The sequence below is a fragment of the Callithrix jacchus genome, chromosome 5, assembly GCF_049354715.1.
Source record: "Callithrix jacchus isolate 240 chromosome 5, calJac240_pri, whole genome shotgun sequence".
NCBI classification, from domain to species: Eukaryota; Metazoa; Chordata; class Mammalia; order Primates; family Cebidae; genus Callithrix; species Callithrix jacchus.
The window spans coordinates 56,110,822-56,687,537 of NC_133506.1; the positions used below are offsets into that span (position 1 = coordinate 56,110,822).

The window sequence follows — 576,716 nt, forward strand, 5'->3', positions numbered from 1 at the left end:
ACTAAGATTGGTGAGGACATTTTGGAGGCAATTATAACTAATGAACACATTAACTTCAAGAAGGAGGATGGTTTCAGTGGCTTTCTGGTCTCTCCAAATAGAATTAGGGTAGGTGGGAACAAAGCTGAAATAATTTTGTGAAAAGGACAGATTTATTGATCTACACAGAGCTGTTAGAAGGGGAAATGGTTTCTTAGGAGAGAGACTTGGGCATATTAGATTTCAGAATAATCATTAAAAAGAATAAAAGACATTTTCCCTTTTTACCACATTTACAACCAGTCTAACTTAGACCAAAAGAGCTCACACTTTGTTCCCAATTTAGGGATTTTGGGGTGGAAATTTTTCACTTTCTCTTAAGATATATTATTTATTGTGTTTTAAAAGTGAAATTAATACAAACTAATTGCGGGCAGTATAGAAAACACAAAAAATGCAAATATAAAAATAATCTACAAGAACAGAAAATGAAATACCGCATATTCTCACTCATAGGTGGGTGATGAAAAATGAGAACACATGTACACAGGGAGTGGAGTACTAAACACTGGGGTCTATTGGGGGGAAAAGGGGAGGGCCAGGGGGAGGGGGAGCTGGGGAGGGATAGCCTGGGGAGAAATGCCAAATGTGGGTGAAGGGGAGAAAGGAAGCAAAACACACTGCCATGTGTGTACCCATGCAACTGTCTTGCATGTTCTGCACATGTACCCCAAAACCTAAAATGAAATAAAAAATAAAAAAAAAATAATAATAATCTATAGTCTTATCACACAGAGATGACCATTATTAACATTTTGGGGTAACCAGTCTCCTTTTTTTCTATACTTGTATATGTTTGGGAGTAGTTCTAGATGATTCTCTATACTTAAGAATAATGGTTTTAAATCTTTTGTAAAAGTGATAACTCTTATCCTATAAAATTCAAGTCATACAGAAAAATTCAAAGGAAGATATTAAAAATCATCACCACAGTAGTTAATCATGCCCACTTCCAGCATCTCTCTCTAGCATATGTGCAGATAAAGGAGAAATAGATCAATTACCTTCTACAGAAAAACAATGAATCTGTCCATGCTATTTTTTTTTTTTTTTGAAACAGATCCTACTGTTGCCAAGGCTGGAGTGCAGTGGTGCAATCTTGGTCCACTGCAACTTCTGCCTCCCGGGTTCAAACGATTCTCCTGCCTCAGCCTCCCAAGTAGCTGGGATTATAGGAATGCACCACCACTCCTGGCTAATTTCGTATTTTTATCGGAGAAGGAATTTCACCATGTTGGTCAGGTTGGTCTTGAACTCCTGACTTCAGGTGATCCACCTGTCTCGGCCTTTCAAAATGCTCGGATTACAGGTGTAAGCCACTGCACCCGGCCATGCTATTTTAACATAAGAAATATTTTGCTGTTTAATTCAAAACAGGGAAATCAGCAAAAATAAAATGGTAGGGGCTGCTGTATTACCTGAAACTGTCTCCAGAGGCCATGGTAGTCTTGGAGGTCTTGGCTATTCTTACACTTTGTTTTCACCTCTTTGCCCTGAGATATCCTTGATTTTTTGTCATTCAAGACCGCAATGCACCTCTTAGGAAGGCTCTCAAGTCACAGCTGGCTGCTCTCATAGCACTGACTTCCTTTTCCACATTAGAAGCTGATTTCTTTAGCCTGGAGGCTCAAGTTCAGCACCACAGAGGACAACAGGGGAGCCTCGGTCATTCTCTAGGGGCACTAAGTTGCTAAAGGGGCATTCTTAGCTTCCTGCTACTGACTCACACCTGCAGATCCAAAGGAGAGATGTCCAAACACAAACACACCGAACAAACAACACTTCCAAGAGCTAAGTAGTAATGCAAATGAATTAAATGGGGCATGTGTACTAAAAGCAAACAAGCAAATAAACTTGAGCATGAAGATTACATTCAAAACGATGGTCAAAACTCCCCAGCCTGCTCACGTCATGCGGAAGCTGCAATCCACTGTGGGCATAGCCTCAAATTTTTCAAAGGGAACCAGAGATCTAAAGTTATTTATTTATTTACTTGTTTGTTTGTTCGAAGTGGAATCTTGCTCTGTCACCCAGGCTAGAGGGAAGTCATGCAATCTAGGCTCACTGCAACCTCCGTCTCCTTGATTCAAGTGATTCAGTGATCTCCTGCCTCAGCCTTCTAAGTAGCTGGGATTAGAGATGCATGCCACCATGCTCAGATAATTTTAGTATTTTTAGTAGAGGTGGGTTTTCACTATGTTGGCCAGGCTGGTTTCAAATTCTTGACCTCAGGTGACGGCCCATCTCAGACTCTCAAAGTTCTGGGATTACAGGCAAGAGCCATTGCACCCAGCCTAAATTTTTAAGTGAAATGTCCTTATTTATGTAGGTTGGCAGTCAACTAAACAACTAAAAACACTATAAAACAGAGCCCATTTTTAATTAGTTCAATTTCCTCCTTTGCTATAAACACAATTTAATGAAGTTCAGGGACCAGTTGAATCTAAATATGAAATGATCAGTGAATACTTTTTGTATAAGTGTATCGTATGCAATAGTTGGTACATCCTAATACAAAACAAACAAACAAACAAACAAACAAACAAACAAAAAACGTACTGTTTATCTGGAATTTAAATGTTGTCAGGCATCTTGAATCTTTTCTGGCCAGCCTAGGTGAGGAGGCCTTCCAGTTTGAACTCACTGCTCTCAGGAGATCTAGGGGCTTGGAGGAGGCATGTTACCATCCACTGCCCTCCTGTTCCCATCCAGATTTCAAAGTATTCAGCAGGTGTCATATTTGTGTTTTGTACATTTCCTTTTCCATTGATGATGTAGATTCCCCCCCCCACCCCTTGCTATTGTTTCTTGTTTTATCTTTGTTCTCTGTAGTTTTCGAGAAAATAGTGGGATAAAAACGCATTTTTTTAAACCGTCTTTAAGGGACAGTCTCTATAACCTGCTTTTTTTATTTAACTTTATATCATATAATTATTTCACCCTTAAATATTTTTAGAACACATTTTTCTTGGCTGCCATAGGTCCTTTTATGAATTTACCAACATTATCTTAGCTGAAACTAATTATAGTCCATGCTCAGAAATCCTGTGTACAACTACTTGAGCTAGAAAGAGAATTTAATTTAAGTAATAACTCACTCTTCTCTTTGGTCAGTGGCTGGGCCAAGAGAAAAGAGAAAGAACCATCCACAGAAAGGTTATCTCTGACTATTCTTAGGAGTAGAGAGACATGAAAGAATTTCCCAGGGCTTTGAGGCAGCTAACCCCAAAACCCTGGCCCTTGACTTTGGGGCAGCTCACCCCAAAACCCTGGTCCTTGGCTTTTCAGGATGTCAATGAGCTCCATTATGTTTACCTTATACATATTGGTGACAGATTTGTCTTTCTCTTCCACATCATCTGGGAATCCCTTCCTATTAGCTGTTTCTCTGTTGGCTTCTAATGAGCTTTGTAATTATTCATTTTATCTCAAGGCAAACACTATTAACCAGGTTCGGTGTGATTAAGAAAGTGCTTCTTCAAGCTATTATTTTTTCTGGTAGGGATGACTCTCAGGTAATTAAACCACATTGTGAAGAAGAAACTTGATACATTGGTTTATTTTGGTTTTGACAACATGATTAAAAGTACTAGGCTTTCCATCACAATTTGCTGCAAAGAGTGTTGATGTTCCATCTGATACCCTTTAGAATCTGATACCCTTTTAAAGTTATGTAGACAGACAAAAGCAACTTTATGACAAGTGAAGGCAGGTACTCCCGCATCTTGTCTGAATAATCCATTTAGGGAGTAGCTTGCAGTGACCTTGGCTTGTTCAGATTACAAGGTCACCATTGAAACCACATCCCACTTCCCAAGATAACCAAGTTTCATAAGGAAGCCAAGTAACAGTGGTGCATTTTAATGGGATAAAACACTGTAGTGGCTTCATTCCATGTTCTGTGTCATGTAACACAGATTTAGTAAAACAAGTGTAGCATACTTTGTCACATTTGTTTGCATTTGTATTGCTGTTCTTTTAAATTTTGTGGGTGGCTTCAGTTGCCATTTTTCTGAATATATGAATCCAGTTATGTAGGAAACATGAGGCAATTTGTGCAGCATTTTTGGCATACTTAAGCCAGCTTTTGTCTTCTTCAGAGAGGGTCAAATTGGCCTTTTAGCTTTTATCTAGCATGAGAGGCATCCACTGGGCAGACCTCTTGCCCCTGGCCACTCAGGGATTGCTGACCAGATTATAGGGATGATCTTTGTTTCAGCATTCAATCACTGTCCAGTGTGTCCTGGCTAGGATATTTTAAAAGAAACAGAGGGAAAGAAAGGAGGGGAAAGGAAAGGAGAGGGGAGGAGAGGGGAGGGGAGAGGAGGGGTGGGGAGGAGGAAGGAAGGAAGGAAGGAGAGAGGGAGGGAGGAAAGAAGGAAGAGAAGGAAGAAAGGAGAGAGAAAAGGAGGGAGGGAGGGAGAGAATAGGAAAACTCACTGTTTTATGACATTTCCCATGCATAGAGGGTGACGGAGAGTTATTCAGGAGGTGGTTAAGGGTGTGGCAGATACTCAGAACATCATTTAAACTTTAAAGTTTCATTCCCAAGAGAAATTAAATATGTAGTAGTTCTAAAACGCTAATCTATCCAATTATGATTTGTACCTAAGATACCTCTCAGTATCTGAAGACATCAAGACAAAAAGACAGCTACATTTCTAGTGTCTCGTGGGGAAAAATTCAAGATAAAGAAGAAGAAAAAAGTAAAGCAGGCGTAGTATCTTCTCTCCTGTGCATTACAAGCCCATATGCCAAAAAGAATGTGACCCCAGAGTCTTTCTTGCTCGCTGGAGCACAGCTTGATTTTCAGAGATGATTGAGTTGGCATGGTTGTTGCCAAAAGCTTGTTTTGACTTGTAAACCGTATAAGTTTGAGATAAAGCTAAGTGATAGAAGAGAAAAAGAGAACGCTAAGTTATCATTTTTACAATTGCATTTTAGAACCTGTAGCTGTGATTGGTGGTGATGCTTTTTTTTTTCCTCTTAGTTTTTTTTTTCGCCAAGTATGTTTTCTATTATTTATTTATTTATTTATTGCCAACCTCTTGTTTCCAAACCACTTGCCCCATATGCTGTCTCTGTTCAAGTATTGCAGGATTCACTGTTGGAAAATGGAAGATTGTTTCGGCCCCCACAGGTATGTATCTCATGAGATTTAAGATTGTCTTTCCTTTGCTTATTCTTTCCTTTCTTGAGTCAAATGATGCAACATTCTCAGCAACAGCAGACAATGGTGCAAAATAGGAAAAATATATATGAAATATGTTTGTTTTAAATAAATTAATATTTATCTCATTCCACTTACAAAATAACTTTCTTTAGTCTCAGTGTTTTCTCTCTTTAGTCAAAGTCCTTCTACTTCAGCTACGAAGTCATTTAGGTCTACATCGGCACAGATTACACCTGCTTGAAATGTCTGGTGGGGCTAAAATTGCCAGATACTTAGAAGACCAGACTAGGACCCGAATGCAACCTGATAAACTTGGGAGAAATGTACCAAGTCTTTATTAAGTTGAGAAGGGGAAACGGAGCCATTTGTTTTTCTGGATGACATCACTTTTTATTACCAATAATATGTTACTTGAATTTTTTTCTACAAGTGTTACCATTGAACACTTTGCAGTGCCACTGATGCTGGCAACTCTCAAATTTTTCTCTAGCGTTTCTGAGATTGATTCCCCCATCTTCTATTAAAACCAAACATCTATTGAAAAATGTCCTATAGAAAGAAGGAAATTGATTCCAGCTCTTGAATCTGGCTGACTGTACTTCGATCTGTATGATAGGAATGCTCCAGGGACATTTATGAACTGTTGAATTTCACACACAGTTGCATACAGCATGTCCTTCCTAGTTGTAGCAGTAATGGCCTTCCGAGTACCCCATTCTGTATCTCTTTTCTTGACCCATCCTTGTTTTATCTCCCTGCCTCCTGTATCAAATTACCCTGGAGCCTCTGCAGTTGTCGAAAATCAAAAGTTAGGAAGGGATGCATACACACCTTAGAATATTGCTCAGTGACTTAGACATAAGCTCCCTAATGCCCATTTTATGAGTGGCTTAAACCACATTCAAATATAGGTCAGAAAATTATTGAGGCTTTATTTACTCTCTCTCTCTTTTCAGGGCTGCTGGATGACATCCACCCCCCTTCTGCTGAAAGGTGATAAAGAAATATGCTCAGACCGTAGCAGGCCCTCAATGCATCCTTGTTGACTTGATGTCAGAGAAAAAAATTCGCACTTTCAAAATTTGCTGTTGAAAATTTGAGACGTAAAAATGCATATATAGATAGAGTTGTTTGACAGAGCAGCATCAAACCACACGAGATCAATCCATCAATAATGATGGGCAACAATTTTATGGGCTTCCTCCTGCCTCTACATGCATTGTTTCATGTGATATGTACAAAATTGTGAGTTGTTCACTTTCCCTTTGTTCATTCCTCCATCCACAAATATTTACTGAGCATCTGCTACGTGCCCACGCATGGGAATATCACATTGATAGAGACTAATCGACCCATGGCCACGAGGAGAAGTATCTTCGCTCAGAGGGCTGCAAGCTGTGACCTAAGCCTGCTTCAGCTCCCTGTTGGTTTTTCTATGATCTGCAAGCTAGGAAATAGTTTTCACATTTTTTGATGGTTCAAGAAAGATCAAAGAAAAATCCTATTTGGTGATATGTGAAAAATATATGAAATGCATGTCAGTGTCCGTAAGTATTTATTGGTGTCCTAGCCCCATCCATTTGATGACATTATGGCTGTTTTGTGATACAATGACAGTCTAAGTGTGTGACAGAGACTCCATGGCCCCAACTCTACACAGGAAAATAAGTTCCCGACACCAGTCTCAGTGGATGAATAAACCAAGGTGAACTTGTTTTCCTTAGATGCTCTCTGAGTCCAAAACCATTGTCTATAAAACACACAACACCATTATCATTTCTGTCACTGTGAAACCTGAGTGTTCACAGGGCTTTTTACTTACCCAGCTTAAACAGAAAATCCAACTGGTTCATATGGATGTTGCCAGTCTACATGGGGAAGTGCTTTTTGGATTACATGGCCCTTTGACATGAAAACTATGGTAATTCTGTGAATATTTCCAATGGGCGGTGGCATAGAATGGATGGTAATGCACTGAGGTTATGGGAATGGGGATGGGGATGAGATGGGGTTATGGGAATTACAATGTGCTGAGGTTATAGGAATGGGGATGGGATGAGTTATGAGGATGAGTATGTGTTGACGTTATGGGGTTAGAGATGTACTGTGGTTATAGGGATGGGAATGGGATGAGGTTATGGGGATGGGGATGATATGAAGTTATGGGGATGTGTTAAAGTTATGGAGCTGTGGGAGTGCTGAGGTTATGGGGATAGGGATGGGATGAGGTTATGGGGATGGGGTGGGGATGGGGTGAGATTATAGAGATGTGGGTGGGGATGGGATGAGGCTATGGGGATGCTGATGGAGCCCAACCTCTCAGGTGTGTCACAGCCACAGGAGATGGGTCCTCAGAAACTGAATTGCCCTGCAATACATGCCACCATTCCTAATTATTTTCATCTAAGCAATATATTTTACTTTATAATAAAGATTATCATGATTGTCATATTTCATTTTTTCTATTCACTTTCTGGCTGTTTCCTTAGATTTCAAACAAATGACATTTTGTTCTTAAGTTGTTAAAATACAGAATTGTTTAAATCTCCAAATCCCAATATTCCAACTGTTTATTGTTAACTATCATTGAGCAATTTCTGATAATGTTTTCACTGGTATAAAGTAACGTTTTGGCAACTCACATCCTAAAGTTTCTTAATGGATATTTCATCCTTGGACAAACACTGCGATATTGTTCTCAGGATAAACTCAGTGTTCACATTCCTTTTCCCATCCTTGCTACCACTGAGCTGATCTAGGAGACTTGGTTGAGCATGATGAGGATGTCAGCTCCTCCTTGGATAATGCTGAATAACCACCACTGACAGAGACTTCACCTAAAATGTGGAAATTATTTCTTATTTTGTTTTTCCTTACAAAACCCCCTTTTACTTAGGCTCAAGTTAAGTTTTGTCTTGCCAAGACCTAATACAATCCCATTAGTGTCTTTTCTAATTATTTTCTGTTTATCAGAATTACTGAATCATGACATTGAGTCTTCATCGTTTTGATTTCTGCAGATGAATCCCAACTCAAACTCATCTGTATGTCCTCATATTTGTCTGCATCTCGGTCTGGGGAGTTGTGTGCTTGTCATTAACTCCAGTTAGAGTGGAGAATCCATGGCCACGTGAGCCCAGGACTGCAGGCCATGGAAGCATCTTTACAAGCTGTTGATTTCCTTTCCCAGGGGAACTGCACCAGGAGGGAACTATTCTCGATGTCAGATCTTGATTGTTACCCTGAGGTCCTGACACCAGATGGCCTGAGTTCAAATCCTGGCCCTCCCTTCGACTCTTTTGGTAACTGGGAGCAAGTGCTTCACCTTTTTAAAGCTTCAGTTGCCTCATCTGTTAATCAAGATGACCACAGTCCCCACCTCCTAGGGTAGTCCTACCCTTAAACACACCTGAACATAAGGGAAGCCCTTGGATGTTGCTATGGTGGTCAGTATTATTTTGATTGTCATTCTCATGAATGTAAAGTGACAAGCTCATTCTCATATTCCATGTCTCTAAGTTTTGTCATGCCTCCACCTTAGCCCTGTCTTTCAATTTCCTTACCCAATTATGTTTCACTCTGGGAACCCTCTGGAGGCTGTTCTTTATTCTTAGGCTGCTCTTCTCTGTCCTCTCTGCCTTAATAACTCTCTCTGTTCCCAAACCATGTGGGATGCAGGAACTCATCACAACTTCCCAGGGAGGCTTTTCTTTCTTTCCCTTTACATCCAGGCAGAGGCAGACAACTAAGGGTATCTATCACCTCACAACACTCAGGCTTCGGCAGCTGCTGCTGAGAATCCCGTTGCCAGTCTAACGGTCCTGCCTTCATAGGAAAATGTCTTTTCTTAGGTCATTTTTAACATGTTTAGGTCTGACTTTCTTTTTTAAATGTATCCTGTTTGATGGCCCTGTGTGTTAATTATGACCTCCCACCCTTTATCTCTGGTCCACCTTTCTGGAATTCCTATTAAAGATATGTTGGGCCTATTCTATTTTTCATGGCATTTTAATCTTAACCCATTTTTCCATTGCCCTTTTTCTCCAAGCTTCTTTCAGCATGATTTCTGTATTATTAATTCTCCTTTAAGCAATTTACCTGCTATTTCATCCTTTCATTGACTGAGTCCTTAATTTCTGTGACTGCAGTTTTATTCTGTACATTTTTTTTGGTCCCCTTTTAAAACTGCCCTTGGGACTGTCATCACACTGAATTCTTTTCTTGTGCTTCTTCTTTTATGTTCTAGATCATTTTAGTCATTTAGATTCATTTTTAATGTGCTGAATTTATGATAGAGCTTTCCTATTGTCTGTGTTGCTTGGGTTCTCATCCTGCTATTTGTCTGGCCTGTGGACACCCACTTATGGTGGAGAATTCCTTACGCATTTTACAATTTGAACTGTGAATCTATGCTCAGCAGGCTCTCGTGTACCTGGATTTAGGTGTGTTCCCCATGGGAGTTTTGTGCTTGTCTCTGTCAGATGTCCTAGGGTTGTGGCCAGTTTTAGGCCAATTTTATGTTAAATCTTTGACTTGAAAGCTTGGAGATCACATAAAAATTGAGTTTTGAACTCCAAATCCATTGAGATTCAGGTCCCGATGATGAATTCCCAGGAGAGATCTTCTATTTTTTCTTTGCCAAGTGAGGCCAGGCAGCAACAAATAAGAGGCTGTGATGTTGCAGGCTGATGTGCTTTTCTGTGTTAGTCTGAACTAAGGGCGTGGCTTTGGAGGCTGCTAGTTTTATGAGGGTGTCAGTCCCACCTGCTCTCCTTGCTCTGCTTGTAGGGGTATGAAAATGTCTTAAGTCAGTGTTTTTAAACGCTGCTCTTATCTCCAAATCAGCTACATGGGCATCACTTGTAAGTTGTTAGAAACGCAAAATCTCACACCCAAACCAAGACCGAATGAATCAGAAACTGGGAAGGTGGACTGGGTCTAGAAAAACAGGTTGTGTGTGTGCAGAGATGAACAAGTCTGTGTACACGCACCTGTTCTCCCCAGGGCAGCTACAGCTCACCTGGTTAGCTCCCTGGGGTTTTAAGCTTTTTCTCATTTTCTGCATGTGGGAATGTTTCATTCTTTTCAGCTTGCTTGGTCATGCCTATAAAATAATGTGTATTATGCTTTATCATCTTTTAAAATAAAATAACATGCACACTGGCTAAGAACCAGATGAAGAATGTTTTAAAAGACGATGATAAAATAATAATAGCAGGAGTAATTTCTGTTATATTCTCTGTCCTCTTGCTAGAATCAGAGGTCAGCAATTATATAATTTTTATTGTAAGTTCACTGTCATTCCTAACCCACAGACTGTCAGCTCTGTGCAGGTAGACATTAAGCCCTGTTTCTGCTCTTGACTAAATATTCAGTGCCTACTCAGTGAGAGAAATACAGCAGCTACTCAACAAATATTTATTTGTAAGATGAGTACGTAAATGAAAAAGGAAGATGTTAAATTATTTCTGTAAGAACATTCTATTTCAGTAAGATTGTTCAAAATCATAAAACTGCCTATATTCATGCTTTTAGGGGATACCCCCTCCCCAGTGTGGAAATTTTGCTGTGTTCTGTCTGCTCCTTCATGAAACTTAAAAGCCGTGAAGCTTCGTAAGCTACTCCCACCAGAGTTGTCTCTTCTTTCTGAGTCTACCCACACTGCCTCGAGGAATCCCTTCTGCGTTCGTACAGTGCTGTGTTTTATTTATCATTTCTGTAGCCTGGCGGTAAATAGTCTGTAAGTCAAAGTGCCTGGTTTTATTTCTTAGCTGCACCTCTTGACTGCGCACATGACCTTAGCCTTTCTTCCTCCATTTCCTCATCTGCACAGCAGGAATAATCATAGTCCCACCTCATGGCATAGCAGGAGGATTCAGCAGATGCTGTGAAGCTCTTGGCATAGTACATGGCCCCTGACGAGCACTCAGAAGGGCCAGCTATTATTTTTATTTCCTATGTGTTTCTTTTCTCTCCAAGCAGCCTAGAAATTTGGTGTTTCCCAGGCACATATCATATTGCCTGGCACAAAAAATATATTGTAGAATGAATAAGTGAATGAGCATCATTTGAGACAATCATAGATTGTAGTAGATGCTGTGTACATAGATCTATACAGAGCTGTGGGTCCAGCTCTGGACCCACTATGTTCCTGAGCACGATGCCCAATCTGCGCACTTAATACCATTGTATTTGAATACTGCTGTGTAATTTTCAAATTGGCCTCACATCCATTATTTCACCAAACTGAAACAAAATTCAGGATTACCTGAGTATGTAGATCTGTGTTAAAAAATCACATATCACAACCAAGAATAAAGCTCCTCTGGACTACCAAAACCAGACCTGGTTCTCCTTCCATCCTCATTAGTGATTGATTGACAGTGTCCTTCCAGACCTTTCTCTGTGTGTTCATAAAACACACACAAAACCGTAGAACCATAGAGTCCTGGGCCTGCATGTGGAGCACAGAAGTGGTCATGCCATAGAACCAGAGCTGCAATTCAGTGATGACGTCTTGGAAACCTCCCTATGTCCGTGCACAGAACTGGCTTATTCCTGGCAACAGCTTCGCATTTTGTAGTGTGGAAATCCAATTGCAAGCACAGTTGTTTCCTTGTTCAACCCTTTGTCAGGTTATTGCAATATATCTTTATTACAAACAATGCTGCAAAGAATATCCTTAAAATGAAGAAGAGAAATTTCTCTGATTATATATATATATAATTATAGACATACAAATATATATATATAACATTATAAACTATCCATTACATGATGTATATACTAATTTGTACAATACATTATGCAAATTATATATACACATATAAATGATACACTATAAAGAAATCATACACATAGATATACACTTTTCTGTATCTGTGACTACCATGAATACATCTCATTTTTAACCCTTTCATAAATGCATCTGATTTTTGAAGTAGCCCCTAAAGGGGTTAGCGTCGTTTCCTGGGAGTCTCACAGATTCTGATGAAGAAGCTTTGCTAAGGACTTACTGCACACGGTGTTACATGCTGATGGCTTTCGCATCTGCCACTCTGTTTAAAATACATCTCAGAATGCACCAGCTCCTGGACTTTGATACCCACCTACCCTGGGGTGCTGACAGCATGTTCATTTCCATCTGGTGAAACCTGGGCTCTCTCATTCAGGCACACACTGTTCCTGTCTCACTCATTGACTCTCTTTCAAGGCATGCACTGAGACCCTTGTTCTCAGTTCACATTATTCTTCCATTGATTCCCCATTTACTCCCTGCTTAATTTCATTTTGAGAACATGTATTAAAAACATCATAATCCACATACCTATTGTGTTTGCTTCAAGTTTTTTGACCTAATTTCCAAACTGGCTTAAAGCAAACTTCCTCCTTGCCGAGACCCCTCCTCACTCAAGGAATTGAATTCATTTCCTACCACACTGAAGGGTGTGGGATCTGTTGAAAAGGACTTCCAATATTGAACACACACACACACACAGGCACGCACACCCCTTCCCCTGTGAATACAATAACATGAGCGAGGCCGTATTGATCCCTACAGTGCTTTAAAGAACTGCCTGGATAGCTAATCTATAAGTGACTAGTTACTTCTTCTCACTGTTCACTGCAGCCTTGTAGCCTTGTCTCCCAGCCCGCTCCTCCCCATGAAGTGGGTGGGGGCTGATTCTTCTGTCATCCTCTCCTGCTCCATGCTGACTCTTGGTGCTATGTAACGGCCTCTGTAGCTATGCAATTGCTCTGAGTAAATAACAGAACCTCACCCACGTTTAATGCTCATGGATTAATTAGAAACGCCTTGGATTAATCAGTGCAAAAGGAAAAGAAAAGAATGATTTAGTCACAAATTACTAATAATCACTTTTGCTGCTACCATGCTTTCTTTGCATTAGATCATCTTTTTTTTAATGTGGGGTGGGATGAGGCTGAAAAACAATGTATGGCCATGATTTTGATTTTGTTTTTTTAATCAAAGAGAGAACAATGGATATAAAGATGTACATCTCGCTCTCAGCTCAGATCTAAATACTTTGCCTCTCAATCTGGAATCAACCATTATTACCAGCTTAGTGTAATTCTTCAGATATATGTAGATTTCTCTCTCTGCTGTATTTAGCAATAATGGGAGAATACAATGCTTACTGTTCGGCAATTTGCTTTTTGCAGTCAATCCATATTCGGATATTATTTTTCACTGGCTCACATAGACCTACCTCATTTTTTTTTCACAGCTGCATAATACTGCCTGGTATATGTACAGAGTCACATTAAGTTGTTTCAAATGTTGGTAAAAATAAACAATGCTGTAAAACAAAGCAAAACAAAAATCCCACCTTCTACATGTATCATTATTTCATGTGAGCATAGTGGTAGAGTAAGTTCTAAAAGAAGAAATTCTGGGACATGGGAAATGGGCATTTTTAAAGTAAGATTTTTACTGAAGTATAACAATCATAGAGAAAATGCATAAATCATAAATATGCAGATCAATGAGTTTTTACAGACAGCACACACAGGTAACTACCGCCCAGATCCAAAAACAAAGACAGCTAAAACTCCAAAAGGCCGGTGGTACCCCACTGAGGCACCATCCTGTCTTCTGTCACCATAGCTGAGCTTTCCTCATTTGTGGATTTCATATGAGGGAAGTGTGAAGCATATATGCTTTGTAACACTCACCCATGGTAGTGTGTGTGTACTGCAAGTGTGTACCTTCTCATGATTGCATAAGACTCCCTTACATCAACAGTATCCCTTTATTCATTCTAGTTTTTTTTTTTTTTTTTTTTGGATGGAGTTTCACTGTTGTTACCCAGACTGAAGTGCAATGGCATGATTTCGGCTCACCACAAACTCCGCCTTCTGGGTTTAAGCAATTCTCCTGCCTCAGCCACCCGAGTAGCTGGGACTACAGGCATGCACCACCACGCCCAGCTAATTTTTGTATTTTTAGTAGAGACGGGGTTTCACCATGTTGACCAGGATGGTCTCGATCTCTTGATATCGTCATCCACCCGCCTCAGCCTCCCAAAGTGCTGGGATTATAGGCATGAGCTACCGCGCCCGGCCGATTCCTTCTATTTTTGATATACATTTGGGCTATGTCCATATTTTGTCAATTGCTAATAAGACTGCTACAAACATTTATTTTAAATATATATTTTATTGCGTTTTAGGTTTTGGGGTACATGTGAAGAACATGCAAGATTGTTGCATAGGTACGTACATGGCAATATGGTTTGCTGCCTTCCTCCCCATCACCTATATCTGGCATTTCTCCCCATGTTATCCCTTCCCAACTCCCCACCCCCACTGTCCCTCCCCTAGTCCTCCCCCACAGACCCCAGTGTGTGATGCTCCCCTCTCTTGTGTCCACGTGTTCTCATTGTTCAACACCCGCCTATGAGCGCAAACATGTGGTGTTTGATAGTGCACAGAAGTTTGCATTTCTGTCGAGTATATCCCGGAAAGTTGAATTGTTTGGTCATAGATATCCGAGTGTTCTGCTTTGAAATCTCCAAAGAGATTTTCAAAGCATTGTAACATCTCTTCGTCCACCAGCAGCCCATGACAGCTCAAGTTGCGCCACATCCTCACCAATATCTGGTATTTTCTGTCTTTTGATCTTCAGCCATTTTGGTGAGTCTGCAGTGGCATCACATTTTGGATTGAATTTGTATTTCTATGACCATGAATGCTAGCAATTACCTTTCCGCAGCTGCAATGGCCATTTGTCCTCCTCCTTGGTGAAGTGACTGTTCAGGTCTTCTGTTTCTTTCTGAGACATCTGTTGTTTTTCTAATCAATCGTAGGCATTCTCTATTACAAACTACATCAAAGGCTTTTGTGGGATACAGGTATTCAAATGACTTCTCCGACCTTCTGGCTTCCCTTTGCACATGTGTAAGATGTCTCGTCAATTTTAAGGTTAACTAATTATTCGCTTTTTCCTTTGTACTCAGTGCCACTTGTCTCCTGTTTAAGAATATTTGCCGGCCGGGCACCAGTGGCTCACACCTGCAATCTCAGCACTTTGAGAGACCGAGGCGGGTGAATCATGAGGTCAGAAGTTCAAGGTCAGCATGGTCAAGATAGTGAAACCCAGTCTCTACTAAAAATACAAAAATTAGCCAGGTGCGATGGCAGGCGCCTGTGATCCCAGCTTCATGGGAGGCTGAGGCAGGAGAATCTCTTGAACTCAGGGGTGCAGGTTGTTGTGAGCTGCGACTCCAGCTTGGGTGACAGAGACTCTGTCTCAAAAAAAAAAAAAATTTGCCTTCCCCAAGGTAATGAAGATATTCTCTGCTTTCTTCTGAAAGGTTTGCTATTTGACATTTCGCATTCAGGCCTACAATCCATGTGGTCTTGTTTTGTGTATGGCATCTGTTAGGAGTCAAGAGCCCTTGCTCTTCCCCTGTGGATACTTAAATGACCCTAGGCTGTTTGCCCACAGCAGCATCACCTGTTGTCATACTCCTGTGATAGTGTCTGTGCAGGTAGCTTCTTCCTCATTGGTCAGTTTGTTCACCTCTGCTTTAGGGCACACCTGCCTCTGAGGAATAGCCTCCAGTGGTCCTGACTGACAGCCTGTTGCGCTTACTGTATCTCTCCCTCCTTGGCAGAATCACCTGGATGCAGTTATTGTCTTTTAGCTCTAAACAGTGCTAAAAACCCTGTTTTACTTTATCTGTCCTCCTTGTGGCTTCTCAGCTCATTGACCTGCATAGTTCAAGGGCAAAACTACAAGGATTTGTGTTCACCTCTTAATCTCCCCCTTTTCGAAAGGTTCTTGGCACCTCATTTCCCGGGACTCCCCATGTTTCAATTTTTGTCTCCCCAGTTCAAGGAGACGGTATTTTCCTTTGTGACAGACCACGCTCCCCAGACTCTGCCCACCTGTCACTCCCTACCCTGGACCAAGAGCCTGTGTTTCTGCTGGAAAACTTGGAAGCCTGTAGTCACAGAAGGCTGGACTTACTCAGGGGATTCTGGGGATCCTGGCCTCCCTGGATTCACTGGCCAGTCGATGCTTTGACACATCTGCCTGCTGGATTGTTTCTTCCATTTTTCTTTCTTGTTCTCAGTGGTAGTATTGTCTGCAACCAGTTACACCGTTGTAACCCAGATCAGAGACCTAGATGTGGTCATTTTGAATTTTGACGAGTGCAATAATATTGTTCAATAACCTTCAAAGAGGTAACCCAGTTTGTACAATATATGCACCTTAACTACAGTTGTAAGAATCTGATATTTAACTGGAAATACAGTTGATCCCAATATGAGGAATTTGTGCTCTTCCAGCTATGTCTGTTGGGTCCATTTATAACATTTAATCTACCTTCGTTCATAGGCAATATACTTTCAGGCCACATCAAAAGAACACAAATAAGCCTTTGATGGTTTAATAGCAGCTGGCAGTATAAAGACAGGTGGCCTGACCATCTTCATGATTTCAAACTCTGCTAATGACATTTGTCTCCTGGCTTCCTTTGAAGCATGATTCCTGGCCTTAGCCGGGAAATATGGCCTAAAGGCTTATGCACAGGGCAGCTTGGCAAGCCTGGCTTCAGAGGGAAGCTGCTGCTGCTTGAGCAACGTTAGATCAAGCAAGAAAGCTCCGTTTGATTCTTTCTTTGGGGGGAGGGTTGGGGAGTGAGGTGGTGGGAGAGGGCTAATCAGTAGAAATTAAAAGAATCTGTTAATGCGTAAATAAGCAACCTGCCTGTGGAATTCGGTAAGTGGAAATAATCTTGTTTTAGAGGCAGATGCTTGACTGGGGCATGGTCCCTAACCCATCTGCTCCACATGAAATGGAAGATAAATATGCCCACTGTCAGCTTCTCCTGGTGGCTCTGTGCTACAAACCAGGGCAGCCTACTTGTGTCTGTATTGGCTCTTAGCACAGAAGTTTACAAAGAATGAATAAAGCTAGAAAGAATCCTCTGGAGTTGGTGAAAGATTATCTATGATGAAACAGAAATGAGAAATTCTCCCAGGCACCCCATTTTAATTCAGCTGGATCCCTCCCTCCTACCCCTTCTAAAAGGATATATTCTCTTGGCTTCCATTTCTGCACCAGTATTCCTCCCAACCTTTGGGGAATTGTTTGGGCTTGACACATAGCAACACTTAGAAGTACATTTCAGAACCCTTATTTAGTTTTGTGTGGGAAGAATTTGACTCAAGGGATAAACTGGCTCAGGTGTGTCCGTCTGCATAGAAACCTCCGCTAGACTGTAAGCCTCTTACCAGATTTAGAAAGGCTGGAAGCAAAGAAGTTTTAGACAGTGCAAACTTTTAAGAGATTAATTTTAAAATTTATTTTTCCTCCACCTTGTTTGGATAAGACTCTCCTTTTTTAAAGATTTTTAAAACAAAGGTGCTTCACGTGTGTGAATGTGACACATTGTTTCCTCTTTCTTCAAGAATGAATTTTGGACTCTTACCGCACTAGAGGTAGAGAAGGCTTTGGGGAAGTGTTGAAAATCAGGGTCCATTTATAAACTGATGCCCTGGGGACATCACATCTTGCTTTCGACCAACATACCAAGTGCTCAAACCCAACGGAAACTATAGATTCACCCCCCTCTCTGCCAAAAAAAAAAAAAAAAAAAAAGGAAGAAATAAATTGGTGCCTTTTGTCCTTTGTTTTCTAGGACATGTCAGAAAGCAGGATACCCAGTCTTTGAAAAGGACTGGAAAGTCATCTTTGCTGTGCTTGATACTTTGATCTTCTCACTGTGCCCTGATACCCAATTTACTACAACCTTCTGGCCACACTTAGCTCCACTCCATTTAATCCATCCTTACCTTTCACACCATACCACCATTTTTGACCTAGATTATTAAGGACTGCTTAACAGACCTCTCCAAATGCGAACGGTCCCACCCCCATTCTGGAACCGGAGTAATTTTCTTTAAACATTTTTACTTTGCATTCTCACTGTGATGTCTTCCCTTTGGTTTCTTATTACCTCTAAGAGACACACAATCCTTGAACCAGTCTATATGGTTCTGTTTGACCTGGGTTTTTGCCTGTCTTTTCATCCCAAGGGTCTCAATCATCATTGCTAATTAGGAGCAACTAGAGAGCTTTTACCCCCAAGAAGGAGCTTTTGATTTAGCTAACTGGAATAGGACCTGGACATAGATAATTTTTTCAAAGAGACACATGGGATTTTCACATGCAAAGTGGAGAGCTATAGATGTGTCCTGGTTTCCTCATTTCTCACCATCTTTTCCATTGCTTTCCCTGCTCCAGGCATTCCAGCCTTTAAGATTTTCAAGTATGGGGGTGTGTGTGTGTGTGTGTGTGTGTGTGTGTGTGTGTATGTCTGTATGTGTGTATATGTGTGTATATGTGTGTATATGTGTATATGTGTGTATGTGTGTGTATTGTGTGTGTATGTGTGTATGTGAATATATGTGTATGTATGTGTATGTGTGTATGTGAATATATGTGTATGTATGTGTATGTGTGTATGTGAATATATGTGTGTATTTGTGTGTATGTGTATGTGTGTATATGTGTGTATGTGTGTATATGTATGTGTGTATGTGTGTGTATGTGTATGTGTGTGTGTGCATGTGTATGTGTGTATATGTGTGTATATTATGTGTGTGTATATGTGTGTGTATATATATGTGTGTATGTGTGTGTGTGTGTATTTTATCTCAGGGTCTTTGTGCATGCCGTTCTTTCAGCTTAGGATAATTTTCTTTCCTGTTTTCACCTGAGCAATTTCCAATGACTCTTTAAGTCTCATTTTAAGTGACTCATATTCCTGGAAACTTTCACAATGTTGCTCACTTTTTCATGGCAGTTAGCATAATTGGAATTCTAAGAATTTAGAAGATTATCTGTGAATAGTTGATTCCCTGCATGAGTCATCTTCATGAGTCTGTGTCTGTTGTTTTCTGCCATATCCTCAATGCCTGGCCCAGTGGCCAGCCCACAGCAGACCCTGACCACCATGGAGTGTGTAACAATGCCCTCTTCTGTTCCCTCTCTCCTGCAGTCCTTCCATCATTCAGTATTTATGGAGCAGGCGGAGGGCTGTTGGACACGGCTGCTTCTGTCTCCCAGGATCATTAAGGCCGTGTCTAGCTCTTCTTCTGCTCACTGAGAGCATGGATTAATGGGCTGACATTGCTCAAGTGCTTGAAAGACAATGAAGCTTCCAGGCTCCTAATCACAGTTTGCCTCTGTTAAAACTGAGACAATCAGGATTTTAGTTTCTTCTTGCCATTATCCTCACATTATGACTGGTTTCTTCCCCTCAGCATTATTTTGTGTTTTTTAGGTTTATAGAATTATCATTTACATGGAATAGGGCCTGGACATAGATATTGTTTTCAAAGAGACCCATGGGATTTTCACGTGCAATCAAAGTGGAGAACTGCAGATGTGTCCTGGTTTCCTCATTTCTCACCATCTTTTCCATAGCTTTCCTGCTCCAGGCATGCTGGCTTTTAAGAATTTCAAGTATGTGTGTGTGTGTGTGTGTGTGTGTGCGCGTGTGCACACATGTGCGTTTTTAATCTACAATTTGTTGAGTTCTGACCAATGAATGCAGCCCGGACACCATCACCAAGCTCACAATAGGAACACGCTATCACCTCAACACATCCCCTGTTCCCTTTGCAGTTGACTTCCTGCCCTCGGCAAGGATCTGCTTTCATCACTATAATTTTGCTTGTTCCTAGAATTCCATAGAAATAAAATCAAGCAGCATGTAGTTCTTTTTTTGTGGGGAGGGGACCTGGCTTCTTTCACTTAATATGTTTTTACAGATGGATCCAGGATGTATCAGTAGTTCAGTTTATTTTGGTTGCTAAGATATATCCCATTGTATGACTACATGACAGTTTCTTGATTCACCTGCTGGTTGATGGGCATTTATGCTATTTTTAATTTGGGGCTACTATAAATTTTTACAAAGATTTGCATACAGTGCTTTGTGTACATATATGTTAACATTTTCCTTAAATAAATAATTAAGGGTAGAATTGCTGAGTCTTATGGTAGGTGATAGTTTATAAGAAACAGTCAAAACATTTTCCAAAGTAGTTAGCTCTAACATTTTCACCAGCAATGTATGAATATTCTAGTTTTTCTATATGCTTGCCAACACTTTTTATTTTGGCCATTTTAGTGGGTGTGTAGTGATATGTAACTGTGATTTTAATTTGCATTTCCCTAATGACTAACGATGTTGCATTTTTCCATATGCATATTAGCCATCCATATATTTTCTTTGGTGAACCATATGGTCAACTCTTGGCTCATTTTAAAAAAATGTGTTATCTAATTAATGGATGTTAAGAATTCTTTAAACATTCTGGACATACATCTTTTATTAGATATATATCATTTTTTTCTAGTTTCTGAGTTGCCTTTGGATTTTCATTATGATGGTTTTACAGAATAGAATTTTTAAATTTTGTTTAGGTTTAAATTATCAATGTCTCTATTATAATTTGTAATTTTTAGAGTCCAATTGAAAAAAACCTTTGCAAAAGCCAGGGTAAGTATAATTTTTTTCCATGCTTTTATCTAAAATATTATAGTTTTAGCTTATTTTGATCTGTAATATATGTTAATTTTTGTATTTAGAGGGAGGTCAAGGTTGAGGTTCAGTTTCACCCTTATGAATTTCCAATTGTTCCAGGACTATTTGTGGAAAAGATTGAATTGATTTTACTTTTCATTTTTCCTCCTTTTCCTTCTTTTGTATCAATTAATTCTTATTTTTGTGATTCAATTTTATTGACTATCTTGTGTACTAAACCTTCTTTTTTAGAATTTTCTCCAGGGTTTATAGTACATATTTATTTACATATATACTATAATATAGTACATATTTACTGTATATACTATACTATATGTACTTTGTATTATATGTACAATAATATCGTATATATTTAGCATATATACCATAATTATACATATATTACATACATAATATATATGTACATAGTAATATGTATGTGCATATATACATATGTACATATGTTTATACCATAACATAGTACATGTTAATATAGTACATATTTACCATAGTCCGTGTTCAAATATTATTTTATATCTATGATAATGATATTACAGTTATATACCTCCAGATCTACCCTCTGAGCCTTTGTGTGTTCTTGTCACATTATTCTTACAAATGTTATAAATCCTAGATTACATTGATATTATTTTTGTGTTAAATACTTACCTTTAAAAGAGATTAATTGACATGAAAGAAATTTATTGAATTTATTCATACATCCACCAAGAAATGCTTTTCATTTCTTTGTGTAGATTGAAATTTCCATCTAGTAGCACTTACTTCTGTCTGAGGATTTTTCTTAACATTTCTTATAATGCTTGCATTTTTGCATTGCATTTTTCTAGATTTTAATGGAAAAAGTCTGTTTTTTCTTCATTTTTAATAATACTTTTTTTTTTTTTTTTTTTTTTTGAGACGGAGTTTCGCTCTTGCTACCCAGGCTGGAGTGCAATGGCGTGATCTTGGCTCACCACAACCTCCGCCTCCAGGGTTCAGGCAATTCTCCTGCCTCAGCCTCCCGAGTAGCTGGGACTACAGGGATGCACCACCATGCCCAGCCAATCTTTTGTACTCCTAGTAGAGACAGGGTTTCACCATGTTGACCAGGATAGTCTCGATCTCCTGACCTCATGATCCACCCACCTCGGCCTCCCAAAGTGCTGGGATTACAGGCTTGAGCCACCGCACCCAGCCTTAATAATACTTTTGATGGACTAGAATTCAGTGATGAAAGTGTTCTGATCCCCTTTAAAGTTTTAACAATGATCCTCATCTGTCCACTGGATGAAATAGTTTCCAACGAGTGGTCTGCTGTCATTCTTATTTCTGATCTTCTGAACATGTGCTTTCTTCCCTTTGTCTCCAGTTTACTATATACATCTCGGTATTCCTTTCTTTCAGTTCCTTCTGCTGAGGGTTTGTTTAGCTCCTGAGATCTCTGACTTTACTGGGATTATTTATTAATCAAATTTGGCAATATTTTACCCACTAGTTCTTCAAATATATATATATATATTATAACATGTATATATATTATTATATAATATATATACACAACATATATTATTATATACAATATATTACATAGAACATATATATTATATATGTTATGTAATGTATCTGTTACATATATTTTATATATGTTATGTAATATATATGTTACATATGTTTTATATATAATGTTTTTCATCCCTGCTTTTCTAGAATTCAGTTATACATATTAGACTGCTATATACTTCCCACACTCTCTAGTGCTTTGTTCATTGTTTCTTGCTTTGCATTTAATTCTGGATAATATCTGTAGCTATGACTTCCAGTGCATTCATCTTTTCTACTGCACTCTATGTGGTGGAAACACAAAGAATTTCTGGCTACGAATGAATGAGCCCCAAGGATTGTTCCACCTATTGCTTTCTGGGGGCTCTTTCCTGGCCTTAGATGTTTCCTCATATGTATGCACAGATTGGGTTGCAGGAACAGTCTTGGGGAGACCCCTTTGAAAAAGTTCAGAGTGTTCTCTCATTTTCTCTATTTTTCTCCCTCTCCAGTGCTCAATTTCCTCACTTACCAGAATTCTTCCCCACAAATTATAGTCCCTTGGGCACCCACAAACTCTTTGCCCTGGACTGGAAAGTCTTGCCAGCAGTGGCATTCCATATTTATAGGAATGGCCTTGTTTGCTTCCTTTTTCTGGACCACCTCGTATACAATGTCTCATAAATACTGTTTCATATATTCTTGCTTGTTTCCTAGTTGTTTGAGATGCAAAGTTAAATCTAGTTCCCTATTATTCTGTCATGACCATAGTAGGAAGTATTTCTTCTCTTTTTAGTTGTCAACATTAGGAAACATTTTCTTGTGCCTCCTTCATTACCATATATTCTGTGTTAACTTTTCAGAAATGCAGTGTTCTGTTTTGCCTGTTTGCAAAGGATGATAATGTCCACATGAAAACTATGATTGTCAAATTAGTGAATCAGGTTCTAGTTAGAACTTTTGGATTCAATAGTCTTTTTCTTTTTATTTGTCCTTTTTAAAAAACTTAAAATACAGGGGGGGTTTTCAAGATGGTGCAGTAAGAACAACTCGGGATCGCAGCTCTCAGTGAATGCTCAGAGGGTGAGTCAAAGCCACATTTCCAGACGGATCTTTGTTGCCCACAGAATGGGGAAAGTCCCAGGTATAGGAAAGACACAGGATGCAAGTACAACCGGTTCAGCTGTTGCGGCCGCTTCGGCCGGCACCGCGGCACAGGCACTCCCCAACAATCCGCACAAAACACAAGGGCCCAGGTGCCCTGCTAAACTGGCAATCTGAGATTTGGGAGGGCAGATTAGCATATCCATCTGATTAAATGGGACTTGGACGGTGAGCTGGACCAGGAGATTCCTGGGAAGTGGCGTTTGAGCCAGCACAGTGGCTAGCTGCATGGGAAATTACACAGATCCCAGTGCTCTAACAGTGGGCAACTGAAACACCTAGGAGAGAGCCATCCGTTCAACTTAAAAAAAAGGAAAGGCACTCTGAGGCAGGGAGCCAGGTGAGTGGGCTCGGCGGTTTTCACCCCCATAGGGACAAACAAAACGGCAACTCGAAATGCTCCGGGTGGAGAGTTTCACTGCGAGCACAACTGAACCCAGGACGGTGCAGCTTGGGGGGGGAGGGGCGTTCACCATTACCGAGGATATCTGCCCCTACAGAGGTACACTCCCATTGCTGATGCAGCCTGCCGTTGCCGAAGCAACCCGCCATAACAGAGAGACTCCATTGCAGGGCGGAGCTGGTGACAGCAGGGCAGAGCCTGCCGTGGAGCCCGCGGCTGCAGGGCAGAGCCCGCAGCAACAGGGCCCACACCACATCAGCAGGGCGGAGCCTCAGCAGGCAAATAGTGACTAGACTGCCTCCTAGATGGGCAGGATAGTGCCACAGACACTCATAAAGAAAGCCCCAACCCCCCTGAGACAGAGCATCTGAGGAAAAAAAGGGGTACTAAGAATTGTGCTGCAGCAGAATTAAACGCACCTGTCTAACAGCCCTGAATGAACAACTGAGCTCACAGCTCAGCACTTGAGCTCCTATAAAGTACAGACCATCTCCTCAAGCAGCTCGCTGACCCCTGTATATCCAGAGTCACCTCAAAAAGGACTGATCAGACTGACATTAGGTGGGCACCATTCTGGGACAAAGATAGCAGAAGAAAAATGGGTAGCATCCCTCACTGATCTGCAGCTGCTACAGGTGTACCCCAGACAAGCAGGGCCTGGAGTGGACCTCAGCAGTCATACAGCAGAGGGGCTAGACTGGTAGAAGGAAAACCAAGTAACAGAAATTCCTCATCATCAACAATCTGGGCATCCAGTCAGAGACCCAATCGAAAAGTCAGCAACTACTCAGACGACAGGTGGATAAATCCACAAAGATGGGAAGAAACCATTGCAAAAAGGAGGAAAACACCTGAAACCAGAACACCTCGCCTCCTACAAAAGACCAAAACTCCTCACCAGCAAGGGAGCAAAGCTGGATGGAGAATGACTGTGACGAAATGACAGAATTAGACTTCAGAAGGTGGGTAATGAGAAACTTCTGTGAGCTAAGAGAACATGTTCTAAATCAATGCAAAGAAACTAAGAACCTTGAAAAAAATTTGAAAATACATTCAAGGAAAATGATAACAAGAATGGATAACTTAGAAAGGAATATGAATGAATTGAAAGAGCTGAAACACACAATACGAGAACTTCGCGAAGCATGCACAAGCTTCAACAGCTGAACTGACCAAGCAGAAGAAAGAATATCAGAAGTCGAAAATCAACTCAATGAAATAAAACAAGAAACCAAGATTAGAGAAAAAAAGTGCAAAAAGGAATGAACAAAGTCTCCAAGAAATGTGGGACTATGTGAAGAGACCTAACCTACGTTTGATAGGTGTACCAGAAGGGGACGAAGAGATTGAATCCAAGCTGGAAAATACTCTTCAGGATATTATCCAGGAAAATTTCCCCCACCTAGCAAGGCAGGCCAACTCTCAAATTCAGAAAATACAGAGAACACCACAAAGATATTCCACAAGAAGAGCAACCCCAAGGCACATAATTGTCAGATTCAACAGGGTTAAAATAAAGGAGAAAATATTAAGGGCAGCCAGAGAAAAAGGTCGGGTCACCCACAAAAAAAAAAGGCCATCAGACTCACAGCAGATCTCTCGGCAGAAACTCTACAAGCCAGAAGAGAGTGGGGGCCAATATTCAACATCCTTAAAGAAAAGAACTTTCAACCCAGAATTTCATATCCAGCCAAACTGAGCTTCAGAAGTGAAGGAAAAATAAAATCCTTTGCGAACAAGCAAGTACTCAGAGATTTTGTCACCACCAGGCCTGCTTTACAAGAGCTCCTGAAAGAGGCACTACACATAGAAAGAAACAACCACTACCAGCCATTCCAAAATCACACTAAATGCTAAAGAGCATCAACATGATGAAGAATCTACAACAACTAATGGGCAAAACAGCCACTTAGCATCAAAATGGCAGTATCAAATTCACACATAACAATATTAACCCTAAATGTAAATGGACTAAATGCACCAATCAAAAGACACAGACTGGCAAATTGGATAAAAATCCAAAACCCATCAGTGTGCTGCATCCAGGAAACCCATCTCACATGCAAGGATACACAAAGGCTCAAAATAAAGGGATGGAGGAAGATTTACCAAGCAAATGGAGAGCAAAAAAAAAGCAGGAGTTGCAATTCTCATCTCTGATAAAATAGACTTTAAAGCAACAAAGATCAAAAGAGACAAAGAAGGCCATTACATAATGGTAAAAGGATCGATAAAACAAGAAGATCGAATGATCCTGAACATATATGGACCCAATGCAGGAGCACCCAGATACATAAGGCAAGTTCTTAATGACTTACAAAGAGACTTAGACTCCCACACAATAATAGTGGGAGACTTTAACACTCCACTGTCAATATTAGACAGATCAACCAGATAGAAAATCACAAGGATATACAGGGCTTGAACTCAGACCTGGAACAAGCAAACCTGATAGACATTTACAGAACTCTCCACCCCAAATCCACAGAATATACATTCTTCTCAGCACCACATCACACCTACTCGAAAATTGACCACATAATTGGAAGTAAAGCACTCCTCAGCAAATGCAAAACAACGGAACTCATAACAAACAGTCTCTCAGACCATAGTGAAATCAAGTTAGAACTCAGAATTCAGAAACTAACCCAGAAATGCACAGCTTCATGGAAACTGAACTACTGGCTCTTGAATGTTGACTGGATAAACAATGATATGAAGACAGAAATAAAGAAGTTCTTTGAAACCAATGAGAATGAAGACACAACATGCCAGAATCTCTGGGACACATTTAAAGCAGTCTCTAGAGGAAAATATATAGCAATAAGTGCCCATATGAGGAGAATGGAGAGATCCAAAATTGACACCCTATCATCAAAATTGAAAGAGCTAGAGGAACAAGATCAAAAAACTCAAAACCTAGCAGAAGGCAAGAAATAACTAAGATCAGAGCAGAACTGAAAGAGATAGAGACATGAAAAACCCTTCAAAAAATTAATAAATCCAAGAGATGGTTTTTTGAAAAGATCAACAAAATAGACAAACAACTAGCCATATTGATAAAAAATAAAAGAGAGAACAACCAAATAGATGCAATAAAAAATGATAAAGGGAAAATCACCACAGATTCCACAGAAATTCAAACTGTCATCAGAGAATATTACAAACAACTCTATGCACATAAACTGGTAAACCTGGAAGAAATTGATAAATTCCTGGACTCCTGTGTCCTCCCAAGCCTAAACCAGGAGGAAGCTGAAACTATGAATAGACCAATAACAAGGTCTGAAGTCGAGGCAGCAATTAAGAGCCTACCACACAAAAAAAGCCCAGGTCCAGATGGATTCACAGCTGAATTCTACCAGACACACAAAGAGGAGCTGGTACCATTCCTTCTGAAACTATTCCAAATAATCCAAAAAGAGGGAATCCTTCCCAAATCATTTTGTGAGACCAACATCATCCTGATACCAAAACCCGGCAGAGACCCAACAAGAAAAGAAAACTTCAGGCCAATATCCATGATGAACATAGATGCAAAAATCTTTGATAAAATACTGGCAAGCCGATTGCAACAGCAAATCAAAAAACTTATCCATCATGATCAAGTAGGATTCATCCCGGGGATGCAAGGCTGGTTCAACATACGCAAGTCCATAAACGTAATTCACCACATAAACAGAACCAAAACCAAAACCACATGATTATCTCAATTGACGCAAGGAAGGCATTTGACAAAATTCAACAGCCTTTTATGCTAAAAACCCTCAATAAACTCGGTATTGATGGAACGTATCTCAAAGTAATAAAAGCTATTTACGACAACCCAACAGCCAATATCATACTGAATGGGCAAAAACTGGAAGCATTACCTTTGAAATCTGGCACTAGAAAAGGATGCCCTCTTTCACCACTCCTATTCAATATAGTACTGGAAGTTCTAGCCAGAGCAATCAGGCAAGAAAAAGAAATAAAGGGTATTCAAATAGGAAAGGTGGAAGCCAAATTGTCTCTATTTGAAGACGACATGATAGTATACCTATAAGACCCCATCGCCTCAGCCAAAAAACTCCTGAAACTGTTAAGCAACTTCAGCAAAGTCTCAGGATATAATATCAATGTACAAAAATCACAAGCATTCCTATACACCAATAACAGACTTAAAGAAAGCCAAATCAAGAACAAACTGCCATTCACAATTACTACAAAAAAAATAAAATACCTAGGAATGCAACTCACAAGGAACGTAAGTAATTTACAGAATCAACGCTATCCCCATCAAGCTACCATTGACTTTCTTCACAGAACTGGAAAAAACCACCATGAACTTCATATGGAACCAAAAGAGAGCCCGCATAGCCAAGTCAATTCTAAGCAAAAAGAACACAGCAGGGGGCATCACACTACTAGATTTCAAACTATACTACAAGGCTACAGTAATCAAAACAGCATGGTACTGGTACCAAAACAGAGATATAGACCAATGGAACAGAACAGAGGCATTGGAGGCAACACAACATATCTACAACCATACAATCTTTGATAAACCTGACAAAAACACGTAATGGGGAAAGGATTCCCTGTTTAATAAATGATGTTGGGAAAACTGGCTAATCATGTGCAGAAAGCAGAAACTGGACCCCTTCCTGACACCTTACACTAAAATTAACTCCAGATGGATTAAAGACTTAAACATAAGACCTGGCACCATAAAAACCCTAGAAGAAAATCTAGGCAAAACCATCCAGGACATAGGAGTAGGCAAGGACTTCATGAACAAAACACCAAATGCATTGGCAACAAAAGCCAAAATAGACAAATGGGACCTCATCAAACTCCACAGCTTCTGCACAGCAAAAGAAACAGTCACTAGAGTGAATCGGCAACCAACAGAATGGGAAAAAATTTTTGCAGTTTACCCATCTGACAAAGGGCTGATATCCAGAATTTACAAATAACTCAAACAGATTTACAGGAAAAAAAAAAACAAGCCCATTCAAAAATGGGCAAAGGATATGAACAGACACTTTACAAAAGAAGACATATATGAGGCCAACACTCATATGAAAAAATGCTCATCATCACTGGTCATTAGAGAAATGCAAATCAAAACCACATGGAGATACCATCTCATGCCAGTTAGAATGGTGATCATTAAAAAATCTGGAGACAACAGATGCTGGAGAGGATGTGGAGAAAAAGGAACACTTTTACACTGTTGGTAGGAGTGTAAATTAGTTCAAGCATTGTGGAAGACAGTGTGGTGATTCCTCAAGGCCTTAGAAATAGAAATTCCATTTGACCCAGCAATCCCATTACTGGGTATATATCCAAAGGACTATAAATCATTCTACTATAAGGACACATGCACACGAATGTTCATTGCAGCACTGTTTACAATAGCAAAGACCTGGAACCAACCCAAATGCCCATCGATGATAGACTGGATTGGGAAAATGTGGCACATATACACCATGGAATATTATGCAGCAATCAGAAATGATGAGTTCGTGTCATTTGTAGGGACATGGATGAATCTGGAGAACATCACTCTCAGCAAACTGACACAAGAACAGAAAATGAAATACCGCATATTCTCACCCATAAGAGGGTGATGAAAAATGAGAACACATGGACACAGGGAGGGGAGTACTAAACACTGGTGTCTATTGGGGGGAAAAGGGGAGGGCCAGCGGGGGTGGAGCTGGGAAGGGATAGCCTGGGGAAAAATGCCAAATGTGGGTGAAGGGGAGAAAGGAAGCAAAGCACACTGCCATGTGTTTACCTACGCAAATGTCTTGCATGTTCTGCACATGTACCCCAAAACCTAAAATGCAATAAAAAATAAGAAAAACATAAAATACAAATAAAAATCCTATGTCTTTAAAAATCAGTTGTATTTCCATGAATGTTGACTGAACAAAAATCTGTGCATTAAAACTTCAGTTAGGTTGAATAAACAGATAGATGGGCAGATATAGATATGTACATACATTATGTGTATATACTCATGCATATATATATTTATATATGTATGTATGTATATTTATATACATAGAAACACAAGTATATTACTGATTTGCACTCTGGTTTACTAGGCATAACTTATAAAATAAATAATTAATATGTAGAATACATTGGTTATATACAGATGAAATTATTCCCAAAACACATAAAAATATATTTAAAACATTAAAATATTCTAAAAAGATACTTTTTAAAAATTGTACTTTGGGTTCTGGGGTACATGTGCACATCCTGCATCCTGCAGGATTGTTGCGTAGGTACATACCTACCATCGTGATTTGCTGTCTCCATCCCCACCCCCACTGTCATCTACATCAGGCAGGGATGTTATCCCTCCCCATTCCCTCCCGGTTGTCCCTCCCCTCCCTTCCACCCCTACACCTAGCCCAGTGACAGCTATTTTCTTCCCTGTGCCCAAGTGTTCTCATTGTTCATCACCTGCCTGTGAGTGAAAACATGCAGTGTTTGGTTTCCTGTTCTTGTGTCAGTTTGCTGAGAATGATGGTTTCTAGACTCATCCATGTCTCTACAAAGGACAAACTCATCGTTTTTTATGGCTTCATAGTATTCCATGGTGTATATGTGACACATTCTCTTTGTCCAGTCTATCATTGATGGGCATTTGGGTTGGTTCCAAGTCTTTGCTATTGTAAACAGTGCTGTGATAAACATGCGTGTGCATATGTCTTTATAACAGAATGATTTATAGGCCTGTATAATGGGATGGCTGGGTCAAATGGAATTTCTATTTCTAGATTCTTGAGGAATCACCACACTGTCTTCCATAATGGTTGAACTAATTTACACTCCCACCAACAGTGTGAAAGTGTTCCTTTTTCTCCACATCCTCTCCAGCATCTGTTGTCTTCAGATTTTTAATGATCACCATTCTAACTGGTGTGAGATGGTATCTCAGTGTGGTTTAGATTTGCATTTCTCTAATGACCAATAATGATGATAATTTTTTCATTTTTTTGGCTGCTTAGGTGTCTTTTTTGAAAAGTATCTGTTCATATCCTTTGCCCACTTTTGAATGGGTTTGTTTTTTTCTTGTAAATCCGCTTCAGTTCTTTGTTGATTCTGTGTATTAGCCCTTTGTCAGATGGGTAGATTGCAAAAATTTTTTTCCATTCTGTAACCCCCGTTTTCCTGGTACTCTAAAACACAGTTATTAATATCAACTATGTCAAGTATCTTTCACTTCAATATTTATTTATTTTTTTCTTTGACGAGATTTATGGAAATTGGCTGGGGATTTTTTTTAGCAAAGTTTTACAATTAACTCTGTCTTTCTTCACCTAAATAATACATCTGGCTTCCAGATTTCCAACGTTTTATTCCTAAAAATCACCTAGTCATTAACTGATCAATTAAATTGGTCAATGGTACCAAATAGATACAATATTATTTATTTTCATTAGACCTACAAAATGTTTAAAATGCTAACACAACGATAAAATAAATAAACTTGAATTTTGAGTATAAAACTAACAGAGCATGAAACACAGTATCTTTAATTTAGAAATATAATTCTCAGGGCAAAAGCAATTCTTCAGGATAGTGAGGAAAACATTGCTCAGAATCTGCCTTCTGTAAATAGTCCAGGTGGAGGAATGAGCCAGTTGTATTAAAGTTTCTCCATTCGAAGCAGGTAACCCTTATCAGGCATGTTAAATCCATAGAATAAATGGATTCGGGTCTGCCGCCAACTTATTTTCTGTCCTGGAAGCAGCTATCACATCCCAGTGGTCCCTGGTTCTGACTGGCAATGCATGTTAAATGTAGTGATTAGTTAACATTTTAAAATACATGTGTACTCGCACTTTCTTGGAAACTTTATCTAAAAAGCCTGAATTTGCACAGAGGAAAGCAAAAATCATCATTAAAATAACCAAGGTTGCTTCTAGACAGAAATGTTCTCTTCAGGTTAGAATAATGCCAGAAGCTTGTCCCTACCCAGATACACTGTAAGTCTGTGTGAATCGCCAACATTAGACATTTCTCCCCCAACCCTCAGACTCCCTTACCCACACTTCTGTTTTGGCAGGGCTGGAGGTGAATCTGATAATCTGAATGATTAATGGAGGCTCCAAGTTACCCTCATGAGTAGTTTGTAGTCAGTGTTTTAGGGACTTGCTCTTACATGTGCGGGAATCACATCAAGAATCCACTTGCATCCTGAAATGAACAAATGAGTAATCCCAAGAAAGAGTCTTTGCTACTCAGTCAGCAGTCAGTAAAACCTCAACTCTTGGGTTGAGGATTTTCTGGATTAGAAGGTATTTCTCACTGGACCAAAGGCTGCATTTATTGGGCAAAACAGTTTTTATTTTAGCTCTGGTCCTGGCTGAATGCACTGGTCTGAGTCATTCGACTTGGACGAATTTTGATTCCCTGAAAGTAGCTCATTCTCCCTGGTAAACCCAATGCTTGTGCAAGTTCACAGCTCCATAACGGTCAATCAGTTTATGTTATGGGATAAGCTAATCTGAAAACACAACAGTGGTTACTAAGGGCCTGCAAGAGTTCCCTAGGCATATGGTATCTGCTCATGGGAAATGTCCTCTTGAAAAGAGTAGGAAAGAGGTGAATGCTATCATGGTAATAATGCATTTTTTACCAAACCTTTTGCAGTAGTGGAATATTTTGACTGCTTTGGAGCTTAGCCACCTTCTTTAGAATTCACAGGGCAGAACAGATGATGAAACATTTTCATGCATTATAGGGGTTTCAAGAAATAGACTCAAAATTCAGTCTACATTCAGAAAAAAAAGAGTAAAAATTTTGCCAAGATTAATTGCTGGAGACAAGATACACTGTTAATAAAAGTGCTGTAAATGAAAATTATCAGAGTATCAATTTCCTACTCTGCTTTAGAACTCAGCCCAAGGACACAAGCAGACTCCTAAAAATGAGTTTTATTAACTTTTTTTTTTTTGCTTGTGCTAGTCTGTAGGCAAAATTTTGTAGTTTTAATAATAATCTCCGACAGTAATAAGTTTCTTTAGTGTTTATACCTTCCTAACAATACGTGGCTATAATTACTATAGCAGAGAATTTAATAAGTCTCAGAAAGTGGAATCAATATGACATTGTGTTTTCTGAAAAATATTAATCCCCCGATCTTTGTGTTTTTGTTATTTGAGATTTTTGATCAGGAATACTTTCTCCAGTACCCCTTTGCCTGCCGAGGAATGAGGTGTGTGGGCAGAGATATAGTCATACATCTTCACCACTGAAGACCTTTCCTTTCTACTTTATTTCTTCTTTTAATGAAGAATTGCTCACCATTCTCACACAATTCAGCAACCCCCCCACCCAGAGATCATCAGGCTAATTGTGAAATGCCTGACATATCTACATTGTGTTAAATAAAATGCATTATTCAGATTAATTTTGCTTGCTTCTTGGTCACTGATAAAAGTTGAAGCCTGGCAGGCATCATCGTCCCCTTCCCCTCCATGGAGTATCCCTTGTGTACCAATTCTCACACATGGCTTTCCCATCCTCCCCACCTCACTGGCATCTGTTCTCAAACCCTTTTCCTGACTTCTTCTCTATCCAACTTGTAAATCACTGTATCGGGGCAAAATTTCCCCCAGGAGACAGGCGGCAAGGTCTGGGATATTTTTATGTTTGCTTTTACATTTCAGGATGGGGTGAAGAGGCACTCCTGGCATCTAATCGTTGGAGGTCAGGGATGGTGTAGAGCACCTTGCAATGCACAGGACGGCCCTCATCATGAAGAAATATCCATCCAAGTATCAGTTGTGCCATGGCTGATAAATTATGCTATACATTTTGAACTCTCCCAGAGCTCTATTCCAAGTCTTTCCCTACCTATACATTTTTCTGCACTCATTCCAATCTCCTTCTTTACATATCACTCACATGTGGGTGACTTCCAAATATGTCTCCAGCCTTGGTTTCTCACAGATCACTGGATTCATATCTCCAACTCTATTTTTGTTATCTCCTTTTGTACATCCATTAGGTACTGCAAACTTACAGTGACCAAAATAGATTCTTTAACTTTGACCTCACTTTGTTCGTCATTTTCATAAATGGCACCAACATGTACTCAGTTGCTCAAGCCTAAGCTACCCAGTATGGCAGCCACCAGGTAGCTGGTCTGAATTGGAAGGTGCTGGAAATGTAAAATGACCACAGAATTTCAAAGACTTAGTATAAAAAAAGAATATAATATATCTCATCAATAATTTTTATATATCAATTGTGTATTGGGATGATAATTTTTGTATATGATAGATTAATAAAATATATTATTACAGAGTAGGAAGCACCAGGAATCTCCCCATCTAGACAATATTGTATTGTCAGAATCTATCTGGCATGACTATTTGGAGACTCTGGATTTTATTAAAGGATTGCAACTTCCAGGGGTGGCGTAGATGGGAAAGTGGAATTATTTTCAGTCAATTCGAGCTCTTAACACAGTACAGTATGAGGTACCTATTTCCCACTCTGAATTCCATGACAGGTAGTTAGATATCATAAAAGTATCTTCTCTGACCAAAGTGAAATAAAGTTATAAATCAATACAGAAGTAAAACTGGAAAATTTATAAATTTGTGTATTAAACACACAGATAACCAATAGATCAAAAAATAAATTATAAGGTTCACTTATAAAAATACTTATAGATGAATGAAAATAAAAATACAACATACTAAATTGTGGGATGCAGGGAAAGTGGTTCTTTGGGGGGAATTTATAGCTGTAAATGTTTACATTTAAAAAGCAAGATTTAAAATCCACACCCTAACTTTAAAATTTAAGGAAGTAGAAAAAAAAAGAACAAACTAAACCTGAAGCTAGCATAGGGAAGAAAATTATAAACACTAGAGCAGAGAGAAACAAAATAGAGCGTAGAAAAATAATAAAGAAATGAATAAAGTCAAAAGTTGGTTCTTTGAGAAGATCAATAAAATTAACAAACTTTTATCAAGTCAACTAAAAAAAAGAGATTAGACTCAAATTATTAAAATCAGAAATGAAAGTAAGGATATCACAACTAATTTTACAGAAATAAACAGGATTATAAGAAAGCACTTATATAGAAAATTGTGTGCCAATAAATTGGTAACATAGATGAAAGGGACAAATTCCTAGAAATGCAAAACTTGCCTAAAACTTGACTAAATTTTGAAGAAATAGAAAATCTGGATAGACCTATAAGTAGTAAAGAGATAGAATTAGTAATCCCAAATTTTCTGACAAATAAAAGCCATGGGTCTGATGGCTTCACTTCTAAATTCTATAAAACATTTAAAGAAGAACTAACATCAATATTTGTCAAATATTTCCAAAATATTGAAGAGGAGAAAACACTTCCTAACTTATTATATTAGGCTAGTATTACACTGATACTAAAGCCAGACAAAGAAACTACAAGAAACAACAACAACAGACAACTATAGACCTAATGTGTTGTGAACTTTGGTGCAAACATCCTTAACAAAGTACAGTCATGCACCACTAAATAATGAAGATACATGCTGAGAAGTGCGTCATTAGGTGATCTTGGCCATCGTGCAAACATCATAGAATATACTTAAACAGACCTAGATTGCATAGCCTGCTGCACACCTCTGCTGTGTGGTATTGCCTGATATTCCTGTGCTACAATCTTGTGAAGCATGTTACTGTACTGAATGCTGTAGGCAATTGCAACACCATGGTGTGTATGTAAATATTAAAAAGGTACAGTAAAAAATATTATAATCTTTTGGGCCACTGTAATTCATCATTGACTGAAATATTATAACACACATTACTGTACTAGAAAAGTGACTTCATCATCAAATAAATAGGCTTGTATATCATTACCAAACGGGATTTATTCCTGGAATATAAGGATGGTTCAATATATGAAAATCAATCAGTGTAGTAGTATACCACATTAACAGAATGAAGAGGAAAATACTCATAATCTTCTCAATTATGAAGGAAAAATATTTGACAAAATTCAACATACATTCATGACCAAAAAATGCTCAATAAACTAGGAATAGAGAAATCTACCTCAACATAATAAATCCAAATGTGAGAAACCGGCAGCAAATATCTTAGTTAATGGTAAAAGACTGAAAGCTTTTTCTATAAGACCTGAAACAAGGCAAGGATTCTCACCACTTCTATTCAACATAGTACTGAAATTTCTAGCCGGAACAAATTGGGCAAGAAAAAGAAATAAAAGGCATTCAAACTAGAAAGAAAGAAGTAAAATGATCACTGTTCACAGATGTATGATCTTATTCCACACAAAAAATGGTCAGAGCTAATAAATAAATTCAGCAAAATAGCAAGATACAAAGACCACACACAAAAATTATTTACATTTTTATACACTAACAACAAGCAATCTAAAATGGAAACTACAGAAACAATTCAATTTACATTTGTATCAGAAAGAATAAAATGCTTAGGAATAAACTGAGGAGATAAAAGACTTGTACAATAAAAACTACAAAACATTAAGAAATAAACTAAGGATAACATAAAGGGAAATGCAAGCTATTTTCATAAATTAGATCCTTACTCAGAGAGCCTTTAAGAAAGTGAACGAGATTCCATCTACCCCCAAGTGTTCTTCTTGGCTCTGCTATTTGTTTTTGACACCCAAGGTAGCAGCTTGCTGCAATAATTTGTGGTTTGGTGTGACCTGGCTTCCTTCTCCCACAGTTGGGCATTTGGTTCACGGCTCTCTATAGCTATCTGGTGCCAGTGTATGATATGGATGGACCCACTAAAGAAGGTAACTGATGTGACTTGGTATCGTTAAGATGGCAATGCTACCCAGAGCAAACTACAAATTCAATACAATCTCTATCAAAATTCCAATGTTTTTTTCGGAAATGGAAAAACACATCCTAACATGCATATAGAATTTCAAGAAACTCCAAATAGACAAAATGATCTTGACAAAGAAGAGCAAAGCTGGAGGACTCATTCTTCCTTATAAACTTACTATGGTAATCAAAACAGTTTGAGTGTAAATGAAATATTACCCAGCCCTAAAAAGGAAAGAAATCCTGCCAGGTGTTACAATATGGATGAAGCTTGAGGTCATTATGCTAAATGAAATAAGCCAGTCATAAAAAGACAAATACTGGATGATTTCAATTATATGAAATGCTTACAGTAGTTAAAATCATAGAGACAGGGCCGGGCGCTGTGGCTCAATCCTGTAATCCCAGCATTTTGGGAGGCCGAGGCGGGTGGATCACGAGGTCAGCAGATCGAGACCATCTTGGTCAACATGGTGAAACCCCGTCTCTACTAAAATTACAAAAAATTAGCTGGGCATGGTGGTGCGTGCCTGTAATCCCAGCTGCTCGGGAGGCTGAGGCAGGAGAATTGCCTGAACCCAGGAGGCGGAGATTGCGGTGAGCCGAGATCGCGCCATTGATTGCACTCCAGCCTGGGTAACAAGAGCGAAACTCCGTCTCAAAAAAAAAAAAAAAAAAAAAAAAAATCATAGAGACAGATATTATAATGATGGTTGATTGGGGCTAAGGGAAGGGAAAATAATAAGTTATTTTTTAATGGGCATAATGAAGAGTTATAAAGATGGTTGGTGGTCATGGCTGCACAACACTATAAATGTATTTAATAGCATTGAATTGTGCACTCAACAATGGCTAAGATGACAAATCGTATATGTATTTTAACACAGTTAAAAATGGGAAAAAATTAAATTCAAAGGCAATGTTATATATTTATTGTACTTTATTTCATCTGATTTGTTTTAATTTTCTTAATGTGGCTACTAGCAAACATAATTACATTATATTTCTGTTGAATAGCTCTATTCCAACCAATGGTCATACCATTTCATCAAGTCATCAACTTCATTTTGGCTTCACCCCTCAAACTCATTTTGAATGCCCCACTTCTGTACCTCACCACCTCCTCCAGGGCCCAGTCTACCAAAATCTGCTCAGCTATTGAAAGAGCCTTATAAACCTTCTCCTTGCTTTTCATTTGTCCATATGCCAGCCATAATCTTCTTTTAAAAGCTTATGTCAAGCAATGCTACTCTCATGCTTAAAGCCTTCCAACAGCCTCGCATAACAGAAATATCCAGTTACCTTGTCTGCCATCCAGAGTCCTACATAACCTGTTCTGCCTTCTCCCATCTCACTTCCCAGTTCTCTGTCTGATGCCCACGTTGTTCTACACACCTTGTCTTTTGCTTGCCTCCAGGACACACCAAAGAACATTTGCTCATTCGAGTCTTTGCATTAGCTGATCTCTCCTCCTAAAATGTTATTTTCCATGATCACTGAACACTGAATCCATTTTGTTTCCAAATACCAGGTTAAATGACATATTAAAACTTCACATTAAAGTCTAACTGGAACAGCTGGCAGAAAATCAGCGCTCAATCACTCAGGTGCTCTCTGTGACATCAAAGTGTTTTCTCAAGTGGTCATTGGCATCTGCCATCATGTTTTTCCTCCACAGAGGTCTGATGCCTTCTATGGGAATGAAAACGTCTTGTTTACCTCCATATCCCCAACATAAATTGGAACATAGTAGGTACTTAAAAAAATACTTTCTAAAGCCACTTCCTTGTTAAATTGTAGTCAAACCTGGGAAATTTAGTAAATCCAGGATTTCTTTAAAAGAAAATATGCCTTCAAATATTTCACACCCTTAATCTCTTTATAAACATGCTTCTGTCTTTTTTTCCTAATCCTCTTTCCCCTCCAGCTCCTGCTTGATCTCTCTCCCTCCCACTCAGGGATAGCCTTTTCAAAGGGTAGTCACTCTGCCTTCTCAACAGCTTCCATTTCCTTCCTAGTTTATTCCACTCTACTGTTTTTCTGTCCCCTAGGCTGAATCCCATAGGCATTTTGTTGAGTTTATTATTGCTCAATTCTTCTATACCACTTTGTGATCACTTCCTTTTTAAGCATTGTTACTGCATTTTCATTCTTCTCTACCTTTGTGCCTGAGATCCTCCATTTGCATCTTCTGATTTACTCTGTCCCTTTCTCCCCTTGCTTGGGCAGTGTCCCAGGTGCTGGCACTATGGATGGCATCTACTAGTCACCTTTGCCCTCTGGCCTACTGTTGGGTTTAAGCCATGGGAGTTGGGGGTACTAGTAGATGGGACAGTGGGAGGAGGGAGAAGCTGAGGTATTGATCCTTCTGGTTCTGTCCAGTGCAGTTCACAGCAGTGCCTGTTTTCCTTCATTAAAGACCAATACTCTTTTTGGGCTTGTCTCCCTGACATCTACATTTCTCTCTGGGTTCCAGGAGGTGCCCCCTTTGTTTGCCCTTCAGGACAACTTATGGGCATGCTTCCCTGCTGGTGCTCCCTGAGGCTTCCTCTTACCTGCTCACATACTTGCAGTCTCTTCATCAGCTCCATCTTGATGAACCATCCGTTTACTGTGGGTATCTTGGCTGATACAGTCTCCTCGGCATGTTACTCTTTCTTCAAGACCCTGAAAGCCTGTTTTTCTCCAATGTTTCATCTTCTCTCTTTCAAACTCCACAGGGGCTCAAGTATTGTTTGCGACTGTTTATCTCCTAAAGCTACAATGATCATGGATAAGCTGATGATTTTCATATTTTTATTCTTATTTCAAAACTCCCTCTTGTCATTCAGTCTTTCATATATAAAATTGCCAGTTAATTCCTTTAACATGTCTGAAAAGGAGGACATGATAGGAAAACAGGTATTTTTCCAAATTAAGGGCATAGTTCACTTTCACACTGCTATAAATAACTGCTGGAGTCTGGATAATTCCTAAAAAAGAGATATGTAATTGACTTACCATTCCACATGACTGGGGAGGCCTCAGGAAACTTACAATCATGGCAGAAGGCAAAGGAAAAGGAAGGCAGGTCTTACAGGGCAGCAGGAGGAGACAGCAGGTAAAGAGGGAAGTGCTATACTTTTAAACCATCAGATCTCTTGAGAACTCACTCACTATCATGAGAACAGCATGGGGGAACCACCCCCATAATCTAATCACCTCCCACCAAGTCCCTCCCTTGACATGTGGTGATTAAAATGCAAGATGGGATTTGGGTGGGGACACAGAGCCAAATGTGTCCTTTATGTCAGTAAGGGAGGAAATTCCAAGGGCCTGTCTCAGGAGACAATGGATTCTACACACAGAAATTATTCAGGACCAGATGTAAGTGTTGAGATGACCCTGAGGACTCCTTCCAGATCTTACCTTCAATAAGCTGGAAACATTGCACTGAGAACATCCCTGGTAGAACAGATGCCACTGCCAGAGGAGTTGGTTAGGATGGGAAAAAATATCTGTGTGTGTATATATGGGCACATTTGTGGGCATGTATTTATATGTATCTGGAAGTGTGCATATGTATAAATAGAAGGAGATATTAATATATACATATCTGACATCTTTTTAATGCCTGCAACCCAAATGAAAATAAGCTCTGTGAAGAATGAGTGGGCTGACAACACACTATACAATTCTGCATCTGGAGCATGCACAGGAATTTATTACAAGCAGCAGTCAGATTTTTTTTGGACATGTAATAATCTTTTATTCTGTTTTATGTGAAAGTTAAGAGCTAAAGAATGCCGTTTGCAGACCTTCAGCAACTTCCAGCTTGGCTTTCGAAATTCATTGCAGATGATGGAGAACTTTGATATAGGTCCAAGACAATGACATTCAGCACCCAGATCTTAATTTCTGAATTGATTCTCCAACTCAGCCCCTGTTCTGTTTGCAGAAATGACAGAAAAAACATCCTGGACTAGATATCAATGCACAGAAGCAGCTGAGAGAAGCCAGCAGTGAAAAAGAGTGAGTAAACCCCACACCCATGGCCGTCATTTATTATAAAGAACTGCCATCATTTTTATCATGAAACTACTCAGACAAAAGATTTAACATCAAAGAAGAGCATTGCTTAGGCTTCAATTTACTATGGCTGTTGAGAAATCCTGCAGTGGCATGAATCGACTCTGGCAAGGTAAGTTCATGGAGATCCAAGGGTATGCATCTAACATTTGTCCCACTTGTCAGAGGAGGTCAGGCAGGAATTGCCAAATGAGAGAAATTCTCCTAAATGAGGTCAACTGGTACGCCAATTAGTGTGAAGGCAAACAGTGATGATGCAGACGGGAAGGAGGGTGAGGAGAAAATGTTACCCTTGACTAGAGGGGAGATGAGGCCTTCTCTCCCAACCCTATTCAGTTGCTGACTTCATAGGACTGCCATAAGCTACGCTGAATGGAGAGATTAAAAGATGATGAAAATAGCAGGCTACACTCCCATCGGGCTTTGTGGCTGTGGGTTTCCAGAGTGAGCATCCCTGCAGGTGTGTCTAGCAAGGTGTGTCTTGCCCCAGAGCGAGCACCTTGTCAGCAGGTGTGTCTGACTGGCTATGGCTGTGGCTATGACAAGTCAAAGGGGCCAAAACGGCCCCGAAGGGGATTTGTAAATACTTAGGTCTAAAGAGAGAAAGAAGGGGATGGCAGTGTTGTATTGTGGGTCTTCCACACCGATCCGATAATTCCCATATTCAAGAGGGGTCCATTCCCTTCAGAACTGCTGCAAGGTGGTCTTTGGGCAGCTTAGCCTCCCGGGTTCTTCTATACAGCCAAACATGAAAACAGAAAGCTTTTCTTGTGTCTATTAAAAGAAAGTCTCCAGCCTAATGCACACTCCTTGGGCCTGAAGAGGTTCACATTCTTCCATCCACTTAGCAGCCATTTACTGTGCACTGAGTCAGTGCCGAGGGCCCCAGAGTGAAGGACGCACAGCTCCTGCCCTCAGAAGATCAGTTCCTGGTAGGTGAGGGGAAAAGAGCAGCAGGCAATGAAGATGCAACTTGGCCCATCTCCTTACTGTGGCAACACAGAGCCAAATATTGTGGATCCCGTTGAGGTCACTGAGCTTCTCCTCTGGATTCCCTCCTAATGGTCAGTCATATTCCATGGCTTCTTGCCTGCGGCCCTCTGCACCTGCCTTCCTTCTGCCACTAGCCTCCCCCATCTTGTTCCTGCATCCCTCATCCCTCACTGCACCTGGCTCTAATGACTTTTAGGTCTTGGTTTCCATGTCATCTCCTTAAGAAAACCTTCCCTGCCTCCCTGGTCAGGTGTCTGTTTTCTGGGTACCTTCGGAACCCTGGTTTTCCTTTCATCTAGCTGGCCATGTTATGTCTTCATTGCCTGCTGGTCTTTCCTGCTCCCCCACCGTGAACTGATATTCTGACGGCAGGAGCCATGCCTCTTTTCACATTACTCGGCACCGACCCAGTGCACAGTAAACGGCTGCTAAGTGGATGGAAGACTTGAGCCTCTTCAGGCCCAAGGATGTGCATTTGGCTGGGGGCTTTCCTTTGATAGACACAGGAAAAACTTCTATTTTCATATTTGGCTGTATAGAAGAACCCAGGAGGCTTAACTGCCCAAAGACAGTCTTGTAGCAGGAACTCCCTCTTTATTTTTTAGGATAATCTCCAGGCAGGGTGGGGATAGAAATGCACTCATGACTAGAAGCATTTTCAAGAGCATGGTCAAGAAATCATGATCAACCTCAGAAAATACTGAGGTCGTCCTGAATAGACTGTTGGTAGAAAAACTGATGTGAGGGTTGCTTCTTAGAACAAAGGCTCAGAATAAAGTTAGAAGCATGGCGTTGAGAAGTAGAAGTCGAGACCAGAAGGGGAGGTCAGAGAGACTTGAGGTCAAAAGGCTCTAGAATGCCCATACCAGCTTGAAGATGTGGAGCCAAGTGGAGAAGGCACTGATGCTGCCAGCAATCTGTTGGGGTGTGGGTGAGGTCATCTCCAGAGTGCCCAGGTGACAGCCCCGCCCAGCCATTACTTTGATTTTGATATTGTAAGAGCTGGAGCTGAGGATCCACAAAGCTGCTCTGTGCCTGGACTGCAGACTTGTGAAATGTTGAGATGATAAATGGGTTCCATTTTAAGCTGTTAATATTGTGATAATTTGTTATGGCAGTGACAGAAAACTCACACAGGTTTTCCTGAAGTGAAACAGGTGAGCCCTGGGGTCTCCCGGAGGGAGTTCAGTTCCTGGCTAAGCCTCCCATTACCTGCCGCCCACCTCCCAGGGCTTCGTTCCTCCTTTGTGAAGCATGACAGTGAGTGCAACACAGCACCATGAGGATGTAAGGTCATGTCACACGTAAAGCCCAGGAATAGTCCATTGCACAAACAAAACCCACAGTACATGTGCACTGTCATGCATTGCACAGAGCCCACAATACGTGTGCGCTGTCATGCGCTGCACAAAGCCCACAATACGTGTGCGCTGTCATGCGCTGCACAAAGCCCACAACTGTCATGTGCTGCACAAAGCCCACAATGCGTGTGCGCTGTCATGCGCTGCACAAAGCCCACAATATGTGTGCGCTGTCATGCGCTGCACAAAGCCCACAATACGTGTGCACTGTCATGCAACTAAGCTAATGCAAATCTTTGTTTTCCTTGTACCCTTGGAAGACAAACCAAAGAGTCTAACCAGGCTGCTGCTTAGATAAAATCACGTGGTCCTGAGCAAAAGCCACTTGCCCTGGAGAAGCCGATCGTGGCTCCTGTCTACCTTGTCCTCCAGCAGAAGCTGACTTAACTCAAGGTGGGCAGGTTGGCTTGGTCAAAGCTGGTTGAATTAGGGTGGGACACTTGACCCATGCAGAGCTTTCCAATTCTCTGTTCTGGGGACCCAGAGAGGGAATAGTGAGACCCTTCTTCCTTAGCTGTGGGCAGTGGAATAGTCACAATGGAGCATGGGGCCGGAGTCAAAGCCAAGGAGTGAACTGGTCAAAGGATGAACTTGCAGCACAGCAGAAATTAGAAGCTGAACAGAGGGCAAGGCTTGCTCTTTAGGGAAGACCATGCTAATGCTGACATGCCATGCCTACTATCATTAGAGCTAATGTATTGTGGGCTTCATCTGTGCAATGCACTATTCTGGAGCTTTGTGTGTGACATCTCTCTACATCCTCATAGCATCATGTGGTATTTTTTGTAGAGATGGGGTTTTGCCATGTTTCCCAGGCTAGTGATCACTATATTCTTCTGGTGTTTTCTTTGTGTCTGCCACCTAAGCACAGATGTGGGGTAAGATGTGATCCTCAGGTCTCCCTGATTCCCTCTTTCTTCTTGATGGTGAGAAACATTTGCTCTGTGCAGTCAGAATCCCTTTTCTCCATCTTTGATTACACACCCCTTCACCTACTCACCTTCTCATTTCACAAGAGAGAGAAGAAGTCCTGGGAGGTGGATGCCAGGTAATGGGTGGCAGTGGCAGGATCGGAACTCCCTCTGGGAGACCCCAGGGCTCACCTGCTTGACTTCCTGAAACCCAGGAGTGCAGAGAAACAGAGATCGGCCACCCAAGAACTATTCCCACAAGATCTGTTCCCATAGACCCTGAATATACTTCCCACACTGGTATTCCTGATGGGTCCCTGCATCTTTGAAAAGTTTCTTAAATATTATTAAATTCTTCTTCAAAAGTTATGAAAGCAACATGATTGTTGACAATATAGGTATATAAGGAAAACTTGAATAATGTCTCCAGCCCTGTATTGATCACTCCTGACCCTGGGAGCTTTGTTCACAGCCTGGGGCATTTCCTTCCACACATTCTTGTGCCCATGTGGGTTTTGTTCTTTGACTTATTTGTTTCTAAAAAATGTACTCCATTCACCTACAACTCATCTTATCCTTCACCTCCATTTTCCCACTTAATATTTCATGCATACCCTAAATCAACAGGTAAGAGATAGAGGCAGATAGAGCATGCTCTTTTGTAGTAAAAGGAAACCACAATTTTTCACTCCTAACTTCATAAAAGCAAAGCATTGAGTCAAGCATTTTTTTTGCCACCACAATAACCAAAAACAAGCAATGTATCCTTGTATATGTTGCCTGCGTGTTGAAGAGGCAGGATGGAGAATGGCCAAGTGGCTAAGAAGCCCAGGTGCTAGAGCCAGAACACGTAGGTTCAACTCCCTGCCCTGCTGTTTGCTAGATGTATAACCTTGGTGAAGTTGCTTAACCTCTGCAAGGCTCAAGTCTCTCATATGTGAAACACAGACAGTGCTCCAGACACTCCCTATAATTGCTGTGAGGAATTATGTTAATCATTTACAACCCTTAGAACAGCAGTTGGCATACAGTAAGCACTTTGACCAAGTTATCTTCATTATCAAATGATCATTGTCATTATTGTGGTGGCATAGAATCACTAGATGGATTCCCACATGAAAAATATTTTGTGTAAATTCACTTTCTTTCTCACTAGACCTAGTTTCATGACGTTTCTATAACTTTGTATCATCACACCCTAAGGCACTCCTGAAATATGGATAAATTCAAATATGAACTATAACTAGGTGTTATAAATCAGGTTGGCCCTAATGATCTTCTTTGCAATGTTGACTTTTCTGCAAATAATAAGTCTTAATGCATGTGCCAGCTCCGGGACCATCTTGGGAGGGAGAACTTTATAAGAAGCTCGTTATCTCTCTCTGGCACTTTCATTAAACAGGATCGTTTTTAAGTCACATCAATTTCCTACCTCCATGATCCAAGCTTTTGGCAAATTTGCATCATAATCATCTTCTTCATCCACCTGGCAGAGACTTAAAGCAAGCCATCCTGTCCACAGGAAAACACACATCGTGGGCATAAAATGCGTGTTCTCTATTTAATTTTTATGAGCACTTAGTGGGTAACCCTTTGTTTTGATTCTCTCCCTTGATGTCAAATTACTCCATATGTCTTTTCATAGTTTATCTAATCTACAATTGTATTTCTCATTATCATTTTGTGGGTTGTGGTGCTATTTCCTCCAGTTTCATTCTCTCTCTTTTATGTTTCTCTTGTACAAAATTAATTACATTGTACCTTCAAGCATAATTTTAACACTGTCTCCATTACACTGTGTCTGCTTTTAATTAATGCTCTTCTAATGTAGATTTTAAAGCCAATTGGTACAATATTGTGAGCATCAAAGAAACAAAGACTCTAACAAAACTAAGATGAGTGGGTAAGACAAAACAGCTGACAACGTATTCTTATTTGAAAATGTCACTTTCACGGTACATCAGAAAAATGGATTACTTGGAGCTTTCTCTTTTTTTTTTTTTTTTAAGACAAGAGATGTTAACTCTGGATTTCTGGTGCTGTTATTCTGAGTTTTACTTTAACCCACACTGAGCAAATATCTCAAAAGGAATTAACTGAACACAACATTCTCACAACTCAAGGAAAGGGGGAGTAAACCCACGAATGTATTTCTCAGAAGTTTTCTGTAGACAGGTATGGCAAACCACTCATCTTGGATGTCAGTCTGTGTTTTTCATGTCTCAAAGATGATGCTGGCTCTCTTTGCTGTCCCACACAACTCCACTCCAAAGGAGAAGAAATCTCTTTGGGTTTCTGTAAGTTTCACAGAAGAGAAAATCAAACACAGTAGAACTATATATATCATGGCTCTGTGAATCAGTGAAATGTCCAAATACAAAACATGGAATACAAACAAATGTCATCTTATTACTTTTTGGTTAATGAATCAGCTTGAACTTCTAGCTAACAAGCAGGACTGTTTTAGAAATGTGTGTATGTTACGAATTTCCAGTAAAATATGGATACATGCAACAATGTATATGCATTCTAAAAGACAATTTATATTGAGTGGATATGTTGCGGGCAGTTTTATTTGTAGCCTTCAGTTATTCAAGATATCTTTTCTTAAAGAAATTAGACTGAATGGGTAATAATTTTGAGGTGACAGAGACTGAGCTCCTAATCTCAGGGGATGGGAAGAAACTTGATTTGACTGACACACTGTGATATAAAATGAAGTCTATGGGTTTGTGTGTGAGAGTAGTCTCAGCTCTACTCCTGATTTCATCAATAACTTTCCGTGGGAGCATGAAGTGTGTAATTGACAACAGTTATTTTCATTGTGTAGCTCTCCCAAATTTCTGCAAATTGTTGTTGTCTTCTTCCTCCTGACCCTTCTGTACTACTAGAATTGTAGCATCCAAAGTTTGAAGGTTATTACTCTCCCATACCCAGATTTGTCATGGTAATGGGTCATGGCCTCCAAAAATATAGATTTCTATCTAATTTCTTGAACTTGTAATTATGACCTTATGTGGAGAGCATCTTTGCAGATGTGACTAGGGATTTTGAGATGAGATCATTCTGGATTATCTAGGTGGAACCTAAATCCAGTAAGTGTCCTTATAAAATAGAAACAGAAGGAGACTTCAGACAGGAAGACAAGAAGGCCACGTGAAGATGGAGGCAGAGACTGGGGTGCAGAGGACCCAGCCCAGAACTACTTGGAGTCCCTGCAAACTGCAAAAGTCAAAAAAATAGATTCGCCCTTAGAACCTCTGGTGGGAGCGTGGCCCTGCCCACACCTTGACTTCAGACTTCTGGCCTTGAGACCTGTGAACAAATGAATTCATGATTTCTTTCAGCCACCCAGCTTGTGGTGGTTTGTTATGGGAGCCCAGGGAGAAGAGCATGGTCACTGAATGCAACGCAGGACAATTTCCAGACTTTCAAAGTGGGTCTAAGAGTTTCCAGCCACAGTCCCACTGGACTATTGTTAATGACCATTTTGTGCCATGTGAAGTGAAAAATGGAAAAGTCTAATTGGTGAAAAGAGAAGAATGAAATGAATGTGCAAAGAAGGGGAGAGACAGAGATGAGAGAAACATTTTCACATGAGGTTTACAGCCTGTCAGGGAAACAGAAACTAGGGGTTTCAGAGATCATTGAACATAGCGAGTTTGTTAAAGGTGATGGAGGGTTGAGGAATTAGGAGGCAGGAAGTCACCCCAGAGACTGGCAGTGAGGGAGCCTCCCACCACTCAGGAGGGGGAGACAAGGAAGGAGGCAGTTGTACCCGGGGTGGGAGCCCTGGCAGAAGCTGGAAGCAGGGGTATCTGTCCAGCACGAGCTGAAGCCATGGGGGAGAAAGAGCTGCTGTGGATGATGCTCCACCACGTAGAGAGAGGAGAAGAAATAAACCAGATTCTTCTTCCTAGACCTTCTAGTCTCCTGTCTGTGCCTCACAGGGGCCACATGCAGCCAGGAGCCAGCTGAGAGGAAGGCTGGGAAGTACCTGAGGGAAGTGGCTCCCTCCACAGAATGGATCAGAGAAGGGCAAGGAGTTTCTATGAGAACAAATCACATCTTCTCGAAATCCACTTCCTGGACCATAAAACACACCTGGCAACTCTAAAACAATGAAAATCATGCAAAGTGTGTTCTCAGACCATAATAGAATTCAACTAGAAATCTACAATAGAAAGATAGCTAGAAAATACCAAGGTATTTGCAGATGAAACCACACACTTCTAAGTAACACATGGATCAAGGGAGAAGACTCCAGTGAAATTTAAAAATATTTAGAACTAAATGAAAATAAAAACCAAATTCATCAACTTTTGTGGGACACAGTGAATGCAGTGGTTACTGAGGTACTTCTAGCCTGAAACTCATAGATCATTAAAGAAGAAAGATCTGACATCGATAACCTATACTGCCACTCTAGGAAATGAAGGAAAAAGTACAACTTCAACCCAAAGCAAGCAGAAGAAGAAATGAAACCCTAAAAAGCAGGGCAAAATCAATGAAATTAAAAACAGAAAAACAATAGAAAAGTCAATGAAACTAAAAGATGGTTGTTCAAAAATATAAATGCTAGAGACTGAATGTTTGTGTCCCTCCCCATCCTAATCCCCCAGGTAATGGTACTGGGAGGTGAGGCCTTTTGGGGGTGATTGGGTCATGAGGACAGAGGTATCACAAATGCCCTTGTAAACGGGACTCCAGGGAATGCTTTCTCACCTTCTACCATGTGAGGACAGAGTGAGAAGTGCCACCTATGAAAAAGGCCCTCAGCAGATACCAAATCTGCTGTCACTTGGATCTGGGACTTCCTGCCTCCAGAACTGTGAGAAATTCCTGTTGTTTGTAAGCCGCCCAGCATCTGGTATTGAGTCATTGTGGCCACTGTTAGCAGTGGAAGCTATCTCTGCGGGTTTGCAGCAACCTCAGTTCTTGCCCTCTCAGAAGAAAGAATTTGACTGACAGTCATAAGGCAGAAGGATAGACAAGGTAAGTTTTAGAGCAGGAGTGAAAGTTTACTAAAAAGCGTAAGAACAGGAAGGAGAGGAAATAAAGTACACTTGTAAGAAGGCCAAGCTGGTGACTTAAAACACAAGTGCCTAGTTTGACCTTTTGTTTGGAGTTTTAGACACTGGCACACTCCTGGGGTCTTACCTCCTCCAGCCCCTGAGATCTTATCAGGAAGCTACTGATCATCAGTTTCAGGTGGTGTTTTTGTTTGTTTGTTTGTTTTTTCTTTTAATCAATTAGGAGACTAGCCAGGCATGGTGACTCATGCCTGTAATCCCAGCACTTTGGGCTGCCAAAGCAGGAAGATCATCTGAGGTCAGGAGTTCGAGACCAGCCTGGCCAACATGGCAAAACCCTGTATCTACAAAAAAATACAAAAATGAGCTGAGCATACATGAGCCTGTAATCCCAGCTACTCAGGGAGGCTGAGGCAGGAGAATACCTTGAACCTGGGATGTGGAGGCTGCAGTGAGCCGAGTCTGCACCACTGCACTCCAGCCTGGGTGACAGAGTGAGACTCCATCTAATAAATAAATAAATAAATAGACTGCCTTTCCCTGGCACCAACTGTGACCAATTATTATTTTAGAGAGATAATCAGCAACCAACTGACCATCACCTGATGGTCACCAGACTCCCCTGGTGTGTGTGTGTGTGGGAGCCCTCTCCTGCCCTGCTCATACCAGACTAGCTACCTGCTGTAACATGAACAGACTGAGACAATGAACAAAGTAGATAAACCTCTAAGAGAGAAAGATACATATTTGCTAGTATTAGAAATGGAAAAAAGGGGCCAGGTGCAGTGGCTCACACCTGTAATCCTCAAGAGTTCAAGACCAGCCTGGTCAACATGGTGAAACCCCATCTCTACTAAAAATACAAAAATTAGTATGGTGGCACAAACCTGTAATCCCAGCCACTTGGCAGGCTGAGGCAGGAGAATCGCTTGAACCAGGAGGCGGAGGTTGCAGTGAGCTGAGCTCAAGCCACTACACTCCAGCCTGGGTGACAGTCTGTCTCAAAAAAAAAAAAAAAAAAAAAGAAAAGAAAGAAAGAAATGAAGAAAAGGAACTGTTCTTACTAATCCCACGGACATTAAGATGATAATTTAAAAATATGATCATTCTATGCCTACAAATTTTATATCCTAGAAGAAATGGTCTAACTTGTTGAAAAACTGAGCAGTCAAAACTCACGCAGCGAGAAATAAATAATCTGAGTAGATTCCTATCTAGCAAAGAAATTGACTTTGTAATAACTAAGCTTCTAAAACAAGAAAGTACCAGGCCCAGGTGGATTCAATGGTGAATTTTACCTAATGTTTAAGGAAGAAATGATACTCATTTTCTACAATCTCTTTTAGGAAACATAAGTAGAGGGACTACTTTTTAAACTCATCCATATGCGACCATAATTACCCTATTACCAAAACCGGATAAAGACATTATAACAAAGAAAAACTACAAAACTAATATAGCTCATTAATATAGATGCAAAAATCTTCAACGAAGTATTAGCAAATCAAATCCAACAGTGTGATACAAATAATTATATACCACAATCAAGTGGGATTTACTCCAAGTATGCACAACCGATGGACTATAATTAACATTATGCACACATCAGCAGGCTAAGGAGGGAAAGCCAGATAATCGTATCAACAGATGTAGAAAAATCACTTGACAAATCCAACACCTATTTATGATTAAAAATTCCTAGCAAAATAGAAATTGAGGGGAACCTGCTCAACTTAATTTTTAAAAAACTGCATAAAAACCTACAGCTAGTGTTATACTTAATGGTGAGAAACTGCATGCTTTCCCCTAAAGTTCAGACAAAAATGAGAATGTTGCCTTTCACTACTTTTAATTTGAACTACATTAGAAGTCCTAGCTAGTGCAGTAAGATGAAGAAAGAAAAGAAATACACACTGATTGAGAAGGAAGGAAAAAGCTCTTCTTGTTTATATATGACATGATTTCCTATGGAGGAAATTTCAAAGAATTGACAAACCAACGAACTCATAGAACAAATGATTATATCAAAGTTGCAGGATATAAGGTTAGTGTATAAAATCTCATTGTTTTTCTGTGCGCTAGCAGTGAAGAATTAAGATTCTATGCCCTTTACGCTAGCCCCAAGAAATGGCATATTTAGTATAAATCTAAGAAAAAGATGTGGGATTTATATGCAGGTAACTCTTATGAAAGAGATCAAGGACCTAAATGCAGAAGGGGGTATTTTATGTTCATATATTGGAAGACTCAATATTAGTAGGATATTAATTCTTCTCAACTTGATCTGTAGCCTACCTAAAATCCCAATTGAAAGTCTAGCATGCCATTATGTGAATATCCACAAAGTTGAGTCTCCAATTTATCTAAATAGGTAAAAGGCCCAGAATAGCCAAGGTGATACTGAAGAAAAATAACTAAGTCGAAGGAATGACACTCTTCGACTTTAAGACTTGCTATAAAGCCACAGTAAAGTAGCATGTACAAAGTACGATCCCTGTACTTTTCACCCATTCTTAATTCTTCGGGAGAATGTGGACTGTGGATGCATTCAATCAAAAGTACAATCCCTGTGCTTTTTACATGGAAAAGTTGAGTCTCTCTGGGTCCCCAAATGCTGTACGTTATCCCTGAAACAGATTAATAGGAGTTGACAGAACAGATATAGTTTGGGGAAAACAAAATCTGTGGTCATATTTGCTTCTATCACTGGAAAATGAATAGATCCAGAGAAAGTCAAATAATAGAAATGTATATTTATGCTGTTCAGAGACACTCACATGAGAGATAAAATTAGGAGAAAAACAGGAATGATCAACATACAATTTAGGATAGCTACAATCTGAGGGTAGAAGACGAGGAAAGCAATGGGGAGTCATCTAGGATTTGAGCAGTGTTCCATTTCACTCCTGGGTGGTAAGTACTCAGGGGTCTGTTTTATTAATATTTTTAATCTGTTTTTAAACATTTTATGAACTGTCTTACAGTATTTTATAAACTTCACAGTTCATGTTCAAAAATATATATTTTTTCTCCTTCCTTGAGACTGCCACAATATATTACGTTAAAGTAAGTTCCCAAAAATGAGTTAGTTTTATATTGCAAAGAACACAGCAAAATTTCTACACGTTGGAAGTTCTTTTTGATTGCATGCTTTTCAGCCACACATTTTCGTCTTAATTCTTCAAGAGAATGTGGACTGTGGATGTGTTGCTTCTTTGTTTGGTCCGAGTCTTCAACTGTGTTTTGAAGCATGCATATAGCACAAACAGCATCACAAATACTCTGTAAGGAGACCCTGGGGGAGAACAGTGCACCCTATCCCCATTCTACTCTTTTTAAAGAAGGAAGATTGACTAACTTTTGAGCTTCCCATCCCTAGTGGAGGTTGAAGGAGTATCTGAGGACTTACACCTGTGCATTTTGTATGCTGCTGAAATGTCACAGGAGTTTTGTTTCAAAAGCTGAGGGCTCTATAAGCTAGGTCTTCTGAAGAACATAGCAAACTTTGATTCCAGCTAGAAATGAAATGGAATTGCCAACAATGAAATAGAAATAAAGGAATTAAAGGAAATAGAATATGAAATAAAGGAATTGCCAACTATCTTATTTTTCTTTCTGTATATTGCAATGAAAAGGGAACCTGTTTGCAGTATTTAACCTGGAGGAAATTGACATTTCCAAGTGTTATCCCAGCACAAGGGAATGGAGAAAGGTTCAGTCTGTCTCTGGAGCCCCCAAACACTGTAAGTTGCCCCTGAAACAGTCTAATAGGAGTCGACAGAACAGAAATAGTGTGGAAGAAACAAATCTGAAGTCACATATTTGCTTCTGTCACTTGAAAATGAATAGACCCAGAGAAAAATCACATTCCGCTCATATGCTTAGCACCTATCTCAGCTCTGCATTCAAATTGGGTTTTATTTTCTACCAATATTTGTTCTTTTGACGAGGAATATTTCCTTGCAATATTCAGTGTTACATCACTCAAAGTCCAGCATACGTTTTCCTTATTTTAATGTGTCCATAATGAACACATTCACATAAGTGAATTTCACGGGTGAATAGGTTTTCTTGTTTACAGAACAGCCGTTAATAGAGTCTGCAGTCCACAGGAATAGTGATGTTATTTGAATAATATTATATTCTGTGTACACACTGAGTTTGTTTCCAAATAGATCTCAGGTGGAATATTTTATGCTTTCTTCTCCTTCCTGAACCATAGGAATAGTATGCTGAATTAGTATGTTGATGTCATGAAAATACCTCTGTGTGTGTGTGTGTGTGTGTGTGCACGTTAATCTGGAAGAGTAAGGGAATAAACAAGCAAAAGCAAAAAAAGTGAGCACAACAGCAAAGTGTTAGTTATCTTAAATAATTTTCATTTTCTTTTATTTGTTAATATGTGCTTTGAAATTTCTATATTGAGAGCGTTGCTAACACTAGAAGCAGAGCATTATATAAAATGTTAAGATTATAAAAAGATAAAGTAGGAAGGAAGGAACACACATACACAAAATGTGGCATATCAGTGCTAATTAGATTTCATTTTTAAGAAGTATAGCAATTTCTCATTGATGGATGAGTTTGTTTGGTCCTTCTGACATTGGCTGTGAGGTTTTTAAAAAAAATAAGAGAAATCTAATGTTGAGTACACAAACATATTTTGCATAAAAGGTCAGATTTCTGAATTCTCATTAGAAATTTGTACTTTTGGCAAAATTGCATTTAAATTTTCATGAAGCATTAATTGACTAGAGGTGACTCACAGCTGTGCCTTCAGAAGCGCCTCACCACAGTTCCCACCATTCCCTGTTACTTACGAACATGCAGCCCTCATCTTAGTCTCCGTTTTTCATCTCTTTTGCATTTTTGCTGCCAAAAGCACAGGTATGGGCAATGGTCTGGCTAGCTGGCCCAAAGATAGGTTAAGAAGGGGGTCTGCAATCACGGAGGACTATGAAGAAGGAATAACCCTGGACAGAGGTTTGATGAGAACGAGTATTGGTAAACGTGGGCCTCTAATTTCTGCAGGGCACAGAGACATCAGCATTGGGCCTCTACTAGGAATGAGATTTGATTTTGGTGATGGGTGTGTGTGTGTGGGTGTGGGTGTATGTGTGTGTTCACATATATGCTTATGCATGTTATATACCAATTTCAAAAGTATTACATATTCATTTGAGAAAATTTGGACCAAAAAAATAACAAAAGTTACCCAAACTCCCCACCTAGAACTCAACCTGATTGATATATTGGTGGATTTCCTTCCTGTTTTAATTCTTTCTGTCTCTCTCAAAGCTAAAGTTAGTTTTTACCTGTTTTACTTGAAAATATATAATTTAACAGTTCTGTAACCTTAACTCTTCTGCCCACATTGTATGTGCTTTAGTTCCCTAGCTACTCCCAATCATTCTTTCTCCTTTTCCTCTATAAATCATGAAGCAATGGACATTTCTATGCATCAGCCCTGCCCTCGACAATGGGCTGAGAAGAGGACAGGCTCTCACTCTGCCTGTGTGTTAGCACTGGGAAGTTCCAAGTTTGGATGTCAGTTCTGACTTGCCTCAACTCTTCTAATTTTACATTCAACAGTTATTAGTTGGTAATTTTGAGTCCCTACTTCACAGGGTTTGAGGATTAAGTGAGACAATCCCAGTAAAGAATTGAGACTAGAGCAAATGCAATAAACATTCACCAAAACAAACCTGTGATTGATTGCTGCATCAAAAGATGGCAAGACTTTCGATAGCTCTATTGCCAAATTGTCTTCCAGGAACAACCTGCCAATCTAAACATTTACCAGTTATGCATCCAAGTACTCTCTTTCTTGTACATTCACCAACTCTTGAAAATACTTTTTAAGGTACATATTCAAATTGGCAGTTTAACATGTTTATTCAATGGCTGTTTCAACTTGCTATGTTTTGTCATTACTGACTTAAACATTGTTACATATTTTAGCATTTTGTGTTTCTCCTCTTGTCATTGCTTTTTCTTGTTCATCCTTATTATAATTTTTGTGTGGCTTAAACAATTAACTTTATATGTAATGGGGTTAACATAGTCTTTCTTGTAAGGCAATTATGTTGCTGAAAATGTGGTATACCTTTCCATTTTTACAGAATACTTTATATTAAAGTATTTTATCTTTAATATAATTAATATGAGGTTAATAACATATGTTTTTTTGCTTTTATACTTGGGAGAGAATTTCTTGAACTATGGAATATATGCACACATAATTCTTTTTGGTTTTATTTTTATTGTTAACTGCAATCAACTTATGTTTTCCTTTATCTTCTACTGGTTTTATTTTGCTTTGCTTTGTTTATGCAAACTGAGAGGTCAGAACATTTCTTAATATTTCAAATAGAAAACAATGGTCAGTTACAATGTATTGGATAAATCCCACTGTCCTCTCCAAATTAAGTCACCACCCTTCAGCAAAACTCAGTAACTAATGTAACACTTTACTTCTTTAGCATCTTTAATTTTATAATTTTAAAAACTGAATATTTGGCTCTAAATTCAAATTTTAAAATTTTTCTTAGCCATTTCCAACTATTTATCCTTCAACATTAGGTTTAAAACACTTTTATCTACTTGCAAAAAAACTCTATTTGCTTTCAAACAGTGGCTGAGTTGGTACCGAAGCTGCATGGCAGAGTCCCCTTTACCTTTTGCTCTCCTTTTCTCAGGCAGAAGCAGGCTCTCCTCACAGCCATCATATTATGGGATTGTGCTGGGTCACATTTAAACCAGTATGTCTCTGAGTCTTACCCAGGACCCACAGTGAGTACTACCTGGGTATCACTGCTGATTATTTGGGGCCTGAAGGTTTTCTTGTCAGCAAGTGATGAATCTTTCCAGAACTGGATCTTTTCCTTCAAGGGAGCAGGTTCCCTTCTGGCTCAGGGTGTATCTAGAAAACCTGTCATCCAGGAACTAGCGCTTGGGACAGATCAATCCAGGCCTAAAATTTGAAGTCAACTATGGCATCAACTGGCTGTGCATCAAGATTTAAGTATAGAGTATTATTTCCATTTTATGTGTAGTAACTAGAAATAGGGAGTAATCAATATCAAATAACAATGGTTTGATTAAATTGGGTGTAGCCATAAGATGAAATTTTTTGTGGTCACTATAAGTACTACTTTCAAAGAATTTGTCATGGCACAGGTAAAACTTCTATATTTGTAGGAAAAAATAAAATGTGAGCTATGACATAAGACCCTGAGTTCTAATCCTGTCCAGTCCTCAGCAGCAGTCCGCTTAACCCTCTGTGACCCAGTTTTCTCGTTTTTTAAGAGGTGATAATAGTGGTGTGCATCTTTTATAGTTCTCACTATAGAATAATGCATTGTGGGTATGCCTGCCACATAGTAGGTGTTCATTAAAACAACAGTTGATAGCTGTTCTTACTATCCTGTAATATGCTTCAGATCTGTGACAGAAAATGCAGTGACTTGGTAATGGAATTTTGTTTTTCTTATTGGTGGAATTTGAGGCAATTCCAAATATTCTTTTTACATATTCTTCAGTGTTTTCCACAATGTAGCCATATTTCAAAAAATATAATCCAAAAAATACATAAATAAAAGCAAAAGCAGATAGTTTTACTGAGTGAAGGCTGTATGTCAGGAGGGGTCATGGGAGAAGAAGGCAATGGTTTTGAGTCAGAGAAAGGGGCTGGGACAAAGGGCAGTGTGCAGAGTGAAGGGGCAGAGGAGATATACAGTGTGGATGTTGAGACTTTATCCATCAGATGGCCCGAAACTCAGGCTCCTGGCTTCAGGCACTCAACTCTGCATAGGTTGGGCATGTCCAGTGGTGGAGCTCCAGAAGCCAGTGGGACCTCAGGGCACAGGTGGAACTGAGCAGGAGTGTGATTAAAGCCCCAGCTCTGGATGCCATGCCCCAGGCGTAGCATGGAGAGTGTGGAGCTGTAGGGGCCCAACAGCCCGAAAACCAACAGATGGGTACTCTGGGTGATAATATTATCTGAATCTCTGTATTTATCCCATTGCTGATATTTTATCTGTGACAGAATGCTTTAGGTTCTTTTGAGATTTTTTTTGCATCCTTATTTGTCTTTTTCCTCTATTTTTTTCAATCGAGGATTTCATGAAGTTTTTCCTGTCTAAGAGTCATTCTGCTTTATTTTCATATTTCTAATAATTATTTATCAACTATATTATACTTTACATACAACCAGTTTCTTTATTTCTATTTGGATAGTCTTGTTTCTGTATAGCCTGTTTTTCAGTTTTGTAGAAAACTCCATACTAGAAGGATACACCAAGGCCGGGCGCGGTGGCTCAAGCCTGTAATCCCAGCACTTTGGGAGGCTGAGGTGGGTGGATCACGAGGTCAAGAAATCGAGACCATCCTGGTCAACGTGGTGAAACCCTGTCTCTACTAAAAATACAAAAATTAGCTGGGCCTGGCGGCGTGTGCCTGTAGTCCCAGCTACTCAGGAGGCTGAGGCAGGAGAATTGCCTGAACCCAGGAGGCAGAGGTTGTGGTGAGCCAAGATCGCGCCATTGCACTCCAGCCTGGGTAACAAGAGCGAAACTCCATCCCCCCCCACCGCAAAAAAAGGATATACCAAGTTAAGTTCACACATATCCAGTATTTACTCATGTTTCGTCAGATAGGGTTGCTTTGGAAACACACAGGAAGTGGCGTGGCAGATGTATCAGAAATCTGTTTGGCATCATTGCACTTAATGATTCAGATGTTGTGAGAAATGAGTTGCACTGACTACAAAACCCAATCAACATATACAATGTTGTTTTGACTGTATTTCTAAAATACTTAGTTATTTTTGTGGTAACAATAAACACTTTTGTTGAAAAAAAATTGTGGTGCAAAAAATAAATAGGAATAAGTCACTTATTATCTCGACATTCAAAGATAACCACTTTCATTATTTTATAAATTTACTTTTTCCCAGTCAAAAATACTTTATCTGTTTGTGTAAATATGTGTTTGCAATTTTTACATAATCAGAAACCATCCACAGTCTCAGAGATCTGTGTGCCAGATTGAATGGATGTTTCAGAATTGAAGTCACGGAGATTTTGCTAGATCTTACAATGGTGCAAAGAGAGCTCCCATCCTCTGCTCCTGAATAGCAGTTAGAGCAGTGCCTGGCTTGGGATTCAGGAAATGTTTGAAAGAAGAATGAATGAATGAACCATGAGACTTAAATTGGTAAAAGCAATGCATGCTAGATATGATCAATAATTTGTCAGTGCTGCCTTGTAAGAGAGGAAAACCCTTCAGAAAAGGCTGGGCTTTACCTTAGGCAAAAAACATTAAGCTTAGTGAATAATGCTTGGACTTCCATAAAAGACAAAGACAAAGGTTCTGGGGGTAACTGCTCCTGACTTTGTGTCAGAGATGCCTATGAGAACACAGAGAACAATGGTCTGGCTACCTTTTTGGTGTGAGGAGTCAGAAAATATGGAAAACAAAATACAAAGTCATATCTCAATAAATTATCATCTGGCCTCAGCAGTTCTCCAAGCCAATTTGGAATCTGTTTGAAGCTCTAGGGAAAATCACAGCCTCTGAACGTATGAAACAGTGCCGAGGTTTGGAAGCTGGGAAGTTTTCACAGGCATGGTCCCTGCCTTGCTGGGATTCCAAAGAAGAAGAATTGATGATGCTGACAACTCACTTGGCCATTTGCTGCTAGAAGCACTGGTCCTGCCATACAGAGAAAATGAGCAAAGTAGACTATATTTTCTCAGAAGGAGGCTGCTGTTTGAGGGCTTTGGGTCTAGACTGATCTGGGTCACATTCAGTTATGTGTGACTTTGGACACATCTCTTGACACAGTCATATCTCAGTATTCCCATCCATGGGATAAGCTGTGCCCTCACGGTTCAGGCAGGATTCACGGGTGGCGTATGGTTTGCAGGGCACATAGCAACCTTCTTAAAGACCAGTCCCTTCTTTCCCCAGAAACTCCTCTGTTTCACTTCATCGTGGTGGCCAGGGTTATAGAAAATTCCCCAAGAGCCTGTGCTTTGCAGTTTAAACTGTGAACTCTTGCACCCCTTCCGAATGGTTTCACTTTGCAGGTACAATGAGACAGATGTCATCTTGAGCATTATCTCAAATTAAGTTTAATTTTGTTTACAGCAAATGATGTGATGACTATTTTTTTTACAGTGGGATTCAGACCCACTTCCAACTGCCTACAAATTGTGGACCCCAATCAAAGAGTTAAGTGAAGTTTTCCTTATAAAATAAGACTCCCGACATACCCCTCACTCTGCGTGCAGATTAGGAGTCTTAGTGGAAACTGTGTATGGCATTCAGTAGACCACACTAGATTCAGAGATTCCAGAGCAGTTGAACTCTCTGCTCCTGATATCCATGCCTAAAAGCTATTCATAGCGGGCTAAAGGGCAGTGGGCATTGCTTCTTCCAGGAAAAAGCCAGCACCCCTCACTGTTGCACCCCCACTATTTTCAGTTCATCCTAATCAAACTAGGACAGTGACAGAGAATGCCAACTGTCCCGCCATCTTACTGGAAAACTGGTCTGCATGGAAGGAGACACATGATCTCCCCTCTTGTCAGAAGTGCTCATGATCTCCCTTCTTGTCAGATGGTCAAAGGTACTTGGAGCTTGGGAGGCTCCCATGATCCTATGTAAAGCAGAATGCTAATTCATTCCCAGTAAACCAAGCCTGAAGGCATTCTGTGCCCTGTGTCTCCCTAAGACAAGAGAGCTGAAGCTAGATGGTGGTATGGGTGGGCTGCTGGCCATGACTGGACTGTTTGTCATCAGTGCCGTTGTCTTCATCATTATCTCATTTTTGTCCTTGGATCTGCCATTTATGTAACCAATTCTCTATCAGATACTCTAGTGTTTTGCAAAATGCTTGGGCTCGAAAGTCCAACTCCTGGTTAGAGTCCTGGCTTTGTTACCTGCTGTCTGTGTAACCTCAGGCAAGCTGCTTACCCTCGCTGTGCAGCAATGCCCTCATCTGCAAAATGAACATAGTAATAGTAAGTACTTAATCGGGCTGCTATGATGAAATAAGTGATCCAAAGCCCACGAAACATTTAAAAAGGGCCAATACCCTAAACAGTGATGATTTCTATAATCTCATGCAATCTTATAACCGCCCCATGAGTTAAAGGCTATTTTTATTCCCATTTAAAAAGCACATGTTTAACACACTTGATTCTAGGGATTGGGGATCCACTTATGAGTCACACCAAGAGTCTTTGTCCTTGTGGAGTTTTCATTCTAATCCATGAGAACAATCACCAACAGGAAGGCAGATGAGTTCATGGCACAATTTCAGCTCTTAAGAGGTGCCAGGAAGGAAGGTAAGGCAGGTGGTCTCCTGGGGAGTAACAGAAAGGGTGACTCATCCAACAGTCCCATCGGAGGAGGAATCTGAGGACCACCAATGGGACTATCAGCAGCAAGTAAACTCCAGGTGACAGGAGTGATGCAGGAACCAGCACATCCTCTCTTCAGGTCAGGGGGCCCCTAGGGCTGACCCTGGGGACCCAGGGGAGAGTCTTGGAAAATAAATGGGGAGAAAGGCCAGGAGCAGATCAGAAGGTTCCCACCAGGCCAAGGTGTGCAGAGTTTATTCTACGAGTGATGGGAAGTCGCTGGAGGGTTTGAGTCATCGTCAGAGGTGTTAAAAAGGACTCCCTGTATTCTTGGGAATGGAGGACCTGAGTGATGCCTGCACCAGCAATGGTGGACCCTGGAGAGGGAGAAAAGACTCAGTACTGAGGACCCATTTTATCTGCAGAACTGAAAGGTCTTGGGCTTTATTGGATGCAGACAGGGAGGAAAGATGAAGCTTCCAGAGTCCTCCCAGCTTTTTACCTTCAGTAGGTGAAATACTTCTGGTCTCCCCGATGACCTTTGCTCTTGCTTGAGGTTTCAGCCACAATCCAGGATTGTGTGAAAGAGTTTATATATATGTAACAAAACATTTCGTAATGCCCCTTCTCTTTCCTGAGATGACATCTATAGGTAATGCACAATACCTATTACATGAAATTTCAAAAAAAGTTCATCTAAAGTTCTAACTGTGATGTAAGGAAAAAATGAAAGGAACATATGTTAATGAAATAATAGATATTCAATATTTAAATGCCTGGTATGAGGGCATGAGAATTCTAAAATTCCCCCTCCCTCCCAGATATCAAAATCACCTCCTGGGGACATAATGTCCCACTGGGAATGGTTGATGCCAACGAAGGATAAAAGAGCAAAGCAGGAAACACAGTGGGGTGAGCACTACCTCTAATCACATTCAAGGCAGTGAAAGCCATCACAGCAGCAGCTTCCAGGGCTCTAGGTCGCCCAGGCTGCCCTTCTCACTTGCTTTAGTGGAGGAATGGCTGCCTCTGACCAACTAGTGGGTTGAACGTGTTCTGTGCCCTCCCAGGATATGTGGATGGCAGGCATGCCATGGCTGAGAACCTTGGAGAGGTCTATTCACAGTGTTGCTCTCAACCTGCATCCTCTCCTCCACTGAATGTGGAGAGTTGGAGAGTTGACGATGGCTCTTCCCTCCACCCTGGAGCTTCCCTGTGTAACGAGGAGCTCCCACCCTTTTGAGATAGAAAGATACACCCATACTGGAGGCTAACCAGTGTTTGGTCAAATGGGTCACAGAGAGACTCAGTCGTCAATACTATCCAAAACATCCAGCAAAATCTCTGCACTCAGAACATTGTTCCTCTGATTTTCTCAGGCAACCTTAACTTTCTGCATCTCTTTTTCAGAACCTTGCACCAAACATCCCTCTTGTTCTCAGTTAATTCATACGTGTTTATTCTGGTTCCCATGTTGTCTTGTTGATTATGTTCTGCTTAGCAAATGTTTACTGAGTGCTTATTATGGAAGAATGAGGCAAGCACAGACCCAGGTGCAAAATAAGGAGATGTCTCTTCACTCAAGGGGGTTCACAATTCCAGGCAAATCCTGGCAGGAACAGCTGTGAGCTGAGTGCTGGCCAGGCTCTCCAGGTACCAGCTCCCAAACGGGACATGACTGTGCCTGTGAGCAGGTTTACCCCTTTCCCATCTGGACACAGGATGGCAAGTCTTTGGGGGCTGGGATCATGGAAGCAAGTTTTAAATGGAGTGGGCTTGCTCCTTCTTCTTCTCCCTCCTTCATCCTTTCTCCCTCCCTCCCTTCCTGTCTTCCTTCCCCCTTCCTTTATTTTTTTTTTCCTTAGAAGCAGAATTGAGTTTATCAGATTCTTCAGCTCATATCATCTTTATCAATTCATGAAAGTCTGTTTTTATTATAGTATCTCTATCATCTAAGAGCCCCACATCAGTCTCTTCGCCTTTCTGCATCCCCTCTAACGTGTTGTTCGCATGCTCATAAACTAGACATGCAGCCTTATCAAATACACGGGGTGATTGTGCTGGGGCATGGTGCTCTATATCTCATTTTGCTTCTGATATTTTTTAATCCACACAGCAGATTATAACAATATAACAGTGCTGCTGCATGCATATCTATTCTGCTGCTCCTAACTGCTGCATAGAATTCCCTGGTATGTATCCTCAACATTACATAACCCAAAAAATGATCTCTAGTTCACCATTAGTTCTCTAGTACCGCAAACAGTGTGGGCTGAATACCTTCAAACCTTCAAATGTGATTTCTTTCTTTCTTTTTTTTTTTTTTTTTTTTGAGACAGAGTCTTGCTTTGTTGCCAGGCTGGAGTGCAGTGGCACGATCTTGGCTCACTGCAGGTTCTGCCTCCTGGGTTCAAACGATTCTCCTGCTTCAGCCTCCTGAGCGGGCTAGGACTATAGCACACACCACCATGCCCAGCTTATTTTTGTATGTTTAGTAGAGATGGGGTCTCACCATCTTGGCCAGGATGGTCTTGATCTCTTGACTTCGTGATCTGCCCACCTCAGCTTCCCAGAGTACTGGGAATACAGGCGTAAGCCACCTCAACTGGCCGAATGTAACTTTTTAAGAACCTTTCTGTGAATGTATAGGAACAGCTAGTTACATGTTATCCCAGGACACGGTATGCGGGAGTAAATTCCATCTCACCGGGAGCATGGGGGCTCAGAGGGAGCAGGCATGGGTGTGGCTGCAGCCACCTTCCCCTCATGCTCATTCTATGCTGTGTCTGTTTGTGTGATCCCTGCCCTCTCAAGATGAGAATGCAAAATTCCATGAGAACGGTGATTTTGGTAGTTCACAGTGGATGAATAAAGAAATTTCAATGCGTCAGAAAGCAGGGATCCCTATAACAAGGCATTTTTAGGAGCTGAGCTCTAAATTTCATTTTGTTTCTTCAAAGAAATGCCCCAGCACAGTAACCCCTTATATTTGATGAGGCTGCATGGCTGGTTCATGGACATGCAAACAACACTTTCGAGGGGGTGCTGAGAGGAGAAGATGACAGAGGCCAGGCCTTGGATGATAGAGATAATAAAATAACATAAAAAAAGTCTTTCATGAATTGCTAATAATGATATCAGTGACAAATCTAATAAACTAATAGAGAATAAACATGAGAAGATCCCTGGGTGGTGCTCCAATTCCCAATGTCTATCTTTGAATAAATGAAGGAAGAAATGCATGAGGGATCCGGGGAACACTTGTGGAAGATGCCAGACCTCGAAGAAAGCCATCCTCACTCCTGCGTCCATCTCCTTGGAAAGCATTGGAGGAGCTGACCCCGCCCTCCTCCACCCACACCCACCTACCCTGCAGCACACAGCACAGAGAGCCCCGGGGGGCTGGACACGTGCAATCCTCTCTCCTTGGCGGGGAGGGGAGCCCCTGACCACCAGATCTTCTTCTGACGACTCCAGTATATATGCAGTTCCCGTAACCTCCAACCGGAAGTGTGGAGCCTTCGGGCCAATTAGTGCCTGCACTTTGGGATTTTTAAAAGAGCTGTTTGCACTGTTTTCCAAGTTGCCAGAGGCAAAGCTGCTGAGGCCTGAGTAGCTCATCAGGTGATGACAGCGCCTGCTGAGGTGTTGGGGGAAAGAGAGGAGCCAGGGCTCTGGGCGTCTCTGACAAACAGAAGGCCAAGCCTGCAACCTCAGTGGGGTTTGTGTCACTCTTCCTCAGCCCATGTGTGGCCCCCCCAGCCTGCTGCTGTCTTACCTTCTCCACGTGGTACATGTTGAGCACCTGTCTCTGTGGCTGGGATGCCAGGTGCCAGAAAAAACTCATCCATACCAGGACACTGGAAAATCACCACAGTGACGGGCCAATGCGGGTTCCCAGTGACCTTGGAAGTTGCTCCCGAATCGCCTTCCCCAAGGTGTACTTGGCTGAAGTCGATGTGCAGAAACTCATCCACAGAACTTCCAGAAAGGAGAAGGGAAAATGGGCCATCCCTGAAGGTGAGGCCTTGCAGCTGACCAAGCGGCTCCTAAAATGCCACTTATTGGAAGGATCCCTGCCTTCTAAAGAATTGAAATTTTTTATTTGCCTACAGTGAACAACCAAAGTCACCATTGTCATGGAATTTTACATTTTCAGGTGGGAAGAGCAGGGGTCACACAACTAAGCAGACACAGCACAAAATGAGCATGAGAGGAAAATGACTGCAGCAAAAGGCCAGGCAGGATCCGATGCTAGAGGGTGGCGGGGGGCCTCTGTCCCAGGGCATCTGGAAATGCTCCTCCAGAAGGGTGAGGCTGAAGCAGAGGCTGGGTGGTGAGAGAGTAAGCCACTAATCTAGGGCAAGACACCCCAGAAAGGAGAAGAGATGTTCAATGATTGGGACGTCAGGTACTGGAAGGAGGTGGGTGCCGCTGGGCAGGGCGAGGGAGAAGGGCCAGTAGGGCAGGGAGGGTCAGGAGCAGCTGAATTAATAGGAGTCTGTGGACCATGGCTGGAGCTTCACATAAGGTCTGATGAACAGCCTCACATAGGGTCTGATGAACAGCCTCACATAGGGTCTGATGAACAGCCTCACATAGGGTTTGATGAACAGCCTCACATAGGGTTTGATGAACAGCCCTTGGAGGGTCCCAAGAAGAGGAGATGCTGGCCTAGCTGCTGAGTGGTGGGGTGGCTGTCGTGGAATGAGAACATTTCAAGGGGCTGTGGAAGCACAGGGCACAGATGATGGGAGCTCAGACTAAGGCAGGGAGAGCAGTTGGATGGGGGTGACTTTTGAGGATAAATCTGACTTCAAGAGAGGAAGAAATACAAGGTTTTCATTTCTGCAGAATCTGAATTTAGAAACAGACAGCAAAACAAGCCCAGCTAGATGGTTCTGTAACTTGGAAGGTAAACCTCTGGATGTTGTGACTCATGGTCCAGATCCTCCCTCTGAGCTCCAAGCCCCTACTCTCCCTCTGCAGGGCTTGTGGTCACTGACAGCTCACAGCTGTCTTTCTCGAGGCATTGCATCTGCCCAAGGCAATGGCCTCCCCCTAACCTATATCCCTTCCCCGGGACAGCACAGGTTCAGTGGCTGGTCTATGCAGTGGTGAAAAGGCCCAGCCATGCTGCCTCAGTTTGAGTGAAAAGGAAGCTCCTTTCATCTCCAGGGTACCTTGGAGATCGTTGAGGCCTCCTGGGCAGCTGCACTGCACTGGAACTTCTACCTTTGCCCAGCCCCTGTCCTCCACTCTTGGGTGTTCCTGAGAACACCCCGTGAACCTGCTACAGGAAAATCTCCACCTCCCAGTCTGTTTCCTTGGAAGCTGACTTCAGATATAATCAACGTCTCAGCGGCTAGAATGCAGGAAAGGCATCTCATAGCTGTGAATGAATAAGAAGCACCCAAGATGAGTTTTCAAATGTGATTCAGTGGCAGAGAAGAACAAGCTATAGAACTTCCTAGCACATGGACAGCAGGGTAAAATAAGTAGGATGACTTGTACCAGAGCCAAACGCAGTTGGCCATCACGAAGCTCTTTGACATAGACCTGAAGTCCAGATATTTGGCACCCATTTCTGAGTCATGAAAATCCTAAATGTGGCTGAATGTGCCTGTCCTTTATCCTTGCTCCCAGGAGCATGTCTCTTGTTCCTTTTTGTAGTATTCTTCAGGGACAGACTCTCCACCCTCGAAAAAAGGTATGACCTATATCACCAAATCCTGTGGGCAGTGTGGCCTCATTGGGTCTGGGGGTCTTCGCTGTCCTGTAAGTGGGCTGGGGAGCCCTTGGGAGTCTGAACATGCCAAGGGAATGAGAGTCTCACTGATCACAGTGGCATGGACCTCCCCAAATACTTGCTGGAGATCAGGAAGAAGGGGTTGTTCAGAGACATGTTATTTTCAATAACAGAGAAGAGAGGGGGGCATGGGGACAGGTAAGAAGTGCCTGTCAGTGACAAGGGATGGGAGAGCATGGGGAGAACAGATATCAAGGAAAATCAAAGATCTGTAAGCAAAGCATTGATGCTGAGACCCAAGAACTCCTCCAGGTTGTGGCTCCCAGCAGACAGCAGGTCACTTTTACACCACCTTTCTTCTCTAAGCAGCAAAAGCACTGGTGCCAGAGCCCTTGATGATGGCTTGTCTGGGGGTGGCTCTGCTGAGGCCCTTAGGAGAGACCCCCCCACTGTGCTATTTGGAAAGCTGGGGATTTGGGTTTCATATCCAGGAGAAAGAACCATGTTCAATAGTCGTGGTTTGATTGATGCTGAGGGCTGTGGCGATGGAGGAGAGGAGCCAGCAGAGTGTCAGACAGAGCAAATCACCCACCTCGAGGGATTCTGAGGGAAGGACAGAGCTGTTAAAAAAAAGCACGGCCAGCAGCAGCCTGTGGTAGAGTCCCCTGGACCCCAGTCCAGGAAGACACGTTTTTAATAAGATCCCCAGATGATTTTGGGACACACCACATTTAAGAACTGCTAGATGAAGGGCTCTCTCTCATGTTGTAAGTCTTCACCTCTTCTCAGAAATAAAACAAGATGGTTTAGTTCTATCTCTGCTTTCCCTATTAGGATTACATTGAGCCACGGAGTTTTGCCATAATTCATATCCAAGGTACACAACCCCTTTGGGAATTTAACCAACTAACAAACCCCCCAAATTCCATTTCAAATCCTTTTGTTTATTTGCTTCAGGAAGGTAGATGTTAATTGGCCATTAAGAATGTGTGGTGTCATTTACTTTATGGGTCCCCCAGATTTATCTAGCTGGCTTTCCCATTAGATGGAACCAGAGGCTTTCATTCAATGTCACAGTACATTTAACTAACAGTTTCATTTCTTCCCATACCTAAAGGAACCAATGTATTTATTAAAGTATTTCAATCCTTTGGAGACAGATTAATAAGAAGTTTGTGTCAGTTTTGTAAGATAAAATGAGTCAATAAGCAGAAATGTGCATTGACATTATATATACTGAGACATGAGTGGTACAATGCATATTTGTGTTGTCACAGAGAAAAATTGTATAGGAAAAAAATTGCAGTATTACATTATCATTATTAAATGATTACTCTAAATCTCAGTTTTCAGGCTGTGTGGGTGAAGGTTGGGGTATGCTTGTTTGATGTACTTTTGGGGGGCAGATCTATTTTTAAAAACATAAAGAATAGTGAATGAATTCTAACATGAACTTTGGAACTAAAGGCTAATGCTGTAATAAGTTTCTCTTTAGCTTTGTGGCTTCATTGGCCAGAGTCTCAGTCACAGTGTCAAAGCAATCATAGACAACACCTAAACAAATAGGTGAGGCTGCTTTCCAATAAAACTTTATCATATTGAAAATAACAAGCAGTCAGCACGTTGTCTAGAGAAATGAAACCCAAAAACGCAAACACTTGTCTGTCTCTGGAGAAAGAATCTGGTTTTGGATCTCCCTATCATGGCACTGTTTATTCACTGGCAGTCTATTCCCACCTCGTATTTTAGCATTTTTTAGTATTTTTAGTATTTTACTATTTAGCATTCAGTATTAGTACACCTTTTAGGAACTGATTTGGGAAATAGGTTTTGTGTTTCACCCTTCTTGTGATTAGAGCCTCTTCAGGGCCGATGTTTCGTTCTAATTGAAATAAGAGTTCTTTAAACCTGTCCTTTTGGGAAATAATAGAGATTGTAGTTTATAGCCAACTCTCTCATAGAGAAGAGCAGTCATTTGTTTTAAAGTCGAGTCAGTCCCTGACATTTTTCTCACTTTTAAAAAAATTAAACTATTTGAGTAAAATTTAATTGTGTTAAAATGGAGATTAGCATGATCATTTAATCTAAGTAGGGAAAGGTCTTTCATTTTGACTGGGGAACTCTGAAATTCAATAAATGACAAAGTTAATTAGATAACAAGGGTGAGTGTCTGGTTTTTAAATCTGTAACTGAAATGAGACTTGATGGGAACACTGTCAAACTAGCATATTTGAACTACCAAAAAACACACTCCTCCTGCTCCAAACTTAAGGAGAAGCAAATTCAGACCGAGTGTTACTACAGAAAGCCAAATTTCTCTTTTATTGTGCTAATAATGAGTTATTGTGCATGCTCAAAGCCAAAATTATTAACCTCTTAAATTATATGCATAAAAAGGAGATGACTCTATCTGAAACCAGAAACAACATTAGATATGGGTGATAGTGTCTGTGGCTGTCTAATTACAACCCCTTCCCTCCCTAATTTAATTAGCCCACTCTCAGGAACCAAGAGTTGCCAAGCTGAAGAGCTGTGTATGGAGGCTTCGCGGTAAACGTGAGACAAATAAGGTGAACCGCAGAATGGTCATTGAGGTTTCTGCCACTGAAAGTAAAGGCAAGAACATCAATTACCTTTGCACCAACCTAATATGAGCCCACCACGGGTTTCCTCCGGGGGACATACAGCTGCTTAGCAGCCAAGTGTTTGCTTTTAGTTAGGAGCTCAGGGAAGAAGGCAGGAGAAGGCTGGAAAAACAGAGAAGGAGGGAGAGTCTCATCCATCTAGAATTCAGGCAGCCCCTTTCCTTTCTATGGATAAACCACATGCTACACACGGGTCCTCCTCTCCAGGTTGAGGTGGAATCTGTGCAACAACAAGTAATGACAACGACTATCTGGTTCACAAAACGCTTTCACAGATATTCCATTTAAGGGCCATGAACACTTAAATTATTGTGCCTGCGTTACAGAGGGAGAAGCAGAGGCTTACAGAGTTTGGGGAGTTTTTCGAGGACCATAAAGAAAATACCAGAAAATCGAAGGTGGCTGGGTGCGAAGACACTGGGTACATTTTGGTCACGCCTGGTTTTGGTCAAGGGCTCCCTGGGTTCTGGGGTGTGGATGACAGTGACTTAAATGAACAGGACCTGCCTGCCCATTTGCTTGTTTGTTTTCCAAGCAATCGCTTTCATGGGTCAGCGCTCTGGGTTTTTCTTTTTCCTCTTGGTTACAAGGATGGATGCATTACTGTCCTGGACTAAATTGGAGTTGCTTAGCAAACAGGTTTGGGGATTTGGGGGTGGTTCCTATCTAGCCAGTAGCTTTCAGTGCTCACCAGAGCACAACACCAGCCTTTTAACCTGGGATGGTGTCGTTGGTGGAAGCCTTGGACTGAAGCCATTTCCAACAGCATGCCATCTCCTGATCACAGGGAGCATCTGTGGGCTAAGGACTGATGCTTCTTTGGCACAAAAGTCGCAAAAATGCTCTCCAGTTATGGTGTACAAAATGTTCTATATTTTGTGCAATATAAAGCTACAGACATAGGAACAGGTTTACTGAGAAACAAGCTCTTGGAAGAACAAGTTCCTGAAAGAAAGCTGAAAGTTTGCCATCAAGCAAACCTGCAGACTTTGTATGTTTTTGTAGAAACTAAATGTCTGGTCAGAACCTGAGGAGCAGCAAGATCACTGTATCCACTGGCTCTTCCCAATGCGGTTGGTTGACAAATGAAAAACGAGATGAGGAAGGGTCGGGGCACCATGTTCTCCATCTGCTCCTCACAGCACAGGGCACGTATGACCTGGCTTTGGTGGGAATTCAGCCCAGGACACTGCCCCCTGTCATGTCCCTCTGTGGACAGAGGCCACCAAGGATCCAAACCTCTGGACTGGAAAAGGCAGATGTGGCAGAGGCAGAAAAGTCGTGACACCCTTGAGCGTTCTGTCCTGCAGAGCTGGCTGCCTGCTTCCCCTGTTCGGTTCCCGTGGATCAGACACAGGCCTTGTATTGACAATGCTGCGAGCATGTAGCCTTCTTCCTCATGTCCAGAGGTCGCTCTTCCCTCAGCTTTTCTTCCTTATTGGCTGTAAGAGCATAAATAAAACAATAATGCCTCCTGGATGTTTAATGATGTGGCACCGACACTCATGGTATACAATGCTATAGATGCTTATCAGTGACCACACACTTTACACCCATTTCTTCATGTCATTGGATACTTGCAAGGGCCCTCTGAGGAAGGTGGCACATTGGGATTATAGGACTGTGCACAGGGTTTCCATGTGTTGCCCTGACATAATGACACATTGCCCCTTTGTGCTCTTGAAAGCACCCAAGTTTGAAGAACGACATGCATGGTCACCCTATTGTGTCCACACTTTGTGTGCCGGGAAGCTGAAGGTCAAGGGGTTCCTTGCCCAGATTCACAGGGTAAGAAGGGCCAGGCTTGCAGTTTAGCTCAGGGGTTCCTGGTGTCACAGGCAAGACCCTGAGTCAAGCACGGTGCTCCCCTGCATGTCACATGACGGCGTGTGAAGCGGGGCGGCTTGCAGATAATTATAGATGTCCCAGAAAGGCCTGCCTGCAAATGGCAAAAGATAAGCCAGAGGGTCCTGAGAATCCACATTTTAACAGAAATGTGGATTTAAAAAGCACCTGACAGTTTTGAGAGACTGTGATAGTGTGCAAAACACCAGCAGCGCCCACCTGCATGGCCTTGTCCTTGGCGTCCCCCTATTTGGCTCTGAACCCAGGCTCCGGGCTGGATTCAGACATAGGGCAGCTACACCTGTTTGGGCTACCAGCCAGGTGGAGAAAGGGCGGGGGGAAGTGTTTTAAAGGGTGTTCCTCTTTCACAAAAGCATAAAGTCCTACGTACGAGAAAATCAGATTTTTGATGGACTTCCTTAGGTTTATTTTATGGTTTTGTCTTCTTTAATTTTGAACTATGTGTGGAGGAGTGAGGGGTCCCGTATTATTCCCCTACAATGCAGATTCTGTAGGTCTTCATGAAACCCAACCTGTATCTCAGTGAAGAGAGAAAATCCTGCCAAGAGGAATTTATGCTCCACAGAAGGTTGTGTCTGTGTTGGCTCAAGTCAATTGGAGAAGGCTCCTTAGCCCATCAACAGCACAGCAGCCATGGTGCCCCAGCTGCTCTGGCTCAGCTCGAGGACTAATGGTCCAGTGGCTGCACTCATCAGGACACTTAGCAGACCGAAGGGTGCAGAGGAGGCTCTTTCAGGGTAGGCCCCTGTGATAAGGGCTGTCCTTTAAGACAGAACACACAAAATAACAGGGCTATCAGTGGCAATGGGGCATCTTGCCTTGGAGTTAGTATGTTGGAGTCCATACTAGACTTTGAATAAGGTAGGGCCTCTTGTTTTTGATTGCACCTGCTTAATTCAAGACAAATCCTGCCGAGGTGTGTCAGGGCCTCCTGCTTCCCGGCTGAGGCAGTGACCACACAAACATAGGTTGCAATTTGCCAACTTGTGCAAAATTACACAACTTTCGACTACATTTTAACTAGGAGAAATTGCCAGCATTTTGAATTCTCTGCCTAAACCTAGAGTTGACTTATTGTTCCACTTGGCATTAATGCTGCATAATTCAAAGGCATGGGAACCCTTTCTTTGAGAGATGCTATGCATTTTTTAATGTGTTCCATCTGGAAATGTCAACACAGAGCTACATGGGTTTCCTCTAAGTAATTAATTTATTACCTTGACTATTGCTCAGGAAAAAGCAAACACTAGGAAACTAGCTCATTGGAAACACTTTCTTTTCAAGAAAATGTTGTGAAGCCAGAAAGAGAACCCTTGATGCATTATTGAGTCACTAAGAACGATCCATGTGACCTGGCAGACACTGCCAGGAGACCTCAAGTGTCTCCCAGGGAGGGTTTCTCTGGACAAGTCTGAACAGCCTCTGGGGTGTCTGCCATTGCTCTGGCTAACACGTGCATATGTTATTTCCTGCAGGATCCCCGACATGCTGCTCCTGTCTCAAGACCCCAGATGATAGACACGAATTCTTACGCTGCTGCTTTCAACTGAGCTCCAGATCCAAAAATCTAAGCGCATGTTAATCAGGAAACAGAATGTGTGAACGTTCATTTCTACAGGTCCACTCTGCTGGGCCACTGCACCCAGATATTTGGTCAAATATTATTCTGTATGTTTCATGAGGGTGTTCTGAGGAGGGATTAGCATTTAAATCACTGGAGTTGGAATAAAGCAGATATTACTCTCCATAATACGGGTGGGCCTCATCCAGTCAGTAGAGGCTTTCGCAGAACAAAGTTTGACATCTACCCTGAGCAAGGAGGAATTATGCCAGCACATGGCCTTTGGCTCCACCTGCAAGTCTTCCCTGAGCCTCAAGCCTGCTAGCCCGTTGCATCAGATTTTGGACTCTCTAAGCCTCCACAATTGAGACAATCCCTTAAAATAAACATTTCTGCATCTCTCCCTCTCTTTCTTTCAAGGTAGAGTTTGGCACAAAGGAAGGAGTGATCAACTTTACAGGAAAAAGGAAAGTCTCACGTGAGTGTAGAATGTGTTTATTAGACAGGGAGGAAGACATTGCAAGCCACAATACTGAGGCACGATTAGGAAGCTGTGAGACCTTTGGTAGTTGATATGTGGGGTGAAAATGGAAGTAATAGTAGAAGTTAAGGCATGAAAATTAGCTGAAGCAAGATCTTGGCGATCCTTAAATGTAGAAGACAGACCATCCTAATTTTCCTGGGGCTTTTCTGTGTTATTTAGCCCTGAAAATCCCATGTTTGAGAAGCCCTTGTGCCTGGAACTCTCTTGGGTTTAAAGCAGATTCCCACATCCCAGGCCCCCATCCTCAATTCCCAGGTCAGTTGGTCACCCTGTCTCCATCTAATGTATATTCAGTCAACAATCCTTATGACTTAGCTACTGTATACAAGAAACTACGGACATGGGCCCAATCCCCACTCTTTTGTTGCTGACATGTACGGACTTCTAATGTTATCTGTTTATGGGTGTATGAGAAGATGAAAGCAATCCTATGGGAAGGAGAGTAGTGTGAGGTGAGGCAAGAACAAATGCATTGCCTCAGAAGGCCGTGGCAAGGATTTGGGTGTTTCTTCCCAAGGAACTAGGAAGACAAGAAGGGTGTTAATCAGGGACATGACATAGATACTTCTCAGTGTTGTGGGTGGGAGTGCTGCCCAGTGCCCCTGTCCCAGTAAGCATGTGGGGAGAGGGCCCTTTGAGTGGCCTTGCATGGAGTGATGGGTGATGAGATCCACACTCACTTCCCCAGTGCAGGGAAGGCTGTGGGGAGGATGGAGAGGAGTGTCCTGACATGGATGTGTGTGTGTGACATGGATGCACCCAAACCTGGAGGTGATGAGGCCCCAGTCTTGGGCTCCCTGGACCAGGGCTCTGAGCCAGCCGACCTTCTCAAGACTTCAAATATTCAACATGAAGGACAAGGGGCAATGGAGCTCAGCAGGCCCAGGTCTAATGCTAGCCTGGCCACCTCTTGCCTGTGTTGGCATCACATTTCTGATTCTTGGCATCCTCCCTGCCTTACGACGGTGCTGGAAAGCCCAGAATCATGTGTGTGCAGGCCACCCGCACGGCAACCCTCCTTCTGCAATCCTTCAACACTCACAGTTTGATCATCAGTAACAAAATGGCCCCTACGTGGGTTCTTCCATGTCATTTCTGACATGAGGGCTCTAATACTTTGCTGAGTTTTAAATGGATGATTCTCCTCATTATGCAGGAGTAAAAACTGTGGTCCTTGGTAAGGAAGTATCTGTCTGGGACTTGGCAATAGCAAGATGGGAAGCCCCCAATTTAGCTCTAACGTCAAAGCCTGAGCACCTTTCCACGGACTAACTACGTCTCATGATAGAATTCGTGGAAATGATTTTCAGGGTCTCAGCCACACAGGAAAAGAATTCCACCTTCTAGCCACCATAAGCTTTCCCCTGTGTGTCTGGAAACTTCAAAGCCAACTGGAGCACACCAACCATGCTGTGCTGGGGCTGCAAGAGTTTTTCGTGACAATCTGTGGAATCAGGGTGGAGGACCCTGGACCCATATAGAGCATTCCTTCAGAAACAACCTCCCTCTGAGCATCTTTCTCAAGGGCAAAGGTTAGAAGGGCAAGAACCATGTACATCCCCTTTTTGCCTCTAAACATTCATGAGGACTTTTATTTAAAAGAATTTGGAATTGAATGCAGGTATTCAACCCAAAATGTATGCATGAATGCTCATAATAACACTATCTGCAAGAGCCAAAAGGTGGAAACCAAAGGGTTCATCAGCTGCTGAAGGGATCAATAGGGTTGTATATTGGTGGGATGGAATAATGGCCATGAACATGATTCATGTCCTGATACATGCTGCATCATGCGTAAGCCTCAGAAACACTATGCTGAGGGCAGGAAGCTAGAGGCAGTGAGCCACATAACACGTGATTTCATTGATAGCAAATGTCCGGAATAGACAAAGCTATAGAGGCAGAGGGTAGGTGAGTAGCTGCCAATGGCTTAGGTAGGAGGAGGATTAGGGAGTGACTGCTTAAGGGGTACAGAGTTTCCTTGGAGGGCGATGAGAGTGTTCCAGAATGGAATAGACATGACAGTTCTGCAACAGTGGAAATGTCCTAAATGTCACCAATGGACATTTTATAGTATACACATTTTACCACAACGAAAATAAAAGAGTATTGGCCCGAGGTCCAGGGTAACTGAATATCCAAGGCCATTTTTTTATGTCTCTCTAAACTGGGTTGATTGCATAATTTAATTTTTAATTTTTGTTTTTCTTTACATTAAAAACCCATCTGCGAACCTCAGGCTTGTTTTCCTTGGAAAATGACTAATTTCATATTTTGTACATGTACAATGAATGCTGATGAATCTTCATTTGTCACTAGGCGCCTGTGACTGTCACAATGTTCCCCCTAACATACCTTGCAAAAGAGCCAATGGGATCACTAAAAATGGTTGCACGCAAAGAAGGAGGCTCTTCTGCATGACGTGTCCATCTGGCTTAGCGACCCGCTTTGTGCTGCAGGTGTGCCAGTGTGATTAATGCTCACACTTCATGCAGTTCTTTGCCAATCTAATTGCCTGGTCATTAAAGAGGATGAGAAAATTATGTAGACATCCAGACACATCCATTTCAGGATATATGGCCGATCAGCTGCTGGTGGCTAAAATAATACAAATGCCTAATACCATTTTGAATATTAATATCCACCCGACTTTCACCAACATTATAATTTGGCAGTGCTCAGTGGCACTTCTGCCTTTCCAGCCAAATGACATTTGTCACACTCAAGTAGGAACAATTATTAATAATTTTCATTTCATTAGAGGCACTACAATAAAATGTCAACAGCCTTAAAAGTGCATCAGAAGTGTACAAATTAATTTTGATTTTCTGAAGTGTAATTACTTTTGTAAGTACTAGACTGTGTAATCACTTTGGGTGTTATTACTTGTGCAATCAATTATATTTAAATGCACTTATCTGTTTTCAAACATGATTTTCAGAGGTCACCTGTTGGGCTTTTTTTTGAGATTATAATAGGAAGAGGCTATCATTCATAGTGGACATGCTGTGACTAAAAGGTAGGTAATGCAGTGATGAGATAAATTTAAATATAATAGCGAACTTTGCTTAAGAAGAGACCACTTCCTTTTTCCTATGAATTTTGGGCTTCATTAGTTCTTGTGGGAGGGGCATTACACATAGTGACTAGAAAACATTTTCATAGGGGAAGAGTAAGGGAAGTAATTCATACCTACTTTAAACTGTGGGAGCTAAAAGCTTGGGTGTCTGTATCTGACTTTCTGTCTAGCTAGCCATGTACCATTGAGTACATTGCTCCACTCCCTTAAGCTGCAGTCTGTTTTATTCCCCAAGGAGGTGATACAGTACCCCCTTCCCAGATGTCATGGCCTTGTTTCCACCATTGCTTATTTCATCACTACAATTTCATTGTAAAGCATAGTGCAGAATAGATGCTTAATAAATATGTATTGAATGAGTAAATAAATAAGCATTGTCATAAACATTCAATGATAAAATGTAGAAGTACTCATTAACTGTTAGCAAGTATTGTTGTTAATCATCCTCCTCGATCTAGTATTAACAATAATCATTAAAAGCTTGGAAAAATCAATTGATTCTCTACATTTTGGCCAGGAAAAAGAGCAAACTCAATAAACCCATGGAAAGATTCTACCCATCACTAATCATTAAATACATGCAAAATGAAAAATGAAATGAATGCCTTTACTGCCTAAAGAGTAGCAAAAAAGAGGAATGACTAGCAAGATGGCTGAATAGGAACAGGTCCAATCTGCAGCAACCAGTGAGATCAACACAGAAGGTGGATGATTTCTGCATTTCCAACTGAGGCTCATCTCATGGGGACTAGTTAGACAGTAGGTGCAGCCCACGGAGGGTGAGTTGAAGCAGGATGGGGTGTTGCCTCACCCAGGAAGAGCAAGGGGTTGAGGAACTCCCTCCCCCAGCCAAGGGAAGCCCTGCGGTACTGTGCCATGAGGAACAGTGCACTCCAGCCCAGATGCTACTCTTTTCCCATGATCTTTGCAACCCACACACCAGGAGTTTCCCTCTGGTGCCTATGCCAACAGGACCCTGGGTTTCAAGCACAAAACGGGGCAGTTGTTTGGGCAGACACCAAACTAGATGTAGGAGTTTTTTTCATACACTAGTGGTGCCTGGAACATCAGTGAGACAGAACCATTCACTCTCCTGGAAAGCAGGCTGAAACCAAAGCCAGGGAGCCAAGTGGTCCAGCTCAGCAGATCCGACTCCCACAGAGCCCAGCAAGCTAAGATTCACTGGCTTGAAATTCTCGCTGCCAGCACAGCAGTCTGAAGTCGACCTGGATTGCTTGAGCTTGGTGGGGGGAGGCGTATCCACCATTACTGAGGCTTGAGTAGGTGGTTGTCCCCTCACAGTGTAAACAAAGCCCCCAGGAATTTTGGACTAGGTGGAGCCCACCACAGAACCACAAAGTCTCTGTAGCCAGATGGCCTCTCTAGATTCCTCCTTTCTGGGCAGGGTATCTCTGAAAGAAAGGCAGCAGCCCCAGTCAGGGGCTTATAGATAAAACTCCCATCTCCCTGGAACAGGGAACCTGGGGGAATGGTCAGCTGTGGGTGCAGCTTTAACAGACTTAAATGTTCCTGTTTGCTGGCTCTTAAGAGAGCAGTGGATCTCCCAGTGCAGTGCTTGAGCTCTGCTAAGGGGCAGACTGCCTCTTTAAGTAGGTCCCTGACTCCCATGCTTCCTGACTGGGAGACACCTCCCAGCACGGGTCAACAGGCACCTCATACAGGAGAGCTCCGGCTAGCATCTAACAGGTGCCCCTCTGGGACAAAGCTTCCAGAGGAAGGAACAGGCAGCAATTTTTGCTGTTCTGCAGCCTCTGCTAGTGATACCTAGGCAAACAGGGTCTGGAATGGACTTCCAGCAAATTCCAGCAGACTTGCAGCTGAGGGTCCTGACTGTTAGAAGGAAAAATAACGAACAGAAAGGAATAGCATCAACATCAACAAAAAGGCTGTCCACATAGAAACCCCATCCAAAGGTCACCAACATCAAAGACTAAAGGTAGATAAATCCATGAATATGAGGAAAAACCAGTGCAAAAAGGGTGAAAATTTCAAAAACCGGAATACCTCTTCTCCTGCAAAGTATCGCAACTGCTTGCCAGCAAGGGAACAAAACTGCACAGAGAATGAGTTTGACAAGTAAACAGAAGGCTTCAGAAGGTGGGCAATAACAAACTCCTCCAAGCTAAAGGAGCATGTTCTAACCCAATGCAAGGAAGCTGAGAACCTTGAAAAAAGGTTAGAGGAATTGCTAACTAGAATAACCAGTTTAGAGAATAACATAAATGACTGGATGGAGCTAAAAAACACAGCATGAGTGCTTCATGAAGCAGACACAAGTATCAATATCCGAATATATCAAGCAAAAGAAAGGATATTAGAGATTGAAGATCAACTTAATGAAATAGAGTTTGAAGACAAGATTAGAGAAAAAAGAATGAAAAGGAACTAAGAAATATGGGACTGTGTGAAAAGACCAAACCTATGTTTGATTGTTGTACCTGAAAGTGACAGGGATAATGGAACCAAGTTGGAAAACACTCTTCAGGATATTATCCAGGAGAACTTCTTCAACCTAGCAAGATAGGCCAACATTCAAATTCAGGAAATATAGAGAACACCACAAAGATACTCCTCGAGAAGAGCAACCCCAAGACACATAATCATCAGATTCATCAAGGTTGATATGAAGGAAAAAATGTTAAGGGCAGCCAGAGAGAAAGGTTGGGTTGCCCACAAAGTGAAGCTTATCAGACTAACAGTGGATCTCTGTGCAGAAACTCTACAAGCCAGAAAAAAGTGGGGGGCCAATATTCAACATTCTTAAGGAAAAGAATTTTCAACCCAGAACTTCATATCAAGCAAAATTAAGCTTCATAAGCAAAGGAGAAATAAAATCCTTTATAGACGAGCAAATGTGAGATTTCATCACCACCAGGCCTGCCTTACAAGAGCTCCCAAAGGAAGCATTAAATATGGAAAGGGAAATCTTGTACCAACCACTGCAAAAACATACCAAATTGTAAAGACCATCAACACTATTAAGAAACTCATCAACTAATGAAAAAATAATGAGCTAGCATCACAACAGGATCAAGGTCACATATAGCAATATTAACCTTAAATGTGATGGATGAAATTTCCCAATTAAAAGACACAGACTGGCAAACTGGATAAAGGGGAGGAATAGCATGGGGAGAAATGCCAGATATGGATGAAGGGGAGGAAGGCAGCAAATCACACTGCCCCGTGTGTACCTATGCAACTATCTTGCATGTTCTGCACATGTACCCCCAAACCTAAAATGCAATAAAAAAAGAGTCAAGATCAGTGTGCTGTATTCAGGAGACCCATCTCACGTGCAAAGACACACATAGGCTAGAAATAAAGGGACTCAGGAATATTCACTAAGCAAATGGAAGGCCAAAAAAGCAGGAGTTGCAGTTCTAGTTTCTGATAAAACAGACTTTAAACCAACAAAGATCAAAAAAGACGAAGGGCATTACATAATGGTAATGGGGATTGATGCAACAAGAAGAGCTAACTATCCTAAATATATATGCACCCAATACAGGACACAAAACACGTTCTTAGAGACTTACAGAGACTTAGACTCTCACACAATAATAGTGGGAGATTTTAACGTTCCACTGTCAATATCAGACAGATCAGGAAGACAGAAAATTAACAAGAATACTCAGGACTTGAACTTAGCTCTGGACCAAGCAGAACTAATAGACATCTATAGAGCTCTCCACCCCACATCCTCAGACTATACATTCTTCTCAGTACTGCATAGCTCTTATTCTATAACTGACCACATAATTGGGAGTAAAACACTCCTCAGCAAATGCAAAAGAATGGAAATCATAACAGTCTCTCAGACCACAGTACAATCAAATTGGAACTCAGGATTAAGAAACTCACTCAGAAACTCACAACTCCATTGAAACTGAACAACCTGGTCCTGAACGACTACTGTATAAATAATGAAATTAAGGGAGAAATAAGTTCTTTAAAACCAATGAGAACAAAGACACAAAGTACCAGAATCTCTGGAAAACAGCTAAAGGAGTGTTTAGAAGGGAATTTATAGCACTAAATGCCCAAAGGAGAAAGTGGTAAAGATCTAAAATTGACACCCTAATATCATAATTAAAAGAACTAGAGAAGCAAGAGCAAACAAATTCAAAAGCTAACCAAAGACAAGAAATAACTAACATCAGAGCAGAACTGAAGGAGATAGAGACACAAAATCCCTTCAAAAAAATCAATTAATCCAGGAGCTGGTTTTTTGAAAAGATTAACAAAATAGATAGACTGGTAGCCAGATTAATAAAGACAAAGAGAGAGAAGAATTAGACACAATAAAAAATGATAGAATGGAGATGTTGCTGATCCCACAAAAATACAAACTACCATCAGAGAATACCATAAACACCTCTACCCAAATAAACTAGAAAATCTAGAAGAAATGGATAAATTCCTGGACACATACACCCTCCCAAGACTAAACCAGGAAGAAGTCAAATCCCTGATTAGACAAATAACAAGTTCTAAAATTGAGGGAGTGATTAATAGCCTAACAATCAAAAAAAAAAAAAAAAAAGCCCAGGATCAGACAGATTCACAGCCAAATTCTACCAGAGGTACAAGGAGGAGCTGGTACCATTCCTTCTGAAACTAGTCCAAGCAATAGAAAAAGAGGGACTCTTCCCTAATTCATTTTATGAGGCCAGCAAGATCCAGATAGCAAAACTTGGCAGAGACACAACAAAAAAAGAAAATATCAGGCCGATATCGCTGATAAACCTCAACACAAAAATCCTAAATGAAAAACTGGCAAACAAAATCCCCAGAAGCACATCAAAAAAACTTAGCCACCATGATCAAGTCAGCTTTATTCCTGGGATGCAAGGCTGGTTCAACATACATAAATCAATAAACATACTTTATCACATAAATAAAATCAGTGATAAAACCACATGATAATCTCAATAAAGGCAGAAAAGGTCTTCAAAAAATCCGACACTCCTTCATGCAAGAAACTCTCAATAAACTAGGTACTGAAGGAATATATCTCAAAATAATAAGGGCTATTTTTGACAACCCCACAGCCAATATCATACTAAATGGGCAAAAGTTGGAAAGTAAAAACTGGTACCAACCACTGCATTCCCTTTGAAAACTGGCACGAGTCAAGGATAGCTTCTTTCACCACACTTATTCAACACAATATTGAAAGTTCTGGTCAGGGCAATCAGGCAAGAGAAAGAAATAAAGGGTGTTCAGATAGGAAAGGAGGAAGACAAATTGTCTCTGTTTGCAGGTGACATGATTGTACATTTAGAAACCTCATTGTTTCAGCCCAAAATCTTTGGCTGATGAGCAACTTCAGCAAAGTCTCAGGATACAAAATCAGTTTTCAAAAATCACAAGCATTCCTATACACCAATAACAGACAAACGGAGAGCCAAATCATGAGTGAACTCCCATTCACAATTGCTACAAGAAGAATAAAATACCTAGGAATACAACTTACAAGGGATTTGAAAGACCTCTTCAAAGAGAAGTACAAACCACTGCTCAAGTAAATAAGAGAGGACACAAATGGAAAAGCATTTTATGCTCATGGATAGAAAGAACCAATATTGTGAAAATGGCCATACTGTCCAAAGTAATTGATAGGTTCAATGCTATCTCCATCAAGTTATCATTCACTTATTCACAGAATTAGAAAGTACTACTTTAAATTTCATATGGAACCAAAAAAGAGCCTGTATAGCCAAGACAATCCTAAGCAAAAAGAACAAAGCTGGAGGCATCATGATACCTGACTTCAAACTATACTACAAGGTTACAGTAACCAAAATAGCATGGCACTAGTACCAAAACAGGTATCTAGATGAATGGAACAGAACAGAGGCTTCAGAAATAATGCCACACATCAACAACCATCTGCTCTTTGACAAACCTCACAAAAATAAGCAATGGGGAAAGGATTCCCTATTGAATAAATTGTGTTGGGAAAACTGTCTAGCCATATACAGATAACTGAAACTGGACCCCTTCCTTACACCTCATACAAAAATTTACTCACGATGGATTAAATACCTAAATGTAAGACCTAAAATCAGAAAAACCCTGGAAGAAAACCTAGGCAATACCATTCAGGACATAGGCATGGGCAAAATCTTCATGACTAAAACACCAAAAGTAATGGTGACAAATGTCAAAATTGACAAATGTGATCTAATTAAGCTAAAGAGCTTCTGCATAGCAAAAGAAACTATCATCAGAGTGAAAAGGCAACCTACAGAATGGGAGAAAAATTTTGCAATCTATCCATCTGACAAACGGCTAATACCCAGAATCTACGAAGAACTTAAATTAAAAAAAAAAAAAAAACATCAAAAAGTGGGTGAAGGATATGAACAGACACCATGGAGTACTATGCAGCCATCATAGAAAAGGATGAGTTCGCATCCTTTGCAGGGAAATGGATGAAACTGGAAATTGTTTTCAGCAAACTAACACAGGAACAGAAAACCAAACACCCCATGTTCTCACTAATAAGTGAGAGTTGAACAATGAGAACACATGGACACAGAGAGGGGAACGTCACACACTGGGGCCTGGCAGGGGGTTGGGGGCGAGGGGAGGGATAGCATTAGGGAAATATCTAATGCAGATGACAGGATGATGGATGTAGCAAACTACCATGGTACGTGTATACCTATGTAATCAATCAGCACATTCTGCACATGTATCCCAGAACTTAAAGTATAATAATAATAAAGAAATGAAAAAAAATCACTAACTTCCTGAGATGGCAAGGGGTGGGGACATGAGTACCTCTTTGCACAGCTGGCAGGAGTGTCAATCAACTCAATCCTTCTGAAGAGTGAGTCAAGCAAATATGTAAAAATTAAACATGTACCAACTCTGTGACCAAGGAATTCTACTTTTGGTGTCTAAGTTACAGAAATGACAACTAGGCAGACAAATATATATAAACAAAAGATTATTTTCATTATTGTTGGAGCTTATAAAAGGAAATCTCCATACATGTCTTCCAACAGGACACTACTAAATAAAGTTATGATACATTCATAGAACAGAATTCTGTGTATAAGTTATGATACAACCATAGAATAGAATTCTATGCAGCCATTAAGAAGAAGAATCGTTATGGATTGACATGTAAAATTTTCTAAGATATACTTTTAAATGATAGAAGAAAGTCACAATTCAACACATATAGCAGGTCTGTACAGCACTTTAAGCAAATAATAGACTCGATTGCATAAACCTAAGAAGAATTCTGAAAAGTAAATTATGGATCAAAAATAAAGAGTTATGAAAAAATATAAGTAATACATTTTGGTGGATGAGAATAAAAGGAAACTGTTGTTTTTTATTTCTTAACATATTTTAAGGCTGGGATTACATATGGTTTTGATTTTTTTTGTGTTCATAAGAAATTTAAAATAAATGCATCAAATTTATTTAAAAATAGTTTTGAATGTGTGAGAGCTCTCTTGGTAAGTAACCAATCAAGTCAATAAATGAAAAAGAGCCAAGTCCATCTGACTCAACCCCCTTGTTCATTTGGGCTGTATTCCCAGGCTTGCTACTTAATTGGCTACTGGCTGGAATTGATGAACAAATGTACCAGTATAAATGGAAGACTCAGGAAAAGGAATTGTTAAATTCATATAATTTATATGAAGTATCATTTTTTTAAACTTCAACATTTTCAGGACTTCCAGTAATATAATTCTAATAAGCAGGACTGATTGATTTTCCAAAAATATGGGCAAAGTCAACAAAATTGCGTCCTTTGCCTCAAAATGATTTCTGTAGCTGTTAGCTAAATGGCTGCCAAAAAGTTATTATAATAAAATGTTGAAGGCCTGCTTCCATGGAGATGAAAATAATGACTCTAGCTCTTTGGAACTAGAAATGGAAGTGGTGGTTTGTTTTACTTTTTAGGATCAATTCCATTTGATGTCCATGAATGAGGTGCCCATCTCACTTTTACTGTGTTGACTTTTAAGAATCTCATTTTAAAACATCATATTAGTAAGTAAAATTGTAATTATAAGAAAAATGATAAAATTAAAAAGTAAGCTCTATTTAAAAAAATTAATCTACTGCTTTAAGTAAAATAAAACCTTGCATTGACCTGAGAACTTGGTTAATGAGGCATTTGCCAAATTGTTTGGTTTTATGGCTTGCCAAGTGTGTAATTACTTTGCTTGGCACCTTTTAAAAATGTTATTATAAACTCTTCTTCCAAAGAAAATTATGCAACATAATTATTAACTCTAAAATTACACACACATTTATCTGCTAGTATTTGCTTTCATGCTTCAGCTGTCATTTAGACATCGGCTGCTTGAATCATGCACCTGTTCACAATGATGTTTTCAATGTGTTTCTACTAATTTCCCATTATATGGTAGAAAGCCAAACACTGGGAAAGATAAAGTAACAAAAACTGGGCTTTAATAGGAAATCACTTCTCACAAAATTGGAGACTGTGATCACATTCACATGGAAGGGGCCTGTTGGATCTGCATACATCTGGGTTGTGCTACTCATGGCCTGTACGGTGCATTTTCATTCATAGTGAATATTTCAACCAGAAACATACTTCAAACCTGGACACACAATAGCAAGCTGGCCTAAGTGGGGTAGATTTTGTTCTTGCTTTCTCTTGGATGTTGCCTTTGAAAAGAGCAAACAGAATACCTTTTGTTTAATAGAAGATGTCCAAAGGAAAAAGCTTCATGAAAATGAAAATCTTTATTTAAAGGTGGTCCTGACTCAGATTTCATGCTTTGATTTCCTTCCATCCGATGCATCTGCTGTCTGCTAACAAGGAAGCTTCTAGAGCTGGGTCTCATGACTGCCCGGCCTCCACCCCTACACAATACTCTGCTCTGAAGACTCCCATCAGCTATTCATAAGTGGGTTGAATTATTGTATTCTCTTTGCTTCAGCTCCTCCATGAATCAGAATGGAGGGACTCCCATGGGTTGAACTGTGTTGCTCGCAAATTCATATGTTGAAGTCCTAACCCCTAGTCCTTCAGAGTTGGTTGTATTTGCAGACAGGGCCTTGAAGCAGGTGATAAGGGTTAAATGAGGTCATTAGGGTATGCCCTATTCCAATATGACTGGTGTCCTTATGAGAAGAGCAGATTAGGACAGAAACACCTACAGAGAGAAAACCATGTGAAGACATAGGGAAGAGACCTCAGAGGAACCAGCCCTGGAGATACCTTGATCTCAGGTTTCAAGCTCCAGAATTATGAAAAAATAAATCTCTATTATTTAAGCCCCAGTCAATAGATCTTTGTTATGGTAGCCCTAGCAAATGAATACTTTGCTTCACCTTATAGAGAACCCTTTAGGAGAAGCTGTGGGATAAGTTGAACTAACTCCATCGACCCATCACTCAGAATTCCAAGACAGAAGAGAAATGGGTTGAATTGTGGCAGCATGGTGGAAATCATCCATAGAGTAGTGCCAGCTCCCCAAATCCTGGAGATTCTGGTTGCTTAGGTGACTCAAGGAAAATGGGAAATGCATAGCCCATGTATCAGAGTAATATGGTTTTGTTCTGTGTCCCCATCCAAACCTCATGTCAGATTGCAATTCCCAGTGTTGGGGAGGGACCTGGTGGGAGGTGATTGGGCCATAGGAGTGGATTTTCTCCTGCTGTTCTCATGATAGCGAGTGAGTTCTTGTGAGATCTAGTTGTTTAAAAGTGTGTAGCACTTTCTCCTCTTTGCTGTCTCTCTCCGGCTCTGCCATGTAAAGTTTGTGCCTGCTTCCCCTTTGCCTTCTGCCATGATTGTAAGTTTCTTGAGGCCTCCCAGCCATACTTGCTATACAGCCTGCAGAATTGTGAGTCAATTAAGCCTCTTTTATTTATAAACTACCCAGTCTCAGGTAGATTTTTATAGCAGTGTGAGAACTGACTGACACATGGGGCAATCACAGCTCTCTTTGTAAGAGAATGTGCTTACCTGGACAACTTAGATAGCTTTGTGGTCATATTTTGATCCCTCTCCATGGATCAAACCTCCCAAAATGTCAAATGTTCCAAAATGTCAGATTAAAGATCTGCTGAGACTTTCTGGAATTTCATAATTATTGTGCACAGAATTCTAAAAATGCACAAATCTATGCACATTGGGGTTGGCCTCCCAAGACTTGTGAAGCAACTATTATCTTCTTCTCCTAAAGTATCAAGCTCCAGATGTTGGATTAGTTGACCTCCTTTTACAGAAGTGTGATGGTGAGTCAACCTCCAGCCCCAGGAGTGTTCTTTGTCTACTGATCATCTGAGGCTGAACAGGAAAGTATTTGCACTGAAACAGGTTTTATTGAATCTTTAGATGTTGAACTTGGATGTATATCACTCAAACAAATAAAAAAAAGCAAACAGTATTAGAATTCTTGAGGCACAGTGCTGAGTTATTTTTACTTTTACTGAACCTACACTTCCTAAATTGATTGCTTCTGATTTAGCAGTAGAGATTCATATTTACTTCTCTGGGGGAAAAGGACACAAATAAAGAAGCTTTGAAAACATAACCTTTTCTTTCCTATGGCAAGTGTGAGTTTATCAATACAGACCCACTGTGACTAGGCTCTCTGGTGTTTTCTAAGATATTATGTTGCTTTTTTGTTGTATGCCTCCATAGATAATACAAGGGAAATCACATGTAAATCTGCATGGTGCATTCTTAGAAAACATTTTTAGGTCCCATTTGAAGAAAGAGAGCGACATATTTTCACTCTTACACCTTCTGTTCCCAAATGAAAACATTGACTTTTTAAAGCCAGGCTTACAAACAGCTTTCCACTTAAACAATAAAAATGCACAGAACTCCTTCCAGTGATACCAGAAGTTATGTATATCCACTATGTAATTCAGGTGTTTGTAACCATATAGGATATATGAAAATACATAAAATAAAATCAGAGAAGCATATTGCTTTTCATATTCAAACTGATATAGTAAAGGAAAATATCAAGATTTTCTATTAGAATGTTCCCTTAGCACTTACAGAAATACCAAATTAAGCAACGAAAAACATGATTCTGCTTATTTGCCATTAGGTAATGAAAGCAGATGGCTGCAAGAAAATCATATGATTCTCTATGTTTTATTCAGAAGGGAGACCTGCATTTTTTCCAGGGAAAAGTCACCATTTTAACTGTAGGCAAATGTTGACAGTGACAGTACTGTTCATAGGAATAGTGGAACATTCAAACAGCAAATCTTAGGGCCTCGTCACCAGATATCTGAGAGTGACTACGAACTATAAACCATGAATGTGCATTTCACTTTGCCAAATGTGTTATTTTTTTAGAGATTAACTGGAAAAAAAGATAAAGTCAGGCACATATTAATTTCGGAATTCAAATAAAGTGGTATACGCTGTACCTGACACAACCTCATTCTAATTTCCACTTGGTAAGACAACATGCTCTTAGACTTGCACCTCACAGTTCTCTTTTATTATGGCTCAAAGGCTCACGATGTACAGAGAGATCATGCAGCTCATCAGATAGAGCTGCTCTAATATAATCCCAGCTCTGGAGGTGTCTCGCATTAACACTTCACAAAACTCATCAGTTTCTGCTATGCAGTGTAACTCAGGAACAAAACTATGTACCATTTCTTTTAGTTTCTATTTAATACATCTACTTTAAAACTCACTAAGTCAAAACAATGCAGAAATTATATCGTGTGCTTATAATTCCTGGAAAACATTTTTTTTAATTAGCATCATATACTTCAAGTTGTAGATGGAGAATAAATTGAGTTTGGGTTGCAACAGGAACATTTACAACTACTTTTTCTCAAAAGCAACATTTTTTTGAAGTTTTTCTGATTTCCTAAATCCTGTTGCGATCACATGGTTTTCAAGTAAGACAAAAAATCTTCCTTTTAACTAATACTTTTCCTTTAGGAGAAGCAATTCTGGGGATGTGTTATCCTATTGTTGCCAGAAAGGGTCCCAACCCAGACCTCAAGAAAGGGTTCTTGGGTCTCACACAAGAAAGAATTCAAGGCAAATCCATACAGCCTTTTGAAAGCAAGTTTACTAAGAAAGTAAAAGAATAAGAGAATGGCTACTCCACAGACAAAGCAGCAGCATGGGCTGTTCATCTGCTTAATACTTATTAATTCTGGATTATATGCTAAACAAGGGGCAGATCACCCATGAGCTTTCTGGAAAGGGGTGGGCAATTCCTGAAACCTGAAGGTTCTTCCCCTTTCTGGACCATATAGGTTAACTTCCTGATACTGCCATGGCATTTGTAAACTGTCATGGTGCTGATGGGAGTGTCTTTTAGCAGCTAATACATGATAATTAGCATATACTGAACAGTGAGGATGACCACAGGTCACTTTCATTGCCATCTTGGTTTTGGAGGGTTTTGTCCGCCTTCTTTACTGAAATCTTTTATATCAGCAAGGTCTCTGAGACCTGTGTCATGTGCTGACCTCCTGTCTCATACTGCGACTTAGAAAGCCTAACCTCCTGGGAAAGCAGCCCAGTATGGCTCAGCCTTATTTTACCGAGCCCATATTTAAGGAGTCTCTTGTGTTCAAATGTCTCTCACACAATGAGAAACTGAAGTCTAATCATTACCACAGTGAATGTCCACGGTATCACAGAGAGTATGAGAATAAGAAGAATATCATCAAGATGGCACCTCAGTGCCTGGGATGGAGAGGAGTGCTTTAACCTATCAACAGAAAAAAACAAACTGAAATAATAAAAGAGATTTATTCTGAGCCAAATATGAGTGACCCAAGCCTGTGACACAGCCCCAGGAACCTTGTCTCAGGAGGTACTGAGAACATATGTTCAAGGCAGCTGGGTTACAACTTGATTTTATACATTTTAGAGGGACAGAAGTTACAGGAAGACATAAATAAACGCATGTAAATTGTACGGTTGCTCAGTTTGGAGAGGCAGAGCAACTGGAAGTGGAGGTGGGGCAGGGAACTTTCAGGTCCTAGGTGGATTCAAAGATTTTCTAATTGGCAATTGCTGCAAAGAGTTATTATCTAAAGACCTGGACTCGATTAAAAAAAATGTCTAGGTTAAGATAATGGGTTGTGGAGACCAAGGAGACTAAGACTTTTATTATGTAGATGAAGCCTCTGGGTAGCGGCTTCAGAGAGAATAGAGGGTCACTGTCTTTTATCAGAACTAAAAGGTGCCAAACTCTTAGTTAAATCTCTCCTGGTTCTGGAAAGACCTGGAAAGGGAAGAGGATTCTTTATAGAATGTAGATTTTCCCCAGAAGAGACAGCTTTGCAGGGCCATTTCAAAATATGTCTAGGAAATACATTTTGTGGTAAAATAATTTGATTTCTTTTAGGGCCTGCCATCTGTCATGAGATGCTAGGTTAGAGTCACGTTGGAATTTGATATTTTATTGCTACAAAGAATCCGTTTTGTCAGCCTTAAGATCTTTTTTCAGGTCGGTGTTGGTCAGTTGTGTCTGAATTCCAAAGAAAGGAGGGCGTAGTGAGGCGTGTCCAACCCACGCTTTCTATCATGGCCTGAACTCGTTTTCAGGTTTACTTTGGAATGTCCTTGGCCAAGAGTGGGGCCCATTCCTTTGGTCAGGAGGTCTAGAATTTTAGTTTGAGCTTACAAAGCCAAAGATAGGGAGAATGTATGCTGGAGGAGAGGGATGGCTGTGCAATGCCTTGAGGTCTGAAACAGACATCAGCAAGATCCTCTCTTTGGTGTCCCAGAGAAGAGTCTTGTAAACATCATTCCTTGTCACTGAACACACTGAGTTCAGGAAATGAACCCAGTGAGGAAATGTGGGGTAAGGAGCTGTGGAGCGAGGATATATGGAGGAAGCGGATCCCCACTGGATAGTACCTTTTGTCCATTTAGCACTTTGCTCCTCATCAGTCTCAAAACCACTTATTCAGCAAGGTCAACGATCCACTCAGCCTGAACCAGGGTGTGTGAAGGAGTGCAGGCTTTTGTATCTGTGTATGAATCATTTAAACTTGTTCACCCCCTGCTTAGCAGGAAATGGACTTTCCAATTAACATTCATTTTGCTCTCCCCAGTTAGCTAGCTGCCTTTGTGTCCCTCTTATGAGAACACTCAGTTTTCAGAGTTCAGAGCCTTCTACCTTTCTCTCCCCATGGTGGTGTCTGGGTGGACAGGAGCTCCTGGCAGTGGGGAGAGGACACTGCCAAGGGATGTGTGAATCCTGGGCCACCCCAGGGTCTTGGCTGCCTGAGGAAGTACTGTCTCTTGCACTTGGCCAGACCACTGTCCAGTCCCCACTCCTCTTTGACTGCTGACGCCACAGCCAAAGAACTCACGGCTGATTTTGCTCAGCTTCCTACAACCTAGCAGTCTTTCCCTTGGCCCACTTCATGGGCTTCTTTGGGTCTGGCTAGGATTCATGTCCACTCCCTGGCTGGGTGGCTAACCCCGCACCTGTCATAGCATCACTTCTGAATGGCTGCCACCTCCTGGGACTCATGGAGACCCCAAGGGGAACCCTGACACTCCCTCTACCTCACCTTGCCACTCAGATGATGTGATGTGGATGTGGCCACTTTTCCTGGGGCCAGGGACACCTGCAAAATGGTATTCTTACAGAATGCTAAGTGGGAATTACATTCCCTATACCAAGGCAAGCCTGATTTGATGGGAGAGATCATGGATTTAGATTGCTAATTGCCCATCTTGGAATCTGGCCACTTACAAATCTCTAAGAACTTGGCCTAATTATTTAAATGTGTAATTCCTCAGTTTCCTCACTTGTAAATTGAGATTCATGAAACTAGTAGCTTCTAACTGCTGGATTAGCACTCTTGCAGCACTTAGAATAGTGAATACCATGTTAAGCCTTAAAAAATTACTGGCTGTCATTATTAATAAAACCTTGAGTTTATCGTGGTAGACAAGGTACAGTGAGAAAGTAAATGTCTTGTTGCTGAGCCAATAAGATGCCAAAGATACTTCAAAGATGTGCCACTACTATGACTATTTGCTATGTGCCAGGTATGGTGAAAAGCAAATTATAATGCCTAGAAACAAATTATAAAACTTAGAAATTTAGACCGACTTACAGCTAGGGAAAAAGAAAATTAGAGAAATTGTGTCATCTGCCCTGAGTAGAAAAATTCATCTTAATTTTAATTTGTAGTTGGCTCAGTATCTTCAAATTAAGTTGTAGCTAACTTAATGGGCATGTATGTATTCACTTATTAAATACACACATCTTCAGAAATATGTACACACACATATTCAAACTGCATTCTGCATGTTATTCTGCACATACTGATGTGTACAATATAGGTGGAAGTTTTAAAAATAAACGTATTTCCAAAAGATTATAAGTACAATAGCGTGTGTACTAATTATCTCTTGCTGTGTAATAAATGATCCCCAGATGTCATAAATGATCCCTTCTAACCTTAGAATGCCAGAACAACATACGGATTCTGAAGCCCAGGAGTCTAGGAGCAGTTTAGTGAATTGGTTCTGGCTGAGGGTCTTCATTCAGTGGCTGCATTCCAGTTGTCAGCCAGGGCTGCTGTCATCTGAAGGTGTGACTGGGGATGGAGAAGCTGCTTGCATGAGTCTCAGTCACTTGTATATGGAATGGAGGCCTCAATTTCCCTGTATGAGCCTCTGCACAGGACTGCTGGAGGGGTCTCATGGAACAGCAGCTGGCTTCCCCTAGACGGTGATCTGAGAGGGACAGTGCATGCACGGAGCAGCAGTTTGTGATCTAGTCCTAGAAGTCCCCAATGACTTGTTCTGTTTCTTAGAAGTGAGTCTGTAAGTCCAGCTCACACTGAAGAGGAGAAGAGTAAGGCTCTGCTTCTTGAAGAGAGGATTTGGATGAATGTGTGGGTGTTTTAATATCACAGCACACTGCATCCACTTCCTACCCCTCTGCAGCAAAAGAGTGCTGCGGTTTGCAGAACTGCTTCCCTGGGATGTTTTGGGTGCATCTTCAGGCAGTGGGCACTTCCTATGCACATGACTGCCAGCAGCCATGACCACAGGAAGGGCACACACTTGGAGAGCTGCTGTGAAGGAAGCACCTCGCTTTCCGCCATCTATGCAATGCCCAAAGCGTTCATATTGTGAAATGACCTAAAGCATTCAGGGGAGTAATTTATCTGGAGGGAGTGTGCAATTAGAAAAGGCAAATGATCCTTTGGTAGGAGAAGGCTACTTCTTTGGTCTTCACCAGTCAGGTAGGCTTATGTTCATTCCCTATGAGTGCTTCTCTAAGAGCTTTTCCCTAAATAGGCAGCCTTTCTATGACTTTAGATCTCTTTCCATTATCAAAGTCTTCCTCTTTGCAATTACCTGCATCTGAGATACTGTTACTGTCTCTTCACGGAGATGACTCTTCATTTTCCAGTCTTGGTTTAAATGCTACCTCCCCAGAGTCCCCTTCACAGACCAGTCTACCCCAAAAGAATGTGTGTGTGTGTGTGTGTGTGTGTGTGTGTGTAGTCAGGCATTTCTACAGATTATAGATGAGAAACTGGGAAGTAGGGGAAAGTCTATGCAGACCTTGTCAACTCCAATTACATTTACCAGATCTCGTAGCTGAAAGATAATAAAATCCAGCATCTCTGTTAGCATTCAGAATTGTTAATTCACAGGCAAGCCATTTAGATGAATTTTAGATGAGAAATTGAATTTTCGGCAGCACAGCAGGAAAATCATCACTTACTATAGTTGAAAATAGTTATCAGTGATTAGTGTTCCTGTGTTTGATGTGGTAGCTCTTGTGCTGTATGTGGCATCGGGTGAAGTAGCCAGGTCTGTAGACAAGTCTTTTAATTAAGGAAACAAAGCCATTTGTAAAAGCCATGTCTACATGGAAAGGCATCAAGGGCAGATACAAGATGCTTTTTCAACTATGAAGAAGAGAAATGTGTTGCTGGCCAGGGCTGGGTAACAAGGTTAGAACCCTTCAATCAGGAAATTAAATGTTCATTGGAAGAAGACCATGAACAGAGCAATGTCTACACAGGCTTAGCTGAACATCTATGGACAGATGAATGTCCAGATCATTTTTCTATCCTTCTAATAGTTTCTGCATGAAGCCAAAATACTCAGTTGAAAAATGAGGATTTTAACCATCAACATGAAAATAAGCTTCTGTGTGTTGGAAATATGTGTAATTGGCATTTTGTTGAACTGTGGACTGACTGGCAGTCTGGAGTTTCCAGTGTGTATCATGAGCCTATAGCACACCTGCTGTGCGTGGCCCTAGAAATTTGACAAGTCAATCCTAATCTCTATAACTGTGGGTTTTTATCTTGAAACACACTGATTCATCAGTGTTTCTAGTCCATCTGCAAACTAAGTAATGAGTGTTGCTCTATACTCATGTGCACCCTCATTGATTCTGTAAAATATGTGTATGGATACGTGAATTATCATATAGAACCCAGACTTTCAGAGATTCTGTTAATCTCTGTAGGATTTAGGGATTTTGGACAAAACACTGAATTTTTGCTAGAGAATGTCTGTGCAAAACTCATTCCATAGAGAAGACACAATGGGATCCTTCTAAATGGGTGGGTTAAGGAGGAGCGTAGGCATCAATGACTCATTGACAGTTCGGTGCATAATTATGACTCAGGGTTGCCCCCTGCGTTTGCATCATCTATTAGAAAGTAAGCCCACATGGCTTCTTAAAGTGCTTAATCATCATCCATAAATGGCCACAAAATTTCTCAGCTTTATAAGCACAGTGAACTTAGTTACTTTTAAAAATACATATATCACAGAAACTTATTTGGGCAATTGACAATTTCTTCCAAGCATGTTCAATTCTAATATTTATTGCAGCATGTAACCCAGGTTATAAATAATTATATTTCCGATAAATTTATTTGCCTCAGGAAAATACAAAATTTAGTTTAAAATATCCCAAATCTGTTATTGCTTTTAGATTATAAATGTTCTCTGTGCTATGAAATAGGTATGAATCATCAAGTTCTAGTGAAAAATGTTACATAGTCATAATGCAGCCTCCAAAGGTGACTGATGACTGCTTATCATCATTGCTACTGAGAAGTATTTGGCATCAGATGATTCATCAGTCATATTCCAGAGTCTGTTTAACTAACAGTGGTAGAAGCATCTAAAATCTAGAGCAAAGGCTTTACAAGTATACCTCCCACATTTACCCTACCTTAAAAACGATTTAGAAACAGAGTGTGTTAGCACGCATCATTATCTGTGCCTGTTTTCACATTTACATAGCTTTCATAGAAAACACTCCTATCTCTTTTACATGCTCTTAATTAAGTCTGCCGTCTTGCTGGCCTGTAACGTTGGCATGCTCAACTGAAAGCAAATGATGAAAATGCTAAATGACATTTCCATTTTCTTATTTAAATGATTTATTATTCAACACTATCTGTGTGTGGCATTTCTTCACTTGCTTATAAATATTTTACAAATTTCAAGAGCTTCAAATTCAAAAGACTGATTAGCTACATTAACAACCCAAATAATTGAAGAACAGTATACTTACAGTTCTGGGCATTAAATTTTTATTTTTGATCGTCATTGGATTTTAATTTTCTAAAATTAAGGATTGTATGCAAATCTAGCTCTGCAGGGGATATTAGCCCCTTTGCTTTTTAAGAGTGGCCAAACTTGGTGGCCCTAAAAGTATCTTAAAAAAATTAATTACTGAGAAATCGCCACTCAATCTGAATAGTTAAAACGTTTTGGAAGCTGCCTTTCTCTTATCTTTTTTCTCCCTCCATTTCTAGGGTCACTGGCTATTCCCTCCTGCTGGGAACACTCCTCCCCCAAATAACCACATAACTCACTTCCAAGTCCTCTCCAAATATTTGCACAAATTTTCACCATCAGATGTGCCCTATGGAGACTGTGTTGTTTAAAATGGTAACCAGCCTCCTCTCTTAGTCTCTCCCCAGACCTCCTGATTTCTGTTGCCTTGCTATATGTTTTTTCTGGCTTTTATCGCTTTCTCACACATGATGTAAAGTGTTTCTCTTCAAGATATTATTATTTCTGGACTGTCTTCCCCTACAGGCAGCCACACTCCACAGGGGTATCTGTTTTGTTCTTCTCTCTACCCACAAACACTACATGGTGTTTGTCTCCAAATAGACGCTCAGTTAACACGAACAAACCAGGGGCGACCTTTGCCTTCATCCAAACACCTGGACAATCTATTGGTGTTTCTTTTTTTGGACTGTGGGGGTGTCTTACAAAGACTTTTTGATTGGGAACAAAAATTGGGAACTTGAACCTTTGGTTAGGAATGATTCCACACTTTTTGCCCCTCACAGGCACACAGCAGTCTCAAAGATGTTGCTGCTAACCCTTTCGTAAACAAATACCTACCCAAACACTGAAAGCTGTTTAGTTATGCTGAAACATTAGGTGTGAATCAAATCAATTTTTATATTTAAGGTTATGAAATGGAATTTGGGCACTACACTCAGACCTTTTACAAAAGGGAATATTTTTCCCCCTCTTGTTATTGCAGGCAGATCTGGAACTAGAACTAATCATTTTCAAATTGTTCTCACGGCACTGAAAATGCAATCCTCCTTCCCACGGCCGTTTGTCTTGTGAGTGTCCAGTGAAAAACATTGCCCCTCGATTCCTTTCTCCTTTCCACATTTTGATCCATAATCCAACCTCTTAAAATGTGTGAATTAACCTTAGGATATATGCTTAACATAATGTCAAGATAAATTCCGTATAAAATGGCTACCTTTAGAAGTATTTTAGGTATGCTATTATAGAATATTCCACTTTAAGGGATTTTTTTCATCTATAGATAAATGGGTCCATTTGAGGAAGCTGAAATTATGATTTTTGCCTTCCCACAAAACTTTTGTTAATCCTGTTTCTAGCCAGCTGACCTGTTAAGATAGTATCCTAAATCTACCTTAAACTCCTTCCATTTCTGTTTAATTCTGATTCCTTTTTCTGCAACCCAGCATTTGCAGTCTCTAGAGGGAAATAAAAGTCAATCAGGTTTAAAAGTGCTGAGGCAGCCTGGAGGTGACCTGTGTGGGCTTCCCCACGCAGCCCACTTTCTCAGAGCCTCCCCAGGGGTCCCTCGGGGCCTGGGCTGGTGGACTCTGCTGTCTGGTGTCAGCGGTGATGTGTAGCCGATCCACAGTGGACACACCTGACCCCCTTCACTGCCCCCTCCTTTTAGTTGCCTATGAGCAGCTTCTGGTCTTGTTGGCTTGATGCTGTGGCCATTTTTCCCCCCTGGTTATCTCTGACACATTGGTGGGCATTATTTAACAAGCATATGGTGCTAATTTTATGTCCAGCACAGCTCCAAGCACTTTACAAAGATGAACCCATTGAAGACCTCATGAAGCAGCCCTCTGAGGTTGGCACTGTGGGGATGCCCATTACACAAAGGAGGAAAGGAGGTGAGGCCTGGGTGAGGGATCTGGCCTCCCCCAGCTGATGACAGAGCCAGAATGGGAAGCCACAACAGATGTCCGTTGTTTTCCTGCCAGCAGCGGCCCCTCCTGATTCTGGAGGGGAGCAGGAAGGGCGCAATCACACTCTCGCTGATAGCTAAGATCACTCTGGGAATGCCATAGAAAGAGACCCTGGCATTCCTTCTCTGGACAGTTGCCCCAGACCAACTGTGCCCTAATAAGTGCCTGACTATAGCAGCTAACCTAGAGTCAAAGGGAGAGCCACTGGGAGAGGTTTGCAAAGGTGGCTGTTTAAATGGGGGAAGGCAGAAGGGAAGCAAGGCTAGCTGGCAATTCATGAACACTCCCATTTGTTATCTAATTCTGCCAGGCCTTTGGATAACGAAGTGGTACCATTGTTATTCCCTTTTATATACACAAAATCAGAAGCTCAAAGGAAGTTGAATGAATTGTGCTAGGTTTTATGGCTGACACAGGATTTCTCAGGCCTGGCATCATGGACATTTGAGGCAGATCATTCTTTGTGATGTGTGAGCATCACAGGGTGGATAGCAGAGACCCTGGCCTCTCCCCAGGTGACAGATGCCAGTAGTATCCCCTGGTTGCGACAACCAAGTCTCCAGACATTGACAAGTGTCCTCTGGGAGGCAGAATCTGGATACCCTATCCCAAAAGCTTGAACTCTTAGCCATGATGACTCCCAATGTAACCCTGAAGATGACCCCATGACTCTGGTTTTAGTGACAAAGGGTTGAACTAGGTATCTTTCAATCACCTAATGGCCTTCATTCAAGAAGCGTGAAACCTGGTAGAAGAGACAGGATGAGTACAACTTCAGTTACTAGCATCTTTTCCCCTGTTTTGATTCCTGTCCTCATCCACCCTGGTGGCCCCAGGAAACACTGAACTGAGAAAGCAGAAGGTATGGCTTCCACAGAACCTCTCTATTTTGGAGAAGCGAGCACACTTTTCTCCCTTTTTATTATTTATTTTATTATTATTTTTGGCACACAATATTTGCACATATTTATGGGATACAGAGTAATATTTTGAAATTGCACACAATGTATAATGTTTTAAGGGGTCAATTACCTCTGCCCGCTATGAATCCAGGCCATGAAAAGCCTGGCCAGCTCTAGGCCCACACCCCTTGGGGTAGCCTTTTCCCTTGCAGGGCCAAAAGGATTCCCTGGTTCTGAGTTGGTCTTGATGGCTTCATTAACAATGGTTTCCTGGCCAGGAAGCCCTCTACAAGCCACAGGCCTGTTCTGGAAGACACATTTCAGAGACACCCAGACGTTTTCAGTAAGGGAGCGCCTGCTGGTTCTGACTGATGAAAGGTATTCTGAAACCAACTACATATTCAAAACATGAAACTAAATACATGAGGATTAAGTACTTCAGTGAAACAGAAATTACAATTATAATATATTTTTTAACAGAAGTGAACAGGTGGTGTTTTAAATCTACCCAAGATTAACCCATATTCAACACTTTAAGCACCCAGCCTGCTGTAATAAACGTTGTCTAATTATGTATTCTTGGGAGTGCATTTTATGTTGGGTTTTCAAATTGGAATTTGGATCCCACTGAAGTTATCTACACAGTGCAGTTTTTCTGTATAACAAAGTGAGCATTCAAAATATTAAGTATTTTTTTTTTTTTGGTGACATCACTTTGAGGCCTCTGTAGCTGTTCTCCAGAAAGGAGTGTGGTCAAGAACAGTGAATTATAAGAGTTAGGGTTTTCCACCTTTTGAAGGGCTGATTGCATCCACATAAACTTTTGGTTGGTTCAGGATAGCAGTGGGGTTTGTAATCCTGGATTTTCCTGAAATTCAGCCCGTTCTCCGTGTTTGGTGACATTATTCAAGGTTTCACTCTCACATGGACAGCTTTTACTGGTTTCAATGTTAAACACACAGGTCATTTGCATCGCTAGAGTAAAGGTGTCCAGACCTTCCTCATTTTTGCCTTACAAAAGTGCAACGCAGTGGCACATGGACTCCCTCCCATCCAAATTATAACAGCAATGATACAACTTACATTTTGGTGGAGGTAATAGAATAATACAATGTCTTACTGGTTCCTACTCTCTTAAGAAATTTCACCAGCACTTTGGGAGGCTGAGGCGGGTGGATCATGAGGTCAAGAGATCGAGACCATCCTGGTCAACATGGTGAAACCCTGTCTCTACTAAAAATACAAAAAATTAGCTGGGCATGGTCATGCATGCCTGTAATCCCAGCTACTCAGGAGGCTGAGGCAGGAGAATTGCCTGAACCCAGGAGGCGGAGGTTGCAGTGAGCAAAGATCACACCATTGCACTCCAGCCTGGGTAACAAGAGTGAAAAACTATGTCTCAATAAAAAAAAGAAAGAAGAAGAAGAAGTTTCATTAGCTACAACTCAGGCTGGGCAATGCAACCATTTGAGCCCAGCTCATAAAAAGAATACTAGTATTTTTGAAGTTTTTCCATTACATTATTCTAATAATCACATCCCATTATCCCATCAATGCATTTCCTCTCATGAGCATCAGTCAGTAAAGGGAGCTTGTTGAGCTCAATTCCAAGGTCTGATTCAGTGTCCCCACTACCCTGCCCACCCCTGCTCTTAGAATCAAGATGCATGGACTGTTAGATTCCACTCTACTATGAAAGTTTACATCTTTCCTAGAAAGGGGACCTGGGGTCTTCCATTCCCATAGTCATATCTTTCACAGGACCATAATTTCCATGACACATGACCCTCTGACAGTTCTGCACATGGTGCTTCTCTGAACCACTACACTGATCCAGAAGCAAAAACCAGCCATTCCTGCCATCTCCCACCTTCTCCCCACCCAAAGGAGGCACTTTGTGTGTATGGTAGAGTTTTATTAGTATTTAGAGGGACTGAGAAATAAATCAAGTTGTAAGAATGCACACTCTGATTTTTTTATGCAGGGTAATCCAGCCTCTTCCCCCATATTTAGATCTAGGCTTTTTTGGGGGGGGGTACATCCAAGCCCATCAGAGAGCCCAGAGCTAAAAGGCAGTGCTCTATTTGAGAAGGGACACTACTTAGAAGACTGTGGAAGCAATCTTCCCCTTATTGAGCAGAAATGTTTTATTCTTTCTGTAAGTTTTTGGAATATGAGGCCTTACATGACTAGAAGAGCTATTTCTTTCTTTTTTTTTTTTTTTGTTGTTGACACAGCAGGGGGATGGAGACAGCAAACCACCATGGCATGTGTATACACATGTAACAATCTGCAAGATCTGCACATGTACCCCAGAACTTAAAGTAAAATTTTAAAAAATTTAAAAAATAATACTGCCTGACACCTAAAAAAAAAAAAAATAGAAGAGCTATTTCAAATATCACAGGAGCTGTTCAGAAAATGGCCTTGCCCGTCTCAGTACCAAGCACAGCTCTCAAACCCTTAGAATCAAGGACAGTGTTCAAGAGCTCCTCAGGTGTTCCACATCAGAAACAAAACACATTCCCGTATTACATACATTTTGCATATTAAAGAGAGACAGGGCAGAGGAAAATGCACTCTAAGGTCAAAGGCAATTCTGTTTCTTTCTAAGGAAATTCAGCGTACTAGCAAACTATATTTGCCTTTAACTTGATGAACAGAAAGAGAAATACCAGCCAGGTGAACTTTTAACTTTCACTGTTCTCCTTCAGCCAGTGGTCGAAATCTTTCCTTTCACTGTCAGGAACATCTTTGTGCTCCTGACCTCCAGGCCTGTGAATCTCCAATACCACTGACCCCACTCTAATGACAAAGTCTTTCTTCGGGTGGAAACCCTGAAACGATGTTTGTGGTTTACTTTAAAAGGTATGAACAAATGTCCTTGGTAAATTATATGTTACTTGAAGTTAAATTAATCTTCTTTTTACAATGGGATTGCCTAGGGTCTTTAGCATAACAATTGCATTTGGATTATTCAAGGGCAGGGGGATAGAAGATGTAGCATTTCTCAAAAGTTTTTAACAGAAAAGTTTTACAGGAGTGGGTGTACCAGTCAAGACTAGAGCTGTGAGGACACACTTGTGAAAATGCTTGATTTGGAAAGAACCTGCTCTTGGAGGTAAGACTCTGTCTCCTCCCCAAGGAAGAAGACTCTGCTCCTGTCGGTCTTGCTCCGATACAGACCAGCAGGTCATACCCACACACCTGGTATCTGTAATGGCCCCAGGATCTCTTTATGTGTCCCGTCTTCTCTTGTTTCTTCTCTATTCCAGGTTTTTACTCCAGCATCTCCAAGTCACCTGCTCTTGTCTCTCTGGGACAGCCTTATCATTCCTTCTCTTTGTCTGGGGCTTGGGGTAGAGAAGTCTCCAAGCAGAGGACAGAAGTTCCCAGCCAAAAGCAATTCAACATCCTTCTGGCTTCTCAGCAGTGGGAAAATGTCCTTTGGGTGGAAGAACTTCAGGCATTTTCTGGGACTCCTGGCTATCCATCTGCAATCCCCTTCCTAGTGTCATGAAGAGCAGAAGTTTCATGCCTGATGCATCTGTGTTCATTAAATTTCAGTCCTGCCTCTTAGTGTTTTTGGTGTGTTTGGGCAAGTCGCTTAACATCTCTGAGTCTCAACACCTCTTCTGGAAATTAGAGATGATAATAGTAATACTTCCAGGCTATATATTGATGTGAGTATTTCATGAACTAATGCATGTCATAGTCTTAATCTCAGTGTCTGGCACATAAAATGTGGGGAATACACATTCTGATATTATTATTTTTGTGAATGTTATTGTCGTTGTTGTTATAATTAGTATGCCCAATTGACTCCAGTGCATAATCCAGAGAATGAGATCCATCTAAATCCCTGGCAGCATCCACCCTCAGAACCTCTCCTCCCTGGGCTAGGCAGCAGAAGGAAGGTGCTTCTTCCCTTGAAATCAGAATCTGCTGTCTCCCCAGGAGGTGCTCGCGTGGAGCTCTGCCTCTTCAGATTAAACACTGCGATTGTCGTTGAAGCACACAGATTTATTTAGTCATTGTATTTGTTGGGTTGCTCTGCAGAAAAATGATGGCTCCTAATTAACATATCAACATGTGAATCATTTCTGGAGTTCTAGCCACACAAACTGCCCGGCTGCTGGTCATTTTTCCCAGAAGACAAGGGAAATATACCAAGCCATGGTTCTCCAGCTCGCCTCTGTCCTCCTCCCCCCAGGCGCACATCTCCCCTGCTGTTCCCATGAGCATGACAGTCTCCATGGGACAGGAGAGGTCCCAGCTGAGAGCAGGCTGGGGGCAGCAGGGAATGACTTGGTGTTTTCATGACAATTGTTCTCAAGCAGATTATAGGACTCTAACGGAAGCAGGGGTATGGTTTCAAGAGATCATTCTGTCCTGAGTACAGAATTGAGTCTTTTATTACTGAGGAACAGTTTCCAGGTATCTAAATCATAGAATTGGCTCAAAAGTCTCTCTCTGTATTCCCAAGCATGTGAACCAAGCCCCCATCTTGGCCTGTGAGTACTGTGTCCACAGGTATCAGTCACTAACCAGCATGAAGGACTTGACAAGACAGAAACAGCCATTTGGGGCTGAAATGGGTTCATGGTCGGGGATCTAACACGGAATAAGGTTGTGTTTCTACCTGCGTCTCAAATGTGCATTCCTACATGGGTGGCAATTAGAAAAGACAAATGTGTTTGAATTTCCATTCTTACATTTGAATTTCTGAAGTATTCTAGTACCCAGGAAAGACACAAGTCAAGCCCAGACTTTGATTTAGTGTCACCTCCAATCCAGGCAACACATACTGCTGTTTTGACCATCTCACAGTTAAATTTATGATGACAATCACAAGCCATGGGTACCATTGTTTTTTTCTGCTGAGGATTCCACCAGTGCCTGGGCACTTGCTAAGTTGTATACATACCTAATGTCCATCTCCAAATTCTACAATAGGTGTGTCTTATTTTAAGTCAGTACACTTAAGTTTTATTTTGTGGCACTCTGGTTTTCAGCACATTCAGTTCCAGTGCCATCAGAACCTTGAAGGACACAATCCTGAATGCCATCAACTCAAATGTTGACATCCTGAAAAATTTAATTCCCTAGACTCTAAAATCTCTAACATCTAAACCCTTCCAAATCACCAACCTGAAAGATTAAAGTCTCACATGGTAAAATTCTGAACGTTGAATAGTGCAGAAGGGATTGGTGCATTGGTTTGTATGCAGGATCACTGCATTGTGTTAGCTGCATCATGTTAGGTGAAACTACTGTTTTATTGTTGGTTTTTTTTTGTTTTGTTTTTTTTTTTTTATTTTGAGATGGAGTTTCGCTCATGTTACCCAGGCTGGAGTGCCATGGTGCGATCTTGGCTGACCGCAACCTCTACCTCCTGGGTTCAGGCAATCTCCAGCCTCAGCCTCCTGAGTAGCTGGGATTACAGGCGCACACCACCAAGCCCAGCTAATTCTTTGTACTTTTAGTAGAGATGAGGTTTCACCATGTTGACCAGGATGGTCTCGATCTCTTGACCTTGTGATTCACCTGCCTCGGCCTCCCAAAGTGCTGGGATTACAGGCTCGAGCCACTACGCCTGGCCTGTTTTATTGTTTTAAAGACAATTTGTTGTTGTCTTTATTTGACAATTGAGTATGGTTTAAGGAAGGTTATATGGGAGCCAGGTCGATAAGGGGTAGACTTGTAGGCTTTATTTCAGGGGTCAACTTGACTGAAATAAGGAATGCCTAGAACCCAGTAAAGCATTATTTGAGGTGTATCTCTGAGGGTGTTTCCAGAGGAGACTGGAGTATGAGTCTGAGTGATCTGACTGAGAAAAAGATCTGGCCTCATCATTGCTGGGCATTGTCCAATCTGCTGGAGACGTGGAGAGAACAAAGATGCAAGGCAAGAGAGCAGATCGGTCTCTCTGCCTGAGAGCTGGGACAGACTTTTCTTTCTCCTGCTGCCTTGGACATTGAAACTCCAGGATTACTGGCCTTTGGATTTGGGCCTTTGGATTATGGGATTTGTACCAGCATCCCCAGGTCCTGAGGCTTTCAGCCTTGGGCTAAGAGTCACACCATTGGCTTTACTGGTTATGAGGCCTTCAGGCCTCCAGCATTCCTGGTTATGAGGCCTGACTGAACCAGGGTCTCCATCTTGCAAACCAGTGTCTCAGAGTCTCCAACTTGCAAACAGCTTGTCATGGAATTTTTAAGCCATCATATGAGCCAATTCTCCTAGTAAATCTCCTTTCTATATCTATATCTATATACATATATTTTCAGTATCATCTCTCTGGGAACACTGGCTAATTTGGTGTTGGGGAAGTTGAATATCCTCCCTTCTTACTGTATCCCTCATAGCACATTGGAAGAAATCTGTGGAATTGTTCCCTCGAAAAAGGCTGTGATAAGTGTATGAGGCTACCTAAGGTGAAAGATAAAATATTAAAAGCTAATTATTATTGATGCTGCAAAAGCAGGAAGTCAGTCTTAATTGCAATGGCCATGCAATTATCAGACTTTCCAATGGACAGCATATCCTTATAAAATGTGTAGATCACAACCACTCTTCAAATACAAGTGAACCACGTGTTTGGAAGATCACAGAAGTGAAAATGCAGGTGAAAAATACAAGCAATATTTTCTGCCAAATTATTCAATTATGTCTGACTACTTCCCTTTCACACAGAGCACCAACCCAATATGCTCCACTATGCTCCGTATTTCATCTTTGCATCATTTCCAATACCGAAGGTATAAATTGTGTAAAGACTTTTAGAGCATTCTAATTCATATTTTGCATTTTTGCAAATTGACTCCATGAAGGTGCCTTATCACAAAGCTGACTTTGTACATAAGCTTGTCCATGTGGGTGGAATTAATTAATTTCAATTAATTAACAAAGAGATGTCTTTTTAAATAATAAGAGATGTCTTTTTGTACATTTACATTTGTGAAAGATAATATTTCTTGACAATTCTTTAACATTTCTTTGGCCATCTGCACGTGATGGTAACTCATCAGTTTTTTTTTTTTTTTTTTTGAGACGGAGTTTCGCTCTTGTTACCCAGGCTGGAGTGCAATGGCGCGATCTCGGCTCACCGCAACCTCTGCCTCCTGGGTTCAGGCAATTCTCCTGCCTCAGTCTCCTGAGTAGCTGGGATTACAGGCACACGCCACCGTGCCCAGCTAATTTTTTGTATTTTTAGTAGAGATTGGGTTTCACCATGTTGACCAGGATGGTCTCGATCTCTTGACCTTGTGATCCACCCGCCTCGGCCTCCCAAAGTGCTGGGATTACAGGCCTGAGCCACCGCGCCCCGCCCCTCATCACAGTTTTTGATCAATCTCCTCAAAAGACACAGGTTGTCTGTCATGGTATTTCAGATAACTACCGTCATGAACCTTGGTTTATGCAGTCACCAATCGTGTAATATACATTCATATATCTCACTTTTTTTTCTATTTCTTTATAAACAGAGCTTGCTTGCTCATAACTGTTATACCCATGTGAATGTCTTTAGTATACCTGAGTGTTTATGCTTGCAAAAATATGTGTTATTATTGCCTACTTTTTTGCGTAAAGTGGCCCATGAAGTATTCTGTCCTGTTTTTATGTTTTCCAAAAAATTCCCTTTTAAAAATGTAAATAAATGTTTTTTTAAAAGATTTAGTTTACTTTTCTTTTCAGAATTATATTTTGAAGATTTTGATCTTTCAGGAGTGTAATTTTCATGATGATAGACCTTAGTGGTTTTTGACTTTTCAGGATTTCAATACTCAAGATTATGATGTTCAGAATTGTGTCTTTTGGAATTATGGCCCAAACCTGTTAAACCCATACAGACTTTTCAATATATATGTTCAGTATGTATGCCATTGCTATGATGAGCAAAACATCTGATAAATGTGGGCAATATCTTTATCAACTGTAACCAAAAATATCAAACCTTCTATGGTAACTTTTAAGCTATACTTATGTGATCCTGTATACTCTGATTGTGTATATTGTGTTCTATGAGAAGATAAACGATATTGGGCTCACAGTTCCTATTATTGAAAACTCTAAGAGTTCCTAAACAAATTTAAAATAAATTTTTAATATACAATGATTTACATTTTTAAAAGAGGATTTGTTTTTGAAAAACGTATAAACAGTACAGAGCACTTCATAGGCCACTTTACACAACAAAATAGGCAATAATTCAGGACCTCTTGGAGTTTTCATGATTCCTGTTACTGAAAACCCCAATTGCTGCTCCTTAGTGAATTCCTGGGACTTATTGCAGGGTCAACAAATAATGAGTGACACATCCATACACACATACATACATACACATTATATATATATATTATGTATATATATATATATATATATACACACACACACATACACACATATACTACGTATATGCATAAGTTAGTAAAATATTATTGGAATAAATAAATGTACTAAGATCAGGACTTTGAGATAGATGTTTGAGTTTTATTAGTTTATGTGGAAACTTTTATTGGTCTTCTTCAATCACCAAGAGTTTCAGAACACAGGCATGTGGCATCTGTAGAGCTTGACTATTGTCTATCATCACAAATGCAATGTATGGTTAAAGCATAAAGAAATAACATTTTCACTGCAGGTCTCAACCCTGGCTACACACTGGGATCACCTAGGAAGCTTTTGGGAAGGATGAAAATGTAATCATGATGATGGTTGCACAATTCTATAGTAACTCTGCTAAAAACCATTGAATTGTATACTTAAAGCAGGTGAACTTTATGATATGTAAATTATAGCTCAGTAAAGCAGTTAAAAAATAGTGAAGCCCTCACCCAGAGATTCAAATTCAACTTGTCCTGAATGCGGCTAATAAAACCTCCCCAGGTGATTCTAATATGTAGCCAGGGTTGACAACCTCTAGTTTATAATCAGTTCAGAACTCCGTGGCCAATCAGTATCTGTAGACACCTGGAATCTGGACCCGCTACAGAGACAACTGATTATTCTATTTGTGTAGACCTGGCTACCTAGGAACCCACCTCAAATGCCACATATTATCAATAACATCTTAACTCTATTGTTTCCAAACCTAACCAAACAATAAACAAAACGGGGAGATTTTAAAGCAGACAATGTCTGTTTCGCCTGTCACCCTTCCTCATCACTGTTCCCTATGCTGGTGCCTGGACATCTAAATTTGCAAAGGTTCTGTAGCGTCTGAGTTCTCTGACCGATAGTCATGGGGCTACGCTAATGTGTTGTGTTAAAATCCAGTACCCAAGTCCTCAAGTAAACAGCAAATATTACCTGGAGGCTCATGTCCCAAAAAAGTTTTTGGGAACTATTTTCACTCAAAGTCATAAGACTGATAAATGACAATTAATGTAGCTATCTCATAAAGGAGAGTGACATTCTCATGAGAACAGCCAGAGAGTGAGGTTAGCCCCTGTTGCTTCTGGGCTGGCCGAGCATGGGTGATTCTTCTAACCCACTGGCACTCCCTTTCCTCCTCTTCTGCTGTGGGGAAGGGCTGACCCTTCTTAGTCTGAACTCAACTCTCCCATCATTGTTCTAGAGCCCATGCTTTCCCAGGAAACTAAGATCTCAATTACACTTCATTCCCATTGTTGAAAGTTGTTTTACATTTTTTTCTTACGTTGTTGAAAGTTGTTTTATATTTTATTTTCTAATTGCAGTAGTCTGTAACTGATTTCTTTACATCATTCCATACTATGGGAGAGGAAGCCTCTAAGTCAGTATTAATTAGCTGCCATGAATCTCTAGTAAAAGGACTCACTGAAGACTTAAGAATAAAATATTATCAGATGTATCAATATTAATAACTATAATCTTTCTCTAAAGGAATATAGAGCAGTTGGTATTTTGCAAAATATCTTCAAGCAAATGAGAGACTTCACCTGTTAGTCTTATGTTGAATTAAATGAGGTTGGTAGCAATTCTAAATACTGGTGCTGACATGAACATACAAATATATATTCTACATGTTCCTTCTATTGTAAGAATCAAAGACTTCACACAAAAGAAATGGGAAATAAAGAATATAGAAGACATGCAACTTCTATCTTACATAGTACTGGATATCAAATGAAAAGAGGCAGACACTGCTCTAAGTACATTACATGTATAAACACCTAAATTATCAATCCTCCCAACAATTCTGCATGACAGGTACTGTTTCCATCATCCCCACCTACAGGTGAAGAACCTGAAGCTGAGACAAGCTGGAGGATGTGCCAGTGGTCACCTGCAGGTAGAGGGCCAATAAGGGTGGAGGGAAAGGCCCTTTGACCCCAGGATCCATGCTCTTTCCTTTCCTCCCAGTACATTGTCTCACAAGTACCTATGAACTTGCAGGACTAGGAGGGTGGGATAAGAGAGGACACTTTATTCCCTTTTATAACCTCAACCTCTCAGTTGCCATTCTTTCTTTCAGCTCTTAAATATGCTTCCTTCTCATCTTAATAAAAAACAAGCAAAACCCCCAGGACTCCCTCCCCCCACTTTCCTCTCCCAGTCAGTTATGTCTTATCCATGTCTCCATTTGGATTCACCCTTGACTCCACTGCACCAGTTACCTCTATTTCTTGGTTAACATGCCTCTTCCTTCCTGGGCCATCAATGCCAACACAGCCCCAGCATGGACCATACCCTCAATCTGCCTTCCTCGTGCTTGTCTACCTGGCTTTCCAGTGTGGGCATTCTCAGGGTTCTGTTCTTACTCTCTGGTTCTTATTTGTCTTTCTCTTTGACTTTATTTGTATTTGCCCTATGGTTACTCCTTCTTTTCTAGAAGTTCTCAACTACTTTGATGCTTCCAATTGCTACATATAAACTGAAGGTTCCCAGAAGATTGCTCTCAACCAGATTGATTCAACGAAATATGCAACCACTCTAGCTTTCAAGTCTCTCTCAAATTTGATATACTCAAGCTGAAATCATGATCTCCCCTACAGGATCTCTGTCTGTGGTCTCCATGTGGGTGACTCATATCATGCCCCATCTGATGGGTTAGCTCAAACACTAGCCATCACCCTTGGTCAATTAATGTTATGATCCATTGTGGTCAATTAATGTTATTGCAAGCAGAAGCAGAATCTTAGAGGCTTTGTGGTTATGACCCCCATATTTGTATATTTCGGAGGAAGAAAAGCAGTCCATTTTGTTTGGGAAAAGAACATCTTCCTCCTCCTCAAGCACAGTTCCCCACATCTTAGAGGTTGTATTTCTCAAATCCCTCTGGTGCACTGCATCTCTGCCATCTCATATTTTTCCAAGTTGTCTATCTAAAGTGCACTTCTTGTCACTATCCTCTCTTAAACCTATACACGATTCTCCATGGATCAAAGCCCTGGATAATCTCACCCTCTCCATCTCCCCAGCAGTGGCCATGACCCACTCCCCTTTTTGTCTACTCTCCAGCCATGCTAGCCCCTGTCCTCCATGGGGGGAATTGAGTGTCACTATCTTTGGACCCTGTTCTCAAGGCTTAGCACAGTTGCTGCCATGTCACAGGCACTGGCAAAACACCTGTGGATCAAATGAATCTGAATTCCATAAGCCTCCATTTGCCCATTTATAAACTGGGGCTGATGATAGCAGCTAATATTTAGAATGACTTTATGAAGATGCTACATGATACCAATCTTGCTACATGGCAAGATACTCAGCAGAGTCTGCACATCACTGGGACACTGAACAAAGATGATTATTTAAATGATGATGATGATCCTGTGGTCCCAGCTCCTTGGGAGGCTGAGTCAGGAGGATTGTTTGAAACCAGAATTGAAAAGTACAGTGAGCTAGGATCACATCACCGCACTCCAGTCTGAGTGACAGCCTCAAAGAAAATGATGATACTGATTAAGAAAAAAGAAAAATGGATCAGGTGCACATATTCATAGGACAAAATCCAATTTATACTAGATGATCAATTAATGTTATTGCAAGCAGAAGCAGAATCTTACAGGGTTTGTGGATATGACCCCCATATTTGTATATTTGGGAGGAAAAAAAGCAATCCATTTGATATGGAAAAGAATAGATTTGGCACATAAGGAATACCCCAGCTCAGGTTCTAACTGTGTGAGCCCTGACAAGTTGCTAATCCTGTGTGGGCCTTCATTTCTTTGAACACTAAATGGGTATATTGGTGTAGAGAGGTATCTGAATTCTCCAAAGAATTCTTGGCCTGAAGCCTGAGCCCAGGCAGGGCTGGCCATGACTGGGGCTGCGGCAATCAGGGTCTCATCCCTGCTTCATTCAGAGCAGTGCCCATTTCATGTTTCTATATTAAATTCTGGAACAAAGGGTTCTGTGTCTAAAAACTCAATGGTGATACATAAACTGTGGGACAGAGGGGATGTCTGCTTCAGTCAGGATTGTTTTTTTTTTTGAGATGGAGTTTCACTCTTGTTACCCAGGCTGGAGTGCAATGGTGCGATCTCAGCTCACTGTAACCTCTTCATCCCAAGTTCAAGCAATTCTCCTGCCTCAGCTTCCCAAGTAGCTGGGATTACAGGCATGTGCCACCACGCCTAGCTAATTTTTTTTTGTATTTTTAGTAGAGATGGGGTTTCTCCATGTTGGTCAGGCTGATCTCAAACTCCCGACCTCAGGTGATCTGCCCACCTCTGCCTCCTAAAGTGCCTGGCCGGTCAGGATTATTTGTGCTGCAAGCCAAAGAAATCCCCACCCAAGTTGGCCTCAACAGGAAAGAAATTTCCACTCACAAGATGTCCCCAGGTTCGGGTGCATGTCTGCTGGGCTCCTGCGCCTGCCTCCTCCCCAGCCTGTCTCACCCCAGGTGCTGCTGAGGCACCCACTGACACGTTTCCCTCAATCCTCCTATCTCCAGGAGGCTGGCTGTCCGGTCAGGCAAAGTCTGTGGAGGAGCCAGTCCTGGCACCACGATCCCAGGTTGGCTCCAAGTCACGCGTCCACCCCGATCCAGTCACAGAGCCCTGGGGAGCACAAGGTTCTGCACATGTCAGTTTGGGGTTCTGCTCCCTACTTTAGGGCTAAGGATTGAGCCTAATGTGGGAAATGTGACCTGACGGTGTGAGAGAATGGGGCTCCTCAAAAGAAATTAGAAAATGATGACTAGACAGACAAAGAAATGCTGAGAGTAAAACCAAAGCTCAAACATTCTGAGGCTTGGAAGACTTTAAATCCTCAGAAGAATCTAAATTCCCTCAGGCAACTTCAGTGGAAATTGCTGCTTCAGCTCCAGCTACCAAATAAAACCTCCCCCTGACCCACAAGCACCTCTGGACTAACTCTTGGACTAAAAAATTTAAACTTAAATCTCCAGGCCCTCGGAAAAAGCCAACTGGCCTTCTCTTAACTCAAACGTCTCGAACAGAATAGTCAGGAAATGAACAAAGCCCTCCGGAGTGCTGGTGTCGGCAGAATTCTGACTGTCACTTCTCCTCTTCTCTGGGCTGTTTGCTCTGACTCTTATCCGCTCTATCTTGAAGAGCTTGACAAGTTCCTTACCCATTCAAGCAGCTCCCTCACCATTACATACTTGCTGACCTAGAATATTAGTCTTTTGTGTGCTACTATATCAAAAGCTTTGTTGAAGTCCGAGTAAATTATAGCCAGGCTTCCTCCTGTTGACTCAGTGCTGTTTCCTGGAAAAATTCTATCAGATCAGCCACGTTTGGTTTTTCTTTGGTGAGTCCATGCTGACTACCTGTAATTAAGTGAGCACGAGCACGGCCCCTGCCCATTGGGTGGAGTGTGTGTTCTGCTTTGGCTTCCTCTGAAGCCAAGATGAAGCCGAACAAGCTCCCGAGTAGTGTGGAGACCTCTGTGGCTCCTTCTCCAAGGATGAGTCGTTTTTATCATGTACATTTAAAGGATTGTCCTCAGAAATGGTAATTTCAGTTGAAGGGGCAGAAAGCACATGGAATGTGGAAGCTGAAGCCTTCAATCCAAATCCTTCCTCTGCCTTCTAGTAGCTGTGTGTGTTAGTCCATTTGCATGGCTGTAAAGGAATAGCTGAGGCTGCATAATTTATAAAGAAAAGAGGTTTATTTTGGTTCGTGGTTCTAAAGTCTGTTCAGGAAGTGTGGTTCTGGCATCCGCTTCTGGTGAGGGCCTCAGGAAGCTTTCAATTGCGGCAAAAGGTGAAGGGAGAAACAGGTATATCACCTGGCAAAAGAGGGAGCCAGAGAGGAGAGGGAGGTCCTAAGCTCTTTTAAACAATGAGCTCTCATGTGAACTCATCACCATGGGGAGGGCAGAAGCCATTCCTGAGGGATCCGCCCCCATGATCCAAACACCTCCCACCAGGCCCCGCCTCCAACACTGGGAATCACATTTCAACATGAGATGAGGAGGGGACATACATCCCAACCATGTCACTTCATCATTCTGGGCAAGTCCCCAAATATCTCTGAATCTCAGTTTTCTGCCTGTCAAGGGGCACTGGTCATGACACAGAATTGAATAAGTTAATGAAGTTATGCAAAGCGACTGATGGAGTCATTCAGTCAACAGTCTGCCACATTATAGAGGCTCAATCAATGGTGTCATTTACTTATTTCTGCAAGTCAGATACTTCCCCAGGACATTTCTAATCTTATTTCCCATTGCAATTTTTTCCACTGCCTATGACCTTAAATATCCCATCTCCTCCTCCATTTTGTGTCATGTTTAGTGGAAAGAGCATTTATTCCACAGTCTTTATATCTAGGAAAGAACTGCCCTAGACCCTTTGCTTCACTCTCCACCACTTATCCTCAGGGAGGAGCCAGGTTTTCTGACTAAAGGGTTTAGATCTTGGCCTGTTCAGTCAAGCCTTCTTTTTCTTTGTAATCTGCCTCCCTGCAGCAGCAGGAAGGTTTGGGTCTACTCTTGGTTTGCCCAGAGTGGTCTCTATTTTTTACCTTTTTCTGGAATAATTCCAACTAGAACCTTCTTTGGTCTCAGTGTGCCCCATTTTGTGTGGTAAACTCCAGTCACCCTGTATATTTGTCATGCATTAAAAGTGTCTTTGTCTCTGGCACAGGGACCAGCTATCCAGTTGTGTCTGTGACCAGGCAGGGAAGTCTGCTTAACTCAGGGGTGGGTAGTACTGTGCCCACTAGGATTCTGTAAAGACGGTAACTTAATTTTTTTATTTTAGTCTCTAGCTACCCAGCTCCTGGGTAGCTACTACCCTGTCTGGAATTCATGCCCCCCAATTCCTGTCTTATCCTACTCCTTAGTTAGACTAAATAAAACCCTACCCATGATGTGTTTTCTAAGCCCTGCCTCCATTCTCCATGAGCTTGGGGTGACACCTGCTTTCTCTTAACTCCTCTGCACCTCTAGGTGACATTTGTCCACTTATCCTGCACAGTTACACTCATTCATACATATACAGTTAAATTTGTTCACTTGCTCTTTCTGGCCAGTCCTGCCATGGTCCACTTGTATATCCTCTAGTCATCATGAGTATTTTGCTGATCGGATGCAGTGGAAAATAATTTTTTATATGAATGAATGAATGAATAAGTGAATAAATAAACTTGGTTTCTAGGAGTTGTGATTACAGCAGTACACATTACCACCACCTTTGACCTTGGGTAGCAGGCTGGTGCTTCATTCTAGTCCATCCAGGGAGCTTGTAATCTGCCTACCTACAGTTCCGCGATTTATAAAAATTAGACTTATGAATAACTACCATGGACAAGGACTAGCTGGGGAGGAAGTAAAAGGAGCTTGGGAAGGGTCTGGCAGCTCTGGTGGAGACCAAGCAGATAAGAGAGGGCTGGGTGTGGAAGAGCAGCTCTCAGAAAAAGAAGTGGTGGGGAAATGGAACAAGGAATACCAACAACAGATTCTTCAATAACAGCATTTACACCATTGTATCTTCAATGCTGTCCATTGGACATTTGCCCTGGAATGCTGGGGGTAAAGCAGGGGGGCAAGGAGGGCAAGAAGGAGACAGAAAAGTGCAAAGCTAAAGAGGTAAGAACCGATGCCCACTGAAGATGAATGGACCTGAGAGCAGTGGGTCTTGAGCAACAGGGTAAATCAGGACCCTTACTAGGGCATAACTAAGGCCACCTGAGGATGAATATGTCATCACCTTTATTAATTTGCATTACAGCCTCTCCATCAGCTGGTGTTGCAAGACATTAGGGCTGGAAGCCCAAAACTGCATCTCAGAGACACCACCTCATGTTATTCAAGCCCTCCAGTGTCCCTTTGCATAACTTGGTTGAATGCACCAAAAGCTGTCATTTGTATAGAGAGCACCATGCACTCCAGGCCAGGCCTTCCTGTATCAGTCCATTTGGGGTCCAGCTCTATGTAATAGGCAGGAAGAACAGGCATCATTAGCCCCATTTTACAGACAGGGAAACCAAAGCTGTGGAGGTGAATGACTTTCAGAGGGACAGAGAGCAGGAGAACCACGTGGTGTGGAAGAAAGAATCTAAATCCTTCCATTTGGATAGGTTGGATAATGCTAACTGAATGAATTAGCAAATAAGAAAAACATAGGCTTTGGAATCGCCTATTAGCTGGACAGCTTTGGACAGGCTACTTGGTTCTCCCTCCTTGGAGCCTCAGTTTCTCTAACACCAAATGATGGGGATGGCATCTAATTGGCAGGATGCTCGAGGAGGGGGAGGGGGGCATCAAGTGCCTAGATCACTCAGGCTCAGTGACTGCTGGCTTCAGGTTTCAGTGACGGAAACTGGATCAAACTCCAGGTCTTTCACCTAGTGGCCCTGTTGTTTCCACTTGCTCTTCCTCCTGCATTTTATCCTTCTCCTTGCGAGCAATGAGAGAGTGATTCTGTGCCGAGGCTTTAGATGAGAATAATCATGGTGTCTGATGCTGTGCACCTGAAAACATCTGACCCTCCTCTTTGCACCTTCCTTCTACCATCACCTGTTGAGGGAAAGTACACAGATCCCAAGACCATTTCTTTCCTGGCTAAAGACAAATTTCATAAGTTGTGTGCATGGTTTATCGTCAGGGGCTCTGGGCCAGAAACACCAGCTATGCAATTTTGAGCCCTGACAATGTGGCAACTCGATCCCAGGTAACACTTAATTTCATCCCGACAATGGTTTTTAAAAGAAGTTCCCATTTTTATCTTGATTTTTTTAGATTATACAACTAGTAATCAGCCAAGGTACAATGTGAACCCTGACATTAAATTCAACCAACTATGCCTTCACCAGTGTGCCATTCTGCCTCCAAGGACTCTGTGTCCTGGGACAATAGATATTTGGGTGCCAACCAGGGTGGACTCTACTCAAAAGGGAGTCATTCTACACTTTGGTGCTGGTGGGTAGGGGCAGTAGAGATCCTCCGAAATGACTGAGTTGAGTGTCCTACCTGCCAGGAGGGAGGGGGCTGGCTCAGAGCGTAGTTGAAATCGTAACTGAAATTGTAAAAGTGTGGCTGTTTCTCCATCTGTTTGTGTCCTCTCTTATTTCATTGAGCAGTGGTTTGTAGTTTTCCTTAAAGAGGTCCCTTACATTCCTTGTGAGTTGTATTCCTAGGTATTTTATTCTTTTTGTAGCAATTCGTTCTTGATTTTGCTCCCTTTCATTCTGTTATTGGTGTATAGGAATGCTTGTGATTTTTGCACATTGATTTTCTATCCTGAGACTTTGCTGAAGTTGCTTATCGGTTTCAGGAGTTGAGGGTTGAGGTGATGGGGTCTTCTAGGTATACTATCATGTCGTCTGCAAATAGTGACAATTTGGCTTCCACCTTTCCTATTTGAATACCCTTTATTTCTTTTTCTTGCCTAATTGCTCTGGCTAGAACTTCCAGTACTATATTGAATAGTAGTGGCAAAAGAGGGCATCCTTGTCTAGTGCCAGATTTCAAAGGGAATGCTTCCAGTTTTTGCCCATTCAGTATGATATTGGCTGTTGGTTTGTCATAAATAGCTTTTATTACTTTGAAATACATTCCACCGATACCGAGTTTATTGAGGGTTTTTAGCATAAAGGGCTGTTGTATTTTGTCAAATGCCTTCTCTGCATCAATTGAGATAATCATGTGGTTTTTGTTTTTGGTTCTGTTTATGTGGTGAATTATGTTTATAGACTTGCATATGTTAAACCAGCCTTGCATCCCCGGGATGAATCCTACTTGATCATGATGGATAAGTTTTTTGATGTGCTGTTGCAATCGGCTTGCCAGTATTTTATCAAAGATTTTTGCATCTATGTTCATCATGGATATTGGCCTGAAGTTTTCTTTTCTTGTTGGGTCTCTGCCGGGTTTTGGTATCAGAATGATGTTGATCTCATAAAATGATTTGGGAAGGATTCCCTCTTTTTGGATTATTTGGAATAGTTTCAGAAGGAATGGTACCAGCTCCTCTTTGTGTGTCTGGTAGAATTCGGCTGTGAACCCATCTAAACGTGGACTTTTTTTGTGTGGTAGGCTCTTAATTGCTGCCTCGACTTCAGACCTTGTTATTGGTCTATTCATAGTTTCTGCTTCCTCCTGGTTTAGGCTTGGGAGGACACAGGTGTCCAGGAATTTATCCATTTCTTCCAGGTTTACTAGTTTATGTGCATAGAGTTGTTTGTAATATTCTCTGATGAGGGTTTGAATTTCTGTGGAATCTGTGGTGATTTCCCTTTTATCGTTTTTTATTGCATCTATTTGGTTGTTCTCTCTTTTCTTTTTTGTCAGAACTTCATATGAAACCAAAAGAGAGCCCGCATAGCCAAGTCAATTCTAAGCAAAAAGAACACAGTAGGGGGCATCACGCTACCGGAGTTCAAACTATACTACAAGGCTACAGTAATCAAAACAGCATGGTACTGGTACCAAAACAGAGATATAGACCAATGGAACAGAACAGAGGCATCGGAGGCAACACAACATATCTACAACCATACAATCTTTGATAAACCTGACAAAAACAAGCAAGGGGGAAAGGATTCCCTGTTTAATAAATGGTGTTGGGAAAACTGGCTAGCCATGTGCAGAAAGCAGAAACTGGACCCCTTCCTGACACCTTACACTAAAATTAACTCCAGATGGATTAAAGACTTAAACATAAGACCTGGTACCATAAAAACCCTAGAAGAAAATCTAGGCAAAACCATTCAGGAGATAGGAGTAGGTAAGGACATCATGACCAAAACACAAAAAGCATTGGCAACAAAAGCCAAAATAGACAAATGGGACCTAATCAAACTCCACAGCTTCTGCACGGCGAAAGAAACAGTCACTAGAGTGAATCAGCAACCAACAGAATGGGAAAAAATTTTTGCAGTCTACCCAACTGACAAAGGGCTAATATCCAGAATTTACAAAAAATTCAAACAGATTTACAGGAAAAAAACAAACAAGCCCATTCAACAATGGGCAAAGGATATGAACGACACTTTACAAAAGAAGACATACATGAGGCCAACAAACATATGAAAAAATGCTCATCATCACTGGTCATCAGAGAGATGCAAATCAAAACCACATTGAGATACCATCTCACAACAGTTAGAATGGCAATCATTAAAAAATCTGGAGACAACAGATGCTGGAGAGGATGTGGAGAAATAGGAACACTGTTACACTGTTGGTGGGAGTGTAAACTAGTTCCAACATTGTGGAAGACAGTGTGGCAATTCCTCAAGGCCTTAGAAATAGAAATTCCAATTGACCCAGCAATCCCATTACTGGGTATATCCAAAGGACTATAAATCATTCTACTATAAGGACACATGCACACGAATGTTCATTGCAGCACTGTTTACATTAGCAAAGACCTGGAACCAACCCAAATGCCCATCGATGATAGACTGGATCAGGAAAATGCAGCATATATACAGCATGGAATATTATGCAGCAATAAAAAATGATGAGTTCCTGTCGTTTGTAGGGACATGGATGAATCTGGAGAACATCATTCTCAGCAAACTGACACAAGAACAGAAAATGAAATACCGCATATTCTCACTTATAGGTGGGTGATGAAAAATGAGAACACATGGACACAGGGAAGGGAGTACCAAACACTGGGGTCTATTGGGGGAAGAGGGGAGGGACAGTGGGGGGCGGGGAGCTGGGTAGGGATAGCCTGGGGAGAAATGCCAAATGTGGGTGAAGGGGAGAAAGGCAGCAAAACCCATTGCCATGTGTGTTCCTATGTAACTGTCTTGCATGTTCTGCACATGTACCCCAAAACCTAAAATTCAATAAAAAAAATTTTAGGGAAAAAAAAAGTGTGGCTGGTCTTTCTTGTATATGGGGAACATGGGTTTAAGTTTCTTTCTTGTCACATGCTGTCTAGTCATTCAAGCTCTGATGTTTGCATGCAGCTGGTCACACTCAACTTACCCTTGCTACACCTGAGTCAGTCATGAATGTTGATTTTAATCAATGACTATATCACTGAAACCTTGAAAATGTTTATAAATTTTGCCCATAGCTAAATGGCATTTAAAATGGGCAGTACTGTGGCAAGACATTATTTTTAAATAATCCCCATAGTGATAATTTTGGAAAGTGATAAATTCAGCTGTTATACAAATGCAAACCTTGTAATATATATATAATGCAGCCTCATAAACATGTATAAAAGTACTTAATACATATGTGTTGGAACAGCAAAAGAAAACATGGATGCTTTAAGTTTTCTTATTCAACTTGCTCACCCTGTTTTCCCACAGCTACCAAGACTTTAACACATACCATTTTTTCAAATCTAATGAAAGTTCTTATTTATGGTTTGAGTCACTGTGTCTTTGCAAAAGTGAGATCTGTTGGTATCTTAAAGAAACATAGATGCTTCTTGGAAACAAAACAAATCTCTTCATCTGAACATCAAGTGTTAATTCATTATAGCCTAGAACAAAAAAGAAAGAAAAGGAGAAGAAAAAAATCCACGTCGCTCTAAAATCAGTACTAAGGGTACTTCAGTGAAAGCAAATTCCACTGCATGTGACGTTCTTTTCTGTCTTATGAATGGCAGCCAGACCTTGAACATGGAGCAGAGGCACAGATGATTTGTAGATTGCTAGTATCGTTTATTGTTGTGTGAGTAATTCTCTCTGCATAGTTGGATTATTGCACTTCTTGTTGAATAAAGGTTCAAGACATCACTCAGAATCATAATGATATCAGTCAGGCTGAGCTGAATTCATACAGAAATTCAGTTACCATCAGATTTGCAATTGTAAATATTTTGAGAAAGAATTGGGTGAAATGAGTGGCACTGTTTTTCATTATCTGAGTGAACTAACATGGCCTGTGCTGCAGAACAAAGTCTGTGGTAAGAGGATTCCAAATGAAACCTGCGGTGAGTGTCTTTACCATTCTTCCAGAAGTGTCACATACAAGGTTTGCTAGCTTGGTGTCCAAAAGCCACCTAAGCTGACAGTGACAGGTTCTCTTAGCCTAGAACAGTTTTTCATCTGTGACATTGATGGCATTTGGGCTCAGATGACCTGTTTTGGGGGCTGTCCTGTGCACTATAGGATATGAAACTGCATGCCTGGCTTTCATTCGCCAGATGCTGGCAGCACCTGCCCTGCACTTGCTGCAACCAAAACTGTCTCCAGCCATTTCCAATAGCCCCCGGAGGCAGAATTGCCCAAGGTAAGAATCGCTGGTTGAGTCACATGTCCTTTCACCCTGTCCTGGCATTGCTAGACATTGGGCCTCAGCATCAGCTGTCCCAAAATAATGGCAGAGTATAAAAGCACCCTGAACCAATGAGTCTGCACTCAGCAAGCAGGGTTTTCCTGTTCCTATGCAGAGAAATGGGGACCATGGACATAACTCCAGATCACCCAGGAGCCCCTCTTCTTCCTCACTGCCTGCCTTTGAAACAAGGACACTCTCTGTGCCACACAAGTTGCCAAAGATCTCCTGTGACCTTGCACTTAGCACGTGTTGAAGCGATAAATGCTTCAACTCATACCATATGGGGTTGCTCACTGCGGTCTTCCAGCACCCAGCATAGACTTTGGCACTTATGGGTACTCTGCAAACCTCCTCTGAATGAATGAATGCAGTACCTATAAGCAGCCAGGGACCCTTTACAGTCCTCTTCCACCCCTTCATCACTTTACTGTGACAATTTTGTTAAGCCAGGATGGATAAAAAGTCCAGAAATTTTGCAAACTACTTTCCATTTGCTCCTTCCTTTAAGCTGGTGCTTCTCAATCTATCAATCTGTGGTGAGAAAGCTTTTTTCTTTTCTGTAACAATTTCCAATCCTTCATGGACCAGTACTTTTCAGAAATGCAATCAATCAATCAATTATTTTAAAATAGAATGATAAAATAAATCATAAAAACACAAGTCTGTTTTAAATATTAGTAGATTTAAAAGAAACAAAAAATCTCAGTCAATTCATTATAATGGTTCTTAAACTTCTACTCCCAATTTCTGTGCCTATCTCACTTGGATAGTAACAAATAGTTTGCAGATCACAGCAGGTCGGGGACCACACTTTGAGTAGGCTTGCCTTAACTGACTTTGCTAGTTTGGGATATCTAACTAGCCAGTGCCTCCATTCTTTTTGATTAATGGCCATGTATGGCCCCAATTAGGATCCAGATTTCTGTTTGGTGTGCAAAAGACTAGGATCCTTTCTTTTCTCTGTGATATTTGAAATTTTTCAACCATAGAAAAGTTTAAATAGTAGCAATAATAACAGTAAAATAAACATGCAGGCAGGCAGGCACCCTTCCTTCAGACTCAGCAATTGTTAATATCTTATCGCACCCTCCCCCTGCCAGGCCCCTGCATCCTAGGAAACTCCTCAGTCCCAGGCAAATTGTGACGGTTGATCACTCTCTCCATAGTTAATCTAGACTATTCCTTCCACCTCCTTTACCCACGTTCAGGATATCTCACCCTCTGGACCTACCTGACTGTGTCCTCAGCATTTGATTCAAGACAAATATTCCTGAAAAGAACACCACGGAGGGTAACCTGCCCACCCCTCACCACCCTGCCAGAGCACATCAGGACCTCCCACAACTGGTGAAGCTAAGCCTGATCACTTGGTTAAGGTGGTGTCCATTCCAAAGGCACATTTTCATTTGGTAATTAATATATAATAATGGATAACATGCATCTTCCTTTCCCATCAACCTATCCATCCTGTGGCTTTTTGGGTTCATTGGTAATCTCTGCCTGAATCAATGATTACAATTAGAGTTATAAACTGTTTTTTTGTTTGTTTTGGTGAAATCTTGCTCTGTTGCCCAGGCCAGACTGCAGTGGAGTGATCTCCATTCACTACAACCTCTGCCTCCCAGGTTCAAGCGATTCTCCTGCCTCAGCCTCCCAAGTAGCTGGGATTACAGGTGCTTGCCACTAAGCCCAGGGAATTTTTGAATATTTTTAGTAGAGATAAGATTTCTGTTGGCCAGGCTGGTCTCAAATTTCTGACCTCAGGTGATCCACTCACTTTGGCTTCCCAAAGTGCTGGGATTATAGGCATGAGCCACCATGCCCAGCTGAGTAAAATTTCTTATCTCAACTGTGGACATGTTTCAGTAGGCCTAGAATGGGGATTAAAAAAGGTATTTTTAAAAAATTAAAATCCTAGAAGCTTTCATGTTTCTGTCAGGGTCAGAATCACGGTTGTCTACAGCAGTGATTCTCAAACTTGACTGCACATTGGACTCAGTCAGCAAGTTATGAAAAGTGGCGAGGCCTGGATATCACCTTGAGAGATAAGGACATCATCAGCCACAGGGTCTCCTGTGCATCAGGGTTTTCACAGACTAAGAAGCAGTTCAGACGTGCAGTCCAATGAAAGAATCCCTGCTCTACACCAAAGCACCACACAGCGTGATTGCACAGGGGATTATCAGGTAGAGTTTGTTGCTTTGCTTTACTCTGCATCTCCTCTTCTGCCTGTCACGGGGACCTCGTGGGGTCTTGACTCTGTCTAAGGTTGCCTAGTGAGTTCGTTCTCAAGGTGAAGGTCATTCTTCCCGTGGTTGTGATTATCGGTTATGTAACCTTCACTAGGACGCCCTGAGGACCCCAAGACACACAGCTGGAGAACTCCTGCAGCTCCTCCACCCAAGACTCTCTCTTTGTGCTTAGCTTTATTTTCTCATTAAGGCCATCCCTAAATGGCCATCTTTTCTTGCCCTCTTTCTTCTCAAGATGTTTTATGCCTTGTTGTTTACAGTCCCTTAAATGCCTAGGGATGTCAGGCCCAGGGGAAGTAATAGGGCTTGGGACAAGGCAGCCTGAATGAAGGACAGATCCCCAGCCACCAGCAATTAATCTCTGCTACACACTGTCCTCACCAGGGAAATGGGGATGTGATGTTGCTTCGTAGGACTGCTTTAGGACTTGGAGGTAAAGCATAGTGCTTGGATGACAAATCATATTTATTGCTGTTGTTATGATCCCAATTTCTAGATGAATGTCCCATGAGACGCTCAATCCAGTGCCCCATGCTAGAAACAAGTCTGACCATATCAACTGTTCCAGGAAGATATTTCCCCAAATGTGATCCATGGAACATGTTAATGGCTGTTGCCTTCGGGCACTGGGAGAATTATACTTCCAACTTTCGCTTTTTAAAACATGTTTTACCCATATTTGTAAATGGACACCAAACATAGCTATTCCTATTGGTACCTGACAATCTATAGTAGAAAAATATTGAATGCTTTTATAAGGGTTACTATGTGCCAGGTACTCTTCTAATGCTTTATATATTTGATCTTTATTTAATCCTTCAGGACTACTGTTGTTCCCATCTTACAGATAAGATGGCTGGGATACAGAGATGTTCAAGCATTTGCCCTGGTACACAGCTACTATGTGACATAGCCAAGATTTGGATAGATTGGCTCATGGCCACCACGCTCCATCACACCCCAGTTGCCCAAGAGCAAACCTCATGGAGTCCAGAAGGCATTGACCAATGGCCCTTGAGTGGATGCTGCCTGCTGATTGACCACTGCTCTGCATTGTGTATTTTGTCTGAATATTTCAACGTATGTTTGTGGGATTATTCAACATTTATGGCGTCTTAAATATTTATACTGCACAAATTGGTTCCCCACAGACCTAAGGCTGGAGGGAGGCAGTTTTATCAAAACAACAGCAATTGCAAATGACAAAAATTCTTGAGATTTTCTGGAACTTCTACAGTGAAAACTTCTAAGTGAAAAGAATTATGTACAGTTTCATTTTCAAAACTATCAAGAGAAGTTCGATGAATAAGCAACATTCAAGGTAAAGGCTGTTTTGGAGGAGCTTAATTTTGCTCCTGAATATCGTGAAAGGTATAGTTTACATATTTTTGTCGTATTATTCATGGAGAGGCAGAATGTTTATAGTCTTCTCAAATTAAAACAAAATATAGAAATGGATTTATTTCCTCCTGTGCTGCATGTGAGAATGACATGCAGCAAGATCATTTCTATTTTAAGGAGCTCTGTGTGTTGGAAGAGACCCCCAAAAGCAATCTTAAATAAAACATTTTCTTGGAGCATGTCATCTTTTATAACAAAAATGCAAAACCTAAAATATTACTTTATGCTTATATATTTTATTCTCATTAACTTATGCACAAGTAGATTTCTCTAATTTGATTTTTTGTTCTATAATAAAGCCAAGTGCATATAAATCAAATTTTTACCATTTATTTAAGTAACTAACTCACCTTTGAGAACTTTTTTGGTACTGTCTACTTTAATCTAAGCCCCCATTTATATTTCATGAACTCCTCTTGGTGTTCCATCGATATATCATAATTTTAAAATGTTTCATGGTCAAGTAGGTTTAGAAAATGCTGATCTAGAACTATCTAAAAATGTTTTCTTGCCTTGTAAAAAGGAGGTAAAATTTTTGTTAGCTGAGAACAATTCCACCATCTGTTTTGATGATGTCCAGTTACCAATAAAATAGCCCATAGTTATAAAAATGATTAAGAAAACTCCTTCCAAAGAAAAGGATGCCCTTGGGTTTTGCCCTTGGGAAGATCAGAAGCCACTGGGAAGTCTGGGCAGGGAGACACTAGGACTGTCTTATGTTTTGAAGGAGAAACTCTGGCTGTGTTGGAAGGGCCTGTGGGAGGGCAAGTCCAACCATGAGGGAGGAGGCAACAACCAATGAGGCAGGAGATGATGGCAGCTCAGACCCGGGCAGGGGCCAGGGAAGTGGTGAGAAGCAGGTAGGTGATGGGGAATTGTAGGACTCGCTGCAGATTGAATGTGATATGTGAGAGGGAAAGGGGATTTGTGGGCACCTAGGATCTTTGGCTTAAGAACTTGGAAATATGGAATTTCCATTTGCTAAGACAAATAAGTCTATGGTTGAATTTTTAGTTTCAAAAGCTCAACTGGAAAATTTTAGGTTTGAGTTGTGTCTTAGCTACCTGATCGTAAGCACTGAGTGGGCATCTGGATTGAAAGGGAGAAGGGCTTGCCACAGCTATAAAATTGGGATAGTTAGTATGCAGATGATTTGTCAATAAACTGGATGAGACCCCTCAGGGAAATGGTTCGCCAACTTGACTGCATGTAACAATCACCTGGGAAGCTGTGAAAGCAGACTGAGGCCTCCATCCCACTTAGGAGACTCTGGCTGCATTGATCTGCTGCGCACTGAGAGTTTTCAAGGCTCCCCAAGTGGTTCTGTTGTGCAGCCAAAGTTGAGAATCACCACTTTTGGCTCGGTACTTGGAAGTTAGTATATCCTGATAGCTTTAAGTTGCATCGTTTTGATGACCTTGCGTCACCCTGGGTCCTGTTCTCCCTGGGGTCTTTTTTGACAATCTTGCTCAGGGGTATCAGAAAGCGGTCAGTATCTTAAGAGTGGGCTCTAATTCCCCATCTGCTCTTACTCAGGAAGCTGATGAAGGCTTCCAGCAAAATGGCAGCTGGAGAAGAGAAGAGAGAAATTTCTGAAAAAAAAAAATATGCATGTATATATACACACAAGCACATACATATATACATTTATATTCACATATGTATACATATGTATATGTTTCTTTATGCATGTATGGAGATACATATCTCCAATAAATGGTGTCTAACTTGTTAATGGTCAAAGCGTCCACCTAGCTTTTATAGGAACAAATGGATATTAAATTCTACCCCCAACATGCTGTCTCTAGTAAGTAGAGAGCTTTTGAGTAAGTTCATTTTGGAGTCTTAAGCTATCTCTTAGGGTAAATCCATTAATTATCAGATAGGATGGAGTGCCAGAGACATCACCTGACTCCTTAATGAGTTTCCCAGAAATCTGGGCTATTCAGTAGAGGTCAAATTGATAACCACTAAGAATGAATGTCAATGCCTTCTAGAGTTCTACATGGAATGTGGTTATAACTACCAAATGGCCTCTACCTTATCATACTTTCAGAAAAATTGGTACTTCAAATGCTCATAACAGCTAACTAGAAAATCAGGGATTATTATTATGGTTATTGTCAGTGAATCAAGACATAGAGTCCTCTGACAACATGGTTTATGTATAATTCTTACTTATTCATTCTAATTCTAATTATTTGTTCTCTTAAATTTACAGTTAAATTATTTTTCCTGAAGTCAGATTGTGGTGTTTTGTTCTGGATCTGGAATTTTCAGATTTACTTTTGGAACCCTTTCTTTTCCCTCAGCCTATTTCACCTTAAGATCTGAAGCACATTGTAGTTATATTTCTGTCCTTCCTGTAGATGAAGGTGCTGACTCACTGGGATACGGCCTAGAATTAAGATTTGAGAGGACTTGATGTTCTCTCTGGGCAAAAATTGATTGAGGATCCACAAGACTTCAGAACTATTCAGTTTGATGTGTCTTTAACTGGGCAAGACAAGACAGGCTCTCCTACCCTCAAACAATTGTTGAGTAAATATGCACACTGGGATCTATTCTAGCCCCTCCCCTTCTGAAACAAATGCCACCACGCCTCATCATGAAACTGTTGTATAATAATCTTTTCCAACATTTTGTCTCAGTGATGCCTGATTTTTTTTTAAATTTATTTTTATTTTTGAGATGGAATCTTACTCTGTCACCCAGGCTGGAGTGCAGTGGTGCAATCTCGGCTCATTGTAGCCTTGACCTCCTGGGTTCAAGTGATTCTCGTGCCTCAGCCTCCCAAGTAGCTGGGATTACAGGTGAGCGCCACCATGCCTGGCTAATTTTTGTATTTTTAGTAGAGATGGGGTTTCACCATGTTGGCTAGTCTGATCTCAAACTCCTGACCTCAGGTGATCCACCTACCTTCACCTCCCAAGGTGCTGGGATTACACTCATGAGCCATCATGCTCAGCCAATGCCTGTTGTTTTAAAAATCGGTTCTGAGAAGCAGTCTTATTCAAATGTTGTGTGCCTTCTTTAGCGATTGGATGGAAAAATCCATGCAGAAGACGAAAGCTGTTTTATGCAAATTGCAAGCCCTACTAATAGGACTTAAGGGAAGGGGAGGCCTTTTGTAAAAAATGAAAAGAAAAAAGTGAAAAAGAATTACCATATTCTTTTATTGCAAAGAACTGGCTTTGGGGATTTGCACTTATAAGTCTAATCATGATAATATTTAATCATTAGAGTTGTGGTCCATTGTTTTATTGCTCCCAATTATTTGCTGCCCTTCTTGTGGTCAGATTTCACTTTCCTGCCCTTCCTAACACCAAGTTTATCCGCTGGACTTGCTCTGCTTAATAAAATGTGAGTGGACGGGCGCAGTGGCTCACACCTGTAATCCCAGCACTTTGGGAGGCCAAGCGGGGTGGATCACGAGGTCAAGAGATTGAGATCATCTTGGTCAACGTGATGAAACCCCGTCTCTACTAAAAATACAAAAAATTAGCTGGGCATGGTGGTGCGTGCCTGTAATCCCAGCTACTCAGGAAGCTGAGGCAGGAGAATTGCCTGAACCCAGGAGGCAGAGGTTGCAGTGAGCCGAGATAGCGCCATTGCACTCCAGCCTGGGTAACAAGAGCGAAACTCCATTTCAAAAAACTAATAATAAAATAAAATAAATAAAATATGAGTGGAAGTGGTGAGCACCATCCTCCTAACCATGGTACAGACTCCACAAGGATGTCCCAATCCTATGGCAGGCCCCAGGTCTCACTGCACTTTTCTGCACACACCACTAGCCAAAGAAAGACCCAAGCACAGATGTTCCCCGCTGACGTGAGCAAGAGCTGAGCCTCATTACTAGTAGGCACGGATGCTGGAGGTGTTTGTCACCACAGCATAGCTGAAAGGAAACCAATAGAACAAAAACCTTCATTTGTATTGAACCAGATATTGCTTCACATGTGTTTCCTATATTAATTCACTTCATCCTCACAGCGGCTCAATTATTATTCATATTTTAGAGATGTGGAGGCCAGGGCACGGAGGGTGGCCAGTGGTAGAGCCGTGATCATTACACAGGCTGGAGGGTGTCACATCTACCATCTGAGCCACCAGCCTGTCCTTTGACGCAGGGCAGGACAACTGCTAGAACAAACAGCAACCTCTCCCTTGGACTCTTTCACATAGGATAGACGTTCTCCTGGAGGAATGAAGTCAGTGGCAAATCAGGAAAACCAGACATTGGAAATCCAGATACCCAGAGCCTGGCACTGAATTTGGGAAATGTTTTGTACTTTAAAACATGTTTGCCAGGATATATTAAAAAGGAAAAAATAAAAAATAAAAGATAGAAAACCCTGTGGGTCTCTTCTAGCTCCCAACATCCGTATATCAAGAATGTTGAAATTGAAAATAAAATCCCGTGGATGTAGGTGACAAAGAAGTGTATCAAATTATACCCAGATGTTTTATCTTTTGCTAATTGATGAGTGTGTCATAAAGGTTTTCTTCTCAATAAAAAGAGCTCTATATTTTAAAATAAACTTTTAATTTTAGAGTAATTTTAGATTTAAAGAAAAGTTGGAAAGACAGTATAAAGGGTTCCTGTTTACCTACACCCAGGATCCCACAACATTAGCACCTTACATGCCTATGGGATGCTGCTGAACTAGGAAATTGATATTGGAACCTGACCCAGGCTTTGGTCACATTTCACCAGTTTTTCCAGGAATGCCCTTTCCTGCTCCCAGAGGCATTCAGTGTCCCACTCTACTGGCAGTCCTCGTAGCTCCTTTATTTCTGGGTTCCAGGAGCCTTCCTACCAACTTTTACAGACATCGTTTGCCCCAGGTAAGCAAATGTTCATGTAAGTTTCTCCCTGAAGGCCCCTGTCTTTCCAAACTGCAGGTTGGTTACTTGCTTTGTTTGTTTGTCTTTGAGATAGAGTCTTGCTCTGTTGCCCAGGCTGGAGTGCAGGGTTGCGATCTTAGCTCTCTGCAACCTCCACCTCCCGGGTTCAAGCAATTCTCCTGCCTCAGCCTCCCAAGGAGCTGGAGCTACAGGCATGCACCACCATGCCCAGATAATTTTTGTATTTTTAGTAGAGACAGAGTTTCACCATATTGGCCAAGATGATCTCGAACTCCTGAGCTGAAGTAATCCACCAGCCTAGGCCTCCCAAGTGCTGGGATTACCGGTGTGAGCCACCACACTTGGCTGCTTGCTTTTTTTCTCATTATTTATTTATTTTACTTTAGGTGCATACTATATCTGGCATTTCACCCCATATTATCCCTCCCCACCCTCCCTTCTCTCCCCATCCCCCACTGTCTCTCTCTTACCCCCACCGACTGCCCCCAGTGTGTGATGCTCCCCGCCCTGAGTCCACATGTTCTCATTGTTCAACATCCACCTATAAGTGAGAACATGCAGTGTTGGGCTTTCTGTTCTTGTGTCAGTTTGCTGAGAATGATGGTTTCCAGATTCATCCAAGTCCCTTTTTGACCTCAGTTTTCTGATGGGTTCAATAAAAGGCATGTACTTGTAGTTTGTCCAGTTTTATCTCTTATGCAAATGGGAGGGATACTTATTCTAGGTCTCCACAACTTTAAACTGAAACCAGCAGCACTCTACAATTTTTTTAAAGCACATCTTTGGTCTAGAAATGTCAGCACTAGAGAACTTAACTGGACAAATGCTGAAGATACAGGTAGAAAGTTGATCATAAGACTCCTTGCAATAGTAAAGAACCAGAAACAACTGAAATGTTTATGAATGAGAGGCTATATTGATAAATTATGACAAAATTTTATATCTGAATGTTCTGTGTTGCCCACAGTAATGTGTAGCTCTGTAACTATCAACATGGACAAATACCTCTGACAGATTACCAGGTGCAAATTTAGACCCAAATTGCATGCCTGTCTCCCAAACCCAATTACATACACTTGAGCAGGTTCATGCGTGACCGTGTGCTCATGTTTGTGTGCAGTAGCTATCTGCAAAGGGTGAGAAATATAACAATCCACTTTACTGAAATGCTAAAAGCAATTGCCAGTTGCTGATAGGATTCTACAGAAAATTTCACTTCATGCTTTTCTTCATTGTTCAGATTTTTTAGAATGTGTATTTAGAAATGGGTGTGTGTTTAAAATGAGTGTCTACAGAAAAAAATCAATTTTCATTTTCAAAAAGAGGGGAAGAAAAAGGTTGTTACTGTGTCTATGTCAGGTGCAGCCTGCTCAGGAGTTGGGGCTCACATTTCAGAGAAGTGCAGATGAGCACATCCTAGTTGCAGTAAGAGTAGCAACAAGGAATTCAACAGCCTTTTGGCATAAAGTTTCCAAAGCCAAACTTATAGAAGGGGGTCAAGCAGAGTTGTGATTCTGAGTGCAGACTCCAGAGTTCACAAGGCCTTGGTTCAAAATATGGCTTTGCCAGTTATGAGCAATGGCTTTAGGTAAGTGTCTGGAAAAATTCAAATCATTTTTCTGTCCTCTCATTCAACACAACAGTCATCAACACAGAAGACTTATGCACCAAATGTGTGAGGGTTTCTCCTCACCACCAAGAAATCAATTGATTCTTCAGCAGAAACCAGGTGAGTGTTCTCCAATTCAATTATGACACCATCTACCCAGGGATAGCATCAGATCTCACAAGGTGAGGACTCAGTCCCTAAAACTTCTCTGACTCCTTCAGAACCAGTCGTAAATCCAGGTCTTTAGAACTTCTGACCCACTGGCCCCAAGTTGGGGTTTCTACAACCCTCTCTCTGTGTTAATTAATTTGCTATACTGAATCACAGAACTCAAAGAAACACTTACGTTTACTGTTTTATTGCTATTATAAAGGATATTGCAAAGGATACAGAGATGTGGAGGGAGAGGTATGTGGGAAGGGGCGCGGAGCTTTCATGCCCTCCCTGGGTGCCACCCTAGGGGATCCTCCATGTGTTCAGCTACCCAAAAGCTCTCCAAACCCAATCCACTTAGGATTTTACAAAGGCTTCATACATAGGCATTATTATTATTATTATCAATTAAACCACTGGTCATTGGTCATCAACCTAACCTCTATTCTCTCTCCATTCCCTAGAGGTTGGGGATGGGCTTAAACTCCCGACCCTTGAATCATGTCTTGGCCTTTGGCTCCCAGCTCTGCACTGAAGCTATTGTTATAAGTTTATGTACTTGTATCATTATATGTTACATATATATCATATATATCATTATATATATATATCATATATAATTATATGCTTACTATATCATATAGATATATAGCATACAATGCACCATATCATCATGTGCTATATATCATATAATAGAGATATATATATATCATAAAATCATATATATAGTTATGTGCTTATGGGCTTATATTATGATATGCTCTATGTATAGAACATGGAGCACATTTATTATATGCTTACTGTATATATAAAGCATATGATGATATATATGTGATATATATATATATAGTATACATTAGCATACAAAAGGATACACAGATACTCATACCAAAAGATTTGCATTAGCATACAAAAAGATAGTATGTTGAAGACGCCAAGGATTTTAGGAATTGCATGCCAGAAACCTAGGCATTCAACAAATATATATTTCACAATATCACAGTAAATTACTTAAGTTCTTGGAGCTTCCGTTTTGTCATCCTTAACTAGTGAGCATGAAGTTTTCCTCACAAGGTTACTATGCTCATGCAATGAAATAATATATGTTCAGCCCCTAGAACAGTACCTGGCACATAGTAAGTACTCAATAAATGTGTATTAGAGTTCCTATTAGCACTAGGTGGGTGAGGTCCACGTGTTGTCAATACGACTTGTGAGATGATGTTATGCTTTTCCTTAGAGGATGGATTTCCTGGCTGGATCTCTGGTTTGAATACCTGTGAAACTTCTAAAAACCCTCCACCAGGAGCACTGGCCTGTGCTCACCGAAAGTGGCTTTAACTCATTCACGCCTGTATGGCGGTGCTCCAGCTTCCCACTGCAGGCTGAAGGTGGGAAGCTGGAGGACAGCCTCTTTCATAGCATGCACAGCACGTCTGAGGAGTAAACACTCTGAATGTTCTCCCCTATAGAAAAGGAAGCCATAGCTACCATGGTCTCCCCACATAAGTGTATCCATTAAACCCCCAAAAATTTCTTCAGAGGCAAAGAGGTGGTAAACAGCATTCTGACTTGGACCCTTCGGAAAAAGCCACTGCTGACAGTTATGACAGTGACAACACAAATGTGGCTGAAAGGCACCCGCCGAGGAGGCTTGTGGAATTCTTCTCTAATGGACAGTAAGACACGCATCAGGCTGTATCATCACAGAAATTCAGAGCAAGGCCTTCCCTCATCCTTCATCTCATGCGAGTGAGAAGCCACATTCAAGAAAACAATTAGGTGAGTCAAGTCTGCAGAATCTTACCCGGACATGGTCACTTTATTCTTTCCCATTTGAAATCCATCTGGCTGGCGGAGACAGCAGTGTATGTGGTTGGCTAATTCCTACAGTCCTCATAAGTTAACTAATTATTTCCATGGCCATTAAGTCATTCTTTTCCATCTGCAAAGCCCTCATTAAGGCAAGTAGGGGATGGGGACATAGACCACCTTCTTTGCTTTGCAGATTTTCTAGCCCGAATGAGCAGATCAGACTGCTGCTGAGGTAGAGATCCAATGTGACAACTCTGCAGAGCATGAATGATATCAGCACGTGGGACACAGCCGGCAGGGATAGCACAGCATGGGGGAGTGTGCCCTCTTGGCCCAGGCACACTTGTACATTAGCCGCCTTCACCACTGGGTGGCTGCCTGACATTGGACGTGTTAACCTTTCTGGACTCAGTGTTCTCCTCTGAGAATAGTATGGAGCTCTTCACTCCTAGGGCCATAGCCTGCATTGGATGAATGAGCTCCATGAGGTTCAGTGCCCAACACGAGTAGGCTCGATGCCTGTGGTTGTTACTCCCTTTGCAGACACAAGCACAGGAGATCCGAGTGAGCCTTTGACAGTCTTGAAGAACATAGAGAGACATCATGTGGCAGTGGGATGGGAACACAAAGAGTCCAGAGTAAGGCTAGCAAGAGGAGGTATGCGGCCAGTCTCCCGAGAAGCCGGGCAGAAGTCCAGTGGAAGACGAGCAGAAGATGGCTGGATGGGCAGTATGAAGCAGGGTTACTAGTGAAGGAGGCCTTCAAAAACAAAGACTTTGGCATGGGAGCTGGGCAAAATGGGGTCCGCTTGTAGTCCCAGCCCTTTGAGAGGCTGAGGTGGGAAGATCACTTGAGGCCCAAGGACCTGAGACCAGTGAGGGCAAGGTAACGAAATCCCATCTCTACAAAAAATAAGAAAAAAGAATTAGCTTGGTGTGGTTTTGCACACCTGTAGTCTCAGCTACTCAGGAAGCTGAGGTGAGAGGAATGAGCCCAGAAGGTCAGGGCTGAATGATCCGTGATTGCATCATTGCATTCCAGCCTGGGATACCAAGAAAGACCCTGTCTCGATAAACTAATGGACAAATAAATAAATATTGCCATGGGGGCAGGCAAGAGAAACTAGGTAGGAGGCCATTAAGGTAAACCACAAACCAGGGGCGCAGGGCTGGTCCAGAAAAGCGAGACAGTGAGAGGAGGGGAAGGGCCAAGAGCTGAGGCAATGAGCACTAGAAGAAGGAACCACAACTGAAAACCTCTGTGAAGTACAGAACATCAATGAAAGAGCCTTCGCGTATTCGTTTTGTCCCCAAAGCAGATATGAACAAAAGCACTGTGACTGTCACCAAAAAGATCGTCAGTATAGAAAACGCATGTTGGCTGATGCAACTGATGGAGAAAACCTTGCAAGATCCTTATGAACGTTGCTCCAAATCTTACAACACAACAGAAGGGAACCACAATTCAGATGGAGTTACATGTGATTTAATTGTTCATTTATTCTTTAAATGCACTCCATCATAGAAGTCGGAAAAGCTCAAATATTTTAAAATGCTATGTAATTTTTTTTCTTCCATTTCACTTCATTAATCCCTTCCAAAAAGTCCAGTTTCAAAGGCTCAAAAAATTAGGACTCACTTTTAAGGAATGGAGAGAGGGCAGGATTGCCCTCAGAAGCCTCTGGCCCAACACCAATATTGTCAGATATGAAGACACTGATGAATAGAAGGCTGTTCCAAGCATCTGCCAATTCTGGTGTGAAGCCTTCTTTCTGTAACTGATGAGCCTGCTCGACTGACAATACAGCAACTTTTCTTTTCCTCAAGTGAACACCTTGCACTAGCATCCTAAAATCGTTAAAAGAAATGGGATGAAAATGTTCATTAAAGGCGAGAGAGAAATTTGGATGAGACCTAAAACAGCTCTGATAAGAAGGGAGCGAATCAAAGACATCAAAGGTAGGGCAGCGGCTTGCTGCAAGGTTGCAGCTGGAAAGAGCCTGTTCAGGTAAGAGCTTAATTAGGGCTGTCAGTCACACTAATTGCCTGTGGTTAAATGGTGTGAGTCAGCAGAGTCGGGCACTGGCCCAGTGATGGGCCTGCTTCATCGACTGTGAACCGGGGGACCGGGGAGTGCGAGGCTCACCAGTGATGGGCAGGTGACGCAGGGTGTCCACATCCAGATCCTTTCCATCGACACCTGCCTGAAGCACTTGCCTTCCCCACTCAGCAGCACTTTGCTATATCATCGCCAAATCATGTGCTGGGAGAAGCGTCCAAATAGCCCTTACTCGATGTCCATGTTTCTAAGGTGGGGCTCGGATGTCAATGATTAATAAGCAAACCCCTTGCAATCACTGATGAAGATGGGTAGCCTTCTAAGGGCAAAGGTCTTCTTGTTTCTTGAGTTTTTTTCCCACCCTGCCTCTTGATAGCCCAAGCCCACTCAGATTGCCTGGTTTGTGTTTGATAAAGAGTGCATCTGTCTGAGATCTCTTCCTGTATTTGTTTTCCCTTCCAAAACCAGTTCTACATTTTCCCAAGAAATCCCTTCACCACCATCACTTATCTCTATCAGGCTCCTTATTGCTAAATAGAGCCCACATTTGGTGGGGGTAGGGCCACTTCAAATCCTTTAGGGGGCTCCTTCCTCCCCCTCCCTCTCCCCATCCATCTTTCCTTAGCCTGTTCTCTGTTTATTTCACCTCCATCCAGCACTTAACACACCCTGCCTGGGGACCACTGGAATCCAACTGGATGACTTGCTCCTCGAAAGCTGAGTGTCTGTGCTTGGTTCTTATCTGTGGCCCCATGCTTTTTAAAAAGTATGCTACAGCATCACATACTGGAGGCAGTTGAGGGGGTAAGGGAGAGACAGCAGGGGGTGGGGAGGGAAGGGAGGGTGGGGAGGAATAACATGGGGGAGAAATGCCAGATACAGTGTGCACCAAAAGCAAAATAAATAATTTTTTTAAAAAATTTAATTCTTTCCAAATTGTTTATAGATTAAAAGAATTCCTCTTTATTTTTCCAAGTTAAAAAATAAAGTATGCTATGTTAAAAATATTTTTTAAATATCTAGAGTCAATGCTCAGAAAATGTTTATTGGGTGAACATGAGTACGTATGTTTTTCTGGACAGAACAGAAAGTCCTGGAGAGGGAAGCTGCAGAGGATCTAAAAATGTCTGTCTGTTTGCATCTGTGTGGCTTTGATAGGACACGAAGTGAAGCAATAAAAACATTAATCTTCTCAGTCCCGCCTCTGCCTCATGGAGCCTCTGAGGCTGTGATAGCAATAAGGTAGGTGGAGAAGTTAAAGAAAAAACATAAATTAGGTCATGAGAGGATAAAGAGACGGATTTTCAATAGGCTCCGACCTTCAGAGATGGGAGGGCCTAAATTAAATGGATCATACAAAATTCAATAAACAAGGATTGGAGATGGCAGATGAATTATCCCATTATAATTTGAATTAAGCTGGAGCATCAATAACACCCCTGACCTGAAGGTTATTAAGAGACAGCTAATAACAGGAACGGAACCAGCGCATGCTGTAGATGATTGCTCAGAATTTAGGGCTCGGGCATTTAGGGCTGGGGGATTGATTCCTTGAGAGATAAATTTCATCCTTGGTCCTGCAGAGCGGATCATCAGAGGCTGAGCAACTGGTGGTGTCCCAGAGCCACCAGTCCACAATGCTCACATGGGACCAAGACAGCCACATGTTCACCACAGCTTGGTGAAACTTTAGACAGGCTCCATCCTGACTTTCAGCCCCTCACCTCCCTTTTCATAGAGCATTTACTTTAGAAAACATGCAGTTATAAATCCTTTGAAGCTACAAATCTTCTCCCAGATTCCTGCCCATTTTACAACCCATCAAATGCCTTTCTCAAGGACCTGGGAACCATCTCTGTGAAATGTAAATGATGAAGGAGATGGCGCTCTGATCTCCCGATTTCTGAGAATAGGAGCCTCCTCTGATGGATGCACATTAGAAAACACAGGTGGCCTAATCAGAGAAGAATCAGGAATAACTCAGCGTGCTGGTCATATTCCATTGAGGAACCTCCCCTCTGCTGACATCCTCCCGTCCTTTCCACCAGCTTTGGAAAACCCTCCCACCTTTTGTATCATGGAAGTTGAGCTCGGGTTCTCTCCTCTATTGCAATAGTCTTTTTCTTTTTCTTTCTTCTGTTTGTTTTTTGAGGCAGAATTTAGCTCTTGTTGCCCAGGCTGGAGTGAAATGGCATGATCCTGGCTCACTGCAACCTCAGCCTCCCAGGTTCAACTGATTCTCCTGCCTCAGCCTCCCAAGTAGCTGGGATTACAGGCATGTGCCACCACGCCTGGCTAATTCTGTATTTTTAGTAGAGAAGGGGTTTCTCCATGTTGGCCAGGCTGGTCTTGAATTCCTGACCTCAGGTGATCCATCTGCCTCGGCCTCCCAAAGTGCTGGGATTACAGGCATGCGCCACCACACCCAGTTTAGTAGAGACAGGGTTTCTCCATGTTGATCAGGTTGGTCTGGAACTCCTGACCTCAGGTAATCTGCCTATTTCGGCTTCCCAAAGTGCTGGGATTACAGATGTGAGCCGCCATGCCCAGCTGCAAAAGTCTTTAGTGACGTCTTCCTGGCCTGTTTAACTTTGTCCTGTACAGTTTTTACTTTGACATGTGTCTAAAGCAATGAGTGGAACCATTTGCTCCAAGCCCAGATCACTGGATCTCAAGTCAGCCATCCTGTACATGTAGCAGGTGGGTGAGAACCAGTTAATCCAGTGTCAATGTTTCTGCTGGTATCAGATAACTCAGACTGTGTTCCACTGTGAAAAACAGACCAAATCAATCATGTAACTGAGTTTCACGAGTCTCAAAAGAACTGGTTTGATGGAAGTTCCGTCCCAAGGCCAATTTCTTCTTTACACAAGTCTAATTCTACCGTCCCTTACATCTGGTTTGAATTAGTCAACTGCTATTTGGCTTGATGGAATTTTTGCTTTTCAGCATCATTTAGGCAGTGGCAAATTGCATCATAATTGCATCAGCAGAGGCTAATTGCATCGTAGCAACAGGGAAACTTTGGAGCAACAACGTTCTGGGCTCCTTCATGCACTTGTTCCTTTATTCATATGGGAACTCCCTTCCTGCATGACTCTCTCCCCTCTCCAGGGAAAATACTCTGGGTGTCTTGCCCAAGGTCAGCTGCATGGAGGTGCCCTAGCTGGAATCGGAGTCCACACAGCCTGTATGACTTCACAATGGGATGCAACAAGGATTTTTTTTCTGTATTAGAAGTCCCAGGATGGACACAAACACAGAGAACATATCTAGAGAGCTGTCAGGACCCCTGGGGAAGAAACCTGAGGGGCCAAAGAGGACTTCTGATGGAGGGAGACCCATCCTGGTAGAAGAAACAGAGGAGAGGCACTATGTGTTTCCAGGGGCCAGCAGGGCATGGACAGGGGAGTCAGGAGGGGAGTGGCCATGTCAGGACCCATGAGCTCGGCCACCTCACTAAATTCTTCAAGGCTTTAGGACCCCTCTTCTGTGCAGCACATGGGACAGTGCCATCCCCCTTCTAACAACTTAGACATTTGAGGACATCACTGAACCTCGAATGCCAAGGGTTTCAGTGCTGTGGTGACTGGGTGAGAACCAGTGCACACAAACATGGTTGTGCACAGTGGAGGCACGCTGGAGGCAGCAGTGGTGCAGCCGCAGTGCCTGGAGGCCGGACCTCATCCATGAGCACCACGTGAACACCCACCCATCTCTGGATGTTCAGCTATCCTTGGAGAGGAACTTTCCAGGGAGCCAAGGGGAGTGTGCAAACCGCTGAAGATGGCTTTGTGGTGGAGTCTGTCTCTCCTCTGCATTCACCAGCCAGTGAGGGCTGGGGAATGCCTGGCCTTGCTTTACCAGCTCATTCACCATCCCAACCAGGAGCAGGAGCCATCCACGCGGGTTCCTGCCTGTGTTTCCTGTAGGTTCTATCAAAATCCCTGCTTCTCACGTGCTGCCTTTCCGCGCCTTGGATGGCATGAAATCTGTACATGCAAGTCTTAAAAACTGTCAGGAGAGTTGTGTGAGTCAGTGAAACTATTACCTGTGCATTTGACAGGAGAAAATTAAATTATTCAATTCTCAATAATACAAGCAACATTCCAGCCATAATAGTGGAGTAATTGTTTTACAATTAAGGCGTGCCCAGAATGTACATTACCAACTCATTTAATAACGTGCACATTGAGTTGCTTACTTTTTTTCCAAAGAGGCAATTCAAATAAGTAATTTAGTGGTAGAAATAAACTATGAATTTAATTTATATGTTCATTAATTGTACAATTAAACAGAATACTAATTGACTGTAGAATTATAGCTAAATGGGACACTGCACCAGGGTAATTAGTTCTCATTCTGTTTTTCATTGTGAACATAATTTTTGGTGGTCTCGCCCTACCCAATTAGGTTTTGTTTGGCTTTATTGGAGCATAAATCATTCTTCTAGCACAAGGATTTAATCCTCACAGTACAGCTGGTGAGCTATGCTTCTGTCCCAAAAGGTTATCTCTTTGCTTGAAGAGAAAGGACATCTGATTATAGTAGTCAGGAAAGGGAGGGTTTTATGCTCATCTGCAATTTTCAGTGTCTGCTCTGCAGAAGGAAGAAAGGAGGCAGACAGAGTAGATTAGCGTCAATAGCATCTGGACTCCCTGGAAGGTTCTGCCTGGAGCACAGGGGTCTGGACGATGGATTCACCCCCTCTACAGTTTTCACTCACTGAAATGTTCTATTTTATAATACCCAGAACTTTCACCTTCTAACAGGTGATCTCCACACAGGCAGCCAGCTCCAAGACCGAGGAAAACGGACATGCAGGGAGGGTGCCCATGCAGGGAACAAGGTGCCTTCCCATGGAAACCACGTGGCTCTGCACTTAATGTACCACTCCCATCCCTCCTGGGGGAGCATGCTCAGGTGCTCTCTCCTTGCTCTGATTCATTAGCCAGAGGGTCTGATGGCTAACAAGGAATTCCTGGTTCCATTCTCAGATACACACAGGCAGGTTTTGCTTTTCTCAGGTGCTCAGAAAGAAAAAGGTAAAAAGGGAAAATGTGGCTCCCTTATGACATATATGTCATACCAGGGCAGAGTGAACACTGGGGTCCCAGGACACACAACCACTCAGCCAAAGCAGCTGCAGAGCAGCAATCCCTATGCCTTCAATGCACTGGAATCTCCCAGGGGTGTGGAGAGCATGCAAAAATGCAGATTCCCAGGCAGAGGGGCTCCCCTGTATTGGAAACAGATGCTTGGTGCCACAAAGAAAAATTAGCACTGAGACAATGGATTTTTCAGCAACGCAGTTTTTGCTTCCTGGACTGCCATCTTGCCAGAGAGTCCAATGACCAAAGGAAAGCAGATCTATTTATACCTTAGGCATTTTGGGTTGTCCTTACTGCTGCATCTAATCCCTGTTGGCTGGAGCCAGAACTTCCAATCTAAATTAAAACCCGATTAGCTAACAACTTAAAACTTTTTTAAACAGGTAAAAGCAATGAAGAGCTGGGACATGCCTGTGAGCAGGTTTAGCACAGATAACTTGGCTAAAGTACAAGGACACAGAATGTACTATGTGCCTGTAAGCATGGCGTGTCCAACAGCTACATAGGATAGGGCTTAACAAAGAGTTATTAGCACACTTATAATTTATTCTTTAACAAGAAAGAAAACTTTAAAGAGGAACTTTTCAACTGCCTATACCTGTGATGCTAAAGAAGCTTAAACTTCAGGGCTTATCTTGAACATAGTTCTCTGGTAGGCAGTGTGGGAAATTCCAAAGCCGCCCTTTGAAAGGCCAAGCCTGGTATAAAGTCAGAGATAAAGACAGGCTCTTCCCCAGTGTCTTCTCTTAACATGGTGCTTCTGTCAAACCGCATTTATCTGAGTAAATCCACAAATATTGAGGTCTGCTCCAGACCGCAGACAGTAAGGCAGACTCAAATCCCAGCATGTGGGGTGCAGGACTTCAGCTGAGCCCAGGGACCATAGGAAATGTGGCTCAGTGCCCAGTGTGCATTTCCAAGGACCCTCCAATGAATCTCCCCTTCCTGACACAGCTGAGCTCCTAGTGCTCAGAAGTCTCCTGTGGCTTCTGCAACAAATTGCCACCCTCTTGGTTTAAAACAATTCAATCTCTTACAGTTCTGGGGGTTAGATATCTGGAGGTTTCAGGGGAAAATCTGTTTTCTTGCCTTTCCCAGCTTCTAGAGGCCACCTTCACACCTTGGCTAATGGCCCCTTCTTCCATCTTCAAAGGCAGCCATCGCTCCCACCTCTGCTTCCATTTTTACACGTCCTACTCTGACTCTCCCACCTCCCTATTCCCCCGATAAGGACTCCTATGATTACATGGAGCCCAGCCGGATATCCAAGAGTACCCCAAATCCTTAATTGTATCATATGTATAAAGGCCCTTTTGCCATGTAAGGTGACATTTCAAGTTCCCAGCATTAGGATGTAGACATTTGGGTGGAGGGATTATTATGCTGATATTCCCCAGGCAGAAAAACATGTGCAATATTGCACAAATAGCAGATACTAGGAAAAATACATGATCTTTATGGGATCCTTTAGCATTCTTGGTGTTCACTGCTTGTTGAACTCCCCAGTCCACTCTCAAGCAATGCAACATTGAGAAAGGGGAGCTTGGGAGCAGCTGGGACGCCCTACGCAGACATCCTTCTTGCTGCTAGTGGAAAGGATACAGGTGGAACAGAGATTTTTGCTTTGTTTGTTTGTTTCTTGCATTATTTAGATTGTGCTAAGGCATATTCCCATAAAAGCTCATTAATTCAGCAGTGGAAGTGGAAGGGAAGAGCTTCAAGGTGATTGCCTAATCCAGCGAAGGAGTGACTGCTCAGAACATCATTCACTTCACCACAAAGTCATTGATGTGACAAGGTCTCAAAGTAGAAAATTTCTGAAATGATAACTTTACATGAAAGACAAAGTTATGTGGGTGACATCATCAAACAGTCCATTGGTCTTGGTTCCTGAGTGTCGGTAACTAAACCTGAACCAAAAACACAGACGCACACCTCCTGAGTCTGCTGTTTGCACACACTGGCTGCCGCACCTCTCCCTGCCTGGCTCCTTGGATTCATTTTCTTTATTTTGTTCCTAAGTACTGAGAGCCTTTTTAACATCCCCTATAACTTATTTATTTTGTTTATCATCTGCCTTCTCCATGAGATCAGGGATTCTTTTCCTTTCTTCTCTATCCCAAGAACTAGGTATATGCCTGGTCTGTAGGTGACTGATAAATATTTATAGAATGAATGAGCAAGAAATGCCTTATGACTATTAGACTGTATTTACTCAGCATAAGGGAAATAATCTCCCTATTATAGTGTTAAAGCAGGGTTCTGATCACTCTCTCAAGTCCTGAGATCAAGCCAAGCAATGGAGGTTTCAGATACGATCTGGTCAGCATCCTGCCCTGAATCGGTCTCTCCCAAGTTTCCACTAAAATATTTATAGAGGCACAGAGAAAAATTGAAAATTTGAGAAATCCTCACACAGTACTGATGACAAAGTTAAAGATGTGATATTATAAACAGATAATTATAGATAAGAGAACCCTTGCTAAGAATTATAGATACTTTCTAAGGAAAATATCAGAGCTACCAAAATAGAATCAATCATCAATGACATAATTGCAGAAAAGTTGCTGGAACTGTGACAAAGATCTAAGAGCACAGGCAGCAAGCGTTCACTAAATTTCAAAGAAAACCAGTAAGAAATGGGCCAGATTTAGACACGTCTTGGAAAGGATTTAAAATAATAAAATAAAGATAAATGTAAGATACTAGATCATTTTTAGAAAGAGGAAGACATGGCTACATAAAAACAAGTACAAATTTGCGTGGCCCCAGCTTGCTTTTTTGTCACCCTCCTGCACAAGGAACTAACTAGAGCAGCAGCTGCAGAGGTTATGAAGAGGGAGCAATCCAAGGACCTCACTCCCACATGTGTGGGGGTGACACATGCTCATGAAATTTACCTCCCACATATGTTTTCTTGGTGTAGACTTCACTAATAAGACATGCACTTAGGAAATCAAGGTATTTGCCCAGCGCGGTGGCTCACACCTGTAACCCCAGCATGTTAGGAGGCCTAGGTGGATGGATTACCTGAGGTCAGGAGTCCGAGACCAGCCTGACCAACATGGTGAAACCCTGCTTCTACTAAAAATACAAAATTAACTGGGCATGGTGGTGCATGCCTGTAATCCCAGCTACTCAGGAGGAGGCTGAGGCAGGAGAGTTGCTTGAACATCAGAGTCTTTAAAAAAAACCCTATTAGATAGTCATTCCACATGCAGCTGCATTCTGAGTGTCCTGCACAGTGAATCTAGAGGGATGGTTCCCAGCACTGCATTCCTCCCAGGGGCTGGCCCACGCCCAGAGATTCTGACTCCATTCCACAGTCAGGACAGAGAGCACCTCTCACAGCTAATGAATAATTATCAAAATGAAACCTGATCACAAATTATCCCTCATCCATAAAGTGGGGAAAAGTCACAAAAACATGAGGTCCACTGCATCTGCCTCGCAGACACTGGGGGGAGTGTTCTCTCCTTTCTTTGTTCCCTTTTGCATTTTCCAGATTTTTTTAAAAAAGACATTCTTTTCAGTGAAAACAATAACAGCAAAAGATTTCTATAAAGAGATAAGTTTTATGGGTCACCGTGACCTGCTGCCAATTCGTTCTAACATTCAGTTCTAATTAGAACAGAAAGCCCTGTATTTTTATCTCACTGTTACACATCTTATCGAATATGAACTGCGAAATCTTTTCTGAAACTTTTCTCTTAGGTCCCACTTGGTCAAAATAAACCTTTAATAAAAAGACTGAATATTAGTTTGTAGCCAGGAGACCCCTGGAAGTTTGGAAGTTAATCTGTAGTTGAAAAAAACAAACAAACAAAAAGCTTTCACACTTGTTGAGCTCTGAGCTTTTCCAGCTCTGTACTTATTGATTCTTGAAATTCAAGGCAGGCTAATTTCTCCTAGCTTCAGTTTCCTGGCCTTTAAAATGGAATGGATAGGCTAGGCACAGTGACTCATGCTTGTAATCCCAGCACTTTAAGAAGCTGAGGCAGGTGGATTGCTTCAGTCCAGGAGTTCGAGACTGGCCCTGGACAACATAGTAAAACCCCATTTCAACAAAAAAATAAAATTTAAAAATTAACCCAGGCATGATGGTGCACAACTTTAGTCTCTGCTACTTGGGAGGCTGAGGTGAGAGGATCACCTAACACTGAGAGGCTAAGGTTGCACTGAGCCATGATCACGCCATTTCACTCCAGCGTCACCAAGAGACCTCAACAAGACCCTGTCTCAAAGAAAAAAAATAAAATGTCTACTTCAAAACAGCAAAGACAAAAATAAAATAATTTAAGGAAAAGAGAGAGACTCGCCTTCTCACGATATAGACCACAGAAGCAGGTGGCAGTAGGAGTCTATACTTGTATGACATGGAGTGGGCCTTCCGCTTAACACCCACAGTAGAGATGATTTTGGAACACTTCTGCCACTAAGCATGCCGATTCACGTCTGACCAACTTCAAATTTCAACGAAACAACAATCAAAACCACAACCTTTAGTGTATGCAGTGGTCTCAAGACCACGCTCAGGATGAGTAATTCACTAGACAAACTCATGGAATGTGTTCATGATGAAGGGACTCAGGTCAAAATCAGCCCAGAGAAGACAGGCATAGGGCAGGGTCCAGAGGATGCCAGGTGAAAGCTCCATTTGTCCCTCCTGGCGGAGTCACACAGACAGTGTTTACTCCTCTGGCGAGGAGGTTTGATAGTGCTTATTCAGTGTCACCAACCAGGGAAGCTCGCCTAAGCCTTGGGGCTCAGGTACTTACCTAGGTGGGTCACTTAGCCCTTGGTTTCCAGGCTCTATGGAGGGAAGGTGAGCTGTTACCATGTGGCTCAAGGTCTCCCGGTAAACAACAACACTCGTACCAAACAAGACCTGCCCAGGGCTCAGAGCTGGCCATCTAGAAACTGGGCAAGGGCCCATCTTTTCTCTGGGCAAAGTTAATCCTCTAGGCTCACCTCTCATTGAAGGTTCACTATTTGAAAAAATTAAGACATCCATCAAGAATAAAGACCAGGCTGGGTGTGGTTGCTCACACTTGTAATCCCAGCACTTTTGGAGGCTGAGGTGGGCAGATCATGAGGTCAAGAGATCGAGACCATCCAGGCCAACATAGTGAAACCCCATCTCTACTAAAATACAAAAATTGGCTGGGCATGGTGGCACATGCCTGTAGTCCCAGCTACTCGGGAGGCTGAGGCAGGAGAATTGTTAACATTTCTAAGAGGACCTTTTGTATCTTAAATTAGTCAGGAAACAGACTGTGATCAAATCCCCTAAGTGCAGAGAGGTGACAGATTAGATTTTCCAGAACTGATGGTCTAGACAAGGGTCAGGGAGTGTTTCCTGCAAAGCGCCAGATAGTCAGCAGTTTTGGCTTTTGCAGACCACATAGTCTCTGTTGCAACTACCCAAGTCTGCTATTGTAGAGTGGAAGTCGCTACTGACAATATGTTAACAGAGGTGCCAGGTTTTTCAATAAAACTACTTATGGGCACTGCAATGTAAATGTGATATAATTTTCACATGCCATGAAATATTAGGGGCCTTTTGGTTTATTGAACAAGTGAAATTCAGCAGGTTTGGGAGTGATGGAAGTTCTGTGCTCGATACTGAATGGCGGATACATGTCATTACACATTTGTCAAAACCCACAGACTGTATGTACAGTGCCAAGAGTGAACCCTAAAGTGTGGACTTGGCTCATAATAAAGTCTCCGTGCTGGGTTGTTAACTTTAGAAAATGTGCACTAGTGTGAGATGTAACAGGGAAAGGTGTATGCCAGGCCCCAGGGGTAGCAGGGAGAGATACGTGGAACTCTAGGTACTACCTGCCAAGTTATTCCATAAATCTAAAACTTTATTAAAAATGTAAAGTCTTGGCCAGGTGCAGTGGCTCACACCTGTAATCCCAGAACTTTGGAAAGCTGAGGCAGGAGGATCATGAGGTCAGGAGTTTGAGACCAGGCTGACCAACATGGTGAAACCCCGTCTCCACTAAAAATACAAAAATTAGCCAGCTGTAGTGGTGCACAACTGTAACCCCAGCTACTCAGGAGGCTGAGGCAGGAGAATTACTTGAACTCGGAAAGCAGAGGTTGCAGTGAGCCAAGATCACACAGCTGCACTCCAGCCTGGGTGACAGAACAAGACCCTGTCTCAAAAAAAAAAAAAAAAGTAAAGTCTTTAAAAAAGTATAAAAAGCATTCTTAGCTTGCAGGTAGTAAGAAATCAAGGGGTGGGCTGGCTTTGGCCCTTGTGCCCTCATTGCTCACGAACCCTTAGGCAAGCTGGGACAAAAGCTCACACATGTGTGAGGCCCTCATGTGGGGTAGAAACAATGCTATGGGTCAGTCCCATGGGCAGCAGCAACAAGTGAGCAGAGTCAACATGGGCCAGAGGAGGGTTCTGGATGGGAAACTCGGTGGGAGCCATAAGGAGCATGTGATTCCCACTTCTTCTTCATGCTGTTTGCTGGGGATCTAATTTAGAAACATGTGCAGGACCTAGAAGCAACCTGAGAATCCACAGGGCATGCAGGAATGATTTTGACTTTCCTGAGCTTGGAAAAGCCATTCTTCATACTTGCTGTTGGTTTAAATAGTTGTATTATTTGCAGCAGAAACTTTGAAAACCAGGCCTGGAAAGAAACAGGAATTTCTTCAGATATTGTGCTGCCCTTAATAAGCTGCTCACCCTCCCGGCTTCTTGAAGATGGAGTAATCAATAAGGCAACACTTAGAACAGTGTAATCAGCACAATTTATTTGGCAAACACATATGAGCACCCACTGTGTGCTCACGGCTCTCTCGGCTCTAAGAGCTGGTGGCAATTATGAGGTAATGTTGGAAACAGCTGGTCAAAATCTCCAAGTAAGAGAAGAAACAAATGGTGTCATATTGATTTCATGGAATAGATTTTAATGCAGCCCAGTGTGCTCCCTCCCTGTGTGGCGGCCTAGTGCCTGGTTAACAGTGGTCTGAGACTGTTTCGGCTGAGTCTCACTGTGCATCCAATTATGAGAACACATTAATCAGCCACTTGACAAGATATGTACTTATTGCTTATTTTCATTATGTTGGCCAAGGCTCAACCTAGTATCGTAGAGAAAAGCAATGAGCCGGTTGCCCACAGGTACGTTGAGAATGGAGACTCCTCCTGTTTCCCACCTAGAGACGGTCAGCATAAACCAAGGCAACGCCTGAAGGGTTGGTCTCTGCCTTCTCACTATTTTGTCTCCTTGGAATTCAGAAGGAGTCAAGACCTAATTACTATCTCTACTCCTGTGTGGGGTGTTGACTGTGATCGCCTGGTCAATAACTCATTGTGTATAGATTTCAGTACTTGGGGATTTTCCATTGCTCTCCATCTACAGCAGTGAGAACTCTGCTGGGTTCTACAAGACCACCCCCCGCCCCCCCGTCTACCTTGAAGCTTAAAAGAAGAACCGAGGCAGCCTCAGCAAATGGTTCAAGGTGTGGCAGTGTGAGTCAGACTTCAGGGATCCACAATGCCTCCCCAGCTCCGCGATCTTGGTTGTGAAGTTATCTAACTCCTCGCACCTTCTTTCAAGTCAGTCCACCTGCAACGTGGAACTCACATGCACACCTATTCGTAAAGTGCTTAGGATGATGCCTGGCTCAAAGTGTGCAATGAATGAATGACATCAGTAGAGACCAGAGCTGTGAAAACTAGTCATGTCCGGAGCGCTTTTGGGAAAGAAGAGAAAACATGAGGGGCGGCTGCTCTGGGGACTGAGTTGGGCATGGATCTCACAGCTGAAAATGCATACCTGGTTTCCAAACCACATTTTCTTTTTTTTTTTTTTTTTTTTTTAGGGTTGTTCTAAAATTTATTAGAGAAAACTTTGAGATAATGTAATGCCAAACCACATTTTCAATGGCTGCCTGTCCCAGAAATTGTGCTACCTTCTGCTAACGATCTTTGGGTTTCATGGTGACTTTCAATGGGGACATTTGTTGCCACCTGGCATGCTAAGAACATCCAGACAAAGGGCGCTGCATCTGCACCTTTATGCTCCAAGTCCACATGGCCATTAAGGACTGAACCAGGTGGATTGCCTGGGTAGGTGGGAGAGGGAGATTATGCCATGGGGATTGTTTCTCTGTGTGGATCTGTGGCCCCATTCCCACAGCCCCTTGCCCAGCCTGTTGGCTCCTTCATTCCAGCCATATAGCACAATGGTCCATGAATGCAGCAGTGACAGGGCTGGCAGCCTCTCTTGATCCAGAACACTTCACCAGCCTCCCACTGTAGCTGTTCTCATTCCCCATGGGACCGATGACTGACAGCTTCAAACTCAGCCTGTGGGACAGGCTGGGCAGATCTCACCTCCTGCCTGCTTCTTTCCCTGGCTAGTCTTCTCTGTCCCCTGCAGCACTTGGCTTCCCCACCATCCTTCTATGATACCAAACAGTTTACAGGCTGATGTCAAGGGCTCCTTATGGCACTCAGTGTGGCGGGCATGGGGTTCTTGCTGGGCATGGGGAGTAGGAGCTTGGCCAAGGCCACTGAGAGGACTAATAGAGTGTACTGCCAGAGCCCAGCATGCCCACCTTGAGCGTCAGTGTGAGTCCTTTCTATTTGACGATCAGAACCGTCTCCACCAACGTACTGTCACACAAGTGTGGGTCCTAAATGAGGATTGGCTCAGAGTTCCACGTCTGGGTTGCAGAGCATCTCATGTGGTCTCTGGGAAAGTACGAGAAGGTTGGACGCCCTCTCTTCCTCTCATCTTCACTCCCACCAGTGATCACAGCTTAACCTGCCACTGTGGCAGGTTAGAATTAACAAAGTATGGGGTTTGTTCCTACCTTTGAAAACATCACAGAGAGTCAAAGGGAATGTTTCCAGGCTGAACTAGACACTGCTGAGTAACACAAGCAATAGGAAAACACATCGAGACCATCAGCAACGGCGTTTGAAAAGCAAATTTGACCCAGGGTAGTGGAAGAGTGCCAGCAAGTACCCATCAGTGAAAGCAAGCTCTTCTTTTAACTAAAGGTCTAGTGAGGGTCAGGCATGGGGAGATCTTGGAGAAGGGACAGCTTCAGGAAAAAAGTAAGAAAGAGTAATGATTTGAATTCTGCCATTAAATTCCACACAGACAAGACTGGTTAGCAGCCAACAGGTAGCAATGGATGCGTCTTTCCCATTGATGGCTACCGGGCTTCCAGTTCAGGTGTCCACGCTGATCCTCAATGAGAGTTCAATGAGATGGCTAAGACAGGAAACCAAGAAAAGAAAGCAGAGATCGTTGACAGCCTGTGGAAGAGCATCATGGGATCCAGCCAATGCCCCTTTGTCCCACCCCATGGGTAACCACCATCTGCAGGCAGGAGGCCACAGAGCTGGCCAGATTCCATGCCACTCCCCAGCAATACTCAGCCAATCCTTGCTGTTGTTTCTTGCCACCAGTTGTAATGTGGGTTCATATCGCTAAGTCAGTCTCATGGGGAGAAGACAGAAGAAATGGGGCAAATCATCATCATCATCACAATGAAAGGGAGAGGCAAGAAGGAGCCCACTTCCATCCTTCCACTGCCAAGAGCCACTGTGCATGTGAACAGACAACTCGAATATGATCCCATTTTGTTAAAGCCCCAGAGAATTCAGTGTGGAACACACATTCCATAGTTTACCTTTGCCACCATGAGTAACCTGTCCAGAAGGTACATTTCTTGAGACACTGTCTATCAGTCTGCCTTCTTTTACAATCAAGAATCAAATGCAGGTGATGGGCATCATTTCCCTTTCAATTATATCTTTAAAAATGGCATTTTCAATCTCACTGCTTCATTAGTGGCCTTTCACTGCAGATCTCATGAAGCGTAGAGCAAACTCGCAGATAAAAACTTGTGCTCTGATGCCATGTTTTTCTATAGACTCTTAAACATTCCATACCATGGGGCTTCACTACCAAAACTGTGGCCCCAGGGCCAGTAGCATTCTCATGACAAGGGAGCTCCTTAGGAAGACAGAATCTTGGGCTCCATCCAGACCAGCTAAAGTCACCTACTCGTTTTTTTTTTTAGATCACTGGGTGATTTGTGTGCTCTTTAAAATCTGAAAAGCTCTGCTATAGTGTGGATTGATAGCAGCTGCGATGCACCACACGTGGCATCTGGTCCACACCACGTCACTCCCAATGGAGGAACACTTGCTGTGACTAGACACCTGGCTGATGCCCCTTGAGCCAATGAGTCAGAAGCCCACAGAGGCCAATGGTTTATCAGAGGCAAACACAGGCAAAGCATTGCCTCCAACTGGATATTTTGGAGATCACTTAGAATGTGTTAGCTTATATTATTCCACTCCAATCACTAAAATGCCTTACAAAGACCCCCTCTAAGAAAGTTTAACTTCAACAAGGACGATGTCAGGAAGCTCTGGGAGAACCTAGATTAGTTCAGCTTTGTTCTTCTGCTTCCTCTCCACACCTCCTTGCCTTTCCCTTACAATACGTAGTGTTTTATTTAACATTTTGTGATTGCAGAATGCATTTATGCTTTATTTATTGGATGTCTCTCTATACCTTCTGCCTGCTGAAAAAGGATGGAGATGATGCAATTGTGGGAGGTGGAGGAAATGAATTGTAGGTAATGTGTTTTTATTTGACATCTAATACATTGTTTTATTTTGCTATGAAGACATACACCTGGTTAGCCAGCCATTTAGAATGACTAGTAATTTCAATATTTTCTATTTGACATTTCAGAGCATGGAGCAACTCTGGGAGGGGGAACATTAGTACTTTTAAATCAAATGTGATACAGGAGTGCAGTTCGGCTATTTGCTTTGTGCTAGTGTTTACGCTGCCTATAGGCAGAAGAAAAAAGGAGGTCTTTTTGAAAAAGGAAAGCACACTTACATTCTTTATTGAAACATGTAATGGAGTTCTTTATATATCAGAGAAGCCTATTCATTTGTGTTGAATGGTCATTGAGATATTTTGTCTATTGAAAATTCACATAGCCTCTGTGCAAATGCAGAATGTACTCTTGTAATGCCTCCCACCGCCCAACCAAAAAAATAATGCTTTTTGGAACAACTGTTTTGATCAATTATTTTAGATGAAGATTTGAACAGTTCCAGTTCAGAAAAGATGATTGACACGAAGCCAAAAGGATTCTGGATACTTTGGATTGATGTGGGTATTTTAGGTTCATGGCTCTGATGGCAGTGAAGGGAGGTTCCAGCTCTGTCAATTATCTGTTAAAAATATCCACCTATGAATGCTTTGAAGTAGAAAAGTGTATTCAATGTAAATTAACTTTAACATTCAAAGATGATGGTTCATGATTTATTTTCAAAATAGTGTATCTGTGAAAAATTAAGAGCCACAAGGTTCCAATTATCTCAATGGCAGTCTAATTTATGTGGCGTGAAGTACTTTAAAAAAATCGGGAGGTATGTTTAGTAAGGCTAAATTGGTGTTGCCTTGCTGGGTCACAGCTTGAAGTCTATCTGAATGATGTAGATCTCATTAAACATCATCAACCTAAAACCGCTTAGGTGATAAGAAGGATGAAGATGTAGTTTGGGGCCCAATAGACGTTTTTCTTCTGTTCATAAAGGTATATCCTCTAGGAGCAGCACTGACTCCCTCAAGCAGACAGCACCTTGGAAGACAAGCTGTGAAGGCAGTGGGGTGAGCACTTCCCTCAGCCTAGACACCCGGGTCTCTGGCAACCTGACTGTTAAAAGGAGGTTCAGATCATCAACTCCCTCTTTCCCAGAGCCTCGAGTCCTGGCTGTGTGCAGGTATCGATTTTGGGAAGGAGCTCCGAAACTGATCAATATCTGCTGGCAGCTGAAATCTTCAGATATTTGTTAAAGAACCAGATAGTCATGTTTCTGTGGATAGAGAGGGTGGCTGGTGCTCAGGGTTACATGATTAAATAATGCCTCGTTTAGCTGTTGTTGATAAGTGATGGGTCAACGCAGGAGCGGGTGTTTACTGTGATTAATCTAAACAGGAGCAACCCGTAATGACCTGTTCCTTTGGCACCTGTGTTAAGTGAAGAAAATTTGTCATCTGCTAGTTTAGAAGCAGTTTCTCACCTCTAATGAGCTCTGCAGACAGCGGGGGCTTCAAACGGGCCTGCAACAACAACCAAAAATATCGAGCCACTGGAGGAGGTGGAAGACCCTCAGAACACTGTGAGCTTCCCAAGTGTTCTTCCCACACTCTGGAGGATCGCAGGAAGTGAAATTGTACCATTAGCAGGCAGCCACATGCTTCAGCAGTTCACAGCATCCTGGAGCTACACCAAGACCATTCTCTCCCATGGACGTAATGCCTGGGGGAACATATGACTTCACAAAAATTCATCTAACTAACTCCATCACCTAGAAGCACAAGGCACTCCAGATTCAGAGTGGGCACACAAATTTCTTTCACTAGGAAGAGAGAATTCCCAAACAAGTCCCCTTTTTACCATTTCATGTTTTTTAGAACATATTTTGGGAAGCACTGATAAAATAATCTGTAGTGGCCATACCCCAGCTCCTAGGATTGTTGACCCATTCTGGAGTGTCTTACAGACTGAGAGGAAGCTGCTGATTACATAATCATAGCTGCAAGGGAGGCAGGTAAGATAACCAGAAGACAGCCACGTGCAGTCAGATGATAGCCAAGTTAAGGTGATAAAGTTAAGATTCCAGTGAGTCAAATATACCTGCATATTTTAAACAGAGTTTTTTAAAAATGGTTTTTCTGTTAAGACTTCTGGATTTTCCAAAACACAGCCTAATGAAGTGAGAAGACACTCGTGTTTGAGTTTCTGCTGGTCTCCTTAGTAGGTGAGTACCAGTGTGCACCAAGTCTATTTACTTACCTGAGAAAGGGAAAATGATTATGCCTAGCTTACAGGACCCTTTGTGTAAAATAATGAAATACAAAATGTAGTATATGGTGGATGGCTTGTCAATAAATAGTATATGAAATGGCATATTCACTTGATGGGAATATGTTTACGACATGGCTATATTATATACAGACAATGGATACACACAAGGGTCTGCATAAATCTGTGTGTGTGTGTGTGTGTGTGTGTGTGTGTGTGTGTATCTGAGTATTCTCAGAACCTTGGCACTGAATGAGGCTTCCGTCAGACCCATGGAGAACTTACCTTTTTTTCTGATCTGAAATTGACTTCCTGCATGGCCTTCTAAAATTCTTGGGGCCCATTCATCTTGTGCCAACTGAATAAAACATACCAAGATAGCCCCTGATGAGATGGAGGGGTAGTTTTTATTCCTATAGTTTAGCAAATGCACCCAGCTCATTGATTTAAGCATAGCCTAACCTTTGAAGAATATGAGTTCTCCCTAGTGGTAGCATTCTCTAGCAAGCTCAGAGTAGGCAGCAAAACTAGAGCCTGACCATTTACAAAGGACTTTCATACATGTTACTCAGCTCAGTGGCTTTCTGCCTGGGGTTCAGTGATAAAGAACTGTGTCCGCTCATCATCATGATTAGTGCAAAGTCTTTTCTTTCATCTCTTCCAGGGATCAAAAGTCACATGGGTCAGATTTGAATTTCTCAGTGTCGAAGAATTAACCAGTACCCTCTTGTGGAGGGCAGGTAGAAGAAGACACTGTAAGGCAGAAGAGAAAAGCAAGATCTCAAGACATCAATAGAAAACAGGACCATGAGAATTTGCTCCATTTCCTGTGAGTCCCTTGGTGTTTGGAGCAGTACCTTCTGACATATTAAAGGACCTGTGACGTATTTTTTAATCAGGTAGAGAACAAGTCCATTATTATCTGGTGTCAGGATAAATGATAGGACTACCAGTCACCTGCAAAAAGAATTCCATTCACTGTGTACTATGTTTTTAGCCTTATAATTACCTTTGAAAACGTGCATTTAGTTGGGCTAAAGAATTCCATTTTCTGTGCAGAAGTGTCTCAGCGTCGCCACTCTTGACATTTGGTGGGTGAGGACCAGACCATCTCGGTTGTGAGGACTGGTCTGTGCATTACAGGACGGTCAGCAGCACCCCCTGCCCCAGTCACAGCCCGATATCTCTCTAGACATTGCCAAATGTGCCCTGCCAGATGCCATTGCTGAATCTCTCTCCAGACATTACCAAATGCCCCTCCTCTCCCCTTCCCTCCTTGTCTCCCCTGCGGGGTCAAACCACACCTGTTTGAGGAATGCTGTGTTAAGGTGTAAAACTCGAGCTCAGGTATACCTCACTGGGGAAGTCTATGGCGTGGACCCATTCCTTCCCAGGGACTAGGCTGCTGCATTCGCTTCCTGTGGCCGAAACAGCTGACCAGAGCCTCAGCAATTTAAACAGTACAATGTTATTACCTAGTAGTTTTAGAAGCCGCAGTCCAACATGGGTCTCACTGGGCTAAAATCAAGGGGACTTCCGGGTTGCTTTCTTCAGGAGGCTCCAGGGTGGAAGCCACTTCCTGCCTTTTCCAGCTTCTGGAAGCCTCCATGCTCCTGGGCTCCTGGCCACTTTCTTCATTTCCAAAGCCATCAGCAGTAAAGGGCCATGTCCTCTCATGCTGCATGACTTGGACTCCTTCTCCTGCCTCCCTCTTCCGCTCTCAAGGACCTGCGATGACATGGCCTGCCTGGGAAATCACGGCTGCCCACCTGGGAAGTCCACGATAATGTCCCTTTCTTAGGGCCAGCAGGCCAGCAACCTACATTCCATGTACAACCTACATTCCCCTTTGCTGTGGAAACTAATTCAGCCACGGGTTTTGGGACTGGATATGGATGGCCATGGCAGGAGGGGGACAGTGATGATTCTGACCACCACAGATGCTGAGAAGATTCCTGAAATAAAATCCAACTCCGTAACATGGTCCATGAGGAGCTTGATGAAAGCTGCTCACCTCAGGGTACTTTCTCACTCCCAAAGCACACGGCCTTTCTGGTCCTCAAATAGGCCCTTTTCCAAGGCCTTTTTCTTTGTTGCTTTGTTTTTGAAAACTTTAGGGAATAGAAAGGAGAGCTGGTACTACGCTAAGAAACGCATACCCACTGTCAACATTTCAGTGGTAGTTTTGGTTTCTTTATGTTTGATTAGGATTCCATAGGGTCCTGCCACTCGCTGGGCTCCTGGCACAACATGTGTGAGTGTGCAAGTATGCATGTGTATGTGTTCATGTGTGTGTGCATGTTCATGTGTCTGTGAGTACACGTGTGTGTATGAGTATGTGTACATGTGTGAGTGTATGAGTGTGTATCTGTGGTGTGAGTGTATGTGTGTGCCTGTGTGTCTATGTGTGAGTGCATGCCAGTGTGTGTACGAGTATATATGTGTGACTGAATGTGTGCAAATGTGTTTGTGTGTGCTTGTATGTGTATGTACAGTGTGTTTGTATATGAGTGTGTGAGAGTGTGTGTGTACAAGTGTGAGTGTGTATGTGTGTGAATGTGTGTATTGTGTTCATGAGTGTATCTGTATGAGTGTATGTGAGAGCATGTGTGCCTGTGTGTATGTATGAGTATGTGTATGAGTATATGTATATGTGTGTGCAAGTGCGTGTGTATGTGAGTGTGGTGTGTGTGTGAGTTTATGCAAGCGTGAGTTTGTGTGTGTGTGGATGTGTGCATGTGAGTGTGTGTGTGAGTTTGTGTTTCTCCCAGATCTGACTCCCTCGGAGCTGGCTGGCTGTCATCTAGCGAGTCTCAGCTTCAAGTCACCCCCTCGTGTGGTCTTTTCTGCACAGCATCCACAGACTAGCAACCCTGTGCCTCCTGCTACTGAGACAGAGTGAGATTCTCAGCATCTCATTTGCTTTCCTCAAGCACTTATCAGAATTTGCAATTTCTTTATTAGATTTTTCCCTGCCTCCCCCAAAGAGGTGCATCTCATCAAAGAAGGAATCACAGGAAGCTCGTCAATGAGCTCACCATCGGTCCCTGGCAGTGAGCAGTGAGCTGCGTGGCACCCCTGGCAGATGTGTGTTACTGAGCAAACCAGAGACTGAGAAGCAGAGGATGGGGAAAAGAGGCCATGTCTTTCTCATGGGTTCTGTGAGCAATCACAGGCTCGGCAGGTAGGGAAGTTAGAAAGGAAATAAAAATGAAGGCAAAATAAATGAAACTGTGTGAGCATCCGGCAGACTCCAGGCCTCACTTAGAAACACCATGGGTTGAAGGGCAGCCCTGATTATCTGCAATGCAGAGAGGAGAGGTCTCAGGCTCAAAGGCAGTAAGCAGTTCTGAGCTGCCTGGTCAGGATTCAACACAACACATTGTCAGTGAGGGTGGGCCTTGAGTTCAGCCAAGGGGTGAGGCTTAGGCTCTGGGGTGTGGGACTCCCTCTAAGGCAACCTCCGGCTCATCTTGCTTTCATCATCTCTGTGGTGCTTAGAGTGTTACCTGAACTTGCACACCTGGATGCCTTGTCCCTTGCAAACAAAAGAGACTGAGGGCAGGACCACGCTGGAGTGCCTTGACCCTTTCTCCAACCTAAGACACAGATCACCTTCCTAGGATGCCTGAGGGGGCTCCATGCTAAGAATTTGCTCTTCTGCACATGCCAACCACAAGCATGAAACATTATTTTTTAAGACCATTGTGAGCAACAACAAAAAATTAAAAAAAAAAAAAAAGAAAAAGGAAAAAAGAAGGGGGGCTTTGCCATCTTTGGAGGAGCATTTCTGCCTGTGATTCCTTAACAAAAATGACTTCAGTCTCTGCCCTTGCTCCTTTCTTGTTACTACAATTATAAATGCCTCTGCGGCTTTGGGGAGAGCTTTCTGGAAGCAAGGAGGCAGAAAATCTGTTTTCCTGAAAGCTTTTCTTTTTAAATTAGGCTGTTGTTTCTTGTGGCCCTAATGCCAACCTAATGACCTTTCCTGATGAGATGGCTGTGTCTGAACTGCTGCAGTTGCTTTGCAGAAGGTGCTTTCTCAGGCTGTCCTGAGTGGGTAGAGCAGGGGTCCTTTGTCTTGGCTAGAGCTCTGCTGTACCGTCACCAGTGTTGACTGAGCATGCTTGTCTCTGCCTCACCTCATGAAGGTCTCACAGTAAGTCCCTGTAAGATAGACACAAATGTTCTCTTAGTTATATAGTAATTAGTGTGGCTGGGCACGGTGGCCCACACCTGTAATCCCAGCACTTTGGGAGGCCGAGGTGAGTAGATCACGAGGTCAAGAGATCAAGACCATCCTGGTCAACATGGTGAAACCCCGTCTCTACTAAAAATACAAAAAATTAGCTGGGCATAGTGGTGCATGCCTGTAATCCCAGCTACTCGGGAGGCTGAGGCAGGAGAATTGCCTGAAACCAGGCAGCAGATGTTGCGGTGAGCCGTGATCATGCCATTTCACTCCAGCCTGGGTAACAAGAGTGAACTCTGTCTCAAAAAAAAAAAAAAAAAATCAGTGTAATGGAGAATGTTCTAAGAGTTTTACATACACTTTACCTCCTGCAGGTCTCATGGAAACCCTCCATGAAATAGATCTGTTTGTCCCCATTTTATAGATAAAGAAACAAAGGCACTGGGAGATTAAATAACAAATCCACAGGCAGACAACTCGTAGGTGGCTGGAATCAGATTTGAATCAGGTATATCCTGGTAAACCAACTCTCTGGGATTAAAAATATAAGAAGTGAAGGAATAGAATTTTTAGCACTTGCCAATTTCCATGGTGTAAATAGTCCCACCATAGCTGACTGAAAGCTACCAATGATTTAATAGCTGACTTGCTAAATTCCTGAATATTTAACAGCATGCGCTTGCCAACCAGAGGGAGTTGGCTCAGACTCTGACTGGATCTCAGACTCTTGGCTACTGAATTTCGTAAGTGCTTTAAAAAGGGCTTTATAATAGCAAACAAACATCATTCTTTTAATATTCCCCCATTCAAGATGTGGGGATAGGGAGACATACCTTTGGATGTTGCTGGAAATACTATGCATTTGGTGTAGTCTTCTGAAACTTATGAAAGAAAGCTAATTCTAATTTTAAATGTTTAGGGAGTGAGTGGGAAGAAGTTTCTAGAATTAGCCTATCATAAGAAAGTTCTGCAACTTTGCAAAGCTAGGAGATCTCTGGCTTAAATTATTTCCAGCTTAACAGATGTTCTTCTATTTTTTCTTCTCTTTTTATCATCTTTGATTGGGACCGTAGCTATACTCCAGCGGTCTGTCTTCTTGGCTCCATGAGGTCAGAGGAGCTCCCACTTTGGAGTAGCTGGCTTAGCAACAAGCCCCTTCTCTGAGAACTGGCCCAGGAACAGCCCTGCTCAAGGAGCAGCCACACTAACCACATCCGGCCCTGGACCAGCAGGGCACTAACCAGCACTGCCCACTTGTCTCCAGAATTGCAACCCAAAGATGAGGAGACAGCATTACAGGGTGGTGGGCAGCGGGTGTTCATTCACGTAACTTGAGATGTCATAGTCATGAGTGTTTTGTGTAAGCAGAGGAAGCCAGTGAAAACATGAAGCAGTCAGTGAATCCTAAAGATGTAGATATTCTGGCAATTAAGAAACAGAGACAAGGTTTTTGATTCCTGGTAGAAGTTCCACCTTCCCCCAACCCCACCATCCACTTGTTATCGAGGTTCCCCTTCCAAAGATCACACACTTAAAGACATTTGAAAGGGGCCACACAGCCTATGTGTCCTATGTGTATTTTCTTTTTCTTTTTAATTGCATTTTAGGTTTTGGGGTACATGTGAAGAACATGCAAGATTGTTGCATAGGTATGCACGTGGCAGTGTAACGTGCTGCCTTCCTCCCCATCACCTATATCTAGCATTTCTCCCCATGCTATCTCTCCCCAACTCCCCACCCCCCGCTGTCCCTCCCCTATTTCTCCCCTACAGACTCCAGTGTGTGATGTTCCCCTCCCTTTGTCCATGTGTTCCCATTGTTTAACACCCACCTGAGTGAGAACATGTGGTGTTTGGTTTTCTCTTCTTTTTTCCTTTTTTCTTTTTTTTTGAGACAGAGTCTTGCTCTGTTGCCAGGCACCAGGCTGGAGTGCAGTGGCACAATCTCAGCTCACTGCAACCTCTGCCTCCCGGGTTCAAGCAATTCTCCTGCCTCAGCCTCCTGAGTAGCTGGGACTTCAGGCACACACCACCACACCCAGCTAATTTATATATTTTTAATAGAGACAGGGTTTCACCATGTTGGCCAGGATGGTCTCGATCTCTTGACCTGGTGATCTGCCAACCTCGGCCTCCCAAAGTGCTGGGATTACAGGCTTGAGCCACCACACCTGGCCGATTTTCTGTTCTTGTGTCAGTTTGCTGAGAATGATGGTTTCCAGGTTCATCCATGTCCCTACAAAGGACACAAACTCATCTTTTTGATGGCTGCATAGTATTCCATGGTATATATGTGCCACATTTTCCCTGTCCAGTCTATCATTGATGGGCATTTGGATTGGTTCCAGGTCTTTGCTATTGTAAACAGTGCTGCAATGAACATTCATGTGCATGTGTATTTTCTAATTAAGGAGATGGACTCCAAAGCCATGCTGTATCTTAGTCCAAAAGTCTACTAAGAACTCAAAATATTTCAAATTAATGTTCAACCAGCTTCTCCAGCATGGCTTACTAGAAGTTATATAATAAACCCAAATAATGCAGTGAAGAATGGCTTCAGATTCAAATCACATATGACCAGATTCCCATGGAGAAATTTTAACCCAACAGAGAAGTTTCTTTTCCTTCTCAAGTAAGGATTCCAATGTTTAAATATCTGTTTTTTCTTTGCTGGTTTGACGTATAATAGGAATCATCAAGAGGGACAACATGAACTTCCAAGAAGAGGGAGCTCATTGGCACAATTAGTTACAGCCACAGCAGGTTGAGCCCAGGTCCAGAGTCTGTGGTGCAAGCAAAAGGGGGCCTTGCAAGGAGAGAGCCAGAGCTGGGAGTATAAAAAGTGACACGTGGGGCCAACTGTCCTCCCTGAAGCATGAGACAGGTAAATGGTGTGATACTAGAGCAGTCTCAGCTAAGATTATGGTGATGCTTGCTCAACTATATGAATTTACTCACCTAATTGTCCAGTGTAAATGGGGGAATTCTATAGGACATAAATTATGTCTCAATAAATATGTTTCCAAAAGATGCATTATTGGCCAGGTGCAGTGACTCATTCCTGTAACTTCAGGAATTTGGGGAGCCAAAGTGGAAGGATCATTTGAGACAAGGATATAGCCTGGATCACATAGTGAGACTCCATCTCTCCAAAAATAACACAAAAAATAGCCAGGCATACTGGTACATGTTTGTAATCTCAGAGGCTCAGGAGGCTGGGCAGAGGGACCAGGGATCAAGTGAGCCCAGGAGTTCAAAGCTGCACTGAGCTGTGATGGTGCCACTGTACTCTTGCCTGGGCCACACAGTGAGATCCCATCTCTAAAAATAAACAAACAAAAAGGTACATTGCTGAGGAGGCCACTTCCTGCTCCTTCTACCATGGCTGTGTTGGTTAATTTGGATTAAATGTACCAAATAAAGAAAAAAGTAGAACTTGTTCCTACAAGAAGCAATTATATTAGCTTAGAATTTGGAACATTGGGCCCAGGAACCTTTAGTCTAAAATAGATTCAGTAGCTCAGTGAGGTTATGCAGTAGCTAACTCTCTCCCCCTTGTTCACTTCATCCTGTCCTATTACAGTTAAATTCTTCACCAGGGCTAGGAAAGTGAACCACCATCTCAGACGTATGACTTCTATTGTGGCAGTTACCGGAGAGAGAGAGCCAGTGTTTTCATTCACTTTCCACAGAGGATATCTGTTTGCCTAGCCTCCTTAGTGTGCCCTTCTTGAGATATTGACAGTGGTCAGGGGAAAAGAGTCGTGCAATTGCTTGTGCTTGGTCAGAAAACCCGCCTCTGTGGCCAAGCAACAAGCAGCATCTGGGTTGACAAAGTCCACCAGACAATGTGGAGTGGGCAGGGGGCATTTCCCTAAACAAAACACAAGGTGCAGTTACCATTAAAAAAAAAAAAAAAAAAACACCAGCAGCAAAACAAACTGAATAGATAAAAAGCAGAGCTATCATGGGTCATCAAAACTAACCCTCCTTGTCCATATTGTCTGGTGGATCCCAAATCATGCATCAGATGTGCATCAGGAGTGGACTGAATGCATTAGACGTGGATACATGCATCAGACATGGACTGAACTCAGGACTCACAGCCTGGAGCTGAACCCAGTCTCCATCAGCCGAATTGCAATTGACCTGCAGACACATGAGTGAAAAAAAATAAAGGCTTTTTAGTTATAAAGTCATTTGTTACACAGCATCAGTGTGGCAATAGCCGACTGCTATACACCCTTTTTTGCAGAGCAAGGAGTTGGTATTTTCTCCCAATCAGAAACCTCTCCACAAAAACACAAAACCAAAAAAGTAACATGGAATTCTTCACAGAGTAAAGTACCTGACATAGCCATAAACTCTTAGTCCATTAATAAAACTATGTCTCAACTTTTAAAACCCAACCACACAGCTACGTAGCCAGATGCTTTGTCTTTAAGATCGCCTTTTATATCTGTACAACAGAATGCTGAGCTTACTTGGACACACTTCTTTTTTTTTTTTTTTTTTTGAGACGGAGTTTCGCTCTTGTTACCCAGGCTGGAGAGCAATGGCGCGATCTCGGCTCACCGCAACCTCCGCCTCCTGGGTTCAGGCAATTCTCCTGCCTCAGCCTCCTGAGTAGCTGGGACTACAGGCACGTGCCACCATGCCCAGCTAATTTTTTGTATCTTTAGTAGAGATGGGGTTTCACCATGTTGACCAGGATGGTCTCGATATCTTGACCTCGTGATCCACACACCTCGGCCTTCCAAAGTGCTGGGATTACAGGCGTGAGCCACTGCGCCCGGCCGACACACTTCTTTTCTTTGCAACTAGACCAGAACTGTCCTCCACAGACGGTGAATGTCCACCCCTTACATCCCTTTTGATGAACCATAGCAGTGACCTGCATGACCACTCAATCTCCAACAGCCATTCTGACCTCCACCTTCCCCAAGGACACCATACACCATTTACAGTGAATGAGATGCAGAGATCCCTTGAATCATGGGGAAATGAAACGGTCCTCTTAGAGTATATATTCGGTAATGTATTTCTGAGATCTCAGCTGTGCCCTGTGTCCTATGTCCTCGGGGAACACTGATAACTTCAACGTGCATGATTAAAATGCGAATAAGGAATCAAAGAGAAAGGTCAGGAGTCTTTGTGGATATAAGTTATTATACATTCTTGGATACCATGTAGGGAACACCTCTGAACAATGCTACTTTTTTTTCTAACAGTTAATTGTTTTTTTTTTTTAATTTTTTATTGCATTTTAGGTTTGGGGGTACATGTGCAGAACATGCAAGAGAGTTGCATAGGTACACACATGGCAGTGTGTTTTGCTTCCTTTCTCCCCTTCACCCACATTTGGCATTTCTCCCCAGGCTATCCCTCCCCACCTCCCCCTCCCACTGGCCCTCCCCATTTCCCCCCAATAGACCCCAGTGTTTAGTACTCTTCTCTCTGTGTCCATGCGTTCTCATTTTTCATCACCCACCTATGAGTGAGAATATGCGGTGTTTCATTTTCTGTTCTTGTGTCACTTTGCTGAGGATGATGTTCTCCAGATTCATCCATGTCCCTACAAATGACACAAACTCATCATTTCTGATTGCTGCATAATATTCCATGGTGTATATGTGCCACATTTTTCCAATCCAGTCTATCATCAATGGGCATTTGGGTTGATTCCAAGTCTTTGCTATTGTAAACAGTGCTGCAATGAACATTCGTGTACATGTGTCCTTATAGTAGAACGACTTATAGTCTTTTGGATATATACCCAGTAATGGGATTGCTGGGTCAAATGGAATTTCTATTTCTAAGGCCTTGAGGAATCGCCACACTGTCTTCCACAGTGGTTGAACTAATTTACACTCCCACCAACAGTGTAAAAGTGTTCCTTTTTCTCCACATCCTCTCCAGCATCTGTTGTCTCCAGATTTTTTAATGATCGCCATTCTAACTGGCGTGAGATGGTATCTCCATGTGGTTTTGATTTGCATCTCTCTGATGACCAGTGACGATGAGCATTTTCTCATATGATTGTTGGCCTCATATATGTCTTCTTTCGTAAAGTGTCTGTTCATATCCTTTGCCCACTTTTGAATGGGCTTCTTTGTTTTTCTCCTGTAAATCTGTTTGAGTTCTTTGTAAATTCTGGATATCAGCCCTTTGTCAGATGGGTAAACTGCAAAAATTTTTTCCCATTCTGTTGGTTGCCGATTCACTCTAGTGACTGTTTCTTTTGCCATGCAGAAGCTGTGGAGTTTCATTAGGTCCCATTTGTCTATTTTGGCTTTTGTTGCCAATGCTTTTGGTGTTTTGTTCATGAAGTGCTTGCCTACTCCTATGTCCTGGATAGTTTTGCCTAGATTTCCTTCTAGGGTTTTTATGGTGCCAGGTCTTATGTTTAAGTCTTTAATCCATCTGGAGTTAATTTTAGTGTAAGGTGTCAGGAAGGGGTCCAGTTTCTGCTTTCTGCACATGACTAGCCAGTTTTCCCAACACCATTTGTTGAACAGGGAATCCTTTCCCCAATGCTTGTTTTTGACAGGTTTATCAAAGATTGTGTGGATGTAGATATGTTGTGTTGCCTCTGTTGCCTCTGTTCTGTTCCATTGGTCTATATCTCTGTTTTGGTACCAGTACCATGCTGTTTTGATTACTGTAGCCTTGTAGTATAGTTTGAAATCCGGTAGTGTGATGCCCCCCCCCCCACTGTGTTCTTTTTGCTTAGAATTGACTTGGCTATGTGGGCTCTCTTTTGGTTCTATATGAAGTTCATGGTGGTTTTTTCTAGTTCTGTGAAGAAAGTCAATGGTAGCTTGATGGGTATAGCATTGATTCTGTAAATTACTTTGGGCAGTATAGCCATTTTTATGATATTAATTCTTCCTAACCATGAACATGAAATGTTTCTCCATCTGTTTGTGTCCTCTCTGATTTCATTGAGCAGTGGTTTGTAGTTCTCCTTGAAGAGGTCCCTTACGTTCCTTGTGAGTTGTATTCCAAGGTATTTTATTCTTTTTGTAGCAATTGTGAATGGCAGTTCGTTCTTGATTTGGCTTTCTTTAAGTCTGTTATTGGTGTAGAGGAAGGCTTGTGATTTTTGCACATTGATTTTATATCCTGAGACTTGGCTGAAGTTGCTTATCAGTTTCAGGAGTTTTTGGGCTGAGGCGATGGGGTCTTCTAGGTATACTATCATGTCGTCTGCAAATAGAGACAATTTGGCTTCCTCCTTTCCTATTTGAATACCCTTTATTTCTTTTTCTTGCCTGATTGCTATGGCTAGAACTTCCAGTACTATATTGAATAGGAGTGGTGAAAGAGGGCATCCTTGTCTAGTGCCGGATTTCAAAGGGAATGCTTCCAGTTTTTGCCCATTCAGTATGATATTGGCTGTTGGTTTGTCATAAATAGCTTTTATTACTTTGAGATACGTTCCATCGATACCGAGTTTATTGAGGGTTTTTAGCATAAAGGGCTGTTGAATTCTGTCAAATGCCTTCTCTGCATCAATTGAGATAATCATGTGGTTTTTGTTTTTGGTTCTGTTTATGTGGTGAATTACGTTTATAGACTTGCATATGTTGAACCAGCCTTGCATCCCCGGGATGAATCCTACTTGATCATGATGGATAAGTTTCTTGATTTGCTGTTGCAATCGGCTTGTCAATATTTTATTGAAGATTTTTGCATCTATGTTCATCATGGATATTGGCCTGAAGTTTTCTTTTCTTGTTGGGTCTCTGCCGGGTTTTGGTATCAGGATGATATTGGTCTCATAGAATGATTTGGGAAGGATTCCTTCTTTTTGGATTATTTGGAATAGTTTCAGAAGGAATGGTATCAGCTCCTCTTTGTGTGTCTGGTAGAATTCAGCTGTGAACCCATCTGGACCTGGGCTTTTTTTGTGTGGTAGGCTCTTAATTGCTGCTTTGACTTCTGCCCTTGTTATTGGTCTATTCATCGTTTCAGCTTCCTCCTGGTTTAGGCTTGGGAGGACACAGGAGTCCAGGAATTTATCCATTTCTTCCAGGTTTGGTAGCTTATGTGCGTAGAGTTGTTTGTAATATTCTCTTATGATGGTTTTAATTTCTTTGGAATCTGTGGTGATTTCCCCTTTATCATTTTTTATTGCATCTATTTGGTTGTTCTCTCTTTTCTTTTTAATCAATCTAGCTAGTAGTGGTCTGTCTATTTTGTTGATCTTTTCAAAAAACCAGCTCTTGGATTTATTGATTTTTTGGAGGGTTTTTCGTGTCTCAATCTCCTTCAGTTCAGCTCTGATCTTAGTTATTTCTTGTCTTCTGCTGGGTTTTGAGTTTTTTTGATCTTGCTCCTCTAGCTCTTTCAATTTTGATGATAGGGTGTCAATTTTGGATCTCTCCATTCTTTTCATATGGGCACTTATTGCTATACACTTTCCTCTAGAGACTGCTTTAATGTGTCCCAGAGATTCTGGCATGTTGTGTCTTCGTTCTCGTTGATTTTGAAGAACTTCTTTATTTCTGCCTTCATTTCGTTGTTTATCCAGTCAACATTCAAGAGCCAGTTGTTCAATTTCCATGAAGCTGTGTGGTTCTGGGTTGGTTTCTGAATTCTGAGTTCTAACTTGATTGCACTATGGTCTGAGAGGCTGTTTGTTATGATTTCAGTTGTTTTGCATTTGTTGAGCAGTGCTTTACTTCCAATTATGTGGTCAATTTTAGAGTAGGTGTAATGTGGTGCTGAGAAGAATGTATATTCTGTGGATTTGGGGTGGAGAGTTCTGTAGATGTCTATCAGGTTTGCTTGCTCCAGGTCTGAGTTCAAGTCCTGGATATCTTTGTTGATTTTCTGTCTGTTTGATCTGTCTAATATTGACAGTGGGGTGTTAAAGTCTCCCACTATAATTGTGTGGGAGTCTAAGTCTCTTTGTAAGTCTTTAAGGACTTTCCTTATGTATCTGGGTGCTCCTGTATTGGGTCCATATATATTTAGGATCGTTAGCTCTTCTTGTTGTATCGATCCTTTTACCATTATGTAATGGTCTTCTTTGTCTCTTTTGATCTTTGTTGCTTTAAAGTCTATTTTATCAGAGATGAGAATTGCAACTCCTGCTTTTTTTGCTCTCCATTTGCTTGGTAAATCTTCCTCCATCCCTTTATTTTGAGCCTTTTTGTATTCTTGCATGTGAGATGGGTTTCCTGGATACAGCACACTGATGGGTTTTGGATTTTTATCCAATTTGCCAGTCTGTGTCTTTTGATTGGTGCATTTAGTCCATTTACATTTAGGGTTAGTATTGTTATGTGTGAATTTGATACTGCCATTTTGATGTTAGCTGGCTGTTTTGCCCATTAGTTGTTGTAGATTCTTCATTCTGTTGATGCTCTTTAGCAATTAGTGTGATTTTGGAATGGCTGGTACTGGTTGTTCCTTTCTATGTGTAGTGCCTCTTTCAGGAGCTCTTGTAAAGCAGGCCTGGTGGTGACAAAATCTCTGAGTACTTGCTTGTTCACAAAGGATTTTATTTTTCCTTCACTTCTGAAGCTCAGTTTGGCTGGATATGAAATTCTGGGTTGAAAGTTCTTTTCTTTAAGGATGTTGAATATTGGCCCCCACTCTCTTCTGGCTTGCAGAGTTTCTGCCGAGAGATCTGCTGTGAGTCTGATGGGCTTCCCTTTGTGGGTGACCCGACCTTTCTCTCTGGCTGCTCTTAGTATTTTCTCCTTTATTTCAACCTTGTTGAAAATTCTAAACCTACCAAAAATTTGCAAAAATCATAGAGCATTCAACTACTCTTCACCCAGCTTCCTCTTATGTTACCATCTTAAAGAGACATCACACATTCGTCAAACTAAGAAGTTATTCTTGCCACAATACTGTTAAGTGGAATAGGGAACTTATTTGAATATCCCCAGTTTTCCTGTGAACGTTCTTTTTCTATTCCAGGGTCCATCCGGGGACCCCACAGTGTATTTGGTCATCTGAGTCCTTTTGGTGTCTTCCAATTTTGGGCAGTCTTCCTCAGTCTTCCCTTGTCTTTCGTGAGCTTGACACTTTGGAATACTATTAGTCAGTTATTTTGTAGAAAATATCAGAATTAGAGTTTGGTGTTTACTCGTGATTATATTAAATATACATATTGTTCAGAGGGATACCCCTGAAGTAATGTGCCTTCCCAGTGTACCCTAGAAGGAGCCCGTGATGTCTGTACGTATCCCTGTGATGTTAACCTTGAACTGAGGCTGGTGTAGTGCTTGCCAAGATTCTCCACTCTAAACTTACTACTTTTCCCTTTGTAATTATAAAATATTTGGAGGGCTATACTTAAGACTATGCAAGGACCGCATTTATGCTTAAAGGTTGAATGAAGCATGATAGATGAAAATAATAGCTCATTTGCTCTAATTCCTAACTGAAGTGATTACCTCTAAAGCCAAGGAAATCACAAGTCTATTCTACATCCTGCTCCAAGCCAATCCTTTCTTTCCATCTCTTGAAGGCATTTTTAGGCACCTACATGGCAGACAGCAATGGACCATGCTGTGAGCAGGCAGATGAGAGGCCTCCTCTAGCACAGATGCTAGAGTTCCATTGTGGGAAAGAGCCACAGCAGACAGGCAGTGACACCCAGGCACTTCCACCAGCCATCTCTTAGCCCCCTCATGGAGACACACTCTTTCCTACCGAGGGTCTCCCTGGGCCCCAGGCCCTTGACCTTGCCACTGTCCAGCTTATGGCATCCTTACGTTCCTCTTCAATTGCCCACGCTCATCTTGTCCCTGTGGGAAGGAGCATGTTTACAGATGGGGCCACTAGGAGGTAAAAAGAGCACAATTCTGGGTTCTTTCTAAAGAACCAGAGCAGAGTTTCGGGCCCCCTCTATTTCCTTATGAATGTACAAACCTGTGCCTCGGTTTCCAAGGCTAATCTGCCATGACAATTCCAGTCGGCTGGTTGGATTCTCTCTTTCCTTTTTTTTTTTCTTCTTTCCTCAACTGAACATAAGTTAAGGTCTCCAAACAGAGAAATTGATCCAAAATTTCATTTTCCTCCTCTGCTGTTTCAGCTTTATGAAGACCCAAGTGGTTACTGCAGAAACTTTTGACAGGCCCAGCAGTCTGGCAAATTAAATCTTCCAGCCTGAGCAAATCCTGACCTGGAATTTCCGCACAATCCCCCTGCCTGTTTCCTGGGTTTGTCTGTCTCTTCCTTGGTAGGGTATCGGTTTACCTCCCTGTGGGTGACGGTTAAATAATAAAAAGGCTGAAAACAAAACAAGCTTATCTTACAGGCAACCCACTGCTACTATTGCTTTTTCATTACAGAACAGAGAAATGGGACCACTAAGAAAAAATAAAAAAAAGAAGAAGAAGGTATTGTGGAAGAAAAAAAACCGCATACAAGGTGGAGAGCGAAACGGGAGTCTCTTGGTGGTGGATAGGCAGCTCTGAGCCGAGGCTGCAGAAAAGAACCTGCAGTTAGATTCCTTTCCGTTCTACAGGGGCAGAAAAAAATATTGTAAATGTTACATTATGAATGGGAGAACTGGCCTGGAAAAAATATGAATCTCCCATGACCTGCCCCAGCTTCACAGCTACCCAGGGCCTTGCACTTAGCTGAGCTGATTTCCCTCCAGTCCGCCGAGCACATTTCTTTTTCATTTCCATCTGCATTCTCAGTAGAGCCGAGAAGCAGAAGGCAACCTGAAAGCGGACTGCTGGCCCCGGCCTTGCGGTCAGAGTCCGAGTCAGAACCCTCCTTTCTTACAAGGCATTTCAGCCACCTCTGGCCTGGCTGGAGGAGACCCGGGGCCTCTTGTGGGTCTGATACAAGCCAGTGAGGGCAAGGGTCACCGATGGGCAGCCTGGGTCAGAGTGAGCCCCATCTGCCAGATCCAGACCTGTTCATAACTCACTGGCAACATTTTAAAAAGTAAGTATTTCACATAAAACTCAGTATGTCCAGGTTTTTGGGAGAATAATAAGATTTGGTATCAAGGGGCTCCCGTTCCCAGATGGAAGCACACAGGCAGGGCCGCCCTTCACATGGGGTTGCTTCGTCCAGACACTGCCTCCCTCGGAGCTCCTCAGTCATCATCCCTAGCTTCACTCAGGATCCTCCCATTCCCTTCGTTGGTGGCTGACAGCCTCCCGAGGTATTTGCCTGCTCTGGAGAGGGATGGGCTTGGCATGGAGGGAGAGGCAGAGATCAATCCATGGGGAAGAAGAGACCGTCTCTATCCTGGAATGTGGAGGCTACCCAGGCTCACCATTGCTTTGCTATGACAGTCAGAGTTTGATGAAGATTTACCAACAAAAGATAAATTAGAGCAGATCCCAGGTTCCATCTGCAGAAGTATCCCTCCAAAGCAGAAGGCAGTGTGATAGGATGCTGGTTCCCTCAGGTTTACAGCTGGATGGCTGCTGCTCCCTGAGATTGTGAAAGTTGCCCTTTGGAGCCTCAGTTTCTCCACCTGTAAAACAGAGACAAAACCTGCTTCAAAGTTCCTGCAAGGAGAGAGTGAGAAACTACAGCAGAGCGATACCTCAAGCAGAGGGTGCAGGCAGGAAGCACACGCTGCTGTCCTTTCATGACCTGTGCTTCTGAAATGCTTTTCTGAAGAAAGGGAGGAGAAAGAGATTGAATGGTGAGCTCAGGAAAGAGACGGGGCAGCCATCTTTCCTTCCTGAGTGTCTCAGAGGAAATGGGGCTGAAGAAAGGACTGCCATGCTCTGCTCCCTCAGCAGCTGCCAACAGGGGCAGTGGTGGTAGGGGTAGCAGTGGTGGGCAGCGGGGAGTTGCTAAAGTGCAAGGCTCAGGGCAGGGCCCATTTGTCTGGGTTTGAAGGCAGTGCCTGGTCTACGAATCCTATTCCTGTCAAAGATGCCGGCTGGACTTGCCCTGCAGACGTGCTTAGCTGCTGCTGGGCCTGCTCCTGGCCTCTGCATCACTTCCTAGACTGTTCACCAAGGCACGCAATGTTCATGGCTGTCATGTCTTGAAGGGTCTGCCTTCCCAGCTGGTCCGTTAGTCTCAAGAGGCCCAAGCAGCTTCTCTCTGTCCATCCCCCATCTCCAGAGTTGAGTCCTGTGTCCAATACATGTCGACCCCCCGATGACTGTTCCTTGAACGATCAAACTGGAGACCCTGCTGGACACAGACAGGTACCTTCTGCTGCCCACACCCCCCAGAGCATTTGAAGGGAAGACTTTATAAGAGCAAAGTCTCAGCACAAGCAGCATGTCCATGCGGACCCTCCTGCGCTGCCCAGTCTCTACCGTCAAGTCACAGCCCACATTGGGCAGTGTCCTGCCACGATCACAGACCCACCCCAGCCCAGTGAGGCTAACTACATGCCCTGTGTGAGCTGAGCCTGGAGCAGCAGATCGTTGTGGGCATGGTATACGCAGCTGCTTCTGTTGTCTCAAATTTCTTTTCTCTCTGACTGCAGGTACATCAGAGCCAAGCCAACATATTAGTGTTTCAGTCCCAAAAGTAAGAAAAGATATATCCAATTCCCTTTTTTCAAAATCAAGAGTAGGTCTAATTCAAGAAGTAGACCCCAATAATGGAAAAAAAATTATAATTAAAATAATCAACATATGGAGCAATTGTTAGAAAAAGGTTACAGTCTACTTTGTCCCACTTAAAAAGGTAAATGGGCAAACACCTTTTCTGAATAATAATTTGGGAGATAATCTGCTTAGTTTTACTTAAAAGCAGGAAGCAACACAACTTCAGAGTCCTTGGACCTTAGAGTGGGCCACAGATAGTTGGTAGAAAGCTAGAAATTTGTTTTAGAACAAAACAGAATGAACTTATGGATAAAGAGAGTGTTAGAAGTTGGATGATGCTTCAGACAGTCTCTTTATGTGTAAGAATGAAGCAGGAGGAATACCTCTTTCTTCCTCCAAAGGAGAGGAAGCAAGGATTTTTACCTCTGGGTTTACAGTAAATCACACCAGGGCCTGAATCCCACTCTGACTTCTGACCTCATCTTGCAGTCTATTCTCATAAAGAACTCCAGGTTGGGTGCAGTGGCTGATGCCTGTAATCCCAACACTTTGGGAGGCCAAGGTGGGTGAATTGCTCTAGTGCAGGAGTTTGATACCAGCTTGGGCAACATGGCAAAACCATGTCTGTACAAAAAAATATAAAAGCTAACTGGGCATGGTGGTGTGCACCTGTGGTCCCAGCTACTCTGGGGGTTGAAGTGGGAGGATCGCTTGAGCCCAGGAAGTTGAGGCTGCAGTGAGCCATGATCATGCTACTGTATTCCAGCCTGGATGATACAACAAGAGCCTGTCAAAAAAAAAAAAAAAAAAAAGAAGAGTTCCAGGATGGCAGTTTGGTCAGGCTGCAGGCCCTGGTTCTTAAATCAAACACTTACCTGGGTGTTGCTCTGAAAGTATTTTTCAGATATAATTAAACCCCTGATTTGTCTGCTTTATTAAGAGATTACCCTGTACATTGGGTGGGCCTGAGTGAATCAGTTGAAAGACCTTAAAGCCAAGCTAAAGTGTAGGCCTTGGCCTGTGCCCATGCGTTTCCACCCCCATGGTCTTCCCTTCTGGACTGGCTGCCTATGGTTTTAGAACTTGCTTGGTAAGCCCCTGCAATGGAATAAGCCCATTTCTTGTCATCAGTGCTGGTATAGATAGATGATTGATAGATAGATAGATAGATAGATAGATAGATAGATAGATAGATAGATGAGATGAGATGGATGAATAGATAAAAAGATAGATAGATACATAGATAGACAGGCAGATAGATAGGAAATAGATAGAGACATCGATAGATAGGTAGATAAATAGATGATAGCGATAAATATGGATCGATGATAGATATAGATGGATGGATAGACAGGCAGATAGATAATAAATAGATACATAACTAGATAGATACATAGATGGAGACATAGAGAAATAAGTAGAGGCTTAGATAGATGATAGATAGATAGATAGATAGATAGATAGATAGATAGATAGATAGACAGATAGATAGATGAGAGAGAGATGGAGATTACTCTTCTACTAACTCTGCTGGTTTTTGTTGAACCCTGACTCATACCAACTCCTAAATGGGTTTATTTACAAGGTGTTGATGGTCCTTCAGATGGTATTTTAACTTGGATTCGTTATATCCCAACCAACCAATGCTTTAACATTGCAAAGCAGAAGCGTCATCACATTTGACTACCTGACCCATCATCCCTCTCTGCCTCCTTCTCCTTCTTGGAAACTAAACCAACGTTATATATACCTTTTTATATTATGTATGTAAATATATATGTGTGTATGTATATATGTACATATTTCCTTATTTTCTCATAAAGAAGCTTTCATATAATAAAATAATAAGACCAGAGAAAATGTAGGCTGAATCTGAGATGTTGCTAGCAAATAAACATCATAGTTCTTATTTGAAGTATTCAATGAGTATCTGTGTTTAAGTGTGCAGCAATGTGACATGGGGCCACCTCTGAGGAACTTACCACTTTAGGCAGATAGTCTTATTTAGACTCCCAGTGCCATTTGTGAGATTAGAGTCTAGAAACCCCTGAAAATAAAAAGTCTTTGACTTAGGGGAGGTGGAGAAATGATCACAAACATGAAATTCAATACAGGGAATGAAGCAGAATTTGGCATCTATTTACTGGCTATTTTCTTTCAACCTTGACCAGTACCAGTGGCTGGGAGGGAAGGAGGAAGACGACGGGTTTCTTGGAGGGCGTGGTCTCCGCTTAACCACTGGACAAGGGAGCAAGTCCCTGCAGTGTGGCTTGAGGGGACATTTGGCTAACATAGCTGCTGGCTGGGTCTGCATTCTTACTGCTTCCTGTCCAGGCAACTCAGCGCTTGCTTTTTACCCACCAGGCTCCAGCCTCTTCATATTCGAGTCCACCTTAATTCATCATTTAACATAGGTCTCTGTGCTCTGCGGCCCCCAGATGTGGCATCTTAGTTGTCCAGTTTGAAATGTCTATATCATTTTGCCAACTCGCATGAGATATTTTGTGGAAAAAGGAGTTCTGAACTGAATACACCCATGGGAAGCCTGTATTCCTGGTTGAACCACCCCTCTCAGAGGTTCATGGTGAGAACGGCTTTATTAAAGTCCTGCAGGGGAGACACTTGCTTCGCTTTGTTCAACCCACTTTTCTTGGACTTTTTAGCCCAAAGAACCTCTCTGCAAAAGAACACTTGTAACATCCATGGAGCTATTGTACCGATGAGTATGGTTTGAGGAAGCCTCGTCTACAGAAGAGAGACACTCAATTGCATGCAGAAACTGTAAATGAAAATGTTAGAGCAAATGAAAACTTTGTTCCATTTTAAAACAATTGAAAAGTAAGAGGGTGCATTTGAGCTGAATTGATTGATATTGGCACCTCTCCATCCTTCCTTCCCTCCCCCACTCAGGAATGCAGGGTATGAAACAGTCCATCAGTCGTGAAGCCCTCTCTTCCCTTCAGACTCTCTCTTGCTTTGCAATGCTCACTGCTTTCTGTAATAAGTCCCTGAGTGTTAGATGGTGCTTCTTTAACTCTGCTTCTGCCAAATGGAGAGCCAACTCTAGCATGTCTGCACATCTCAAATGCAAACTGCCACCCTGTTTATTCTGAGAAGCTGTCAGAAGGACACTGCTTCTTGACCGTCTGGCATTTTAATAGGGGGCTTCTGCAAGCCAGTTTGCATATTGCAGGGGCTCTCTGCCCATCAGGAACTCACACCTTGGGTGCCAGGGAAAGAGATCTCTCCTTTCTGATTAAAATCTTTCCCTAAAGAATAATTATTTCCCAATTTGACGTATAAACAGCAGAACCACTTTGCATCTGCCAAAACTGCCCAGAGATGGTATTTCCTGATCTTGCTTCCCTTCTGTAGGATCTGCTCTTTGTTAAGCTCTGACCCTGGTGTCATTAGAAAGAAATACCTACCTCCCCCCAGGAACACAGGGAAACTTGCAAAGTCCCAGCTTGAGTGAAGGCAAGCAGGGACACTGTGCTGACTTACCTGAACGCTGTGCATCCCATGCCCCAGTGCCTGGCTCCTGACCCTCACTGACTTTCCCAAGTTTTCCTGTTGGTTTGAAAGAGTGGAATCTCCAGAGTCTATGAGGCAGGGGTGAGCTATTCCCACAACACCAACATAGAATCCAGCATTTTCCCCCATTAGGCACTTAGCTCTCCAAGCAGGAGCGCTGCAATGCACTTTCCAGAAAGTGATTCAGATTCTCTCAGCTCTGGAGGAGGTTGTGATTCTCCATATGCATATAACCCATAGAAAATAATCCCCTGAGAGACTCAGCGTTTTGGAATCCCCAAAATACCTCTCTCCACACTGTGTCATCTCTAACATGGATTAACATAACCAAATGGTACTTAGAAACCGCCAGGGTTTCCTATCAAGCCCTGTAAGAATCTTCATAATCAGCAACTCTAATGCAGATGTGCATTAATCTGCAGAGGTTTCCTGAGCACCTACCATGTATAAGACATTGTGCTCAGTGATGTGGGGACATCAAGCACTGTTCTCATCCTCATGGACTTCAGAATATGACTGAAGAGGCAAACCTAAGAAATGCACAACAGTATGAAGTTAGAAACAAACTGTCTAATTAGGGGCTCATTTGTTTGGGGGGAAATACAGAAGCCATTTGTTGCTTTTGTGTTTTGGGGTGCTGCTTCTACCCCATTCCATTTGAATCTCCAGGGAACCATGGATCAGATTGCCTCACTGTCCCAGGCCCCAGGGATGTAGGTGATTCAGCTTTGGTCAACTGAGTACTCCATCCCCAGCAACAGGTATCGGTTCAAAATGAGACCATGTGCCCAAGCAGGGCCAATCACTCATGGTTGCTGGAATTGATTTACAACCTATGGAAACTGTGAGATAGGAAAGCTCTTTCTGCTGGGATTGCTGAGCTGATGGTTCCTGGATCCTGTGCAGAGTGGGGTGTAGGGGAGGGACGCTGGGGCAAGGGTCACAAAACACAGGAGGTACTTCATCCTGCATAACCCTGAGAGCCAGAACGTCCTTGAATTTGGCCTGAGCTGACCCACCTTTCCCTGGTCCTGGCCCTGATCCTATTCCTCAAAATCATACTTCCCTGCCATATAGAGGAACTCTATTAGGTAAAGGAGAGAAGAAAGATAACATACTGAAGGCAAACAGGGTAAAGACACAGAGAGAAACAGAGCCCCAGTGACATCGTGAGAGCTCTTAGACCAGCCATGCCTGACGCATGTACCCCAGTCAGAGAGCTGACATGTTGAGTTGGCTGTGCGTCACCAAATGTGTCTTGGTTACAACAGAAATTGGTACCTTAATATAAAATAGACATTTGGCTGAAGTGACATGGCAAGGAGGGCCAGTGGTAACCCACAACCCATTCTGGGGAGGTGGCTGGCCGTGCCCTGCTGTCTTGAAGCAGCACATGGACAAGGACATTACAAACTCAGGGAGTCAGACCATGTGCCTCTCTACACGTGAGATCTAAGGACTCAGAGGAAAACAGACAGGCTGTTGGAGAGTTAATATTGACCTTGTGCAATGTCTAGTAACATCCTAGGACAAAGGACACTTAGCCTGCCCATCTTAAATCAGAACAGGAACAGAAAAAGCTTTTATTTATTGATTATTTATCAAGAAACAAAGCTCTGGATCCAACTACACCGGAAGGGAGCGCCTGCAGTGTTTCTAAGTCATGGAAAACAATCATGATTGCTAAGAAATTGCCCTTTTTCCTAAGTCAGGTCCAGATGAGTAATGTCCATTGAAACTAAAGGACTTCTGGTGAAGGTAGGATTGGAACACAGCCCCTCCCCAACCACAGTCGAAACTATAAGCTCCTTGGGGGCAGGTGCCTTGACCTGCCACTGTGTCCTCAGGGCCGATGCAGCCTGACACCTGGCAGTCCTGGTCCAACGTGAAAAGCGAGTGAGTGAATAAGCGTATAGTGGAGAGGCATCCAGGGTCCCTTCGGAGGAGGGAGGGGTCCCTCTGCTGGAGATACCTACTTGGTATGCGGCCCCTGTTACCTCAGAACGGCTAGACAGTAAAACAAGGTGGGAGCATTCTCAGAAGGACTATCTGGGGCCCTGGGCCCTGCTGCTGACGAGCCCCACCCTCAGCAAAAGGCAAACACCTCCACCTTGCTGGGCCTCCTTCAACCTCTCTGCCTTGTCCATGAAAGGATCTGAAGGTTGCGGCAGGGAGGATGTATTAGTCCATTCTTGTATTTCCATAAAGAAATTCCTCATGTTATCTTCTAAAATTTTTACAGCTTCAGGCCTTAGATTTAAGTCCTTGATCCATCTTGAGCTGATTTTTGTATGAGGTGAGAGATGAGGATCCAGTTTCATTCTTCTGCACATGGCTTGCCGAGGATCCCGCAGCACTTGGTGAATAGGGTGTCCTTTCCCACTTCGTGCTTTTGTTTCCTTCATTGAAGGTCGGCTGGATGTGAGGATTTGGATTGATTTCCGGGTTCTCTGTTATGTTCCACTGGTCTACGTGCCAGTTTTTATACCATTTGATCCAGCAATCCCACTACAGGGTATCCACCCAGAGGAAAAAGAGTCATGGTACGAAAAAGATACTTGCTCACACATGTTTATAGCAGCACAATTTGCAATGGCAAAAATGTGGAATCAGCCCAAATGCCCATCAGTCAAGGAGTAGATAAAGAAATTTATATATACCATATAAATATAAATAAATGAATATATATATATGTGGTAGAATACTATTCAGCCATAAAAATGAATTAATTAGTGAATTAAAGGAATGAATTAATATAATATATATATACACACACATACCTATATATATACATATATACTAATATATATATACCATATATAGAAGATATACATATATATGATATATATGATGGAATACTACTCAGTCATAAAAAGGAATGAATTAATGGCATTTCCAGCAACCTAGATGGGATTGGAGATTATTATTCTAAGTGAAGTAACTCAGTAATGGAAAACCAAACATCGCATGTTCTCACTCAAAAGTGGGAGTGGACATGGATGAATCTGGAGAACGTCATCCTCAGCAAACTGGCACAAGAACAGAAAATGAAACACCGCATATTCTCACTCATAGGTGGGTGATGAAAAATGAGAACACATGGACACAGAAAGGGGAGTACTAAACACTGGGGTCTATTGGGGGGAAAAGGGGAGGGCCAGTGGGAGGGGGAGGTGGGGAGGGATAGCCTGGGGAGAAATGCCAAATGTGGGTGAAGGGGAGAAGGAAAGAAAAGCACACTGCCATGTGTGTTCCTATGCAACTGTCTTGCATGCTCTGCTCATGTACCCCAAAACCTATAATCCAATAAAAAATTTAAAAAAAAAAAAGATCCATTAAAAAATAAAAAAAATTAAAAAAAAAGTGGGAGCCAAGCTATAAAGAGCAAAGGCATAATAATGACACAATGGACTTTGGGGATGCAGGGTGAAAGGGTCGAAAGGGGACGAGGGATAAAAGATGTCAAATTGCTCTCAGTGTACACTGCTTGGAAGGTGAGTGCACCAAAACCTCACAGACTTTCACTAAAGACTTTCCTCATGTAACCAAACACCATCTGTTCTCCAAAAACCTATGGACGAAAAAGAATTTTTTAAAAAAGAAAAAGCGATCTGAGCATGGTGGCTCACATCTGCAATCCCAGCACTTTGGGACCCCAAGGAGGGTGAATCACGTGACGTCAGGAGTTTGAGACCAGCCTGGCCAACATGATGAAGCCCTGTCACTACCAAAAATACAGAAATTAGCTGGGCCTGGTGGCAGGCGCGCTTGTAGTCTCAGCTAGTCAGGAAGCTGAGGCATGAGAATCGCTTGAACCTGGGAGGCAGAGATTGCAGTGAGCTGAGATGGCACCACTGCACTTCAGCCTGGGTGGTTTCAAAAGGAAGGAAGAAAGGAAGGAAGGAAGGAAGGGAGGAAGGGAGGGAGGGAGGGAGGGAGGGAGGGAAGGAAGGGGGCCAGGAAGGAAGGAAAGAAGGAAGGAAGCAAGGAAGGAAGTCAGGCCTGAGACTGGGTAGTTGATAAGGAACGGGGTTAAATTTGCTCAGAGTTCTGCAGGCTGTAGAGTAAGCACATTGCCAGCATCTGCTTGGCTTCTGGGGAGGCCTCGGGAAGCTACAGTCATGGCAGAAGGCAAGAGGGGACCCATGCATCACATGGAGAGAGTGGGGACAGGGGAGAGTGTGAGAGGGGAGGTGCTACAGCCTTTTACACAGTCAGATGTTGGAAAAACTCACTCACTATTGTGAAGATAGCACCAAGCCATGAGGGATCACCTGCATGAGCCAATCACCTCCACAAGGCCCTACCTCCAATGCAGGGGATTCCAATTCAACATGAGATTCAGAGGAGACAGCATCCCAACAATGCCAGAAGGTATACAGGACACACCCAAGGTGACTTTGAGTGAGTTACAACCCGGATATGACAAGGGCAGGGCTTTTACGGACACAGTTAAGGCCCCAGTTTAAGTAGTTGATGATTACCAAAAAGAGATTATCTTGGATGCGTCTGACCCAGTGCAGTGGTGGGGAGCCCTTTTAAAGAGGCCTCCATCCTTCTCTGATGTCAGAGATGCCAAGCAGAGACATATCCTCCTGTGGCCCTGAAGAAGGAAACAGTGGTGCTGTGAGCCGCCTGTGGAGAGGGCTGACTTGCAAGAGCTGCAGGCTTGGAGGAGAACTCCAGGCGCCACCTGAGAGGGCAGCCCAGGCAGCACCTTGACTGCAGCTTTGGGAGACCCTGAGCCCAGGGCACAGCAAGGCCCTGCCTGGACCCGAGAGGCACAGCAACTGTGGTAATAAATATATGTTCTCCTGAAGGGCTCTTTATGGGAATTTGTGAAGAAATGGATGCAGTGGAGCAGGGAGGGGAGAGGAACTGGTAGGTGAAGGGGATAATCCTTTGTGATCTAAAATGAAGAGTCTTTCACTGTGCAATTAAACAATGAAAAAGAGGCTTTGTTCTTTGCCTTTCCTTAATTTAAGTGTGGCAAATAATCTGCAAGTAGCCCCTGAACCTGTGCAGACAGTAGGATTGGGAGCACATCAGAGAATAAGCTTGCCCTGTTGTGGCCCCTCGAAGGAAAGCGGGCTGGGAAGGAGGAAGGTCTGTAATGCTGTCTACATGAGCTGATTTAATTTCTGTTCTGAATATCCATGAGCTCATTTACACATGTGCAGTCAGCCAGGTTGCTCTGACTCCAATTTATTAAACATTTCCGTTCCTGCCCTTTGTTCCCAAGATTTCCTCTTGCCTCTGTTTTCCCACTTAACTCTCCAGGAAACCTCAGCTTCACTATAACATAATGTCCTCAGCTATCTTAAGAACTGTGTCATTAAATAGCAGAGTGGATGAAACGTCCTAATTCCCTTACTCAATTATATTAAATTATACATTCCCACAAAAATCTCTCCCATCACTGCATTATTTAAGTAGAAAGAGCTAAATAAAGAAGACCTCTATTTTTCATTCCTAATTCTCAGATAATTCTAAATATACAGGCTTTTTTTAAAAAAAAAATCATGGATTAACTTTTATGGAGATGGTGGATTTCCTTTTTACAGAGACTTGATTTTGACTGAAGCCCTAAACTTGTAATAAAGATGATGCTGAATATATCACCCATTGTGTTCACAAGAAAACGTCACCTGGGCATTTCTATAGCAACGATCATTACAGAGCAATAGGCCAAGGCGGAACACACTGAACAACACAGTTTTTCTTTGTTTTTTTAATTGTTGTTGTTGTTGTTGTTGTTTTCTTGAACCCAGCTGTCTCATGTGATCCACGCAATGTTGCTTCTGTATCCAGGCAGTGCCCTTGGTGGAAAACGTGTTCGTTGTATTTTATGCAGGGATTTGCAAATGCTCACAAACTGAATTTTAGAAAGTTTAGTTCTAGTTTCCGCATTTACTTACATTTTGTTTTCCCAAATGGGTTTTCTGTGGGTTTTGAATGAATATTTGAAATTTCCTTGTTCTACTTCCTGTCCTTTAGAGTCTTCTAGCTAATTGTAATAAACCAACAGAGAGGAAAGCTAACTATGCAAAGGAACACATCAGTCAATGTCGACCTAAACCCAGACTCATTTACATAACGCAAGTTATCAGACCATATAATTTTTAATTTTGGGAAAATGTGGTACAGTATTTAAGAGCACGGACTCCAGAGACAAACGTCCAGGGTTTGAATCGTAACATTTTCATTTAGCAGCTCTGTGACCTGGAGCAAGTGACTTCACTCCTGTGTACCTCAGTTTTCTCATCCTCAAAGCAGAATATAATAGTGCCCAGTGCCCAGGGTTATTACTAGCGTTATATGAGTTAATGTATTTAAAGTACTTAGAATGGTGCTGAGCCCAGGATAAACATTGTATGTATTTGCTATTGTTATTATTGCTGCCATTATGTTATTTATTTATTTACCTATTTATTGAGATGGAGTTTCTCTCTTGTTGCCCGGGCTAGAGTGCAATGGTGCAATCTCAGCTCACTGCAACCTCTGCCTCTCAGGTTCAAGTGATTCTCCTGCCTCAGCCTCCCAAGTAGCTGGGATTACAGGCATGCGCCACCACACCCAGCTAATTTTTTTGTATTTTTAGTAGAGACAGGGTTTCTCCATGTTGGTCAGGCTGGTCTCGAACTCACGACCTCAGGTGATCTGCATGCCTCCGCCTCCTAAACTGCTGGGATTACAGGCATGAGCCACCGCACTTGACCTATGTTTATTTTTATAAGATAGATTTTGTTGAAATGGACACCACAAGTGATTTTCTGATTTTATTTATTCACTCCCTTCCTCATTTATTCACTCATGCCAGTAGCATTACTTCTACCTTCTCGGGATAGGGCTAGATGCTATTGTGTTAAGATGTAAATTTTCTGTAGCATTTTTCTCATAATGGAGAAGAGCTCAGGTTCCCCTGTCCAGGCTGAGCTGACTTACTCTTACCAACACTGAGTCTTTTCTAGTATGTTTCCTGCAAGTGAATACAGACCATAGTTGTTTGTCATGGGTTCTAGATGCATCTGCAGAGAAAATATCACACATACGAGATCAGTGGGAAAAAACAAGCCGGATACACCCTGTAGGCGTTCTGTGGAGCAGCTGACATTTTTCTTTTCACCCAGCTTTCTTGGTACTTCAGAATCTTTGCAAATCCTGGGTTTCGTACAATAGAAACATAGGAACAACAGATTCAGGATTTTATTATTCTCTTCTGCAACCTTATTTAAGAACATTCTGAGCATGCTAAGTTTTCAGTGGACAGTGTCTAGCACACGGAGGGAGTATCTGCATTTTCGTCTTGTAGATTGCGCTAAATCTATTTTATCGGGGCAGAGATGCAGGACTCAACGGCTGTGGTCATGCAGCTACCACAAGTGTATCCCCAAGAAAACATTAAAGCCGGAAAATGATGTAAGCAGCCTTCTATTCAGACAGCATCATTAGTTTCTATCACACTACACTGCCTTCAGCCAAACATTTCTTCTTCTTTTTACTTATTACAGCAATTCTTCCATTTGAGAAAATAAGATTATCTATGCTACGCCCAGTTGGTGAAGATAATCAAATTACATGGTTTTTTTCTTCTTCAAATTTAATCAGTGGCAACATCTGTCTCCCCAATATGAGACACGCTTGCTCAATGCTACCCTTTAAGCCAAGGTGTCCCCTCTAGTTCACCAAGGATCTGAGAACCCCGATTCATCACCCCATCCGCCCATCCAGACAGAATGCCCATAAGCGTCAGCGCAATCACATTCAGTGGACACGAGTGGAATGGCAAGACAGCAAAACTTTTAAAGAAATCATTTTTAAAGGCATTTGAATAACATCTTTCATTGGGATACAAAATTTTAATTAAAACAAAAACAAACATCTATCAAAGCCTTCAGACTTTACTCATTCTAAGTTTGTAGTCATTGATCCAGGGTAGCCTTTGTCCACTGGGGCACGTTTAGCCCCAGGGACACTTGATATTTGCAGACATTTTTGGTTGTCACAATGTGGGAGGGTGCCATGACATCGACTGGGTAGAGGGCAGGGACGGTGCTGGACCACTATGCCCAGGATGGCCCACAAGAAGGAAGTGCCTGCCCAAAATGTCAATAGTTCCAAGGCTGAGAAATCCTGTGATAAGGGTTGACGTATGGATACAGCAAGTTAAACAAGTTACTTTTTTTTTTTTTTTTTTTTTTTGAGACAGAGTCTTGCTCTGTTGCCCATGCTGGAGTGCAGTGGCATTCTGCTCACTGCAACCTCGGCCTCCCGGGTTCAAGCCACCTTCCTGGCTCAGCCTCCTGAGTAACTGGATTCAGGTGGCTGCTGCCCCGCTCAGCTAATTTTTGTATTTTTAGTAGAAACAGAGTTTCACCATGTTGGCCAGCCTGGTCTCAAACTTCTGATCTCAAGTGATCTGCCTGTCTCAGCCTCCCAAAGAGCTTGGATTATAGGCATGAGCCACCTCACCCAGGCTAACAAGCTATTTTTCTAAGACATTTAAAATAATAACTTGCTAAGCTAAGTCATACTGTAGATATACCTTCAAGATTATTTTTTTAATGCAGTGTCAAGCTGTAAGTCCTTGACTAAAATGATTAAGAATGCTTTTTAAGTCACAAAGCCACCCAAAAATGTCACTTTTTTCTGTTACAAATGTAACTACCATTGTTGTAAACATAAAAACATTTATTGAGCAGATATTCCTTTCTATCCAATGGGGACACCAGCCTCGTAGTAATGGTGGGAGTGAGAGAGCAAATGCATGAAGTGCTTGGTTGAGTAAAAGTTCAGGCTACTCGCAGTGCAGGCAGATGTGCATGGTCAGTTAAGGGCAGTTGGTATCAGCCACTGCTTCTGCAAAGCTGCTCACTTCTTGGCTTAGAAATGTGAATATGAGAGAGTTAAGGGACTCACTGAATCACCCAGCTAGTTAGCTAAAAAGCTGTAACTAGTCGGCACTTCTTACCCCCTTACATCCATTCTACAGAGAGAATTCTCCCTCAAATTAGCAGAATTAGCATGATTTCACCTTCACAGAGGCAGAGGCCACTTTGCCTAACCTCAGGTTTCTCACTCACCCAGCTGTAGGTTTGTGACTCAAGCTTTTCTGGGCCCCAGAACTTTGTTCCTTTTAAATAAATGAAATATTATAGTAAGAGATACATATTTCTTCCTCATTTCTTAGGGGGCCAGAAAGTTAAATCCCAAGAGAGTAGGAAGGTGGGGAGGCAGAAAGAGAAAAGGAATGCTTAGAGTTAGCAGTCTTAGAAGCACCCCCATTCTTTCAGGGGTCGGGGCTGGTGTCCCCCTTACAGAGAAGAAAGCTCGGGCACAGAGACATTAAGTGACTGATCAAGGCTTTCTAATTTTTTAGTGGAGAAACTGGGGTTTGTCCTAGACTGACAGTAGAGCCCAAAGCCTCAGCCGAGGGTCGGTGCTGCTTGGGAGCCAGTGCACCGGACTGAAAGTCCAACACCTCAGCACTCACTGGGCTGTGTGATGTTGGAAGAACCGTTTACATCTCCGAGCCAACATTTTCTCATCTGTAATTTGACAAGAGCGATAAGGTGAGGATTAAATCTGGCATTTGGAATATGGTGCTCAGGCCAGAGCCAAGCAGACAGTAAGTGCGCAGGGAAGGTGAAAAGGTGGCCGCCTGTCACCATGCCTCCTGGCCCAGGTGCTTAGTAAAGTCTGCCATACGGAGGCTCCACATGCAGAAGATGAAACGCCAGACCAGGATGCAATCCAACTGTGCATTGAAATAAGTAGAGCTTTACACAGTGGAGCCGCGAGGGCTATTTCGCCTTGAACTCCAGGTTAGCTAGAGCCATCAAGGACACCTGTTCCGTCCCGCTCCTCCCTCGGTGTTACCCCACTTCTGTGAGATTGTACAAACATGCCCCAAATTGCCTGCTTTAATGAATTTATGTAGCTTTCCCATGGATAGCATTAAACAACAGAGCCTCTATTTCACACTTGAAGTACAATTCTCAGCTTTTTAGCTCCACCACAGTTGTGAAAATTGGGGACGTGTTGTCTGACTGCCCATAGAAAGAGCCAGAACATATCTTCTCCACGCATGGTGAATTCCCATCTAATGTACAAGCAGGGTGACCAGCAGCAGCCTAATGTCTTTAATCATTCTAATTAACAATTTCTTTTAATCATTCTAATTAAAAAATTAGAGTTTTATCTAAATACACCAGGAAAAAAAACGCAGTGACAGATAGAGTAGGCAATTAACAATGTGAATTCTAGAAAGCTGATTGGAAAGCTTCGAGCTCTTCTATTATTTCTCCTTTCCTAAAATAGGCTCCAGCCATACTACAATACCCCAAAAAGAGAAGGAAAATCTCCAAGCAAAGGCCAAACTGCGTTGCCAGGTGCATTCCTTTCTCTTTGAGGATTCTTGTCAATTTTCCACTCTGGAATCTACGGCACTTCATTCCCACAATTAGACGACAACTGTTAGACTCAGTATCAAGATTTTGCCGACGATTTCACCCTGTCCCTCCAAAATAGGAGTTCCCCAAGAGAACACTTAGAATTAAGGCCAAACATGCATTCCACATCTTGATGGTTATGAACCCCCAAAATCTGAATCTCGGTTCATTTAGAAAGTTTACTTTGCCAAGTTTGAGAAGCGCACCTGTGACGGAGCCTCAGAAGGTCCTGCTGACGTGTGCCTGAGGTGGTCAGAGCACATTTTGGTTTGGCCTGGAAAGGGGAGGCAACTCAACGTGGCGAGGGGGCTTCCAGGGCGTAGGTGGATAAGAGACCAATGGTTGCATTCTTTTGAATTTCTGATGAGCCTCTCCAAGGGAGGCAATCAGATATGCATTTACGTCAGTAAGCAGAGGGGTGACTTTGACTAGGATGGGAGGCAGGCTGGCCCTAAGCAGTTCCCGCCTTGACTTTTCCGTTTAGCTTAGGGATTTGGGAGGCCCAAGGTATTTCCCTTTCACCAAGGAAGTGCCAAATCTCCGTCGACTCTGCCAGTGAGAGACAACCTCAGCACCACTGTCTACAGGCACCAAGCATGGCCTCAGCAGTGGGACTCAAGAGGCACTGCAGTCACAGCTGCAGAAAGAGACTCTGGAAGACTGCACCCACCTTCCAATCCCAAGTCTCTAGAATTCCGTTTTTCTCATCTAATTTTAGAAGGCATGTAGTGATTTTCTTTAAACTAGCAGGAGAAAATAAAGGAAACCGAGTATGGATTTATAGAAGTATGGATTTGTCAGGACTGGGAGACTAATGACCACAGACGTTGCTATGCCAGGAACACTTTCTGGTTGTGGATATCAGGAGGTTCTCAGCTTATGGGGGTCTGCAGTTTGGCTGAGACAGGACATTGAATTAAAAACACCGTGAGATGAAACAGGAGCTCCTTTTTAGCCTGGCACTGAGCAGCTCCCCCTCTAACCTCCCACAGCTCGATGGCTCCCTGACATCTCTTAGGAATATCTCTCTAGAAGCCAGAGGACATACAGGAGAATGGATAAGTGTATAGCTAAGGGGTCAGGCCACCTAGTTTTGACTCCTGACTTGAAGCCATTGACTTCACAAGTCTCTACCTGAATTCTTGGGTGAATGAAAGGAAGAGAAGAAGAACATCTCTGTGAGTTTAATCTGAACATGAGATGAGATAGTGTTTGCTGGGTACTTGGCACATGGTGAGCAACTGTCCATTTCAGCTTGCGTTATTATAAACAAAACCACCTTGAAATCTTTCTTTGTAAAAGCTATCTTTAAGAAAATAGGTCAGACGTGGTGGCTCATGCCTGTAATCTCAGCATTTTGGGAGGCCGAGGCCGGCAGATCACCTGAGTTCAGGAGTTCAAGAACAGCCTGACCAACATGGAGAAACCCCTCCTCTATTAAAAATACAAAATTAGCCGGATGTGTTGGTGCATGCCTGTAATCCCAGCTACTCAGGAGGCTGAGGCAGGAGAAGTGCTTGAACCAGGGAGGCAGAGGTTGTGGTGAGCTGATATCACAGCATTGCACTCCAGCCTGGGCAACAAGAGTGAAAATCAGAAAAAAAAAAAAAGGAGAGAAAGAAAGAAAGAGAGAGGGAGGGGAAAGAAGGAAGGAAGGAAGGAAGGAAGGAAGGAAGGAAGGAAGGAAGGAAGGAAGGAAGGAAGGAAGGAAGGAAGGAAGGAAGGAAAGAAGGAAGGAAGGAAATAGTCAAAAACTGAAACTACTGATAAAAATGAAGCAAAAGTGAAGTCGTCCAAAAATGAAATGTTTTTGGAAAATTTCAGAGTTTACAAATTCATGGTATAAGAAAACGAAGGGTTGCTGTATTATCATTCCTAAAAATTTAGTGGAAAGACATGTCAATAAATAAAAAGGCATTTAGAGCTAAAAAGCAATGCAGCACTTTATTTCTGTAATGATAACTGTTATTTGTATAAATTATTTGTGTCCCAGGGAAAAGGTCACCACGGGAATTGAAGTGTCGTGTCATAGTCAGACAGGCATGGGATCTGGCCTCATTAAAACCATTCACAATTGTGGAAGCTGGAGTAGGGCACTTATCCTGTGCAAGCCTTGGTTTCCTCATCTGTAAAATGAGGGTAATGCTATGCACTCTTCAGAGCCATTGCCGGAAATAGGTGAATGAATGACTCCAAAATGTCTCCCATATTTGCCTGTTCAACAAATGTCTCATTCCTTCCTTGCTAACAGGAAAAATGTCCCTTTACTGCTGAAGGGAGAGAGAGTAAAGGCAGAAGCACCAGATTAACTGGTGCTCCTAGCTTTCTGATTTACATTTCTAGATAAGGCTTTAAGGATGATTTTTTTTCTTAAAATGATAAGCATTCACTCTCATCATATTTGGTTATCTTTTGTCTGTTTTTACTTACTATCTAAAACATGAATTCTAGCTTTGCTCACCAAGAGGAAAGAATATGCTATTGTGGCTTTGGTAATAAAATAATAACTCCCTTCTTTACCTTTGATTTCTTGCACTGTGAGCTTTCCTTATTTTTACATGAATGATGGAACCATTCACGGAGTTTGATTACAGCAGTGGGCAGGTTGGTGAGCAATTCTTCTTTTCTCTGATTTCAATTGCTTTGAAGTAGCAATAGGTGAATTGAGGGGAAAGAATAAGAAAAAACAAATATGGGTAAATAAAGGTAGACTATAAGTGTCCAAGAGAGAATATGGGTTATTTGTATTGTGCCCTTTCATCTGAATACACTACAAGAAAAAAAAAGTTCTGCACTTAAAAAAATGGATTTGAAAGCTCAATACTTGTGGCTAAATAGAAAGTATGTGAAATATTATAAACTAAAAATAATGTCTTGAATGCGTATGCCATTTCCACGTGTACAGTGCTTTTATACGTGGCAGCTTATTTTTCTTCTAAATGGTTCTGTCTGTTCAGTGTCATTAACTCCCTTATAGACGACAATTCTGACACTTGGAGGTAAAATAGCTTCCTCCATAGCCAGGTGGCAGTGCTGGCTGGAACCTAGATGTTTTCGCCCCAACCCTATGTGTTCCCAAAGATCTACAGATGTGTGGACTATCATTCTCACTCTCCAGGATTTTAAGATGTGCCTTACGTCTGGTGCCCTGTCTTGGAGGAACACAGAAAAGGGAGAAGGCATGTTCCTCTGATCTGCTATTTCTTATTCCAGGGTTCCACAACCTTGACACAACTGATGGCTGGAAGATATTGTGCTGAATAATTATTTGCTGTGGGGAGCTGTTCTCTGCACTGTGGGATTTACAGCAACACCCAATAGATGCCATTAGCACCTTCACCCAGCTGCGATAACCAAAAATATCTCTAGACATCACCACATGTCCCATAGGTCACACAGCTGTCCTAGCTGACAACCATTGTCTTATCCTCTTCAAAATGCAACTTATAAACTTATGATTACACATTATCATTTTTTACTGCTGAATTGTTTTATATTTTCATAAAATATAGGGAACTTTCTTGCAATTTTATGCCACCTCTCCAAATTTCAAGGGAAAAGAGCACACAAAACTTTTGCAAACCCGGCTTACCAGGAGTAAATAACCATTATGCCATATGGGTTTATGTCTGGGCACAGAATTTCTACAAATATACTTCAGATTCAAATGTTCAAAAATGTCTGCCTAATGATATGTAGTTTCAGAGTAAACACTTCATTTTTCTTCTAAATGAGCATTCACTTTGCAGAAATGAAGAACTAATGTATTTTCTGCTGCCAGAAACAATCTCCATGGTATTCAGAGGCCTTTGTTGATTACTTTTTAGCTACATAATGTTTACATTAGTCAAACCAAAAATACCAAAATGATGGGTGTATGGATCATCTTGGATTTGCTTTCTCATCTGGCTTTCAAATCCAGTTTTGTGTGTAATCATAACATAAAAGGAGAGATAACTTGATAAAACGGAGAATTGATTGTAGGTAGCTTGTCTCAGTAATCCAATTCCTATGGAAAGGAGCAAAGAAATGCAAAAACTGGGGGAAACGGCAGCAGCGTTAAAAAGGAAAGTATCTCTTCACCACACAAAATGGAGGACTTTCTGCTGGGGGGTATGCATGGGAGGCCGCCTTCAAGGAAGACGTGGAGGGGCCAGATTGCAGCAGAGAAGTAGAGAAGGCTGCACCCGCCAAGGGGAATGGAAAGAAGAGACCCCATCTGTAAGACAGCAATCTGGGAGGGAGTTTCTGCAGGAGCCCTGGATAGTCCACTGGGCGGTCTAGAAGGTCTGTCCCCAAATGAAAAGGAGGGAAAAGCATGGCTGTCACTTGACTCTCAGTGGCAGCTCCGAAAGGCAGTGAAGCCTGCTCCCCGACCAGGAATGAAGACCTTCTAATCAGAAAACAAGAAAAGAAAACCTGCCCCTGATGGAACATCTTCAGGAAACACAGCAAAGTCCTTATATATCCAGAAGATTTTCCTGCTGGGCCTCTTCTCAGCCTCGTGGATCACTCTGGCAGGAGCTCAAGAGAGAGAATTCCAAAAAAAATCCAGGATGATACTAAAACCATGTGAAGAAATTCAGCTATCAATATTGTCTGGGGGGAAATATCCTAGCTCAAAAAAGAACACCTCTTACTTAATGATGTCTAAATTTAAAAAGTGACCCACGCCAGAGTTCTTGACATGGCTCTCTTAGCACCATTATGGAAATTGCTGTTCATGCAATGACTGATTGATTGATTGATCGATTTGCCTATCTGGAAAACCTAGAAAGTCAGCTGAAAACAGAAGAGAAGCAAGAAACAGCCCTAAGATGGGGTCATTTACAAACAACATTTGTAACACAATAGCCATTTAATGTCAATTGCATGACAGACACTGTGCTGAATATTTATCTCCTTTAATTAAATTCTACTTCCTGCTCGCTGTGTAAACTTGCACAATTTATTTAACCTCTCTGGGTGAGTACATCACTGATTCTTCGGCATTTGTTAAAACTCACTGCATGTCTTAGAATACACTGAGTTTTGTTTTGTGTATCATCCTGCTTGAAAAGCATATATCTGCTCCACCTGTTGTAACAGGTGTTACTTTTCTTTGTGCTGTAGATTTGTCCTTTTCTTTGTTTCTGTCAGTATTTGGTTTACTTACTATGAAGCAATGTGATTCGGTGAATACGAGTTCAGGAATTTTTATATTCATGGTGAACTATCTGCTTTCCCATGATGTAATAGACTCTTTATCCTGAATAATCCCTTGCCCCTGAAGCCCTTTGTGTGTGGTTCACGTGGCTACCTCAGTTTTCTTTTGCTTTGTATGTTATTACCCATCGTTTTAAATCCTTAAACTTTCCATCTTTTTTGACTGTATATTTTAGATTTCTTTCTTGTAAATAGCATATTATTGGATGTTTTGAATTCAAGCTGAAAATTTCTTACTTTTAACTGAACAATAAAATTTATTTTTGCTGATTATGATTTTTAAAATATTTGGATTTGTTTACACAATGTTAATGTCTTAATGATACTTCTCCTTCCTATGTCATAATAAATTGAGGAGTCTTTATTTCTTTTATCTTTTTCTGTTTTTTTTAACCCTTACATCAGATTTGGATGTTTTGACTTCTATTTCTATCCCTTTATTGGGAACTCTTAAAAATTTAATGTTAGGTATTTAACTTTCAAAGTCTAAGATTAATAAATATTTATATTCTTTTTTTGAAGAACATGTAGACTTTAGAGCTCTTTAACTCTGATCGTTCACTCTTAAATCTCCCATGCCCTTATTATGCAGTGTTTAGTTTCCACCTTCTTTGTAAGCCACCCACATTACACAGTTTCTCAGAACGCACCACAGGGATGTATAAAGATGAAAACTAAGAAGCAGAAATTATGAGACCAGGAAGGCAAAATGGGAAGTTTCAAAAACATATAATAAGATTTTAGGTATGACAATAAAGAGAATGAAGGAAAAGCAGCCATCAGAAAGATAACCTTCAGAAACTTCCAGAACTGAGAAACAAGAGTCTCTACATTTTGGAAGTGCAAGAAGTACTGCACAAAATAAATAACCTAATTCCCAATTAATCTTATGTGATGAAACAGTGGGATCCCAGAGATAACACGGAAATCTCAAAAGCAATCATAGGAAAAAGAGGTTATTTAAAAAAATAACTATTAATTGCCAGAGATTGTTTTTAATCAAGCACAAGAGAAGCTAGAAGAAGAGAGAATAAAAACTTCAGATTGCCAAACAATAAATATTTCTCAATACCCTCAATAAGGGTAAATAAAGAAACTTTCAGGTATAAAGAAACTAAGAGTTTTACATTTACAGATTATTGTCAAAAGAATGACTAAAATATTAGATTTTCCAGTATAGTCTGTGCATTACTATGATTACAAATTAAATCTGAAATCTTAATGGATTAAAAAAAACCCTCAAAGGTTTCTCTTTCTTGCCCTGATTGCACTGGCTAGGACAGAACCCACATGCTTGATTTTTCTGCTCACATAAAGTCCCACTGTAAGTTCAGCAACTCCCTCTTTCAATCCACAGAAAAGGAGCTCAAATGAGTGATTTCTAAATATAGACCCTAAAGAGCGTCATACTCATGCACAAGAACACTGTGTGCACACATCTTTATTGCTGCATTTCTAAATAATACCAACACAGAAAGCAACTTTTTAAAAGCCCATAAGTTAAGAAATGAATACCAGTTATGGCATGACAGGAAATGCCCAGTGCAGGAGTTGACATACTCCATCTGGTTTACAAAGTCTGAAATGTTCCCTGTCCACCTCTTTAGAGAAAGTTTGCCAACCCCTGCGAAAGAGCACAGGGTAACTTAGAAAGTGTATCCATGTAGATATACCTAAAATCACATAAAATTATAATTGGGTATAGAAGAAAATGCAAAATTCAAAAGGTTATGTACCATTTGAAACACTGCTTTTTTTTTTTCTTTTTAAGATGGAGTCTTGCTCTGTAGCCCAGGCTGGAGTGCAGTGGCACCATCTTGGCCTGCTGCAACCTCTGTCTCCTGGGCCCTGGTTCAAGCAATCCTCCGGCCTCAGCCTCCCGAGTAGCTGGGATTGCAGGCATGCACCACCATGCCCAGCTAATTTTTGTAGTTTTAGTAGAGATGGGTTTCACCATGTTGGCCAGGCTGGTCTTAAACTTCTGACCTCGTGATCTGCCCACCTCAGCCTCCCAAAGTGCTGGGATTACAGGTGTGAGCCACCACACCCAGCCGAGACAACTGCATTTTATTTAAATATGTAGCACACAAAATAATGACATGCATACATATACCTGTATATTACAAAAAGACAAATAATTTTAAAGAAGAAAGATCTATATTCACTTCAGAGCCCTGGTTACCTCCACAGAGGACAGGGAAAGGAAGGAGTAGGGGAGAGGTGGGAATGTCAGCAACATATTCATCAACACAATTGCCCTCCAAAGTCTAAGTGTTAAAATTTGTTAAAATTTGTTAAAATTCTGTGTTTTATTCATTTGAGGCACATCATAATTTAGATTTTTTCAAAACATTACAAAATACAACAACAACAACAACAAATTCCCTAATAGGAAAGCAGCCTGAGAATGTGAGCAGAGCTAAATGAATGCAGGAGGGAAGTGTGTCCTGATCAGGAATTAAACACACATTTATTTTTAAGTTGAATGTATGAATTTAAAAAAACACATTCACTTTGAATTTTACTATAAGTTCTGGAATACAGGTGCAGAACGTGAAGCTTTGTTACATAGGCATACATGTGCCATGTGGTATGCTGCACCTATCAACCCATCAGTGGGTTTGAAGTCCTGCATGCATTAGGCATTTGCCCTAATCCTCTCCCTCCCCTTTTCCCCCACTCCCCAACAGGCCCAGTGTGTTACGTTCCCCTCCCTGGGTCCATGTGTTCACATTGTTCAACTCTCACTTATGAGTGAGAACATGTGGTGTTTGGTTTTCTGTTCCTGTGATAGTTTACTGAGGATGATGGTTTCCAGCTTCATCTATATATTCATTTTTAAAGGAGCAACCTTTTCACACTTGAATGGCGTCTTAAGAGGGCACTTCTTCACGTCTACGATGTGGATCTATGACCCCTTCAGTGTCCCACGCATTCCATTGTGGACTGTGTTGTTTGTCTCCTTGTGTTCTCATTCCCCCACCACTGCTGCCACCACTCACAAGCCGGATGATAAGCCCTCTGCAGGCAGGATACATGTCTCTCTCCACCTTTGACTCCTTGAAACCTGTCACTGTACCTGGGACTAACTGGCTACTTATCATATCAGTGCTGGAATAAATGTATGACTCTGTGTTCTGTGTTACCCTTAAAATATTGATTTTTAAAATGTCAGCTGTACAGAAAAAAAAGTACTCTAACAGTCTGGTGCTTTCCATCCCAAAAGTTTAGAATTCTGGTGAACTCTCAAAGGAGACAGACATAAGTAGAAGAATAGAAATAAGATCTTCATTTCCCAATATGGGAGCACGTGTTAGGAGACATTTTAATGCCAAACAGGTCAATCAGATGTAATTGCCTCTGATAGATACTCTAGAAATCAGAGACATTCTTTACCTGGAGCTGAGTGCCACTCGAAAAATGACAGACTTTCACGCCTTTGAAAACATCAAGACAATCAAAGCATCGGCTGCAAACCTTATCCTTACAGTCCAACACCAGCCTACGAGTCAGGAATGAAGGCAGCAGCAACAGGAGAAAAACCACATTGCATATGTAAATCTAAGTCACAGAAAACACAAATCCCAGCGAGAACCTCAGTTAGGTGGTCCCCTAGTTGGACTCCAAGTGGTTCTGGCCAACACTGGATTTAACACAGCCGAATTCACAAGGAGGGTGGGTTTGCAGCAGAGGCTGCCATCTCTGTGGGCTTTGAGAGGCACCGAAGGAGGAGATCCCTCTCCCTCCCTGTGGTTCCACTAAAACACTCCCTTGGGTTGACTTTACATTTTACAAGTAAATGCAAATGATACCTGGGAGAGATAACACCTTTTTTTCAGATCAAACATTAACACTAAATTTGAATTAACTTTAGCAGTTGAGGAGCATTGAGACCCTTAGAAAATAATGCTCTGTCTCTGTTTAAAGCTGGTTCTTACTTCTAAGGACATGTTTTGGAAGCTGCACTTCCATTGATGAACACATGTGCCTTTCCTTCAAGACGAAGCAGTCAGAGTTAGTCTTAAGTTTGTCTTCTCCATTGTTGTTTGCCAAGAAAATGTGCTGCCTCCTTTCAGGAAACAATTTGTCAGTGCATTTTAAATTAAACTCTTATTTTGAGATAATTGTAGATTCACATACAGTTATAAGAAATAATACAAAGAGATCTGACATACTCTACCCAGTGTCCCCTAATGATAATATCTTGCACAACTATAGTACAAAATTACAATGAGGATACTGGCTTTAGTTCAGTCAAGACACAGAATGTTTTCATCAACACAAGAATCCTTTACACTGTCCTCTTACAGCTGCATCCACCTCCTCCCACAAGCCTCATCCCTGTGACCGCAAGTCTGTTCTCCATCTCCAAATGCTATCACTTTAAGAATGTTACATAAACGGAAATACAGTACACCATCTTTCAAGACTGTCTTTGTTCACACAACATAATTCCCTTGAGATTCCTTCTCAGTTCTTGTTTGCATCAATTGCTCGTTCCTTTTGATTGCTGAGTAATATTCCACAAGACGGATTGTACTGCAGTTTTTTTAAACTTTCATCCCCTAAAGGAGATTTAGGTGGTTTCCACATTTTAGCTATTACAAATAAAGCTGTTATAAACATTGATGCACAGGATTTTTATGTAAACCTGGGACTGATGCCCAAGAGTATAATTGATGTGTTGTATGGTAGTTGCATATTCACTTTTATAAGAAATTGCTGAATTACTTTTCAGCGTGGCTGTATCATGTTACATTTCCACACGTAGTATATAAGGGTGTCAATGTATTTTATGAAATAGGTAAAGCCTCATGCCCTTTAATAATTACCTTTAGGGAATCTATCCTCTGAGGATAGCTCAACACAGAAATATAGATAGATAGATAGATAGATAGATAGATAGATAGATAGATGATAGACAGATAGATAAATAGATATAGATATACACATATATACATGTTTTATATAGTCTATTTTTTGGCTTTAAGAACTAAAGGGTAAGCTAATGGCATTTTATATTTAAGCCCAGAAGAAAACCATGTTAAAGCTGTATTTATGGAAAAATATAATCAAGTGGAAAAGCACATTGGCCTACACTTCTCAGGCAACAATGCTTCTGATGCCCCCATTTGTTTTGAACATATGGTCATATCCTTCATACCACTGTACACACTTGCTCTCCAGGGAGAAAAATAAGTCTAGAATGTTGGGTGAGAGAACTTTCACCAGCAGAAGGTTAATTGGGTGGTGAGGAGCAGGAATCTGTTAGGGCCTGAACAGCTCCTTAGACTGCTAGACAGTGGTCAAGGGTCACCAAGAGGCTCCTGCACGTGCTGTCAGAAGAAGGTCAGAGGTCAGCGAGAGGCATAGGAGGTGACCACAGCGAGGGCAAAGTGGGTGTGGAGGAGCCTCCAATCCACTTCACAGCTGATGGGCGCCCCAGCCATAGTTGAGAATCAGCAACAATAAAAACAACAACAATCCCCCAATAGGAAAACAGCCTGAGACTGAACAGGGCTAAACAAATGCAGGAGGAAAGTGTGTCCTGACCACGAATCAAACACACATTCATTTTCAAGTCGTGTTTAAATTTTACTTTAAGTTCTGGGATACATGTGCTGAACATACAGGTTTGTTACATAGGTATACGTGTGCCATGGTGGTTTGCTCAAGGTTTTCTCATCGTGGTTCCTTAAGGCAAAACCCAAACCAAAACAAAACCTTTCCCAGAAATTATATTTTTCCAAGACTGTTTGAAATAATATCATTTAGATAGATAGATGTTTTCTTAAAGAGAAAACAGTAACCTATCTAGCCAGCATCAAGGGGAGAAGATCTTAATAACATCACCTATATCTTGAGGGTCTTTGGAGTTTGTTGCTGTTATGTTTTCAAGAAACCCAATATACGAAAGGATCAGAGCAAGTGAACACTGGGGTCTGGCATGATGTGTCTGGAGAACTGGCCTGCAGAAGTGTCAATCAAATTTTAACACAGAATTTAGTTCATTTTGAAAAGTTTACAAATATGAAGTGACTTCTAAATTAAATCTGTTAACCACAGAAAAGAAAAAGTGGCACTTTGGTTTAGTTTACTTTGGGGTGGTCTTATCAAATGCTGGACATGCTGGTGGTGGGAGAGACTGAGGTGTCTCCAGAGACCACTGGGTGTGCGATACCTGGAAACCTGTGGTCTTGTCACAGAGAAGGAAGGAGGCATGAGAGCAAATTAAACCCTTTGGAACTATTCCTGAAATTAGGAGACCCTCTTAAACTTAGTTAACATCTCCTTTCCAGGTGGAGAAGGAAAAGCTTCGAGGCCATATTTTGGAATTCACTGGACCTGGATTCAAATCCGGTTTCTGTTACAGACCATGTGGTCTTGGGAAGTCATGAGCAATTCTTTTTTTTTTTTTTTTTTTGAGATGGAATTTCATTCTCTTCACCCAAGCTGGAGTGCAATGGCATGATCTCGGCTCACTGGGTTCAAGTAATTCTCCTGCTTCAGCCTCCCAAGTAGCTAGGATTACAGGCATGCACCACCATGCTGGGCTAATTTTGTATTTTTAGTAGAAACAGGTTTCACCATGTTGGTCAGGCTGGTTTCCAATTCCTGACTTCAGGTGATCCACCTACCTCAGCCTGTCAAAGTGCTGGGATTATAGGTGTGAGCCACACACCTTTCATAAGCAATTATTGAGCAAGTCACTCCATCCTGTCCAGCCTCAAACCCTCCCCTGGGAAGGAGGACTCTCGTCTCCATTTGCAAGGCTGTGTGAGCATGACATAAAATTCCGAATGTGGATCATCAGCTGTGAGCCCACATGGGTGACACTGGCTGCTGCTGGATGGCTGGTGAGTTCTGAGGGGCTGTTTCCCTCTCACAGCTGCGCTTCGCCCCTTGTGGGTGAGTTCACGAGGATGCAGGATTCTTTGATGCATTCACTGATCCTCAAGTATTTGCTGACACAGGCACAGTTGTAGGCATTGTGGAGAGAGCAGGGAGTGTAAGGAAGCCCAGTTGGAGAGGGGGACACCCTCTGCTGGACAGAGAGATGGGAAATAATTTGTGATGCCCGCTAGGCAGGATGGACACCGGGAAGGAACATGAAGTGTTGCTCAGGGACAGAGAGCAAAGGTTGAGGGTGGAGAAGGAGACCCTTTGAAAAGGAGATATGTAAGCACAGCCCTGAAAACACAAGGTTACAAAGGAAAAGGGTAGACGACTATTACGGAATTGGCCAAACACACTTTTTTGTGTGTGTGTGTGATGGAGTTTCGCTCTTTCGCCCAAGCTGGAGTACAACGGCCCTATCTCAGCTCACTGCAGACTCTGCCTCCCTTGTTCAAGCGATTCTCCTGCCTCTGCCTCCCGAGCTGGGTTACAGGTGCCCACCACTATGCCCACCTAATTTTTGTATTTTTAGTAGAGACGGGGTTTCACCATGTTGGCCAAGCTGGTCTTGAACTCCTGACCTCATGATCCACCTGACTTGGCCTCCCAAAGTGCTGGGATTACAGGCATAAGCCACTCCAGCCAGCCAGCCAAACACACTTTTATCAATGCTTTCTGGTGTCAGCTTCTGTCTATTTCTGCTAATGAACTTTTAGCAGATCCAAAAGCTGGATCTTCTTGGCCTTGGGAATGCTCTGTGACTTTCTATTTGCTGTTGGGAGGCTTCAGCTGCCACTGCAGTGCACTGGGACTCGGCAGCCCTTGAACTTCTCCTTGCTTGGGGGCTGCCCTCCATGCCCCAACCGTCTCCACTCCCACGGCTCCCGCTGGTGCCCAGACCTCACTGTACTTGGTCATCTGTGCTTGTCCACCTGCCGATCTCCTCCAACTCGGGTCTGGACCTCTGGGGTGGGGACTTGATCTTACCCATCTTTTTTTTTCCTCTAGTGTCTGAGGTAGTGTTTATTTCACAGTAGATCCTTCCTCAGCACAAGTTAGGTGAGTCACTGAGGGAAAAAGAAGAAAAAACTAAGTAGGTTTGCTGTAAAAAAATTATTATTCTGACTAGTCCTTCTGCAATAACAGAGGGTTCTTTCCTAAGATCATTGATTTAGACAAGACAGAAACCCACCCAAATTAGTTCAAGAGAAAGGGGAGAAAGGTGGTCTCTAGGGGAGTGAGAATCATGCCCATCAGGTGCTGCCATCAGAAAGTCAGGGGTTTCCACCTGTCCCCTCCTTCCAGGCCCCAGCTCCCACCTCTTAGTCATGCCTCTCCTTCCCCTATCATTCCCAGCATGTGGGTACCATTGGCTTGTCCGGGCAGTGACTTGAGTTGTGATAAAGTTTTGTGACCATCTGGCCTCTTCAAGTCTCCTTGATCTCATGTTTCCGAGGTTCCATTCTGGAGACAGATCTCAATGGCTCAGGCTGGACTGGGGTCTGCCTCTGGGCCCAGCAGCTATAGGCCCAGGAGTGGACGTGTTCAGAGCACGGATCTGCCCCACAAGCTCCCTGTGAAGATTTCTCTGCCTGTTCTTCAGTCAGCCCCATGGTGCCTCCTGCAGAGCTGTGCCCACAGGGCCACTGAGGGTCTAAAGCCAAGTAGGGGCTCAATCACGACTTAGAAAATGTTGATCAGCTGCTGAAAGTGAGAGCAGGGCAATGGTTAGAATACCTTCTACACCCATGCATTTTTATGACAGATTTAAAATAAATGTACTTTTGTTTCCTTCCCAGGGGCCGATTTTGCATTCACCTGCCTCCATGCCAGCACGGTTCTCCTTTCCCTGCCGTAGTTTCACAAGGTAATTAACCCCAATCAGGTATCCGTACTTTTGAGTCAGAGGGCTAAAACACAATTATTTTCCAGAACATTCTAAGTGAAGAGCAGTGCTTGTGATTTCCATTCCCTGAGATGGACACATTGCCTTGAGTGTCCATTTTCTGAGCCTACGTTTCTTCTCTATACAATGGAGACAGTAATAATAACAATAGCAGGTGTCATCCTCATCATCTTAGCACACTCTATATGGCTGTTGTGAGAATTAAAGGAAATAATGTGTGCAAAGTAACCAAGGACCAGCACGGCACCTTAAAAAATATCCAGCCCTAAATGAATGGCTGCTACATCTTTTGCAAATGCCACCACCCCTGCCCTCCCACCACAAACACACTGTCATCATTGTCAGGAGCTTCACCATCAGCAGGAGACCAGTGCCTGCGTTACCCTCTCACTGCCCACACCCCCACCAGGTGCCTCCTACAGAGCAATCACTTGTCATTTTCCAGTGTGGACAAAAAGATTCAACAAGCTCTGTTTCTATTATTTGAGAGGCAATGTGAGAAAACGACAAGCAAAAAAAAAAAAAATCACTTGGAAAAAAGTTTGATTTATGCCTGCAGTCATACACAGTCAACTTTTAAACTACATTCATTACCTTGTGGAATCTGTTGTATTCCTCAGCACTTAAGACACAGTTCTGAACCCTGCAAAGGCTTCAGCTCACCTTGGAGATGAGATGTGAAGCACGATCAAGATGAAAGACAGTTTGCAAGAAGCGTGGACACAGAAATTGTTTGCAATTTAGCCATTCTTCATTTTGTGTGATTGGAAGTGCTAGCCCACTTACAAATGACAATCGAATAAAGAGTTTTAAACAAGCATTTTCTAGAATGTTGATTTACTGGAGAAGGAAAAAAATTGTTGTATCCTGCCAAATGATTGCAGCACCTATAAAACGGTAAGGTCATTTTTCTGCTGAAATGTCACAGTGAGATTTTTAAAATAGATTCTTGGTGCAGTTTTAATAATGTCGAGGTTAAAGATAAGGGGGAAAAGTATTTAACAACGAAAGTGAGGCAAAAATATTGCTGTTTAAAGTGGATTTTAGGAGTAGCCTTTTACTATGTCAGGGCAAAATATAACCTTGTATACTGCTAACATTTTTCTAATTGTTTTATTCATAGTTAATAACAATCAGCTCAACCACACTAGGCTGATGAACCTGCTTTGACCCTCATGCTGAATATCATAAAAGCAGTCTCTGGGGAGGTCTGGAGAAGGGAAAAGAAACAGGGAATGCAAGAAGCCCTGTGAGTTGCTCAAAATAAAAATCGAAGAGTTGGCTGGGTGCAGTGGCTCACCCCTGTAATCCTAGCACTTTGAGGGGCAGCGGCAGGCGGATCACCTGAGGTCAGGAGTTCAAGATCAGCCCAGCCAGCATGGCGAAACTCTGTCTCTATTAAAAATTAAAAAAAAAAAAATTAGTCTGGTGTGGTGGTGGGTACCTGCAGTCCCAGCTACTTGGGAGGTTGAGGCAGGAGAATTACTTGAAACCAGGAGGCAGAGGCTGCAGTGAACCAAGATTTCATAACTATGCTCCAGAAAAAAACAAAAAATCACTGTCTGTTCTGCAGTGGACCTTGTGGGGAATGTCCATCTAGCTCTCTTCTCTTGAGCTGCCCCACGTGACTCAAAGCTCCCAGCTGCCAGTGTTCTGTCATGTGACCGTTGCTGAAGCTCAGAGTGAGAAATATGAACCAAGCTGGGGCAGGTCCTTTGTCCCTAGAATGTGTGCTGAGGAAAGGAACCTGGGAGATGTGGGTTGAGGGTATTTTTGGCAGCATGTCCACTTGCTCCTCAAGGGGAGACTTGTGTTCTGTGTTCGTCTCAGTAACTGTAGTAAATTGCCTTTTTAAATCTAAAGTGAATGTATTAGTGAAGATGCTTTTTTCATAACAATCAATGGAGAGGTTATTTCTCCTACTTCGGATGTAAGGTAGGAAGCAGGCAGGGTGATTTGGGGGAACTCTGCACGCTCTGTAAATCTCTTCCTCTCTCTTTTATATTGCAAGAGTTTATCTGGATGCAGTCCGGAAGTTCAGCAGCAGCCGGCTATCGAGCTCGGGAGGCTGGAGAAACGCTTCTTCTTGACTTAGATCTCTCTTCCTGCCTTTCCTAGAAGTGCCCAGACATTTTCCCCCTTGGCCAGTTCTGAATCCACAAGCTACTTCTAGCTGCAAGGAAAACTGGGAAGGCCCTAACCCTATTTTACAGATGTTTTAAATTTAAATGTGGTAAATCTCTCAGTTGTTTCCATTGCGTCTTATACCTTTAAGTCTATTTCAAGACAGCAAGACATTTTTCTCTATACAGAATCATTAAATAGTCTCTTATAATCTATTCTCAGAGTTTTATTGTTTCACCTTTTGCATTGAAGTCTGTAGTCAACTTTGGATTTAGTTTTGCATATGAAGAAAAGCATATGGTGTGTATAATTTACTTTTGCATATGAAAGGAAAGCATACAATGGTGCATACTTCAAATAGGCAGGTAGATATATTAGCAACGTTTGCAGAATGTCCTATCACATTTCAGCTTTTGTACAGGGCACTTCTGTGACCCGTGTGTGAGGGCTCCTTCTGGGCTCCCTATTTTTATTTTTTTCAGGAACATTTTAAAATCCCTATTTAATTCCCCATGGTTTTTATTTTTAATATTGTGAATAATACGCAGGGCATTTTGCCTTGATGTTGCCTGTAATTGTTTTAAAACAATGTATGATATTTGCTTGGGGTTTCATCATTTAATAAACTTTCTTTTATTCTTAATTTGCGAGGAGGGTTTTAAAGTTATTATTATACGTATTTGAATGTTTAATTTGGTAACATAATTTCATGTATCTGTTTATATAACTACTCTTTATATTGTGCTGAATTACATTCCTAGATTTCTTAATATCAAAATAAGAAATAAGTGAAGAATGCCTGTCTTATGATTAAATTGTGTGTGTGTGTGTGTGTGTGTGTGTGTGAACATTCAGCTTGCTGATATTTAATTTAGGATTCTGTATCTGTGCTTAAAAGTGAGAGAGTGTATCTCTGGTCAATGCTATAAATAATTTCATGTTTTTCTTTCAATTATTTTTTTTTCTTCAGAAAGAGGGAGTTTTCTTCAAACTCCTGGCTTCAAGAGATCCTCCTGCCTCTGCCAAACTCTTTTGTGACATGAAGTTGATTTTTTTGGAGGGGGAAGTTATCTTATCTTGGAATATTCGTGTTTTTAAAACAGTTGTGGGGCCAGGCGTGGTGGCTTTTGCCTCCCAGCACTTTTGGGAGGCAAAGGTGGGCGGATCACTTGAGCTCAGGAGTTCGAGAACAGCCTGGCCAACAAGGTGAAACTTTGTCTCTAGTTAAAAATACAAAAATTAGCCTGGTGTAATGGCTGGCACCTGTAATCCCAGCTATTTGGAAGGCTAAAGCAGAAGGATCGCTTGAACTCAGGAGGCAGAGGCTGCAGTGAGCCGAGATCATGCCATTGCACTCTAGCCTCAGCAACCAGAGCAAAATGCCTTCTCAAAATAGGTAAATGAATAAATAAAACCAGTTCTGGTATTTAAGTAAGAATACAATGGGCCTTCCCTGGACTGACTTCTACTCTCAGTTTTGTTGCTGGTTTTACTCATCAGGCATGATTAGCACTGTTTCTCGTTGAGCTAAGATGAACCATTTAGGGTGGTGTCCACTGCACCCCCAATGCACAGGCTTCACTGGTAAGCAGAAACACGTCTGCCCCCATGCCAGTTCTGCTATAAATGTTCTTACATATTTTGGCAAATGTTCACCAAACACTAGGACTGACAGGCAGCTTAAAGGGGGGCAGCTGTCCTTCTTGAAGTTCAGGCTTAAATGCACACAGTCCAAGCCAAGCAGACAGTACATGTATTTCAGAATCAGAGCTTCAGGAAGGGTTTTCAAATACTGTACAATGGAAAAAAAATCACTCATGAAACGTATTAAAATATCCTTAGAAAGCACAGCTAAAATGTAGTCCAAAGATCCAAAAGAAAAGTTGGTCTCAGCAACTCTTGTCTCAACATTGGATAGCCTTGCAGAGATGATAAAACGTCTTAGTGATTTCTTAGCCTGGATCATATGGTAAAGGGAGGCTTATCATGGCAATATTTTGCAAATAGTGCATTAAGTTTATTTAAAGTGCAATTTTAGGATATACATAAGACACAATAATGTTAGTTATGCAGGAAGAAGCTCAGAATACTTTGAATAAAAGGTATGGCTCTAAAATACTAATTCCGATTTGTCTAATATAAATTAAAACGTGGTTCCAAGGATGATCCAAAGTGATTTGGAGTAGTTGGAAGAGATTCCAGCATTACTCATTTATATGTGCATTTTGCAGTATCTTTAAAAAGAAAACCTTATTCCATTTATTTATAATTACATCCTATGACTACAAGCCCATTGGGAAAGTGATCAAAGGAGAATTATAACATCTCTGGGAAAAGGTGAATCTCATTGAAATGTTAGATGTAGCATCTAACTATGCCAGCCTGTACTTTGGTATAATAAGGACGCCAGTCTTGACTTGGGCCCTATAGTTGGTTGAATCATGGCCCCAGAGAGATATTTCTACCTTATAACCTTTGGAACCTGTGAATTGTCCCTTATTTGGAAAAGGAGTCTTTGCAGATATAGCTAAGTTAAGGATCATGAAATGAGATTCCACTGGGTTATCTGAGTGGGCACTAAATCCAAGGACAAATGTCCTGATACTTATCAACCTGAAACAGAAGGATCAGAATCGAATTTAAAGCAAGTTTACTCCAGCACAAATTGGTTTAAGGCTGGCCCTCCCAGAAACACCAGCTCCAAAGGAATGGAGTCAGCCTGCCCAAGTAGGAAGTGAAGGTTTCACTTAGAGCAGCAGAGAGAGAGGAGTTTTTAGCAGGATAAAAACTCATTTATACAAGGTTGGTGCATAGTTACAGCAATTTGGTTGGTTATAGGCTGTGTTTCTTTTGGAAAAGTGTACATTTAACATTTCTTACAGAGGGTGTGATAGTCATGGCTGTTCTGTCATCTGGTTTAGGCAAAGCAGAACAGCTAAGGGAAGTTAATCTATAAAAGTGTCATTAATTTACAAGGCAGGAGGTCTCTGTCCATGACGTCATTTAATTCTCTCTTGCCATTGTCCAGAACAAGAAAAATAAGAAAGCGAGTGAACCTATAATCTGAGAACAGAACTTGTGTCCATATGTGACTTAGCTCACAATCACATCTCTGTCAAGGCTTAACGTGTTTCTGGGGATTCCAACAGCTTTTGAATTGTATTTATATTCACAGAAAAGACAAAAAGGGGAAGACACAGTCTCAGAGAAAGGAAAGAGAATAGAGTAATGCAGCAAAAAAGAAAAATGCAAAAAATGTTTGAAGCCACCAGAAGCTGAGAGTGGCAGGGAGGCATTCTCCCCTAATGCCTCCAGAGGAAGGACAGCCCTGTTGAGACCTTGATTTGGAACTTCTGCCTTCCAGAGAAGACATCCCTGTTCTTTGAAGGCACCGACTTTGCAGTGATTTGTCATGGCAGCCCCTGGAAGTGAACACGGGTCCCATCTTGAACCACATCACTTGGCCTCGTGGCAATGGCAAGCCAGGAAGAGCGGCCATGGCTCTGTCGACAGATCAAGATCAAAACCCAAACAAAACAACTACATCCCGAGATGCTGGGATGACTTGAACAAGGAGATTTATTGAGGGTGTGTAGAATCATAAGGCAAAGCGCAGGACGGGCAAACGTGGCAACCTGTGGAGAGTGACCTTGAAGCAAAGGTGATGCAAAACTTCTGAAAGCGGCTGCCACAGAGGCGTGGTGACACTGCAGGACTCTAACATGGGCATGGATTGATTCCAGAATTGGGACCACCTACAGGGCTCTGACCCCACAGGAGCACCCAGATGAGTCTGCGTGGCCCCACATTAGGGTGAATGCAGGGGAGATCTGGCAGAACACCCTCCAGGATGGAAAAATGATGTGAATCCTGCTCAAAGAAGGTGTGAGCAGAGCAGGAGAACTTCCTGCAGAGATCCAGGAGCTACAGGAGGTGTTCATCTTATCTGGGAGCTGCCAGAGGAGGTTCTGAATCTGGTGAAATGATGGTTTCAGGTCGACATCAGCCAGACCTGACCAAATGCTGGAACATCCTGAGGCCAGAGGCCTCTTCCCATTGTTGACACTTGAAAAGGGAGGAGAAAACTGTTTTTAGGGAGGCTCAAGGAGGAACCCAGAATCTGCAAATATTTTAGGAAAGATGGAGAAAAGTAAATTTCCATAATAAAGAAGAGGGAATGTGGGGGGGGAGATGAAGGGAAGTGGCCGGCTAGTTTGAACTCCTGTGGGTCTTTTGAGGGCAGAAGCTCCATTTCCTCACTTTTCTTCTCAAGAAACCCCTTGGAACACTGATGTAATATTTTCTGTAGCTATGGTTATCTTTTAAAAATGGCAGGAAGAACTGACATTGTTTTGCCCCAGGGACTAGGAATGTGCCAGGACTTGGGCCCATGGCTTCAGCTAGGAAATCTGTGTAGCTGACATGATTTAGGGAAGGATTTTTTTTACAGTTTAGACAAGTATTTCCCTTGTAACATTACTGATTCACTCATCAACATGTATTTAATAAATGCTTACTGTGCTAGACAATCCGATGGCAGACACAGACCTCCACCCACTCTGTACCAGGCAGCAGCCAAGCACCCTCTAGCCACCAACTCACTACCTACCCTTGGCCACCCTGTGACATAGGTTCCGATGTCCATTTTGCACATGAGACCACTGAAACAATGAGTAATATAATTAGAAATTATTTGAATTTATTTGCAATGACAAAATAATTTGAAATAGAATGAAATAAGAAAAGCTGAAATAATTTGCTCCAATTATGTGGTGGTTGTGGGGAGGGTGGGAAAAAAACTCAGGCAGCCTGGATCCAGCCAAGGGCTCCTCAACAAACTCCACACTCCTAGATGTATGATGATGGGCAAAAGGACACCAGCCCATTCTCGCGTCACAGGCAGCATGGTGGGAGAGAGTCTTTAATCAAATACTTAATCAAATCATGAATCAAATAATGCCAAGTAAATACACAATTACAATTGCAATTAGCCGTATAGAATTATCAACAAGGGGTTTGCTGTAGCAAAGGTCTGAAAAGCTTTCCCCTGGAAAGACATACTTAAGCTGATACCTAAATGATGTCATGAATTTGGTTAAGAAGGTGGGGAGACGCTTCAGGCCAAAGTGAGTCACAGGCACAGGTATGACTTTATGCCTTATACAAGGTCCAAGTATCTTCCAGCACCAGATGCAACTACCTTGTAGATCAGTGGTCTTAAGATGTGGTGCCTAGTTCAGGACTAGCAGCAACCCCCAGAAGCTTGTAGGAAACGGTAATTCGTGGGCTTCACCCCTTAGTTACTGAGTGGGGAAATTCTGGAGGGTGGGCCCAGAGCTGTTTTAAAATGCCCTCCAGTTGACCCTGAGCGCACTGAAGTTTGGGATCAGCTGCTGTGGAAGATACAGGGAGCACATACACAGACCCCTTCCTCCCCAGCAGATGTACCTGTTCCCCACGTGTGAGTGTTGGCCCCTGACAGCTCACAGCCACCAACTGCCCACTCATGAAGTCTGAGTCAGCACTACTGAGTCAGCCTCACAGGAATCTTTTGCTCCTGGATGCTTAGCTGTCTGTAGCCCCCACTGTCTCACCAGACCCCAATGACACATGACTCACATTATGCTTGCTCCCCTCCTCAAAGTGAGAATTGTGTTGCAGTTGTGTAATCACCCAGTGGGTTTTTCCTGCCCACTGCACAGACAAAACCGAATCACCAAGACCATGGCATTATAAGAAAGAGTGCAGCTGACAGAGATGAAGTTCTGACTCAAATCAATCTTTCAGAGGCTAGGGTTTCTCAAGGACAGTCTGGTGGGCAGGGGGCTAGGAAATGGGTGCTACTGATTGGTTGAGGATGCAATCAGTGGGATGTGGAAATAGGCCCTCCTGCTCTGAGTCTGTATCTGGGTGGGGCTGCAGGACTGGTTGAGTCACAGTTCTGGGTGGGGCCAACTGGTCATCAGAAATGCAAAAGCTGTAAAAGACATGTCAAAAGTCCAATCTTAGGTTCTAAAATAGTGATACCAATTATAGGAGTGATTGGGGGAGGTGCAAATCTTATGATCTGTGAAACAGTGGCTGGCAACTTTTTCACTATGCCTACATCTTAGCAGAATTTGAGCCCTTCTTATCCACCCAATCTGGTGGCCTTCCATGAGCTTTATAAAGGTGTTTTCATTTTGGGGAAAGACTATTATCAGTTAAATTATAAACTAAATTTCTCCCAAAGTTAGCTTGGTCCAAGCCCAGGAATGACCAAGGGTGGTTTGGAAGTTAAAGGCAAGCTGAGGGTTGATTAGATCAGATCTCTTTCACTGTCATAATTTTCTCACTGTTACATTTTTGCAAGGTAGTTTCAGTTGTGCCCCAGAACTGCCAGTGAGCCATATTCTAGTTTAAACATGTTTCCCGTTTCCCAGCCCCCTTTGGCCCCCTTATCTCTCCTCCTAAGGACCATTTCCCAATAAACCTCTTGAACAAGAATCCCCATCTCAGGCTCTGTTTCCGGGAAACCCTACCTGATGCATGTGCTGTCGTTCTGGAGGCCAGCAGATAGAGCTTGAAGCAAAACTGAGACAGAGATACTGAAGCATCTGTGAGGAGGGGGGTGCACTTCTCCCCTGCCCTCCTGCCTTTGCTTTATTCTATTCGTGCACCGTCAGGCTCATCCCTCTCAACAGAAAAAAATTGCCTGTGTTGGCCAAAACAGTCAAATTTTGTAAAATATTTGAAGAGAATTATTCTGAGCCAAATATGAGTGACCCTGGCCCATGACACAACTCTCAGGTTATCATGAGAGCATGTGTCCAAGGTGGTTGGGGTGCAGCTTGGTTTTATACGTTTTAGGGAGACATAAGACTTCAATAAAATACATTGGTTTGCTCCAGAAAGGTGGGATGACTTGAAGGAGGGGGTGGCTTCTAGCTTATAGGTAGATTTAAAATTTTCTGGTTGGCAGTTGGTTGAGTTTATCCAAAGACCTGGGATCAATAGAAAAGAATGTCTGGTTTGCAATGAGAGATGGTGGAGACCAAAGTTTTATCATGCAGATGAAGCCTCCAGGTTGCATGCTTCAGAGGGAATAGGTTATAAAATGTTTCTTATCAGACTTAAAGTCTGTGTTGATGCTCATGCCAGAGAGGTATCATGAGGCATGTCCCACCCCCACTTCCCACGGAGGCCTCAATCAGTCTTTCAGGTTAAACTTTGGAAGAGTCCTGGCTGAGGAAGAAGTCCATTCAGATGTCTGGGGGCCTTAGAATTTTATTTTCGGTTTACACCTGCTTGTTTACTAAAAACAAGGGGGTTACTGGTGTGACATCCTTCTATCTGCTTCTACTTTACAATAGTCCATCCCTGGACTTCCGTTTAGCTCTAAGCAAATACTCTCAGCTCTTCTCAGTCTTTTCCTCTGCCATGCTCCCGTCATGAGGCTCCTTCCATCACGAGTAGGATGTGCAGTGGTCTGTGACAGACTCAGAGCTTCCAGCTTCCTTTAAGACAGTCAGCCTCTGTGTGCAACCTGGTTGCAGTTCATGTCCTGCTTGAAGGCTCCCAGGACTCAGATGAGACCAAACAGATGCTTCTTCCTGGACATGGACTTCTGGGTCAAGGGATGCAGGACTGAGAACAAACACCAAGCCTGGCTCATCCCGACAGCTGTACTCTGACGCCTCTTCGGTGCCTCCTCATACTGAGTCCCACCGCTGCTCTGCTTCCTGCGCCTTCGCAGTCCCACTGCCGCTCCGCTTCTGTGCCTTCAGACACAGGTTTGGGATTTTTCGTTTATTTGTTTGTTTTGTTTTGCATTTCCTTCCATTTCTTCCATAAGTTCCACTTTGCTCAAGTAAATTTTCTAAAGGATACATGACCTTTATGAGAACAATTCATACCACAAATATTAGCATCTTAAGAAAATTAAGATCGATATTCCTGCAAAATCCGTTTTGGATCTGACAGTCTTCTTCTATTTTAAAGTTTAGCCATGAGAAACAAGTGGCCAATGAGATCACTTCTTTAGGACAAGAAAAAAGGAGGAAGAGGAGGTGCTTCAGTTCTTAACTGCCTAAGCAACCCCCAGCCCCATCCGGGAGATGACTACATCACTGGTCCCATGTTCAAGTGCAAGGGAGGCAGGGAGAGGTTTAGGGAGCATCATCTCTGTCACTCCTTTTAGTCTCAACCCCACAATGTATGGTCCAGTCTCCCCACTTGCCCTTCATTACCACTGACTCACTGATCACTCCTGGTGACTCCCTGGCAATTGGTTTTGCTTCCTGTAGGTGCCACTCGAAACCTGTTTTGTTTTGTATTGTTTTGTTTGAGATAGAGTCTCACTATGCCACCCAGGCTGGAGTGCAGTGGTGTGATTTCAGCTCACTGCAACCTCAGCCTCCCAGGTTCAAGTGATTCTCCTGCCTCAGTCTCCCAAGTAGCTGGAATTGCAGGTGTGTGCCATCACACCTTGCTAATTTTTGTATTTTTAGTAAAGTTGGAGTTTCACCATGTTGGACATACTGGTCTTGAACTCCTGACCTCAGGTCATCCACCCACCTCAGCCTCCCAAAGTGTTGGAATTATAGGTGTGAGCCAAAGCACCCAACCTGAAACTGTTCTCTTGACATCATTGAGAACCTCCCTGATCACTGCTCCCTCACTGAGGGTCTTCCCTCACTTTCTCATCTGCCTGCCCCTTCCCTGCAGTATTTGATGTTCCTCCATCCATTCCTCTGAAGAGCCCTCTATTCCCTTGAAATGTATAATAGTGTCCTGGTCTGACCTGGTATTCACCTCTTCCTATCTCCATATCCTATTTTACCTCTGATTCCTGACCCCTAAGTACAGTTCTTCAAATTTACAAACCAAGCTTTTCCCTTTCTCCTTAAAATTTTAGAAGCTATGACTAGTTTCATAACTTTAGTTGCCACCTCTCTGAAAGTAATTCCTCAATGGTAATACTTAATCCTGATACTGACTCAGAACTTCCTGCAGAAATGCAGGTCCATCTGGTTTCGAACAGATCCACCCGCAGATGTTCATGCCCAAGATAATTACACAACTGCCTTCCTATCTAGCAGCTGATGCATTCAGCGAGGTCCCTTTGGCCTTGGGTGCCACCGATGGTTACTTCTTTCCTAGGCTGCCCTAAATCTCACAACTATGCATGTCCGCGAGCAGCCTCTTTCCATTTCCAGAAGACTGCACTGATTAGGTTTCAGTGAATTTTGGCTGGATTATAAATAAATTCTCCTGCCTGGTTTTTCCTTCAGGATTTTTCATTTCCTTGCTGTTCCCTGTGGTGCTAGATTAATCTCCTTAAACTGCTGTCAAAGAAAAACTGCATGAGGTGGGATAAACAGGTAAGGAAGACTTTACTCAAGATTGGGGCAATAGAGGAGAGAGATTGAGCTCAACTCCACTGAAACAAATGGTGGGATAGTGTGTAAGAGCTGGAGTGAGGCGGTGGAGAGGGATGGGAAGACATCAGGAGTGAGGTTGGCCAATACAGTTAAGCCATCTGGATTTTCTGATTGGTGCTTATCAAACTAGCTCCCACTCTCCCACGGAGATGATTACATTTCAAAGGAATAGCTTCCAGCTCCTTGAGAAAGATATTCCTGAGTATAAAACTGGCAAGAATCTAGAAGATTTGTATCTCACATGGGCAGATAAATGATTTGCAATTTTAAATCTTTCTAAAGTTAATGCTCTAAGCAAAGGAAGGTCAGAAAGAAGTCTGGAGTCCAGTGACATGAGGGTTATGTTAGGTGCACGTGGTCACCAGCGTCAGTAGGGCTGACCTAGCCACTCAACTGCTGGTGTCCACGCAAAGGCCCCTCTGCCATCCCATGACCCTGCAGATTCCCTCAAGGGATGCCAGGCTACAGGACCTTGGCTCCATCCTTAACACTCGTCCATGGCCTCACTGTTTCTATTCCTGATACTCCCATAGAGTCTATCATAAATATTTCCATGCCCTTGTCTCCCTCATTCCCTGTAATTCCCTTCATCTATCACCAAACACTGAATTTTCAAACAACCTTCAAGGCCCAAATCAAACTTTCCACAAAATTTCCCCAAATGACACCTTTGGACCTACACCATGAAGTATTAGTTTTCCATTCTCCTTGTCTTCATGGCAAGACTAAATGAATGAATGAGTGAAGAACAAGTGAAAGAGTGAAATACATGACACTGAGAAGTCTTCCTCTCTGTGTTAGATTTGCCAATACCAGTTTTAGAATGTGGAATTTACATATACTTCAAAATATCAAAAGTGTGCCAGTTCAAGTAATGTTCTTCTGAAGCAAAATGTGTTGTCATCTAGCTCTTTCTTTAAAATGCTCAAGAACAATATCCACATGGCTACTATTTCAGAGTCTCTAGAAGCAAGTGGGAAAAGTACTATTTCTTGTTGTGTTTGGACAATTGCTTTTGCATATCAGAGGACTAGTCATTAACCAGCAGAATTTTCTGTGATACTTACATGTTTGCCTCTACAGTTAATTATCCCTTAATTCAGAATACACTTCAGTAAGTTTTTATAGCTTAGGAATATGTGCAAATGGAATATCTTTCACGAATAACATTACCTTATAGACAAAAGCACATCTACAACCACTTTTTCCAATATTCAGGTAGATTTTTATGGATAACAATAGAGGCTGATGGAAATACAAATTTCAAAATAGAAAAGTGTAACAACTATATTATTGACAGGAATGCATTGTAAGTGCATTCATTTTTGCATCTCTATTAGCAGAGAAGTTAGTGCCTGCTAACCCTGGCTTAATGGTGACGACGGTATTTGCTTCTTTCCCTGCCCTCTTCTATTCTAAGGTGAAGATGATTAATGGGTTGCCAAAGGAATCGTATAATAAGCTTTTCTGATCAGAGTATTCCTTGAGCTAACCATGTAACAGCTCACTGCTGCACAACTGAGGATATTGATGAATAGTTTTATGATTCATCTGGGCAGATCCATGAAGCCAATTAAGGTGGCATTCTTCATAAGGTGGCATTTCATCACAGTTGCCTTCGATCCTCTGTGGCTGGCTCATTGATTAGAGCTTGCCAAAGAAAGCAAGTGTAACAGTCTGGGATCCAAAATTGCTGACAGTCTTATCTAGACTTCAGCATGGGTGGTCTGACAACGTGCTTGTAATTTCTCTAGGCTGGCTTAATCATTCTACCCTTATATAAGGTTTAGTGACTTGACATAAAATGGAAGAAAATCCACAGTAACATTAGACAGAATCTGCAAGCTTTAGATTCTGATAGGGCATCTGGAGCTGCCTCCTCTTCCACCCTCCCTTTTTATTGAAGAATTTGATCATTGAATCTGGACATGCATCTATGCATCATTCGCTCAATTAGGAGGAGTCAGTTAAATTAAAAATTCAAGCTGAAAAATGAACATTAGTAGGTAATTTTGAATTTTCTAGCTTAAATACAATAGCATTCTATCTGGATACAATTTCATTGATGCAATATGCTATTAACAAGGGGAACAATTTGCAACTAGCAAGTGGTATGTGGATCCATGCACATGCGTAATTGGAAAATTAGGTGCAAAGAAAATATTTTTTCAAATGATGTATTTTTGCACAGTTGGCTCTCCTTTAACCTCATGCTGATGCATAATTAATAGAGAGATGTATTCACTTAACTACTGACTTCTAGAGACTGTCCACAGGCATCTATTCCATCTCAGAGACCCAATACAGTGTGACATCCAATGACGTTTTCTCCACTGGAATGCAGAGTAGTTTATGATGAGAAAGAAGCTTCTTGTTCAGGAATAACGTAGGAGGCAGGCAGTAGTTTCCTCTAGTGAGGGACATGGAACTTCCCTGGGATCCCTGCCATGTACTGGGATGGCACAAGAGAACCCTGGAGCTGGGAATCAGAGCTGGTATGCTTTTCAAAAAATAAGTGTTTCACTATATTTCAAGAGTTTTAAAATCACAGAAATAAATGTGAAGACATGTTATAGTCTGAATATACGTCCCCGCCAAATCAAATGTTGAATTTTAATCTCCAGTATTGGAGGTGGGGAGCCAGTAGCCTGGTGGGAGGTGATGGGATCCTGGGGGCAGGCTTCTCATGAATGGTTTTAGTACCATCCTCTGGGTGCTGTCCTTGCAATAGTGACTTCGCAGGAGGTCTGGTTGTTTGAAAATGTGTGGCAACTCCCACTACTCTCTTGTTCCTGCTTGACCATGTGACGTGCCTACTTCTACTTCACCTTCTGCCATGAGTAAAAGCTCCCTGAGGCCTCCCCAGAAGCTGAGGCATGGGTACCATGCTCGTACAGCCTGCAGAACCGTAAGCCAACTAAATCTCTTTTCTTTATAAATTGCCCAGCCTCAGGAATTTCCTTATAGTAATGCAAGAACAGCCTAATACAAATGGTACAGAGTCCCTGTATGTCCTACATCAGGACCCTCTTATTTTAACTGCTTTATTGAGATGTAATTCATAGCCCATAAAATTCACCTATATAGACCATACAATTCAATGGATTTGGGTGTATTTGAAGTTAAGCAACTATCATCCCAACTAATTTTGCAGCATTTTATTATCCTAAGAAGAAACTCAGCCCTAGTCATCCACTAATCAACACAAGTGTATCTTTGTAGATATGCCCATTCTAGTCATTTCGTATAAATGGACAGATATACAATGTGGTCCTTCAAGACTGGTTTCTTTCTTTTAACATAATATTTTCAAGGTTCAGACATGTGGGAGTTGGTATCAGAACTTCCTTCCTTTTTGTTGCCAAATTATAGTATGAAGATGCCACATTTTATTTAACTATTTATTGGTTGATGGACATTGTGTTGTTTCTAATTTTGGCTACTGTGGATATTACTGCCATGAAAGTCGGGTACGAGTTTTCATGTGGCCACGTGTTTTCACTTCTCTTGGTTATATACCTGGGAGTGGAATTGCCAGGTCTTATGGTAACTGCACGTTGAATTTTTTGAGCGGCTTTCAGGCTGTTTTATAAAGTGATGGCACAATTTTTCTTTCTTCCCAGTAACGTATGAGGGTTTCACTGTCTCTACATGTAAGTAACACTTGTCATTGTCTGTCTTTTTGATAATAGACATCACAGGAGTGTAAAGTGCTACTTCCTTCATAAAAGGAAGAAGTCCCCTTTTATTTCTAGCTTGCTGAACGTATTGGGTTTGTATTTCCCTGATGGCTAATGATTTTTAATATTTTTAATGTGTTTATTGGCCATTTTTAAAATTTTCTTTCAAGCAAGTCTATTCGTATTTTCTTGGTGCTGCCCTTTGAAGCATAAAAACCTTAATTTTCATAAAGTCAAATTGATCCTTTGTCACTTGTGCTTCTAGTATCTCATTTAAAGAAACTGACTAATTCAAGGTCATAATGAAATATGTCTATGCTTCCTTCTAAAAGTTTTATAGTCTTACTTCTTACAATTAGGTGTTTAATCCAGTGTGAATTAATTTTTGCACAGGTTAGAAGGAAGGGCTCTGATTTAAATCAGTTTTCCCAGCACCATTTGTTGAAAAGACCCACTATGTTTAATTGAGCTGCCTTGACACCCTGGTCAAACAGCAATGGACTATAAATATATGTGTTTCTTTCCATGCTTTCAGTTTTATCCCACTTGTCTATATGTCTGTACTAGTGACAATACCACACTGTCTTAATTACTAGCTTGGTAGGACATTTTAAAATCGAATAATATAATCTCTGCCAATTTGTTTTTATTTTTCCAGATTGCCTTAGTTAATTCTGGGCCTCTGAAATTTCCATGTGAACTTTGGAATCAGCTTGCCAACTTCTGAAAATAAGCCACCTGGGATTTGATGGGGATTACCTTGTATCTGTAAATTTGGATAGTACTGCAGTTTAAAAAATACTAGATCTTTTGATTTATGAACATAGGGTATTTTAAAATTTATTTAGGTTTTTTGAAATTTATTCAACAGTTTTTTGTTGTTTTCAGAGTACAGTTGCCCCTCAGTACCCAAAGGGGATTGGATCCAGGACCCACATGCAAAAACCAAAACCCACAGGCAAATGCATAATCAAGTCTCTGACACAAAATGGTTGGTAATTTTGCATAGAACCCCATGAACATCCTCTTGAATATTTTAAATCCACTCTAGATTACAGGTAACACCTAATACAGTGTAAATGGTATGTAAATAGTTACACTGCATCATTTGTTTAGCAAATTATGACAAGAAAAAAATGTCATGCAGGCTCAGTACAGATGCAGGCTCAGTACAGACGCAGGCTCAGTACAGACGCAGGCTCAGTACAGACGCAGGCTCAGTACAGATGCACCCATATTTTTAAAAAACATTTTTGATCCGGAGTTGGTTAAACCCATGGATGCAAAACCCACAAATACAAAGGGACAACTGTGTGAGTTTTGGATTTGTTTTGTTAAATTTATTCCTTAATGTCTTATTATTTTTGCTACTATCGTAAATTGTTTTCTTAAATTTTAAATTTAAATAATGCAGAGAAATATAATTAAGTCTCATATGTTTATCTTGGACTTTGGAACATGTTGAACTTATTAGTTTTAACAGTGTTCTAGTAGATTAATTACAATCTGCTGTATGAAAGATTAGATTATCTCCAGATAGTGATAGTTGTGCTTCTTTCTTTCCATTCTGGATTCTTTTTTATTTCATATATCATCCTATCTACACTTTCACTACGACTGCAATTGAATAAAAGGAATGAGAATGGACGGAATAAAAAGAATGGTAAGAATGGGAATCTGTGTTTGGTTCCTGATCTTAGGGAAGATTTTCATGTTTTCTCATTAAGTGTGAAGTTAACTGTGGTATGTTTCATAGGCGCCCTTTTTCCTGCTGAGGAAGCCCCTTCTATTTCTAGCTTGCTGAACGTTTTATCATGAAGGGGTGTTGTGCTTTGTCAGATTCTCTGTCTGTGTAAATTGGGATAATAATGAAGATTTCCACTTCTTGATTCTATTGATATGGTGTAACGGTGTTTGTTTTTGTTTTTGATTGGAACTCACTCTGTCACCCAGGCTAGAGTGCAGTGGCACCATCTCTGTCATTGCAACCTCTGCCTCCCTAGCTGGAGCAATCCTCCCACCTGAGCCTCCCAAGTAACTCCTATATTACATTATTGATTTTATTGTTCTAACTTTGACCATTAGGAGCTTTTTCTGCTGGCTCCTGAGTTCCTATGACATGCCACATCATTGTGTGAGTGTGTGTATTTGTGTTTGGTTAGCACTGTATCACTTACTGATACTAAATTGATGATCTAGAATAATCGTATCTTTTCTAACGCAATTCTATAATCAGTCATTTCTCCAAGAATGCCTACTTCCCTTCATTGATGAATACTGTTAGAAATCAAAATATTATCACTTAATATGCTGTTAATAATGAAGTATCAGTACTTCTAGGAAATCTCAGGTAACTGAGCAAGGAAACATGTGTATATACCAACCTATGTCTATACATATAACTATAAATATTTCTAGATCAATCTCTCCCTCTCTCTCAAGCTAAACATGAGTTCATGCAGAAATCTCTTATCCACTACCACATGGAATATTCTAGCCTCCTCTCATTGTTTATCTGTAAAGTCCCACACGAGGAGTAAGAAACCTGGCTTCAACCATCCACCAACCATTTGCTTAATTATTCATCTCTATTTACATATATAGCAGCATAGAATTGTTAAAACAGAATCCCATGGGAAACAACATTAACAACTAGACTATAACGCTTATGTGCAGATATTTTTTTCTTTTTTAGTTTTACATATTCCACTCATCTCCAAAGCTACACAGGTCAGCAACACTTTCCCCACTCCCGTCCATGGCATTAGGACATATATCAGCAATGCAATCAGATGTTTGTCACATTCTGCGTTCCATCTCAGTATTCCCCCAGACAATCTAAATGCTTTTTATTTATATTTGTATATATTAAGGTTCACTTTGTGCTAGAATGTTCTTTAGGTGTTGGGAAATAAATAATATCATATACACACTATTATAGTAGCATAGAGGATTGTTTCACCATCTTAAAGAGAAATCCCTGTATTTCACATAGTAAACATTCTCCTCCTTTCACCAAATGCCTCCAAGTCTGTTCTTTTTTTAACACCGTGTTGGCTAGTCTATGTTTTCTGGCTTTCCATATACATATTAGAGTCAAGTTATTTATAGTTAGAAAGTAGATCACAGAGATTTTCATTAGTAGTGCATTGAATTTATAGGTTAATTTGGAAAAAAACAAGACACTTTAACAATATTAAATCCTCCAGTTCATGACCATGTACTATATCTCTATTTATTTAGATGTTGTCTTATTTTTCTCTGTTTTTTAATTTTCAATTTCATTGATTTCTGCTCTTATTTTATTCATTACAATTTTTCCTCATGCTATAGGGATAAATTATACACCTTTTTTTGAATTCCTAAGGTGAAGTATTATATTGATTTAAATTTTTAATCTTTCTAATGCATTAATTTCATGCTATATATCTACAACCATCTGATCTTTGACAAACCTGACAAAAACAAGCAATGGGGAAAGGATTCCCTATTTAACAAATGGTGTTGGGAAAACTGGCTAGCCATATGTAGAAAGCTGAAACTGGACCCCTTCCTTACACCTTATGAAAAATTAACCCAAGATGGATTAAAGACTTAAACATAAGACCTAAAACCATAAAACCCCTAGAAGAAAACCTAGGCAAAACCATTCAGGACATAGGCATGGGCAAAGACTTCCTAACTAAAACATCAAAAGCAAAGGCAACAAAAGCCAAAACAGACAAATGGGATCTAATTAAACTAAAGAGCTTCTGCACAGCAAAATACATTATCATCAGGCAATCTATAGAATGAGAGAAATTTTTTGCAATCTATCCATCTGACAAAGAGCTAATATCCAGAATCTACAAAGAACATAAAAAATTTTACAAGAAAAAAATCAAACAACTCCATCAAAAAGTAGGTGAAGGATATAAACAGACACTTTTCAAGAAAAGACATTTATGAGGCCAAAAAACATGGGAAAAAAAGCTCATCATCATTGATCAGTAGAGAAATGCAAATCAAAACCACAGTGAGATACCATCTCACACCAGTTTAGAATGGCAATTATTAAAAAGTCAGGAAACAACAGATGCTAGAGAGGATGTGGAGAAATAGGAACGCTTAAATATTAATAGGAACACTGTGGGTGTGAGTGTAAAGTAGTCGTGGGATATTATACAGCCATAATAAAGGATGAGTTCATGTCCTTTGCAGGAACATGGATGAAGCTGGAAAACATCATTTTCAGCAAACTAACACAAGAACAGAAAACCAAACACCACATGTTCTCACTTATAAGTGGGAGTTGAACAGTGAGAACACAAACACATGGACACAGGGAGGGGAGCATCACACGCTGAGGCCTGTGAGGACGTGGGGATGTAGGGGAGGGATAGCATTAGGAGAAATACCCAATGTAGTTGATGGGTTGATAGGGGTGTCAAACCACCATGACACCTGTATACCTATGTGACAAACCTGCATGTTCTGCACATGTACCTCAGAAGTTAAAGAATAATAAAAAATAATAATTTGGATATTTATTTAGTTCAAATTGCTTTTTAAATATCTCTTGAGACTTTTACTTTGATCTATATGTTATTTAGAAATGTGCTATTTAATCTCCAAATAGCTGGAAATTTTCTAGTTATTTTTGCTATTATTTGGTTTCTGGTTTAGTTCCATTGGGATCTGAAATATATTTTTATGATTGTTAAAAATTTATTAAATGTAATAATTTATGACACAGAAAGTGATTTATTTTGGTGCATATTCCATATGAACTTCAGAAGAAAGCATATTCTGTTGTTGGATGGAGTGTTTTATAAATGTCAATTAAATCAAGTTGATTGATAGCACTGTTCAGATCAGCTACTGATTTTCTGCTTGCTAAATCTATCAATTACTGACAAGAGGCCTGTTGAAGTCTCCAATTATTATAGTGGATTTGTCTACTTGTCCTTGCAGTTCTATCAGTTTTTGCCTCATGTATTTGGATGCTCTCTTGTTAAGAATATGAAGTTAGACTGACTTTATTGTACTTTATTTAATTGCATTTTGTAGATACTGCATTTTTTACACAAATTGCAGTTTTGTGACAACCCTGCATTGAGCAACTAACTCTATCAGCACCATTTTTTTTCCAATAATGTGTGCTCATTTTGTGTCTCTGTGTCACATTTTGGTGATTCTCTCAATACTTTAAACTTCTAATCATTATTATACCTGTTATGGTGATCCGTGATCAGTGATCTTTGATGTTACTATTGTAATTATTTGAGGAACCAGCAACTGCACCCATATTGGACTGCAAACAATCAATAAACGTGTGTGTTCTGACTGATCCACTGACCAGCCATCCATTACCCCATCTCTCTCCCTCTCCTCAAGCCCCCTGTTCTCTGATTCACAACATTATTGAAATGAGGCCAATTAATAAACCTACAGTGACCTCTAGGTGTTCATGTGAAAAGAAAAGTCACACATCTTTCACTTGAGATTAAAAGGCTGACATGATGAAGCTTCGTGAGGAAGGCATGTGGAAAGCCAAGACAGGCCTCTTGTGCTAAACAATTAACCAAGTTGTGAGTGCCGAGAAAAGTCCTTGAAGGAATTTAAAAGTGCAGCTCCAGTAAATACACAAAAATAACAAAGCAAAACAGCCTCATTGCTGATGCGGGGAAAGCTTTAGTGGTCTGAACAGAAGATCAGACCTGCCACAACATTCCTGTAAGCCAAAGCTAATCCAGAGCAAGATTCTAATCATTTCCAATCCTACGAAGGCTAGGGTAGGTGAGGAAGCTTCAGGAGAAAAAGTCTGAAGCTTGTAGAAGTTGGTTCATGAGGTTTCCAAAAAGAAATAATCTCCATTGCATGAAAGTGCAAGGTGAAGTAGGAAATGCTGATGGAGAAGCTACAGCAAGTTATTCAGAAGATCCAGCTAAAATATTTCATGAAGGTGGCTACACTAAACAACAGGTTTTTAATGTAGATGCAACAGCCTTCGATTGAAAGAAGATGCTATTTTGGGCAGGCTAACTCTTGTTAGGGGCTCATGCAGCTGGTGACTTTAAGTTGAAACCAGTGCTGATTTATCATCTGAAACTCCTAGGGCTCTTAAAACCTATGCTAGATCTACTCTGCCTGTGCTCTAGAAATTAAACAGTAAAGCCTGAATGACAACACATCTGGTGCTGACTGTTGTAAGCCCATAGTTGAGATCTACTGCTCAGAAAAAGATTTCTTTTAAAATATTGCTTCTCATTGACCGTACACCTGGTCACCAAAGAGCTCTGATGGAGATGCACCAGGAGATTAACACTGTTCTCACGCTTGCCAATGCTACATTCATTCTGTAGCCCAAAGATCAAAGAGTAATTTCAACTTTCAAATTCTATCATTTAAGAATTATGTTATTGTCAGGCTATAGCTGCCCCAGACAGTGATTCCTCTGATGGATCTAGGCAAATTAAAACTTTCTGAAAAGGATTCATCATTCTAGATGTCTATAAAAACATTCGCGATGCATAGGAAGAGGCCAGAATATCAACACTAACAGGAAGTTGGAAGAGGTCGATTCCAATCTTCCTGGTTGACTTTGAGGCATTCAAGATTTCCGTGGAGAAAGTAGCTTCAGATATGGTAAAAACAGCAAGAGAACTAGAATTAGAAGTGGAGCCTGTAGATGTCATTGAATTGCTTCAATCTCATGATAAAACTTGAATGGATGAGAAGCTGATGCTTCTTATGAATTAGCAAATAAAGTGGTTTATTGAGGTGGAATCTACTCCTTGTGAAGATACCGTGTTGTTAAAATGACAACAAAGGGTTTAGAATATTATGTAAACTCAGTTGCTAAAGCAGCAGCAAGATTTAAGAGGACTGACCTCAGATTTGAAAGAAGTTCCACTGTGGGTAAAATGACATAAAATAGCATTGCATGCCACAGGCAAATCTTTTGTAAAAGGAGGAGTCAATCACTGCAGCAAGTTTCATTGTTGCCTTATTTTAAGAAATTGCAAAAGCCACCCCAGCCACCTTGAGCAGTCAGCAGCCATCAATACCGAGGCAAGATCCTCCCCCAGCAAATCAATTATGACTTACTGTAGGTTCAGATGGTTATTAGCACTTTTTAGCAATAAAGTATTCTTAATTAACCTATGTACATTCTCTTTTTAGACATAATGCTATTGCACACTTAAATAGCATTATACACATCAAGAAACAAAAACATTTGTATGATTCACTTTATTGTAAAGTTCATTTTGTGTGGTGGTCTAGAACAAAACCTCCAATATCTCCAAGATACGCAAGTACATACCTATGGTTGCTATTTTTTTCTTATAAAAAGGTCTCTTTATTATTATGTGAAACTTCTTTTCATCCTCAATAGATTTCCTTTCTCTGAACTCTGCTTGGTTTGAAATCACTATAGCTACCCCAAATAATTTTCATTAGTGTTAGTGTGAGGTATCTTTTTTGTTTCCATTCCTTTGTGTTGAATTTATCTGAGTGTTAATATTTAAAGTGGATTATTGTGGACAGCATGTAGTCAGGTTTTGTTTATTTATCTTTTCCACTCTAGTGGTCTTATTTTTTAATCCACTCAGCAACCTTTTTAACTAGTGTATTTAGACCATTCATGTTTACCGTGGTTATTGATAGGGCTGGACTAATGTCTACCATGTTTTCATGTGTTTTCTTTTTGTTGCAATTGTTGTTTCTTTACAATCATTCCACTTTTCTTTCTCAATTGAGAATTTCATATATATATATATTTTACTGTGCTTTAGATTCTGGACCTATCTTAGGATGTTAATGATACTTCTTTTTAATATGCTTAGTGTTTACTCTAGTTTACTATGTACATTTATTACTAATATAAGTCCACCTCCAAATAACACTATACCATTTTACACGTCCTATAGGTAACTTATAGCATTTCCCCTTTCTCTCTTGCATCCCGAAAGATGTTGCTCTTTTTTTATCTTCCCCACATTCTATATTCATTATCTGTTTGATCAATTGAGAATAGAAACATATACTGTTTTATTGTATTTTCATTAATTTTTCTCTGAAGCTCTTTCTGTATGTAGATATGAATTCTGGTCCTATAGCATTTGCATTTTTCTGAAGAGCTTACCTTACAATTTCAGGTAGGGAAACCTGCAGCCAATAAACTCCCTCAGTTTCTGTTTGTTAGAGAAAGTCCTTATTTTCACTTCACCTGGAAATAACAATTTTGCTGGCTATAGAATGCTAGGTGAGTAGGTTTCTTCTTTTCTATCAACATTTTAAATGTTTATCTCTGTATTTTATTCTGTGTGTGTATATATATATATATTTCGCATGATTTCTGATGTTAATCACATGGTAAATTATGTCCTTTTTTTTCAGGATTTGCTCCTCAGTGGGTAAAACAATCTTTTTTGTCTCTAGCTTCCATAGATTTTCTTTTCATTTTTTGTTTTCTGCAGTTTAAGTGTTATGCATAAGTACATATTTATTGATAACTAGCATTCGTGGTATTGTCTGAGCTTTCTAGATCCATGTTTGGTGTCTGTCATTAACTTTGAAAATTCCTTGGCAATTATTACTTCAAAATTTCTTCTGGTCTGTCCCTCTTTAATCTCCCTTTGATAATCCAAATATTCAAACTTTTCACCTTTTTAAATGTTCCTAGAGATTTTTGATGTCTCAATCCTGCTGTTGTTGTTGACGTTGTTTTCAACTTTTTCTCTTTATCTCAGTTTGGGAAGTTTCTATTGCTGTATTTTCAGACTCATCAACTCTTTCTTCCAGTCTCTCCTGTCTATGACAAACTCATCAAAGGACATGTTTTATTTATGTCATAGTAGTTTTTTTGAGTTCTATTATTTCGTTTTTGTTCTTTCCCAGAGTTTCCATCTCTGTTCCTACCTTACCCATCTGTTCTTGAATATTATGTACTTTTTAAATTAAAGCCTTTAACATGTCAATCATCATTGTTTTAAATTCCTGTCTGTTAATTCCAGTATCTGAATCAGGTTACTTGACTAAGGTTTTATCAGTGGTTTTGGGCACTCTGGTTTAGCTCTATCAACATTTCCTAAAGTGAAGCCAATGAAACGTTAGCCCTCTAAAGTGATTTTCCTAGAAAAAAAGAACTGTGCATATCCATTTATTAGATATACACTTATTAGTGATTTATATTAGATATGAGTACATTAACGATTTGTTGAATGTAGAACTAATTTAGAGGGCTTCAGTATAGAAACTTGTTCAAATTTGCCCAAGAAAGAGATCTCTAAACTTATTTGAGTTTAGAGACGTTTGTGGACACCTGCTAACATTCTCTGTGTCTTGTATTCCCTGAAATATGCTTTGGTAAACAATACCATAATTGAAATGTATTTCTTCACCATTCCTTTATTCTTTTCTAGATTTTGTTAGACTATACATTTTTTGTATATAACAGGTCCAAAAGTCTTTGATTTGCTATTTATGATGGTATTCACTATGAAACTGTCCCAGAAGTCTTGAATGTTCATTAAGCCTTTTATTTGTATATTTTTAGTTATGCAATTTTTAAAAGTTAGAAGACAAAATAAACATACAGAGTATCTTTACCTAATCAGCATCTATGAAAGCTCCAGTTCCTAAAGAAAGCAACTGTTTATCTTTTTTCATAAACCAAATGTTTTTAAGTGCCAAGATATGCCAAGTATAGTTCTGAGTGTTCTGCCTCAGCTGAGGAAAAAGAAAAGATTCTGCATGATGGGGTGTATAGTCTAAGTTATGTGACACTGTGTTCTTGTACCAGCCCTTTCCTAAGAGACACACAGATCACGGCCTGTACTGTTTTTCTATTTTTTAAGGCCTATGAATCATAATGAAGATGTGTCATGAGAAGGCCTGATGATTCTAATGTTTGCTTAGAACAAGTTGCATTTAAATCAGGGATATCCAAAGTATATGCCGTGAAGCACTACAGAGTGTTAATATGTGCGATGAAAAATATATTCCAAGATGAAATTAAATGCAGTACTTTGTGTGTCAGAAAATAAAACCTGTTTACTTAGTGAAGGCACCCTTAGCACCTTTAACATATGCTTAATGTTTTATGCCAGGTTAATCTCTCTGTGTATGAGGGGGTATCTAAAAGTCTCCCAAACTAGCTTTCCAGAGAATATCTCATAAATGTGATGGTTCACAAGTTATGTTTTGGGAAATACATTTCTATTCCCTGTGTACCTAAGGAATGACAATGTACCCAGATTAAGAAATCTGTAAGTGTGCCAATTTTATAAGCCCCCTTACTAAGGAAGGAAAAAATCTCAGGGGAAAATATACCAAAGTTATAATTCTGAATGATGTGAACTTTAAAGATGCTTTATATAGTCAAAAAAAGGAGAGAAAAAATCACATTCCAAACTGAAAACAAGCTGAAACTAATAGACCTATTTTAATATCAAAGTGGTAACGTAATAACACAGAAAAATTATTTCAAGTAATCTTTGGAAACAGCAACCTGACTTTAAATCCTTGGTGGTTCTATGCAAAGTAGGAAAAGAACTACAGAGAAATCTTGCAATTCACTCAGTGGTTTTATTGTTAGTAGTAATTTGGTATCATAATTTTGACATCATTTAATGTATCTTTTAGAATAAATGTTAATGTTATTAGTACCAACATATACAAATCTATACACACATAAAAGTGAAAAGGATAAGCAGATAAATCATGTCTTGATGAATTTGCCCAGGAAATAGTAATAAAACATAGGTATTTAAAGCACACACACACATGTAAACACACACAAGCACAGTCACACACACGCACATCCTAGTTCTACCTACTCAGAGGTTTTATAAGCAGGAATGCCTCAGAGGTGTAGTGTACAAGCTTAGCTCTTGGCTTCTAAGCAGCATTTCCTGTTAAAAGAATGGAGAGCTCAAAGACGTACAATGGTGTATCAAAAGTGAATCCACTGGATAAATGTGGAATAATTTAAGCATCAAAACAAAACAAAAAAATCCACAATGTGGATTTCTTTTTGGCAGTGTGTGTGTGTGTGTGTGTGTGTGTGTGATTTTTCATTTTATTTTTTTTGAGACAGGGTCTGGCTCTGTGGTCCAGGTTGGAGTGCAGTGACAAGATCACAGCTTAATGCAGCCTTGACCTCCCAGGCTCAAGCAATCCTCCTGTCCTGCCTTGGCCTCCTGAGTATCTGGGACCTCAGGGTGGGGGGTGGGGGGCAGGAGAGAGAGAGAGAGATTGTGTGTGTGTGTGTGTGTGTGTGTGTGTGTGTGTGTGTGTGTGTTCAAGTTTTTCTTTTGTAGAATTTGGTCTCACTGTGTTGCCCAGGCTGGTCTCAAACTCTCAAACTCCTGGCCTCAAGTGCTCCTGCCACCTCTGCCTTCCAAAGTGCTGCAATTACAGGTGTGAGACACTGTGCCCACCCAACAGTAGCTTTAATTTTAAATACATGAGCCAATAATAATATTAAAATACGAAACAAACCAGAGCAGACACAAAATGGGAAACAGAAAACAGAGAGTGTGGGAGAGGAGGAGACGCACTCATAGGTTACTCTTCGTAAGAGCCTCTGTAGGGCAGCTGCAGGGGTTGCAGGCAGCAGGTTGGGCCGCGCTTCAGCTCCCCCTGCCAGGCTCTGCCTCCCTCAGATTAGTGTTCTTTGGGGTGGCAGGAGCCCTGGGTGCAGCAGGATGGAAAGGCCCAGCCACTTGAATCCCACACAGGGCCGTTGGGCAGCTGCCCAGTTCTGAAGGCGACGCCTGCCCCAGAGTTTTCCTGCAGGTTGGCCTGGGGTTTCTCCACCTGCACCTCTCCCTCTGCCCAGTTCACTCCTTTCTTCACAGGTGAGCATCTCTAATAGACATTCTGCAGCCCAAATTCCGTCTTCACATTAGATGGGAAGGGGGGAATCCAAACTGTGACAAGGAGACAGAAAAAGAAAACTCATTTGTCATAATTGAAAATGACAATCAGGACCGCATTTTACTCTGAAAATCGGGAAAGAATTAAGCATTTACCCAGAACCAGTTTATCCTCAGTGTGAGAAAACATTGTAAATAGTCCATTTTCAAGGTGTGATAAATCTGAGCACTGGCAGTCAGCCTCCAAATGTAACAAACTGCACAGCTCATGCACCTAGAAGGTCACAATAAGCCAACAGAGTGTAGAGAGGGTCAGCCCATAAAAGGGAAAAACTTTCGTTATTGGGAAATCAAAACTTAAGCGGGGAAGGGGATGGGCTATAACGTTATAAGGGGGATAATGAAATTTAGGTGACACCTGGGAAGATTGTAGCCCCCTAGTACTTGACCAATGAGGAGCTGGGGTAGGTACTTGAGTGCCAGGAGGTAATTACCTGTTGTGAGGGCCCTGGATGTGCCTGCCTACCAGACAGCAGATCTTGAAGACCCCTATTAAAAGTCTCACTTTCGCTGTTCTTTGTATCTCTAAGTCCATTCTTTGGGTTTGGACACATGAGTGTGTTTCTCACATGAGTTAAGAAAAGCTGTTCATTACAGGAACATACCAAGTAATTAGTGGGGAAGGAGGGATACAATTAGAAAATCGCCTTTGCCCAAGCTCTAAAGAGATCATTGATCCTGACAGATTATTGGCGATGGCTAAAATTATTCAGAAGATTTTGGGGAAGGGACATAGTCTCTGAAAAACTATTATTTTAGAAAAACAAAACCAAACAACATGGCAGTAAGGGAGATGCAGTGGGAACTGCAGAAAAGAGGAGACGGATGGAGGCCCATCCCCACCAAAGCAGTGTGTAAATGTGTAAATGTTGACTGGCTGCTGGACAGTCAGCCAGCCTGGGACACTAATTTCCCCTTAAACTGTGGGAATAACAAGCCAGAGTTCAACATGGGGATGCAGAGTGATGGGTATCTTTTCCATCCCAATGGCCTGTGGCTGAGGAGTGAGCAGGGAGTAGAGGTTTGTGAATGCATATTTGCTGTTGTCTCTTGCCCCTGTGCCCACGTTTCTTCTTAGGATAAGGGGATCTCATGTCTCATTTGCTGAATCATTTACATCCCACTCATGATCCCTGAGTTTGAATGGAGGTAGCCACGGGACCAACCTCTAGAATTGTGTCATTGGCTACTGGCCCCTGGCCATTCAGACTCAGTGACTGGAGTCACTGGACAGGGTTACTCTAGTGACTGTCACACAACAGAGGGAGCCCTAGTGCATTTTCTGAAACCACTGGGAAAGAATTAGACTCTATAAAACAGTTAGCAAGTGAGTAGGTGGTTTCCCTGGAGCTGTATGCCCATCCACACCACAACAATGGCGGCTCTGCCTGAGAACGGAGCAAATGCAGATGCAACCAAAGGAAGAGAAGGAGAAAGTCAGCATCATCTGGGTCCCCAGATCCAACCATACCTGAAAGCAACCCCCAGAACTTTCCAGAAATAGAAGCCAGTAAGTTCCCAATTTGTCTAAAGCCAATTTGGATTGCATTTCTTTCCTTTGCAACTAATGAAGTGCTGAGTAAAATAGCTCTAATAGTCAAAAATGTGGGCAAATTTAGGTGTATATGTGTGGGAAACTTTTAAAATTTTTCATAGGAAAAAAGACATGCAAATTTTTATTTTTAAATTTTAATTATGAAACATTTCAAATAAGGATAAAAGTGCAGAAAAGAACAGATTATCCATGAACCCACCTCTGAACAGATATTAACATTTTGTCATATTTGCCTCTGAGTCTTTACTGAAGCATCTGCGTGGTTTGAAACACGAGGTGGGAAGAGCATAAAGTGTTCTATTCGTTCTGTCTCCCGAGTTCTCTCCCCTTAAAGGCTCCCAGGGTTTGTGGATTTCAGTGTATCTTTTCATAACTATTCAAGTACATCCACTGGCTATACATTTTACCACAAATTACAACATTTATATAATTAGGCTTATCCTTTGCATTTTCCAAATAATATACGTTGAAGATTGTTTCTTCATAGTACAAATAGAGCCGATGCATTGCTTTAGCAGTTGTGAGGCATTCCTAAGTCTAAGTCAAACATTTATTATAATTGAAATTTTGATAGATTTTACACAAGGTCAAACACAGAGGTTACACCAATTTATACTCCCACTGATTGATTTTCATAGATTGAAAATCTATGCCACAAAAGCTGGTCAAGTTCAATGATCCAGTGTTCCGATGTTGTTTAAAGTTGCAGATGCATTTCATGTTAAGCATCACTGCATCTATTTAAGGGCCACTTGTAGTTCATTGTATTTTGTGTCCATTTTTTTACTGGATGTATTTAAATTGAACACACATACACACACACACACACACACACACACATATCGGCCATTTGTGGTGCGAATAGTCAATGTATTTTCCAGTTTCTCATTGTCTTTTTACTTTTCATTATAATGATTTTTATCATATAGAATTTATTAAATTTTATTTCTATGTCACCAGACCTAATGTATTTTAGGGGTTTGTCTCATTTTTAGCAAAGTGTTGTGGGTTGACCTGCATCTTCCCCAAATTCATCTGTTGAAACTGTAACCCCCAATACCTCAGTATGTGACCGTTTTCAGAGACAGGACTTTTAACAAGGTAATTAAGTTAAACTGAGGTTATATCTGTGAACTTTGATCCAATATGACCTTCTGGATCAAAGTTCATATTTGATCCAATATGAACTTCTTCCAGTCAGAAGAAACTACAGACAGATACACACAAAGGGAAGACCATGTGAGGACACAGGGAGAAGAAGGGCCTCTGCCAGCTGTGGAGAGAGGCCATAAACAGCTCCTCCACTCATGGCCTCCCAAGAAATAAACCCTGCTGACATCTTGATCTTGAACTTCCAGCCTCCAGAGCTGTGAAAAATCAGTGCTGCTGGTTAAGCCTTTGTGTCTGCAGTACTTTGTCACTGCAGCCCAAGCCGACTGAGACAGCAGGATTTCTTACCATGAGATTTTTAACACGTGAGAAAAATCTCATTTTTAACGGTGAGATTTTTAAATGGGCATGAAATACAAATGAAAGAGTTCCATTATCCTCCAGGCAAGTAGGCTACTTTCTGTTAACATTTTTATGCATTTCTTATTTTTTGCATCTTCTTCAGTTGGTAAACTCCATTTCAGAGAGATGCCACCACTCCTAAAAGAAGGGCCAGGAGAGGAGATCCCAGCACCAGGTAATGACTGAGCCTCCCTCGTGCATCCTCCCTTATCTGTCTCGGCCACCACCACTATAGCAGGCATTGAACCCTGATAACAGGTATGGTAGCAACTACAATGAGACCTAGCTCTCCTCAACGAAAACAGTGGGCTGGAGGTGTGTTCACTCAGTTCAAACATGATGCAACATACCCAGTAATGACTATCTCTCAGACATGGCAAGAGAGCCCTTCCTCTATGTAGCAGCCTGTCTGCCCTGCCTAGGGAGCACTCTCACTAGCAGCCCTGGCCACAGGTGCTCCAACAGGTCTTCCTCAAGCACTGGCGAGCAGCAGATAATTCTTTTTTTTTTTTTTTTTTTTTTTTTTTTTTTTTTTTGAGATGGAGTTTTGCTCTTGTTACGCAGGCTGGACTGCAATGGCGTGATCTCGGCTCACTGCAACCTCCGCCTCTTGGGTTTAGGCAATTCTCCTGCCTCAGCCTCCTGAGTAGCTGGGATTACAGGCACGTGCCACCATGCCCAGATAATTTTTTTTGTATTTTTTGTAGAGACGGGGTTTCACCATGTTGACCAGGATGGTCTCGATCTCTTGACCTCGTGATCCACCCGCCTTGGCCTCCCAAAGTGCTGGGATTACAGGCGTGAGCCACCGCACCCAGCCACAGCAGAGAATTCTTACAGGCTAATATCTTATCTAGCAAGCTGTGCTTGCATCCCCAGGGAGAGATCAAGTTAGAAAAAACTCATCTCCTAGAGAATTGTGTTCACAGCTCTGGTTTGTGCAGAGCTGGTTTTGTTTTCTAATCAAGCTTCTGGGCTGAATATTTATTCACTTTCTCCTGCTTGTAAACTCATTGTGTAGCTTTTAAATGGGGGAAAATGTCCCGTTTCACTGTGAGTTGATACTGAAAATGTTTGATAAAAGAGCCAATTTGTCCTTTTCCCCATTGGATTTAGATTTGAGTTAACAAAAAGTCAAGACTGAAGTGGTTGGTCATACATCAAAGAGTTTAGATCTAATGGGCTTTTGAAGAGATAGTGTAAACATGTGGGAATAGTGTTCTAAGGCAGTAATGTTGCTTTAGAACACCATGAGGCTTTTATGACTATGAACAGTGTTTAAATTTTAAATGGCTTTAAAATAAGTTCTTTCAACTTCTCTCTTTCTTTCCTCTCACCACAATTAGACTCTAAGTACATCTCATCAGTCTTGTACCAAGCATAGGTATTGTGGTTAGCATGCAGCATTGCTGTGGGGGCGGAGGGGGGAAGAAGAGGCATCTGACTTTCCCTGCTATGCATTTATCATCACATGAACAGGGCTTTTCTGCATATATTGGTCACAAAATCCCTTAGCACTTTTCCAGGACTCCTCTCACAGCCTCAAATTGGTCAGTTCTGCGGACCGTGCTGGTGTTTCCGAATTCATCTTCAGCATGCCCTTCTGAGGTTCTATAGAACCAAAGATCAGGTAATTAAAACCCAGATTTTAGACTATTAACACGATAATAGACTGGTTCAACTGGATGTCCAGCATGTAACAGAGGGCCTGGTACCTAGGAAGCCGCAACAAATGTTTATTTAATGAATGGGTGATCTTTTTAAAAATTGTGGACTGAGTAAAGAAGACCAACCTTCAAAATAAGGACAGCTAGAAAAATCATGCAACATATCAAGAATGTTGCCATAGTGTGATAGAAAGCAGACATGATAGTGATGGATTACTGGGGTAAGAAGCCAGGAAGATGTCCTAACATGAAGGGGTGCTTCTCCTCTGTGGTCACTGATGTGAGCCAGAAGTAGCCGGGCCATTACAGACTGCAGCTCATCTTATAATGATCTCAATCATTGAAAAGAGATAAAGGTGAACCCAGATTGCTATACGGAAGATCAATAGCATCAACAGGTCCCCGAGTCATTTCTCAAACAATTTACAAGAATACAACATCTAGCATATTATATGCAATACCCGGGCACACGAGATGGAAAAATAACATATTTTAAAACTGGTAGGAAATAGATAACAGAGAAAAATTCAAAGGGAATCCAAAAACACAGAGTTATAGACCTAATAAAACCCCAACAGTTATTAACATTCATAGGCAAGCCATTGAAAATTTTTGCAAAGAACCCAGAAACTGTTAAAAAAAAGAAGCAGAACCAGTTGAAAATAATGAAATAGAAAAAAAATGAATGAACATTTAGAACTTTGGTAGATTTAACATAAATTGGATGCAGAAAGAATCAGCAAAATGGAAGACAGGTTAGATGTGAGTGTCAAGAGTAAATCACAGAGTAACATATTGCAGAAGGTACTGACTAGGGTACAGGAGACGTTGCAGATTGCAAAAGGACTGGCACATGTGTAGGTGGAATTCCAAAAGAGAGGAGAGAGAAAACGGAAAGAAGCAATATTATATTGGCAGATAACTTTTCAAAGTGAAAAGAAAGACAACAATGACAAATCTAAGGTTTATACACCCAAGCATAGTAAACATGTTAAAAAGCATATGCACTAAGGTATATTACAGTAAAACTTTTGGAACGGAAAGGTAAAGGGAATTTTAAATATTCTCGAAGACAGCCAGAGGAAAGGGGCCAGGTTCTTCTAGAAGAACAGCGGGAACTGAAATCAGCAACTCTCTTCTCAACAGAAGAAATACAAGCCCAAGGCAACCAGACCATGAAAAGTTCTCAAAGGGTTAAAAGAAAGTAACTGCCAAACTGGAATTCTGCCCAGCACGATAATAACTTTTAGTGATGGAGAGGAAATAAATACATTTTCAGACAAATATATGAGCAATTTTAGCATCACCAAGCCAGCACTAAAGGAAATACTGAAGTTGTTCATCAAGCAGAAGGAACCTGTCTCAGACAGGTCAGAGAAAGTAACAATGAACAAGGAAATGGCAGAGGTAAAGGCAAACGTAAATAATATGGGCTATATTTGCCGTAATAAAAATCCTTTAAAATAATATAGCTTAGATCAGGCCCGATGGCTCATGCCTGTAACCCCAGCACCTTGGGAAGCCGACGTGGATGGATCACCCGAAGTTAGGAGCTTGAGACCAGTCTGGCCAATATGGTGAAACCCCATCTCTACGAAAAATAAAAAAAAATTCACCAGGTGTGTGGTGGGCACCTGTAATCCCAGCTACTTGGGATCCTGAGGCAGGAGAATCATCTGGACCTGGGAAGCAGAGATTGCAGTGAGCTGAGATCTTGCCATTGCACTCCAGCCTTGGCAACAAGAGCGAAACTTCATCTCAATAAATAAATAAAATAATGTAGCTTACCCAAGGAGTTACTCCTAGTTCAATTTTGTGGCCTTTCATTCTACATATACATATTTTGGTCTCAGCTAAATTCTCAAGGGGACCCCTCTGCAGATTTCTGGACCTCTTCCATGTGTGGCTCCCTTCTCTCAAGTCCTCTGCCCCTCAATTTCAAGCCAATTACATTCCCACCTGCTCTGTCTCCTCAACTTAGCAAAATCATCAGGCTAGGTGTGAGTCACTCCTCCCTGTTTCACAGTCTGGAATTGCTTTTAGCAGAGAGCTTGGGCAATCTTAGGGCTCATCTTGTGAATACCTCTCCTTGTGGGGCCCATTTTTCTACCCGATTGTATAATATCCAGTTTTCTATCTATTAGTTCAGAAGTTATATTCACTTTCCTTCATTCACTTAAAATCTTCTAGGAATCACTAGTAAATGCCTCTCCTATGATTCATATATAAATCATCTATATTTTAAGCTTTAATGTAAAATGATGAACACTAATGAAACTTGTTAGACATCTAAAGGAGCAAAGTGGCCTGTAACTAGGAGAAAAGTCAGTCAATAGAAACAGACCCCAAAATGACAATGATGTTAAGATTTGCATGCAGGGAGGTTAATACAACTGTTACAAACGTGCTTCAGTTGCTCAAGGATGTAAGAAAAACGTAATGAGAAGAGAAGTGGTCAGTATGACCAAAAAGAAACTTCTGTAAGGACAGAAAAGTAGGTCACTGGTTGCAATCTAGAGTCTGGAACATGCCCACCTATGTGGACAGTTAAGGTGACATTACCAAGCTAAGTCTGTCCAATAAACAGTGAGTGGTGGATAAAGCGTATGTCCATGTGAGACACAAAGGAAGCATGATTTCTGTATTATACCATACTAAAAACCAGTCCGAGTGGATCACAGACCTAAATGTGAAAGGTAGAACCATGGAGATTCTCAAACATATACAGGAGAATATTTTCATTACCTCAGAAGTCAGGAATTCTTTTTCAAATCCCAGAATGTAAAAAGAAAACCCCACCAGTCATCAAGAAAAATATTTCTAAGTTTGATTATATTAAAATTAAGAATTTCATTCCCTTAAAAGACACACTTAAATAAGTGAAGCCCCTAGGTAGAAAAACATATTTCCTGTGCATTTCACCTATGAAGAGGTACTATTCCAGAAGGGGAGATGCATAAATACCTTTCAAATTTCATTATTGAATGAAAGAGATAACCTAGCTGAAAAGTAGGCAGAAGATCTGAATGGGCACCAAAAAAGTTGTCAAATGGCTAATAAATGTATGAAAATGTCTCAACCTTATTAGCAGTCAAAAAATGCAAAATGACACCAAAGTCAGATACCTCTTACACACCCCAGAAGGGCTAAAATTTAAAAGGCTAAAATAAAAAGGGACAGGTCAGGATATGGAAGAAGAGGAACTCACATACTATGGGTAAGAATATAAATTGAAACAAGCGCTTAGTTCTGTATTTGAGGCTACCCCAACATCCTGACTACTATTTTACTCTTCCTCAAATAGGCATCTTTTATACAAAAAATAAAAAGGAAGGGACTATAGCCATGTGCAACAGAGTGGATGAATGAATCTCAAATGAACATTTAGCCAAGGAAGCTAGATTCAAAAGGAATATGAACTATGCTACTCTTTTCATCTAGTATGCTTAAAACTAAACTGCAATATTACAGTAGTATGGTTGCATGATGAAACTTTAAAGAAAAGGAAGTAAGGGATTATCATAAAAGGTGGGATAGCAAATTACCCCTGAGCGTGGGGAGAAAGTGATTTGGTGGAGCAAGAGGGGACTTACGGGGTGTAGAAATAGCCGACGTCTTTATCTGGATAGTGATGTAATGGGGGCTCATTTTGTGACCAAACACTGAGATGTACATTTAAAATTTTCCTGAATGTGCCATATTCATAATAGCAAAAATGTTACACAAAGAAAAGAAAAAAAATCTATTCAGGAATTGAGTTAGATGTCCTTTCAGGCAAATAGCTCCCACAAGAAAAAGTCTTAGACAAGAAGATCAAGGAAAATGTGAAGTATGTATCACAAGATGCCAGAGCAGAGAATAAATATAGCAGGACAGTTCCCATTATGTTCCCAAAGCAAATTCAGGATGTAGAATATACTAAAATACGCTGATGCAGAATCTGATTCAAGCCCATTGTAGTGTGGGAGGAAAGGAAAGAAAAGGGGAAAAGGGAAAGGAAAAAGGAAAGAAATGTATTTCAATAAGAATGCATGTTCATTAGAAACTTTTTAAAAAGGAAATATAGTTTATCAAGAGAAAGAGATAACCACCTACAATGCCACCATTTTGAAATGATCACCTGACACTGTGGCATATGTTTTATATCTCTGCATCTACATATGGATATTTATCTAGCTATATCAACACAATGCGAGGCATATAGGAAGTATTCAATAAATGCTATTTTCCTTCGTACATACATCATAGGAAATTGCTTTTATTATTTTGTTTGAAACCTGTGATTTTGATCCAATGCTATAATATAAAGGAAGAACAAGTTTCTTTTTTTAATTCTAAAACTTTGACATTATGGAATTCAATAGCTGCTGGTTTTCCATGCAGTGCTGTTTTTGTGATGCATATAATTATTATCATCTAACATTTATTGAGCACCCACTGAGGAAAAGACATTGTACTAGATACAGTATAAACAATATTTAAAAGAAATAAGCAACTATAGCAACCTGCAGAAAAGAAACAATTGATTTTTAAAAAGTAATTTAACTTTTTTGGGGAAATATTTAATTACTTGTGGACATATTTGCATATTTTCTTTGTGACATGCTTATTTAAAAAGCAAGGTAAGATCTACTAAATTGTCATGGGCCAGAGGGAAAGTAAGAAATTCAGTTATTTATAGTTTAGGGGAAAATGCAAAAGTGCAAATGCCATTCTTTACTCTTTTTCTATCCATCTCTCCCTGGTTTATCCTCTCTAACTTTATGACAATAACAGTAGCCTTCATATTGCTGATTCTCACTTTAGATCTTAAGTAATAGCTGCCTCTTTAACTCCAAACACTTATTTCTAACTACCCACAACCACCTCTACCTGGTCCTCCCATGGGAAGCTCAAAAGCATCCTCAAAACCTAAACTCATCATCCCTCTGCAAAAGATACCCTGCTAATTTTCCAGGTGATAATGCAGCATCATCAATCTTCCCAGCTTAAGTCTTCAGATAAATCTTTGACATTTCACTCTTCCTCACCCACATCATATGAGTCAAAAAGCCTTGATTACGCCTCCTTAATCTTTCAATTACATTTCCCCCACCATCTCTTTACTCACTGAGTCAGCATCTTTCACCTTTGCCCTTGTAGGAGCCCTTAAAGATCTTATGCTCATCATCTATTAGTCTTTTCTATGCAACAGTCATAACATTCCTTTTAACACTGATCAAATCCTGTTATATCGAAGATGAAACACATTTATGATTCCCCAGTGAATGCAGGACGATGTCAAAATCCCTAAACAAAACAACCAAGCCTTCCCATTACATGACCCAATCCCAGCTAACAGCAACTCCTCTTAGGTTTGATGCAAATTTCGGTAACCAGAGCTTCTTATAATCCCTTTACACACCATTGGATTTCATGTCTCCATGTCTTTGTCTGAAATAGACTCTTTCTTTTTGTATCAGTTTTAGCAAACTTCTGTTTATCATCTAAGGCCAAACACAAAATTTATCCTTAGTTTTATTTTTCTTACCTACAAAATTAAACATACAGTTTTTCTGTTAGGGTCCTGAGCAGGACCTACTCTACCTAATCACCTTCATGTATGATTCACCTGACACAGTGCTCATTCATACTTCCAACGAGTGGGTGAATACTTAATAATTGTGTTTATGATACCAGTCACAATTCAGACACTGGGGATACCAGGCAAATAAGACAGGCTTCTGTTTGACCCCTTTGGATCTCCCTTCTCATGGTGGGAAGCAGCAGAACAGAAGTAAATAAGTAAACATGTTTATTTCAGAGAGTTAGTGTTACAAAGAAAATAAAACAGGGTCAGGGACAGAATATGATTAGGTGGGATCTACTTAAACAGCGTAGCCTGGAAAGTCATTTCTAATGAGATGAGATGATAACACATCTAAACTATGACAAGGAATGAGGCATGCAAGGGGCAATAAAGTTTGCTGCAGAAAAAGAGAACAGTAGTTGCAATAAGTTGAGCTCAGAACCTACTGATTGTGTGCACAGAAAAGAAGACAAATGTTCCAGGACTGTGGCCACCAAGGAGTCAATGCCATGAGGCAAGTCCAAGGCTGGATCGCAGGGATTTTCTTTTGGAACTCTTTTTTAAAAGTTTTAATGATTACCCTAAGTGTTACAATACACACCTTTAATTAATTATAGTCTACCTTCTAACAATATTGCAGTGTTTCACATGCTGTGTAAGAATCTTACAGCTGTGTAATTCCAATGTCTCATCTCCATCTTTTGTGCTAATATAAAATGTACTGTCATACATTTACTTTTACATAGTTATAAATCCGTATCGCACTGCTACTATTTTTTTTGATAATTACCTTTTAGAATGATTAAAACTAAGAAAAATATATTTTATAGTTACATTTGCTTTAACCATTTCTGGAGGTTTTCATTTCTTTCTGTAGATCTGTTTGTAAGTCATATTCCCTTTGTCTGAAGAACTTCCTGGCACACTAATCTTACTGCAAGATAGCTGATAATAAGTTCTCTAAGTTCTTTATTTGTTCGAAAAAGACTTCTCCCTCATTATTGAAAGCCATCTATACCAGGTATAGAATTCTGGGTTGACAATTTTCTTTTCAGCATTTTAAGAATTTTGCTCTATTTTCTTCTGACTTGCATAATTTCTGATGACAAGTCTTATGTATTATTTTTTCCCCCTGTATATCAGGTGTCAATTTTAATTTTTCTTTGGATTCCTTTGAGATTTTCTATTAATCTTTAGTTTTCAGCAGTTTGAGTATAATATGTGTATTTCTTTTTAAATATTTTTTTTTCCTCTTCAGATATTTGCCATACTAGGGATTATCTCAGTTTCTTGAGCCTGTAGTTTTATGTCTTTAATTATTTTTGAAAGGTTATCAGTCATTATTTCTTCAAGTGTATTTTGTGCCACATTCTCTATTTTCCTTCTGAAACTCAGTTTATGTCTCTGTGTGACAAAGATGTGATCTTTCCTCACATCTCTGGGGGGGTGCTGTCCTATTGGGTTTTTTTTTGAGACAGAGTTTCGCTCTTGTTACCCAGGCTGGAGCACAATGGCGCGATCTCGGCTCATCGCAACACCTGCTGCCTGGGTTCAGGCAATTCTCCTGCCTCAGCCTCCTGAGTAGCTGGGATTACAGGCATGCGCCACCATACCCAGATAATTTTTTGTATTTTTAGTAGAGACGGGATTTCACCATGTTGACCAGGATGGTCTCGATCTCTTGACCTCATGATCCACCCGCCTCGGCCTCCCAAAGGGCTGGGATTAAAGGCTTGAGCCACTGCACCCAGCCCTATCAGTTTTTATCTTCATGTTTCACTTTCAGCAGTTTCTATTGATCTATATCAAGATCACTGATTGTCTCTCTTCTTTTATGTGTTAAATCTATTGGTAAAGTTTACTCAAGGTATTTTTTATCTCTATTATCATGGTTTTTATTTCTAATCTCCCTACTGAAATCCACCATATGCTCCTCCTGCATGTTGCCTCCCTTTGACATATTAACATAGTTATGTTAATTTACATTTGAGTCATTCCTGAGCCTATTTCAGCCCAATGTTTTTTTTCTTGGTAGTGTCCTTTGTGTGTCTCATAACTTCTGTTTTGTGCTTGAATGCTGTTTACCTGCAAATGGCATGTGTAGAACAGTGGAGACTGCTGTAGGTGATATTTATGCCTGATGTGGGCATGCAACTTTTGATAGGCTGTTGGGGCTGGAGTTGAGCCTGTTTAGCCAGGAGTTGAGCTAAGTTTGGGTTTTGTTGCTACCATAGTTACTGGCTTTAAATAATTCTGGCATTATGAGATGCTTCAGGTGGGGGCTTGTTTACTGGAGGGCTTTTCTTAATGATACTACTACACCCTCAGCTTTAGAACTTCCCTTGATGTCTGCACAACTCCACAAAGAGTCTCCTCCATGTTCTTACCTCTCCCTGATGGTAGATTTCTATTGCTTTTTCTGGTGCTTGCTAGCCAGGGATGGGGGGCAGTTCTGCTGTCCTGGTTAATCCTTAGTCTCAGAAAATCTCAACATCCCTGGGTTTTGGGGTTGGGGCTTTCTCAGAGATCCTGCCCTTTTCTTACCACAAGAAGGCCTGTTGTGGTCTATGCCTAGGATGGATTCCTGCCACTTTCCAAAGTGTTAAAGGTTTCTTATTTTCTCTCCCTCCCAGCCACAATGAGTTTTCACCTGTATTCAAGGGTCTACAAGGTTTGCTACCCCTCCTCCAGCATCTTAAGATGTTTGTAAACAAGGAGGGTGGAGGGTTCGTGTAGGACATTGTACCACTCCATGGTGGCCATTCCACTTCTACAAGCCTGCACCCTAAAGGAGGCTTTCTCTAGCCTCTCACTCTCCATCTTTCTCCTGAGGTCCAGATGGAAGTCAATGGAAAGGAATCTACAAGTAAATGCATGTCCATTGTGTCCCTCTTCCACACTTAGATTTTAGCAATTTACACTCAGTTCTGCTCACCTGTTTGCATGACAGCCTCATCTTACTCTTGTGCTCTGCCACAGGTAAGCCAGTAATCATGTCTCCTCTCCCTTGGATTTGACTCTTCGTCCCTTATATTTCAGGCTACTTGATTGCCCTGCAATCTCAGTACTCTGATGGGTTAAAGTTATAACTTTGGAAATTGTTGGGCTTTTACTTCTTGGGAGATGCTTGTGAGCAACCTTCTCTTCAACTTTCTGCTGGAAGAGCTATATAGTCTATTAAGTCATGGCAAGAAGTGTGATTGGCACATGGTTAATGCTCAGGAAAAATGTATGAATTAAACTCATAATTCAGAAGTCTTCTGTTATTCCAAGTGTGGGTTATACTGATTCATGTAGTTTATTCTCCAAACCCAGCCAGAGGCATCCATTTAGAATACAAATATTTCAGAAGCTTCCATTGCTCTTAAAATAAAACATAAACCTCATTGCTTACTTACTGGGCCAAGATAAGTCTGAATCCCATTCCTTTTTCCTTTGTGCAATGAGTGGTAATGACTCTGATCTTATTTCTTAAATGAAACACATTTCCCATTTCATGCCTTTGAGTGTGCTGCTCCTTCTGTCCTGACGAATCCCAGCATCTCACATTTACAAGGCTAGTTTCCTCTCTTCTTATTTATTTATTTTGAGATGGAGACTCTGTCACCCAGGCTGGAGTGCCGTGGCACAGTCTCAGCTCACTGCAACCTCCACCTCCCAGGTTCAAGTGATTCTCTTGCTTCAGCGTCCCAAGTAGCATGAGCACCATGCTCGGCTAGTTTTTGTAGTTTTAGAAGAGATAGGGTTTCACTATGTTGGCCAGGCTGTAGTTTCCTCTCTTTTCTCCTCAGTGGCATTTCTGTGGTGAGGACTTCCTTGAATAGAACCTCCATGACCTAATACAGTACCTGAGATTTATATTCTTCTTCCTCAACACTGAACCAAGCTTGCATGTGTCTCCAGATCTTCAAATGCATGCTTTTGACTTTCCCCATTGTGAAATATGAGTTCCATAGAAGCATGAACTTAGTTTATTTCCATGCTGGGTCCCTGATACACAGCACTTCTCAGGGGCTCAGCATAACAAAAACAACTAGATCAGTAGAAATCTGCATTAGCTATTGTTAAACAAATATATTCCTTTTGCTGCTCATCCCAAGACACACTACATGGAATTGCTCAATTGAGAAGCAGCTCAACTGCAAGACTTGGCCTGCAATAAGGAATGTCTGGGGCTCCCACTTTAATAAATCCACACTTACATGTCTGTCCACAGTGGTTAAGCCTGCAGGGCTCATTTCCCCAGTTAGCAGTGACTCCGCCTCTAATTCTGCTTCAGTCTCTGCTGTGCCATAGTGGAGGCCAGCAAACTGCAAATGGCCAGAATAAATATTTTTGGCCTTGATTGTCATATGGCTACAGTGTCATAATTACTCATCTCTGTAATGTAGTACAAAAGGAACCACAGACCATATGCAAATGAATAAACATGGCTGTGTTTCAATAAAACTTTATTTACAGAAACAGACATTAATCCTCTTTGGCCTACAAGCTGTCATATGCAGATCCCTGGGTCGCTGACCAGTACTGGTCCCTGGCCTGTTGGGAGGTGTATGGCAGGCCAGTGAGCATTACTTCCTGAGCTTCGCCTCTTATCAATCTGCAGCAGCATTAGGTTCTCATAAGGGCATGAACCCTATTGTGAACTGCACATGCAAGGGATCTGGGTTGTGCGCTCCTTATGAGAGTCTAAGTAATGCCTGGTGATCTGAGGTGAAACAGTTTCATTCCAAAACCATCCTCCCCAACCCCGTCCATGGAAAAATTGTCTTCCATGAAACTGGTCCCTGGTGCCCAAAAGCTCGGGGACCACTGCTTTATAGGATCGCCACTTACCTCCTTAGGTGCTCTCTCCAAAGGCCTGCCTTTTTTTTTTTAATCCATTACATGGCTTCTATTTTAACTAAGACTGTTCCAAACATATTTGAAATTTTCTGAAAATGGGTTCAGTCTTGTTTGCATGACAAGTTATCAGATGAAAAAAAAACTTAATTTCATTATTTAAATACAGTTTACTGAGTGATTCCTACTTGCCAGGCATGGTGTGGTACAGTTCACATTCATCCTCTTACTTCACCTCCCAACACCACCAGACCCAGCCATGTGTGCACCACTAACTCTATCCGACAGCGAAAAAAAAAGTCTCAGAGTGTTCTTATGGTTAGTTACGGTGCTTAGAGAGAGTGGACCACGTGAGATCACAGTTGGTTCTTTACATTTACAAAATACTGGCTGGCACTGAGCTTGTTCCTCAACACATGCTGAAGGAATTTCCACTGAATCTAACTGAAGTGGACATTTATGCCTTGACATCAATGGTGCAGTTCTCTGTCATTCAGAACAGATGCGTCTCTGCAGCTGCCAACTCTGGAGCTGGTGCTTGTCCAATCTTCCTGTTCCATGAGACCCCAGAGAGAGTCTACTCATAGGATGAAAAAGCACTCTGTCTGGACCCTGGCCTGAGGAATGTCTATCCAAGGAGAGGCCCTTATTTTCATACAGAAGATAATTGTGTGGAGACATTGACTTAACCAACACGGGGATTGAGACAAACAGTTATTGAATCATCTGTTGATCCAGTTACAGTGGTAAATATGACGAGCCTGCATAGATAAGAGATTAGAAAATAGCTTTTCTTTTTCTCTAAAAGGAGTTGCACAGATTACTGTAAGAACTGTCATCTAATTTCTAAATTGTGTCATGGGGAAGAGTGCATGTCTGTTCCATGCAAATGCCAGGTTAAAGAGTGGCCAACAGGTAGAAGCTACCATAGGCACCATCATCATCCATCATCACTCATTTCAAGAGCTATTTGAGCATAGGTTGGGTGCATGATGAAGTTATGGTTGCCAATATTCAAGGAAATTCAAGATGAGCACCCACTGAGGACATTCTAGAGGGCATGCTAATGATGCATGCAGAGTGGATCTAAACTCCTCTGTGTTCTTTTCCTTATGCAAGGCCAAAATATTCTATTAGGACCATTACTTCAATTGCCTAGAAATATTTCTCATTAAAAAAATCACCTGTTGAACGAGGACAGCTGGAAGAAAGAGCCACTTGTCCAGTTAGCAGCAGCCCAGCCATGCCTCTCCCAGATCCTTTGACTCCCTGTAACCATCTTGGGAACTTTCATTTATGTCTATAACAGTGTTCCTCATTGCTTTCTACAAAGCAAAAAATGTCTTGAGAGATACCCGGTTCAAGACATCTTACCTGTACAAAGAATATCTTTGCTTTTCGAGGCTGCTGTAGCATTGTTCTGTCCCTGGCTGAATACGTTATGTTTGAAGACATTCAAGTTGTAAACACAGAGCCATCCATCCATCAGCTAGGCAGGGGCTTCAGTAATTAGCAGCAATCAAAATTGCTGTGTTTAGAGGCTGAAAGAAGATTTGGAGGAAAGATTCTCACTCTTGGTTAAATTTGCTGATCAAAATGTTGGATGGGGAAGAAATTTTAGTCTGGTCCTCTCATCCTGCAGGTGGAGAAACAGAGGCTGGATCAATGTAGGTGCCAAGACCAGAACTCATGGCTCTCTTTCCTTCTTCGGTACCAGCATCACTGCATTTATGTGGCACAGGAGAATACCGAAAAGTTGGAGGAGAGAACAGCTTCCTTTCAGTTCTTAAGTCCTGAGTTCTTAAGAAATCAGTTTCTGAGATATAGGCCTACTGGGGTTTTATTCCATTCTTCCAACCTTGCCAGTCTTCACAAACGTTTGTCCCACAACTGAAAGAACAGTAAAACCTTAACCTGCTTTTGGACTCTACTTGGACAGTTTGACACATTGCTGTACTGAATACAAAAGTGCTCAACAAGACAAGAGTGTATCCCTGGGAACCCTGGAAGCGATTCTTCCCTCTTGTAAATGAGATCCACTGGATTACAAACTTTTGGCTGGGTTGGAATTGCTCCCCAAACAGCTCCGAAGACATGCCTCTTTATCTTCCTGTCCTAAATTGGAAGCAGGATTTGAAAAGGCATATTAACTAAGAGAATAAAAACATTCTCAAACAGAATTGATTGGAGGGAGGAGTTCATACTAATTTTGAGGGCTTTGAAATATTCATCGCATGTGGTACTGTGTTGCTCTTGGGATTTCCTGAAACAGTTCTCATTTCAAACATTCTTACTACCCGTGCATGTAAACTCATATACACAAGAACATCTTTCTTCACGTTGACTTCTGGAATATAATCCCTGCTACTTTATGGATTTATTAAATCCAACTCCTCATCCTCAAGAAGCTTCCTATCTTGTTGAAGAGCTCTGCATGTGTGAAAAATAAGCCAAACAATTCGAGAGATATTTGTCTGCAGAGAAGGACTAAGGGCCATGTGAGTGAGAAGAACAGGAGAGGAATGGTGGGTAGAGTCCTAAGGTGCTTGTCCCTGTTGCAGGTTTTGCATTAGGAGCAAGAGTATGTGCCTTGTCTCATGAGACAGAGAATGTCCAGCTCAGCTTGGTGAAATGTGTTGAAGGCTAATGTGGCTTTGTCTGCCCATGCAACAGTGACGTGTAGATGAGCTTAGATTCTTTTCATTTCACTAGTATAATATTGGTATTTTGTATTCTTATGTTGTACTCAGCAACTGAGCAAGGTGGAGTTCATTCCAAACATTTCAGCTGAAAGATTATCTTGCTTCATAGAGGACCACAGCAAAATAAATCCTCAACTCCCGAGTCCTCCCAGTGGAAGTTTTGGTGCCTATGCTGGCGCCCACACTTGTGGTTGATGCATATGTGAATCCCTTTATCTGTTTTCATGGAGAGCTGTGTTTGTGCTTGCATGGCATGGTCTGAACTCTTCCATTGTAAAGACCATGCCATTTTATTCCTCTGCTTATGTATGTTGTTCAAATCCAGTTTTTCTTCTGTGGAATCTTCCTGCTCCCAGCTACACTATAATTTAGCTTCCTCTAAGTCATTTATTCTTGAGCTTCAGCTGTTTGTTTTCTGTGCCTGATGTTAGTCACTGAAATACACAAATTATGCTTAGAAGCCTAGACCTTCACAAAGCACTCAGACTCTTCCTCCATGCAGGTCAACACCACCACCAACAAAGAATAGCTCATGTTTCTTGAAGATCAGAGATTGCAACTTTTCCTATATGTTGAGAGTGATTTTATTCTCCATTGGTTAAAGAAGAAATTCTTCCCCATTGACATTCCTGGGGTATTCTATTTCAAACTCTTAGTACCTCAGAGAATACTCCATAGAACCACAGGTTCCAGGAGCACAAAAATAAGTCCTCAATAAAAATAATTGAGGGCTCCACACAGTGGGTCATGCCTGCAATCCCAGCATTTTGGGAGGCTGAGGTGGGAGGAATGCTTGAGTCCAGGAGTTTGAGACTAGCCTGGACAACATAGCAAGACCCTGTCTCTACAAAAACCACAAATCATTAGCTGGATGTGGTGGCATGCACCTGTTGTCACAGCTACTTGGCAAGCTGAGGCAGGAGGATTGCTTGAGTCTGGGAGGTCAAGACTGCAGTGAGCCAATATTAGGCCACTGCATTTCAGCATGGACCTCAAAATGAGACCCAGTCTCGCAATAATAATAATAATAGTAATAATTGTGGCTTCCATTTATCATATGGGGACCAGTCACTGCACTTAACATTATTCTTCTCTTATGATTTTCTGTCATCTGGATGTAATGAGTTTTATAATTATAGTCAGTCTTAAACTAGCAGAGTGACAAGGTGTAAGGTCAAATAATGTGTCTGGCTCTCTCTTTCTAAGAGACAGCTGGGATCAAAGCCCAGGATCATCTGACATAAATCCATTCCTTTACCACTGTATGAAATAGTGTCCCATAACCTTGCATGCTTCTCACTATATTCCTGGAAAGAGATGGTCCCATCCCTACTTAAGCAACTGCAATTCTGAGAAACTCGTAATCTCCTACAGCATCTGTTGCTCTGTGAGTGAAATTTTGATTGGACCCTTGGTTTCCCTTGAGGTATTAATAAATGTTCCCTAAAAAAAATCCATTATGGGTTCAAACATTACTGAAGAATACCAAATTTTAAAAAAGTTAAATGGGTGGCAGTTAATATGCAGAATCTACAAAGAACTAAAACAAATTTACAAGAACAAAACAACCCCATCAAAGAGTGGGTGAAGGATATGAACAGACACTTTTCAAAAGAAGACATTTATGCAGCCAACAAACATAAGAAAAAATGCTCATCATCACTGGTCATTAGAGAAATGCAAATCAAAACCATATTGAGATACCATCTCACACCAGTTAGAATGGTGATCATTAAAAAATCTGCAGACAACAGATGCTGGAGAGGATGTGGAGAAATAGGAACACTTTTACACTGCTAGTGGGAGTGTAAATTAGTTCAACCATTGTGGAAGACAGTGTGGCCATTCCTCAAGGAATGCCATTTGACCCAGCAATCCCATTTCTGGGTAAATACCCAAAGGATTATAAATTGTTATATTATAAAGACACATGCACATGTATGTTCATCATGGCACTGTTTACAATAGCAAAGATCTGGAATCAACCCAAATGCCCATCAAAGATTGACTGTATAAAAAAATGGCACATATACCCCACGGAATACTATGCAGCCATAAAAAGGGATGAGTTCATGTCCTTTGCAGGGACATGGATGAAGCTGCAAACCATCATTCTCAGCAAACTGACACAAGAACAGAAAACCGAACACTGCATGTTCTCACTCATAGGCAGGTGCTGAACAATGAGAACTTATGGGCACAGGGAGGGGAGAATCACACACTGGAGTGGGGGCTAGGGGAAGAATAGCAGGGGGTGAGGAGATTGGGGAAGGGTGACATTGGGAAAAATAGCTAATGTAGGTGATGGAGGGATGGAGGCAGTAAACCACCATGGCATGTGTATACCTATGTAACAATCCTCCAAGATCTGCACATGTACCCTAGAGCTTAAAGTATAATAAAAAATACTTTTTTTAATGCAAGCAAAAAAATAAAAAATAACCAAATACAAATTCTGGCATGAAAAGTATAATAACTGAAACAAAAAATTCTCTGGTAATATTCAACTAGTATTCAATAGTAAATTTGTGCTGGCAGAGGATAAACCAGTCAACTAGAAGGCAAATTGATAATATTTAAGCAATCCGATGTACATAGAGAAAAATAGACAAATGAATGGAGCCTCAGAGAATTATGGAATACCACTAAGCATACCAGTATATGCATAATGGGAATGCCAGAATGAGAAAAGGAAAAGGGACAGAACAAATTTTGAAGAATGAATAGCTGAAAGTTTGCCTAATTTGATAAGAAACATTAATCTGCACATCCAAGAAACTTGACAAAATCCAAGTAGTAGAAGCACAAAGTTGTCCATTCAAGCACATTATAGTCAATGATGAAAAGATAAAGAGGAAATATTGAAAACTCATCACACACAGGGTATACCTAATAAGCTTAACAGCTGACCTCTCATCAGAGACAATGGGAGTCAGAAAGTAGTGGGATGACCCTTATTATGGGACTAGATAGAAAGTAGTGTTATTCAAACTGCTGAAAGCAAAAAGCAAAATCAAAGAAAAGCCCAACCAAAAGTCTTATTTTGGCAAAACTACCTTTCAAAGAAAACAAAATAAAGTCTTCCCAGATAAATAAAAACAGAATGTGTTGCTATCAAATAAAAAGTTAAATGGATATCCTCACTCAGAGTTTCTCAGAGCCTTTGATATGTTAATGCAGGCTATGTGTCTGCAAGGTGACGGTGCATAACTCAGAATTTGACAAGCATGTTTCACTATTTGCTTGTTTGTTTGTGAAGCACCTGGTAGGACTAGAGTAGATTTCAGCACTTTGAGAGAGGAAAAGCGCAAGAACATGTAGTTGGATCTCATTATTCATGACTGTGATCATCTGTAAAGGTTCCAGGAACACCGAATTACTGAGTACTAAGCAATTGCTACTAGGGGATTATATGTGCTTAGAATATATTATGTGTGTGTGTGTGTGTGTGTGTGTGTGTGTGTGTGTGTGTGTACATGTACAAAATCATCTTAAATCCTAAAAAAATAACTAATTTTGGTAGATTCCATTTTCTTTATTTTATAAATGAGAATGTAGTTGGAAGTGTTAAGTTACTTGCCTGAGCTCATGCCACTGACAGGTGCCAGAGCTGGGACTGAAACCCACCTGGCCTGGAGCCAAAGCTTCTCATGTCATTCTACAAGGTCCCACGGGTCTCTGTCCTCTGGTTGTATCTGTGTGAGAGTCTCGTCTTGATCCTCCACAGCTGGGACCGTGCACCGTGGATGACTCAAAGTGCTCATCACTCTGCACAGGCTGGGAATGACTGCTGAACACTGGAAGTATGGACTTGGGGATGACAAATACATTTCAGCAACTTGGCAAACTCACAAATACAGAACCAGTAAATAACGAGGATGACTGTAAAATTTACTACCTCTTTTTTCAGGCCACTTTCTTGTTGGGCAAAACGTTCTCTGTTCACCTGTACTCACCTCCAATTTAATTTGTTCCAGTTAAAAGAAAAACAGTTTGAATGAAAGGGCTAGTATCATTTACTTTAGTGATAAATATTTTAGTTTGTTCTAAGAATTCCTAAAGTCACACTCATTTTTTTCACATGTATTTTTAAAAGTATGTAAAAAACCCATACACTTACGGAAAAAAATGTTAAAGAGCAATATCTTGTTAAAGCAGCAGTTATTTATTAAAGTTGTAGCTATTTAGTTTGGTGGAAATGAAACTTTATATACTCCAAAAATATTTGGGGGGAAATTGCTGAATGCTTTATCTGGCTGTGAAGTCCTTTAACTATTGACTATTGAAGTCCTTCAACTATGGACTATTGAAATACCTATTGATGTTTTGCCAGGAAGCCACTGGTTCACAGCCATAGGAGCAGGGAAAATTTGTCTGATCCTGCTGTGATCTCCTCTTGTCTTCTCTCATTGCCTTCCTCAATACTCACAGCAGGTAGAGCTACACACAATACCTGTTTCCAGGAAAGGCTGAAGAATGTTTAGGGAACAAAGGAGTGAAAGGAAGGTGACTTCATCTCCCGGGAAAGCAAGGCAGAAGGAAGTGATGCTGGAACCATCACTAAATATGTGTTTTCCTGGAACCTGAGTTCTGTTCCCTAGGACTGACCCTGGCCCAGGAAGGGAAGGAGATGAATTGTGCTTAGGGGCTGTAGAATTTTGGCTAGAGAGCTTTCTAACCACAAGACTCTAACACAAACTGAGAAGGAAGTGCTCTGTGGCCCTGGCTACCCAAAGTGTGGTCTGTGGACCAAAAGCATCAACATCGCCGACTGGATTGGGAGAATGCAAGGCCCCAGGCTCCACCCCTGCCGGCAGGGCCAGATCACAGGTTTTACCAAGGTCCCAGCAGGATTTCATGTGTGCAGTAAAGATTAGCAAGCATTATGCTGTGGTGGGTGATATGAGAACAAAGCTTTGTGTCCCTGCGAACAGTGTACTGAGGACTGGTGGTCACTGTGTGGCTTCTGTCACATCAATGCAGAAAGTCATTTGTTGTTAGCAAAAACTAGTATTCATTTTTCTAAGACGATATTACAAAAATGTATTAATGCTGCTGTTCCTTTATCCAAACACGTGCACATGTATAGGCCCACAGCACCCAGTCGCCTTCCCCTAGGTCTCCACTACCAGTAGCAGATGCCTGTGCATGTGAATTCACCTAATCCAGACTGCACAGTGGGAGCTTTGAAAATGCGCATGTCCAGGTCCTGCCCAGGAAGAGTGAAGTCAGAAGATCTGGGAATGAGGCTCAGGCACTGGTACATTTAAAAAAATTCCCCAGTCATTCTAAGAGTAGAGAATTGCTGGCCAAGATTGGGTTTCAGGAGAAAGTTAACTCAGGGGTATTTGAAAAGACGAGGCTGACTTCTCTACAACCTTCAGATAAACCAAGGTCACTTGTAATAGTACGGGTTTCATCAGAGTCCTGAGTAGGAATGTAGGAATGGCAATTGATAAACACACACATAGATACATATGGGTGTGCGTGTGTATGTCTCTGTGCACTTGTGTGCATGTGCATGTGTGTGTGTGCATGTGTGTGTGTGTGTAAAGCCTCCATCTCCATCCCAGGCCTAACCCCTTTTTAATTTTTGCTTCACTGTAAGGACACAGTGCAATTATATAACTTACCTGAGCTGGGCCACCTAAAAATTAATATGTTCATGATAGATTGACTGACTCCATTAAAGCATTTTTATAACTCTGTTATGCATACTTAATTTTAAAACACATGCATATTTAATTTTCTCTTCATAAGAATGTATTTATAAAAATAACAATAAGCAGCATCCTCAGAGGACAGAGAAAATAAGACAGATGGGACGAGAAACATCAGAACTGTCAATTGTAGAAAGGAATACCCTGATGTGTCTTTAGAACTGCTGATTGCTTGTTTGCTGGAATATGGATAAGACCCTATATTCTCTCCATGGCATTTATCAACACCCCAGACCCTGAGGTAACATTTCCATGATTAGGCCTTTGTCTAGCACACCACTAACAGTAAAATCTTGGGAAATACCGCTCGTGTCTAGGGTATGGAGTAACACTGGGTCCACTGTTGTCTGCAGGGTGTGGTTCCCACTCACCAGACTAGAGTGTGGAAGACAAATTACTTTGCTTTATTTTCTTTTAATCCAATCGACTTCCACACCGAACTACTGACGCATCAGGTAGATAGGAAAATCAGTCTGCACTGTCAGTGGGCTACGTTTCCCCTGAACTGGGACCAAGTTGTACAGACACTGGAGAGGTCACTGTCATTTTGGTCTACCCCATTTTGATTATCACTGAGCCATCTGTTCCCCTGGCTGTGTGAGTGTGTGATATCCGAAGGGTACTGGCTTTTCTAATCTGGGAGTGTAGCATAATACATCCCTGCAGAGCTGGGAGGGCCTAGCCTGGATCTCCCTGGCCGCTCTTGACAATTGCCCCTGTGTCATTATCCCACCTCTATGATAGGACCCAGGTGCCTCCCATGAACTACCTTCCTCCTGCCATCTCCCACATCTCAGCAAGCACTCTCCCTCTCTCCTTCTCTCTATCCACCTCCATCTTTCTCCCTACTTTCTTAGAAGTCACTCTCTAGGATTAAGCTTTTCATCTCCTAAAGGATACCTGGAAAACTCAGGCTTTCAGAAAAAGAAGATAAGGGCTTACCCTCAAACAGCTTCTGCATGTAACCCTGAGAAAACCCTCAGGCCACCTGAAAGGGTGGGGAAAACTGGGAGGGAAAAATAGAGTGTCTGTGGTGTAAATTAATGTCTCAGTGAGTGAATCAGCTACAAATTTAGAAAATATTAATATCTCCTAAGGCATTTGTCTCAGGGTTAGCTGGCACCAGGCACTCATGCAAATCGGAGGACTCGGAAACCAGATGCCTTTGGCCCTCCTAGCTCCTGTTCCTCCACTGCCACTGCACAACCCTGGGTGATGTGGCTTCCTTGGCCACTGTGTTATTTTTACCATGCTAACTGACTCACCAGAGGATAGAAATGGACAGAAAATGAGTCAGTGAAGGACAAAAACCAGTGTGTCTGAAGAACTATCCTTGCTATTCTTGGTAGACAGGAGAATCCAAATAGAAGCACAATTCCTGGGAGAAGCTAATCCAAAAACTTCATTAAAGAATGAATCACTGCATCCAGCCACAGGTGTGATGGGCCATCTAGACTATGGCTGACACCGTGCTGGGACAGACTTTGACTTATTCATGCTGTGCATGAACGTCACATGAATGTTGTATTTGGCACAGTTGTAAAATCCCAAAGAGAACTCTGAAACAAACGTTCTACAAAGTTAAGAATAATGTGCACAAAGTGTAGTGCACAGAGACAGAGATCAGTTTCCCAGGGAACTCACTTGTCTACCTCACAATTTTGCCAATAAACAGAATCTCACCAGCATGCCAGATTTCCACACTTGCTCATCTTAGTCCCCTAAAGGAAACCATTGACCAGCTTTCCGATATTACAGATTTAATATTAAGTTCAATACTGTTTCTGAATTTAGTGTAAATGGATTCCTACGGCATTTACTTTCTATGACTGACTTCTCTCATTCACTGCTTATAAGGTTCAGCGATGTTGTTGTGTCAGCTGTAGTTTGTTCTCTCTCATTAATATATAATACTCCCTTGTGTGAATATTATACTATTTGTTTATTCGTCCTACATGTTGATGGGTTATCTCTGGTTTAGTGCCATTACAAGTAAAGTTGATATACACATTTTTGTACCTATATTTTGGTGTAAATACATATGCATTTTTTAAAAGAAAAAGATGCATTTCTTTTGAGTATGTAACTAGCAGTAGAATGTTTGGGTCAACTTTGGTGGTGATATGATTTGAATCTGTGTCTCCTCCCAAATCTTATGTCAAATTCTAACCTCAAGTGTTGGAGGGGAGGCTTAGTGGGAGGTGACTGAACCATGAGAGCGGACTCCCTGCTTGCTGTTCTCATGATAGTGAGTGAGTTCTCAGGAGATCTAGTATTTTAAAAGTGTGTAGCACCCCCCACTTTGCTCTCTTCCTCCTGCTCCAGTCACAAAGGATGTACCTGCTTCTCCTTTGTCTTCCACTATGAATGTAAGTTTCCTGAGGCCTCCCCAGCCATGCTTCCTGTACAGCCTGCAGAACCATGAACCAATTAAACCTATCTCTTTATAAATTATCACATCTCAGATAGTTCTTCATAGCCATGCGAGAATGGACTAATATAGGTAGATACAACCAGTTTTCCAAAGCAGCTATGATCACGTCTACTCCCATCCAAGTGTGTCAGTTTCAGATGCTCCACATCTTCACCCACACCAGGTACTGATGGTCTTTTTTGACCTTTGGCCATTATGGTGGTATAAATAGTAAATTGTTGTGGTTTGAATATATATTTTCCTGTTGATTCATGTTGCTGAACACCTTTTTATATGTGCGCTGTAAAAGTAAAAATATTCATTAGTTAAGTACCTTTCCTGGTATTTTTCTCATCTAAATTTACTTTTTCTGTATTTTTTATTGAATTGTAGTTCTTTATATGCTCATATGTATTATCAGCTATCTGCATTTCAGATGTCTCCTTCCAATCTGTAGCTTACCAGTCTCTTAATGGTATTTTTTGATAAGCAGTTCTTAATCTTAATGGAGTCAAGTTGATCTTTTTATATTTTTTAAAGCTGAGGCATGTGTGTGCATGTGTGTGTGTGTGTTTGTGTGTGTGCACATCCTATTAAAAATCGTTTGGCTCCCCTAAGGCTGTGAAACACTCTCATGTTATCTTTTAGAGGCTTGGTTCATTTTTATATTCATATATATAACCCAGGTGGATTTGACTTTTTGTATATGTGAGATGGATGGTCAAAATTCAATTTGTTAAAGTCGAATTCATTAAGGTATGATATGTATACACACAGTAAAATTCACCTCTTTACTTGTTCAGTTTGATGGATTTTGGGAAATACATGCAGTCATATAATTATAATCAAACCGAAGTATTTAGAATAATTCCACCATCCCAAAAACTTCTCTACACGCCCTGGGTAACTGCCTCCTTCCTTCCACACCCCAGCCCGGTAAGCACTCACCTGATTTCTCCCCAGGCATAATACAAATGGAATCATACAGTATGTAGCATTTTAAGTATAGATTTTTGAACTTAACAGAGTACCTTTGAGACTCATATCTTTGGGAGGCTGAGGCAGGCGGATTACTTGAGGCCAGGACTTTGAGACCAGCCTGGCCAAGATGGTGAAATCTCATTTCTACTAAAAAGTACAAAAATTAATCAGACATGGTGGCATGACCTATAATCCCAGCTACTGGGAAGGCTGAGAGGAGAATGCCTTGAACCTGGGAGGTGGAGGTTGCAGTGAGCAGAGATCGTGTCACAGCACTCCAGCCTGGGCAAGGATTTATTTATTTATAAATAAACAAATTTTTAAATGATATTTATTTCTTTGGGTTGCCGAGTGGTATTCCTTTGTATGGGTGGATATAAGACAGTTAGTTTATCCCTTTATCAGTAATGGGAATTTGGTTTGTTTCCAGTGTGGGGAGATTATAAATAATGCTGCTATAAAATGATTATAAACCAGTAATTGTGTGGACATAAGTTTTTATTTTCTTTTCTTTTTTTTAAAATAATCCCTAGAAATGAGATTCTTGGGTTTTGTAGTAGGCGTATGTTTAAATTTAAAAAAAAAATACTACTGAAATGTTCTCCAAAATGTCTCTACCATTTTATTTCCCACAAGCAGTACTCCTGGATGTCTCTCAGTACTGTCATTTTATTTTATTTTATTTTATTTTTTGCCACTGCAGTTGGTGTACAGTGGTATCTCATTGTGGTGTTAATTTATATTTCTCTAGTGACTGATGATGTCAAGCATCCATATTTTTTATTTGGTACAGCATCTGTTCAAACATTTTGTACATTTTTTCATTTGCTTTATTTTTAAAGCTGTGGCAGTTATTTATATATTCTGGATACATATCTTTCATCAGATATGTGTTGCAAATATTTTCAACCCTTCAGTGGTAGAAAATTTTTCAGTTTTCATTTTTTTAACAGTGTTTTAGGAAGAGCAGAAGTCTTTAATTTTGGCAGTCTGATTTATTAATGTTTTTGTTTATGGCTTGGGCTGATTCCTGAGAAATCTGCCTAGCCAAATTTCAAAAACAGTTTTCCGTGTATTTTACTTGAGAATTTTTATGCTTTTAGGTTTTATGCTTAGCCCTATGTTCCATTTCAAGGTAATTTTTATATAAGCTTAATAATGATGTCCAATTGTTCAAGCATCATTTGTTGAAATCCTTCACTACTCTTGCTCCATTGAATTACTGGTACTTTTGCTGAAAGTCAATTGACCATACTATTCTATTTAAAAATGCTATTTCTGCCTGTTGATATATATGTCTATCTTTATTTCAATACCATAATAACTTGTAAAAATTTTTATTAAGATATGTTTTGCATGCCATAAAATCCACCCATCTAAAGTTTAGTAGCTTTTTAGTATATTCATATTCACATAATTTAATGTTAGAATATTTTTATCACCTCCAAAAGTAACCCCCTAATGAGTAATCATTCCCCATTCCACCCTCTCAGTCTCTGTCAATCTACCAGTAATCTACTACTAAACGACCACTAATCTACTACTAAACTACCACTAATCTGTCTCTGTGCATGTTGCCTATTCTGGACATTTCACATGAATGAAAGTGCAGAAAACATGATCTTTTGCATCTGGCTGATTGTACTTAGTATATTGTTTTCAATAGTCATCTGTTTTGTCACACATGTGGGTGCATCATTCCCCTTTGTGACTGAATATCCATCTGACAGTTGTTAGGCATTGGAGTTGTGTCCCCTTTGGGGCTATTATGAATAATGCTGCCATGAACATTTATATATAAATTTTGGTGTGTTTTTATTTCTCCTGGGTGTGTGTGTATATTTATATGACTGGAATTGCTGGGTCATATGGTAGCTATATGGTTAGCATCTCGGAAAACTGTTTTCCAAAGTGGTTCCGGTTCTAATATTTCACATTTCCACCAGCAATATATGAGAGTTTGGAATTTTTTTTGCATTCCTGTCAATGCTTGTTATTATCTGTTTTTTGTTTATTATAGCCATCTCAGTGGGTGTGAAATCGGTCTTATTATGGTTTTGATTTGCATTTCCCAAATGACTAATGATTGTAGCAACTTTTCAGGTGTTGGCTATTTGTATGTTTTATTTGGAAAAATCAGTATTCAAATCCCTTGCCCCTTTTTAAAATGCATTTTCTGTCTTTTTATTATTAAGGTTTAAGAGTTCTTTGTATATACTAGATATAAGTTTGTTATTAAATACATGAAATGCAAGTATTTTTCCCCATTCTGTGGACTGCCTTTTCACTTTCTTGATGGTGTCCTTGAGGCAAACTTTCATTTTGATCAAGTTCAAACTTGGTTTTTTGTCATTAGTGCTTTCATTTCAAAGAAACCTTTGCCTAACCCCGTATCATGAAGATGAACTCCTGTATTTTCTTCTAGAAGATTTATAATTTTAGCTCTTAATTTAGTTGTATGATTCATTTCAAGTTAAAATTTTGCATAATATGAGGCTGGGAACAACTGCTTTCTTTTACATATGCACATCCAGTTTTCTCAGAAACATTGGTTGAAAAGACCATTTTCCTTCATTGGCTTTATTTTTTGGCATGCTCGTCAAAAATCAATTGACCATGAATGTGAAGATTTAATGTTGTACTCTCCATTCTATTCCACTGATCTATTTGTCTATCATTATGTCACTGCCATTATATACTAACTACTGTAGTTTCATAGTAAGTTTTTGAATTGAGAAATGTGAGTACTCCAACTTTGCTCTTTTTTTCCAAGTTTGCTTTGATTATTCTAGGTCAGTTCCTCATATTTCCTAAATAGTTATAGTCATTGCTGTTGGGTAGAATGCTATAGATATCCATTAGCTATAGCTGGTATAAAAATGTGATAAAGTCTTCTATTTCTTTGTCAATTTTTAACTTTGCTGAACTACTCACTGAAAATGGGATATTAAATTCTCCAAATATTATGGTTGAGTCATCTATTTTTTTCTTTCACTTATGTAACTTTTTGCTGTATTTACTTTGAGGCTCTCTTGCTAGGTGCATATCTGTTTATAATTGTTGTATCTTCTTCGTGGAATGGCACTTTGAATATTTAAGATATCCTTTTTTTGGTCCTCAGTATTTGTCTTTTCTTAAAGTCTTTTCCATCTAATATTCATATGCCTACTTCAGTTTTTTTATATTATTGCTTGAAACCAAACAGCATGTTCTTTTCATTCTTTTATATTCACACTGTTTATTTTTTGAACCTACAGTGTGAAGAACAAAAGAAACACAGATATGTAGAAAGCAAGTGTCTGCGTCTCTAAGTATCTGTGTCTCTTTTGTTCCTCCATTTTGAGACTCCTGCATTTTGTGTTAGACAGCTGCTTTCTAGTCTACCTTCATAATTCTTTTGCTGTTTTCCTTGTTTACTGTTGTTTGTGATGTCTTCTTAGTGGTTGACCCAGTGATTACAATGAGCATATTAACACACAACAATCTGGTTCACATTAGTATGAATTCAATTTCAATAATCTTTGCTCTAAGTTGCTTTGTTCCCTCCTTTTCTGTACTATTATTGTCATATAAATTAAATCTTAATACATTATAAAGCCATAAGTACAGTTTTATAATAATTGCTCTATGCGGTTGCCTTTTAAAACAGATGGAAAGAAAAGATATAGAAGCAAATGTGTACTTATCCCGACTTTCATAACATCTATGTAACTTCACTTACATTTCTTTTTATTTCTTTGTATAGATTTGAGTTAGCATCTAGTGACCTTTCATTTCTGCTAAATGTCTCTGCTTAGAATTTCTTGCTTGAAAGGTCTACTAGTAATACATTTTTTCAGTTTAGTTTATCTGGGAGTGTCTTATTACCTTTCTCGGCAGGGGGAGGGATGTTAAGCTGCATGTGCCTTTTTGGTTGAGTTTTTTTCTTTCAACACTTTGAAGATATCATCCCCTGTGTTTGGCTTTCATGTTTTCTGACTTTCACTACCACTTAGCAGTAATGACTGAAAAGGTTCTCTCCTTTCTCATGGTCTCAGGGGCAGCCTTTTGGGGTGCAGTAATGAGACACTTCTATAACTTACTCTAGGAAAGTAAAGGAGAATAAATAGGGAGCCAGAACTTTCACCCTGCGGAGCAGGAAATATGACCCCTACCTTCTCAATGTCGTCAAAGGCCAAGTAGCCTTCTACCACCTCTTGGTAGTGACAAGCCAATACTCTTTCTCTCTACCTTAAAAGACCTGTGCCAGAGAAAGACAGATAAAACAAAAAGTTGAAATAAGATCCAAGGTGTCATAACATAATACCTGTAATGCCCAGATTTCAACAGAAAATCATTCATTATAGCAAGGAAAATAAGATTTAAAGTTAAATGAAAAAAAGACAATGAATCAGTGTCAACATCAAGACACAAGAGATGTTAGAATTATCTGACAAGGGGGAGGACTCAAGATGGCGCTGTGAGAACAACCCAGGATTGGAGCTCGCGTTGAATCCGCAAATGGTGAGTCAGAGCTGCATTTACAGACTGATCTTTGTTCCCACAGAACGGGGAAACTTTAAAGTATAAAAAGAAATGGGACGCCAGGCAGTAGGTCTGCCTGGCAAAGCCGGCAGCCGGGGCAGCGGCGGCCGGCCCTACCCAGCAATCCCCACAGGGCGCGCTTGTCCGGGTGCCCTGTTGAACCGGCAACCTGAGACTTGAGAGGGCTGGACTTGAGACTGAACGAGACTTGGACAGTAGCCCAGCCCAGGGAATTGCAGGGACAGATCGTTTGGGATACCCAGTGGGACGAACAAAACCGCGATTTCAAACTATCCTGAGCAGACGGTCTGAGACGCTCTGTGGGGGAGGGGTGTCCACCACTACCGAGGCAACCCGCCCCAACTGAGATACACGCCCACTGCTGACGCAGCCAGCCGTTGCTGAGGCAACCCGTCCCTATTGAGATACACGCCCACTGCTGACGCAGCCTGCCGTTGCTGAGGCAACACGCTACAACGAAGAGACTCCGCCGCAGGGCATGGTGGAGACCACAGCAGAGCCTGCAGGAACAGGGCGAATCACACAACAGCAGGGCGGAGCCTCGGCAGCCAAACAGTGGCTAGTCTGCCTTCTAGCTGGGCAGGACACCTCATCGAACATCCAAAAATAAAGCCCAAACCCCTCAACACAAAGCATTTGAGAAAAAAAAAAGGGTTTTTTAATGAGCTCTGTTGCAGCAGAATCAAACATAGCAACCTAACAGCCCTGAATGAAAAACAGAGCGCACAGCTCAGCAATTAAGCCCGTATAAAGTACAAACTGTCTCCTCAAGCAGCTCCCTGACCCCTCTATATCCAAAAGACTGACATTAGGCAGGCATCATCCTGGGACAAAGATAGCAGAAAAAGAAACTGGTAGCATCCCTCACTGTGCCACAGCTGCTAGAGGTGCACCCCAGACAAGCAGGGTCTGGAGCAGACCTCAGCAGTCGTACAGCAAAGGGGCTAGACTGGTAGAAGGAAAACCAAGCAACAGAAATACTTCATCATCAACATTCCGGGTGTCCACTCAGAGACCCAATTGAAAAGTCAGCAACTACACAAACGACCAGCAGACAAATCCACAAAGATGGGAAGAAACCAGCGCAAAAAGGAGGAAAACACCCGAAACCAGAACACCTCGCCTCCTAGAAAGGACCAAAACTCCTCACCAGCAAGGGAACAAAGCTGGACGGAGAATGACTGTGATGAAATGACGGAATTAGACTTCAGAAGATGGATAATGAGAAACTTTTGAGAGCTAAAAGATCATGTATTAAATCAATGCAAAGAAACTAAGAACCTTGAAAAAAGATTTGAAAAAAGATTCGAGAAAATGATAACAAGAATGGATAACTTAGAGAGGAATATGAATGAATTAAAGGAGCTGAAAAACACAATACGAGAACTTCGCAAAGCATGCACAAGTTTCAATAGCCGAATTGACCAAGCAGAAGAAAGAATATCTGAAGTCAAAGACCAACTCAATGAAATAAAATGAGAAACCAAGATCAGAGAAAAAAGCGGAAAAAGAAATGAACAAAGTCTCCAAGAAATGTGGGACTATGTGAAAAGACCTAACATACGTTTGATAGGTGTACCAGAAGGGGATGAAGAGAATGAATCCAAGCTGGAAAATACTCCTCAGGACATCATCCAGGAAAATTTCCCCCACCTAGCAAGACAGGCCAACACTCAATTGCAGGAAATACAGAGAACACCACAAAGATATTCCGCAAGAAGAGCAACCCCAAGGCACATAATCGTCAGATTCAACAGGGGTGAAATAAAGGAGAAAATACTAAGGGCAGCCAGAGAAAAAGGTCGGGTCACCCACAAAGGGAAGCCCATCAGACTCACAGCAGATCTCTTGGCAGAAACACTACAAGCCAGAAGAGAGTGGGGGCCAATATTCAACATTCTTAAAGAAAAGAACTTTCAACCCAGAATTTCATATCCAGCCAAACTGAGCTTCAGAAGTGAAGGAAAAATAAAATCCTTTGCGAACAAGCAAGTACTCAGAGATTTTGTCACCACCAGGCCTGCTTTACAAGAGCTCCTAAAAGAGGCACTACACATAGAAAGGATCAACCAGTACCAGCCATTCCAAAATCACACTGAATGCTAAAGAGCTTCAACATAATGAAGAATCTACAACAACTAACAGGCAAAACAGCCACTTAGCATCAAAATGGCAGTATCAAATTCACACATAACAATCTTAACCCTAAATGTAAATGGACTAAATGCACCAATCAAAAGACACAGACTGGCAAATTGGATAAAAATCCAAAACCCATCAGTGTGCTGTATCCAGGAAACCCATCTCACCTGCAAGGATACACAAAGGCTCAAAATAAAGGGATGGAGGAAGATTTACCAAGCTAATGGAAAGCAAAAAAAAGCAGGAGTTGCAATTCTCATCTCTGATAAAACAGACTTTAAAGCAACAAAGATCAAAAGAGACAAAGAAGGCCATTACATAATGGTAAAAGGATCAATAAAACAAGAAGAGCTAACGATCCTAAACATATATGGACCCAATGCAGGAGCACCCAGATACATAAGGCAAGTTCTTAATGACTTACAAAGAGACTTAGACTCCCACACAATAATAGTGGGAGACTTTAACACTCCACTGTCAATACTAGACAGATCAACCAGACAGAAAATCAACAAGGATATCCAGGGCTTGAACTCAGAACTGGAGCAAGCAAACCTGATAGACATTTACAGAACTCTCCACACCAAATCCACAGAATACACATTCTTCTCAGCACCACATCACACCTACTCTAAAATTGACCACATAATTGGAAGTAAATCACTGCTCAACAAATGCAAAACAACTGAAATCATAACAAACAGCCTCTCAGACCATAGTGCAATCAAGTTAGAACTCAGAATTCAGAAACCGACCCAGAACTGCACAGCTTCATGGAAACTGAACAACTGGCTCCTGAATGTTGACTGGGTAAACAACGAAATGAAGGCAGAAATAAAGAAGTTCTTCGAAACCAATGAGAACGAAGACACAACGTGCCAGAACCTCTGGGACACATTTAAAGCAGTCTCTAGAGGAAAGTATATAGCAATAAGTGCCCATATGAGGAGAATGGAGAGATCCAAAATTGACACCCTATCGTCAAAATTGAAAGAGCTAGAGGAGCAAGATCAACAAAACTCAAAACCCAGCAGAAGACAAGAAATAACTAAGATCAGAGCTGAGCTGAAGGAGATTGAGACACGGAAAACCCTTCAAAAAATCAATAAATCCAAGAGCTGGTTTTTTGAAAAGATCAACAAAATAGACAGACCACTAGCCAGATTGATTAAAAATAAAAGAGAGAACAACCAAATAGATGCAATAAAGAAAGATAAAGGCGAAATCACCACAGATTCCACAGAAATTCAAACCATCATCAGAGAATATTACAAACAACTCTATGTGCATAAACTAGTAAACCTGGAAGAAATGGATAAATTCCTGGACTCCTGTGTCCTCCCAAGCCTAAACCAGGAGGAAGCTGAAACTATGAATAGACCAATAACAAGGTCTGAAGTTGAGGCAGCAATTAAGAGCCTACCACCCAATAAAAGCCCAGGTCCAGACGGGTTCACAGCCGAATCCTACCAGACACACAAAGAGGAGCTGGTACCATTCCTTCTAAAACTATTTCAAACAATCCAAAAAGAGGGAATCCTTCCCAAATCATTTTATGAGACCAACATCATCCTGATACCAAAACCCGGCAGAGACCCAACGAGAAAAGAAAACTTCAGGCCAATATCCATGATGAACATAGATGCAAAAATCTTCAGTAAAATATTGGCAAGCCACTTGCAACAGCAAATCAAAAAACTTATCCATCATGATCAAGTAGGATTCATCCCAGGGATGCAAGGCTGGTTCAACATACGCAAGTCTATCAACGTAATTCACCACATAAACAGAACCAAAAACAAAAACCACATGATTATCTCAATTGACGCAGAGAAGGCATTTGACAAAATTCAACAGCCCTTTATGCTAAAAACCCTCAATAAACTCGGTATCGATGGAACGTATCTACCAACAGCCAATATCATACTGAATGGGCAAAAACTGGAAGCATTCCCTTTAAAATCTGGCACTAGACAAGGATGCCCTCTCTCACCACTCCTATTCAATATAGTACTGGAAGTTCTAGCCATAGCAATCAGGCAAGAAAAAGAAATAAAGGGTATTCAAATAGGAAAGGTGGAAGCCAAATTGTCTCTATTTGCAGACGACATGATAGTATACCTAGAAGACCCCATTGCCTCAGCCCAAAAACTCCTGAAACTGATAAGCAACTTCAGCAAAGTCTCAGGATATAAAATCAATGTGCAAAAATCACAAGCATTCGTCTACACCAATAACAGACTTAAAGAAAGCCAAATCAAGAACGAACTGCCATTCGCAATTGTTACAAAAAGAATAAAATACCTTGGAATACAACTCACAAGGAATGTAAGGGACCTCTTCAAGGAGAACTACAAACCACTGCTCAACGAAATCAGAGAGGACACAAACAGATGGAGAAACATTCCATGTTCATGGTTAGGAAGAATTAACATCATGAAAATGGCTATACTGCCCAAAGTAATTTACAGAATCAACGCTATCCCCATCAAGCTACCATTGACTTTCTTCACAGAACTGGAAAAAACCACCATGAACTTCATATGGAACCAAAAGAGAGCCCGCATAGCCAAGTCAATTCTAAGCAAAAAGAACACAGCGGGGGGCATCACACTACCGGATTTCAAACTATACTACAAGGCTACAGTAATCAAAACAGCATGGTACTGGTACCAAAACAGAGATATAGACCAATGGAACAAAACAGAGGCACCGGAGGCAACACTACATACATACAACTATACAATCTTTGATAAACCCGACAAAAACAAGCAATGGGGAAAGGATTCCATGTTTAACAAATGGTGTTGGGAAAACTGGCTAGCCATGTGCAGAAAGCAGAAACTGGACCCCTTCCTGACACCTTACACTAAAATTAACTCCAGATGGATTAAAGACTTAAACATAAGACCTGGCACCATAAAAACCCTAGAAGGAAATCTAGGCAAAACCATCCAGGACATAGGAGTAGGCAAGGACTTCATGAACAAAACACCAAAAGCATTGGCAACAAAAGCCAAAATAGACAAGTGGGACCTAATGAAACTCCACAGCTTCTGCACGGCAAAAGAAACAGTCACTAGAGTGAATCGGCAACCAACAGAATGGGAAAAAATTTTTGCAGTCTACCCATCTGACAAAGGGCTGATATCCAGAATTTACAAAGAACTCAAACAGATTTACAGGAAAAAAACAAACAAGCCCATTCAAAAGTGGGCAAAGGATATGAACAGATACTTTACGAAAGAAGACATATATGAGGCCAACAATCATATGAAAAAATGCTCATCATCACTGGTCATCAGAGAGATGCAAATCAAAACCACATTGAGATACCATCTCACTCCAGTTAGAATGGTGATCATTAAAAAATCTGGAGATAACAGATGCTGGAGAGGATGTGGAGAAAAAGGAACACTTTTACACTGTTGGTGGGAGTGTAAATTAGTTCAACCATTGTGGAAGACAGTGTGGCGATTCCTCAAGGCCTTAGAAATAGAAATTCCATTTGACCCAGCAATCCCATTACTGGGTATATATCCAAAAGACTATAAATCGTTCTACTAATAAGGACACATGTACACGAATGTTCATTGCAGCACTGTTTACAATAGCAAAGACCTGGAATCAACCCAAATGCCCATTGATAATAGACTGGATTGGAAAAATGTGGCACATATACACCATGGAATATTATGCAGCAATCAGAAGTGATGAGTTTGTGTCGTTTGTAGGGACATGGATGAATCTGGAAAACATCATCCTCAGCAAACTGACACAAGAACAGAAAATGAAACACCGCATATTCTCACTCATAGGTGGGTGAAGAAAAATGAGAACACATGGACACAGAAAGGGGAGTACTAAACAGTGGGGTCTATTGGAGGGAAAAGGGGAGGGCCAGTGGGGGGGGAGGTGGGGAGGGATAGCCTGGGGAGAAATGCCAAATGTGGGTGAAGGGGAGAAGAAAAGCAAAGCACACTGCCATGTGTGTACCTACGCAACTGTCTTGCATGCTCTGCTCATGTACCCCAAAACCTATAATCCAATAAAAAATTTAAAAAAAAAAGAATTATCTGACAAAATATTAAATCACTCATGGTAAAATTGCTTCAATGAGCAATTACAAATAAATTTAAAACAAGTGGAAAAAATAGAGTATCAGCAAAAAGAAAAATGGAAGATTTAAAGGAGAACCAAATGGGAATTTTAGAACTGAAAAATGCAATTAACAAAGTTAAAAATTCGGTGGCTGAATTTGACAGCAGAATTGAGAGGGCAAATGAAATGTGGCCATGCAGTGCATAACATTTCAATCGCTGGCAGACCACATATAAGACTGTGGTTCTAAAGGCTGGGCACGGTGGCTCAAGCCTGTAATCCCAGCACTTTGGGAGGCTGAGGTGGGTGGATCACAAGGTCAAGAGATTGAGACCATCCTGGTCAACATGGTGAAACCCCATCTCTACTAAAAATACAAAAAATTATCTGGGCATGGTGATGCGTGCCTGTAATCCCAGCTACTCAGGAGGCTGAGGCGGGAGAATTGCTTGAACCCAGGAGGCAGAGGTTGCGGTGAGCCCAGATCACGCCATTGCACTCCAGCCTGGGTAACAAGAGTGAAACTCCATCTCAAAAAAAATAAAAAAATAAATCTGTGGTTCTATATGATTATAATGGAGCTGAAGGATTTCTATTGCCTAGTGACACTGTAGCCGTTATAATACCATAGCACAACATATTACTCATGTGTTTGTGGTGATGCCAGTTTGCACAAGCCTACTGTGCTGCCATTTGTATAAAAGTCTAACACATATAATTACATACATTACATCACACCTGATAATAATAATTAACAACTATGTTACTGGTTTCTGTATTTACTATACTCTGCTTTTATCATTATTTTAGAGTATACTCCTTGATCTTACTAAAAAAAAATGTTAACTATAAAACAATCTAAGGCAGGTCCTTCAGGGGGTGTCCAGAAGCAGAAGAAGACATTGTGATCGTAGGAGATGACAACTCCATGGGTATTACAGCCCCTGAGAACCTTCCAGTGGGACAAGATGTGAAGGAAGACAGTGATATTGGTGATCCTGATCTTTTGGAGACCTAGGCTAATATGTGTGCTTGTGTCTTAGTTTTTAACAAAGTTTAAAAAGTAAAAAAATAAAAATAAAAACAAATAGAAAAAAGCTTATAGAGTAAGGATATAAAGAAAATATTTTTATAAATCTCTACAATGTGTTTGGGGTCTATGATAAGTATTATTATAAAAGAGTCAAAAAGTTTTAAAAAATGGAAAGTTATATGGTTAAAAAGTTACAATAAGCTAAGGTTAAATTATTGAGAAAATTAAAATATTTAACAGTAAATGTAGTGTAGCCTAAATGTATTCTCTTATTATAAAGTCTGCAGCAGTGTACAGTCATATCTGATGGCTTCACATTGTCTCACCAGTTACTCACTACCTGACTCGGAGAAACTTCCAGTCCTGCAAGCTCCATTCATGGTAAATGCCCTATACAGGTGTCTCATTTTAAAAATATTTTGTATTTACTGTACCCTTTCTATGTTAAAATATGCTTAGAGACACAAATAATCACCATTGTGTTATAAATGCTACAGTATTCAGTATTCAATACAGTCACAAGCTACCATGCAGCCAGGTGTGTAGTAGGCTGCGCCATCTTGGTTTGTCTACGTGCATTCTAGCATATTCACATAATGACACAACTGCATAAGGATGCATTTCTGAGAATGAATCTCCATTGTTAAGCAACACATGACTGTAATAAGTAAACTGGAAGATAGAAATTATCCAAAAGAAACAAGAGAAATACAACAGACTGGGGAAAAAATGAACAGCACCTCCTAATCTTGTAGGACTATAACAACAACAAATCTAATACCACATTATCAAAGTCTTAGAAAGGGAGAAGGAAAAGGACAGGGCTGAAAAACCCTTCAAAACTCATTTTTTAGTGTTTCATATCAGTGGTTTATTTATATTTGCACCTATATTTGAGAGCTTCTCTTTGATAGTTTTCTTCCATTTCTGATCATCCATCCAGGATCACTTTACTTTAGCCTGAATTATAATCTCTCTCCCTTTGCATATGTGAAAATATATTTACTTTTCATTCCTTCTAAAAATATATTTTTGCCCTCCTCAATCTGCTTAGGATTGATTTTATTTGTTCTGGGGAATTTTGATCATACCTTTCAAACTAGTGCCTCCCACCTTTTCTCTTTCCTCCCCATCTTTAGTATAGTTGGACATTCTCATTCCTTCCTTTAATTCTTCCCTTCTCTTTCATATTCACCATCCCTTAGTATTTTTGTGCTGTATTTTGTTTAACACATACACAGAATTCTCTTCTACTTTGGTAATTTTCCCTTCACTTTTATCTAATCAATTTCATCCAATTATTTAAAAACATGCACTCGTGTGTGTGTGTGTGTGTGTGTGTGCGTGTGTGTGTGTGTGTTTCTAGATGTTCTACTTATTTATTTTTTGCTTGGCCATTTTTAAATGCTCACTTGCTTTATACTGTACCCATATTTTCAAACTCGTATTTCTTTAAACATATTGAACAGGTTTATTTTGTATTCTGAATCTGATAATTCTGATATCAGAATTCCCGTGGGCAGGTCTAGGAGTCAGTTCTCACATTGCTATAAAGAACTGCCTGAGACTGGGCAGTTTATAAAGAAAAGAGCTTTAATTGACTCACAGTACTGCAACCTGTACAGGAAGCAGGGTTGGGAGGTCTCAGGAAACTTACAATAATGAAGGGTAGGTGAATAGGAAGCAAGCACCTTCCTCACATGGTGACAGGAGAGAGAGAGAGTGAAGGAGGAAGTGCCACACACTTTTAAACCATCAGACCTCGTGAGAATGCACTGTCACTAGAACAGCAAGGGGAAAATCTGCCCCCATGATCCAGTCAACTCCCACCAGGTCCCTCCCCCAACAAATTGCAATTCAACATGAGATTTGAATGGGGACACAGAGCCAAACCAGATCCACATGAATCTGCTATTATTCCTTCCATCTTCCATTCATGGTTTGTTTTCTTGATTGCCACTTGTGACATTTGATTGCAAGTTTTAATATATTTGGAACTGCATCTTTCATTATTATCTGAGCTTTCAATTAATGATGATTCCTCCAAAAAGGACCTGGGCATGCTCCTGTGGCACCACAGTCAGCACCACCCTGCACTACTTGACATTAAATTATCATCTTGAGCTTTCTTTGGGTGATCAAGAGTGTGAAACTGGGCTACAAATCTGCTTGAAGTCTGGATTATGATAATATGTTATGAGGAGAGATTATTTTTTTCTGCACTCTTCCCTAAGTAAATTATCCTCCCCCAGGAGAGAGTAGCAATAGCGGAGAGAAGTCAGGAGGAGGGTAGAACAGGCTTACTCTTAGTAAAAGTGTATCCTGACGTTGAGCATGCAGCCCTTTGGCCTCAGCCACATGCAGGAGTTTCACTGGCTTTCTTTGGGGAAAAGCATTCTACTCCTTGATTCCTACCCACTTGACCATTTGCCCTCTGAAGCCAAAGAAACTGAACTCCTGGTCACCATCACCAGATTTGCCAATGCCCTCAAGAGAAATGGCTTCAATAATCTCTGTTCCACTCACTTGATTTCTACTTCCACTGAAGTTTGGACTTACCAGTTATTTTTCTGTTGCTTTTTATTGTTTCTGCTTTCTTTCCAGACCAAACAATATATAATTTAAACATTTAATTCAGTGCTGTTAGGAAAGATGTCCATTCACTGTATCTGGTTCACCATGCAATTGGAAGTGGGAGCTCTGGCCTTTCTCTGACCCTCACATACCCCATTCCCTCATCCTTTGTTGGAACTCATGGGTCACTCCTTGTCCAATTCCTTCTATGCCAGATGATACCTGGTCTCACATGTTTCAGCTCAAAGTCTGCTCACATCCTTTCTCAGGGCAGTCTTTCTGACCTTTTAAAAACAAACCAGGAGATTGAGAAAGTCTCTTATCCTGTTTTTCCCCTTATTCATAGCATTTTTCATTGTCTGAAATTAACTCCTGGAGATATGTTATATCCTCTTCTTGTGTGTCTTCAGCCACTGAAATCAAAACTCTGCAAGGGCAGTGACCTTGTGCCTTTTATTGACTGCTTTTGTGGTGCCAAAGCATATGCCAGCCATCAATATGTGTTTGCTGAATGAATGAATGAATAACTGGGACTCTGGGGGGACTTAAGAACTCTTGATGGAAGGAAGCCACATTCTCTCCTATGTCTCATTCCACGTTTACTTTCGTTTGGGGAAATTTAAATATTCAGCTGGTGAAATGTAAGAATCGTTCTCTGCATTCTCTCAGGCATGCTTGTTCATTTTCTTCTCTTTCTGTTTCTACTGTGCACATTTCACATTGGTGGAACATTATGAATAACTCACGCTGACAGTCGGTGACTTCAGCTCACTTGGTATTGCATTGCTTCAGGCTCTAATATCTAAACACAGAACCCAGAACCTCAGGGTCAGAAGATGTTTCGGGTCTTCTAGGTTGCAAATTCTTTCCAACATTTATTGATGAGCTTCAAGAAAAAGCAATTGTTTGGGTCAATATCTGAAGTGTCTGTGGAAGAGCTGGCTTCAGGGGCAACTTTAACTTCATGGGGTTGCGATCCCACTTCACCCCCATCTGCAGCAGTTCTTTTCACAGGGTGGCCCTGGGCCGTATCAGGACCTTCCCACATAATTCCATGAGGGAGCTCCGGTCTGCTTCCACTGACAGTCAGTTTTAGCTCAGCAGGCAACAGGAAGCCTCTTCTGGTATTGCCCCTAAATTCCTGCCACTCACTAGGATTGGACTGATTGAGGCCTGTGTCACTGCAGCACCCTGCAGAACCAACCCCCATAACGTGGGATTCTGCCTGGGTCACATCCAGCCATCCCTGCAGTGCAGGGGGCTCAGAAATCAAGAGCTAGTCACACCCCCAGTCACACATATGGTGGGGGAATAAAAGTTGGGTTGAAGATTTTTCATGTAAATACAGTTCAGAGACAAACATATTCCAAAGCATTTGATACAAGCAAGAAACCCTGGCGTCTGGAAGTAATTGGAGAAACAGGACTGAACTCATCCCCATGGTAAGAGATGAAAACCTGGCTGGGGGTGGTCATTATCTCAGGATATAAAACTTAAGGAGGTTGGGAGTTGTTTATTCAACAAATATGTGTTGAGCGGGTTGTCCGTGGCAGTCACGTCACTGCTGGACCATCCGTTTCAGTGAGGGGCACAGACAATGTGAATCCATATCTAGATGAGATCATTTCAACCCAATTAAGTGTATTAAAGGCAGTAAGACAGGGCGTTACAGAGAATGGCAGAGGCAATGGGGAGCTTCTTTAACTGGAGTAATCATGGAGTACTTCTTAGAGAAGGTGGCATTTGAGCAGTACCTGAGTGAGCAGGACAAACCCAGATAAAGTGTAGAGGGCAGATAGTTCCAACTAATGGCAGCAGTTGAGTCCATCAGCCTGATCCAGGATACATTTAGGGTGTCGAGAATGGAAGGAAGACCCGTATTGGCTAGAGTGCGGCAGGCAGGACAGAGGGGACATGGCCCAATCTTGCATACGGATGGGCTACACTGAAGAATTTGGATTTTCGTACCAATGCTACGTGGAGCCAGTGTAGTATTTTAATTAAGCAGGGGGTTTGTGTTTCTAAATGATCTATTGAGAAACATTGTATAGAGAAAAGAATTGCAGTCTGGGCCACAGGTGAGGAGATGGGCAGAGGTGGACGATTGTATGAAAATGCTGAAGATGGAGCTGCCAGGACGTGCCAGTTAGTGGGATATGTGCAGTGGGTGAGAGAGAGGCTTTTGGCTCAAGCAGCTGGTGGGTGCTATGTCTTTTACTGAGATGGAGGACTTGTAGGGTGTATCTGGAAGCATGCTGGTCTGGGAGGGAGGAGCCAGTATATGTCATTAATTTCTAAGAAATTGCCATGACAGGAGAAGACCCACAAGCCAAGCCAGGAGAGACTGCTGTGAGTCTTGTTGGTTAATGCAGAGTGTCAACATGCTGCATTTGACTTCAACTTCACAACACATTCGTTTATTTTATTTATTTTAAGGGGACATTTTTACCCTGACTTACTACTTGATCAGGTTTGGATCTCTCTAGAGAAAAACTGGGCATCTTTTCTGGACACTTCTCAGCTTTGTCCCGTGGTAAGAACCAGGTGGCCAAACTCTCACTGGCTGGGACTGCAAAGATGTAAATGCTGCAGCGGTGAGACTCGCCTCTATCAGGCCAAAGCTTTGGGAGTGTGGAGGCTGGAGCAGGGCCATGCAAGCCATCCTCTGAACCTGACATTCTAACCTTCTCTGGGAACAGATTCAAGAGACACATCCAGGCCTCTCTGCAAGGGCAAGGCAAGGCAAGCTAATTCAGAGGCACCTCTGCCACCTCATGGGTGGCCCTACTGACAGAGCCAGATTTTTTGGACAAAAGTAAAAGAAACTCACTCAACGTAGTTGAAGAAATAGAAGGTTGTATTTACTCAATGAAGAAGAATCACTGAAGCCAAGGACAGGGTATGCCCTGGACAAGGGCAGGGTGGGAGCAAGAGAGATGTTCTGCTGATGAGAAGGTCCCACGGTTTCTGGCCAATTTTGTTGGTGTTCTGCTCAGTGTCTCTGTCTCTCCATCTCTCCATCCCTTGCTGTGAGTCTGAGTGCTTATTTCTGTCTCTTCGTGGTTTGAATGTGTCAGGGGGTGCACAACTACCTCCATTTCTCTGGATATCTCCGTGGGTGTTTCTGTTTCTCTGCCTCAGTGTTCATCTCCTGTCTCCTCCTTTCTCTTTGTTCTCCTTCTGTAACTGGAGTGGCTGAGCCAACATGTCTCTTCTGTGCCCAAGAGCTAAAATTACTTCCAGGTTAAGCCCCTTGCAGAGGGCAACTCCAACCTGATTGGATGAATGAGAGTCAGTTATCCATCCTGGTCCAATCAGCAATTGCTAATGGGAGGGCTGACACCATCCTTCCATGATTGCAAGGGACAGCTCTGGGTTTGGAACAGAAAGGAATTCCTTGCAGACGGGATGGTTGTGAGTGGGACAGAAACTCCACCACAAAGGTCCTGGGAGGACTACAGGGACTAAAGTGTCAAAGCAGCAAGGTCATGATTTATTTCTCGGGCATGTACTTTTTTCCCAAGTCCTCTGCGTGGTTGTTTTATCCAGCATCAGTGCCAAAGGAGATTTCCCCAAAGGGAAAATTACTGCAGTAGCAGACGAATTACAGTCCTTTCCCGTTTGCAGGCTCTCCCACACATTCCTTCTTCTGTTCCCAAACCACAGGAGACGACCAGAGAGGGAACAGACAACCTGTCCAGAGCATTTGCCTTTGGAGTCTGCAGGGCTGGTGACGGCATCCTTAGATGGGGAGGCTCCTGGGGACCCCACAGTCAAGGCTCCCACCTCCTCTCCCACGGCTCTCTGCCTCATGCCCTGGGCTGCCTGTGTGACTGCCTCAAAACTGGGGGTTCTTCGGTGAGCAGATGGCTGCTTAGTGTAAGTGGAACAACATATTTTTAAAATAATATTTAACAGAAGGGAAGAAGGAGGCCTTACCACAGTCAAACCACCCTTCCTAGCTTGAATCCAATGCATCCTCCCGTAGTGTAAAGGCCGCCCCCATGCTCTCTCGTGACAACTATGGGGTGTGGGGTGCGGGGTGTGCTGCTAAATTCAAAGACAGGAAGGCAGCTCGGGTGCATCTTTAGAAGTGTGAGCACCCCCAGTATCCACTCTAGATATTTCTCCAGACCCACCTTCCTCAGGTACTTTTCCCTGCCTGTTTGTTTCCTTTAATTGTTAAATTTTTTCATCATTCTACTCTTTGTAGCCTTTCCTTTCTATTGTCTTCTAGTCTCTCTAATTTTGAGCCTCATTCTTCAGCTACTAAATTCCTTACATATGATATTACTTATTTCTCGCTCTGCGTGTCAGCCCCTCCTCTCCCTCATTCAGAATCTTTTTCCTGTTGACTCCTTCGTCACTCCAGGCTTTGGGAAGTGGCTGAATTTCCAAATGAATTCTTTCCATGATAAAAAGGGAGGACTTCTCCATATACTTTGCATTTCTGTTCACATTTTTTTTTAAACAGAGAAGAAAGAAAATAAAGACAACTCACCAAATTCAGCCACTTATTTAATTTGTGTTTTCTTTAAGCAAGTCAAATTTATATTCTAAAATAAGTGATGTCAAAAAGAGATTATATACCATTGCCCTCAGTGGTGAAGCAGTTAGTATCCCTTTGCGCTGAGGAGAAGTAAACAAAACTAAATCCAATGGACAAGGGCTGTTGACGTGAAATCCCAGCTCCGGGAGGCGACTCCAAGAAGCCTCTGAGCCTGAAGCCCCTGGGCCCATGGTCTAAATCCAATGGACAGGAGCTGTTGATATGAAATCCCAGCTCTGGGAGGTGACTCAAAGAAGCCTCTGAGCCTGAAGCCCCTGGGCCCATGGTTAAAAGGAGGAATTATCCAGTGCTAAAAAGGCATGGGAGCCACACAGACACCAGACTGGAACTTCCTTATTGAGATAATCGCAGCCCTTTCTCTGTGATTGATTTGATATTTCACGCCTCATCTGTGTACGGGGAAGGCTTTCTCTGGCTTGTCTTCTCCCTCTGAGACCAGCTGAGAACTGACCCTGAATCATGGATGTTAGTTATTGCTGGAAAAGTCTTCAGCCACCCCCAATCCCTTCCTTTCAGGCTTGGTGTAACTCGGGATCAGAGAGGTTAAGTGTGTTTTTGGCGGTATCACAGCCCCCTAGCGTTGGAGGCCAGCCTGCAGCTGAGGAGCAGATTTCGTAACCCGAACTTCCCCACCTGCAAATGACAATGGCTTAGGCTACTGGAGTGCAGGGACTTTTTGGAGGAACATGTTAGGGTCTCATTTTTCAAAATGCTGGGCTTCCAATGCTGTCAGTCATTTTCACCAAAGGTGAGAGCTGCATTTGCATAAAACAAGGTCTCTGATCCTACATTTTATTTATTTAATATTTATTTATTTATTTTATTATTATTATTTTTTGAGACAGTTTTGCTCTTGTTACCCAGGCTGGAGTGCAATGGCGTGATCTCGGCTCACCACAACATCCACCTCCTGGGTTCAGGCAATTCTCCTGCCTCAGCCTCCCGAGCAGCTGGGATTACAGGCACGCGCCACCATGCCCAGATAACTTTTTGTATTTTTAGTACAGACGGGGTTTCACCATGTTGACCAGGATGGTCTCGATTTCTTGACCTCGTGATCCACCCACCTTGGCCTCCCAAAGTGCTGGGATTACAGGCTTGAGCCACCGTGCCCGGCCCTCTGATCCTACATTGTAACACACAGGGGCAAGACTGAGCCTCCACATAGAAAGGCAGCCACCACCAGGCTCCAGTTTCAAGGTTTTCTGAGACTTCCTGAGTGCTTCCAACCAGGTTATTGTCTCCTTTAATGAGGAAGAAGGAGCAATTCAAAACCATCACATCCATGTTATTCAAAGTCTCTCTAGCCTGGAGTGGTGTAGCTCAGGACCCTAGCAACCTGGTGGTACCGGAAATGAAAACCAAGCAATCTGTAAACTGTCAAGCCTAATACAAGATCTTTGTGCTAATGGGATTGTGTTGACTCGAGCATTATCAGAAGAAAAGGTTGATGGAATGCTGGGACGAAATGAAGACACAACACACATTTTGGGTGCATCTCCAAGGCCCTGTAAATTTAGGCATTGAGTTGGAAGCACAGCAGTTCATTAGCTGTGACCACAGCTCATCGTGGCCACACCCAGCTATGCTCAGAGTGCACAGCAAGGAGAAATTCCAGGCTTGGCATCCCAACACAGGCAGGAAGCACGAGCATGTATGCTGTGTGTTGTTCGCACTCCCGGGTCCCTGGCCCCTTGCCAGCTCCCTTTTCTCTCCTGTTCCCTCACACGTAAAGCTCCAGCAGCTACTGCTGTTTTGCTTCAGATGCAGACTAAATGCTGTGAGGACACTCTGCTCGGTGGAAGGGGGATCCACAGAGCTCAGAGGAGGCAGCTTGTAGGAACCAGTAGAAAGGGTGAATATGCATTTGTCTCACTCTTTCTCCGTCTCAAACAGTTCCCTAACCACCCAGCAGGCCTGGCTCTGCCTTCACATGGGAAAAGTCGATTCTGGCTTTCCAAGGCCCTCAGGCAGCCACAGCCTCACATGGCCTGGTTCAGGCAGGAGGTGTCAAAGGAATTCTGTCCTGGGACATCTCACTTCTTTTCCGATAAAGGGGCCAGCACCGTCCCTCCTTTCTTCCTCTCCTTCTCAGGTCTGAGGGACAGACACCATGCCATGGTGACAGCATGTTCCCTTGACGGCCACCAGAACCACTGGCCGTCCAGCTGGACACTGCAGAGTCCTGGGACCATACCTGATGCCTCCGTGAAGACTCCTTACGTGAGATAAATGAAGCTCAGCTGTATGAGGACTTTTGATTAATGAAGCAAGATTCTTGTTGCTTACAGTCCAAGCATAGCTGGTTGAGATGCGGTGCAGACCTCAGAGCAGGGTAACCATCTGTGGCATGGCTCACATCTCGGCTGACTGGGACCATGGCCCCATGACTTGTGCCATCGTGTTGCACATGAGTGCTGAGTTGAGCAAATAGTATATGCTACCTCAGTGGTCCCTGTCCCCCAGTGGGAGGTGCTGTGCTTTGGTACCCACTCACCACTGGCTTTGGACCTAGAAATCTGTTTCTGAAATGCCACATGCTGGTGCAGTTGGGAAGAATTATGCATAGGAAAATCATGAGCTATTGAAAGTCTGGCATTTCAAAACCTGGCAACCTGCACAGATTTCACTGTCCTCCCGGGTCCGTCTCCTCCCAATAGGGCCAGGAGAACCTCTCATGCCTGATGCTGGGGCATGACCTTTGGGCAGCGCCTTCCTGGTTTCTAGGATTGAAATTCCATGTATCTCTTATCAGCTGGGCAGAAAGATGGGCTCAAAGGCTGAGGCACCCCGAAAGAGATCTACCAGGTTTCTGTGAGGATGGCCTTGCTGGGTCCACATTTAGGAACGACAGGATGGGAAGGACCTGTTTGTGAAAAACAGAACTGGACACACTCTCTGTTTCCTAGTGGAGTTTGCAGTGTTGATGAGAACTAAGAACCAGCTCAACAATCTCCTCTCTTAAAACTTTCTTTTCTTACCAATATTTCAGAAATACGAGTGCCAAAGAGAATATAATTTCATCAGAAAATATTCAGAAATGTTAACAACATATAAATCAGGAGAGAGAGCTGTCTTTCCATGTGAAAGCTCCCCGTGAGGGATGGTAAGAGCACTGATCTTTTCCAGTTTCTTCTCGTATATGAAGCCTCATGGGGCCCCAGGAGGCAGCAAGACTCCTGGCAACAGGGTAAAGATCCTAACCTCTTGTCCGTTGGCCCAGAGTCTAACAATTTCAGTTAAAAAATGTAGAGGTAGGCTGTGTGTGGTGGCTCATGCCTGTAATCCCAGCACTTTGGGAGGCCAAGTTGGGCAGATCATGAGGGCAGGAGATGGAGACCATCCTGGCCAATATGGTGAAACCCCATCTCTACTAAAATACAAAAAACTATCTGGACATGGTGGCACGCACCTGTAGCGCCAGCTACTTGGGAGGCTGAGGCAGGGGAATCGCTTGAACCCAGGAGGCAGAGGTGGCAGTGAGCTGAGATCACACCACTGTGCTCCAACCTGGGTGACAGAGCAATACTCCACCTCAAAAAAAAAATGTAGAGCTTAGAAATTACTTTTTGTTATAGAAAGATTTTTCACTGTGTGTGGATTGGACCAAGGATTACATTCTGTACCTCTTTTCACATCAGGGTTCTACATCGTGGGCTTGGCTCTCTGCCATCACATGGAGTTGCTCATCTTCTGATGACCACATGGCTTGGAGCCTCACACACCTCCTTCTGGGGGCCTCTTTCTCCCACGTTCTCCCAGGGACATGGCAGCTCCATCCCTGAGGCCTGCAGAGGCTGTGGCTGTGGCTGTCCATTGTTCCTGCTCCTTGGCTTCAGTTTACAGCCATCAAATGCCTGCAGCTCGCACACTGGAACATTCATATTCTGGATAAGGCAACTTAAAAAATAATTTAAGAAAAGCCAGTGCATCATCTTTGTAACAATTTTGAGCAACTTTGCAAAAATGAGAAGTCATTCTCAATGATAAAGATAGTTTTCCCAGTTATTTTTTCCCCAAGATTCTAAAAATATTATTTTTTGTTTGGGAAACTGGTCAATAAACACTAATTCTGGTGAAAGAAAATGCATGCTACATAATCCATTAAATGGCGATCATTAAAATATCTGGAGACGCCGGGCGCCCGGTGGCTCATGCCTGTAATCCCAGCACTTTGGGAGGCCAAGGCGGGTAGATCACGAGGTCAAGAGATCGAGAACATCCTGGTCAACATGGTGAAACCCCGTCTCTACTAAAAATACAAAAAATTAGATGGGCATGGTGGCGCGTGCCTGTAATCCCAGCTACTCGGGAGGCTGAGGCAGGAGAATTGCCTGAACCCAGGAGGTGGAGGCTGTGGTGAGCCGAGATCACGCCATTGCACTCCAGCCTGGGTAACAAGAGTGAAACTCCATCTCAAAAAAAAAATCTGGAGACAACAGATGCTGGAGAGGATGTGGTGAAATAGAAACACTTTTACACTGCTGGTGGGAGTGTAAATTAGTTCAACCATTGTGGAAGACAGTGTGGCGATTCCTCAAGGCCTTAGAAATAGAAATTCCATTTGACCCAGCAATCCCATTACTGGGTATATATCCAAAGGACTATAAATCGTTCTACTATAAGGACACATGCACACAAATGTTCATTGCAGCACTGTTTACAATAGCAAAGACCTGGAATCAACCCAAATACCCATCGATGATAGACTGGACAGGGAAAATGTGGCACATATATGCCATGGAATATTATGCAGCCATCAAAAACGATGAGTTTGTGTCCTTTGTAGGGACATGTATGAACCTGGAGACCATCATTCTCAGCAAACTGACACAGGAACAGAAAATGAAATGCCGCATGTTTCACTCATAGGCGGGTGTTGAACAATGAGAACACATGGACACAGGGAGGGGAGCACTACACACTGGGGTCTGTCGGGGGGAAATAGGGGAGGGACAGCAGGGGGTGAGGAGTTGGGAAGAGATAGCATGGGGAGAAATGCCAGATATAGGTGAAGGGGAGGAAGGCAGCAAATCACACAGCCACGTGTGTACCTATGCAACTATCTTGCATGTTCTTCACATGTACCCCAAAACCTAAAATGCAATTTAAAAAAATCCCACGGGCTCTCTGCACACCCCGACATTCAGAAATCTTAACATGCCAAGCAAACTATTTTCAGTGTAATTAAAGAAATGAATTGTGGCTGGAGACTGCAGGACTCTGATCAGCAAGATTCTTTCCAGCCACTCTTACCTTCTCCTTGGCATACTCAAATGTCACCCTGGGAGTGGCCTAGGGAGGTGGGGAGGGAACCCACTTCATGGGAAGCTTCAAGAGATCTGGGCATTTGGAGGAGGTGGCTGAGCCTTGAGTCCACCTGGAGAGATTTTTACTTTCTTCCACTTCTGGAAACAGTGCCCTTTTTTTTTTTGGTGGATTTTATTGTGTTTTGGGTAATTTTTTCAGTAGTCAACAAAACAGCTTCTAGAAAATGGAAAACCCAGAGTGTAAACTATAGGAGCTCCTGGTTTTGACCAGTTCTCTGCTCTACCTGCTGGGCCTGTGATATGAAGAAGCATCATGGCTTCCACAGCAACCCTGGAAATGAACTTCATTGAAGGGGAATGCACACTGAGGTATGTAATTGCTGCTGTGTAAAGAGTGCACATCCTTTCCTTTGAAACCATGAATAATGTGTAAGAGTCACACGTTATGTGTCAGTGCAACATTTTAGGGATAAAGAAAAAGTAGAACTATTTTATTCTTCACTAGCATATACACACAAACATATATAGTTTCACCATTGATGGAATAATGTACAGCAGATAAATGAATAAATTAGGGCTAAATACATCTAAATTCATAAATCTCAAAAACATAATGGCATAGTGGTGAGTGAAAGTAACATGTTTTGGAAGGCTGTATGAAGCATGATCAAATTACAACTTTTTAGAAACACAGGATAATGCTTTAAATCATTATGGGTCACTTGAATGTGTAGTTGAAATACGAAAACACGAATCAAAGGATATCACCAAATTTGAGAGATGGAAAGTAGAATGGGCACAGATCTGAGATGTTTTCCATAAAGAATTATTTTCTCTCTGTGCCGTTCTATCCCTTTAAAAATATCTGAAGCAAAATGAAAAAAAAACTGTAATATTTGCTAAGTTGTGGTTTTGGGTCCATGGGTCTTTTTGACATTATTCTCCATACTTTTCTTTATATTAATCTTTCATATAATCAATGGGGCAAATTTTTGTCTAAGAAAGAAGGGATCCACTTGACCTTTATTTAACTCTTTGGAATAAAAATACAGAGACAGGTCAACCTGTAAGAATGTGAATCAATCCCCATCTCAGATTCCTCATCACAAAGGCCGAAAGATCATGGGAGTGGGGAAAAGGTTGCACAAAAGGACAAGATTTGTTCACTTCATACAAATGTTCTTTCAAAATAGAAGCACAAGTAAAATCTTTTTTAAAAGAATTTTTTCATCTTAATTTCAGTTTTCAGTGCTGAAAATGTTTCATATGAAATGCTTTTCATGGTAGAAATTTCTATTTTTTTATGTATATAATTATGTAAACAACACGATGTTTTGAGATATACATACATGTAAATGCATGCGTATATACATATCTCACTATACATATGTTGCCATACATATACTGACATTATTACCATGGTCAAACAAATGAACAAAACCATCATCTCTTAGAGTTACTTGTGTGTAAGAGACAGGAAAGAACATCTAAAATCTAATCTCTTAGCAAATTTCCAGTACAATATGATATTAACTGCAGTGGTCATGCTGGACATTACATATCTAGACTTATTCATCATATATAATGGCAACTTTGTACCCATGACCTATATCTTCTCATTTTCCCCTCATCCCACCCCTGGTAACCATCATTTTACTTTGTTTCTATGTATTTGACTTTTTTAGACTCCACTTATAATTAAGGTTCACACAATAATTTTCTTTCTGTGCCTGGCTTATGTTAGTTGGCATAATGTCCTACAGTTTCATCCTTGTTGTCACAAATGACAGGATCTTCACAAATGACAGACCAAATAATATTCCATTACACACACACAGACACAGACACACACACAGACACACTCTCTTACACAGACACACACACAGAGACTCTCTCTCTCTCTCTCTCTCTCTCCAATTCTTTGTTCATTTATTTAGGTTGTTTTCATGTCTTGGTTATAGTCCACGATGTGCCACGAGCATGGGAGCACAGACATCTCCATAAGGTGCTGATTTCACTGCCTTTGGATGTGTATCTCGCAGAGAGATTGCTGGACCATGAGGTAGTTAGCTCTATCTTTAATTTTTTGAGGAACCTCCATACTGTTTTCCATAATGTCTGCATCAGTTTACATTCCCACCAAGAGTGGACAGAGTTCCCTTTTCTCCACACCGTCACCAACATGCATCCTTTCTTGTCTTTTTCATAAGAAGCATTCTAACAGGTGTGGGGTGATAGCTTATTGTAGTTTTGATTTGCATTTCTCTGATGTTTTCTGATGTTTCTCTGATGTTGAGCACCATTTCTTAAGCCTGTAGGCCACTCCTTTGTCTTCTTTGGAGAAATGTCTATATAGGTCTGCTTATTTTTAATGAGGTTTTGGGGATTTTTTTGGTATTAAGGTGTAGCAGTTTCTTATGCAATTTGAATAGTAACTCATCAGACATATGACTCACAAGTATTTTCTCCCAATCTGTAACCTGCCTTTGATTTTGTTGATTGTTTCCTTTGTTGTGAAGAAGCTTTTAAGTTTGATATAGTCCCACTTGTTTTTGTTTTTGTTAGTACTGGAAGTGCCAGTAAGAACAGACAAACAAGAAGAAATAAAAGGCGACTAAATCGGAAAAGAAAAAGTAAAATTATCTCCATTTGGAGATGACTTCATTCTATATGTAGAAAATCCTAAAGACTACAGACACACACACACACACACACACACACACACAAACCCTGTTAAAAATAAATGAATTCAGCAAAGTTGCAAGATACAAAATCGACTTATAAAAATCGGTTGCATATTTTTACATTAATAATGATCTATCTGAAAAGCAAATCAATAGAATAATTTCATTTATGGTAACAACAGAAAGCATAAATTACTTAAAATAAATTTAACCAAGGAGGCAAAATATTTGTACACTAAAAACTATTAAGCATTGATGAAATAAATTGAAGAAGACACAAATAAACAGATATCCAGTGTTAATGGATTGAAAGAATTCATATAGTTAAAAAGTCTGTAGTATCCAAAGCAATCTACAGATTTAATGCAATCCTTGTCAAAATTTTATTTACAGAAATAAAAAAGAAGCCTCTAAAATTTATATGGAACCACAAAAAGACCCTAAATAGTCAAAGCTATCTTGAGAAAAAAGGTGTGAAAGAAAAGCTGGAGACATGACACCTCTTATGTCAAATTATGCTACAAATCTATGGTAATCAAAACACTAAGGTACCAGAATAAAAATAGATATATGGACAAATGGTGCAGAACAGATAGCCTAGAAATAAGCCCAATTGTACATGGTCAACTAATTTTCCACAAAGGCACTAAAGAATCATAATGAGGAATGGATAGTCTCCCCAATAAATGACCTTGAGAAAGCTGTATATCCACGTGGAAAGAAGGAAAGAAAGAAGAAAGGGAAGAAGAAAGAGAGCGAGAAGAAGGAAGGAAGGAAGGAAGGAAGGAAGGAAGGAAGGAAGGAAGGAAGGAAGGAAGGAAGGACCCTTATCTTCCAACATGCAGAAAAATCAACTCAAGATGGAGTAAAGACCTAAATGTAACACCTGAACCCATAAAAGTCCTAAAGGAAAACATAGAGGAAAAACTCCACGACATTGGCCTTGGCAGTGTTGTTTTGGATATTTCAAGGTAACTCTTCTATTACTCATCATTCGCTGACTCCCCATATGGTCCATCCCTCAGATATTCTCAAAACATTCCACCAAGACTGTGATCATTTCTTTGGGATGCTTTAAAGTTAATTAGGATAAAAGCAAAACTGGGTTTTTCCTTTGAAAAACTTTCTGATAGTACCAATGTGCTCAGACAAATAGATGGACACATGAGTAAACAATCCAGACCTGCTCTTTCCTTGTGGTCTAGGTCCCTCTGTAGATTTCTCTGGATTTTGCAATTCACTGAATGCACACAAGCACTGAATTTACTGTCTATTGCTGTGTAATAAGTTATTTTAAAAGGTATTGGCTTAAAACAACACATATTTATCATCTCACAGCTTTGTGGGTCAGGAATCATGAAGCAGCTGAGTCAGGTATTTCAGGCTCAGAGCCTCTGATGAGGTTGCACTGTAGATGTGAGCCAAGGCCGCCATCATCAGAAGACTGGACCAGGGATGGAAGATCTGCATTTGGGCTCATACTCGTGGCTGTGGGCTGGAGGCCTCAGTTTCTCACCCTTGGGCCTCTCCATGGGGCTGCTCCTGACAGGGCTTCCCTAGAAGGAATAATCCAAGGAGGAGAGAGAAGGGCCAAGCCAGAAACCCCTGTGTCTTTTATAACCCAGTATCAGGAAAGATGAAACACCTCTTCTGTGTTCTTTTGATCTCGCAGACCAACCCTGATACCATGTGGAAGAAAATTACCCAACAGTGTGAATATAAGGAGTTGGAGATCACTGGGGGTGCCTGGAGGCTGGAGCCTACAGGTACTTTGTGGCTAGTCACGGTGATGGTGAGGAAGCAACTACTTTCATCACAGGTAAAAACTGACACACAAAACACACAAGCAGAGAAGAGCCCTATATTTCTGCTTCTCCTTCAGGGTTTTACTTTTTCCCCTGAAGCCATTATTCACCCTTCCAGAGAGATGTTCTTTATTTATTTTTTATTGCTGGCTGGATATTAGGCGAAATAAGCCTCTCCTGTTTCCCCAGTTGAGGACAATTGAGAAAGGCTAATGTTTGCCAAAGAATATCTCATGGTAGTAGCAAAACTTTTAAGGAAATAATTACAGAAAGCACAATCGGCAGTTCTAAACTTGGACTTACAATATCCACACTAACTCTTTTCTTGCCCCACAGGAAGTGTCAGGCAACTAGGCTCACTTCTTGCCTTAAAAACACCCCATTGCCCTGGAAAGATGACGACATATTTCCTACTCACTGCTGGGGTCACCGATCACCACTGTTACTCAGACCTCTTCAGTTCCAGCATTGTCTGTGTCAGGACCAAACTGTCAATGCTACCACAAAAGACTTCCCATCTTCATAATAGGCCAGTACTTTGCTCACCACTGACCGGGATATAGCAACCGATGCTCATTGAATTCCAAAACCTTCCCCATGTTAGCTTTTAGCCTCCATCAATGCGGTGTCTGCTAGGGAAGAGGCCCGCAATCCAGAAACAAGGGCAGTGACTCACTGAAGGCCACAGGCTTTGAAGATGTAGAACGACTAAAACCTTTGCTGAGCGTGGACAGTGTCAGTCCTGAGCAACTTGGCTTTGATTCTTTGGTTGCATTTGATAGAGAGCAGGAAAAGGGGGCAGGCACATGGGCCACATGTTTGCGAGGAGGAGCCCTGGGAGATTTTGAGCACTTGGGCTGGTGGGGTTTGGGATGAGCTAAGATACTCAATCAGACTGAGTTTGATTACATGAACTCTGGGCTATATGTATAGTGATAGCTCTCAGGGCACAGCAAAGGGCATAGGGATGTGAGACTGGAACATCTTATAGGCACTGCTTACAGTCCACCACTGCCTTCCTTCTCATTGCCCTCAGGATAATCCCAAACCCTCCGATGGCTAGCAAAGCTCTGCTTGCCTGCTGGCGAGCACCTACTCATACCTCCAGGCTGCCCTTCTGCCCAGCTCTCAGGAATAGGTCCTTCTCCGTGGTGTAGCCATACCTAATCACCATTTGGCCTGGGGCCACTTCCTGCCTCCCCACCCACTTCATCTGGTTACCAACTAGAGAACTGTTAGATCAGTGGCTCCCCACCAAGGGTGAGCTTTTCCCCACAAGAGATGTTTTACAGATAGCCATGACAATCCTAAGCAAAAACAACAAAGCTGGAGGCATCACACTACCTGACTTCAAACTATACTACAAGCTACAGTAATCAAAACAGCATGGTACTGGTACCAAAACAGAGATATAGACCAATGGAACAGAACAGAGGCCTTGGAAGTAATGCCACATATCTACAACCATCTGATCTTTGACAAACCTGACAAAAGCAAGCAATGAGGAAAGGATTCCCTGTTTAATAATTGGTGTTGGGAAAACGGGCTAGCCATGTGCAGAAAGCTGAAATTGGACCCCTTCCTGACACCTTACACTAAAATTAACTCCAGATGGATTAAAGACTTAAACATAAGACCTAATACCATAAAACCCCTAGAAGAAAACCTAGGCAAAACCATTCAGGACATAGGCATAGGCAAGGACTTCATGACTAAAACACCAAAAGCAATGGCAACAAAAGCCAAAACAGACAAATGGGATCTAATTAAATTTAAGAGTTTCCGCACAGCAAAAGAAACAACCATTAGAGCAAACCAACAACCAACAGAATGGAAAAAGAATGTTTGCAATCTACCCATCTGACAAAGGCCTAATATCCAGAATCTACAAAGAACTAAAGCAGATTTACAAGAACAAAAACAAACAAACAAACAAACCCATTCAAAGGTGGGGGAAGGATATGAATGGACACTTTTCAAAAGAAGACATTTGTGAGGCCAGCAAACATATGAAAAAATGCTCATCATCGCTGGTCATTAGAGAAATGCAAATCAGGGACTTCATGTTTGGGTCCCCTTTCATGAATACTCCCTTTGTGGAAGCCATCTTTCTCTCTCCTGGATATCCCCCCTGGAGTCCCCTTCCACACTCTCTCGTGGAAGCCTGTCTTCCCCCTCCTAAACTCCATCTCTCTATTCCCTTCCACTCTGTGGAAGCTGCTTTCCTCTCCTGGATTCCATCTTTCTGGATTCTTTCACTGGGTGTGAGAGTTAGCTGTTTCTTTCTCTCTCCTCCTGTTTCTCTCTCTCTCTTTAAATAAATCACTTTCTACAAACAAAAAAAGGAGAGAGAGAGAAATGCAAATCAAAACCACATTGAGATACCAGCTCATGCCAGTTAGAAAGGCGATCATTAAAAAATCTGGAGACAACAGATGCTGGAGAGGATGTGGAGAAATAGGAACACTTTTACACTGTTGGTGGGAGTGTAAATTAGTTCAACCATTGTGGAAGACAGTGTGGCAATTCCTCAAGGAACTAGAAATAGAAATTCCATTTGACCCAGCAATCCCCTTACTGGGTATATATCCAAAGGATTATAAATTGTTATATTTTAAAGACACATGCACATGTATGTTCACCGTGGCACTGTTTACAATTGCAAAGACCTGGAACCAACCCAAATGCCCATCAATGATAGACTAGACAGGGAAAATATGGCACATATACAACATAGAATACTATGCAGCCATAGAAAAGAATAAGTTCATGTCCTTTGTAGGGACATGGATGAATCTGGAAACCATCTTTCTCAGCAAACTGACTCAAGAACAGAAAACCAAACACCACATGTTCTCACTCATAGGTGGGTGTTGAACAATGAGAACACATGGACACAGGGAGGAGAACATCACACACTGGGGTCTGTTGGGGAGTGGGGGCTAGGGGAGGCACACTGCGGGTGGGGAAGTTAAGGAGGGATAACACTGGGAGAAATGCCTGATGTAGGTGATGGGGGGATGGAGACAGTGAACCACCATGGCATGTGTGTACCTATGTAACAATCCTGCAAGATCTGTATATGTACCCCAGAACTTAAGGTACAATAAAAAAAGAGATGTTTTACAATTTTTGGAGACATTTTGGTTGTTAAAACAAAGGGAAAGTGACTGCTCAGTACCCTACAGTTCACAGGATAGCCCCTTGCCTCCACCCGCCTCCCCACGACAGACAATGATCCAGCCTGATGCCGAAAGCACTGAAGCTGGGATCTCTGACGAGGATCTCAGCTGCAATGTCCCTTACTCAGAGACCTTTCTGTCCTTGACATTTCCGACTAGTATAACCCCTTTTCATGGGCCCTTATAACCCCCTTCCTGTGGCATTTGTTTTAGTTAACAGTTCTACACTTATGCTTGTGAATTTGTGATTAGCGTCCGTCTCCCCCATCACAGCCCAGTGAGGGCGAGAGCTACAGTTTCTTCCCCGTTGTGCAGGGCACCTGCAGCACAGGCTCACTAACTATTTGCTGAAAATAGAAACTAATAAACAGGACTGTAGCTTCTATGGACTTCTGTGGGAGCCCATATCAGCATTCATGCCTGGGGATTATAGGACATTTTCAACAAAAGCATGCACTTTGCACAAAGTGAAAGTCAGAGCTTAGAGTCTGTGCAGGTGGTGCCTTGAGCAGCTCTGCAGTGAATGTGAAGATGCAGGGCTCCTTCAACAGGAGCCATCCCGCAGAACATCAGGCTGGGGATTGTTGATGCACAGCAGGGAGGGGGCTTGGCACAGCCCCGTGAGTTTGAGAAGCTTGAGGCATTGAGGTGAGTTTCTTGTGGTGAAGCTCACCGGCAGTTAAGGGAAGTGGTTTTCTCTCTCCCATGCACAGACATGCACAATGTCCAGGATCCAGCTAGAGAAGCTTCATCAAGGTCGTCTGTGTTTGGCTGCAACCTAATAAAAGCTATAAGCTTCTCTAAGAAGGGTTATAAAAGGGAGCAGCATGAAACGAGGACAAGTAATCAATTACAGCAATTACATTGGCACCATAACCTTCCCAGGCTGGCTGGAGGGAGACCACTCTGCCCACAGGAGGAGCACCAAGGATCACAGGACTGAAGGCCTTCATCTCTGCCCAGCACCCAAGTACTAAATTAACCTATAAGATGGTTCAGAATTAAAACATAAAATGCCAGGGGACTCCCCCAGATAGCAGTATTGGTTGGAAACATGTTTAGCTGTGGCTAACAGAAGTCCCAGGAAATAATGGCTAAAACAAACAAGAGTATGTGTCTTCACATAGTAAGTTGTCAAGAGGTGGCTGTCACTTTAAATACACTTTCTCAGAGATGCCATGAGACACCCAGGTTAATTCAGCCTTCCTGCACTGCCCTCACCTTCCCGTGTATTGATGCTTCTGACATCTGCTGAACATCATCACAGGGGAGCTGTCATAACCCCACCCACTGTGTTAATATTCAGGAAAAGAGGACGATGCCAACAACATGTCTGCTTATTTTTCAGAAAAAGGAAATGCTCTCCTGGCATTCCATGGCAGAATTATGCTTATTTCCTACTTGCCAGAACTTTGTCAATGGTTAACCTTTAAGGTAGAGGTAAGAAAGTAAATATTCCCTCTTCAAGTCTCTACAATGGGAGGCATCAAAAAGGGGGGTAGGGAGCCTATTTTATAAGCCAACACATTTTCTGCCGCATCAGCCAACATAATAACTAATCTATATTGCCCCCTTTTACTATTTTTTTGCAAAGCAAAAATGGCAGACTTACACGGAACCCTAAGGGTTCTGTGACACTGACCATCCTTTCATTCACTCCTTGATGCTTGCGTTCCCTTATTCACTCATTCATTCATATCACAAATATGTTGTGGCCTCCTTGCTGTCGGTGGAATACAGCAGCATGCAAGACAGACACAGGCCCCCCTCCCACTGAGGCTGGACTTCTACAAAGAAACTCTGAACAGCTATTTGTCAAGGTGATGGCCACCACAGAGGAGATGCACGGACAATATGACTCATGTGGGGGGTGGGCTAGGCAAACCTTGGTGTTTGAGTTCTGTTAGGCTTTCTCATAGGTGAGTTGGTGGTGGAGACCTACAAGTAAGTCAGCTAGGATGGTACGAAAAGCCCCCACCCAGCCTACAGGGGCCACATGTAGGGGTAAAAAAAAGAGCAGGATAATTTCCAAGGGCTTGAATCCCAGCTTGGCTGGAGTCCAGAGCCTGAAAGCAGAATTTTCTGTAGGACAAGGCAGAGGGAACTTGAAGGAAACGTCCCCTGTCACCCCTGCTCCCCACTTGTGCAGAGATTAAATAAAGAGATCTGTTTTTTAAGCACCTGTACCTCTGCCACAGCCTCTGAAATGTGGTAGGCATTTATTTGAAGAATGAATGAATGAATGAATGAATGGGACTTAGCTGGGTCTCTTTTAATTCCAGCTTCCTCTCTGCCTCTCCTGTTGCACGGGAAGCTTGTGAGGACCCAGGCTGGGTTTACCATTTGTTTCTTCTGAGTCTAACACAAAAGACATGTTTATTAATAGCTGCAGAACTGATTTGAATTACATGCAAACTCCCTCAGAAAAAGACCCATGTCTTACTGATCTTTGTATCCTTCTTCTTTTTACTTCAAAGTCTTGCGCATATGGGTCCTCCATGCACACTGGGGTGAGGAGGTAGTGAAAAGGAAGGAAGGAAGCCACACTCAACCCGGCTGCCACACTCTCCCTCACTCCTTAGCAGCCACCAGGTGCATAGCAAAGGGCAGTCTTACTCTCCCCTGAAGCCCATGTTTATTTATAGCCAGATTTCTGACACGGATCCCTCTGAAGAACCCATTAAAAACGAGTTCTGAGTAATGAATATCATACCATGTGGCAGAGAAGAGACATCCCCCGCTACTTCAAATTTCCTGCCAAAACATGCCAATACACTGGAAGCCAATTTATTCTAAATTACTAAACTACACACTGCAGTTAATGAAAAGGCTCTTTCTGAAGATGCATACGTGCACATTGATATATTCAGAAGCAAATGACACCACTGCTGGTGGATACATGTTGGTATTTCACACAACCTCATTTAAAATCTACAAAGGACTCAGCCTAGATTAAGTGCAGACTCTGGCAGTCATGAGGGATGTGGTGGAAAGCCCTTTGAGAGAGGAAATCCTGGTAATATCGCTCTGCCCTGCTGAGAAGAGATGGCGTGAGCCGGCACCTGCCCATCTCCTCTCATCTTGCCCTCTCACCTGCCTCACTCTGGCAGTGAAGGGACTGCAAGCTGCATGAGTGGGTGGGCTCTGTAAGGTCAATGAGAAACCTGGAAATTTAGGTGGCTCTCTCAGACCCGTCTCTCTCTACCTGGTTGGGCCAGACTCAGCCTCTGTTCTTCCTGAGCCTGGGTCTATCTTCTGAAAACTCACAGGCAGGTCAGCAGGGCCAGCTTGGTCATCAATTGAAGATCATAGAAGAAAGATCCAAGCACACACAGGCCACAGCCAAGCTCGGCCCACCTGGGGCTAGAACCCCGAGTCCTATTCCATGGACAGCATCCCCCAACCCCGCCTTCCCCAGACCCCATTGGCATCGTTGGCCTCCAAACTCCACTTCCTGATCCCAGGCCCTCCATGCCTTCCTCATTCTCACTCACACACACACACACACACTCATACCCCCCCTCTCACACACACACCCTCACTCAAACATGCATACACACATTCACACACCCCTATACACACATTCACACACACACAGACAAGCATTCACACACATACACACATTCACATGCTCATATACACACATTCGCACACACCTCTACACACCTATATATCCATTCACACGTACATGCACACTCACCTATACACATTCACACTCACACACACTTATACATACATTGACACATTTATGCACACCTAAACACACATTCTCACACACATACCTATTCATATATTTACACACTCATGCTCCCACACACAGACCTATACATACATTCACACACACACTCACACACTTGTACACACATTCACACACTCACACAGACCTATTCACACTCTTGCACACACACAGACCTATACATACATTTACACCCTCACACCACAGACCTGTACACACATTCACACACACACACATACACACAGACCTATACACACATTCACACACTCCGACTCACACAGACGTATACATACATACATTCACACACTTACTCACACACGCTCCCTTTAACATAGGCATGACAGTGTCCACTAAATCCCCTCTACGGTGGGGGCAAATCCAGGTTTTGTAGGACCTAACACTCATAATACAACTTTTGGAGTCTTCTTTAGAAAGAAAAATAGGCTTAAAAATAATGTTAATTTAAAATTGGAAAATGTCACAATAAATTATGATAGCCTTTGGAGTTCAGGCTCTTTCTTCTAAGATTCCTTGGGCCTTGCTGTCATGGATATGAGTCTTGATTGCAGTCTGCCTGTCCCTCCCCAGCCAGGACAGACTATTGCTCCCAATAGCTCCAGCCCTCACCAGTCACTGGCCCTGAGGCCTCAGCTTTGTCAGCCTTGGGGTAAATCCCACTCTGTGATTCCTTCCCTGAAGGTGGACCTCGGTGGAGGTGAACCTCCCCAGATGACTTTGGGCCATACACTGCAAGGAGAACACCACTCCCTGGAGGACGCATTCCTCACACACACACACACACACACACACACGCATCAGAGTGTGGTCTCCAGATCTGATTTCCTGCTAATCAGTTTGCAGGAAATACAGGGAATACAGAAGCCATGTTACATGACACCACAGGGTTTTACTCTGCAAAATTCAGAATGCAGGAAATTCTGCAGGACAAATGGCCCAGATTTCTCAATAAGTAAACATCAGGAGCTGAAGAGGGGAAAAGGGAGGATGCCGCAGATGAAAAGAGATGGGAGAAAGAGCAGCCAAATGCACTGTGGACGTTTCTGGATCTCGATGCAAAGCAATCAAATATAAATACATAGACATTAACCAGCAGGACATTTTAGCATTTAATGAATATTTGATGTTGGAACTTATCAGTTTTAGGTCTGATATTGTTGTTGGATTGTGTTAAGAAAAAGAGGCTCAATTTTTCAGAGATGAGACTGAAAAATTTGGGATGAAATATAATGTTGTGAGGGACTCATTTCAAAATAACCCAGTGCGGGGGAGATGGCGGGAGAAAGGGAAGAGAAAGGGGTGTTAAAGAGGATACCTGACTGACCACGTTAGTGTGGACACAGTGTAATGGACACAGGAGGCTTTACTGTGTTGTTATATCATTTGAAAACTTCCATAGTAAAAATAAGTAGAATGAAAGTGAGTGCTTTAGCCTCAGTTTCCCCAAAAGCAGAGGTGGAGAGGAAGGCGTGCAAAGAGCAGGACTGTGTGATAAGGGACAGGATCAGGGACATGGGCACAAGGCCGCTGCTGTGATCAGGGCTCCTTCTTAGGTCCCAGGGGGCCTCATTTGGGGCTTAGTTAAATGCATTTCACAACTGTTTGCTGAGGCGTCCAAGGGGAGAAACACTGATTCCTCAGCTGCCTATGCTGCTCCAGGGTGGCTGCACGAGTGCTGGCTCCCAGCACTTCCAGCTCACACGGAGTGAGAACCCAGGTCTGCACAGGCATTGCACATGCCACGAAGCAAGACACACAGTAGGGACGAAGTTTCAGAAGCTACTCCGGGCCTGAGAGCAGCTGGTGACTGCAGCAGGGTGGAATGAGACACACTGCGAAGGAGGAATGCAGATGAGCACAGGGAGTGGTGCCAGAGGAGGCTGGACGAGGGCTCCAAACACAGCAGTGATGCAGGAATGTGGATGGGAATCAGGGCCCCGCTACAGAGATGGGTGAGGGAAAGTGAATTGGGATCAGAGCTCTTCCCTGACAAGTAACACAGTTGCACTGTGGCTAAACTGAGTGACAAAGAAAGTTAAACCTGAGAGAACCAGAGGAACAGGGAAAACTCAGGAGTGGTCAGGGACCAGAGCTGCTCTGGCCGTCCAGGGGTGGAAACCTCTGGCCACACTCCTTGGGCCATCTTCACAGGACAGACCAGCACTAATCACTCTCCATCCTGGGCCATTCTGTGCCAGACTCACCATGCTAGGGGCTGAAGCGCGGGTTGTGGGGTGCAAAAATTGGCTGGGAAAAGCAGGCCATGGCTCATTTGTCAGAAGAAAAACTGGGTGCTGTAAATAGAGAAAAGACAGTGGATGCCAGGCAGTGTGGAGGACCAGCCTGGTGCATTTTAACAGCATTGTTAGCACAGATGAATCCCCACTTGATACAATTGGGAGAAGGGACACTTTTCACTAAGGGACCTTCATCCTCCCCTTTTATTTTTTATTTTTTGAATTTGTGAGCCATTAGAGGAAAGTTTAAAAAGGAACATAATAGACACCCGTATCACCAAGATTAAAGGAGTAAATGCATTTTACCATTCTAATGAAACAGGATAGAAAGCTAAACCCCAATTTCTGATTTCTCTCCCCTAACACACTCTCTAAAAATAATCACTTCTGAAATCCTTGTTCATCCTTCCTTGGAGTATTAGACTGACAACATATGTATGCATCCATTAACAATATCCACATTTCTTGTGTGTTTTTAATAGTACATATGTACAATGATACCCTTTCTTTTGCAAGATACGTTTTGCATTTATAATGCATTTGATACGTATTATTGATAGATGTTGATATTATTTTCACTGCTGCACAGAATCCTACTGTAGGTAAACCTGCTATTTATCTTCCCATGCCATTTCTGAAAGTCAATTTTCTTCCTTTTCTTTTTCTTTGCTTCTTCAAATTGTGCTTCTAGCAACATTCTTGTGCAAGACTATGTGAGAGTATCTCCAAGACAGACAACTAGATGTGAAATTCTGGGCCATCGGGGATGAACACTTGCTAGAAGGTGTTGAGAAATTATTCTCAAAAGAAACTGTGCTGCATTATAAGGCATAGGAGTTCTTAGTGGCCCCATCCTTTCCAAAGCTTGTGTGGCTGGCGGAGTAATATCTTCCCAAAAGTCCAGTTTCCAATCTCTGGAATTTCTGAATGCTAGCCTGTATGGCAAGAGAGACTTTGAAGGTGGGATTCAGTTAAGAATCTTGAGTGGGGAGATTATCCTGGATTATCCAAATGGGTCTGATGGAAGCATGGGGGTCCTTATAGGAGAGAGGCATGAGATCAGAGAAACAGAAGGTTATGTGAGGATGGAATCCAAGAGAGTTGAAGATGCTCTGTGGCTGGCTTGGAAGGTGTGGGAAGGGCCATGAGCCAGGGAATGTGAAAAATGCAGCTCTAGTTGCCAAAAAAAGCAAGAACAGGGCATCTTCCTGAGAGCTTGCAGAAGGAGCCAGCTGTGCAACACCTTGACATCAGCCCAGTGAGACTGTTTTCCAACTTCTGAGCTCCAAAGCTGTAAGAGAACAAATTCGGTTTGTTTTAAGCTACTAAGTTTACAGCAATTTGTTACTGCAGCAATAGGAATCTAATACAGCTTGGTATGGTCCTTACTATATTTTTTTCCCAGCGTGGTAGAAAATGATATGCTAATGTTTAGGTTTGCATTTTCATCCTTACTCACCAGACCAAGAATTTGGTTTCATATGTTATTGCATATTTAGGTTTTCTACCCTGTAGAGTTCTTGCAGAAATATTTTTGCCAGATTTTTTCACTCCTTATTATTTTAAGAATTATTAATTTCTTCTGAATATTCTGTATATCAAGCTTTATCTCTGGTGCATATAACAAATACTGTCTCCCAATTTGTGAAACTGACTTTAATCATTCAAATATTTCAAATGTTGTTGTATTCAAGTGTATCACTTTTTTTCTTGAGAAATTCTTTACTATCCCAGTGAGATAAATATATTATTCTATATTTTCTTTTTAAACATTTCTTTTCACTCTAGGCCTTTAATCCATCTGGAATATAGTTTTGTATATGGTGTTATGTAGGGATCTAAATATATCTTTTTCCATATGTCTAGCCAATTGTCTCTACACTGGTTATTACAGCCCATCCTTTCCCATTGACTTGAGATAATGCTTCTCTCATGCACAAATATCCTACAGCTGTTGTGATTTCTACTGAGGTTAATTCTGCTTCTTTCTCACAATTGTCTCATCCATCTTTGGCCCTTTACTCTGTTATATGACTTTTAGAATCAGCTGTCAAGCTCTGTTAACTTGTGAGGTTTTGTTTGGAATTGCATTAAATCTGTGCTTTGTCTGGGGAGACTTCCTAGCTTCCTGCTATTACTTTGCTTGCTCTCCTTCTCAGTCTCTCTGGCTGGTTCCTTCTTACCTCCATGTCTTGCCCTCAGTGCTTCTACAGACCCAGGCTTCTTCCTTGGTTGGAACAACCATCTTCTCTCTCCATGCAGAATCACCAGAGCAAGGTTCACAGATGCCAGCATGTTTCACACCACATAGACTGCTTGTTAAACACGGATTGTAGAAACCCATCCCTGAAGCTTCTAATTCAGTAGGTTGGAGGTTGGGCCCAAGAACTTATCTAACAAATCAAGCTTCTATTCCTGCTGTTCTATGTCTCAGGGAGCCTCTTTTAAAAATACCATCTATATACAGATAAGTTTTTATACCCAGCTTAAACTTTACCCACCTTCCTCTGAACTCCAAAATTTCATATACAACTAACAATGTAATAACTTTAATAATCACCTGAGACTTTATGGATTTCAGATCAAACACTTCATTCTCTTCCTCCTACACCACATTTCAGATACAATTGATCAGCAAATCCTACTGGCTGTACTTTCAAATGTATCCAGAATTTGTTCTGGGTTCTCACCACCTTCACCACAACTGCCACTTGGATTACAGCAATAACCTCAAACTTGTGTTATGGTTTCCACCGTGATGCCCTTCCAACTTATTGACACATAGAAACTGTGTGAGCCATTTAAAGCCTAGGTTAGATAATCTTACTCCCTTGCTTAAGAGTTATCCAAAGTTTCCCTTCCTACTAGTGGTAAACGTCAAACTTCTTACAGCATCCAGCAGGGAACTGGCTGACTGCACCTACCTCAAATTCCGCCATTCCCAGCACACTCACCCACACTCCTGATTCCAGCCATGCTGAGATACCAGTTTATCTTTCCACACACCAAGTATGCATCTTCCCTGGGCACTGGTATCACTTTTTACCTGGCTGAAATAACTTACTCCAATAACCTCCTGGCTCATGCCCTCACTTCCTGCTCAAATGTTTCATTAACAGGATTCATTAGCTGTGAGTTTTATATAAGAGATAGAAATCCCCTCCAATCCTGCATTCCTAATCTCCCTCACTTTGCTTTATTTTTCCTCCATATGATTTATTAACATCAGATACACTATGCAAAATATTATAAGCTCCATTAAGTAGGAAATTTATTCACAGAATACCATCTGAACTGTGAGAATGGCTAAATTTATATTTGTTTAATAAAGATTAAGTTTTTCATTCATGAACATGGTATACTTCATCATCTAGTTGAAACTTACTTTATTTCCTTCATAAACCTTTATTTTCTCTGTAAAGGACTGCTTCATCTTTTGTTAGTTTTATTTTTAACAATCTCTACAGTTTTTAGTGTTGTGAACATTATTTTAAAAATATGACATGGATTAATTTTATTCTTCATTGTTGGAAATACAACTAATTGTTCTTCATTGTTCTTGTATCTGCTTACCTCATTTAACGTTTTTACTAGTTATCATAGATTTTCTGTTGATTTTGTAAGTTTTGTTTGTAGACAATTATGCCATCTGCAATTACTGGTGTTCCAGTCCTTTAGTTTTTATTTCTTTTCCTTGTTTTTCTACAGTTACTAGGGCATCCAGAGTAATGATGAATAATATGGTAATAATCAGCCTCCTTCTGATTTCAATATGGAAATTTAAACTCAAGATCCCAAATCAACCTGACTGCATATTAGAATCACTTTGAGGAACTTATAATAATGCTGATGGCTGATCCCCATCCACAAAGATACTTAATGAGACTGGGCATTAATGTGGTTTAATATCTCCCTAGGCGATTCTTATTTGTAGCTTGAATTAAGAATCTCTTCCCTAGATTGAGATAGTACCCCTCCTCCCTTTCTTACACCTAGAAGTTACACAGCATAGGTATGCAAACTGCCTTTTAGTTCTCTGTTTTTTATTGCACTTGGGGAATTTGTTTCCTTTCTTGCATGATCAATTGTACATCTAAAAGCACATTTGTCATATTTAACATACCATTTCTTGATTTTGTAGGTAATGGGATATAAAGGTATCTATGCCATCAGATATTCCAAATAAAAAATCTCTTCACAAATTTCGTTGCATAATCTGTCTCATGACAGGCAAAGCTCTGGGATGCTGTCTTCTTAAGCAATTATAAAAATCACTTGAGACACTTGCTACTCACACAGCCTTGTCTCTCAAACTCCCCTGCATGCTACAGTAACCAAGAGAAAATTTTAAAATCCCTATGCCAAGGCATTATGGCCCATACCATTTTAATTAGAATCCCCACTTATGAGGGATAAGTATAATCATTTTTCAAGCTTTCTAGGTGGTACTAATGTGTGGACAGGTTTGAGAACCAGAGGTACACAGCATTCTAGCAGCCTCACTCAGAGTCTCCAGGGGTGGCATGGGTCATCATCATGTTTTACGAGTATGTCAGGTGAACATCACACATGCAAAGAGTAAGACTGTCCCTGAACTCCCCTGGGCCACTATCTCCTTGCCAAGCTATAAGAACAAGAATCAGCATTGTGGAAATAATGCAGTCTCATTACAGCTCAAGCAGGCTAGGTCGTTTCTTGGTTGCTTGATTGAACAACTGGAAAATCATTCATTTTTTTTTGTACATTGCTTCATTCATTTATTCTTTGGTTCGTCGAACTTTTATTGAGCTCCTGCTGTGTCATAACCTGCTCTTTTATTTGTTTCAGAGAATTTTCCTCACCTAAGAATGGTTGAGTTATTAATTTCTTGGCTTTTTCTATCTGAAGCCTCCATGTTCATGTCAGAAAAGAAAACTAGTTCAATTTCAAGCCAAATTGGGATTTTTCAAATAAAGAGAGTAAAAGTATGTCAGGGACCCATTCCCCTGCTTTGTATGGCGATGCCTTCTGAGTTTTAATCCAACAGATGATGTTGTCTATGGATCTTGCTACCTGTACACAGAGGCAAGATGAAAGATAAATGGTCCTCATACATAGAGAAACAGCCCTCAGGCCACAGAGAAGAGGCTGCTTTGATACACACCACTTCCTCCTGTATATAACTACTCCAAGCGTCTATTTTCACCGACTATTTTCCTGGAGCCTGACATTTCCAAAGGGGAATGCAAGCATTCACTTTGTCCTCACATATTCTACAAGATGCCTGGAAATTCATGCCCACTGCCCCTTATTGGCTCACTGTAGAACTGTGGCATTGCACAGCTGGCAGGTGATCATCTCATGCAATCTTCCACTATGGAGGGAGAAGGAGCCGACTCTCAGAAAGGAAAGTAGATGTGCCATTCTCATGTTATGATCAGTAGCAGAGCTGAGATGTGGCCAAGATGGCCCGCTCATCCCTTCCACCCCACTGTCAGTCAAATATTGAGGATAACGTCAGTGCTACCAGCCAGGCAGTTCATGCAATTCCTGCTCACGCCTTCCAGTTCAAATAAACGTGGAGAAAAGGCAAATAAATCTGGCTAAGTCCAGCCAAAAAAGGACTTCATATGTGAGCTGTAAAGTTATAAAGTGTGTATGAAAAGACACATTATTACCATTCATAGTTTTTGATACATGGACCTGGGCAGGTTAATTTACAGAGTGCATAAAGGTCAAACTTTTTGTTTTAAGAAGGAGAATTCATCACCCATGTTTACCTTCCTTCATTTCCCAATTTTTAAGGAAAATATATATGTATATTTTCTAAATAGGAAAATATCTATATCAGAGAAGGTTGCAATGCACTTATCCGAAATGTCAAGAAATTTACAAAGGATATAGGGCAAGAAAGACAGGATCTCCTGGGTGAATCACCAACAGAGATAGAAACACCTAATAGAGAAATAAGGGATGTGACCACTTGCGGCAGCCAGGAGGGTCTCAGAAAGGGCAGGCAGCCCTGAGGCTGGACACCGAGTATGGGGAAACACACCCAAAAAGACGATTTCATAGCTGGCTGGGACCCTAGGGACACCTCCTCACAGAAGCTGCCTTCTGGGAGCCAGGAAGCATCCCACCTGCAGGATACATTTTTCCCCAAGCTCATCGCATTCTCCACAGGAGCAGTCCTAAGGCTGATGCATAACAAGGTTTTCTGACAATAGAAACATGGTTCCTCAATGTGACTGGAACCCAATGAAGTGCCTCCTTGTACCCAGCCCTATCTGGGCACGAGGGGGCAGAGAACTAACAGCCACAGGCTCCACCTGAAAGGGTTCATGGTCTGGCTGAAGAGATGGAGCAGCACAAGGAATTGTAGTGCAGGGGGATTTGTATGGGGGATGCCTTAGGAAGCTGCCCAGCGGACACCCGGCTGCATGTGAAGGTGTCAGGGATGGCTTTTCTCTGGAGGGGTCTCTGAAGAAACATGTGAGGGGCTATTTAGCTGTTAACCAGATTTAGGGGTAGCTGTCAGAGGAAACAGAACCGCAGGCTGAGTGACTTTCCATGTGTGACAGTCAACTGTGACATTCCCACTGCACTGAGAGCAGGGAAAGGCAAAGGAGCAATCACAGAACCTGGGAGAAAACACCCAGAGAAACTGCCCCATAAATTCAGAGATCTAAACGTGGCATCATCCTCATTTTATTCTTTACCTGACTCACTTTATCACTAGAAAATCCAATGAGGACTTTTATGAAGACACACACATAATTAATGGGGATAACTCTTTAATTTACAAGCCAGCTAATCGATAAGCAGGTTAATCTACTTAGGCATCTGAGGAATCACAGTATATCTCTCTATTTACACTGCTGTTTAGTCTCGTTCCACATCATCAGCTTTCTGGTGGCTATGAAGCTGACAGCACTGGTCACCGCATAGAAAAGCTGATGGATTAATTTCTGCTAACACGATATTCTTCTGGTATATGAACGGTGTATTCATGGTCCACAAGCAGATGATAGCATTTCCCATCAGGAGAAAAATATATTTTGTTCATTTTGAAATTTCAAATCAATCTTTCTTTTACTTTACACATCTATTTAGTTTCTGACTTGATTTTTTTTAATGTTTCAAACAGAAAATGAAAGCTGAAATTTTGGTTTTGTCAAAAATATACACTTCAGAGAGTATTTAGGCTTTGGGGTTCAAAAAGAACAACAAAAACTAAACAAAGCAACAAAGATGGGATTTGGTGTCTAGAGCTCCCTGTATGTTGGAGTGATTTTTAGATCAGACCCAAACTCAAGCACCGTTGGAAATCAGACCAATAGTGAAATCAATGCACTGGGCCTATTGGTGGCTTATGGGCCGGCACTTAGCGCCTCTCAGGAAGGCCACCTCCATGTGGCTTGTAGCTATGGCTTTGTGAAAATCCATTAGGGCTTTTAAAGATTTTCAGTTTTTCAAAAGAAGCCAAACATCGGGTTTTGGCAACTCTATCAGACAGTTCTTAGTTTCAAGTAACAGAATCTAGTAGAGCTGATTTAAGCAGAAATGAATTGATTATTGGACCTTGGGTAGAGCATAGCATTTCCAGGAAGACCAGGGAATCAAGCCTGGATGCCATGCAGCCAAGCAACGCCATCACAGGAACCCCTCAGGAACCCCACAGAACCCCAAAGTCTCTGCTGGCCTCAAACACTAGGGGCTGTGCCCACACCTGCTGCCCTAGTATATACCACAGCCCTCAGGACACTAGGGACCAGGTGGAGAATGCTGACCGCAGCCACTGCTGAGCACCACCCATGGGCTTTTCCATTCTTGCTGTCTTCCCATGCCAACTCTCTCCTCACTCTCCCCAGCCATCCAGGACATGGAGATTGTCTGCTTGCTGGCATCGAGGTCAACTTTAGTTAGCACCGAGGTCACCTGCAGCACCGGCTACAAAAAAGTCTGGCAAACGTGGAGGTTACCCTCCAGGCTCTGTCGTGCTGCAGAGCTAGTTTGAAAGAAGTTAAAGTTGGCTTGAGTAAGCCAACATCCAGCATTTGTCTCAAAACTAACAAGCAAAATTAATGCTGTGCAATTGAAACAATATTGTTCCATGGGCTCAATGGGCCAGCAGTGTCCTGCTTGTTCAGGAAATAATTTGCAAGCAGAGATCTTATTTCCTGTATTCCAGTATTGCATAGCACCTCACACCAAAGCAAAGCAAAAAGCAAGGCAAAGGGGTCCTTGATGAGGAGGAGGTCCCTTCCCCCAACCTGGTCTCCCACAGGCCCTATGTACACACCCACCCCAGACACACAGAGCTGCTTCCTGCTGTGCCCAGACATTTCCTCTAGCACTCACCAACACTTTCAAAAATGCGTTTTTCTCTAACAAGAACAAGTTGAAACAGAGTTGACTCATTTTAAGAACTGTTTAGAAAATAACCTTGTGTTTATTAATCATACGTTTGCAGAAATTGGAGGCAGGAGATTACCAACATCACCTGGTGTCCAGCCAGGAGGTGGAGCTTGGTGGCATCCAAAGCCTTCCTCCGACTCCTGCCTGGGATAGCTTTTATTCATCTTCGCATTCCCAGGAAGTGTCTCAGTGTTCTCGGGAGTACTAGGTACTCAGTAAGTATTTGGTAGGTAAGTGAATGAGTGAAGAATGACTAAATGAGTTAATGGATGAAGCTAACTGGATCTCCCTTTTGTTTTTCCAGAGTTTTCCCAGGTGAACTTGTTGGTCACTCTTCATCTCGGATTTAATTAATTAAGAATGCTGCAAATTGGGTCAGATGCGGTGGCTCATGCCTGTAATCCCAGCACTTTTGGAGTCCAAGGCGGGCGGATCATGAGGTCAGGAGTTTGAGACAAGCCTGACCAACACAGTGAAACCCTGCCTCTACTAAAAATACAAAAAAGTAGCCAGGCTTGGTTGTGCGCGACTGTAATCCCAGCTACTCGGGAGGCTGAGGCAGGAGATTGGCTTGAATCCAGGAGGCGAAGGTTACAGTGAGTCAAGATCACACCATTGCACTCCAGCCTGGGCAACAGAACAAGACTCTGTCTCAAGAAAAAAATATGAATGCTGCAAATTGGACCCTAGTCCACAAAACTCAGGAGTACATGAAAAGCATTGTGCCTTATTTTTAACTAACTCAATTTCTATGTCAAGCCCCCATTTTTGCTGGAGGTTGGAGTGAAATCTCGGTGGGTTCCTCGTTCTGACAGACCTGTGTCACTTTGAGGGCTTCGTGGAGAGCTGCCCCATCACAGAAGAGGGAAGGGTCTTCCTCTTGGGTGCTATCACTCTGCCCACTCATCTTCTGAGCTTTGATGTCCACTGTCCTTTACTCTTCTTGGGAGCTTCCTGCCATGATCCATTGAGAACTTAATGTGGATGCCAATTGGGGTTTGGCATTCTGATAATCTCAGAAGTCCAGGAAAATCATCTGCTGCCTCCCATAACACACTGAGGAACATCCTGAATCCTGCCCCTTACCCAGAGCCTGCTGGCCTCAGACCTATTCAAGTTCATGTCTAGACCACACAGGTAAATGAGAAGATGCTCTGTGGCCATGACAACATCCTCAGTCCCACCTAAAGTTGAAACAGGGTATTCTGCATTTCATTGCTAAAATTGCTCTATGATTTCTATAGTTTTCAGCCCACAGTCAGGGGCCAGGATTCAGCACCCTCGTTAAACCTCAATCCCTTCTCCTTCCTGGCTTCTACTCCTTTCTCCCTCAATCCCAAATCGAGGCCCCTTGACTGTCTGGAGGTAGGAAAGCCTAGCTCTAGCTAATTATATATTCTTCATCATGGCTTTCATCATCTCATGGATTCACTCTGCAACTGCACATGGATGAGGCCACCCAATATATGCCAGGAGTTGGGGATGCACAGAGTTATAATGATGAAATAGACAAGGGGCCCACACTCATGGACCCTGAAGGACAGTGGAGCCATGGACACAGCATGCAAGTAATGACCCAGGGAATTCACCAGACATCATTTAAATCAGATGATAGGAGAGTGAAGGGTGGGGGCTTCATTAATTTGAGTGGCAAAGAAGGATTGTTTTTTGAGAGGATAAACAAAGTAAAGAGGGCCCAAGTGACTGGGTACACTGAGGAGTACAGGACCTATGGGGCTTGGTGGACTTAAACTTAAACGTGAAAGAAGCCATTACAGAGCTTGAGCCTGAGGTGTGGCATGGTAGGAGTTATTTCAAACCAACTTTGTTGAAATCTCTTTGCATAAAGTGCAATGCAGAAATCTTTTTTTTAATTGCATATTAGGTTTGGGGTACATGTGAAGAACATGCAAGATTGTTGCATAGGTACACACATGGCAGTGTGATTTGCTGCCTTCCCCTCCTTCACCTATATCTGGCATTTCTCCCCATGCTATAAGAGTTCGTTAAGATTTGACAAATGTATGCACCAGTGTAACATACTCCAACCAAGACAAAAGCCCCTCACTGCTCAGTATTTCCTCATGCCCTTCGTAGTCAACGTCTGACCCACTCAGCCTAGGCAACCATTGATCTGCTTTTATCGCCATAGATATTTGGGTACGAGTCTCTGTATGGTCAGACGTTTTGATGTTGCTTGGGTAAATATTTAGGAATAGAACTGCTGAGGCCAAGGATAGAACGTTTAACTTGATGGTCGACTGTTTTTCCTGAGCAGTTGCACCACATTCTACCTACACCAGCATGTGTGATTTTTCCAGGGCTTCTCATCCTTGCCAGATACTGGGTGGTTGTGTGCTGTGTCCCAGCGGCTGTTGAACAGATCACAGTAGAGGGGCCCAAGATGACTCTGAAGGACTTCACATTTGCTCCAGTCTGTGGGTCCTCCTATGCCAGTGTTTTCCAAAGCATGGGTCATGCACATTATTTTTTCTGAAATGATCTGCTTTGGTGCACAGAAATGTCATGGAATCACTCTGTAAGGAAATGTCATGGAATCACTCTGTAAGGAACTTTTGCCTTCTCAGGTGTTTTGTGAATGTTCCTGATGCAATCGAGGAGATTGGTTGCTCCTTAACATCTCTGCACCATTTGCTAAACCCTTTGTTAAAATTATGCTTTTTATTTTGAAAGACTTATAGATTCACATGTGTTTTAAGAAATAACACAGAGAGATTCCGTGTACTCTTCACCCAGTTTCCACCAATGGTAACATCTTGCAAAACTATGGTGGAAAATCAAGACCTACTTTCTTTTTATAACAAAGAGAGAGTTCTCACCTCAAGCTCAGAGCCTTCCCTGTGTACCTAGAACTTAATAACAGTGTTTTGTTTTATTTTATTATATTTAGTTTCAAGGGTTACATTCTATTTATAACAAATGATACTGGTTTTCCATTTACAATAATGACAAAGTTTTATTACTGAGTAAATTGATTTATGTTTGAAAATTGAGTTATTTTAAAGAATATATTATATAAATGATTTTGCTAGCTGTATGAAGATATGGTGAATCGTGAAAGTGAATGATACATAATTGAATTTAGGGAAACACTGAAATTATACTATTGAATGGAATGCTTTCCAGATCCTACTTTTTCTACATTGAACAACTACTATGAATCTGACACATCATGAATAAATCCACCAATCTACTGCATTTATGCATGCAATCAATATTTACTGAGGGTCTTGTGCATGTAAAGATTTTGCTGGGCCTTGAGGATGAGGCAAAGATGCAACAAATCAGACAGATATCCTGGACTCGAATAATGGATAGCCTTGCAGGGAGACATTCATTCACTCCATGAATATTTATGAGCACCTGGCAGGTACCAGGTGTGTTCTAAAAGTGAGGAGGAAGCAAGAGGCCAGAGGAGTGCAGCCATTTGGGGGTTCACATGTCACTGGTAAGACAAAGAGCAGGATTCATGGCACTTTTTATGAAGATGACAAAACCTCATGGAAAACTAAGTGCCTGAGGAGGAGGCAAGGGGAGAACTTGTTGCATAGGCAGGTCAGGGATGGTCTAGCTAAGGGGGAGGCACTGGAGCTGAGGCTGACATAAGAGAAATAGACAAACATGCAAAGAAGCAGCGGGAAAGTGCTCCAGGCATGGCAACAGCAAATGCCAAGGCAGTGAGCTGGGCATAAAACGGGCATAGTTATTACACAGTAGCTGCCATTCAGAGGGAGGAAGGACAAGTGTCTGGAGGATGCAGAGGTTGGATATGGAAGGGAGCAGGTAAAACTGGAAACAGTCTGAGCACATAATGGCTGCACGTTGGCTGTGCAGGAACTTGTCCTGAGCTGGAACAACACAGATGACCTTGAGAAACCTATTTGCAAAATGCTTCAAGCATAAATGCCATTTCCGACTATAACTTTCTGTAGTGGGCTGAATTGATTCCCCCAAAATATTACATTCAAATTCCAACCTCCAGTATCTACGAATGTGACCTTGTTTGGAAACAAGCTCGTTGTAGATGTCACCAAGTTAAGATAACATCACATAGCATCAGGGTGGACGAAAATCCAATGATGTCCTTTTAAAAAGTTGGACACAGAAACACAGAGAGGAGAATAGCAGTTGAAAGCAGAGGCAGAGCTTGGAGGGATGTGCCTATAGTAAGCCAAGAAACACCAGGATTTCTGGAGCCAGGAAAGAGGATGGAACAGATTCTCTCTCAAAGCCCTCAGAAGGAAGCAACCCTATAACACTTGACTTCCGACTTCTGGCCTCCGGAGCTGAAATGACCCTCTTCTGTGGTTTCAGTCCCCCAGGTTGAGGCAATTGGCTGCAGCAGCCCCAGGACGCGAGCATGGCCCTGATTCCCTTTGCAGAGCTGGGCGGGGATTCTCCCGCCTGAGGGTTTGGCTTCCAATTCTCTCCGCAAGATAGTTGCTCTTAGTGCCTTAGGCACCAATTATTGTCTTTGATTAATTTCAGGATCTCACACTGTGAACCCCTCAGTTTTTCTAACAATGCCCCTCCCAGTCAAGGCTGGCAATGTTGGAGGGGTCATAGGGAGGAGATCTGCACAGGCTGTTTGAACTATCAGCTCCGTCAGTATCTACCTCTGGCTTTTGCTTTCTTAGCACATTTTTTAAAGAAATAGGCTATTGAACTTGTTGAAATAAAAAAATAACCCAGGAATCACCTGATCCAAATAAGTGCCAATTAACTGCCACAGTGGTGGGCAGACTCTAGGATGGTCCAAAAGCTGCAGCCTCCTGAAATTCACACCCTCTAGTGATCCCTTCTTAAGTCTGGGATGGATCTCGTAACTGGCTCCTAATGAGCAGAATATGGCAGAAGGGATAAGACGCTGCTTCTAACGCTGGGTCATAAAAAGGCTGTGGCTTTTGCCTTGGTCACTCTCTCATGGCCACCTCCTGAGGCAGCTCCACAGACAGACTCACTTGGTTAGGAATGGTGGCCTCCCTACAGCCACATGAGTGAGCTTGCAAACAGACCCCAGCCAGCCTTGAGGTGACTACAGGCCCAGCAACACCTGGTGAGAGACCCCAAGCCAGAACCACCTAGCTCAGCCATGCCCAGATTCCCAGCCCACAGAAACTGCAAGATAATAAATGCTTGTTGTTTTCAGCCACTGGGTTGTTAGAATAATCAGTTATTCAGCAATAGATACCCAACATTCTCACTGTGGGGGCTGCAGAGTGCTTGCATACTAAAATGTTTATTAAAGAGAAAAATTATTTTGAATGAGCATAGATCAGATAAGGTCAGATAGGGTGCTATACTTCATTCATTCAGTTAGGTACACTTCATTCATTCATTCAGTTAGCCAGTCAGCCACGCTTATTCCTTTATTCATGTTACTCTGTGCCAAGTATTGTGCTGGGCACTGGTGATATGCAAATTAAAACAGCCCCTGTCCATAATGAAGTCATAGTCTAAGGATGATGACATGACATATTTAAATAATTGCTTTTGTGAGATAAAGGCTAACATATGTTCAGTCACTTATTCAACCAACAAACATTTTCTGAGTGATTGCTGTTGTGCCAAACTTGTGCTAAATGCTGGGCTTAATGCCATGGCCAAGACTGGCCTAGGTCCTTTTCTCATGGAGGCTGTGGTCTGCTTGGGAGGCACTGCACCTGCTGAGTCCACACAGGGAAAGAATAACTGCTCTGTCTGGTCTTAAGGGAGGACTTCCAAAAAGAAGTTCTTGAAGGAAACCTTGAAAAAAGAATAGGAAGTACTCTTGTTCCAGTAGTTCTGGCACAAGAATAAGAAGGAAATTCCAAGAAACAGAGTGTGTGTTATGTGGAAACACGTGACAGTGTGGTCACATGTGACAGTGTGTCTACGTCTGCAGTCCAGGAAGGAGTTAGACCTCGCTGAATACTTTGCCTCTGATACCACAAAGAAAGGTGTTCCTGGATGCTCACTGCAGCAAGACTTGCAGCCCTGATCACTGAGGTATCACCTGAATATTCGTTGGTACCTGTCTATTCAGGATCCACACCATGGGCACCACTGCCCCAAAGGAGGGAGGTAGAGCCCTCCCAGGGTTCCTCAGTCTCAGCACTACTGGCTCTCTCTGTTGAGAGCCTGTCCTGTGCACTGTAGGATGTTTAGCAACATCCCTGGCCTCTACCTACTAGATGCTAGTAGCTCCCCCTCCCACATTGTGACAACCAAAATTTTCCCTGGGCATCGCCAAATGTACCCTGGGTGAGGACCAAATTGCTCCCAGGTGATAATCACTGATCTTTAGTACAAACATAGTATTAAAGAACCAAAGAAAGGTATTATCTTAATTCCTAATTCTATCTATAAAAAAGAAAAGTGGGCCAGGCATGGTGACTCACACCTATAATCCCAGCACTTTGGGAGGTCGAGGTGGGCAGATCACCTGAGATCAGGAGTTCAAGACTAGTCTGACCAACATGGAGAAACCCCATCTCTACTAAAAATACAAAAACTTAGCTGGGCATGGGGTGCATACCTGTAATCCCAGCTGCTCAGGAGGCTGAGGCAGGAGAATTGCTTAAACCTGGGAGGCGGAGGTTGCAATGAACTGAGATCATGCCATCACACTCCAGCCTGGGCAACAAGAGCAAAAAAAAAAAAAGTGTGTATGTTCATGCCCGTAGCCATAGGAATTGATGGCTATGGTCTACGAAGCCCACTGTTACACTCCGCAAAGTTAAAGAATTTCCCTGAGGAGACAGTGATGTGACAGAGACACTGGAAGGAGGGTTTGCCTCTTTCACTCAGTGTACTCCTGCAACCGTTAAATTGATTATAATGAGAATGTTTCCATGTTATCAATTATTTAATTAAAGAAGTTAAAACATGCTTACTCTTACGGCCAAAGCTGTTTCTAATCATGTCAAAAATGGCTATGAAAGGTCTTGGCAGCAACAACAGGAAAGGTAAGAAAGTGTATGTGAGTTCCCTGAGATGGAAAGGAAGAAAATGCCATACTGAAGACAGGTGCATCAGTTACTGCCCACATACCAGGAGTGCCATATGAGAGTTTATGAAGTTAAAATAGCAGTAAATGCATACATCAGAAAAGCAGGATAAGAAATTACCTTGGAAAGGACATTCTGTTATTTTCCAAATGTATTTGTTTTGAGAGCTTGTTCATTGCAAAGCAGAAACAAATTTTTGAAAAAGGAGAAATATGCATAATTTTAAGTCATCCATTATAAACTACAAGGTGAAGAGATCTAGGTTCAGACCCAGGACAGGTTTCAAGGCCCATATCTGTCTTTAACTCACCTGCCTCTGGCAGGGCCATCCTGTCTGTCTGGACTTTCTCTCCAAATGAAGAACTTGTCCCTCAGTGTCTCTAGGGAACCTTCCTAGAGCACTGATATTGAATGAATCTGAGTCCACGGCAACCAGTCCTCCATCCAAACCTGGAGTCTCGGTACAATTTGGAAAAGGCCAGTTCCTGTCTTTGGGGGAATTTGTCCGGGCTGAGATTAGACAATTGGAACTAGAGGAAAGGGCTCAAGGTACAAACAGGAACAACAGGACATTTACACTCGGTCCCAGAAAAGCTAAGAATCAAAACTGCCCAGGAGGCCAAAGCCTTTTCCCAACTGCTCTGTTCTCCCCTCCCATGGACAGCACCTTGAGGAGCTGCGACCCAGAGTCTGCAGCTGAAACCAATCCTGAAACCCCAAACCAGGTCTTCTCGCTCTTTCATTCATGCTTTCTTCTCCTTGGAACTTACTTTTCAATAGAACATTGGGTCCTCAAGGGCAGAAAGTTGATGACATCGCAGCTTGAGTTTGGTGTCAGAATGTGCACACGTGTGTGGCAGAAGTGTGCAGGTGCCTGTGAGCAATTGGCTTCAGTTCCTCAGTTGAGAATGCCGGTGAGTAGCACAGATGTGGAGCTGCTTTCCACTCCTGACTGGCCATCCTGGGTATGCCTGGACTGTGCCAGTCCTGATCACCTGACACTTGCCCTGGAGTCAGACAGGTCTGCTCCCAACTGGACCCATGGGAGGGACTCAACAGCCACCTTGTGAGACAGCTGCAGCTCTGAACACAGGCTCGGTCCCAGTGGCTGCTCTTCACCCACACACAGACACAACACACAAACACACAGAACACACACAGAAACAACATACAAACATGTAGAACACACACAGAAACACACAGAACATGCACATAAACAGCACACAGAGACACAAATACAAACAGATACACATACAAAGACACACACAGAAACAACTACAAACATGTAGAACACACAGAGACACAACATACAAACACACAGAACATGTATAGAAATAACACACAGAGACACAGACACACACACAAACACATACAGAAACAACACACAAACACGCAGAACACACACAGAAACAACACACAAACGTAGAGCATGCACAGACCACAACATACACAGAGAACATGCTCAGAAACAGCACACAGAGACACAAATACAAACACACACACACAGAAACAACATACAAACATGTAGAACACACAGAGACACAACATACAAACACATAAAACATGCTCAGAAACTGCATACAGAAACACAATACAAACACAGCCACACATACACAACAGAAACAACATACAAACACGTAGAACACATATAGGCACAGCATACAAACATACAGATACACAGACACAAGCACAAACAGCATGCACAGAAACAACACTAAGAAACATGGATCACAATACACATAACATGCACAGATGATGCAACCCACAAACGCACACACAGATACAACATAGAAACACACCAGTGTCCTGTGCTTGCTGCCTCACTGCCTGGAACGTGCTCCCCAGGTCTTTGGGTGCCGGTCTCCTCTTACCAGTCAGATTTCAGCTTCAACGGTTCCCCTCAAAACTCAGAGTTTCCCAGACTGCAGGCCCCCTAACACCCCCGCCACGCTCCAGTGCACTCTGTTCCCGTCTGTTACTCACTGTGCCCCTCTCGGACACAACAGTGGCCATCACAGCTGCTCCTTCCTTCAGGGCTGTTTCCTGGCAGCTCAGAACACAGGCCTTTCCATCAGACTTGAGGGTCTCGTCACACCCATATCTGCAGTAGGTGGTCCGTAAGTATTTGTTGAATGAATGAATAAATAAAATGGGAAAAAATTGTAGTGTCTCAATTCTGCTCAACATTGTACTGGAAAATACAAGGGACCTACTGAACAATTTGGAGAATTCTTTAGAAGATGTTGTTAGAAAACCATCCTGCTGTAAAAGCAAAAGGCCAACCGCACTGAAGTCCGAATCTGAACTTTAAAGCTGTCGTTCTTCCTGGCGCCTCTTTCTTCAACCAGAACATTCTACTTGACACTCATCTGTTTACCTGAAAAGCATGCAGGGCCCTGCCTTGCTGGCCTTTGTTTCTAATATAATCTCCTTCTATACCCACACAAAATGTGTATCAAATCCTGACAACAGGTGAGGCGACAAAAGTTTCTTATTGGATGGCTTGACCACAGCCGGCAGAGAGTTGTAGAATTTTGAGAGCAATAAACCAAAGCAGCAAAGAGGGCCTGCACACTCTAATGATGGCAGTAACACTGAAGTAACAATGATAAAACAGCCTGGCATACTGGGTACTCACTGTGGACAGGCACAGTGCTAAGCCATTTGTGTTATGAATTCACTTAATCTCGTTCATAAGTCTGTGAATAACTGTACTCCACAGATGAGGAAATCCAAGCACTGAACTGTGAAGTGGCATCCCAGATGCCACAGTTAGGAAGATGCAAACCTGAAATCCAACCCAGCAGCCCGGCCCCAGAGACTCTCCAGGCGTGATGCCGGGAAATGCTTCAGAGATTTCTGGAATGGTGGAGACAAAGGAAGGCATACTAAATATTCGGAGAGTGCAACTGTTGCTTAAAAAGCTGCGCAGCTGTTTTTATTGCCAAAAACACTCAGATGAAAAGGGGGATAAAAGGGACGTGGGGACTGCCATGTGGACATGCTGTTGCTGTTGGTTTATCATGACCCTCATATTCTGTGCAGATGTGCCTGGCTATCGGATGCCGGAGAGACACAGCTCTCAACAGGAAAGACAGGGGAGCCTCCACCTCCTCACCTGCATCCAAAGCAGCCACAATGTGATGAGCGCGCTGGTGCTGGCCGCCCTCTGAGCATTGTCAAGAGCAGCTATGGGGTACCCTTGGATGTCACGTAGAACATTCAAGGTGGCTCTTAGCTTTCTAAGTTGAAAATGAATTAAAATTTCTCAGTTTTTTAGACATTTTATTATAAGAAGAGTTTTGGGAACTCATACGTGGGGTTGAAATTTGATGTGAAAGGAATTAAAAGTGTATACATAGGAGTTTAACAAGAAATCAATTATTCTAACCCAGGAACTGGGAGCCCTGACATATCTCAGCATCACCAATTGTTATGTGATATTTTTCCAGACGTGGAATCTAAAGGCTGGAAGGAGTTTGAACATCGAGCTATTCATCTACAAAGATCAAACTGATTTCTTCTGACTGTTCACTAAGGTGCCACTGAAATAAGATTTAGCAGGCTGTCAGTTTTGTTATTTCTGGAAGGCATTTCAAAACATCCTTCGAGGATCTGAATTAGTTTTATAAGAATGAGATCATAACAGACTATGTATCTGATATTTTGGATAACACTGGGCAGTGCTTTTGGTTATGTCATCAATTTTGGCTAGAGAGTAACATGTATTAGCAAGGTTATAACATGAATATATTCCACAAATACACGCATTCTTAGCCTGCTCCTCTAACTTGGAATAATTTTCATCTCAGTGAGATACTGGCCAGGACTTTGATTCCAAAACAAGTAAAACTGAAGCCTATTTCTCTTTTCCCCCCGTTCTTTATTTTTTTTTCTTTGCTGGAAAAGCTGTTTACATCTTTTTTCTTTTTTGAAACATTTTTCCCAAGAGATCTCATTTACTACCAAGAAATTTTAGCTCAGTTTCAGAGCTGAAGAAACTGTCAATGCAAAAAAAAAAATTAATGATCACCTGGTTGCATTTAACGTTCACAAAAAAAAAAGTCTCTTGTTTGTGAAACTCGTCATAATTGAAAATGTATAGGTTTTAAATTATGCATGTGCTTCTGATGCTGGTCTGTAAGGATAAAAAGCATCCACTGAAGCACGTTTTTTCACTACACCGAACCTGGACCCGTCAGAATTCTGGACAGTCCGAACAGTTGTGCAGTCTGCATGCACAAGCAGCTGTGCTCATGCTCAGCCTGCACAGCTGGTCCTCCATCATGGGGACCCTGAGTGTGACCTCAGGATGAAAGACGAGACTTCGGCTGCATTCTATGGAGAGCCATGCTGGCAGAGGTCACAAACTCCTTCCTATCCACCAAACAGCCTTCCAGAAAGACTAGGAAAAGTCAGGAGACCACTCAAAAAAGAAGGCTACCATGAAAAACCATCTCACTGTGACATTTTCTTTTTCTTTTCTTTCTGTTTTTTTTTAGACAAAGTCTTGCTCTATCGCCAGGCTGGAGCACAATGGTACAATCTCAGCTCACTGCAACCTCTGCCTTCTGGATTCAAGCAATTCTCCTGCCTCAGCCTCCTGAGTAGCTGCACCACCACACAGAGATAACCTTTGTATTTTTGGTAGAGACAGAGTCTCACCATGTTTGCTAGGATGGTCTCAATCACTTGACCTCGTGATCTGCCCGCCTTAGCCTCCCAAAGTGCTGGGATGACAAGCGTGAGCCACTGCGCCTAGCCCACTGTGACATTTTCAAAAAAGACTTGTGATCCCAACCCTTGGCTTAAGCCTCCACCCTGGTCACTGATCTGTGTTTGTCCTCCATGAGTCTGCACCTCTCATCTGTAAAGTGGGCACAGCAGAGAATTTGCCAGACTATAACAATGCCTGAAGTTACATATGCTGAGATATTTTTAAAGCATCCTCAAGTAGTCATACCCAAGATTTTATAACTATTAATAACTGTCCTGTGCCAGGCATTGTGCAAAGCACTTTATCTGGAATTTCTCATTCATTCTCATGGGCCCCTAAGAGGACTGTGATCTCAGTCTTGCAGATGTAAAAACTAGGAGCTAAGGGCAGCTGGGTGGATGGGGATGATCTGCCAGCTCACCCTCCCAACAGTGCAGAGAGCTTCCTCAGTCACACACCTTCTGGGGCAGCCCAACTAAAGAGGGGTTGATACAGAGGTATAAAGGCATAGTCATCTTAGTCCCATGCCCTTGGCTGCTTCAGCTCCAAGAGGTCCCGCACAGTCAGTGGGGATTGCTGGTCAGGTCACCACAGCATGATGATGAAGACCCTCCTCCACCTCCTCTTCCTCTTCCCTCCTTCATCTCCTCCTCCTCTTCCCTCCTCCACCTCCTCCTCTTCCCTCCTCCCCCCCAATTCCTCCTTTCCCCTTCCTCCTTCCCTTCTTCTTCCTTCCCCTTTTTTCTTTCTCCCTTCCTTCTCCCCTTCCTCTCCCCCCTCCTCCTCCTTTCTCCTTTCCTTCCTTCTCCCCTTCGTCTTCCCCTTCCTCCTCCCCCTCCTCCTCTTTCCACCTTCCTTCTCCTTTCTCCTTTTCTCTTCCTCCTCCCCCTTCTTCCCTCCTCCCTCTTCTCCCCTCCTCCCTCTGTTTAGGTATAGATCCCAGGGGCTCTCTATATATTATATATTTTTGATATGATCTCATTATTACAAAATTAATTCAGATCCTTGCAGGATGTTTTGAAATGCCTTCCAGAAATAACAAAACTGACAACCTGATCAATCTTATTTTAGTGGCACCTTAGTGGAAAGTCAGAATAAACCAGTTGGATCTTCGTGGATGAAGAGTTCGACCCTAATCGTCATCCTACTCCATGCCAAACTCCTCTGTATCCTCTCCTCCAGGATGCAGCCAGTCACGGTGTGTAGGAAACCTGAGCAAGCTCACAGAGCCAATGAATGATGGCCTCGAGCTCCAAGCCTACATCTCCCGAACTTACTGATGATCTTCACATTTTTTCTTCCTCCCTTCTCCTCCTCTCCCTCCCTAAAACTTTTGGAAAAATCATAGTTGATCTTCATATCTGTCATACTTGTGACAACTGTTTGGGCTTTCTCCAAGTCTAAAATTATAGAATTCTTTGAAGAAAAGTATTCATGCAATAAAACTTCACCAAATTAGGAGACCATCAGTGTGAATTAGCAAAAATTCCAGATTATAAAATGCTTCTAGATGTGTGTTGCTTTATTCCTTTTGAGTAAATATGTCCAGCTTGTATAGCAACTAAATGAAAGAACTGAAAATAGAAGTCTTTCTTGCTCTCCTGCAATCTGTTTATGACCACAGTCACCTTAAAAACAATGTGTCCTCCTACAGAAGTCAACATATACTTTCTACAGTCACCCCTTACTCACAGTTCATCTGCTGAACAATCTTTAACAAGGAAAAAAAGGAAGCTTCCTCCTGACCCACGTCTGAATGTTCATAAATTATCATGTTACCAGAATCAGAATTGACTGACTCTCCTTCATTTGCCATTTTTCTCTTACTTTCAGCTTCTTATTTTCTCCACATTAAAAACACACACACTTTTTATAACATGTCGATATCTCTACCCACCACCTCATCTTTTCAAAGCCCTGGAGATCCTCAGTCACTCAGGGGAAAGAAGAAACCTTGTATTAATCTAAGCTGTTTTAGTGACAACACGCCTCAATGTCTTAAGATAGACACAATCAGATCCAACATAATGCTGTCAGTTCTTCGTGTTCACACACTTCGTCTTCAGAATATGAACTGCATGCCTTAGGGAAAAGCCCACGTATTCCTAGAGGTATAAACCCTACCCTCTGGGAGGTGCTTTACCTTGGAAGAAGCCCGAACTCTCCAGTCAGCTTTGGAACCTCCCCAGCCTTCTCTCACAGCACAGCCTTGCACACAATTCCAGCTCCAGCCATGCTCCTCTAATTGATCTCTTTTCTATATTTATTTTTGATGAGATGAGTAGAAATTGCAATTCATTGTAACAGTAAGTTTTTTTAAATCAACATGGAATCCCGCTGTGTGCTAATTTGGAGTAAATAACAAAGCAAACGGGACATGATCTTGGCTCCCAGAGAACTTGCTGGGAGGCAGAGGAAAACTGACCAAAACCTGTCCTTGATGGATCTTTTGCAGTGTGTCAGCGGTGGCACTCACTGGCTCTGTGTGGTGCGTGCCCCGTGATGCCCACTGTGTGGATGGAGTAAGGAGTGAATTACACCTGCATTGCAAATGACCCCAATACAAAATCCATAGTGCATAACTCAGTGAATTGTTAGTGAATGAACGAATGAGGGAATGAATACAGGAAACAGGTTTTCACAATGGCAAGAGCATAAGTTTGAAATGGACTAACCCACACCTGACTAGGTTGCTGGGGATCTGAGCAGCATGACTCACTCTGAGCCTCAGTTTCCCGTCATTCATGCAGCAGGAACTTTGCCCCTGAGAGTTGTTATAGGAAAACTGTGCAGATGTGTATGTGCAGATGTTTACGGAGTGTTGGCTCTGACCCAGGGTCTGAAGTAGGAACCGGGAGCACAGAAGTCCCTGTCCTCATAGGGTTTAATTTTTCCACTCAGTGAAACAAAGCAGATGATAAATGAAATAAGCTCAGCAGGACATAGTACATGCTCAAGGAATGAGCCTACGACAGCCAATTCAGGAGTTACAGCAGAAAGCTCTTTGAGACTGGAGGCAAGAATTTCAAAACTGGGCACCATTTTGACTGGGGAAGATCAGTGGCAGGATTGGAAGGAGCCAATCCTTTCATGGTGAAAGGCGGAAGGTCGCTGGAACATTTAGGAGGCTGTCCAGATGTAAGGGGTGACAGAAAATAACGTCAGGGAGTCATCCCTGGTCAGCTGTGGAGGCCTGATTCCCCTGGGGAGTAATTTCATCCACGGTCGGAGGCGCTGAGGAACCTGAAGGGGGTCACTGAGTAGGAACATTTCAGAAGCCACTTTAAGGAGATGGTGCAAGAACCTGCCTTCAGCATGGGTTGAAGGAAGGGCAGACAGCGGACCGCATTCTAGATAAGAGTGCCTTTGAATTACAGCTTTTTGTGTTACGAGTGACAGAAGACACAGCTTGTCCTGGCTTATGGAAAGAGACCAAGTATTGGCTCACGCTATTGACGGCATCCAGGCGCTTCAGCAATGCCCGTCGGAATCCGTCTTTCCTTATCTTTGAGCCCCATCTCCATCAGCATGGCCTCACTCTCCGGCATCGTCACAGGACAGATGGCAACAGTTCTCCAGTGGCGTCCCCAGAGCTCAGCAAGCCACTGGAGAATGGAGCTTAAATCATGGCCCTAACCAAAGCCTCCAGTGAGACCTGTGCCAGTCAACTGCAGCTAAGCCCATGGCCAAGAGAACATCATGGTCCAATGGGTCAGGCCTGAGTCAGGGGCCCACCTTCTAACTTGCATGTGGAGGAAACTTCATCTGATCCAGACTGAGAATATGGAACAGTGCAACAGAGAGTACAGAAGGGGCGTTACTGAAGCAGGAAGGGCTGTTACTGGGAGTCTGGAAACAGTGCTGTTAGCATGTACTCACTGAGAGTACAGACGGGCATTACTGAAGCAGGAAGGGTCATTACTTGGGGTCTGGAAACAGTGCTGCTAGGATGTTACTCGCTGAGACCATGTGAAGGTACTGTTGAGACTATGGAATCATGGAAAGGTGGCTGCAGCAGGTCTGTGCTCAGTAGCAGCCTTCCATGCTTTCAATAATGTCATCCCTCCTGTACTCTCAGACCTTCAACAACACCCCTCCTTTACTCTCAGGAACATCTGCACATACTTCTTTACTCTCAGGAGCATCTGCACACACTTCTTTACTCTCAGGAACATCTGCACATACTTCTTTACTCTCAGGAGCATCTGCACATACTCTCAGGAACAGCGTTTCTAGATTTGCGGTAACGTCCCTTCTGCAGGCACTGTTTCATGATTTCATACTCTCCATAGTAACTTACATAATCTCAGTGAGTAACAGCTTGGCAGCACTGTTTCCAGACCCCCTGTAATGCCCCTTCCTACATCAGTAATGCCCCGTCTGTACTCTCAGTGAGTAATGTCCTGGCAGCACTGTTTCCAGACCCCTTGTAATGCCCCTTCCTGCATCAGTAATGCCCTGTCTGTACTCTCAGTGAGTAACATCCTGGCAGCACTGTTTCCAGACTCCCAGTAATGTCCCTTCCTGCTTCAATAATGCCCCGTCTGTACTCTCTGTGAGTAACATCCTGGCAGCACTGTTTCGAGACCCCCCGTAATGCCCCTTCCTGCTTCCTTAATCCCCTGCCTGTACTCTCAGTGAGTGACATCCTGGCAGCACTGTTTACAGACCCCCTGTAATGCCCCATCCTGCTTCAGTAATGCCCTGTCCATACTCTCAGTGACTAACATCCTAGAAGCAGTGTTTCCAGACTCCCAGTAATGCCCCTTCCTGCTTCAGTAACTCCCCGTCTGTACTCTCAGTGAGTAACATCCTGGCAGCACTGTTTCCAGATCCCTTGTAATGCCCCTTCCTGCATCAGTAATGCCTCATCTGTACTCTCAGTGAGTAAGTCCCGGCAGCACTGTTTCCAGACCCCCTGTAATGCCCCTTCCTGCTTCAGTAATGCCCTGTCTTTACTTTCAGTGAGTAACATCGTCGCAGCACTGTTCCAGACTCCCTGTAATGCCCCTTCCGGCATCAGTAATGTTTGATCTGTACTCTCAGTGAGTAACATTTTGGCAGAACTGTTTTCAGACTCGCAGTAATGCCCCTTCCTGCATCAGTAATGCCCCGTCTGTACTCCCAGTGAGTAACATCCTTCAGCACTGTTTCCAGACTCCCAGTAATGCCCCTTCCTGCTTCAGTAATGCCCCGTCTGTACTCTCTGTGAGTAACATTCTGTCAACACTGTTTCCAGACTCCCAGTAACGCCCTTTCCTGCATAAGTAATGCCCCGTCTGTATTCTCAGTGAGTAACATCCTTTCAGCACTGTTTACAGACCCCCTGTAATGCCCCTTCCTGCATCAGTAATGCCCCGTCTGTACTCTCAGTGAGTAACATCCTAGCAGCACTGTTTTCAGACTCCCTGTAATGCTCCTTACTGCTTCTGTAATGCGCCGTCTGTACTCTGTTGCACTGCTCCATATTCTCATTCTGTAGATCAGATGACATTTCCTCCACTCTCAGTTCAGAAGGTGGATGCCTGACTCCACCAGTCCCTCCAGATGCTAAATGTTTGTTATTAGGGAAAGTGACAGTGCTACTTAATTCTGTCAACAGATCCTCCTTCCACACACTGTCCCATTGGTGATCTCCTTGACAGCCTGCAGCCATCTGCAAAGAGGAAACTGACCTGCCCAGCACCATGTCTCCTTTAATGGGTAGAGCTGGGACTCAAACCTAGGTTTCTGCACTGCATGCCACACCCTTTCCCTGCCTCTGGGGAATAACAAATATGAGAAATTCTCCCCGTGCAGGAACAAATTCATCCATGCCTTTGTCTCCTCCATACTGTATGTGGAACAAGTGGACATATTAGCTTCCAATTCTCACTACAACAAAGGGAAAACTTAGTGGCTTCCAGCAACATGCATTTATTGTCTGACAGTTCTGGAGGTCAGAAACTCAACATGGGTCTCACTGAGCTCAAAATCAAGGTGTCAGCAGGGCTGCATGTCTTCTCGAGGCTCCAGGGAAGAATGCATTTCTTCCCCTTCCCTCTCCCTTCCTTTCTTTTTTCCTTTTCTTTCCCTTTTCCCTTCCTTTTCTTCATTCCCCTCCCCGTTTGTCCACTCTCCTCTCCTCTTCTTTCCTTTCCTTTCCTTTCTTCCCAGCTTCTGAAGGCTGCCTGCATTTCTCAACCTGGCCGCCGGAGCTCTGTGGACACTGCGTCACTCTGACGTGACCCTTCTGCCTTCCTCTGATAAGGACCCTTGTGATTGCATCATGTTGCCTCCCTCTGGACAGTCTAGGAGACTACCCATCTTCAGGTCCTTACCTTACTCACATTGGCAAAGTCCCTTTTGCTGTGCAAGGTGAAATATTCACACTTTCTGAGAATAGGACATCTTTAGGGGACTGTTACTCTGCCTGCCACAGAGGGCAACTGGTCTACTGTGCACATAAGGGAAATGGCCATCCTCTTACTGTGTTGGAGCAGAAAACAGTCCTGTGCCAACTTAGAATTTTCATGTGAACATGATGAGGATGCATCCGATAAAGCCCATGATGGGAAAGAACCCACACCTTTTCTGCCACTGCTCAGCAGACGTCAAGCATTACAGATTGCATCACGCTCACAGGCTCACGTCCAGCAATGCACACCCCCACTGTTTGATGCCAATGCTGTACTGTGGCCAGGCCCTCACCGTGTGGCCGGAGCAGGTGGGAAGCCAGCATCCACGAGACACCTGCTTCCTCTGGCCTCCAGCAGCTGACGCGTCTTGAGCACATTGTAGGTTCCTCCTAACTCCTTGAAACTCCATTTCTTTATCAGTCCTGATGATAAAGAGCATTGCTAAAGGGTAAGAACATTCTGGTTTAATTTTTCATGAGGGCAAACATTAAAAATTCAAGCTAATACAACCGAAAGTGAGCATTCAGGGCACCAACAAGCCCTGACATCTGCCTCTCAAACAAACTTCACTGCTTTCTGAGTCCACCCCAAAATTGCTTCAGCCCTAATTGGAGTTAAGACTGTGCTGGCGAGCCGGCCTGGGGCCGCCGAGGGCAAGGCCCGCACACCCCCCGCATGGAGGCTCGCGGGTCCAGGCGTTTGTTTATCAGAAGGTCACTCCTAATGGTTTTAATTTTAATTTTTTATGTTTTTCTTCATTAAAAATTTAAAAACTTTGTATTAGGGGTCGCATTAAAGAAATTCAGAAAAGTAAAGAAGAGCCCATCCTGCCTGGGGAGCTCAGCACTGTCTGTGGCGTTTGTCTCTGGCGAGTGTCTGGCTGGGGAGGTACGATTCTATTTCATCCTGCTGAATCCTGCCCCTATGCTGGGTCAGCCCCTGCTACAGACAGAGAAGGGGGTGTTGCTCTGTGTGCTTTCCACACCCATCTCGCAGAATGGATTTTTTTAAATTTTTCTTCCTGGAGAGCCCCTGTCCTCTGCTGCCACATGATCTGAGAGGCTGGGGCAGGCACAGCCCCACTCTGCAGACCAAAGGCTCTCTGGACCTTCAGCTGGGAGTTGAGGGGCGCATGTCAGTCTCAAGGCCAGTCAAGATGCTGGTTCCACATGAAGAGGTTAAACAGATGATAAACCAGTGGTAGGGTTTTGGAAGGATGGTCTTTGAGATGTGTTCATGGAGAATAAGACACAGCACAGCAGTGTCTCAGAATCAGAACTCCCCGGGAAGGCATCCCAAGCAGGCCTTAGAACAGTGGGCTGGGACAAAGCCAGTGGCAGTCACACAACCTTCTCATGGCTTACCCTTCGGTGACAGGATCTGCAGACATTTGCCATTGCATTCTCACATTTGTTGAGCAAATAGTTACAGACCAATGCTTCAGGTCACACCCTATGCTGGGCTTTCGGGGTACAATAGTGAGGACATGGCCCCATTCCGTCAAGATTCCCAGCCCCTCCCACGACAGACGGTGGGGATTCCATGCCGCCTCACTCAGGGGAGAGCTGTCTTCCCAGGGGAGATGATGTGAGGCAGAAACCTGAGGATGGACGCAGGACAAAGAGTGTACAGAAGACTGCTCCAGGCAGAGGGACACACCTTTCAGAGGCCTAGCTGGAGAGTCACCAAGGGGTGTTCTGGAAACTGTGTTTGGGAGATGGGAAGAGGCAAGAGAAGTGCCTGGAAATAGGGGCCAGAGCAAGGTGCTGTGACTGTGAAGACTCCTTAAAGAACCTGGCATGCTAAAAGGAAGGGGGAACCCTAGAAGTTATTCCTTTCACATGTAACAGAAATGCATCCATTTAAATGACTTCACTACATTTTGACAAATACATACAGCTGTGCAACCACCACAATCAAAACACAAGAGTTTGCACTGCCCCCAAATCTCCTTGGTGCCCGTTTCATCCTACCTGCCCCTTCCCCAGTTCCAGCAACCACAGACCTGCTTCTGTCTCCAGGGATCACACGTGTCACTTCTAGAGTCTCGAAGGAATGTGACACAGCGTTCACTCTTTTGTGACAGACTGCTTCCTTTGATATGATAATTCAGATTCCATCATGTCATGGTGTGCATGGGTTTTTTTCATTGCCAAGCAGTATTCCATGGTGTGGATGTGCCACAGCTATTTAGCCATTATCTGTTTGTAGACATATGGGTTATTTCTATTTGGGGACCTACAATGAATAAGGCTGGTAGAACATTTGTGTGCGAGTCTTTGCATGAACATATGTCTTTTATGTCTGCGGGTTACGAGTGGAATGGCTAAGTCATATGGTAGATGTATGTTTAACTTTGCAAGAAACTAGCACACTGCCTAGAGGCATTTAAGCAGAGGCATGAAATGATATTTCGGAAGGTTTTGGCATCAGTGTGGAGACAGAATTGGTAAGGAGGGAATATGGAATTGGATGGTGCAGTTAGGAGATCATAACTTGCCCTTAAGAAAACATGACACGGATCTGACAAGGGAAAGGACAATGAGGTACAGAAATAGGTCAGTGGCAAGTAAGAGGACATAGGGTTGGGAGGACCTCGGGGCCGGGTGGAGGTGGGGTGGGGGGATGGGGCAAAGATGCGTCGGACTGTGATGAACTTGGAGGGGATTGGATCATCCGCCAATTTAGAGAAAGCAGGAGTGTGTTTGGGAATGTGAAGACTTTGGCTTTGGACATGGTAAGTGAAATAAGCAAAAGAAATCCAAAGTAGCTGGGCGTCCTTACAGGAAGCTCACAGGGAAGCTTGGGAGGGATGTGTTTCTGAGGCATCAACATTCATCAAGCATTGAAGCTGCTGAGGAAATGCACACCCAGTTTATCATTTGTAGAACATTTGCTCAAGAGTTCCAGGAGAGACAAGAATGAGATTTGGCAAATCTGCCATGAATTTGATTCTCTAGAGAAATGAGAGGAACATGGTTAGAATTTGGGAACCACCCTCAGAAATAAGTTAATTGGTGTACAATTACCAATTAGAGAAGAGAGGCTACCTGCATATACTGACGTGTGGCGGAATTAAACACCGTATGTAATCCAACTGTCGCCATTGCCACCTCCTGACAGTGGCTGGGGGTGACAACAAGGAGCAGCGGGCTCTGAAGAGAAGTGTGCCCTGAATCCCATAAATGTAAAACACACAAGGGGTTTCTGCATTCTACACGGTCAGTTTCTTGGTACCAAGAGTTTGCATTTTGTGCAGTGCCGTAGCCAAACTCAGAGAACGCCCTTCTGATTCTGTGCTACTTACCCAGGTCCCTGAGGGAGGGGATATGTGCAGGAGCACTGAAAACTATATCCCACTAAGCAATAGGGTCTCACAGCTCACCCAAGCCCTGGAGCAAGCTGAGTGCTCTGGGTGAGAATAATCCTCTGTTCAGAGAAAGAAGTGGGCATGATTTATTTATTCCAAGACATGCGAGAAAGCATATGGCTGAGATGAAACAGAGGCAAGACCCACACACACTTCAAAGAGGGAAACTTCCAGGGCCAAGCATAGAAAACAGTGAGACAACAACAGCAACAACAACCGTGCGTGTCCACAGAGAGGGCTCAGCTGGGGGCTGGAAAATTGCAACGTGACAGGAAGCATGAAAAAGTGTGTTAGAGCTGCATGCACTAAAAAATTAACACATTAGGAAATATTTTAGATGCAAGCAAAGGATATGAAGAATGGCATGGTAAATACCCATGCACCACACCCAGCACACAAATTCAACACCGTACAATACATTTGAAGAGATTCTCCGTTGATGAGTTTGTAGCAACGTTACGGAGAAGCTAAGCAGGTACTGACTAGATGTTGAATTTAGAATTTGCCCTCAACTCCCCTTGCTTCCCCTGGGTTTTTCTTGATGGTGATGATCTCAAGGATCTTGCCTACTCCCTCTTCTCCTCAGGGGCAAGCAGCCTAGGCGGTCACACAGGGGAACCAACCTCAGAAGGGCCCACACTTGCTTTAATGCTTTACTGTCAACACCTTGAAACTGCTAACAACTTTTAGGCAAGGGATCTCACATCTCTTTTTGCGTAAGTTACGCAGCTAGTCCCCTCCAGATGTGCGTCCAAGTGCCTTCCTGCAGCACCACACAGCCGCTCCTAGGAGATGCCAAGGCTGTTGCCTATCCTGGATTTAGCTGTGCCCACAAGACCTATGCTCGGGGTCTAACCCGTAGTACTTCACACTTGACATCATTTAGAAATGGGCTCATTGCAGACCGAGTAAGTTAAGACAAGTTTGTGTAAAGTGAGATGGGTGTCTTTAGAAAGTGGGAAATTTGGCCACTGGTGCATACACAGAGAGAATGCCAAGTGAAGATGCAGATAGAGATCAGGGTAGCATTCCTACAAGTGAAGGAAGGCCAAGGGTTGCCAGCAAACTGCAAGATGCTAGGATAGGAGCCTGGAAACACAGATCCACCCCAGCAGCTTCAGAGGGAGCACGATCCTGCCAACACCTTCACAGCACATTTCTGGCCTTCAGAACTACGAGACAATCATTTTCTGCTGTTTCAGCCCCCCAGTTAGTGGTATTTTTGCTATGACAGTCTAGGAAACTCATACCTTGCCTTTCATTCCTGACAAATCCCAGCTCTTCCTCTCAAGCCCTCAGGGCTCTGCTTGCCACCAGAGGTGACAGCTGAGGATGTCGGGGACAGTGGTGAAGTCCTGAGACCTATCAAGCCCTCTTAGAGTTTTATTGGGTTCACAGCACCATGCCTGTGAGCTCATGGGTGTCCCTCCCATGCAGGCAACAGTGTGGGCCTTTGAAAGGAGGACTCACTGCACAGGACATTGCTGTGAATTTAGACCTGGAGCTGTCTCAGCCTCCGAGTCTTGTCCGTCTGTGACCTGCATGTGCTCTTCTGTCAGATTTAGCCCTTGTCCGTAACCCCACCTCACCAGTCTCTAGTCTTTCAGCTCCTGCTCTGCTGCTCGACTTCTGTCCCCAGATCACTGCATGGATCTTTGCATTCTGCCTTCAGGATTCCTGTCCCCAGTTTGACCCTTAGCCACTCCTATTTCTGGTTGACTTGCTAGTCACCTCTCTGGTAGCTTCCAGGAAACTTGTTCACTGCAGGGTCTGAGCTAACACTGGCTGTTGGGTGTTCCAGGTCGTCGGGTGCTGAGGTTGCACAGTGTGTTCACTGGGACCTTTGGGGACAATTTCTCACTGTGACTGCCTTCTGCAAATTGTGGCTCCAGTGGCAAGAATTGCAGACACAGTCTTGGGGAGAAGAGAGAGCGTCACAGCAAGGTTGTCTCCCATAGTGGGGCCTATGCACCCAGTGTGGCCTGGATCAGAGCAAGATGGGTGTTTACCAAGGACAACTCGAGGGGGAATCATATCTATAGCTAATGAGAGGGCAGAAAGGCAGTGGGACCAGGAACCAGAAGAGGAAGTGGAACAGACCAGCCTGGGATCAGATAGATCAGAGAAAGTGGTCAGTCCCTAAGAAGGTTCCTGAAGCTGGATTCTACAAGGTGACAGCTCCCGGGTGTGGAAATCAAAGGATTTTCCATAGGAACCCTGCCACACAGGCCAAAGAGGACGAGTCTGAGGGCCAGGTGGACCATGGGCTGCTTTCCTTTCACTTCCATCACTGTTCATGGCCAGCCTTCCAACTGCTATCAGAGCAGGGACACTCAACCTCTTCCTTTTGGTGTTGGGGTTTCTTCCCTTCTTGTAGAAAAAGCCCTCCTAATCTGGAGCACCACTGGCCTAACACTGGCCTCCACCAAATTCTTTTTGATGTCAGCCATAAAAGTTAGGTGGGAGGCCAGACCTCCAGGACCACTGGGAGAGATACAGGAAAACCCCACTGGCTACTCATAATAAAATAATATGGAATCATAATTTTATATTATGGTTCCTTCTATTTATTGCAATTAATCCTATGATTAAATGGAAAACCTAGTCGTCTTAAGGAAATATTCAAAGTTAATGCAGCTATGAATTCATTATGTTAATTCCTATGTCTTCTCTCTACTGATATCAGCTTTGACCTTACGTAACCTCTGTCTGAGGAAGAGACATGCGTGTGTGGCCCCTCATCCCTTTAATGTATATTCCTAACAGTTCTGGATGATAGGAGAACTTCGGGGACCAAATGCTAAGCTGAAGGCATAGTTACTTGTAATCAAGGTGAATGTAACCAGCTCCCACAACAAATATACCAAAGGAGCTCATTTCAAAATATATCTCTTTACCCACCCATTAGAATGACTGAAATAAATGAAAAACATGCTATCAATTGTTGGTGAAGATGTGGAGCAACAAGAACTCTCATTTGCTGCTGGTGGGGATGCAAAACAGTACAGCCACATTGAAAGACATGTCAACAATTTCTTGCAAAGCTAAATGTAGCCTTACCAGGTGCAGCAATCATGCTCTTAGGTATTTACATAGCAGATTCGAAAGTTATGTCCACATAAACATCTGCAGGTAAATGCCTCTAGCAACTTTCTTCATATCACCATCTGGTAGCAACCAGAATGTCCATCCACATGCGCTTCCATAACAAGCTGTAGTGCATTCATTAAGTGGAATACTATTCTGTAATAAAGAATGTTAGAGCTAGCCACGTGAAGACGTGGATGAACCTTGAATGAATTTTGCTAAGGGCAAAAAGCAAGTGTCAAGGGCTGCACACAATATGCTTCCAATTATATGACATTCTGAAAAAGGCAAAACTGCAAGGATGATAAACAGATCTGTGGTTGCCAGTGGTTGAGAGGAGATTGGTTGAATAGGTAAACCTGGGAAACTTTTTATAGCAGTTAACCTGGTCTGAATGACATTATAAAAACACTGCATTTGTCAAAACCCACATTACCATAAGGTTCACCATAGTGCATCTCAATGTAAACAGATTTAAAAAAATAATTTAGGAGGTTGGAGGATGTAAGGCTAGAATGCTGAATGTGACATAAGAACATAACTTCATTGCAGATGTATGACACAACCTCACTGAAGGTGCTGGTGGAAAAGGTACTGACCTAAATAACTGTGGAAAAGACCACTGGCAAAAGGACTTGCACATAGCACTGGACGCTAGTTGTTAACGTTCTTTCTCTCCGGGGTATGAGTTCACAGTTTTGACACTCCTCTACGTGCATGCTGGAGTTGAGTAAGTAAGTGGATAGTGGATGACAGAAGCCAGATTTCCCATTGCTGGAGTGAAAATTTACAGAAAAACAAGTGGAGGATGCTGGAATGATCCACATGGTAATGAATTAGAGTTGCAGACATTAGTATGAATTCATATTTGGAAAATATAAAGAGAGAGATGGTTATATATTAAAAATTTTCTGTATATATATAAATATGTATAGATTTGTATTTGTATATATATATACAAGATTGGCATAAACACATATACTTCCTAACACTGTCGGGTGAGAGGGCCTGGGTCAGTAACATCTCAGCAGTGACAAACACATCTAGGCTCTGGATTTCTAATCCAAAAAAGGACTAAATACATAAATAGAGGAGAATACACAAATTGCCTACACAGTGATTTGACAGCTCTCATCACTGATACCTAAGAGCACTCACTGAAAAACTCAGAGAAACTCTGCTTCAAGGTAGGTATTTGCCATGGAATGTTTTCCTTAAGCCACATGTACTGCTAGTGCTGCATCTGGTGGAAATTTCTTCAAGATTTCCATTTTCACTGTGTTTGGAACAACGATGAAGCAGATGAAACCAGGATCCTGACAGTCCACAGCTTCCTGGGAAGGTTTTCTGAGTTATGTCTCTAGTTGTCATCTTCATAACTTTACCTCAAACTTTCTAGGTTTTATTTCTAAGTTGTTTATGCCGTAAGGAATCTCTTCAAATATTAGAATTTCAGACTGAAATTTTCCAGGACACACAGTCTATCTTTTGCATCCCTCCTCTCTATTTTATTCTAGCTCTACTGCCCTTAAGCCCTCCTGAATTCCCATAAAAATATATCTTGTATCTAATACCATGCAGACAGTCTGCTATGTCAGAGACATGAGGTCAACCAGGAAGTTTGCTGCCCTCAAGCATTTCACGATCTGCTTGGGAAAACACACTGGACACATAATTAACCAGCATGTAATAAGACAGGCAAAACCCAGACGTATTTCACAAAGTGCCACAGGGACACAGAAAATCTAAAGAGGAGCCTTGAGGACTGGACGTTTGTTGGTTTTGTGCTGGCCTCTGATGGCTGCCTTGTGGAAATGTCTTCCACCAGCTTCGTGGGCTTCATCTGAGGTCCTGTGTTTCCTCCCACTCACTCCACCCCAGCAGATCCAAGCACCCTCATCCCTTGGGCATTGCGACTGGTTCAGGGTTAGAGATGTCATAAATGAGTCCATCAGAGCCTGTTGGGGATTCATACAGCTATCATGAAGGAAAACCATCAGTCTACTTCCAGGCCCATCAGTGCTAAGCAACATGGAAGCCCGGAGCAGCAGGGCCCATCTTTGCTCCCATTTGCAGACAATCTACCAGGGAATAAAACCAACAGAAAAGGTAGCAGGAATGAGGAGAGGGACAGACCAATGCCTGGCACAGTGTTTAAGCTCCTGGATTCAACCATACCTGGAGGGAACCCTGCCTCTTAGACTCCATCTACATGAGTCAACAAATGACCTTCTTTGCTTAAGCAACTTCTGCTAAGCCAAAGCCTGGGCCAACACCTGCCATGTATGTGATGGAATTCTGTCTGGCTATTGCTCTCCCAGCCCATATTATTACATAAAGCTGCTCAATAATTGTAGAATTAATTAATCTAAAGAAACACTCAGATTGTTTTTACTTAAAAAAATCAGAAAACTTTTTAGGCTACTGAATGAACTATACATTCTTAGCCTGAGAAGCCTTCTAGGCCCTAAGCACACCTACTCTTTCACATATTGTGTGATTCCACAGAGGAGGAAATACTCCTAATTTTCCCAGTCATATCCCATTCTTTCTTACCCAGGAGCCGCTGCTTTTGCTGTCACTGCAGTCAAATCCACCCGTCCATGTTTCTGCATTGCCTGCACCAGCCTTACTTCCCAGTAGCAAGAGCCCTCTCCTTTCTAGAAGCTTCCTTCACATTCTTACAGTACAGTCCTACCACCACGCACGCGGTGTTTGTCTAGACAGATATTCTCTTCTTCTTCACCAGACTGTGATCTTCCTGAGAATAGTTTCAGTGCAATCCTGAGTCACCTTTGCATTCCTAAAAAAATCTAGAATACTTTCTTTGGTACCCTCGAACTTCCATAAAAGACTGATGGATGTAGGAGTATTATTATAGGATTATAATTATAGATCATAGGAGTATAATCCCCAAAAGAGGGATTATTTTTGGTGCACATCAATGATATTAATTGTCAGGATAAGGGGGAGAACAGGAAGCGGCCCCCTATTGCCTCTCTCTTCCTTTGACTGCCATCACAAACCAGAATAACTAACAAGAGCATGAAGACATTCTTCACTTCAGTTTGTTTTGAACAGTTGTTAAAACTTCAGTGGCAATTTTCAGCCCAGGCTGCCAGAGGGAAAGGCTACATAATCTTTTCTGCATGGTAGAAGACACAGTTGGCTGCCCCTGTAGTTTACACTAAGCCCAAATGCTTGTGTGATCTCGGCGATTATTTTCCGTTTGGGATCCCACATTGCTTAGAAATACTGGAGATTGGTGTGGGTGGGGTGAGTGGGGATGCATGGTTGGGTGACTCAAGTCTAGTACAAGGCCTACTTCTTTGTCATGAAAGTTTCCGTAAGGTTCCATGTATTAGTTTTAAAGCCCACCATCAGCACTTGCTGTCTTATGCTTATACTTGTTGCTGCCTTACTGCCAGACCTTGAGCCACACAGCATGCCTCACTTTTCTCCTATATAGTATGGGTATTGTGACAGTGACTGCCACATTGGGTAGTTTGAAGATTAAATGAGTTAATATATATAAAGATTTAGAACAGCAACTAACACCTAGTAAGTGCACACCAACCACTTACTAATTTTCAAATCATTATAACTAATGTGGGCATGACAATGGAGGACCCATATCCTAGAGGGCCCTCTACAGCTTTCATGGAAGAAGAATATGCTTGCTAGATAAAGGCACAGGGTGTGTGGTTCTGGGGAGGGTGGAGGCAGTGGTGAAAGAGGCAGCCCTGAGGTTTGGGATGCAGATTGACACAGGGCTCTCACTTTATACACGTGCCAGTTCAGAAAAAGGTCAGCTTTCTGGCATCCCAGCATCTTGGCACCCTACACACTGGACCAAGACCAGGCAAAGTTGGGGCAGGACAGGCCACAGGGTGAAAGGGCCATGGAGGAGCCTCACAGCTTCGAAAACTTCCTTCCAAATCCCTCTACACCTATGAAGGGCTGATGTCACTTCCGCTTGTCCTGACCCCTGCCTTAGGGGGCAGTAGCCAGTGAGCCTGCTGTGCTTTGGGAGCCCCTAACCCCAATTCTAAGCCGTGCTTTGACTATCACTGGCTCCAACTCTAAACAGAGTTTAGAGGCTGCTTCAAGAGGCACAGCAGTGAGGGCTCCTGGGAAACAGATGCAGCTGGAGGCAGCTGAAACGGGGGGGTGGTTATGAGGACTTAGTGAGAATCATGAAACCGAACTGCCCAGAGATAGCAGAACCAGGCCTCTGGGCAGCACACGAGCTGACACCAGGAGGCTCTTCTCATCCCTGCTTCCATCCACACAGTAGTTTCTGCCTTTCCCTGGATGCGAGTTCCTGCTAGCATGTGTTTCTTTCTTTCTTTCTTTCTAATTAACTTTTGTTTTAGGTTCAGGTATACGTGCGTGGGTTTGTAATACAGGTGAATTGCATGTCACAGAGGTTTAGTGTACAGATTATTTTGTCACCCAGGTAACGAGCATAGTACCTGAAACGTAGTTTTTTGATCCTCACCCTCCTCCCACCCTCCACTCTCAAGCAGTCCCTGGCGTCTGTGGCTCCCTCTTTGTGCCCATTTGTACTTGAAGTTTGGCTCCCACTTCCAAGTGAGAACATGCGGTATCTTGCTTACTGTTCCTGCCTTAGTTTACTTAGGGTAAGGGCCTCCAGCTCCACCCATGCTGCTACAAAGGGCTTGAGTTTCTTTCTTCCCAGGCTCAATGGGCAGCTCATTGCCTCCCACCCTGCATTTCAGATTTCCAAGGAGGAGAGTGCCATTTTCGCAGTTGGCGTTAGGTATCTTCACTGATTCCATCCCTCCTGGCCTCTGGGGGTTCATCCACATGGGTCGGGAAGGAAGAGGGGTCAGTTTCAAGTAGCAGTCCCCCAAAATATTGATTTCCCATCAACCAAGGGCACTGGAGGAAACCAGGACTTCCAATGGGACCTTTAAGCGCTCCTTGTCCTTAAGCTTCTTTTGTTTCCATCAACATGCCTGGGTCTTCACTTCTCGCAGCACCCTGGAGTCCCCAGGCAATGACAAATACACCCCCATCTAGAGTCAGGACAAACTGCTCAAGACAAACCATTCCCGGGGAAAGGCGTGCATTCCTGGCTAATTTATATGACACCTGGAGGAGAAACAGCAGTGGAGAAGGTAAACCTTCAGGCTGTGCCTCTTCTCTCTGCTGTGGTTGATTGGAACAGACAGCACTGTCTGATAGGATTTACTGTTTTGCCTCTTTGGACCTGAAAGTTTGTTTTGTACTTGCAAATCTGGACCCACTGTCACCTTGTAAAACCCTCCCCTGAAACCCTGAATGACAAGGAGATTAATGAAAAATGGCACCTACTGGCTCTCTTTTTGCATTGTCACCCACCCTGAGGTGGATGCAGATCTTAAGATTTGGAAAAGGTTCTCAGGGATTTGGCCACAGTCTCCTTTCGGATTCGGCAGTCCTGAGGTGTGAGAATGGCCAGAGTCAAGCCTGGAGTTTTGGAATTACTTAGCTCTAAGGGGCCCGAGCCCACACACTGGTATTGGTGCCTCTCCAACATTAAGAAATATTACATCCTTTTGTTTTTGCAGGGGGAGGGGTATTGAAGAGGCAGTGATTTAAATAATTGAAATTTGGAGCTCTGCGTGACTCTGAGATGAGACGTCATTTATTTTAAAAGATCAGAAGTGTGTCTGTTCTCTCTGCTGAGAGCCACCTGGATTCCTTTCCCAAACCGCCTGCTCAGCCACACCTCCCCACGTCCTGTGCTGAGCTGAGTGAAAACTCCACGCTGGGAGAAAAAATGCATAAGGAAAGAGGTTGGTCTAAGGACAGGTTTCTATTTCTTTTATAGTTTTCTGGGGGTAAAGCAAATTACATTGCCATAGAAACTTCATTTTCTATATATTTTTCAAGAAGTTTCTCAGCAGATTTAGAAACTGTACAAAGATAAGAGCAGACACAGTAGCACAATTTAAACAGAGTTCAATAGAATCTGATTTATACTCATGATCCCAGAGACCAGAGCATGTATTAATAAACCATCTCTGGGGGAAACCTATATTCACATTCCAAAACTTATCCCAGGTTGAATCTTCTGCCATATATCATCGGACATTAAAATTCCCTGAAGCACTTCAGATTGCAAATTTGCTTTGCAGAAAGTAGGATAATATCACGTCCTCTGGCTCATTTCTCGGCGAGTGAAGGTGCAGACACCAGAAGTCTCTAGGCTGAAAACACAGGGAGGTGTGCTGCTGGTTTCCATGTTGGTGTTGGCTCCAGACATGGCGGGGGTTACCTGGCCTCTGCTCCACCACAGTCCTGGCCTATGTCTGCAGCCAGGATGGTCAGCTGTTCAAATGCACGCAGTGTGCTCAGGTACATCACTTCAAACAGCCTTCTTTCATGAACGGCTGTGATGCACAGGCAACTGGCAACATGCAACTACTCAAAACTGCCATTCTCAGGTATTGAATCTGTTTTTTTAGTAACTCAGTAAGACGTGACATAAAGAACAATATTCAATTCCCACAGTCATGCGATTGGTCCCAGCATGCATATTAATTGGTGCATTGCCACAGGATGTGATGCAATTTTTTAATCATGCCTGCTGTGTTTGGAGGAGCTGAGAAATGCTTCACAGCAAAGGCAAGAATGTGTTTGAAAAGGAGAAAGCATGCTTTATTTCCTGTCTAAAAAGTTTATTCTCTGTCTGCTTTATCAAACAGATGATTATTTTAATCCACATAATTAAAATAGTCAACAGCACAGGTAGAAGCAACCCTTGCTTCTTCTCAGAGCGTGAGGGTAACTTTGAGGAGGTCGCTAGATCTCTGTAAGCCTCGGTGCTGACATTGGGTCATGTGGAGATCATAATCATCGAAGAACATCAAGGAGGAAGGCTATCCAGCTATCCAGAGCTAGTCTTGACATTCCATAAAGGTCATCTTCCCAGCTCCCCCTCACCTCAGAACGGGCATGATCTCAAAATAAAAGACACTCATTTAATCTGGATACGTTTTTCTTAGGACAGTCTTATAATATTGCTCAAAACATTTCACATTGTGTTCTTCTAAATTAACTTTTTGTTTTAGAATAATTTTGGGTTTATAGAATTATTATAAAGATAATACAAAATATTCCCATAAACCACACACCCTGTTATCTCTATCCACATCTTACATTAGCATGGTATGTTAGTCAATAAACCTATCAATAAACCAATGTTGATGCATTGTGGTTAATTCATGTACAGACTTTATTCAAATTTCCTTCATGTTTCCCTAATGTTTACTTTCTGTTCCAGGATCCCACACAGGATTCCATGTTACATTTAGTTCTCGTATGTCTGGCTCCTCTGGGCCGTGAAAGTTTCTCATACTCTCCTTGTTTTTGATGACCTTGACAGTTTTGAGACGGATTGGCCAGATATTTTACAGAGTGCCCCTCAAGGGGGATTTGTCTGAAGTTTTTGTCAAGGTTAGGCTAAGGTTCTCAGTTCTGGGGAGGAAGAGTGCAGAGGGGAAGTGCCAGTCTGATCACCTTTGGTCCAGGGTGTGTGGCCCAGCGTGACTTCTGCAGATGATGCTGACCTTGGGCACCTGGCTCAAGACGGAGTCAGGGATCTCCCCCAGGCTTTCCTGTTCTCCTCCTTTCCACGCTGCACTCTGTGTCCACACTTTGAGGTGGGAGTTAGCACCACCTCCTAGAGAGTGGACTATCTAAATACATTCTCTGGAATTCTTCTACAAAGGAGATTTGTCTGTCCTCCCCCATTTATTTGTGTATCCAACATTTATTTTATATTTGGTGATATAGTATAATATTTGATATTTATTTTATGTTTTGCATTATAATCCAATACCTCTTTATTTATTTCGTTGTTCTGATTGTTCCAGCTTTGGCCGTTGGGGCCGTTGGGGCCACTGAATCTTCAGTGGCTCCTGTGTCCTTTCACCAAGATCCCATCATTGAGACAGGAAGGCTTGTTGTTTTGGAACATTGTTACTCCCAAGACCTACAGGATGCTCCAGGCTCATCTTGTCTATTTCTTGCCCCAGTCCCAGAATCAGCCACTTTTCTAAGAACCCCAGAAGAAGAGTAGTAGAAATATTTGGAGAATATTGGAATTCCAGTTGCACTTTATTTCTGGAGAAAACTTCCAGCCTCTGGACCACATAGTATTTTGGTTGATTCTCACTAAAAGTTGAGGAGGTAGGCACTCTCATTAACCCCAGGTTACAGATGAAATGTGTAGACTGGTCTGGTTAGAATGTGGTGGAGGTGGGAATGAGACCCAGGTGGGTACAGCTGCTCACTGCCCTAACGATTCCAGTGTCCTCTCTGTTGCATTTCCCTTCATTCCTTCTCATGCAGTGGATGCAGACGTAGCGTGGCACCAGAATGGATGTGAGAACACCCACAGTGCTGGTGTGGCCGTGGGTGCTGAGGTCACTGCAGGTTGTGATACAGATCAGTGACCTTCCCCCGGTCCTGGTCGACCTGGTTACTGTGACCTTAACATCCTCCTCACCTCTCCTAACTTTTCACGCCAGGTGTGCTCTTGGCTGACAGGCTACCACCCTAAGAGCTTTTGCCATCATGAACTGCCCACCTGTCTGCCCATCCCCCTGCACGCCTGGCCAACTGCTGGCACAATGGCTGCTGCAGAAACCCTCACTTGGTTCTGAACATTTTTCCCCCATGTTCAGTTAAATTAACTCAACTAATAACAGAGGGTTGGCACTTTGTATTCCGGGGAGGGTGGATTAGAGTCATTTCCATTAGCCCTAATTGAGGCCCTAAAGGGAAATTTAATTCACATCCCAAAGCACTGCTACACTCTGAAGTCAGCGTCATGATTTGAGAGAAAGGTGAGATGTGGCAGTGTAAAAATAGGTCCTTTTTTCCTGAGAGAAGAGGCTGGTTTTTGACTTTTGAATTGAAGATATTCTAACACCACTGTATGGGGGAAATTGTTTCAACTTGAAAAATACTAGGCATTCCAAAAGAATCCCTGAAGCCCCAGCATTCATGCTTAGGCTCCAATTTGCCTAGACCCTTCACTCAGATCTGGGGAACGATGTTCACCATCTGGGCAGAGCCCCTCACCTGGGTGTCTAGGTGGAGCCCCTCACCTGGGTGTCCAGGTAGAGCTGTTCACCTGGGTGTCTGGGTGGAGCTCTTTGCCTGGGTGTCCAGACAGAGCCCCTCACCTAGGTGTCTGGATGGTGCCCCTCAGTTGGGTGTCTGGGCAGAGCCCCTCACCTGGGTGTCCAGGCAGAGTTGTTCACCTGGGTGTCTGGATGGAGCTCTTCGCCTGGGTGTCTTGGCAGAGCCCCACACCTGGGTGTCTGGGTGGAGCTCTTCGCCTGGGTGTCTGGGTAGAGCCCCTCACCTGGGTGTCTGGGTGGAACCCCTCACCTGGGTGTCTGGGCGGAGCCCCTCACCTGGGTGTCCAGGCAGAGCTGTTCACCTGGGTGTCTGGGTGGAGCTCTTTGCCTGGGTGTCCAGACAGAGCCCCTCACCTAGGTGTCTGGATGGTGCCCCTTACCTGGGTGTCTGGGCAGAGCCCCTCACCTGGGTGTCCAGGCAGAACCCCTCATCTGGGTGTCTGGGTGGAGCTCCTCGCCTGGGTGTCTGGGTAGAGCTGTTCGCCTGGGTATCCAGGCAGAGCCCATTGCCTGCGTGTCTAGGCAGAGCCCCTTGCCTTGGTGTCTGGGCAGAGCTCTTCGCCTGAGTGGTGGGTGGAGTTGATCTTCTGGGTGTCCGGGCAGAGCTCTTCACCTGGGTGGCTGGGACTCTCCTTACTGGCTGCTTTGTACAGGGTGCCTTGTCATCAACTTGCATCACAAGGGGGATGGGGACATTCCCCTGAGCCATGCACAGTCAACTACAGGCAGAGAGAGAAGGTGCCTAATGACATGTTGTTAGGGAAAATAGCTCAAATGTGCCCTGGAATATCTAATTTCTTATGAAATGGAGCTATTTCTTTCTTCACTGCTTCTACTAAGATAAAATAAGGGGCCCCTGGAATTGCTGAGGGAAGAGCAGAACAAGCTGTGCAAACATTTCATTTGTATAAATAGCTTCCCTTAAGACATGGGTACTATTTGGGATTATTTTTAAGACAATAAAAGGTAGTTCATTGCTGTTTTTCTGTTGTTTGCTCATTTTGAAACAAAAATGTAGAGTTAGGAAAGGGAAATAGAAAGATAAATAAGAAGATCTGAGCAAAAACAGAAGAAAGAGATAAAATACACCAGACAAAACCACCACATATTCTTGACTTAAACAAATAAAGCAATTGCATAAGCTCTGAGGTGCGAAGAATCAACCAGAATTATAAAACCTCAAAATTTGGGACAGGCACGGTGGCTCACACCTGTAATCCCAGCACTCTGGGAGGCTGAGGTGGGAGGATCACCTGAGGTCAGGAGTTCAAGACCAGCCTGGCCAACATGGCAAAACCCTGTCTTTACTAAAAATTAAAAAATTAGCCAGGTGTGGTGGTGCATGCCTGTATTCCTAGCTACTCGGGAAGCTGAGGCGGGAGAATAGCTTGAACCCCAGAGGCAGAGGTTGCAGTGAGCTGAGATCATGCCACTGCACTCCAGCCTGGGTAAAACAGCAAGACTCAGAAAAAAAAAAAAAAAACTCAAAAACTGGAAGATCAACACAGAAACAGGTAAACAACACCACCTGGTGAGAATGGATTTCTATGTCTTGGGGACTCCAAATGCTAATGGACGAAGAAGTTGGAATTGATGATTGATCAACAGGAAAGGCTCAAGTGGGCAGAGGCCCTTAAAATTCTTCTATGCACTCCATTCTTCTCACGCCTAGTTCTTATTGCCTAGGTTTCCCATTGAGACAGCTCACAGGCCCCTAATCTAGATACCTCAAAAACTGAGAACCTTCCAGCAAAGCCAAAGGTACAGGTTTCCTAAGGGAGACTTGAACCCAGAACCCAGTATCATGGGAATAAGCTTCTGCCCAGCTGAAAGGAAATGCCCTCCCTCAACTTTCACTTTCCCACTGGGACCCTGAACCCCACTATACAGCCTGTCTACCCTGCAGAACAAGTTTCCCCAATGTTGGTGGCTGAAAACAGCCATTTATTCTCTCCTGGTTTCTGTGGTCATAGGCTCAAGTGTGGCTCAGCTGGGTTCTCCGTTGAGGGTCTTATCAGGCAGAGATCAAGACATGGGCTCGGGCTGTCTCATCCAAAGCCCTCGACCCAATTCTAAGCACAGGTAGTTGTTGGCAGAATCATTTCTTTGCAGCTGTGAAAGCCATGGTGGTTTGTATCTTCAGAAACAGCAGGAGGAAAAGTCTCTGATGTCGTGAAGCTCTTTGATTTTGTCCATCTCTGACTTTTGGACCTTCTTTTTCTAAAAGACTCCTTTGATTAGATCAGACCCTTCCAGGATAAGTTGAACTTAAAGTCACGTGATTAGAGATCTTAATTTCATCGTTTGAGAAAATTTCACCTTTGCCATGTGACATAGCTTGATCACAGGAGTGACATCTCATCATGATAACAGGTCCCTTGCTCAAACAGACAGAGAAGGTCGCACAGGGCATGTTCACCATCTTAGAATTCTGCCATCACAGCTACCAAAGCAAGATCAGCTTCCGTGGCTGTTGCTAAAAGCATAAGTATTCATTTCTCAAAAGAAAGCACAGTGTGGCTATTACATAAGGACAAGGAGCACAGTAATTCATGCGTGGAGTATTAGAAACGGGGCCTCTACCAGAGGGTTCCGTTTCCTCCAGGTAAAAGTTCCCAGTTGTGAATGGGCTGCAAGAATACATGAGAAGAAAGGACAGCTCTCCAGCAACAAGGGGAGAATTCATTAAGTCACATTCTCTCCAGGTGCCTTGGCTCCTGGAAACCCCTCTGTAATTTCTTTTTCCTTTTAAACACTCTAGAATGTATGCTAGAGTCCCTTCACAGTTTTCAGATGTCTTGGTGAGAGTTTAACAGGAGGCTTTACTGAGATTCTATTTTCCCTTTTCATGCTATTAAGCAAAGAAAGCCATTTAAGGGTATCCTGGCAGTTTCATGTCGCTATCAGACAGTGAAATGAAGACACCACTTACAACCTGACGTTGATCAGAACTTGGAAGGAGTCTTTGGTGCCCAGAACTGTTTCCTTACTAACAGGGGAAGATGCATTTACACTAAACTTGTTCAATGTAAGAAAGTCCTCAATTAAAGTGTTTCTCTCACTATATCCCACATGTGGGGGAACTCTGGTAACTGGGGATTGCAGATGCAGTCTCAATAACTTGTCTCCAAATTCATGGCAGGAGCTAGTTCTCCCAGCAGAGTCTCATGTGACCCATCAAATCACAAAATAGAAACTCAAAAGTAGGGACTATGTCTGCTGTTCTCTTTTACCCCTAGGAAAACAAAAGCCCAGAAGAGGAAGAGATACACTATTGTGTTTTTCTGTATTTTTATTGAATAGTGCAAGGCATCTATCTTAACCTTAGAGAAAGTAGGACATTTATTTATGCACAAAGAAAATAAAAAATCACTTGCAATCCTACGGTGTAGAAATAACAAAACACTTGAAATCTCTTCCTTCCAGATCTTTCCCTACATGTATATGTGGCAAAAGAGAGAGAGGGAGAGAGAACATTTTAAAAATAAGGAGATAATAGCATGTATGGTGTTTTGTAATCTGCTTTTTAAAAAATTATTAGACCAAGATCTTTTCAAAATAAATGCCATGTCTTACATGTTGCTGCATTTCCAGAGCAAAGCAGGGCACTGGCATGTAGTGAGTCCTGAGTGATATCTCTAGAACAAACCTGTCCCTACAAACAAGCATGGAACCACAGCCTCACACCTGCAATTGCACTGGCACATTGGATGACATTTTAATTCGGGAGCTCCCAAAGGGTGATATTTTACCACTAAGAGGCTTAGGTGGCACATGGATAAAAATGTCTTTATCTTAATCACATTTTAATTAGCACTTGAAAAATCATATGAGTAGCCTATCAACCCCACGACTGCACATTTTTTAAATTAAGCCTAAGCACATTTAAGTTAAAAAAAAAAAGAAAAGAAAAAGTAAAAGAAAGAAAGAAAAATCTTTTGAGTAAATAATAATTCAGGAGGTTCTCAGATTAGCCTCAAGTGATCCAAGTAAAGATCACGGAGACGGGATTTCCTCAGCCACTGTCCTCCTAATACACTCTCGACAATTTCCTTCTTCTTTCTGTTATAAGAATGCTGTAACATATTCCTACCTATATTTTTATATACTTAAATGATTATTCCCCAACAGAAAAATCCCTGGAAATGAAAATGTTGCATCGACTGGTTTGAATGTTTTAGGGCTGTTTGGTAAATAACGTCAAAAATTGTCCACTACACTGCCTCCAGCCACACACGAGAGAAAGCAAGCGGCTTAGCCTTTTTAGACGCTCTCTGTACCATGAGCGTGGAAAAGCATGAGGATTTTGCACAGGGAGAAATGAGTAGCTACTGGAGTCCCACCTGCTCAGGGCCCCTCTCCCGCTGGTCCTCGAGTTCCCCTAGGTCTTGGTTCCTCTGAGCCATTCACTCTTCTGGGATTCTCTCTCTCTCTCTCTCTCTCTCTCTCTGTCCTCTCTCCTCTCTCCTCCTGGCCTTTCTACCTCCAAGACAGAGCTAGGTGTACATTTTCAGTTTAGATAACAATGCAGTGTGTGATATTTTGATATTTATCATTCAAAATTAAAGAAAGCTGATATTTATATTACTAATGAGGCATTTCCACAGATTTGCCTTTCAGTTTGGAGAATGCCTCTAGGACATAGTTGGCTGCCTGTGGTTGGAACCAGAGGCCTCTCCAGCAGACTCCAGGGCCTTCCCTAGGCAGCTGGCATTTAGGCCTCCTACTGCTTTGCTTTCCATGGATGTTGCCGCCCCGACTCTTTGCCTGGGCCTCTGTTGGCCCACTCTTGGCCTGGCCCTGCCCACCTCGACTGTAGGCTTCTGGCCATGGGTTGGAGCCCAAGGAGAATGCCAAGGAATTCTTTCTGAGGATGGAACCACCTAATCACATGGGGTCATTTCCTAGATGTCTGAATGGGAGGCCTGTCTTCAACATTGAGTCTGGGGATTGTTCCTGGACTTAGGATTGAAACAAAGCTGGAAGTGATGGGACAGATGGTACCCATGCCAGGAATTTGCCAATTACATCCACAAACCATATATTTAATTAACTCTAATTGATAAAGTTCCCTTTATCACTTATAAAATTTGCTTCAGAAGCACAGGGCATATAGTTACTGGAAATGCAGAACCACGACCACTCACAATAGGAAGGTTACCATATAATTTACAGTGAAGACCAAGAAACGTTCCATAGAAAAGTCCAGCTTCATACTGAAGCCTGCTGAGGACCCCGAGGACCCACGCCTGCAGCCCTTTTCTCTTTCTTTCCGGAGATTAGTGAGGCAAGAGGGTTTCTGATCACAGAATGACAGATGGCTGAGTCTCTCTCCTTAACTCTTCAGAAGAATTCAAAAAGAAGTAAAGAGATGACCCCTTTCCTTCAATGGGCTAGCCAGTTCCCAAGCCCTCCGTCAACAAAAACACCACTCCATACTTTGTGAAACTTAAATTATTATGGCTTTTTGGCTTCAATGAATAACAAACACACAAACAAATAGCAAAATAATGTAAGATGGTTCAGCATTGAAAAGTGGATCAATGCAATACACCACATTAAGAGAATGAAGGGGAAAAGCCACATGGTCAATGCAATGGGGGCAGAGAAGCATTCGACAAGGTTCGATGCTCTTTCATGATGTGAGCACTCAATATACCAAAAATAGGAGGAAGCTACCTCAACATAGTGAAGCCTTACGTGGAAAGCCCACAGCAAACATCATGCTCCATGGTGAAAGACGAAGCTTTTCCTCTTAGACCAGGAACTCCTACCACTTGATGGAAGTGGTCTTGGTCTTGTTCCTGGTCTTAGAGGAAAAGCTTCCAGTCTGTCACCATGGGGTATGATGTTTGCTAGAACCTGCAAGTACTAGCCAGGGTAATGGAGCAATAAAAAGAAATGAAAGACATCCAAACTGGAAAGGAAGAAATAAACTTATCTCCTTTCACAGATGATATAGTCTTATACGTAGAAAACCCTAAATATTCCACAAAAAACCTTACAGCACTAACAAACGAATCTAATAAAGTATCAGAATACAAAGTCAACATACAAAAATCAGCTGCAGTTCTCTACACTTACAACAAACCATGTGAAAGGAACAGCAAAAACAATTCTATTTACAATAGCAGCCAAAACAATAAAACGCTTTATTTTATTATGAAAATGTAAAGAATTAACCGAAGAGGTGAAAGGCTTGTACAATTACAACTACACAACCTTGTTAAAAGGATGTTTTTAGTTGTGATAAAATATGTATAATATGACCTCAGCTCACTGTGACCTCTGCCTCCCAGGTTCAAACAGTTCTCCTGCCTCAGTCTCCCGATTAGCCGGCATTATAGGCACACACCACCACACCTGGCTAGCTTTTTTTGTATTTTTAGTAGAGACGGGGTTTCACCATGTTGGCCAGGCTAGTCTCAAACTCCTGATCTCAGGTGATACACCTGACTTCACCTCCCAAAGTGCTGGGGTTACAGGCGTGAGCCACTGCACCCGACCTAAAATACATATAATATAAAATTTACCATCTTAGTCATTTTTAAGTGTACAGTTCAGGAACGTTAAATATGTTGACCTTGTTGTCCAGCTGAAGGACGGTTTTCCCTTCCATAACTGAAACTCTGCATCCATCTCCCCTCATGCGAGCCACTCACAACCACCCGTCTACTTTCTTTTTCTATGAAATTCACCACTGTAGATACCTCACGCAGGCTGTAGCACACAGTATCTATTCTTTCACAACTAGCTTATTTCACTTGGTATAATGTCCTCAAGGTTCATTCCTGTTGTCGCACGTGTCAGTTTCCTTCCTTTCCAAGGCAGAGTAATATTCCATTTAGTGGAATGCCACATTTGTTGATCTACTCACCTGTCAAGGGACAAGGGTTTTGTCCATCTTTTGACCATTGTGAATAATGTTGCCATGCACAAGAGTGTAATTATCTTTTCATGTCTCTGCTTCCAATTCCTTTGAATATAGATCCAAAAGTAGAATTGCCAGATCATGTGGTAATTCTATTTTTAATTTCCTGAGGAACTTTCCAGTCTGTTTTTCACAGTGCCTGCACCATTTCACACCCAGGGTTCTGTTTTTTCGTGACCCTGACTAGAAGTGACATGAGGGAACTTCTATTATCTGAGAGCATCAGAAGGAAGTATTGGTCTTTTGTCCTAGGTCTACCCATCAGGTGAAATAAAAGAAACCACTGCTTCGGTTCACACATGGTGGACTCCCACTCCTTCACTGAACAAGTATGTAAGCAAGCCAGCAAGCCCAGTTCCTGCATCTAACCTGCATTTAAACCTTGATTTCCTCATCTGTAGAATAAAAATACAAATGATATTACTACCTTATAGGTGCCATTCACATTGCTGCTAACAATAAGCAGAGTAATGAACATCGAATGCTGGTGGACACTAAGTGTTTCATACATTCTCCTCCCCCCCCTTCCTTGCCTGCTCCTCCTCTTCCTCCTCCTCTTTCTTCTTTTTCTCCCACCCCTTCCCATTCTCCTTTTATTACACAAACATCTGTGGGGCACATTCCAGACTGCTGGTTGATAACAGTTTGGCTCTGTGTCTTCACCCAAGTCTCATGCGGAATTGTAATTCCTGGCGTTGGAGGTGGGCCTGGTGGGAGGTGATCAGATCCTGGGGATGATTTCTTATGGCTTAGCGCAGTCTGTCTACTGCTGTCTCATGATAGAGTTCTCATGGATCCGGTTGTTTAAAAGTGTGCACCCTTTTCCACCTAGCTCTCTCCCTCTCTCCTGCCACCATGCGAAGACATGCTTGCTTCTCCTTTCCTTCCCCCATTTTGGAGGTTTCCTGAGGCCTCCCCAGTCATGACTTCTGTACAACCCGCTGAACTGTGAGTCAATTACACCTGTTTTCTTCATAAATCACCTCGTCTCATGTAGTTCTTTACAACAGCCTGAGCACAGACTAATAGAGTGTTCTCTTCTTTATTTTACTGACCATTTTCCTTTTCATTACAGCCGGGCCCAGGGAGCAGGGAAGAATGGTGGAGAATGTCACCGTCACTCCCATCCCACAGGTCAAGCCAGCCCAGCCCTCGACTTAATCAGCCTCAGTTCGTCAGTGGCTCTGCTGTGTCCTCATGCTTGTCAGGGCTTCCCAGACCACGTCACTGTAAGGAATGCTCCACTCTCCACCTCACCTCTGCACCTCAAGCCTGGAGATGGCCTTCTCACCCACCACTCGGTGCAAATGGCACTTTCTCAACACTCACCCTTGTGTCACCCCCTCTCAAAGCACCAGAAGCTTCTGCCTGGCAGGCTGTGATATCTGTACGGTTGGTGCATCGTGGTTGCTTTATCAGCGACTGCACTCACCTTCCTTCTATAATCTCCATGAGGGCAGCATCCTGACGGGGTTGCTTATCGCTGTACTCCTACTGTAAACTTTTCATAAATACTTTTACACAAATGAAGCTCTAATGGCTTCATCAAGCCCCACTGTAACGGCAACACAGGGGCTCAGGCTCAGGTCTGGGGAAGGCCAGATCTGCCTGCCAACTGAATCAAGGTTTCCTGCTCTACTGTGTCATGTGGTTGAAGTCTCTAATTCAGCAAGTACACAATTAACTAAATCATGGACTTTGGAGCTACTTACCTACAACAAAATCCATGATCTCTCCTCTGACGCATTTGCATTTTCTGTTCCTTCTGGCTGAAATGTTCTTCCTTCTCTCCTCATCTCTACACAACTCCTTGAAATTTGAAGCCTTCCTTGGATTATCCCACTAGCTACGATCCCCAGGTGACAGCCTCTCATAGGGCCACAGGCCCTGCTCTTGCAACACTGCAGCTGGACTTTCCATGCTGACCACATGGTTACTTGGGGCATGTCTCTGCCCCTTGACAATAGCCTGCTTCAAGCCCTAGCCTGGCACCAGGCTGAGAGCAGGTTCTCAGTACAGACAAGCTAAATAAATGGGTATATCAATCAAGTAACTCCATCAATATACGTACACAGAAAGTGTGTTTAGACCTCATGGCTGAGGGAAGACCTAACATCTGGGATCATTCTGGTTTTTCTTTCCAGAGCGAAATATAAGACCAAGAGAGGAAAATAATGAGGTTCAAGGAAATTGACTCATACTCATAAATTAATTGCCAGTCTCAGCCACTCTCCGCATCATGTGATGCCACAGGCTGCCCCATCAGATTTCTCCACAGGAATCCAAACCTCCCAGTGTTCACAAGATCCTCCAGCACCACGCCTGAGCAGCCACCGGCTTTCCTAGATCTTGTTTTATGGTTCATTTCAATGGCCAGCAGAGTGTTGTTGCTACCAATGCAATAGAATCAACACACAGAGCTTAGAGAAAGAGACATTTGTATATTTCCATCTATACGGCTCGGCTCAAACAAGACGAAGATAAACTCATTACTAATCCACCGCAGGGTGTGCAATAAAGAACCAGTGCATCCAGGTTACACCTTCAGGGCGTGATTAATAAAATCAAATTCAGTCTCGTTCATGTCATTTGTTCTTAAAGTTTTCTGGGAAGAAGAAGCATGGCCCCCAATGATCAAATTATCTGATCTGTGCTCTGCAGCTGTATTAAAATCTCTCTCTTTCTGACCACTGTGCTCTGCAGTGTGGAGCAAGTAAGAAAGAACGCTCAGAAAAACAAAGACAGCCTCTGCAGCCAGAAAAAAATGGGATTTTTTTAAACGGGAAAATAAACGTTTACTTTAAACATACATGCGTGCCTGTGGTTTCAATGTGTAAAATGTTTATTTGGCATGTAAATCCATTACTACATGGGAGGTAATATGGAAATGAAGAACAAAACCAAAAATAGTGGAGTAATTTTCATTTTCCTTTTGTCATCATGAATATAAAATTCTCCTCTTCATCAGGAGAAAAATAATTAGACATTGTCTCAGGAGACCTGAATTCTAAGCCTGGTTCTATCTCTAAATAGCTATTTGGCTTTAAGCAAGCTGCTTAATTGTTTCGATTTTATGTTAAGTAAGTACAGAACAACTTATTATTTTTCATATATGAACCAAAATAGGCTTGTTAAAATCTAAGAATGAAAATGCATTTACTGATTCACATGAAAAAATTGTTTTATTACATTCTCAGGGTAACTACTTTAACCATTAAAAATATTAATAAGAAAATTAGTACTTTTCTCAGGATTCTAAAATGTTAATCTCATTGATACTACATAACAGTCCAAAAGATTCTACTATTTAATCCTGAAAACTGACTGGAGCCTCAGTGTGTACCGTGTCCTAAGCATTGACCTTGGTGATGCTGAGAACCCCTCCCGTTTTAATTCTGTGTGCCTTTAATATATGATGTATAGGTCTGTTTGGGAAATGTGACTGCCCGGTCTATTGTTAAATTTTAGGAACAGTCTCTTGCTGTCAATAATGATTGTTCACTTCAATTTAACTACATTTAAATCCAGAACCTGATAATAGATGCTAATGAGTCTTAAATTGGAAAAAGGGAAGTCAACACAGTATTAACATGTGCTCTTTGCCATGCACACACACACACACACATACACACCACACACACACAAACATACACCACACACACAAACATACACACCACACACACAAACATACACACCACACACACACACATACACATACACACACACTCTCTCTCTCTCTCTCTCTCTCTCTCTCTCTCTCCAAAGGGCAGATCAAGAATTCAACCCCCCTCCAATTTTCTGAGAGAAACCCCTGCCTTATTCCTGTACAATCCTGAGACTTTTCATTTATTCATGATCAAACATCAGGTAAAGGAGCTCCTCTCCCAAACGATTGCTCGTTTTCAAGAGTTGCGAGAAATCCGATGCCCACCACTGTGTGTTTCTGCTCCATGGGAGTGAGCTGAAATAAAAGCAGGAGCGGGGGAGGTGTGATCTTTCTGGAATATTTATGTTGTTAGAGATAACCTCAAGATGGTCGAAAGCCCTGGGACGTGACCTGCCTTCCCCCAGAACAGGAAAGCAATAAGGCTCATGTGCAGAGAGCTTTCTGCTCAGGTAGAAGCTACAGAGGCACCTTGTTACCATGTTGTCCACTTCCAGTGACAGCAGCACAGCCCTTCCCTCCTGCCTCCTGCCTCCTTCCTGGCTGAAGCCTTAACATTGAAAATTCTGTTTTGTGTTTGATTCTAGCGGAAGAGAGGAAATCTGTGGTATCTCCCTGGTTTCCTTGTGTTCTCTGCGATTTTACAAGATACAAAATTGTGCATGCAAAATCCCCACAAATGTAATTTCCACTTGTGAGAGGATCAACAAAACAAATTACAGAGCTGTACTTAAGCCTATGTCTTTTTAAAATACATTTATAAAAAACATTTACCCTGCTCCATTTTTGTTCACCCAAAAGAAAACCACTTTTCTCTTCGAATATCCCCATAGAATATCATATTGATTATTTTTACAGCAAAATTGTACGTTTCCCGTATGTTTCCAGGAATTATTACTCCTTAAGGAGAGGCTTGTGGTGTAAGCTGGTGGTCACCCGTGCTGCTGAGGACAGTTTTCTTATTTGTAGAGGCAGATCTAGTTCAGGAAATGTGTGACTGAGAAAGGGGGCTTCACCCTGCACCTGATGACCCACACTGTCCCTTGTTTGGAACTTGAGCTGGGTCATCTGGGTTCAAATGCTCAGGGAGGTACACAGGCCTCTTCAGGTCACCCAGTGATAGGGTTTGGCCATGTCCTCACGCAAATCTCATCTTGAATTGTAGCTTCCACAATTCCCCTGTCCCACCTGGTAGGAGGCAATTGAATCATAGAGGTTGCTCTTTCCTGTGCTCTTCTCATGGTAGTGAATATGTCTCAGAAGATCTGATAGTTTTATAAAGTGGAGTTCCCCTGCACACGCTCTCTCTTACCTGCTGCCATTTGAGACATGACTTTGCTCCTCCTTTGCCTTCCACCATGATCATGAGGCCTCCCCAGCCATGTGGAACTGTGAGTCCATTAAACCTCTTTTTCTTTATAAACTACGCAGCTGCAGGCATGTCTTTATTGGCAGGATGAGAACAGACTAACACACCCAGACGCTGTCTCCTGCACAAACTGTGACTTGTGTTGCTGCTCCTGTTCCCACTGCTTGTCCTGTTCACTTGGCATTTATTCCATGAGCATTTGTTGAGTGTCTTCTCTGTGCTGGAAATGGAGCTGTGCCCTGGACATACTTTCAATAGGTGCTTACAGAATAAATGCCAAGTGAACAGCCAGGGTTGGCATAAAACATGGGTCTTGCTCTCCAGAGACTACAGATGGGTAATGAAGCCAGATGAGTAAACAGGAACTGAAACGCAGAGCCCTGTGGTTGCAGCAATGGTAATGACCATCTGAACAGCAGCCAGCATGCGCTGAGCAAAGCCCCGTGCCAGGCCTGTTGTGAAGAACTGCACCTGTGTTCACTCACCGGGGTCCAGAGAGACCTGAGGAGGCAAAATTGGATCTGCCATTGTAAGGATGTGGAAGCTGAGGGACTCAGGGTTAGGAGGCTTTCCCAAATGTACCCCAAGAACCTGGTGGTACAACCAAATCTTGAAAGCTGACCTGCTTAGTTTTAGAGCCCAGATGCTCACCCCTGTGCTATTCTGCCCTGGATACCACGCTGCAGAGGAGGGGACCCTTGAGAAAAGAGGAATTTTTAACCCTTCCAATTTATGTTTTCATCTCCATTAGCTGTATTTCCCTGTTTGATATTTTTTTCTAAATAAAAAAGATGATTATGAAAAGCCTACCCAGTCTCTTGTGGGTACACAGATGCAAAAGTGCACAGCCTTAAACATAGATGTGACAGCTGCAAAGGGAAGAAAACCCCTGTGGTACCCACAAACACTAAATTTACTAAATAAAAGTGGGAGAGACACAGCCAATCATTTCACTGTTTTATATTTTTTCCTTGATAAATTAACCATTTGCAGTGTTACGTAGACAAAACGTAATTCTGTGATCTTAGACCAGTGTTTCTCAACCGAGGGCAACTTTGTCCCCAGGAGACATTTGTCAATGACTGCAGACACGGATACATTTTTGGTTATAATGACAGGTCATGCAGGGAGGTGGGGAGGAAACCAGGAGGTAGATACCAGGCAGGCAGTTAAACATCCTACAATGGCAGGGACAGTCCCCACGCAACAAAGAATGATCCAGCCCAGATGCAGTGGTGCTGAGGTTGAGAAACTGTGCCTTCAATGTGTATCTAAACCAGATAGGCATTGACTTGTTTATCTTTGGATGGAGATCATTGGATATTGTCATAAGAGAACCAAATTGTAAACATACCTCTACGCTGTGTGCAGTAAACACTGACTAGACTTGTTTGGTCTTCTCTGTTTTGTATAACATCTTTTCTTTCATCAAACTTAAGATCAAATAGGCTATTTGTATCCTCACATTTTAAAGTTGAGATGTACAATTGATAATGCTTACAGTGTCTCTACAAAAGACCCCTCCCCCTAATCCCTAGACTCCAGGTGCCCTGTCCATTGACCCAGAGCCAAACAGATACAGTGCCCGAAGGACAATTGCAGAGATGGACTGCCAGTTAGCAGAAGGCACCCTGGTATCTGCTAAGCTGAACCTAAGTGGGGGATAGTTTGTCAAGGCTGTGTTTTGTTAAGCAAGCAAAATGTAAAACCTTCACATCTTTAGTGATTGATTAATGACCTTTTAAAGGACCCTGGTAAATGGAACAATGGAAGAATGTGGGAGCAATTAAGAAGCTTTTGCAAGGCAGTTCACTTATCAAAATGACTTAGACAAGATTTCAGCTGGATCATCGCCCCTTATACCTTAAGAGCTGTCAAATTGTATCCAACAGCCCCAAGAAGACCATTTTAGGCATATCAGCAAAATGCCACCCTGAACTTTTAGCAGCAATTATACGCATAACAGATTCTGGCCACATGGAGATCTGGTCTCAGCTTCTCCAGGAGCTTCGATCTACACACCCCAGATACCCAGCTGATCCCTTTTTTGCCTTCTGTTACAGGTATTTGGTGTTCCCATTAGCATTTTCCAGATAAAAGCCACTGTCTGGAAAGGGTAAAAGCTAAGCTAGCTCAAGCGATGTGGCACTTTGTTGCAGGAAAGCTTCCTTTGAAATAGCAATTACTAATGTGCACGGTAATTTAAGGAAATGGAGCTAAAACTACCACAGAGCTTTGCACAGAAATAGCGTCCCAAGCGTTTAGTTTCCGTTCACTTTCCTTCCCTGGGCTTTTCTGTTTGATGAAATTGAACTTGTTCCTTTGGAGACGGCCCCAGCCCTTTTTCTTGTTCATAGAGAAGGGCTCTCCCAAGTGCAAAACGTCCAGGGTGATTGCCGAGTGCGACGTTTGCATCCGGACAGAGCAGCTATCCCATGCTCTCAGCTCTTCCTGGACAGAAATAGCTCACTCCTTTCTGGGCCCCACCCTGGATCCCTAGCCCACAGTGCAAAAAGAGAAGATTAAACATTCCCTCAGACATACTTGCCTTAAGAGGTTCATTTTTAAAAGCACCACATGCCAAGGACATCACCAAATGTAATCTCTCCCCGGGGCATGATAAAAGTGAGTGAATTGACTTATGATTGCTTACGATGGCAAGATTTTCATTTCTTGAAATTCATGGACCACTTGGGAGGGTTGTGAGTCAGCTTCTATTCTGGTTTGTATCTTCACTGGCGGCCTCTGAGCCTGTATCCATGGGATGGGACCTGTATACTCTAGTCCTCCTTTTCCAGGCCCAAGACCAGGGCCACTCTCTGCTCCAGATGAAACAGGCAGACTGGACTCCTCACTGATGTGCTTTCCTTCATGGGATTTTCCAGGAACAAATGAGAGCAATAGGAATAGGTGCGTCCATAGCTGGTGGCTCTGACTGTCCATCCCCCACTTCTCCCACCTGGAGCTTACCGATTCCATGAGACCCTTCCTTCCTTTCATGGCTTCCAAGCCCTGAGATGCCTGGATCCCTAAAAAGTGGTCTCAGCACTCTCATTTGTATAATGGAGATGCAGACGTCTACCTCATTCAGCTGTGAGAAATAAAAGAACACTGCATATAGCTCTTGCAAACGGTTCTGGGATTTCATGCTAGAGTCTGGGGAAGAGATCCAGAGAGAAGAAGGACAATACGGAAGAGGATTTGCTAGAGAGTGGCCATTGCAGAGCAAGCGTATAATTTTACAACATTTGAGCCACATATTTGTTAGGATGGCATTGTGTGCTAAGGATGCTTTTATTTGCGCTCCACATAAGACTGGAAAAATATTATTATAGAGATCAAAATCTATTATTATTATTATTATTATTATTATTATTATTGAGACGGAGTTTTGCTCCTGTTACCCAGGCTGGAGTGCAATGGCGCAATCTTGGCTCACCGCAACCTCCGCCTCCTGGGTTCAGGCAATTCTCCTGCCTCAGCCTTCTGAGTAGCTGGGATTACAGGCACCCACCACCATGCCCAGCTAATTTTTTGTATATTTAGTAGAGACAGGGTTTCACCATGTTGACCAGGATGATCTCGATCTCTTGACCTCATGATCCACCCGCCTCAGCCTCCCAATTTGAGATTCAGTCTCACTCTGTCGTCCAGGCTGGAGTACAATGGCACTATCTTGGCTCACTGCAACCTCCACCTCCCGGGTTCAAGTGATTCTCCTGCCCCAGTCTCCCAAGTAGCTGGTATTACAGTCATGTGCCATCACATTTAGCTAATTTTTATATTTTCAGTAGAGATGAGGTTTCACCAGGTTGGTCAGGCTGGTAGTGAATTCCTGACCTCAAGTGATCCACCTGCCTCAGCCTGGGATTACAGGCATGTGCCACCACACCTGGCCCAAAAACTATAATTATTCTCAATTTACTCAGAGTACATAGGAAGTAAATGTTGAGAATCATGACACTCAACCATCCTACACTCCATCTATAGTCACTCCTTAGTGCTGCCTCTGAAGGAGGCTTCATTCCTTTTGTTGTTGTTTTAACTTTTTAGTGTGAAATCATTTTATATTTACACAGGAGTTGTGAAGGTATTAGCATATACTCTTTACCATACATACTTAAATAGCTTCCTCTAATGGAGACATCAGACAAAGGCATGGTACCTTTACCAAAACCAGTAATTCAACACTCGTACAACACTATTCACTAAACCATACTCTTTATTTAATTTCACCAGTTTTCCAAGTAATTCCCCTTTTCATACCAGAATCCCATCCAGGATACCCCTTTGTACAGTCATTCTGTCTCCTTAGTCTTCTCTGGTCTGTGATAATTTCTCAGACTTTCCTGTTTTTTATGTACCTCCAATCATATTTCTCTCATGTTTTCTCATTATGAGAATGCAGTTATGGATTTTGCAGGGGTGGTGGGGAGGAGGAGCCTATTAATGAAGTGCCCTTCTCACCACCTCACATCGGAGCACATGACCTCCAGACAGCACCTTGGACACACTGTTGGTTCCTCGGTCGGTGGGGTCTGTCCAGTTGCTTTCTTGTAAAGCTCCCGGCTTCCCACTTCCAACCTTTCTTCCAGGGTCTGCAAACATTTTCTCAATGGGGAAGGGAATGAACTTCCATCTCCTGGAAAGAGAAGTAACACAAAAAACTGATGAAACCACCAAGGCAAATAATAATTATTTCAAGACAAAATGTTGAAGCGACGCAAATATCCCTTTTCTCCTCAAAGTTTTTCTCCCTAACTTTTGCATTCATCAGTGGATATTCCCTGCAACAGTTATTACTGTTGTGTTCTAATGCTAATTTTCCATGTCCTCATTTCATCTACATTTATTATTTGAAATTCTTCTCTAAGGAAGATTTGTCCCATCTCTCCCACTTATTTATGTATTCAGTCAACTGTTTTCATCAGTATGAACTCATGAATACAAATTTTATTCTTTGGTTTATAATCTCAGTGTCATGATTTATTCTGTGACTCAAATTATTCTATCTTGGACAAGGAGCTCATTCGGGTTTTCCTGTGACCTTGTGACATTCCCCCATCTTTTTTGGGGGTGGCACCATTTAAATTTTCTGGCACTACAAGATGCTGCAGGCTTATCTGGTATTTTCTCTGATGCAGTTCTTGGAATCAGTCATTTTTTTTCAAGGAGTTTGGGTTCTTCTCGTTGGAGAATGAAGCTTAGAAACCAAGCTGTGGTTTCTGTGATGGTAAAAATACCTCATTATCTACAATTTATTTACTTATTTGTTCAACTCTAGTATACGTATAAAGCAGTGTCAGAATTCTTATCACCATGAGGAAAACCTTCACCATCTAGAGTACGGTGTTATAAATTTTGTTTGCTTCAAATATCTAGACAAATCATTGTTTCCTAAAATTTCTTAGATGGGCATTTTTTTTTCTCTTCCCCCTACAATGAGGGTATGCAATACTTGTGTAATACCATAAGATGCATTGTCACAATCTACATTACATCCTGTAATCCCCAACATCCTGGTTAATTATCTTTGAAGTAATGTGAGATATGGCAAGGTTTTTCTTCAAACAGCCTGCTCAACCTTTTATTCTTTAATTCCCAGTACCTCCCACACTCCTCTCCTTTTCTTCTTTCTAGAATTACTGTATTCCCAGGCATGCCACAGCACCATTGGCATTATCAGCACCAACTCACATTCCTTTTCTTATTTGAGAAAAGACTGGCTCTCTAGCCCACTGCAGATGACGCCTTCCTCCTCTCCCCTCTCTCCCATCATGTGTCCACCTTATCTAAGAAAGTTTAAATGTTTGGCCAACCCAGTCTAGTTTAGATTGTGCAGTTTGACCCCAGCCAATGGGGAAAGGACACAGGGGCAGGAGGTGCATTAGGTATAAAAACCTCTACTCCGCTTTGTTCTGGGTGTTCTCGTGGCAACGAGCCATACAGGAGGCATCCTTCTGCACAGAAGTAAATTTGCTTTGATAAAACATCCTTCATCTGAGTTCTCATTTTTCCTTATAACTCTGAGCCTCATTTCTAACTAGTAATTTAAAATTTTTAATCTCCATTGAGTAATGATCAGTCTTCATGATGTATGATTCTCCTGGTTTGGACGAATACGTAAAGTCAGGTATCCACAACCACAAAACCATAGGGAATATTCCGATTATTCTAAAATTTCTTTCAGAATGACTTTTTGTAGTCAACTACTCATACTTCCCCCAAACCCTGATAACCACTAACTGTTTTCTATCCCTGTTGTTTTTCCTTTTTAAATTGTCGTGGAAATTGAGTTATACAGTGTGTAGTCTTTTTGGTCTGGCTGCTTTCATTGAGCAAAATGCATTTAAGTTTTATCCATTGATATAACCATGGCTTTGTGTCCTTGCCCAAATCTCATCATGAATTGTAATCCCCATATTTCCTACGTGTCCAAGGAGAGACCAGCTGGAGGTAAATGCAACGTGGAGGAAGTTTCCCCTGTACTGTTCTCATGACAATGATGCTAGAATTTGGCTCTGAACACTGCTTTCTATTATTTTGATTCACTGCCTTTTCATTTTTATTTAATAAAAATATTTTTATTACCTTAGCCCAAGACTTCTTTCACCCGTGTGATATTTAGATGTGTGTTGTCTAACAGGCAAATATGGGGAGACCTTCCAGCTCTCTTTCTCTTACTGTGCTCTAGTTTAATTCCATTATGACCTGAGAATGTACTTTGTGTGCTTTCTATTTATTTAAATTTATTAAGGTTTGTTTTATGGCCTTGAATGTGATACATGTGACAGATCTTGGTGAATGTACAGATGAGCTCGAGAAGAATGTGTGTTCTGACATTGGATGGAGAGAATATGCCTTTAATACCAGTTAGATCACATTGACCAGTATTGCTGTTCAAATCAACCCCATCCTTACTGATTTTCTGCTTTTTGACCTTCAATTACGGAAAGAAAGGTGTTGAAATCTCCAATTAAAATGTGGATTTGTCTATTCCTTTTCAATCCCATCAGTGTTTGCTCACATAGCTCAATGATCTGTTGTTGGGTGCATACATGTTTAGAGTTATTATATCTTCTTGAAGAATGAATTATTTTTATATTTCTCTAATGCCCTTCTTTATCTCTGTCTGCCTTTCTTGTTCTGGAGCCTGTTTTGTCTGAAAATGACGTAGCACCTTCAGCTTTGTTTTACTTGGTGTCAGCACAGTGTTTCCTTCCCCATCCCTTACCTTGAACCTACCCTTGGGCTTTATATCTAAACTGTTTCTTGCAGACAATGGAGACTTGGATCCCATTTTTGATACACTCAGAAAGTCTTTGTTTTTCAGTGGGTATATATTTGTACTATCCAGATTTAAAGGGATTGTTGATAGAGTTGGATTAATGTCTACCATGTTTATAACTGGGTGCTATTCACTGCATTTCTTATTTTGTTACTTGTTTATTTTTCCCTTTCATTTCTACTTTCTCTGGTTTTAACTGAGAACTTTGTGGTTCTATTTTAGCTTTTCTTTTAGCATATCAATTATAGTTCTTTAAAAAATAGTCTAGTAGTTGCCCTAGAGTTTGCAATATACCTATTTAAGTAACCTAAGTCCTCCTTCAAATAACACTATAACACTTCACATGCAGTACAGGAACCATAACAGCAGGATCTCAATCCTTCCTTTCCTTCCCTTATGAAATTCTCACCATTTAAGGTTTGCTATAATTACCCAAGAGATTATCACTATTATTATCTTAAACAATCCTATGTCTTTTAGATAAATTAACAAGAAAAGAATTATTTTTTCCTTCATTTCTTTCTTCCCTGATGTCTTTTCTTTTTTTATATACAAATCTGAATTTTCACCTGTATGATTTCCTTTTGCACATTACTTCTTCTTGGTTGGTTTTAGATAAGATGTCTTGTTCTGTCACTCAGGCTGGAATGCAGTGGCATGATTACAGCTCACTGCACCCTTGAACTCCTGGGCTCAGCTGATATTCCCACTGCAGCCACCCAAGTAGCTGGGACTACAGGCATGCATCACCATGCCTAGCCATATTACATCTTTCAACATTTCATACAAGGCAAATAGTTTTTGTTTGTCTAAAAATGTCTTTATTTATTTCTACTTCTCTTTTGAAAGATTGTTTTGCTGGATATAGAATTCTAGGTATTTTTCCCCCAACACTTCAAGTAGTTCACTTAATTCTCTTCTTGCTTGTATGATTTATTTAAGATGTCCCACGTAAATCTCTTTTTACAGATAAGATAGTTTTTCCCCTGGCCGTTTTCAAAATATTCTCTTTGTCTTCATTTTTCTGCGCTTGAATATCATGTGAACAGCTCTGTTTTTTTATATTTCTCCGGACTGGTGTTCTTTGGGATTTTTGGATCTGTGGTTTGGTGTCTCTTATTCATTTTGTAACATTCTTGTCCATTATTACCTCAAATATTTTTTTCTTACTCTGTTCCTTCTCCATCTGGTATTCTAATTGCATGTATATTAAACCTTTTAAATTATCTCATAATTTTTGGATGCCTCGTTTTGAGTTTTTTTTTTTTCCTTTTTTCTTCTTCTTCACATTTCAGTTTAGAAAGTTTCTATTTATTTTCCTCTAAACTTACTGATGCCTGCCCTGGCCATGCTCAGGCTACAGGTGAGCCCACCAATGGCATTCCTTCTCTCTGTTATAGTGGTTTGGACACTATAAAAAGTGTTGGTTTATATCAGAATTTATGGCTCTCCTTCCATCCTCTTCCCTCCAGGATTTCCCCTCTACTCTCCAGCCTCCAGGAACTTTCATCCCAGTTCAAAAAGTGTCAAAACCACTATAGTGTTATAGTGGTTTCTTGCATTTACATTTTATAGTGTTTTTGACTTTGTCATGGTTTCTGTAGCTGTGGGTGCCAGAAATGCCAAGTTTCTGAAATGTCCTCGGTTTTGTCTCTGTTGGTGACTTGATCTTCCCTTTGGACTTGTGCTTAGAGAGAAGCTGCGTCTTGAAGCTCTTCCAGCTGTGAACCTCTTATATTGGATGCCTGGTACTGTAGAAAGTTGAGAAGCATTCTAACATCTTATGATTAAGCTTGTATGCTAAAACTAGAAGATTCTGAAGTTCACTGATGATGAGTTCTTGAAGATATAGCTAGCTTTGCATTCCTACAACTAAACCCAACTTAGTTACGTTGTATTTTAAACACACATGTGCGCACGCACGCACACACACATGCACCCCTCGTGTGCACGACTTTGGGTCTAGTCTAGCATCTTATCCATGCTATTCATTTACAGCACAGATGAATTATTTGCTACATTTCTTTGGATGTTGGTTGCACAGGTGCTGCTTCAGGGCAAGCCAGAGGTGTGTTGGTTTATATCAGAATTTGTGGCTCTCCTTCAATCCTCTTCCCTTCAGGATTTCCCCTCTACTCTCCAGCCTCCAAGGACTTCCATCCCAGTTCTCTGTTGAAAACAATGTTGGTATTGCTGAGAGTGTTCAGTGTCTTAACTTCCCATGTTTCCGATGTACTATTCCTTGACTGTAGCCATCCTTGAAGCAGTGCCAGAGATACAGAGGAGGAGGAGAACATCTTCTTAGACTCTCTGGCTTGCTAAGACCCCTTCTTCTGGGCTTCTGGCCAGCATGTGGGGGTTTCTCTTGGAGTTTTTGGTGCCCACATGTGTAGTGCAGTTTAGCAACTAGGGCTATCCAGGAATCAATGCTCGAAGAGAAAACATGAAAAACGGTTTTCCTTTCTCTGCCATCCAACCTGCTATTGGTTCACTTTAGTTCCTCAGGTAGCACTTAGTTGTACTTCTAGAATTTTACATTTAATGCCTGGGAGAAAGCGGCTGTCCCATGATTACTCAGAAACTCTTTTTTTTTTTTTTCTAAATCAGGTCTTTCTAACAGTGTTACAGAATTGTTTTAACACCCCAAGATCTACACCATTATATTAATTTTCTGCTTCCAGGGCTAAAAGTGGTAAGGAAAATTCAACAAATGCAATTGGATGAGAACTGTATATTTTTAATGAAAAGAGAGTTAAAGAGCCATCAGCTGGTTCTATCTTTTCTAAGGAACGCTAACCCCTGGATCACATCAGTTAGAAAAACAGAGAAAATATTCATTGTTAAATTCGTCTTCTGGGATGAACTCTTGGTCATTAGAGATTCCACCTAGTTCTCAGTAAAACATGTATTAAAGAGAGGATGCATAATTAGTATATAAGATATAGCTTACATACTGCCAAAATATCACTCAATTTAAAATATCTTTTCAAACTGACAAAATTGCCTGGAGGACATGTAAAAGTTAATGTTACAAGAAAACATAATAAATCTGGAAGGATAAAGAAGATCATTGGGTTGAGAACTAGGAAAATGAACACCTCAAATCCCAAATTTACAAATTTCTTCATGTTGGCAGTGGATCCATCACTGCTGGATATAACTGCCTACACATGTGCACATGCACACACGCTCACTCAAAGCCCATTCAATACAGAACATTTCTAAATAAAGCATTAATAAAAAACACAGTATGGTGGATTGCGCACCTAATTATACCATTCAGCAGATAATAAAAAGCAATTAACTAGCAGAGACAAATAAGCCAACATGGAACAAAAGCTCCTGCTTTTCTTCCCTGAGACTAGAAACATTGCAAAGCGAAGGCTGGAAAGATGGGTTGAAAAATGGAGCAGGCCTCAGCAAATTTTAAACCAGACATTTTAAGCCTCCACTGCCTTATTAATTCTTGCTGCACCCAGGAATGGATTCTCCAAGGGAATCCCTGGGAGGGGCTGTGCTCTGAAGACCAAACCATCAGTTCACTTCTGTATGTTCTTGGGACACCATAAAAATGAAAACAGAACACACACATGTAGCACACACAATGTAAATCATCGTTGAACCACAAACAGTAAAAAGATATTGCCAGTTTATAAAAAACAAATACTTCATCGTATTCTCTCTGAGATTTTAAACTTATATTTATCAACACATTTTATTTCAAATAAGGCATCATATGGTCACAAATATTCGATGTATTAAGAAAATAGATACTGATATCTACAAGTGAGATCTGCCTAGCCTCCTCATCTAGATGTTGGAAAACTTTCAGGGGAGAAAAGGGATCTTCTGAATTAACTGAGAGGGATGGACTCATAAGCTCCCTGAATGTGCTAATGAGGGCCAGGGACTGGCCTGGAATTGAAATCCAGGTTTGCTCTCCAGTTTCCATTCTCTGATCTTTCAAAGCCTTTTACTTAAGCTGCTCAAAAGAAGAAAAATAATCTAATTCTCATTTTTTTGCCTTTATTCAAGCAGCTTATTGATTCAGAAATAAAAAGTAAGCTTCCTTCTAGGGATCTGGTACAAGGGATTAAATAACATCACAAGGATCTCTGGGATTATAGATCTAAGAAGAGAGACCAGTATTTTAAGACAATTACAATAATTCTCTGATCGTGACAGTGACAACCAGCCATCAAAAGAATGCATAGTGGGAAAAGAAAATTCTCAGAAGAAGACTAAACCTAGATCAGAATCAGGGAAGTCTTCCTTGAAGAAGTGACATGAAAGTCAAGAGCTACAGGGTGAGTGGATGCCACTGAGTCTGAAGGATGGGGAAGAGAAGTGCAGGGCATTACCCTCATCAGGAAGGCAGTACACGTGCCCACAGACAGGCCAAAGACCGGGGAGCCATGGAGGACCATGCTGGGACACTCAGGACACATCCATAGGAAACATATTTACTTTAAATTTATTTATATTAACTAGGGCTTTTTCTTTAATCGAGTAACTTCTTTTGCCAGTCACTATTCTGGGCCCCATATTACAGAAGTCAAGAGGCACTGGCTCCGGCCTACTTGGGCACCTCTGCGGGTATGTTTATCTTTCTGGACTCCTGTTTCCTTATCTATAAAAAGGGGATAACTAATTCACAGGTTGTCAGAGGAATCAGAGGAAGGAAATATTCACCTTCCCCATGATCTCTCCCCACTGACCTGAATGGCCCCCTGGTTCTTGTCCAGGCACTACTCTCCGTGCTCCCATTCAAGGCCAATCTCTCCAACAAAGCACCAAGTCCACCCTTTTCAGCCTGCCCACAGCCAAGATTTCAGCCACAGCCCCTCCTGCAACAGCTTTTCCTCTCTAGGAAATTATTGCCATTATTTTTTAAGATTCAGGACCTTCCTTCATCTCCCATCCCTCCCTGTGAGCTTGCCACCAGGAAATACCATCTCCAAGCTTCTCCCATCCCACTTCAAATATCCCCATCTCCAGGAGCAAGTTCAGGTTTTGTGGGAATTGAAACTTTGACAGTTTGGTGAGAGGTGCTTTTTAAAATCAACAAGAGAAAATTATAAATATAACATTAGGTGTAAAAGTAAATATTTATTTAGAATAAGAAAATCAGTCATAACAAATTTCAAATGTTAAAATGCTGGCAAATAACATAATCATCACGAAATCCAGAAAAATAGCATTCAGCTTTATTATTTAATTTCCTGACACTTCTGTAACACTTTTATCCTTGCATCTGTTCATTGCATAATCTTTGATTACCTCTTCATATGACATGGAGATTTTAATATAATTTTCTCTGGAGAGCCTAGACAGATAATTCAGTCTTTCCTCTGTCAGGGCTGATCAAAGTTTGTTTTTAACTAGTAAGAGTCTAGAAAAATTTCCTTTCACGTGCCATGGCAGTGTGTGTATGACTATGTAACAAACCTGCACATTCTGCACATGTAACCCAGAACTTAAAGTATAATTTTAAAAAGTTTTTTTCAATTCACTTTACTGGTAATATCATTTAAATTTTTACAATTATTACCAAATTCTTAAAAAGCCTCTATCAAACTCAAGTCATGTGTGTAAGATTTGGAAGAATTGCTCACAGATGGGTTTCTGGCTTTACACATTCCAAATCCCCTTCTTCATCCATTGCCCATATACTTCTGGTACAGGGTACCATAGGATATGCCTGTATTATGAGACAACCTCTGGTCCTGCCCCCTAGACCAGATGCCTGGCAAGTGGATGCTGTGGAAGGAAATTATTCTTGAGAGCCACGCCTACCCCAGACCCCCAGCAATAACTAAACTCCACATGAAGTGACTTGGTCATATTCCACTAAACTTCAGCTAAATGTGTCCCTAAGTCAGCTTCCCTGTAGCTGAATCCCAAAAGGCCTCATGGCCCTGCTCAGATGCTACCAACAAAGTCAGATGGGAAGAAGCTGAAGTCCTGAAGTCTTAACTGTGGTTGAAATATCATTCTTTTGCAAATATTCCAAAATTTACAAACACATCATTAGGGCCCCTCCCAGAGCCTTGGAAGGAGCCCAGGCCACTAAGGGGCTTGGGATATTCATCTGGATTCTTGGAGAACCTGCTGTGGTTCTCACACTCTCAACAGAGTGCCAGACAGTGGGTGGGCCCTTGTGGATATGCACTGCGCTTGCCCTCTGGGATATGATTCTCTGGGTTCTTCTTCCACCTCGCTAGTCCTTGTTTCTCAGGTTTACTGTCCTGAATCTCTCAACCTGGGGTATGGCAAGGCTCAGGACTCAGCCATCTTCTCTAGCTACACGGACTCCCCAGTGAATGGCCAGTTATGGGCTTCAAACACCACTCGTACCATGATGACTCATACAGTTTCATTTCCAGCCCTACTCCGTGACTCCGTTCGCTGATACCCAAGCATTTAATTCTCCTCTGCCCTTGATGACTAATTAGCATTTAGAATTTACCAGGCCCCAAATCAGATTCCTCACTTTTCCTGCAAACCTGTTATTCCTGCATTCTCTGTCACCTCGGAAAATAGAATCCCCTTCTTTGAGAGGCAAAGGCCAAGAGCCTTGGTCTTCCCTTGCATCCTCTCTCTGCAAAGTTTGCCAAGTCTTTAAAATTCACCCAGGATCCAACCAATTCTCTCCACCTCTCTACTGTGGCCCCAGTCCATATATCCATAATCCACTTTCCATGGGCAGCTACACATCCCTGGATAGGTCTACCTGCTTCCACCTGGCTCCCGGGCTCTAACTCTCATCTCACAGTCAAGGGATCTGGTTAGGATCCTACTTGTACTTGAAACCCCCAGGCTCTCAGCCTCAGAGGAAAAGGCAAGATCCCCTTGATTCTGTGAGGCCATACACTGTCTGAGCTCATTCCTAGCCTCTCTCTGCCTCATCTACAATCACTTTTCCCCTTGCCCATTTCATCCAAGACAGTGATGAAATGTAATTTCTTGTAATTTTCTTGAAATGTAAGTTTCGTGAGGGCAGGAACCCACCTCACTTCATATCTCATCAGCAGCACCTACCATGCCTGGTACATGGCGACACTTCAGGCGACCTTTGCAAAACAAAGACATGGAGACATAGACAGCATTTGGCATACGCCCAGCCTATGGTACGCACTCAGTCAACGTTTCTTAATATTACGACTTTCATTATTCCCATCGTCACTGGGAAAAAGACTTGAAAAGAGAAAGAAAAGAGTAGCATTGGCTTTGCAGGGGGCCACCTCCTTCCTCTCCTACCCTCCACACACCATGACAGTGACATGATATTAATATCCATTGTGTCTTTTCCACAGAGTAGATTCAGGTGGGTGATGCTAAAAGAAAATCTTTAACTAAAGACTCCACGGGTGTCAAGCTGCAGTTCCTTAGCAGGCTACTGACTAAATAATATGTTGGCCCTTAGGCAAATATTCAAACTAAAAATCCTTCAGCAGGGCGCCCTTGTGTTCCAAGAATCTCATCTTATCTCCAAAGAAGGAATGTTACAATTAGCAATTCAGAAACTCTTTTACATCTTAGTAACCATGCATAAAAATTAATTCAAGCAAAACCTAATTTAGAATAATAATAACACGCTTTCCTAATGTTTCCTACATTAATCATGGTTAAGACAGTTACTATAGCAGCACTGTTGGAATTTATTGAAAATAACATAATTCACTGCTGTGCGAGTTCTCTTCTGAGAGTGCTACTATTTGTTTAAGCAAGATAGAAAGAAGTAAGAAGGCATTCTCTGTTTCCTTTGAACTAATCTGAGGCTCGATAGCAGACACAGACGAAAGTAATAAAGTGCTGTTTACTCTGAGGGGGTGGTGACCTTGGTTTTTGTGATTAGATGAGTTTTCAATTTGTACTCTCAGTCTCATCTTTTTGCTCCTTTGCAGGAAAAAGAAATATGGGCTGATGTCACTGGTCATTAGAAAAATGCAAATCAAAACTACATTGAGATACCATCTCACGCCAGTTAGAATGGCAATCGTTAAAAAATCAGGAGACAACAGATGCTGGAGAGGAGATGGAGAAATAGGAACACTTTTACACTGTTGGTGGGAGTGTGAATTAGTTCACCCATTGTGGAAGACAGTATGGCGGTTCCTCAAGGATCTAGAAATAGAAATACCATTTGACCCAGCAATCCCATTACTAGGTATGTACCAAAAGGATTACAAATCATTCTATTATAAAGACACATGCACATGTATGTTTATTGTGGCACTGTTCACAATAGCAAAGACTTGGAACCAACCCAAATGCCCATCCATGATAGACTGGATAAAGAAAATGTGGCACATATACACCATGGAATACTATGCAGCCATAGAAAAGGATGAGCTCATTCCCTTTGCAGGGACATGGATAAAGCTGGAAACCATCATTCTCAACAAACTGACACAAGAACAGAAAACCAAACACCGTATGTTCTCACTCATAGGTGGGTGTTGAACAATGAGACCATGGGGACACAGGGAGGGAAACATCACACCCCAAGGGCCTGTCAGGGGGTGGGGTGCTAAATGAGGGATAGCAAGGGATTAGGGGATAGGGGAGGGATAGCATTAAGAGAAATACCTAATGTAGATGATAGGACGATGGATGCAGCAAACCACCATGGCATGTGTATACTTACGTAACCTGCACATTCTGCAAATGTACCCCATAACTTAAAGTATAATAAGAAAAATAAATTTTAAAAAAAGAAATATGGCATGACAGAGTCAAGTTAAAAGAGGAGGGAAAATACAATGCACATATTTTGGCTGAGCCACTCCCTGTCTTGGCACCAGAGTGAGTCAACCTTTATTTTTGTCTTTTGAGTTTTCCCAAGGAGCCAAAACCAGACTTAAAGGTCATAGTGAGGGGTCAGTGGCCAGAAGAAGCCAGTGGAAACCATGTCAGAAATTGGAAAAAGTCTAAAAAAGCATAAACAGCATGTAACTGCACAAGAGTGTCCTCATATATTCAGCTCAAAACCCTTGGGTTTTGGTATTCACAGCAATGGCTGGACCCAGCGCTTCCTGTGCTCAGCCGCTCTTCAGCTCCATCCAGGCAGCCACCTGTGTCAGGCTTTCATGCAGGATCTGGACATTGCTGAGGCTGTTGTAGGTTCCTCTTAGTCAAATTCAATGAGTCAGTGCAGTCAGACAGACCTTGGCTCAAACCTGTGCTATGCTGTAAACTAGCTGCCATATGTCTAGGAAATAACTTGGCTTCTCAGCAGCTGTTTATTCTACTCTAGCAGGGTTTCTCAGCCTTGGCACTTTTGACATTGAGGGCTGGATAATTCTCTTTTGAGAGGCTGTCTTGTGCATTGCTGCTAAATCCCAGCAGGGCATTTAGCACACACACAGGAGGCTGTGGGGTATTTAGCACCATCCCTGGTCTCTTCCCATTAGATGCCAGTGGCGCCCCTATAGTCATGACAACCAAAAATGTCCACAGACATTGCCACATGTCCTCAGGAGGAAAAGATCACCCCAGTTGAGAACCACTGAACTGTAAAATAGAGATAAACAGAGTAGCTCTTTGTTACAGATACGAAATGCACAAGCTGTCCCAGATGGATTGGGAGCCCCGTGAGGGCAGAAACATCATTCAGGATGTGCTTGTGGAATAAATGAATTTAGGAAAAGTCCTCAGGCATTGAGCAATATCCTTTGATATAGCGATTACAAAAAGCTTCTCCTCCACTGATTAGAAAAAAAATAATTTAAACACCACAATATCACACTTAATAAAATAGAAGAGCTTTGCCTTGGAATCTTCACCCCCATTCTCACAACAAATGAGGGAACTTTGGTCCAGATGATATGAGGAACTATGTTTTCAGTCAAACTTTCACAATAGAAGCAAGAAAAATAAGGCTTACCCATTCCTATCAAAGGCATCTGAGTCAACACATTCCTAGAGGACCCTTTCTATACGATATTTTTACTTTCATTTTAATTCTCATTTGGTAGACAGGCCTTTCCATGCTCTTGCGTTTCCTTTTGCTATTTTTTTCTTTTTGTAAGTCCCAGAACAATTCCAAAGACAAAATTTGCATTCTCCAGTTCACTGAAGACATATTTATTTTAGCCTAGCAAGTAGTCCACATTTCAAATGTTGATTGGTCACATGTAAAAACCAAATTTGATTTCCTCCTGGGTTCTATTACTGAAAATGCTCTGCCTTCACTTAATCCCACGGTGATTGGTGTTAAAAAATGTTTTAATATCAACTATGTAAATATTCATTCTATCCTTGAATTTTTTAATTAAATGTTTTATTTTGACACAAATGTAAATTCACATGCAGTTGTAAGAAATAACCCAGAGAGATTCCCTGCACTCTTTATCCAGTTCCTGCCGACAGAAACATCTTTCGAAACTACAGTACAATATACACGTGAATATTGCCCTTGATGCAGTCAAAATAAAAGCATTTCTGCCATTACAAGAATTCTTCAGGTTGCCTTTTGATATGATTTTGCTGTGTCCCCACCCAAATCTCATCTTGAACTGTAATTCCCATAATCCCCATGTGTCATGGAAGGGACCTCGTGGGAAGTATTTGAATCATGGGGGCAAGTACCCTCATGCTGTGCTTATGACAGTGAGTTCTCACGAGATCTGATGGTTTTATAAGGGGCTTTCCCCCGACTTTGCTCTGTCCTTCTCTGTACTCACACCATATGAAGAAAGACATGCTTGGTTTCCTTTCCACTGTGATTGTAAGCTTCCTGAGGCATCCACAGCCCTGAGGCAGATTAAATCTCTTTCCTTTATAAATTACCCAGTCTCAGTTTTGTTCTTACGGCAGTGTGAGAACAGACTAATACACCTGTTACAGCCACGCCATCTTCTCTCCTACCCCATCCCTCCTTAACCCCAGACAACCTCTATTCCCTTCTCTATTTCTATGTTTCTTTGTCGCCTCAATAAATATGATGGTTAATTTTACGTGTCCATTTGACTGGGCCACTGGGTGCCCAGATACTTTGTTGAAAATTAATTTCTGTGTGTATTTATGGAGTTAGCATTTGAGTCAGTATAAGAGTAAAGCAGATTGCTCCCTGGGGTGGGTAGGCATCACCCAATCCCTTGTGGGGCTGAATGAAACAAAAGTAAGAGAAAGAAGTTCACTCCCTGCCTGACTTCATGAGCCAGAAAAGGCTTTTCTTTGCCCTTGGGCTAAGACTTGCAGCATCACTTCTCCAGGCCCTCGGGTCTTCAGATTTGGACTGGCACTTACACCATTCATTCTCAGGCCTTTGAACTTACACTGAAACTTACACCATCATTTCTCCTGGTTCTCATGCCTTCGGTCTCCCACTGGAACTACACCACGGGCTTTCCTGGATCTCCAGCTTGCAAAGGGACATTGTGAAATTTCTCAGTCCCCATAATTGCAGCAGCCCATTCCTCATAATACATCCTCTTTTTCCCTCTAACTCTCTGTCTCTCACTTTCATTCTGTTCTCTGAGTAACTCTGACTGATGAAAGAAGTATATATATATATATATGGAATCAGTATGTAAACTTGGGGATTGGTTTCTTTCACTCAGAATAAGTCTCTGGAGATTCACCTGTTATTAAGTGAATCAAAGTTCATTTTTATTGTTTAGTCATATTCCCTTATATGGATGTACCATGGTTACATGGTACATGTAGTTCATTCACCCAATAAAGGGCATGTGGGGTGTTTCCTTCCAGCTTTTAGTTATTTATTATGAATTAAGCTGTTATGAATAGTCATATATAAGTTTTTGTATGAACATAGTTTTTATTTCCCTGGGAGAAATACCTAAGAGTTCAATGACTGGCTGTTTTCAGTTTTCTTCCTTGTGTTCAAAAGCTTAATTATGATGTGTTTGGCATAGATGTTTTTAAATGTATCCTATTTGAAGTTGACTCAGCTTCTTGCATCTCTAGGTTTATGTGTCTTGACAGACTGGGATGGTATAGCCATGATTTCTTTAAACACGTTTTTAGCTTTGCCCTTTCTTTTCTCTCCTCTGAGGATTCCAATGGCATTGATGTTACATCTGTTTTTAATAGTCTCATGGGTGCCCGAGGCTTTGTTGTTTGGTTTTCATTATTTTTCTGCTTTTCTTTGGTTCTTTCTGTACTATTTTTCCTGTCTTCTCCATTCTGCTCTTTAGACTGATCCTTAAACATTTTGGCTATCATATTTTTCAGTTCTCCAATATTCATTTTGCCCTTCTTTATATCTTCTATTTCTTTCATGAGACGTATCATGTCCTTTCCGAGGCACTCTCCTTTTGTTTATATGAGGTATATTCGTATTTGCTCATTGAAGGATTTTATTGTTGCTTCTTTAGAGTTTTTGTCAGATAATTCTAACACCTTTATCATCTTAGTCCTGGCATCTATTGATTTCATTTTCCCATTCAATTTGGGCAGTTATTTTCTAAAACTTTTCTCTAGTCATAGGCTTCCCCTTTTCTGATTCTTTGGCTAAAGAAAGTAGACTTTGGGAGGACCTTTGTGGTTTGCACTGCTTAGAATTTCCAGGTTGCTGGCTTCTCCAGCACCTGGCTTGGGAAACATGGAACCTGTATTAGTCCATTTGCATGCTGTTGATAAAGATGTACCCTAGACAGAGCAATTTACAAAAGAAAGAGGTTTAAATGGACTCACGTGGCTGGGGAAGCCTAGTCACATTCATGGGGAAAGGCAAGGAGGAGCAAGTCCCCTCTGACATGGACGGCAGCAAAGAGAAAATGAGGAAGATGCAAAAGCGGAAACCCCTGATGAAACCGTCAGATCTCATGAGACATATTCACTACCGTGAGAACAGTATGTGCTAAACCACCCCCATGATTCAGTTATCTTCCACTTGGTCCCTCCCACAACGCATGGGAATTATGGGAGTACAATTCAAGATGAGATTTGGATGGGGACACAGAGCAAACTGTATCAAGACCAGTGGAAGACTCAAAGAACTGTCAGTGACCATGCTGTTTTGGGGGGATTCCAAGGTTCCTAGGTGGTCTGCTTCTGCTCTCCACCTTTCAGAGTCTTCTTGTGGTTGATATATACATGTATGTGTACATATGTGTATGCATATGGTATATATGTATATACATAGTATGATATATATTCTATATACTATGTACATACTATATAATTATAAATGCATATACTAAATATATGCTCTGTGTGTGTGTGTGTGATATATATATGCATAATCAATGCAAAACCTAGCTCTGTCATGAGCTTATAAGATACTTAACTATTCCGAACTTCGGTGTCCACCTCTGTTAAAGGAGATGCTCACAGAGCCTCCCATTTGGAATCATCCATGGGAACAATGCCCCTGGAATTTAGAGCAAGGCCCATCCTGTGGCTCTGGTTAGTCATGGCCATGCTCTCTAGTGTGCAGGAGGTGTCTGCTCTGTGTTGAGCTGCTGTTCTTTCCCAAAGTGCTGCAGGGCAGGAAAGTATCAGAGATGAAGGAGGGGATGCTTACAGCAAAGGGTCCATTTTGTCCTTACTTGGTATCGGCAGAATCAGTGTAGTGGACTCAAAGTGCAGTCTCCTGGCAGCAGTCTGGGCGTCACCTGGGAGCTGGTGACAAGTGTGGAAATTCCAGGGGCAGGATGGGGAGGAATCAGAAACAGCATTTTAATAAGACCCCAGGTGATTTGTGTGCACACTGCAGCTTTGCACACTGCAGCTTGAAAAGTGACTTCAGGGCCAGGCATGGTGGCTCACGCCTGTAATCCCAGCACTTTGGAGGCCAAAGTAGGCAGATCACTTGAGGTCAGGAGTTTGAGACCAACATGGCAAAACCTCATCTCTACTAAAAATACAAAAATTAGCTGGGCATGGTGGCACATGCTTGTAGTCTCAGCTACTCAGGAGGCTGAGGCAGGAGGATCACTTGAACCCATGAGGCAGAGGTTGCAGTGAGCTGAGATTGTGCCGCTTGACTCCAGCCTGGGCGACAGAGCAAGACACTCTCTCTCTCAAAAAAAAAAATAATAAAGTAAAAGAAAAGTGACTTCAGAGAGTGGGCAAACTTGGATCTCCTGAGGGTTTCACAGCAGACACAGTCCTCCCACAGAGCAAAGAGCAGCTCATGCATGCACCTTTATTTTTGGCCACCAGGCAGGTGAAAAGGCAAAGCAGAGGCCAAGGGAAATCACTGCATGTTCTCACTTGAAAGTGGGTGTTGAACAATGAGAAAATATGGACATGGGGAGGGGAACATCACACACTGGGTCCTGTCGGGGGATGGAGGGCTAGGGTAGGAATAGCAAAGGGTGGGGGGATTGGAAAGAGATAGCTTTCAGAGAAATACCTAATGTAGATGATGGGGTGATGCGTGCAGCAAACCACCATGGCATGTGTATACCTATGCAACAAACCTGTACCTTCTGCACATGTACCCCAGAACTTAAGTATAATTTAAAAAATAAAGTGAATAAAAAAATAAAAGAAACACACACACACACACAATGGCTCCACAAAACTGTTTATATTCCAGCCAGTATTAAAACAGAAAACTCCCTTTTAGGAACATTAAAAAAAGAAAAGAAAAGAAAATAGGCAGTGGGGCAGGTGGGAGAGGTCCATGTCATGACCAGATCAGGACCAAGAGCTCCCTGTGAGTCAGAGACACAGGAGGGCAGGAGAAGGGAGCCCTGTCGTGGGAGCTGTGGCCTCTCGTGCTGCCCCTACTCCAGTTTGCCTTCCCCATGCGGTCCCTTTCTCGGACATGTTTGCACTCACTCTCTTTACTGCCCACTGCCTACCATGGGCTTGTTCGGCAATTAGCGCTGGTTCATTCTCCACTGTGAAAGCTCACAGGTGACCTTTAGGTTTGCCCCACATTTTCTTGTGGCTTTGATGTGAATGTGAAATAAGGGTGTAAAAGGAAGTGGCTCTCCAATGGGGAGACAGGGGAGCCCTCCTGAACAACACAGCCAGAGGGTCATAGCTTTCACAAACCCCAAAGAGGGAGGATGGATCACCCATCAGGTCTTGCTCACCTTGAAAACAGAAATGGGAAAACAGCTAAGGAGGCAGGAGAATTCTCTCTGGAAAATCATCTTAAATAAGTAAAGCAGAAAACAATGCCCTCTGCCCCCTGCTCCAAAACACAGACAGGAGCTTGGATTGTTGTTCAGAACTCCAAGCACATGGGTTTTGCATGTTGCAGGAGGGAGGTAGTCCTGTTCCTTGTAAAGAGAAGATGACTGGAAACCACACAGAAAGAGAGGAAATATTCTCTCCTTCCTTTGAGTAAGGGGATGTTTGAGGCTCAGAAGCTGAAGAAATGGCTAGCCTCTGTGTCACTGGCCCTCAGGGCATCCTTGCCCAGTTCATATAAATTGTGCCTCCAAGGCAGTGGTGATGGTGGTGGCCAAGGGAAAAAAGCATCTATAGGAAACTTGTGCTTTCCTGCCTGGCTTGAAACCAGCAACAGGTGTGAATGACAGAACAGAGTTACTGAGCACTTGCTAGCCTGAACATGAGACCAGTCAGTTTTCTTTTTTATAAGTAACGCAAAGACCCTGACTGTAAAATATGAAAATAAGACATCAAAGAAAGAACATGAGTGGAAAGGAGGCCCTAGAGACAAACAGATGTTTGAACCTAGGAGCTCCCCCACAACATTCTCCTCTGGCTGCTCACCTGGCCTTCACCTCTGACAATCCTGTGCACCTGTGGTTGATGCCACCCACTGTGTGTTGTTCTTCTGGGAATCAGGCAGAGAGGTCTCCAAGGAGCCTCCTTTGACTGGCAAACTTAACTGGCCCAATGGTTTCACATTTGGTTTAAACCATTTGGAAGTTTGAGCTGAAAATAAAATTGCCCAAGTACTCATCACACACAAAGTTAATAATATTCAGTGAAATCATTCAGAACAAGATACAATTAGGGAAAGGAATTCCCAAAATTGGTGTGTACCATTGCTACATCATATGCTGAGTGCATTAGTCTGCTTTCAGGATGCAGATAAAGTTGTACTTGAGACTGGGTAACTTAAAAAGAAAAAGAGTTAAGTTTAAAACAATTCCACTTGGCTGGAGAGACCCCACAATCATAGCAGAAGGCAAAAGTCACATTTTACATGGCGGCAGAGGAGAGAGAATGAGAGCCAAGTGAAAGGGAAAACCCCTTATAAAACCATCAGCTCTCGTGAGACTTATTCACTACCAGGAGAACAGTATGGGGGAAGACCCATCCCCATGTTTCAATTACCTCCCACTGGGTTCCTCCCATGACAGGTGGGAATTGTGGGAACTACAATTCAAGATGAGATTTGGATGGGGACACGGCCAAACCATATCACTGGGCCCTTACAAAGGCACTAAGTTAAAAGAGAAAGAAAGGGCATGATAAAAAAAATAAACTTGAACTGGTGTGAAATATGTGGAGGACAAAAGAGAAACGCACCTCCAAGATTCCCCTTTTCTTGCCTTATGTCATGACGATTATTTGCAGAGACTTTGCAGTCTTTGATTATTGCCTCCCAGGAGTGGCAGATCTTGGACAATAAATGTCATCAGAGAGCATTCTGCTTTATAAAAATGGCCCCAAGGAAGAAAAAAGTGGAGATTTGCTGGCATGGGTTCTTCCTAGGCTTCAGCTTCCTTTTCACTCAGCCACTCAACCCGAGAGAGAGCAGGGGGCAGCAGCTTGCAGAATCACTTCCTTCTCACACCAGGGCTGCCTACCCCCTCATCTTCTGTGCTTTTGATTTTATTTTCCTGGTTTTATCAATTGCCTAGAAATGTATGCATTTCTGAAGTAATGATTAAGCTGTATGAGGAACTTCTTAGTAACCCAGTCTTGGCTCCTGTATTCAGTTTCTCACTGCTATAAAGAAATATGTAAGACTGGGTCATTTACATAGAAAACACTTTTAATTGGCTCATAGTCCTGCAGGCTGTTCAAAAAGCATGACAGCATCTGCTTGGCTTTCAGGGAGGCCACAGGAAACTTGAAGTCATGGCAGAAGGCGACGGGGAAGCAGGGACATCTTACCCGATTGTGAGCAGGCGGAAGAGAGATGGGAGAGGTGCTATACACTTTCAAACAGATATCCTGAGAACTCACTCACTATCAAGTACCAAGAGCTAAATCATTCCTGAGATCTCTGCCCCTCATCAGCCAATCACCTCCCACCAGACCCTACCTCCAACACTAGGGTGACAGTTTGGCATGAGATTTGGGTGGGGACAGATGAAAACCATATCAGCTCCTACCCCCTTTTTTTTTTTTTTTTTTTTTTTGAGACATAGTCTTGCTCTGTTGCCCAAGCTGGAGTGCCATGATGCAATCTCGGCTCACCAGGAGTGCCATGATGCAATCTCAGCTCACCGCAACCTTGACCTTCGGGTTCAATTCTCCTGCCTCAGCCTTTTGAGTAGTTAGGACTACAGGTGCATGCCACCATGCTGGGTTAATTTTTGTCATTTTAGTAGAGATGGGGTTTTGCCATGTTGGCCAGGCTGGTCTCGAACTCCTGATCTCAAGAGATCTGCCTGGCTCTGTCTCCCAAAGTGCTGGAATTACAGGTATGAGCCACCATGCCTAGCCAGCTTCGACACTTTTTCCAGAATGCTAGGAAGGGAGTAGGAGCTTTGGTCCAAAGATGAAGTTCTCACTTAGGGAGATCAGAAGCTGCAGGTCCTTAAATGCCCCAGCTCTGCTGGTAGTAGCTGCCCCTCTATACCCAGCCTTACCTGAGTTATGGCTAAATAGAATAAAAATAATATTTCCTGAGAACTGTCCGGCAGGTGTTGGAACATGATCTTTGGGTTCAGACACACCTAGGTTCAAGTTCTGGATGCAAAACATAAAAAGGTGTGAATGTGGGAAAGTCACCTTACTTACATCTGTTTCCTCATCTGCTAAATAATATAGTTTTGATTTTAGTGTGCCCAGCATCCTGCCCTCTTCATCTGATAAAAACATGTGCTTCTGGTTAGGAAACCACCATCCCCTCATGTAGCTCATGCTACATGAGCCTGATAAGCTAATAGTCACACTGGCCCAGACTCTACGTTGCAGCTGATCCTGAATGCTGTTTTGGCACGGTTTGGGGAAGGAAATTAGGAGCCAAGAACATCTTTGACTGGTTGTGGGCTACAAAGCTCCCTTTAACTAATTAGCATTAAAAGAATCAACACAAAGCAAAGCACACTGCCATGTGTGTACCTACGCAACTGTCTTGCATGCTCTGCTCATGTACCCCAAAACCTAAAATCCAATAAAAAATTTAAAAAAAAAAAACATATAAAAAAAAAGAATCAACACAAAGCCTCATCCAGAATTCTCTCGTCCTTAATCGCAGCACGTAAGACTGACTCAAATACCCAAGTAATTCTAACAGACTTCATGCATTTCAGCAGTGATGAAAGTGCTGTACTGAATACAGCCTGGATAGGATGAGGTCTGTTCTTTCTATAGATTATACCACTTCCCTAACCTGCTACTGAGCCTTAAACAAAGTCATGGAAACATCATTGGTAGGCATGCACTCACCTCAAACACACCACAGCCTCAAAGATAAGAGTCATCACTAAATAGAACCAAAAGCAATTCATACACAGTAACCAGGACTCTTCTGGGACCAGATTCTAGCAAACGTTCTATTAGAGGTGACACGTTTGTTATGACATGCTAAATAAATTTTTATTTACATGCTAAATAAATACTTTGTTGCTGCTTAGTCTTCAGAATAACCACCTTTAGGATGTTTGCTGAAAAGGTGAATAACTTGAGGTTTGTTTTGAGCATGATATGCAACAATTTTAAGTCGTACCTACCAATCACCTCTTTCTATTGACAAACTATCATCAGCCTTCAAAATAATAAGCTCATATTTTGAACAGTGACATGAGATGCAAGCCTTATTTTCCCATGGTTAGCAGGGAATAAATTATCTCAGGTATGAATAGGTAAAACACCAGGGCCACTTAAATGTGCATTTTTTTAGCTTGGAGGAATGTAGGAAAATGTTCATACAAGATAGCCACCCTTTTTCTCCATTCCTCACCTGCATTTGTGAGTCCCTTTTCTGTTAATGACGAAGAAAAAACATTAATAAATATCTGTGTTTCTGCGGTCTGTATACAAAGTTTTAAAAACTTCAAAATTCACAAATAGAGCATCCTGTCAGAAACATGAGCACGGAAAGTCACGGAACAGCATCTGTTGTATCAGAAGGAAAGCACAGAAGAGGAGGGCTTAGGCAGCCCAGGTGCCAGGGTGGTTCTCCAAGAAGGAAGTGATTCTGCAAGCTACTGCCCCCCACTCTCTCTGGGATTGATCTAAAAGGAAGATCAAGCCTAGGAAGAACCCATGCCAGCAAATCTCAACTTTTTCTTCCTTGGGGCCATTTCCAAAAAGCAAAATCCTCTCTGATAAAGTTTATCCTCCAGGATCTGCCACTTCTGGTAGGAAATAATCAGAGATTGCAAAGTCTCTGCCAATAACCATTATTCAAAGATATTAACTCAAACCAGGTAAGCCCTGCAGTCAGAAAAGTGGTGTGAATTTCCACCCTCAGCACTGCCAGCGTGAGCACGTTACATAATCTGTGCCAACCTGGGTTTCCTGGTCAGTAAATTCAGGATCAGATTCCTGTGTGGTGATGAGATCTCTGCGGGATTTGATTAAGAAATAGGTGTAAGGCCAGGTGTGGTGGTTCACACCTATAATTTCAGCACTTTGGGAGGCCAAGGTGGGAGGATCACGAGGTCAAGAGATCAAGACCATCCTGGCCAATATGGTGAAACCCCATCTCTACTAAAAATACAAAAAAAAAAATTAGCTGGGCATGGTGGCACATACCTATAGTCCCAGCTACTTGGGAGGCTGAAGCAGAAGAATCTCTTCAACCTAGGAGGTGGAGGTTGCAGTGAGCCAAGATTGTGCTGCTGCACTACAGCTGGCCTGCCGACAGAGCAAGGATACTCGGTCTCAAGAAAGAAAGAAGGAAAGAACGAAAAAGAGAGAGAGAGAAAGAAGGAAAGAAAGAAAAAGAGAGAGAGAGAGAAAGAAAGACGGAAGGAAGGAGGAAGTGGCTGGGGAGGCAGTGAAGGAGGGAGGGAGGGAGGGAGGGAGGAAGGAAGGAAGGAGGGAGGGAGGGAGGGAGGGAGGGAGGGAGGGAGGGAGGGAGGGAGGGAGGGAATGTGTGTAAATCACGAGGCCAGGTTCTCAGAGTGTAGTAGGTCAGTGAGTGTTAGCTTTCACACAAGCACCCCTCACCACACTTGCCACATACAGGAGCCCATTCAGATTTGAAAGGATCCATTTCTCCAGAAATACTGCCTTCCATACCCAAGTAAGTCCTCAACACATAACACAGCACTACCAGGCCTGCCAAAGTAACCATCTCAAGCCCTTTTGTGCATTTATCCTTAAACATATAGTAATTTGTTCTTAATAAGGAAGGCTCACTCCCATACAAACAGTTTACGGATAGTGTGTGATGAAATGAAAGTTGTGGCCAGGAGGGAGATGGACTTTGGCTGTCACATCCCTGCAAGGTAACAAGAAACATTAAAAATGTATTTGGTCCTGATAGGTTGAATTCATTTTAACTGGCATAAATAGGACAGATGAGCTATTCAAATGTCTGAAGAGCCCAAATGATGAAATATTGATCGTCTTCTCGCGGCTCTGGCAGGAGGGGCCGATAATTTGTTTTCTCTCAGCATTAGTATTTGGTGGCACCAATAATGAATTATATATTGCAAGCTCATATCCAGCACCCAGTTTTATTTACCTATACAGTCTGAAATCTCATTTATCAAAGCTTCAGAAGGGGAAAACTATAGCTTTAAATTTATAATCATTGAAGAATCCTGGATTGATAATATGTATATTTTGGGGACATGGGCAATTAGAACATATTTTCTAAAGTTTTCTGGTATTATTTCATTGTAAGAACTGTTTATCAGTGGTGCTTCCTGTTTTTAAATATGCAGATGTATAAAAACTGGCTGTTTCTACCATTTACCTTCACATTAAAACATGGAGCATTTAGACCCTTCTCAGCTGGAGTGGTTTGGGGGTGAATTCTGATTAGAGCGAAATTCAGCACACCCTTCCTACAGTGAAGACACTGCTGGGTGGATTTCATTTCATGATGTGCCTTTGGAAACCCCAAATGAGTGGGTTTTTCCTTTATTTCAAATAAAACTCATCTCCATCTGATAGACTCTCCAGATCCCCAATATGTAATATGTGGCTGTGGATGGATTTTGTCATTTCCCTCTCCAGAGAACTTTGAAGCTCTTTCTCTGACACCCTGGATTTTCCATTCATGTAAAGGTGAATTCTTAAGTAGCAGGATTTTAATGCCAGTGAAGGTACTGTATTCCCCACTCCTCTGTTCCTCTGCCAGCTCTCTCTGCAAGCAGCCCTCCCTGGTGTGATGGGCAACCTTCTGAGCATCCCTTGGTGGCCTCGTCCCCTCATCTGTGCACCCGCCAGCCACGGGTCCTGTATGGCCAGCACATCATGTATCATGTGTGTGCACAGCTCTGGGACTTGCCTTCTTCACTGGCTGGGAGAAGAGTTAGGCATTTTTGTTATTACTTCTGAGTAAGTAGATTTTTTAAAAAACCTGGCCAAGGTGGGAAGATCACCTGAGGTTAGGAGTTTGACCAGCCTGACCAACAGGGAGAAATCCTGTCTCTACTAAAAATACCAAAATTAGCCAGGCTTGGTGGTACATGGCTGTAATCCCAGCTACTCGGGAGTCTGAGGCTGGAGAATTGCTTGAACCCAGGAGGCGGAGGTTGCAGTGAGTGGAGGTTGTGCCATTGAACTCCAGTCTGGGCAACAAGAGTGGAACTCTGGGGCCAGGTGCAGTGGCTCACGCCTATAATCCCAGCACTTTGGGAGGCCGAAGCAGGTGGATCACGAGGTCAAGAGATTGAGACCATCCTGATCAACATGGTGAAACCCTGTCCCTACAAAAATACAAAAATTATCTGGGCATGGTGACACATGCCTGTAGTCCCAGCTACTCAGGAGGCTGAGGCAGGAGAATTGCTTGAACCCAGGAGATGGAGGTTGCAGTAAGCCAAGATGGTGCCATTGCACTCCAGCCTGGGTAACAAGAGCAAAATCCATCTCAAAACAAACAAACAAAAAAAGAGTGAAACTCTGCCTCAAAAACCTTAAAAATAAACATAAATAAAAACCTAGGCATTGCAACATCAACTTCCTTGTCAGCTTTTCTCCCAGCAATGTTTGCAAGGGGGAAAAGCACATTCAGCATTTACAGCAAACATAACAAATGCCTTCTGTCATCATTAATGCCGAGTCCTCACCCATGACCTAGCAATTACTGGGAAACTCAGACTGCCTCCCCCCATGAGAATGACACTGAACACTCCCTGTTTTCTGCAACCATGGCCCCTGCGTGCCAGGCCACCGTTTTTGCTCATCATACCTTCCCCATCTCCAAATTAACCCACTCAAACCCCTCCATGGGAATCCTACTGAGGTCTTTGCACAATTTTGGGGTCCTCCAACACATTCTTTTATCTTTAATCAAATCGTCTTTTGTAAACGTCAATCTCATAAAGCCATTGCCCCTAACTGTCCTTAATGGCATCCCCAAAAGTTTTGAATTCCTTTTATGGCGCCAAGCCCTGCCGTTCCTCTGATTGAATTTATTCTCCTCTCTGGGTGGAAAACTCCATGAGGTCAGGCGCAATGTCCCTCCTGCTCCAAGCTACATCACCTACCCTAGTGCAACGCATGGCATACAATACATACTCAGGGCGCGTTCAGCCAGACATAATAAATACACTCACTTCACATGGATGTCTGCCTACTCTAGCTCAAGTAAAACACTCCCAAAAGAATCTAAATGCCTGTAAACACCTTTAGACCTCAGCTAAAATGCTATTGTTGGCCATGCTCTTAGCTACTGCAAAATGCTGTCTCAAGGATTCACCCAACAGAGAGCAGGTTCCAGCAACTCAGGCAGAACAGTTTACCAGCCAGTCACCTTACCCAAAAGGCCTACTCTGTAGGGTTGCTCCGAGGTTCAGCAATAAAATGCTGAGCACAACGTCTAGTGGACAGCGGATGTCCAATCATTATCATGACCCAAATCAGGGATTTTAAAGTCATGCTTGATAACATGAGGTGAAGCCATTGAGACAGCAGAATCGGAACAATAATTTATCACTCCCTAATACTGGCTGAAAAGCCTAAAGGGAATAGGATTTTTTTTAGCAGGCAGGGTCTTTCTGAATGCAGGAAATTCTCAGAATTCAGTTTATCCCATTTCCGTGGCTCCAATCCCAGTCCAAACACAGAGGAAAAGAGGGAGAGCCCCGAGAGATCGCAGTGATCGGCCTGCTTGGGGCAGCCGGGCAGGAGAGCGCAAGCGCATTTCAAGTTCTGCACGTCACTTCGAATGTGGGTGTTCATGACCTAGCAGAAGAGAGAAGACATTCCAGGCCGGGAAAATATGCAGATCAAAACAAAACAACCCATCCCTCATAAAACGTTCAACTTTAGTGTTTTGTTTGTGGAAACAAACCCAACTGGTCTTTTCCCAATGACTGGGGCAGTCCTGGCTTCTCTCCACCTGATTCTTATGGTGCAGAAGAGAGAGAATCACAGCTCCACCCCACTTCACTCGCACTGATGGGTGGGAAAACCTTTCATCAGATAGCAGTGCCTTTCAATTTAGAAACAGTCAACTCTACAGACTGCGTTGTAGATAACAGGTTCTCTGGGCTTACTTGACCTTGCCTAGATGCCTAGATACCAAATTGAGTGAAAGTGGCTTTTTAGCTCTCCTTTCCTTTCTTTTCGAAATGACAGGATGATCAAGTCAGGTGCCACCTCCAGGTCACAAGATCCCATGCCTATTTTTTCCATATTACAGATTCATTATCAAGACTAAAAAGCCAGTTGCCTGTTCAGAAACTAACAAGTTAGTGATTACAACGTGGCTTTTTCCCCCCTCGTGTTTTACTTGAACAACGTGGGAGGAGGTGGAAGTTGGTGAAAGGTTGTTTGATGTTTTAATAGAAGGATTGAACACACATCTCAGTCTTTTATGCCATTATGTCTTGTTTGTGTATGCTGTGCAAGGGTCAACCATTAATCAAACATGTAACACACTAATGGCCCGTAAAGAATGTACTTTGTTGTAAGACAAGAGGCAAATCCCTACCTTTGCTTAAACCGGTGCTCTCAAAGAATCTCACATCTTTTATTGTTTTTTTAATAAAGAGATTTTCATCAGGTGAAAGAAGGGTGCTTAGATGTTCATTTTAAAAAAAAAAAAAAAAGTAGCTTGCTCCTTTAAAAGATAACATGTTCCATCCACACTATCCTTTGACTTGCATTTGAGATCTGGGTCTCCGAGCCTAGGGGTTCTTGGTGGCTTCTCTGGGAAGTGGCTCTGCGCTTGCCCACTGCCCTGTGTCACATTCTTGTATTGTGATCTGGCAATGTCACCTGTCCCCTACCTGAGCTTCTCAGGATATGCAGCACCTGTTCACAAATGAGAGGGCAAACTTGGGTTGGTATTCAGCCAGAGTCCCAGCAGATGGCACTGTTCCCTCTGACTTTGCACCAGCCCAGATGAGGGGTACGTGGGCAGGAGGGGAGGTGACTTCTGGGGTCTGCCTGGGTTGCAGACAGAAGAAAAAAGGAGACCTGCAAACCACAACTGGACAAGGGCTTGGAAATGTGAGACTCTCCCTGCTGTGATCCTTGCAGGATGAACAAGTTTAGGGTATCTTGCTTACATTGCCAACAAATAAGATCGGAAATTTTGCCCAAGGGCAACGAGAAGAGTTTCAGCAAAGCCTTTATTTAAGACCACCATTTCCCGAACAAGCATCCCTGGCTGAGATGATGTAAACCCTTTGGAGTCAGACTCTCCAGAATTCCAGCTCTAACCCTGACTGGCAGGATGCACCATGCATCCTTTTGCCTTCATCGTAGGATGGAGATCTTCTCACATCTACAGTGGAGATGTGAATGGTACCCACCTCTTCCAGTGACTAGGAAGACTAGAGGAGATGGCTTCCCAGGGAACTGTAAGTAGTAACAAGTGTCTATTCCTATTATTATTATATTCCTTCATACAAATGCCCCTTGCCTTCTTGCCAGGTGCCAGGATCTGAAATTGGCACAAAGAAATCACAGCTATGTAAGACATGGTCACTAACTTCTGGAAATACGCAAACTATTTAGGAAAATGTGAGTAAATATAACAAAAAAATCAAAATGGCATAAGGATGTTATGAATAAACAACCACTGAAGGACACAGTGGTATCCATACTGGGGTGAGGGAAGGGAGAGTGGGGAAGGCCAGAGAAGCCACCGAACCTAAGAGGAAGGGGAGATAACTGATGAAAATGTATGGAGAGGAATAAGAAGACTGCAGAAGTAAATGGACAAAGGCAAAGTGGGAATCAAAGTTAGGCCAAGAAGAGGAAGGCTGGGAAACATCCACGAAGGGCTTTGAGCAACCCTACGACTCAGGGTTCTTCTGCGGCTGTAGATTTTCCTTACAGACTTTTGCATCCCAGTTTTCATCATATGTGGGCTGGAGAGAAACACAGCCCCCTTTACCTACAGTGTTCTCAGTTTTCTGACATTCTATGTGCACGAGAGACAATTGGTTTCACAATTTCAAAGCAGTCCTAAGGGAGGAGAAGAGCAGGGATGGTGGTTCCCAGTTCACAAACAGGAAAGGGACTTGTCCAAGGCTGGATAAAAATAGGGACAGGGTTGAGCCTGTAACCCTGCAACCATTTCAATTCCATGACTCTGTCTTAATGAGCAAGTTTAATTAAATTATCAGGCAATGAGAAGACACTGGGAGCTCATGGGCTGAGGGATGAGGGGATGAGCAGACAGGCAATAGGCAGGGAAGGCAGGAACCTCACAGGCAGGGAGACCACGAGGAAGCCATTGCAGCAATGCAGTCACACAGAGGAGACCCTCACACAGTGGGAGCAGCTGGGTGAAGCAGAAGAAAGACATCAGGAAGTACAAACAAGGTACAAGTGGAGGTTTGGTCACTGCTGGATTGATCATAAAGGACAGAAATTTCAGAGGCCACTCAGGGCATTGGAACCTGGCCCTTCACAGTGAAGTCTGTCCATTACAACTATTAGTCAGGGTTTACTTGAAGGACAGAACCAATAGGATATATGTATATATAAAGGAGTTTATCTGGGAGAACTGGCTCACGTGATTACACAGCAAAGTCCCTTAATAGGATATCTGCAAGCTGGGGAAAGAGAGAAGCCAGTAGGGGCTCAGTCCAAGTCTGAAAGCCTCGAAAACCAGGGAAGCCTACAGTGCAGCCTTCATTCTGAGGTCAAAGGTAAAGAGCCCCAGGAGGCTTCTGGTGCAAGTCCCAGAGTCCAAAGGCAGAAGAACCTAGAGTCTGATGTTCAAAGACGGGAGGAGAGGAAGCAGGCATGCTGCATGGGAGAGAGAGACCAAGAAGACTCTGCACCTGCTTGTCCCCTTCTTCTACCTGCTTTGTTCCAGCTTCACTGGCAGCTGATTGGATGGTGCCCGCATACATTGAGGCTGGCCATTATAAAGACCTAATCCGTCGCTTAGGATTTACTTCTAAATGCTAACATTTAATAGCAGAGAGGGTAGCTGACACTTCATCAGGATGGTGTCAGATCTCTGCAAGTCACTCTCCCCCAGTGTGTCTGACCCCTTCACATTTTCTCGATGACATTACGCCAAGTGATCTCTTACATACTCAAAATGCTTCTTCATGTCAACCTTACATTGACTATCTTTTGAGGATGTAGATCTGTCCTGATTAATGATATGCATAAAATCATAGATTGGGTAATAATAAAAAAGTTTTGTTATCTAATGCAAATTATAATTGGTACATGAGTCTTCATTAAAATTATGTTTCATAACTTGCCACTTCCCCTTCACAACTACAAAAACAACAAATAAAAAAGAACCACTAACAATCTGTATCCCAGACATAGGATGGCAACAGTTCACAAGACAGACGCCAGAGTTCAATCTTGTTTTTAGAGTCTAGTGGGAAGAAAAATAGGGCTGTTTGCTTTGCTGCAGAACAAAATCTCACCTTGTACTTTCACCACTTCTGGAGATGACTTTGTTTACTGTCCTGTGTCTGGAGCAAGCACAGCCTGAACTGCTACGGTCTTGCTTTTCTCTCGACCTCCTCATTCCCATGCCTCCAGAAGCAAGCTTCATTCTTCAGACAGCCCTGAACTGGAGTGCACCTGGCAGGGTGAAGGCAGCATGTGTACCCCGCTTCCTGCTGCTGTCTGCAGCTCCCAAGGTCCACAGCACAGCCATGAGGCATCCTCTGCAAAAAGGGAGCCAGGGTTTCCTGAGTCCCAGCCTGAAGTACCATCAGAATGCAGACAATGCTGACACTTTCCTGTTACTCTTAGCAGAATATGTATCTCCCTTAAACTAAAAATAGTTTTAAAATAGCGTTTGTAGATAGAATCTTCAGGTTATGAAGAAACTTAAAGATCATCTCAAACTTCCAGTTTATGTTTCAGAGAGCTGAGTCTTGGTAAGTTCAGACAACTCACTTACATTAAACACCTGCCATAACCCATTCTTTGTATTGAACTTCTAAACAACTGAAATTAAAAACATTGATTCAAAAATAGCTTATATTTTTAAATGATCTACTCAATTTCATTTAGGTTGCTATGAAAGTAGTTGATTCCTCTGTTATAAAAGTAGAATAAAATCTTTGGGGGAAAAATGGATACTGCAAACCAAGTGCTCTCAAGTTGATCAGAACCTTGAACTCAGAAAATTCACTACTTGACAATTACACTCAGTAAATGATTCAACAAAACAACAAAAAACATATATGTGTACATGTATGCACCAAAATCATCACCTACAGCATAGTCCTTTACAGTCAAAATTATACATGGCTGAAATTATTAGAAAATGCCCTCAGAAATGATGCATATTGAAATGAATTGGATTTAGGTGATGATTATAAAAGTTATACAAAAGTAAAAATGCAAGGTGGCATGCTAACATAAATTGCAGTGAAAAGCATGCACTTACAATCTGCAACAGAGTCAGAACTGGAAGCAGCAAGTGTCCAAAGGAAGAGGCCCATTCAGAGAACGACCCTCTGTCAATGGGGCGGACGACACGGCAGGCTGTGAGAACCACAGAGCAATGTTGGTCAGCAGGGAATCCTTTTACTACATCCCACTAGGGGAATGAAAACAGTGTGGACAAACTTTGTAGGAAAGTGTGTACACACACACACCCACACACACACACACACACACACACACAGCTGTACTCCAAGCTCACAGAGAACGAGAATTGTTTAACCTGCTGTTGGACACCTTCTTTTTTTATCTTGTGTGTGTATGTGTGCTCCTTTCTGTGTTCATTTATCTCTGAGTCAAGCTCGTACTGTAAAAATGTTATCAAAAATAAACTGCTATGATAAAAATTTTGATAGCTATTTATTTATCTTTTTAAATATATATGCACATAAATGCCAAGATAGGAAATGAAAATATTTGTGCTAACGTAATTTTTTAAAATTGAGAGTAGAGATTTAATATTGCCTTTTAACTTGTATTTTAATTAAAACAAAAAGTAGATTATATGCATTTTCTTTCCTCTTAAAAAAGCCTTCCTAGAAGTTCTGATTACGTATAAACACTGCCTATGTGCACATGTGAAGCGCAGATAATTTTATTTGAATTAATGTGGTTAGGGAGCTTCTTCCATGAACAGCAATCACACCACAGTGAAGCATTCAGAGCATCGACAGCACAAATAAGTGAAATGAAAAAAAATTATTGTAGTGTTTACCAACAGATCTGTAATTACAAAATAAATTAACCATGAAATGAAACACTTTGGGTTTTCTGCAATATTGTTATGAGAGATTGGGTGATTTTTTTTTCAAATTAATTCTGGGAAAGCTTGAATGTGAAATATTGCGAAGAGTACTATGATTTTTTTAAGAAAAAAATCAGCATATAGTATCAGTGTGATTCAGGAACACCCTTTCATTATCAAAGTCAAAGCTGCAAACTGGGTGGTCACATTGCAGAAGAGGCTGGGACACAGAAAAGAGAAGGAATTCCACTAATGGATCCCCCATCATCCACAGGAGACAGACCTACATACGAAGAATGACACTTTCTTTATCCTCCTGTGAAGTCAGAACTCTGAGATCTCACCTCAGGTCCAGGGAAACAAGAGGAAGACAGACTGATCTGCCCCCTTTCAAACAGAGGATTCTAATGTCCAGTTGACTGACATCAAGATGGCCTTGCAGGGCCCAGTGCTGAAACCATCGCCATAAACTATAAAATTAATCAGGGCAGAAGGGAGAGAGAGAAATCAACATGAACGAAGCTTGTAGCACATTCAACATTAGTTATTAGGACAGCTCACCCTCTGACCACTGCCCGATTGTCATTTGCTGCCTGTTGCCCCAGAGTCACACAGATCCTGCTCTGTAGATAATAATGTAAGCATGGTGAAATGCTACATTTTCCATTTGGGGTCTTCTTTCAGATCCTGCATACCAGTGTCAGCTGGCCTGAAGGATCCCACAAGAATCTGACTCATAGAAGAATGCAGTTTCCACATCCTGATGATTTCATACCCCTGACTCCAACCTATCAATGCTCCCAATTTTCCTGCCCCTCACCATCCATAAACCCCTGAAAATTTTCAGCCTCAAGTCCATCAGGGAAACAGACTGAGGGTCCCTCCCATCTCCTGCCTTGGCTGACCTGTGATCATTAAACTGGTTCTTAGCTGTAAACACTGATACCTTGGTGTCTTGGTCTGTTAGTGCACAGGAGGCCCAGGAACCTGGGGGTCCTGTAACCGTGCCTCTGGTGAGTTTATATGACATAGAGTGAGCATACTCACTGGAGCATTCTACATAAGTGCTCCAGGACAGCTTCTTTCCAAATCCACCCTCTTTAGAGGTGTGGCAGTGGGCACAATCTGTCCTAGCAAGAAACCTAGCAAGAGCGTTTATGCTCTAAGTGTCCCCATGGAAAGATGTGGCTCTGGGTTTCTTCGCTTCTAAGGAAAAAAGTACATAAAAACAAACTCACAGGAAAAAAAATGTCCAACTTCCTCTTTGAAAGCTCACCGTGCAAGTCACACGATTCATCACTTTATTGAGTCAGCTGTGTGGCTTTTTCTCCTCTTTTCCTACTTAGTTTTCATTATTTATTTGGTGTTAAACTTCTGACTTTATGAGGTGCACACTTTATATTATAAGCAGAATATGTGTGGACCTCAGTTGCACCACTGTTAGGAAGAAATTGACCGGGAATGACGTGTCTGAGTTCAGACAAGGAGGCTGCTCTTATTTATCAGACAGGCATCAGATAGTGCCCTGCAGCTAGGACACTCCTCCAAGGGAGCCATGCCCCTTCCAAAAAGGTCACGAAGGAGCTTGCCATGAACACACAGGAGTCTGTGGGTAATAGCAACATCGCTGTCAGAGTGGTTTCGGAAGCGCTCACCCCCGCCAAGGGCTGGGCTGAGAGCTTCCCCTGCTTTATCTCATGTTATTCTTTTTTTTTTTTTTTAATTTTTTATTGGATTTTAGGTTTTGGGGTACATGAGCAGAGCATGCAAGACAGTTGCGTAGGAACACACATGGCAGTGTGCTTTTCTTTCCTTCTCCCCTTCACCCACATTTGGCATTTCTCCCCAGGCTATCCCTCCCCACCTCCCCCTCCCACTGGCCCTCCCCTTTTCCCCCCAGTAGACCCCAGTGTTTAGTACTCCCCTTTCTGTGTCCATGTGTTCTCATTTTTCATCACCCGCCTATGAGTGAGAATATGCGGTGTTTCATTTTCTGTTCTTGTGTCAGTTTGCTGAGGATGATGTTCTCCAGATTCATCCATGTCCCTACAAACGACACAAACTCATCATTTCTGATTGCTGCATAATATTCCATGGTGTATATGTGCCACATTTTTCCAATCCAGTCTATTATCAATGGGCATTTTGGTTGATTCCAGGTCTTTGCTATTGTAAACAGGGCTGCAATGAACATTCGTGTGCATGTGTCCTTATAGTAGAATGATTTATAGTCTTTTGGATATATACCCAGTAATGGGATTGCTGGGTCAAATGGAATTTCTATTTCTAAGGCCTTGAGGAATCGCCACACTGTCTTCCACAATGGTTGGACTAATTTACACTCCCACCAACAGTGTAAAACTGTTCCTTTTTCTCCACATATCAGAGAAGGAGGCATTACCCAGCACCAGCCCTCTCACTGGACTCTATAGGAAACCGTTGCCAGTGGTTCCGTTGAAAAATTGTTTAAGATGAGAAATCTTGACAAGTTACGCATGTAATCTAAATATTTCAAACATGAAAATGCACATATTTTTCAATATTTTGAAATGACCCCAAAGTCTTTACCTCAAGTACGGCACCTCTGATTACAGTTCCGCCTCTCACCAATCATAATGCATTGTCACTATGTTGCAGTCCCCGTGTCTTTATATAGAAGCATAACTTGAAGCCATTTGTGAATGACCTAGAGCAGGGGCCTCCTACCTTTTTGGCACCAGAAAGCAGTTTTGTGGGAGACCATTCTTCCATGGACCAGGGAGGAGGCTGGTTACGCGATGATTCAAGTGCATTACATTTATTGTGCACTTTATTTCTGTTATTACTACATTGTAATATATAATGAAATAATTATACAACTCACCATGATGTAGAGTCAGTGGGAGTCCCGAGCTTGTTTTCCTGCAACTAGACAGTCCCGTCTGGGGATGATGGGTGACAGTGACAGATCATCAGGCATTAGATTCTCATAAAGAGCACACAACATGTACAGTTCACAATAGAGTTTGAGCTCCTATGAGAATCTGATGCCACCACTGATTGACAGGAGGCAAAGCTCAAGTGGTCATGAACATGATAGGGAGTGGCTGTCTATACAGATGAAGCTTGGCTCACCTGCTGCTCACCTCCTGCTGTGAAGTCTGGTACCTACTGGGCTGGTCTGTGGTCCAGGGCTTGGGGAACCTGCCCTGAAGCATACAACCTCTCTGGATTAGGCAATTATAGCATTTGCTGTAAAGAAATATCTGAGGCCAGGCATGGTGGCTCACGCCTGTAATACCAGCACTTTGGGAGGCTGAGGTAGGCAGATTACCTCAGGTAAGGAGTTCGAGACCAGCCTGGCTAAGATGGTGAAACCCCATCTCTATTAAAAATACAAAAATTAGCTGTGCATGTTAGCAGGCACCTGTAATCCCAGCTACTTGAAAGGCTGAGCCAGGAGAATCACTTGAACCTGGGAGGTGGAGGTTGCAGTGAGCCGATATCATACCACTGCACTCTGCCTGGGCAACAAGAGTGAAACTCTGACTCATTAAAAAAAGGAGGGAATTGGGATGCACAGGGAGACGCAGGGATGCTCACACAGAGGAGAGACCTATGAGGACTTGGCGAGAAGGAGGCAGCTGCCCACAGGCCACAGAGAGACATCCCAGGAGAAGCCTACCCAGCCAACACCTTGATCTTGGACCTCCAGCTTCCAGAACTGTGAGAAAATCAGCTTATATTGTCAACGTCCCCCAGTCTGCGGTACTTTGACATAGCAGCCCCAGCAAACAAATGTATCCTTCCAACCTGCATTCAAATCCCAGTCTTCAGGGGCTCTTTCCCAGATTCCAGAGCGTGTCTCCCAATAAGAAGCAGGCTTGCTCAGTACGTCTAGAATGAGAAACACCTGGGATGCTGGTTTAACAATGCAGATTCCTGGGCTCCGCCCTGACTTTCTAAATCCAATCTCTAGGAGAAAGACTCAGGAATGTCCATTGTTAAGAAGTCCAGTGGGTGATTACCATGTGCACTAGCTTTTTGTTCATAGCTCTGGAAACAGGCGGTAGAAGCTCAGGGTCCACCCTGGTTTAGAGATCCAGCTAGACTCTATCTCGCACATACGTAAGATATATATGGACATGTCTATATGTACATGGTATACACACACACACACACACACACACACACACACACCCAGACGAAGGCCTGATGAAATTGTCTGGTAAAGATACAATGAGCCATTCGTAGACAATTTATTACTTTCATAGACAGCAAAAGGAAGTTTACCCAATGGTACCAGTTTTCTGTGGACTCCATCCTACACACTAAAATAGATGCCACCAGAAAAAAAAAGGATCAAGAAAGTTGTAGAACACCCCATGATGGATGAAAATTTAGCTAAAAATAAATAACAAAGAAATAACTAAAATTCCCGAATATTTGAAAAATAATGATGAATTTCTTTAAAAATTTGTGGGTTAAAGGAGCTATTACAATGGAAATTGCAAAATATTTTGCCCTAAAAATAATGAAAATATAGCACACCACACATGAAATTCAACTAAAGTGTTGTACAGAGGGACATTTACAGCCTTGAGTGTACGTACAAGGAAAGAAGAAATGTTGAAAAGTCAACATGTCTGTTTCTATCTGAACGGGCTGGAAAAAAATCAAAATACGATAGAAAAAGAAAAAGCAAATAACTATCAATGAAATAGAAAGCAAACTTTAGATAAAATCAATAAAACCAAATGTTGGCTCTTTGAAAATATGAATAAAACTCATATGTCACCACCAACATAGCTCAAGAAAACAACAGAATGATCAGAACTGAAAAGTGCGGCAGTGTGAGGAAAGCCATGGACATCAATAAAGAAAACAAGATCACTTGAACAACTTCTTGATAATAAATTTGACAGCTTATACGAACAAAATTTCTTAGAAGGCACAATTTACCAAATTCGTGCAAGAAGAAAAAGAACATATGAATAGCCTTTAATATAGCAAACAAACATAACCTATAATTAAAAATCCTTTTCAAGAAAAACTTCACAACCGAATGGCTTCAGCAGTTGATGCTTTCAAATATTTAAAGGAGAAATAACACCAATTATACAGAAACTGGTAAACTCATTAAGAGCTGGCATAAACTCAGTGCAAAATCTGACCAGAGAATTATGACAAGGGAAAATTACAGACTCCTTAATTTCATGAAAATAAAGGCAACATTCTAAACAAATCGTTATTAATTGAATCCAGGCTTTATTTCAGAAATGAAAAGATTGGTTTGAACATTCAAAAATCAATTACCTGTACTGGTAGAATACAGAGGGCAAGCTATGTAATTATCTCAATAGGTGCTAAAAAAGCACTCAAAAAATTCAACACTCATTTATAATGAAAATTTCAGTAAACTAGGAATAGAGGTGAATTCCTTAATCTACTCTAGGGTATCTTCTTATATATAAAATCCATATACATACATATATATATATACACACACACATATATGTAAATCATGTTCAGCGATGAAGTATCAAAATCAGAAAGATATGTCTATTGGCTAATGGTGTTATTATTCACATTGCACTGAAGGTTCCTGCAGTGCCATCAGGTGAGAGTGTGAATTGGCACAGCCACTTTGAAGACTGCCTGGCAATGGCTGTGAAAGCTCAATGTGGGCGTGTCAGTCTGCGTTCCTAACCTGAACAGGATAAGTAACTGTTTGTACAACAAGAGGTACAAATAAGGATCTTCAAATTAGTACTATTTGCAATAGTCAAATACTGGGAACCATCTCAATGACCATCATTCAATACGATGCCATCCACTCATATAATGGAATTCTCTAGAACAGCAGTCAGCAAACTGTTTCTGTAAGTGACCAGATGGTAAATATTTCAGGTTTTCTGAACCAAGAAGCAAAACCAAGGATTTTATACTGGTACTAATGTATCATTTAATAATTTAAAAAACATTGTTAGCTCATGAGCGATACAGAAATAATAGTGGGCGAGGTGTGGCCCCTGGGCCATAATTTGCCAAACTCCACTGCAGAGTAATGAAAAGAGGCCGGGTGTGGTGGTTCACACCTGTAATCCCAGCACTTTGGGAGACTGAGGCAGGCAGATCACAAGGTTAGGAGTTGGAGACCAGCCTGGCCAACATAGTGAAACCCCGTCTCTACTAAAAATACAAAAAAAAAAAAAAATAGTCGGGCATGGTGGCATGCATCTGTAGTCCTAGCTACTCAGGAGGCTGAGACAGGAGACTCGCTTGAACCTGGGAGGTGGAGGTTGTGGTGAGCCAAGATTGTGCCACTGCACTACAGCCTGGGCAACAGAGTGAGACTCTGTTTCAAAAAAGAAAAGAAAAGAGGAGAGGAGAGGAGAGAAGATAGAAAAGAAAAGAAAGAAAAGAAAGGAAGGGAAGGGAGGGGAGAAGGGATGGGAGGGGAGGGGAGGGGAGGAGAGGGGAGGGGAGTGGAGGGGAGTGGAGGGGAGTGGAGGGGAATGGAGGAGAGGGGAGGGGGGGAAGGATGACTCCTGTTACATGGAAAGCTCTGGATCAGTTTCACAGGCTGACACAACTGAAAGAGACCAGATGCAAAAGAGTGTATGTATGACTTCCTTTATGCAAAGTTAAAAACAGCAGCACAATTTATGAAAATAGAAGTACGCAGAGAAGATACTTCAAGGGGTAATCAATTAGCAGGGGGCACAAGACAGGCTTCTGGGGTTAGGGACAGCCTCTGAGCAGAGTGGTATCATATTCATTTCTACAAATTCATTAAACTGTAAATATAAATTTGTGGACTTTGCTGTGTTTATCTTCAGTTAAAAGGCTTACTAAAGAAATTGTTGGTGAATATTTTTTTAGTGTGTACATTAGGAGCAGACTTCGTATGTACAAGAGAAAAGAGGGAAAGTAAAAAGAAATGTCTTCACCATGACTGAATGAGCCTCAGGGGGACACAGGAAAGGTTCTCACCAGGCTATACACAGATAAGCTATTTTTTCAACTTCAACCAAAATGACAAAAATTGGAAGCAACTTGAATGTCCCAAACTCAAGTATTTTTAAATAAATTATGTTATATACATATAATGAAATATTATGCTTCTTTGTAAATAAGGTTATTAAAGAAGCTTTAACCATATGGATAATTCCCACAATACTGTGGGAATACAAATTTAAAAATCAGTATATGAAATACACACACGCAGACACACACATGCATTAGAAAACTATCAGAATTTCAACTATGGTTATTTCTGCGTTACAGGCTTAGAGATAATCTGTGGCCTTTTTTGTTTTAAACTACCTTGTAGGTTTTTCATATTTCAAAAATAATATTCCATATATAATCAAGAAAAAAAATTTTTTTATTCTTTTGTTTTTTGAGACAGGGTCTCACTGTGCTGCCCTGACAGGTCTTGAACTCCTGTGCTCAAGTGATCCTTCTGTTTCTGCCTCCCAAAGTGCTTGGATTACAGGTGTGAGCCACTGGTCCCAGCCCAGAAGAAGAAAAATATTTTCAACAAGCCCAGAGTAGGGCGAGGACAGTTTTAAAGTTATTATTCTAATTCATGAGCTTTACCATGGGAAATAAAATATCCTCATAATCTGAGAAAAACACAACCATTTCAGCTATTTTTTGGGGAAATAAATTTTTTAAATAAACTTTAAACAGCCTCATAAATAGAACAATGTTTCTTATCTCTACTGCATGATAGAGGTGACAAATGGGAAACCGAAACTGTCAGTATAAACATTTATGGTGAATAAGATGATTCTGCTGATGAAGATGTTTCTAATAGACGTTCTTTCAATCAACATTTGCTTATCACCTATTCTTTGCCCAGCACTTACTGGCAGCAGGTATACAGGTAATCAGATCGTCATGTCCTAGAGGACTGTGAAATACAAACATCATTAGAAAATCACATGAATTAAAATAAAACTCCTATTCTGATACATGCTACAAATGAGAAAAAAAAATAATTCTCTAACAACAAACAACAGGCTTCCAGCCATTTACCTAAATCCACAAAGCTGGCTTTGAAGTGCAAGGCACACCTGCTGCCTTCCCAGTAAATCTAACACATATGTCTTACACCTGGCCGATTCCCATTTTTCTGGCGGCGTTGGGTTGGGAATGGATTTAATCACATACATTTGAAAACTACTGGAATCCAAACCAATGCTCAGCACCTGCAGGGGCTCAGGAAGGATGGGTAAGTTTCCCGTATTAGAAGAAAATGAAGGTCCATGTCCAAATTCAAGAGTAATTGTCTCCTGCCGGGTGGGGTGCCTAAGGCTGGAGCAATGGACAGAAAAGAGGACTGGATTGAAACCCAGTGTCAGAGAACTGCCTAGACTAACCGACAGTTAATTATTGACAACGGCCCTGGGTCTAATAAGTTCATAGATAAATACCTGTGATTTAATTAATTTGTTACTTGAAATAGACCAGGCATAGTGCTGGAATGTGGTTTGCATGCTTATGAATCTCACAGTAGAGGGAAAAGATCTTACGGAGTTCCGGCGGGATGCCAGGGGGTTGACATAGGGACTGTGTGTCAGTGACCCTCAGAGCCAGCTCAGACAGGAAGGGCAGTAGGAATGAGCACTGGGGGGCACGTTGAGGGTGGGTGGCCTGTAGGTAGCAGCCACAGCCAACTTCTGGACACAGGCCAGGAAGCCAGGCTGGACTGGAAGCCTTGGGGCCAAGAGAAGGCAGTGAATCATGTTCAATGCGCCTGTGCAGCTCTGAACCCTGCAGAGGGAGCTCTCAGCAGAAAGTGGAGTTTCAGAAACCACGGGAGGTGGTGAAGCAGCAAGCACAGTATGCCCCACTTGGATCATGGGCAGTGCGTGGGACAGAAGTCATGCTTGAGTCTTTGAAAGCAGCTTTAGGGATCCCACCATGCAGGAGGAGGCAATTACCCTGGAGTTCTGGACCTGGTCCCTCATTTTCCTCTATATCCTGCTCACACTATGTTACAGGTGGCCGTGAGAGCCATTTCTTCCTGGGTCTCTTCCCAGGTGTGAGAGAACATCCACTATACCCCTCCTGCAGCAGCGCTGGGGCTCTGTTGGATGACACCATCCTTTGTGATGCCGCAGAAGTGCCAGTTGAAAGCCGCCCTCCATCCAGATGTGCAGGTGACATGCCCCCGTGCAACCCCGTGCAGCAGGGTGCAACACTCAGGGAGGCCTCGACTCCGTGACTCCCATGCCCGCAAGCCCGAACCCCTGTGTGCATGCATCGGAAGGGAGTTCCTAGCATGCCTCGTTCCTAGGAACGTCCCCTTCACTAACAGAAAACAGGATGACAGGATAGGAGTCAGTTATTCAGCGTCTCCCCCTGCTCCTCTAGGCGGGCTTCAGAGCAGTGGGAACAGAGCACATTTGTCCTGCCCCGCTCATCCCAGGCTGCCACTGCGGAATGATTGACAGCTGTCTGACAGAGCCCTGATCTGGAGGAACAGGCTGTGCTGAGCTCTGTGCTGACAAGTGCACTTTGATTCAGGTTCAGCTGACATTTTCTGAGCTTCTTCCAAGTGTCAAGTGTCAGGCGGGGCTGAGCCCTTCCCTGATGGGAGCTGAAATCCTCCTGCTGGCAATCCTATGGGACAGGAATTGCAGCTAGGACAAATGGAAGCCTGCATGTTCGCAAAGGCACCACCGGAATAGTTTTTAAATAATCAGACAGGTATGGCCCTGACTACATGGGTTCAGGAAAACCATAAATATATCCTAAGTATGGGGGCGTTCAGTTTTCCCAACAGACCAAATGCTGTGTTAACCATGACCAGGCAGTTCAGCCCTGATTTCTGGGCCATGGGGGTACACAGCTTCTTCAGAACAGCTTCCCCTTAGAAACACTGGCAAAGCTTATAAGGAGGGGCTCACTGCACAGGGGTGTGTCCAATCCATCTGCCCCAAAATGCTAAGACTGAAAATGAAGACAATATCTCCCTCAAGACCAGATGCACCCAAGACAGGCATTTTCGAATCAGTGCAGCACTCACTTGTGCTGGAGACCCAGATGCAGTTTCCCCGTCACTGTCACTGATGCAGATGCCTCCTGGGATAGGCAGGTGCCCAAGTGTGAACAGCAGCTGTGAAAGCTGTCCTGGTGAAGAGTTTGAAGTTATGGCCCAGACCCTCATTTAGGAGATGCTCTGATGTAAAACTGCTGAATTTCGTGATTGGAGGGGAACAGAGGTGGGACCCTTGGATGACAACCCAGAGTTCCCAAGACCCACTTTCATTTCACAAGTGCACGGGCAGGGAGAGAGACAGAGCCTGCTCCTGGGAGGGGCATCAGTGGTGGTTTCATGTTTCAGGGTGAACATCACCTGCCTGAAATGCCAATGCCCGCTTCAGGAAGGCAGGGGAGGTTCGTGATGTGCATGGGTGGTGGGCTACTCTTACTTAGGCATTTATAAAAAATGAGTCATTTTTTCCCTGTAATTTCTCTGCATAAAAACATCAGGTCCTTGTGGGTAGCCTGAAGCCCTCTCTGCCAATCCTTGCCTTGTGAGCTGCAGTCAGGAGCTCACTTGTTCCAGAGAGGTCACTATAGAGACCTGAGGAAAAAGTAACTCAGAAGGATTTTCACAGCACAGAGAGCCACCCTATTTCTCCCCTCCACCAGGCTCTTGTGTGTTCAAAATAGCCTTGGGTGAAAGCCCAGATTGGTTTCCTTAGCAAGAAAAGGTTCTAGAGACAAAGGCAGCATGAGACGTGTGATGCAGAGATGGCCACGGCCACAGGTGGTTCCACCTGCCTGAAAGGTGTGCCTAGGAGCTTGTAAAAGACCCTGAGCTTCCCTCTCAGCTTTGCCTGCCCTCACCAGGGCACCTGTTGAGAACCACATGTAGTTCCAAGCAAATACCCCTGAGCTTCTTATCCAGTTAACAGAAAACAGGGCTCTGGAAGGACAGCTGTGCTTATCAGGAGCAGCCATGGAGGACAAAGTTGACCGGGCTGGAGGGTGGCTGACCTGCAGCCTCGCGTCATAAAGTACTCAGTGGAAAGGACACTGGATCTCTAGACACCCAGCAAAGCTGACATCCCTAAGAGCAAACACTGTGCGGGTACTTGACATTCAGAATGCTTCTATTCTCAGGCTTACAGGCATGAACACTCACCTGCATGCCAGGCCTGTCACTATCTGCATTTTCTAGAGAAGGTCACAGGGGCTTAGAGAGATTCAGGATCTTGTCCCAAGGAGTTTGAGCCCAGTGTGCCAGACACCCCAGCCTGGGGTCACCACGACACCTTACTGCCTCTGAAAGTGAGGAGGGCACACTCAGTGAGGCCCATTTAAGATAAATTTTATTGACCCAGCAATCCCATTACTGGGTATATATCCAAAAGACTATAAATCGTTCTACTATAAGGACACATGCACACGAATGTTCATTGCAGCACTGTTTACAATAGCAAAGACCTGGAATCAACCAAAATGCCCATTGATAATAGACTGGATTGGAAAAATGTGGCACATATACACCATGGAATATTATGCAGCAATCAGAAATGATGAGTTCGTGTCGTTTGTAGGGACATGGATGAATCTGGAGAACATCATCCTCAGCAAACTGACACAAGAACAGAAAATGAAACACCGCATATTCTCACTCATAGGTGGGTGATGAAAAATGAGAACACATGGACACAGAAAGGGGAGTACTAAACACTGGGGTCTATTGGGGGGAAAAGGGGAGGGCCAGTGGGAGGGGGAGGTGGGGAGGGATAGCCTGGGGAGAAATGCCAAATATGGGTGAAGGGGAGAAGAAAAGCAAAGCACACTGCCATGTGTATACCTACGCAACTGTCTTGCATGCTCTGCTCATGTACCCCAAAACCTATAATCCAATAAAAAATTAAAAAAAAAAAAAATTTTATCAACTTCAAACTTATGCAAAGTGACTGTGAGTGACAGATTGTCCGGGGCGGCTCTGAAGCAACATATGCCTGCTGTTATGTGACCAGGTGTTCTCATGTTTGGTCTGAAAAATAGGACAAACGTAAAAATCATTTCTTAGACAAGACATCCTTTGGTCTGAGAAGCCAAGTGCTAAGAGCAGTAGCTCAATGTCATTTGAGGTCCCCGAGACTCGTTTGCAAAAATGTTAGCCCATGTGCCCTCTCCTGCATTCGGACAGCTTTCTTCTTTGCGGGCTTGAAGAAGCACTGGTCTCAGAACCGTTCCTGTAAAATTATAAGGAGCCAAGAGAAGGACTCTGCTGTATGCCACTGTCATTTAACAAGGTCAGTTAGATGCCTTCCAGGACTGACACAGGCGGTGCTCAAGTGCCATGGGTGTGCCCTTAGTGGATACCTCAAACATCCTTGAGGTGGACTCACCCCCCTCTGTGGTCCCAACGGCACTGCCTTCTATGGACCCATGTCAAGGCCCCCCACAGGCCCTATTTTGAGGCCCTCTGCGAGCCCCGCATGAAGGATTTTGTTTTTTTGTTGTTGCTCCTGTGACAAATGACCACACATTCAGTGGCTTGCAGGGCACAAATCCAGCATCTTCATGTTCTGGAGTTAAGAAGCCTGACAGGGATCTCCCTGGGCTGACACAGAGTGGTTGCAGGCCCGTGATCCTCCTGAAAAACACATCTGCCTTCCCAGCTCCCACGGGCTGTGGGCATTCCCCTGCCCAGTGCCTTTGTCTTCAAAGCCGGCAGAGATTGGCTGGGTCCTCCTCACACGGCCTTGCCCTGACCACGTCTTCTGCCTCCCTCTACTGTTTACAGAGATTCCTGTTGTTATGTGGGGCCCATCTGGATAATCCAGGGCCATCTCCCACCTCAACGTTCTTCACTTAATCACATTTGCAAAGCCCGTTTTGCCACGCAAGGTAACATGTTCACAGGTTGCAGGAATGAGGACATGGACATCTTTAGGGTCTACTCTGCCTGCCACAGAGTATTCCAAAGTTGTGTGTGTGTGGATGTGATATCAAGGCAATTGAAGATGGCTTTCTTTACCTTCTACTTAGTAATTATTACCATGTATATAATCTCAGACCTAATCGATCTCCTGACGCAGGGCATTAAGGAAAATTCTTGTGTTCTGAATCATGACCTTTGGGCCAAGAAGTTGGGAGACTCTGGTCCAAACAAGGACTTTCAGCTTCCTATTAGCTTTCTGCTGAAATGCAACCACAGCCAAGGCTGTGAGATCATGGATGGCATAAACTGAACAAGCTGTGAGGTCTGCATTTGTAGACTTGAATCTCCCATTTACGTTCCTGGACTAAGACTCCACTCCTGCTTATCACGTAATCACGGAGCCAACTAGCCTGGGAAAAGAGTGGCAAGAAATTCCCACGCACACAGAACTGTGCCTTTCCCACTCTTCTCTCAGGAGCTGTGCCTGAGATGCCACACTAGCACCCTCTGTGTTGTGAAAGAACTGCGTTTCTTGGATTCTAAATCACACAAGTTGGATTCCTGTCCTTGCAAAGCCATCTCAGGAAACAGTATGGGGCACTGGAGGCCACGATGACTGTCCTAACAGATGCTCTGACATCTAGCAGGAATTAGCAAGGAAAGAGCACAGGCTTGGTCCCTGGAGCTGACAGGGAGGAGGCAGGATAGTGATGGAAGAGACGAAGGAAAGACATTTGCACGGGCAAGCCTGGCATTCGATGACCACGGCAAGACTTCATCCTAACAAACCTACTTAGGGCCGACTACACCTGAGCAGCTTCCCAGACCTGCTCTTCTATCCCGGAAGCAGAGGGCAGCATGGCAAAGACCATGGCCACTGTCTTTGAAGCTGGCACATGGATGTGATTCTTCTATGTTCTTTGCTCCTGGGTGACCTCCATTGCAGGCAGAGCCTCCACAATGTTTGGGGAGGGGGCTGAGCATACCTCTGTGTGCTTCATCCAGCCAGCCAGCCATTTATTCATTAAACAAGCATTTATTGAACAACTTCTAGAGCCAGAAATTGTGCTAGTTGCCGTGGAAATAAATTCACATGACATGTTCTCTGCTCTCTAGGTACCTGCAGTAAATTTCACTCCTGATCTCGCTAAATGTCTCTCTCTTTTTATGTATATTTTTATAACACTTGTTGTGACTTCCAGAGCTTCTCTTGTGCTCCTTTCCCATAATTGTTTTGGGCATTTCATTGTTTTTATACCAAAGCATATTCTTCAAAGTTTCTGGTTTGAATTATTGTTTAGATCGTTTTGGACTGAGTCAGACAATAATAAAAATAGTTTCCAGCACTTGCTCTTTAAAAAACTTTCCTTTCTTTATAAGAATACAGTGCTATAGTTTCATAAGCATTAAATAAAAGCCATATTTTTTGTTGTTAGACAATCCGCATTCAAATCTTTAGAAGGCGTCAGTGTCCCAGAGCCCTTGAAGATTCCATGAAAATTTAGTTCCAAGACTATGAAAAGGAGTGAAGCTAATCTCCATTTCTCAAGACAGTCATTCAAAAACTTTCAGCAGACCGTCGATTTCTACAAGTCCCACAAGGAAATATTACTAAACATACTGCTGATTCAAGACAAATTCCAATCAACCAACATTATTTGCATAATTTCATTAAAACGCTCATTTGCAATAATGCTTTGGCAATGGGCATTCTTACGTGCGATTCAATCAAGCTGCTCTAGTTCCAGACGTGAGGGGCAAGGGGCTGCCGGGGTGGGCACCCAGAGGCAAACGAGCATAGTGGCATCGACTGCACCTGCTGAGACGGCTCTGCAGGGGATGTCGAGTGGCGTCACTCCCGCAAGCCTCCCGGGAAGCTAAGAGAGCCTTCATACCTCCCCTGGCTAATCTTTAGAAGCAAGATCTTCTAGATTCTGTTTAGCCAGCAAAGCACAAGCCATGCCCACTTCGAATATTCACAAACGCTTTTCTAGAATTGAGAGAGTTCTCTCTAATCATCACACAAACATTGTTCACTCTTTCTGAAAATTAGCCTCTGAATCTCAGACACACTTGTAAAAAGCTAGTTTAACAATTTCAACAATGAAATTAGGTAGAATGGTGGGGCCGAGAGGCTGGCCAGGACTTCCTCACTGATCCTATTCCTGCAAGGGAAAAAGCAACTCCTTGGTAGACCAGTGCTTTGGATCTGCTGGTCAAAAAATGACCCTCTCCTGTCCCACGTCCACACTGATTGCAGACTCACCCTCCAGGCTCAGCTCACAGCCCACAGGTCTCCACTCCAGCCAGGGCTCTGCAGTCTGCTACACACTCCATCCACTCCAGGAAGCACTACTATTCTCTCACAGTAGCTGCCCATCCTCAGGCCTAAGTAACCCCCTCCACCATCATCCTCCAATCCTGGTCTCAGGTGGTCTGACATTGCTGGAGATAGTGATGTAGCCAGGTCAATGCCTTCATGAGGTGTTCATGCTGCCTGGCCTAAGTTCGGAGGCCTTGACACTGTCATCCATGGCTCTTGCAAATATCTCCATTTCCACTCTGCAGAAGCCACCTCTAGCCCAAGCATTTTTAGGATAGGCCCATGCTGTCACCTGCAAAAGAACCACCTGAAAATCTCATTAGAAAACAGATTCCTGGGCCTCAAGCTGAAAACAAATCTCTGCTTTGGCATAGTTGAATTGGAGCCTAAGAATGTTTGTTTCTAACCTCCCAGGTGGCAGGTGGTACTGTTGCAAGCCTAGACTCGGTTGCAAATAGCAGGGACGCAGAACAGTCCCATGCCCCCTGGACTCTAAAGGCCATAAGAGTCACCTGAGGACTCTATGAACATGCAGATTCTGTTTCCATGAGCTGGGGGCCAGCACAAGTGCCTATGTCTGAACCAATGTCGCTGCTGCTGCTGCTGCTGCTGCTGCTGGTGGTGGTGGTGGTCAGGCCACACTTTGAAGCTCAAGACAGGAGATGACTTCAACCTCCTGACAAAGCCCTTTCCTGTCCTCTCCCCCACCTCCCATTTCAATCTATTTATACCAGCTCCTTTCGGCCTCCTCTCCAACCTGATTCTATTACGATATTATTGGCTTAGCACAGCATAAGGACGGCGATTACAGGATATGCATCTTCCCTTTGCACATCCACAGCAGACGTCGCTAATCCATCCTGGTACTATTTTGTGCTGAGCCCAGACATAGAGACATAATCCTTCTTGCTGTTGTGTGCCAAGCAGCTCCCTTCAGTCTCCCCAGTCTGTCACATGCCTCCCATCGGGATGGTGCTTGGGGCTGTTGTGAGCTCTCTATGGCCTTATCCGGCCTCATGGGCCACCCGTATGGGTGAAGCCACACGATATGCTGCCTTAGCCCAAGATCCACCAACTGTGACAGGCGGACCTCAACCACTATTCCAATCCCTTGGATTTGGGTGGCACTTGGTGTCCACAGCAGCTACATGCATCACATTCTTGATTGTGCTCCAGTGTGTATGTGTGTGGATTGCTATGTCATCTCCCTACATGTAAATACAACTGGATGTCAGCCACAAAACCCTCATCGCCTCTCTGCCCCCTGCACCAAACAGCTCAGAGTCTGGGACACAGCCTATCCCATTAGGAGCTGCAACATCAGCCTGGTCTCAGAATGAGAAAGCACGTAGATGACAGCTATACCCACACCACAGCCCCCAGTATGTCACTTGACAGACAAGTAGCATGACCATTGTCTGGGGACTATTTGTTACTGCAGCAAATAAACTAATGCAGCTCTTATGCTCGTTAGGACTCAGAAAGCCTCCAGGGAAGAGCCCAGTCTTCCCTCTGCTTGAGAGAGGAACAGGGAGTCTAGGGAGGCCAGAAGAGCCAGAATTGTTTGGCAGGTTACATGAGGAGGATGTGCAGCAACTGGGCGGTCCCCTAGACACCCCACTTGGCAGAAGGGACAGAGGCCAGAAGAAACTGAGACTCATGATGGGATGGGCTCCATTTGGAATGGGAGGCTTCATGGGGCAAACACAGAACAAGCTCAAGAAACCACATGAAATCCACTGGGGTTACCAATAACTCCCAGGAGAAAGAAAGAAATTAATGGTAGAGTCACAGAAGAGAGAAATACGTAAGGAGGAAGGAAATAACCACAAATGTGACTACATTTTAAACCTGAATTAACAAAGATATCACAGAATCAGATAGAACCCACTTACAAATTACTTCATAATTTTCTGTTATTAAAGAAGATGTGGGCTTTTGATAGACACAAATCAAGTTATGGGAAATGTAATAAAGCTACACTTTTTTGGCACACCCACGTTTTATAAAGGTTTTTTGACTATGAGTAAAATTTTTCTCTATACCACACATAGAGACTGGCATATTTTCGCAGGCTCTTGGTCTTAGACGTTTGAAAATTCAAGAGCTACAGAGAAGTGAAGAATCCCCCTGGGAAATTGACACAACATAGTAGAGATAAAAATCAAAGCGATTCTTCTTTTAGACCAGTCTCCCCAGGAAATAGGTGCGAGCGCTTCACCTCGGAGGGAACTTGCTGCCAAGTAGTTGCAGGTCCTGAATCTCCTTTTTCCAGGAGATACACTGATGCTGACAAATGCTCTTTTCAAATGATTGATTCCCCAACATGTGAGAATCTGAGTTAAATCTGAACCTCACAGCACAAGCTCAGAGCCTGAGATAAAAAGCTAACACTCCATGCCCTGCCTGGCCTTCTGCCCGTGTTAGAGAGGGTTCTACTTTTCAGAGCTGACTTTGTGGACACATGGAAACAGAGGATGATCTTTTTTGGCAGTTCACACAGCAGCGATGGGTCCTGCAGCCATTAAGATAAATGAGGCTTCCACGCTATTTTAGCCTCAAAGTGCAGGTTCCTAACACGGCAAGCCATCCATTGGAGAGCACCCCACTTGGAGGTGGGCATTGGTGGATAGCCCTAATGAAAGACAGCATCTGACTTGAAGTGAAGGAGGCACTGAAGGATGTGCCCCAAAGAACAGCTTGATTGGCTTGGATTCAAATGGTTTCAATAAACATTTATGATCTTGACATTATAATTTCTTATTTCAGTGGCAGTGAATGCTTTCAGAGCTTGGGTGCTGAAGGGAGTCATTTTAAATTGGATTGGTGAAGGCAACGGAAGATTTCCCAAGGAACACATGTGGGTGCAGGGCAAGGTTACCACCATCTGACCAAGCCCTTCACCCCCCCACTTCTCTTTCTTTCATCTGGATTCCCTGGTTAAAAAAGAGAATGTGCAAAGCATAATGAAAAGAGAAGAAATATTGAACTGAAGAATGGGAAAGGAGAAAAGGTGACAGGCATTTGGAAATAAGAAATGTTTCCAGGCCCGACTCGCAAACTCCAATGCCATGTTCTTCTAATGTTGATGACAATCTAAAGAGACAGGGCTGGAAGGTTCCTTTAAGGAACCAACTCAGAATCCTCCCACTGGGCTCACAGAGTTCTTCAGACCAACAAAGAACCAGCCGAGATGTTTGGTGTTTTATTACCCCATGAGTGTCACATGGTGTCATTTCCAATCAATTGGAACTTGTCTCAACAAATGAACAGCCTATGGGAGAAGCTCCATCCTACAGAGGAATAATATGCAATATTTTCTCAGCGCTGAAACACAACTGACCCTGTCTAGGGTGTCTTTAACCACAGGAAATGCTTTGGCTTGATTCTTTATGTCCGCAGACAGCATTTCCTACATGTATCTTTGTAACTTCCAAGTTTTGTGAGGTTTGAGCAAATTCAGCCTGTGACCACAAATTAGTGTAGATTAGGGGACAGGTTAACCCACAAATCCTGGACTCAACAGCCTCCTGCTCCACCAGCTCAGATGACCATGTAAAGGACAAATCTTCCTTTGTGCGCACAAGTTAGAAGCAAGGCCGCACTCTCACTTGCTGGGGGTTAAAGAGGAGAGAAGGCAGCAATAGGAGTCTTGAGGACCCCTACATCCATTTCTCCATGGAAGAACACATTCCCATGCCATGGTGGCTTCCTGGAGTTGTATGGATTTGAGGCAGTGGGATTCTAACGTAGAGAAATGAGGTTTCAGGGAGCCCAACTCATCACAAAAGAAAGAGGGGTGTCTGTGATTCTATAAAATCAGTCGCCATCAAAAAGAACAAGATCGTGTCCTCTGCAGGAACATGAATGGATCTGGGGGCCATTATCCTGAGTAAAACAATTCAGGAACAGAAAGCCAAATACCTCGTGTTCTCCCTTATAAGTAGTAGCTAAATGACAGTAACTCATGGACACAAAGAGGGGAAAAACAGACACAGGGGCCTACTTAACAGAGGAGGGTGGGAGGAGGGAGACATTCAGGAAAAATAATTATTGGGTACTAGGCTTAGTACTTGGATGACAATACATCTGTACCACAAACCTCTTGTGATGTGAGTTTACAAGAAACCTGCACATCTACCCCTGAACCTAAAATAAAAGTTTTATTACTTTTAAATTTTAAGAATAAAATAAAGTTGATTTAAATCTAAAATAAAAATAAAAACCAGGCACCATCAGCACTTTGGGGAAAGTGGTCATTTCACTAACAAAGGCTAATGTGAAGGACCTGCAGAGTTCAAACCCACCATCTCAGGGCTGGGAGGACCACATCTGACCTACTCCAGGTGGGTGTCCAGTAAGGATGTAGAAGTGCATGCTTGTGTACCTGCATGCCCTGGCATGATATCCTTAGCTAGGAGGATACCCTCAGACCCTCTCCAGGCCGTGTTCACCACTATTAAACAGCTTGAGTGTTAGAAAATCCTTTTCTATATCAAACAAAAATATAAACACACAAGGGCAAAAGACAAACCGATTTCATTTCTATTGAATAGAAACTGAAAATGAAGTACAAAATATCATGCTGAGCCACAAGCCTTATATCCACCAGCTTGCTGGATTTCTCCACTTAGTGCCCCAAAGAAAATGGATTATAGGAAAGTCTCAAGAAAACTGTCCTAGTCCTAAGGGTGTTGACCATGGAGAGGTTCCCCCCACCTTATAGTAATACATACGCAAAATGCTTCTACATCTTTTGTTTCCAAGTGAGGTATGCCAAAGATCAGAGGAAAAAGCAGAACATATTTCAGTCTTTTTTAGGGAATCTTGCTAGTTTGAGCTACAGGTTGCATTTACTAAATTTTTATTTTAAGTTCCAGGGTATGTGTGCAGGACCTGCAGGTTTGTTACACAGACAAATGTGTGGCATAGAGGTTTGCTGTGCCTATCAACCCATCACCTAGGTATTAAGCCCAGCATGCATTAGCTATTTTTCCTAACACTCTACTTTCCTGCCCACCCTTAGACAGACCTCAGTGTGTGATGTTCCCCTCCCTGTGTCCATGTGTTCCTATTGTTCAGCTCCCACTTACTAGTGAGAACATGTGATGTTTGGTTTTCTGTTCCTACATTAGTTTGCTGAGGATAACAGCTTCCAACTCCACCCATGTTCCTGCAAAGGACATGATCTCATTATCTTTTATGGCTGCATAGTATTCTGCAGTGTATATATACCATCTTTCTCTATCCAATCTATCATTGATGGGCATTTAGGTTGACTCCCTGTCTTTGCTATTGTGAATAGTGCTGCAATGAACATAAGTGTGCATGCATCTTTGTAATAGAATGATTTATATATCTTTAGGTATGTAGCCAGTAATAGGATTGCTGGGTCAAATGGATTTCCTGATTCTAGGTCTTTGAGTGCATTTTTTAAAGAAAGTAGCCTCATGTTTAAGTCTTTAATCCACCTAGAATTAATTTTTATTTAAGGTTTAAGGAAGGGATCCAGTTTCAGCTTTCTGCATATGGCTAGCCAGTTTTCCCAACAGGAGGCCTAACAGCATCAAAACACTAGAAGAAAGCCTAGGCAATACCACTCGGGACATAGGCTTGGGCAAGGACTTCATGACTAAAACACCAAAAACAATAACAACAAAAGCCAAAATAGACAAATGGGATCTAATTGAATTTAAGAGCTTCTGCACAGCAAAAGAAACTATCAATAGAGTGAACCAGCAACCAACAGAATGGGAAAACATTTTTGCAATCTACCCATCTGGCAAAGGGCTAATATCCAGCATCTACAAAGAACTTAAACAAATTTATAAGAAAAAAACAACCTCATCAAAAAGTGGGCAAAGGATATGAACAGACACTTTTCAAAAGAAAACATTTTTGCAGCCAACAAACATATGAAAAAAAGCTCATCATCACTGGTCATTAGAGAAATGCAAATCAAAACCACATTGAGATACCACCTCGCACCAGTTAGAATGGCAATCATTAAAAAATCAGGAGACAACAGATGCTGGGGAGGATGTGGAGAAATAGGAACACTTTTACACTGTTGGTGGGAGTGTAAATTAGTTCAACCATTGTGGAAGACTGTGTGACAATTCCTTAAGTAATATATATACCCAAAGGATTACAAATCATTCTATTATAAAGACAGTTGCACACGTATGTTTATTGCAGCACTGTTCACAATAGCAAAGACTTGGAACCAACCCAAATGCCCATCAATGATAGACTGGATAAAGAAAATGCTGCACATATACACCGTGGAATACTAGGCAGCCATAAAAAAGGATGAGTTCACGTCGTTTGCAGGGACATGGATGAAACTGGAAACCATCATTCTCAGCAAACTGACACAAGAACAGAAAACCAAACACCACATTTTCTCATGCATAGGTGTTAGACAATGAGAACATATGGACACAGGGAGGGAAACATCACACACCAGGGCCTGAGGGGTGGGGGTGGGGGTGGGGGAGGAATAGCAGGGGATTGGGGGACCAGGGAGGGATAGCATTAGGAGAAATACCTAATGTAGCTGACAGAGCGATGGATGCAGCAAACCACCAACGTGGCATGTGTATACCTACGTAACAAACCTGCACCATCTGCACATGTACCCTAAAATTTAAAGTATAATAAATGAATTATTTTTAAAAAGAGAGGAGCTTCTCTATCTAGGATTAGCAGGATTTGCCTAGGGGAAGATATTGGCAAGATTAGGTGGAATGTGGTGTTCCTCATCTGAATGCACATATTTATATCAGGAAACTCTTTTAGCACCCATGCCAAAGACTCATTCCAGAGCAATCCACCAGCTTCTCTGCATACAGGGTCCAGGCATCGGTGAGCACCAGGTGATGAATGGATGGTCAGGGCTGAGAGCCACTGTTTTCATAGAGGAGCATGCTGGGAATGTCGTGAGGAAACTGTTTTCAGCATCCCGCTTGCTTTGGGGGAAATCACAGGATTGCTACCATGCCAGAATTGTAGTTAGCTGAAGATTGAGGGCCTCACCCCACTGCTGGGAACTCCCCAGTTTGGGTGAGCAACATGTACTGAGGGCCGAGAACACTCACAGAAGTGAAGTTCCCACTTTCAGACTGAGGCCATGTGGGTAGAATTTAAGCATTATCAGATGTTCATCTAGAAGGGATTCAAAGAGAGTGTGAAGTCTTTATGGATTTTGAATTCTTGATGTTCTGAAATTATAATTTTGTTGTGTTAGAAATAATTAGAGGGTGGTCCACAGAACAGAGTGTGGGACTTGCTGACTTGGATGCATTTCCAAACTCAGCTAGACAAAAATGTCCACAGATGTGCTCACTGGGGTCCTGTTTAGCCTGTTCCTCCTCCAGGATTCTCTGTCTCAGCCTTTGGCATTAGGATAATCCACTCCTCCCAGAGAAGCGAAAGCCTGCTTCGCACACCCCCTCAGCCACCACCACTTCCCACTGAATCCAGCATCTCCTCTAGGTTGAGCTCAACCTGACTCCTGCATCCCTGGCTACCAGGAAAACCCACCGCTTCCGTGGCCCTCCTTGCCTTCCTGTCCCTACCCCAAGCTCCCTTCCTCACACTGGCTAAAAACTAATGGGCCCTGTCACTGCCACCTGAACATGCTTCCAAACTTTCTCCATAAGAAAATCCCCTGGGGCGCTCATTCACATTTCACATCCTTTGGTCTCAACGGACCTACTAAATCTGAATCTCCAGGGAGGGTGTCTGGAATTTCAATTTTGTTCAACCCTGCCCACAACTATTTCTCATGACCAGAATGGAAGCAGTGACCCGAGGAAGCATGGAAGGACCTCCAGCTCCAGTTCCCACCTCTCCGAGTCCTCTGCACATAACAGGTATTCAGGCAGATACTCGTTCAGTGCAGGAATTAATGAGTCACAATTTATGGTTCAGCAGCACTGACCTATTCATACTCTCCACGCCTATCATGCGTTTTTATTTTATCTCCACACTTGTTATTTTTCATCTGCCTCTGTACTTAACAGGTCTATATATAAATGTCTATTGATGTGATGTCTCCCATTAAAATGTGAGTTTCCTCTGGGCAAGAATTATCTTTATCTACCCATCCTTAGCAGGGAGCACAGCGGCCAGCAGACAATAGATGCTCAATAAATATGCATGCCTTTAATGCGTGACGATCCCTGGTGGGAATTCAACACATGTACCCAGGCTTTCTGCAGGAAACTCTGGCCCATAGTGGTTAAGTGACTTGTATAGGACACACAGCAAAAACAAAACAACTAGGTTTCAGAAAAGGTGTGGTATTTTGTGCTTTTGAGAATATTCCCAGAATTCTTAGCAGAAAAAAATTGAGGAGACAAATGTAAATACCCCCTGAGCGGGTGGCAGCGTGCCCGGCACCTGCTCGGATGCCAGGAGCAGGAATAAGTGCTGCGAAGGTACAGAGAGGCTTGCAGTGGCTGAGAGTGAGATTCTGAGCTGTGAGCCCTGAAGCTGCATCTGCTAACGTGGTCGTGTCACCTCTGCTGGAGGCTGGTCCCCAGAGCCACAAAGCCAGCATCCACTGACAAATAGCTCAGCACCGGCTTTCCCTGCCTAGCACCTGGGCAAACACTGGGGGAACCCACAAGGAAGGAAAAGGGGAACAGATTTTCAAATGTCTCAAAAGTAATAACGAAAGAGGCTTATAACAACAAGACTTATTATTCCTAAAGCTTGATGAGAAAAACTCATTCGAACACACTATACACACACATAGACGTATGGACATACAAACACATATGCATATATGTGTGTGTGTATATACATGTAGATATATATGTATACGGTATGTTAAGGATATATATATGACATATATATGTTATATGATATATATATGCACGCATTTATTGAGCACTTACTATGCATCTGGTACTGTCATGCACATTAGGCCCATAATTTAGTTTAATCATTACAACACACCAAGAAGGCATTGCATGTTATTTTAGCGGAAAAATTAAGGGGTGGAGAGGTTAGATGACTTGCCTATGGTCACACAACTAATAGATAGTGAGACTGGGATGTAAACCAGAATCCATCAGCGTCCAGAGCCCAAACTTTTTTTTTTTTATTTGGAGTCTCACTCTGTCACCCAGGCTGGGGTGCAGTGCTGCAATCTCGGCTCACTGAAACCTCTAGCTCCTGGATTTAAGCGATTCTCCTGCCTCAGCCTCCCAAGTAGCTTGGATTACGGGCACCCACCACCATGCTTGGCTAATTTTTGTAATTTTAGTAGAAACGGGTTTTCTCCATGTTGGCCAGGCTCGTCTTGAACTCTCAACCTCAAGTGATCCACCCGCCTTGGTTTCACAAAGTGCTGGGATTACAAAGGTGAGCCACCATGCACAGCCCAGAGCCAGACTCTTAACCAAACTATCATCAGCATGATGGTAATAAAGGTGATGATGATGAGGATGGTGATGATTATGGTAATGATTGTGATGATGATAATGAAATAATGATGATATAGTGATGATGATGATGATGATGATGGTGACAACAGTGATAATGATAGTGATAATGACAGTGATGGTGATAATGACAGTGATATGATGATGACACTATGGTGATGATGGTGATGGTGGTGATGACAGTGGTGGAGATGATGGTGATGGTGGTGGTGGTGATGATGGTGGTGGTGATGATGGTGATGGTGGTGGTGGTGATGATGGTGGTGGTGGTGATGATTGTGGTGGTGGTGATGATGGTGATGATGGTGGTGGTGGTGATGATGGTGGTGATGGTGATGATGGTGGTGGTGGTGAAGATGGTGGTGATGATGGTGGTGGTAATGGTCTTGGTGATGAGGGTGATAATAGTGATGTTTATGATGATGTGGGATGTTGATGGTGGTGATGATGGTAATGGTGACAATAATTGTGGTGGTAATGGTGATGTAATGTTGATGACATGGTGATAATGATGATGGTCATGGTGATAATGACAGTGGTGATGATATCAATGATGATGATAATGCTTATGTTCTTGATTATGATAAGATGTTGATGTTTATGACAGTAATGAAGATGATGATGTTGGTAATGCTAATGATGTGTAGTTAGCGTTTATTGAGCACATGCTATGTACTGGGCACTGTTCTAAGCACTTTTAATCAACAACTTCTTTGGTCCCCACAGTGGTTTGTTCTCATGTTAGAGTTGAGGAAACCAAAGCACAGAGCACTTCTGTTTACCAGGTTTACCTAGCCAATGGCTGGCAGAGTGGGGATTAAAGCTAAGCTGCCTAGCTCCAATGCCTCACTCAAATGTGGTATAATGCCTCTCATGATATGTAGTCAGGATATAGACTGACCAGTGATAAGAAAAAAAATAATTAAAACGTCCTGATGAAATTTTAAGGGGTGAAACAATGGCTCATACTGAAAAGACACTTTTCCAAATGATTAAGGAGGGGCCTGGACTTGGAGAGCACCCACCTGGTGCTAAGAATCTTTCAGAAGGAAGTTGGGGTCTCTCACCACTGTCTATCAAAGAACACTGTTGATCCAACACAGGAGGACCAGAGAGCACTGGTAGACACAAGGGAGAATGTTCAGTTCCACTGCTCCTTCGAAGGTGGCTTTTGTGATAAATCCAGGCTGGGCCTTTTCCCTGCAGAACCTTTCCACCCAGGCCAGGGGAGTCAGCTTTAGGGTTAAGCAGTGACACCAACTTTGTGGTGTCAGAGGCAGCACCTGGAGTGGTCAGGCTGAAGTGGTCAGAGGCAGCACCTGGAGTGGTCAGGCAGCACCTCCCCACTGGTCAAGTGTGTTCCCTCCACCTTCCCTTGACCCTAAATGTTCTATGCAGGGGAAAAAGCAAATGCTCTGGCCCAAGGGATGAGAAGCATGATCCAAATAGGAATAAAGGGTGAAGCCACAAGAAGGAGCAGGGAAGAAAGCAGACCAGTGAGGGGAGATGGCAGCCTTTCTACCTGAGGACAGTGCTGAGGACTGGGCCAACACAAGAATCCTGGGTTCACTTACTGGACAATTCTCCATTGGTGACAAGTTGGTGCCTAAATGTCTCAAACTAAAGGAAGAGTGTGTGTGTGTGTGTGTGTGTGTAGTGTGTAATTGTCCACGTGTGTGTACATACAGTGCATTGGTGTATACCTGTGACAGACCCTGGAACATGCATGAGCAACTTCCCAAATGGGGCTCTCTGCAGGGAACATTCGCATGGCTTCCTGCTTTGCAAACATTTCACAAAATTTCTTCTACACCCCTGATTAACCTAGGTATCAGAGGAATGGAATGCAGAATTTTCTGGTTAAAGAGGGATTTCCTTTCAAAAATATTCTACATATTAGAGAAGATTTTCCAGACTTTAATGGTGTTTTAAACAATATAAAGTGAATATAAGGTTAATAAACATTTCAGAAGGAGGAAAAAGGAAGAAGGCGAGAATGAAGGAGATGAGAAAGAATAAGAGAGGAAGAGAAGCGGTGAAAAGAGAAACTCACAGCTAGCCATGCTCAGCCGCGTGTTTACAGACAAAGGTTTTACTAGCATTTGGGCATTTTGCTTTCGATCTATTTTCTGTTTGTGGATTTTTTTAGTTTGTCTTTACAATAATCGTAATCAGAATGGATATACAGCTTTGCAACAGGTTACTTCCATTAACACATTGCAAGCATTTTCTAAGTTGTTATGCTTCATAAACATTATTTTAATACATTACGTCTTTTTATTATTATGCCTATAATTATATATGAACTCTAGAGAAAGTAGAAACAAATGTTATGCAAAAGGAAAAATAAAACTGAATTATAATTTTAAGACTTAAAAATAAGCACTATTATTCAGGCATGTATTCATTCAATATGCATAGAAGAAAGACTAGAATACAGATACAGACACATCCACAGATATAGACATGAGTAACTTTACCCACGGCTTATATTTTTTATATAGACAAATGGGATCATAAGTCACACACTATCTTTATCTGATTAAAGTGCGATTAAGTGTTGAGTTTCATTTAATGGCTAAGTTTACTTCCATTTCTTTCAGGGAAAGACAAAAAAAAGACAAAAGATTGATGAGGGAGTAGCTCCTTTGCTCTGCCTATTTAAATTATTGCAGGCTCCATGGCTTTTATTTCAAATATCCATTCTCTTCTACTGGGTGCTGCAGGTAAAGGCGAAAGTCCTTGCTTCCTGGTTAGAGCCTTGCCTGGATGTCATATCAGCCCTTTACTGACCCACCCACCACCCACCTCCACCTTGCGAGACACACGTACAAAACTAGGTCCTCAGAGGTGGGCACCCTGCCCCAAGTCACACCACTGGGCAGCGGCAGAGGGAGAATTGATTAAAAAACAGAAAGGCCCATTCTACCCCAAGCCCTGCTTTCACCATGAATCCACTCTGCTTCTCCATTTATTTGCATTTCACTGAGTTTCCCGTTGAAGGAAGGATGTGTGGAGTGTTTGTTCTGTACTGCACACTCAGAAAACGAGACGTAAAACTACCAGGACTTCAGGTCTTACCTGTAAGTGATTTTTATTTTGGGTGAATACAGGTGATCCTGGACTTACTATGGTTTGATTTACAATATTTTCCATTGGCAGTGGATTGGTTGGCACATAACCCACCATAAGTCAAAGAGTATCTGTAAATACCCAACCTTGAAATTTACAGTGTAAATAGCTGACAAATGTATTCTATCCAGCATACAGAGAAAACGCCAGCAAACCGGCAAAAAAAAGGAAAGGTGATTATTAAAGACATGGATAAAAGTCAGGAATAAACACTCTAATGAAGAAAAACTCCTAGTTAATAGGGATTGAAGAGCTGCACAGTCTCACACCAAGAAAACGAACATTGAAACACCGTGAGATATGACTGCATACCCAATAGGCAGAGATCTAAAAGTTATGGGAGGATAAGAGTTGTGGAGGAGCCCCGTCAGCAGCTGGTGGAAATGAAAATTGCTGTGGAGAAAAACTGGGGAGTATCTGGTGACTTAGAGAACCTCAGGTCCACATTTGCTCTCACGAAAAAAAAAAGCTTTCACAGATAGAAACACAAGTAAATAGATGCAAGGAGGTTGACCACAGTATTAGCTTGATAATGGATAGAGGTCATCTCAGTGAGCATTAGGAAAGGATGGGGAGAAAGTGTATGAAATGGTAAAAGAAATATTCAAAGATCCTCTATCTGTTAAAAGAGTAAGACGTATAAATCAACACCATGTACTCGAAAGACAACTTTTTTTAAATTACATTTTAGGTTTTGGGGTACATGTGAAGAACATGCAAGATTGTTGCATATATTACATACATGGCAGCGTGATTTGCTGCCTTCCTCCCCTTCACCTATATCTGGCGTTTCTCCCCATGCTATCTCTCCCCAACTCCCCACCCCGCTCTGTCCCTCCCCTATTTCCCCTAACAAACCCCAGTGTGTAGTGCTCCCCCCACTGTGTCCATGTGTTCTCATTGTTCAAGACCCACCTATGAGTGAAAACAGGAGAAGCAGAATGAAATACATGACAAAATATGCTTTTTTGGTACACAAGAAAGGGCACCCCTTGGGGAGACGGCTGAAATTGAGGGTGGGAGATAAGGAAATTAAAATAAATAAAAACTATGTGGATGATGGTAACACGGTGCTGCAAACTGAGGATTATAATCAATTCAGTGTTGCATACACGAGGATGAACCGGTGGGGGGGAACATTTGACGAATTTGTTGCATCTTTCCTTGCCTTTAGCCACTAAAGCCTGAGTGCCTTGGAGTGGGGGTAGTCCCCGTCCGTTGCACACTTCTGGGTGATGAATTCTGCTCAGTTGGCAGTTTTCTGCTTTCTCAAAGATTACATTTGGAGTTTGGGCATAATCCATTATGCTTCCAAAAGAACAAAAGAGAATAATAAATGGCAGACCACATTGCAAGTAGCTCCCTCAGCTCATGTCTGGGTGCTCGCTGTGAAGACTCTGAGGCATCCATTTGAAAAGAGTACCACGAACTAATGACTATGATTTGATCCTGCCTTTGCAGGGCCTTGTTATTGGAAGGATTCATCATGCATAGGAATTATCTGTGCCTTAGCTGGAGGCCAAATGCTCTGCATTCCGCATTCGGGGAGAAGCACAGGCCGCCATTTCTACTCACTTACCCTGGAGATAAATGACAGCTTTACATGGACAGATGCAGTCTGTTTGCTGGCTTCCATCTGGTTTTTAAATCTCTCAAAGAAAGCTCCAAAGACACGTTTTTATACTGCATAAAATACACAGAGGAGAAGAAAGGCCCGGGCTTCACACATTTGTTATTTCATTATTTGTCTTGCCTTTATAAAAGAAAAATCATGAAGTCATTTCCCCAATTCTTTTGACCTCTGAACACTCATTGCAACCTCTTAAATTTGATGTCTTCTTCCTAAATGTCCTCTCTAAAATTGCCCGATAATTCACTCTTTATGCAGCTCTGACAGGGAATGAGAACATTTCTGCTTTAAACAGCTCAGGGCACCTGAGGAGGAAACTCGGGGAAACGCATATTGCATCGTTTTGGAGAAGAACACGCAGGGGTCCTGGCCAGCGCTATGCAGTCATGCCTCCCCTCCCCTGACCAAGAAAGGAGGCTTCAATATCGTGTTCTTCATTCTTGCCCCACACGCCAAATGGCTCCAAGACCCTCTTCGCTGGCTCGGGCTCTGCCCTATAACTCAGGTGCCTGTCCTGCTGCTGGCCTCACACCCTCTGCCTGGCCAAGGCAACAAAGGTCTGCTGAGTTCCTCCTCCATGTGGAGCCAACTCTCGGCTCTCAGGATCCACCTCTGAGCAAAAACTCCACTTAGGGCTCTGCTCTCATGGGGTTTGCTTTCTATAGCGGGGAGAGAGACAAAGCAGAAACAAATTAGTGACTCGAGGGTCACCCTTAGTAATAAATGCTATGAGGAGAACCAAAAAGGCTCCACGACCTGCGGTGATGGCTGGGCAGAGAAGAAGGAGGGATGAAGTGAAGACATTTGTCCTGGGTAGCCAGGCAGAACCCGCCTTTGCAAGAGGTATTTGAACTGGGACCTAAAGGATGATAAGAAGCTGGGTATGCCAGACACAGGGAAAGGGGATTTGAGCAAAGCAAACAGAAGTGCAAAGGCCCTTAGATGGGAACCAGTGTGGCATGTTCGACTAACACGGAGCCCCAAGGGGCTGAGGGGCGCCAGGCACAGGGGTTGACTCTGCTCAGGCTCTTTTCTTTCAGGAGACCTCCCATGCCCCCAAGCCCAGGCTCACAACCCCGCACAGCACTCTCACAACATGCATGTCTTTTTCACAATTGTTAGGGTTTTCAAAGATTTTGATGTCCTTTTAGAGTCCTACCTCTCATTCCTAACACAAGACTTAGTACATAGGAGGCACTTTATACATTCATACCAAATAATGAATGAATGAATGAATGAGCAAACGCATTGCACAATATGATAAGTGTGATCACCACCGTGTTAGAAGATGTAAAGTGCAAGGGCAGCCGATGTAACTGGGTCCCTCTTCTTGCCACAGGCCCTGAACCTCTCAATATTAAAATGATCCCCTACTTCCTCTGACCCCTTCCAACATTGGTATTTGCTGAGAATAATAAAAATAGCTGAAGTTTATGGAGCAGATACTATCTGCCAGACAATATGCCCTTAACATACATTTTCTGAACTAATCCTCACTATCGAGGAGAGAAGGCCAATAAAGGTAAGTGATTGGCCCAAGGCCACGCAGCTAGTAAGGGCTGGAGCCTGCACAGATGTGAATCCAAATATTCCTGACTCTTAAGCCCATAGGCTTACCTCTCAGACCCTGCTCTCAAAAGCATCTGGAGCCCAAGTACAAGGAAAAGATCGAGGGTCAGGGAGTCAGGGTCGGGGGAGGCCAGCAAGCACCCGGGGTCGATGGGGTGTCAGAGAAGAGACGACCAAGCAGCACCTGTGTTTTGCAGGCTAGAACTCAGCTCTTCCACCAGATTCCTGTCTGAGTGAGATTAACACCAAGAAACACTGAGCCCTGGGTCCTTCGGGTGCACTGGGGACAGACACCCCCTTCAGGGAAAAGCCTGATGCCTTTCATTTTGGTGCCAGGCAAGTTTGTTACTGAGCATAAGGACTGATTTACTCTCCATGCTTTGAAGGCTCTGCTCTGTGAGGTCTTAAGTAGATAATTACTGACTTGAAGTCAACTCTTTTGTCACTCTTCTCTCCTCTTTTCTCCTATCTCCCTCTCATCTCTTCCTCCTTCCCTATTTCCCTTACCTCCTGCTGAGCCTGGCCATTCGAGTACAAGCAGAATCGACCTCAAAACCCTCCACGCTTGACCCAAAACAGCCTCCAGTGTGATGCTTGCCCTCTCTCTTCTTTCCTACTGAGGAATTTGAGGCCCTAGGGCAGAGGTCAGACGCTTGTGTGTGTGTGTGTGTGTGTGTGTGTGTGTGTGTGTGTTTTATTTCTTTGGCTTTCTATAAAAAGACAAGTGGTAATCACTTTAGGCTTTGCAGGCCATTCAGCCTCTATAGCAATACTCAACTCTGCTGTTGTAGCATGAAGACAGCCACAGACAACACATATGTGAATGAGAACGGCTGTGTTCCAATAAAGCTTTATTTGCAAAAGGCAAGCTGGGGGCCAGATTTGGCTGGCAGGTCAGAGTGCCAAACTTGCCCTATAAGAGGGAAGGATCTAAAATGGAAGGATCTTGCACTCCTGAGTTATCGCTTTGGAGGCCACCTTCTAGACACCAGCATTGTAAGAAACCACTTTTATAGGATTAAGAAAGATACCAAGAGTTTGTGTTGTTGGCTTTGAAATGCAGTCTACCTTGACTAGGATTATTATTCTTTTATCCTCTTTCACTGTTTTGTAGCGTTTTCTTTTTCTTTACACAAATATTTTTATTAACTTTATTTTTTGGGACATGACTGTTTGCCTAAAGAGGGATTTCCATTTTAGACAGCTGCCTTATTAGAAAACCCTTGATCACTAGAACTATTTGAAACTTCGACACACATCTCTGCATTCCATCTGTATCAGCCAATGCCATTCTGTAAATTCCCTCCTCTAAAACTAACCACATATTTTCTGTGTTATGATATGCAGCAATGTTGTTGTAGTTAGAACCAAAGAAGAAAATACGTTGTCCCAACTTTAATTAAATTTGAGTTAAATGAGTTTGGTTTCTGCTGAGCTGTTCATTTCTGCAAAGGGTGGGGAGTTTCTGATTCACCTAACTAATGAGCACCCAGGGAGCCAGCAGGGAGGATCCTCTGAAGATGTGGGACCATTCTTGCCAACCATAAATATGTCTCCTAGCTTAAGAAGTAACGGATAGTCCTCCAGAGACCCCTGGTATGCCTCAGGTAGGAAATATGCTTCCATAAGCAAAAATCAACTAAACTATAGAAGATCTATCATTTTATTTTCCTCATTTTCCAATTCAACCCCCAGAAGAGAACTGTGCAATTTATACTCACTCAAATGTTGGGGCACAGAGGGACCTAAGAGGAAAATGAGAAGCTGGGTAAAGTAAAGCCCTGGCAGGAAATTATCTGTGTGTTCTTCATGGACTTGGTCTAAATGCGGCCCCTGAGCCTAGGACTTCAGGGCTAACTTATTTCCCAGCCCTCCTCAACCTTCTCTGCAGAACCAATGTGGGGCCCAGAGTCAACCTTACTCAGCATTTATGTGCTCAAAGGCCTGCCGCTCTTCATCTTTCTGCAGCTTTTCAGTGTCTTTCTTCTGTTTTCCTCTACCACCTGTAGTGGATCAACAATGGTCCCCCAAAATGATATGTCCACATCCTCATCCTCAGAACTTGTAAATGTTACCACATATGGTAAAATGTGTAAGTAGGTTAAGGGTGTTGAGAGGAGAATATTATCCTGAATTGTGTGGGTGGGCCCTAAACATAATCACGTGCATCCTTATAAGACAGACACACAGAAGAGAAGATGATGTGTGGATGGGGGAAGGGATTGGAGTAATGAGACCCCAAACCCAGGAATGCCTGGAGCCCGCAGATGATGGAAGAGGCAGAAAGCATCCTCCCCACAATCCTTTGAAGGCATTAAAGCCATGCCCACACCTCGATTTCAGGCGCCTGCCTTCCAGAACTGTTAGATCATCAATTCTGGTTGTGTGAAGCCCTACAGTTTGTCGTCATTTGTTATAGCAGCTGCAGGAAATGCAGACCATTCAAACTCTTTAAAAAAAGGTTTTAGAGATCGTCATTCATTCATTCATTCAATAAATATATCAACACCCCTGATTTTAATGGGCCCTAACTCTGTGTAAGCACTGTCCTGAGCACTTCCATACAGTTGCATTTAATCCTCTCCATATGATCACTACTACCACCCGCTTATACTCAGGGCAACCGCAGCTCAGAATATCAGAAAGTGGGGATAACTTACTTCAAGATCACATGGCAAGTGACAGAATCCTGGATTCAAATCTAAGTTGACCTTTCTCCAAAGCCTTCCTTCCACCCACTCCCCTGGAGTTCGGCATCCATGCCAGCTGGTGGGTCCCCAACTTGGGATTAGGAGACTCTGCACTATGTCTTGGGCGGCTGCCTCTGGAGATGTCCCCTGGGCCTGTCTTTTCATCTACAGAGTGCACCTTACTTGGCTCAAAGGACTAATATGGGGCTTAATGAGACATGAATGCTCTACAGATCCTATTAAGACAGGGTAGAGGAAGATGGTAGGGGATGTTCTACGCCTATTAATGTTTCTTCTCTCCTCTCTCGTATCACCTTTCTTACCTGGCCAAAAGTCATAGGAGAGAAAAATACCCAGCAATTTTTTCAACAATACCATAGCTATCTCACAATTCTGTAAGGGTAAAATTCAAAGAGGCTCTAGAGCTCGCTGGTCCAGTCCTTTCCCGTGGTCTGGAATCCCCTTAGGACATGGTGAAGAAGGGGGAAACCTGGGCATTCCCAGCACCCCTCACCATTGCCTGGCTGTGTGATCTGCTTAACCTTTGTCAGCCTCCATCAAATAATAATGTCAAAATAACACATAGTAATGCCAAAATAATAAAGTCATCTGCACAGAACTATAGTGTGCATTTCATTAAAACACTCTACTAAATTTTGGGCACCATATTAGGTCAGGAAGCAGCTGTTTCTTTTCTCTCCTGGGCTTTCAAATAATCTAATTTTATTTACATTTCTTATTTAATTTTAAGGGACGTGATTCATTAAAAAGTGTCTGACTAGCTCTGATTCTCAAAATTATGTGTTGGTAATGGGAAAACCTCATGGGAACAAAGATTCAATCATCCCTCAATCATCGACTCTCATCTAGTTGCCATGGCAACCTAGAGTATCATGGCGCCCTCCATAGATGTTCCAGCAAACTTTGGTGAAGACAAAAAATTAAGCAGACACATTTTGTTAGAGCAATACCAGTGGGAGCAATATTGAGCTGAGAGGCCAAGCTATACCTCTGTGGTGATTCTCAAATTGTTATGAGCAAATGATATTTGCAAGAGAACAGTTAAGCAGACCCTATAGAAAAATCATGAAAATTTACTACAACATAGAATACTTTGCCTGGTGAGTATATAAAAGAGCAAGGTCAGAGAAGACAATAATTCTCTTACAACAGAGATGATATTGAGGGGTGATTCAATGCTCAGTGCTGCGTTAGACCATGTCAGGTACTGCTATGTCATGACGAAGAGTCCATATAATGCTTGTTGACTTCTTTTAAGATGTTTAGAGATGGCTGAGTGCAGTGGCTCACGCCTGTAATCCCAGCACTTTGGGAGGCCGAGGTGGGTGGATCATGAGGTGAAGAGATCAAGACCATCCTGGTCAACATGGTGAAACCCCGTCTCTACTAAAAATACAAAAACTTAGCTGGGCATGGTGGTGCGTGCCTGTAATCCCAGCTACTCAGGAGGCTGAGGCAGGAGAATTGCCTGAACCCAGGAGGCGGAGGTTGCGGTGAGCCGAGATCACGCCATTGCACTCCAGCCTGGGTAACAAGAGCGAAACTCTGTCTCAAAAAAATAAAATAAAAAAATAAAAATAAAAAAAGATGTTTAGAGATTTCGCTTTTTTTAAATGAAGATAACAACAACTTTTAGGCCTCAAAAAACGTGCCTGGGAAGAAACCTTTCGAAAACTTCCAGCCTAGATTGTGTGTCATCTGGGCTGAGGGATGTTCTATTCTGGCCATTTGCGGGCAAGTTACACAGACATACCCACATATGATGTCTGAGATAGGAACGAGGGTAGTTGTAGAAGTAGTAAATCTGTTACTTCAAACAATAGTAAACTGCTGATTTAAACTTTTTTTTTTAATTTTTTATTGCATTTTGGGTTTTGGGGTACATGTGCAGAACATGCAAGACAGTTGCATAGGTACACACATGGCAGTGTGTTTTGCTTCCTTTCTCCCCTTCACCCACATTTGGCATTTCTCCCCAGGCTATCCCTTCCCACCTCCCCCTCCCACTGGCCCTCCCCTTTTCCCCCCAATGGACCCCAGTGTTTAGTACTCCCCTCCCTGTGTCCATGTGTTCTCATTTTTCATCACCCGCCTATGAGTGAGAATATACGGTGTTTCATTTTCTGTTCTTGTGTCAGTTTGCTGAGGATGATGTTCTCCAGATTCATCCATGTCCCTACAAATGACACAAACTCATCATTTCTAATTGCTGCATAATATTCCATGGTGTATATGTGCCACATTTTCCCAATCCAGTCTATCATCAATGGGCATTTGGGTTGATTCCAGGTCTTTGCTATTGTAAACAGTGCTGCAATGAGTTAAACTTTTATTTGTTCATTCACTCCTGGCTTGGGTAGGGACTGGGACTGGAGTTTATAAATAAGATCAGGAGGCCTGTGCTTGGGAATCCCTTCCAAACAACCCAATTTGAAGGGCTTTGACATCTAGGCTTGGAGAATTCATTGCATGACACGAATAGCATTTTCTTAAGATTTTTGTGTCAAACCAATCCAGGTTTTCTAGATTAAATCTCATGGTCTTGAAGGGAATACTCTCGTCTATCAGAGTGGTTAAGTAGGGTTAAAAATAAAGGTCAGACAATTTGTGTACTATACACAAGAAGGTGACAGTCTTCCAAAAGAGCTGGACGAGCATCCTAAGTAAGATGCGTAGCACTGAGCTCGAAGAGCATGTTGATTCTAGGTGCCACTGTGGCTGATACTGAACAGAGTGATCCTAATTGTGGTGGTGATAGTGATAATGGTGATGGTGGTGATGACGATGATGACACTGATAATAATAATGCTAATGATAATGATGATGGTGGTGGTGATAATGGTGGTGATGGTGGTGGTTATGCTACTGATGATGATATATGATGTGATGGTGGAGCTGGTGATGGTGATGGTAGTGATGGTGATGGTAGGGGTGATGATAATGGTGATGGTGATGATGACCTAATGATGGTGGTGGTGGTGATAATGGTGGTGATGGTGGTAGTTATGCTACTGATGATGATATATGATGTGATGGTGGAGATGTTGATGGTGATGGTAGTGATGGTGATGGTAGGGGTGATGATAATGGTGATGGTGATGATGATATAATGGTGGTGATGGTGGTGATAACAGTGGTGATGGTGGTAGTTATGCTACTGATGATGATTATGATGTGATGGTGGAGATGGTGATGGTGGTGGTGGTGATGGTGGTAGTAGGGATGATGATAATGGTGATGGCGATGGTGGGTTTGATGATGATGATGATGGTGGTGATGATAGTGAAATATGATGATGTGGTGACCATGAGGATATAAACCTAAAGTTTATTGAAGGCTGCCTATAGAGCAGGTATTGGCAAACTATGGCCCACAGGTTAAATTTGGCCCACTTTCTGCTTTGTAAATAAAATTTGATTGTTACACAGCCACATCCACTTATTTGCATATTATTTTTCACTGTCATCACACTACAACAGCAGAGTGGAATAGTTACAATAGACTGTAGGGGTTACAAAGCCTAAAATTTTTACTATTTGATCCTTTGCAGGTAAAGTATGAAAACATCTCCTATACAGAAAGAAAGGTATTTTCACCAGTCTACTTTTCCCCAAGCTTTGGTGCACATAAGAACTACTTAGGGCTGGGTGCGATGGCTCACACCTGTAATCCCAGCACTTTGGGAGGCCAAGGTGGGTGGATCACGAGGTCAGGAGTTCAAGACCAGTCTGACCAACATGGTGAAACCCCATCTCTACTAACAATACAAAACTTAGCCAGGTTTGGTGGTGCACACCTGTAATTCCAGCTACTCAGGAGGCTGAGGCAGGAGGACCACTTGAACCCAGGAGGCAGAGGTTGCAGTGAGCCGAGGTCACGCCATTGCACTCTAGTCTGGGTGACAGGGTGAGACTTCATCTCAAGAAAAAAATAAAATGAACTACTTAGGGTGTATGCTATTGTGATTTATAATAAGACATGTAAATATTGGTTTTCATCCCTGGTTCCTGGCATTGAGCTGCTAAAACCCTTTTACTTTTCTGAGTGATAGGTGCTCATTTTGTCCTCACATTTTGTCTTTGACCCCGGTTCCTGAGACAAAGCTCTGAGTCTCCTGGAATTTCCTGAGTGATTAAAGCATGTTTTGTTGTAAGGAGGTGATTCTTGGTGGGCTCCTGGGTGGGGGCTGGTAGCCGGAAGACACAGGCATGATGAGAAGCCTGGAAGTTCCAGCCCCATTTCCAACCCTCCAGCCTCTGGGAAGAAAGGAGGAGGTAGAGATTGAGTCAATCATTGATCATACCTGTGTGACAAGGCCTGCAGCTACAGGGTTTAGAGAACTTCCAGGTTAGTGAACACACTCCAGTGCAAGGAGAGGGGTGTGGCCCAGTTCCACAGGGACAGAAGCTTCTGCACTGAGGACCCTTCCAGACCTTGCTGCACACACCTGCTCATCGGGCTGTTCAGCTGCGTCTTTTGTCATAGCCTTTATTATGCAATAAACTGATAAGCATGAACATTTTGCTTAGTTCTATGAGTGCACTAGCAAATTATTGAACCCAAGGAGTGGAGTGTGGGGACCCGAATATAGAGCTGGTCAGTCAGAAGCACAGTGACTGCCTGAGACTTGCAACTGGCATCTGGAGTGGGGCTGATCTTATGGGATGGAGCCCTTAGCCTATGTGACCTACACTAACTCCGGTCAGTGTGAGAATGAATTGAATTGTGTGACATTCAGCTGATGTCAGAGAATTGGTTGTTGATAGGGACAAAACCCACACATTTTGATGACCAGAAATGAAGTGTGAGACTATGGAGAGAAAGACAGTTTGATATTTCCTCACAGGGGACTTGGACGATTAGACTCCTTGGCAGTTGTCTGTGGACAGTTATTTGATAAACACCTTATAGGTTCGAGCCATGTGGTTTTGAGACAGTATTAAGCGTCTCTGATCCTCTAGTTTATCAAATGAGGCTTACATTTGATCTAGAGGTATTGGAAAAATCAAACTGATGAAAAGTGTAAGAATTCAACATTGCATAAATTCAAGTAGAATTAAGCCAGCTCAATCCTCCTTAACAAATAAACACCTTCAAGCTTCTTGCATAGATCAGGATATAGAATTTTAAGTTTGTCAGTCGCTAAGTAGACCCACTGGAGAAAACTGCACTTTGCCTTCAAATGATTTACTGTTGTGATTTCCAGGGGAGCTTAACTGCTCACTATTGTCTCAAGGCACTTCACTCTCCAAATCTCAGACACATTGTCTCAAGAAACCACTGTTTTCAGTTTGCTATTTTTTTCTGCAATTTTTATGAGAAGATACAGCTAAATTAAATTATTCTTCATGCCACCAAACGTGAGTTATGGTCTCCATCTCATTTAGCAACTTCTGCAATGTATCACCATTAAAAATGGTCTAAAAGGGCTTAATTTAGGTAATAGATTCCTCACTTCAGAATCTGCTCCCCTCTGGTTTAAGCCGCTATTTCGCGTGCCTCAAAAAGACAGTCTCTCTCTCTGAAACAGGTATTACTGATTTCTACATAATGTTCCTGAAGTCTGAGCTGACTTTTCATGAAGTGAGATGGATGCATGGAACTAACACCAGCCACCTGCTGTGGCTTCAGATTGGCATTTTAAATGAGGTGTGGGGGGACACAGGCAGAAATCCCTGCCATTCTGTGCGAAAGAAATGTTGGCCAAAAAGGCTATAACAATTCCACTCTTTCTGGCTTCCCTAATCACTAAATCCACAGGCAAAGGGGAGCTATCTTTCTTGAATTAGTCAACTGTAAAAGCAGAGGTAATGAGACACAGGTAAATCAGAACAGGCTGATATGGAAACCTACATCAGTGTGGATAGATGCTGAAAGATGGCAGAGGTGCTTAGGGGAAGCACAGCTTGGCCTGACATGGAGCTTTATGGAAAACAACTTTAGCATTTGAGTCGAAGGAAGATACAATGCCTGTAAGAAACAGGACCCCCAGAATGCTCATCTGCTCAGTTTCCTGAGACAATGCCATCTGAATGTCTCGTTGACCCCACAATTTCTAATAATTTTTGAAGACATTTTCATTCAAAAGACTGCTTTCTCCACATATAAAACTAATGTATGTTGATTGTGGGGGGTGTGTGTGTGTGTGTGTGTGTGTCTGTGTGTGTGTCTATGTGTGTGTGTATGCGTGTATGTTCAGAAAACACAGATTTTTTCTTTTAGATGGTATCTCATTGCCACCCAGGCTGGAGCACAGTAGCATGATCTCAGCTCACTGCAACCTTCACTTTCCCAGACTCAAGTGATTCTCCAGTCTCAACCACCCAAGTAGCTGGAACTACAAGCACAAACCACAAACACCTAGCTAATTTTTGTATTTTTTGTAATGACTGGGTTTCGTCATGTTGCATATGCTGGTCTTGAACTGAACTCAAAGTGATCCACACACCTTGGCCTCCCAAAGTGCTGGAGTACAGGCATGAGCCACCACAACCAGCCAAAAATACAGAAATTTATTTTTAAGAAAGTAAAAATAGTCCAAATTCCCAAAATACACATATAACTATGTGAATATTTCACTTTTTGTGCTCTTTTTGGCTGTTTCCCATGTATAAATAAGCAGATAGGGATATAGACTGATCACAAAATTAGATCTTGTGCTTCTTTTTTTTTTTAAATATATGTATTTTTATTGCATTTTACGTTCTTGGGTACATGTAAAGACCATGCAGGATTGTTCCATAGGTGCATACATGGCAATGTGGTTTGCTACCTCCATCCCCATCACCTATATCTGGCATTTCTCCCCATGTTATCCCTCCCCAACTCCCCACCCCCTCCTGTCCCTCCCTTAGTTCCCCCCCACAGACCCCAGTGTGTGATGCTCCCCTCCCTGTGTTCACGTGTTCTCATTGTTCATCAACCACCTATGAGTGAGAACACGCAGTGCTTGATTTCCTTTTCTTGTGTCAGTTTGCTGAGAATGATAGTTTCCAGGTTCATCCATGTCCCTACAAAGGACACTAACTCATCATTTTTTGTGGCTGCATAGTATACCATGGTGTATATGTACCACATTTTCCCTGTCCAGTCTATCACTGATGGGCATTTGGGTTGGTTCCAAGTCTTTGCTATTGTAAACTGTGCTGCAATGAATATTCGTGTGCATGTGTCCTTATAGTAGAATAATTTATAGTCCTTTGGATATATTCCCAGTAATGGAATTGCTGGGTCAAATGGAATTTCTATTTCTAGGTCCTTGAGGAATTGCCACACCGTCTTCAACAATGGTTGAACGAATTTACACTCCCACCAACAGTGTAAAAGCGTTCCTATTTCTCCACATCCTCTCCAGCATCTGTTGTCTCCAGATTTTTTAATGATTGCCATTCTAACTAGTGTGAGATGGTATCTCAATGTGGTTTTGATTTGCATTTCTCTAATGACCAGTGATGATGAGCATGTTTTCATGTTTGCTGGCCTCATATACGTCTTCTTTAGAAAAATGTCTGTTCATATCCTTTGCCCACTTTTGAATGGGTTTGTTTGTTTTGTCTTGTAAAATTGTTTTCATTCTTTGTAGACTTTGGATATAAGTCCTTTGTCAGATGGGTAGATTGCAAAAAACGTTTTCCCATTCTGTTGGTTGCTGATTCACTCTAATGATTGTTTCCTTTGCTGTGCAGAAGCTCTGGAGTTTAATTAGATCCCATTTGTCTATTTCGGCTTTTGTTGCCAATGCTTTCAGTGTTTTAGTTATGAAGTCCTTGCCTACGCCTAAGACCTGAATGGTTTTGCCTAGGTTTTCTTCTAGGGTTTTTATGGTGTTAGGTCTTATGTTTAAGTCTTTAATGCATCTGGAGTTAATTTTAGTGTAAGGTGTCAGGAAGGGTCCAGTTTCTGCTTTCTGCACACGGCTATCCTGTGCTTCTTAGCAACCCAAGCCATCTGAACAGTATATCATGGAAACATTTTCCAGTTACTATGTAGAGACATTTGTTATCATTTTTTAATGGTGGCATGATATCCTATTGAGTAAATGAATCACAATTTGCATAATTGCCTATTTGGGGCATGTAGGATGTTCCCAGGGTTGGTTTGTTTCACTAATGAGTCACCAGATACACACCCATGGAAATGCTGGTACAACCTTTTCTTATTATAAAGGTGTCAGGGTGAGACTAATGCCATAACCTCATGCTTCCCCTTCCAGCCCCCACCCACAGTGCTGGCAGCTGCCTCTGCACAATGGGAAAAAAGCTCAAACAGGACTGTCCACACACCTTTCCACGTGCCCATGCCTTCTACATACATCCCGCTGATTCAGGGCACATTAGGGAGGTTTTCCAGCACATCCTCGGTTTACCTCCTGCAGCACCCTTTGTGCTGCTCCCCAAATCTCCTTCCACTTAATCTGGACTGTACAAAACAGGAGAGATGTCTCACACTTGATAGCACAAGGTTTCTCTCTGCCACCTTCCTGGAAGTCACTCCTTTAACACAGGAAGGTCACCTGAGAGTGTCTGAGGCTTGGACATCAGCAGCCTGGCGCCTGAGTCCACAACCTGACCACCCTCATAGGTTTGTGAAGCAAACAGGGCCTGCCTTCCTGCAAGTAATGGATTAAAAGTTACCTTCCTTAAAGTCACTCTTTTAACAGGTAAACTGGAATCCAGGGCATGCAGGCTTGCCCCTTGGTTCCCAAATACCCGCCGAGGTCCAGTCATAAACTTTCCATGAAGGAGAGAAAGGTATATCCACCTTGAGGCATCCAGACTCTCCTCTCCTTATCACCAGCCCCGGGCTCCATTCCCTCTCCAAGGAAATGTCAGGGGATCTCTCAAGAGTGGCAACTTTCCTTTGGTTTTCAGCTTTAGAGACTAATGGATGAATAATGGTTGGTAATTTTGACTTTAGACCAGGGCGTCAGCTTATATTTAAGGAAAACATAGAGGCCTCGATGCAAGGAAAGCAGAGGCGGTGCAGTGGCTGAGAGCTCCCAAGCCTTTATCCCTCCTTTCTGCCTATCCACAGCCTCACCCGTCAATCCCTGGCTTTCCCAAAGCATTCCATAATATTTGCTCACCTTACAGAGGCTCTCTTCTGTAAGGTCCACAGTGATTTCAGAAGACCCGATTTTAGGAGGCAAGCTGAGAACTTTAAAATTACTTACTAGCAATCTAAATACAATCATTGAAGTCCAGTGATGGGTACAGAGGGGACTGTCATCCTATTCTCTCTATTTTTATGTGTATTTGAAACTTTTCATAATAAAAAGTTAACCAAAGCAATCTATATAAACTTAGCTATGAGAATGTAAGCACCCTAGTGGATTTAAAACAATTCCACTCTTTTTAGAAAAAAAAAGCACACACACAAAAATACACACATCGAGTTTCAAATTGCATTTTAAAATATGTGAGCCTTACTTTCTGTTCCCTATCCCACTGCAAATTGTTTGACAGTTTGTACCGTAAATTCCATTTTCTTTTTCCTGATGGAGTATGTCACTCTGTGGGAAAAGCCCATTCAGTCATTGGTCCAGGGAACTCAGAATTCCCCAGTCGGTCATGTTTCTAAAAGAGGGGAAGAGAAAGTCACACAGAGCCAAGGAGAGAGAGGAGGAAGAGAAGAGAAGGAGGCCAAATGTCGAACAGAAGCACAGGGGTTCCCTCCTTGGGATGCCACCCACCCCCATACCCAGCTGGACATCCTTCCTCCTCTATAAGTCTTCCTGCCTCGAGGTCATTAAAACCCACCTGATTTATGGCAAGTCTACAGCATCTTTACTGGGGCTCTTACAAAGAGTTATTGTTGTGATGGTTTGAGCAGAACAAATACTGAGGAACCACATGGTCGGGCCTTCCACAAGCTGTTGCTTCTCCCAGTTCCATAGCTCCCTGAAAGATGGATGATAGCAGGGACTGTGGTTTCACAGCAGGATCCAGAGTGGGCCACGGCCAAGGCGGCTGCATTCCAGAGCTATGTTCTGAGATAACGTCTGCACATCAGGCAACTATCATCTCTGCTCAGCTGGAAACCAGGAAAGCAGAGGCGGTGCAGTGGCTGAGAGCTCCCAAGCCTTTATCCCTCCTTTCTGCCTATCCACAGCCTCACCCGTCAATCCCTGGCTTTCCCAAAGCATTCCATAATATTTGCTCACCTTACAGAGGCTCTCTTCCCAGATTTTATGCTGGAAATATGCCATTGAGCCCCAGTTGTTCACAGGTAGTGGTCTTCAAATACACACCTGCATTATGTGAAAGGAAGGTGGGGAAGAGGTGTGCAGTGAGGAGGGGAGCCGCCTCCCCTGTGTGTGTGTTTGATGAGGCATTTTCATCCAGAAGAAAGATGGATTGCCAACCAGACCCGGGCATCTGACATGCAATTATGTCTGTGCACCTGCAGCTCGCCCCATATGCAAAACCTGCAGGTGCAAACCTTGAGTCCAAAGACGATCCTTTAAATCATACCCCTCCAAAGACTCCGGTGGTTCCTGTTGGAGCAGGGAGGCTGCTGAGAGGAGAGACTGCCTGAGTATCCCAGTCATTACTTTTCTTCTCACTCTCTTGTGCTTTCTTCATCCAGGGGAGGCCTTTCAATGCTGAGAAATTACCAGTCCTTTCAGGTATGCAGCTTGTGTGCTTTTCCCATGCACAGTGTAAGTGAGGGAACATTTGTTCTGTGGGCTCATTTTGAACATTGACTCCAAAGAGAGAAGCTTCCCTGACTTATCAAGTTTATCTGGTTCTGACCCTCAATATCTCCTGTTTCAGATGGAATTCTGCACCCCCTTGCATGTGCATTACCGAAAGGTGCCTTTGAAAATGCAGACAGCCTGTCTGTTCCCACTAACGTCTACACAGTAGTCAGCCCCAAAACTGGGAAGGGGTAGCCTGCATGCATCCACCCTCTAAGACCTTGCTGCCTACTCTTTCCAGTTTGGCATATGTCTCTTCTCTCTCTCTCTCTCTCTCTCTCTCTCTCTCTCTCTCTCTCTCTCTCTCTCTCTCCCCCCCATCCCCTCTCTCTCTCCCCTTGTCTTGTCCCCCTTTAAACTCCAATTGTACCTTATCCCTCTTTGTCACTTTTCTCATTTTACCATATGTTGTGGTTAATCATGTACTTCTGTTACACACATTAATAACAATGAAATTAGTAGGTCGAGCCCATAACGTGGGTCTCTGTGCTAACAGTCCCGCCTGCCCTGTCTAATTTAACTCTCAGGACAACTGATTCTGTTCCAGGCACTGCAGAGCAAATGAGCAAACAAAGCTGTGAAAACAACTCCCCTTCTGAAGTATGTGGTTTAGTTGGAGGAGAAAGCTATAAACAAGGACACCAATGACTAAGATAATTTTAGATGGTAACAAGTGCTATGGAGTTAACAAAATACACTAAAGCAATGGAGAATCGCTGAGCATCATTTGAACCAAGATCTGAGGGCTGAGAATGAGCCATTAAAGACCTCTAGGAAAAACAATCCAAGAAGAGGTTGGAGCAAACGGGAAGGATCTGAAAAAACAGAAGCCTCGGGCAGGCGAGGCAGAGCAGCCAGGAGGGAGAGGGGAGGTGAGAGAGGTGAACGAGTGAGTGAGGCCAGTCCTGTACCGCCTGGTGGCATCTGGGTACAGCCAGATTCAACAGGGAGCACCCATTCTCACCTGGGCACAGCAAGACTCACCTGGAATAACCATACTCACCTGGACGCAGCCAGATTCAACAGGGACCACACATACTCACCTGGGAATAGCCAGATTCACCTGGCAATACCCATATTCACCTGGGCACAGCCAGATTTACCTAGAAACACCCATATTCAACAGGGCACAGCCAGATTCAACAGGAAGCACTCATACTCACTTGGGCACAGCCGGATTCACCTGGGAGCACCCATCACAGCCAGATTTGCTTGGGAATATCCGGATTCACCTGGGTATAATCATATTCACATGGGCACAGCCAGATTCACTGGCCACACCCAGATTCTCACAGCCAATGGGCAGTCAGAAGCATCAGTGCTCACATTCCAGCTGCAGCAGGCTGTTGCCCCAGGGCAGGAGTCATTCTCATCATCTCACACAGCACAAGCAGCTCAACCACCATGCAGCTGGCCTGGATGGGGCACCCAGGGCTGTGCAAGCCCTGACCCTTGAGTCTGCACAAAAGCCCTATGAGTGTGTTATTATTATCTGCATTTTGCAGAGGACTTCAGGACACAGGAAGGTCACCTGAGAGTGCCTGAAGCTTGGATATCAGCAGCCTGGCTCCTGAGTCCACATGCTGACCACCCTCATAGGGTTTGGAGCTGGTGGGTGTGTGGTAACTCAGTCCTGAGTGGTGTGGAGTCAGCCTTGCTCACCCAGAGCTGAGTCCCGGGAACATGTCCATGAGTGGCTGTGGCCGTTCTCCACCCACAGGCACCACAGTCATGGCCGTGGACTGATATTTCTGGGAAGTCACTTCTGAAGGGGAAGCTATTTTGAGGACTGGAGAATGAGAGACCCAAGAGTGGAACATCCTGATGAAGCACATTATTCTCACCCGGAGCTCCACGGCTTGGCTGAGGAACTGAGTGTGGGGAGGGGGGACCACAGCCAAGCAAGGCACAAGTGACCTTAGCACAGGCAATTTGCTCAGCTCTCATGAACTATACGATGCCACCGGGTCACCTGCATCAGCATCGCTCATCTGCAAACAGCCCCAGCTGTCACAAGTAATAGGGCGAGGGTGAGACCTCCGTGTGTTTTCTGAAGACTGTGTTTTCCTGATACTCTTCAAAAATGAGATGCCCCCGTCACTCTTAACACCAGGAAGACCGCATGTCACACAATTATTAGATTTTATTTATGAGGGAAGCATCTGAGTTTTCTGCAGCCTGTCATTGAGCAGTGTGTAAAATGTCAGAGGCGTCTATCCACGTCCACCCTGGAGATGCCGGGCTGGAAAATGAGGACAGCGATGCTTCCATCAGAAATTTTGAAAAATCATGATAAAGGGATAGACAGAGAAGTCACTTCTAAGTTCTGTGATCTGCTTTAAATGCTTGAGAAACCACAAATTTGTGCCTGAAAAAGAGCTAAGAGAACATGAATGCAACTATGTTAATATTAGCAATGGAGAATTATAGCTGACCACTGTCTTCTCCTCTATAAGAAAAAAGCTATGCATGCGAAATTCAACACTGTACTTTCCATATAATTCCTCATAGGGGTGTAACATGTATGTACAAACACACAAGCTTATAGAGCACATAGAGGGGTTGAAATCACATGTGATCCTGCTCTAGGGTGACCTAGTGCTCAGGAGGGGCTGGGGGCACACAGGTTTATACCCCACACAGAAGCTCACTCACTCTGTCACTGAGTACAGAGGCACAGGTGCATAATGTTCAGGTGCTTATCTGGCTGCATATCAAGCTTTGGCAACAAGACATCCAAATCCTTTTGAGACCCCCTGAATTCCGTCCAGTGGGACTATTACCCAGACATCTTACCCTCCCAGGCCTCAGGTACAGCAGGTGCTTCGGTCCTGGGCCCATAGCTTGCGCCCTGCCTGGAGTCTGAGTCCCAGGCAGAGCAATGAAAGAGCAGCAAAGTGGAGATCATGCCTCCAGCAGGGGCTCCCAGACAGGACTGCTCATTACTTTCTGGTCTTCCTTGCTTGATTCAGCCAGAACCAGGTATGTTGTTTACCAGAAAAGTTCCCTGCATGATACCATTGCCTGTGTGTATATGATTATAGGCTCATAGGAAGTTGCAAAAATAGTACAGTGTCCTGTGAATCCCTCATTCAGCATCTCCCAATGGTGACATCTTATACAATTGTAGCACATCAAAACCAAGTAATTGGTGTAAGTACAATACTATTAACTCTGTTATAGATTTTATTCTATTCAGTTGTCAGCAGTTATTATGTAAACTCTGATTGGTGTTTTAGTCTTTGTCATAATGTGATAATGGAGACAGACTCTGTTCATTATCTCAATTTGTGCATGAAGAAGAAAGGACCCAAAAGGACTCAAAGAGTTCAACAAATACAGCCAATAATCAATGTCCTTTGATGCAGGTGAAATATTCAGTGTGTCTGTGCGGAAACGATTGCACAGAGCAGGAGTCCAGCTGGCAAGCTGGCATCTGTGAGGGCAGCCAGATGACAATGACCCCTCCCATAGGGTGAGGGGATGGTGAGGTCCTGCAAGTAGGTCGTTGCAGTGGGTCCCCAGCCCCAATTCCAAGGATGCTTCCCCCACCAGCCTTCCATGCTGTTCTGGAGATTCTGGCTATGTGACCTTGTACTTTCCAAGTGCAAATAATTGATGAGGCCCCCAAAACATTTCTGCATACTGCCTATTAGGCTGAGACAATAGAAAGTCGGTGCTACACGTGTTCCTGTAGGACCCTGTACCCCTGTAGGACCATGGCATATGCCTGTTTCAGGTCTGTGTCAGAAAAGAACAAAGGGATGTACGCTAGGGCACTGCTTCCTGCACTGCTGTGTGCTCTCAGATCACTGGCTGGGATTCTGTTGAAATGCAGATATGATTCCATAGGTCTGGGGTGGGAGCCTAAGGTTCATCCTTTCCACCAAACCTTCAGATAAAGCTGATGGTGCTGGTTCAGGGACCACACTGTGTATACCAAAGGCCTAGATAATATTATAACAGAAAACTTAGTCAAAGTCAGGCGACAATATTCAAGCCAAGTTGTGAATTAAACAAAGTCAATATTTACCCAATGGATGTATGGAAATAGAAATCAAGAAACCAAGATTTTCATATAACTTTGGACAAGCTACTTCACCTCTCTGTACCTCAGTGTCCTCATTTATGGAAGGGGGAGCAATAATAGCATCTGCCTGTATCATAATTGAGAGGCTTAACTGAAAAAGTACATGTAATCTCTGAGCAGAATGTCTTACTCAGAATAAGCACACTGTAAATTCTAGATGATCTGATAACTGCTGATGAGAAAAGTGATGATGTTGCTGGTAGTGGTGATGGTGATGATGAAACCATGATGATGATGGTGATGATAAAACTGATGATGAAGATAATGGTGATGATGATGATGGTGGTGATGATAAAACTGTTGGCGGAGCTGGGCACAGTGGCTCACGCCTGTAATCCCAGCACTTTGGGAGGCCAAGGTGGGTGGATCACGAGGTCAAGAGATTGAGACCAACCTGGTCAACATGGTGAAACCCCGTCTCTACTAAAAATACAAAAAATTAGCTGGGCATGGTGGTGATGATGGCGGTGATGATAAAACTGATGATGAAGATGGTGATGATGATGGTGGTGATGATAAAACTGATGATGAAGATAATGGTGGTGATGATGGTGATGATAAAACTGATGAAGATATGGCGGTGATGATAAAACTGATGATGAAGATAATGGTGGTGATGGTGGTGATGATAAAACTGATGATGAAGATGGTGATGATGATGGTGGTGATGATAAATTATGATGAAGATGGTGGTGGTGATAAAACTGATGATGAAGATAATGATGATGATGGTGATGATAAAACTGATGATGAAGATAATGGTGATGGTGATGATAAAACTGATGAAGATAACAGTGATGATGATGATGATGGTGATGACTAAACTAGTGAGGACAATGATAATGAGAATGATGGTGATGATGACAGTGATGATAGTGATGATGATGACGGTGATGGTGATTATGACAGCATTGATGATGATGATGTGGAGAGGAGGCCGGCAATGATGAGGATGGTGATGCTACTGGTGGTGGTGGTGGTGATTATGATGGTGATGATGGTTATATGATGATGATGATCACCAGGGTGATCATAGTGATGGTGATAGCAGTGAGGATGAAGGTGATTATGGTTATGGTAATAATTATGATTTTCTGTATATTCAGTCAAGTATGTTGTGTGACCATAGAAAAGTGAGTGAATCTATCACTTGCATCAAAGAGTAGGCAATAAGTGGACCTGGCCTGGAAGGAAGGGTACAGCACACCAGCAAAGAAATGGAAGAAAGTAATCACTCAATACAGAGAGAATGGTGTGTGCAAACGTAGATTTGTAACAGGCCAGTGCTTGGGCGGAATACTTGGAGCTTCCATTCTTGAGGATGCATGGCTGCAGGCCCCAGTGCACTTGGTTTGCTGAATGGACGTGAGGAAGGCTGATCTTCTGCGTCAGCCAGGCCTGTCACTATGTCCTTGCTACAGCCACCATTGAAAAGAAGCTGCTGCCGGAACCTTGGAGGACAAGGGGATATGCCCAACAGTTCACTCTGGAGCTGTGGGGCTTGATTGATTGGTTTGGCTCCTGCGTGCATTTCTTGGAGTGGATTTATTAATGGTTATTTGTTTGGCTGTGCCAGCGTAGTCCCCTCAGAGTGTGACTTCCTTTCAAGTCGGCTGGGACATTTCAGTCTTCCCTGCCACATAGGACCCTGAAAAATTGATTGTCCTGGGAATCCAGGCATTAATAAACAACATGTATAGGGCTTTAAATTTTTCAGCTCCCCTTGGTTCTAACCAAGCACACTTTTGAATTAACAAATAAATGCAGCTCTTTTATGAAAAAGAAAATTAAACAAATTGCACAAATTTACTTAAAGACCTAAAAGAAAACTTCTCACCCAAGCATTAGAGCAAGATGAATATAGTATGTATTATAGCTATTTAATTGCGTTGATGACAAAATAGTGCTTGGAACACACACGTCACTGTTTAGAGAGGGGAACGATGGCAGAAAGAAATAAATTAAAACTAGTGTATTTCTTCCAATGGGAGGATATATGCAATTCCAAATGAAAGAACAACATCTGTCTATTAACATGGGTAGATCTCTAAATCATACAGAGTAAAAGAGGGGGGATTTTCAAATTGACTCCAATTAATTAGACTGTGTGTTTTCTACAGCAATATATTGGTATGTAAACGTTTTTAAAGCTTGGAAAAATACACAGGAAGATATTAGTTTTATTTGGAAGTTTCTATCATTCTTTCTTTTTTTTTTTCCAACCACTCATTCATGTTGAATCTTTCAACTTTTTTTTCGGAAATGGGATCCATGTGCAGGGTTGTTACATGGGTATATTGTGTGATGCTGAGGTTTGGGATACAGATGGTCCTGTCGCTCAGGTGGTGAAAATAATACCCAATAGGTAAGTTTTTCAGCCTACGATCCCCTGTTCTCCCTCTCTATCTAGTGGTTCCCAGTGTCTACCGTTCCTGTCTTTATGTGTATTCAATGATTAGCTCCCCTTGTAAGTGAGTACATGCAGAATCTGGTTTCCTGTTCTCATATTAATTCACTTAGGATCATGGACTCCACCTGCATCCATGTTTCTTTTTAAGAGAAGAGGAAACTAGAGCAAAAGGAAGCAGAAAGAGTGAACTAGTAAAGATTAGAGTAGAACCAAATAAAATAGAGAAGAAAAACAAAATAAATAAACAATACAAAAACTGAAAAATTATTCTGAAAATCCCCAAGTACGGGTGCAATGCATCATTTAGGGTAATTTCATGAAAATCGGTCTTTAAGAATGTGATAGTTTGGATTAATACCAAGTTAGTTTCCATTGTGCGAAGAAACTTTGCTTTGATAAAGCTTTGTTCTATTTCTATTCCTTTGTGTCACTATTGTCGTACAAATTACATCTTTACACATTATAAACCCATCCAAATGGTTTTATAATTATTACTTTTATCAGTTTTCTTTTAAATCAGATGGGAGAAGAAAGGAGTTACAAAAAAAGCATTTATATTGCCTTTCATATTTACCTATATAGCTACCTTTATAGGTCTCTTTATTTTTTCAGGTGAATTCAAGTTACTAACTAGTGTCCTTTCCTTTCGGCCTGAAGGACTATCATTGTATTCTTCTTTATAAGTCTTATTTTGTTTTCAACTAACACACAATAATTGCATGTATTTACAGGGCACAGGGTGATGTTTTGACGCATGTTTACATGTGTAATGATTAAACAAGGATAATTAACATATCCATCACCTCAAAATTTTGTGTGTGTGTGTGGCAACAGTATTCAATCATTTCCTCTGGCTATCTGTGTATATACATTATTTTTAACTGCAGTTACCCTACTGAGCAGTAGGATACCAGAACTCATTCCACCTGCCTAACTGGAACTTTATACCTGTTGATCAACCTCTCCCCATTATCCCGCCTCCCTGCCCTCCCCAGGCCCTGGAAACTACTATTCTTCTCTTTACTTCTATGTTGTCAGCTTTTTGGATTTCAGATACGAGTGAGATCACATGACATTTGTTCTTCTGGGCTTGGCTGATGTCACTCAACATAATGTTTTCCAGGTTCATCCATATTGCTGCAAAGGACAAGAATTTATTATTTTTTGTGGCTGAATAGTACCTCATTGTGTCTATATACCAAATATTCTTTACCCATTCTTCCATTGATGAACACCTATATTGATTTCATGTCTCGGTTACTGTGAATTGTGCTGCAATAAACATGGGAGTATAATTATTTCTTTGAAACATTTCATTTCCTTTGGGTATAGACCCAGTAGTAGGATTGTTGAATCACATGGTAGTTCTGTTTTTAATTTTCTGAGGGATTTCCATGCTGTTCTAATGGACTAACTTACATTCCCACCAACAGCGTTTAAGAGTTCCTCTTTATTGACATCCTCACCAGCATTTGTTAAGTTTTGCCTTTTTGAAAATATCCATTCTAACTGGAATGAGGTGATATCTCATGTGGCTTTGATTTGCATTACCTCGATCTGTGATGGGTATTTTTTTCATACACCTGTTAGACATTTGTATGTCTTCTCTTGAAAAATCTCTACTCAGATCTTTTATTCATTCTTTAATCAAAGTATTTTCTTTTTTTGCTACTGAGCTGAGTTCCTTGTATATCCTGGATATCAACCCTTTGTCAGATGCATAGTTTGCAAATATTCTCTCCTATTCTGCAGGTTGTCTTTTGTTCTGTTGTTCCTTTGCTGTGCAGAAGCTTTTCAGTTTCATGTAATTCCATTTGTCTATTTTTGCTTTTGTTACCTGTGCTTTTGAAGTTCTGTTCAAAAAAATACTTGTCCAGACCAGTTTCATGAAGTGCTTCACCTATGTTTTCTTCTAATAGTTTAATATTCACTAATTTTGGGTTTTATATGTAAATTCCCCATTCATTTTGAGTTGATTTTTATATACAGTGAGAAATAGGGGCCTATATTGTTCTTCTTCATGTCTAAGCATTTCAAAGCCCTCTGTGGACGTCTTTTTTCCCTGATATTTTGTTGTACATTTTTAGACAAATTTTTGCTTGTCTCAATTGATATCTCATATGGCTGTATTGTTAAACAATTGCCACTGATTGTTTCAACAAACACCCAGAAGATAGGCTTTATTCAATGGAGTGAGTTCTGTGTCAGGTCAGATAACTCCAAAGCTCTGAGAATGGCTTTTCCTTGTGAGATAGTCAAAGAAAGTCAAAGTTTTGAATTTTTGAAGATTTCTAAACCCAGCATTTTTCTTATACTAGCTGCAAAGCTGCTACTTCTCACAGATATTGTAGTCATGAATTGATAGTTTTCAAGACAACTGTGGAGCCAGGTAGAAGGAGATGGAAATAGATCAAGTTAAAAGCCATAGGCCCTGCTATTCCTACTGAAGTTCAGCAGTTCTTGAACAAATGCTCCTCAGGTTGTTGCCACCTTTTGGTGAATCTCAGGAATTCTGAAAAAGTTGACATTGAAATATTTTGCCAGAGTTGTTGTTGCTTTCATGAAAGGGAATATTTATAGATGTCCTCACACAGTGGTGTCCAATCTTTCGGCTTCCCTTGGCCACGTTGGAAGGAGAAGAATTGTCTTGGGCCACACATAAAACACATTAACACCAATGATAGCTGATGAGCTAAAAAAAAATGAAAAAAGAAATCTTATAATGTGCCCAGGGGCCACATGCATCCCAGGACAGTTTTGAATTAAAGCTTAATATACTCTTTAAGCATACTTAAATAGTATACTATAGTATATACTTTAAATAGTATATTATAGTATTGTACTATAATATTATATACTTATATTGTAGTATACTATAATATACTATTTAAAATTTGGCCAAAAGCTTAATATACTATTTCAGAAGTCCTGACCCCCAGTCTGTCTTGGAGGAGAGGGTTTCTCTAGAAGACATACTGTCCAGAAAAGCACACTTCTTCTATCCCTGTTTTATAGATTTAACTGTGTGTCCCCATCACCCCAAAATTCATATGTTGAGGCCCTAACCTCCAATGTGACCTTACTTGGTGATAGGGCTTTTAGAAGGTAATTTAGGTTAAAAGAAGTCATAAAGATGGAGTTCTACGTCAATCGTAGATTGGATAATAAAAATGTGTTAAATATATACCATGGAATACTATGCAGCCATAAAAAAAAATGAGATCATGTATTTTGCAGAAACATGGATGAAGCTGGAAGATGTCATCCTTAGCAAACTAACTCAGGAACTGAGTACCAAATACTGCATGTTCTCACTTATAAGTAAGAGCTAAATGATGAGAACACATGGATACAAAGAGAAGAGCAACAGACCTGGAGGCCTACTTGAAGGTGGAGGGTGGGAGGAGGAAGACAATCATGAAAAAGAACTATTAGTTATTAGGCTTAGTATCTGGGTGACAAAAGAACCTGTACTACAAACCCCCATGACATAAATTTCCCTGTAAAACAAACCTGCACATGTGTCCCTGACATAAAATTAAAGTTAAATAAAGGTGGGGTTCTAATATGCTAGAATCGGTGGCCTTATAAGAAGAGGAAGAGCGAGGCCTCCCTCTCTCTCCAGATATGCATGCCAAGGAAAGGCCGGGTGAGGACACCTAGAGAATGCGGCCCTTTGCAAGCCAAGAAGGAAGTCCCCACCAAGAACTAAATAAGCTGGTAGCTTGTTGATCTTGGACTTTCAGCCTCCAGCACAGTGAGAAATAAATTTCTGTTTAAGCCACCCAGTCTATAATATTTGGTTGTAACAGTTCCAATGGACTAAGACACCCAGGTAATACCTGTGCCTGATCTATTACTCCATGTAAAATGATCTAAGTAAGCTTCATGGTCAGGATATGAACTGATATACATTATATGTAAAAGAATCAGGTAATATCCATTTAAGTTTTGGTTTAAAATTTATAGCTCCCTATTAGCAAAAATCTTCATTTCCATTCATTTTATAGATACTAAAACATTGTATAAAATTATAAATATATGGGATTATATATAATTATAAATATACGGGATTATAGAATTAGTTATAGTGATTTATTCCCATTGTTTTTAAATTAGAGAGTTGTCATTGATAGAATAGATGAGTATGAAGAATGGCGTATGCAGGTTGTAGATATGAATAGAGTGTAGCAATATCCACCTAAAGACAAACAATTAAAAACTCCACTATGTGGATGTGCTTTTGTCTGTGAATTCATATTCATTGAGAAAGTTGTGCAAGGATATTTATAGCATTGACTATTACACAGGGGTAGTAAAAGAGAGTAAAGTAGCTGGAAAATTACTTTAGGAAACTGGAAAAATAAGCACAGAAATATGAAATAAAGTGTGCCACATAAAAGTTACAAACTAAACTACCACAGATATATTAAAAATCGAACCATCACATTCGCTTATTCATTTATCCATTCACTCGATGAATTCAGTTTGAGAACCTTCTGGGTGTCAGGCATTTCTAGACATCAAATTAACAGGGAATAAAATAGTCTTATACTTTGTGAAACTTACATTCTAGAGAAACACCAAAGGATATTGACCAGAAATTTGGTAAGTGTATATAATAACATAGGAAGTGAGATTGTAATGTTTTTGCTTAGATTTGAATTACCATTTCATGTAAGAGTAAAACTCTCCATAAGAACAAAATAGCCATAGTTTTCAATTAAGACGTGTTAAATCAGAAATCTACTAGGAAGGGTCACATCTTATTGTCAGCCATGATTGATGTAGCATGAACAAGTTCTTTTTCCATTTCTAAGTATGTGAGCAACAAGCAATTGAAAGGTAGGACAGGGGAGCTGCAGAGGACCCACAGCATAATCAGACTCTGGGGGCACCAGGGGCTTGGGAGAGGCACCTCATCCAGGTCCCACCTCTGACCATGACATCTCTGACTTCCAGTACCTGTGCCCTTCAAGACAGGCCACCTGACTCTGGAGACTCGGATGCCCAAAGTGATCTGCCCACCACCACCTAGAACCTCCCTTTGTTGGACTTTAATGGAACGAGTCCTGGTCCTGATGTTCTACATAAACAGAGATAAAAGCTCAGACATTCTGCCAGGAGCCATGGGAATGGGGACATTTCCACCAACAGAGGATCAGCTGACAACTATTAAAAATGCTTTGCTCACAAAACACTACAAAATAGCTCTTTGTCTAAAAAATTGCCATGGCAAATATCACCCCAGTGAATTAGGTGTTTGTGTGTTTTGCAGAAAGTGGTATCTTTTCTAAAAGATTGCTACCTAAATAAGAATGCTCTGGAGATTCTGATACAGAAATAAAAGGATGGTTCTGTCAACTTTGGTGTCTCTTTTAAGGAAGAGAAATGTATTGCTCTGTGCTGCTCTTCTGTCTCTCTCTCTCTCTCTTTCTCACTATCTCTTGTTCTCTCTCTCCCTCTCATTTCCTCCTTCTCCTCCTCCCTCTTCTTCTTCTTTTCTCTCTCTCTCTCTCTCTCTCTCTCTCTCTCTCTCTCTCTCTCTCTCATTGTTTCCAGTGCTCAAACTGTCAGAAAGTCCTCAAATCTAAGCAATCAGCCTGGAGAGTGGCAGGCTGTGCACTCCACAGAGAGGATGTGACATATTTACATATTTAAAGGGAATGAGCCTCCAGTGTTCTCAGTGGGGACATGGTAGGGTTTTTAGCTTTCTAAGGCAACATCACCTATTCCTGGAAACAATTACAGTGCTTCACAATGGCCCCCCTGCAAACTCTGCAGTGACAGGAACATGAAAGGAAAGAGAATAGGGGCTTTGTAGGGACAGCCTCTTACACGCCAGTGACAGTGAAGGAAGGTGGAATACCCACCGCAGTGAACATCTCCGACGGTCTCACTGCGGGGAAGCTGCCAGCCTTCTGCCTTCACAAGATGGATGGAGCCCTAGGACGGCACTATTGTGTGACGGGCTTTGTATATTAATTATGTGGTGTTGAGAAGTCAGGCCAGCTCAACCTGCCATTTCCCATGGAGGGGCTGCACTGAATTCACTGTAGCAGGTTAGAAAGCAATGGGGGTTTTGTTTTTGTTTTTTCAAGGCTGATACATTCTGTGGGCACTGCCCATGAAATGAAATCAAAAGCATATTTCCCTTCTGTACAGTGCTCGAGAATGTGGCCTGTCTTGTGGTCTCCATGGGATGGGCTGGAGGCTTTGGGAGCTTGTGCCCTCCGCAGTTCCCACACTCTTCGTTAACTGGGTGGGGTCCAGGTACCAAGCTCTGTGTTTGGGGGGCATTAATTATTGTTCTTTTAGCAACCCATCAGCTTCCATGGTGATAAGCTTGAAACTGGAGGAATTAAGTGCGTTATACCTTTGTGTCTTTATTATCATTCTACTTTTGTGTCAAGACCATACAGCATGTAAATGACAGAGCTGGGAGATGAGCCTCTCTCCTTCACTCCAAAGGCTCCACTTGCTGCAGGTGGGTACACCCTCCAGACAATGAAACAGTGTCTTGAGCAGGGGTACCCACCTGGAAGGTAAGCCTGTCTCCCTCACTCCAAAGGCTCCCCTTCTGCATTGAAGCAGTGTCTTGAGCTGGGGTACCCACCTGGAAGGTGAGCCTGTCTCCCTCACTCCGAAGGCTCCCCTTCCACAATGAAGCAATGTCTCAAGCAGGCGTACCCACCTGCACCAAGTCCTTCCCACTGCAGATGGAGGAACACCCAGGCCCATCCTGCAAGCATGAGCCCAGCCCATTTAGAAGCTCTCACAGAGTGTGCCGCGAGTGAGTGAATAAATGATTTTACTTATGTCAGGAACTGAGAGCTCCTGGGGGGCTGTATTTTACCCCCACTGGGGTCTGCATTTTACCCCCAAAGTGGATGCCACTTGCCACTTCTTTAAACATGGAGTGAAAAGTTCTTTTTACCACTCTGGGGTCTGCATTTTACCCCCAAAGTGGATGCCACTTGCCACTTCTTTAAACATGGAGTGAAAAGTTCTTTCATAGCTGTCCAGGTTGTCTTCCTATGAGCTGTCCAAGGTGCTAAACAGATTGGTTCCGGCTTTTGAGCTTCTGCTTGCCCTGAACGTTGCCCTCTGGCTGCAGCTCCACAAAGCCAGCCACCTGCCCCCACCTCCACTCTGCCTGATGCTGGCCAACTGTATAAACTATAATTTGGGCCCAGCTATCTGCCTCTGACCCACCCCAGTGCTGACCCACTCTCCACAAACCATGTTCTGGCCCCAACTCAGTGCTATGCACAGGCTCCTCTGCTAAAGACAATGGGAACACTACAGGGATTGGTGCCAAGAATTGTCTCACAAAATAGTTTTAATATACTTTGGCAGGCCTCAGTGCTGAGCCCACATGCACCTCAATTCAGTGTGGGGTGGACAGCTGTGTGGCCAGAGCCTGCATTCTCCACCTCCAGAGTAAAGGGGAGTTAAAACCTAGATGGAGACTGACAAAGAGGTGGATCAATTAATTAATCCAAACCAAAAGAATGAGAAAGGTCAGAGATGGTGAATATGATTCCAGGCAGAGCAAATTATAGAATGAAGACTCTGAGGTGGGATAGCTGAGAATGTTCAAGGTAGACGGGAGGTCATGGTGGGCTTGGATCCCAATGAGCAGGCAGAAGAGTGGATTGAGATGAGGTTGAAAGGTATCCAGGGAATGCAAATGATCATCCAGAGAAGGAGTACACACAAAGAAAGAGCAGAGAAATATTCAATAAATATTTATTGAATGTGGAAAGAGAGCAGATATTAGAGACAAAATCATTTTTAGCACACAAGTCAATCACCAACTTGAGACACGTGGGCTGATGAATGGGGAAAATGGCAGGGGTAGGGAATCACACTGCAATAAACTTCCCCAAATCCCATCTCTTCCCTTTCAGCTACAGGCCTCTCTTGATTAGAGGAGCAGGAAAGGTTAATATGTGGAGACTTTTCTTCCCTTTTCCTACCTCCATGAGCCCCATTAATAATTTAGTACAATCTTTCTTCTTATTAGCACAAGGTATTTGTAACAAAGTCATTATCCAAATAATCCACTACATTTGGGGGCATAGCACATGCTGAATGCCTAATTCCCTTCCATGGGAAGTATCTGCACACAGGTCACTACCAAGCACCACTTGTTCTCTGTTAGTCTTAGTGGGTATCACACTTACCCACAGCTTGTTCCAAAGATAGTTCTTGTTTTGCATGGTGCCCATATGGGGGGAGTTTGTAGAAATCCTCAACATCTTGTGGCCATGAGTTTTGACCTAGCAGTGTGTAATACAGAATAGACATTTAATAATCATTTGGTAAATGAAAGAAGGAATGTGTTGATCCATTATATACATTTATTTATTTATCCATTTTTGCCAAGTACTGCACTAGGCTTGGGATTTGGGAGTTGACTATGACCCATTGTAGTTGTCAATATGAGTCCTACTGTAGCAGGAGAGGGTAAGACAAATTCAGGCACAAGCAACACACCTGGCAGAGCAACTTCCATGTCACAAGAAATGCACAGAGCAGTGGCACAAAGAGCTTAGAAACAGGCATTCAATGAATTCCAGATGCAATAATAAAACTCGAAATTTATTTACCAGAAAAATCTACCTGGCATTAAGCAATATCTATCTCAACTAAGTCTAACAGAGAACAATTATATAATAGACTTTATTTTTTAAAACAGTTTTAGATGTACAGAAAAATTAGAAGATAGTACAGAGGGTCTGCATATACTCCACACCCAACTTTTTGTGTAATTAACATCTTACATTACCATGATACATTTGTCATAATTAATGAACCAATATTGGCACATCATTACCTACAATTTTGGAGGATACCCCTCTATTGGAATTTGTCTGATGTCTTCTCGTGGTCAGACTGGAGTTATGGGTTTGGGAAAGGAAGGCCACAGAGGTAAAGCACGTTTCCTATTCTTAATTGCAGGAGCATCTTTGGCTTTATGAGAAACTGCCAAAGTAGCTTCTACCATTTCGCATTTACAACAGCAATGAATAAAAGTTCCTATTGCATTATATCAAGGGTACATAATATCCACATGGCCTTACTGCCTGTGTCAACCTTGATCACCTGGCTGAGGTTTCTCTATTGTAGAGTTACTCTGTCTCCCTCCTTCTATTCTATAATCCATGCTGTGGATGGATGACTTCCATCCTGAGCACTGTGGAAGGAAGCCACTATGTGTAATTAACACCTATGGGGTAGGAGTCATGCTTCTACTCCTGGGATCCTGCTCATGAAGGCAAGGTATCTGCCAAAATTATTTGAAATTATCCTTCATTGGAAAATTGTCTTTTCTCCTTATTTATTTATTTATTCATTTATTTAACCATTAATTTATATCAAAAGTGATTAGTGGAGATTTATTTTTAAGTGGAGTTGTCACTCGTGCCATTATTGCTTATTTAGTTGGCCTCCTTGGCTCAGCTTTGGTCATTAGGAGTTTTCAGTTGGCTCCTGTGCTCTTTGACATAACCTGGCCATGCATGTGTTGTTTTATATTTTGTATGTTTGTTTGTTTTAAGCACATTCTTCCTTTTGGCCCTACAAGATGCTTCAGGCCCATCTTATACATTACCTACTCCAGCCCCAGAATGAGCCATTTGTTTAAGAATCCTCGGTTCCTTTTACTGGAGAATAGCATTAGAAATGAAGATCTGGGCACTAGATGTGCTCGTTGCTACTGGGATGCCACTATTTCCAGGCCTTACCAACTAACAGAGCAAGGGATTATGGGTATGCATGCTAACCATGTGTATACATGTGCCTATGAATATTTTACCTATATCTATATTAAGCTAAACATGAGTTGTATTGATGTCTCCAACCCTAATCCACAATCATGTGGGTCATTCTTAGATCTTCCCCTCTCTCCTCTGTAACGTCCACTCCAACAGGGAGCAACCTGGCTTCCCAATCCAAAAATCATTTAGTTAATTGTTCAATTCTAGTAATACATGTAGAGTGACCTCAGGATTATCATCCCAGACTCCATGGGAAGTAATTTCACCAACTAGAGAATAGTGCTTGTGTAACTTTTGCCTTTACTCTTACAGACTAGTTATTCAGATCAGGACCTTTGTCCCAGCTCCTCAGTCAGCGTTGATTCCTACAGTTGCAGCACAATTCGATTCTCTTCTCACATGGCTCCTCCCTGGGAGGACAAACCTCTTAAATACTCTTAAAAGCATTTGTATTTTAAGATTCACTCTTCATTCTCTTACGTTCTATTGGTTTTGACAAATTTATAATGGCATGTCTCCAACATTACAGTATCATGCAAAATAATTTAATTCCTCTAAGATACCCTACACTTCATCTATTCACCACCCCTCCCCTCTTGAACACTTGGAAACCACTCATAAACTTAATAAAGTTTTCTTTTTCTCAGGATGACATATACAATATGTAGTCTTTTCAGACCTGCTTCTTTTACTATGCATTTAAATTTAAGGTTCTTCCATGTTTCTGAAGGCTTAATAGCTCATTTCTTCCTTGTCCCCCACGTGGAATGATAATCTATTGTATGAATATACTACAGTTTGTTTATCCACCCACCTATTGAAGGATAGCTTGGTTACATCCAGTTTTGTCTGGCTATAAATAAAGCTGCTATAAACATTCACATGCAGGTTTTTGTATGGGCATAAGTTTCCAAGTCAACAGGAGTACAATTGCTGGATCATATGGTAAGATTATGCTTGGCTTTGTAAGAAGGTGCCAAACTGCCTTTGAAGTGGCTGTGCCATTTTGCATTCCCAGCAGCAGTGGATGAGGGTTCCTGCACTCCGCAGTCTCGTCAGCATTTGGCTTCGGTGTTTTGGATTTTAGCCAGCCTAATGGGTGTGTGATGAAATATCACCACTTTTGTTTATAATTTTCTGATGAAAAATGATGTTGAGCATCTTTTTATATGCTTTCTGTATATTTGTGTGATGTCTTTTAAAATATATTTGCATTTTTAAAAATTAGGTTGTGTTCTTATTGTTGAGTTTTTAGGACTTCTTTGTATGTTTTGAATACAAGTTCTTTATTAGATACGTGGTTTGCAAATATTTCTCACCATCTGTGGCTCATCTTTTCATTATCTTAACAGTGGCTTTTACAGAGCAGAAGTTTTTAATTTCAGTAGAGTGTAATATATGTGTGTGTGTGTGTGCACGCGTGCGCGCACGTGTGTGTGTGTAAAACCAGCACACCCATTTAGAAAAGATGACCCAAATTAGGTTTAGACCTTGTAGAAACCTTACTATCATGTTAATTATCATGTTAACTTCATGCTCACACTGTTCAACTTTCTCCTAGGAGTTTGAAATGACCCTTGTGCCTCTTAGCAGACAACTGGCCTTCCCGACAGCTCAGGGCCTTGGGGAGGAAAGCTGTGCAGTCCTGAGTGCATCCCAGGAGAGGCTGGGTTCTTGCCCCGGGAAGACCTGATCTATTTACCTGCTCTAGCAAAGGCAGTTGTAGGGCTTCCTGGACTAATTATCGCCCTATTCTGCAGCAGGCACATTACAACGTGTGGAGCAGCGACCATGTCATTCCTGCTGTTGTCTGACATGGGCAGGACTTGCAGGCTTGCTGTAGAGCAAATCATAGCAGCTCTGTGGTTGAAAGGGCACCATCCTACCCTTTAGGGAACATAGATGTGGATGGAAAAGCAGCCTTGTTCTCAGGAAAATGTCAAATGACTATTCTGAAAGTAAAATAGAAGCAAACTTTAATCTTCAGGAAAATGAGAGATCTAGATGGAAGTGCCATGTTTTGCAAAGTAGACAAACCTTTCCCGCTGAAGCTCCTCACGTGTCTGTGTGTGGAAGCCCAGAGAAACCCAAGCGGTGCCCTAGCCACCCAAAGCGCCTCTCTCACAGTCTGCACTTTGCTGGCCTCTTTCAATCCTCCTAACTTAATTTATCTTCACAAAACATCCTCATGGTTTATGCTCCCAAGACCCTAAATTTCCACTTACCCATCTCCTTCAGTCGAACTCTTGTCTCAGATTTGTATTTTTATTTTTTTGCTTAAACTGTTCCAGCTTTGACCGCTGGGAACTATATCAGTGGGTGCCTGTGGCCCTTGGGCATACCCCCATCTATGTGGTGTTGTGGTTGTTGCTTTTTAACTTTTGAAGTTTTATTGTTTGAGCATTTCTTTGCTTTCTGACACCAGAAGATGCTACAGACTCATCTTTTATATTCCCGGCACCAGTCCTAGAATCAGCCATTTTTCCCAGGAGCCCTGGTTTCTTTATGGGAGAATGGTATGAGAAAGCCCCTGGGCTCTAGGTGGGCTCACTGTGAATATGCTCATTGCTGTTGTCCTGTTCAGCTGACAGAGACTTATATGTGTATACTGTGTATATGCACCTATCTACAAGCATTCCTACGTGGAATCGCCTACGTTTTATGCTACACATGAATGCACAGGTTCAGCATTTCCTAGGATTACCTCCATCACCTCCCAGATAATCTCCGCTCTCACAGCCTCATCTCTCAGTCTGCTTCTAGGGGAGTCCAACCTAACCTAGCATATCTCTGGGCCTGGGAGAATTTCCAGACCATCTGCCTGGGGATGATCTGAAGTTCTATCTCCATCCTTTTCCTGACTTCACTGTTGGGTCTTCTCTGCCCCTGCAGGCTGGCTGAGGACAGGCCTTCAGAAAACTCCAGGGTCTCCTCTGGTGGTGATGCGGCAGCTGTCTCTTTGTGTGTTTCTTGGATATACTGCAGGTTTTCAGCAGCACCCTTCAAAGATGCACTTTCCTTGGACATAAATCCTCTGCCAAAAGACCACTGGCTTCACATCAGCAGCATGCTCAGCAGCCCAAAAGTAGCCCCAGTTCCCTCATATGCCTTGGTTCTTTGGCTGAGGTCTCCAGATGGCCTTCAGCAGGTCCAGCATTGCAGGTTGCATCACTGCATGACATGATCTCTGACACCCGGATTCTTCTCTCCTGGCTCCTGCACATCCCTTTCTTCTTCCTGCCTTGGTGACATGGCTCATATTAGTCCTCCCTTCCAGCCCCTCTGTCACCACCTGAACCTACCTGCCATCCCCCTAGGTACAACTGGAGCCTTCCCTACCAACCCTGCTCCCACCACGACTCTTCATGGGGCCAATCCTCTTGGCTCCATTCATGAGTGGAAAGTCGTTTTGGTCTCTCATGCTAACTTTGATCCATTGGAAGTAACCTTGTGGAGAAGAATTCTGAGATGGCTTCAAGCTTACTGGTAGCAGTTAGGGGTATCTACCACCTGGTGAGCAGTAGCATAAATGAAGGTATTCTATGCCCCTCTTCCAATTGTTCATGTACCATTTAACCACGACTCTGTCATTAAATCATAAACTCCTTAAGTTGGTCACCCTGTGGTTTGTATTTATTCCTTCTTTGTGCCTCTCTGGCTCATGCATCTAGACATTGGTTCACTCATCTGAATGTAAAACTGAGTTATGAGATTTGCATTCATATATATTTTGGGAGCGCATGAAGCAACACCACCATACGCACCTGATCAGCTGAAAACGTGTTCATGTCAGCTGGTAGCTTACAGAGTGTTAAACATGCCATCAGATATACGGGATTTAAAACCATTTCCCCCTCTGTTCTTTGAGTTCTCTGGTCTACAGACCTTCCCCTTCTGCCATAGCACATGTGATTATGAACCTTCTAGCCAATTTTCCTTAAAATCACAAAGTAAACCGAGAGGGAGTGAGCGTGTGCATTTGACTCGGGGGATGTGATTTGAGCTGTTCTTGTCATATTTGAATTTAAGTCACCTATTGTGCATTGGACTAAATCCAGCAACACCATAGGTCAATGAGATTTGATTTTTGTGTTTTATATTGTAAAATAAAATGCAACCGACTCCATGTTTATTTAAAGAAAGGTTTTAGTGGAAGTAAAATAGTAATAATAAACCAACACATTCTAAAGCCTTTCCTGAACTTCTACAGCAGTGTGTGAAAATGTGATTCATGAGGATGTATTAAATATTAAAACCAGTGTGAGATTTAATCCAAATTTGTAGGGCAGCTTTGCTTAATTTACTGTCTATCACACAATTTCCTTTGCAGATGACTTTTAGCCTGCTGCATAAATAATAAAACAGTGCCCACATCCCTCAATTGTTTTACTGTAGCCCAGTATTAAAATTGAACTTGCCGACGTTTAATTCTCTCTAGAATGTGTGTCCTCTTTTCTCTCTTTCTTATTTCTTTAACTGGGATACATTATAATTCCATCCTGACTTTACAAGTTCAAGTGCAGAAGCTGGAGGCAGTTTTCAAGAGTCAGCATCCGTGTTTGGCTTAACCTTGAAACATTTTCTTGGTAGCAAAAGGGTAAGTACTCAGATGGGCATGTTCCTAAGAATACTCAAATTGAAGGTGTCAGGGAAACAAGGATTTAGCCCCTTTCCTCAGCCCTCTTCAAAAATCTTGCCTCTATTAATGAACCACATTGCTACTCAATTCAGTCTCACATTTTCTATGTTGCAGGTCCATCCATCATGCTCCCAGGTGGATGGAGAAAGAGGCTATTGAACAATCAGAGGGTTCTGTCTGCTGGGGAATTTACTGACAATGTTCACTTGAAATTTCCCTCTTATTAGGAAAGTTGTAAAACACTGGAAGCCAGAGGGTCTCCCTGGCTGCAGTTTTTTCTTAGCAGGGTGGGTGATTTGATGGAAGCTGTGAGAGACGTGGTGCCTAGGAGTTGCTGCTGGGAGTTGGGCAATTGCAGCAGTGACTCTAGCAAACCCAGGCTAAGTACATCTTCAGGGACTGGCTGGGTGAAGGGGGCATTTCCAGGGAACCAGTGACGGACCAGGAAGCCTACGTGCAGAGAGTGGTGCTCCTTGTCACTCATCCCTGCATTCTCAGTGCTCAGTGGAGCACCTGGCATGGGTTAAGCACCGGGTATATTTTTGTTGGATGGGTAAAGAGAGGAAGACAAAAGGAGACATGGAAAAAAGGCAACTCCTTCCCATCTTTTACAGGTCCCAGTGCAAGTCAGAGGACAGAGGCAAGGGACAAGGGGAAGAGGTTGTCGAAATGGGAGGCTCCCGTGACCTCACAGTTGTGCTCCCCCACGCAGCGGGGGTTCCCAACCTCAGCTCATGGAGGTTGAGAATCTGGGTCATCTCAATATCAAGAAGACCACAGGAGGTAGTGAGCCACAGGGAAACCTTTCTATAAGAATGGGAACCAGCAGAGGAAACCAGAAGGGAATCTCGTGCCTCTAGGCCTTGTGCTTTCAGGCCCCTGAGATTCTCTGGCTCTCTGCAAACCCCCAAGAGAGTAGACTGAAAGGTCGAGCCTTGTTAGGGAAACAGATACTAGATAAGTCATGACACATTTGATGAGAGTTTCCAGAGAATGGACTACAACACGGTCTTAGCTTCTATGTAAGACCTGGCCATGGGAAGAGGGCATGGCAAGAGCTGTCAGAGGGTCCCAAATCAATGGAGAAGGTGTGGGAACTGCCTCATTCCAGAGAGCACTTTTCTGCTACATGGAAGGAATTGGTGAGATGGTGGCCAGGCCCAGTCTGAGATGGAGGTCTCCATGAGGCTGTAGCAGTTGCAGGGTGGGGGAGCCCATCAGGCCCTCTGATATTGAACTGAGGAATTGACCAGCCTGAGGGCAACGTCAGGGCCTCTGGTGCAGTGGGGGAATGAGCAGGAAGCCAGTGAGGGCGTCATAGGAATGGGGTTAGAAGGGGAATGGTGGGGAGGAGGCTGAGTCCGCTCTTCAAGCCTGGGACAGGAAGGGGCTTAACTCATCCCAGAAGGCAGCTTCTCCCACAGACCTACTGCTGCATGGGGGAAGCACTCCCAGGACCTACTCAGCTTGGGGCCCTCCCCGCCTCCTTCTCGGCCCCATTCTGCCCTCACCGTATCTCAGCTGCTCTCTCTACTTCTTCTGTAGCAGGAGGGACTTGCCCGACTCAGAATTCTAAGCCTCAGATATAGGACTTGATGCAGACGAGTAACTGGCTCCCTTCCAGGGGCCTGGAAATGCCACTTGTTCTGTGTTTTGATTTGTTTTTATTCTTGTTTTAGTTTCTCTTAAGAGAGCAATGCTTTTCTAGGAACATTTTTTCCCCAGTGACAGGATAGTATGGTGACTGCACACACAGCCTCCAGAGTGAACTGTCCATGTCCCAACTCCAGTTCTGTCACTTCTTACCTTTACCTTTGGGTGGGTGACTCAATCTCAAGTTTCTCTGTCTATACACTGAGGGGTCATGGGGATCCTACTTCATAGTGGCATTATGAGAGTTAAAAAGGTGAACCCACACACAACTTAAAATAGTATCTGGCACATAATAAGTGATGGGACGTGTTTGTGGTGGTTGTTTTCATGAGAACAATGGTCCAGCTCTGAGGTTCACACACTGGCCCGTAGGAATGTGGTGCCAGGAGGAAATCTTGCTGACCGCCATCCATGCCTGCTGCATTGAGCAGCATGTCTGCGCAAAACAAAGCAGGGCTGAGAAAATGAGACACCACCCCCACCCCCAAAAAGAAATATCCCTTTAAAGATCATGCCATGGGCTTTACTGGGGTGGCTGACACCCTGACCGTCCTGTGATCTACTTCTGCTGGAGGTCACTGTGGCTAGGGACCCAGTGAATGTACAAACGTCATAGAAGCAAAGCAAATCAAACATCTTTATTTTCTCCTCCCTAGATTTGCCTCTCCTCAAATAGCTCTTTTCTTCTTCTGGGGCCTTATAAATCTTTGTGCAGTGATAAGATATGCAAGGAGGTGGGGACGGCACGGGCCAGGAGTGTTGGCCTCACTTCTCTGAATGCATCAAGCCAGGTGCTGGAGTGCAATGTTGCTTTGGCTCTGTCTGTAGTCAAATTGCACGACTGGCCCACACTCTCCAGAGGACTATGGATTATGAGCTTCTCCATGAAAGGGGACAGTCCTTCAGGGATGACATAAGGCAGGAAAATGGAACTGAGGCATTCCAGCGTCTTAGTCTGAGAAGCTAAAAACAAGGAGGAGGTGCTGGGTGCCAGGGTGATACTCAGTCACCTGTGTGCCTTCCCTGCTGTGGGATGCTCATCCCTGTACCCCAATACAAGACCAAATTCAAGTTTCATTAAACTTTCATAAACAGCCCTTGACACAGTCTTCCTTGCACTGTGGCATCTCCAGGGTACCTAGGTCCTCACCATCCAGTCTGTGAGATGTGGCTGATCGACTGAAGGATCCCAGGACAGGGCCAGGGGCTTCTTTTATGCTGTTGCAAGTGGACTTAACACATGGCTTTTCCTGGTTCTCCCAAGGCCTTTCCCTTACTTTGTACTCATAATTTTATTTTTCTTAAGTAGTAAGAAAAATCTCCAAATGTGTGCATGACTTGGGTCTCAAAAAATCTAGATCTTCCCATGCAACGTACAGGGATGTGCATACCCAGGAAAGCAGCATCAGAGTCACCAGGGAGCTGCTGGAAAACACAGACTCCCAGGACCTCTGTATAGCCCCACCTCACCTTCAGAGACTCTGACTCTGTAGGTCTGGAGTGGAACTATGTAAACACTGCCAGTGAGGGTCCGCTGCTCGACTATTGCATTTCATGTAGAAAGAGAAACTTGTGGAAACTGCACCTTTGCTGGGGTCCAAGAGATGACTACTTAGCACATAATAATACCTTCAAGCTGCTACTGGCATCAGTGTGAAAAGTAGCCCATAAAAGTGTGAAGAAGAACAGAGAAAATGTCTAAGGTGGCTTTTAAGCCATATCCATTTATCAGCCATCCACTAGCAACTTCCTGGGGCCCGGGTGCAAGGCTGTGTGTCCATGGGGCGCAGAGTGGGGGAAGGAGGGACAGTATCGCCCTTCCCTGCCTTACTTACTCCTCTTTGTCCCATTTTGAAATTCCACCTGCTCATGACCCCCTCTTAAACCGCCATCCCATACTGGTCATTGCCCAGGGAGGCATCATTCCAATCTCTTAATTTTCTCAATAGGTAACAATAAAGCCTAGGGGTCAGGAGTATGGGATTGGGACTCCAGGACTGCTTGGATTAAACCTGGCCCTCTGTCTCTTCCCTGCAGTGTGGTCACAGGAAAGCCATTTAATGTCCTGGAGTCTCAGATTGCTCAACTTTGAAACAGACAATAGAACCTCTCACCATGGGGTGGCTATGACCTCTCATGGTGCAGGGCTGGGAATTATTGGCATGGAGTTGGGATGCCAGGAACGCTCTGTCATTAACATCCAGTTACACTGGTGGTGGGCCCTCCATGCCTCAGGCACTGGGTAGGAGCTTCAGGGTCAGAAGACACACAAAATAAACAAGCAACAGCCCCTGACTTCAGGTTGCCTCTGAGGGAGGGTGGCCCATAGGTAATTATGATGTGGTATCACAAAGAAAGAGGATTAGATGATTCTGAATAAGAGTCCTGAGCCTGGGGCAGCAGTGAGCCAGGCCAGGGGCAACCAAGGAGTGTCTTTCATGGGCCAGAGGGCTGCAATGGGAAGATCAGGGCAGGAGACATGTTGGAGACTCAAGTCACCATGAAGGCTTGAGTGTGGTGTGCAAAGAGGTAGGCAGTTCTGGGGAGTGCTCCGTGCCCCTGAGCTCCTCCCAGGGTCTGACTGAGACCACATCCAGGCTTAACTCTGTCTTTTGTCTCATCTCACTTCCCCCACCCCTTTCTGCTGAGCACTGTCCCCTAATAAATATTGCATCTCAGGGTCTGCTTCTGGAGGACAGGACCCAAGATACATGAACCTGAAATCTAGACCTGTCTCTTACATTTGGTAGCTCTACTGCCTTGGGCAGATCTGTCTAACTAGGGCACCATTCTCATTTTCCATTTGCATAATATTTGGCAGTCTCTAAACTATTTGCACAAAGCTTGGCTCTCTTTGATCCTCACAATAACCCTGTACAGGTGTTGTAGTAGATGCAGCCTCCAAATACAGAAAAGTGACATGGTAGGAGACTAAGGCTCCAAGCTTCTAAATCAGAGTAAAGGCTCTGATTCAGCCCTACCATTACAAGTCCAGCACCGTCCACCCCTCCCCTTTCTGCATCCCCATCCTATTCTAGGAGATTGTGAATTTTACGACAGCCAAATTAAATATGCAAAAGCATGATACACATCAGGCATGTCACTATAATACTTTGAATATATAATAACAAGAGCAGAGGCAAAGATGCACACTTTGATGACAACACCTTGCCACAAAGGAAAGAGGAAACCACAGGGTTGCATTTCTGGCAGGTTCCCCCCTCCCCCCACCATAAAATCTCCTTGTACCTGATCTCATAGAGAGATGCTGTGAAAAATTATAGATGTGGTCAGCTTTGGGATGATAGAAATGTCTCTGGCACCTGCTTCTCTCCTGAGATCCCTGAAAAAAAAATAGCTTAAAGCGAAGAGATCCAAATTTGGGTAATTATCCAAGAAGCTAAAGGGGATCCTCAGGCACAGCCACCTCCGACTTTTAGAAAAAGGCCAAGGAGTGAATAAGGGCTTCTCAGAAGCACTTCTCTCTGGGCACTTTCATATCGTTGCATTTCTTGTTCTTGTTAGGTCTGGTCCTATCTTGGTTCATTAAGAACATAACTAATGAGCCCGAAGACAGACAGCTAATTCCTGGGCTTGGTGAATGAGCACACCTTGTCACCTCCTCTTAACGCTCTCCTCCTCCTCCTCCTCCTCCTCCTCCCCCTCCTCCTGCTCTCCCTCCTCCCCTAACCTTCCTCACTCTCCCCTTTCCCTCCGCTGCTCCTCCTTCTCTAGCACCACAGTTTTTTCAGTATCCTCACTGCCAACATCTGTTACTATATTTTTACTAAGGGCCATATATAGTCATTCCAATTATCCTTTATTGTTATTTTAATTATACCCTTTGTAGAGATGATCTGCCATTCAGAGAGTGACATCACTTGCCCAAGGTCACACAACTACTAAGCAGATAAGTCTAAATTCCAACTTGGTCTCCAAACCTACCCAGGTCCACAATTCTACAAATCCTGAAATCCACCTGTCACAATGAAGACAGCCTGGGAGAAACACCTCCCAGCACAGCCCATGCTGGAGGAGGGCTTGCAACACAGCGGGAAGGCTGGCACTGTCCCTTCCCACTCCCCTGCAAAGATGTTCCCAATTTTCTTCTTTGTCATGACTGATTCTAGGCCCCAGGACCCAGAGTCCCAGCACAAGCCTTGTCTCAGATGTACCCCAAAGCTTGTCCACACAAATCCTTTGATCCAACAGCCCCCTCAAAGGGCTTTGTATGGGCAATGGTCCACTAGGGGAGCCCCTGACAGCACTGTTGATGGTGGGAAGTTGCTGAAGAATGCTGAGGAGCTTGTGGGGAAAGGGCTGGAGGAATGAGTGCTGGGCCGGGCATGCGGGAACTCAGTGACGCCCTTGAAAATGAAATAAGATGCTGACATGGGATGCTCCCAGCCAAGGTTCCAAATCATGGGTATAGTGTGAACCTTTGGAATAAATGAAAAATATGTACAGGGGAATGCAGACATGGGCAAACGTAGAATTCTAAGAGGAATCACTAAGAACAAAAACAAAAATGCCTGTCACTCCTAAGGAGAGTTTTATCTGGGGAGAAGAATGAGGTAAGATGGGGCCCTGGAGTCTGCTTTTGTCTTTTCTAGAGTCATGATAAGATGAAAGTAAAATAGAATTCGAGAAAGCCATTTTCTTCCTTTTCACTTAAACGATGCTGACTCTCTTGTGTGGGCTACTGTCTCCAGCCTGGAGCTGTGAGGTTGGATGGGTTCAGCTCAATGCCCCAGACACTCTTTCATTCTTCTGTTTCTCAAATCCGCCAGTCCCTCTCTCCCCAACCCCAGGATCTTCACACGTGCCAAACCATTCATTTAGGGTGCTCTTCATCTCGCTGGCTGCTTCCTGCCCTACAGAGACACCCTCATACCCTCAGCTGTCCCCTGCCCACCTGACCTAACAACCAGTTTCCTCACTGTCCCCACACCTTTCTTCCCTCTAAATTCTCTCCAAATGTGTAAGTTCATAGGTCCCTGTCTGCTGTCTGTGACGTTTTCCTCCACTCTGTCTGTCCTCCCTGACGGTTGGACCACCTTTGTTTCATTCATTGGTGCAGAGCCAGAATCCAACTCAGGGGGTCACCTGCAAGTGCTCCTTACATTAAAGAATTAAGAGATGGCAGGAAGCATCCCAAACATAGATCACGATGCTTCTTAAATATTCCGTTCTACAGCATCTCCTTGTTCTTGGTTTTTGTACCCTTCCCTGCCTAGAATTTTAATTCCCACATCAGGGCAAAGAGAATGAAAAGTCTTCTTCTGTTACTTGGTTCACGGTGTAATGAGAGCTCATGAGCTTTGCACCGCATGGAGTCAGAGTCTGAATCCTGCTGCTGCCACCTCTTGTACCAAGTGCTGCCCCCCACGTTACTGGACTCACTGTGTCCATAAACTCATGAGCTCAGTTTCTCTTCTGTCAAAAGGGCTCATGCACATTTTCTCAGTTTGTTCTAACCGTGATGTAAGCAGACCTCCAACCATGTCTAGTCACATTGTAGGGGGAGTAAGGTAGACAATAGATTGATATGTTCAAATGTATCATATTTTACAAATAAGGTTTAACTATGGGAAGGGGGTATCTGTCACTACAAAAAAGGGCGGAAAAATAGATTGTTAGCTTAACATTCACAGGGAAAGACAAAAGGAAGTAAATTTCTAAGATTGGTATAGTTTTGATCACAAATGTGTGCGTGGAACACTTCCATAGACACCAGCCAGCCTTGCAACCAACAGCATCACCGCTGAGAAAACTAGGTGACTGAGAGCAGCCAGGACCATGCATTCTTAAAAATAGTAACATGGGCTGGATGCAGTGGCTCATATCTATAATCCCAGCACTTTGGGAGGCCAAGGAGGATGGATCATGAGGTCAGGAGTTCAAGACCAGCCTGGCCAAGATGGTGAAACCTCATCTCTACTAAAAATACAAAAGCAATTAGCTAGGTGTGGTGGTGGGATTACAATCCCAGCTACTCGGGAGGTTGAGGCAGGATAATTGCTTGAACACTGTAACCTCCAGGAGGCAGAGGTTACAGTAAGCCAAGATCATGCCCCTGCACCCTAGCCTGGGGAACAGAGCAAGACTCTGTCTCAAAAAAAAAAAAATAATAATAATAATAATAACATGGACACTCAGAGTGTGGACCTGAGAGACTCTCAAGAGATGTATGTACTGGGGAGACCGGGACCACAGAATGGCATGGGGCCTGCAGCTGGGACTCCTCCCACTCTCCTTGGCAACGGTTTCTGAACATGTGGAAGTCAGCACCCTCAGGGACAGCTCTCAGTCACTGCTGGGCAGAAAAATGGTCAGTAAATATTCTGAGTTCCTCGCCCCTTTGTGTGACAACTCTGAGACACTTTCTTTGGTGATTGCAGAGTCCCCCCAGGACTCCGTGCCCTCCTGCTCAGTAACTCACTGTGCTGGCCTGGATCCCTCCCAGTCTCCCTCCCCTAGGCCCCCTGGGGCTCCCTGGAACCTCTCCCACACAACCCACCAGCCTTCAAATCTTTATCTCAGAGCCTGTTTCTGGAAGGGCATGACCTAAATAGTACTTGAGACCTGCTTGGCTACTTCAGAAGCCCCTTCCCCTGCAAGTCCTGGAGAGCTCCTAGTGGCAACGATCCCATAGCCATATGTCCACATTGCAACCCCAATCTACCCACCCGCGTTGCTGCAGGGAGACCCCACCACATAAGGCAACCAGGGAGGGGAGCTGGGAAGGTGGTCTCCTGCTCATTCCCATGCACTGCTGTTCAAGACTATTCTTCTCAAGCAAAAGGGGAAAAGGGGGTGGTCAGGGAAAACAGTAGGAATCCACTCTTTGGTCTTAAATTCCATTAATCATTTTCCTAGAAGCCACTGGGAAGGAGGATTGAGTCCCCTCAACATTACCGGTGATCCCTGATTCTAACTCAAAAGCCACTTCCTGCTGTGGAGATGTGAGGGCAAGTTGCTGGGGTTTTCATGCCAAGATACTTACTTCATCGCGGTGTGAAACTCACTCCCCTGAACGATTCCCATTTCTAGGACAAGGAAGCCTTTTAAACTATGTCCACGAGTTCAACATAAACCCACTTTTACATTCAACTTGATGGTAAAAATAATTTTTCAGACAATTTTAGTGTCAGCTGCAAAGTGGAAGCCTCTGTAAATGTGCAATGAGAAAAGAAAAATCTTTAAAGAAAAGGATTTAGAAATGAGCAAAGAAAGGCATATCACTCAGGAAGAGAAGGCCCCCAAATTCTCCATCTATCACATTCAGGATGTGCTTTCCACACGGCCTCTCTGCACTCGAGTTCTCCAAAGACACCTTCTGATATGTGGTGTAATTACAGCCACTGTGAGTTCCGAGGACAGCTGTGGGGATTTGCAGAGGAAAGCAATGTTCCTGGTGCTGGGTGTGTGTGGGCCATCGTAAGGGCTTTCCCGTTACATAATTTACAGATTAAAACAGAGCCCCTAAATTAAATATGCTTTGCAGGCTGAAAATGTTGATTAAGAGTCTTTTCCTCGTTGAAAACTGACCGAATGCCCTGATATTGGGCACAGCTTCACCTAAGAATTTCAGGTGATGGAAAGGCCTTGAGCTCCTGCAGTGACTTCACCTTCTTCAGGAAGAGACATGTTTCCTTCCTTCCCAGAAAGTTTTCCCATCCTGGTAACTCTTATTGGGGTCTTGAAATTCTGGCAGATACAGTGTGAAAAGTTGTGGGATTCTGTGTTTAAATTCCCAGAGACCATGAACCAGGAAGGATAAGGAACTGGAGATGGGCTTTGCAGGTTTGAGAAGCTTGTATCCTTTTAGAAAATAAGTGTCATCTCAGGAATTTTTCACTCTGCAGATAAACAGATCCCTGCAGACCATGCCCACTTCCTCTCTGCTTAAGGCCCCTACTCAGCACCAAGCCCCTGACTTTTAGCAGGTTATTGCTCCTCCTCCCCTGGTCTACAGCCAGCCCAGGCTCCAGCAAAACAGCCCTGCAGGTCCCTGAAAGCACAGAGCCCTGCTCACCCTCAAGGCCTTTGGGGTGACTTTCCCAGGGGCTCTGTCTCCCATGGCTGTGCCAGGGTCTGGGCCCCACCATCTTATCTTGCATGTCTCCTCTCTGGACCTCTTCCCTGACAAGCTCTGTACTCCCAGATAAGCCCTTGTGTGTTTCTTCTTTGTGACACATAAGAGGATTGTGACTGACCATACATGTCTGACTTCCAGGTAGCTGGCGAGCTCCATGCAGTCAGGAGCTCTGCACAACATGCAAACGGGGACCTCAAGGTCCTGCCACGTAGATGCTTGATTATAAATAGAGATGTATAGATATGGATACAGATATGAATATGCATACAAAATGGATATGACTTGGATCTGAATATGAGTATGGACATGATATGAATATGGATATGCTATGGACATAGGCTATCAATAACATATGCAAATGGATATAGATATTATATTGATAGGTATATGTTATGGGTACAGATATAAGATGGATGTGGATATAGGTATAATGTGGATAGACATACAATGCAGATGTGAATATAGCTATGAACATGAATGTGATATGGATATGAATTTGATATGGAATGGATTTGATATGAATGTAGATATTATGTGGATATAATATGATATGGATATGAATATGGTATAGATATGGACATAAATACAAGTATAGATATAATTTGGATATAGCTATAAGGTGGGTGTGATAGGGCTGTAGATATAATATAGATATATTGATATGGTATAAATATATGTATATGGATACAATATCGATATAAATTTGATATGGACATGCACATGATATAAATAGGCATATGGAGATGATATGGGTATGGATATGAAATTAATATGGATATATATTTATATGAATATGGATACAGATATATATGGATATGCTATAAATGTGGATATAGATATAATGTAAGAATATAAGTATCATATGGATATAATATGGGTATGGATATGATATGGTATGATATGATATAAATATGGATTTAGAGATGATATCATGTGGATATGACAGGAATAAGGATATAGATTTATATGGATATTGTTATGATATAGACATGGATATTGATATGATATGGATATTGATAAGATAGGGATATGGAGATCGATATAGACATTGATGTAGATTCAGATCCAGATCCTGACATGGGTACAGGTGCAGATATAGATATTGAGACTAATTAGATGGCAGGTGCACAGGGATGCAGATGGCTGTGGATACAGGGATGGATACACACATAAACACCAGTATAGATGCAGATACAGATATTGCTGTCGTAGGCTGAATGTATGAGTGAGAAGATGCTCCTTAGACTTGACCTGCTTCCACCCTTTCTCAGGCTCATCCCAGCCAGCATGCTTTGGAACAAGTGACCCTCTATGAGGTCCCCATATCCTCACCTCTGAATTGGAGGTGCTACCTCAGAGGATGGATGCGCAGATTAATGAGGCAAGCATAGGAAACACAACACCTGAAACTGTTATTCACTTGCAAATGAACTCAGTGTTCCCCAAACCTGGCTAACTGATAAGGCAAGTCTTGGATACACTGGCTCAGCCCTTCAGCACTCAATCCATGTGGACACTAGAGCTCAAACCAGGAAACTGTTCATAATTGGGGTGGTCTATGCATGTCCCCTGTTGGCATGCCCTTAACTTACCTCAACAGGACAGAAGAAAGGAACAGTCAGAATGAAGAAAAATGAGGGCTACCTTTGGAATAGAAATGAGTTTCTCAAAACCTCCTCTTTCTTTCCCAATTAAGCATCACTACGTGGAGGCTGCCGGATCGCCAGGCACTAGAATGAGATGGAGCAGAAGCTGGCTGCCCAGCAAATTGCTGCCTTCACCTCGATGATTGTACATTCCCTCCAGCTCTAGCTGGCTTAACTGCAAATATCGTTAAATTCAAAATCTCTATCTCTCTTTCCCTCCCTCCCTCCCTGCGTGTGTGTGTGTGTGTGTGTGTGTGTGTGTGTGCGCGCGCGCGGTGTGGTACCTATTGATAGCCACAGGCAGAGCTATTCAAATGCACTGCACATTTCATGCTTTCATGCAATTTCACATAGTTACGAATTTTGCAAGAATGCAAATGAAGAGAAAACCAGGAACCAAGGTGGGTGAGTTGTGGGAGAGGGCATCAGAGGGTGAAGAGGTCGCTGGTTCTTTCCAAGCTTCCCTGAATCACTGGAAACTTGCCAAAGGCCCCCAAACCATTGCCTCTACCAGGTTGATGTATGCACCAGGAGCAATCATTGGGAGACGTTTAGAACCCAGGTGATCTAGGGTCAAGAGACATCTTGGAGAGGAGGTAGAGAAAACTTCCACCTGACTCTCACCCTGAAAAGTGGTCCGCTAGTCACAGTGACTATTGCAATCATTACTGAGCACCCATGGGCTAAGAAGTGTAGAGCATCTGAACACACATCATCATGAGGTGGCTCGCTGCTGTCTAGATCAAGGTTGGCAACCTGTTGTGCAAAAGGCCAGACAATAAATATGTTAGGCTTTGCTTACCAGATGTTCCTGACACAACTATGCAACTCTTTCATTGTGGCCATCTATAAACAAATGGGCATGCCTGCGTTCCAATAAAACTTTATTGACAAAACCAGGTGTTGGGTAGGTGTGGCCTGAGGGCCATGGTTTAACAACCTCCGATATAAGGGATCATTGCAAGAGTGCTTTAGAAATACCTGACCAAGTCTGTTGGAGAGATGTGGAATCAAACATGTAAAAACGTGACCACTCAAAGTAGACCTCAGTGGAATAATGGGTCTAGTTAAGACTCACTTCTGAGATGGAGGTAGGAGGTGGGACTCGATTCCAGAGGCGGGGCTCGGGCATGGAACCAGACTGAGGACGAGCTAAAACAGGGCCAGGGCAAAAACATCTTTCCAAGCAGACACGCCCACCAGTGTCAATCAAGGCAACACCCAGGAGTCACCGCCCCTTTCTATGGCAATGACCCAAAAGTTACTACCCCTTCCCTAGAAATTTCTGCATAAACTGACCTTTAATCTGCCTGTTATTAAAAGTGGGTATAAATGTGGCTGCAAAACTGTCCTGAGCTGCTCTTCTGCCTATGGGGCGGCCCTGCTCTGAAGGAGCAATAATGGAGCTGTAACACTGCCACCTCGATAAAGCTGTTTCCTTCTACCTGGCTTATCTTTGAATTCTTTCCTGAGCAAAGCCGAAACTCTCATGGGTTAAGCCCCACTTTGGAGCTCCCCTGTCCTGCATCAGGACAAGTGTCTGAGATGGGGTTCATCCTGTAAGGGCTGTGGGGAAGCTCTGAAGTGGCCTCTGCACAAGTGGAAAAGGCCACATGGGTGATGACTCACCTACTCATGGGACATTCCTTTGGAAGCATAAAGGCTGGGTGTTCCCAAGAGGGCAAGCTTCAGGGGCTCCACACCTACTCCTAGCAACGATACTCTTCTGATTTGCAATGGGGCTGCTGTATGTCTCAGTTTCTGAATTTCTGCAACACTGATTAATTATACAAGTACAAGACTATCCTTGTAAGCCAGTGTCACTAAAGCCATCTGGGAATGTCCCTTCCTTACACCTCTACAGACAACTAAGCAAAGCTTTCATAGTAATATTAGAGTAGCAGCCAGGTGTGTGAATAGAGGCCAGGAACCAAGAGCACACAGGAGCCTTGGAGGCAGAAGACTTGTGTGGCTGTAACTGCAGGGTGCGACGGTGGTGTTGGGACATGAACCACAGTATGAGAGAGGGGCTTCAGAAGTCTTCCCGTAGAGCAAGAGACCAATGTTGTGCTTTTTGCTCATGGCCCTGTGTTTGCATGTTTCTCAGTTGCACAGCCCATCAATGACATGCCAGCCTTAAGGGATAAAAATCCAGTCATAGACTTTCTCATGTCAGCCCACACAGAGGGACTCCTCAGGGACTTGGTCATTGGACAGACCATGGATTTAGTCTTGGCAAATGGATTTAGTTTCCCCAACCAGATGAAAGAGGCTCTGTTTCTGCTGCAGTCTAATCAATGCACATATGGGTTGCTTGTTCAATAAAAGAAACTAAGTAGGAGATATTTAAGGAACTTGAGAAGTGTTCAAAAAATCTAAAGCAAGAATGGTTTAACTGCAGATATTGGCATGCAGTTCTTAAGGTATGCAATTAGGAAAGATTGTACAATAATCAAGTCAATTAACAAGAGTTCCATTTTTATCCTCTTCATGGTCTAGGCCTGAGAATTTTTCTTTTCTTGCCCAACATCTCAAAATTCTTAATTTGAGCTGATTTTTATGATGAATTATTAGAAATTTCTGGTTGAGGCCGGGCACAATGGCTCATGACTGTAATCTCAGTACTTTAGGAAGCCAAGGTAGGTGGATCACTTGAGGTCAGGAGTTTGAGACCAGCCTGGCCAACATGGCAAAAGCCCATCTCTACTAAAAACGCAAAAATTAACCAGGCATGGTGGTGCATGCCTGTAATACCAGCTACTCAGGAGGCTGAGGCACAAGAATGGCTTGAACCTGGGAGGTGAGTGTTGCAATGAGCTGAGATCCTGCCATTGCACTCCAGCCTGAGTGATAGAGGAAAACACTGTATCAGAAAAAGAAAAAGAAGGAAGGAAGGAAGGAAGGAAAGAAGGAAGGAAGGAAGGAAGGAAGGAAGGAAGGAAGGAAGGAAGGAAGGAAGGAAGGGGGAAAGAAATAAAGAGAAAGAAAGATATTTTTGGTTGAAATGAGGTCTTCCTATTACCAAAACCTGATAGATGAACACTTAATGTACAAGGAGTATTTGCCAAGCTGACCCCAGTAGTCCCAGACAGTCCTTTGCCAAACAGGTGCAGACCATCAAAAGTATAGACCCTGGTCAAACCAAGAGCAGCTCCTATTCACGAGACAGCACCCATCTATCATGGGACTCTCCTTTGCTTGGCTTTCTAACTTCAGCTCCCACTACCAACACCATCACACTGCTCTCAGTATTAGCCTCTGCTCTGAACAGCATGGTCTCCCCTGCCCCACACTGCACAACCCATCATCTTTCAGAAACCCCTTGCTCAGCCTGGATTCTCTTTCACTGTCTTCTCTACTATTCTACAGGTTTACGGAGGTTACAAAAGTCTAATCGGGAGAAGCAGGGCTTGAGTTGGGTATAAACCTACTTCCTGTCAAACTTCCCAGTGCCCATTTTCAATAATAAGTGTCAAGGTTTTTTTTTAATTCTCTTTCTTTCTTTCTTTCTTTCTTTTTTTTTTTTTTTTTTGTCTTGCTCTGTCTCCCAGGCTGGAGTACAGTGGTGTGATCTTGGCTTATTGCAACCTCTGCCTCCTGAGTTCAAGCAATTCTCCTGTCTCAGCCTCCTGAGTAGCTGGGATTACAAAGCAGCTGCCATGATGCCCGGCTAATTTTTGTATTTTTAGTAGAGATGGGGTTTCTCCATGTTGGCCAGACTGGTCTCAAACTCCTGACTTCAAGTGATCCACCCACCTCAGCCTCCCAGAGTGCTGGGATTACAGGCATGAGCCACCATACCTGTAAAGCCTCATTCTCTCTTTCAATACATAGATGTTGGTTTCCCAAACCGGTAAGCAAAACCTGCATTTTATATTTATTCAACAAGTGTTTATTAAGTAACTAACATCAGAACATTTGTTCATTATTCAAAACTTAAATAATATGAAGTCAACTGGTATGATTAAAGCTCTATACTCTTAAGCAAAATGGCAATGATCAGTCACCAATCACTTGCTTTAAGTATAATGTGGGGAATGGAGTTGAAAGTGACCAGCATTGGGGCCTTTCCTTTGAGGGATGCCTGCCCCATTGATGGCAGCAGCTGCTCCAGACAGCCTGCCACTGCCATCACATGGGCTGCAGAAAGGAGGCACGGCCTAGGCTGAATGTCCAAAGGAGCCAGCTAGAGCCCCATCCCTTCTTAGTTGGGGTGGGAGCTCCCTGGGTACTGCTGCAGGTGCCCAAACTGCACTGCAGACCCAGGTCCCTTCCCCATGGAGCGGACAGGAGCCCCACCCTCCTGGTCACGGTTGCAGCCACCCAAACTGCACTGCAAACTCAGGCATCCCTGAACTTGAGGGCCCAGGAAGGCCCTCCTGCCCTTGCAGGCTCAGAAGTGCCTGCTCCCAACTGCCTGCCTTCTTCCTGCTGTTGATGCCTGCTCTGATCTCAGAGAGATGTTAGGACCAAGCCTGGGTATGATGAATGGCAGCAGGAGGCAGACAGGTTTCTGGGAAGAAGGGGGAGGGTCCTGTAAGGCCAATCCCATGGACTGGAGTAAAGACTTGTGGTGCCTTTTCTGGGCCCACCCATGGCTGCCCATTAACCAGCTGGCACACACTTTCTCCCCTCTGTGGTCCATAAAAGCCCCAGGCTTAGCCAGAGCAGACAGAGAATCAGGAGATGACAGGACCATCAGGAGCAGAGAGGAACTACTCTCTCTGCTGATACCTGCAGAGGTGATGGGACAAACTGATGGCAGAGAAAAGCCACCCTCTCCAGGGCCTCTCTGCTGAGAGTTGAACACTTGAAAGGACGATCTGCTTAGAGAGAGGAGCTACCCACAGTGGGTCTCGCCTGAGCTGTTCTAACACTCAGTAAGCTTCTCTTTATCTCACTCACTCTCCACTTGTCTGTGTGCCTCATTCTTCCTGGACTCAGGACAAGAACTCAGGAAAAGGTGCCACCAGCCACAGAGGTTTCCAGCTAGAAAAGCGACGCCCCAAAGATCCCATCACAACACCAATGCTATTATCCCAAAATCAGCTGGACATGTTCCTCAGGCTGGGATTTTGGAGAAGGCACAGACAAGGCCATGTTTCTACCTACACTCTGACCGGTTTTATTAGCTTCGTAATTTTTCTTAGGCTCTATATTTTCCTCTCAATGAAATCTTAGGACACACTTCAACATGTAAGATAAGTAAAACTCAGAAAAAAAAAGTTCGATGGACACTTCAACAAAGAATATCTACAGTTGAAAACGAAACATATGAAAAGATACTCAGCATCATTAGTCACTAGGAAAATGCAAATTAAAATCACAACAAGATACCTCTACAATCTATTAGACTGGTTACATTATTTAAAAAGAAAATCCCATTGGCAACATAAAATGCTGGGGAGAATGAGGGGCAGCAGGAGCCCCCACTCATTGCTGATGGAATGAGTGACATATCATGACACAGATGCTCTGCAGGACAGTTAAGATTTCCTTATAAAGTTAAACTACCATGCCCCAGGAACCACATTCCTGGGACTTCATCGGAATGAAGTCCTATTCAACAACGAAAAACTATTATTCAACAATAAAAAACTTTGTTCACACAAGAGGCTACATGTTAATGTTTGTGGCAGCTTTATTAAAATCACCAAAAACTGGAAACAATACCAAGGTCTGTTAATCGGGTAACTGAAAGACAAACATGGCCTACAATATGGGTCAGCAGTAAAAGGAAAGAACTCACAGTTCGTCATGGAAGAATCTCAGGTGAATTGTGCTACTTGAAAGAAGCCAGCCCCCAAACATGCATATGCTTTGGTTCAACGTCTATGACATACATCCTGGAAAAGGCAAAGCGACAGAGACAGAAACTAGATCAGCGATGTCGGGGGCTGCGGTGGGGGAATGGAATGTTCTGTATCTCGGTGGTGGTGCTGGCTACATGACTATACACATTTGTCAAAACTCACAGAACTGCATACTAAAAAGATTTCATTGGACCATATCTAAATCATATCTTAAGAAAATACAGATTTTTAAAGCCAGCAGGTCTGATTTTCATTGAGATTTAGAAGTCTACCTGCCCAGGCTTCCCAAGGTGCTCCAGTGAGATCCTGGGCCACCACCAAGTCCCGCAGAACCCAGTTTGGAGGCCTGTGACCAGGCCCTCACTGAACCACTTCCAGATATCCCATTCTCTGCCACCTTTCACCTGGGACCCTCATGGGAATTGGATGCAGCAGAGTCTCTGAAATCCTACTTTTGAACCCTGTCATTTTCATCAGCAAAGCCATTCCTTGGACTGCTCCTCTGTCCACCACTCAAGACTGTCCAGCTAGGCTGGGCACCTTCCTGGGGTGAGATGCTCTCTCAGCTTGTCTGCGCGGACTGTCAGCCTCCAGTGTAGAGGGAGGCAAGTGCAGGGCTGGGCCTCCTGCGTCTTGTCCCGTGAGGGTGTGGATGGCATTACACACACATCACCCTGACTCTGCACTTACCCCAGAAGTCAGCACTTAGAGATTTTCCTCAACCATGGGGCTGCCTGAAAGGGAATTCTCAGCACAAAACAAAACTCCACACTGGTATGATGCCTTGCAGCATGTTCATTTGGGGTTTTCAGTTGTTTATTTTTATTTTTATTTTATTTTCATTCTAATAAAGGACAGCTTTGTCTTTAATCCACAGATATGGCTGAATCGCTGTTTTCCAAAGCACGCAGAAAATATCCCCACCTGAGGAGTGGGGTAGTATCCATGGAGACGCAGCACAGAGGTCGTCCATGTCTCATAGGCTCGGGCCCAGCGAGAAGTAAGTGCTTGTCAGTGAGAGGTGGCTAATGAGAGAGCCTGCCACGGACTCTGGGGTCCCTGAAACACCTTTTGCTGGAGCCTCACTCATTCCTGGGAGGAATGCAGTCCAGTGATTTGATAGTGGGCTTGAGAGGGACTGTGGGATTTGACCCCTGACCCCTCATTTGCGGCTACAGGGTGCTAGACAAGCACTCAACTCCCTTGAGCTCTTCTCTGTAAAAGACAGACTGTAGCACCAACCCCCTAAATGTATTGAAATGATTCACCAAATGTGAGCACAGCATCAGTACCCTACTGGGTCCACCCTGAGAAATCAGCAAGGGCTACGATTAACTTCATACCCATGCCCACTGGGTCCATTCAAACCACCAAGCCCCATGGATGAGTTGGCTGCAGGCTGCCCCTGCCCCACCAACACAGCACATCTTGGCAGTCCCAGGCAGGTGGGAGAATGGACCCTGAGACAGGACCTTAGGGAAGGCAGTGGTGAATGCACAGGAACCTGGTGGGCATCCTTGGCGAGACTCCACCCTCTCCTGGCAGAGACCCTGATGGATCCCAGGAGTCCCTCTCCAAGGAGACCTGATCAGAGGGGCCCTAGTGGGCACCCAAAACACAGCCTAACTCCCGGGAGAGGCAAAGGCCACGAGAGGCTGAGGAGTCAGCCTGACCCCTGGAAATCGTTCAATATGTATGTATTGAGTGAGCAATTTAACAAATGACATCTGGGGTGCCCATAGCTCTCCACTTCACCTGGCTGGCTAACACCAGATCCAGACAACTCAAAGACACAGAAAGCAACGGAACAGACCTGTGACTCACAGTGAAAGCTCACAGCAAGGCCATGCTGCCCAACCACCCCTCCCCCCAACACCATGCATTTCCCAGGGAGCTGTTCTCATAAATAACTGCTTTTGCGTTCCAACTTTCCCTTTCACAGGCCTGACCACCATGTCTGCATTTCCCTGGCTTGCTCCCTGGAATCTTTTCTGTTCCCTGAAGGTGCCACGATCTCCCTGAGCCCAGCCTTCGCTGGTGCTGCTCCCCGTCTTTGGCATTGCCCATGATGACTTTAGTGCAGGACTCAGGTCTTGGTTGCCATGGCACCAGAGCAGCGGCCCCCCACCCCAGTGCTGCAACATAGCACAGTGCTTTTCACACTATCACCTCCTGAGATCACCTTGCTCATAGTTTACTTGTATGCTGTTTGTCTTCTGCACCTGGAATGAGAGCCCCATGAAGGCGGGATTTTCACAGCTGAGTTCATCACTGACTCCCCTGTGTCCAGAACATACCTGAGACATAGAAAGCATAGATGTTGGATGGCTGGAGGGGAGGGAAGAGGAGGGAAGGGAAGGGAAAGGAAGGGGAAAGGAAAGGGAAAGGGAAAGGAAGGAAGGGGGAAGGGAGGGAGAGCATGAGGAAGACAGGGGAGAGAGGGAGGGAAGTGGGAAGGAAGGAAGGAAGGAAAGAAGAAAAGGGAGGGAGGGATAAAGAAAGGATATATGGATATTTGGCTGGATGGATAAATACATGAATGGGTAAATATGTAAATGAATGAATAGATGGATAGATGAATAAATGGGTGTATGAGTGTATGCATGTGTGGATGGATGGGTGGATGGATGGATGAGTAAGTGGATGACAGGTGGAGGATAGGTGGATGGGTGATGGGTGAGGGCTGAGTGAATTAACAGATGAAGGAGGGAATAGGTTGATGCAGACACAGGTGGCTGGGTTGATGACTGAGCTAGTGGGAGGGAGACGCTTCTCTCCTAGGACTTCTGTGTTCCAGGTAAAATGCCTCCCAGCCTGTTGCTGATGCTAGTTCTCACAATGAGGCAAATTCTTTTTATATCATGCAAAGAACCTCAACTTGATGGGGAAAAGCCATCCTTGGCTTCACAGCGATACTCCAGGCAGGGTGCCAGGACCTCCTTCCACATGTCCAGTTCGACAGGGCACCTGGGGCTGAGTGGCAAGGGCAGCCCCTGAGCAAGGTGGCGATTTCTAAGGTGTGCTCTCCCTGCCTGAGCTCACTGAGCTTTCATCTCTGTAATTATGCTGGGACACACTTCTCATTACAGACACCGGGAGAAGCCACAAACAAGCAGGTGGCTGGTTAAGCAAGAAAGAGCAAAGCAAAGATTGACCTAGTTTGGATAAAGTGGGATCTTCCCTGAACCTTTCCCAGATGGAAATCACACCACACCAGAGCTGTGTCTTGCACACACAGGTTGTTTTTCTTCACTCTTTTTTATCACAGTGATTTTTCTGTACAAGTTTTGTTCTATTCGAATTGAGTAGAAGTACAAGGAATGAATCTAACTGGGAAAATCTGAATGTTCAGCATGCACAAAGCCTCGGGCACTCAGCATCCTCTGGAGTCCCTGCCTATAAGTGTAGGTTTGAACCTAACAAATGAAAGTCTTTAGAATAGTTCAGATTGATACATGTACATGATGTGTGACGGGGCTGGGGCTGGCTGGGGAGGTGTGGGGAGGGCGGCACATATCCCACTAGTTCCTTTCAGTTCAGTGGCTGGAGTCATAACCACAGTTACCAGTTCAGGGTCTCCAGATAAGAGTGGCCAGGGCAGTGAGAAGCTCAAAATACTAGCAGAAAATATTGAAAGGACTGAGAACGACAAGGCCAGAGTAAAGCAACTCAGCAGCCAGGACGGGTGTTCATTTACTTGAAGAGCTGCAACGTGGGAGAGAGTAGCTTGTGTGACTTCAGAGGGTAGAAGTCAGGCTAATGGATAAAAGTCTCATGGAGGGACAGATGCACATCTTGAAAATGAAGCTCAGACTCATCCCCACAGCTGGCCACAGCCTTTCTCAGGAGCGACCTCTCCTGATTATCCCCTTGTTTGCTCTGCCCTGTCACAACGGCAGAACTGGCTCAACACACCTTGTCCTCGGCGGCCTCAGGACATTGGCACTTTCTGTCATCTCTTTCTGAAATGAAACCCCCTTTCCCTTATGAGGGATGGATCTGTTTTCAATCTTTACCTAGAGAAGTCCCCCCGACCACCCCTGCTGAGGCGACCCCAGGGTCACTCTGAGGCTGTGATCACCTGGATTCATTTGATTCTCAGCATTTATCACTCTCTGAAATTAACTCGTGTATGTGTTTATTTCTTAATTACCTCACTTAACGTGTATGCAGACAGGGGCTGCCTCTCTCTGGTGGGCCTCCTATGCCCAGCTCCTGGGCAGGTGTCTGATGCACAGGAGAGGCTCGGCCATGGCTACTCGGTGAGTGCCTGAATATGCACAGAGCAGAGATGCTCCAGCAGGGTCAGAGCAATGCTGTCCCTACCACTCAGAAATCACAGAGCTAGTTGTGGCACCTTCATACAACAGAGAATAAGCCTCACCCACACCAGCTAGACAGCAGAGCCTGCAGCTGCACCTCAAACCCGAGCCGTTTCTCCAGCCTGCAGGAACGTGAGGCTGAGAGGTATGCATTTCAATCGCAAGTTTTGTTTTTGAAAATCCTGAGATTTCTGGCAATTTTGTTAATATTTGATGTCTCAAGCAATAATCAATATCTCTTTTAGGACAGTTTTAGCCATGACTTGATTTTAACCTATTTTCTCCCAACATGCATTTGTTCTGGTCTGAAAACCCAGTGTTTCTAAATTCAGGTCTCCCAGGTTGCAGGTTTTCAACATACAAAATCTAATTAATAAGAGTTCAGAAAATGATCATTCTCTCTCACATCTTGGGAGGGTCCACAAGAGCGCTTCTTTGAGGGGGCTTGGCTTGAGCCAAATTGTACTCAAGGCCATCAAACAGGCAAGGCCAAATTTTAGTCTAGTGAGAGGGGAGATAAGTGGAGGGAAGCTTATTTTATTCCTAAGTAAGTAGTTAATGTATTATTTTCATATTAAGACAAATACAGATTTGTAGAGTAAATTCACTAAGATTTTAAAGAAAGGGCTTCAACATTCAAGACATTTCTCAATGAGGTGGGACACTTTTATGCTATATTTGGCATTCAAGAAATTCAAATAGCTAGGAGTGACCATATGACATCATTCTGGTCAATGAGTTTGGCTCAGAAGTTTGTGGGAAGGGAGCCCTGTTATGAATAAAATGACAGCACCTCCTTCTGCCTGCTGTGCCATCATGATGCAGCCGTGCAGATGAAACGGACCAGGAAGGAGAAGCAGTATGGTGGAAGGACCTCATTCATTGACCCCACATTCCCGGCCAGAGGCTGCCCAACTGTAAACTTGTTGTAACCTGAAAGAAGCTATTCCTCCCCTTGGCCAGGACCCTGTGATAGAATCTTCCAGAACTGACAGCTGAGCGCAGTCCTGAATGGCAATGCCTCATTTGTTCTCCAAAACAAGAGGCACAACCGTGTGTTCTTATTGGAGATTTTCAGAGCTCAGGACAGGTGGCAGGTCACCTCTCCAGAAATCTCTATAGGACAGAGTTCAGAGAGGAGTTTGGCTTTGAGACAACTTGGTTAGTCTTTACTGGAGCTCGTGGGAAACAGTAACAGCTAAAGGAATCCCCAGTCCCCATAAGATATTATTACATACATATAGTAAAATGTCCAACGGTTTCTGCTAATTTTCAGCTCAACTCATCTGTAAGCAGGGTCTTTTCTTTTTATACATCAGGAAACTGATTCAGGAAGCTCAAATGATTTGCTTTAATCCCCAAAGATGAACTTGCAAGCAGAGAGTCACCAGATCCTACAACAGCCTATCTCCTCCCTCCTTTCTCCCATTACCCTTCTCCCTCCTACCCTCCTCCTCCTATCTTGGCTCCCCACTGTCTAGGCCTCCAATAAAAATTTTAAAAAAAAGAAATCCCTGGTCCCCTGGTGCAGCAGGAAATTGCTCACTGCAATATGACTTACTTAGGGCTTAGAGGTGCCACCTCTATCCACGACCCAATCAGACACAGAACCTCCACATTCCCATTCTTTGTCTCATAAAAGGTTAGCTGAACTGCTCTTCCCACTAGTCAAAGGGAACAAAGTGCTAGTTCACTGACTCGACTACGCTGTAGTTAAGAGTCTCTCGTCCCCACAGGACCCTGGACTCCGACCCACCCTCTGCCGGACAGAGCACGCAGCCTCTGCCCCTACACAAAAAGCACACTCCACGAGCTTTGTTTTCCTGACTGTAAAAGGAAAGCCCTTTTCTACGAGGCATTTGAGATGCCTGCAGATCTCAGGGTCAGAGGTAGCCCAGTTGCAATGGTCCCCTCCTTCAATCGTGGTGGTCTTGTCAAATAACGTCTCTCCTTCTGTAGGTCCAGACTTGAACACACACATAATCTTGACATCCCTGAGCTGTAAGGGTTATCGGACGTTATAGGTCCAATCTCTTTATTTGCTTGTGAGTAAATTCAGTCCAGGGCTAGTGAAATGATTGTAGTAAGTCTAGGTAGTGTGGGTGGTAAGCTCTGGGCCAGACACTGCTTTCATGCTGTTTGCAGAGTATCACGGCTATGAGGGCAATCCCAGGTGAGCTGATGCAGGCACACACATCCCCATACATACAGTATCCCACATGTGCACAGGCACACAGGAATGCGTGCACACCTATGTCTACAGCTCCTGGCCAGTCCGGGAAGCAGTGAGCGTTGCTTTCTTCACACCACCCTGTAGTTAGGTTGACAGCCCGCAGTGAGAGCAAAATCAGGAAGCCACAGTCCCGGATGTGCCTTGCCCTGCACAAAATCACCCAGTCTTCTGTCTCCTCTCTCTGTCCTGCTCCCCCTCCACAGCCACTTCGACCAGGGGTGGCTTTCTCCTGCACAGCTCTGCCCACGTTATGGAAAGGCTGGTGCAGTTTGCAGTGACCACAGAAAGTACAGGCAAGTCACCCTCTAATTTCCATGTCTAGGAGTGGAATCCTGCAGGGTCTGTTCTTCTGGGTCTGGCTTATTTCACTTAGTGCAGTGCCTTCCATATTCATTTGTGTTATTAGGGGCTGGTGGTAGGGAAATGGGGAAGTATGCATAAACTTCCAGTTAGGGGAGGTGAGTAAGTCCCACTTGGGGGTGGGGAGTGATGAATAAGTTCCAGAGATCTGCTGAACCACACAGTAGCTAGCATTACCAACATTGAATTGTGCGCTTTAGAATATTTTAAGGGGCCAGATCTCACATTAAGGAAACACGGAAATGTTTAGAGGTGATGTATATGTTTCCTGTCCTTTGATTGTGGTGATGGCATCACAGGTGCATACATGTGTTCAATTTCATCAAAATGTATAAGTCAAATGTGCAATTTTTATCAACTATGCCTCAAAACAGCTTCCGAAAGGTACAGTTAAAGAATCAACTTTTCCTGTAGGAAGGGGAGGAAAGGGACTTTATCATGATAATAGAGTATATTTTACGTACATCGCAAAATGAATATATATATCATATATATTTTATGTACATAGGAAAATTCTACCCCCACTGCAATTCAAGCTAACAAGCACTGAAGACTCACTTTGGGCCAAGGTATGTACCAGGCACCTAAGATAAGACTCCACCTGCCAGACCTCACAGTGAAATGGTGCAGAAGTGGTAATAACAGTCAGGTGAATGTAAAAACTTGATATATGTACATAAACACATAAATAGAAGCAGGTACATAAAATAAACATATAAATTCATATTCCTATACTGTATATGCAATATATGTATGGAAATATATAGGTTTGGGGCTTTATCTCATAAAAAATTCAAGATAGGACTTTGTTACCCACCCTGTTACCATGTGCTTTTTAAAAATAAGGAAATTGAGGCTTAGAAAGTTGAATTAACTTGAACAGCAACACAGACCTCATAACTGCATAGCCCAAAATAAAACTCTAGTGGTCCTATACTGGAGCCAGAAATACTAATCATCTCACTGCGTTGAAGACAGACACATAAATGGGCAATTTCAATAGTATGGAAACGGAGGTGTGACTAGATCCTAAATCCATCCTGAAGTTTACTAGGAAGAGAGAAGAGAACACAGCTTATTAGAGAAATCTAACCATCCAAGAATGCTGAGTTCCTGTAACTGCTTCTATGTTCAGTTTGCTGTGATATGTTGTTGGGTAGAAATGGATGAAGAAGTCCAGTTTCATACAGAAATACAGTTGGAAAGGAGATGGATTTCAACAGTCCTTTCAGACCTCTTCAGCTTATTGTGGACCTTCTTTTTTGATACTATACCAAAACTTAGCAGAGTCATTTTTTTAAAGGTTACATGCAATGCAAGTCTGAAGTTATACCAATTAACTTTTCATGTTTCACTAAGTGAAAATCCACTGGCCTATCTTGAGCTGTAAGAGAATCTTTTACCAATGCATAATTTGGTGACATCATGTTGATCAGATGGAAAACAAAAGTTCACTATGTTATGCGGATTTTCCATTATGCAATATCAAAAAATCATATTTTCTAATATCATCAGATCTCATTAAAAAAGGCTTGAAGTTTGGGGATGCTGCCAAGCCTATGAGTGTAGATACAAGTTTTCCAAAATTTCAATTTGAACTTGGAGGCTCAAATTTTATCACTGGCAACAAATTCTATTCTTTATTTTCCTTGAAGTGACAGGCTCACTTCATTTATATTTTTAAATACACTTTTTATTTTAGCAGAGTTTTAGATTTACAGAAAAGTTGTAAAGAGACTGCAGGCAGTCCCCATGCATCCCATATTCAGTTTCTACTGGCATGAATACTGATACACTGTTATTAACTTAAGCCCGTAGTTTATTCAGATGTCCTTTATTTTTACCTACTGTTTTATTTTCTGCCCCAGAATTTCATCCAGGACACCACAGTGCATTTATCCATCATGTCTCCTTAAGCTCCTCTTGCTGGTGACAGTTTCTCAGACTTGCTGTATTTTTAATGACCCTAACATTTTTTAGAAGTACTGGTGTATTAGTCTGTTAACACGATGCTAATAAAAACATATCCAAGCCTGGGTAATTTATAAAGGAAAGAGGTTTAATTGATTAATAGTTCAGCATGGCTTGGGAGGTCTCAGGAAACTTACAATCATGGTGGAAGGCACTTCTTCACAGGGCAGCAGGAGAGAGAAGTGCCCAGCAAAAGCGGGGAAAGCCCCTTATAAAACCATCAGATCTCATGAGAACTCACTCACTACCAAGAGAACAACATGAGGAGACCATCCCCATGACCTAATCACCTCCCACCAGGTCCTTCCCATGATATGTGGGAGTTGTGGAAACTACAGTGCAAGATGAGATTTGGGTGGGGACATAGCCATCTGTTATCAACTGGTTCAAATGGCCAGGTATTCTGTAGAGTGTCATTCAGTTGAGATTGGTCTGATTTTCTTTCTTGTGACTAGCCCGAGGTTATGGGCTTTGGGGAGGAAGACCACAGAGGTAAAGTGCCATTTTCACCACATCCTATCAACTCTTGATGTTGACCTTGATCACCTGCCAGCCTCAAGGAGCTTTCATCAGCTTTCTCCCTAATAAGATTTCTCTTTTCTGCCCCCTCTTTGAGTTTGGAGCACCTACACGCATTATTTGGAATTCTGCACAGGAGATTGGACTTAATTTATTCTGGCAAAGATTTGCAAAATACCCAAGTCTGAACAACTGTAGTTTATCTGTCAGTCCCTCTTACAAATAAAACTGCTATTTCTTGAAAAACATAGCAGTTCCATGCTCAGCTCAAATGAGGGCACCGAGTTTCTCCTTGGGGCAGCCGTCAGGTCCTGGTAAGTCACAGGAGATCTTCAGGCCTGTCTCCCACATCACCACACAGAGTATTTGCTCAGAGCACCCAAAGGTCAAGAATTAATAAAATTAATATTTTTACTGTTTCTGCACACCAGTTCTTAAGTGGGATCTGCATTATTTTCCTGAAGTGCATGGTGATGAAGGATGCAGCAACTGCCCACGCTGTTCCGTGCCACAGCCTTGGTCCGTGCAATGTTGCCAGCGCTTTTGCACCCAGTTTTTTTGCACTATCAGTGTCAATGTCACTGGACATTACGTTCACTGTCCAGAGACATTTGCATCATCAGTGTTCATGTCAGCATTAATGCCGGTTGGACAGCCAGATAATGCCTTAGTATGATTGTGAAAATAGTTTTGGCTTTATGGACCCTTCAAAAGAGGGTACCCTAGAGGTTCCCCAGAGATCCAGGGAGTTGACTTTGGGAACTACTGTCAGGAGGTAATAACATAGCTTCCTCTTGACCCAGTTAACCTGAACTCTCGATCTCTCGCAGAGAGAATCAGCATCAACCTACTGTGACCCACTTGTTGCTCTCCACGGTCCTCCAGCTCTTCCTCATTTCTCAGGCTCTCCTGTACCAGAACAATGGGTGCCCATTGGAAAAGTCATTCTGAAAGCCCTCATGCCACCTCCCTGAGGCCTAAGTCAGGAAACCCCAAGGTCTTCCACCTGGTTCCTTTTTGTATTCATTGCCCCCCAGATTTTAAAAATGTGTCTACCTTAATACTGATTAAATCATTGAACATTTATTAAGCACCCTAGTATGCTGGTCCCTGGGCTCATAACCTTGAGCGTCCTGCTCTTCAGAAGACAGAATGTGCACTCGGTCTTTCCAGGCAAACAAAACAATAACATTTTCCCCTGAGTCTCAAAAAATTTTATTTAGAGTTTAATTATTAGCATTTATAAGCCTAGTTATTAATTACATTGCTTCCCATTAAGGAATTTTCCAGGGTCAAGTTTTCAACTGAAGTTTCTAGGCAGTTTTCCCAAGTAAGGACCATATTAAGAACCAAGGCAAATATTTTTTAAGAATACAGAGGGCACAAAAGGGAAAAGGAAATGCCCAGGGAAGCTGGAAAGCCACGTTTCCCTAATTTCCTCTCTCCCCTCAGGATCTCTCTTTGGCCCTCTTGGATCATGGTTGTTGGGGATGAAGAAGGCCTAGCTCTAAAGGGATCTCAGTCATATCTCTAGGGCTCTAAACCTAGAAGTATTTCCAGGAGATGGAAGGAAGAATGCCAAGGAGGACTGCTTGCTAGAAAACAAGAGCTTGGTTGTATTATTCTGTCTATTAGGATAGATTCATCTGCAAGAAAAGGAATCACCACCTAAGGATGCATCAAACTCAAAGACATGTAATTATCTCACATAACAAGACGTTTGGAGGGAGAGGAGCTTGGGCCTGATGCAGTGGTCCATTGAGGACCCATGCTTTTCCTCTACTTCTGCTCTGCCAACTTCCCTGTGTTGCTGGTTAGGCCTGGGGTTTTCTGTACTCTGTTTACACAGCTTTGAGTGTCCCATGCACTGATAACAAAATTGAAGACAGGAAAAAGGAAGGAGCAGCTTCTCCTTCCCTCTTTCAATCAGGGAGTAGACTCCTTCCAAACCTCCACAGCAGTCTTCCCCTCATGTATCATTGGCCAGAAATGGTTCTATGCCCACCATGAGCCCTTCCTGTGGCAAGTGGGGATGATATCCAGGTGGGAATGCATGGTTCATCAAGTGCCCAGCTTCCCTCAGCAGGTAGCTGCTGGAAGCAGAGTCGGGTTTTCTGAGCTGGGAAGGGGAGTGGCAATGGCTACAGGAAGGCACCCAGCAGTGTACGGCATAGTAAGTCAAGGAGGCCCTCCCCAGATCCATGTGAGGTTCCCACAGTGTGAGGATACTCACCATCCATGTTCCCTGGGAGCAAAGGACCTCTTCCAACTCCACCTGACAGATGTGGGCATCCCAGAGAAGCAAAGCACCACTCCTCACATCAACCCTGTGAAACCAACATCCGTGCTCTTAGCTTCCTAAGGGCTGTTGTGAAGGGTGCTTCACACTAGGGTGCTTAATAAATGTCCAATGTCGTGAGGATGTCGTGAAGAAAATAAAACATCAACTACATGGGCCTCGGACTAGAGGGTCCTTAAACAGACATGCTCTATTCCTGGAATTCTATTACTTACTCAACCACCATGATATCAACATGGAATGCATGTATTCACTGTCATTATTGGGTTACCCGAATGAATATGTAGATACAGATGGCACTGAGTCTTTTGAAGGGAAATACAATGTATACCAAAGAAGCAAAAACCCTGTACTTATAGGATTGATCAGTTTAAGCAAATTCACAGCATTGTTGGTGTGAATTTGTTGAGCAGAGCACAGCCTTTTGCCTAGAAGTGGCAATTTTTTAACAGCATTAGTTAAAAAGATCAGCCTCCCCACCAAGGAAAAAAGTCCTAAGACTGTTATGTAGCAACACAGTGTTTTATGGGGCGAAAAGTCATATAGATGATGGATGACATGAAGGGGATAGATGGGCGTGAGGGCAGATTCAGACACATGGGACATCATCATCATTGCACATTCATCCACCCCCAGCACTGAATGAGAATAACATCAAGGCCAGGCTTGGTGGCTCATGCCGGTAATCCCAGCACTTTGGGAGGCCAAGGTGGGCAAATCACAAGGTCAAGAGATCAAGACCATCCTGACCAACATGGTGAAACCCCATCTCTACTTTTTAGTATTATAGTTTTTAATACAAAAATTAGCCGGGCATGGTGGTGCATCCCTGTAGTCCCAGCTACTTAGGAAGCCGAGGCTGGAGAATCGCTTGAACCTGGGAGGCGGAGGTTGCAGTGAGCTGGGCTCATGCTGCTGCACTCCAGTTTGGCAACAGAGCACAACTCCGTTTCAGAAAAAAAAAAAAATTAACATTCAGATGGACATCTCAATGCTCTCAGGAGACCCGAGGGCACCAAAACTTTTCTAAGGCCCTGAAGCCGACTCACTCTGAAGCATTTTCTTGCATCAGCTCATTAGCAAGATTCATGGTCACTTTCAACAGTCTCCAACCAGTTTTGAAATACTGAGGATATCAAGAATGAAGATGAGTGAACTTTCTCAACTGCCAGTGTGAACATAACTCAACTAGCCTCCTTGGGAAAACTGCAACTTCTGAAGAAGCCACATCCAAATGCCAGGGTCCATCAATGCACACTGTGCATCTGAAAATCGAGTGTATCACCCAAAGGAGCCTGCACCTGGAGACACACTTCAATCCACTCTTTCCTCTGGCAGAGAAATAAATTCCCAGTATTTCAGTGAATTGCTGCCTAAGCAGGGTAGAGAAGAGACAGGAGAGTCAGTTGCTTCAGTTCCTTTTGACTTCAGAAACCACTCAGGAGACCAGAAACATTCCCAGCTTGTTGTAAGATTAATAATTTCTGGGGTCTTGCTTATGTAGAAATGGAACAATAGAAGATTGCTTCGTGTTCGACTTTTCTTTCCACCTCATGTGTTTTTCTTCTCAAGCCTTCACACTTTGCCTCAACTGAAGAATTATTTGATTAATTTGCCGTTTATTTTCCTCATGACACTGCCTTGTGCCGCAGTGCCGCTGGGCACCCTGGCCTCACCTCTGGCTCTGAGCATGTGGATTGGGATTCTATCACTGGTCTAGGCAGCTGACTCCGCCCACACTTCTGGTTCTCCCATCAATAGTGCCACCCGCTCTGCTCTGGAAGCTTCAATTCCTTGTGTGCTGGCAGAGACATTCACACCCACACCACAGGGGCACCCACATGAAGATGAGGCTGCCTGTCCACTCTCTGTGCTCCCCACTTTCCTGGGTATCAAACCCTCAGAATCATTTCATCACCATCCAAATTAATAGCACCTACCCTGTCTTGGCATTATCACATGACCCAGAGAGCACATGAAGGATGTTTACCTGTGCTCTCTGGGGAAGGAGAGTCTTCAGGTGGACCCAGTGAGTCCGACCCTTGTGCAATCCCCTGACCTTGACCCTCTTGCATAAGAAGAGCCTCCTAGTTGCTTCCAGCCAACAGAATGCAGCACAGGCATTGGGATGTCTCTCCTGGGTACATGGCACTACACAGAGACATCGTCTTCACAGACTGCACTGGGAGAAACCCCAGCTGGCCTTGAAGAAGCCTCCACATCATCAGAGAGTCTGAGAGTTGGCACCCCTAAAACCTGAGAACAGTTGCTGGCTGACAGCCAGCGAGAATACAGAGACCTACAGCTGCAAAGAACTGAATTCCAGCCAACAGCCACATGAGCTGGGAAGAGAAATCAGAGAGAAACACAGCCTGGAAGACACCGCCGCCACCAGCTGAAAGCCCACACTTGACCATGAAAATGTATCCTGAGATCACCAGTGCTTGCTGTTTTAAGTTGCTATATTTGGGACGATTTGTTATAGACCACAGATATCTTCTGCACTGTCTCATGGAATTCTCACCACAGCCACAGAGCACGGGCTGAATTGATGCAGCGCTTCTCAAAGTGTGGTCCTCAGACCAGCAGTATTAGCATCACGTAAGTGCTTGTTAGAAGGGCCGGCTCACAGCCTCCCCCACCCAGATCTGCTAAATCAGAAACACTGGGTAGAGGGCCCTGCAGTCCATACATGGGCGAGGCCTCCAGGTGAGCTTGGGGCATCTTCGAGTCTGAGAACCATTGAATCCTCCAGTTCTTTAAAGTTGCAGATGATGAGACACAAACCCTAAATTCACTTTGGCACAGCACAGGGAGTTTGTGACCTTGACAGATAGGAAAATGCAGGATGGCTGGCTTTAGGCTTGGCTGGATCCAGGAGCTCAGCCTCTCATTGACTGATTTGGCCATATCACGGCTATAGATGGGCTGTGAGTGGAGAGGGGTGAAGTGCATCAGGGGAGTGCCAAGGTCAGAAAGAAGGTGGACGGACACCGACCGGAAGCAAGCACAGAAACTGTGGGTGTTGCCCCCACAGTGAGCAGCGTTTGTCATCTTCACCTCTCAGATGAGCAAACTGAGGACTCCAGAAGTTAGGGCAGGAGGGCCTCCAGGCTGGGATGTGCAGAGCAGAAACACAAACCCGCTTTCCTTGTTCCTCAGTGTCATCTAACTGAGTTACCCAGGATGGCCTCTAGAAGAGGCGAGTGCATGCAGGAAGAAAGTAGAGGGCTTGTCCTTTTTTCTCAAAAAAAGAAAAATCTGCAACTCAAGAACTCGGGAGGTGGCTGATCTCCCAAGGTTCACCTAATAAGAGGTTGTCAGGCCAACCATCTTTCACATTCAGCAAACCCTGTGTGGTTTTGAGTTGCTTTGGGGGCCTCTGAGGACGTTTTTCTCACTGGACATCGCTGCACAGTTGTCCAGGTTGCTCACTTCCACAAAGCCCGACGGGCTCCTCCATGTGGAAACCAGAGCCAGGTGTGCGACCCAAGCAGATGCCCTCAACCCAGCCATGGAGGGACTGTCTGTGCAGCTTCCAACACCTGCCTTCCAGAGCAGTGGGGTGAAAGTCCAGCTTCCCTATGGAATGGGTCATTGCCCCTCAGGCCAGCTCTCAGCATCCCTGGAGATCATCCTAGGGTCCTCAATAAAGGCAGCAATTTGCATAACAAAAATGTTCTGAGGAGGAGAGTTTGAGGAAGCCTCGCTAATGGGAGGGCCAGAGTGGGTTTTGGTAACTGAAGTCTCCTTTCCCAGGTGAGGACTGAAGCCAATTAGCAGCTCGGGGCTGAGACACTAGCCTCAAACTGAAACATCAGCAAATTCTGTGAAACTTGGCGATATAAAGGATCTCACTTAGGGCTAAAGAAGAGTTTTTCCTCTCTTGTCTCAGATTGTCTACAGATACAATCACTTTCAGAAAGCCAGTAACAAGAAAAAAAAAAAAAAATCCACAGTTCTCTCATTCCAGAAATGCACTCAGTTACTTGATTTTTTTTAAACAGACATATTCAAGATACAATAAAGAGCTTCAAATATTTTTAGTTATCATGCAATGCTGGAGAAGTGGGAGTGTTGGGAAAAGCAACTGCCTCTTGCTGAACCCAGTGAAAAGCACCCTGATGACAATGAGAATCAGGCAGGAGCTTTATACCCACTTGCCATGATCAAGTAGGTGCAAAAACGTTGGGAGAATTGTTGAGGTAAGCACACTTGTAAGAGGCGCATTCAAAATTTCTGTTAGAAAAGTTACCAAGCACCTGGTGTATATGCTTATGTAGACTCTCTGGGAAAGTCCCCAAATTTGGTGAGAACATGGACAATTTCTACTGAGTTCCAGTGATGTGTTTGGATTCCGGTCCTTGGACGACAGAGAAAATTACCCTTTATCGAGAAACCCTCTCCTTCGAAGACATTGATTACAGAATTAAAATATGCCCACTGTATTTCCATCATTAAGCAATGCACACAGATTCCTAAGTACTATTTATGTTGCTGAAAATAGACTGTGTGTCTGCCAGGCATGTTTGTGGTCTGTCTTCTGTATGTAGGAGGTTTGCTGTTGTGATTTTTAAATGTTAGATATTTTCACTTAAAAACAGCAGCTCTTCTCAATCCAGCTTCACAGCACAGTCTCACATCTGCACAATGTGTACGACTGCATTATTCTTCTTTCACGACTCGGAACTCACGTGCAATACAATGTGCAGACACTAACATCTTCAATTTCTCACGAGTACTTTTGAAAGCTGCAGTTCATTTGAAAGCAATATTTACAAAAAGCCAAGCTCACTTGGCTCTGGTTTTCTGCCTTGCAGTTAATTATCAGCAGAGGAAATCTGGAGAAAATTCTCCTCTTTTCCCTGGTTCTCGTGGAAGGATTAGAGAACGTGGTGTTCACTCCTGCAGCTTTCCAGTGACCATTTGGCGTGACCTCTCATTATCAGCTTATTGGAAAGAACACGGGATGCTTCAGGGAGCACAGATGTGGCTTCTGCACACATACCATTCTGGAAGGTTAAACTGATAATGCTAAATTTCTTTGAAGATGAATTTACCTTTTCCTCATGCAGAGATGCAATTGAGGATGGGGGATTTAGGATAATTTTTCTGGAAAACAAATACAAACACGGCACAAACAGAGATGTGGGTGACATTCCTTAGCACTCGGCAGGAAATCTGCCTCCTTTCTATCTGGGGAAGGCTATCACCCCCTTCCAGAGCCCATTTTAATGCTGCGATGATGTTTTCAGTCTAAGGCAGCTACCTCGGGCCTTTTGTCTTCCTGTCATTTTCTCTGCATTAAGATATTCCTATGCATCCTCTGAAGGAATTGATGATGAAGCATAGATTCTGGAATAAAATGGATGTTTCTCCTGAATTCAAACCGGATTGACTGATCCTGGGTCCTATCTACCACTAGACTGGTTCGTTAAGGTTTTATGAAAATAAATAGAAATACTAATGGATATTGAAGGAATTCCTGATGAAGTATAGATTCTGGAATAAAATGGATGTTTCTCCTGATTTCAAAACTAATTGACTGATCCTGGGTCCTATCTACCACTAGACTGATTCGCTAAGGTTTTACGATGGATATTGAGGATGAAAATACAGCCTGAATAAAGCATAACTGCAAATCATTAGACAACATCAGGCTGGCAGTTTTCAGTGTGGCCAGCTAGCTGTACTTGAGATGTGTATGATGAGAGAGCTTTGTGCAGTGAGAAGTTGGGGGGAGGAAGCTTTTGTGTTACACTCTAAAAGTGAACATCCTGATATAAGTTACCGTTTATTATTTATTTATTTTGGCAGAAGGTTTATTGTACCGCTGGCTACTGGTTGCCTCCTTTGGTGGCAGTGACAGCCACTGAATTCGCATCAGCTTAGACATAATGGGGTCATCGATCAGCTCCTCCAGTCTGGTCTAAGGAGGGAGCCTCTGCAGGAGCACCTGGACCCAGCACTGTGAGAATGGCACTTTCTCCTCTCTGCATCTCTCTGCAGTTTTTAACCTCAGCTTGCTGTCATGACACATGCAGATTCCCAGTCTTCCTGAGCATGGAGGCAAAGTGACCAGCAGTGACCCACGTTCCCTGACCCCGGCTTTATCAGCCCCAGCAGGAAGTGCAGCCCAAGCTCTCCGCCTTGGGGTGACCTCAGCTGCCCACTCCGTGGTCTTCACTGGGGTTGCACAGCCCCTCAGGGAACTTTGTCTTTGGTGTCATGATGATTGGAGGGTGCTTCCAGTGTCAGCAAGGGAGTGAGCATGGGAGTCAGGAATGCTAAACCACAGTGCACCATCGAGACCTGTGCTCACCCTCCATGATGGATGTCTACATGTCCAGCCAGAGATTCCCAGAGAAAAGAAGCTTGTTCACTTTCTGAGCCTAGGAGCCTATGCTGGTTTGCGATCACACAAAGCATCTGCAGCACACATTAGCTTTTCCAGAAACAGACCTTTGTGAATTTTTATTTTTTGAAGGGGAAAGGTCTGACTTCACCAGGCATTGCTCCCCATTTTAGAGTCCCTTCTCTGTCAGTGCATTAGGCCCTTCTTGCATTGGTATAAAGGCATGCCTGAGAGTGGATAATCTATTTTAAAAATGAATTTAATTGGTACACAGTTCTGCAGGCTTCACAGGAAGCTGGTGGCATCAGCTTCTGGGGAGGCCTCGGGAAGTTTCCAATCATGGCAAAAGGCAGAGAGGGCGCAGACATGTCAAATAGTGAGAGCGGGATCATGAGCGAGAGAGTGGGAGGTGCCACACTCTTTTAAATGACCAGATCTTATGAGAGCTGACTGTTAGGAAGGCAGCACCAAGCCATGAGTGATGCATCCCCATGACCCAAACACCTCAATCAGGCCCTACCTACAGCACTGCAGCTCACAGTTCAACAGGTCTGGGCAGGGACAGTTATCAAACGATATCATAACAGCAATGCCACTGGTGAGCTGGAGCTGCCTGGGGCCTGTTGGCACCCTCCCTGCTCTGTGAGTGAGGCACTCACTACCCAGAGCTGGCTGGCCATCAGCAGTACATCTCTGGGGTTGTTCCAGAACATTTCCATTTGGAAATAGTATTTTATTATCAATTGCTTTCCTTCCAAGTGACCTTTCTATTACAGTGAGAGCGTAAAATTCATTTCTTATTAAATTGTGCATGTAGGCAGGTTACGTTATTTCATTTCTGGAGCAGCACATAGATCCTTGACTGATGACTGAAGAAGGAGGCTGATGGGACCAGGAGCACAAGTGGGGGTGACTGGAGCCCCCACAGAAGGAGGCTGGCTCACAACACACAAAAACCAGAAACCACACCGCCTGCACATGCTCACAGACAAAGCACACACACACACACACACAATAAGCATGCACAGAAACTAATGTGGATTTAAAAAGCAGTACATGGCTGGGCACACTGGCTCACACCTGTAATCCCAGCACTTTAGGATGCCAAGGTGGGTGGATCACGAGATTAGGAGTTCGAGACCAGCCTGGGCAACATGGTGAAACCCCGTCTCTACTAAAATACAAAAAATTAACTGGGCTTGCAGACGACTGTAACCCCAGCACCCTGGAAGCTGAGGTAAGAGAATTGCTGGGACTCAAGAGGCAGAGGTTGCAGTAAGCTGTGATTGTGCCACTACACTCTAGCCTGTGTGACAGAGCAAGACTCTGTCTCTAAAAAAATAAAAGCAATACTTTTTTCTAGAGAATAGAATCCTTCAGAAAAACAGAACAGAACACATGTGTAGGCATATTTGTATACAAAAAACAGTAGAGAAAGGGATTCATTATAAGGAATTGCCTCACACTATGATGAAGGCAGGCCAGCCTCATGCTCCACAGTCCGCAGGCTGAGAACCAGGACAGTGGATGGTTTTTTTCCAGTCCAAGAGCAGATCCACCCAAGACCCGAGAAGTACCGAGGCTTTGGCTCCTATACCAAGACAGAAAATGACTCAAGTTCCAGCTCAAAGTGGTCAGGCAGGACGGGCCCCCTCTTACCTCGGGGAGGGTCTGTCTTTCTGTTCTATTCAGGTCATGCATGGATTGGCTGAGGCACACTCATGCAGTGGGGAGCACCTGTTTTTTTCAGTCTACCGACATTGATGCTAATCTCAGCCAGAAACATCCAGGCACCCTGGGACCCAGTCAAGTTGACACATAAAATCAACCATCATAGCAGGCAAAACTAAGCTCATGGAATATATTTGCTGAAAATCTTCTCACTATAGAAGTCTATGCAATTTAACAGAAAGAGTCATTCTTGCATCATCTAGGGAGGTGGGTCTTGAATTAGGCTTCACCTGAAATTTTCCTGGGTAGGATTTTTAGGTATCAGAGAACCAAGGAAGATTTTCTTAATAAAGAGATTGCAGTGCCCTAATGTTGCCGAATAGGATGGACATTTTCAGAATTAAATTTGTGCAGTTAAAATTTACTGAGCTGGGTGTGGTGGTTCACACCTGTAATCCCAGCACTTTGGGAGGCCAATGCAGGCAGATTACAAGGTCAGGAGATTGAGACCATCCTGACCAACATAGTGAAACCCCGTGTCTACTAAAAATACAAAAAAAAAAAAATTAGCTGGGTGTGGTGGTGCACACCTGTAATCCCAGCTACTCAGGAAGCTGAGGCAGGAGAATCACTTGAACCAGGGAGTCAGAGGTTGCAGTGAGCCGAGATTGTGCCACTATACTCCAGCCTGGCGACAGAGCGAGACTCCATCTCAAAAATAAAATTACTGAAAACTGCAAGTCAGGATTTCTCCTCTACCCCTGGCCCTACTGACATTTGGAACCAGGTAATTCTGTGTTGCGGGGTTAGGCGAGGTGCTTCATCAAATGCTTAGCAGCGTCCCTGACCTCCATCCAGGAGGTGCCGACACCAGCTCTGTCAGGTGTGACAGCCAAAACTGTCTCCAGACCTTGCCAAATCTCCCAGGGAACATAAGCTGCTCCCTGCCCAGTTTAGAGCCACTGCTCTAAAGGAAACAGGGCAATTCACACAGTGCTAGCTTCTGAGACAGGAGCAAGTGATACTCGTGGCTATTGCCTGAGACACGCCCAAATCCCATGTCCCCAAAGATTTTAAGCATCTTTGTGTAGAGGCCCAGGCTGAACTATTCATCCTGTTCAACTTCATGAGTGTAGCCACATCCTAGCAGCTGCCTCTGGCGGAGTGAGCACCCATCAGCACCCACCAGCTCCAGGCCTGGTAAACAGGGCTCAGGGGAGTGGCCAATGACTTCAGCTTTTCAGAGCATGAAGGGGATGAGTCTTGAAACTCACCGCAAAATGTTTCTAAGAGGAGAACGTGATGGATGCTCACACATTCAACATGGCAGGTGTAAGACTCATGATTGAATTGGATCGCATTAAAAGATTAATATAAAATTAGATTCAAAAATAGCTTCGAAGGACCTTTCTCTTCACAAGAGTTAAGCAGAGCTTTAAAAGCAGAATCACCATGAGGCACAGGCAGCATCCTGCTCCATTTCTTCTTGTACGTGGAGTTTTCACCACAGGCTGAAAGAAATTTGCCAAGGAGTGAATGTTTCCTCCAAGATTATAATATATATAAGAGAAGATGCCACCGACAAGGCAAACCAAGATGACCCCCATCTCCCCGGCCCCGCCCCGTCTCCCTGCCCCATCTCCCTGCCCCCACCCCATCTCCCTGGTGGGGTTGGGAGGTTCTTCATAGAAACATGTTCTCTCCACTGACCAGACTGCCCAGGCTCCCAGGGGCTGGGCTTGTGCTCCGTGTTCCCACTTCCTTCTGTGCTGAGTCAAGAAGTGCCCCTGAACGTGGGCCCTGAATATAAATAACACTGCCAGGAGAGCGCTCAGGGCTTGCCAGCACTCAGCTCCAAGCTTTATTCAGATGATTTCATTTAATCCCCAAGGAACCCCACCAGGAGGGTTTGGTCCTTAGCACAGTTCTCCAGATGAGGAACCATGAGAGGACACACACCTCCCCTGAGGCGGCATGGCAGTGGGGGTGGTGCTGTGATCCCACACTCTGATCCCTGATGCCCAGGGGCAAAGCCTCGCACCTGCCATGCTGACCCACAGCCCTGTTTGTGTCTCTCACGCCTCCCACTTCCTGACAGGGAGGTCTCCCCAACACAGACAGGCCGATTCTACCTCCATACATTGGTGCCAGAAAAAAACTACTGTCCAAAGACCAAACCTCCAGCCTTCCCTGGAGAAGCCCCATGCCTTCCCCTCCAGATCTGACTCTCACCGTCTGAGGTCTGGGCCCTGTGCTTTGTTCTGTTAAAATAGACCCCAGGGCATACTATGTCCTGCTCAGAGCTCTCCAAAGGCTTATAACAAAATCCCAGTGTAGTGTGAAACCCATGACTTTAACTGCCACCTTGAAAAGCTGGAAAAAGAATAAATGAAACCCAAAGTAATAGAAAAACAAATGGTATAAACCTATGAAATAGAAAGTAAACAAGAAAGAAAATTAAAAAGGCAACCAGTGTTCTGAAAGGTTAAAAAAAAGTAAAATTTCTAGCTATACAGAAAAAGCAAAAGAGAAATTAAAAATTATCACTGTTAAAAATAAAAGAAGTGACTTCACTGAGATACTGAAGTCACAAAATGATAAAGGAATATTATGAATGAATTAAGGCTAATAAATCCTAACCATCAATGAAATTACAAATTCTTAAAATATAATGTGTTAAAACTTCACAAGAAGGAACAATAAAAACTGATTTAAGAAGAAATTTATAATGTAAATGTCCTATATGTTTTAAGACATTTGAATCTGTTATCAAAAAGATTCCCACAGAACAGATGTTGTGGCTTACGCCTAAAATCCTAATACTTTGGGAGGCCGAGAATGGAGGCTGGCTTGAGCCCAGGAGTTTGAAACCAGCCCGGGCAACGTAGCGAGACTCCCATTTTTACAAAAAATTTAAAAGTTATCTGAGTGTGGTGGAATAAGCCTATAGTCCCTGCTATTCGGAAGGCTGAGGTAGGAGGGTTGCTTGAACCCAGGAGTTTGAGGCTGCAATGAGCTATTATCATGCCATTCTACTCCAGGCTGGGTGAAAGAGTAAGACCCTAAAAAATTTTTTAAAAGAAATAATTTCCCACAAAGAAAGCTCCAGGCTGGGTGCTGCCTCCCTCTCCCTAGAGCATTTCCTTCCACTGGCATCCCACTGGAGAATAATCTAAATATTTAGCATTGCCACATTTCGGAGGCTGACAATCCTATGCCCATCAATGATGACGTTCTCACAGCCAGGTCAGAAAGTCTGTGAATGAGCATGAAAATCCTACTGTAGAATCTGCCTCTTTGGATCATTCTTGGTATCAATCGTCATAAGTAAGTTTTCCTAGCTAGGACACAGCTGGGAATGCTCCACCAGAGAGGCACTGGGAGGTTCTTTCAGAATTCACACTGTGGGAGAGTGAAAGACCAGACTTGGATAGAGGAAGCAGCTGAACTATGATACAGCTGTCCAGGTCTTAAAACTCCCCGAGGTCTGCAGCTGGGAGAGCTCTGCAAAGCGATCCCTCCCAGCACAACAGGCCCACACTCTGGTGCTGACCAGGTGTCACATGAGGCTGCCTGAGGCCGGAAGCACAGCTTTGGCCAGGACAGCATCCTTCCCCAGAAAGCAATGCTCAGACAGGGATGTGGCTGGAACCCAGGAGCCACGAACATGCCAAGCAACCCAGGGCCTTGGTGCCTGGGTTCTGACAGGAGAGGATGTACGTGTGGTGCCTCTGCAGCACTGCCTACAGCATGTAGAAATCACCTGTGTTTCCACATCTTAGCAACAAACTGTGCCTACAAACTATTCAAAAATGCCATTTACAATAACATCAGAACACATTCAATACTTAGGCATAAACTTAATTAAATGTGCAAGACTTCTATACCCCAAAGTAGAAAACACTGCAGATAAAAACCACAGTCGACCTCAGTAGATACATAATCTGAACGTCACATACGTTTTAAGGAATTTCCTTCTGTTGTCAAAATGTTTCCCAAAGGCCGGTTGTGGTGGCCGTGTTCATGAAGAAGACTCAATATTTTTAAGATGCCAACTTGCCTCTACATTCATTTGTATAGCCCATGAATTCCCTATAAAAGCCCTAGTATACCTTTTCACAGAAATTTATAAACTGATTCTAAAATTTATGTGGAAATGCCAAGAACACAGAATAACCTGAAAAATCTTTGAAAGAAGAGAAAAAACAGAGGAGTCCATCTGCCCAACTTCAAGATTTACTATCCTACGGTTATCAAGTGTGGTGTTTGCTTAAGGGTAGGCAAAATGATCAATGTAACAGAGTAGAGAACCCATGTATACATATGTGATTTTTTTTCAAAAGACGTCAAGATGATTAATTGCGGAATGAATGAGCATTTCCACTACTGATGCTGGAATGATTGCACATCCAAGCTTATTATAATAATAATAATCTCAATTCCTGCTTCACACCATATACAAAAATAAATGTGAGATAGATTATAGACTTCATCCTAAAAGCTAAAATTATAAAACTTCTAGAAGAAAACAGAGGAGAATAACATTGCCAACTTGGGAGAAGTAAAGATTTCCTGAACAGCACCAGAAAGCATTCATGATAAATTGGATTTCAAGATTATAAATTTTAGGTCTTTAGAAGATATTATGAAGAAGATGAAAAGGCAAGCCACAGATCAGTTTAAAAATAGTCATAGTACACATACCGTAACAAAAATCCTCTGTAAGTCAATAATAAAAAGAGCTCAATTAAAAAAAATAAGTAGAAGACTTCAATAGACATTTCTTTTCTTTTTTTCTTTTTTGAGACAGAGTTTTGCTCCATTACCCAGGCTGGAATGCAGTGACAAAATTTCACCTCACTGCAACCTCAGCCTCCTGGGTTTTCAAGCAATTCTCCCTGCCTCAGCCTTCCCAGTAACTGGGATTAGAGGCACCTGCTACCATGCCTGGCTAATTTTTGTATTTTTTTAGTAGGGACGGGGTTTCATCATGTTGGCCAGGCTAATCTTGAACTCCTGACCTCATGTGATCCACCCACCTCAGCTTCCCAAACTGCTGAGATTACAGGTGTGAGCCGCCATGCCCAGCCTGAATAGACATTTTAACAGAAGAACATGTATCAATGTCCAACAAATGCATGCGGCGGTGCTGGTGCCCTAAGTTCAGGGAGTGACACATTGACTCCTACTGGGACGGTGCTTTTTCTGTTGGCAAGCTTGGCAGGAACTGAAACTCTTGGGCACTGAGGACAAAAATATAAAATGAGGAAACAACTTGGAAAATGGTTTGGCAGTTTCTAATGAGGTAAAAGGACTAGCCTATCACCCAATGATTCAACCCTTAAATTTTACCCAAGAGAAATGAGAAATCTTCACAAAAGTCTTGTTTTCTTCATGACCAAATACTGGAAACAATCCAGAAGTCATCAACAGGTGAAAGAAGGACAAATGGAACACAGCTCATCAACAGAAGAGACAAACCTCTGGTATCTGCAGCAGGTGGATGTCACCAGTCACGCCGCGTGGACAAAGCCGGGCTTGAGGAGCACCCTCTGTGGGATTCTGTCTGCAGGAGGTTCCAGAACGGGGAAAACCAAGCTGTGACCACCAAAATTGTATCTGGTTTCTCCCGTGGGTTGTGGGAATGGCATGCAAACAAGAAAGAGCAGGGATGGGAATATTCTCTGCCTTGTTTAGGGTGCACATGTTTGCCAAAAGTCATAGAATGTCTTACTTGAAATCTGTGCCTTTATTAAATGCAAATTATCCCTCGATGCAGTGGATTAAAAATTAAAGTGAAATCCATACTTTTCCCTCCACCTCAAGGCCCCCCCATGCCCTCCGCTGCCTGCCTTCCAGGTTCCTCCTGCACAGGTCTTCAGCCTCCAGTCGGCTGGTCCTCAGGTCCATGAAGCTGCTCACATTTGCACTGTGCTTATGTGCGTGGCTGCACCTAGACAGCTCTCCTGCCATGCATCTGCACAGACGGCCATCAAGTACATGCTGAGAGAGAGAAAGAGAGCGTATGCATGCATGCGTGCGTGCGCACGTGTGTGTGTGTGTGTGTGTGTGTTATTTAATTCAAGACAAACATTAATCAAAAGTAAGACATGGTATTTCCTAGTAGTTAAAGATGTAAATTCTGGAAACTGAGTTCTTAACCTGGCTTTACCACTTACCAGCTGGGCAACTGTGGGTGAGTCACTTGATTTCTCTCTTGCCCTGTTTCCTCATCTGTGAAATGGGTATGATGGCAACATCTACTTCACAGCAAGCTGCAGGAAGGGTTCAGTGAGTTAGTGCCTGGGAGGTGCCTTCAGCAGCAGGAAGCACACAGCATGCTCTGGGTCAGTGTTGGTGCATCTATGGGTTGTCCTTCTAATTAAACACCACAAAATTCAAAGGAATGGCAATGAACCTCGGGTCACCTGCAGTTCAGCAGCCATGAACTTGAGGTCATTCACTTGAGGTGACCTGGGCTTTAGCCTCAATTCTGCTAGCAGCCATTTGGGAGGACTGACCAAAGGAACATGCCTGGACCCCCTTTCTCATCTATGGAATGAGGCTCAGGCTGGATCCTCACATCCAAATTACAGTTCTTCAAAGCCACATTTACATATATTTTTAATTATTTACTTAATAGTTTTATTTAAATCATCATGCTTTTTCTTAATTTGGATTTAACTAACCTCATCCTACACTATAATATCAATAAATTAAGGGTTTGATTTGTTAATTAAAGATCTTTTCTCCTAATACACATTGAAATCATTGTCTGAATGCCAGGAGAAATCTTGATTCCAGAGAGTTATGTGTACGCGAGCTCTCTCAAGCTGTCTCACATGTTACCAGCTGTGTGCATGTTAGGATACTCGGGGCTGGATGGCAGCTGAGTGCTCTCCTGGCCCGAGGCTCCTGGAGCTTCTGCAGTGCTGCCAGGAGACCCGACAGCCTCAGCTGTGCTGGGAAAGATAAATCACCCAGGCAGCAGCGTGAGGCCACTGGGAGACGACTATGATCAGGATGCCCAGGGTGCCCAGAATGGCCCAGGCTGGATGGTGGTGAGGACGGAGTTTCTATAGGAGACAGTTACAAAAATGCAGAGAGAGGAAGAAAAGAAGCTGCATGAATCTCTTCAGGACATAGTGTTTCGTTGTCTAGTTGTCTAACGTTACAACAGGGAAGAAAGAAAGCTCTTGGAATCTCAACATGGGACTTGGCTTTGTATGTTAATAATAATCACTCCCTATTGCTATTAAGTGAGCTGAATACGTATGGCGTGGCTATTGCTTTGTCTTCCATAACCAGGCTTTACTTCCCCATAAGCCAAAGGCACAGAGAGATCAGGTGCACCATCGTAGCCAAAGGGATCCTCCCAGGTTCAACATCCTTGCCCAGCAATGCACACCTGTGCTCTGATGCATCAGAATCTCTGTGTGTCTTACAAAACCCTCAGATATGCTTCAAAGCAAGGAGCAGAATGACCTGATAGGAAGCCAGGGAAATGGGCAAAGACAAGGTCATTTAGAGTGGGGCCTGACAAACGTTTTCCGAAGAACCAGAAATAAAATATTTTAGGCTATGTGGGCCGTATGGTGTCTGTCACAGCTACTCAGCTCTACCTTTGCAGCTCATGAAAGCAGCCACAGAGAACTCGCAAATGAAGTGACATGGCTGTGCCCCAGTGAAATCTTATTTACAAAGCTATCTCCTCCGAGCTAGGCATGGCCTTGTGGCACATTCACTAGCAACCTTGGAGCCTCAAAGGGAGACCACACCTGCAGACAGACCCACTTCCGCACTGGTTAGGGGCATGGTAGGGCCGGACTCCTGAAATGAGACAGAGAAAACCCTTGCCTGTGTGAGCTACCATCAACCTTGGCTTCCTGACACAGGCAGCTGAACGTAATCCCAGCCAATGCATTCACCTTTCTGACCAAGCGCCTAGGCTCCAGGGCCACAGGGCTGGGTCTGACTCTGCCTTTGGATCTCCCATCCCCCAGTTTGCAGCTCAATGCTCACTGAAAAGTGGTCTGCTCTGGATAACATGAGATTCCTTTCAATCCTGGAGACCAAAAGTCAAGTTAATTTCTTTCTTTCTTTTTTGGGTTGGTTTCTTTAAAAATAACAGCTTTATTGAGGTATAATTCACAAATTCACATACCATAAAGTTCACTTTTTAAAAATACAGTTCAGTGGTTTTTAGTATAATTGGGCCTCATTATTCACAGATTCCATATTTGCCAATTAGCCTGCTTGCAACAATTTCAGTCCATTTCATTTTACTCCTCTTTGTCTCCAAAGGTAAAACGGGGCCCAGCTCCCTGAACACTGCCGGGTGCATTGTAAGTGGCAGCACCCTTACAAAAGGATTTGCCCACAGCAGGGCTGCCCATGACCCAACACTTTTCAAATCTGATTCCCTCTGCCAACAAGTGGGGCTTCCAAGACGCCCCAGACCCCTGAAACATAGGGAATGCACGTGACAAGGGCTCAGGTGCTGAGTGAGCTTAAGACCCGGAGACCCTCAGCGGGCTGTCTGAGCAGAAGACAGTCAACCTATCCTTGTTTGAATCTTTCATCTGCAGCTTTTCAAAAGGTAACTGAAGTTCTCTAACAGCTGTTTGTGTTGGAAACAAGGCAGAACAGAAAGATATGTTTCCAGACGTTTGCCACCTTCTCTTGCTCAATCTGAATCCAATCGTGGCATTCCCAGAGCTTTCGAAATGCAGAACAAGAAGAACGAAGCTGCCAGAAAAACACCTTTCTTTGCCCTGGGTTCCTCGTTGAAACAAAATGCCTTTCCCACCTTTTCAAAGGAAGACATGGAGCTCAAGGTCATTGCCGGATTAAGAGGCTCTTGCTCCACACCCCCATTTGCCTTTCCCTGTATCATCAACTCAACCCCTGGTGGGGGGCGCTGTGGCTCACAGTCTGTCACGATTGAAATCCCGGCTCATGGATCTGCCTTCTCCAGGGAGACCTTCACTTCCCTAGAGCTGCATCTGTGGGGACCAGCTGACAGGTGATGCAGTGTACTGGCTCATGGGCAAGAACGCAGGGACCACGCACGTTCACTGCCAAAACGGGGCAAGAAGCAACCGTTAGAGTGGGGAGCAGCCCACCAGGGTCTCCCACTGCCCCTGCCACATTTAGCTCAGATCTCAGGGAGGGCTATGGGTTCTTGGGGAGTTCAGGGCCACAGGGTGTGGTGGGCAGGTAGAGGACACAGAGCAAAGTTTATGTTCCAGCCAGTGTGAAGCTGCTTAGATCCTAGGAGTGAGTGTGTAATTGACCAAGAAGTAGGATGGGTTGGGGATGGGCGCATGGGATGGGGAGAGGCCAGAGCACCTGCTCCAGTCCAGTCTGCCTTTGTGTTCAGGAGGGCAGGCTGCCTGGCAGTTGGGCAGGTCTGTGTCTGGCAGTTGGGCAGTTGACATCTTCAGGCCTCACTGTCCCATAGGTTTGTGTTAAATGGTGTCACCATGCTGACCTGTCAGGTCTCTCCCTAGAAGAAGCAAGAACATGCATTTCAGTGGTCCAGCAGTGGGTCTAGCAGTTCCCCGATATTATGGACTGAGGCCTATCCCTCAGGCCAGAGTGAATTCCCCAGACGGCCAGTAACAGGTTGATAGAGTCCTGCCTTGGCAGTGTATCAGGTACAAGAAGAGAAAATGCCTCCTTCCTTCTGAGATCACAAACGGAGACAGTAGCAGCCTGGGGTTTCCTGTGCAAGGGCTCCCACTCATGGAGAAACGTCCCGTGAGGTGGAATTGACTGCCTGGTGTCAGGAAGGCTGGACAGGAGCTGACCTCTGGCCCTGAGAGCATCTGTAACCCTGGCTGAACTGAGCACACCACCCCACCGCTGGCTTCTCCAGCTCCAGAAGCTGACAGCTGTTCTAGGCCTGGCTACTTGGAGCAGAACAGCCCTTTTGGTTCAACGATGGCCCCTCCTGGGACTTCTACTGGAAGTAAATCCCAGAAAGTAGATTACTCACCCTTCCATGCCATCTGACACTCCAAATTAATGTTGCCCAGGGGGTCCTCTTTGTCACCCCAAGAAAAGAGCTGGAGTGAGAATAACACCACCCTCTAGAAAAAAGCTTAGAGACAGAGTGACATCTCTGAGCCCCTGGCTGCAGCCACAGCAGAAGCTTTTCAGTTGAGACTTTTCAGTCTTGTGAGCCTACATACTCCTGTGACTCTCCTAGTCACTGCCGTTACTCGTCACTGAAAGAGCCCTGTCTGGTTCAATCACCAAGGACAATGACATCTTCAGGCCTCCCTTTCCCATAGGTTTGTGTTAAATGGTGTCACCATGATGATCTGTCAGGTCTGTGCCTAGGAAAAGCAAAAACATGCATTTCAGTGGTCCAGGCATCCCCAACAGGGGCACAGGATCGAGTCCAAGGAGGAGCAGCTCTTAAGGGTGATGCCCCAGACCTGGGGAAGACAGAGAACACTCCCCCTCCATTCCTGGTTCCTCCAAACTCACTGGCCACACACTCCAGGGACTGGTGTTGCTGCAGAAAACCGGACAGGGACAGGAGGGGAGGCAAAGACAGAGGCGGCACAACTCCCACCAAACGAAATACGATGGTTTCCTTATTTGCCCTTCTTCAGCTATTCCAGATGACCATCTGGGAACCCAGCAACAATTAGATATTGGTTAGCCAGATCCTGCCAGAAATCAAGCACTTCCATCATGTTATAAACAGTCAAAGGCTGAGTCTAGAAAACACAGACCCAGGCAGTGCAAACGCCATGCCTGCGGTACAGCCTGTGGGGCTGACACTCAGCACCGCAAATGCTGCTCTTGACGGGAATGAGTGTGGAAATTCAAGAGGCAAGCATCCCACCCGCCCACTCTGCACTGGCACCAGCCCTTTCTTCTGCCAGCTCTCTTGTCATTTTGGTCCTCCTCGCACTCTGCTTCCCAGGAAATGTCACCCAAGTACACCACGGGAAGGCAACACTAGTTTTTATTCATTTTCTGGGAAAATTCTGTGAATTCTTGGTGAATTTTCAAAAGCCACCAGACCTCATTTTGAATGAAGAAAACCACCCAGTAGAAGAGAGCAAAGTTGGGTATTTTTTCCCTTAAGACTATGTTGAGGTAGATTTTACATCTCATGACATTTACCGATTTCGAGCTTACAATTCAATGATTTTTAGTAACTTGACCAAGTTGCTAAAAATTACATCACCATAGACCACTTTCAGACATTTTCACCTCCCCAGTATGATCCCTCGCACCCATCTGCAGTCACTCCCCACTCCCACCCCCCGCCCCAGGGAACCACCAATCTACTTTCTGTCTCTGTGATTTGACTTTCCTGGACATTTTATATGAACAGAACCATAATAACTGGTCCTTTGTGTCTGGCTTTCTTCCCTTGGCATGAGGTTTCCATGCTTTATTCATCCTATAGCAGGTGTCTGTGCTTTGTTCCTTATTATGGCAGAATAATATTCTGTGGTACAGATGGACCACATTTGTCTACTCATCCACTAGTTGACAGTTATTTCGGTTGTTTCCGGCTTAGGGCTATTGTAAATTTGCGAGCAAATCTTTCTGTAAACATATGCTTATGCTGGCTAGGCACGGTGGCTAAACTCTGTAATCCCAGCACTACAGGAGGCTGAGGTGGGAAGATCATGAGGTCAGGAGTTCAAGACCAGCCTGGAAACATGCTGAAACCCCATCTCTACTAAAAGTACAAAAAAATAGCCAGGCATGGTTGTGCACGACTATAATCCCAGCTACTAGGGAGGCTGAGGCAGGAGATCTCTTGAACCCAGAAGGCAGAGGTGGCAGTGAGTGGAGATTGTGCCAGTGCACTCCAGTCTGGGCAACACAGCAAGACTCTGTCTCAAGAGAAAAAAAAAAACATACGCTTATGCTTCTCTTGAATAGCTGCCAAGGAGTGGGACTACTGGGTCTTAGACAACAAGTTTGTTTTGCAAGCAGCAAGACATTTGAGTCTGAGGTCTTCAAGTTCTCCTAACAAGGTGTCTCAGAGCACAGGACCTGCACTTGACCCCTAGCTTGTCCATTTTTGTGTGAATGTCAGCTTCAGCAGGTCATTCAAGCCTTTGGATCCTCAGTGTTCTCATCTGCAAAATGGGGGTAATAAGATCCCAGTGATATCACTTTACTACTCCAAGAAAGAGTTTGCAGAAGGCAGGTCAACCTCCTCTGGTGTTTTTATTTTTCTTTTTTTCCTTTCTTTTGGTGTTTTTAATTGGTTCAAATTCCTGCTTTGCCCGTCCTTGACTTGGAATTCTTATGCCTTGGGAAACTGCCTCATGTGCTCGCCACTTGCTGCCCCTCACTTGGCACCATTGTGCGTGCACACCAGGCTCTTATGACACTGGACTCCTCAGGCAGGCTTTCCTACACTGCCTCCTTCTGACTGTAGCTGCTGTGGCCTTGAGATTCCCCTGTGTTCCTCCATCAAGAGCTGTTCTTTCAGCTGTCACATTGTCATTTTCCATTAGCTCTCTTTTGCTAATATTCTTCTTGTGTTCTAAATGATGCATTAAAGAAATCCTCAATCTGTACAATGAAACTATAAAACACTGATGCAAGAAATAGAAGGCAACATCAAAAAACATAAGAAAAGAAAAGATATTCCATGTTCATGGATTGGAAGAATCAATATTGCTAAAAATATCCATACTACCTAAAGCTATCTGCAGATTCAATGCAGTCTGTCAAAATACCCATGGAATTCTTCACATCAACAGGAAAAAAAACCTAAAATGTATATAGAACCACAAAAGATCAAGGATAGCCAAAGCTATCTTGAGCAAAAAGAACAAAACTGAAAGAATCATATTACCTGACTTCAAATTATACTACAGAACTATAGTAACCAAACCAGCATGGTACTGGCATAAAAACAGACACATAGACCAATGGAACAGGATGGAGAACCAATAAACAAATCCATACATCTACAGTCAACTTATTTTCAACAAAAATGGCAGGAACATACACCAGGGAAAGGATAGTCTCTTCAATAAATAATGCTGGGAAAATTGGATATCCATATGCAGAAGAACAAAAGTATACTCCATCTCTTGCCATATACAAAAATCAAATAAAAAGTTAATTTTAATCAAATTAAGTCTAATACCTCAAACTTTGAAACTACTAAAAGAAGATATTAAGGAAACTCTCTAGGACATCAGTCTGGGCAAAAGTTTCTTGAGTAGTACCCTACAAGTACAGGCAACCAAAGCAACAGGTAGACAGATGGGATTACATCAAGTTCAAAAGCCAGAGAATACCTGGCTTACTATTTTTTTAAGTAAGTAAAATTCAAGTTCTGTCTAGTGTCAAAAATAGCACTTTACACTTAGACCTCAAAATTTACCTTCCCGACATCCTTGACACAACTGACCTGCAGACAGTAAGAGCAGCTGATGAATGGGAATTGAATTAAGAAGATTGCTTTGACCCTAGAACCCTGAAATTTCTTTTTTCTTTTTCTGTCGGGTGGGAGTGTGGAGTCTCGCCATGTTGCCCAGGCTGGAGTTCAATGGTGTGACCTTGGCTCACTGCAACCTTCGCCTCCAAGGTTCAAGCGATTCTCCTGCCTCAGCCTCCCGAGTAGCTGAGATTATCGGCCCCTGCCACCACACCCAGCTAATTTTTTTTGTATCTTTAGTAGAGACGGGGTTTCACCATGTTGGCCAAGCTGGTCTCAAACTTATGACCTTGTGACCGGCCCACTTCGGCCTCCCAAAGTGTTGGGATTACAGGTGTGAGCCACGGTGCCTCACCAAACACCGAATTTTTTAAATAATTATATAAATTTATATATAATATAATTTATTTCCCAGTGGGCCATGGGGAGGGCAGAGAGTCTCCCAGACCCATGTAGAACCCTAAATTCTTAGACACTTCCAAAAGGTATATGTCTCAAATAAATCAGAAGCCTTTCAGGTAACAAACAGGAACGAAAATAATACAAACTGTTTCTGAGCTTAGAAACAGTGGTTTAGGGAGAGGACTCAAGATGGCGCTGTGAGAACAACCCAGGATTGGAGCTCTCGTTGAATCCGCAAAGAGGTGAGTCCGAGCTGCATTTCCAGACTGATCTTTGTTGCCCACAGAACGGGGAAACTCCCAAGTATAGAAAAGACACAGGACGCCAGGCAGTAAGTCTGCCTGGCGAAGCCGGAAGCCGGGGCAGTGGTGGCCGGCACTACCCAGCAATCCCCACAGGGTGCGCTTGTCCGGGTGCCCTGTTGAACCAGCAACCTGAGACGTGAGAGGGCTGGACTTGAGACTGAATGAGACTTGGACAGTAGGCCAGCCCAGGGGATTGCAGGGACAGAGCGTTCGGGATACCCAGTGGGACGAACAAAACCACGATTTCAAACTACCCCGAGCAGACAGTCCGAGACGCTCTGTGGGGGAGGGGCATCCACCACAACCGAGGCAACCCGCCCCAACTGAGATACACGCCCACTGCTGAGGCAGCCAGCCATTGCCGAGGCAACCTGTCCCTACTGAGATACACGCCCACTGCGGACGCAGCCTCCCATTGCCGAGGCAACACGCTACAACGAAGAGACTCCGCCGCAGGGCATGGCGGAGACCACAGCAGAGCCTGCAGGAACAGGGCGAATCACACAACAGCAGGGCGGAGACTCGTTAGGCAAACAGTGGCTAGTCTGTCTCCTAGCTGGGCAGGACACCTCAAAGGACATCGAAAAATAAAGCCCGAACACCCCAACACAGAGCATTTGAGAAAAGAAGGGTTTTTTTAATGAGCTCTGTTGCAGCAGAATCAAACATAGCAGCCTAACAGCCCTGAATGAACAACAGAGCTCACAGCTCAGAAATTGAGCTCCTAAAAAGAACAGACTGTCTCCTCAAGCAGCTCCCTGACCCCTCTATATCCAAAAGACTGACATTTGGCAGGCATCATCCTGGGAAAAAGATAGCAGAAGAAGAAATGGGTAGCATCCCTCGCTGTGCCACAGCTGCTAGAGGTGCACCCCAGACAAGCAGGGCCTAGAGTGGACCTCTGCAGTCATACAGCGAAGGGGCTAGGCTGGTAGAAGGAAAACCAAGTAACAGAAATACTTCATCATCAACAATCTGGGTGTCCACTCAGAGACCCAATCGAAAAGTCAGCAACTACACAGATGACAAGCGGATAAACCCACAAAGATGGGAAGAAACCAGCGAAAAAAGGAGGAAAACACCCAAAACCAGAACACCTCGCCTCCTAGAAAGGACCAAAACTCCTCACCAGCAAGGGAACAAAGCTGGACGGAGAATGACTGTGATGAAATGACGGAATTAGACTTCAGAAGGTGGATAATGAGAAACTTTTGTGAGCTAAAAGAACATGTATTAAATCAATGCAAAGAAACTAAGGAACTTAAAAAAGGATATGAGGAAATGATAACAAGAATGGATAACTTAGAGATGAATATGAATGAATTAAAGGAGCTGAAAAACACAATACGAGAACTTCGCGAAGCATGCACAAGTTTCAAGAGCCGAATTGACCAAGCAGAAGAAAGAATATCTGAAGTCGAAGACCAACTCAATGAAATGAAACGAGAAACCAAGATTAAAGAAAAAAGCACAAAAAGGAATGAACAAAGTCTCCAAGAAATGTGGGACAATGTGAAAAGACCTAACCTACATTTGACAGGTGTACCAGAAGAGGACGAAGAGAATGAATCCAAGCTGGAAAATACTCTTCAGGACATCATCCAGGAAAACTTCGCCCACCTAGCAAGACAGGCCAACACTCAAATGCAGGAAATACAGAGAACACCACAAAGATATTCGGCAAGAAGAGCAACCCCAAGGCACATAATCGTCAGATTCAACAAGGTTGGAATAAAGGAGAAAATACTAAGGGCAGCCAGAGAGAAAGGTCGAGTTACCCACAAAGGGAAGCCCATCAGACTCACAGCAGATCTCTCGGCAGAAACACTACAAGCCAGAAGAGAGTGGGGGCCAATATTCAACATTCTTAAAGAAAAGAACTTTCAACCCAGAATTTCATATCCAGCCAAACTGAGCTTCAGAAGTGAAGGAAAAATAAAATCCTTTGCGAACAAGCAAGTACTCAGAGATTTTGTCACCACCAGGCCTGCTTTACAAGAGCTCCTAAAAGAGGCACTAAACATAGAAAGGAACGACCAGTACCAGCCATTCCAAAATCACACTAAATGCTAAAGAGCATCAACATAATGAAGAATCTACAACAACTAACAGGCAAAACAGCCACTTAGCATCAAAATGGCAGTATCAAATTCACACATAACAATATTAACCCTAAATGTAAATGGACTAAATGCACCAATCAAAAGACACAGACTGGCAAATTGGATAAAAATCCAAAACCCATCAGTGTGCTGTATCCAGAAAACCCATCTCACATGCAAGGATACACAAAGGCTCAAAATAAAGGGATGGAGGAAGATTTACCAAGCAAATGAAGAGCAAAAAAAAGCAGGAGTTGCGATTCTCATCTCTGATAAAATAGACTTTAAAGCAACAAAGATCAAAAGAGACAAAGAAGGCCATTACATAATGGTAAATGGATCAATAAAACAAGAAGAGCTAACGATCCTAAACATATATGGACCCAATGCAGGAGCACCCAGATACATAAGGCAAGTTCTTAATGACTTACAAAGAGACTTAGACTCCCACACAATAATAGCGGGAGACTTTAACACTCCACTGTCAATATTAGACAGATCAACCAGACAGAAAATCAACAAGGATATCCAGGGCTTGAACTCAGACCTGGAGCAAGCAAACCTGATAGACATTTACAGAACTCTCCACCCCAAATCCACAGAATATACATTCTTCTCAGCACCACATCACACCTACTCTAAAATTGACCACATAATTGGAAGTAAAGCACTGCTCAACAAATGCAAAACAACTGAAATCATAACAAACAGCCTCTCAGACCATAGTGCAATCAAGTTAGAACTCAGAATACAGAAACCAACCCAGAACCGCACAGCTTCATGGAAACTGAACAACTGGCTCTTGAATGTTGACTGGGTAAACAATGAAATGAAGTCAGAAATAAAGAAGTTCTTCGAAACCAATGAGAACGAAGACACAACATGCCAGAACCTCTGGGACACATTTAAAGCAGTCTCTAGAGGAAAGTATACAGCAATAAGTGCCCACATGAGGAGAATGAAGAGATCCAAAATTGACATCCTATCGTCAAAATTGAAAGAGCTAGAGGAGCAAGATCAACAAAACTCAAAACCCAGCAGAAGACAAGAAATAACTAAGATCAGAGCTGAACTGAAGGAGATTGAGACACGAAAAACCCTTCAAAAAATCAATAAATCCAAGAGCTGGTTTTTTGAAAAGATCAACAAAATAGACAGACCACTAGCCAGATTGATTAAAAAGAAAAGAGAGAACAACCAAATAGATGCAATAAAAAATGATAAAGGGGAAATCACCACAGATTCCACAGAAATTCAAACCATCATCAGAGAATATTACAAACAACTCTATGCACATAAACTAGTAAACATGGAAGAAATGGATAAATTCCTGGACTCCTGCATCCTCCCAAGCCTAAACCAGGAGGAAGCTGAAACTATGAATAGACCAATAACAAGGTTAGAAGTCAAGGCAGCAATTAAGAGCCTACCACACAAAAAAAGCCCAGGTCCAGACGGGTTCACAGCCGAATTCTACCAGACACACAAAGAGGAGCTGGTACCATTCCTTCTAAAACTATTTCAAACAATCCAAAAAGAGGGAATCCTTCCCAAATCATTTTATGAGACCAACATCATTCTGATACCAAAACCCGGCAGAGACCCAACGAGAAAAGAAAACTTCAGGCCAATATCCATGATGAACATAGATGCAAAAATCTTCAATAAAATATTGGCAAGCCGAATGCAACAGCAAATCAAGAAACTTATTCACCATGATCAAGTAGGATTCATCCCAGGGATGCAAGGCTGGTTCAACATACGCAAGTCTATCAACGTAATTCACCACATAAACAGAACCAAAAACAAAAACCACATGATTATCTCAATTGATGCAGAGAAGGCATTTGACAAAATTCAACAGCCCTTTATGCTAAAAACCCTCAATAAACTCGGTATTGATGGAACGTATCTCAAAGTAATAAAAGCTATTTATGACAAACCAACAGCCAATATCATACTGAATGGGCAAAAACTGGAAGCATTCCCTTTGAAATCTGGTACTAGACAAGGATGCCCTCTCTCACCACTCCTATTCAATATAGTTCTGGAAGTTCTAGCCAGAGCAATCAGGCAAGAAAAAGAAATAAAGGGTATTCAAATAGGAAAGGAGGAAGCCAAATTGTCTCTATTTGCAGACGACATGATAGTATACCTAGAAGACCCCATCACCTCAGCCCAAAAACTCCTGAAACTGATAAGCAACTTCAGCAAAGTCTCAGGATATAAAATCAATGTGCAAAAATCACAAGCATTCCTCTACACCAATAACAGACTTAAAGAAAGCCAAATCAAGAACGAACTGCCATTCGCAATTGCTACAAAAAGAATAAAATACCTTGGAATACAACTCACAAGGAACGTAAGGGACCTCTTCAAGGAGAACTACAAACCACTGCTCAACGAAATCAGAGAGGACACAAACAGATGGAGAAACATTCCATGTTCATGGTTAGGAAGAATTAACATCGTGATAATGGCTATACTGCCCAAAGTAATTTACAGAATCAACGCTATCCCCATCAAGCTACCATTGACTTTCTTCACAGAACTGGAAAAAACCACCATGAACTTCATATGGAACCAAAAGAGAGCCCGCATAGCCAAGTCAATTCTAAGCAAAAAGAACACAGCGGGGGGCATCACACTACCGGATTTCAAACTATGCTACAAGGCTACAGTAATCAAAACAGCATGGTACTGGTACCAAAACAGAGATATAGACCAATGGAACAAAACAGAGGCACCGGAGGCAACACAACATATCTACAACTATACAATCTTTGATAAACCTGACAAAAACAAGCAAGGGGGAAAGGATTCCCTGTTCAACAAATGGTGTTGGGAAAACTGGCTAGCCATGTGCAGAAAGCAGAAACTGGACCCCTTCCTGACACCTTACACTAAAATTAACTCCAGATGGATTAAAGACTTAAACATAAGACTTGGCACGATAAAAACCCTAGAAGGAAATCTAGGCAAAACTATCCAGGACATAGGAGTAGGCAAGGACTTCATGAACAAAACACCAAAAGCATTGGCAACAAAAGCCAAAATAGACAAATGGGACCTAATGAAACTCCACAGCTTCTGCACGGCAAAAGAAACAGTCACTAGAGTGGATCGGCAACAAACAGAATGGGAAAAAAATCTTTGCAGTTTACCCATCTGACAAAGGGCTGATATCCAGAATTTACAAAGAACTCAAACGTATTTACAGGAAAAAGACAAACAAGCCCATTCAAAAGCGGGCAAAGGATATGAACAGACACTTTACGAAAGAAGACATATATGAGGCCAACAATCATATGAAAAAATGCTCATCATCACTGGTCATCAGAGAGATGCAAATCAAAACCACATTGAGATACCATCTCACGCCAGTTAGAATGGCGATCATTAAAAAATCTGGAGACAACAGATGCTGGAGAGGATGTGGAGAAAAAGGAACACTTTTACACTGTTGGTGGGAGTGTAAATTAGTTCAACCATTGTGGAAGACAGTGTGGCGATTCCTCAAGGCCTTAGAAATAGAAATTCCATTTGACCCAGCAATCCCATTACTGGGTATATATCCAAAAGACTATAAATCGTTCTACTATAAGGACACATGTACACGAATGTTCATTGCAGCACTGTTTACAATAGCAAAGACCTGGAATCAACCCAAATGCCCATTGATAATAGACTGGATTGGGAAAATGTGGCACATATACACCATGGAATATTATGCAGCAATCAGAAATGATGAGTTTGTGTCGTTTGTAGGGACATGGATGAATATGGAGAACGTCATCCTCAGCAAACTGACACAAGAACAGAAAATGAAACACCGCATATTCTCACTCATAGGTGGGTGATGAAAAATGAGAACACATGGACACAGAAAGGGGAGTACTAAACACTGGGGTCTATTGGGGGGAAAAAGGGAGGGCCAGTGGGAGGGGGAGGTGGGGAGGGATAGCCTGGGGAGAAATGCCAAATGTGGTTGAAGGGGAGAAGGAAAGAAAAGCACACTGCCATGTGTGTTCCTACGCAACTGTCTTGCATGCTCTGCTCATGTACCCCAAAACCTAAAATCCAAGAAAAAATTTAAAAAAAAAAGAAACAGTGGTTTAGAACTCTGTGCCACGTGCTGTTCTAAATGCTTGACTTTTTTTTTTTTTTTTTTTTTTGCGTCTAATCCTGCAAAAATACAATCGGTATTCCCATTCGACAGATGAAGAACTGAGGCCCAGAGGGACTAAGACATTTGCCCAAAGTTATACAGCTTCACAGTAGTGAAATCCACAAGCCTGTGCATCCCACAGGCCCCAGTCTCAGTTACCCAATAAGCACACAGAAGCCCAGGGTCTTCCCACCGAATGCAGTCCTGCAAACACTCGCAAAATCCACAGGCTGATCTCACTCTCTACCAAGTGGGAGCAGGAAGCATTTACCAAAAACTCACTTCATTTACAACAGTTTTTCACTTAGGTTACTTTCTAATCTTGATTAAAAGCACAAATATAAAATAAGTGGCGCACTGGATAAACCAAATATCACCACACGCTACGTGTTTATTCACTCAGAAAACACAATTTCACACGTAAATTAATTTCAGAAACCGTAAAGCATAGCTGGTAACTCCAGCTTTGATCTGAATCACCTGCCATTTGCCTTTCCTGCCCATGCTTCCCCTGAATTGACAATAGCAGCTGATGTTTATTGAGAGGTTTCCGTGTGCCAGGCAGTACTTGCATTCTCTCCTCCTCACTTCAGCCCTCTAAAATCAGTGCTGTAATTAGCACCCCCTTGTATAAAGAGAAAACTGGAATTCAAATAGCTAAAGAAATTGCCCCAGGTCACACAGCTACTAGGTTGGGAATCCGAGATTTGAACCCAGAACCTTAGATCCAGCGGTCAGGCTTAGTCCCTTTATTAAACAGCCTAATTGCTCCATGGAGGCCTGGCACCTCTTTCTGCAACATTCATTCATTCAACACCTGTTCCTCAATTTCCCATAAGAGCTGGGCGTATTGCCGAAGGACACAGTGGTGGCCAGACCCCAAGGACTTAAGAGCAGCGTAAATAAATAATTTGGACTTTATCGGAACAGCATGTGATGAGAGTTATCAGGGGAAACCTCAGTGCTGTGGGAACACATACCTGGGAGAGCTCCCTAAGGAAGGGACTCCAGCTAACGGCTCAAGTTCAGAGCTGCGTGGGAGTCACAGGCACGTCTGCATCTCAGGAAGGTCATCCTGGCTGCCTGGGAGAATTCATGTCAGAGGGAATAGTGGGTGAGAGCACCTGGGAGGTGCCTGCATGACCTGGATGTCTCGGAGAGGGGAGGAAAAATGCCATTCAAGGGAGACTTGGGAGACAGACTTGGCAGGAATTGGAGATTGAGTGAATAATGAGGACAGGATGAGAATGATTCGGTGTGGAAAGATTTGAAGACTTGCAAAAAGAAAAGCAAAACTACCTTCATTTCCAGTGATGCTAAAGCTTAATCTCTGCCATCTTGAATTCCCAACTGGTCTTCCAAACCCAACCTATGTCATAACCCAGTCCCAAATCCTGGAATGAGTCCCCCACTGATTCCGAACATCCTGTCTCCTTAACATGGCCTTCAAGATCCTCCACACACCAGTAACAAGCCCCTACCCTTGCTGTTGGTCCACCTGTCCATCCGTCCATCCATCCGACCGTGGCATAAACAGATGAATCATTCAAACCAAAGCACAATTCCAACAGCAACAAGAGCTGAGAATAAAGGTCCCCCGTGCCACAGCAGTGTGGTATAGAAGAGGCAGGTCTGACATGCTAGTCAGGCTGCTACCCATAGCTTCCCTGGACCCCGGGAGAAATTCCTGGGGACCCCGGGAAACTCGGGTCCATCCTCCAACAAGCCTGTGGCCTTGGCTTCTCTGTGGTTTGCTGTGATGACAGCAGGTTTTCGTGGGGCTGCCTCCTGCTCTCACTAGGTAATAGCTCTATGTTCTTCAATCTGGAAACCCACCAGGACTCTGAAATTATCCAGCATCCCTATCCTAGGGACATTGCAATCCAAAGCCCAAGATGTGTGTCCCTGAGCTAGAAATGGCATTCCCTTGAAACTTGGTTTTCTTGTCAATAAAATGGGGATACGTCATAGAAAATACCTCTCTGAGTTGCTATAATAGCAATTAAGTGGAATATCAACTGCTTGGCCCAGAGTAAGTACTCAAAATATGCTAGTTCTTATTGTTTATTACTCACCTGCCCCTATGTCAAGCATATTTAGAGCTGAATCCTTCAGAGGTATGTTTCCCTTAAGGTTTCACATGCCTTAGTGTCAGGTGTAATCGGGGATCTGGTCCATAACAGAGGCTCTAATAGATGGGGACAGGGTTCCTGGGCTCTGGAAGCAGAGTCCAAGCAATTGTCCTCTCTGTGGGTGCGTGATCATCGGGGCACATGGGTGCTGACTGACAGCTGCAACCAGCTTCAGGCTCTTCTCCTAACACAGGCTCTCACTTACCGAAGCAAAATTAAACATTTCCAATTTACAGAGGGAGAGGGGCTCAATTTTAACGATGTTTTCTTGTCTTCGGCTGGAGTTGTGATGCTTCGCATAGTGACAGCCAGAACTCCCGAGGACGCATGTGGCAGTTGTTCCTTCTGAATTCTGTCCAACTTATTGGCATCGTTGGATGCCAACTTCCCCAGAACAGTGGGAGGAGTTGGCATGCCCATCTCACCAGCACAGGACAAAGAGGGGCCTGCCATTCCCAGTGCTCCCAGAGAAGCTTGCTTTTCCCAAGGCAGCCTCCGTCAGCCCTCAGATGCTCTAGGCGCTTGTGGCCAGAGAGGTGCTGGACTGACTACTGGGTAAGGGCTGTAGAAAGGGGACGAGGGACAGAAACTAAGCAGAAATAACAAAGGCCATTCCTGTGGCCTGTGGGAAGTGCTCAGAAGAAACTCTCTCCCAAGACCCTGCCATACGCAGCTGTGCCTCCACATTCCTCCATGCTGTTAGTCATGACTGAGACTGATCCTGGCAAAAATCAATGTCCTTCATGCCCATTAACTTCAGAGACTAGCAGGGACACTTTGTAATTCATCCCCCACTCACCTCTTTACTTCCGTTCATGTGCCCCTGCATTTATTAAACAAGTAATCATAGGTTCCAGTCAACTCTGCAAGCAGAGGCAGATAAAATAAGGCAGAAAAACAGACCTGAATCCTGCCCTCATGGAGCAGACAATCTAGATGAGAAAGAAAGGCATGAATCTAAGATGCACACAAACATAGTGCCTGTGACAAAAGCTACCAAGTGGAGGGTTGTGGACCCCTGAGGACACTAACAGGACTCTAGGAAGTGTGGGGGGGGTGTCAGGGAGAGCTTCCTGGAGGAAGGGGCATTTGAGCTGAAGTGGGTGGATCACGAGGTCAATAGATCGAGAGCATCCTGGCCAACATGGTGAAACCTCATCTCTACTAAAAATACAAAAATTAGCTTGGCTTGGTGGTATGTGCCTGTAATCCCAGCTACTCAGGAGGCTGAGGCAGGAGAATCACTTGAACCCAGGAGGTGGAGGTTGCAGTGAGCTGAGATTGTGCCACTGTGCTCCGGCCGACTCCATTTCAAAAAAGAAAAGAAAAGAAGAAAAGGAAAGGAAAGGAGAGGAGGGGAGGGGAGGGGAGAGGAGGAAAGAGAAAGAAAGAAAGAAAAGGAAAGGAAAGGAAAGAAGAAAGAAAGAAAAAGAAAGAAAGAAAGAAAGAAAGAAAGAAAGAAAGAAAGAAAGAAAGAAAGAAAGAAAGAAAGAAAGAAAGAAAGAAAGAAAAGAAAGATTAGTAGCCATGAACCAGATGAAGAAAAGAGGAGATAACATTCATAGGGAGGAAACAGCTAACTCAAACTCCCAGGAAAGAAGAAAAGAGGGGCTGGCAAAGGCCATGTCCAGGAGAGCTTTCTTTTGGAGTGATAGTCTTGAGAGCCACAAATACCTTCTCTTGACTCCTTTACTGCTTTCTCTTGTCTGAGCTCATCATGTTGTTACTTCCCTCTCTGCCTCCAAATTGCTCTTACCTGTGGTCTTGCAATCAATGCCCTGTTCCGTTGGCAACCCAGTGCATCTGTGGGTTTGACTCCATGCATACGGTTCAGTCTGTTCTGTTGGCGTGCATAGATTGACAACCAGGACGCCCAAAAGCAAGACACAGACCCTGGTTCTGGAAAACCTGAGATGGTTGAGGCGGCCGACAGACAACATCAAGAACATTTGATTCCAGAAAAGATAAACATTAGGCATCTTCTCCACGACTAACCACTGGACAAGGCATTTCTCTGACTTAAGTGAACCTGGGGTCACAATGAAGTTCTTTGAAGATAACCTGAGACTTCACATTGCTATCAAAGCTTTAAGATAAGAAATTGTATCTAGCTTTAAAAAACTCCACCGTCTTTAAGGCCAGCTTTAGCTTCAGCTTTTTCACGTTATCCTGGTTTCTGAGGAGACAGGAAATAGTAACTACAACTGATAGTCAAGTCGTTACGATGAGCTAGTGCTACACTATGTAATGGAGACACAATAGCTTAAATAGCTCATCAAACAACCGTATAAGGTAGAAACCCTTGTTATACCCATTTGACAGATGAGAATATTGAGGCTCCAATAAGTGAAGTCACTTGCTCATACATGGGTCAGTTGGTGAGAAAGGAGTGGAACTTGGGTTTAAAGCTCAGCTCCTTGAGAGCTCACCTTCTCTGAACTCTGCACCCCTGAGGTCGTTCCTACCTTGGGGACCATGCCCCAGGTTGACTCACTCATTCGGTTAATCACTCATTTCTTTGGCGAATATTTATTGTGTTCCTAGTATGTTTTAGGCCCTGTTCCAGGTGCTTAAGATAAAATAAACAAAGCTACTATGGTCTGAATGTATATGTCCCCACAAAATTTCTTTTTTGAAATAACCCCCCTGGAATGGTTTTTGGAGATGGGCACTTTGGGAGGTGGTTAGGTTGTGAGGGTGGTGCCTCATAAAAGAGACCCCAGAGAGCTCCCCCAGTCCTTCCACCACATGAGGACATGGCAAGAGAACGGTTGTCTGTGAACCAGGAAGCAGCCCTCACCACCTTGATCTTGGACTTCCCAGCCCCTTGAACTGTGACAAGAATCCATTTCTGTCACTGATGAACTACCCAGTTTATGGCATTCTGCCATAACAGCCAGAAAGGACTAAAGGCAAACCTGACACTAACTCCTGTCCTTTGGAACTCATAGTTTCATGGAAGTCGACAATAAGAAGCCAAATGAATAAGTGAAATACGCAGTGCACTGCAATCATATGTGGGGAACTCAGGCAGGATCGGGGGTAGGAAGTTTTAGGGTGGGGAAGGGAGACCATCTCATGAAGGTGAGAGGGTATGAGATGTGTTTCCTTCCTACATGGGACAATTTCCAAGAAGAGTCGCATTTGGTCTAACGGAGACGGTGATGTATTAAAAATGCTAAACATTCATTCAAATATTTTTTGAGTGTCTGCTTTGTACCTGCACTGATACGTCACTGAACAAAACAAAGCTGTCTGTGTCCTAGGCTTCCAATCCTGTGTGGAGGGCCTGACCGTAGACAGCAGACGACATGAACCATCATTGACTCCACAGGACGAGGCAGGGCACAGAGTGTAATGGGTGTTGGGGAAGTGGGTTGAGATTGTTATGTGGGGTGGGCGAGGTCTCTTTTAGAAGATGACAGCTGAGTGAAGGGGAAGAAGGAGAGGGAGAAGATTGTGTGGACACTGGGGAAGGAAGCTCGGGGCAGAGGACTGAATAGAAGAAGGTCTCAAGGTGGGGTTTGTACTGCTGTGTGTGTGGAGTCATGAGGGAGCTGGTGAGGCAGGGGTAAAGTGAGGTTGATGGGCAGGGAGGAGAGGAGGTCTGAGCCATATTTATTCAGCAAGCATGCCAAGCACTAGCCTAACCTGACCTGACCACTAACCTGTCCAGAGTTCTTCATGCATGCCCAGGGCTGTGTTTAAATTATCTTAAAAGTATATTCATTTTACAGATGAGGACCCATTTTACAGGTGAGGAAACTGAGGCTTGGGTTAAAAGCAAACTTTCCAAGGAATGCATGGAAACCCACTGGGTGCCGGGAGGATTCCATTTATGCCTGGCACTGTGATGGGCATGGCAACTCACACGTCATTTTCAGGGCATTGTTGCCAAGCACAAATGAAATCCTCCCTGACACTCAGTGGGGTCCCAAATGCTTGGCAAGCCTGCATCCCTAGGCATCCAGGAGACAGCAGGGAACAGAGAATGGATGGTTCTTTCCATGACCCCTGGAGCAGCTGGGGAGGCAGAGCTGAGAGGAACAGGGGAGCAGGGAGTTGGTGCCCCAATGCTGGGGGAGCTACCTAGCTGGGTTGAGCCCCAGATGGAGGACTCAGTGCAGACAGGCCTTAGGGCTTCCTTCTTCTCCCCTTTGGGGAGCTGGCTGAGCTTGCCCCGAGAAGGTCTTCAAGTCGACACCCAGGCCCTCCCCTGGCAGGAGGCAGGGAGAGATGGCGGGCGACATGCGCCTCCGACGAGGGGCCTGCCTGTCAGTCCATTGCCGCTGGAGGAGCTTTATCTCTAAAATACAGTGTTCCGTTGGAAGGCGCATATTCTTACATCTATTGAATTGCTTTGCATGAAAGTGTACTTTCCTGATACCATAGCAACCGTGCTTCCTAATCTGATTTAAATTTTTCGCATTGTGCTGCGAAAGCTAATGCCACAGTTTCTAAAGTCAGTGGCTGTGCCATGCACAGGATGTCCATTTTTGAGAAAAGAAAAATAATCATCCTTGGCTAAAAATCAGCAGCACCACCCCCGCCCCACAGGTGGCTGTTCCGTGTGAACGGTTACAGATCCGGCGCCGGCGTCTTCACCGCTTTCCAGCGGGTGGTTGTCATCAGGTTATTGAACCCCTCAGAGCCTCAGTTTCTGCATCTAAAAATCAGAAATTAAAATCTTTCTACCTCGCAGGGCTGTCGGAAGGGTTAAACGACAGGAAGCATAGGAGGAGTTTAGTTCTGCATCTGACATTTATTAAGTGCTAAATAAACAGTAACTAGGGATCTTGCCTTCCTGAATTCCGCTCCTTTATTAAGAGTGCTAATTGACGGCTGGTGACGTTTCGAGGCTGGCTCTGAAATCCATTACTCTCGGTAGCGGCTGCAATGCGGCTTTCCATTTGCTGCTTGTCTTCCTCACTAGAATATTCCAAGAAGGTGCTCAGCGGTTATTTGAGGAAGGGATGAAAGGCAAGGCTGCCTTTGCCGATCATGCTGTGCTGTTTCCATGTGTCAGGCAGGCCATCCTCTCTCAGCATCCACCCCACCGATCCATCCAGCTTCCTTTCAACAACGCCGGACTAGCGCTGGAGGCCTTGGGTAGGCACTTGCGGTGGTCCTCGCTCCCAGGGGGCTGCAGCCTCATCTTGGGCAACCATGCTCATGTGCTGGTGGCATGTAGGATGCTGTTACCATGAGGGCTGGGATGTCCCAGACACACATCCTGTTCCTGTCACACAGCTGAGCATTACATCCCTTAGATTCAATGAGGAGGGCATCTCAGAGCCATGCAGGTGTGCAGGGCTGGACTCCGCCTCATTCCGGAACACAGAGGGCTCCACCCATGGGGCAGCAGAGAGGAAGGGATTCTCACATCCACACGTACAGGGTTCTTAAACCCGATGGCACAGCAGATTCACGGTGGGGGCTGTTACAACGCATATTCCAGGTATCATGCCAGGAATCCTGATTCAGGGGTTCAGCCTGGGACCCTGGAGTCAGTTTGTGCATCTCTCATCAGGTCATTCTTGTGTAGATATCCAGACAGGCACTGTTGAACATCTGTTCCATCTGTCTGTGCAGGGCATCTGCTGAGTTCGCACAATGCGGGTGCCTGTGCCCTCCAGAGCTATGGCCCAAGCCACCTCTGGGTCTGGACCACACAACTGGGGTGGCCCAGGAGTGCTGAGCCTGAATGAGTGGAGCAGAAACTCGGGAGAGCTCTGAGCAACCAGCCCTGAGGTCCCACAGGTGCCCTGGGGCTCCCCCTGGAACCATCCTGCCTTCAAGGCCCTGGCCCTCTGGGACTGTGATGGGCATGGCAACTCACATGCCTTTCTGGTCACTTTTCACTGTCTTGATGAATCGCATCTAGCTCTTCTCTCTCCATATGAATCTCCTTACTAGGGAGATCAATATCAAGGGTGTCACTAGGCCACACACCTTGGTTCTCCTCCCGAACACACCTGTTCATTCTTCACATAGCAAGGCTGAGAATTTTCCAAAGTTTTAGGTGTTGCTCCCCTTTTGGTGATAAATTCCATCATTAGTTTGTCTCTCTCTCCTTACATTTTACTATAAGCCTTCAAGAGAAGCCATGTAGCACTCTCAGCACTGCTTAGAGATTTCTTCCACCAAATATCCCCGTTTATTACTCATGAGTTCTGCTTTCCACAAGGTGCTAGAACATAAACCACATTCAAGCAAGTTCTTTGCCACTTTATGAAGAGGATGGTCTTTCCCTCAGGGTGAAATATCTTATTTCTCATTTCCATCTGAGACCCCATCAGACCTTGTATTTCTACAACATTCTATCCATGACCACCTGGATAATCTTAAGAAGACTGAGGCTCCCTCTCCAGCTCTCTTCCTCTGAGCCCTCCTCAGAATCACCCCTAACACTCTTTTGTGGCAAAACAGCTCTTTTTCCAGCATGTGCTTCAAAAGTGTTCCAGCCTCTCCCCAATACTCAGTTCCAAAGCTGCTTCCACATTTTCAGGTATTTATTATAGCGACATCCCACTGCTTGATACCAATTTCTGCGTTAGTATGTTTCTGCTGCTATAACAAAATACCTGAGACCAGGGTAATGTATAAACAGCACGAATTCATTGCTCAGAGTTCTGAAGCCTGGGAAGTCTGAGGTCAAGGGGCTTGCAGTTTCAGTATCTGATGAGGATCTATTCTCTGCCTCTAAGATATTGGGCTGTGTCCTCACATGACAGCAGGGTGAAGAGGCAGGCAGCGCTCTGGAGCTTCTTTTCTTTTTTTTTTTTTATTGGATTATAGGTTTTGGGGTACATGAGCAGAGCATGCAAGACAGTTGCGTAGGTACACACATGGCAGTGTGCTTTGCTTTTCTTCTCCCCTTCACCCACATTTGGCATTTCTCCCCAGGATATCCCTCCCCACCTCCCCCTCCCACTGGCCCTCCCCTTTTCCCCCCAATAGACCCCAGTGTTTAGTACTCCCCTTTCTGTGTCCATGTGTTCTCATTTTTCATCACCCACCTATGAGTGAGAATATGCAGTGTTTCATTTTCTGTTCTTGTGTCAGTTTGCTGAGGATGATGTTTTCCAGATTCATCCATGTCCCTACAAACGACACGAACTCATCATTTCTGATTGCTGCATAGTATTCCATGGTGTATATGTGCCACATTTTTCCAATCCAGTCTATTATCAATGGGCATTTGGGTTGATTCCAGGTCTTTGCTATTGTAAACAGTGCTGCAATGAACATTCGTGTACATGTGTCCTTATAGTAGAACGATTTATAGTCTTTTGGATATATACCCAGTAATGGGATTGCTGGGTCAAATGGAATTTCTATTTCTAAGGCCTTGAGGAATCGCCACACTGTCTTCCACAATGGTTGAACTAATTTACACTCCCACCAACAGTGTAAAAGTGTTCCTTTTTCTCCACATCCTCTCCAGCATCTGTTGTCTCCAGATTTTTTAATGATCGCCATTCTAACTGGCGTGAGATGGTATCTCAATGTGGTTTTGATTTGCATCTCTCTGATGACCAGTGACGATGAGCATTTTTTCATATGATTGTTGGCCTCATATATGTCTTCTTTCGTAAAGTATCTGTTCATATCCTTTGCCCACTTTTGAATGGGCTTGTTTGTTTTTTTCCTGTAAATCTGCTTGAGTTGTTTGTAAATTCTGGATATCAGCCCTTTGTCAGATGGGTAGACTGCGAAAATTTTTTCCCATTCTGTTGGTTGCCGATCCACTCTAGTGACTGTTTCTTTTGCCGTGCAGAAGCTGTGGAGTTTCATTAGGTCCCATTTGTCTATTTTAGCTTTTGTTGCCAATGCTCTTGGTGTTTTGTTCATGAATCTCAAAGTAATAAAAGCTATTTATGACAAACCAACAGCCAATATCATACTGAATGGGAAAAAACTGGAAGCATTCCCTTTGAAATCCGGTACTAGACAAGGATGCCCTCTCTCACCACTCCTATTCAATATAGTACTGGAAGTTCTAGCCAGAGCAATCAGGCAAGAAAAAGAAATAAAGGGTATTCAAATAGGAAAGGTGGAAGCCAAATTGTCTCTATTTGCAGACGACATGATAGTATACCTAGAAGACCCCATCGCCTCAGCCCAAAAACTCCTGAAACTGATAAACAACTTCAGCAAAGTCTCAGGATATAAAATCAATGTGCAAAAATCACAAGCATTCGTCTACACCAATAACAGACTTAAAGAAAGCCAAATCAAGAGCGAACTGCCATTCGCAATTGCTACAAAAAGAATAAAATACCTTGGAATACAACTCACAAGGAACGTAAGGGACCTCTTCAAGGAGAACTACAAACCACTGCTCAACGAAATCAGAGAGGACACAAACAGATGGAGAAACATTCCATGTTCATGGTTAGGAAGAATTAATATCGTGAAAATGGCTATACTGCCCAAAGTAATTTACAGAATCAACGCTATCCCCATCAAGCTACCATTGACTTTCTTCACAGAACTGGAAAAAACCACCATGAACTTCATATGGAACCAAAAGAGAGCCCGCATAGCCAAGTCAATTCTAAGCAAAAAGAACACAGCGGGGGGCATCACACTACCGGATTTCAAGCTATACTACAAGGCTACAGTAATCAAAACAACATGGTACTGGTACCAAAACAGAGATATAGACCAATGGAACAAAACAGAAGCACCGGAGGCAACACAACATACATACAACTATACAATCTTTGATAAACCTGACAAAAACAAGCAATGGGGCAAGGATTCCATGTTTAACAAATGGTGTTGGGAAAACTGGCTAGCCATGTGCAGAAAGCAGAAACTGGACCCCTTCCTGACACCTTACACTAAAATTAACTCCAGATGGATTAAAGACTTAAACATAAGACCTGGCACCATAAAAACCCTAGAAGGAAATCTAGGCAAAACTATCCAGGACATAGGAGTAGGCAAGGACTTCATGGAGCTTCTTTTCTATGGGCACCAATCTCATTCATGAAGATGCATCCCTTGTGACCTCCTCACCTCCCAGAGGGGCCACCTTCTACTAATAGCTCCTTGGTGACTGGGTTTCAACCCACGAATTTTGGAGGGATACAAACATTCAAGCCACAGCAACATCTTAGAGCCTAGATGCTGTCGTACTTATTTTAGAAAGTGTCCTTCATGTTTAAGTATTTAGAGACAAAATTTCACAATGTTTGTAATGTATATTAAATATATTAAATATACCTTAATAGACTCTCAAACACAGAAACGACAAAGCAAGCACAGGAAGATGCTAATAAGCATTTGGGGAACTACGTGTAAGAGTTCATGACTGTATTCTCCCTGTGTTCCTGTATTTGAAATTTTCATAATAAAAAGGGTTTTTCTTAATGCTATGATAAGTTAAAGATCTAAGGAACTCAGAAAGCCTGGTAGATCTTCCCAGCCTTTAGCTCCAGCCAGAAAATCTGACACATTTAAATATTGGTGCTCACCTTGTACCTGAAGAAAACTCAGTTCCTAAAGTCTTACTTTTCAAACTTGAGCAGTTGTGGAACAATTCGTTTTTCTTTCTCCTTCTTTCTTCTCTAACTGACACGGTGGGTCGTGGCATCACTGGGGAACCGCACCTCATAGGGAAACATGACTGGTCGGGCCTGACGTCACATCCCCTGATGTGATTCTGCCACTGGAAATTCAGAGGGTTTTTTTTTTCTTCTTCTTTTTCTTCTTCTCACTCTGTATGCTGTGATTTCTGGCACCTCAGGAGAATTTGAAAGGAGAAAAGCTGTTTTCCCCAACTGCATGAAAAACGCAAAATCCATGCCGTGTCCACTCTCCCTGTCCCCACACCCCACACACCCACAGGTGACAAAATACCTGAGCCTCCATGGGGTTTCTTGTGAGCCTCCATGGGGTTTCTTGTGGCTTTGGAGCCCAGGGTACTCATGACCACAGAATCTGAGATAGCAGAGGAGGCACCAGGGCCTGTCTCCCCAGCTCTCTCCTGTCTCATCTGTGGACCACACAGATGGTGCCTCAGCCTCTTTGTAAAGTTCTCCAAGAATGGAAAGAAAGCGAAGTAAGGCATGGGTGCAATTAATGTACGTATCTGAGTGCCTGGAGGTGTAAGGCATTTCTAGGGAGGCATGGGAGTGAGATGAGCAGGCTGTAAATGGCCCAGGTCCCTAACCTGGCTCTACCACTTACCACCTGTGTGCCCTTGAATACGTTCCTTTATATCGTTAAACTCAGTTTCCTCATTTGTAAAATAGGGGGAAATGATCATCTTCAGAATACTTTTGGGAAGACCGAATGAGAAAATTCATGTGAATTACCATCCGATAAGTATAATAATAATTACTTTTGTACAGTCGTATGCACGCACATACTGATCCATCAATATTGAAGCACCTCCAGACCTCCCTCTCTATTGCACACGGCTTTGGGTAATGTAATCACCTCTGCACAAATCCAGGAACCATTCAGCCCCACTCAGCACCAAATGAAAGAAAGAACACATCCACGGAGACAGAGAACATGGGATTTTCAAGTTAAGAGGAACCTTCAGAAAATGACATGCCTCCCCCATTCCCCACCCCCACCACCATACACACAGTCCATTCTTATCAGCTTCCTGAGGCTTCCCTCTACAGTTAGCATAAATGCAACCCTCTCCTGCAAGACCCAGTAGAATCCGGCCCTCCCTCACTGTGTTCCCACCACCCTGGTCTCCTCTGGGTTCCTCCCATAGAACCAGCAAGGGCTAGCCCATTGCACATGCTGGCACCAGCTGGGAACGCTTCCTGTCTCCCTCCACAATCCCACTGCCCAGAGACCCATGTGACCAGGCTTTCTTTCTCCCCTGGGTCATCTCCTCTGCAAGCTCTTCCTGGAGCATCCCTCTAGAAGTAAGTCTCTGCCCTGAGGTCTTGCCATCCTCATTGTCCCTTTCACAACTGTCCTTGTAGTTTCATCTGTTTGCTTCTGCTGGACACTTGTTACAGATGCTACGAAGCACGAGCTCCATGGGACCTAGAAGGGAGGTGACTTTGCTCCTGGTCTCTTCCCAGGGTGACTCATCTGTCAGTAAACAAGGAGGGAGGGCAGGGACACCTGGCCACTGGACAGGAAGGGGAGCCATAGCCAGGGAACCCAGAGGCAGGGCAGAAGCTCAGCCCGACTCTTCCCAGTGCCCCTCAAACTCTGCCAATTGTAGGATGGAGGTACGTGAGACCTCGCTTCAGCCTGGGAGACATCTCAAGAATGGAACAAGGGACCCCAAGGGTGTACTCTGTGGGCACTCACTGCTGCATTGCTTAGCAGAGGGGGTACAGAATGTCATCCTGGTCTAAATGTCTCCCCTCCTGCCCTCTTGCACTATGGGGATTCTGCCGTCAGACAAATTCCCTGTATGAGTCAGGAGGCTCTCAGTGGCTGGTGACAGAGGCCACACTCAAACCACATAACAAAGGAGGCTGGCTGCCCAAAGCCTCGGAGATTCCTGGCACCTGCAGCAGAATCTGTCAGGTGCCCTGGGCCTCAGTGCTCCAAATGTCTGGCTCCCTCATTGTCTGCCACACCACCTGCCTGTCTGATGGCTTTGTTGTCAGGTTCCTGGGTATGTGGCTTTAGCAAAAGAGCCACAGCAGGGGTGGCCCCCAGGGCCTGGCACCCTCAGAAAGGCTGGCGGAAGCCTCACGGTGGTTTTGCTCTGGCTGATATGAGACACATCTCCAGCCCAAGCCAGACACTCGGTGTTCCTGTGGACCAGAACTAGATCATGCGATCGATCTGCCCCAATGCAACCCCCATGACAAATGGGGCAGAGGGGGTTTCCATGTGGTAGCTGGGCACTGACTCCAAAGGACAGCAGAGGCGCCACTGGAATGGCTCAAACCACAGAGTCCCACCACCAAGGCTGTGGAAATTTTAGCAAATACTAAAGACAGAGTAACATAAACCTCTATATACTGCCTTGACTTAATGACTGTTAATATCTTACCATGTTTGCTTCGAATGTATTTTAAAAGTAGATTACTGACAATATGACATTTCATTTCTAGTTTAACACTTCAGTATATACCTCTTAAAGAAAAAGACATTGACTTATGAACCACAATACCATTATAAGACCTAACAAAATAAATGGTCTTCCTCAATATCATCTCCTAGCACGTCCATACTCAAATTTCCTGCGTTGATTTTTAATAATTGCTTTGTCCCAATCAAATCCAGATAACTTACATAAGACACATTGGGTTGTCCTGTCACTTAAATATCTTTTAATCTAGCAGAGGCCTTTTTATCTATGTCACTGACTTGTTGCGGGAATGTATCTACTTTCAACCTGCACAAGAGCCATGCAGCGTAATTGTACTTATCCCCATTTTCCAATGAGAAAACTGACAAAGTTGGTGTCATTAAAAAGGAGATTTGCTTTCATTCTCAAAAGCACACTCTTTCTGCCATTGCAGGTCCGTATCAGGAGAGGAGAAAGAAAGGCACTAAAACTTCAGTTTACATTGTAAAAAGCAACACTCACATTTAAGATGGGTTTCTAGCACATTTTGACAAAGCTTGGCTATTTCTGCAAAAGAAAAGGAATTGGCAGTGGAACAGTGGCAATTCTACCCTGGTGGAGGAGTAATATTGCCTGCCCTCAGCCCACAGCCCAGTCTGTGCTGGGCAGAAACTACCTAGCAAATAAAGTACATACAACTGAGGGTTTTGTCTTTACAAATATGGGGGTTGTCAGATGGCACAAACAACCAAAATCACAGATCCCATTGTCTTTACGATTTTACACCCTGACCATCTATTAAGTGATTTGCCAAAAGGAAGATGCTTCCCATGGCCCCATCTAATATGAAAATATAGGTTTCTGCTTCTCTCTGGTTGCTCCTTCGAAGAGGCATATGGTGAAGAACCCCTTAATAATACCGGGGAAAGAAAATTTCATGGAAATCTCCACCAGGCGAATTAAGGAATATAAGGGCTCTTCTTCCTTCAAGTTCTTCTAAGCAAGGTTGCTTTCCAGAGAGAGATTTGTAGAACAGTTTCTCTAAAAGCAAACGCTGGCTGATAAAAGCTCAACAGCTCTGAGAATTGGGTTACAAGCTCTTTTCCTGTGCTTGCACTTGCAAGAGTGCAATCGGCTTTCAAACTTCCATTTCTTCCATATTGCTGCAACTTAGGAATTCACTTTAGAAACCCTAATGCCTGATGGATGAATTTTTAAAATTTACATCCCTAGAATATCCTGTGGGTATTTAATAGTAGATATGAAAAATTCCAAAAATCTGAGCATTCTGTTTTAGATCTGGCAGCCTCTCATAATGAGCTCAGCTAGATCACCCGTAAAAGGCCTCTGCAGATCTACCTACCAGAAAAGCAGGAAGGAGGTGCGCCCTGTGGTGGAGAAGGCTGCTGTGGGCGCTGTGCAAACCCAAGTGCATGATGGGGAGCCCACAAATGGGAGGCACGTGCTAACGGAGAAACCAGGGGTCAGACTCCAAAGACTCCTTGCTCAAAAGATGTTTTTTTAATTCTTCAGTCTTCAGTTTAAATTTTTGAAACTCTTCCAATGAACGAGGTTTTCTCTTAGAAATGAGAAAGTGGTATGAGAATCTGTTGAATAAAACTGTAAGAGATAGAGAAAATGTTTTGAAAGTTGATGCAAGTCTGATAAATAAGAATGACTCAGTACCAGAGTTTGGTGAGCAAAGCAAGTGAGGGCTGGCATGTTGATTTTTTCATGGAGAAAGGGTGGTTCCTTTTGATGGGTGATGCAATGATGCCTCTGCAAGTCATAAGATGAGATGCAGTTTCAACTTCTGAAGTCTCAGTCGGCAGATCTGTCCCATTCTCCTCCAGTTTCACAGCACAACCCATTTCTGAAGAGAATCCCAAGACTATTATCCTCGGACAAGTGCCTAAGAATTCCAGTGAAAATAAATATATATGTGTGTATATATACATATATATGTATATATATATATACACATACATATATATATATACACACATATGTGTGTGTGTGTGTGTGTGTGTGTGTGTGTGCGCGCGCGCACACCACCATGCACCATGCACCATGCACGGATAACGTTTTTTCTTCTTTTTTTTGTTATACTTTAAGTTCTGGGGTACATGTGCATATCTTGCAGGATTGTTACATAGGTATACACATGCCATGGTGGTTTTCTGCCTCCTTCTCCCCCGTCACCTACATTAGGTATTTCTCCTAATGTTATCCCTCCCCGACCTCCCCACCTCCTGCTATCACTACCTTATATCCCCAACCCCCAACAGACCCCAGTGTGTGATGTTCCTCTCCCTGTGTCCATGTGTTCTCATTGTTCAACACCCACCTATAAGCAAGAACATGCAATGTTTGGTTTTCTGTTCTTGTGTCAGTTTGCTGAGAATGATGGTCTCCAGATTCATCCATGTCCCTGCAAAGGACAGGAACTCATCCTTTTTTATGGCTGCATAGTATTCCATGGTGTATATGTACATTTTCCTTATCCAGTCTATCATTGATGGGCATTTAGGTTGGTTCCAAGTTTTTGCTATTGTAAACTGACACAAGAACAGAAAACCAAACAGTGCTGCAATGAACATACGTGTGCATATGTCTTTATAATAGAATGATTTATAATCCTTTGGTTATATACCCAGTAATGGGATTTCTGGGTCAAATGGAATTTCTACTTCTAGGTCCTTGAGGAATCGCCACACTGTCTTCCACAATGGATGCACTAATTTACACTCCCACCAACAGTGTAAAAGTGTTCCTATTTCTCCACATCCTCTCAAGTGTCTGTTGTCTCCAGATTTTTTAATGACCACCATTGTAACTGGTGTGAGATGGTATCTCAATGTGGTTTTGATTTGCATCTCTCTAATAGCCAGTGATGATGAGCATTTTTCATGTTTGTTGGTCACATAGAAGTCTTCTTTTGAAAAGTGCCTGTCTGTAGCCTTCACCCACTTTTTGATGGGGTTGTTTTTTTCTTGTAAATACGTTTTAGTTCTTGTAAATTTGATAAAAGATTCTGGATATTAGCCCTTTGCCAAATGAGTAGATCTCAAAAATTTTTTCCCATTCTGTTGGTTGCTGGTTCACTCTGATGATTGTTTCTTTTACTGTGCAGAAACGCTTAAGTTTAATTAGATCCCATTTGTCTATTTTGACTTTTGTTGCCATTGCTTTTGGTGTTTTAGTCAGGAAGTCCTTGCCCATGCCTATGTCCTGAATGGTAGTGCCTAGGTTTTCTTCTAGGGTTTTTATGGTATTAGATCTTATGTTTAAGTCTTTAATCCATCTGGAGTTAATTTTTGTGTAAGGTGTAAGGAATGGGTCTGGTTACAGCTTTCTGAACATGGCTAGCCAGTTTTCCCAACACCACTTATTAAACAGGAAATTCTTTCCCCATTGCTTGTTTTTGTCAGATTTCTCAAAGATCAGATGGTTGTAGGTGTGTGGAATTAATTCTGAGGCCTCTGTTCTGTTCCATTGGTCTATATCTTTGTTTTGGTACCAGTACCATGCTGTTTTGATTACTGTAGCCTTGTAGTATAGTTTGAAGTCAGGTAGCATGATGCCTCCAACTTTGATATTTTATCTTAGGATTGTCTTGGATATGAGGGCTTCTTTTTGGTTCCATATGAAGTTTAAGGTGGTTTTTTCCAGTTCTGTGAAGAAGGTCAATGGTAGTCTGATGGGGATAGCATTGAATCTATAAATTACTTTGGGCAGTATGGCCATTTTCATGATATTGATTCTTCCTAACCATGAGCATGAGATGTTTTTTGCATCTGTTGTGTCCTCTCTTATTTCCTTGAGCAGTGGTTTGTAGTTCTCCTTGAAGAGGTCCTTCACATCCTTTGTTAGTTGTATTTCTAGGCATTTTATTGTCTTTGTGGCAATTGTGAATAGGAGTTCACTCATGATTTGGCTCTCCGTTCATCTATTATTGGTGTATAGGAATGCTTGTGATTTTTGTACATTGATTTTTGTATCCTGAAACTTTGCTGAAGTTGCTTATCACCTTAGGGAGATTTGGGGCTGTGATGGTGGGTCTTCTAAATATACGATCATGTCATCTTCAGATAGAGACAGTTTGAATACCCTTTTATTTATTTTTCTTACCTGATTGCTCTGGCTAGAACTTCCAATACTATGTTGAATAGGAGTGGTGAGAGAGGGCACCCTTATCTAGTGCCAGTTTTCAAAGGGAATGCTTCCAGATTTTGCCCATTCAGTATGTTACTGGCTATGAGTTTGTCATAAACAGCTTTTATTATTTTGAGATATGTTCCATTGATATCCAGTTTATTGAAAGTTTTTAGTATAAAGGGCTGTTGAATTTTGTCAAAGGCCTTATCTGCATCTATTGAGATAATCATGTGGTTTTTGTCTTTGGTTCTGTTTATATGGTGAATCACATTTATAGACTTGCGTATGTTGAACCAGCCTCACATCCCTGGGATGAAGCCTACCTGATCGTAATGGATAAGCTTTTTGATGTACTTAATGTTGCATTTGGTTTGCCAGTATTTTAAGTTGAGGCAGCAATTACAACCAATTCTTTGGCCTACAACCAAAAGAAGCCCAGGTCCAGACGGGTTCACAGCCGAATTCTACCAGACTTACAAAGAGGAGCTGGTACCATTCCTTCTGAAACTATCCCAAACAATACAAAAAGAGGGAATCCTCCCTAATTCATCTTATGAGACCAACATCATTCTGATACCAAAACCCAGCAGAGACTCAACTAAAAAAGAAAACTACAGGCCAATATCCTTGATGCACATCAATGCAAAAGTCCTCAATAAAATAGGGCTATTCCAGTTTTTACCTATACCCAGTCCACATGGTATGAAACGTTTACATGTTGCAAGTTCTTTTACTAAAGGGACCTCACTTTGCAATGAGATAATTTAGACAAAATTAATCATAATTGCAAACAATATGAAAAATCTTTATGGATACTGTCTTTCATTTGCGTCCATGACTTCCGAATTCATGAATAACACATCACATCAAGACCTTGCTCATAAATAGGGTAAGACTTCTCCAACACCCTCAGATACTCCTTTTCCTCCTCCTTTGCACCGGAATATTCCACCAACAGGACTCACTCAGCACTGATAGTGAGTTTTCCAGCACAAAGAAGGAGTGACCCCTTGAGTCTCTCAATATTGGCAAAGCGTTTCCTTTGCCCTGAGTTTCCACTCTGAAGACCTATCACTGAAAATGCAGCCTCAAATTCATCCGTGGGGAAATCAATAACAAATCAAGCAGCTATTCACTCAGATTTATTGGCATAACCAGGTGAGGCAGCCAAAATTCTCCAAGAGTGGGTTGTTGATTATGAGTCAGAGAGTCGGAAACAAGCTACTGCTGGATTTCATGCTGATGTGATAAATTCTGCTGCAGCCATGGATGAAACAAGTGGTAACTCAAATGGATGGTTCCTCAAGATGCAAAAGCATATTTCATTCCACTTACAGCTTCATGCAGCTAATCGGTCTTAATCTCAACATAACTCACAAGTCCAGAAGAGTCTTCTGGAAGGCACAGGTATAAGGCTCTTTTTGAAGAGGCTCATAATTTCTGTGCACTGAAGTACTGTGGGGAGTATCCTTTGAGTCATGATTTGAGGAGGAGTTCTTTCCCAGGATATTTTAATGGAATTTCTTAATGATATCTAGTGACTGACATCCCAGTTTCTGTCATTGACACTTTGAGTGCTTAGTGGAGCTAAACAATTGCACAGAATGGTCTGGGGTTTAGATGCTTAGTAATTCTGAAATTGAAAAAAAGGTGTTAGATGTGAGCTGACAACATGGCGCCTCTACAAATGCTAACATTTATTTTTAAATCTAAAGCCTAAATTTTTTAAAAAAGCATAGAAATAAAGACAAATCCTTTCTGTCTCCTGCCCTAAGACTCTGTGTTCTCTGTCCAGTGTCACAGGGGCACTTACAGTTTTATCATCTAATTTAGAACAAATGGTGCCTGCTACATTGACATTCCCTTTAAATCCCCACCACCACCCGCGTCACTGAGAAAAGAACTATCTTGCTACTCAGAGGTTTTACATCTCCCTAACCATCTTTACAGCTGCATTTATTTATAAAAAATAATTGGAAATGACTGATGAGAGTAAAACGTAATGCTCATGAGACTCTGTGGACTGTCCTGTCAAATGACACGAATCTGAACATACAGGTGCACATTTCTGGTTAATGTCCAAATTCTGTCAACACAATGCACTTTTTAGAGAGCAATCTAAGGAATCTGAATTGTCCTTGATTCAGAGGAAAATATGTTCTAATTCCAAACATCTGCTTCTTACAAATAACACCACTTAAATGAGAAGTGCAGAGTTCACATTCTGAAGATGAAGTCTGACAGTTTTGCCTACAACAATTGCACTATGAAATGGTTGCCAGTGGCATGATCATTGCTTTGCACCTTTGGGAGGAGAACAGGCTGGAATCCTGAGCAAAAAATGGAGAGTCTGTGTTACGGTGGCAGAGAGGGATGTCCAGCTGCAGCCTGTTTGCACCAGTGGCCCCACGGGGTGCTGCAATGACATCCTTTGCAGTGTGACTTGGCACCTCCTCCTGTGGAATCTCTGTCCTCAGCTCTTGAATGTGGACTGAGCTTGCCACTTGCTAGGGCCACTATAGTTTCATACTGAAGTCTCAGAAAGCCTGGAGACATGTTGCTCATACCCTGGGAACCCTTCCTTCACCACAAGGGCAGGTTCAGGCTAACTTGCTGGAGAAGAAAAGACCACGTAAAGGAAGACTGGGGTTATGAGGCCAACACCAGCAAACCTCTAGGAAATGGGTTGCCTAAGCAATCACAGTGGACCACAGAGAAAGGAGAGAGCCCAGCTGAGACCATGTGACCAACCCAATGATGCTCAGCCCAATTCGCCAAGCCTCAGAACCAATAATTAAAAAGTTTTAAGCCTCTGAGGCAATTGGTTTAAGCCATTAAGCTTCAGAGTGTTCCTTCATGGGGTCTAACTAGTTCAGAGCCATAATAGTATCTCTCTCATGCACACACCTCTATGTCTCTCTTATCTCCGTCTCTCATTTCTATCTCTCTCTCTTTGTCTCTGTCTCTCTCTTCCCACAGTCTCATAAATTCAGCCAAGGAGCCCCAGATCTGCTGTAGCACTTTCCCTGAAGAGGAGTCTTATCTTGGCCTGAAGGTGGAGGCCACAAACTGCAGTTATGTTTGCCAAACCTTATGGTCTCAGAACCGTTTTCACTCTTAACATTAGTGAGAACCTCAAAGAGCTTCTGCTTATGTGGATGATGCATATCAGTATTTATCATTTTAGAAAAGCTGAGAAAATGTAAAAAGTCCAGAAAATGCAAGTGTGCATGCCTTTAACCCTCAGAGCAATGACATCATCCCAGTTCACGACTGCTAGAAAACTCCACTGCACACTCATTAAGAAATGAGAATAAGAATTGAACGTAACTGTTAGTGTTACTACGAAAGTAATTTTGCCCTCACGTACCTCTGAGAACTTCTGACTTAGGCTGAAATAAAAGAATCAGCTGGACCCCTGTCTCAGATATTCCTACGCTCTCACCCAACTCTGCTAGGTTTTCCTTACAATGAAAATAATCAGAATGTTAGTGTAGGTAGTTAGGCATACATGAACAGGGCAGGAAAAGCACCCCCAACAACTCTAGGAATGTCAGGCAACTATCAGGTGATGGTCAGGTGGTAGTTAAACTGTTTCTCTAAAGTAACAATTTGCTGCAGCTGGTGCAAGGGAAGGCCAGTCTCCCAAGAGATAGAAAATATCTGAGGCTGGTGATCAGCAACCTCCTGATAAGATCTCCAGAGCCAAGTGTGCTCAAGCATGAGCACGAAGAGGCAAAATGGCAGCATGTAACTGGTGTATGACCTTCCTCTGGGAACACTCGACTGGTAAGGGAAAAATACGTCAAGTAAGCGTCTGCACAACTTCAGTAAACACCCGGCACATGCGGCCCCTCCCAAGGGCTGGCCAGCCACTGCACATATGGGCAGTCCACCCCATGAGAAGAATCAGGGGAAAAGAAACACAGACCCAGAAGCATCCCAATATATAAGACCCCAAGTCAAAGGTCAAACCATGCACTTGATCTTTCAAGTCACCTGCTTGACCCTCTTCCCAGTATACTGTACTTTCTTTCATTCCTGCTCTAAAACTTTCTAATAAACTCTCAATTGTTTCAAAAATTTGCCTCAAATCTAACTCTTAAGTCTGCCTTATGCCCCTCAGCTGAGTTATTTCCTCTGGGGAGACAAGAACCAAGTTGCTGCAGACCAATACAGTTCATGGCTGCTAACAAGAATATAAACAATAAATGGCTTGCTCATTAGAATGCTTAGGAATTTACTACATCATAGTAAAATGCATGTAGTTAATAAGCATTCATGTAGGATAAATGCTGTAAAATCATTGTAATTATTGCATCTCCATGGTAATATTTATTTTTAATAATTACATGCTTACCTTGGAATTCATTAAGCTAATAGGGGAACTAATTTCGGGGAGCGTATTCAGATCTTACACAAAGTAGCTTCTGGTGATATTTTTTTTCTCTTCTTTCCTTAACCTGTGGTGCAATACCTGGGCTCTCCCTCAGGAAGCCCTTACAGCTCCTTCAGTCTCGTCTTTATGCATCTCTGCCATCAGGCAAACCCTCCTTCCATCACTTCTCAATTTCAACGCACTTCTGCCAAATGCCGTCTCTGTTCCAGGTGCCTTTTCATAGGTCTCAGCATTGATTTGTCACCACGCTATGATTCAGGCATTACGTATCTGTTCTGTGGATGAGAAAACTGTCCATCAACTTGGGGCAACTTGCTCAGAATCCAACAATTAAAAAGAAAAAAAAAAAAGATGAACTTCATTCATTCATTCATTCATTCACATATTCATTCACTGATGAAAAACATCTGGTTTACCTATTCAGTCAGGTGCTGAACTAGGATTGAAGGATGAACTGGTTATGTGTAAAGCCTGAAATAAACTGGCTTAGTCTGGGGGTGCGGTCAGACAGGCATGAGAAAGTGACTGGCAGAGATGATTGATCGGCGTGTGGTGGATGTCATGCACAAATGACCACCCCTGAGATCCCTAAGAAGGTACAGTCACCTGTCTATGGAGGTGGGTGAGGCCTTCTGGAGCCGTGTGGCAGAAGTTGTTTTCCAAAGGTGGCTGCAGCACGATCCCCATGGGCTCTTGTTACAGGTGAATTTAGGGCTTCTCGCAGCAGTGTGTGGGCCCGTGTTTCTCCGTTTGAATCTGAGCAGACAAGTGACAGTGGAGGAAGTGGTCTACATGACCATGCCAGATCCCAGGAGACAGGGGAGAAGCAGAATCATTACAGTTTAGCAAGGGCTGAGGAGAAAGGAGGCAGGGCCTAAGAACTTCCCTGAGGTATAAGAGCATGCAGACACCTTCAGTTGTGTGTGGCGGAGGAGAGAGGGGTGTCAGAGGTAGCAAAGGCCACAAAGTTTCCCAGAAACGAGGTCCCTGGGTTATTGGCAGAAAACCTCCACCAGATCTTTTTGGAGGGGAGCTTGGTTTTACCTGCTTTGCTCCCTGTGAATCCATGCACCTAGAACACAATATTTACTGGGCATCTACTTTATGTAGGCATTGTTCTCCACACCAGAGTTTAAGTCGGGTACAAAGTAGACAGAGGTTCACACCCTCGCGAAGTTTCCAGACAAATGCATGCATCCTGAGCTGGATACGTCTGAGGGCTATGAAGACTGGTACAGTGAGCAGATGAAGAGGAACCAGCCTTGGGGGGAGGCGGAGCTGGGTAAATGCAAGGATGAGGAGGAGGACCTCTATGAGGCAGTAATATTAAAGAAGAAGTAAGTGAAGGGGCTAGCCAGCAGGGAACACTGGAGCATGTACTCTGAATGGAGAAAAGAGAAAACTCAAATGCCCAGGGTAAGAGGCAGGGCTACCTGTGTGGATGCCAGCCAGGTGCCAAGGGTGCCAGGAAGCAGGTAGGTCAAGAGCAGGAGGCTCAGCAGGGCTGAAGGCACCAGGGCCTTTGCTCTCAGCTGCCAGGATTCTAATCCTGACTCCACAAGAGAAGGGATCCACTGGGGGATTCTAAGGTCCAGGGTGAAAGGACTCGACTTACCCTTGAGGAGGAGCCCTCTGGCAGCCATGGAGAGTGGGACAAACACAGGGGCAAGGGTAGATGCCAGGACATCCATTAGAAGGCTCGAGCGCCTCTGGAGGATGCTGTTGCAGGAGCAGGGAACCTGAAAAAAGTGGCCAGTTGGATACATCACCCAATATGTTTGTGGATTGAATATGAGTGTGAGATAAAGAACACCTCTAGCTTTTCATTTTTTTATGGAAGTTTTACGCAGATAAATGAATGTAACTACCTGCAGATTGAGGATATTATTTCAACATCAATTAAACATATATGATCAGTGCTCACATAACCTCAAATTAATTCATGTGGATAACAGTAACAGAACAAAGGCAAATGCTATCGTAATTAAGAACTAGGACTTGACTGTTCCGTGACCGTGACTTTGAAATGTGGCATTACCACTTCCTAACCCAGGAATTGGGGAAATTGCCTGAGAACTGTGCTTCAGTTTCTTCCATTGTAACACAGGCATAAAACTAGCTGCTGTGTAAGATTGTTTGATTTTGTATGAGGTTCCTTATGTAAAGCACTTAGGGCATAGTAAAGAGTATGGTAGACAATCATAGCTCAGTAAAGAGTATTATAGGCAATCATCGTCCTCATCATTATCATCCTTATCATCCTTATTTAATATTTCTCCTGGAAAATCATATTGCACATTTAGGATTTGTCTGCAGAGAAAGGGATTGTCCTTGAAGTAAAAGGGACCAAATGGCCCTCGATCCCTCTCAGTTCCCTGACACTGCTGTTATTAATGACTTTGCTGACTTCGCTAAGACAATACATTTGGGCACTAATCCCAATGGGGAAGAGAACCCATTTTCATGGTGGTTCTACACCCCAGACGAAAGGTTCATAGCTCCACATTTCAGTTAATTCTAGCTCTGAATAGTTTGGATGTTAGAAATCCATTCAGACCATTAGCTTTTATGGTGGATTTTTATTTTTCTTCTTCCTGGTCCTCATTTCAATTAAGAAATTTCAAGTTTTATAAGGGATCAATGGGTGGGCACCACATCATTAATTTGATGAGAAAGTTTACATGAGTGTTCCATTCTTTCATTCACTCTCTTTCCCTCAATTTGTAAAATTATCGGGAAAAAACTAAAATTCCAATAGAGACAGAACATTTAAAGATATAAAGAATAATATAGCATGAACTAAATACACAGAGAGAGAGAGAGAGAGAGAAACAGAGACAGAGACAGAGAGAGGAGCGAATACAAATCAAACTTGAATCTGTGGCAATCCGAATAAGATTAGTAGAGTGTATCTATACTGACACACTGGTTGTGATCTTGTGCTCATTATGCAAGATGTTACCACTGGGGGGACCTGGACGAAGGGGTCATAGGATCTGTCTGTATTATATTTTACAATTACATATCAATACATTTTACATATGTGTGTGTGTAAAAGAGTGCCCTTTTTGGCAAAATGTCAACTCCTTAGTAAGCTAGAACTCATAATAGCTCTAAAGGTTTGAAGAAAATGCAGGCATTCTTTTCTTGAATTAATCTCAGTGACCACACATTTATGAATTGTCCTTCCACTTTCCTCTGTACATATTTAGTTCTGCTGTTTTCCTTCCTAACCTGGTGCCTCATACATGTTTCCTCTCTCTGTGAAGGGCATCACTGTTCTTCCTACAAGCAGAAGCCCCAAACCCATCCTGATCCCCTCCTCCCTCACTCCCCATTGCAAATCCTGAGCGAATCCCCCTTGCCTCCCACGTGTGCCTATGTGCGTTCACTTCTGCCTCTCTTTCCAGCAGTGTCCAGGCACCTGCCCGTCATCTCTCATGTGGGCAGCTGTGGGAACCCCCTTCACACAGATAGACTCTCTGTCTCCTCTCCACTATCCCAGTGCTGATCTCCTCTCAGCAGCCAGGATGACCTTTAAAAAATACAAGTCTGAACACATCCCTCTTTATGCCTTCCCAACTCTTCAGAACAGACTCTTTCCCCAAACTCTATCAGGTCAGTCAGCTAGGTTGCCATCCTTTCACACCCAGAACCTGCCAGTGCTCCCCTGGGTGGGACTTCATTCCCCTCTGCTGTTCCATCTGCCTGGATGTCCCCAGTCCCCAGAACCCCAGCCCACTTCCTTGAGTCAACCTCTAATCTTCCCGCACAACTCCACACAGGCATCCTTTGCCAGGGACCCGAGGGGCCAGACCCTTCTGCTGCAGACCCCAAAGACCACATCCCTTTCTTCACCACATGGCAAGTGCACGCTCTTCTGGGTAGCTATTATTTTAATTGCAATGTAATTTACATGCTTTAACATGTGCAGATCTCAAGTTTTTAGTTCAATACATTTGACAACTGTCTACACCCATAAATCCACCACCCTAAACAAGCCATAGACTACTTTCATCACCCATAAAGTTTCCTCATATCTTTTTGAGGGAAGCCCCACACTTAGAAGCAACTACTATTCTGATTTGTTTCACCACAGATCAGTTTCATCTATTCGTAAACTTCATAGAAACAGACCCTCACAGCATGCATTCTCTTGTGTCCAGCTGCATGGATGTTGCTGCATGCTCTAGTCACTAGTAAGTAAAGATTTTTTTTTTTTTTTGAGACAGAGTTTTGCTCTGTCAACCAGGCTGGAGTGCAGTAGTGTGATCTCGGGTCAATGCAATCTCCGCCTCCCTGGTTCAAATGATTCTCCTGCCTCAGCCTCCCAAGTAACCAGGACTACAGGCACCCACAACCATGCCTGGCTAATTTTTGTATTTTTAATAGAGATTGGGTTTCTCCATGTTGGCCACACTGGTCTCGAACCCCTGACCTTAGGTGATCTGCCCACCTTGGCCTCCAGAAGTGCTAAGATTATAGATGTGAGGCACTGCACCTCAGTAGTAAACAGATTCTTGATATTTTGAGTATGACACAGAACCCGTGCTTTAATTCTCCAACTGAGGAGCATCCAGTCACTTCTAGTTCCTGTCTGCTACACATGAGGCAGCTGCAGAAATTGTTGGAGAACTCATGGTATGGACCTATGTTTTCTCTCTTCTTGGATAAATACCTGGAACTGGAATTGCTGGGTCATAAGATAAATGCATCTTTAACTTTACAAGAAACTCCCAAATGATTCTTTAAAAGGCTGAATGAATTTGTACTTACTTGTACCAGCCAAGTATGAGACTTCCATTCCTTCCACTTCCACTTGGTCTTTTTACGTTAAACATTCAAGCGAATGTGAAATGGTATCTCATTGTGCATTTGGATTTTTGAGACAGGGTCTTGCTCTGTAGCCCAGGCTCGAGCATAGTGGTGTGATTAGAGCTCACTGCAGCCTCAACCTCTTGGGCTCAAGTGATCCTCCTTCCAGAGTCGCTGGGACTACAGGCACATGCCATCACACTATACATACATACGCACACACACTATATAAATATAACAGAGACAGGGTCTTGCTATGTTGCCCAGGCTAGTCTCAAACTCCTGAGCTTAAGAGAGCTGCCTGCCTCCGCCTCCCAAAGTTCCAGGATTACAGGCATGAGCCATCCCTCCAAGCCCCTCCTTATGATTTTAATTTGCATTTTCATAATGACTAATGAGCACCTTTCTCCATGCCTATTAGCCATTTATGTAGCTTCTTCCATGAAGTGTCTGTTAAAGTGTTTTGCCTGTTTCTGTGGGGTTGGTTTTCATTCCACTGTAGATTTGTAAGAGTCCTTTGTATAATCCGGATAGAAGTCCTTTGTGAGATGGCTGCATCGTGAATGTTTCCTCTCTGTTTGTGACTCACCTATTTATTCCGTTAACAGGATCACTTAATAAGCAATATTTTTCATTTTGATAAAATGAAAAAAATCAACTTTATCTTTTATAGCCAGTGCTTTTTGTGTCTTATTTAAAAGACTGTTTGCCTACCTGATGTCCTAAATGTATTCTCCAATATTTTCTTCTAGGATGATGCTGCCCAGCACAGTAGCCACTACCTTGTGTGACTGAGCCCTATTGCCCAAAACCTGGTGGCTTTAAACAACCCTTGCATTTCCCTCATGGTTTTGTGTATCCCAAGTTCGGGGGCTAACTAGGGTGTTCATCTCTGATCCACAGAGTGTCAGTACGGACTTCCTCACTCCATGCCTGGGCTTTGGGGGCTCCTTGGCACCCCTGCTCCTCTCCCCATGGCATCTCATCATCTCATGTCTTTTCATATGGCAGGGGCTTCTCACAGCACAGTGGTCTCAGAACACTTGCCTGTTTCACATGGTGCCTGATCCCCAGAAAAAATGTGCCTCTTATGAGCTAGATTTAGTAGTCTTAGGATGTCATTTCCATCTCATGTTATTGGTAAAGCAAATCGCTAAGCCCAACCCAGATTCAAGAGGTTGAGAGCAATAGGCCTCACCTCTCAGTGGGACAATTCATACACATACAGGGAGAAAAGACACTGATAGAATGTTGGAACAGGCTATCCAATTGACCTTGAATGCTGGGCTCTTGTTAAATTTGTTTTTTATTTCAAGTAGTTGTTTTTGTAGACTTCGTACTGTTTTTGATGTACACGCCTGTGTAAGCTGCTAATAGAAACAGTTTTCCTACTTTATTTTCTCTCTGTGTGCCTTGCAGGTCTCTTTCCTGCCTCATTGCACTGGCTGGGACATTTGGTACAATGTTGAATGGAATGATAAGAGAACACACTGTGGTCTTGTCCCTGATCTTACAGGGAAAGTGTCCCATGTTTCATCATTTGTGTGACTGTGTGATTAGCAATTGACTCCAGTAACCTGAAAGCCTCAGGATTATAAGGGCCATGCCCATGGGTTCGACTTTATTTCACCAGGGCTTGACTCATTGCCAAGCACACAGGAGGCACTCAAAGCATGTTTGTTGAGTAAATCATCTTGACATGAATTTTGTTGAATCCAGAATGCTACTTGTGATGTTAACTTCATGTGTCGACCTGGCACCCAGGCCACAGGGTGCCCAGATAACTGGTTACACACTATATTGGGGTGTGTCTGTGCGTGTGTCCAGGGAGCTTTGCATTTGAGTAGATTGCCCTCCTCGGTATGGGTGAGCCTCCTGCTGGCTGTTGAAGGTTGAATGGAACCAAGAAGCAGAAGAAGGGAGAAGCCGCCCACTCTGCCTGGCTGCTTAACTGGGACATTAGTCGTCTTCTCCTGTTCTTGGGCTAAAACTTACAGCATTAGTGCTCCCGGTTCTCAAGCCCCTGGATTCAGACTAGAATTTATATCACATTTCTCTAAGCCTCCAGGTGCAAATCATGGGACTTCCCTGGCTCCATAACCATGTGAATCAATTCCTCACAATAAATCTCTTTATGTTTATTTATTTTTTTATTTTTTTAGACGAAGTTTCATGATTGTTGTCCAAGCTGTGGTGCAATGGTGCCATCTCGGGTCACTGCAACCTTCACCTCTGGGTTCAGGCGATTCTCCTGCTTCAGCCTCCCAAGTAGCTGATATTACAGGCACATGCCACCAGGCCTGGCTAATTTTTTGTATTTTTAGTGGAAACAAGTTTTCACCATGTTAGCCTGGTCTTGAACTCCTGACCTCAGGTGATCCGCCCACCTCGGCCTCCCAAAATGTTGGGATTACAGGTGTGAGTCACCATGCCTGGCCAATAAATCTCTTTATATACAGACAGTCCCCCACTTACCATGGTTCAACTTAAGATTTTTCCATTTTACAATGGTGTGAAAGTGACAGACATTCAGTAGAAACCACACTTTGAGTACCCATATAACCATTCTGTTTTTTTACTTTCAGTACAGTACTCAATAAATTACATGAGATATTCAACACTTTATTATAAAATAGGCTGCGTGTTAGATGGTTTTGCCAAACTGTAGGCGAATGCAAATATTTTGAGTGTGTTTAAGGTGGGCTCAGCCAAGTTATGATGTCCGGTGGTTTAGATAGATTCAATGCATTTGGGACTTACAATATTTCCAACTACGATGAGTTTATTAGAATATATAACTTCATTGTAAGTCTAGGAGCTTATATACATAAAAGATATATGTCTGTATTTTTATATCTTCTGCTGGTTCTGTTTCTCTTCAAAACCTTTACTACTACACTATTCAAGTTAGTTATTTAACACCAAGCTCAAGGTTTTTGGAGTTTTAAAAATCTGTAAACTAGGAGTTTTGATAGCCTCTGCTTCCATATCACTAATATGAGAAAAGAAAGGTACACACACTCCAAATGTTTTGGGTTTTTTTTTTTTTCACTTGAAAAGAGACATCTAAGCATTTGTTTCCATGCTATGACCTACTGCTGAGGAGCCCAAATGCTCCATCTATTTCTACTATGTCTAAACATCAACCACAAAGTGGTTTCTTCTCCTGTGAAATAAATGTCTGTGCACCTGCTGCTGAGCTGGAGACAGATGCTCATCTCCATAGGCAGGCATCACAGGGAATCAGACTTTTTCGTCTGTCTACTTGAAGCAAGTCTCTCTCACCCAGTTTTCTGAAGCCCAGGAGCCAAACCAAATGAGTTTTTGGAGGATGATGGAGTGTTGTCCCTTCCTGACATGTTTTTCTCTGATATGCTAAAGATTGAATATGTGAAAATGGAGGCCAAGCGAAGGCCCCTGAGAACCCCATCCGGGGGGCACGGGACACTCCTGGGCTCTCCTCTGCGCGTTCACAGGGACCACAGCCGGGGAGTGTCAGGTTAGGAGCCTGAATCCTTGCTTTGACACTTCACATTTGGGGGACTTCGGGCAAGCAAATTAACCTCTCTGAGCCCCAGTTTCCTCATCTTAAAATGAAGACGTTAATTCCAACTTTCATGGAGTTTTGTAGGGACTCAGTGACATTACCTTTGTAAGAAACAAAACAAGAGCCTATCATGTAGCACACATAGCAGGTACTTAATGGTGCTTTTACTATTACTGTCATTATCATTAGGATTATTATTATTAATCACTAAATAGACCCAGAAGTTCGCCTACTACAGTTACATTTCTTTTCCCTTCCCCTCTGTATGTCTGTTCTCACACTGCTCTAAAGAACTATCTGAGACTGGGTAATTGATGAAGAAAAGTGGTTTAATCGACTCAGAGTTCCACAGGCTATACAGGAGGCATGGCTGGAAGGCCTCAGGAAACTTACAATCATGGTGGAAGATGAAGAGAAAGCAAGCATGTCTTACCATGGCAGAGTAGGAGAGAGTGAAGGGGTAATCACTACACACTTCCAAACAAACAGCTCTTGAGAAAACTCTATCACCAGAACAAGAGAGAAGTCCACTCTCACGATTCAATCACCTTCCACCAAGCCCCTCCCCGACACATGCAGATTACAATTTGACAGATTTGGGTGGGGACACAAAGCCAAACATATCACCTTCCAATATCTCTTCGATTAGGAGATACTGACTCTCTGCTTTGAGATACGTTAGCGCTGCTGCCCTTACCTTGCGTTTGGATACCTCCATGAGTCACTGGAGATGTTCCACATTCATTATCCTACTTGCCTTTAACCTCTTCCGTGCTCAGCAGGACAGGTGGCAGACTAATTTGTTGAGAGAGAAAACTTTTTCAAATTCGCTGGGCTCAAGGGCCAGGAAGTGCTAGTCAAAGTCCAGAGCTTTTGGTTCCTCCTTCTCTCCTATTATCCTAGCAGGAAAGTCTCATTAACAAACTTCCTTCCCATTAAAATTTTCATCTAAATGGCAGCAGAGTTTCTTTTCTGCTGCCATTTAAATGAAAATTTTTGCCTTCTCCAGAGACACTGCCTTCCTATTGTAAAATATAGGATCAATGAATGAAGAATACACATCAAAAACTCACATGTATTTTAATTTACAAGCAGTCTGTGGTCAAGGCAAAAGCTTTTCCTCTGAGAGCCAGCTGGTACTGAACTAGAAGCTCAACGAAGCAGCAGATCATGTTCCTCCTCCTCTGCTCTCAGCTCTTTGTAACCACTGCCCTGTGAGTACTTGGGGTGGGACGGTTCTCCCTGGGGGCGTTGCAGGGTGCTTCGTGTCTCTGCCATCACCTGCCTCCAGCCTGAGCATAGCAGTAGCATCCCCGAGACCCCTGGAGCCAATTCCAAATGCCTTCACATGGAGCAAGAACCACCCCGATAAGAACCACTGGACAATAATTCTCTTCGACAGATGATAGCCCTCAGGTTGACAATACCATCTTTTCAGTCTTGGCTTTTGTTTTTTGAGGCAGTGACTGACTCATTAGTAAAGGTGTGTTCTGAAAACAAAACCAGCCAGCTTTGAAATCACAGGCTGAAGTCATTTCCTTGTGCCTAAAACACTCAGGCATCAGCCGCATTCTCCAGGAAGAACATTCTGTCTGGCATGCTTTCTCGCCAGTCTTTGAAAATCATGCAAATGCAAGACTCTGTCAGGGACTTAGCAGCCAGGGGTTAATCGCGTCCTTGCAAAATTAGGTGGCAATGTAGGTCTGCAGCACCTCCCTAGAATGTACTTACTTTTCGGCATATTCGTACCAATACCTCCCATGTGTGAACACGCGCTCACCAACTGGCAGAACCTTTAAAGCTGATCCCCAGAGGCCCCTCCAACAGCGTTCTCCCTACTAGAAGTGTCCTTGTAAGGGAGACGAGCGAAGCCTTCCAAAGAAGGGATTGCTCATGAGGCCTGGAGCTTGTAGCCACAGTAGCAAGCTAGCACCCAAAACTGGGTTTCTCTGCAGCCCCAGCCATCACTTCCTGGCTCTGAGCAGACCAGCTTTCCTGCCCCATGGTGGCTTCAAAATGCTAAGTGTCCCAAAGCCTCTTCTGGGCCAGCCCAGCAGGAATGCAACAATCCCTTGCTGGCAAAATCATTTTTATGAGAAGTTAGTGATTTGTGTCATCCAAGAGCTATGTTCGTTATCAGAGGGATAACCTTGAATGGCACCTGCCTTTTAAATACTTTACAATTCTGACAGTCCCCTAGTCAGAACCCCACAGCCTTTATCCCCAGCCTCTGTTCCCACAGCGTCTTGCAGGCAGACGCTGCCCCTCAAAGAGGTGTTGTATGAAAAATATCGGTGGAAGAAAGTTTCTTATTGGCCACTGGACAGCTGCAAAGACAGCTCACTTGATCTGATCACATGTCAGCTCAAGTTTCTTTTATGTTATGTTATTCATATCCCAACCTGCAGTCTTGAGGGTGGTCACTTGTATTTTGTGGGAACATGAGGCTTTGGAGAAAACAGGAAACTCGCCTCCTAAGTCTGGCATCTGCTTGGCAGGGTTCAATCAAACCACCTAAAATATCAGTGTCTAGTTAAGTTTGAGTTTCAGGTGAATGACAAAGACTTTTCAGTGATAATATGTCCCAATTGCAACCCTACATGGAGGGTTGCCAAGGACCCGATGGCAAACTCACAGAGTTCTTCAAAACTATTCCTGGCTCACTCACCCCCAGCTTTTCCACTGAATAGGGAGGAGACTTATTCCCTCCTTGTGTTCAAGGTTATATGTACTATATAGGCACCACCTAAACAGTAATCATCATAAGATACCCATGAGCACCCACCCATCATAAGGAAGTGAGCATTGTTTGAAATTCTGGGTGCCCCCTTCTGATCCCAGCCTACTCCTAGAAGAAATCACCAGTCTAAAATGTGTATTTTTCATTCTTTTCTCTGACTTTTTCTTTTTAGAATGGCTAGATGGTCTCCTCCGTGTCTATGGAGCTCTGTGTGTTATAAAATTTATATTTCAAAAAATGATACAGTCTGTCTTTTCTGTAACTGACTTATTGCATTGACCAGTCTCCTCCAATTAGGCGTCCGTGCTGCTGGGTGAAGCTGTGGTCCATTCATTTACACCATGAACCCCACAGCGCATCCACTAATCTTGCTGATGAATATTTGGGTCATCCCTGTTTCTTGCTATTATAAACAGTGTGGTTATCCACATGGGTGCCTGTCTTCCTGCACACAAGCCTGGGGTGCCCTAACCATTCCCCTCGGAAGGGATCGCTGAGTCACAGGTGGGTGCCTCTACTTTACCAAGCACCGCAAAGCTGTTTTCAAAGCGGTTGCTCCAGTTTCCATTCCCACCCTGATTGCCTGAGAGAACCACTTGCTGACAGCCTGGACAAGATGATCAGTCACTGATCACTGTCAGTCGGAGACAAGGAGGTGAAAATGTATTTCACTGCAGTCTTACTTTGCATTTCTTTTCGATTTCGTTTTTAGTAATGGATACTTTTCTAGGCATTTTTCCATGGTTTAAGATTTCAAGAAACATAAAATGTAAGAAAAAATCATTTCATTCTATGAAAAGACCTTAAGATTGACAGAGAAAAGAAAAGATTAACAATATTAAAAATCAAACAGATGACAGAACTAGAAAGACAAATGTAAGGGTTAATAATAAAACAGTACAATAACCCCACGCCAGTACACTGAGCCCCAAATGGTGGATTTAGGGTTGGGACTGTCAGGGTTCTTCTCCAGAATTTCCCTCCATCCAGTGCCAAGACAATGATGAGCAACTCCACAGCGCCTCCTTTGGTGAAGTGAGTCAAATGAGTCTTTTTTCTCTCTCTCTTTTTTTTTTTTTTTTGAGGCAGTCTCACTCTGTTGCCCAGGCTGGAGTGCCGTGGTGCGATTGATCTCAGCTCACTGCAATCTCCACCTCTCAGGTTCAAGCAATTCTCCTGCCTCAGCCTCCCAAGTAGCTGGGATTACAGACACCTGCTACCACTGGCTAATTTTTGTATATTTAGCAGAGACGGGTTTCACCATATTGGCCAGGCTGGTCTTGAACTCTTGGCCTCAAGTGATTCGCCTGCCTCAACCTCCCAAAGTACTAGGATTACAGGTGTGAGCCACCGTGTCTGGCCTGGTTACATGAGTCTTCATTTACCTAGTTTCCTCGCTGAGGATGCTGCCTTCTGGGGTCCTGATGTTAGGTCAGCGTTTCCTCATTTACATCTCCATTTCTGTGGGCCCAAGAATGGCACCATGTTTCCTCCTTCAGGGGTCCTCCCACCCTGGCTCTAGAGAGTAGTGCTAGCTACTTACCTCTTAGGATTAACTAACTATCGTTATTTCTGGCATCTAAGAATTTCCCTCATTTTCCCACCAATACCACTACATGCTGAAGACTTTTTTAGGGGACATGGAAGTTTTCTTTGATTTTTCTAACACCTTTTTCATGCTAGCAAAAGCTTTTTATCATTTAAAAAACATGAAATGCAGAACCTAGGATAGCTGAAACAATCTTGAAAACGAAGAATAAAGTGGGAGGAATCACGCTACCCGATGTCAAGGCTTACTATAAAGCCACGGCAATTTAGACAGTGTGGTTCTGGAGGAGCCACAGACACAGAAAAACGGAACAGAATAGAGAAGTCACAAACAGACTCACCCAAATACGCCTCAGGGGGGTTTGGAAAAGGTACAAAAATAATTCAATGGAGCAAGGACAGCCTTTTTAACAAATGGTGCTAGAGCAATCGACTCCATAGGCAAAAGCGAACCTTACCCTAAACCTTATTCCTTATACAAAAATCAACTCAAAATGGACCATTAACTTAAAAACATCAAACTATAAGCCTTTTTAAAAAATAAAAGAAAAAAAAAAAACAGGAGAAAATCTCTAGGACCTAGGCTGTGGAAAGTTTTTAGACTTGACACCAACAGCAACACTCAGAAAAGGATAAATTGGACCTCAACAAATGTAAAACTTTTGCTTTCAGGAAGACCCTGTTAAGAGGATGAAAAGGCAAGCTACAGACTGGGAGGAAATTTTTGCAACCTGCATATCTAACAGAGGACTCGACTCTAGAATATACAAATAACTCAAAGCTCAAATCTAGAATATACAAATATACTCAAAACTCAAAACAAAAAATCTGTTAGAAAATAGCCAAAAGGCGTAAAGGGACAGTTCACAGAGGGGGATATTCAGATGGCCAGTGAGCATAGAAAACAACGTTCATCATCATTAGCCATTAGGGAACCACAAATGCAAACCAGGAGGTATTACTATACATGTATCATAAGGGCTAATTTTTTTTTAAATGCAATAACGTCAAATGTTGTTGAGGATGAGGAGAAGCTGAATCACTCATACATAGCTGGTGGGAATATCAACTAGCACAACCACTAAAGAAAACAGTTTGTCATTTCTTTCTTTTTTTTTTTTGCATTTTAGGTTTTGGGGTACATGTGCAGAACATGCAAGATAGTTGCATAGGTACACACATGGCAGTGTGTTTTGCTGCCTTCCTCCCCTTCACCCACATTTGGCATTTCTCCCCAGGCTATCCAACAGCAAACACATGCTTACCCCAGGACACAGCAGATTCACTCTCAGGCATTTATCCCAGAGCAATGAAAACAACATTCACCCAAAAATCCACCCACAAATTTCCAAAGCAGCTTTAAAGTCATAATGCTCCGACACTGAAAACAACCCAAATACCCTTCGATGTGTAAATGGCTAAACAAACTGCGAGTACCTGGACACAGGCTGTGGAATACTACACAGCCATGAGAAGGAACATGTTACAGACACAGGCAATGACTGAGACAGTGCACAAGAGAATTCAGCTGAGGGAAAACTGTCAGTCCCAAAAGGTCATATACTGTATGATTCTATACATGTGCACAGCATCCTGGAAGTGACAAAATTAGAGATGCAGAATAGGTTAGTGGTTACTCAGGACTATGGAAGAGTGAGGAAGATGGGTGAGGCCTTAAAAGATTAGCAAAGATGTCCTTGCGGGGCTGTCCTGTGTCTTGACCATGTTTGGTCAAAGGAACCTACACATATGATAGAACTGCATAGAAGTAATGTACACACACACATACATGTACGCATGCATGCACATGAGTGCATGACAACCTGGTAACACCTGAATCCTGGTGTGACATTGTACTATAATTTTGCAAGATGTTACCTTTGGGGAAATTGTGTGACAGGTACATGGGGTCTTTCTGCATTATTTCCCACAACTGCATGTGAATCTATAACTACCTCAGAATTAAAAGTTAAAAGACAAACATGAAATGTCACCCCAAAAATTATCATTATTAACATCCCACATGCTTCTCCTCATCTCTCATCTCAGATAGATGAATGTTTGCAATGAGGCAAAAGCGAGTTGCACATTCTATTTTGGAACCATGGGTCAGGGCTCCCCTCACACACCCAATCCGCTCTGTTGGACACACAGGTTTTCTGTTTCTCTCCATTGGAAGCAGCGTGCTGATGAAAACCCTTGCAGATCCATTTCCCAATACATCAGCGATGGCTCCCTTCAGGAGAAGACTGGCTTATTTTTGACACTGTGTTTGTTCTTAGTGAGGAGTGTGTTCTAAAGAAGCAAAGCTTAAAGTTAAAAAGACAGCTGGACATGGTGGTTCATGCCTATAATCCCAGCACTTTGGGAGCCTGTGGTAGGTGGATCACCTGAGGTCAGGAGTTCGAGACCAGCCTAGCCAACATGGTGAAACTCTGTCTCTATTAAAAACACAAAAATCAGCCAGGTGTGGTGGTTGGCCCTGTAATCCCAACTACTCAGAAGACTGAGGCAGGAGAGTCACTTGAACCCAGTGGGTGGAGCTTGCAGTGAGCCCAGATTGCACCGCTGCACTTCAGCCTGGGTGACAGAGCGAGACTCTGTCTCAAATGAAATTAGAAAGACACATGGCGGTGTGTGGAGGAACGGCTGGGTCTGTGGGGTGTCTAGGCAGCTCCTCTTTAGATGGGAGGAAGGTGCCCTTTTGTGGTGTGTTTTGCAAAGACTCACAGGCCAGTTTTATGGCTATGCTCCTTGACCTGAGCCTGCTCTGATGGGTGAACCACAGATGAGTTCCCCCTTCGTCCAATTCCAAGTATCTATTTGGAGGTCTAAAGAGGGATACACATAGGACAAACACAACATAAAATTAGCATGAAGCTTATAGTTCCTCTAAAATAATACAGATCCCTTCTCTGTACATCCATCCAGGCACAAGGAGCAGGGAAGCTACCATGACGTCCCTTCTCATCCCAACTCAGGCGCCCAGCAGCCAACACCGCAACACGAGATGATCACACCCAGGCCGTGGTGTCCTTCCCCAGGCTCCGTGGGAAATCCTTAGTTTAAATGTCCAGGGAAGAAAGGAGAAAGGAAAGAGAGGGAGGATTAGAGGAACGAAAGGAAGCTTCCCTTGTCTAACCTCGCAGTCATCTTACGATGGTTTTCAAAAATGTACAATTTTAAATCATTTTGAACTTGCTTTATTCATTTGCGCAATTTTTTTTTCAGACTGTATCAAAGGCAACTCATTTTTTAATGAAACTAACATTCAACACTTTTGCAAGCACCTGATGACCCAATTCTCAGATCTGTATGGGGCATGGTAGGTGGGGAATCTGGGCCTAAATTCTTGGAAACACACACACACCAGGACATCCCTTCTGCTGTCAGACTTAGGCCCTAGACCCGTGTCTTACTCTGACCTTAGCTTGATCAGGCTCAATTCTCAAGACAATGCTCTGAGGGTCTATTAGCATCCCCGTTTACAGACAGGGAAACAGGTAGAAACAACCCAGATAAAAGACCAGTTAGGAGCAGAACAGAGGAGCGTGGACACCCAGCTTCTCTCCTTCTCAGAGACCACTTTTGAGGACCCACCTCTGCAGCTCTGGGTCCCCTGGAGTTAGTCCAGGCAGTGGGAAGTCAGGAAGGTGATTTAAGGCAGCAAGAACCGAGACTTACCCAGCAGCGGGAGGAGTCTGTCTTTTAACAGAAGGGTGGCTTGATGAGCGCTTTTCGCTTTTCTTTCTTTCTTTTTGTTTTTTTTTTTTTTTTGAGACGGAGTTTCACTCTTGTTACCCAGGCTGGAGTGCAATGGCGTGATCTCAGCTCACCACAACCTCCGCCTCCCGGGTTCAGGCTATTCTCCTGCCTCAGCCTCTTGAGTAGCTGAGATTACAGGCACACGCCACCATGCCCAGCTAATTTTTTGTATTTTTAGTAGAGATGGGGTTTCACCATGTTGACCAGGATGGTCTCGATCTCTTGACCTCGTGATCCACCCGCCTCGGCCTCCCAAAGTGCTGGGATTACAGGCGTGAGCCACCGCGCCTGGCCAATGAGCGCTTTTCTGATTCTCATATCAGACCAAATTTTAGGAGCCAGTGGCCAATATCCACACAAAGATCCCTCTTCATGTGATTCCCTGATACTAGCCAAGATACCAGCTGATGGCCCACATTGCAGAGCCATGACTCCAGGGAATCTGCACTCCAAGATGAGCAGTCAAGGCCCCCAAGAGGAGAGGTTAAAACCCGGGCTTTGAAACTGCATCTGATGGGCCCTCTTGTTGTTGGGTATTGGGCCACAGGGTGGGTGGGCTACGAACAGTGATGGAGGGCTATGAGCAGTGATGGAGGGCTATGAAGACAATGTAGTCAATGCCCGCTGCCAAGAGACAAGCCCCAATTCCTGTTTGGCACTGTTCTCTGCATTCCTTTCCATTCCCCACAACCTGTGCACAGGCCCCAGTTTGCCCTCACTGTGGGGATACTTCTCTAAAGTGGAAAATTTCACATAAAGCATTCCATAGAATTTCAGGTCCTCTTCCTGTGTGACATTGAATTCACCCATGTCTCACCCATATGTTGTTCCCGGCTTTGTTTCAGATTCAAAGAAAATATCCCATAATATCGGGACACCTGCTCTCAGAGGCTGCTGTGTTATTTACTGGTCAATGCTGCACCATTTCTTTCTTTCTTTCATTTTCTTTTCCTCTCCGTTTCTGTTTTTTAAAACATTTAACCTTGTGCTATTCGTACTCCTCTCCTCTTCCCGCCAAATCCCGTAACAAGGAATTTCAGGAACATTTCATCCTTTTATCTGCACTTAAGTGCTTTTGATGTGTTACATCGAAGGGTTTATTTATCTGCCACTGTAACCCCCTCACAGGAAAAGTGGTCCAAGGAGGCTGACCTAGAACTGCTTGGAGCTTCTGCAAGGAGACCCTGCTAGCACACCCCATCCCCAGATCAATTTGTGTTTTATTTGCACTCTGCGGCTGAACGCTATTTCAAAGAGACATCAGCTTTCACCCCAGAGTGGTTTGTAATCTTCTGGAAATCTGGGTGCCTCTTGTCCCTAGCTTTGATTTTGCCAATGCATGAGGGGCAGTCCCTTCCCTCATGAAGGCAAGGGTCACCCGTCTGCCTCCAGAGGACAATGAAAATGAGGCAGTGGCCTCAGCATTGATAGGGACCGTGCTAAATACAGACATCTGGGCTCTGTACCCAGTGGAGTCCCACAGCTCCAGCACGTATGGGGTCGGGCCTTGTTAACCAGTTCCCGGGGCTGATGGAGGTGGTCAGGTGGTCACTGAATCTCTGAGTGGCTCTGGTCTAAGCCACTCTGACAGGCACTTGTCTGGTCTATTTTATGTCACTAACAGAAATATTTTTCACCTGCCACTTACTGAATTGTCACTGGTAAACATTCACTGTGCACCTGTTGGGATCAAGCCCTGGAGTCTGAAGAAGTTATCAGCAAAGATCACAAAGACTGCTCCAGCCCTGGAGATGGTTATGCAAACATCACACACATCAACTAAGCTTTGGGAGGCTTCCTTGCGTGGGGTCGGACCATGGGCTCAGTGGCCAGCCACACAGGTTTAAATCCTGATGCTCCCCTTGCCAGCTGTGAAATACTTTGACAGGGGATGTCACCTCCCTGAGCCTCAGTTTATCCATCTGTGAAATGAGCATTTTGACGGCATGCAACACACACGGTCACTGTAATGGAGATGAAATTAGGTTGGAATCGCAGGGCCGAGCTGCTGGCATCCGTCAGTGGGATGTTCTCAGGACTTGGCAGCATAGCTGGGTCTACAAAACCAAGCCATTCAAAGTCACAGGGCTCTTCCTGCAAGCCCCCGAAGGCATTATAATAGGCACTTAGGCACTGGTATTTACCCACGAAAGGAGCCCCTGACCAGGCAGAGGCTTGGTAACCCCAAACGCTGGGGCCCTTTGCAGGCTCCTGGCTGGAAGCCATGATGTTTGAGGGGCTTTTGCAGCCCACAGATGGCAGCAGGTTCTGACAAGAGAGGAGCACATTGAGCTTCCTCTGTGGAAACTCACAGGAGCACCCACACTCATGGCCACTCACAGGAGCCCCGCCCACATAGCCACCTCACCTTGTCAGAACTGCTCAGAGCTGGAAGACAAGGTGTGGGTCAGTGAAACGTCTCTGTGCATTTCCCCATTTTGAACAATCTGATTCTCCCCATGATTCAAATCTGAGGAGCACAGTCTTTGAGAAAGAAGACTAGGAACTCGGAAATCACAGGAGACAACTGTGTCCTTTCAAGAGCAAAGATAAGTACCCTTTCCTCCCTGACCCAGTCACAAGGACACACAGACCCCACGGCGAGAGGGCTGGAGGAGGCTGGCAGCCCAGGCTGCTCTCGAAAGAAAGTCGAGTGTGGCAGCACAGGGACCTGCACTGACAGGCAGTGAGGACACAGGCTTATGAGAGGCCAGACGACTCCTGGCTCCACCCGGGAAGGATCGGGGTATCCCACGTAGACAGGAGGGAGTGCAGACAGAGCCCAGGCTGGAGCGCACACAGTCACACCTGCCCCGTCATTTGCTGGTAGCTTTGTGAGTCTCTGCAGTAGCAACCACAAACTGGGCAGAGCTTAGCACAATGAAGTTCAAACCCACAGTGTCAGCCAGGCCACCTTTCTGCACAGGCGCTCGGGGAGGCTCTTTGCCTCTCACAGCCTCTGCTGGCTGCTGGCAGTCCCTGGCGCCCATGGCTGGTGTGGCTGCATCCGCCCAGGCCCTGCCTCTGTCTTCACGTGGCCTTCCCCTCCCCGGTGTGCCTTCCCTTCTAAGGGCACGGTCATTGGATTTGGAGCCCACAAGGATAATGTTCGATTATTTCATCTCGAGATCCCTAATTACATCTATAAATATATTTTTTCCGAATAAAGTCTGTTAAAAGAAAATCTTCAGCCAAATTACATTTAAAGTAGTTTAATTGAGCAATGAAGGATTCGTGAATCGGGCAGCTCCCAGAATCACAGCAGATTCAGGGAAACTCCAGGGGCGCCTTGTGGCCAGAACAAATTTATAGACAAAAAAGAGGAATGATGTGTACAGAAATCGGCGCTAAGGTACAGAAGCACCTGGATGGGTTACAGGCTGGTGTCTGTCTTCTTTGAAGACAGTCTGAATACTCAGCATTCTGTGAGCATCTGAGGTATGGCTGCTGGGACTGGCAGCACGCAGTCACTGTCACAGGTGCATGCTCCTAAGCTAGGGCTTCCATCTTGTCTACCCACTAAGAGAAGCTGCAGTTCATCCACGTGGACTCAAATGTAGAAGCACAGGGTCCTTCTCAGGCCACATTTAGTTTGCTTTAAAAATTCACTTCTGACCAAGCATGGTGGCTGACGCCTGTAATCCCAACACTTTAGAGGCAGAGGCAGGTGGATCTTGAAGTCAGGAGTTTGAGACCAGCCTGAGCAACATGAAACCTTGTCTCTACTAAAACTACAAAAATTAGCTGGGCCTGGTGGTGTCCGCCTGTAATCCCAGCTACTCAGAAGGCTGAGGCAGGAGAATCGCTTGAACCTGGAAAGCGGAGGTTACAGTGAACCGAAATGGTGCCACTACATTCCAGCCTGGGTGACAGAGTAAGACCCCATCTCAAAAAAAAAAAAAAATTCACTTCCACAGGCTCCGGATGAACTTATTATTTAGGGGGCTGGGGGGTGGCCACTATTCAACCCACTGCAGAGGGCTCCTTTATCATGTCAGCCTTGGTTTCTGCATTTCAAAAGTGGGAGCAATAATAGTACCTTCCTCGAGGAGTCGAATGAGTTTCATGAGTAAGCCTGTGTGTAAATAAAGTCCCAGAGCTACGCAGCCCCTCAGCTGGCCCCAGACGATCAAATCAGAAGGTGCATTTTCACAAAATCCTGGGTGATTTCTGTGCACACCCAGGTGTGAGGGTCCCTGCCTTCTAACAGTGTGCCAGGTACCTAGGCAACACTCAGACACATCTGTAGCTACTGCCCATATGGCAGTTCTAGGAGAGATTCCAGGATCATGCCCCGGGCGTCTCTGCTTCTCTGTGAAGCTCAGTCATGGGTTTTTCACACTACGATTTCCATTTATTTTTGTGGTAACAAATGCAACTATTTTTTTTCCATACATAGCTTGCTTTTAGTTCTTTGGGGTGGATATTTGTATGTTCTTTTTTTTATTTCAATTTTAAGTTCTGGGGTACATGTGCAGGACGTACAGGTTTGTTACCCAGGCAAATGTGTGCCATGGTGGTTTGCTGCATCTGTCAACCCATCCCCTAGGTATTATGCCTCATGTGCATTAGCTATTTATCCTGATGCTCTCCCTCCCCATCCCCCAGTGTGTGTGGTTCCCCTCCCTGCATCCATGTGTTCTCACTGTTCAGCTCCCACTTATAATTCAGACATGTGGTGTTTGGTTTTCTGTTCCTCTGTTAGTTTTCTGAGGATAATGGCTTCTGGTTCCAACCATGTTTCTGCAAAGGACATGATCTTGTTCCTTTTTATGGCTGCATAGTATTCCATGGTGTATTATGTGCCACATTTTCTTTATCTAGTCTATCACTGATGGTGTTTGGGTTGTTCCATGTCTTTGCTATTGTGAATAGTGCTACAATGAACCTTTTCAGTGTGGCGATTCCTCAAAGATCTAGAACCAGAAATACCCTTTGATCCAGCACAGCAATCCCATTACTGAGATTGATTTATATACCCAAAGAAATATAAACCATTCTGTTACACACAGACATGTGCCACTACTTCTAAAAGTTCTCTTTTCAGGAGACTTTTATGAGACTTAAAAAAAAAATTATGCTTTTTTTAAATTAAATACTATCCGAATTAAAAATACATTTTCAGTAATGGTGCCATTGCCTGGTGTTGTGTTTCTTTACCCAGGGAATTATTTTCAGGGAGAAAAATCACAATTCCCTTGATGAGCCCTGGGTCTGCGTCAGTGCTGGACAGGTGACACACCCTGTCCTGGACTAAACCACCCAAGGAGGGCTGCATCCAAAGGCTCAGAGCAGACAGGCTGGCAGACCTGTAGACACAGCGTCAAGCCTCCATCCAGCCTGCTTCAATATAAAGGCCTTAAAATCATGGCTCTGTGACACGTAACCCCTCCAGCCAACCACTTCCATCATGAAACATTATACTCAAACTTTATGCTCTTTCGGTATTTTAGTTCCTGTTGGAACGTTTTATACTTTCAATAACAAAAGGCTAAGATTTTTCACTACCTACATTATTCGTCTCTTGATAAAAATTTCCAGCCTTTATCTCCTCCTCAAAGGAACATAATTTAAATATGAATAATGAAAAATACTTCCAGAAACGTAAACTCAATAATGCTCTCTGAGGTGCAAACTGCTTAATGTGAAACTTGGATGCAACACGAAAGAACTGAATGTTAGCAAATCATGCTTTCTGACTTGGCATGTAATAAACTTCTCAATGGGCCTGGAAGCCAGTGGTGGGAGGGACGGTGGCCGTGAGGAAGGTATGATTTCTTAGGCTCTCGGCGAGGTGGCTGCCTGCAAGCCTTTGGAATTAAAGTGGCAAATCTAAACACCTTTTCATCATGTTTTAATATGATACATATTCTTACTCTTTTATGAAGATGAATTTTCAGAGAGAACCAATATGTTAAAAAGCTGAAGTGTAAATTTAATCCTTTGCTATTAAAAACACACACACACACACACACACACGCACACACACAACTTGCATACACGTTGTTATGGGGAAGTAAGGAAACTCTAATCTAAAGCAGGTCTTTGAATGTCCAGCTCTCTCTCTCTTTTCCTCTCTCTCTCTTTCTTTCCTGCCCCCACCTCCAAATAATAAGCATATGATTTAATTCTGCATAGAGTTAAGTAGAATATTTTCTGCAGACTTCGGTTTGTTTCTTTTGCCACTGTTATGGAACATCTGTAATAAAAGCCTTTCCGAGTTTTTGCCACTTTGGGAGGCGTTACCCACAGACAGATCTCTGGGGGCTCATGCGACACCTCCCAGGGTCAACATGACATCCTCAGTCTCCTGGGTCCTTTCTCATTTTCACACTGATGGCAAAGGAAGCTTAGATTTCACCCTAGCAAATGCACACATAAAACCATGCTTGTCATTGTGCTTTTCCGAGTTCAGGCAAAGAGAAGAAAACCCGCATGCAGAATTTGAGAAGAACCGTCTGTGGAGGAGGTTGAGCGGAAGCACCAAGTGTGCTGTATTCACCGAATCTTCAAGCTCCTTGCTGGTTCCTCCCCAGCTCTTTCTATATCCCTTGCTCTATTTAATCACATTGTTTACGGTAACAGTTACAAGAGAGAGGATTTGTTTAGTGCTGAGTATTTCACACCTTGGGTAAGGCAGTTCATGCTCCAATTCTGTTTCAGGATTTATTTATGAATGTGCAGTTTTGCAAGGGCCTGGGGTGTGACAGCCAGCTGTGTGCCTTTTTTTAAAAAGGCAAGTCTCTCATTGACAAGAAAGGTTTATTGACACAAATTGATGGACTGTTTTCCTTTTGTATTAAGAGTACCACAACTAGCCGTGCTCCTACGAACACAAATAGTTTAGCCATACAAAATGTTTGCTGAGAGGATGGATCAACTATGAAACTTAATGGCTGAGTCAAAACAGTTTCAACAAGTGAGGAAAGTACAATCTTTCTCACTCTGCAAAAGAAAGCCACAATTTTTTTTTTTTGAAAGATGGAAGCTTGCCCCACCAAGTCAATCACCTGTTAAAGCCACTCTGGGTGGGGGATAGGTCCAGGCTGCAATGGCCTTGTGCAATTGCAAACCCAGGTGTGCATATAATATAATCAAGTTAAAGCTTAGCCATTGCAAGGCTGCTCTCTAACCCCAAAGGTCTTACAAAGATCACAGCAATCTTAGGAAAAGCGGAGACATTGGAGAGACTCCCCTCCCTGGTCTTCAGGTTTTGTTCACATGCTCTCTGTCCGCCAACAGATGTGATCACAGTGCTGCTGCTCCTGTGGAAGACCCATAGGCCCTTCCCCAGGGTTAGAATATTCTCTCCCTTCTTCCCTTTTTCCCTCCTTCCCTCTCTATCCTTCTCTTCACCTCTCTCTCTCCTTCTCTCCCCCTTCCTATCTCTACCTGTATTAATCCATTCTCACACTGCTATAAAGACGTACCTGAGACTGAGCAATTATAAAGAAAAGAGGTTTAGTTGACTCACAGTTCCTCATGTCTGAGGAGGCCTCAGGAAACTTACAGTCATGGCAGAAGGGGAAGAAGCACATCCTACATGGTAGCAGGCAAGAGAGAGAGCAAGCAAGAGCAGGAACAAAAGCACTTAAAGTTGGAAATGAAAATCCAAAGAAGAAAGAAGTCATCTCTGTAGAGGCATCAAAATCAAAGTGTATGGATGTGAAACAAAATAAAAGCCCTAAGTAAATTTTCAAATCTCATCACTTTAAGGTAAAATGACAGGTCTCAGGTACGATTGTGTTTTAATTACCATGTGGATAAAATAACAGAGTTACATAGTAGTGTCCATATGTTATTCTAAACCCTAAAGCTTTTTCTATAAAGTGTTATTCCAAACCTTCAATCCTTTAAATAGTCATTAAATGCCTTGGGAACTCTACACTCACTGTGAGTGGGGGGATTTAAAAAATCAGCTAGAATTGATTGAATGCATTCCTACCATAGTAATTCTATATTATCATATATTGTTAAAACATGGATGGAATTAAACATATAAGCACAGGCCTTGGTTTGGAATTTCCCAGACTTGGGGAATCCTGGGCTACTTCCTGCCCTACCCATTTTGAGGCTCTCTTGTTAAGTATATAGACCTTTAGGATTGCTATGTGTTCTTGGAATACAAGTTATTTCATCATTACACAATACCACGCTTTATCCCTGGTAATTTTCTTTCTTCTGATGTCTGCTTCATCTGGAAGGAATATGGCCACTCCATATCTTCTTTCAGCTTTAGCCTGTTATAGCTTTCTTCATTCTTTACTTTTAACCTTTCTGAGTCATTGTGTTTAAAGTAGGTTTCTTATAAAAAAAAACATAGTTGGGCTTTTATATTTTTTAATCTATTCTAATTCTCCATTCTTTAATTGGTGCATTTACACAATTTATATTTAAAATGATGTTAATATATATGAATTCATATCTACTGTATTTGCAACTCTTCCATTCTGTGCATCCATCCTTTATCCTCTCCCAACATTTTTTGGTCTTTTCTGGTTTTAACTGAACATTTAATATGATCACATTATATCTCCTTTCTTAGTATGTATTTCTTTATAATATTTTAATGACTACCCTATTGTTTCAACTGACATACATTTTAACTAAGTCCACCTTAAATGAAAAGTACACCACCTCATAGCACAGGTGCCTGGTAACCAAGTATTCTCAGTTTCTTCCTCCTGCCTTCTCTAACGTCACTGCCATTTCTCTCACCTATTCATATGCTATGACCGTCCAGTACATTGCTACTATTATTTTATTTTAAACAAACACCTATTTTTGGATCAACTAAGTATTTTCTTCTACCTTCATCCATCACTGCTGTGACACTCCCCCTTTCTTTATGTACATCCAAGTTTCTGACCTAAACCAGTGTCCTTCTCGCTGAAGATCTTCTTGTAATATTTCTTGCAGAGAAGTTCTGCTGGGAGGAAAAAAAAAACCTAATTGTCTTGTTTGTCTGAGAAAGTCTTTATTTTTTCTTCACTTTAGAGGGATAATTTCACAGAAGATACAAAATTCTAGATTGCTCTGGAATTACTCCCCCCACACTTTAAATGCTTCAGCCTACTCTTGTCTGTCTCGCATAGTTTCTGATGAAATATCTGTTGTATTTCTTTCCTTTTTCCTCCAGAAGTGTTACTGTTTCCTCTGACTTTCTCAACATTTTTTGTCTTTGGTTTTCTGCAGTTTGTATATAACATGCCTGGGTAAGATTTTTAGAATATTCATCATGCTGGGTGTTCTCTAAGCTTCCTGGAATTGTGGTTTGGTGCTTATCATTCATTTTGGGAAGTTTCCAGGCATTATTACAACAAATGTTTCTCCTGCTCCTTTTCCTTTTTAGTCTTCTGTTTTTTCAGCAACATACATGTTATACCTTTTGGCATTTCCCCATAGTTTTTGAATATCCTGTTTTATTTTTAAGTTATTTTTTCTTCTTACATTTCAGTTTGGGGAGTTTCAAGCTCACTAATTCTTCAGCTGTTCCCAGGCTGCTGTAAGCCCATCAAAGGCTTTCTTCATTTTTGTTACCATATTTTTTATTTCTAGCATTTCATTTTAATTCTTTCTTAGAGTTTCCATTGTTCTTCCTACGTTACCCATCTGTTTTGCACGTTGCCTGGTTTTTCCATTAGCACCCCTAGGACATTAATCACAGATGTGTGAAATTCCCTATCTGATCATTGAGTTACAGCTGAGTCTTGTTCTGGTGCTGTCTTAAGGCTTTGTTTTGTTTTATTTTTTTCTTGCTTTTTGACACGTCTTGTGTTTGTTATTGCTGTTGTTGTTGGAAGCCAGTTATGTTGTAAGAGGCAATAAGGAAGGAGGCATTCGGTGTGAGACAGAGTGCTGGTCTAGGTGAAGTCTGACTGTGCTTTGGGCTTGCCGTTGCTGCAGGTGCCAGAGGCTTCAAACCTCTCTACTGTCCTCTTTTCCTTAAAGTCTTCCTATTCAGAAAATGTCTGCACCTTGCAACTCTTTCACTGTTTTGTGCAGGAACCTGTCAGTGGGGTGGTAAGGGGTGGGAAGGGAGACTGTTTCAGAATATTCTGATTAAATGTGTCTTGTAATGGGCCTGTGTCTCAGGGCTGTGACCATCACAGGTGTTTCTCCAGTGATATAACTACTTTTTTCCTTAGGTGTGTAAGGGGGCTAGTGGGCTTTACATGGGAGGAATGCCGCCATTTCAACATGAGGACAACATCCAACAGAATAAAATTAAGACAATGTTTTTTCTCTGCAGAGTAGGCCTTGATGATGAAGCATGCTCTGAGTGTCCTACACAAGGATTACATTCCCACCATGGCCATGAGACCATTTTTGGATCTTCACCATGAGAACATGGTGAAAGTAAAATTGAAGAAAATATGGCTCCCCAGTAAGACCATGCCCTCAGAAGTTTCTCAGTTTCATGTTAATTCACACTCAGTCCCATGAAGTCATCAGAATCTCCATAGAAGTTCTCCAGCCACATTGTGGCTCCAGTAACCTCTACTCAGGGTGGCTGATCCTGACGGATTCTCTGTGCTCACCTCCCAGTTTTAGGGTGGCAGTTTTCCCTGTGACTTCAGTTTCTTGATAAATCCAAAAAGTCACATATTTCTGTTTGCTTTGCTCTTTCTTATTGTAAGGATGGGAGGGATGACTTCCACTCTTTATATGCAGTCTCTGAAACTGGAAGTCCCTTCACTATGAATCAGTTTATAACTATACTGACAGGTAACTGACAGGAACACATTTATTTGCTCCTCAAGATTCAGAAACTGCAGATCAGAGGGGCTGTATTGCTTTCCTGAGATCACCAGTGTGGTAAGAGGCAGCCCAGGGCCTTGACTTCAGACCATAACACTGCATTGCAGGAACAGCTATGAAATTTGAAGATCTTGATGCAAAATGAAAATGTGAGGCCCTTGCTAAAATTATGAATTCCAATCCCGTAATTAAGCATTAAGCCCATCAGGGGGATTTTCTGAATGTGGAGGCCTGTGAGGCTGCGTGAGTCACTCTCCCACGAAGCTGGTTCTCTTCCACCCTGTCGCAGGCACTCCCTTCCCCAGAAAGCCCCGCATCCAGGCTCCTATGTCAGGACTGAAGGGGCTCCAGGTTTTCTCTTGTTTTAATCACAGGAATGAACCAAGATTTATTGAGTCATATCTAACTACAAGGTCTGATCATTGTACCTGCCCCTTCGTAATCTAGAAAAATCCTTGCCTATAAATGCATTCAATACATTTTTAATCCACTGAATTTCATTCAGAGGTTTTTGTATAGAAAATATCATAAATTTTAAGTTAAGATAGAGACAGTTTAATTGACCTCCTGGAAATAGATATTGTATTGAGAACCCAAATATAATGTTCTTTAAAACCATATTTCTAGGTGGGGAAGGATTTATTTTGCAAGTACATTTTCTTATATACAAACAAATTTTTTTTTTGAGACAGAGTCTTGCACTGTCACCCAGGCCAGAGTGCAGTGGCATGATCTCAGCTCACAGCAACCTCCACCTCCCAGGATCAAGCGATTCTGGTGCCTCAGCCTCCAGAGTAGCTGGGATTACAGGCACCCACCACACCTGGCTAATTTTTGTATTTTTGGTAGAGACAGGGTCTCACTATGTTGGCCAGGCTGGTCTCAAACTCCTGACCTCGTGATCCACCTGCCTCAGCCTCCCAAAGTGCTTGGATTACAGGCACGAGCCACCGCACCCAGCCACACACATATTTCAATTTTGATGCAACTATCCAGAGCATCATGTGCTCTTTGTGTGTTCACAGGCCCTGAGCTATGGGCTTGTTCCCATACACCCCAGGCCAGGGCAGAGCAGGAAGCTCAGTGCTTGACTGACAGCCACTCTGACTTAGGTGGTCGTGGGTGGTGCTGTGGCTGCAGAGTTTTCCTAAAGTCCCCAGGTGATATTAATGTGAGTCCAGCCTGAGAACCGTTCGCCTCCTACCCCAGGGATTCCAACACTCATGGCCGTTTCACACCATGGGGCACATGTGTGACCCAGGAGCCCGACTCCTTCCTCCACTGACCACCTCCTTGGGCAAGTGACCAGTTTTTCTAGGCCTCTGTCTCCTCATCCATGTAGGAAATGGGAATAATGGAAGAACCTCCAGCCCAGGGCCCTTGCAGGGGTTAAATTAGATGGCTGAGAAGGGTCCATGGTGCAGTGTGGGCTTGGCACGGCACTCAGGGACAGTTCACTCTTATGATGTCCATCAAAGTCCCCAGAGTGACAACCATGACATTTCTGCTGGAGGCCTCTTATGAGCAGGCAGACCCAGCGGCCCCTAGAGCCTCCAGTCCAGTGATCCAGCACTCCCTAAAGTAGTCTCAGGTCTGAACGCTGAAAACCTTCCAGGGAATCCTGTGATCAGTATCTACTGGGGCCCTTGCTTTGATTGACGCATGAAGAACATGAGGCTCAGAGGCGGGAAGTGGCCGCCAGGAGGATGCAGGCACTGCAGGAGGAAACGCTGACCCTGGAGCTAACGTTTCCCAGCACAAACATGGGGCACCTTGGTTACACAGCATCTTACACAGGCTACGCTTTCCAGGCCCACACAGGCACACATGCACATGCACAGGCAACATGCCAACATACACACACACATGTGTCCCGAGCATTGCTGTAAGCCCTTATGGTAGTAAGCACCAGCACCAGTATTGCTGTTTTGTTTTAAGGCATCGATCATTCTTGTTTTCTTCTCTCTCGGGAAAGTAAATCACCTTTAAGAAATGTCCCATGACTGTTTCTCAGCACTGCCAGTCTCACCGCAGTGCTAACGATGGCTCAGGGATAACTGCTTGCTTCCTGAGCAGCATTTTACCATCATTTCATCTCAATCAGAGGGACTCCAGGACAGAGAGAGCCAGCAACCTTCCCAGGACCAGAGGGCTTGTAAACAACAGAGCAGAGGTCCAATCCCAGGCTCAAGGGCACAGTCTGTCTCACTTAATTCTCCGTGTGACACACATGCTGCTGGTGTCTGAGGCCACTCATAGCTCCATGCTGCCCGATGAAGAGGCCATCAGTGTCCCAGATCCCAGAGCCCTCAGTGAGTCCGCCTCCCTTGCCTCCACCTGCAGCTCTAGCATGTGGACGTAAATCGGGAGTGCTCCAGGTCTGCAGGGCTCACGCCGGTCTCTCCAGGAAGAGAAAGGAGCAGACTCTGCTTGGCTTGCATATGCTTTTGAAGTGACGTGCATGCCTTGCTTTCTCTTAGAAAAGGTGAAAGGGAAGGAGGTCAGGAGGTGCAGGCCGGGTCAGGGCCCCTGTGTTACCCCCTCCCTCCAGGCCTAGCATCCTGTGATGGCTACAGTGAAACTTCCAGGGGATGGTTCGGACTCTTCCCTCGACCTTCAAGGCCTCACAGGGCAAACCTCCCCCTACCCAGAGTTCCTCACCACCACCCCAACTCCACGCAGACCCCTCATCTCTGCAGAAGATACCCCATTCCTGGGAGGTTCTGAGCCCACTGGCTTCCCAGGCTGCGATGGCATCGTCTGTGCCTCAGCTCACATGATGCCCAGGTGAGAGGCATCCACAGGCTTCGGTTTGGAGCCATCTGTCGAAAATACTGGGATTGAACTGTGAGGTTCTTTGTTTACACCCAGTCAGGAAACAGGCCAAGTCCGAGTTGATTCATCCTCCGACAGTAAGAGATTGCATTAGGCCAGAGTGTTTCTAGGTACATAGTCCTCCATGCTCAGTCAGTTCCAGGTCAAGAAAGCAAACTAGGTGTCTGAAAAGGGAAAATGTACGTGTAGACCCACAGACAGAGGAGGCCACAGCAACTTCATGTACAGACGGAGGAGGTCACAGCATTTGCCTGTGCTGGGCCTCATACAGTTATTATCCCATCCCCAGCAGAACAAGTCGGTCTCCACATGTCTGCACTCAGATGTCCCTCAAAGCCTACCTCACTAGCAGGAGGGGATGCAGTTTCTACACCTTCTAAAAAGAATCCCGTCTGTCCTCAGCATTGCCAAGTCAGGCTGCAGCCTCCAATAGCAGTGGCAAGCAGGCGGGGCCTGCAGGAGCTGAAACACCCACAAGGCAGCTGTTGTGAGCCACAGCCCGGGGAGAGGCAGCTGCCCTCCAGAGTGGCACAGCCTCCTGCTGGCATGGTAGTGTCCTGTCCTGAAGTCAGGATGCAGGGATGCAGAGAGCCGAGTGGAGTGAAATGGTCTGCTGCTGGGGAAGTGGCTGATCCATATGACACACATCCATTGCACATCTAGTATCACTGAGCACTGTGTGTGTGGGGGGGTCAGAGGCTTGCTCTGACACTGTTCTGTAGGTGACCAAGGGCAGGAAACCCCTACACACACGCGCACACGCACACACACACACGCACACATATGCATCTTACATCAGTCACCTGTAGCCAGCCAGGTGTTGGTGGCAGAACATGAACAGGACCCATGTAAGGCACAGTGACGGGCTGAACTGCATTTCCCCCAATTCATATGTTGAAGTCCTAATCCCCAGTCCCTCAGAATGTGACTGTAGTTGAAGACAGGGCCTTTGAAGAAGTAATTAAGCCAAAATGAAATCTTTGGGGTAGGCCCTAATCCCATGTCTGGTGTCCTTATAAGGAGAGAAAAAATTAGGATGCAGACACACACAGAGGGAAGACAACTACAAGACTCAGGGAGAAGATGCTGTCTACGAGCCAAGGAGAGAGGTCTCCGAAGAAACCCCGACGACACCTCGATCTTGAACTTTCAGCCTCCAAAACTGAGAAAATAAATGTTTGTTGTTGAAGGCTCCCCATATGTTGTTCTAGGTTGTGGCAGCCCAAGAAAATGAATGCAGGCTCTCAGCACAGGGTCTGGCCCAGAATGACCATTCTGCACATCATGGCGATTTGTACGGGTCCGTAATCACTGAGCAGCCACTCTGGTCAGTGATCAATCCTCTACTGTGATTGAGTCATTCGTTTTAATCACTCCAGAAATATTTACTGAGAACCTAGCAAGTGCCAAGCGGTGCTCTAGGCACCAGCATTCTCACCGCCATGTCCATGAACTGTCAGACTCTGACAGAATGGACAGAGTGCCTGGACTCACTCTGTCCAGCCTCATGGTGCTGAAAGGACAGAGTGCCTGGACTCACTCTGTCCAGCCTCATGGTGCTGAAACCGTTCCTTCCTGACCCGGCAGGGACGCCCGGCTCTCCAGTACTGCACTAATGCACTACACAAACAGAAGCAGCCCTTCTTGTTTGAGTTAAGTTCCCAGGAATATGTAGTTTCCACAAATGCTTTCTCATGTCTGAAAACAAAAACGATGTGTGCTGTAGCTGCCAGGAAACTTGGGCCACATTTGTTCTCTAAACACTGTCATCTGTTCAGTTCAGGTGCCGCCCGCGTCCGCTCCTTCTGTCTCCCTCCCACGACTTCTGTTCCCTTGTAATTTTCCTTGCATTGGGCCTTCCAGTATCCTCCGCCCAAGTCCTTTTAGAAGTGGAAAGGAAGTGTAAATCATATGTGAATTACACCCTAGGTCACCAGGGCTGTGTCTGGGTGGAAGTGAGTGCCTATCTCATAATGCCATCAAAACACAGAGGTTTTCACCGACTGCCCTGGCATGAGCTGGGAGAAGGTGTTAACCGCTGGTATTATTCAAGTTCATTGAATCTATCAGTGCATTTATCCACTGTACTTGTATTAATTCAGTCCCTTTTACCTACCAGACTTTAATCTGGATTCAGCAAATGCATCAGAAACACCACTTGCCCTCAGGGAGCAGGCTGTGAACTGAGGAAGAAGTCAATTACCATTGGATGTGGAGTGCTGTGCCAGGGAAGACAGGGGCTGCAGTGCCATGAGCCTCCTGCATTTGCTGGGGTCAAAAACACCTGCAGGAGACCCTGCCATACCCGCTGAGACCACAGGCACAGACAGCAGGGGGCTGTGAAGGATCTTGAACTGGATTCTGAAGCCATGTGACAGGCTAGATAAGAGATGCCACATGGGAATTTTCACTCCTCAAGTCAACCTCAACCCGAAAACAAAAATTACACTTTTGTTTTACATCTGGCAACAAAGTAGATGCTTGTTGGGAGATTGAATCTTAGATCACTCCAGGATAACAACATGACATTTTTCTTCCTTGTGGGGTTTAATTGCTGGGTCAACCCCACGACTGACAATGAGATGCAGTTTTTCTCCCTGGCTGAGAATCCAGAGATGGCGCCAAAAGAGAATTCCCTGCAGTGTCCCCGACATCAGTGACCAGGTCCAGAGGCCCCACGGGGCTGTTTTTAGCTTCTACTTGAGGCTCCCATACTGATATGATCAAAAGTGAGCTCCTGAAAGGCCCATGGAGTGGGATGGGTTGGGAGGGTGGTGAGAGCCCAGAGCCACCAAAGGCCCCAGGTACCTGGTGGAAGGACAATAGGGGCCAGGGACATGCCCTGGGGCAAGTGGAGGCCATCCCCTACAGCCTCACAGGTGCTTCCATCTGCCCTGACTATCCACTCTGCTCACTAGTGGCTCTAGTCTCAGGCACTCACTGAGGGGTGCCCTGATGCCATGTCATGGAGAGTGGATGAATGGTAGACAGACGAGTGAAGGAATGGATGATGGATGAATAGACAGAGGGTGGATGGTGGATGGGTGGATGGGTAGAAGACGGATGAATGGTGGATGGATGATGAATTGACAGATGGATGGAGAGTGGATGGTGGAAGAATGGACAGGTAGAGGATGAATGGATGAGTGGAAGATGGATGAATGGTGGATGGATGATGAACTGACGGATGGATGGAGGGTGGATGGTAGATGAATGGATAGGTGGACGATGGATGATGGTGGATGGTTGATGGACTGATGGACAGATGAAGGATGTATGGTGGATTGATGGTAGATGGATGGACAGATGGTCTATGGATAGTGGATGGCTGGTAAACACATGATGAGTGGAGGGATGAATAGATGGATGGATAGATAGACATACTGAGGGACTGCTGGCCTCAGCATTGGGATGTCATGTAAGTCATGATATGGCATCAGGGCACCCCTCTCCTGGTGATGTTGATCCCTAGGCCCAGCCTTGGATTCTGGAGGTGTCCAGAGGAAGTGGGAGGTAGCCCTTCCAGGGAAGGGGTGGTCATGGCAGGTGGAAGCTGACAATGAACACAGACAGCACACCCAGGAGCCCTGTGCCAGTCAGCATGGCAGCACCAGTGGTTAAAAGGCCAATGCCCATGCCCTTCTGCCTTGCTTCAGCTTCTGGGCTCCAGAAGCCAAAGTTTAACCCCTGGGCTCCTCCCAGCTCCTGCCTCTGCCCTAGTGCCTACAGCTATTGACTGACCATGACTGACAAAGTGGTAGGCAGCTTAAGTGTTTCCCCTGCCCTGAGCCCTCCAGGATTCTTCCTGCCATGCTGTCCAGCAGAAGACATGTCTTTATCTGACTTCTTCTGCCACTGGCCAGATAAAACTCTCTGCTATTAGAAAGCTTCCCTGATTAGGTGAGGTCTAGCCAAGACCAGCTCCCTTGGGACATAGGATACAACCTGATCTCAGAGTGATATCTCCTCATAGTCACAGGTTCTATCCATACTCAATGGACTTCACAGGGAGGGTGTGTCTACCAGGGAGCAGAGATACTGGGGTCATCTCAGCATCTTGCCTACCTTGGGAGGCTGGCTATCTTAGTGAAGAGGGTTGAGAGACGGGAGAAGAAATTCTAGGGCAGAGTCCTCACATAGTTGACCATGGTGGTCTACCCACCCATTGTAGGGGATGGTTGTTCTTCAATAACCTAGCATCTGTTTCCCTTCAATCTGGTTAAAACATCCCAATTGTTTCAATAAGAAACTACCCCTTAACTACTTTTAGTCCTTGTGGTTAAGACAGGGCTGACTCCAGCCCTCCTGTAGCAAGGATGAGACCTTGAGCCAGTTCCCAACTAAAAGGATTTTCCCTCCCTAAACTCAGCAAGTGGGGAAGAAATGAGCTTGTGATCAGGGCAGTCTAAGGAGAGGCAGGCAGTTCCAGGGCCACTGGCCTGAGGAGCCATCAGCCCCCTCACCTGCAAGGAGGAGAGAGCTCACTCAAGAACCCAGCCATGCTGGGAGCAGCCTGGACGACAGGCCCAGAGCAGGAGCCCGACTCATGGGGCAACATGGGGTTTCTGCATCCTGCAGCCCGCTGTGCCTAAACCTGAAGTTCCAGCCACATGAGCAACACTTTCCATCTTTGACACAAGCACTTCTGAGCTAGACTTTTTTTTTAGTTCCAATTTAAGAACCCATTTTTGTATCAAAAACTCTTCTTGAAGCCCCCTGGATAGATCTATAGTTTTCAGCAACCTTAAGGGGAGAAAGGAATCACTGCCACCTGAATTTAGTAGCTTTGCAGCATAATTAGAAACCCAAATCCGGGCCAGGGGCAGTCATTCTGCATGTCCTGTTTGGTGGTCGTGGTGGGTTTATACCTCCTCATCCAGCAGGGAAACCATGTTTCGGAAAGCTTAAGTGGTAGACTTTACCAGTGCTTCTATTTTCTAAGATAGAAATAAACCCAAGAGTAGTGACTCACCTCCCTCTCGCCTGGCTACAATTTTCCATATCAACTTCAAATATTGCCTTGAATTTTTAATTCGGATCTGACTGATGCAAAATAAGTGCGTTGTCTCTGCCACCAGCAGGCAAGTGTCATGTTCCCTGCAGAAAGTGCTGCAGAAAAAGCCTCAGAGAGGGGCGTAGGGAACAGTGGGGCAGGCGTTACATCTGCTTTTACTCACTCTCTGAGCATCTGGCAAATGCGTATTGAGTAGAGGAATAAGTGGCCCTATTGATGCATCTTCTTTTATTGATGGAGAGTTTTGTCAGCTTGGGCCTCCTGCTCACCAGCCTTGCAGCCCCGCATGGGCCCTGGCACTGAGAGTCTGTCTGGAGATGGAGGATTGCTTGACAAAGTCCTTTCACATGCCTGTGGCCACACTTCTCCCTAGAGCCTGGAAAACAGAGACCCACAGAGACCCTGGAATCTGCCTCCCTAGCATTCTCACTCGCTGTGTGATGATTAAAAGGAGTATTGGAACCTGCTCCAGGAGGGCGAGACATGTCTGCATCTCCAGCCCTGGCACCATGGCTGGCACAAAGTATGTCCCCAGGAAACAGCTGGTGAACAAATGGATAAAGGAATAAACATGTCTCAGAATGTTGTGAACTGTGGATTTTTCATTCAAAGTTGCTGGAACTGAAACCAGATAAAGATTTCTGTCTTTTCTGCCTGGCCACCTTAACACATGACTTACCTCATAGTCTAAGATGGCTGCTGGTGTACCCCCTGTCATATCCCATTTTTAGGCTGAAAGAAAGAGGAAAGGAAGAAGGATGGCATCCTAGAAGCTGCCTCCAGGGATGTCACACACATTTCATTAGGCAGAATTTAGTCACATGGTACATTTTACCTCATGGGAGTTTGAGGACACTGGTCTTTTATGACAGGGGCAATTTGCTACGCTAAAAAACACAGAGTTTTTTTGGCTGGGTGAGATAGCTCATGCCTGTAATCCTGGACTTTGGGAGGCTGAGGTGGGTTGATCACATGAGGTCAGGAATTCAAGACCAGACTGGCCAACATGGTGAATCCCCATCTCTCCTAAAATCACACACAAAAAAAACCAGGCATGGTGGTGCATGCCTGTAGTCCCAGCTTCTAAGGAGGCTGAGGCAGGAGAATCACTTGAACCCAGGAGGCAGAGGCTGCAGTGAGGTGAGATCATACCACTAAACTCCAGCCTGGGCAACAGAGGAAGACTCTATCTCAAAAAAAAAAAAAAAAAAAAAAAAAAAAAAAAAAAAAAAAAAAAAAAGAAAGAAAGAAAGAAAATCAGAACTTTAATATTAAAGAAGCGGGGAGCATGGACTTTGGACTGAGTGGGCAGCAATATACTACAACATGCAAAACACCCAGAATCTGCCTTCCAAAATATCAGCTAGTTTTCTAGCCCTGAAAAATTTAGCTTTCCTTCCTGGTTCTATGATTAATCACCTTCTTACTGGCATCTCCGTGAGGAAATAGCCTGGGAGGCCTTTACTCAATACTGAGTCCCAGCTCCCAGTATCTTGCTTGTCCTGGGGCAGAGGGAACTCAGTAAATACACTGCTCATGTAGAACCTGGATTTCACCATAGGTCTGTGTACATGCCCAGGACAGCTCCGCTGGTGAGGCAGGGAACACAAGCAGTGCTTCCGTACAGAGAAGAGAAGTTGGTCTTTACCTTGTGGGGACATCAGGAGCCCCGTGGAGCACCGAAGTTGCATCCGCCTGGGATGTTCTCCAAGAAATTGTGATTCGGCAGACGGAGGTGGGGCTCAGCACCTGCATTCATCTTCATATCCCCTGCAGGACAACAGCTGCAGTCAGTGAAGTCTCCGCTGGAAAAGTGAAGATGCTTGAGGGGGCTGGGGGTGTACATGTTGCCCGAAGGGTCCCCCCAGTCCTGTGCTGCTCTCCGTCACGTCACCTGTCTGGGTGGACACTGGTGGAATGATGATCAAAACTGTGGATGATGCAAGTGTGAGAGGGACAGCAGCCCAGCGACCGCAGCAGCAAGGAGAGGCTTCATCCAGCAGGTTGACACTGAACAGAAGTAGACATGAGGTTCTAAGTTGATGCCTGAAAAGTGCAGACAATATGTACATGAGAGAAACATGTCAGAACAGTGTTTGAGCAGCATCTTCAGGACTTTATTCAAGTCACCTCATAATGCAGGTGCCAGGAAGGATTTAATGGATACTGGGATGCATTAACACGGGCATATGCTTAGGAAAGCTGGAGGTGATAGGCCCATTGGAGGTGGTCCTTGTTCTCCTCCCTGGAACACTGCAGATGTCTACACAGAGAAATCCCTTGTGATGGGACAAGCCAGCCAGTCTCCTAAGGGGCATGGCCAGGGAGGTAATGAGATGTGCTCATGTCATATGAGGGAGAAAAGAAGGCGCAGGAAATGTCCACTCATATAGGGACGCATCTGCAAAGGAAAGTTCTTCACTGGCCCAGGAGGCAGAGGGAGGCTGGGTGCAAGATGCTTCAGGAAACATCTTGATGTTGACGTATGGACAACGGAGCTTCAGAAGAGATCAGGCCCCACGTGGTATAGGAAATAGTGGGTTCCCTGCCACCAGAACTGCTCACCCAAAGCTGGGGGTCAGCAGGCGGGAATGACACAGAGGAGCGTCTACCCTCACGCTGTTCTCAATAGACTTTGGTTGCAGAGGACGTTCCCAGGCAAGCGTGAGAAAAGTGTGAATGACGTCTGTTGGGAAACACAACATCCTCTGTCCTCCTTGGAAGATTGAGGTTGAACTTATGGGCCTGAGAAAGGCCCTGAAGAGCCCTGCAGTAGACATACCTGGCCACCTTCGTGACACTCCCAAATATATTGGACCCAAGAACTTGTTTAAGAAAGATGTTCTCTGCATGTCTCACAGCACTGGTGATTGGTGTATTTTGGGGATGCTGTATTTGCAGGGACTTAAGGACAGTGTTGGGGCTAGCAAGTGAGGATTTAGGGGGCCCTTCTCAACACAGGCAGGCGTGGATTCATGGGCCAGCTGCCCTTCCAGTCAGTCAAGCCGACCTACGGCAAAGCGTCTACCAGATCTGCTCAGAGAGAACTGTGTCTCTCTCCTGCTCCACCCAACTCCAGGAGGTTAGCAAGCAGTTAGACCTCTAGCTCCAAGTGGAGTAGGCAGCTCATAGTTGATATTTTTTTCAATATTTATTTAAGAAAGAACAGAAAAGGAGGGGCAGCCAGGCACAGGGGCTCATGCCTATAATCCTAGCACATTGGGAGGCCAAGGCAGGTGGATCACTTGAGATCAGGAGTTCGAGACCAGCCTAGCCAATGTGGTGAAACCCTGTCTCCAGTAAACATACAAAAACTAGCTGGGCATGATGGTACATGCCTGTAATCCCAGCTCCGTGGGAGGCTGAGGCAGGAGGGTCGCTTGAATCCAGGAGGCAGAGGTTGCAGTAAGTGGAGATGACACCAGTGCATTCCAGCCTTGGTGACAGCAAACTCTCAAAAAAAAAAAGAAAGAAAGAGAGAGAGAGAGAGGAAAGGAGGGAGGGAGGGAAGGAGGGAGGAAGGAAGAAAGAAAAGGGAGGAGCATTATACCGTGCCAGGTCTCCAAGTGCTGCAGTGTTACCAGCTCCAGTGACACTTATTATGAGTGAGGTTGGTGGGAATTTCATCCAGAAGATTCCTAAGGCCTGTTTTCCATGCAGGAGAATATCCTAGAAGAGGCTTCCTCAGGGGACGGGGCTGGCTATTTGTGAATATTTTTCAACAGATCTGTGGCATGCAGCCTTCTGTCCCAGGAGAGCCTTGGCAATTTAAAGAGGCAATTGCTTCTTGAGCTCACCCTGCAAAATTGGAACTAATAGAGCCACAGACTCCATCACAGGAGCTCTGGGGAACTGGATACAGACCAAGGAAGACTGATTGTAGACAACATCAATATTTGTCCCATTAAAAAGCCCAGTATAAAAATCAGTTACATTGTTGACAGTGCTGCTCGGGTGCGCCTGGGCTAATCCCTCCTTATGAAATCAGGTCAGTCCCATTCCGGCACATGGAGCTGCAAAGAGCTTTGCAAACGGGCCGGTGCAGCAGGCCCCGCACCCCCGGGGAGCTCCATCGTGACGATGTATCTGGCTGACCGCATTTCGTCCGTTCTTTCCTTCCCATGTAGCTAAGTCTTCCGGCACAGTCACCAATGCAAATCACCCACTTATGTTCTCACACAAAATTCAATTGCCAATTTGTCTTTTTATTTCTTACACTTAAAGTGATTTGCCTTCAAATAATCTACGATGAATTGTTCATTTTACTACCGCAAGAAGCAATTGGTTCATCCAGGGAGCCACTAAGTTTACAATCGTTGTTGGAGACCTTGTACTCCTCCAGCTTCCCGTGCAGCAGCTGGGAGAATTCTCAGGGGGCTGCTGAATAGGGGGTGCAGTGCTTCCCCCAATTCCTTCACCCCACCCCACCCATGGAGTCAAGAACCAGCCGCTTCTTCCCCTGCCTTTGGGTGGGGCTGGAGGCGGGAGTCTGTGCTGGTTTGGATGGTGCCCTAGGATGCAGGTTCCTCTCTGGGAGTCGTTAATTAGCTTCATTCGCCTCACTGGCCCTGGAGTTTGGCTATAATGGAGATAGATTTGATGGTATAGTCCCCTGTGGTAAATGTGAATGAGCTCCAGAGGATGGGGGATTGGCCTGAGAAAACGGGTGGACTGCTCTGGCTTAGTGCTCTTCCTCACGCGCATCCATGCCATGCCACCGGCCCAGCCTGGGCCTGGCCCCCACCCTCCAGGAAGGGACATGTCCTTGCTTCTTATTTGTGGGTATGAAGACAGGTGGGTGCCCAGCTCTGAGACCACTGCCTCGGGCATTAAAGCCTCTGCTTCTCACAATAGACTCAGATGTTGGTTTGTCAGGCCCGGGCCATCCAAAAAACCTAAAACCTTAGAATCAGAAGGAACCTGGCCCCATCTGCCCCTGGGCTGGTGCGGCTTAGACAGGAGGGCAGTCCTCAGCCCAGGACGCGGACACCTGCCTGGGAAGGAAGGCGAATGCGTGGCTCCCACTGCTCTCATCTTTACATTCATCTTTCATCTTTGCAGCAAACATGTGAGGCATAGTACCTGCTCTCCAAACACCTGTCGCTTCTGCTTTGTAGAAGGACGTCAGGAGGGAGGCAGTGAAGCATTTCAAGGTAGAAATAGGGTGAGGCATTCTGGCCAAGGCACGGGCTCCTTATCCACCTGCTGACAGAGATCCTCAAGCCAAGAGAAGGTGTAATATCAAAAGCACACAGTGGAATTTAATTGGCAATTAGAGAGGGTGGCTTCCAGCTGGCCATGTAATGTCCTCTTTCAGAAAGAAAAAGCGGACTATAACTCTGGAAGTATGTGACCCAGAGGAACGGGACGTGCCCAGAACCAGGAGGCCAAGAGCCAGCACGGGTCTCACATGGACACAGGAACGCTCCAGAAGCACAATGCATTATTGATTGTCATGAAAGGAGAGACTCAAGTTTTACCATAAACGTATGTCTGCATAAAAGAAGCTGACAGGGCGAATCAATAAACAACAGGATTGCTTGTCGGGAACGGCCTTTTTTATTGTTTTTGTTTTTTTAATCCAAAAAACCCTCAAAGAAAGAAGGATGACTTCCTAGCCAGGCAGGTCAGAGAAGGCAGCGTAAGGTGCAGAGGGAGGCCTGGGAAGCAGGGCGGGCTGGCAGAGTTCCAAAACAAAAAATAAGCAGTCTCCCCCTTCCTCTGCCTGCAAGGAGGAAGCAGACACATGGCCCTCCCGTGTCACCATGGCGGACACTGCCCGGCTGTCTGGGAGGTTTTCGTGGGCCTGCGGACATGCCTCATGGCAGGGACTCCACCCTAGAGGTGTGCAGACTAACAAAACATGCACAGGCACCCAGATAAGCAGCTACCTTGGACGCTGTCCTTGGCTGGACCCCCAGAATTTTCACATCACCATGATTTCACTGAATCTTCACAGAAACTTTATGAGATGACCGTATGCCCCCCATTTGCCAAATAGGACATCTGAGACCACCTGTTCAACCAAGAACACCCTTTCCGCCACTCACCTTATGGACACCAGAGGGAGACACTGTGGGAGCAAGCGCTTATCTGGGGACGTCATGGGAGGTGGCACTTGGCGAGCCCTGAGGTCCACTCCAAGTACAGCCTCAGAGCCAGGCTTCCTCCAGTGACTGGTGGGATCCTATGACCTCCTCAGTCTCAGAGGCCCACTGTGGAGAGTAGAGACAGCCACAGGTCAGCAGAGTGTGACGCGAGATGAGGGACGTGGCTCAAAACCCCTGGATGGTGCCAGGCATCCAGTCACTGCCAAGTCAATCACAGCTGCTGCCACTGGTCTCACTGGCTCCTCAGCTGTTCTCTTGGTTCCTGTACCTCAGCCTGGTCTGAAGTCCACCTTGCAGGAGACTTCCGCTGACCACCTGAGTGAAGTGTCCAGGCCCCAGGTGTAACCCAACCCCACTGCTCCACCTTCGATCACAAATATGCTTATTTTACCCTTGCTCATTTTCTGTCACCCCCACTCTATTTCAACTGTTAAAATGGAGAAAGCTGGAAAATGCATAGCAGTTGTGTTCCGTATCATTTGTTGGGTGGGTGGGTAGATGGATGGTTGGGTGGATGAATAATGGATATCTGTTTTGTGTCAGATCTCAGGCTGGAGTTATAGCTGGAAGGAAAATTGTCAAACCTATAAATGACAAAAGCGAATTTCAAGGTCTGGTCAGAGTTCGAGGATTGTGGGGCAGGAATAACCCAATCTGAGGGACTCAGAATGTCGGGTGGTGGTCTGGAGATGCAGAGGGAAAGGGTGGGGAGGATGGCCTGATGCTGCCCCCAGGCCCACAGGTCCTCTGCTTGTGCTCTGTCAACCCTCTGCTCTGTAGAGGGTCCCGTTAACATATTTAACCAAGTTGACTTGATCTCAGACCATGCAGATCCCCTCTTCCATCAAGTCACTCCAGCTTGCAGCCACTGAGGACTGGAGCACAGCTAGGCACATCCAGAACCCACAGCGGCAGGCACGTTCATGTTCAGCAGCATCTTCAGCCCAAGGAGGCGCCAGCCTGAAGAGACAGCACTCCGAAAGCCTCACTGGTCTGTCACTAATGATCATTCAATACTGTTCAGTATCAGTTTTGTGTACACACTTCCAAACAGAGTAAATTGCATGTGGGTGTTTACATTTAAGGAGAGCTTCTATGTTAGAATTGATACAACTTTAATTTCCATGTGGCTTCCACAGTAAACATGCAAATGGCTCTTTTCAGTATTACCAAGCCTTAGTTATTTTTAGGGAAGCAAAATGTTTTACTTTAGCCCCCAGACTGAATTGAATTAAAAGCAAATCCAGATGGGACCAGGACTGGAGAAACTGACGTGGACAGAGGCAGCTTGCTTCTCCTGCCTCCTTCCTCTGCTCCCCTGCGCCCCAGGGACCCTGACCCATGGCCAGAGCGGGATGGAGCAGCCTCTGCTGTGGATGTTTTGCAATCTGGCAGAAGTGAAGCATCCCATGTGGAATAACTGTGAGCATGGATCACTTCTGGGTGAGATGAGATCTCCTGCAATAGGGCTTTAAGGCATGCATCCCCAGGGAGAAGAAACAGGACGGAAGAGGAAGCAGAAGTCTTTTCCAGCTCTGTCGAATCTGCCCTGATGAGAGGCGCATGGTGGAGAAACACCACTTCTGCACATGCTGCCGGGACCCAGGGATCCTGCGTTCTGTGCGATTCCGTTACCCAGGCTCCCATCCAGGTCTATAAACTGGAGGCAGAGGTGGAAGCCCGGAGCACAAATGCAGACTGTCCAGGAGTGAAAGGAGATGACGGCTGGGACCATCCACACCGGGACTTCTCCTCCAGGGACAGTTCTACCTCCCAGGGACAAGGAACAATACCTGGAGGAGACATGCGGGTTGTCACAGTTGGGTAGGTGCTATCGGTGTCTACAGATGCATCCCCAGCTCTCAGTCACACTGCAGAGCTGCCTTTAACAACAGCAGTGGTGAACCATCACAAGTGCCCCAGGGCCTCCTCCCCACCTGTGTCTCACTCTAAGATGCCGAGGGAAGAGATGGCTAACCCTCCTGGTGAGTGGCTGGAGCCATGTGCTTAGCCAAGCTTCTGGCTTTGGCATTTGTGCACAGCTGAGCATTTTCAGAGCTGGGGAAGGCGAGAGGGGCTGCTCTCCCTCAGGGCTCCTTTCCAGCCAGCTCACCTCTGGGCTGGAGCCCATCTGCAGAACAGACCCTGGCCCATGCAGGAACAAGGAGGGACGCTGCGCTCCCCAGGGCACTCAGTGGACCCACCTGAAAGCCACCTTGCCAGAACACAGAGGCTCCTAGATGGATAAGCAGCTTCACGGCTCAGCACACGGATGACTCCTCGGGGGCCCACACCCAGCCACTTCCACTGCAGGGGAGTTTGGAGATGGCAGGCCCAGGTTTCACTCTGTAGGGGAGGACAGTAGGCCCTGAGGGACCATATTGGACACAAAGACCCCGGTGGCAGCAAGCTGGTGCCACATCGCTGGGGGACGAACATGATCTGGAGTTGAGCAACATTCCAGGAAGCTCAGCGGGGCGGGAGCAATGACCTGGCACACCGGAAGGGGATTCCCAGTGCCCAGAGCTGTCTGCCCCTCCATCAGTCCCTGAGCTGACTGTCTTTGCTTTTTTGGGGGAGTTGACTCCATTCTCCACCTGCCTGGAGGACGGCCCCCTACAGCTCAGGGCTGCATTCTTTTCTGACCAGGAGAGGTGGGGTGTGGCCAGCCTTACATCTCCAATTCAAAAACCCGGCAGGCGCCTCCAAATGATGCCTTTTGTAGTCAGCAGCAGCACCAAGGCTGAGTGTCCTGGGGGGGCCTCAGGCAGGTGTTTCTCACAGGCTGAAACGTGCTGGCCACAGAGAGAGAGTGACGGGAGGTTAGTGGCCAGCCCTGAGCGCTGGCTACCCCAAGTCCATTCTGGGAAGCCCGGAGGTGACCAAAGAGAACTGGAAAAGGTCTGGGTGGCAGAAGCCCCAAAGAGGGCATGGGGAACTGATGAGCCTGCCCTCTCTTGCCACCTTAAAAAAGAAAGAAAATGAAGAAAGGATGAAGGCGAGTTCGGGAAACACACAGACGGCTCCTGTCATTTGCCCACGAGTAAGTAAAGGAGGGATGGTGAAGCATGGCTCCTGCCCCAGGAAGCTCAGAATTAGTTGAGAATGCAAAATAATAATAATAATAATAAAATAAACTGGGTTTATCAATGAGGCAGTCATTGATTACATTTTTAAAAATCAGAAGAGATTAGGCTCGGGGTCGGAAAGACCCAAATTTGGCCTCCTGAAGACTCTGGGAGCCTCAAATAAACAGTTTTATTGTATAAGCCTTCACATTCTTATCTGTACAATGGGATTAATGATACTAATAGAATTGTCTGGTGGGACACGAGCCCATCTTTCCCACCAGAAAGTTTAAGAAGCTAAGGGGGAAGGTAATGATTGTGGTGTAAGGGACACATAGGTGGATGGGGTCGACCTGTCTTCTTTCTTTCCCCAAAGTCCCTGCCTTGGGGGGAAGAGTACTCCAGATCACATGTCCTAAGAAAGAGCTGAATTCCTACCCGACTCCCATCAGGGCTGCAGGGAAAAGGAGAGGCAGGGGAGGTGATGCATGCAAGCCACCAGTGTGACTGCAGATTTTCTAGTAGCCAGACTAAAACCAGGAGAAAGAAATAGGCAAAAGTAATTGTAGTAATTTTATTTAATTCACCATATCCAAAATACTGTCACTTTGATTACAACATGCAATCAATATAAAAATATTAATGAGATAGTGAACATACTTTTGTTACACCAAGTCTTCAAAATCTGATGTGTTTCACACTGGCAGCATATCTCAATTTGGTCAAGATAAACGATGAGTGTTCACAGGTCCCAGTGGCCACGGTACTGGATGGCTCAGGTGTGCTGAGGAGGCATGTCTTACACAGGAGCCTTCACCTGCTAAGCATTGCCTCATGGAGCCCACAGTGTCAGGACCTGTTTCCTCTGTGATTTTAGTGTGAGGTGATGTGGGAAGTCCCCAGTGTCCTTGTTCTACACAGCAAAGGTCATATAAAGTGGTTTAAAACTTTCTGTAAAACATTTAAAGTTTTTAACATATCTGCAGAGGACTTTAATGGGATTCCATAAAAATTGACAGATCTCAGAACAGGCTGGAGGAGTCAGTGAATGACCTCGGTGATTTTAATTAAATCCAAAGTGAAGAGTCAAGAATTTGAGAGTTCTCTGCAGCCAGTGTCTCAAAAGGGATCAGGAGCATTCAAGACAGGACCAGGTGAACAAATGGACCCCTCTCCCTGCCCGGCTGATTCAAGGGTTGATTTGAACCCAGCTTGTCCAGGTGTGCATTCAAAGAAGTCACATTTCAGGTGCCATTCCCTAACAAAGCTTCTTCCAGAAGGGCAGAACACAACTTCTGCACAAACCCCACTCCATCTCTGCCTCTCGGCTTAGGGAACCTACCTGGTTCGTGATTGCAGGGCCCACACAAGTCAGGATCACCATTCTTTAAAGCACCTGCATTTCCTGTGGGGCAGTAGTTCAGGGCACCTAGAAGTATGTGTGCATTTGTAGGGTGGAAGCAGGAGGATGCCTAACTTGGGGACGGGTTGGTGACAAGCTGTCGGTCAAATTTATGAATAACTTATTTAATTACAGATCCCAGCCTGAGTTCTAAAAGGCTGCAAACTGCTCCACCTACTCTTTCTGGTAATGTCAGTCATCAGCATCAGTAGGAACTGAGATCTAAGCCAAAGGCAATTCTCAGCTCCAGCTGCCTGGACGCCTCCTTGGCCCAGGAAGGGATGCTCCCTGAGTTCTCTGAATCTCCTCATTGCCACCTCTTCCCAGTCCTCTTGGCCACTCACCATGAGCACTGTGCATTACAATTATGTGTGCTCTTGTATTATCTCCCCTGCTAGATTAGAAGATGTTTAAACACAGGGTCTGGCTCACTACTGTTCTATCTCCCAGAAGTTCCCATGAGCAGAAGAGAAAGTCAAAAGCATGTGTTGAGAGACTTAATCAGGGCATTTGACTTCCTCTGGCTCCGGCATTGCTTTTAGCCTCTAAATCTCTGCAGTCTGGGCCAAGCCGTCTTCCTCTTTCTCCCTCCTTTTCTCTACATTTTTGGCTTTGCAACTGCCACAATGGGAAGTCTCAATCAACTGCTAGGCTTGGGGAAGATGTCCTAGTTAACGGAACAAATGATTAAAGCTAACTAAAGAGTAATCAGCAAACATTTTTCTAGTGCCTATGAAAACCCTCATTGTTGAACATATTTCTCAATGCAGAAGTGCCCATCTGTCTTAGCGACAGTAATACAATGAGCATAAGTGACTTCTCCTCAATGGCTAAGGACCATAGTGTGATCATGATTTCTCATTGCAGGCGTTTCTCCAGGCTGTCCACTCCACCCTCAGCCATTGGTGCTCACCTCCTGCAAACTTCTCATAAAGGATTGTACGGCTTCCAGGTACCTCCATTCCTAAGTGCAAATCAACAGCTCCCTTGCCCATTGCAATCCAAAACTCTAGAATGTGCCAAATTGTAGGAAGAAAAAATTCTATGAAATGTATTTTATAAAAGCCACAAAGGAGGCTGGTACATACTGTCAACCCAAACTTGTCCCCACCCCTTCCTCTTCACCTAGAGACCGCACACATATTTTATTCATGCCTCAAGTGGTCATGTGATTTAGAGGAGCTGGGGACAATCCATTCTGATTAGATAAGCCAGTCTGCTCAGCAGTGATCAGTGTAATTCTAAAACGATTGACCCGGACAACAGAAACTGGTGTTGGGTCATGAAGGGCAGTCTCCAGGGACTCCTGGAGATTTTCTCTACCTTAAAGGGTGGCACACATTGTTCATTGTCTCTGCCTTGGAGCAAAGTGGTCTACGGATAAGATGCTCCGTGCAATAGCAGCCACTTTGTGACCATGAGGGTCAGACCTGAGAACCAAAGCCAGCAGGATGACAGAGCAGAAAGGTGAAAGACTTTTGTTCTTACCCACATACTGATCGCAAGATCAGCCAGCCTGGGATCTCCAGAATTCTTCATTTTCATTTAGATTGTTAAGTGAGGCTTTCTGGGACTTAACAGCTGAAATCCTAACCGATGCACAGAACTCTTACTTCCTTCTTCCCTTCAAGTAGATGGCAGTGGAAAATAAAGAGAAAAACACAGCATAGTAAATTTTGTATTCCAAGTGGTCTGGTTCTAATTAATCATAATTTTATTTATATCTTTAACTTGTTTTGATGTTTTCTGGGGGCGTTTTGCAGCCATAGCTTCCAGGCTGTGGGAACTTGGCCACACTGCCTTGGGAGTCTGCCTGGTTGCGCCTCCGCCTTAGTCTGTTTCCCTCACCGTAGAAGCTCTATACTGGGCTTCCTCTTAACCCTCATGCCTGGATCGTGTACGAGCATAGCTGTCTGCTCTGCCTTTAGCCGAGATGGTAACTCCTTGGCAGCCGTAAACATCTGAACACTCTCATAGTCAACGAAACAGCAGAGCAGGAAGGCTGCCGCCCGGCACAACAAGAGGCTCCTGCCGAGGCCTGGAGGTCTGTCCTGGCCACTCTGCTTAAATGGAATAGGTCCAAGTACAACCAGTTGTAAGAAATATTCTTTCCCTTTGTCCTCTAGATTTTAATTTTTGAAAATTCACATGCAGTACAATTTACCTTTTTGGTTTACAATTCATGAGTTTTTCCACATGCAGAGCTTCTTGTCCACCCCCCACAGGCAGCGTGCAGAACCATTCCGACCCTCCTGTGCTCTGCCCGCCTCAATCTGTAGCAGCCGTGGATTTATTCTGTGTTCCTACACTTGTGCTTTTCCAAGAATGTCACATCAATGGTATGAGAGGGTAGATGGCCCTTTGTTACTGCATTCTTTCACTTACCATAATGCATTTAGAGTTCAATTCGTGGTGGCGTGCATATCAACACACAATCCTCGCTCCTGCTGAGTAGTATTCCATCCTGTGTGTGTTCCATGGTTTGCTTACCCAGCCACTCACTGAGGGATAACTGGGCATTTGTGATTATGAAGAATACTGTGTTCTGCAGTGGGCAGACCTATGCAAATGTACCCCCAAATCTGAGGAAGCTGAGAGGCCAAAGAGGCTGACAAGTCCACTGTCTCAGAAAGAAAATGTAATAGGGACTTACAAACAGAAGTCACTTCTGTGTTTCAGGTGGCATTAAGAACAGACAGTGGATCCCTGCACCATGACCTCCCAGACAGAGGGCTTATAGACCACAGGAGAGGAATGCGCAGGACTCTTGGAGCTGACCGACTCCTAGCGCAGATTCTATACTACCAAGGCAAGAATGCTGTGTGAATCTGCCTAAGGGCAGGATTAATGGTCAAGATTGTTTTGACCTAAAGGCAGAATTTAAGGTAAGTGCATGCTCCTCCACAAAGAACAGTAGATAAAATTGAAATCTCAGAGGCATTCCCAGAACTAGGGTGAATCACAAGTCAACGTGCAGATCAGCATCCAGGAGGGAGTGCTTCAGCCTCCAGGTACTGCTTTAAACACTCATGAACAATTCTATATGAACATCGATTTTGTTTCTTCAGGGTAATACCAAGGAGTTAGAGTCCTGGGGGACAAAGTAACTGTATGTATAACTTTTTACAAAACTGCCAAATGGCTTTTAGAGTGGCCAGACTCTCTCTTTTGCATTCTCAACTGCAATAAACAAGCATCCTTGTTGCCACATGGTCACCAACACTTGGTATTACTGATCTTTTTAATTTTGTCCATTCTATTAGGTGTTAGGGGCATCTCATCATGGTTTTGATTTTTTTATTTCAATAGTTTTTGGGGTACATGAATAAGTTCTTTAATGGTGGCTTCTGAGATTTTGGTGTGCCTGTCACCTGAGCAATGTACAGTGGACCCAATATGTAGTCTTTTATCCCTCATTCCCCTCCCAACCTTTCCCACTAGTTCTCGAGGTCCATTGCATCATTCTTATATCTTTGCATCCTCATATGACAATGGAAAACCAAATGTCATATTCTCACTTAAAGGGAGAGCTAAGGATGCTAATAGGGACTTACAAACAGAAGTCACTTCTGTGTTTCAGGTGGCATTAAGAACAGACAGTGGATCCCTGCACCATGACCTCCCAGACAGAGGGCTTATAGACCACAGGAGAGCTAAGGATGCTCTCCCTTTAAGTGAGAATATGACATTTGGTTTTCTATTCCTGAGTTATTTCATTTAGAATAATGGCCTCCAGCTCTATCCAAGTTGCTGCAAAGGTCATTATTACATTCTATTTTACAGCTGAGTAATATCCATGGTGTATATATTGGTGTGTATATACCACGTTTTCTTTATCCACTCATTGGCTGATAGACATTTAGGTTGATTTCATATTTTTGCAATTGTGCATTGTGCTGCTATAAACATGCATGTGCACATGTCTTTTCCACAGAATGACTTCTTTTCCCGTGGGTAGATACCCAGTAGTGAGATTGCTGGATCCAATGATAGCACCACATTTAGTACTTTAAGGAACCTCCTCACTGTTTTCCACGGTGATTGTACTAGTTTGCATTCCCCCCAGCAGACCGGCATTCTCCTACTGCTCAGGATATTGGGCATCTCATTGCATGCCTTTCTGTAGATCTTCTGTAGCTCTTCTCCAGTGAAACATCTGTTCAGATGTCCTCCCGAGTCACTGACCTTCCCATTCTCTACCACCCTTCCTTACTCCACCTGCAATTAAAATCCCTGGTGGTGATCTGGACTCCCTTACCCCAGAGTTTAGCCAAGGCCTCTCTGCAGGATTTCTGTAACTTTACTGTTCATTTTTTCTATGCTTGGGCCCTGGAGACGGCATATAGATCCCAATGATAAAATCCAGTCCAGTAAAAAGGGTTCCTTGAATGTATCTTGAAATTTCTGCAGTGCCAGGGTGGGTGCTGCAACTAGAAGAACACCCCAGGACCACCAGGAGAGGACAAGGTCAGCGATGAGACCGACAAGATGGCCAGCAGCAACTTTCCCAAGCTAGGGGTGAAGGTTTCAAGGGCAGGCTCACTCCCTGACCACACATCCCGGGCTGGTCACGCAATCCAGGACTAAGGTTGTCATGGCGATGGGAGGTATACCTGGGCCGTCACTGTGAAAAGCTTTCTGTGAGAGGAGGCTGTGGCTTTTGTTTTCTTAACCTGCATATGCCCGTGCCAAATTGCTTTGGCCTTAGGAAAGCTTGCTGCCTGTGTGATGGGATGGCGAGGGAAGCAAATTTTTTAAAATACTAAAACTGATTACATCTCCTTATTCATTTTAGGAAAGTGGATGAATTAATTTCAGCTGTGGATTTTTTCAGTTTAGGAAAAATTGTAAATGGACCTTTTAGCTATGAAAGGGAAAGACCCATCGACAGTCACCATGGGAGAGGTTAAGACAGATGAGAGTGAAATTGCTCTGCCTAAAAAGTAATGCAAAGGTTCAGGTACCAGTGGCCTCCTGAAAGAATTGGGCAGGTATCCTGGAGCTCCAGCAGAGAAGACTGGGGGCAGGTCTTGCTAGAGAGACTGAAGGCCAGTCCCCCAGCAAGGCAGTGGAGGGCCCTGGAGGAAGGGGGCGGGGCCAGGGAAGCATCCTGGGGAGGACGCAGATGCCCAGTAAATGGGATTGACAGTGACACGTGGTGCTCCTAGCCCTGGGCTGCAGTCGCCCAACATTACCAACAAACCACATTCCGTGGCCTGTGCTCCCATGTACACAAGAGTCACAGGTTCCAGGGATCAGGATGTGGACATCCTTGGGAGCCATTATTCTGCCGACCACACCTAGTGACAGGAACATCTTAGAAAATGGCAGAAACATAATGCATAACTGACAGGGGTTCCTGGGGAAGGATGGTCATATTTGGTTAAAAGGTCCATTCCAGGCCAATAATCCTACAGCCCAGGGAGGAAATGATGTGTCCCATGGATCCAGCAAGGTCCCAAGCTTTTATGAGGCTGCAGCCTCTTCATGGGACCCCCAGGACCCTGTGCCTTCAAGGCCTTGAGGGGCAATAGTGGGACTGCGCTTTGCAGAAGACTCCCCTAACAGGGCATCTGCTACAGGAAAGAAGATGAGGAGGACTGAGGAGCAGGCAGAGATGGAGACCAGACATGACTGCTGGCCGGCCCTGTTTAGGAATTCTCAGAAATGCTGGCCCACCCCACAGCTGTGCAACACAGAGCCCTGAGCCACAGGTTCCCGGGCGTTAAAGAAAGGGAGGCCACAGAGGGCAGGCAGATAGGGCCATCACCATGGAAATGGGCACCATAGTAACCGAATCGCCTATGAGCCTTGAACCAGCCCAGCTTTGCCTCTCCACCCTGGAGGTCCCTCTACAGACACTAGCTTTGTCCACACTGACCATCTTCTGTGAGTGAAGCAGCACTCTTCATAGTTACACACACCCAGCCAGTTCCAGGGAGAGCCTCCTGCAGACCAGAGCGGGGCCTTGGCGCCAATCACTAAATAAAAAACTCTCCCTCAAGGCCCTTTCCGAAATCATGCACGCCTTCAGGAACCTGTCACACCCTGGGCAGCTTGTAACACAGGGAACCAAGCAAGGGAAATTCAGCCCCTGCCCCGTCTCGCACACCCAGAGGCAGCAGTGCCAGGAGGCTGGCCAAAAGGCCTGGCTCCACCATAGTTCTCATCCCACCAAGATGACTGTGGTCAGGACAGCAGAGGGGACTCCAAATTCCCTATGGATGCCATGCTTCCAGATGAGTGGAAGCAGACCGTGTCCATCTGCAGCCATCGCTGCCTGGCAGATGCCTCGCATGATGGATGGCACGTGCCAGCTCAATCTCTGTGTGCATCGCTGGCGGAAACTTAATTGCTGAGAGAATTGTCAGAAAGGATTGTGGGTGTGTTGCGGGGGTGTACGTTAAAGGCAAATCGAAAGGGAAAGAAGCATTGCTTTGGAATAAAATGCTCTCCCATTATAATTTGTAATATTTCCCTGAGAAATAATCCCCCTAATTTTTTTAACTGAGATTTTAGGAATCAATCTCAGTCAGGTAACCAGGCAGCTCTCAGCAAATAAGAAGTGTAAAGAGTACACATTTCTA

The 576,716-nt window shown here is 43.1% G+C and overlaps 1 long non-coding RNA gene across 2 annotated transcripts; it reads left to right on the forward strand.

Moving 5' to 3' along the window:
* Window positions 1-454,354: 454,354 nt before the first annotated feature.
* On the forward strand, window positions 454,355-456,069 carry LOC144582832 (uncharacterized). 2 transcript variants are annotated; one of them, XR_013536278.1, is made up of 3 exons: window positions 454,355-454,516; window positions 455,490-455,599; window positions 455,915-456,069. It is a non-coding gene; the product is annotated as an uncharacterized LOC144582832 (long non-coding RNA). The 2 variants fall into 2 exon arrangements; XR_013536279.1 differs by having other exon boundaries at window positions 454,355-454,416.
* Window positions 456,070-576,716: the final 120,647 nt, after the last annotated feature.